We start from the raw sequence: 576,716 nt of genomic DNA on the forward strand, positions 1-576,716 counted from the left end.
TGTGCAATTTACTTTTTATTTTTCACTATTTTATTCTACTTGTGTTGTAACTCTGATGGTTAGGCTTGTAAAAGAAGGAAGATTTATAACTGCAAGAAATAGATGTGATTAGTTCAGCTGATATAAAATGTGGTCAAGCTTTCCAGTTTGCATGCATTTCAGCAAGTCTGATGCAGATAACAGTGGATAGCCATTATTCCCAGGCTGCTGATATATCTGTTGGAGCAGTAAAACAGATCTAGGAGTCCTTCACCCTTATAGAGCTTCTCACTCCTCCCCCATCCCTGCATTGACTGTTCCCTCAGAATGGGACTATACTGTAAAGCCAGTTAAGTTCTGCAAGTCATTTTGAAGTAACCAAACAAAAGAAAAAGTAATCTGTAATTATGGTAATGAATTAGTCTGTCGGAGAAGTTATTTTACCAGTGAGTTTCAGTACCAGGAGAGCTGACAGATTGAAGTGAAGAAAAAGTATTTGCAGCACAGGAACACAGGAACAGTGATGAGATGCTGAGAGAATTGCAATGAATATAAACTTTATGTCCCTATTCTCTGCTACTCAATACTGCATCATATTATAGTCATATTTAAACCTAAATGTTTTGTAAGTCTCCCTTCAGAGTCAGATGTGAGAAGGAGTTGTGATATGTCTTGGGGAGAGGTAAATGATAACTCTGCTTTTTATTTCTAATTCTCATGAGTTTGTTTTGGCATGTGGAGGTTGACAGGTTTCACCCCTGTGTGCTCTCCAAGGACCTCTGGCATGCTGCACAATGTGCATCACATGCTGGCTGTAAAATCTGATGGCTGAGGAATTAGGAGGATTTCTTGTAGACCTTCTGGGGGCAGGCTGGCAGCTTTTGCACTTCTGATTCTGGCAAGATGTGGCTGTATTCAGTCCTCTGATCCTTTTCCTTCTTTTTTTTTTTTTTTTAAAGTCTGAAAGATTGAGTGTTAGCTTGAAAGCTCTGAGATTGGATTCTGGAGCAAGATCTGTCAAGGATGCCTTTCTTCCCTGATAGGCTGTATTTCTCTTCCATGTGACTGCCAGTTTGAGGCAATATGTGACAAACAGAAGTGTCTTGTTAATGAGAGTTTTCTTACTGCATGTGGTGTTTGCTAGGGAATGAGCCTAATTACTTCTTATATTTCTCATGCTCTGACATGAAGGCAGCATTTATGCCCATCAACTTTAGTGGTATTTAAGCCAAAGTACTGGTGTAAGAAGAGGTGAAAAGTAGAAGCTGAAGTTTATCATAATTTGTTTTCTTCAAAATTCTTTGCTTCCTCTATTTCTGCCCCCTCAGAGTAGATGGTTATCTTAAGTGTGTCTAAAATTGAGACCTTCACAGCTGTGCAAATTGTGCAGCAACTGTTTCAGGTGTCCAGAAAGGAAAGCTCCTTCAAGAGCAGGGGCTTTTCTCAGAGTTAAAAAAAAAGACATATTTAAAATTCTTTTGACCCTGCATCATAGCATGAGCAGCTGTCACCACATCTGACTGGGAGCCTGGAGGATTAGAAGGAAAAACTTTGTTCACTGCAGCAAGAAAAGTTCTTGCAGTGGTTTTAAGCTGTTGTGCCTAGTGGTGGGAGCCCTTCCCTTTTTAATTTTATGAGGATAAATTTGTTTTTCTAAGATGCTGTCTCCCAGCACTTATGTACAGATTTCCAGCCCTGTCTGCATTAAGAGTTCCATTAAAAATTCCAGCCCAGCCCTGGCTGCCCATCCCTGTCCCCCACGGCCACATCTCTGCACTGGGTCTGCTTTGGGACAAGGACCCCCTCAGCTCAACCTGAGCAAAACAAGACAAAGATAAACAATTTGAAATCATAATCATAGTGCACACAAGGTCACTGTGTTAAATGTGGCATGTGGATCCTTTTAAAGGGGTTTTTAAACTTCATTAAGTAGAATCTATTAAGATGGGATGCATATTGCAAGTAAAAGTGTCTTGCAGCATGAAAGAAAGCCCTAGCAGCTCAAGCAAGTGGTTCTAGAATGGTAGAGCAGGAAGAAACACAAGTATTGCTGTGAAAAAAAGTATTAAAGAAAGCTACCTTACTAGATTCAATCCTTATGCCTTCATAAAGGCTGTAGCAAAAATAGTTATCATCCTCTTTCTCATTTTCAAATTTCAGGAAATAGCAAGTTAGAAAGAGGGAATATCAAGTACATGCAAGATGAGGAATTATAGGCTTGAGAGGGAGAAAGTCTGATTCAACACTGTTGTGTGTGATGCTCTTTTCTGAGTTTGCTTCTTGTAAGCTAGCATTGACAGTCTGTATTTCCTTCCATATATTTTGCTAATAATGCTGGTAGATTTATGGTGGGGAAGAATTCCACTGACTGAGCAGTAAGAAAGTTACATTAACATTTTTTGGTGAAGCTTTAGCAAAAGAATTTTAAATTTAAACTTTCATCTCAGACACTACTGCTGTTTCTGCTGCTCAATTCAGAGAATTAAACTGGCTTGATAAGACTGAATCAAATTCAAAAGTGAGTCAGTTTTAATTGCTAAGTAAAACAAAATGCAAAACCTAAAGAATTTAGACATATCCTGTAAGTATCTCAAGATTAAAAGTTGTTGTTTAGTACTGCAGTTACAATATATTAGCATTAATAACAATTATAGTTAGTAGTCCCATTAATAGTAGCATAAGGTGTTATTACTATTAATGATTAAAAATATTTATTAAGTTTTTTAATTGTTGTCTAGTGTTTTTGGCAGTGTCCCTAGTTTGTATTTTAATATATGTATTTAAAATCTGTATTTCCATATTTTGCCACATTGTTGAGATTTTCTTCTCTGTGACTTGTTAGTTACTAAAGACGTGGGCACGTAGTGCTCACACAGTCAAACCTTACAGAGACTGAGGCAGACTTCCTGCCAATGCAGCATGGTATTTTGGGCTGGGTGAAGCCTTTCAGGAGAGAATCACTAAATAATTGATCTGCTTATCTGTCTCAGTGAACTGTCATGCTCCACTTCCCCTGCCTGTGCTTGAATTCTCTGTGAAGTGAAGGCTGGAGCAGCAGGCAGGGCACAGAGGAGGCAGCAGCAGCACCTGTCTCACATGGACAGGTGGTGCAGCTTCCTGGCTCCACAGGTTCCTGGGATCACAGCTGCTAGGGCAGAAAGCTCTTTTGATAGATCTACATCCACCTTTTTTTCTTTTTTTTTTTGTGTGTTTTTTTTTTTAATGGCAAAACAAAGCAACTCTTGCTTCATCAAGACATGAGGACCATGTAACAAACTAACCAGCAGTTTGCTTTAGCATCTCACCAAAGCCTGCACAGGCAATTACAAGTTTTTTCTTGTATTTTTAAACTCAGAGGGGGTTCTTGTGCTGCCCTCCAAGCAGCAGCTGGCCTGTCAAAGCAGCAGAGCTCAGCCTGGTGAGGCATTGCAAGCAGTTTTCCTGCTGTTGCTGGGCTCACCAGGGTCATTCCATGGGGTCTGTTTCTGGAATGCAGGATGACGACGGTGCTTATTCACCCCTGGAGAGTATATTTGTGACATAGCTGAAGGGAGCAGCTGGTTCTTGCTGAGGTCCCTGTAAAATTCATTGGCAAGGGAAGTAGCAGTGGAAAGCAAATTTCACGCAGAAGTTTTGTTTCAAAGACTCCATAGGTGACTGTGCTGTTTCCTGTAGAAAGAAATATTTAGGAAGATATTTGTGTCCATATAGAAAATTATCTTCATGTCAAATTACTGTAGGTTTTGTATGTTTAACTAAATAATGAATTGTCCTCTGAGATTAATTAAAAGGATTATATCTGAGATACATGAGGATCAGCACTGAGTGTCCTGCCGTGAAAGGGTGACACGGAGTTCACTTGGCAGCAGCACCAGCTCAACCTCTGTCCTTCCTTCAGCTGTGTCTTTCAGACCAGGTGTGTCTTCATAGTGAGATATCAGACTTGGGGTGGAAGCCACAAGAGATGCCTCGTGTAGCTGGGGCACCTGGGATGGGTCACGTTGGCTCTGCATTAGTGTTTTACAACAGCAGTGGTGGCTTGGCAGGAAAGCACAAGTTCCTTTTAGTGAGGACACAGCATAGAAGTGATTATGCAGCACAATAATTACTAGGCATTGAATTATTTTATTTTTTAAAAGTGGGTTCTGGATACATCTATTCAGGCTTTTTTTGTAAACCATAATGAGCTGCCAGCCACATTTGAAGGCCAGTCCTTCAGAGGAAGTTTTTCAGAGCAAACATTTGCCAAGAGCTGGGCAGCTCAGTGCAAAACTGTGAGGTAAAAAAAAAACCAACCAAAAATCCAAAGCCCCAAACCAACAGACAAAATTTGTGCTTACTGTATCTGTGATTGATTTGATTCCCATACCAAATCACAAGGGATTGCCTGAGAGCAGACTCCTGTGATTCTTCCAGTGGGTAATTCATGCTGCCTCAGAGAGCACTTCCATCCCAATCTGCAAATGTTGGTGAAGTAACTCTGAGCAAAAACCTAAAGCAGTGCATATAAACCATATAATTTGTAATTATGTATTTTAGGACTTGTCAAACAGATTCATTAATTGGGAAGGACAAAATAAATTTCCTACTTGTGAAGTTCCTGGACTTGCTGTTTACAAATTTATCACTCTGTAGCTACCAGTTATACCTAATCTAGCATATACACTCAATGGGCAAGACACTGTGAAATGACTTAATGCTTCTTCATCAGAAAAGAGATGTTAGAGAAGGAAATATAGACACTGGTTTGGAGTTGAAATGAGTTCAAGGTAATGGAAACAAAAGATTAAACCATAAGGCTACAAATTATTGCTCAATTGAGCTAAGTGAAAGCATGAAATCTTAGAAGCAGAAATGTTTGTCTGTGTCACTGTTTGTTTTGTACATGATATATGTAATTATGTCATCTGGTGGTGGTGTATAGAGGGGGTGGATGGGGAGAGGGTTTCACCAGCAGCCAAGGATGGGCAGGGTCAGGCTTCTGCAGGAGCTGGGCGTGGGAAAAGGACAGTGCAGCATTCTGAGAATAATGCAAGTTCTTTGAAGAGTAGCTTTTACCCCAAAAAAAAGGCCTAGGGGATTCATTTATCTCTGCTTCTGCTTTATGGGCAAAACCCACCCCAAATCCAACAAACAATAACCACCAGGGCATTAGAGTTGTGAAACTGAGGAATCTGTCAGTTCTAATGGGGTTCTCCAGATGTACACTAATGTTGCTGTGCTCACAGTCTGGCTGCAAACCTGAAATTACATGAACCAATCAAGAATTTTATTTCAGATTGTATTGATTGGTGTTTTTTTTTTACTGCTACATTGAATTTGGGGTTTATTTCCAGTGGATGAGGAGGAGATCAGCTTAATTTCTTCAGCAGCCCATGAAGTGCTTAGCCAATACCCAGGTCCTTAGTTTTATTACTTTTTGTTTACTTTTTATATTTCTATTTTTATATATATTTATGTATATGTATTTACATATGTTTTTATATATGCTATATATAGTCTATATTTACTTATTGGAAAGTAAAACACGCTACACAAATTTGTGATACAATTTTATGTTTATGGAAATAATATCTAAAATTCTGTTATCTGGAAGACAGTAGGGATAAAACAATAGGAGGTGGTTCCTTTTCACAGCCTCAATATCTCTCAGTATTTGTCCTCCCAGTCCCTCTGGTCAATATCGACTTTTGTTGCCTTTTTAATGTTTTAAGTAAAGAGCTTCGATCTTGTTTCATTTTGGCCTTTTTGCTGCCTTTTTTGCTTTTCTCAGAACATTCCTACAAAGCCATAAACTTCATCTCCTTTCTACAGTGTTCATCACCACCACCTAGACTGCTAAATTTCCAAACTGCAACACCTGCCTGATGTAGTAGTTTTTCTCATTTTGGCTAATTTGTTCCTAAAAGGAACTTACTAATATTTCTTGATTTTATTCTGAAAGAAGACAGCTGTAATGTCCATACTCTGATTCTGGCAGGTTTTTTTTCAAGCTTCACAGTATTAACACAAAGCTGTAATTTGTTTTAAGAAGTTCCTGAGAAATTCTTTGGTCGATGATCATCAGATGCTCTGTGCTTGGCAGGACAGATGCAGCTGAGAGTACATGGAACCTGTGTATTCCCAACGTTCCTGTGCTGGGTCCCTTCATTTTCTCTGTTCCCAGTGTTCCCAGTCAGCCCTGGGCAGAGTGGGGCTGGGGAGCAGCTCCTGGGCACTGGCCTGGACTTGGGCTGCCAGCGTGGACACCCAAGGGGACTTGTTAGAGCACTCTGGATTCCTCCCAGTGTCCACTGTTGCTGCTGGTCCTGACTACGTGAGAATATTATAAAGACACAATCCTGTCCAATTCAAAGGAGGTTTTGGTGGAAAAACAGTCCAAGGTTGTTATTCATCACCCCTAAGGCCCTTGCCATGTGTTTGTGTGCCAGCAGAAGCTCCTTGCTGTGTGGCTGGGAAATTGATGTGTCCTGGTCTGCCTTAGGAGTGTAGGGCTGCACAGCAAAACAAGGCAAGACATGCAACTTTACAGGAAAAGTAAGAAAACTAATCATAAAAAGTTGGAGACCAGAAAATCTAGAGATGAGGGAATATTTTTGTGTTTCTTTAAATTCATCAGAGTATGATTTACAGCAAAAAGTGTGGCATTAGTTCCTGCTGTATGAGACAGAGGGGGAAAACTGTCTTTTAGAAGATCTCAAGGTGAGATGGGATATTAGCATAATGATGGAAATCTTTTCCTGGTAACAAAACCTACAAAGAAGAAAACCTTTTTAAGAAAGCCCATTTGCTGAAATGGAAGACAGGCAGTAGAGAGAATGGTGATACATGAGAAACAGTAAGAAAGAAAACCCAGCTGGGAAAAGAAACCACTAGACCATCTGTACCAAGAAAAGTGTGCACATGACATCCTCTTTTAGAGATAAATCCCACAGAAAGGTAGGACTTGCCATCAGTTTCAGAAGAGTATTTGTTTCAGTCTGATTTTAAAACTTGCAAAACTTTTGTGTACAACAAATCACTGATGTTCAACTGGGGTCTATGAGAGGTTTTATAAAGTAATGAGAAATGTTAGAAAATTTTAGTCAGTCAGCTCAGAAGACAGGAGCTACTTCATTTCATGCTTTCATTTCTTTAGGAGATAATTTCAGTATCTGTTTTTATGGAATAGGAAGGTGTGGGGTGTCCCCCTTGCCCTGAGGGAGCTGAGCTGTTCTGGGAGCACCAAGCTTTTGTCCCAGCATCTGGTGGCAGCGAGGTTGACACTGTGTCATATGCTTGCACTTTGCTGCTGGGTGGAGCTGAAAGCATTGCTCCCACAGAGAAACCAGGGGGCTTGGAAAATGTGATTTGCAATTCCCCTTCGCTGTAGCTCTTTTAATTACTGGGGTTTGTGATGTGCTGCAGTAAGCCAGCACGTTCCAAAAAAATGTGCCAATACAAACAAATACATGGTTATGCACTGGCCCAATTCCTTTTTTTTCTTCCATGGGGTCAACAGTATTTTCTTGAATGCAAGACAGCGTTATGGCCACAGGCTAAACTTCAGTGCCCTGAGACAGAAACACAAACTTTAACTAAGGGCTGAATAAAAAAACAGCCAAGGATTTCACCTCTGGGGCCCTTGAGCAGAAGGTCACTGGGCTGATACTCGGAAAGAGACGTCTGTGTGCTGGGAGGTTTGTATGTATAAATAATGCAGTGGCTGTGACTATGCCCTCTTTGCTATGGTTTTCCCAGTGTTCTGTGGACACTTATCCAGTCTCTTAATCAAATGGTTTTAATGGACTAAAGAAAATGAGTGTGACAGTGCAGAGTTTGGTGATGAGAATTACACTAGATGGGCTAACTCTGATTAGCCTGGAGGTTTTAAGTCTGCACTAGAAGTTTCTTTTTATCCTCTAGCACTGGGGGATCTGGAAACATGGAAATATGTAATATTACATCAGTCATATAAATATTTAGTGCAGTGCTGGAAGTTGTGAAGAAATGCCATGTGGAGATTCACACTAGAAATACTCTGTCTTGTGTAGTCTTCCCAAAAAACATCTGCTCCTAGTTCTGAGGTTACAGCAGTGAGCTAGATGGATCATGGTTCTTGACACAGTGTGGCAGGTTTTATGTCCTTACACGTGTGTTGGCTTAGTCTGGCTTGTGGCAGTGGTGTGTTTCCAAAGTGCTTATGAGTTAACAAAGGAGGAGGGAGCAAAATGTGGGGACTGGAGGATAAGAATCCAGCATAAAACTGCTATTTAAATGTTAACAGAAAGGATGTGTGCAACACATTCATGAATATAACTTGGTAGTCAAAGGTGTGTGTATTTTGACTGAGAAATATTATTTTACCATTTATTGTATTTGAATCTAGGTGGTATTTATAGAATCATGTAGTATGTGTTCTTGTAGCATGGGCCACACTCTGCTTGTGCTCCTGGTATTAACCTGGTAGACAAGGATTCTAATGGCAGTACAGATATAGATATGGTGCTTCTGGGAGCAGAATAGCGCCCAGAGATATTTTTGAATTGGTGAGCTTAGAACTAGTGATACACCAGATCACAGCCATTGATGAAATTCAGCTGATGAGAAAGATGCCCAGCTTAGATAGGTGTTCTAAAAACAGAAATGTTACTGTCAGCACGTGCGTTTATCTGGAATATTTAGTAGTTCCAAAAGTTTATAGTACTTCATTAAAGTAAAAATGTCAACTTAAGTTATGGCTTGCTAGCAAGCATGCTGACCAGTTTTTCAGTATTTCCTGTGTGCTTTTTATTTCCCCAGGAAATAAAGGAGGGCAAAATTTCTCTGAAATTTCTCATTCAACTTATATTAAACCATGTAATCTAATACTATATAGCTGTTGTATTTCTCCACAAAGTTGATTTATTTGCTCCTGGAAATGCTCTTCTTTGGGAAGAATGTCTTGAGTACTGTTGATTCTTTGTTACCTGCTGCTCCTGACAGAGTCAGGGAGATGGAGCAGATACTCAGAACTGCTCAGGGAGATGCCTTCCCAGGATGCTGCTCCTGAGCACCTTCTGGGTTCATAACACTGAGACATTCCCAGAGCCAAAGGAAAAAGGAGATTCAGAAAATTATTTCAAGATTAGAGTGATAGAAAAGTGATCCTCATGTCACCTTTCCAATCTCTGACTTGCAGTCTCCCGTTTGCTACGCCCAGCAAGCTGGCCCACTGCTCTGCTTTGGAAAAAGCGTGGTTACAAGTTGGGGCAGGTTAGTTTAGGCAACACTTGCTTTGAGAAGTCATTGCCTTCAGACGCCCATGCACACACCTACTGCTTTGTCCGTAAATAATTATATGTTCATTAGATTACTCCGAATCCTAATTATGACATACACTTAGTAAATTTGAATGAAATTGTGTGTCCATGTTACATTTGGAAATGGGCTTGGTTTTTTTTAAAGTTGAATAAAAGGCCTGAGAGAGGCTGATTTCACTGATAACTTCTACAGTTCTCTCTTTCATCCACCTGTTGTGCCTTCTTGTAACACTTACGTGGCAGGAATTATTTCTATAGACTTTGAAATGTGCCCAGTGCAGCTGCTCATCTTGAGCCACAGACACTACTGTGTGCAGGGAAGAGGCAGCCAGAGAAGGGGCTGGCAGGAAAGTAGGGCTCTTCATGAACCCTCCCTGTCTTGTATGCCAGCCATGCCTAGGAGACCCCTCTTCTTGTTTGTCCTACCTGAATAGTACATGCAATGAGAAATATTTTGTGTACTGCAAATAAGTCACAATACTTCCAGGACTGGTGTCACACTGAGGAAGAGGTCATCCAGTTCTTACTGGTAATGGGAGAATATCTTCCTTATAATTCACATGGAGAAGGAGGCATTTTTGAGTCTAATAATTTAAATGAAAAGGCAGTAATCACGGAGCTTACAGCTCTTAAAATATCTCTGGTTCTGCAAGTGACTCACTCCACGGCCCTAAATACCCCCCAGACTTCAGCTTCCTCCTCTGTCAAAAGGGGAGATGAATACGTACTTGTGTTTAACTGTGGAGATGATGCAAGACTTAATTAGCTATGTTTGTTGAGGGCTCTGAAAATGTGGAAATGTCACTGCTCTTGATCATCTTGAATAGCTGACGGCCTGGCTTGTCAATGTGTTACTGTCAGGCCCCTCTTCAGAAGTGAGTGGGACACGTGGAATCTCCTGGGTTTGTTTGCCTGCCTCAGTGCACAGCTGAAGCTTGGCTTTACATGTCTAAGTAGGTGGACAGAAACCTGTTGGTTTCAGGAGGGAGGGTCACATCCCACCTGCTCCTGGGTGCACCAGTTCCAGGTTTCCTCTGGGGCCACGTTAGAGAAGTTGCTACGAGTGGCTGCCTCCTTAGCCTGAGGTTACATCTGCCTGCTCTACAACTATGTTTTCTCTTCTGTTTTGTTAACAGGACAGCTCATTGGTGGAGGCTATTAAAAAATTATGGCTCCTCTGGCAGGACTCCGGCAGCAGCTGTACCAGCAGAGAGCTGCCTAAACTTATAAAAATAAATCAGAGGAACATGATCAGAGGAGAAAAACTTCCATGCCAGTGACCAGGACCTTTCAAAGCACGAGTTTTTCAAGCTCTTTTTTTTTTTTTTTTTTTTTTTTGTTAATGAGGCTGTGCTCATTCAATTATCCATTAGCTCATTCTTAGTTCTCTCTTCCTGGGGCTCAACCAACCCTTGGGGAAAACCCTTGTTCAGGGCCGGAGGGTTAGGCAGGCTGCAGGAGGAGGAGGAGGAGGACTCTATTCCATGAGCATGTCCTACCACACTGCAGTGAAGTTTTACACACCCAGGCTGTAAAATAGTTCTCAATGAACTCTTAGGCCCAAATATAGTTCTTCCTATAGATGTACAGGAAGGAAGGAACTAGAAACATGAATTTTGGATACGACTATTGACCTTGGCATTTCATCTTACCTCTTTTATACAAGAGCCTGTGTACCATTTTTGAACTCATATGTCAAATGGCTGGTGCATTTTACATTCCATGCAGTTCATACATTGCCCACAACTTTAGTGTTGTTCATCAATAAGGTTAAAGTCAGGCTCCTTTGCAGAACAGGTGGAGTAACTCTGTGCAAGTCACAGAGGCTCTCAGTAGCTTTAGGTTTGTGGTCCATGGACCTCTGAGGTGCTACCATTAAGAAGCAGCAGGTAAAAAACTCCTCACTTACAATCAATAGCCTCTAAATTTTAATGGAAGCATCAAAACACCATTGATAGTTGTTTGGGGTCTACACACTGAAAGAGACTGAAGCCACTGAACAGAAGTTCCCTGAAGAAAGGCAAATGGACTGTGGCTATCAAGCACAGATGGCCCGCAGAGAGAAACGCCCAAGCAAGATGAAATGGTTACAACCTAAAATTAATCTTTCTGTAGTTAACCTCATGTAATTTTGTGGTCACTGAATTACAGAATAGAATGAAATGAGGAAAATGCCTGGGGCCAAAGTACGGTTTTGGTGATAAGTGATTTGGAAGGAATAATAAAAAAAACCCTTTTCTGTGCCCACCTAAATATAGGTTAAGAAAATAAAATTTATTACCTATTGCATACATTTTGTCAAAGTTAGAAGTATACACCCGTAATTAATTGTCTTGGAGGTTTTATTTAAGTGACAGTAATGAGACTTGCAATTCTGTACCTTTCTTTTAAGTTGTATCAGCGTGTCTGTACTTGAAAAATGTTAACAGGTTTGTTGGAAAATCTTGCTGTGATTGGCCAAGTTTTTATAAGCTGCAGCCTGATCCAGTTTGAACATCTAGATAAATATTAACCACTCTCAGGCAGAAAATCAATATCAGCTTTATTTTGGTTTCTTTTTCACTCTGTGACTAGCCTGCCATAGGTAGGTCATGCCACCCTTCCTACCCACCTCTAAAATATATATATATATATATACACACGATATACCTTCCTTCAGCAGCTGACAAGGCAAAGACTTCATATGGTGACCTGGCAATTCCTCCAAGGTGCAGTGCCATGTGGCACACAGGAACATTCATCTCCTGACCTCTGTGAAAGAGCAGAACGGGTTTTTCTTTCACAGAACCAAATTTTATTTTTACAAGAATGCAATGCTATTGCTACTACCTCTGTTCTCTCCTCCCCAGCAGGCCAACATTTATATCTCTATCCTGCTGAAGATAAGCTTTCCATTTCTACTTTTCCCACATCACCCCAATACTCTTGGGCTGCCCTTGGCCCCCTCCCTGAGCTCACTCACAGGCAGCAGGTTGTGGTGGGCGGTCATATTATTTATTTCAAGCTCCTCCAGCAGGAAAACTTTGCCAGAGTGAATCACTTTGCTGCCTTATTACTGCAGTTAGAAGCAAGCCAAAACTTGCCATTCACGAGGTAACTTTCATTTTGTTCCCCACATTGTTTTTTTGCCCTTGGCTTCCAGAGCTGAGGTATTTTTCTCTTCTGCCAGCTCTGCTTGGATCCAAAAACAGGTTGAGTGAAGTAGTTACTAAAACTGTCTGAATTCAGGTTACTGCTAAGGATCTTCACTATTTGCAGTTATCTATCTTTTAAACATGCTGAACTGTTCTGGTTGACGTGAACAGTCAAGTTCAGTGCTGTGGGTTATTTCACAGTCTGATGAGAAACTGGTGATGAAATAAGGTGTGTCTGTGGCACAGTCCTGTTTATTTATAATCAAAGCCTTGTTTTCCACTACTATAGGGTAGATCTTAAGCAGCAACAGTTTTCAGATCTAAATCCTATTTCAGGCTCACTCAAGCCTATTCGTGAGGCTTTTTCTCATTCTTATATGCTTTTATTGCTTACTCTCTCAGCTCCTTGAACTTCCAATTCCTCTTCATCCAACATTGCAAAACAATAAAAAAAAAAAATTAGTCCTTTTACATGTGTCTCTATTTTGGGTAGTGATACATGGAATGGAAGCTGTGTGTCATAAAGCAAAGTTTCAGCTCCTCTTCCTATTCAGCCCACTTGATTACAGATATTAACATGGTCAGATGGGAAATCATTGCATTTCTAGGGAGAAGGAGAGCAGGCAGGTAGAGCAGACAGTGCCTAGTGTCCAAGTTTCTTTTGGCAAGAGAAGATTTTGGCCAGAGAGAAAAATGTCAAGAGGAAGAAGAAAACTGGTCCTATGAGCCTTAAAGATTATTATTTTTCACTGGGTTGCAAGAGAAAAAGCAGATGCTTGAGATAATAGATTGGGGTTTTGGGCAGGGAGGTGTTTGTCTGTTTTCTCCAGGACAGTGGTGCCTTACCAGCTGTCTTTCACCATCAGGTGAAATGCTTCTGTAAAATGACTGCTGAGGATATCTGCACTGCTGGAAGCTGGAAGCATAAACTGGATTAGGCAGCTCGTGGAACAAAGCTCAGGAGTCCGGAGGAACATCTGCCCCCAGGGAGGGCAGGACTACCTGGAAGTGTGAGTTACTCCTGGGGAGGCAGTGTAATCCTCAGAGCAGGTATTCAAATATGAATATGAGCCTGAGCCTCATGACAGTGAGCCAGATTTCCTGCAGTGCAAAGGCAATCAGACTCACAATGGATCCATTCCACTCCACTGTGGATGCTAAAGATCAGCTGGAAATGTGCTCTCTTATAAGTGAAGGGTCCTGGACTGAATGAAGACTGTCATGAGGACATCTTTACTGAAAATGACCACCAACACTCTCTGCTGTGGCTGATGAACCTGGTAGCAGTGATATGCATTATATTTCACATCAGAAAAGCTTTGACTGTCAGTTCCAGTGGCTGGATGGTGTTCTTTGACCAGTGGAAGCTCCAGTACAAAACCAATATATTCTTCTTCTGCCCTTCAATAAAATCCCCAGAGTTCAATGACACAAAATTATACTGCATTTCATCTATTTGTTTAAAGTTTTCACTACAATTATCAAGACACTGTGGGGAAAGCCAAGAAATAAGTTATATTTCAGATAACTATCCTGTGTCAGGTTAGTAAGGTAACAAAATATGCACTTTCCCCCAAGACTTTCCAGAGTTTGTAAATACTAAAAAAGTGTATTTGTGTTCAAGAAAGTACAACAGAAGACTATTCAGAGCTGAGTTTTTGCCCTCCAATATGAAGTTAATGGCTTCATTGATGTATAAGAAAGCTTATGAATTGCCTTAGCTGTGGTACCAAAGATATATTGAATAATTTTTTGTGCATGGAAGTGCTGACTACACAGCAGAATAGGTAGATGCCAGAAAAATACTGCTCTTGATCCTTCTGCTTAAATAGTACTGTTTCTGTGAAGAGAAAACTTTGCCTACTCATTAGTGCTGCAAAACAAGTGTGCTAACAACTATTAAATCAGCCCCCCTCCAGTCAAACCAGTAATGTTTTGTTCCACTGAGTTAGAGTAGACATAAAGCACTACACAAACGAAATCTAGAGCAACATCTCCCATGTCTGATAAGTCTGGCACTTTTCACCATCACTAAAATTATCTCCAGCCTCCCACGCACCAAAACAGGGCTTCACAATTAGTTCCACAAGTGCCAGTGAGAAGAGTCTCCTAACGATGCCAGCAACTACAGCCGAGTTTTTCCTTCTCTGTTTGCAGAGAAGGGTTGGATCCTTCCTGCTTCCACTTGTGCAGCCCCAGGGAAAGGCCTCACTCAGTTCATGTGTCCAGATATTTGGTTTTAGGGTTGTTGTGCCCCTTCTGTGGGCACCATGATTAAGGGGGAGCTTTACCTTTTCTTTAGTAGCTGAAGAAATTTGTTGCCACAGAGGACTGTGGCTTGCTGCAGGGATGGCTATTTCTCAGCTCTGGTGATTAGTTGCAAGAAATATTTAGAGTGGGAAAAAGTGCCAAAGGATCAGAAGGCTGCATTTAAAAAGATGAGCAGAAAGAGAAATCATGGTAGTGATGGGAGACCAGAGCTGCAATGTTAGCAAAGAGAAGATCCTGCAAGGGCTTTATATACACAGCTCTCACATCCCTCAGCTGAACATGTGTTTTTGCTTGCATTAGGGATGAAAAGGTTTTTTTAGTAAGCAGCTGTGAATTATTGAATATATCATGGATCAGTATACATAAAGAGAAAACAAAAATAGAAAAAGGAATATCAATATTGCATAAGCAATACAAAAAAGCTGAAAAAATGTCAAAGGGAATAGGTGAAGCTATCATCTGATGAAACAGTGAGCTATGCAACTAGGAAAAGTTAGAAGTTCTCATATCCAAAAAGCTTGAGACATTACAAGAGACAAGAGAGTATATTTGCTGCATAGTAATTAAAACTGCAAGAAGATGCTGTGAATACAAAACTGTCCTGCAAAGGTGGGCAAGATATATAAAATATTTTCATGATGAATCCAAATTCACAGCCATCACAAGAGAAGAACAAGTTCAGGTAATTGCTATATGCAAAAGAGGGTGCCAGGCAGTATGGAAGAAGGAAGAGATCTACACCAAGTAGATGTTTTTTGTCTGAAAAAAACCCCAATCTTGAACAGGGACATGAATAGAAGGATCTGCTTGAAGATGAGATCAAACTAAAATTTTCTCAGGAAAAAATCACTCCCTGCACACAGCTCTCTGATGAGGCTGTTATTTAACCAGTGGGCCCTGTGGCAGAGATGTAATCCTATGCAAATATTAGGAGTTTAAGTACTGACCTAAGTCCTGTAATGTATGATCAGTCACACTGATTACCTTACCTTTACCAATTTGCCCATGTACATGGCATTCAAATCAGCCATTTTACAGTGAATTTCAGTGCTTATGTGACTGAGCTAAAAACCATAAAATTATAAGGTAAATTTGTATAATGCATTTATTTTTTCAATTTTTTATACAACCTACGTGCTTTAAGCACAGGTAGAGATCCATGTATATGAAAATAAGCAGAGACAGTTAATTTCCAGAATTAATACACTTGTAAAAAAACATAAGGCATTTATTCAACATTGCTAATATGAAAAAAATAAATATTTACATACATTGTATGCAGTTGAGAAAAAATTAAAGCAGACCTAAGAGAACAGGTGAAAGTGGAAGTCAAGTACACACTAAATATGCTAAAAATTCCCTTCTAGATCTAAACCAGATTGAGATCTACAGATGGCAACTGGTGGATATTTAGTGTTTCAGAAAATTTCGATCAATGGTCTTGCACAGATGACCCTCAAGCATTGCTACCACCTTCTCCTTTGTCTGAACCACGCAATCCAAAGGCTGTGCAGGGCTCTGCCCTGGACAGGGGGTCTGTCTCTAGTGGCTCCCCACAGCGCTGAAAGAGGCAGGGTGAAATATCAGAGCCATTCGTCTTGGAAGACAAAAGCAGATACCCTCCCAGAAGGGACACCCTCATGGAGCAGGCAGCCCAAAGCTGTAACCAGTGACTGCTCTGTGTCCTGCCATGGACAAGGACAAGCCAGAAGCACAAAAAGCAGCTCCTGAGCTGCTCCAGTTGAGTCGCCGGGATTTTACTGTTTCAGGTGGTTTGGGACACTGTGAGTGACACTGCTGTGATTCAGAGTGTGTCATCTGGCTGTGAGGTCAGTGATCTGCAGGAGTGAGGGGGAGAAATCCCCAGGCAGGACAAACTGTTCCTCTCCAACTTTAAGGCACCCGTGTCCATGGCAGCTGCACTTTGTGACAGCAAGAGCTGAAAGACATGGGCTCCCTCCACATCCCTGCTCAGTAGCTTTAGATGTTGAAATCTACTGCAGGTGGAAAAAGTATAGAGAAAACAGCATTCGTTGCATTCTTATTTCAAGCTGTGAGCTGGGTAAGTATTGGAGTCTGCAGGAAAAAGTTTAAAAACTTTAGCAGTGTATTGATACATCTTGCAAGAAAGAAAACACATTTGCAAAACCCTCTGTCTAACAAATCACCTACCATGTTACCAGTTTAACAGCTTAACAAGAACTTGTTTTCCTGATAAAAAATTGTTTCACCCCAGCAGATTGAAATGATTGAACCCTTGCAAGAGCCTATATGTAATTCAACTCTTTGCTGGTTTCCCTGTGTGCTGGTTTTGGCTGGGATAGAGCTAATTTTCTTCATAGTAGCTGGTATGGAACTATATTTTGGATTTGTGCTGGAAACAGGTGAAGTTGTAATTTCCATGGTGTGGGAAAGACAATTTTTGAGTCCTTGAGAGCAATTATATCTTCTTTGGGTATAAGGCACTTGCATACCAGAATCAGTGTTTGATTTCCACTATCTTTTTGTATGAAGCTGTATCCTGTACTAGTGACTCTCTGTATTTCAACTCATCAAACTGAGACATAATTTAAGTTCTTAGTAATTTATTTTTAATATTTTTTTCCAAAAGAGAATATCAACTTTAGATAACTTACTGAGGTATATATCATGCACATTTATTCCATATGAAGGAACAGTTGTTAAACCTAGAAGAAACTGAAATCCTAGAACAGATGACATGATAAATGGAGGTGCAGTGTCAGCTGGATTAGTGTGGCGCCACAGTGTGAACTTCTGGCAAATTAGAAGGCTCCTGAGTTGCTAATTCTGGCTGCAGGAAGATTGGTAGAGCTAATCTTGTCCATCTATCTATCTGTTTTGGTTTGGATGCATGAATTAATCTGCTTTAAATTCTTCTCTCAAATCTGAACACACAGCCCCTGCTGACTTTAGCAGGAGCTGTGCTCAGGTGTGGTCCTGAAGACCATTCTATAATTATAACGTGTGGGAAATCTTGGTTTTTAAAGACACTCCTAAGTGTTTCCTTGAGCCCTGGAATGTCAGTTGCTGAAGGGCCTCTTTGCCCAGTGAAACAAGATCAGACCTGAGTGAAGACTTCTTTTTGGCACTGAGCAGTGGCTCTCAAGCTGCTCTACTGCTGCTCTCCACAGACACGCTCCTGCAGCGTGCTCTAGTCCATGTGTTATCATAGTCAACAACAGATTAAAACCCAAAAGATGCTCTTATCAAGAGATTTTGTTGTCATTGCTTTCAGCTCTACTCACCTGTTGCACCTTGATGGGCCTGATATCCTACCTCTGTCAGGGCTAGTTAGTTGACTTTGCATTGGAGAAGACAGCTTGGCTTTGATTACAGATTTTGAATCTTTGCAGATCAATTTAAGCTGTTTGGCTTCTTCTGTGAGGAATCAAAATATCCTTATGCTGTATAACATGGTACTGAATTTTGGGAAACCTACCCATTTACTGTCATAGTCTTTTCAGTCTTGAATTAAATACATTACTGGTGGCATGTCACAATCTGTCATGTATTTTAGCTCTTGGGGATTCTTCTATTTCATGTGAGTCTTCCTTTTTACTGATTTCAGCAGCGGCAAATACTTTTAAGCAAGACTAACAAGAAGGGAAGGCAATAAAAGGATGTGAGATGGAAAGAGAAGTGGGACTGAATATGGAAAAGAATAAAATAGAGAAAGAGGAGGGGAAGAAAGAAGATATTGAGGCTAATGAAAGGAAAATAAGAGAAAACAAAATGAAAGAGATCATGTGTCACCTCTTTCTGATTACATTTTTCTTATGTTGTCTCCTCTAAGCCAAGAACTGTCTTAAAAGCAGTGTTCAAATTTCAACTGTCTGCTTTTGCCCCATTCCTCTTTCAAGTACTTGATTGTGGTCATAGCATGCATTTGGAAATTTTTTGGAAGTTTTCAGTGAGTAGCTGTGCTGCAGCAGTGAAGGTGATCGTGCATATCCTGGTCACACTCCCTGCAAGGAAATGTGTAACACGTTCCCTGCTGGTTCTTCATGCTTTGACACTTAACTGCTGGCCTGTGCCCTAGAAAAGGCTTTCTGCAGGTGCCACAGGACTTTGCTCAGGAGCAAATATTTATGCAGGAGTGATAGCATGTGTTTGCACCAGGAGTGTATTTAACTCCATGTGTAACAGATGAATGTGTCCCAAGTGCACGTCTGTATTCTTATCCTTCTAAATTCCTGTGCAAATTGGAAAGTCTCTGCTGTAATATCCTTAGCCCATGCAGTCCTCCCTATCACCATCAATACAAGGAGAAGCTGAGCAAGGGATATATTTCCCTTCAAGCTTTATGTTTTCCTGCAAACATCTAGATAACATGTTTTTGAAAGCCATGACACTCTCCCATTCACTTTCAGTCCAACGAGGATGAGAACAGGGTGTGAAATTAAACAGCGATTCCTAAACAGGAACACCAGCTGAGAAATATATCCTTAATATGTTTATAAACCACATGAATAATTTGTGTGGCAGGATATATGTTCTATCATGTTTTGATAGGCCTTTTGACTAACATATCCCGTGGGTGTTCCTCTTCATGTCACAGGAAGGTATTTTTTCAGGAATGCTCATCAATAGATAAAACCTGATAGTGGCAAATAACTTGGCATAGCTTCTCTTCAGCAAATGGGTTCCTCTGGCAGTATCTGAATTTGTTCCACCTCTGGCAAGTACTTGACAAATGAGCCCAGTACTGTAGCTCTGTGTTGATATTGTTTATTTGTTATTTAGGTAGAGTAGATAAGGCCCGAGGGCTTGATCCAAAGCCCACAGAAGTCAGTAAAAAGACTCCACAGGCCTTTTTTAGTCACTGGAATTCTGTGTTCTGTGTTTCAGAGCTTGGAAATCTGTGCCAAGAACTTGATCAATAACTAAAATGCTGGAAGAAATGCAAAGAGCAAACTTCTGGACAGGCAAAATGAAAAAATGGAGAAGGAAAACATCCAATAAATTCTCATCAGAAACAAAATGTCTCCAAGCAGCTTTTATAGATGAGGCTTGAAAGTGAAGTAACTTCTGACATTTTTGAGGAAGTACCCAGCTTCTAAAAGCTTTAAGACAAAACTGAAATGGGCATTCTAGAATCTCAAAATAATATATTTTCTAAGTACCCTTAGTTCAGTCTTCTGTATGTGAAACAGGTTTACCTAGATTTCTGATGCTGCTTTTAAATCTCTTAAATTCTGCTATTTTTAACAGCTTTATTTTTACAAGTTTTAATTGTTGCTGGTAATTGAAAATTTGCTACAAATTTAATTTTACTGATGATATCTTTGTGTTAAATATTGTAGGGCTAGGCAGCAATGACTCCTCTATTTATATTATCTAGTATTTTCCATGGTGGAAAATATTGTCTTTAGTTTTTAATTTTTTTAGGTGTTGGGAAGCTTTGATGACTGAATGCCTGGAGCTGCCCTTTGAAATTGGTCAGGGATAAAATTCCAAATCTGTATCAGTGCTTCTTCTTTGTCCTGTGAAATTATGCAGGGATTTTCTGGTCTCAGGTGCTGACATTCAGTGTTCCTGTTCTCCCTTTTCCTTTGCTCTGTAAAGATTGCTGAAACTATAACTGATGATGGACTTTGGGTATAACTAGCCTCTTATCCCCAAAGCAAACCCTAGGGTGGCTGGGTCCTGCCACCAGCCTCAGTGGCTGCAGAACAGCTCTGTGGCATGAGAGAATATTGTATTTGTGGGGGTGCCTCGACGAAGGAAGGAATGATGAATCTGACTACATGCTCTCAGAAGGTTAATTTATTATTTTATGACACTATATTATATTCAAGGATGCTAAACTATACGATACTAAAGAATAAAGATACACAGAATGCTAAAGGATAATAATGAATACTCTTGACTCTCGCTAGAGGCCCAACACAGCTTGGCACTGATTGGCCAATGAGTCAAAACAGCTCACACCAGAATCCAGTGAAATAATCACCTGTTGGTAAACAATCTCTGAACACAATTTAAAGGAGCAAAACACAGGAGAAGCAAATGAGATTATAATTGTTTTCCTTTTTCTCTGAGGCTTCTCAGCTTCCCAGGAGAAAACTCCTGGGCGAAGGCATTTTTCAGGGAGTGTGAATGCCACAAAGGAAGGTGACAGATCATTCTCCTCCCAGCTCAGGGCCTGGTGGGTGTCCCTCATGGCAGGCACAGGCTCACAAATGCCCCATAGCCCTAAGGGCAAATAAAAGGAGCTGGCCAGCTCCAATGTGTGACTTGGATATGTGCTTTGCAGTACAGGGACACTCAGAACCTTACCTGTATGTGAATATAATTCTGTTCAGCCCATAGCTGTAAATACAGTGTGTGGTATGAGAGCAGGCTAAAGCAATTGGTGTGAATGTTTTCCTTATGACATTCCACAGCTTTAGCACACACAAAGGCTATTTTGGTAATCTCCTGGCAAAGCCTCCTTGTGTGCTCTGGACACCTCCAGTAACTTCACTCTTTTCATATATCTCATGTTTTTCACTTTTTAGACCTCTAATGATTCTGCTTCCTTACCTGATTGCCTTTAAGGGCCCACACCAAGAAGTAACTCAATATATTTTAGTTCAAGCCTTCCCACATCTCAGCTCAATAAGCCAATGGTTGATATAAGTTAGAGAAAGCAATTCCAATCAAACAGTTCCATGATGGCTGAAAACCACCAGAACATTATCAAGAAAACTATTCAAAATTCTTGAACATAATTCTTTTAAAAGTAGCATAAGACCAGTACAGATGCAGAAAAAGAGAGTTGTGAATTTACCTATACACATTCTTTAGCCCTAAACACCTTCCCACTACCTGAAACACAGGTTGGAGCCCCTGGAAAGGGTAACAGTCTTGTGGATTTCTTGAAAATCATACATTGTTCTTTGCTACAATTTCCTTCTTCTGTTATACCACAAAGAAAGTTTTTGTCTTCCAAATTTGTGTGTCTGCATCCCCTAAGTCTAACATTAATACATGTGTGATTCTGTGACTACCTTTTACTCATTTGAGGGCTTTTCAGTCCTGAAGTCCCAGACCCTTTTGAGAAGTTGTAGAAAATAAATTTTATTCCGTCTATTTTTTTTTCTTTTTTTCAGATAAAGGCTAGCCACAATTATTTAATAAGCTTTAATGACTTTCTAATTCATAAAAGAAAATTCCTGACTCCTTTGTGGAAGAACCACCAGTATGGCAGGAAAAAAGTAACAAAATATAACAGCTGAGAAATCAACCCGTTCCTATAGCTGAAAGGTTATCCATGGAAAGATCTCAGTCACAGACATGTTTACTTTGATTAAATTTCTACCTCAGAGTACAAGGTACATGATTCAGAACTTTAAATTCAGAATTTTGGAAAAGAAGTTAAGGCTTTACCTAATAACTCAGCAGAAGTGTTACAGCAGGTAGCTATCTTAAATTTTTAAAACCTAGTACTCTTTGGTATATCCCTAGGACATTTTCACAAATGGCACTTTAAAAAAAAAACAACTGTAATTCTTCAAGGAACATTCTTGCTGTTCAGTTGGACACTGGTCCTTCTACAGTACTGAATGAACTTTAATTGGCTTAAGGAAATATCTACATTTAAAAGACAGTGAGCTTAAAACATACTGTACTTGGAGTTGGTGTTTTCTTGTGAAACCAGGGAATATCTATATGCCATGAAAAGACTACTAAACCTGAACACATCCAGAATTATTCCATAAAAATTCTCTGTATAAAAGCGGGATAAACTGTGAGATAACTCTGGAAATCAGCATCATTCCGCTGTCTGAGTATTTTAACATTCACATAAAAAAGGCTTTTGATAATCTGCATTTAATTTCAAGATTCTCACTCCTTGCATGTCTGCAATGTCTATGCAGGGGTTTTCAACTGCTTGGCTGTTTTGAACAAAACTTGACTAGTGATCATTAGTAGCTGCAAGCTCTGATTCCCTCCATCCCATGCTCCACCAGCTACTTCTTCCTGAGAGACAGATGATGTCTTCATGGAAATCCTCCAGCAATGTACCATTAATAAATGAATTGACAGGTTCTGTGCTATGCTAACTCAGGAAAGTTCAACATCCAGAACTGTCTCTGTGCCACCCACACTGCACTGTGGATAGTAGTTGTAATTTTTGTAAATCAGCAACTCTTGCCAATTCTTCTCCTGATTAGTATAATCCTTTTCTCATAATCTCTTATAATAATGTTTTATACTTCATTTATCTTACATAATTAGACCTCATACAATCGCACAGCCTTGTTACATTTGTTTATTAGAGTTCATTCTTGCTTTTAAGGAAGAACAAAACAAACACCATATGTGGTAAATTTTATTAAAAATGTTTTCAGGATTATGTATGTATAACTTGTGTGTGTATCTAGTGGGGAAGAAACTCAAATCTTGGAGGTTCTCATTCCTGTTAGGTCTATCATTATTCATGTGCAAGTCTTTAAGTTTTAGCCTTAATCAGTTCCCAGGATAGACTTGTTTTCTTGTACTTCATTACCAAATTTTCTTGTTTCACACATTTAATGGAAAAAACTATCAATATTTCTTTCTAAACTGTTGGAGTTTTTTTCCAGAAGAGTGCTAGAACAGCTGGGAAAACTGCCAAGAGACTTGTTAAAGACAGTAGGAGCAGGAATTAAATCACAGAAAAACATGAAAAACCTGTAGCTGTGTCTGAACATTGAAATAGTTACTGTTTTGACCAGCAACATTATTAAGCTTTATAAATATCAAGTTTTGGAGCAGTGTGGTAAAGCTTCTAATATGCAACATTATGTTTTAGCAGATAAATGCAAATGACAACTGAAGGATAATGTGTAACATTACAAAGTCTCTGACATTGTAAAATTCTTGTTAAAAACAACCTGGGAAGAGGCTCTATTGACTTCACATTTTCACAGTCCTTTCTGCAAGTTTCTTGGGTGATGTATATTAAAGCAAGGATTTATAGCTCTTTCATCCTTTCCCAGCAGCTCTTATGATCACCTAGAAAGTACAAAAGCAGCAGGTTAGAGGACATTTTCATCTTTTCTCAATAATAAACTCGATGAGCTATGGCCATAAAACTGCAGAGTGTACTCAGTTACTGTCTCAGTCATGAGCTGTAAACTGTTTACACCAGTTTTATTTTATTTCTGCCTTTCTGAACTCCTACCTGCTGTCTTTATTCCACACAAGTGAACACTGGGGATATGACACGATATAACATGGCAGGTGTGCTTGTTTCCTGCTTTAAAAGACAGACTATTTCTCACATTAAATTCAGATATATTAGTCCAGATAACTCAGGTGGGTAACAGTAATAAAACTGGCATCTAAGCAAAAAATTATCTGCAGGTCAGGAAATGGATACTTTGATCTTGTGAGTGTTCCAAAGTTTTCCAAAACGGAAATTAATATAAAAGATTCTATGGATTTTAATGAAATTGGACAATATGCATAGAACCAAATGATTATAAACTGACTCCTCCATTTTCTAAACTGGAAACTCCTAACTGGAGTGCAAAGGGTTAGGGATGCCATTCTCACCCTTGACTTAACAGGGCAATAACTCTACCTTTGATGTTTTAAAAACATCATTAATTCTGCTCCTTACCTCTGTAGCTACTAAACCGCAGACAGCTTTGCCATTTGTACCAGGTTTGAAGTTCTTAAATTTACTAATACTATTGCTAAGGGAACAAGAGCAGACTGCCAGCTGGGACAGCTGCCGGGCAGGGAGCACCAGAGGACACGTGCTGAGTTGTCCGGTGTTGTAGAAGGATGTTGACATTATGTGCTGCAAAGCTTACTTGAATTTCACATCTCTAATGCTGTGTATAAGTTCAGGGGGAAAAAAAAAAAAGAAAAAAGGAAAAAGTTTTTTCACTGCTTTCCTGTCCTCCAAACTCTGCTTTCACTCTAGTTAAGTTGTTTTACTATTTCTACACAAAATATATATATAGTCAGGCCACACTGAATGACCAATGAACTGTGCAATTCCATTGTCCTGAATGAAATCCGTGGAAAAAAGTGAGCGATATCTATAACCCCCTATGACTTCTGACGGCTTTGCGGAGGAGATTGCTCAGCGGTTCCATTGGTGCCGGTGTTACTGATGGTGCAGGAGGTTTTGCACACAGCGTAGGTCCTGTTGCATTAGCAGACGCCCGAAAGACCATAAGGCCGCATGATTTCGGCCGTGAGCGGCGGCTGTGCCCCCGGGAGGGAGGGCAGACGGCCGCGGTGTCCTGCGCACCCTCTCTGCCGTACCGTGCTTCGCTTTCCCCGCGTGCCTGAGGCAGGGCGGCAGCAGCGGTGCCCGTTCCAGAGTGCACCAGCCGGGGCCGAGGGACCAGGATTTCGCGGGGCTCCTTGTGCCGGTGCGACCCCGGCCGCGCATCCCCGGCACCCGGCGGGGCAGAGCGAGGCGGGGGCAGCCGCACCCCCTCGGGCTCGGTCGGGGCACTCGCTCCGTCCGTGCGCGGGGCCCGCCGGCTCCCCCGCCCCGTCCGCGCTGCCGGCGTCCCGCGGAGCCGGCCGGCTGCCCCCGCCCCGCCGCACCGCCCCACGCCTCCGGAGCGGGAGCCAGCGCCGCCGCCCCGCCCGCCGCCGCTGCGCGCCGGGGCAGGAGCCGAGCAGGTGGCCGCGGGCAGCGCCGCGGCATGTGAGCGGCCCCCGGCCCTCGGGAAGGCAGCACCGGCCCCCGCGCTGCGCTGCCCTCCCTTCCCCGCGCCTCGCCGGGCCGGCCGCGCAGCCGGGGCGGAGGCAGGGCGCCCGCAGCGGCAGCCCGGCGGCGGCCGGGGGCTGAGCGCCGCGCCCCGCCGGGGGGCGGCCGTGGCGGAGGGCGGAGGGGAAGAGGAGGAGGAGGAGGAAGGCTGCGCGGGGCCGGAGGGACGCGGGAGCCCCCCGGCCGCACAGGATGAAAGTCACGGTGTGCTTCGGGAGGACGCGGGTGGTCGTGCCCTGCGGGGACGGGAACATGAAAGTTTTCAGCTTGATCCAGCAAGCGGTGACCCGGTACAAGAAGGCGATCGCCAAGGTGAGGGGCGCGGGGAGCGGCGCCCGCGATCAATATGGCGCTTCCCGGAGTGGGGAGGGAAGCGAGGGGGAAAGTCCGGGCTGCCCCGCCGGGGGGAGCGGCCGGAGCGGGGCCGGGGGCGGCCGGCGGCGGCGGCGGAGCCCGCGGGGAGCCTGTGCCCGGCGCCACCGCGGGGAGCTGGGGCCGGGGGGGCTCGGCCCCTCCGCAGCGGCCAGCGCGGCCCCTCCGCGGCTCCCCGCGGGCGCCTGGCGGGCCTCGGCCCTTTGTTCGCCGGTGCCCGGCGGCCCCCGGGGGTGTCGGTGCGGGAGCCGCCCGAACCCGGCCGGCAGAGCGGCGCGGGGGCCGGCGGTGCCGGCTCTGCCCCGGGGCGGGTGGCGGGGCCGAGGCGCCGCGGGCCGGGCGGGAGTCGCCGCGGAGGGCTGGAAATCCAGCTCCAGGCTTCCCGGCCCTCCAGGCCCGGCGGTGAGGGCGGTGCGAGGGGACCCCGCCGCAGGGGCGTCCGGCGGCGCCCCGCGGGCCGCCCCCCGCGCCGGGCGAGGCTCCGAGGGGCCCGCAGCAGCGCGGCCGCCCGCGGCTCCTCCGCGCCCGCCGCGCTCCGGGGGAGGCTGCGCGCCTGCGGGACCGTCCGCGGTGCCCCGGGGTGCGGGGGGCGCCGGGCCGGCCCGCGGCGGAGCCCGACAGCCGCCCGCGCCGGCCTCCCGCAGCCCCATGTTGAAATCCCTGGCTGTGCGTGTGCAGGCAGTTGCAGACTTGGCTTTCCCTCCATGGGCAACTTGTTGGGCTTTGAGCTTCTTCCCTTCCCTTCCTTTTTTTTTTTTTTTTTCTTAATTTTTTCTTTCCCTCTTTCCTCCCCTCCTCCCTTTCTCCCCCTTCCCCCTGTACTTTCTTGTTGCTGCAAAGTTCTTTTAATCAACTAGTTTTTTGGGCAGTATGACCATCGTTGGTTGGGACCTTCAGCAGTGCACTTGCCCTTTCCTCTGCCTTATTGATCCAAGAAGTTTTAGTGTGCTTCTCCCCCTTATCCCTTCTGAGACATTTTACACTTCTGATCCTGGAAGTTTTACTTTGGCAAATGCAGTGTGCCAGGTTGTCCTGAAACATGCAGTGGAAGGAATATTCTGAACGGTTCATTGATGGGTTTGAAGTGATTCCCGAGAAAAATTTAAAAATCAGTTATTTCATAGAGAATTCCAAATGCTGGAAGGAGAAAAGTAACAGGGTTTCCTATCACCTCCCCACCTGATTGCTGAAGAACATGGTTTTGAAGACAGCAAACATATTCTGATTCTGTCTGGAAAAAGAGCAAAATGGTTTTCTAGGATATGGCTGTGGCTGCATACCAGCTGTCATTTATATACAGCAGTTAATGCATATGGCATTCTGCTTGTATATAGGAGACTGGGGCTGAAAGTACCTCTCTGGTTAAGGTAAAGCAGTGAACAGTAAAGTGAGACTGTTTGTGGAACACTGAATGCTTCATTGGGCCGTTCAGATGAGAAGTGTTTGCAGCATTTGTTCATCAGTGTTACAGCATTAATAAAAGTAATTATTTTGCTGCGTTTTGTTCCAAAACTGGCTAGTGTAACTCCTGTGGCAATTGGCTGCATCCTGGCTTCTAAGTTGCATTAAGGGGTGGCAGTTGCATTCTGCAACATAATGTTAAACCTGGGAGGGATTGAAGTTGTAAGCACAGGGGAGAAACACGACAGTCACTAGGAAAAAGTTACATCATTGCAAATTTCATTTCAGAACAAAAATGGCCCACCTGTGGGAGCATGGGAGGGAAAAAAGTAACTCTGAATATGGCCATGAAGTTATTAAAGAGAGAGTTTGCAGAGGGGCAGCCAGACTTTGACAGGTCCCTGGTATCAAAAGCTCTACATCCTGGGTTAAAATGACAAGGTGGTTTTATTTATTAGTATTTATATGGTGGTTATGCTAAATGCCACTGTATGGACTTGAGGTAGCTGCAATTATTGAGATTGTTTCTATTAGATGGAAGTTCTGTGGTTGAAAACAGTGGCAGTGTGCATGGTCTTTCTCTGAGTGTTTTATATGGTCACTGTCAAACCTTACTTCTAACTTAAATTTGCTGAAGATTTTCTGTGGTGATGTTTAGGTGGGAGGGAACTGGATCTTACAGTAAGTAAGTTTTGTAAGTAGGTGTATAGTGCTGTTTGCTGTGCTTGCAGTACAGTAACATAATTGTATGGTTTGGATGCTGGAATTCCACAGATGACTGTATTTTTGTAGCAGTTAGATGGTTCCTTTCTGTGCTAGTGTAGCAGATGAGCAAATCTTCAGTTCATAAGGAGACAAGAAAGGGGACAAAGTAATTTCTGGTTGAGAGGATCAAAGTATATGTGCCCATATAAACTTAGTCTGGCAGCTGGTATCAAGCTGATATTGAAATCTACTTCACCACCACTATGCTCGTATGGAAAGAAGCATATCTGGTGGAAGATAATTCAAAATATTTGAATGAAGTTTATGGTTTTCATACTTGCAGGAAAAGCAGCATTTCTCATCCTGCAAGAATGCGTGTGTCTACTATATGCAGCAGTTCTTTCAGGAGAGCTCCTTGAGAACTGAGCTGTCAGCCCTTCCCAGATTTCCCCCCGCTTTGTCACGGTTTCCCAGTTGTGATTAGCAGTAAGTGATCTGAACAGTGCACTTACAATGTCCCTGTGCAGTCATAGTGAGGCAGCCCAAAACCATGCTTGCAGAGTGCCAGGAGCGAATAACTTCAGAATTTGACCTCAGTGTTCTGGCTTGGTATTATTTAGGTTGAAGAGACATGTCGAGAATGGAAAAAGTACTTATGGAGAACAATCCACATAATAGTACAGTTCTCCTCTCTGTAAAATTTTAGGAGTTCAAAACATACAGATAACACAACTGCAGATAACTGCAATTAGTTCTGGGTACTATGTCTTTGATCAGGATTCATAAATCTCCAAAAATTTATTATGGATTAACACTGCTGTCAATGCTGTCTTATGTGTGGAATTAGTTATTAATATGACAGTCTGTGTTAAAGGCTGGTCTATGTAGTATGTATAAATTTTTCTGTTCTTTTGCTTTTATTCCAAGAGAAGCTTTGTGTCTGAAACATGATGCATTCTTTCTGCAGGTTGTGTTTGCGGGAAATGAGCAAGCAAATGATAAGAGATGTTTGAAATGTCCACCTTGTTCAGGGCAAGTGGAGTCAGCAAAATCGATCATGTTAAATGAAACCCAGTTTTCATGGGGGCACGCTAATGGTGCACTTTTGTGTGGCTGGATGGAGTGATGCAGCCTCTGGCACAATCTCTGCCTGAGTCTTAAAGGAGCACAGCTTGGGCGGGGGACAGCTGGCCTGAGGAATGGTAGATGCCTTTTCCAGACCCTGCTGATCAAGGGCTGTGCAGATTTGGAGTTGGTGTAGTCCTAGAAATTAATGTAATGGTTAAAAACTTGCAAGGAGGTCAGGGTGATTTGAGACGGGAGGTCAGCCACACCTGAATGGTTTAACATTGATGGCAAGAGATGATGGGCTGCACCAAAAGAGAGAAAGCAGAGGGGCAGTTGAGATGAAACATGCTTATCAAATATTGAACCAGTGTTAAAAGGTGGAAAATTATTACAAAAATTATGTCTCAAGCAACTATTGAAAGGAAGTAATTGTGCATCTTGTAAATTTGGTTTGATCTAGATGTTGCCAGAGATGTTTCTGATTTATTTTGTTGACTTTTGATGGTCAGCATAATCTCTCATGCTTTGGTTTTTGTGGAGGATATTGTAAGCATTTTAACTTCTATCTTCTTTTTGCAAATAAAAATAGGTATGCATAAGCAATGGGTAGATATAATTAAAAGAAAAATCATGTGATGTAAATGAGCATGGTAAGCGAGAATATGAAATAGGAAATTGTAGATTTGCTGGAGTTGTTCAGTGTCACGTTGAGTCCCTAGGGGGATTGTTGGGTCTCCATGATAGTTCAGGCTGATGCTCTGCATATCATGAGTTTGTAGTGGTGTTCCTAGATGTCATATATAACCTTCATTTTCCAGTTAAAATAAGTAAATTAACAGTTTTCCTGCTGAATAAAAATGATTTTAATAGAAGTCTTGAGACACCTTTTCTCTCTCCCATGCCAAATGCTGTAGGAGATGAAGTTTTGTGGGGGTTTTGATGTTGCATGGAACAATGCTTCAATTGTTAATTTGAAAATTGCAGTGCACTAATATTTGTGAAAAGAAATTGTAATCTGCTCTTTGATAGTGTTAGAGGCTGTTGCTGATAAGAGACCAGAACTCCAGGAGAGTTGGCAGTGTAAGCAAGGTAACAGGTGTCAGATGACCATATTCTCGTGTAATTTGTTCTTTGGGGGCTTAGGCCACCCAAAGCTTAAAGCTCCATCTCTTTGGTAGGTCTGACATTCATCAGCAGGGAGTTGGGAGGGAGGAAGGTTGAAGCCTGAGTGATTGTGTCTGTGAAGCTTGCTTTTTTTCCTGTTTTTGATTTTATCCCCCCCAGTGCCAGCTAACGGGGACTATTTGCTTAAAAGTCAGTTCTCAGACAGCCGGTTCTCTGCCAGGTACACAACGGCAGCTTTGATGCAAGTTATGTTCTGTAGAGCAAACAGTTGCACAGTTCCTCATGACTGTGTCACTGGGGCATCGTTTGTAGAGCCTAACACATGGGTGGGTTGGTATGAAAATCTGCTGATTTTACTTGGGCTTTGTATTGTTCTTGGCACATTCCCTCCTTGAGCCCGACCACTAGGTTTTTGCCACAGGCTTAAATGGATCTGCCACAACGCCTGTTCAGTGACCCCTTTGGCAATACTCAAGGGCAGTAATGGCTAAATTTAGCATAAAAAAGATTTAAAGTTCTTTTTGTGTGTGTGTGGTTTTATTTTTTTTTTTTCAAATTTCAAGCCTTTTTTAAGTAGAAGGAAATCTTACAGGTAGTTTCCAGAATGCACAGGAATCCTCTCAACCTCAAAAAAGAACCAAAATGCCAAAAAAATCCCTGTCACCCCTGCTGCTCAGTTGGCTGTCAGTTTAGTTCTAGCTGACACCCCAGGATGATGTGTCTGGGCTCTGCATTCAGCGTTGGCTGGGTAGTATTTCAGTGATTTACCTGAGGTCAGCCAGGATTCCATGGGGCTCTGGGAAGTTTTCTCCAGCTGGCTCTTGACCTCTTCACTGATGCCGAGCTCCCAACAGAGCAGTGAAACCCAGCTGATAGGAATGTCATTCTGCTGAGACTTGGTGAGCAGCAGTGGAGAGATGCTAATTTAAGGAAGATAAATACTGAAATGGGTCATGATTGCTTCACATTTAGAAAGCTGCTGTGTGATCCTGCAGGTTTGGTGCTGGAAATGCAAGGTTATAGTGATAAATTCCCTCTGGTCATTATGGAAAACTTTCTTTTAACCTCTTTTCTCCAATTCCCTCAGTGTTTTCAGCCAAATCAATGTTTTCCTGTCATTGGCTCATCTGTAAATACAGGTGGCTCTTGCACATGGCAAAAGGAGTTGCAGGGTGAAGGTAGAAATGAACCTTTGGAGCGAGCATGGCAGTGACTGCTGAGGTCCCTTGCATGGGGACTTTGCTGTACAGCAGTGCTGTGCCCGAGGGGACCTGTGGCTTGCAAAGGCAGGGAGCTGCACAAGCCCTGCCATGCCCTCTCTGCCAGCTCTTGCATTTGTTCTGTGCCATCCATGCAACAAGGGAGGAGGCTTGTCTTAAAAAGGCCTGAGAGCCACGCTGGGGCTGTACCCCTGTGATTTGAGCAAGCAGGCACTTGGGATTATTCAAAGCTAATGAAGAAGACTGAATTCTGTGATTTTTAAAAAGAGGATTTTGAGACATGGACACTCTGTAAGCCCTTCAGCTTTGGAGGTGCTTTCAGTGAAGGATGTGTGTGGTACTGCTGAGGCTGGCTGGTGTGAGCAGCACCTATCTCCAGCTGGATGGGCTCGATGGGATGCACTGTGAATTTCAGTTTGGCATTACGTGGTTTCTCAGTGTTTCACTATTACTTAACAGTGATCAAAGTGAAGTGTGTGTTTGTGGAAGAGTGGCTGGAGAGTGATTTCCCTTTGAGCAAAGCACCATTCAGCTGCTGAGCAATTCCTGTAACTGAGGGGAGGACTGTGGAAGAGCCTGTGAAAGTGCTCAGCGCATTTGGGGAACGGTTCCTGGAGGCAGTCTGGGGTTTAGGGAGTTGCCAGCCTTTCTTCTCCTGGGCAATATAGCCTTCCACCAGTGGAAAGCCATCTGATTCTCATAGGTTTTTACACTTTAACTTCACTTATAACAGTCACAGATGTTTTAGCTCTGTTACAAAAACACCACTGGAAGTAACACTTTCTCAGTTGTACCAGACTATGACATCTTTTGGTCGTGGCACATTTAATCTGGTAAAATAAGAGGGAGTAAATGGGGGAGAAATGCTGGTGATCTTAGTTATACAGAATAGGGTTAATGTAGCTTTAAAACAATTTCCTGGTTCTTCAAAGGAAAACAAACCGTTTCATCCAAATATAAATTGAATGGATAAAACATGCAACAATGCTGAACCAGTGCTTATGTATATTGAAAATAAAGTGGAATTCTTCTAACATCAATCCAGAATATAGCACAGATGTTCTCACTCAGAAATATTTTCTGAGTAGTAAGAAAATAAAAAGTGAGGCAAAAAGTATTAAAAAATTCTGGAAGATACTTTAGGGCATCTGTGCTTTATTTCCCCCCCCCTTCTTTTTAATATACATTATATATTTTCTTTGTTTCTTTGAGGTCATTTTGATGTAATGCTCAGCAAGTCTGGTACTGGAAAATGGATAAAAAACCACCAAAAACCAAATTGCCTTTGAGCTAAGTTACATAATCCAGTGGGGCTGTTTAAAAAACCAAGAAAGTAAAAAAGAAAACAGCAGCATAGACATACATAATGCTTGTCAAAATTACTAATATTACTAGTGAAAGAGAAATGAGTCAAATTTTAAATTGGGGAAAATAATTTTAAATTAACAGCAAATATTAAGGCCTTTTTGTTTTTTGAGAGAATCACGTTAATTTTACTTCCTATGGTACCTCAGCAGCGTTAAGGTTTTTTTTCCCTATGGGTGTTCTTAGTTATTTTCTCAAGTTGGTCCCAGGTATTTGTTAAACTTGGAATAATTTTAGTAACTATTTTGTTGCAGTATTTACTTTTGTTCTCCTTTTTTTTTAAAAATTAGGTAACTTTTTGGTAACTTATTTTCTGCTTCAGTTCCCCGTGGAAAGTGATGCACATTAATCACTTATTTAGTCCCAAACAAAAGGAGAAATGCATTCTTACTTTCCTACTAAAACTCTTGAACTGCATCCCACACTCTACATCTCAAGGTTGGGGTCTCTGGTTCAGGAGAGGGGGAGTGAAGACCAAGAGAGTTTCTGTGCAAGGGGATGATCCTTGCTGCCCAGGAGCAGAGATGGACATCTGCTGGAGCTGAGCCCTGGGGTGCTGCTGTGTTCCTGCCAGAAACCACGTTTTGGTGCTGGAGAAGTTGGCTGGTGTTGCCTCCTGGATCGTTGTGCCTCCAGCTTCTCAGGACTTCTGTGACAAAATTAGGGCTGGCAGAGGGGAAATGACTGGGGAGAAGGATGATCTTCTGTGGGGGTGGAAAGAAGGATTGGGATGTCCTTGGAGTTTGGTGAAAGGAAATGTTTTTGAAGGATAGATAGAGAGATATGACTCCCCTTCTTTTTTTCGCATGAGTGGGAAATGGGAGTTTGCATGGAAGCAAGATATTAATGCACTACATGAAGTACAGACAAACAGAAAATGCCAAAGATGGGAAGAAATGGGTTAACTTGGTGCCCTGGAGGCAAACAGTCCATTTAGCAAGAGGATGAAAAATTGACCTCGGTGGTGCAACAGATGTCACCCAAAGGCTTTCTTTTTAAAATCAACCTGTGGAATTTATTATAGGAAGCTTTTATTTCTGGGCAATAAGCTTAGTGAAAGTGGTGTATCCCTGATTTGGTAGGGAAAATAGACTCTGTTTTGGAAAAGCAGTGTCACATTTTTGGCCATACTCTGCACATTTGCTCATACTCAGCCTGCTGCTGATGCAGTGAAATTACGAATTTGTTGCAGGAGGAGCAAGCTGGTATATCATTAGCAGTTTTCTTTTTAAGTGGCAACATTTATAGGACTTTTTTTTCTCCGGGTGTGCATGTCTTTACAGACTCAGAATAGCAATTTTAAATGTTTCTGGTGTTGATGTGTATTACTAGAAAAAACAAAAAGTTACGTGGGTATAAAGTATTTTAAATGGAGATAGAATTTTTGGGAGTGCCTGTATGTTTGTGTGTGCACCCACTTAGGTGTTTTCATTTGTTTGAAGAAATGTAGCCACACTTAGTAAATGGAAAAGTAGTTTCACCTTACCCCATCTTTTTTGCATGTGCTTTCAAAGTTGTGGAGTTACTCTATCTTCCCCCTAGGCAAAGGCCACATAATGTTTTTTTCTCCTCTGTTAAATGTCAGAAGCAATATCTTACTTGTGAGAACCTTGCAGCAATGCACATCTTTGTGCATATAATGAACAACTTTGTTCCAAGTTCTTAAGGACCGGAACAGGAAGGAGCTGAATTGGAAAAATTACTTCTGGGGTTGCTGGAGTGTCTCTGAGACCACACAGCTGAAAGTTTTGTTGCTATAACAACTTCAATGACAGTTGAAAAACCCTAATAAATTGGAAGCTTCAGAACCTTTTGCTTCTTTAATAAGCTGCTAAGTGAAATAACAAAGCTTGATTTAATTCGACCTCTCCAAGAACCTGTTGGACCAAATGTTATTTGTGTTGTTTTAAGTGCGTGTTTGTTTGTGCTGTCAGTTTGCCCCTCTGCCTTCTTGTGAAGGCTCTATGCCTGCAGCTGTGAGCACCAGGAAAGCAGCCAGCTAGCAGGTACTAAAAGAAGAAGAATTTAGGCAGCAGGGCTGTGGTGGCCAGGCTGTGGTGGCCATCCATTCCTGGTGAATGAGCTCTGGCCTCAGCACTGTGTGCAGCCTGAGGAGGGAAGGGGTTTTACTCACCTTGAATTTGGCTCTGGCAGGAGCAGGCTGCTGGAAGACTGCTAGCCTGAAGTGTTAGGCTTTGCTAAAAGTTAAAAAGTATTGTGCAATTATAGTAATTTGGAGAGTATTACAATAGCAGGAGAGTAGTCATCTCTATACACCTCAATTATTCTGCTGGGTGTTTCTGGTTTTTATTCTAGAGATGAGTGCTGGGTGAGAGAAGAAATGCTGCTGCTTTTGCAGGGAGATGAGGGGCGGTAGCCCAGCAATAGCTGTGGCTTTCCTGGATGGGGTAGTCAGATTTGCAGGGCTCCTGTGAGGTGTGTGTGTGTGTGTGAGGGGCTCAGCGAGGCAGCAGGTCAGGTTTGCATCAGGGTGAGGCTGTGCCCTGGGTTAACCCCTGAACACTGCCATAGCTGCTGTTTCTCTTATGGCGTTGCAGGAATGAGGTGCCTGCAGATGGGGGAAAGGAAAAGACCCAGCACAAGAGACTTCTGCACCCTCACTCACTCAGAGTCCTGTCTTCTGGACATGGTGCAAGTTCAGAGCATTGTTGCCAAATCATCTACCGAACATTTTTTTAATGTCATTAAGAATACTGATTTAAGAAGATAGGTTTGATGGTTTTTGCTCTCATTGAGTTTTTTGACAGCAGCTTTAGTTGCTCTTTCTAGTTTTTCTACAAATGAAAAATAACATAAATACTATCTGTAATAATTCTGGAAAATTTGAAGTTTGAAGGAAGAAATACCAAGAAAAAGTGGACTGACTGAAATAAAGTAGCGCTTTTAAATTAATAACACTGTGCCAGCATAGGCTCTCTGTGTAAAAAGGCCAATTAATGTGATTTTAAATGACTATAACTATATGCAAAATATTTGTATGTTTAAGAGCTTCCATTCAAAGAGAAAACCTTCTGTATTTTCTGGACTTAACTAACCTGATCTGAAAGAAAATGTTATGCTCTGTATGTAAAACAGCATATTTAACTTGTGGTTATGTTAGGCAATGGAGTAGTCTCTTCACCCTGTACCCAGTGATCACTCAGGAACACAATGATGTTAATGTGTGTGAAGTGTTACTGTAATCAGTGTCTTATAAGTCTCTCCTTTATTAGTATAGCTGTTTGAAGTGAATTCCTTACGACCCTTTTGTTGCTTTGGCAGCTGTTGTTAGCTTGAAGCCTCTGCTAAATTGGAAGCCACAGTAATGAACATCCTGTATTGTATCTTATGGTATTTATGAAATGCTTAGCTGAAAGGGCTCCTGGTCCTTACCGTGTCTCTGTGGAGGTATGAAGTTTCTTTTGCTGGTGGAATTGCCTAGCTGAGAAATGGAAGCAGCAGTGAAGGGGAGCTAGCTTGTACAAAAAGCTGATTTGTGCTGAGTTAAATATTCTTGTGATATTTGAATATGAAGTAATTATCTTGAATATACTGCTGTTTACCTTTTAGCATCTGGAAAAATCTAAACAATCTCCTAAAGGAAACTCTATCCTAAATCTACTTCCAAAATATTTTTTTACAGTTGAGTGTTTCAGACTTGACTAAATCTGCTTTTTGTGGTGTATTTTCCTGGTGGCCAGTGACCTGTGGGAGCTAAATGGTTGAGGAAAGGTTTGAGCAAAGCTCTAGTGTTGTCATGTGGGCTGTTCAGGCTGATCAGATAGATTCACATAGTTGTTCCCTTTCTAAAAATGCTGTCGAGGTAGACCTGTAAATGCTTATGTATACATATTACTCTTCTCAATTAAAAAAAGTCCCAATATTTACCATAGCTATCCACTGTACTTGTCCAGTTAGTATGAAATGGTCTATTTTATTCTAAATTGCCTCAATTTGATAGTTCAGCACTTGCTTGGTCTCATACCAGAACAAAATAAAAGGCCTTTAAATTTGCTTTATGTGGAAGTTATTAAAATATTTGCAATCTGTAAATCATAATAACTAATTCTGTAAGATGTATGTCTTGTTTTCATAGAGTGGTTTGGGTTGGAAGGGACCTTAAAGATCACCTGCTTCCAATCCCCTAGTCATAGGCAAGGACACCTTCCATTAGACCAGGTTATTCAAAGCCTGATCCAACCTGGCCTTGAACATTTCCAGGAATGGGCACCTGCAGCTTCTCTGGGCATCAGAGAAGGTGCAGATTTTATGGGTGGTCCGTGTCACCCTTTATAAGACCATGTATTATGTCTGTGATTAGACAGTGTGTAAAGACTGCTTTAACTCTAGCAGCCGTCACAAGCTGCTTCTGATTCAGTGAGCCAGTGTTTTGTTGCTTTCTGAAAGACTTTGTTTCCAAAGGCTGGTGGATGCCAGAGCCATGGTGAATAGAGAGAATTAAGACACAATGAGTCCACATTTTTTTCTTGATCACTCTTGGGGATTAAAGTCGTGTGTGATACTGATATAAATTAAAAAAAGTTTTTCTGTAATTAATTAGTGTTTTAGAAACATGCTGTTTATCATTCAGAATTTTCCTGTCACTTTTTCAAAAAGTGTGCTGCTCCTTCTGAGCTTAAGTGTGGAGTGTGATAATTCACTTTGTGTTTTGTGTTACTCTTCAGTGTAAGGTAGAATCTGAGATAAGAAGCAGAGATCTGAACTCAGTTTATAATCAACAGTCCTTTGCAGCCTGCCTTTCACCCGATGGGCTGCCAGGGAAGCCAGCCTTTGAGGAAGACCACATGGCTTTGGGTTTGTACACTGCCTAGATGCAATAAATAAGAGGGTTGGTTCTTTGCAGTTGCAAATTGTGCATTTCTTAGCGTGAACAACAAATCAGAGACAGCCTGCTTTGTCGAGAGAGAGGGGCTGTGAGATCAAACACTGAGCTCAAAGATGCCAAGGTCTGTCTGTTTTAACTTTGTGGCTCCCCTCTCCCTCTTTCTGAATAAGTAGGACTACAAATACAGCATGATATGTAAAAGCAAAGCTGTGGAGTCCTCCCCCCCACTGCTTGCATCTTTATATATAGTTCATTCTGCTGATCAGACTGTCACACCTGCTACCAGCCTCCTTCAGAGAGCAGATTGCAGCCTTGCAATTTAAGTGCTCCTAACGTATGTTGGTGATACACTAGCAGCAGGACAAGGCTTTTAGCTTTGATAGGCACTACTGGTTTGGGCATGTTGTTAAATGGACAAGGGAGAAACAAAATAAGAGAGTAATTTTAAAAAAATGATAAAGCAAATATGCAAAAGGATAAAGTGAACTAATAAATTTAATAAATTCTGCCTTTTTTTTTTTTTTTTTTTTTTTAAAGCATGGATTTTAATCCGTATTATGCTTGGTATAGAACTCCACAAATAAAACTTTCCCCTTTGTTTGTTCACCACTTACACTGTTGCCCTGGTCATTGCCAGGGTGTTGAATTTCCCCATCTGTATCCAGGCTCACTGGTGCTGGGTTGCACTTGATGTGTCCCCTTGCAGGCACCAGCTCTGTTACTGCAAGGCAAGCAGAGGTTCTTGTTTGCCATGTAGTTGGGCTGCCATGGTATGTTCCTCACTAGAAGATGAATAGTTTTTATAACTTCCTTTCACTATAGGATGAACTACTTCAAACTGCCTAATTTTTAACATGGAGGTAGGGTTATGCATACAGGTTGTGCAAGTTGTTAGAAAAGACTGGGCATTTTATGTCCCTACACAGTTAAAAGATTCACTAACTCAGCTCTAATTCAGAAATAAGAGCATCTTCAAAGAAGTTTAATGTGGCTTCAGTAATATACAGTAAAAAATGACTTGTACTTTTTTGTGAAAACTATTGCTTACTCCATTTTAGCAAGTTTCCTTGTGCACAGGAGCTTGAGTTATAGAAAGAGATATATGTAGAAGTGAACAGGAGAGACTAAAAGTGCTGTGGTTCAGATTAAGGAACTGTTACAGTGTCTTTCGGTTCCTTTCAGAAACATTGGCTGAATCTTGTGGTGAAGATACAGGAAATATCTGGTTAGTTTTGCTTTCCTGATGCTGTGATCTGAGAAGGGAAATGTGTGTATCAATGCCCTGCTTCTTCAGGTGTGAAAGAGAGGCACAGAGTAGGAGTGGGCTCCTTTTTTATCACTGCTTACCAAGGCAGACCTGCATTAACTGGGAAGCTGTGTAGGTTTATTCCAAACACAGATGATGGAGTATGGGATTGCTCACCTGGGAGCAACATTGTGTATTCCTGTGGCTCATTCTTTGCAAGGACCTCATTAACACACGCATTTCACAACAGCACAATGTTAATTGCAGCAAGTGAGCACTGGCAGTAAGGCCTTCTGTGGTTTTCTCTGCATCTTTCTTTGACCTTAGGAAAGAGAAATGTACTTTGCTGTACTGGTTGCTTGTGCTGCAGCAAAGCTGTGATGCACCCATCAGGGGTAACAGCATGCAACACCCCAATTATCTGCAAGGAGATGGCTCTTCAGCACCCACTCCTCTTAGCAGGGCAGTTTTCTTCTTTGCTTTGCCATCGAAAACAAAATTGGCAAGCAAATGTCATAGCATGAGATGGGCAAGTTTGGATTTATCCCCACAGGGTGCATAGAGAAAGAAGGCACAGGAGGTCACTGGCTGATCCAGGACCACACAAACAGTTCTGAACCAAGCTGGAGATAAAGTGCTGACCTGCTGACTCCTTCATTGCAAGGCTGTCTTTCCTCCCTAGTAAAGATGTGGTAAAATATTGCTGTACTTAGTCCTTCTCCTATCCTGTAGCTCAGTGTATGAAAAGACACACCAAGTTTCCCAACCTGAAAAGAGAGTAGCTTGTGGTAATTGGCTGTTGAAAAGAAAGTCTATTAGATTTAGAAAAGTGTGGAGTCCGTCGTGTTAAACTACGTAATAATGTCTGTTTCTTAATTAATTTTTTTCTACTTGGGTTGAAACTTTCATATTGTATCCATCCTTGACAATGTGGGATGTTGATACCAATGTTGTTTAAATGTTTGTAACTTAGAATGTAAATAAAGGAAAATCTTATATTTGAATTCATTATAGCTATCTAAAGGGATTTATGAGTAATGATTTTTTTGTTTAAGTGACACACTGAAGCCAGACGAGGTCTGTCAGTGATGTATTTGCTTTGAGGAAATTGGAGAAGGGAGAATATTAATTCATAATAGTAGAATTTAAATCAGCATTTCAATTTTTTTCCTCATTAAAGTTCTCTAATACTCTCTTAATACACAAGTGTTGTAAATAAAGGTGGACATGGCCAAGAAATCTGGGTAGTTGTAAGTGCTCTAATAGTGTTCAGCTGTGGGTAGGAAAGAGCTGTCTTCATGGTTATGCTTTTTTTTTTTTTTAGATTGATGGGGTTAATTGCCTTGGTCTCAACTAAGCTTGCAGACTACTGTGCTACAGATGCTGATTTAAAAGGAACTCAGTCTACCAAAATTTTTTAATCCCTTCTGCATACAGTGCTGAAAAAAGCATGTTTTCCCCTTGTTAGGTGTAAGTATCATATTAGGATGTCTGTATTATAATTATAATGTCATATTAGGGTGGATCTCTATATTATGAGTAAAGAAACATACAGGGCTGCAGTAGGGATTGAAGCAGCAAACAGGGGAGTGCTTGCTGTAGTACAAATTAAATAATAATAAACCCTGAAAATTGGGGTTTTGCAAATCATAATTCCACCCTAAACCAGTTCTTTCAGAATGATTGGTTTGAATTTAGCAAATGGTTTAGCTTTTGTATTTTAAAAACATGCTACAGCATAACTGCCATTTATTAATACTGCTTTTGTTGAAGCCTTCGGGTTTTATTAACAGCTATAATAGTCATTGTGTTGTCTCCAGCATTCTGCAAAAATGTGGCTGGTGGACTATGCAGCTGGGGGAATTTATGAAATAATTTTACATGACATTATAACTGTTTTTCATATTTTTCCTCTAGAATCTGTACTTTCAAGTGTCTCTGTACAGCTTTGATAAAAATGCTGTTACTAGGCATGGAGAGCCTGAGAGATTTCCATGAAATCTTGTAGAATGTATTTCTTAACGATTTACATGAATTATTTTGCGTTTCTTGTTATTTTGACATATCCCTCTTATTTTAGACAGCTTTCTCCAGTAGAAAGCCCCTGAGAAAAGCTGCTTCTATTTAGATTTAACAGTCCTGAGGGTAACAGTGCTGATGCTTTGCTTCCTTTGCTGCCTTTGGAAACAGCTATTCCTGACCTGGTCAATGGCATCTCTGTTCCTGGCTTTTTCAGAAAAGTTCATTCTGTTCTACTACATTCTAGCCTCTATTGTTTTCTTCTGGTGTTGTTTCTGATTCTTGCAAATTATTTTTGCACAGCAGTGTCCCCCTTTTTTTGAATGTGCTGCATGTACATCAAAGATTCTAGTTTAGAAGGTTTCCTCGTCCTCCTGCATTTCTGAGTTATATAGTGATGCTATGGAAAGAAATAATAATACTTTGGAAACTAGTACTGTATTTGTTTTATTTTATTTTTATGCTGCCCACTAGCTATCTTTTAGGTTTTCTTGGGGCTTCTTTTTTAGCTGTTTTAAACTCAGGCTATTCCCTATACCAGAACAGTAATCAAAGAGTTCTGTGCTGTCCTATTAACTGATTAGACGAGTTATTCCTTAAGGCATGCAGTAGCAAACAGAAGGGGTGGCTGCAGGAGGGGTCACAGCAGCAGGGGTGGCTGCTGTGCAGGAATGGTCACATCAGAAGGGGTGGTAGCTGTGCAGGAGGGGTCACAGCAGTGTGCTTTCACTCCGGACTCTCTCCTGTGCTCTCTTCATACGCCTGAGCTCGCCCTGTGAGGAGGATTCACATGGGCAGATTTTTAAGCTACCAGCAATGCTGTCATGGGAGTCCTGCAAATGCTACTGAGTCAGGACTTTTAACAAAAGTTGAGTTTTATTGAAAGCAATTGAATTGCAGTGAGTGGTGATGAATGGATGTATGGTGGTAGGGCTCTGCAAATTCAGATGTTGATTTTTTTTGTTTGCCCTGTACTTTGTAAGTGGGATATGTTTCCAAATGAAGATTGTTCTGATAATGACTTAAAAGGCTATTTCTGTTTCTGTTATATCCCAAGTTGCATTTATATTGAATTTGTACACCATTAAATAACTTTAAAATATTTATTTAAGAGCTAGTGATACTTTTTTTTCATGTAAACACTTTTACTTAATGTTAAGAGGGTGTATAGTCAGCATTTCATCAACAACAGACAGAAAATGCATTGGATGAGCTTATTACCAAGCAAGCTGGATATAGAATCAATATTAGAAAAAAACCCGCCCTGAACTGAGCAATAGAGGAAATAATTTAGTTAAAAATGGAAATTGATAATTGTCTATTGTACTATATATCTATATACTTTTCACCGAAGTACAAAGCCTATAGAATCAGGTATGTTCATTGATTTACAGATTGCTCAAACATGACTGTGATCTGAGTCAACTAAACTTCTTTCCTAGGAGAAACTAGGATATCCTGAGGATCAGAAACCCTGAAGGACACTTCTTTTTTGAATCTTGTGTTTCCAGGCAGAAAGCAAAATATTATCATTTTTTTCTCTATCCTCTTTTTTACTGTTTTTTCCCCCTCATCTGGAATTGATTGTAGCAGTGGGCACTGTGCTTTCACAAACCAAGCACGCTCCCATACAATTGTGACATTTGCTTGCTGCTTTATCAGTCCAGGGCAAACTGTTCAATCTCTTTTTTTATGGTACCTCCTTTTTATTTCACTTGCACAGTGCATGGGCATGGTTGCTAACATTCAGCTATATTTGTACAAAAGAATAAATAGGAGTCATCCCAGCTCTACTGGCCACTGAAATACCTTATCTGCTTTTCTGCTCTTATTAAAAAGCTTATTCATGTTTTAGACTATCTCATCTACAAAGCATAAAAACTTTGTCAGCATCTTCTAGTTTGTGCTGTATGAATCAGTGGAGAAAATAGTCTGCTGTGTGTCTGGAATTTGCTATTTACCTATTAAACCTGGAAGGTAGAGGGTCTGAAAAAGCAAATGGTCTCAACCCTTCTTTGGATGTACTCTGTGAGAATGCTTGCTTAGTAAGTATATTTTTGAATCTTGGAATGAGCATATATGGTACCAGGCTGCTCAGGGTAATGTTTATTTTATTATGGTGTGTTACGGGATCAGGTTTGGTTAGAAACTGGGTAGAAGTACGCTGAAATCAGTAGAACTGTGTCCAGGCAAAGGGATTTGCCAGTACAGCTACTTGTAAAATTCTGGAGCTAAAATCTTAATGATACCCATTTAGCACTTTGTGACTTGCAGTTTTTTCAGGTAGCAGCCCTGCAGTTGGATATATGTGGTGTAATGAAATCTGTGCAGTGCAGCTCCCATCGTGAGCAGGGGTGGCCTTGTTCCCAAGAGTGACCCGTGCAGTTCCCAGCTCTGATCAAGGCTGGTGCTTTGCTATGACTGAATCACTGGGGATTACAGCAGGGAATGGGCGTGGGAAGGAGAGAAGGCAAAAGGGTGTATTTGTGTTGGGCAGTTCATGTCTGTAAGCCCGCTCTTTGGATGTGGTCAATGTCACCAGTGTCACTTGCTTGGGTCACTGCAGTAGTACTCGTGGAGGGAATTGCTTCATGGGTGATTGTGACATCCAGGGACAGAGGGAACTGCTGTGTTATCCTGTGTCATTACCCTTCCCAAAGTTGCCATGAGTGCCCCTCCTGATCACCTGTCAAAGAGATTCCCAGGGTTGGCTCTGCTGGCCTTTGAAGGACCTCAAGTGAAGCTGAAGCCAGTGCATTTAAAGGGAAATGCCCAGCTGAGGGATTCCCCTGCTATTGAGAATGTGCACTGTAGTCTGCCTGAATTCAGAACACGACTTTTTGGGCTTGTATGTTGAAGCTGATGTGGTGGGTCTTGTGTTTTCAGGAGTAGATTATCTTAGAATTTTTCTGGTGGCATTGGAGATCCCCATGAATCATGTTTTTCTTTACCTGTGGATAATGGCAGGCTCTGTGATGACAATGATCCTTCCTGTTCTGGATAAATATTTTGAACTAAAAAATAATTGATATGGAAAACTGAAGAGAAAAAGGGGTAAAGAAGTAAGTGACTACATTTGGTCTTGCAGTGGTTTATCTTCTGGATAACCACAGGATTGGATTTCATTGGATTTCAGTTACAGGAACGGAGTCCATAATTAAGGAGTTGAGTGTGTATCCTGAGAGTCAGGTTACTGACATTTTGAGGAATTGCTTAAGTTGGCTTAGTTTTTGTTCAGAAATGGAACTTTTATAGCTTTGTATTTATTTTGATATTTCTTTTATTGTCTCTTTCAAACACAAAGATTGTTTTGAAGTAGAGTTTAGTTGCAGTTCTATCAATAAAGATTTTAGGTTTTGTCCTCAAAAACCCCCAAAGTTTCCAGAATGAGTTTGGAGTAGCCCTCTGAAATGCTTTCCTGTGACAGAGAACCTCTGCATGGGTAGCATTTCTCTGTGGTTGGGGGTACATGGAAATACTCAGTCATTCAGAAGCCCACTATAATAGTTTGGGATGAGCATGAAGTTTCATTTTAAAGTGAACTGACATCAGTTGCTGTAGGTAGCTTGCTTCCCCTCAGGGGCAAATGTTGAGATTTCAGCTGTCTGGCAGTCTGGGGAATGAGGCTCCCAAGTGAAGGGGCTGCTCTTCAGTTGCTGATAAATTGCATGAGTGTAAGGATCTGATGGATTCCTTTCTAGCAAAAGAAAACCACAATGATGTAAACCAGTAACTTTAGAGTTTTGTTTTCTGCAGTTCTGCTGAACCCTGTTCTTACTCATGAGCAATGCATGTGCATTCTGAAGTGTCTTTGCCTTTATGGCTTAGGGCTTACAAATGTTAAAACTCTTTGAGAGCAGTCCATTCACTGGTGAATGGGGTTGGTGATTCAGATACCTATTTTTGGGGCCAAAAGAAATTACAGAAGATCTGAGCATGATTTTTTTGTTGTTTGGCAATAATTTTTCGCACAAGAAATGATGTTTTTTTAGCATTCACAAGCTAAAAAATGTAATAGAGCAAGTTTTGACAAAAGTTATGGTAATCAAGTACTGTCATATCTCATGGTCTTTTCTACGCACTGCTGGTTAAAGGTGTCTCTGCAGCTGGAAGGAGCAGCACATGGATTGGTGAATCAGCTGGGATGACAGCTGAGTCAGGCAGCCGCCCTGCTCACGTGATGGAGTGTGTGCCTGGACTCTGAGCACAGCAAGGCTGTGTTGAGGCTTCAGGTGTGCATGGAGAGAATCTGTTGAACTCAGATACTCATGCTGAGGTCGGGGTGTGTACCAGGGTGTCTGTGAGGAAGAACACAAAGGTCACATTTGCATGAACAAGGAGAATAAAGATGTTGAATTTTTCATTGAAGAGGCTTGTACTTGTCAGGGTTTAGCCACAGAGAGTGTTTGCCACTATGAGATTTAATGTCAGAGTGTGTGAGACCTGTTGTTTCTAGATGTCTGTGCTGCTATCTCCAAAGCCCTTACCCTTGGTTTTGTTTCATGTTCTATACTGAGAATTAAAACCCAGTTTGGGATACTTACATGGGCTGTTCTGTGTAACTGTCAGCTTCTTGTGGATGATTTAAGACACTGTTGTAGCACAATTTCTTGTATTAAATGCTGTTGTTTTACACAGAGACTATGCACAAATATCTAATTGCAGCTCTTATTGATACTACGAATTGATATCTTCATACTTAGTCTGCCTTCATGTCCTTCACCTTGGTTAAGTTTGATCTGTAGGGTAGTGTCTATGTAGCCTGTTAATCTACAAGATTGGAGCCTGCATAAACTCTGTTTAGAGGCAGTGCAGAGAAATAAATGTCTTTGAGATGTGAATCACCTGTCCTGAAGTAGCCATGTGAAATAGCTCAGTTTTTAGAGTGCAGGAACTAACTGCAGCATGCTGCAATCTCTTTGGCTCACACATTTCCAGTCCAGGTGGCTCAGGTGGGTCCCAGTCAGGTCACTTTTACACTGGGGTGTGATCTTGATGGGTGGCTGCTGTGTGTGTAAGTAAATACATGCATGGAAAAAACAGCTACTTCCCTGAAAATAGCTGCTAGCTCACTGTGTGGCCATAGGTAGGTTGCATTGTCTTTACACGAGATAGAAATGTTGATGCCTTGCAGGATGTTGTGAGGGCTAGACAGTGTTGGGATGAGATTGTGCATATTTACTCATTCCTGAAGAACAGACTTCCCTCTTCCCTGGGGACTACTTAACTCCATGGAGCTGAGCCATGTTGAGAAAGGCTTCTTTGTATCTGTTCTTGGGAGGAGGAATTGGCACACTCCAGCTTCGCCCACTTAAGGCATTTACTCCTGTTCCATCAATAATTTAATGAATTTTTTAAAAGGTCAGCAACTTCAAATTGTTTAGAAAAATCATACCTATATTTTTCTAAACAAGCTCAGATAAACTTTCCAAACTCACACATTTAAAGAAGAGAAACATAAGACCCAGTTCATATCTATAATCTATCCTTTGCCCCTTACTGCTTCCAAGTTGTGTAAAACTTCACACTTTTTACGTGTTACAGTACGTAATTTAAAATTGATTATTTCAACCAAATAATTGCATTTCAAGATCAGTATTCTTCCTCTTTCTACAACTTTGAAAGCAGAGAGTTATATGGGATCACATGGAAGCAGATGGGTTTTACACATGCATTATTCTTACAGGTGAGATGTGAGGTATAAATATTAGGAACCTGGGAAAAAATGCAAGAGAAGTACCAGGGTTGTATCACCACTTCTGTGTAGTGCAAGGTGGTGTCAATCAGATACACAGGCATGTTGCAGCACATCTAGAAGCTCTTTGAAAAGAAATCAGGGAATTGTTCCTTCTACTGTAAACATTTTGTAACTCTAATTAAAAAGTATAAGCAGAAAACAGTAGTTCCTGCAAGTAGGGAGTTGTTATATAGTGTGTTGGGGCAAACAAAGTGTATTGTTTGGCAATTTATATAATGTAATTTAAAAAATTAATTTTATAGTGGAATGCTCTTATGGAGGTAGTCTGTGTCAGGTGAGCCTCATCTACAGACAGCCTGTTACAAAGATAAGCAGGTCTAAAATTTGCAGGCAGTTACTTGCACTGTTTTGGAGTGAAGTTGACATTAACAGCTTGCTAGTGTTGGTAAATTTGGCAGTAAGACTTTTTCCAGTTCATTTCATAGCACTATCACACACAAACAGCTTGTCTCAATATGTTGGATGCAGATGTACTGAGAGGTGAAATGCACATTTGCAGTCTTGAAGGGTAATGTTTCTAGTTCAGGATGGGCAGGCATCAGGAGCTTTGTACCACTTCTGGTGTTCTTGAACTGAGATTTTTGTAATCCCTATTGTTTTAATATTTATTGCTTGCCATTGCTCAGTAAAATACTAAGAATTGTTTCAAGGCTGCAAACCTAGCTCTTCTGCTGAAACAGTTTTAATTGCCACAGCTGTTTTGTACTGAAGTTAGAGGAATATGGAATATTCATGTAGAATATGAAAATACATTTCTCTTGGTTCCTTTGCAAGTCATGTTTTTATGTGAACAATGAAAAACCCTTCCAACTGGTGTTTCTTAGCCTAGTGATTGTAAAATCTGTTTAGAAAGATTTTTTAAAAAAATTATTACGAGAAACTTCCACAAGATCCAGCTTCTTTCTCAGGACTGGGTACTGGTCTCTTACCTGGGAGCCTTCTTTTTGTTTCTGCACTGCTTCTCACTGTAATCCTTAGTAATTCCCTGCTGTGTATTACTGGTTTATTATTGCTGTTATTACTGTTTTTCCCTGTGTGGGTCTTAGCCTGTGTTTTTCCCTGCAGTATTTGGGTGTTTGTTGGATTGGCAGATGAAGGGTGGGTGCTCGTGGGCACTGGGCACTTGGGAGGAGAGTGCCCAGTGAAGCAAATCTACTTCTCAGTGCAGAGCTCTGTGAGCTTTGCCAATTCTTTCTCAGTTTTTGTGTGGCATTTTCCCAATCTTTCCTGGTTAGCACTGATGCTTCTATTTGCATGTACTGAAATTCAGGTATAGTATTGTTAACATACTGTGAAGCCAGAGGAGCTGCTTATGTGGTGATGACACCATTCATTTTTTAATTCGGAGCTGCTCTTGTACTTTAAAAAGATGCTTCACACCTGGGAAGTCTTGTTTCTGTGAATCCAGGTGGGAATTCTCACCATTTATCTCTGCCTAGTGTGAACAAATACAAAATATTATGAATAGCAGTTCCTGTGAAACAGTAAATCAGGATATGGTGAGTTAGTGATGAAGTATCAGAGAATTCATTGGTTCAGCCAAATTCAGTTGAAAGGTAGGAGATGCTTTGCCATCTGCAGTGACCTGTGAAGCAGTTGGCTTGGTGCACTGGGTGTTCAGGACAAAAAAAACAAAGCACCTTTTCAGTGCACAAAGCTTGCCTGGTCAGGCCTTGCTAGCATGAGAGTTCACACCAGGTAAATCCTAAAATTTCAAGTTTATTACTTACTTCCTTGAAGTTTTTAATTTGTCAGAGTATTCACTTCAGACATTTGCACAAATTTGAGGTTCTTGAAAGTCTTGCTGTGCCAACATTGCCAGGCTGATACAAGTGGGCTTTGAACACCTTGACGTTAATAGTGGTTTGAAATGAGTTATTCAAATTAACAACTCCCAGCCTTAAACTAGACTGCTCTAAAATCTTTTATGTTCTGCATGGTGGATGTTCAACACAGAATTCTACTGTGAATTATGTAGAGTATCTGTGCTCATTAGATGTTGGTATCCGAATGAAAGAAATAGGGCTATCTAGCATTGTAAAAATATATACAAGTATCAGCACTGGTCAGAAGAAGGAATTCTTCCAAGGAAAATGTATTATCTCTTTCAGTTGTATCTGAATTTACATTTAAATTAGATTGCATTCAGGTCTTACTTATTCTACTCCAACTTAAAAGATTTTTTGGGAAATGGGAAACATGAGAAAACTCTGAAAAAACTGTTAGGAGTAATTGCACACTTCATCAGGGAGGTTAGTGTACAATTGCATGTAATGACCATAAGCTTTGTCTTTCTCATTCCTACGATTTTTTATTTGGAATGATCTTGTGCCTTCTCAGCCCTACAGCCAGGGTTTTAAATAGTGCTTTAGAAACTGCCATTGCTTTGTAAAATGGAGTAAACTTGCAGAACCAGTAGGTAGCTGGAGTGTGAGAGATTCTAAGTTTTAGGTTTTTTTTTCTTTTTTTTTTTTTTTTTTTGGATACCATCACTGATGGTGAGATCAATACCAGTTTTAGGCTGTATGCATTTGTCATCCTAAACTTGTTTTTTGATCCTAAAACAAGATACATGTTAACTTTTCCCTTGTGTTTGGAGCCTGTTGCAAGTTGAGGTGTTGACTCTTGTAGAAGCAGCAGCGCTTCCCTCCTTGATGGGCATGGGGAGGGAGCTTGTGCATGGCTGTCCCCAGGGCTGTGGGGACATTGCTTGGAAGGGAGGGAAAAGCCTTCTGCTAAGAATATGTGTGAGCCAAAATGGAACTTTTTGAGGCAAGCAAGTGGTCGCTCTAGGAGAAGCTTTGGAAAATGTCAGCAGTGGTAAGAATGGGGAAGAACCTGATGAGCAAGTAGGTTAGCTCCCAAATGGAGAAGGGTAGCCAGAGGCAAGGAATAATAAGGGCAAGGATAATCATCCTTCTGGTAATGCCTGTACTGAAGAGGGAAGAAGGTTCAGTTATGGCCCTGCCAGCAACACTTTGAAGTGGACCAGAAACTTCTGTAGCCTTTGGACAAAATTAGTGAAAAAGACAGTTGTGAAAGAATTTTTTTTCTTTTTGCTTAAGAATTCACTGTAGAGAACTGGGGGAAGGGAGAGCAGTCTGTCTTCAAGGAGTGGGACTGAAGAAGCATTTGTGTTGTGTATGAAGGAAGAGATAGGAACCAGGAAGTGAAATGTTTGAAAATGGCAAGTCTGTTTGTAATCATGGGAGAGCTGGAGGACAGCAGAAGTTGCCTGAGTTGCCAGGATGAAGTTGTATTTGAAGGCAACATGCAGTCAATTCAAGTCCTCCTTGAGCTTTTGAAGGGGTTACCATCCTGGTACTGCTGGGGGTGACTAAAAAAAATTAATGACCCAGAAACTACCATTAAGAAAGACTGTCCTTCCCTGCAGGCACCTCATTGTTTCATTTGATTAATATTTTGGTAGTGATGGCATTAGTAATGCCTTCACTACCAATTGCATGCTGGCAACATTCTTCTATATTTAAACACTTGCACACTTCTTTCCCCTCCCCTAGTTAATAAGAATGCTTGATATTCACATTCCTATTTCTGCACAAAGGAAAAACTGGGGCAGCAGAATGCTGAGACTCTTACTTCAAATACTGTGCACCTACAGGCTCCAGTGAAATCCACAGGAGGAATATATAAAGGTTTTTCCAAGTCCAAGCTGTGTGTTACCCATCTATAATTCTTTTAAGAAACATTGGAGTAAAATTTCTGTTTTTTATTTACCACTGTCTTCTGCCTTTCTGCAGCACAGAAGCTAGTAGATCTTCCCCTCCTCCCATAATTTATGCACATGTCTACTTCCTTATAAATTATTGGCATGTTCTCTAGTTCATTCTTTGACGACAACAAAAAGATGCTTGTGTCTTGTTTCAGTAGAAAGCAATTTCCCTGAGGTGAGTGTCTCATTGCTTTTGCATTGCTGCTTTGACTTAGCTTCCATTTTCCCTTCTTCTTGCTTTGTAAATTGATTTAAAAATAAAATCATGAAGGACAGAGACAAAATGTTTTATTTCACTACAGGTATTAGGTTACCTAAATGATATAGCTGAAAACAGCAGAAGTACTGAAGGGACAGTGCAGAGGATATGCAGCTGCAGAAACCTCTCTTCCACTATTTATTCTGCTCCTTGTCAAACTCAGCAAATGACACCAAAATGTGTCACTGCTGGATCTGTAAATAGGTCTGCTATGATGTAAAAATCTGCTGTGTTCCAGGTGGGTGTTCCCATCTCCCAGCAGTGCCTGGTGGTGTGACTGCCCCTCTCAAAGTGGGGAGATGGGGTTTCATTGTGTGGTCCCACTGAAATGCACACACAGCATCTGAAAGGTGGGGTCTCTCCCCATCCTGGCTAGAACTGTGATGCTTTGCCTTCCTCTCAATTAATAAATGCTCAGGCGTTTGGTAACTTGATTTATTCTTTGGTTTATTTATTGACAGAGGCTTGAGTGTCAACAATTGCATTCAGTTTCACTGTTAATTTCTTCGAGGCAGTCTCACTATTTGTAGAGTTACCTGCAGGGGTTTCTGCTGTTCATGAAAAGTTACAAGATCTTGCTACTAAAATATTTTAGTATAAAATCAATTGTTGTAAAAACATTCCTGATGTGACCTTTTTTTCCAGTGAAATCTGTAGTTACCTTAGGCTGGGAGGAGATTGCTATTTCAACCACTGAAAAACTTGGAGACAATTTTATACATTTACATTTTTTTTAAATTCAGGAAAAAAACCAAAAATTGGTAAATCCTTTCCATGGAGTAGTATGGTTTGTTTTACAGTATGTTAAGATTTACAGGTAATTACAGAAGCTCAGTGAGTCCCATGGGGGCAGATAATGAAGGTGTTCTTCACTGCTTTGTTGTGGACACCTTGATGGAGAGTCCTGTGCCAGTGATCCCACTGCACCATGGGATTCTATTAACTGCCCACTGACTGACAAAGAACTGTTGTGCAACATAAATGTCTTGCAGAGGCTGAGGTTCACTGGCAAGGCTTGGTAAGTGGTACCTTGTGTTCTCTGGGGTCCTGTGCACCTGCAGTAGGTGCAGTTGAGGCTGTGGCCCTCCAGGGCACAGCGTGTTGGGCAGTCGCAGTCCCAGCAGTGCTCCCTTACCCTTCATCCTGTATTGGGCTGCAGCCTGTCTCTCATCTCCCTGCAGCATCCTTGGGTGGGTGTTGGGACTATTCAGTGTTGCCACCTGACCTGCATTTGCAGATGTGTTTGATGTTTGGTGCCAGAGCAGCTGCTGGCTGGGCTGTGCTGCTGGGAGTCACCACAGCACTGAAGAGTATTGGTATTCATAGCAGGTGGCTCTGGTGTCCTTTTAAAGTTTGTGATATGTTGTGAGCATCACTTATGCTTCTGCACTGGTACTGTGTTTAGTAACCATGCCCATATCATTAACAGAGAAGATAAACACTATTTCTAAGAATAGAAGCTTTTGTAAGCTTATTGAAGGCACAGGATTTAATGAAAAATTGCTTTGTGATATTTTGCTTATATTGCAAAATTCTCACTTGAGGTCATAAAAGTCTTGCTCCAAATTTTCCAGCAGCGGTATTCCCAACACACCCTGTAACTACAGAAGACACTAAGCATCCTGCCCATTTTGTTAGAACAGAGCTCTCTAGAGTTCTTGAGAGGCAATTCTTACTATATAAATACAGCATTATGCTAAATGTTCTTTGAAATGAAAAGCAGGTATTCCCAAGTCTGCTGTTCAAGTACTGTTCTTGCAGAGAAAATCTGTTTTGCTGCTAAGTCTTCTGATACTTCAGGATAGCTGTGAAGTTAAAAAACCTTTCCAACAGAACAACAACAGAAGATTAAAGAAAAGGACTAACAAAAAAAGACACCCAAAAGAAACCCCAGAAGCCCCCCCCTTGCATATGTATTGCCCGTACCCTCTTCCTCTCCCTCTGTTTCCACTGTACTCCTATTTTATTTTCCCTCTCAAATGAAGGAGCCATATTCTTTCCAGACAAGATGGGTGAGGCTTGCCCATAATTTTTCTTTGAGAAGTATGAACTTCTTTCAGTCTAAATAAATGAAAAAAAAAAAGCTGAGAAAGCAAATTGTTTGCATGTACTTTAGCATGTTAGGAAGTGCATTATGTGTTTTTTAATGGAGGTAGGAATATGCAGAAAATGGGAGAGAGAGCAGAATGTATGTGGCTGTTGCAGAGTCCTTTTTGAAGTGCATTGTGGAAGGTTTCTGGCACCAATTCTGAACACAGTCTGTCTGTATTTCAGAGTGAGCTTCCTTTCCTAAAGCTCTGCACAGGAAATAATACTCTGGAAAGTATAAGTGTACACTGAGGGACATCAGGAAGGGAAACCTTTAGCCCACTTAAGTGTAATGCACAGCATTGATTCCTGCAAGAAGAATTGCTTAATCATAAGCTTTAAAAAAAACAAAACAGCTGAGCTTGTTTAAAAGTCAAGCTAGTGAAAGCAAACCTGAGTCAGGATGTACTGGAAGGCTTATAAATATAACTATTATATATGGATGCACCAGATTTTTAAACAAAGGAATAATTTTATCCTAAAGAAAGCACCTGGGGGAACAAAGGGAATTGGAAGGACAGAACAACTCACAATCATCCATGTTTAAATTTCCTTTACCCATCCTTGCTGCCATACTCCAAATGGTATTTGTAGTAAGGTGTGTTTGTATTCACAGTCCTGCAACTCTGGGTGTTACAGACAAAATGAGATATGCAGGATGGTTTTATATATTTATATATATATATGTAAATTCGGAAAGTTTTAAGACCAGAAAACCAGACATCCATAGTACCAAGAGCCAAAGTGCAGATTGGATGCTCCTGAATGCTTCACAAGGGGTGGAACAGTGCCTTAGCCATGCTGGGTTTCTTGTTGGTTTTGAGTGACTGGCCTGGGATGCAATCTGAAATACAGCTGAATGCAAAATAATTTTCAAGAGAATATGACTTTTTTTAGCAGTGAACTCTGATAATCAAAAAAACTGGTTTGTATTCATTTTGGTTTTTGTAATTTTTGTTATGGTTTCTGTACAGCATGATATAGCAGCTAAATTCTTGGGTATGGAGTGGCTATCTACACTGTGCAGCAGTACCTACATTTTAATGCACCAATAGCTATTTCTCTAGCTAATGTTTCCTATTTTAAAGACTGCAATAAATCAAATACTTTTTGCTAAGCATTTTGTGTAATTAGCTTTATAACTTGTAATATAGAGAAAGCCATGTTAGTAATACTCTTAAAAGTTGAAGCAAAGCAGACAAAATATTTTACTTGCTTTGTCCACAGAGTCACTTCCCATCATGGTCATTTGACAGTTGATTTTCTTGCTTTCTAATACCTTTACCAAAGAACCCCAAACAAACAATTAAAAATGACAATTAAAAAAAAAAGAAAAAAATCCCCAAAACAAAACCAGCAAAAAATTCCTGTGTTTCTTGGAGGACAGATGCATAATTTTGTGCAAGTGGCCGCTATTTATGATTTTGTGCATTTTAATTTTCCTTAGTATTTAAGAAGCTTCAATAGCAACAAAATGAGTAAGTTACCAGAGAAACTTAGTGTTCTCCTGCAAGAAATCTTGCAAAACGTATAGTTTTTTTTTTTTTTTTTGGTGTAATGCCTGTTTGCCAGATGGTCAAGGCTTCACAGAAGCTGGTCAGAGTATTTGAAAGGGCTTGGTGGGATGTGACACTGGTGCTGGAGCCCTTTGGTGTGTGTGTGGTGAATGCCAAGGGACTGTTGCAGGTGTGAACGGTTTGGGCTGTGGTGTTGGCAGGAGAGGGAATTTTGGAGCTCTGCTGGTTGGGGGATGCTTTGTCTTAAGGATCATTGAAATAACTGGGTGAACTTCTTAAGCCACAGGAGGAATGCCTTCCCCTCTGCATTTCTTGCCTTCCAGTAATGGTATGTAAGGAGCTGGTCCATGCTACAAGCTTCAGCAGTGCTTTATGCTGGGAATAACCCTTCTTGTTCTCTCACACAAACAGTGGGGATTTAATGTACAGAAATAGCTGCTCAGCAGCAGCTTAGTGTTTGGGCAGTATATTTGTGAGGATGTTGAAGACTGTTTGTGGCCTTGTTATCTGTGGTTTCCTGGTTTATGGTGGCTGGTTTACATGGGCTTTTTCCTCCCCCAGAGACAGATAGTATGCATCCGTGATTTCTGCTATCCTTGGTTTGTATGGTTATAAACCTTGCTTGGCAGAGGGCTTGGAAAACCTACATAATTTAGACTTTTTTCTTTTTTTTTTCCACCCCCAGTAGGAAAAGTGAGGAAGCTGGGAAGGATCTTGTTATCCTTTGCCAACCTGCAGTGAATTTATCTGGTGAGCCTTCCTCCCCTGTATGTACAGTGATAGTCCTTGGTGAAATGGAGGAGGCCTCTTTGTCTCGTTGGTTTGTTCACCTGGGGTGCCAGGGGCTGGCTCTGGTGAGAGGAGTAGCAGTTGCTGTCCAGCAGACCAAAGGCTGTTGGTACTGTTGGCCAAAGTGCCCGTGAGTTGAATTTGAGGCTATTTTATAGCTGCTGAGGCCAATGTGAACCTACTGCTGGCATTTCTTTCCCCACCCTGTTTTCCCTGCTGTGCTTTGCATTGCTGCAGCAGCAGCATTTGAGAGCTGCTTACTTGCAGACCTTGTGAAAGCCAATTAAGGAGAGTAAATAGCAAAAAGAAGGACCCAGGCTGAACTGAGGGGTGTAGGAGAGAGCTTGGGGAGGCCTGGGGACATGAGCTTGCTTAACGTGCTTAATTGCCAGGGGCCACTGGTGACAGCATCCCTGGGTAAGTCACACTGGCTGTGGGTCAGCGTCAGATGGGTGGAGAGCTCTGTCCCATCAGGCTCTGGCTGATGTTTTGTGCCTTGCTGATGCCATGCTGTCTCAAAGGGAATGGGATTCCTCTTCTGGCTTGTCAGGCACCTCTGCCCTGCCTCTGGCTTGAGGCAGTCCTGTTCCTCTACCCCATCCCTGCAGTCACTCATGCTGCTGAGGGCCAGACTTCTGCAGGTGGTGGTGGGGCATGAAGAGATTGCCCCAGGTATGCCAGCATTAGAATTTTGTTTAAAGACCTAATACATAAGTACTAGATTATTGAGCATGCCTTGGTTCTCCCTTCTCCTTTCCTAAAGCAGCTGAAAAAAAAAATCTGTATAATGAATTGCAAAATAATTTTAGTCTAGATTTTATTTTTTTGAAAATGAAACATGCACCAATATTAATTTAACTACAGTAAATAAAACACTTTAATCAACATAAACAGGAACAGAATAAGCAACAAAAATGCATATAAAAAACCCCATAATGGATGGGTGGCTTAGATCTTGGCAGTGGTGTTTTTTTCAGGGGCAGGAAATACTGTTGTGCTGGGGAATAAAATATATGACCTCGAGTTGTTTCTGTAGCTGAGTAAAACTTAAAGTAATAATATTACACTGAAATTCCTTTAAGTCATCAGCAATATGTTTGAGAATTTTCTTTTAGTTGTTCTCTGATACAAACCAAATCTGCTCTCCTCTGCTGAAGGAGAGGGCCATATTAACTAATGTGCTGGATGTTGTATAGACACCTTTCATATTATGACACACTTTCACTGTTTATGCATATGTGCCAACTGCCCTGTGTCATAGCACAGTGCCTGCTTTATAGCAAAATGACAATTTTCCTCTTTGCACATTTCATGGGTTAGGAATCAAATGTATTTCTGAACTTCATTTATTTCCTTTGCTTCCCAAGTGCTTCTTGCAAGAATTTCACTAGAATAAAATGTGATGCTCTATGCCAAGTTAAAATGTTTTCTGAGAGTGAGCAAGAAAAATAATGCAGATGTGCTATACACATCTTGGCAGAAGACTAGGGCTTTTTATAGCATATCTACCCTCACAGCTCGAGCTTGGCAAAACATTCCTGTAGCATATGTATATGGCTTTTCAGGCAAACAGTAAACAAAGTTTAATGTGGCTTTCAGCACAGACTGAATCTCTCTGGAGTTGGGGACGCTTTCTCCTGATTTCAGTGCCATTTGAGCCAGACCAATTATGTGGTTGCACGTTTGTCTTGGCCTTTCAGGATAGTCTCTTTTGGATTTAGTCTGTAATCAAAAGAGAATGTCAGAAACAGAAGTTTCAAATAACCTTTTCCTTTTGCCTGTAAGACTGAAACAAGAGAGACTTATGTAGGCAGAAACAATCTAAAGCTAAATACAAAGTAATTGTACAAAATGCTTATTATTCCACTGTTTCTGGGCTGCTGTGAAAGTTTGAACTGCAAGTTGTAGTTGAAAGACAAACTATATTTTCCAGAGTTTGGCTAAAATGATAATTTTTCTTTTTTAGGACTGAAATCTGTTAGAAATGACAAATGCTGAGTTCTCCTCACACCTGTAACATTTCTGTGCTGTGCTTAGAGCTTCTGCATATTTTCAGAAGGTGAATGAACTTCACCCACTGAACTGATCCTGTCCCCTCCCTCCTGCTTGCCATGGCTAACCCATGCTTCATCCATATAATTTAGACTCTTAAGCCTTCTTGGTGTGGGACAAAGCCCCAGTCTCTAAGGGATTTGTGTAATTTTCTCAAAGATTGTTTTGCTGCTGGTTAGAGTATACTAAAGTTTATTTCTGGTCTGAAGTCCCCTTTTATATTCTTTTTTTGGCTTCAGAAGCAACCAGGCAGAGAGAAGCAAAGGAGAGGAGCCCTTTTGCCACATGACACAAGCAGTGTAACAGGCAAGAAAGCTGTACTTCACTCCTATCAGAGAAGTGGAAAGTGCTTCTCATTTAATTGAACTTGCACCAAAATAGGCTGGGTGTTCCAGCCTATTAAGAGTAACTAAATTAGCACTGACAGCTTATGGTTACCTCCTTCTTGTGGAGCACCCCTGTCCACACTTCTCTCTGGAAATAATGAAATGAATTTTAGGAAATCCACTGAAGTACATCAGTAAGATTTCAACTGGATCAGCTCTGAGCTGTAAGTTTTCTGAAGCAGATGGTCCATCTCTGGCAAAGCAGGATTCTGGTTCCTGCTGAAATCTCTGGCTTCTGTGTTAATGTCAGAAATAAGGTGGGGTGGAGGAGGAGATGGCAGGGAGCTTCCCCGTGCGTCAGCGCATCAGCCGCGCGCTGCTGCCCTGCAGTTCTGCTGCCAGCAGCGCCGAGCTGGGCGTGCCAACGCACCCCACCCAGCTCTGCTTCTCTTCACGTTTTTCAATAAGCACCCATAGCCTCACCTGGCTTTGATGCTCACAGAAAAGGTGAGCTCAAAATAAAGCTTTGCATTTACATGTGTAATATTTGAGGTCTGAAAATCATAAAGAAAATATCACTTTTTTACCCTATTGGATTGTCATGGTGGTGTGAATAAAAATACATACACCTTTCTGGTTGTGACCAAGGTTAGATTTTTCATCCTGAATATGTATCTCTGTGCAGAGTGATATATGTAGTTGTAATTACTGTTTCTGATATCTGTCATTTTTATATTGACTTAATTGTTTCAGTGGAACATTTGCCTTCTGAATACAAGTGAGAATGAAAGCTTAAGCACAATCTTTTTTGTTTGTTTGGTATTTGGAAGAATAGCTGTTTTGCAAACGTGACCTTTTTCCTGTGAATCTTGAAGGTGGCTTGTAGCTTATCAAAGACAAGTGCTAAACTACAAAAAATTTCAAGGAAGTCATATTTTTAATTAAAAAAAAACAAACATTTATCCAGAAAAGACTGGTGTAAAATTCCAAGTTTAAGAAATGTTGTTGGAGTTATCATATGAGGTTGTAAATTACCACTTTAAAACATCAGTGTGCTAAATTCAAATTGATTTAATTTAGAAGATGTCTTGTTCTGAATTATCAGCGTAAATGTGTCTGCTTTTACTTTATAGACCACTGCAGAGAACAGCTTGACTGTGTTCTATTGTATTGTGCAACAAGACTCTACTTCTCACAGGGAGGATGAAAAACTGCAGAGTTCCAGAGAATGTGTATTTTTTTCCCCTTGTCTTTATATTTTAGGAGTTTGTTTGGCTAGCACAGTATTATGTTTGATCTCATCTAATGTAGATAGTCCAAAAAGAATGTTTTATACAAGCCTTACGATTCCAGAAGTTTTTGCGTACAAGGCAGTTTATTATTTTTTTTCCTAAAGTGAAATGAATTTTGGAACAACCATGGTTTTAAGCAATAGGACTAGCTAATGAACACATTTTTTGTTGTGTGAATGTAAGTAAGGTTTTTACTCCACAGTGTTGTTATGGAAGGGATAGCTTTTGTCAAAAATACTTCCTAAAATGCCTGTGGGGGCTGTTTCAGAGAGAAGAAGTCTCCAAGGGACAGGGATGCTCAGCTGGGAGGAGAGAGAGGAGGGAGGACTTGGCAGCAAGGTCATACTCTGCAGAGCTTTCCATAAACCTGCAGCTTTTTCAACACACTTTGGATGTCTTAATCACTGACACTGAACTATTTTCTATAAAAGCTTTGGATCAAGGAAAAGCTTTGAGTAAGCTGACATTTTTACTTCAAGTTTGGTTTGCACAAAGCTGGCATTTAAGAAAGATTTCTCCTCAGGGTGAGGAGGATTCCCAGTATCTCTAAGCTAGCTAAAATATTTATTTTTTCAAGTGGCAAGATTTTACTTTATTGCTAATTTTTTCATTTTACTTTGTGTTTCTTGATGAAAGGGAGCTGCATTCCTAATGTAACAACCTTCAACGTGTGTAGAAGAACAGAGTGAAATGACATCAACCTTTTACAAAATCAGAAGAGTAGAAGGTGTGAGTCATCCAGTGAAATAAAATGTTATTAAGGCTAAATTTTACTGTGTGATGCAAACCTCCTGATGAAGTCCACGCATGTGGACTTGGAACAGAAGTTGGCCTAGCTGAGAGTGAGAGTGTTGCTGTGAGTCAGTGTCTGAGTTCCAACAGCTGGGAGAGTCCAATCGTTCCCTGTGTGTGCTGTGCTTGTGTCCCATCACCTACCTTAGAGTCATGGGATTTATTACATCTCCTCCTACAAACAGTCTGGTTTTTCAATCTAGGCCTATGTGACTAGGTTTCTTGCCTCTCCCTTTTCTTCATCACTAATGCATGAAAATGCAGGAAAGCTTTGATTCAGTTTTAGAGGAGTTGGGTCTGTGTGTTGGAGGACAGCAGAGGCCCTGGCCAGCTTTATAGGTCTCTTGCAGCTGGTGCATCTTACTCTGTGTCTTAACCAATGAAAGTTCATGACCTCTGTGTATCTGAACAGCTCCCTATATATAGACCATGATCTGCCCTGGGAATTCTCCTGTCTGGTGCAGCCCTGGAGCAGCTCAGTGCCCTGGTGCAGGTGCTGTGTGTAACCAATTTGTGTGTGCAGTTGTTTGTCCCATGGTTGTGTGCTGGGGCTTTAATCTGTACATGGTTGGGAGTTTCTCTAGGAAAAAACCCATGAAAGCAGCTGTAAAACTCTCTGCCAAGCTGAGGATTTCTCATTTAGAAAGCAAACTCCCTGTTCCTGGAAAATAAAAATGATGTTATTTAATGGAATATTTTCAATTGTGTAAGTGTACATAATTATTCTTCTGAATCAAAACAGAGTACTCAGAGTACAAGAACAGTCTGAGAATCCAAATACAAAGACTGTAAGGTAGGCTTCTGTAAGAACAGTATTTTTGGCTTCAAGAACAGGAGAGCAGGTTTCATACACAATAGTGTGCTTGTGTGTCTGTGTGTGTGTATATATATATGTAGGTATGCCACAAGGTTGTTATTTTGGTGCTCACAAGCTTCTATCAGTTCAGACATCTCAATAATTAAACAAGTATGAGGGGTTTATTAAAAAAAATATTTTAGGTTATTGAAACTTCCATTGTATTTTTAACAGTGCAGTTGCTATTAATATAGGAGAGACAAAACAAAGGCCTATTGGTTGCTAAAGGAAAACTGGCAAAGTTAAATTAATTTATTTGAAGTGTTTTATAAAAATGCATGGATGGAGCCTTGTGTTTAGATGAAATGGTTTAAAACTTTGGTTGGATTGGTGCAGGCCTGACTGGGGAATTTTTAGTGTATGCTATCTAAACCGTGTGCTAAACCAGTCAAAAGAAGATGCCATATTTTAGACTCTTTCTATTCATCAAAGTATTTTATTTTTTCTCTACTCTGTTACAGAACATCATGCAGATTTTTCTCTGTAATGGAGTTTAAGACACTATGTCCATGTACCTGCCTGTAGCCTTGGTTGTGCTCTGGTCATTCAAAGCTAGCAAGAGATAGTACAGCCACCTTCTTCTGTCTGCATTTGGGTAGGAAACCCATTGGAGAGATCCCAGGTGCTTAAAATCAACAGGTTTTCTGAAAGAAAAGTTGTGCAGTTTCTAAGAACCTGTTTTTTTTCCTTCCCTCCCCTCTACACCTTATTAGACAGGTTTGTTGCTTATTCTTCTTAGTCTCTAGCATACTGTATGTGTTTTATAGGAGTTAATTACAGAAAACAGAAGTTGCAGTATTCATAAAAATACTGCTTTTCTGTGAACAGATGAACTGCACCTAAATGAACACATAACACATACATTTTTTCTATATTATTTAGTTTTAATAGGTGCTGTGTGAAACTTATTTTTACCATGAGTTACGAATCATTCTTAGATTCTGTATATATATATACAATATAATTAGGCTGTTAGGTTGAAAACATTTTCAATAAGACTCTGAAAACACATAAAGAACTAGAAACTGGAGGTTTCAAACTCAGGTTTGACTAAGTAGAGGATACTCTCTAATTTGTCTAGCAGAAGAGAAGAAAGATAATTACTTGGGTTTTACTGGGCTTGAAGGTATAATTCTAGGTAGAATATTATGGTGTGCCTGAGTATATTTCTAACGTTGTCCCTATGCTTGCAGTTGTAGTAATTTCTCTGTACCTTCTGCCAAAACTGACTTTGTTACGAAGATGGGAACTTCTAATTTAGACCACACTATAAGTTATGACTGAAAACATCCCTGTTATATCATTCTTATATTAGTCAGAACTTATGGAGATGCAAATTGTAGTGCTCTGAGTTCAAAGAATTAAATAGTTTTTACAATTCTACATGTGATATATTCACAACTCAGCTGAAAAGACTTGAAGGTTTACCTCCTGTTCAAAATAGGGCTTGGCATTGCCTTGCTGATTTAATAGTTATTTTTTTATTGCTTTCTTTTCTGGTCAAGAAGACTAGCTGGTTTTGCTTCTCTCTTAGTAAAATCTTCTGCTTGAATTTGGACGAGTGCAGGCATGCTGTTAGAGATTGAAGCGATTTTGAAAGAGGTGTAATGGGTTAGAGTTCAGTGTACTGCTGTTAGCTGCTCCCTGTCACTGGGGGTGACAAGGGAGAAGATAACTAAGGAAGTAAAAGGAGGTTTTTAGTGCTGATCACCTCTTCCTTCATTAGTGGATCCATTCTCAGGGTTTAGCTTGGCAAGCTTTGCTTATGTTGATGGGTGCTAGTGCAGTTGGGTCTGGGAGGGGATTGCAATGTCTGCTTGGAAGGAATGCTGGTGTGGTAAATGGAAGGGGTGTGCTTTTAAATAAGTGTTTTCCAAGAGCTGTCCATCTGTATTTGCTTTAACCTCTTGGAATGCCTTCTATTTTCTGCTTCCGGCCAGGTATGGAAGTGATGGTGAGTAATAAGCAAGTGTAGGTGATGGAGGAGAAGAGTGTGTTTTGAGAAGCCAGAGTGGGAGGGGGGGTTGTGATGCACCTGGCAGCTGCAGGTGATTTTTTGTATTTATACCAAATTCTGGAACTGGAAGTGAGATTGAGGGAGGAGTTAGAAAAGAGTCCTCACTAAGTCATGAGTAAGGTTCCTTCATTAGAGTTTTTCTGTTATGGACTCTCTTGACTACTCAGGAGTGTGGCAGCGGGATTCTGATTATACTGGGGCTAGCCTCAAGCTTAGACCTGAGCTTAGTTATTGATTTGAAAAAGATGATTACTGCTGATTTGTGAGGAGCAACTGTTACTGTTATCTCTGAATAAAACATGAATACGAATTAAATTGGCAGGAAAGATAAAATGTGGAGCTAGTTAGCATTAGTTCTGCCTTTATTTTCCTGGTGAGGTCTCCAGGCAGATATGGTGCTAGTTTTTTTTCATCTTAAACATGGGAATACCCTACAGCATGCTCAGTCAGTAGGACTACAGCCATAGTAAACCTTAACATCAATTAAAAATTACCTTCCGAAGTAATGAATACACTTGAAAGCAAAACAAATAATCCTTGAGAGTGTTGTTTATAGAAGTTTAGTTCTAGGGTACTTCCTCTCCTTCACACTAATATGAAATGCTGCATTGCAGTTTGTGCCCTGAGTTAGCAGCAATCAGAACCTTGAATTCAAAGAGAATTGCAGATCTGTTTTATTTAACCTTATAAAATAAGCATGATTATAGTAGTTGAATTTATATAGTGATTGTTCTTGAAATTTCAGAAAAGCATTGGGCACGTTTAGAAAAGAGTGACTACATACTTAAATCAGTGCCACTAGAAGGAATTGAAATTACACTCCTTCAAAAAAGATTGAGCAATTTGGAAAAGTAATAGCTAAATATTATTGCTACAAATCGTTCCCTGGAGATGAAAATAAGGCCTGCTATGGTTAAAGTATCTTGAAAAGTATTTAAGAGATAAATTAACAGGATACCATGATTATTTCCACATTGCTTTTGCAGATACTTACTGGAAATGAGTTTTCCTTGGTGGGTTTGACCTGGAGATACCTGCTTGTGTGTCCAGGGGTGTGCTAACCACAGATACTGTTCTACAGGTGTCCCTTAGAGATGAGATGGTGGAGTGGTGGTGTGGGGGGGTCCTGCCTTGTGTCAGCCTCCTTAGGCAGCATAGAAAGCTCTGGCCATGAGCTAGAATATGCACATAGGAGAGGAGGACAAAGATGGGGAATATAGTTACAGTCTTGGGAGCAGTTTTATAGAGCACAGGGGAAATTCCTAAACCTTTCACTATTAGCAGGGCTTTCCTACAACGTAAATCAGTAGAAATTGCTCCATAGATGTATTCTGGTGTTGATTTGTAGGTGTTTTTCAGCATATGTTAGTTTGGCACTTTATTTGTTCTGTTTACTATCTTGATCCAGCAGCCATAGGTGGCATGTTGCTCTTCCTGTAAAGCAGACAGGGAACAGCTGTTAAGGCAGCAGGCAGTGCCCAAGCACCGTGCTGCAGTGCAGGGAGTGTGGGGGATCTTCTCCCATGTGCACCTCACCTACAGCAACTGCAGAGGGGCAGGGACATCTCGTGGGTACCCCTGTGCATGGCTGACAGGGTGTAAAGCATCAGGGATGCTAAAGCTCTATCCTGGCTGACCTGAATTGAGATTAATTTTTCTGTGATTCACATAACTTATGTGAACTTTCTGTGATTCACATAACTTGTGCATTCCTTCCACATGGTTCAGCAAAGTTGTTTATATTGCAAAGTCCTACCCACCAACCCTTGAATTTGAAGTTCCCTGAGGAATAATACAGCCATGAGGACAGAGAATGGTATTTAATATTTTATCTTAACTTTATGTTTACATTGCATTGGAAATGTGAGTCATTGGATGTAATAATGATTTTGCAGCTCTCTGTATATTAATCGTTATTTAGAGTTCAGATACTACACAATTAATTGACTGTGCCCATTCGGGAACATATATCAGAAGTGGTTGTTTCTATCTTTCATGGTATTTGAGATTAATGGCCCCCAAATGAAAATCTTATTTTAAGTACTTTTCTGAAATAAATTAGGCTCTTCCTCTTAAGCTGAATGTCACTTGGGTAGGCAACTCTACCCTCTTAAATTTTCTCTTGTAACATTTTACCAGAGTAACTTTTTTTTTTTTATATATATATTTTGTTTTATTTTGTTTTATCAACATCTTTCACATGTTGGTGTACAACATACAGGTCTGTATGTACAGACATATATATGTGGTTGGTTATTCCAGTGAAACACATCATTTTGGTCTAAATCAAGTAGTGTATTTGAAGAGCTATCGTGGTGACTGAAAAAAACAATGAACTGCTTAAATCCAAGTAATGCTGCAATAATGGGTGGAAGTAAATGTGCTTCTGTTTCTTCTTGGAAGAAACAGAAAGCACTTCTTTCATCAGATTCACTTATGGTTCAGTTGTCAAGCTGCAGTCCTAGGATGTTCTGCATTTCTTCAGCATTGCTGCCCAAATTCTAAATCCATGCATAGAAGATTGTGCGCCATTATAGACAGTACATTTCACTGCATATTCATGAGTTATGGATTTCATTACTGTAATTCATATCTGTCATCTGGAGTTAATACTAATAATTAAAAGTTGTAATCAAGAAACAGTTTTGTTACATTATTTGTTGTATTTAGATGCAGATTATGAAGTAAGCTCTGTGTTACAGCAAAATAGGCTGAAAAGGGCATATTTATCTTTCCTTGTGGATTTGCCACAATTGGAGATTGTAGCAGTGATTCAATAGATGTTTTGATTTTTGTTTTACATAGAATTGAAATAAATCACATGTAAAAGTTTTTTTTTGCAGTTTGGGCAAGACAGTGTTATTTGGCACTCTCAGCATGGGCATAATGGAGTTTAGAGATGCAGTGCCATATTTAACATCTTCCCCTTAGCAAACAGAAAATAGTTGCTTATATAGTGTAAACTATCTGTAACCGTGGTGAAAAGTGTGTTATTCTTTCATAGCCAAATGTAAAGCTTTATTCTTCATTTAATGATTATCAAATTTGGTTGCCACATGCATTCTAGTGGCAGCACAAAGTAACTTTTCCTTTTTTGCAGGTGCCTGACTTGGTGCTAGTATCAGAGTCCAGGTGCTGACCTGGAGCTGCCCTTTGGTGCTGGCACCTCCTAGTGGTTAGAGGTCTGTGTGCTGTGAAGAAATGTCATCATGTCATTACTTTTGACAGTGAGCAACGTTTTCAGTGCAATATTTTTGAAATAGGCTGTCAGGAGGCAGGTGCAATGTAGTGAGAACCTCAGGACCTGGGGGTGTTGATCAGCAGCTGGGCTGACCATGAGCCTGTGTGTGCCCAGGTGGCCAAGAAGGCCAGTGACACCCTGGCCTGTGTCAGTGACAGTGACACAGTGGCTGGCAGGACCAGGGCAGTGATTCTCCCCCTGGTGAGGCCACACCTTGCCTGTGCCTGCTTTGGGCCCCTCACTGCAAGAAAGACCCTGAGGTGCTGGAGCATGTCCAGAGAAAGGGAACAGAGTTAGTGAAGGGTCTGGAGCACAAGTCCCAGGAGGAGCAGCTGAGGGCTGTTTTGCTGCAGAAAAAGAGGCTCAGCAGAGACCTTACTGCTCTCTACAACTGCCTCAAGGAGGTTGTAGCAAAGTGGGGGCCTGCCTTTTCTGCCTTTTCTCCCAGGTAATAAGTGATGGGATGAGAAGAAATGTCCTCAAATTGCACCAGGGGAGCTTTAAATTGGACCTTAGGAAAGGTTTCTTCACAGAAAGGATTATCAAGCATGAAAAGAGGCTGCCCAGAGGAGTGATTGAGTCAGCATCCCTGGAGGTACTTAAAAGACATGTAGATGTATCAGGGACGTGGTTTTGTGGTCAGCTTGGCAGTGCTGGGTTAACAGTTGAATCTGATGATCTCAGAGGTTTTTTCCAACCTAAGCAATTCTGGGATTCTGTGCCTAGTTCTGCATTAGAGAAGGAGTGCCATGCAGTGCCACAGGCTGGGGCTGGGGACAGTGAGTGGGCAGGAGCCAGCCCTGCACACTGGCAGCAGGCAGTGTCAGCAGGGCATATCCAGGAGACCAAGGAAGGGACCATCCCCCTCTGCTCAGCATGGTTCCTGTCCAGTTCTGGGATGTCCTGAGGTCCCTTCCAATCTGAATTATTCCTTGACATTAAGCTATTGGGGCATATAGAGATTCTGTTCTATTTAATAGGTAATGAAATTCCGCAGTGCATCGGAAAGTTGATTTAAAGCAATTAGTGATATGATTTCTCGTGGATTGGTATAGATTGTTTCTAGGTAAACTGGATGAATTAAATAAAAATTTCAGCCTTTCATGATACATGGGGGTAATGTATTAATAGAAAGAAGTTGCATAGTCTCATAGGGTAGGAGAACAGGAAGTTTACTGCTATAGTAGACCTTTGACTACTTTCTGTACAGATGAGGAAATTACCACTTCATTTCAGAAAAGCAAGGATTTCATATATATATTCAAGTTTATGTAAACTTTGAAGTGGCTAACAGCCAAATTTACCATTTTTAATACAAACCTTTTGGCACTTGAAGCAAGATTAAGTGCTTGATGCTTTTTTTTTTTTTTGTAGTCCAGTAGCAATGCAGCACAACTCAATATGTAGTAGTGTTCCAGCAGTTTACCAGCCATATTAGTTCAATTTAATGGGTTTTATGAGGCATTTAATTGCTGAAGTGGATGACTATTTGGCTCATTTTTTTGGCTATCAGACTTCTGTACTGAGGACTGACATTGATAGTGTAATGTGATTAATTTTTAAGTAAATTGTTGTTGAAATGGCATACAGGATGCATTCAAAGCCCAATGTTACTTTTTTTTGCTTTGTAAATTCTGTTTCTAACATTTCAGTGTGTCAGGAAGAATGATATTTGCCAAATGTTCAGATTTTGTCTTGGATGGATTTCTGGTAAGCTAAAGCCCTATTAGCAAGGCTGGAGAAAAGCATTGGTGAGTGCAAAAGTGGAACAAGATGCTTCAGTGATCAGGCTTGTATGTTTCTCTCTTTTTCATAACTGGTTCATATCAAATCAGTGTGCATCCCTTGGTTGAAGACATTATGTATAATCTGGTGTGTTTGAAAAAAGTCAAATCCTAGACCAAACCTTCTTGTTACAGCATGAAGTGTAACTTCATGAATGTGTATTTCTCTTTCTCAGTAAAACAGAATAGCAAGAAATTAGCTGTAGTGTGGTGCATCTTCAGAACAAAGAGCAATTTTACAGGTTAAGGATCAAAAAGATGAAAGGGATAAGGCTTATTTTCTGCCGTATAGCATTCAGCTGTTTTCTGTTGTAGTCGATAGCCCTATTTTTCCTGACTTCATGGCATAAAGGGCAAGTGTATGTGAATGTGCTCTAAAATTCGTGTGAGGGGAGTAATTGCAGGTGGAGTGAGATCAGAAATAGAAAAGATAACTGTCCCTTCAACTCATCACCTGGTAACTTAAGAGCTGCTACAAGTGTAAGTTGCTTTCTGAGCCTTACTGAGCTGCTTTCATTTATGTTAAGTATTTTTGTGGCTTGTGCCTTGCCAAGACAGTGAATGCACTTATGTGGTACCAGTATTGTCCGTGGTGCAGCTTCAATGTGCTTTAGAGAACAGCAGTGGGCTTTGGAGCTGATTCTCCCACTGCTGCTCGTGTGTGTTGTGCAGCAGATCTTCATGCCTGAAATTTGAGGAGACAGATGATGGGATGGAGATGCAATTTAAACCCAGGGACTTGTTCTTGCTGGCTTCTCATGCTGTGGAGTGTAACTGGAAGCCAGCTGACGTTGCAAGCCTTCATGGCTGTCTTTTGGCACTTGAGTGCTTGTTTGGATGGTTCCTGCCTGCAGCACAGGGCCAGACAGGGAAATGAATGAATTCACTGGCAAATTTTCAGCTATATTAGTTTTTTATTAACCATAGTTTCCTTTCAGACAGTGTTAACACGCCCAAGTGCCATATGCTGCTGAACAGACAAGTCCAGTACACACCCCAGCCTGGTGATTTAGTTGGTTTTTATCTGTGTGTATTCTTGCCACAAAGGCTTTATCTGTTCTCAAAAAAACAGTCCAGTGAAGACAGCCCCACATATGGCTTTATAATCTTGAATCCCAGATGTTTTTAAGCAGAAATGAGTAATATATGCTTATTTCCCTTTATCTCCTCATTTTAATTAAGAAGTTATTTTTGCATACTTGGATATGCTTCTGCTCTGTCCTTTGTCTTGGCGGCGAGTGTTTTCCTTTGAGAGTTACACTGAAATACCTGTGCACAACTGTCCAGCTGATAGTGGTTTTTAAAAATCATATAAGGATCCGTGTTAAAGCAAAAAGCTATAAATTATATCTAAATGTAAATAATTTCAGTTGGTCTTGATAGGCAGTGGGGAGCCTCTGGGAGCTCAGTTTGTCAATGCCAATCCATTTCCCAAGAGTGTTGTGTAGTAAAAAATACACTTCCTATTTGGGCAAGAACAGATCAGAAAATATAGTAGTGTGGGGGGAAAAACACCTGTCTTACTTGATTTCCAGATGTGTCACAAATTGTAGTGGCAACTGGTCTGTATCCAGCTAAGGGAAACATAGTTGGGAATTGTGGGCAAAGCTAAGAAGTACAAAAACCCCTTGTGGAGAGCTTGGTGTCCTCCCTCAGTAGTGTTCTCTGCATGGGCTCCAAACAGCACACAAGAAATGACACACACACACACTCTGCTGTGCCAGCTCCAAGTATGTCATTGTAGCCAGGCAGATTAATGTCGATTTTCTGATGCTTCAGGACATCCTGCTGGTGACAGGTGAGATCAAATCGCAGTAGTGGCCACAATTAGTAAACACTAAGCATTGTTCATCAGGCTTTTAGGAGCCTGATTTTCTGCTTTCTGTTAGATTGCTACTTGTCAGAGGTTTGTGGTGCTGTCTTCTTGTAAGACAGCGACAAAGTATTTTAAAGAATAATCTTATTTACTGTTACTTTTAATGTTAAATGTTTCAGTATATTTTTGGAAAGGGTACATTTGTGAAAACCAAAACACATACTTAGATGTAAAGGAATAATAAATCTTCCTATGCCATTAATAAGAACACATTGCTGTTTCCATTCTGATTTCTAGATATTGTTTTCCACATATGGTCCTTGTTTCCATTATGTGGGAACATGAAATTGTTAGCTACAGAACACTGAATGATACTACTTAAACTAATGGTTTTTTCAGTTTTTCCTTTGTGCTTTTTAGAAGTCATTTTATATAATAAACAGAATGTGAATGGCTGCATTCTTGCTGCCCTTGTAATGTGCTCTTGCTTCCAGTCTCAGTGCTGCTGTTCACTTAGCAAATATTTAACTTCCATTGCTGAGGATTAGAAAATGTGGTGTTCATGAGCTTAAATTATGAGTACCTTTATAATCATCATCAAGTTGAAGAGTTAAATGGGTGTAGACAGGAAACAGGAGATCTGACTTGCTTAGACTTGAGCTGAGTGATGCAATATTTAAATGAAGATATTATAAATCAGGTTTAGCGTTACTTCTACCCTTGTATTCATTCAATGAACTGAACTTGCTGGTTCTTCTACATGAACTAGTGACAAAGGCATCTATGCAGCTTTTTCAAAATAATTGTACTTTGCTAACTTACACATTGGTGGAGCAGTGAAGCTAATGAGTTATCACCACTTGTTTTTCTGTCTGAATGCATTGCAGATTTGGAGAGTGCAGTACCCTTTTACATAATCATAGCAGTGAAAGAATATAAATGTAGCTTTGTTTTATTGACAAAATATGAAAATCTGATTCTACTATATAAATTCAGATTTTGAAACAACAGCATTGTGTCTGACTAAATGGCAGCTCTGAAGCAGGTTTCTTGAAAAACTTGTGGGAGATGTAAAAATTTTTTTCATAATTTTTTTCCTTTTTTCTTTTTTTTCCAGAAACTTGACTTTTATAAACTTGATTTACTTAGCTTTTTTTTTTCTTCTATTAAATAACTAGAAGACATTTTCCTTTTGACTTGTGTGTAAGCACCCAGTTGCACGTGCCCTGAGCAGATTGCTGTGGGTAAGTATTGGTGGCAGTCCTTCATTTTTGACATGTCACTTGAGAGCCCTGCACTGCCAACCAGAGAGGATGATCCCATAGGTGTTCAGGTGTCCTTCACTTCAGAATGAGTGACTGGACCACTTTGCACCACAAACAAAGTTATGTCAACTCCAGTAAACTGTGGAAATAACCAATTTCCACTTTAGGAACTGGTCTAAGCCAAAACAGTGTGTTTGGCTGCTTCAGAAAATGTTTGAGGACTGTACTACTGCTATTGCATAGGGAATTGTGAATATCTGTTTGCTGGCTGAGATTGAGAAATACAACTTGACCAAGCCATGAATACAGATGCACTTGTAACATCCGTGTAGGAGTACTTAAATTCCAATCTGCATCAAGTCTGGTTCAGTTTCTTCTGTGTTTAGCAGATAGTGCATGAACCGACTCGAGTACAACATTATGTTCATTTTAGACAAATCACAGAATGGGAAGTGAAATGTGAACATTTATGCAGTTCGGTTTTTTCATGTTGTTTGGCTGAATAATATATAGAAATAATTGCTAAAACTTGGAACTGTAAATGGCTGTGAATTTCCATAGCTTGGTAAAATCACTAGTTTAAATGTTGTTTTCTTTTTTCTTTTTTTTTTTTTCTTTTTTTCCCTCAGTATGGTGTAACTAATCTCTGTATAATGTGAGTACTCCCTTCTCTCCTAGACCTCTCTTCCCTCCCAATCTTCCCCCACCAAATCCTTGATTTATGCAAAACCTTTAATAGAGTAAAAGGGCCTCAAGAGAAGACTGTTCTGATGTTTGGAGAGGGCTTTAATGAAAAGTTGCCTTGTTATTTCATATTTACTTACCAAATCCCGCCAGAGTGAATTCTTGCCAAACTAGTTTTATATATTTCTTGTCTGGTCTTGCTCACGTATTGTTTTGTATCAGGACCTTGTCTGGCAGGAAAAGCAACCAGAGCAGTTCAGACTATGGCAGTACTAATAGGTGATGCAGTAAAAATGAAGTCTATCTAAAACTTCTTATGCAATATTGAGAAACTTTTAAAGGAAGTAATTAGTAGAACCAGCTTATATATCAAAGCTATTTTTAAGTAGATTGTGCATGCTGAAATAGCACAATAGTTATTTAGAAATGGGTGTTTCTGCTATTGATTCTGTAGTCGTGAATGTTTTTTTACATTTGCCTTGGAGGTAGGAAACAGTTGTGGTAGGAAGCAAAAAAACAAGGATACATGGATATTGAAGTTGTAGTTTCAGCTTGGGTGCTGTTTGTTTTGGTGGATGTAGTCAGGTCACTGAGCCAGTATTGCAGTTACGTGTTTTTAATGTTTCCATTCTTCAGTAAGAAGATTAATTGTTGCAAACAAAAATGGTGAATTGGGTGTTGTATGAGGGATCAGGCTCTCTTAAAGTCCAAACTAAGTTTTCTGTGTGTGATTTTGCAGTGAAGAGTGGTTTATGGTTCAATTCCAGCTTAGCTTTGACAAAGATGGAGAATCTCAGCCGAGGAAACCTGAGTCAAATCCTTCAGGATTGCAAGGTGCTTCACAACTTGTCTTATTCTTCTAAATCTTGGTCTTTGCAAATGTGTTTCAAGATATGAGAGGCGGAGGAGATTTTTTTAATGGGCTGGAGGATGAGGAAGGCTCTTTTTTCCTTTTAATCTGAGAGCAGAGTTTGCAAAGACTTCCCTTCAAACATTTCAACAAGAAATGTTGGAAGATTTCTGGTGTACACAGGTGGCTTTGTCAAGCCCTGTCTGTGTTAGTGGAGTATTCAAACTTACAAGTTTATCCTAGTGTTTGCATTATGTACCTTTTTTACAGAGCAGGTTTGTGTATTACCTAGCTATGTAGGCACCTCTGTATGCATGACAGTGTGAATAATGTAATAACATTTTTAATTATTCCCAAATCTTTACGTTTAAAAATTGTATACTAAGTTATCTCCTGTAATACGCTACAACAGTAAGTCTGCTTAGAGCAAACCCACACACTAGAAATCTAGTTAATTGTATAATAAGTGCTTGCCTAGAAGAAACGGAAGGTAATGATATTTAATACTTGGAGAAATCAGAGAAAAAAGTCTGTAATTTATTTTTTTAAATGACTAGCCTAATGACTGTAAAATGTAATTCTGAAATCTGATCATCTAATGATGATGACTTGCAGCAGTATTTAAGGAGGATGTACTTATACAAACAATGAAGTAAGTTTCATAGTACCAAATATCTCCAAATTATTTGACCTATGCATACATATCATATGCAAATTACATAGAGTTCTAGGATATTAAAGCCAAGATGAATATCTGTTTATGTTCTTTTGTGCAGCATGTTCTATCAGGATTTAAATGCGTATATGGATTTAGAGGAATTTTGGTAGTCCCATTTCTTGACCTGTTCCATCTTTGAGAAATCAAACTATTTTCAGGCCTTTTAGGGTGGAGGTTATCTATTTATTTATGACTTCTCTTTTTAGTGGGGGTGGGTTTTTGTTCAGTTCAGGTTTGGCTTTGGTGTGATGTTGTTATTATTTTTCTTTCTTTGTTTTGTCACTTCTAGACACCATACCTAAAAGGCCCATGCTAATTCCTGTTTTTAGGAAGTCGGGAACTTGGCAAGCTGATGCAATTTTGATGGTCTTCCCAGCAGAAACTTTGTGCAGCCATGCCTTCTCAGGGGAAAGCAAGGGAGCTCTTTTACTGCGAGACCCTGAACAGCAGCCTGGGGCGTTGGGGGTGTATTTGAGAAGCAGGATTATGTAGCATGATCAGGCCAGGTGTTTACAGGGCAACTTTCCCCCATTAGGAAACAAATCCTTTAAGAATAGCATGTCGAGTACTAACCAGCACTTGGCTCATATACTGGAGACACTTTGTGGACACAGCCTTGCTCCCTATGGCTTCCTTTGCTGCCAAAAGTAGTAATAAAGACTGTAAAGCCAGTCTTCCCAGTTACTGCTAGACACCTGTATAAACACAAAGCCACACACAGACATTTGTATGCATATATGTATGTGTGTATGTATCTGTGTGTACATATAATTTTTTATTTCAAATGTGGAAAGTGTTCTTAGTATAAGTTTTAGATATTCCTTTTACCACCTCTAGCAAAGGACAGGTACAAAGCATTTGGATGGTTTTATAATGTTGGTTTATGCCTTTTATGGCTGTTCTGTAAAACCCTCACACAGTTTACAGCTGCATGTAACCTTTTGTGCCTGTTGACCACTGTCTGGCATGCTTTATTTTGAGGACAATGTATTTTTCTTCCTTTTATGGAAGGAATATTGGGAACGTAATGTGCAGTAATATTTGGAATAAGTCAGAGTCCTACGTGTCAGTGATGGGATTGTGACTCATGCAGATCTGATAGAAGAGGGAAGACTACATATCTAGTCTGAGGCAATTTAAAAAAAGAACTTGGGCTTTACATCTCAATTTACATTTATTTACAGAAATATGACCTAAATAGATGTTTGATGTCAAGAATTGGTAGGACTGCGATGATGACTATATGGTGTTGGCATGTGATAATCTGATACTATTTTCTTCTTTCGTGCAGGATCCAAACTACTGGATACAAGTCCATCGTCTGGAGCACGGGGATGGTGGGATCTTGGATCTGGATGACATTCTTTGTGACGTAGCTGATGACAAAGACCGTGTAAGTACACATGGCTACGAAAGCAGCCTGGCACAAACTGCACATCAGTGGTGTGTGCTTCCTGCACGTGTCCCAAAGTGGCAGCCAACACAGAGATTTTAGACATTTTTTATGTAGTTTGCCTGACAGATGTGAGGAAGTGGTTACTGTCAGGGTTTTTCTTTTAATTGAAATCATGGGTTTTCCATCCTTTCTGGTTCTTTAACAGTTCAAATAGGAAAAGGAGGCTGCAAGGATGAAATACCTCAAACAGTGGAAAATTAATGCGCAAAAAAAAAAGCATCTGTAAGTTGCTATTGTAGCTTTGTGTTACCAGTTGAATACGTGCAAAAAACTCTGCTGGTTTTAAACTGTTGAGTGTTGGGTTTTTTTTCCCCAAAAATCGTTTTTGGAGGAATTGCTAGTTACACAGAACTTGAGACAATAATTACACACTGCTGAGCCTTGAGCACTTTTATTCTTTTTTAAGTAGCGATTTACAACACAGTCAAGTAAGAGGCCTTTTGTTTATTGGCTATTTGTTTGAAGTTGTAGATACAAGTATCTTTGAATTACTGTTCAAAAAATGTGGGTAAGAAATACTGTGGCAAACTGTAGAGTCATGTAAATATGCTACTTTTCTCTGGAAAACTGAAGGTCTTGAAAGCATCTGGGCCTGATACAGACTTCAGTCTGGAAACATGTTTCAGGACCACACTCCTTCACAGGCAGTATCCTTAATTGCCTCTGTTGGAACAGGCACTGTCAAGGCTTCTTGAAAACTGGCCAAAGGATGACTCTTAGGCTAATTTTTCAGAAATAGATACTTTGCCTGTAGTTATTTCTTGTGACAAAACTTAATTGACGTGGTTATTTCAACCAGGACTTTATGAAGAAAAATTATGAGAGGAGTCTTGGGATGTGAAGACTCCTCACTGTCTGAAATGTTGGGATTACTCAAGCTGTATAGAGTAACAGTGCTGAGTTTTCAGGAATTTCTTCCATAAAAATAGTGTCCAGATAAGATTTCATGAAAAGCTAATTGAAACCTCTAGTTGGTTATCTCATACTGAAGTGCTCAGCTGTGTGATTAGTTTAGCTTTTGCTTACTGGCCTCAGGGAGGCTGGTGCAAGTTGTCACTAAATATAAATATTTTTATATATATATACACACACTCAGACTTATTTGAATAATGCACTTCTTAGCTCCTCATGCTCTTCCCCTCAGAAGTTTGAATTCTGGTGACTTCAAGACCTTATTCTTTGGCTGTTACCTTGCCTTGCTGCCTTCAAGTGGGGTAATTCCTCACAGTGAAACTCTGTGGGTGTTTTTATGTGCGTGACTAATAGCTGAAAGACTCTGACTGCACTTGAAGCAAGCAAAGTCATTATTACAATATTGTTTTTGTGTATAGATGGACAAGATACTTAGCAATTAGTAGTATTTATCTCTGCATTTGCCAAGCTCATCTCTACTGATGGCATCTATGAGTTAAATTTCCTTTTTTTAAAGGACCTTGCAGCATTGATTAGGAAGATGCAATATAAACATGCACTGTGCTATATTGGTTTATATCCTTGAATTAGTCATTCTCACTTGACCTTCACGTTTGGATCTTTTCAAGTATTTTGGTCATTAGTCATTGGTTTTTAGTTTCCTGTAGTGTGTTTTACAGGTGACCTTCCTGGCTCCCTTTAGTTTTGTGTTGTTGCTTTGCCTCCATAGCAAGTCTATCAACTGGTTTCATGTTGCTAGAACCTAATACAGGCCTCATTAATGCAAAGTTTGGAATATATCTCCAGTTAGGGATATTTTGTGTCTTATCTGTACATGTTAGCATACCTTGTAAAAAAGCATTTAAAACAGATGGTGTCTAAACATGTAATTAAATGATTACTGAAGTCTGTAGGATTAGCTGTGCTTGAAATCAAACATTTGCCTATATCTCTTTTTTTTTAATTTGGGTCAAAAATGTCTAGGGTATTGGAAAACTGAACACTTAATATTTTAGTGTTCATTTTCACAAGGAATTTCCTTACATTCTTGAAAAGAAGTTTGTTATATTGCTTACTACCTGGCAACTGTATTTTTGAAAATCAGTTTGCTCTTACCATGGTTCTTTAGAGTTAAAGATCAGTGATAAATGTAATTTTTGTCTTTGGTGGTGCTTTTATGTATTACTGCTATAATTGTGCAGTGTCATATCAGCACAATACAGAATGCAGAGCAGCTAAGGACCACTTGTCCTCTTGATGGATTTATTGCTCTGTATAGTCAACTGCCATAGTAAAATAAAACACTTAAGTGATGTGAAGAATATATTTACTTCTATTCCACTGTCTCCATGGAGAAAATGTTCTGTCCTATAACAAAGACCCTTAGAGCAGCTGTTCTGATGGAATGAGAGAAGTATCTTTGCTGGCGTCCTTCACATTAAAGTGCAGCATGCTAGGGTGACTTTATTTAGCTTCTTCTGTCCCTATAATTTTTTGTTCTCTTGTCACTTACTAAAACAGAATGGATGAGTTAGGGTTAGCCAGTTGCTTTCTGGAATAATTTGTGATGCTCAGTGTTGTTGCTCCTTAAAAAAAAGGAGTAAAACATGAAGCAAACTACATGGAAAAACTGATTTTTCTAAGCGGTTTGATCCTTTGTTTCTGAAACAGCTTTACTTAAGCCCTTTAACTTAGTTCATTGAGAAAGTGCATAAAGCACTCTAACTTAACCAGCATAAGATGTGGACATTTATATGACACATGTCACTGCATGTGAAGTTGCTTGGTTAATGCAGTTCAAGATAATAAACTTATAATAAAAAACTTAAATGCTCATTTGAATACTTTTTTTAGAAAACTTTTTAATATTTATTAAAATGTAATTTTTTTCAGGTTTTACTCTGGAAATGTGGATAGTTTTCAAATATGGAAATATCAGTGTTTTTTATATTTATATATCTCTGTGTATACAGGAATACAAATGGGCAGACTTGTTACTGTTTTTGAAAAATATTTGGCTAAAAGAAACAAGATCCTATTTTCAGCTAGCATTTAGTCAGCTTTGTAACCTACCTCCATATTTTAAAAATACAGGTTTCTTGTGCATTTAGTGATTAGACCAATATTTTAAAGATAGGTTAATAACCTGTTTTGTTTGGATTTCTGTGACTTGCAAAAGTAGCCCTCTCTATGAAGACTCTCAAAAAACATATGTCATCTTGATAAGTTTCCAACTTGATGATAGCATACTCAATGACCTCAGTTCAGTTTTTAGTAGGCAGATATTCTCAGCAGCAAAAAAACCCAACAAATCCAACTGCAGAAAAAAACCCCAGAACCTGACCATTCTTAACTGTGTTTTCTCCAGCTAGACTGAGGCATGCAGACACTTTGGTGATTCTCATACTTTGAGGGTAATATGGAAGTGCTTATTCTGAGATCTCACAGACCCTTGTTTATCCATGAAAAAAAAATAATGAGAAAACTGTGGTGTAATCTCCTTTAAAGAAAAAAGCAACCAATAAACGAAAAGTATATGCATGGATATAACTTGCTCCCATTTGAGTTCTCAGTGAAATAGTAATTTATATTTTGAACAACTTGAAAAAATTGTTTGCAATTATATGTAATTTTTTAATGAATAGAAATGTTCAGGCTGTTGCTCAGTGAGGAGCTTTAGAGATCAAGATGTCTGTGTTTGGTGTAGCTGTATTGCTGAAAAATTAGTTTTTTCTTCCTGAGGGAACAACAACGATCTGCCATTAACAGCCCCTGGTTGTGATGATCAGCTGGGCAAACAGAGGTACTTTGAAACAATGTAGGTATGAACCTAATGTCAATTATGGCTGAATTCGTTTGCTCATTTTGCCGGATTAGTTTGTGACTCGCAACATGAAAATCCTAAAGGCCTTGGCATCTTATAAATTCCTTTATCACTGATAAATTCAACACTGGTTCTTAAAAATAACCACAGTAATTTGGTATATGCTTAGATTTACAGCCTAGCTTTATTTCTCTAAACTAAGGCAGGCACGGGCTTTCTTTGCTTGACTTAACATTTTCAAATATTCAGTCAGCTCTTCAGCCTGAATAATTCATGTTTCCACCCACTGAGTGCAGCGATAAAAACCAGAGGAATATGGTTTGGTCTTGTCTGGAGTGGAGTCTCATGCTTCCCACACTGTTTGTGTGTGTGCTGCTCTGTCTGGCCCAGGTCACTGGAAGTTCAAGGTGGTGTTGGTGCTTAGTGCTGCTTAGACAAACTTTGAACCTCCCAGAAAGACACACAAGAAGTTGCTGGTTTGAGTGGAATACTTCTGGTGAGAATGGGATGGAGATTAATTTCATGGATCTGTGCTGAAATGGAATTTGTAAACAGTCATGAACTAGAGTTAACTGTGTTAAGTAAGCAAACTGCAGCTGAAATTCAGTGATATCAATTGTGCTTCATTTGCATCTGCTTTTAAGAGGCCTACAGAGATTCTGTTAATATTATCATGAAATTAGTGCCTGCTTGCTTGAAGTGTGAAGACTTCTAGTGGGAAAAAGTCATTGAGCAGCTTCTTCACATAATGTGAAGGCATATCAGGACCTTTTCCCAGTGTAGTGGAAAGGAAATGAACTTTTGGGTTTTGTGTTAAAACAGATGGTCAATTCTAAATAATACTGTTGTTTTGTTTACTTCCTCTTGGAAAGCTCTGTTGAGTTAGAGAGGCATGTGATACACAAAATGTGGTTTGGAAAAGATGACTGTATTTTGTTTGTAACAAATGTTAACTGGAAGGCTACACAGAAATAAGGCTATTTTGAGCAAATGCATTATAATGTTAAGGTTAAAGGCTAGCTGGGAACTGAAGGGCTGTGATTACAGTATCCTGCTGCTATTGATTCTTGCTCTCTCACTCTTATTTTTTGGGCCAGTTATACAAGACTCCGTTTTTATAGTAAATTCACGGTAGGCCAGTGACAGCAGGATGCTGTTAGAAAGAATGAGATTCTGGTAACCCTGTGCCTGTTCATTCACTCAAAAATCTTAAAGAGCTTTTGATGTTAAGGAAAGCTGTGCAGATAAAGTTGTGTTATCTTTAGATTTCCATCAGTACATTATCAGAATACTTGAAGTCGTGTTGTTTATTTTAAATTTTGGGTGTCTCTGCCTCATTTAAGCAAACTTGCAGTGGAATTTACGTGTGATTTCTCTTTAATTCTGCAAGTTAAGAATTTAACTCTAAAATCATGAGTAGAGAATAACAAATTTTTGTGCTTCTTGTTTCTGCCATTAACAGATTAACACCCTAGAGTGAATGAAAAAAAAATCTTCTCCAGTTCCCATGCAGCAAATCTGACAGCAAAACCTTAAAATGCCCCAAAAATTACTCAGAAATATGATTTGCAGTATTTACCATATCATGATATGGATTTTACCCCTCAAAACCTTTCTATCAAATTAATTTTCAACTATTTCCATGATGATCTTCTGCCACACTGTGCAACTTCACTCTTGTTGTTCTGTGTATTCATTCCCAGTATCCCAGGAAAACAGATGACCTTGAAACAATTTGTTGTTACTCACAAGTGACTTGGCAAAACACATTTTGAACATAAGGCATTCTTTTCTTGTAGCAGCTTAAAATAACTATTGAGCCACCAAGCTTGGGAAAGTATTGATACTGGGAAAGAAACCCATCATACAACAACCCATGGTTATTTTCTGTTAAAAAAACTTCAGTTTTTGAACAATGGGCTCTTGATGTCATCTACTATTTGGCAGTGGTTTTTATTTTAATTATGCTTTAGAGATTGAGAATTTTATAATACTGAAATTCTGAAAAATTGCTAAAAACAGAATGGGTCCATTTAAACCAGGTAGTTTTGCATTAACACTATTGACTCATTGCTGGGAGGGCCACTTGATGATTTTTTAAGTCTGTCTTACTGATGAATCTAAAGCAGAAAATCAAAGTATTTACACAGCCTTTATTCCCAGCTGCTATTTAATGAAAACATATTTGAAAATAACATACTCAAAATAGAAATACTATCTTCAGTCAAAGAATGGAATTTAAATGCTTGTAGTATTTCTAATCGTAAACTAAATTTTAATTTCACAGTGTTTGTGGATGAGACTAATATATAATCATATATCCATGGAAGTGAGCAGATAAAGATCATAATACATGAATAATCAAACATGTATTTTTCAATCCCTAAGAGATATTACATGTAACTAAATGTTGTCTCCTAACTGTAGTTCTTAGTTTTTCATCTCTTTCAGCACTGTTCTTCAAATTGTTAATCTCATCATCACTTAGTTTTTTCTAGCTGTGTTGTGACAGCATTTCCATTCACGATTTGCTGTGTATTTTTGAGATAAATTGCAATATTGCAATTCCTTTCCTGTAATGCTGAAACAGTCATATCAATGCACAAAGAACTCCCACGTAGGAGAGGACTGACATTTGTAAATCCGTAAATCAGTTTCCATGGAGATCTGAAGAGCTGAAGGTAAATCTGACTTCGGAAAATCGAATATTTTGGTAAAACTGTTCTCTGAGGAATAGCAGGCCCATGCATGGATATGATATACTGGGGAAGATTCTGACAGTATTGTCAAGAATGTAATACCTCACAATATTATGCCTGTATTCTCAGCAGAATGACAGACCTGAGCAACAGTGACTGGGTTAGAACAGTCAAAAACCCCACAGACTTGGCATGGAATAAGAGGAAGGGTTTTATGGATGTGTAACTGGTTGGAAGATGGAAAATAGTGCACATATTGTTCAATATATTTGCAATTGTTCTGAAAGAAGAGAAGGAAGATTTGAATACTGGAGTGACGAATTCCATTATTGTGTGGGAAACCACACATGGATGGTGAATGCTGGTCATGAAGAGTTGCAGAAGCATCCAGGGAGTAGACAATAACATGGTGGATGTAATATCATTCTGGCAAAGGTGATGTGCTTTTGGAGAGAGACTGCTTTAACTGAGTACACAAACTAATGAGTTCTGAGCTAGCTCTTATGTTTGGGAGAATGTTTCTGATTTTGCAATCGACCTATGGGCCCAGTGGCTTACATGCAAGGCACATAACCAGGTCTCAGAAAGCTTCCAGCACTTTGCCCTGTCTCTGCCTCTCCCCAGTATTTTCATGCCATTTCTTCTGCTTGGCCCATGAGGGCTCTGGCACTCTTTGGACCCCATCTTGTAGCAGATTTGTTTCACTCAAGTGGCAGAAGACTCTTCCTTGCAAATCTGAGTATTTTTCTGCTATTTCATGAATATTGTAAGTTCACCAAAGGACCTGGCAAGCTGAGGAGGAAAGGGAGAGGACTTTGCAGCTGGAAGTGGTTGAAGTGTGAAAGAAGAAGAGGAAGAATGGGAACATGACTAGGCTGAGACCTTGCTTTTCAGTGGTGCCTACAGAGCTGCTGGAGTGGTCTCTGTGCTGCAGCAAGAGGTGGTGGGGTTTCTGTGCTGTGTGTGCTGGTAGTGAGCCCTCTGCTTCCTCCAGCACCAAACCAAGCAACCAAAAACAATTTTGTAGAGATAGCAAAAAACACAGAACAAATGCCAACACTGACTCCAGGTACAGACTAACGTCCTCCACCAGCAGTGTGTGAATGGACCAGGATCTCAGCCTTGAAAAGATGTAAGAAGCAAACTGAGATGGCTGTAGAACCAGAAGTGGTTTTGAGAAGTGGTTCTTTGTTTTTTTCAGTGCAAGCTCTGGGGCATCAAGTGGAACTGTCATTACAAGTGGAACTGTCATTAAAGTAGCTGTCTGCAAAAGGTCTTCCAACTTTCCTTGACCTTAGTTTTCATCAGAATACCTGCGATGTTTATCAGATGTCGTAGATACTTCACAAAGTTTTGGAGGATATGTTTTTTCTTGAGATGTCATTTGCAAGTACATAATACTGAATTCTCCACTTCTTTTAACTCTTCAAAAAGGTGATGCTTGTAAATCCTGGAAACTGATAATTTAAGTAGGATTTTAATTTGTGAGAAAAAATTTCTTTAATCTAAAATTTGGTGAAAACCACAGACTGTTGAAATGATGATGGTCTCAGTGTCAAATATTAGTTACACTGAAGGTCAATATGTGACTACAGATAATGACTACTACTACACATCACAATTAAGAGAGACTTTGAACTAAAAATATTTAATAATGGATTTTTTCTATATCTCATAATAATTATAGATTCACTGGTTAGATATAGTTGTAGATAATAGAAAGCTGTGCTTTCTAATCCTTCACACTGTAAATCTCCACAAAAATGTGCAGTGAATCTAGAATTAGGTCATTATAGCTAATAAATACTTAACATTCTGATAGCTTTTGGTTAATTTTAGCAATATCACTGTGTCCTAGAGGTGTATTATTCATCCTACAACAAAGGAGGAGAGGTTGGTTATGGGCATTCATTAACACTACTCTCTTACTCCTTGATATCAGCAGGTCTTAAAAGAAATGCTGTTCCAATTTCACAGATATTTCCTAACAGAAGTAGTGAGACTCATACATGAGAGGACTGACCCATATTAGAGCTTAATTATAGTAATGGATAATCCTGCAACTATAAATTATTCATAGTTGTTTTGTACGTGAAGTAGCATCATTAATAAAACAAGGAAAAGTTTCTGGAAAAGACCCTGGTCAATACCTAAGTTTGTCAAAAGGTAATTTTCCTCCTTGTCTTTCAATACGGATTAAATGGTTTGTAGAGCTTGGCCCATTGGATGTGTTTTGTTTAATGGAAATCAGTAGCAGTAACTCTCGGGGCTCTACACCCTTGTAGAGTTCCTTGACTAATACCTTATGCAAGAGAGACATTCCTACCTAAACACAGTCCTGGTACAAAAGCTGCAATCTCAGCTGTCTGATAAGATTCCCACACTGTCACTGGGATGAGAATTCATTACCCTCTTATCCATTGATACCAACAGGTCTTAAGAGACTGTTGTAATTCTGTAGTTATTTTCAAGGAAGGACAGTAAGGTTCAGAGTCAGGTACTTTATTTTCAAGTTGACTTAAAAGTTCAAGTATTTCCTAGGTGGTGTGGATAGTCTTACTGACAAGGAGAGAGCATGGAATATTTAAATTAGATTAAATAGGGCTCCTAATGCATTTAATGGGTGGTTACTGCATGCTGAAGTTTCTTCAGAAAGGCTCCTGGATCCAAAGAGAAGAAAATAATACAGTCTTTTTTTGGGGAGCTTTCACCAGTCTGACTGTTCCATTGACTTCCCAGCAGTAGCCCAGAGAGGAAGGAGTTAAGAAGATGCTTTGAACCCAAAGTCTTCTGCTTCATCCCCACACCCTGTTGGTGTACTTCCACACCCTGTTGGTGTGCAGGGAACTACCTCCCGTTCACCTTTAGCGTGCTCAGCAGGATAGTCACTACGTTTTCAGATTAGCATCACCGCTGAAGCCTGGCTGAGTTTAAACAGCAAGAAGGAGTTCTGCCTGCTCTTCAGTGACATACAGCATTCAGGACCATCAGCTTCTTTCATTTTTACAACCTGTTGGAAGAACTGAAACTGTTCTTCAGTGGGCTCCATTCGTTACAGGCTGCTAGATTTCCTGTAGATTGAAGACTGTTTCATACAAGCTTGGTGGGAGCTTGATGATACTGAGTTTTTACTTACTTGGGATGCTGTTTACTTGAAGGTAACCATACTTTGGATGAAATGGCAGACACACCTAAGAGGAAAATTACAAAGAAGTCGTCGTCTTTTTCATATGATCGCCGGAGAGATTCAGTGAAAGTTAGGAGACAATCCAAGTCTCTTAGCTTTAAGTCTGCTACATTGGGTGCTCAAAAAAGGCAGGCACAGAAAAAGCAGGTTTGTATTTGGATATTCCTCAAAAAAAATTCTTGCCTTCTAAATTTTTGTGGAGTTTGTACATCTTGCTGTGTTAGTATGAAGTGCAAAGCAATCTCTGCTGAATCTGTGTCTGTAGGTAGGTGTATACATACAAGCTTGTGTGCAAGTAAAGCTGGGGTTTTTCTGTAATATTTCTTAAGAGCTAGATAGATTTATGGTCTCAATTTTATGCTGAGAAAAGTCTGCATCTTTTCTCCTTTTAAGATGTGATTTATGATTTCTGCTTTGTCTCAAGGAATTGCTATAGTGCAATATATGTCCTGTGAGCTTTGGTAATGTTTGCTGTGCTGAAAAACATGATGGGTGCTGAAACTTTTGAAATTATTATTCAGATTACAGCTGTTCCACTGCTCTTCATTGTTTTTTGTTTTTTTTTCATGTTGAAATGTACCAGACTGAGAGCTTTAGGGAGTGAAATATCTTATTCCAGAACAGGTAATGCAAGTCAACAGAAGCACCTGTTCTGGTGGGACCAGTTCTTGGGTTAGAGGGCAGTTTAATGCCTTGGCAGTGCTGCTCTGCCATAGTAAAAGACTTTCATACACAGGTCTTTCTTTATATTTTGTTGCTGGGATCTAATTAAATGACATTTCTCCAAAGAGAAGATATAGTGTGAACTGTTGTAAATGGAATTAAAAGTAAGTCAGTTAATGAAATATCTTTGTACACTGATCCCTAAAATTTAATCTAATATGGGATCACTGACTCAGATCCATCTCTCGCTCTGCACTTGTGGGTACCTTCTTGGAAGGTTTAAATAAACTTTACAGGGAATTTTTAATTAGCTGTGTACAACATAAAGTGCTTTAACACTTTGCAAATAGTGTTTCTTCAAATGTTTTGAAATAGACTAGATTTTCAATAGCACTAAAGTGAATTTCTCACAAGCAAGTAGTTTTCAGACCCTCACCATTCCAACTGCATCTAAATTTTTGAGGGCATATAGCCATTCAGATTTAAGAGAATGAGTTATTGTGTCCAGTGTAAACTTTCATATGAGATTAAAAATACAATGTATTTTATATGTGTGGGAGCATATTTGGTTTTATTACTATTTCTCTTGTTCTTGGAATGTTAAAATGGTTATTTATATAGAAATTCACTAGTAAAATAGTAGAATATTCCAGCTTATTGGGATTCTTTAGTGCTAATTATAGGCATAGCTGAAGCTGTTTTTCTTGAATTGAAGTTCCAGAAGTTCCAATGTGGAAATACTTGAAGAAATCAGAAAAACCTTCAAAAGTGCTGCAAACTCTGACAATCCTGCAGCACTCCCACCCATTATTTCATGTAATTTTTACAAGTAAAGATAATAAATCTCAATTTTATAAAATGTAAAATGACATCTGTGAAAATACAAGTTCATTGAATCTTTTGGGGAACTAGGCTACTCACATTAATTTCAGATTTTTATTTGTGGGTGCAAATTAGTGAGTACCCTCTGTATTTTGATTTTAACAGAGCATAAGGTTCTTGAGTCCACTAATCTTTTGGATGTCTGCCATGGTTACTGTGTGACCTCTAGTGGTTAATGAAAAATATGCTCAATTACTCAATTCAGGCTGTTGCTTGAACAAGTCCTGAATGTGTATTCTTGTTGGTTTAATGATCTAATATTCTAAATTCTATTTTTAGTGAAAATAAAAAAGCATCATCTGCTTTAGCTAAATCTTTTATGGTGTCACTTCCACAAAAAGTGCCTTGCTAAAAATTCTTATTCATAGGGACTTGTATCTGAACTCCATAGATGCAGAATTATGGGAATGGTTTTAAGAGACTTTGGCTTGGTTAACCTACAATGTGTTCGTGGGTGATACATCTGAAATGAAGCACTCTAGACAAAGGTCCATTTTGATAACTTTTTGTATTGGGAAGATCTAAATAGGGCTTTTCTGACTCAAGAACTTATTTTTTTCCCTCCTAAATGCTCCAGTTAACTGTAAGAAAAGTTAATTTTTCCTACAGGCTTGGTCTTGTTTCAATCTTCAGATCATTATAATTAAGTGAGACAGAGCCATTCTTACCTCCTCCCTGCCCTCCCCCTCTTCCCACAAGGGCAGCCACTTCTGTGTGTGTTGGAAATGATGTTGAACACAAAACACAACTGCATTTGTTACTGTTGGACTTGAAAAATTCTGGGTTTGGGGTTACCAGAATCTGATCAGTTTTCAAGCAGCCAGACCTCGCTCTGCTCAGCACAGTGTCACTGGTGGTCACACAGACTCCTTCCCCTGCCTTACTGAGTGAGCAGAAGTTCAGTTACAGCACCAGGAGAAATGTTACTTAAAAATGCTTTTCTTTGCTGATTGAATTTCTTTGTAATTTTTTTAAAAACATTTTTCTAATAGATGTTTGACATCTGAGAATATTTAAAACTGTGCTTTGGTCTCTGCTGTTTTAGGAGACAATAGTAGACTTTGCTGCTCACAATATATGTGGTTTTACTTGGGTGGTTCCCTGGAGGAACAATACTCTGCTTCTGCTTATGCAGGCAGGCAAGCCAAAATTATTTTTTAAATGTTTTGGTAGGTTGATGTCAATCAAAGTCTGTCAAAATCACAGTATGTTGCAAAATCTTTTTCTGCTTCCTTGGCCTTAGTATCACTGACCTCCCTTTTTTGCAGTTTAATTTTTTTTTTTTGTGGTAAAATTTCATTTTGACCTTCCCCCTAATTAAAGCTATTAAGCTACTGGTAAAATACTGATAAGAATCTGAGAAAATTTTTTAAAAAATCGCTTTTTGCATTTTCTGAATTACAGTGATGTAAGAAAATATTAGGGCAAATTGCTGCATTTCTCTTGCTGTTCTGTGGGTTTTTTGTTAGCTAACTTACTAGAAATGGAAAATCATAAAATGTTCAAACCCAGCAATATCAAATATCCTATCTGATGTAGCAATGTACCTATTTCAAAATAATCTTCCCTTCAAATTATTTATCAGTACAGATCACTTTTTTATTCTGTTGTTTTCCCTAGGCTAATCTGTTCTGAGGTAGAAAATCTGATGGTAATTACATTCACTGGCTGCTGATACTGTCATATTGGTTGATCTGGATAGAAATCACATTCCAGAAATATGTAGGCTGCTCTTCTTAGGTGTACAAGTATTATGCAATGTAATGTATAAAATATTTCATACTTTTAAGAGGGTGGTTGTCTCTTGTTGTGTTTTGAATGAAGAACAAAGTCAGTTGCATGAAGTATAAACTATAAATAAGTAAAAATTTGAGAGCAAAATCTTTATGTTTATGCAGGGGACCATAAAAAAAAGATCCAGTTTTATTTTTAGCTGTTTTGTGAGAGCCTCTCAAGTCTTATTTCTCTTTGTCATTGCCAGCTGACTGATTACTGGAACATGGGCTGGAGCCTCAGTGGATTAATTAAGATCTGAAATTGTTTTCCTGATAACTACTTATGTGTTGCATACAGCATTTTGGAACCTGGCAAAGTTCCATGTTCATACAAGGCTTGCATAGACTTCAGATTTGTGGTTTATTCACTAATATTCCTATTTTTCTTCCATGGAATGCTATACAATTGAGATGACAAACTTTTTTTCCCCTTTTCTTTTAAGCTCTATAATTGTGAACAATGTGGGGTTCATTTCCCACTATCCCGGATGCAAGACATACAATGAGGGTGTTGTTAGAAAATATTCCAGTCCCTGTGTTTAAATATGACTCAGTTAATAGAAATGTTCCAAATGCCTTGTTACGAGCATCTGAGGGCAGGCAAAGGCCCGTGAGTTACACTTTCTACTGTCTTATTAGAAAGAAAAACTGAGTGGAAAAATGGTACTGGGGTGGTTGGTGGTGTGAGGGAAGGGAGATGCCCAAAAGGGTATTGGTTTTTCACATTAATGTAGTAATCAATGTAGTAGATGTGCCAGGACCAGGACTATTGGTGTGTGACAGGTCTGGTGAGCAAAAAGCCATAGCACCAGCTACCACCAAATGGTTTGTAATCACTAAAGATAACTAAGCAGTAAAGAAAAATTAATTAATCTCATTTCAAGATGTTATTTTTGAAAACCAGGATCTGTGATTACTTATCATGTAGTGATTTTCTTCCTGTCTTTTGCAAGAGTTTGTTTTGAATTCTCTGGGGAATCTCAAATGCCTTCTTTGGGGAGAGGGAAATCAGCTTTAAGCTTGAGCCTGAGGATTTGTTGTGAAAAATCTGATCCTATTTTTTTTTTAATGAAACCAGACAAGCGTGTAAAGAGGAAAAGCATGTGATATGTGTAACAGAGCACTGGGAGATAAGAGTGTGTAGGTTCCTCTGGCAGCTGGGTTGTTAGTAGAAAGTTGGCCTAGCAGAACTCATTCCCTGTGGAGCCTGGCGAGCTCCATAGTGGTTGGCTGTCATTGTTAAAGCTGTGGTCACAGCAGGGTGAGGTGGGTTGTAGCTGGTGAAGTAGGCTCACCTTCAGTTAGACAGAGTAAAATCGAAGCACAGTGGAATGACAGTGAGAGGTTTGGCCGTGGTGAGTCTTGAAGTAGTGTTTTCCTTTTCTTACTGAGGCTTGTTCATGGAGTTGTGGTAGATGTGTGTTGGAGTGCTCCCTCCAGCAGTGTAAATCATCGTGCCTTGATGGCATTTGCTGTGGTGCTGTTGGTTAGTGCTCTCCTTGCTACTGATTTCCAGTGCACTGAGAGAGAAGTTGTCATCTTCCAGAGTCATGGATTCCTAATTTGGCGCCTTGTCCTGAAAGTTACTATGGTATTGCACACCGTGTCAAGAAATATTTTGTTGTGGTGTTAAAATAACACCATGTTGGCACGAGGTTTTCAAATTTAGTTGGTGATTTGTTTAATGCAAGCAAATACTAGGCTTTGACAGTTTAGAGGTTCATCTGATCTAAATTTAGCTATTATTTTTAATTCAGTTTGAGTAATTGTTGTTATAGCTCATGTATAACATGATTAACCACACTTTCTGGTTCCTGATAGTGTGCTTTTGTGGCAGGTTTTAGCTGATCTAAGACCGTGGTGGTGCTGCAGATGAGTGTGACCCCCACCTTCCCTGGCCATGGCTGTGCTTCCCATCTCTCCCCGGCTTCAGGGCTGGGAATTTTTGGTTGCAGTGAGTGGGGTCAGTGTGCTGATTACTCTGCCAGAAAATAAGTACAGTTGAAAGGAGAAGGGGTGATAGAATGGCCTCTGCTGCAAGGAGCGGTTTGATGCTTGGGAGCAGCTTTGCTGTCAGCACAGCTCTGGATATTACAGGAGAGAATGAGAAAAGCTGGGTGAAAAAGGCATTCAGGGCTCCAGCCCTGCTAGCCAAGGGAGCAGTACAGCCAATTGGCCATTCCTTTTGGCAGTGCAAGGTGTTACCCATGCTGAGAGGAGGGGCAAGGGAAGGCAGGTCCTTGTTCTTGCTTGTGCCCACAAAGGGCTGGTGGTGTCCCACAGAATACTGGGTTAAGTTTGGCCCAATGCAGTGTGCTGAGCTGGTGGGTTCTGTGTGTATTCACCAAACTTCTCCCAGCTGCAAATACTCACCCTGTCTTGGTTGAAGGCTTTTGATCTACTCTTGCAATGTAGGCACTGAGGAGAGTAAGAAACAAAACAGAGCAGTAGTTGAGGCTGGCAGGGATCTCTGGAGGCGTCAAGTCCAACCCCTTGCTGCAAACAGGTCCTGTGCAGTCTGGATCTGAGCATCTCCAAGGCTGCAGATTGCACAGCCTCTCTGTGCACCTGTTTCAGTGCTTGCTGACAAGGTGAAAAATTGTTTCCAAAGCCTCATCTGACTTCCTGGTGTTGCAATTAGTGTGACTGTTGCATCTCCTCCCACTTCAGGTCACTTCTCAGAAGATCCCAGCTCTGTTTTCTTTCTTCCCACCCATTAGGTCACAAATGACAGCAACAATCGTCTTTTAGCTTCCTCTTTAAACTGATTGAGCCCAGCTTTCTTGCCATCTCCTTGCAGATGCTGTGGTCCAGCCTCCCCTGTGCTGGTGACTGTGACAGGACATTCCAGCTGCACTGCTGCTGTCACAGCCTGGTCTGCAGGAGCTGCCTTCACCACGAGGGTACACTCCTGCCTTGCCTTCCAAGTGCTGCCCAGTAGGGATCTGCCCACCCTTCTGTACAAACTCAGCATCCTGCTGGCACTCAGCCAGTACTGCTGACACTGATTATTAATTTAAAATTCTTGGTGGCATTCCCTGATTAGCAAGAAGCAGCATGCATGCTTTTTTTTTTTTTTTTCTGCTTATTGTGCGGCGTTATATCCTCAAAATGGGAATGGTGCATTTCAAAAGAAACTGTTGTCAGCTGCAGTAATACTTTTCTAGGTTTAGCCACTTAAAGGGGGGAAAAGCCTGCCAAATACAAACTAGATGGGACCAAAAAAAAAAAAAGAAGAATGATTTCTGGACAGATGTATCATAACACTCCACTTCAAAATGCTTATATTCTCAGCACTTTAGCAGAAACAGTTAACTAACAGAAAATTAGTGTTTTAGTACCCTTTAGTCCCCTTTAGTACCTGTACTTAAAAGTATGTTTTAAGTGCTATGCCACTGCTTTTGTGGAATGGTAATCTTTCAATGTTATAAAACTTGTGGGAGTTTTTTGTGCTGTATAAGCAATATTTTGACATGTATTTTGAACAGTCACTGAAGTTCTGAGTGAATGGTCTTTGTTTTCAATTTAATACTACTAGAAGTTGTATTTTAATGTTACAGAATTTCCTAATGGAAAAGGATTTTATCTCATTTCCAGCTAAGATGTTGTCACTTTTGAAATAGCAACAAAGTTTTGCCCCCTGTTGTCCTGTACAAGAGTGAGTGAACATTTTGCTTTAAAGCAGCTTGATTTTAATATTTCTTGATGAAGAGGAAAGAAAATTATTTTTAATTATCTAAAAATATGTCCCCTGGCTCAAAGTATACTTCTCAGATAGAAAGCAAGCAATGTTTTGCTTTCTCAGCAATTTCTGTCACTTGAAGTGTGAATTGATCATGGAGGTAATAGCACATGGGAAAAATCCAGTGGGAACTGTCTGATTTCATATGTGTTTCCATTCAAACACTTAACGTTCTTTTGATTTGTAGACTGTAATTTTCACTGACAGTATTAGTGGCTTTTAGAAGAACAGCCTCTGACAGATGACATCCATCTAACCAGCTGCTGCCTAATCTGACTTCAGGCTGAATATTTTGTTATCTGACTAATTTGAAATACAGTAAATATTAATGACTGTTCATCTGTTATTTAAAATAAACAGAAAGTAGTGAGAGAGTGCTGCTCACATTTCACGCTTCTGCTGTAACTGGCTTCTTGTCATCTGTGACTGACAGCTTTTCTTCTAGGGTACTTTCTTTGTGAAAAATCGATGTTGTTTTAATTTTCTCTTTTCTCCCACAGGCTTTATTACTCTAGTTTTCAGTAGGGTCAGAAATAGTGAGATGTCTCATGTGGTCTAAATTTAAAACTGAAAAACCAAGATCTTAGTTTCCTTGTCAATCTTAGGAAAATTACATTTCAGATGAATTAGATGTAGTCAAGAAATGAAAAATAATAAAAAAAACCAAAAATAGTGCTTTATAGATTTAGAATAATAGAATCAAAGAATAGGTTGAAAAAAGCCTCTAAGGTCATCAGTCCAAGTGTTAATCCAGCACTGCCAAAGCCACCACAAAACTGTGTCCCTAAGTGCCACATACACACTTCTTTTAAGTACCTCCAGGGATAGTGACACAATCACTCCGCTGGGCAGCCTGTTCTCATGCTTGATTACCCTTTTTGTAAAGAAATCTTCCCTAAGATCCAATCTAAAGCTCCTCTGGCCTAACTTGAGGCCATTTGCTTCTGTTCTAGCACTTGTTAGTGGGGGAAGAGACGGACCTCCACTTTGCTACAACCTCCTTCCGGGTGGTTGAAGTGAGTGATGAGGTCTCCCCTGAGCCTCCTTTTCTCCAGGCTAAACACCACCTCCAGTTCCCTCAGCTTGTCCTCTTAAGACTTGTGCTCCAGACCCTTCACCAGCTCTGTTCATTTTTTCTGGACACACTCCAGCACCTCAGTGTCCTTCTTGTGGTGAGGGCACAGGCTGGGTCATACTCAGCACTCCCAGGTCCCGTTTGTCCAGGCATTTTTCCAGACACTCTTCCCCCAGCCTGGAGTGTTGCAGGGGTTGTTGTGACCCAAGTGCAGCATCCTGCACTTTGCCTTTTTGAACTTCAGACCACTGGCCTCAGTTCATTCATCCAGCCTGTCCAGATCCCTCTGCAGAGCCCTCCTGCCCTCCAGCAGATCAACACTCTTGCCCAGCTTTGTGTTTCCTGCAAACTGACTGGAGGTGCCCTCGATCTCCTCATCCAGATTGTTGATAACAACATTAAACAGATAAGAGAGATAATACTGAGCCCTGAGGAGCACCAGTGGTGACTGGCTGCCAGCTGGATGTGGCTCCATGTACCACCACTGTGTCTGGGCCTTGCTGCTCAGCCAGTTTCTTACCCAACAAAGAGCACACCTATCCAAGCCATGAGCAGCCAGTTTCTCCAGGAGAACGCTGTGGGAAGTGGTGTCAAAGGCTTGAGTAAAGTCTAGGCAGACACATCCACAGCTTTCCCTCCTCCAGTAAGCGGTCACCTTGTCATAGAATGAGATCAGGTTGGTCAAGCAGGACCTGCTTTTTATCAACCAGTGCTGGCTGGGCCTGATTCCCTGGTTGTCCTGGATGTGCTGGGTGGTGGCACTCAAGATTACCTGCTGCATGGCCTTTCCCAGCTCTGAGGTCAGGCTGACAGGTTTGTAGTTTCCTGGATCTTCTGGGACCTCCCTGGTTAGCCATGGCTGCTAATGAATGATGGAAAAGGGCTCGCTGAGCACTTCCCCCAGCTCCTTTGGTACCCTTGGGTGGATCCCATCTGGCTGTGTAGATTTGAGTGTGTCCAAGTGGTGTAGGAGGTTGCTTCCTTTGGATTATGGTGGTTTCATTCTCCTCCTCATCCCTGTGTTCCAGCTCAGGGACTAGGTACCTGTAGAACTGCTCTTTAATATAAGATTGTGGCAAAGGAGGTGTTAAATTCACTGGCCTTTTCCTCATCCTTTGTCACTGTGCTTCCCTCTGCATACAGTAAGGAATGGAGATATTCCTTAGCCTTCACTTTGTTGCTAATGTATTTATAGAAACATTTTTATTATCTTTCATGGCAGTAGCCAGATTTAAGCTCCAGAGCCACTTTGACTTTGGTCCTTCAAATTTTCTTGCTGCATAATGTCATGACATCCTTGTAGTCTTCCTGTGAAGAGGACCTGTCTCTTCTCCCAAAGGTCATAAGCTCTCCTTCTTTCCCCCCGAGTCAAAGTCAAAGCTCTCTGTTCAGTCAGGCCCATCTTTCTTCCCAGTGACTTGTCTTTCAGCTTGCGAGGCCATCCTGCTCCTGTGCCTTTGCAGTTTCTTTCTTAAAGAATGTCCAACCTTCCTAGACTCCTTTGTCCATCAGTACTGCTTCCCAAGGGACTCTTGTCACCCAGCTTCCTAAACATGCCAAAGTCTGCCTTCTGGAAGTCCAGGGTCACAGTTCTGCTGCCTGTGGCAGTTCTGCCTCTTTTATACTTCAAGAATCAAAAGCTATAATTTTGTGAACTCAGTGCCCAAGACTGCCTCCAACCATCACATCACCCATCAGTTCTTCTCTGTTTATGGATAACAGGACCAACAGGCACCTTCCCTAGCTGACTTCCTCACCAGCTGTGTCAGGAAGGTCACCTTCCATAATCTGCAGGTAGCTCCTGGACTATTTCTCTGTTGTATTTCCAGAAGACATCTGGTAAGTTGCAGTCTTCCATGAGAACAAGGACCAGCAGCTGTGAGTCTTGTGTCAGCTGCTTATAAAATATTTCCTCTGCAACTTGATTCTGGTTAGGTGGTCTGTGAGAGATTCCCACCAGATATCTGCCCTGTCAGCCTTCTCCCTGATTCTTCCCCATAAACACTCAGCTCTAGCATCACCATCATTTCATTCTAAGTGATCAAAACTGTTCCCAACATATATGGGGCTACCTGACTTCTCCTTCCTTGCCTCTCCCTTCTGAAGAGTTTACAGTCAACCCTTGCAGTTGTGTGAGTTATTTTTCCATGATGGCAAATATGGCAGCTTTCCTCCTGCACCAATAGCTTTTATCTCCTCCTGTTTTTATATTCAAGTAGAGCCATAACTTTTGTAGGAATGGAAATGGTTTCAAAAATCTTTTCTCAAGTGGTTTCCAAAGCATAGGATAGAATTCATGACCAAAAGTTGGAAAGAGGTAGTGCAGAACAGGTTGATGGTTGTGGTTATTCCTACTGGTCAGAAAAAAAAAAAAATTACACAGCCTCTTGAACTTAGATGTGCTGTATGCTATACCTATTAAAGAGATGGTTGGAAAGGTTACTATAAACTTAAAAATGCTTTAGTTGTTCCTGTGCTGATCATGTTTAAAATGAGTTATGGAAAGTTTTCATAATGTAGTTTTCTACTTCATTTGCTAATTCCTTGGGGAAAAAAACCAAAACAAACCAAAACCAAAAAACCCACTAAAGAGAAACCTCACAAAACCAAAGAAATTCCACAGAATTGTTTCCTGAAAAGAAAACCCAAGAAAGTTGAGGTGGCAATAACTCTACCATTTGTCTTTCATTGCTTTCATTCTGGTTTTATTGAGAGCAAGATCAAACATGAAGTGTTAGTGCTTGAGAGAGCCACAGTGTTCCACATTCTGTCACACTTGAGGTCAATTTGTTCATTAAGGGCTGTACCAATTTTTAAAATATTGTGAACTTTAAACATTGCTATTAAACTGCCTTAGGTTCTCCTCTACAGACCTCACTTCACTGAGTTACTTTCTCTTCCTCTATTAGTACTTTGGCATGTTCAGGCAGACTACATTGATTTCTTTGTTTTGAATATTGTTAATCTTGTTGCTCGTTTTTCATCAAAAATAGCTTTCATAAATCTGTCAGCTGTCAGAAACAGAAGTCAGCTTTGAAAACTTTTTAAATATTGCAATGCATTTTCATTAAAACAAGTTGACAGCAGAGAACATATTTCTTTTCTTGACACATCACAATGCTTTGATGAATGACACCGGGCAGTGGTTTTTTCACTTTGACATTGTTGAGGCACAATACCAGTGTTGCAGATGCACACTGAGACTCCCAACTCTTCCCTATCAGCTCCTGCACCTGTTTGCTTCACAAACAAGTGATGGAGCATTGGCACCAGAGCTTGCTCACAGACATGGGCAGATTTGCATTGGGGGAAACAGATGCAGACAGTGGTGTAATAGTTTGTCTTCTTAGAATGACAATGATTTCCTGAATTATTACGAATGTTGATGCTTGCTTCTACAAAACAATTCACTGAACTTCAGTTCTGTACTTGTAAAAATATATTCAGTTACTGAAATATAATGAATTCATTTTTCTTCCTCCTTCCATGCTCCATCAGAAGTTAGATGGACTGAATACAGACACTTAACTCAGATGCAAATGAACTAAATAACTTGAGCATTGCCTTTGGCCTAATGTCTTGGAGTTGGTATTTAGGCATTTAACAGCTACATATGGATTACAGAACAGGGAAATAAACTTTTTTTCCCCTGTTACGCATCTTAAAAGAATAATAGCTGACATGTACTAATTAGTAAAAATGTAAGACTTTAGTCCTTCCAAGTGATAAAGTTGTGGTTTAATAAGCAAATAAACTCTGTAATAAACTATTTAAATCTTTGGATATGGAGCCTTGCTTGCTTAACTATCTTGCAAGGTTTGTTTTAAAGGTTTGTGACTGTAGGCAGCAGGGTCCAACCTGAGCAGGGTATGTCTTCAGGGCATTTCTGTCTAGCCCTCTGCATTTTGGCTCTGTTCTCTTAATTCCCATTCTCAGTCTTCTGAGTGGCCATCAAATGCAAAAGAGTGAGAGTGTTTGCTAATATAACCTGAAGGTTTGTTCTGTAAAGGTGTTACCGAGCTGCTGTACGATGCTTGCTGGTGCAAAGATCAGGATAACCATCTTGGTGTACCGTTCATTCCCTTCCCCACCCCCTTCCTTTTTATGGCTTCCAAAAAGCAACTGTATTTTCATCTGCCAAAATAATAAAAAAAAAGGGCTGTTTGAGTACACTCACTTTACTTTTATTGGGAAGTAAAGTGCTTGTTTAGCCCCTCTGAATGTATTGCATCCATCTTATAGAAAGGGCAGTGTTTCCTTCAGATTTCCATAGGACCTCCTAGTTGCTGTATGGATATTGAATCCAGGTTAAACAAATACTTGAAACTGCTCTTACCTGTTCTTAATCATTTCCAAATGCAACAGCTTGATGATATGGAGCTCAGATAGGCTCCTTTTAAATCACTCCAAAAGTTGATAGGTACTTATTGATGCATTTAGTGAATTTATGTTTTGGTAACTTGCAGAGATTAACACATTAATCTTCTACTGCATTTTAGTAAACACTTCATGATTCTCATACCCTGAAATCAAAAACCTTTTGCAGATTTGAACCCAGCTTGTCTTTGCTCATACTGTTTAGATCAGCATTTGGATTGGACTCATAAAATGGAGCAGCTGTATCTCATGCTTTGATCTAACAAAAAAATACCTTTAGGCTTACTGATTTTGATTCCAGTTTCTCTGTTATAATCCTAAAATTGTACCATAGAAAACATAATCTGAAGAAAATTGTTCCTTTAAAAAAATTCTAGTTATATTAATTTCTAAAATGCAGTCTGATTTTTTAAGTAACTTGTGTCCTTTTTGTTTGTTTTCAAGTTCTTTTCATCACTACTTATTTTCTTAATTCTGCTGCTAGAAAGCTGGTTTTACAGAGAGACTGAAGTGGAAAAGCATATGGTTTTTTGTTGCTGTTGAGGGGATTATTCTTGGAGCCATGACAAAGTTAATAAGAGAAAAAAGCAATAATTTTTTTGGTTGGTTTTACTTTCTGCTTCATTATGTGTTTAGTTCAGTAGATAAATCAATAGCAACATCTGTAACACAGTGAATTAATTTAATAGAAAAAGTTTGGAAGGAGTAAATTAGTGACATGGCAACGAGCTTCAGTGTAGATGGAATTAAGACAGGACCTATGTATTTTTTTTTTAAAGAAAACTTTCTAGATGATAGATGGTGAAAGAAAGTAGGAGGTCTCCAGATTTTAAAGAATAGGATTCCAGTACAGCATATAAGCAGAATACACAGAAATCCTAGTGATCTCACTGTGGAAGGAGAGAGGATGCACACATTTCTCTTCTGGAAGTCAGCAGAACAACTGGAGGACCTCTGGGGAAAAACTGATTTTCCACTCCTCCTGTAGCTGGCTGTGTTTTGACTCTGTCACAAACATCCTGTATGACTTTGGGCAAGTCTGTTTTGGAGAAATTGTTGTTATGGTACACCTCGGTAATGAGGAGAAGGAATGTGGCACAGCCAGCTCGGATTTTGTTGTACAATACAACTGCTTGCAAGCAGGAGTGGAGTCTGAGCTGACAAAGGAACAAACACAAAGGAGGACTTTGCAATTGGTTGCTTGTCTTACATCCTGATGTTTTTATGAATGTGGTCTTGTGGGATGTGTTGATGTGTTTTCTATCTCATATGTTTGTTAGTATAAGTCATATTTCATAAATCTGTTTGGGTTACTCTGGTGGAATTTGGATGATCCATATGGCATTTTTCACTTGGATTTCTGAAAGATGTTTGACAAGCTCTGTCCCCAAAAGCTCTAAAGACTTAACAGTCAGGGAATAAGGGAGAAGTTTGTCTATAGCTAACAAAAAAAAACCCCAAAAAAACGTAGGCAATAAAGTGAAAGGATGAATATCAAAGTTTTATTGTCAACGATAGAAGAGTCACCAGCATTTTTTTTTGGAGGTGACTGAGACTTGTGCTCTTAGAACTATAAATGAGCTGTACAGGGAAGCAAGAGATGGCAACACTGAAGGATGATCCTAAACTGTTTGGAGTAGCAGGGAAGGCGTCTGTCACAGTCTTTCATGTCTCGTGATCAGAAAACTGTGTGATGTGCATTACAATGATAGATGAAATTAGTTCAGTTAAATGTTGTGGGGTTTGTAGGGGGTTATTTCTCTCCTTTTCAAGTTTATGTCCAAAGTAATGAGCTTTGAGATGGCTGTTGGAACTAAGGACAGATATCTTGTGCTTACAGTTTATAACTTAACAAAAATATCTCTGTGAGCCGTAGCAGAGGGTGGAATAATTTTTTTTCTTTATACGTCACAAAATGAAATTAATTGTAATGGTAACTTCTTTGTATAGGTTGTCTGTAGAAAAAAAAAAGTTAATCATACTTTAGATATATGTACCTTTCTGTAGTGGCATCAGTAGATTAATCTGTAAATGTGATTAGATAAAAGGTAGGAGAATAGAGACAAGTGGTGAAGGTAATCTGGCCCTTAAGGAGTTACAGCTGTGCTAATTATCAAACATTAAGAACAAGCCTGCTCTTAATAGGCCACAGCTAGATCCAGTTAAGAGGGGTATTATAAAAGAGCAGCTTGGCTGGTCGAGAGGAGAGATGGAGTTTGTTGGCTGTGCAGAGAAGAAGGAGTTAGTGCTGTGAGGAGCTGCCCATGAGATATCTCCAAGAAGGTATGAAACCTGTGCAATAGGACAGCAACATGTAAATTGTAAGTTTATTTTTTAAAAACATAAATCTTACTTTCTTCTTTTCTAAGATGGTAGGGCTGATCTGGCTATAGCTAGGTATGTTGCATCTTCAAGTAAAGATGTTATTTGCCTGTGGAATTATAGTATAGAATGATACTCATCATGCTTTCATTAAGTGACTAGTTTATATAATACTTTAAAATTTATGTTGATGTTTACAGTGATGCAGATTTTTTATAGCTATTTTAATTATTTTTCCCTACTTTTACTCCACTGTAATTGTTGATAAGATGGAGAGATTTTTCTACCATCCAGTGATGTAGCAGCATGGAAATGGATTCACTGAGTGTAAATATGAGCATTTGTTTGTATTCTGTCCATAATGTGATAGAATACTTATTAATTTAGAATATTTATAGGGAGATCTAAGTGAATAATAAAAGAGGACTACAGTAATTCAGTTTCCTCTTTTTAAAACTGAGGAAGATTTGAAATAGTCTAGGCAATTATATTGGAGTAAGTGGATTTGTGACCCAATACAAAGTACCTCCCTGTCCTCTCTGCCCATTTAAAACCCAGTATATTTGCCCTAACCCTGGCAGTTTTTAAAGCCAGGTTGAGTAATGCCTTGAGCAATCTGACCTAGTGAGAAGTCTCTGCACATGGCAGGCTGAGTTGGGACTAGATGATCTTTATGATCTATTCAAACCCCTTATAACTTAACATTCTGTGATTTTATGATTTGTAATACTAAAATTTGTAGTATTTGAAACAATTCTTAATATTAGTAATTAAATAAATTATATTAAAACCTTTTCAGATATGTTTGCTTTGATCAGATGCTCACAAATGTGACAGCAACACATCAGTGTGTGATGTTCCTTCCTGAAACTTGACTGTGACTACTGTGAGGCTCCTCTCTGTGTTTTTGGGTGACAGGTTTTGTCTCTGGATCCTGCTGGAGAAGCCCCTGAGCTGTGCTTGGGGGAGCCACTCTGGGTATCAGCCACCAAGGGAGCGTAAGCAGATTAGTGAGTGGAGCTCAAGTCAGCTTCTGCAAAAGCTTTGTGTCCAGATACTGTCAGAGCTCCAATTTAAAGAGGTGTCTTGGGTGCCTAAATCCTTTGACTTTGACAGACTCCAGACATCTTAGCCAGTGCTGAGAAGTTGTTTCTCAGAAATGATTAAATTGTAGGAGCATGCTTGTTATCTGGTTCTCTCTCACACCGCTCTCTGGTTGTGAGCCTGGCTCGGCCATCTCGGTGGCTCCTCTTGCTCCCCTTTGGCCCCGTTGGCAAAGGAGCCTGAGGAGTCTGCTTAAAACTGGGGGATGCAATAAAGCAGTTTTCATTAACAGCATGCAATTAAGTGGGGGCTGATGCAGGTCCTGGCTAAGGGCTCCTGTTGCTCTGGGCCTTCTCTGTTGGCTTTCCAGTCAGGTTACCTGTGTTCTGTTTTACTTGAGCTCAGGCCAAAATGAAATGGCATCCAGCTGACCTAGTTGATATTTAATCTCCTTTGGTGCTTCAGCCTCTGTGTGTTCCAGGATTGGATTCCTCTGGTTTGTCTTGTCAAATAAACATCAACATTTAAGGATGTTAGGTAGGTAAGAGCATTAGGTGAATTACCTGCTTCTCCCTGTTAGCGGTCTGGCAGTTCACACAGGTAGTGCCAACACTGTCACAGGTACTGTACACTCAATTAAACTGGGAAAATTGAATTTTCCATTGAGCGGTTACAGCTATGTTGAAACTTAAATGTGTTGAGCTGCTTAGGTTAAATATTTCACTAAGTCTACTTAAGTTATTTAAATAAAATGTTTTTGGAATGAGTCATTGCTTCACATGTTTTCAACAGCACCTGAAATGGGTACATGAAAAAAGAAATGTAGACTATAATAGATTTACAAATTGTCAAATGGATATTAGTTTATAATATTCTTTCCCCTTTAAAATTTTAATGATGGCATATTTTTATGTGATGTTAATGAGCCCTGAAAGTAAATCAGGATTGAAACTAAGGTCATAGTATCCTCATTTTTGTTTTTAGTAGACATTTTATTTTCAGACATTGGGAACTTGTATAGTTTTTAGCTGCATTTATGTTTCTCAAAAACATGGTGCAGAGTTAAGTGGTATGGGGATTTAATCTCAAATATACACTTAGAGTGTATTTTTTTCCTTCTATGTTTTTGTATTTGCCCATTTAAGGGAATATACATCTATATATTCTGCATCCTTGTATCTGTGGTTTCTTATGCTTTTATAAGCATTTGATAAATTTTATACTGTAGAGATCATATATGCAGTTCACTTTTTAATACCATGCATTAAATGTTTTTGTATAGATAGGTAGCTTTTCAGCACGAAATATTAAGTGCTTTGAGATCTGTTACTTAAAGATTCTGAGTGGGAACTGGGTTACTGAGATGACAGTAAGACGTGATTTGTTATGGCACTGAATATTACACATTACTGTAACAATTGGCAACATTTCCCTCACTCCATTTATCCCATAGGAAATCTCTTGTTGATAAGAACACCTTTGATTCAAAGTAAAGAGTTCTGCATGGTTTTTTGCATTGTTTTTGTGATAAAGGTTAACTGCAGGGCCTAATTTCATCTTTCATGTTGGTTGCATTCACAGAATGTTGGTTAAAACTGAGATCCTGCCATTGCAGGGGCATATCAGCCCTAAGGGTGCTACCCTGAAGAATAGATCCTAATCTGAAATTTATTTACGTTTGCTTGTCTGTGTACACACACAGGAGAATGTTGCATCGAACTTGAGTAGAGATAGCTTCTTTCCTACTAGTGTTTGTGAGAGGTTACGTGTTTAAAATGCACCTGCAGGTGACTCTTGGTTGAGTAAAGAACTGTACCTACAGCATTTACGTACAGGCTCTTTTTGTTCTTTTGCAAAAGACTTCAGAAAGGTCCTGAGCATTATTTTCGAATCCTTTGGGGTTTAAATATTAGGTAATATGTAGAAATTGTATGAAAATAGATGATCTATATTTTTAGGCAAGCCTAAAATATCTTTATAAAAGCCTCTTTTTCACAGCTCAGTTACTACTGGCAGGTGAGCACAAGCTTGGTGCTCTCAGAGCTGCTCTGCAGCCCCTGGTTTGACACCTGAGCGTGCTGCTGCCAGGAGAGGCAGCAGTCAGGGCCAGGGAGCTGCTCTGCCCGCTTCAGACTGCTGCATCCTGGAGCTGCCCATAATGAATATTCTCTTTCGGTTCTCTGCATGTGTGTAATTAATGGGAGAAACTGTTTGAGAGTGAGCCACAGACAGGTATAGGGCATTGTGGCCAGCTGCCTAATTATTGTCATTAGGAAACATTTGGAAGTTGCTGGTGTGCACTTTCAGAAACCTAACAGTGAGAGGATCTCTCTAAATTTTGATGGATTTGTCCATTGTAATAAAAGATGATTAAAGTGATTAGATGTGCAGTGATGAAGCATTAATTTTCTAAACATATTTATCAAGAAGAGGTAATAATTGTAGTCTATTTGATAATATTATACACATCACACTCCTTTTAGCCAATTTTTCCCCTGCAGCTGTCATATTTTAATTAACATATTTGAAAACAGGTATGAAAACTTGTGCATTTATAATTGCATCGTCAATATTAATATAATTGTGTTTTCTAAAAAGGTGTCTTTACCATACAAAAAGGGTCTAGAATTAGGGCTAGTTATAATGATCCTCAAGAAAATACTGGGGTTATATGTGAAGCAGATGGCATTCCTTTTCAGTGGGGAAAGGAAGAAGCAGCCTGGATGAAAAGGAACTCTTCTCTGTGGACTCAGGGCTTTGCTAGGAAATGATTCAGAGTGAACAGGGTGCTTTCCAGAGAGGTACACTCAGAATAACCCACTCATTGCTCTCCATGAATTCTTGAACCCACAAAAATCCCTTTGTCCATCTTACTTTTGAAAACACATATTTCACTGTGACAGCTGTATTTGCTATTCTATTTGCTTTCCTGTTTCTTAGTGGAATGAAGAACATGGAGACACGAGCTACCTCTTGTGTTCAATCTGTTTAATTACACTCAGGGGCTTTTTTTTTTTTTGTGTGTTTTTCTTTCCCTTCCCCACAAAAGGCTGGGCAATTATTAGTTTTTTTAAGATTTCAAATAATTTTCTGAAATATCAAAAATAGTCATATAGTTTTTCTTGCTCTTATGCAGAGAGGTAGATGAGGCAATATTTCTACCTGAATTTCTTTTAGTGAGATAGATATTTTTTTGGAGACCTTGTTATGGAAGAGCTGGTCTTCTTTTTACATTGATGAAAATTAGTATATGTTAAAGATATCAAAGATATGAATTTAAAAAGCTGTATTTTTTGAATTTTCTATTAAAATGTTGCCAAATCTGTGACTTCTGCAGAGACATGTAGGTCATTATAAATGAAGATGGATAAAATAACAACAGGTACAGTTTTATGACATAATTTTTTAGTTTTTGTTCAATAGACAACAAAAAGCGTATTGCAAATGCCAACAAATGGCTGTGACTATTGGATCATTTTTTTCCCTAGGTGTTTGGGAAATCTTTTAATATTTAAAAATTGTTTATGGAGAATGTGGCTAGCTAATTTGTAATACTAGTGTGACTGTTTTGTCTTAAAGGATTCAAATATGATTATCTTCTGTAACAGGAAAACATAATGCTACAGCTTTTATAACGTATTATAGTATGATCTAAGCTATCAAAATCATGTCATTGAATGTTCAGAGTTCTCTTTTCAGGAAGATGTTGTTACTGCCTACAGCTCTTCGGCCTTCTTGATTTGAGGACTCCTAGACATTTTCCTTTATTTCTGAATTTTTTTTTCCATTTCTTATTCCAATTATTCCAACTTATTCCAACTATTGGAGACATATCAGATATATGAAACTATTATTCCAACTTATTCCAACTATTGGAGACATATCAGATATATGAAACTATTTTGAATGTGAAATTAAGAACAAATTGCTTTATTTCTAAATTAGTTGACAGCAGAGCAGCAAGGTACCAGGAGCATGACTGGTGTCAAGTGGAAGTTTATTACTTGAATTCCAGCACTGTACTTGATCCAGACCAGTAGAGCTGGAGGTTTGTAAAACTGTCAGAATAAATATCTGAGAGCATGGTGGCGTGACAAAGAACTTCTTCTGCAACTGCAGAGTAGCACATAAGAGAGAGAGTGAAATATTCTGCTGGTTGTGTAAATGTTGGATTTGGGGTCTTAACTTCTGTACATCCACATGTGTGTAAACATGAGGATATGCTCTCTGGAACTCTGGACCTGAGTTTTTTTCAGTGGATATCTAGTACCACCTGTAAATGAGAATGCAAAGTATTGACAATGTGTGGAAAATACCATAAGTATAGAGACTTCCGAGTGCTTGACTGCAGTCTCCTCCGTGATGATTTAGTATGGTTTAAACCCAACAGTTCCTGTTTATGTTTGAGGTTAACTTCTCAGATGTTTAAAGCTGTCTCTGTTAATAATTTGATCCCCTTTTTATCCTTTAATTTTTGCTCTTAGATGCTTTTGCTTTCTTGTTACTGACAGGTAGCTGAAGATTTTAATTCTCTTTCTAGTTTATTTGAGCCCTGAAATGTTTTTGTTATCTACAGTGTAGCAGGAATGTAGTGCAAAATATTTCTGCTGGATCTTTCTGTGGATTTTATAACACCAGAGTTGCTTGTAGAGAGGCATAATCCTGAGTTTGTTTCCCATTTCAGTAAACTGTTCCATTAAGCACAGTACTTCTTGATTATGGGGTCTACTTTCTACTTCTTTACTTTTTCCAGCATTTTATATATGACATAGATATATATCACCATGCAGGTTTGTATATATTTCACCTGGCCTTGGAATGTGCTTTAAATGTTATTATTTTTCTAAATATAAACACACTTTTTTCCCCTCTGTGGGAGCTCAGTACATCACTCCGGATGTCCAGAGCTACCGAGACAACCCTTGGGGGGCTCGGAGGCCCTGGAATGTTGCCAAAAGTACCTGGTGGCTTGACTTTGATCCTTTTAAAGAAATGACATCTGAAGGTGAGGAGATGAGAGAATTTCATGTCTAAATGGTGAGGGGATGTTATTCACTTGTTAGAACTTAAGTTAGAATGCACTGTACAGGGGGGTTTTATGTATTGTACAGGGGGGTCTAGAATTCTGTGCATGGATCAGGAGTCCCAAGCTGGAGGAATTTGGGCGTGCCCCGTCCTTCTTCTTTCTTCTCCTTGGCATCCATGTTCAGGATGATGTTGGCATGTGTGGATTGGTTCATAGAAAGAGTACACTTGCCAACAAGGGCAGAAAGTATTGGGAAGTAAAGGTAAATATCGAATACGTAATTTTCATTATAAAAGAGACAACCGCCTCGTGGGCGGGAGAGAGTGCCTTTGGCTGTCCTGCTGAACAGACCTCGGCTGGACAGACAGAAAATCTTTGTAGATAAGAAATAATAAACTCGACTGAAGACCGAAAGCAAGAGTCCAGACTCCTTCTTCGAGAGCGCGGCCTACCCAGAACCACTTTTTCCCGTGCTGGGGCAGAGACAAGCAACAGCCGACCCCGGCACCCTCCTTATGTTGTCACAACAGATAGTGAGCCCAGGTGCCATTCCTGAGGAGTTTGGATTTTCTGGTATGGTGTATCCCTGGCCCATCTGCACAGTTCAGCTGAGGGTGCTGAGTGGATGAGCTGGCTCACTCGTTAGATTTGTCTGGATACACTTTGCTTATGGGTTCCCCACAATTTGCCTGGTGTGTGCAAGTTTTGCAGTGTATTTGTGCACAAAATCCAGTGGAGACCCCTTGTGATGGTTTATTTAGATGAGGGAATAATGGGTAAAGGCTTGTTTTCAGCTGAGATGTGGGAGCTGTGAGCTTTCCTTTGATGCTCTTGTCCAAGCTCTTCCAGGGCAGGATGGAGATGCCTCATGGGCAGACCAGATCACAGAGCTGCTGCTCTTAATTCTGATAAATGACACCAGTTTTGCAACATAGCTATTTTCAAAATCTATTCACAGTGGACAGTTTACACTTGGGTGTGATTAGTAATTTGTTTAAATACACTGCACTGCAGCCTTGGGCTTGTCTTGATTTAAGCCCTTCACTCAGGTTTTTTTGGCTATATGAGGTATCTCAGTCTGAATTGAAGGCAGTGGAATGTGTGGCTGCTGTGTACACGTGGTTCTGGTAGGGGGGCTCCTGGCCAAGCCTTGGAGACAGCATTTATGTTCCTATGAACCTGACTGTCTCCAGGAAATGCTGCTCATCCCAAAGCAATATTTTCCCCTGGAAGACAGTACATTTAGTGCTGGACAAGTAGGTAAAGTCATTTCAAGGAGGAAGAAGTATTTCACTCTGTTTTATGTATTTAGGAAGCTGCTGCCGCTTTTTTAATTTCCCTCACTTTAAACTGTTTTATCTAATTCTGAATGTTTCGAGTTATTATTCTAGACAGTCACTTAAATAAAAATAAACAATTTAAAATACATCATTAAAAAGTATGTTGTTCCCAAAATGGAGTCAATGATGTGTCCCACAGGACCAGAAAATGAACCTCAGAATATTATGGACAATTTAAAATGGGCAGATTTAATTATAGCAGGAGTGTGCAATTACTGAATGAGGTATGAGAGACATGGGAAATGTTCCCATCTAAATAATGACCAGAATGTGCTTGTTCTAATAATATTCCATAACACATTTAGGGCCCTAGGATTACAACACTTTCAGGTTATTAGAAGACGATGATAATAGTGTGTTTTATTGCCAAATTACTACCATACTCTCTGAGGTATGAAGTGATATTAATGACCATTTTCAATAAGGAATAACATTTTGCAACATCAGTAGCATTTAACCATATTAAAATATGTTGTGTTGTGCAGTAAAGCCCTGGGGTATAGAGATGAAAACTAAAGGGTTTAATTTTGAGATGCAATTGGGAAATTATTTGGACATTCAAAAAAGCTTTAGGGTAAAAATACATTAATGAAGTAAGTTTTTTAACTATATGCAATAATAAAAGATGCATGTGTATTACCTGATGGTAATTTTGGTTTATAAAAATGTTAAAATCAGTGCATGGCTTATATTCTGTTTAGTGTGCTATATAAAATTTCAATTATCTACATGTCTGTTAAATCTAGCAATGAACCAATAAAAGAGAGAATTAGTACATGTACGTAAAGGAATGCTTCTTGGAATGCATATTAAAAATATTTTTCATAGCAGAGGAAGCTTCACAGCATAGGTGACAAGATAACATTCAGTTTCTCTGGTAGCATATTCTCTTAATGAGGAGAGCTCTGTGTTCATACAATTTACCAACAGCCATTCTTTACAGATTTGTCTGCCTCTTTAACTGTAAATATTGCAGTATTTGTTTTGCCAAGGTCAGATGCTCAGACTTGGTGACATTATTGTCATTGATCTAATCAACTGTAACTCTCATACCATCTGGTTAAGTTATTATGTTAATTCAGAGTAAATAAGTTAATTCCAGTCACTCAGAACTGCCAAAGATGGGAATTTTTATGATGTCAAAATATGTCTCTGAAGCTAAATAAACCCTCCGTACATCTTGTGTTTTATGGAATGTTGTAAAAACTAAAGATGTATTTTCCTATGGGAGCATCACTTTCATTTGCTTAAAACAAATCTGAGTTTTATTTAGAGTCGTAAAAATAAGGAAATCATATTGTGGTTTTATAGTTACAGTAAAATACCATAAAATATTTCTGAGTTACCATCTTCTGTTGAGTCAGCAGCTGAAGAGTTGCATATGATACACATTCTAATTGTATATGATATCATTTGATACTATACAAGTACTGTTAAATGGGCTCCCTAGGATACATTAAGGGTTGGTTTGCAGCCATGATCTTGCATTTAATGTCAGATCTGGAAGTGTCAGAATCACAAAGCTTGACATGGATCTGTGCAGAAATAGCGAACAACTCTCTGTCTGTTAACATAGAGCTTTAGTTCTGCTTAGAGATATGAAAGTTAAATCTGTCCTTAATTCTGTGCTAGATCATGGGAGCTTCAGTTCTGTTCTTCCTTAATGTACAAAGGTCATGATTTGAGTGAAAATTCAAGAGGTTACATTTTAGAAATCCTTGGAATTTGTTGGAAGTTCATCATGAGAATATCATTCTCGTGATGACAATGTGTCTTCATAAAATGAAGAAGCATTCAGTGTTTAAGCTAAAATCTATGTTTTGAAATCCTGGATTAGAATCACAAGAGTCTGATGAAATATTAAGGACTGGAAATCCTGAAATTTTAGTTAGGGCTTGAATGAATCCTGGTTTAGTTCAGATTTGATGTGTACCTTTTCTTTCCTTGATGTTTTGAAATAGTCAGTCTGTGGCTCTTAACCTGGGGATGCTGTTGCTGCTATTCTTATCTCACAGTTATTTTGGTCATTAAGATTAAAATAAAAAGTCTTGTTCTCATCATAAACAGAAACTTGGTGAGGCCATGTCAAGATAATAAAATCTGGAATCCCACAAATGTTCCTGGTTTAGAGCTGCAGGGCACTGCTGAGGTGCTGCCTGGTAGCTTTGATACAGGAGCATGGCCTTGGGAGCTGTTGTGTCTAAATGAACAGAGTAATTTGAAAGGCTCTCAGGGAAGTATTAGTGTTGGTGGCATAATATGCAAATTATGTGCTTGGCAACATGGTGTGTAATGCTGTTTGTGATGAAGTTTTAACTAGTCCAGTTTTCTGCCTAATAACTTAAAAGCAATATAGAGACTTAAATATTAAGCTATTTATGTTGGTTTCACAGTTTAATATGGTTTATTTGACTGGATATTGTTTAAATAAAAGCAAGCTTGCATATGGAAGTGCACAAGTGGATTAAATAGCTCTTGTAAGTAGAGCTAATAACTTGATTTTTGTAAACACTGGTAAGTCTGAAATGTATACGGTTTTCTGATAGCAGAAACAAGTAAATGAGCTCTTTTCTCCCATTCTGTATTCAGAAGTGCAGTCACCTGCTATGAAGTAAAAAGATAGGAAGTAGGGACCTCTTCTCCTAGGAAAATTTATTTATGCTGGAAGAATGTTTTTAATGCATTTAGTTTGGCTGGCTTTGAATGAAATGAGCCATGTCTTTGTGTACAGGTTTCTTTTCTCTATATTTCATAAAGAAAGAGATGTAGTAGCAAAGTAACTGTTTATTCATCCAAAAGGTTTTTAATGATCCCTCTCAGTAGGAAGAAGCCCCAGTAAATTCACAGGAGATACATATATGTATATATGTGTGTCTGTGTATATATATGTATATATATTTAATGCACACCAAGAGCAACCACTTTTTCTGTACCATTGTGTGGGATGAGTGCCCTGAGACCCCTCTCCTGTTATTTCTGGGTCCAGGGGTAAATGCTCTGGGATATCATAGATTTGGACTGAGAAACTCAACTATTTACTTTCTAACAGGAAAAAGAAAAAAAACCAGATGACTTAAATCTGAACAGAAGAAATGGGTCCACCAGCAGAACATGGGTGCTGTGCCTCGAGACAGGGAGAAAATGGGAGCTATGGAGGGAAACGGAGCTGAAGTGATATTGTTCCTGCCAACCTTGGAAACAGAGTCCAGAAGGAGTTCTTACTTTTTTTTTTTTTGTTTGTTTGTTTTTGTTTTTTTTTTTTTTTTTTTTTTTTTTTGTTGCCCTTGCTCCTGGATGGACACAGCTGTGGCTTGGAGTAGCAGTTGGGCTTCTCCCACACTGTGGGAGACTGCACAGGGAGAAGGTGGGAGAGGAAATCCCATCCCACTGTCCCTGCTGTGCACTGTGGAGCCCAGGCTGATGTTAGATGCCCAGGGCAGCTCTCTGCTTATGCTGCTCTGCTGGGGGTCACAGCCGGAGAGAAACAGCTGTCCAGTGTGGCAAGGCTGATTTGGACAACTGCATCTGGCCTAGGAAGAGGATTTTGAGAAACAGAAATATTTGCAATAGTCTTAAATCATGTCAGACAGAGATTTCTGAATTTTCTCATTTATAAAATCAGTATTCTTAGTGTACTGCAGCCAGTGCTGCTCTCACCACAGTCATTATTTAGGCCCTGGAAACACAAAGCAGCCTGCTGTTGTTTAATGTACTGAAATAAGTGTAATCCCTTAGTGAATAATTGAAATTACTGGATGTAGCCATAGCCTTAGATAGCTCACAAAGTGACATGTAGGGCTTTGGTGAAACCTAATCTTTTTGTTTTGGCTTATCAGAAGATTCTTCTTGCTATTCTGCATACAGTTTATCTGTTCCATATCAAACAGAGCTGTGGGTTTTGTAGCTTGAGCAGTGACATTCCTTTCAAAATGCTGCTTGTGTGACGGATTTGCACGTGCTGGGATTGGCAGTGTAGCAGCTCCATTTTCTGCGTGGAAGATGCACTAACTGTTCAGCAGAGGTCACTGTGAGTTTGTGCTTGAGACATTTTGTGCAACTTATCAAAATGTAGTACTGAAAATATTAATATTATGACTAAGAAATTCTTGTGCCTGCATTAGCTTTGAAATGAAACTGTGTGAATTTTAAGAAATATCTTTTTTGTGAAAGTAGAAAGTGGAGGTGATTGTAAGATTTCAAAGAAACCTGAATAGCCTTAAGAAATGTGGCATGTGTCCAGAATTTAATAATCTTTAGTATTACTTATCAAGATTTATCCAAATGATGACTTCTGTAGAAGTCCCTCTTCCTCCTCCTTGTTCTAAAATGTGTTGCTTCTCCAACTGCCCAAGAGCCAGGTGTGTCTGACCCTTGCACAAATGTTTTACACCTTCCTGAAGCTCGATTTCCCTGCACTTAAAAGCCCCAAGATGAAGGCAGTAAGGGCTGTGGTTTTCCTGTTTCTTTGTTGTCTTACCTAAAGGCAGCATTGAAATCAGCTGTGAGTTCCATCTATTTTCCCAACTGTGTACGTTTGGTCTTGTTCCCTTCATAATCACAGTAAGCTTTGAAAGTTTATGGCAGCAAAATAACCTTTTCTGCTGTTTTTTCCCCTTGACTGTGTACCTCTACTCTGCCATTGTCATGGGGGGGATCAGTAGTTCTCATCTGCTGTTGGAGAATGTTTTCAAGTTACAAACGAACCAATCCACTCTTACAGCTTCTGAAAAATGCTGGTTTAAAGCTTTTTGTTCTCCTGCTACCAGTTGCTAATTACAGCTGTGAAAACAGTCCTTGGAGAAATCTCAAGAGTCCCCCTTCTTCTAAAGACAGTTTCCGATTCTGATTTACCAGAAGCTAATGAGGCTTTCAAGTCTTCTGGATTTTTCACTTGATCTTAGTTCTTCAAGGGCTTGTATAATCTTATTATGGAAATAGTGCCAACAGATGTTCACAATTTTGCATCCGCTGCAGCTCCATCACTGTAAAGGCATGGGACACTCCAGAAGCTGATTAGCAGAGAAAAGCAGGTGGAGTTAGATTGTTGCTACATGTTTGGATGGAACAAGGAGCTCTGATTCCATTCAAGAAAATACAGGAAGGAGGAGCTCATTTGAGCATGGACATTGCAGGGGAAATGATGTTTGTGAAATTTACACTGGGAGTCTTTTGTTACATTAGCAAACAGTGCCTTGTTCAAACACATATATTCTCATTTTATGTTGATCCTTTATCAGTTTTATTTTTTGTCATTGCACTCAGGTGAAGTTAACTGGAAACCCAGCATAGTGAGCCTTGCAGTATATCATGCCTGTATTTGTGGCTTCGGAAATAACCAGTTTTGGTGGTTGCAAGAAATGGGAACTGTGTCATTAGGTACAAGCCTCTGTAACTCTGTGGCTTTTCAGTTCTACTCCAGTTTACTCACAGTACAGTGTTTTGAATACCAAAAGACCTCAAAGAGTGTCCTGAGGGTGGAAGGACATGTAGTGGTCAGTGGCATTTGTGTGTGTCCTCCTGCACTCTGTAGTGAAGTTTTCTGAGTATGCCTCATTCTCAAAAGAAGCATCTGGGGCAAAGATGGGTGGCAAAGGGGTTGATCTGTCCCTCACAGGACGAAGAATTGTGTCTCCAGCTTTGGCAAGGACTCAAACTCAGACACAATCTGCAGTTACAAGTAACCCCTTGGGCAGAACCCCTGTGGCCAGATAGGAGTTTGTAGCCAGCAATTTGGAGGTGGAGTATGAAGCCTCCATCCCTTTTGAGGGAAACAGGTACCACGAGGCAGGTGAGTACAGCTATGATCAGAACAAAATTTCTGATGCTTCCAAATGGGTGGATTGAAAACAGCATTGTTGTTCACTTTGTTCCTTTCTCTGCAGGGTAATGAGACAAAGTCAGCTAACACAAAGTGCAGTAGGAGTACTGGCTTAAACATGTATGTAAAATTTGTGGCCGGAATTTGAAAAATATGCATAAAACTGTCAGTTCTTCCCTTGCCCACCAGTGTTTCTTCTCTGCAGCTAAATTTATATATTATGTCCCATCTGAACATTGCATGATGCCTTCCAGCTGGATCTTCTGAAGGTGAACTGTACTAATTAAGGTAACATTGAGGTAGTAACTGGCTGTAACTCCGTAAGATCAATAGTTTACTATTAGACCACACCTTATCATGAATTTGACTATTGACTTTTCCTTTGACTAAGATACGAAATATCCTTTTTGATTTGTCATCTTGAAATAGTCATGATTGTTTCTGTAAAGATGAGGGGACAGATGTAATGCATTTTTGGACATGTCTGCGTGGATAGAGGAAGGCTTTGTGCAAAGCATTGATTAAAGACAAAGGTGATTGTCCATAACAGGTGAGTCCATCCACAGAGCACCATTCTGTGGCAGGCCTGTGCTGAAGTATTCCTCAGCTTGTAATGGTTCAGATGTTGCTCTGCAGGTGCAGCTGGAATTCCTGGCACAGGTATTTCCGAAGTAAATAACTGTGGCTGAGCAGGTGCAAATAGCTGATCTTCCTGATAGTGACCTGACAAAATTTACAGTTTATGGGTTTTTTTCCTGTTAAAGAACTTAATACTTGCTGGAGTCTTGGTGTCTTCAGAATGGAAAGATTTTGATCTGACCAGCTTTAAAAAAACCCAAAAATTAATTAATTTTTTTTTAACTTGAAGTAGGAGGACATAAGGATTAGAAACAGGCAGCAGCTCATCATATGATCTGAGCAATGCTTGCCTGCGTGGCATCAGGGTCTCAGAGAAGGTGATCCTTTCAGTCATTTATGTTCAGCTTTTGTCAGTAATCAGAACATTTTGAAATATTAAAACAGAAATTGCCAACTCATCCTATTCTTCATGATAAAATGTGTATCAGTTTTCTGGTCCCATTCCCAAATTTAGTAAACAAAATAGAGCCCCTTCACTTGTATTTCTGGAAAATGGCCACGATGTTGGGCTTTTCTGAATAAGATGGATGAAAAATCATAGACAGCTTATTCATGCTAAGTTATGGAGAAGAACATTGTGACAGGAATATAATTTTAACACTGCTGTTGAAAATATATAGGAAATGTTTCATACATGACACTAGTGGTAAAGAGCATTCTGCTTGTTAAAACTAGTACCTCTAGTGTGTGTATTAGACACATCCAAGATATGAATAAGTTTTATAGAAAAAAAGCTGGTAACTATCTTATTGAAATGTCTTTTTATAACTGCTAGCACTGTGGTGTGATTCTTCAGTTTTTTCAGTGAAAATCCATAGTTCTAAGACAAATATGTAAGTAATAATGAAGAAAAAACTTTGAAATTTAGCAGTAGTTGTATGCTTCAAAGCACAGTCATAATATGGTTCAATTCAAATAGGTGAATCCTCTTCCCAGCCTCAGCCAGGTTGTTACAAACTTTTAACAAAGGGAAGCCAGAGAGCATCTTCAGAGTCTCACATCATTGACAGCCTTTACAGAAACATGGCCTTGCAGTGACTTCCAGCTGCTGCTGTTTGCACTGCAACAAAAAATATTTTTCCTAATCCCGTTCTTCTCCTGTCCATATCCATGTAGAGAGTAATTCATTATTATTGTTATTTATTTATTCTTATTTGTTTACAAATAAATTGTGAAAGATAAAAATAAGAACCTCACCATCCCATTATTTGGTGACCAGCTGCTGTCCAGGATTCAGCTGAAGGGCAGTTGAGAAAAGCGATGGAGCAACTTCCAAAAAAAGGAGGCTTAATCTGCATGCTTGCTTCCATAAATTTCCCCTTCTACAAAACTGTGCTTCTTTCAAAAACAGAGTATTTAGCGGTCTTTGATATGTAAAGTATAGAAATGGTGATGAGCAGTGAAATAAATCTTTATCTCTACTTTGATTAGTTATTGACATTTTGTTTCTTTGTGATCCTCCACATATTAATATTTAATATGCAAAAGGCTAGGGAATTCAAAATCTATGCAAACCTTCCATGTTCTTCCCAGCAGTAACCTTGCATACGAAGAAATATGGACCAGTTATAAGAAGAAATAAAATGGCACCTCCTCTGAGCTTGGGTTGGTTTTAGTTCTTTGTAGGTTTAGTTCCACTTGGTGATAGTGATGAGTGCTTTCTACACCTTTTCCAAAGCATCACTTTCATTGCTGCTGTTTTAGAAATGTCTTTATTTATCTGTGTATATGTGAGGATTTTGTAGCAGTTCTCAAGTGATGTCTCAGCTTGGGTTTTGTAGCTATTTATGATTTTTTCCGAAAGTGGATGTTGCAAGTGGTTAGCTAAATTGAATAGAATTTAGAAATGTTTTTTGGTCCAAATTTGGTAGGTGTGTGAAAACTGCTTCCCAGCTTAGAGTATCACTAATCCAATTTGTAGATTTAAAAGATAAGATTGCTTGGCTGTAAATTTAATCTAGGCAAGGTCATTGGGAAAATTTGGAAGCAGCTAAACTGGGAAAAGGAGGAATGTCTGTCTGGAGTACAGGCTTGATCTACTAAAATTAATTTTCTCAATGGAGACGGCAAAGGCTTTCTTTCGTTTCTTTCAATTTCTCTTTTGAGGTTTGTTGCCTTACTACATGCATTCTTAAGCTTTTCTGATCAAAATCAGAAAACTGGAACTTCTTCTGAAAACCCATGAAGGAAAAAAAAAACCTACAAAAAGAAAAATCAAAAAGCTTTAAGGAAAACTGGCTGATATTAATAAACAGCTCTGCATTATGTCTGGCCTGGGCTGTGGTAGTATACTATGGCAGCAATCTCTAAAAAACCCCCAAAAATTCTCTTCGACAGAGAACTGCTTTCTCTGGGAAGGCTGAACAATTCTGAGTGTCAGCCCCTCTGCAATATGTACATACTCTTGGTCTGTTTGTCAGGACTAAATGGATTTGCTTTTAAACGAGCTAGCAGCCAAATTTATTTGTCCTCCTGCTGCCTCCTGCAATCAACCACCCTAAGTATGACTGTTTAGCATCAAAAACTTTTTGACAGGAATGAGTTTGCTGCATTTCCTCTGGCTTGCAAGGTCTTGAAGCCATCAGTTACCTTAATGCAATAGAGTGTGCCCCAGCCATGGTGGACATGTCTGTGAACCTTCACCAGAGGGTGGAGATTCATGTTCCTCCTCTGATTCCTCTGAGCCACAGCAGTAACCACATGTCCAATGGCATTTCTTCCAGGCTGGGGAGCACATACACCAGGAGTGCTACAACTTTTTGGACAAAATTTTGGTTCCTTGTTTACAAAAATAACTAAGGAGCATAATTTGACATAAGGACGGAATTAGTAGAGAAGAGAGCTGAGCAGATGGCTTAATACAAAGATTTATGAGTCACCTGAGGTTCTGAACATTAAATACTTGCATATTTCTTCCTATTCTTAGGGATCTGTACACTTCTAATTCCTCTAGTACCCTTGTTTAGGTGTCATCTGGCCTTTTGGATGTGTACTTTTATAAAAACCTAATTGGGTAATGAAATATTTTTGTTATGGGTCTGCAGCTGGAGTGCTAATGAAAAGTCAGCTGATAACTGTAGAAAGTCCTTTCATTTGTGTTATTGCTGCTCTTTAGGAAATTAACAGTTTCTGTTAATTCTGGCCAGCAGAAGAAATCATGTAAGGATTTACCTGCTCCAGTGGAAAGCCATCTAGTCTCAGTGCTGAGCAAGGGCGTTTGAACTAACCTGGGTGCAAGGATGGGGTCTGCAAATCACACCCCAAAACTCCTGACCTTAATGCTCTCTGAAGTGTCAATTTAGCTTCCTAAGTTTTGGGCCACCTTCTTTTTCAACTATAAGATTTATTAATGACTTTTTGCTTTATATTTATTGCTTCCATTATTAGAAAACAGAGAATTGAGTTTAACAGAATTTTAATTAAATAGAAAAAAATAGTAGTTTTCTGGATGTCTTTTTTCCTCCTTCTTTTTATCCATGTCATGGGTTTTTATTTTGAGCAGGGTGTGGATATATTTTCATTTCTCTTGGCTGTGTGCCTTTCCCACCCAGCCACATGAACAAGAGGAAACATCTTTCAATTCAGAAGTTGGCAAAAATAACGGAGCAGCAAAATTCTACCCTTGGGGAGAACATTAGGTGTTCTTTTAAGAATGTGAGAAAAGCAGCAGGTTTTTCCTTAAGGTACCCGGGGTGAAAATTGTTATCTTTGCATGGGATCTTTCATTAACACAGAACAAAGGCAGCACATGGGAAGATGTACAGAAAAGTGCTACTACTTGTAGAGAATATCAGCTTTTCCTTACCAGGGATTTGGGACATTTTTGATATTTCTTATGTATATCAACCTGGAGTTTTGTAGCTTGTACTGAATGATGTTTCTGCTTTTCTAAAATTCACTTTTCATCTTCACTACCTTTCTTCAGGAGCCCTGATATCACTATGGAAAATTACTTCAATACAATAGTTTGAATTGAAAAATCATTCATTGCTGAGGAGGTGTAATAACAACATGTATGGGAATAGCTTCCTATTTTCATATTTTATGAGCAAACCAAATACAATAGATAATTCAGTTACAAAAGATCAGAGAGTTTTAGTCTTGATCAGAGGGCGCACAGATTTGTGCCATTAAGCAATTCAAATACTTGCATTTGTCACAGATCTACTGTGGCAGATGGAGGATCCCAAGGGATAATTTGCTGAATCTCAGTAGGAGCTAAAATGTAGCTTGCAATGAAATGGGCAGCAGCAGGAGTGACGGGGAGAGCGGCGTAAGAGGAAGATGAGCAGCAGTCTTGCATGCTGTGTTCTGGAGCAGCGTGGCTTTTTGGGTCAAATTAATATTAGAGTTAGTGCTTCTGTTGCAGGGTTTCTGTTTGGCTGCACTCTTTTACAAAGCACGTAAGACAAGTCTTGTCTGCAGGTGTTTGCAGATTTTGAATTCAAGGTTGACACGAAGAAAGCTTGTTTCAAAACATCTGTTGTGCTGAGGGCTGTGGTGAGAGCAGTACTAAGTGCCTGAGTGTGTGTTTCTGTGTATCTGCTTAGACATAGTAGGGAAAACTCCTGTCATGCTGTCTCTGACAATAATACATACATGACTGTAATTTTTACATTGGTTTCCAGTTTATTGATTGGAGGTGGTGTAGGCTGTTGCTGGTGGGAAATCCTGGTAAGTGTAGCAGAGGTTGAGAAATGGTGTCTTGACTGCTAGGGTAAAGAAACCTTCTGTGTTATTGCAGATGCCACTGAGGTTTGTAGAAATTGGCAGCTTTCTGGAAGGTGTATTTACTGCAATATTTAAGATGCGATATACTAACTTTGATATTCCCAGAAGAGCACGTTGTTCTGATGTTCTAATGTCACTGTTCGTAGTCAAGCTTTGTCATTATCATTTACAGGGCGCAGTCAATGAGATCAGCACTTTACAGAAATGAAGTTCTTAGTCAGAGGAGTTTTAATTCTAATTATGTAATTAACATTAATTAATTTATTAGCTTGCAGATGAATGAGGATTAGCAAAATGATAAATAGTGGAAAAAGCCTACTAAACTCCTGTACATTGTGCTTTATTTTTTTATTTTTGTGTGCACAGACCTGGACTATACCATCTAATTGAACAGTTGTTTCACTACAAGAATTTGCACACTAAATTTCCTATATGGATAAAACTGTTGTCTCTGGTAGGATGGAAGTAAAAAAAAAAAGTTCTAAAAATAAAGCAAAACTAAATGACATACTGTGATTGGATAGATTTAAAAAAAATGAAATTTCAGGGAATGTACATAATGTATAATGCATATATTGGTAAAATATTTAACATCTGTTTTATATTACTTGTAGTGACACCACTACAGCATTTTCTCAAGGAACTTAAAATTGCTAACACAGTTACATAGCTGTAAGTTACCAGGCTGCTTGGGACTTGAACATCTGTGGAGTAATTGCTTCTCTGTGATTTTTAATTCTTTCCCTATTTCCTTAGATGGCTGGGTTTTGGTTTGTTTGGTTGTTTTTTTGGTTTTGTGTTTTTGTTTTTTTGTTTCATAGTGACAGTTGTAGTTAGCTGCCTAATTGCAGAGTCACTGCAGTTCTTCCTTCTTCGGAGGCTTGCTAATGGCAGTAATTGATTAACGAGAAGCACGTTAAGGTGTCATTATATAACCACTGAAATGGTTCTTTCCATTTCATGGTCAGTGGCTCTTGTTGACCCTGCTGATTAGATCATAAATGCAGAAACGTCCTACTGGAAGTTCTGAGGTTCAGCTAAGGGCAGGAGAGAAGAAGCTTTTAATGCTGTTTTTATGTCAGGCCATGTTCAAAAATAATACAGAATTTTATTGATGCATTTCACATTTATGATACTAATTGTTCCTGGGAAAAGTATTGCTAGCAAAAGTAATTTGGAATATAGACATTCAATGTTTATTCTCTAATTTAAAGAACAGGTATTTGTGTTTGTCTTTCATAATACATGACACGTATGTATAGATATATATATCTACCTAAAAACATCAGACTGTAGCAAAATTGGTCTTTCACTATTGACTTTTGTTTGATTCCTATACACAAACTCTAAACTCTCTACCTTTATGTGTAAATAATCCATAGGTACTAATAGGTAGAATGATAATTACAAAATATGACTGAAATAATTATGTAACCAAATGAAGCACTTTAATGATGCAATGCTAGAATTAAAGATTTTTATGTACATTTTAAGCTTCCACACAGTAGTTTTCAAGATTTTTCCTTTTTGATTGTAATTTCTTGTGGCTGGGAAATGCAAACTGGAAACCCTATTTGGCTTTAGCTGATTGGGGAGAGCTTAGTTCTGCTGCCCAAAGCTCTGCTAATGCTGTAACATGTAGAAGTTGAATATTTCCTTCAGTCTCACTTTCCATGCAGGCAAGCAGGGAATATCCTCATGTTTAACCAGTGCTGTACACAAGAGGAATATTTTCAGTTATTGACTGTGGAAGAGCTCAAGTGTTGGCTGGTGAAGATTTTTCTGCCCCTTTCTACTGAATTACATATGTTCCATTTGCTCCCTTCCAGCCTCTTCCATCTTGCCTTGCTCTTGTCTTGGCTCCTTTATCTACGTAGTTCCAGTTCTTCATTCTTACTGAGGAGCTTTTATTATCTGGTCCTAGACTCTTCCTCACTTTCTCACCTTTAAAAAGATTACTTTCTTTTATCTGCTTTCCTGTTGTATCAATTTTGATACCATTATTAGTAAAAGTGTCTGCTGTACTTGGCATAAGAGGGAAATAAAATCAACATGCCACAGAAACTGATGATACTTACGGGAAATTATAATCTAAATTAAACATTGTACTAAAACTTGCTGTTATTTCTAAAGAAATAACAGTGTCTGTAGGTTCTATCAGATTTCAAAAACATAAACATTAGAAGCCTTGCATATTCAATCTGTTTATTTTTATGGCTTTTCTGCAGCCCAAGTGAAATGTATTCAGGTTAGCTGGTTCCTGTGTTGCCATCCTGTCTAACCTTTCTTCCGGGCTAGAAAATTGATAAGTATCTGATAACCACTGTGGAGACAAAACAGAAACATAAAGATCATATGTTGTGTAATCATTCTGATTACTCTGAGCAGTACAATGCTGCAGGTTTCGCTAATCAAGATTAATTGTGATCTAGGGTACCTGAACTGTCATGTAGAGTGGATTGTAATTAAATAAAAATATAATTATTTTAACATTGTGCCACTAATATGTATTTACAATAGGTAGTACTTTTGAAAAGAGTCTTTCTCCATACAGTGATTAGGAAGCTGAGTTATATTTTCTAACTGCACAGATGTTGTTAAAAGCTCATATTTCAGGCCATAAAGACTTATTATATTTGAGGTTGTACAACAAAAGAAAAATGGTCTGTCCATCTGTCTGCTATGTGGGACATTAAAACTGAAGAATCTGGAACAGTGGAGATGTATGGAAAGCCTTACTTGTGTGTGTATATATGTATGTATTTGTTTTAAATATGTGGTAGATTATTTATAGTGGGGTATTGCTGAGAAAAAAATGCTTTGACAGGTCTTGACAACTCAGAAGAAGAAAATATTTAATACAGTATATAATGAGAGAATTGCCTCTGTTTCAGCTCTCTCAGCATTAGCTGGCAGGTCTTAACTTGACTTTTCACATGGTATCTTTCCAGTTTTATACTCGAATGGATTGTACAAATGCTTTTCTTTGAGGCCTAATGAACCAAAACAGTTTGGGGTATGTATGCTGAGGTTGTTTTGTGTAGGGGTCTAAATATATGTTTTTAAACATTATGTTGTGTATTCTGACAACTAGAAATGTAAGAAGCTTAAATATTTCTTCTTTCCATAAGGAAAAAGGAGTGCATCCGGGGCATTCCTACAAAAGCATAAAAAACCCTTTAGCATGCAAGTGGATTTCTGCCCATGTACATACAGAATGTTCTTTTGGGTGACTTTTCCCTCTGCTGCTACTGTTTCCAACTCTTGACCACTGCTTTTATTAGGTGCTGCTTTGTTGGGTGTCTGTGCTTCCATCCTGGTGCCACTTGGTGATAATGGAGTGCATACACTTCCAAATAGTACACACAAGATGTGGGGTACATACAATCTAAATAAGCTGGCCGCGTGTGTTCTCTGCTTCCAAGGCTCTGCCTCCCCGTGGCTTCCTGCTCAGGCAGGATATTACTTGGAGAAGGTTATTTACTGACCTTGCATGGGCTCGTTGAGAGCCGTGCAGGGGTTGGGAGGGTATCAAACACTTGCAGGGAGATTGTACTGATGCTTGCTGGGGGGAAGCCGTGGTGTCACGAGTAGAGCCGTCTTGTGCGCTTAGCTGAGATTTTATCTGTGAGCACCAGCTACAGTGGGCTTTTTCTAAGTGTGATTTTCTTTTAGAAGATGTTCTTGTTTAAACCAAAGGAAATTAAATTCAAATGTGCTCTCAGATATTATTGAGTCAAGCAAGTAAGTGGATAAAAGCAGGCAAGCTCTTGCAATGTCAGGGATCTTTGCCCATCCCTACAGGCTGTTGTAGGTGTGCTGCCTTTTGTGTGGTCTCCAGGACCAGGTGGTCTCTGTGGTGTCCAGGCCTCTGCCACTCACTGGGCAGGCTTTAATGGAGTGACCCATGCACAAACACCTGGGTGGGGCACTGTTCTGCTTCGAGGAAACATTTTTGACATTCCCAACAGTCCTTGTGGTGTGGCCACCCCAGCAGGCTTTGGATGCTGGGTGACTCCCAGGGCCTTCAGAGAGCACTCTCTGTTTGCAGCCTTAGACGGGGTACAGGACATCCCTGTTACTCTGTCATTTAAGTCTAGGCAATGAAAATATATTTCCTAAATAAGTTACCTCAGAAAAAATTACTGAAGCATAATCATAATTAAAAACCACAAAGCATGTGGATTTTTAAAAAATAATCATATCAGGAAAGACAGTATATTTTTCCATGCTCAGAGCTGGAAACAACAGAGACACTTTAAAATGGGTCACCTTTATTTATTTGGTGTCTCTATGAAAATGTGAATATCATGCTGTGTGTCAGATACTACTGAACCTGCCACATGTCCCAGCTCTTCTCCTTGGGAGTGAGTGGCTTTATGCGACCTCTGAAAATGATCAAAACTGTCTTATTTCATGGCTGACTTTGAAGATGAGTCGCTCTAAATTGCTTGTGCCTCAAATGCTGCAGTGTCAGTAGCAGAGCTCTAAAGAGGGGCAATTTCTCCCTCCCATTCCTGAGCTGCTGAGTGGGTCAGAGGTGTGGGTCACACAGCTGACAGAGGTTGGACTACAAGATGGAAACAAGAAAGCATTGCTGTGATTAAAACCATCATTTATTCAACCTGTGTAACTGCACACTATCAGAAATTTGTCTTTTCTAAGAAAATGTGCAATGAGTGTTATTTATCTAATCATAGTAAATGAGGCAATTTAATTTCCCAACTGAATAGAATTAAAGCATGTTATTAAGCCTCAGCAGCCATAGTTCTGCCCAAATGCATGAGACTGTGAACTTCATAACCATAGTTGAGTATTGACATCTAGGTGCTTTTATGCCTTCTATTCCATGTAATGATGGATGCTTTTGGAGGGTACCCTGAAATGATGTTTCTGTACTTGTGCCTGCTCCTGCTGTAATCTTTTTTCTAAAGAAAACTTGCATGTATTTCTGTATACATGAGATATGTGATTTCCTCCCTGTAGACACAGTTCAGTAAAGAACTTGAACAAGGAACAGTTGCATTCATTTAATTGCAACTATTTAAACTGAAATTTAACCTTGAATATTAAATGCTTTGTGGAGTCTGGGTTTGAATGGGATGAAATGATTGCAATAGGAAACAGATCCTTCTTGGCACTTTCCCAGGCTTCCTGGCTTGTAGAGGTGTTGCTAATGCTGTGTGTGGTTAGTCTTTGAGGATTTTGAAAAATGAGGGAGTGAAATCACCTTACAAGATAAAATGCTTCTTTTTTTTCCCATTTTCTCCTCACTGAGGAAGACCAGATAGTTAAGTCACCAACTTTTCTTAGCTCTACCTTATGGAAACTTTGGATTGCCAGGAAGTTATGGTATTACCAGTCAAAATAATAATTTGACCAAGCACTCTTTATATATTTTTGCTAAATTTTAATTGTGGGGGTAAAGAAAAGAAAGGCCTCATTATTTTCCATCATCCTCTTTTGACCTTTGTGTTACTGATCTTTTTCATACGTATATTTGACTCTTTTGTGTTGCAAATGTCTAAATTCTGCTTCCTTTTAATGAAACTTGATGGAAAAGAAATTGTAATTTTCTTATTCCTTATATTTAAATATATTTTATTATTTTATTAATTTGTTAATTTTGCCTTTATTTGAACTGTTTCCTTTCTTGGCTTTTGTAATAACAAGGATTTCCTTACAGTTTCAAGAGCAGCTTTAACTGAGCTAAACAAATGTGTACAATGAAACCTCTTTTGTGTAATTGTATTCCTGTGTATGTTCCACAGTTCCTTCTTGATCTTTAAGTAAGTGATAATATTGTCTATATGAAATGTACATATATAATTACTACAGATATATACTCACACCTGTGTATGTTCTAACTTAGGCTATTGTCTCTTAAATTCTTACATGAACTGTTGGTTGACTTGTTCCCTGGAAGCTGATTTTCTTTTAAAGTTGAAGCTTTTCTAGGAGATACAGTAAAATGAGATTATGGTTAGATTTCCACTAAGTAATCTATATGGATTGACTATTGCTGAAGGCACTTTTATTTCCTGAACAAAAGAAATGTGACTTTGTCTGCTTGGGTTTATTACTTTTAAATTAATGTGACTAGTATAAGTCAGATAGGCTTAGTATGCCAAGTATAGTGCAGCTATTTAATACTTTGATGAAATGTATTGGAGCAAGTGGCAACAAGGCATTTTACAAAAGTAATCATACCGCTGAAACCACCAAAAATCCATGTTTTCTTTTGGTTAGGCTTTGATTTTTATGAACAGAAGAGATGTTCTCGTCTTCAGGGATCGTTACCACTTATTTAAGAAAATTCATATGTGATCTGACAGGGGGTCTCTATTTCAGTTGGGATTTGATTTATTTTTCTGCCCCCCTCAGAGATTCTCTGCAACTTGCTGTCAGTCCTTCCAGTAACTTTGCAAGTTCAAGGAGTTAAACTGCAATAAGCTCTTTAGTCTTAAAGAACTTAAAAAAAAAAGGCAACATCCACATAATTACATATTAGGATAAAAAAAGATGGTTTTCACAATAAAAATGCTTTTGGGAGTTGTTCTCATTAAATTAGGCTTAAACATTTGGAGTTTGAGTTTCTGTGTAACAGCCTCTACCAAAGAGGGTTGGGGGAGGTCAGATTTGAGCAGCAGCTCTGTTGTGCAGATGTTTATTTCAGCTGGAGACAGCTGGCCAGTTTCAGCAATGCAGGACATGAGCTGGGGACAGTGGCACTGGAAGGGCTGGGGGGGGCTGGATTACACTGACACTTCTTTCCACTGAGCTGCTTTGCAACAGATACCCTGGAACAAGGGTGGGAAGGAAGGTGCTGCTTGTCTGGGGGTGTGTTTGACTAGTGGGGGAAACCAGGTAATGAAAGAAGAAAAAATGACTTGAGGGAAGGGAGTAGTGGAAATAAACAGTAATAAAAATTTAAAAGAAGTTAATCTTGTCTTTCTCACAGACCTGTGAGAAAAAGCAGCAACGATTTCATAAAAACCTTTTAAAGTCAAAAGTGTTATTTTTTTCCTCCTCCTGTTCTCATTTAGGGTAATAACCTTATTCAAAGTAGCAGATTTTGATGAAAATTATAATTTAATAATATTTGGCTCACCTATTAATTTTCCTGCTATTGCAGAGCTTTTAAGCCCTCTACAACCTAAAAAAAAAAAAAGGGTAAACTTTTTTCCTGTCTAAATAATTTTTGTGGGGATGGCTGTTAGCCAAGGAGTAGATGAAAGAAGCAGTGACGTACTAAGAATTGTTTTTACTAGTAATCCTTATATAGGTACATTTTTGACAGTGGTCTGATTGAACAGAATTATGTAGTTGAATCAAAAGTATTTCAGATACAGACTCCTTGGTCTGGGAGGGCTTGGTATTCAGGAGGAATACTCCTCACTTTTGAACTTTGTGATTTGTTTGAGTTGTGATCTTTTTTTTTTGAGCTGTGACCTGTAACGCTGGCACTTGACAAAGGCAAAAGACATGCTTCTTTCCATGGTTAGTAGAGGTCTAACTTTTTTGAAAAGTGTATTGTAGCAAAACAGTAGCACTTATTTGATTAAAATGTAAGTCCCAACTGATTAAAGGATTTCACCCATATCTGTCTTCAGATTAGAAAATGCAAGGAAATTAAAATCTAACTTTCTCACCAGCTTGTGGTAGCAATTAATCAAACTTTCTGTAATGACCACAGTCAAAGTTTATTGCTACCATTTCTGATAAGCTTTCTTAAATACTTCTTTGGAGAAGGAATTTTAGAACTAGCAAAATCAACTCAGCTTAGTGTTTTAAAGGGGAAGATGTTTTCCATGGTTATTCTCTCTTTTTACTGCTTTGTTTTTTTCCTAACAGGGCCTTTTATACTATATATCAAGTCCTTTGGTTGAGAACAATTTGCTTTTTGCTTTAGAGAAGTGACAAGATTTAATCGCCAGTTCCACTGAGGGGAGAAAGAAGTAATAGAAATTTTACTGAAAATACAAAACAACTAAAAATATGTCAGTTCTAGGCAAACACAAAACAAAACAAAGCCCATTCTGTACTTTCTTGTAGAGAAGTTATGTGAGAAAATGAATGTTAAAATTTACCACTGTTTTTGAAGAGATATTTGTACATCGTAATATAGACACAAGTTGCTTGTATGTGATAAATTGATAAATATCTTGTAGATGTTACTTTGTTTCTTTTTTTCAGGATAAATAGTGACAGATGATTTTGGGATAATGCATAATAAATCATTACAGAAAATTTTGTTTTGTTTTTGATGCAGAAAAGGAAGAAAGCAGTGTTAATTTAAATTTACAATAAGTAGTTGTCTGCAAGTCTGGGCTATTGATACCTCACTTTTTCTGTATTGAAATATTGCTTCTTTACCTTCTTGCAGCAGGTGCTTGGGTAGAAAGGTCTGGTATTTTCTTCTGTGCAACTGTCCTCTTGGGTAGGGAACTCTAACAGGAATAGTTGCACAATGTTATTTAACAGTTTGTATTCTTACTTGGGGAGTGTGAGGACATGAGCAGACAGCGAATGGAGAGCACTGCTGAGGTGGGCTCCGAGCTTCTTCTGTTCCCAAAATTCATCTGACAGCAGAAGGAGCCTTGATTCACACACCTGAGTTACATGCATACATTTCAATTATGCTGATACCAATTACAAGGGAATTTTTTCCTGGCACAAGTGTATTGGGACTGTTATGGAGCTGTGGCTGGCAGTACCTCACGTCAGCCACCAAATATTGAGCCTTCTAGCTTGCAGACTTAATTACAAATCCATGGTTTACTTCTGCAATCTGTTATGCTCAGCAGTGCTGGGACTGGTGATAAGTCTATCAGTTTTTACTAGGTCACTAACACATCACCAGCATTAAATTCTAAATGGCAGCTTCTGTGTACGCTGCCCAGGCTATCTCTGATAAAACATTAATCATTTCAAGGTTCCATTCAAACCCATTGATAGAAATTGCAAAATGTAATTTAGCTTTGAGAATAGAATTAATGTTTTCTAATAGCTCTAACCTGTTCTGTGATTTATTGGTTCCACTGCTTGAGGGTTTTCATAATCTAAATTGGTGATTACAGATGATACACAACATTGTGTATCATAAATAGGAATTATGTGTCTGGTGAAAATGATAATGGGTTTTTGTACCTTGTATGTATATTAGTACATTCAGTAGTATATTAAAGCCTATTTTAGAACTGGAAGATGATTTTGCCCACATATAGATCTTCCCATCTCATTCAGTCAATGAATCTGCTGTTTACTCGTCCTCCTCTAATTTGATAAATATGTGCTGCATCAGAACATCATAAAATTAAAGGTGTACATGTGGAATCTTGTTTTCTATGATATGCTCTTCTTATTTTTTTGTTTGTTTTTGAGGAGACAATTAAGACTAAAATACTGTTTATGATTCTTGAGGACATTTTAGCCCAGTGCTTGATTGGTGATGAATTAATTTACTGGTTATGTCTGGGAGGATTATTTTTGCATAGCCAAGCCCACCACTGGATGATCTTAGTAGGCATGGAGAAGATGATGTGAACATCTTTTTGGACAATGGAAGTTTTATATACTTCCATTAAAGATTTAACACGTGCTTTTAGTTTTCTTTGCCGACCCAGATTTCCACCCTACAGTGCTGATGGCCAGTATTGGGCTGCTCTTTCTCTCATCATGGGATTGGTGGGCTCTACAGTCTTGGTCAACAGTCAGTTGGTTTTGAAAGGCTCTTGCTGTTGTAGAAATTGAAAGTATCCTGTCACAAAATAAAATCACAGAATCATAGAATGATTTGGGCTGGAAATAACTTTCCAAGGTAATCTAATCCAGCTCCCAGCCATGGACAGGGACATCTTTCACCAGACCAGGTTGCTCAAAGCCCCATTAAACCTGATATAGAACACCTTCAGGAATGGAGCATCCACAACTTTTCTGTTGCTCCAAAGATAAGGTATTCGTAACTTGTCTGAATCTATAGGAAGTTACCTGGAACAACTGGCTTATAATAGTGATCTGTAAATTCTTCCCTTAAGCATTTGCTTTAATTTAAATCTTATGAAGAATGGATGTTAGAATGCCTCAAATATTGCTTGTTTTTCCTTTTATTTTTTATAATGTGAAGATATGCAGTAAAAGTTAATGTCAAATTTAAGTAAAATTAAAGTAAATGGTCTAGTGATTTTTGATAGAAATAAACTATACTTTTAAACAAGGTCTTTCCTATCAAGCAGTGCAAATCCATGTGTATTTCTTATTTATTGTCTATACATCTAATTATAGAGAAACTTGCTTTAGACAAGACTTTCAATGAAACAAGGAAGTCATTTATTACATACCTCTTAGAATTTGTAAAGCACTCAGCTTTCATGGTGATGACCATTTATTATTATTTTTATTATATAAATACTTAGATAAAGAGAAATGGGTGCCAGCAGTGAATTAAATAAACCTCTGAATTGATCAATAACTCAATTTAGTTGAGAATTTCTTTAGAAAATACAGTGGTATTAATCAGGAGAGAACACTTCAAGTATAAAATTTGATTTTCTTAGTGGAAAATCAGTTTGCTTTATCAAAATCCTAGGGTCTCTTTCCCCCTTTCTCTCCCCCTCATACAATTCTTCTTCTTCGGTAAAGCTAAATCAGATTTGTCTGAAGCAGTAATTGGTGATTATCTCCTAACTGCAAGACATAGTTGAGCCTCTTTGGTTAATCCTATCTTGCTTGCCATCTCCAGTGAGTCGCAGCAGGCAGGGAGAGAGGGGACTGCAGTGTGGTTTCATTTTTCCTATGAGGGGTAATTATGTCCAAGAGCTCTGCAAATTGTGGAGAGAAGGACAATTGGACCTCACCAAAGTGATGTGAAATGGTTGGGGTGGAGAATGCCTTCCTGCCTCAGTGTGAGGTTCTGTGGCACCCGGGAGGAATCCCAGGTTGTGTTCACAGTGTCACAGAAGATGCTGAGTTGGAAGGGACCCTCAAGGATCAGTCTGACTCCTGGCCCTGCAGAGCCCCATCCCTGTGTGCCCAAGGGTATTGTCTAAATGCTTCTTGAACTCAGTGTGGAAAAGTAAAAAACCCTTGTGGAAAAGTTTCTATAGTTTTTTAAGCTTTCTTGTGTACTCTTGCATGATCTGTTCATTATTTGGACTAATGAAGTGTTACGAAATGAAATTTACCTAATGGAAAAAATCCCTACTTTATTCCACACAGAAATTAAAAATGAGAAGTGAGGTTTATTTGTCCTTCTGTATTCTATTAAAAGCTGGGTTTTGCTTCACACTTGAGGAAGGATTTATCTGCACTGAAGTATCATTATTATTATTGTTGTTATTATTAACAACGGGATAGTCTAATAAAAGTTATCTATCACTTCAAATCCTGACTAGCTTGTTTTATTGGTGCATCTTAAAAGCACTTTGTCAAAGATAACAGTTTCTGTAGAAGTAAGTCTCTTCTGAAAGATGTGGAGAACCTTTCAAGTGACCCCTGTTGGAGCCAAAAGGGTGATTTATAATTTTATTAGCAAAGTTTTGTCTTCTAGACAGCTTCATTAGATGTTTTATGGGAAAAGAAGTGTTTTAGAAGTCAGCCACTAGTTTGTTCTTTTACATTTATATCACAGAAAACCTGACTGCTCCCTTAGATCCAGCTTGGTGGGTCCTTGACTAGAGTCCCTATTGCTATCAGAACAATCCTGTGTAGTATGGGAAAAGCGAAATGGTAATGAGATTGCAATTTCATAGTTTATGAATTCATTGTGCATCCTCTCTCTCTCGTCTGTGTTGCTTTCAATTTTGGAGAGCAGATCAATATGATAACTTACATATCAATCTCTAGGTAATGTTGCATAAAACTAATAACTGTAAAGGAACTTTTTCATAAATTGCTGATATTTATGCCTTATGCTCTTTTGAAGCATTTTTTACAGTATTTTGATATATGCTTTACTGATACTGTGGTGGAAGATTTTTTTTATGTGAGTAAGCCTTTGATATGTAATTTTGTTAGTGCAGGTGTATGTAAATATAAATATATATATGTGTTTCTTCAGAGCTTCCCATTTCAATTTACCGTACATTTGAAAATATGTTGCATCAGCAGAATGCTTTGTTGTCTTGCATATTGCTGTAAAAAATATACTGAAAATCTCTGCTACCTGGCAGAAATCTATTAGTTGTTCAAAAAAAGCATCTTGACAGTATTAGGACTGTATCTTGTTGTATATTTGTATAATACAATAGACTGAATTTTCAGTCCATGGGCAAATCTTGTGTATGCAAAATCCATTTTTAGCTACTTTGTGTCTGTCCTTAAATCCTGTCTCTTAAAATGTCAGCTGAGTTAGAAGCAAAGCCTCTAAAAAAGCTGTAGCACAACATCTCTGATTTCAGCAAATCTCCTGCTTCTTGTGTTTGGTGCATTGCCTGAGAATGCCTGAGATGCAGCCAGGCTCAAAGGCTCAGTCTGCAAGGTTAACATGGAGATATTCACATCATCAAGGATATGTTAAACAGACAACACTTAAGGGAGGTTGTGGGGAAAAAATGTATTTAATTTGTTAATAATTGTTATTAGCATTTTATAACTAAGTAACTTCATATGGATCTCCCCTTCTCCCCTCTTCTTGAGATCAGCCAGTGTAAATAGTTAAATCTATGATATACTTGACATTCCTTGTGAGTCCCAGCTCAGAGTATTCTGTGAAAAATTTAAGAACTGCAAGTGAGTTGCCCAGTCCTTGTAGGGGGAGGTACGGCACTGATTCCCTGAGTAGTGCTTGCACCTTGTCAGCTCTGGTCAACCCTGTGGACACTTGTCAGAAAATTAAAGGTCACAATTACTTCCAACACTGTAAAGGCCACAAGAAGGAGCTTGCTGTGAGATAAGCCACCACATCAGGAGTGTGAGATAAGTGCAGAAGAGAGGAATTTGTAACAGAAAGGAGCTAATTCCAAGCCTGAAAAGAGGTGAGGTTTGGTTTGCACATCCTGGTTAATGCATCTGGATAAAAATTCTCCAGTGTGGCAAACTGGGAAAGGAAGCAATTGCTTGTACACCCATCACTCCAAGTAATGGGAGTGGCATCTATGCTTCATGGATTCCTGGAACCTGGGCTGTATAAAGGGGGTACCCCTGGAAGAACAGCTCAGCTCTAGGACCATCACCACCGAGAAGCCCAGGGTGAAGGAAGGACCAGCTGGATGCTGCTGGATCCATGATGGGTGGTGATACCTTTCTACTTAATCTGTGTCTCTCATTCTCCTTTCTTTTTGTCCCCTTCTGGCACCCCCTTTGCCCCCTTCCCCTCGCTTTCCTATTCCTTTCTCTTTCTCTGCCTCACATTTACTGTTAAATAGAAGCTGTACTATTGACTTTGGCTTTTGGTCTTTTTTGAACCATAATTCGAGCAGAGGAATCTCTCAATAATTGAATGGCAACAGCACTATAGTGTCCTGGCATAGAAATGAAAATTAAGCTACATGTCCTTAATTGTTATGTTTTCTCCTACTCTTCTTGCTTTCTGTATTTGGCAGTAAGATTTTCAAGTTCCTTTTCAGAAAGTCCTGAAACTACTGATGGTGTGTAGTTTGTTTTCCTTTTGTCCTGGACAAATTGCAGTCGTAGAGCAGAGCCTGCAACTTAGGTAAAGTCAAACACAGAGATTTTGTCCTTTAAAGATAAAATATTAGCAAATGATACATCTTTTTTAGGCCCAGGGGGTATGACAGTAGTCAAATTTTTCTTCTTATTTCTAGTAAGCAGGAAACTGTCAAAGGTTGCTTTATTTTCTGGAAAAATGTTCATTTTCTTGTGAGACATTTTTAGTGCCTTAAGCAGTATAATTACTGCTCCTCTAAAGAATAGGGTTTTGTTTTTTTGAATTGCTAATTGCGTAGTTTTACTGAGAACTGGTATGTGCATTTTCCTCCCATCCCCCCAATGATTGTAAAAAGACACATGGGGTTTGCCTCCCCCTTACATATTTCTCATGTATTAGACAAAATTCGGAGTGGGTGAACAAGGAATAGTAGGCAAATTTCTGACCTGTTACTCTATCTTGTATTTCCTGCAAGTCTGTCAGAATGCAGTTTCTGAAAATGAGTAACAGTTATGTAACTTAAGCTACTTTTTGGGGTGCAATAGCAGTATGCTACTTTCAGCATTTGCATTTTCAATACTATTGTGTGATGGTGCATGATGAACCTGGCTGCTGAGGTCAGAGCAACTAATTTCCTGCTGATATGGGTTGGCTTTTCAGAAGTGGTAACAGGATTAAAATAAATTCTGTGGCCAGGAAATGTTGCCATCTCTAGTTGTGTGCTTGCAGATTATGAGAATGTATATGTTCATGGGTATTATGTGCTGCACATGAAAGAAATAATTACCTGATTTGGTTGTTTGAAATCTGAATTCTCATTTCTTAGATAATTACTGAAGACACAATTATATTTAATTGTTTGAATTTTCAGTTTAATAAGTATTTTTGTAATTGTGGCTTCTTTTTGTTCCATTCAGAATTCAATGAGAGATTAGATTTTTCTTTTTTTGGTTAGTCATTAGTATTCACAGCTCTATCAGACTGCAGTTCAAACTCTTCACTTGTTTTTGTCACAGAAGATGATGGAGCAAGGTTGCTTAGAAACACTGAGCCACGCTCGCAATGGGAGATATCAATCTGTTCTGTGTATTCACCTGCACATGCAGGGCAGAAAATTGAGTTTTTCTGCAGATTATGTTAATTCATTGCAAGTTTGTTTCATCTGTAGTATGCTTAAATATAGATAAACAGACATTTTGTTTTATTAGATATAGTGAGAAAATGTACACTATTGGCTTTTTTTAAAACAGTCATTTCAAAATATGACAGGTCGAATTTGCTTGCATGACTTCCAAAAAGAAAGTGTTACTATTCTTGGCTGAGTTAATCAACTTGTCTTTTATTGACAAGTTGCATAAATTGGAGATTATTTCATGATCTATTTATAACAATTTTTGTGAGTTCCTAGCTTTAGTCTTCAGTTCAAGAAAATATGTCTGCTTGACTACCAACAGCAATTACATTTTTTCCCTAATCTGGTGCAACTCTTGATCTTTTTAAGACTGGACTAAAAATAAACCAAGTCACTCAAGTTATACAATTTTTGATCATTTCAGCTATGAGTAACTTTGCCTATTTTTAGACCAGCTGTAATTGTACACTAATGTGGTGGAAAAGATAAATGTAGCTTTTAATCACTCTAACTTCTAAGCATTTCAATTATTACACTTATTAAATATGCTGAAAATGCATATATTTCTTCCTGTGAGTCTGGAATAGTGTATTTTCAAGGGACTTAAAATTTTTGTATTATCACTGAGCTCCTATGTCTCTCTTGAACACACAAGCTGTTGTATGGGGAGGTTGTTGACATGGGACCCAGCTTTATTTTCCTTACTTTGCACTGAACTGATGCTCTTTACATCTCAAGAACAAGAAATCAGGTTAAAAGTTGCACAACAGTGCCTCTGTAAAGCTAGAAAATTCTTGTGGGTAGTTCATACAGTAACAGCAGAAAATTAATAGTATAACTATAGTGGTGCCAATGTAGTAACAAATCAATAAAATGGCAAGTGTGAATAAGCAGGAAATAATTTAATTCTCAGTTCAGTTTTCACTATGATTTTAATAAAAATTAGAATGAAGTTATGTAATTTATTAAAGCATCTTGCGTGTTGCTAATAATTGAATTATTCTGATGCCCACAGACTTAGATATTTTTAAGCTGCATCCTTGTCTGCATTTTTTTGTATGTTTAAAGGTAATTGAGTCTGACTTTTCTTATAAAAGATAGTCTAGTAATAAACCTAGTACAACCTGCAGTTTATTACCGCGTACATCCTTTGGAGTTACAGGAAAATATTTGGCAAACTTTCTTTTCTTCAATTGATTATGAACACAGTATATTGTTAAGCAGGAAATATCTCTAGTACTTTATGGTGCCACCATTGTCTCCTGTAGCTTCTCTTTAGATCACGTGCGGGTCACAAGAAAACAAGAACCCAGAACTATGGTCTTTGTCTTTTTACACTTCTGTTTTTTTAGCCCGCATTGTGCTGTCACAATCCCTTTTATATTTTTGTTTTGAAGAGTACTTTGCATTGTATCACATTGTTATATTCTTTTAAATTTGACTCTGCATTGGTTTCCTAGTCTGTGCAGTTGGTTTCCTGTCTTTCTGTTGATGCAGCAGGTGGCTGCATGTTTGAACACAGCTATGGATGAGGTGTGCAGATATCTGGGCAATTTTCAGTCCTGTAGTTTCTTATTAGGAAATAATATTTTGAAAATACATGCTTATAATGCTGCAAAGTCAAAACACTATCAAGTCAGCCAGGTAACTTGACAATGGTGAGGAGGCAAATCTTTTCTCAAAGTAACACCACGGAGATGAGGTTTCGGGAGAGCAGGTAAGGTGCACTTGTGCTAGAATGGATGAATCTGTTACTGTGGTAAAGTAAAATGTGCACTCTTCATTACACTTTTCAGGTTGTTCAGACTGTGTATGAAAACAATCCAGAATTAAAATCTATGTCAGTAGTTGCTAATGCAACTTCACCACAAAGTTGTGCTGTGAATGAGATCCCAGCAGAAAATACAAAACCTCCTACACGTATTAATAAGAGGAATTCTCAGGGGAGGGTCTGTAGATTGGGTAAGGCAGAGGTGTGAGGAAGCAGAGACAAAAATATTCTCAAGAGTAAAATTGAGAGGGAAGCAAGTTGAATATACTCATTTTCCTCTGAGTCCTGCCATTTCCATACTGCAGGAGCCACCAGCATTTTGTAAGAGCAAGTGTGCCCAAGCCTCTGCCTGCTGCCTTCAGGCTGCAGTGCAGTGTGTGTCTTTTTGCAGTGTTTGCTATGAGCAGTTAGCATCATTTTATAGCATTTGACACCCAATTATGAGGTCCAGTATTACAGGTTGATTATTGGGGTGATAGGGGAAGGATGGGATTGATGTACTGTATTGATGAAAATGCACTTGGCTATTACTACAGATTCTTCTTGCTTATTTGTTAGTGAAGATGCAGGTAAAGCTGCAGAGGGAATGATGACTGCTGTTCTCACCTCCCTTTACTTACCCTAATGATATTTGGATTAATATTTAATAGCTCTAGGGTAGGTATCTTTTTCATTTCTTTTGAGCTCCCTTACTGCTGACTCTCAAAAACCCCAGAAACACCCCAGATAAAAAGGAACAGCAACAAAAAAAAAAAAACCCAAGTAAAATCAAATGAACAAACAATCCCTCTAAGATGCTGAATACCAGGCACAGAATTCAGTTTTTGGTATGATAGTGGGTGATAATGAAGTTGCAGGAGTATTTTTATTATACTTGAACAAGATTTTGTTCTTCTTGGTTTTAGTTTCAGAAAGTTAATACTTAGGTGTCCATGTATGTTTGTAGCTTCTCATTACTAGAATGCTCACATATAGTAAAGGCAAAATTTAATTCTAATGCTGTATTCTCAACGTGTTTAGTAAAGATAGTTTGGAGGCTTTTCCTTGTACTAAAATGAGAGGGTAGAATTTTTAGAGTCAAAATTTCTGTCAGTTCCTCAGGAAGGTGGGCAGTAGATGGTACATGGAGAAGCGTTCTGTGCCTGTGTTTCAGGAATCAGGAAAAGGATCAATTGGTGAGAACTCAAACACACTGCAGTAGGAAATAGGTGTACAGAATTTCTTTCTTGCTAAAGAGCAGAAGTCAAGGGAATCCATGTGTAAGGTGGAAAGATTTTAAGGTCTGAAGTAAATTTTAAAACTGGAAGGCAGCATTATAACGTTTAAATGGAAATGGCTGTACTTTGTTAGGCAGAGATAGTCATTGTCTTGAGCCCCCTTGTGTTTGTGCTAGAGAACCTCCCATTATCACATGCACACTAAGACTATCTCTTTATTTCATTTTCTCTAATGCACAAGTTAGTTCACAAATTGAACTTGTTTAACGGAGCTAATTTGGTGTCATTATCAGTCAATATATCAATTGAATGCGGCTTGTGTTTTGCTGATATTTGGGAGCTTTTATTAAAATAAAGACCTCTGCCTCTATGCAGAACACATACATCCTTTATTGCCAAAGAGTTATTTAAATCACTTTGTGTTTTGTGACATTTTACTGTTTTTTTTTTTTTGAGGAAAAGGAATTGTTTTTCTCAAACAATGCATTGTTGCTGTTTTTTTCAAAGTTAGAGTGAATTTTTTTTATCCTATTTGTTTAGGACAGGGCTAAAGCTATAAAATTTGCTGAAAATTTCCTTGACATACAGAAAGGAATAGTAACTTGCACATTCTTCCCCTGAATACATTTTTCATTATAAGAAAGATTTATGGTTGTAATATGACCCTGTGAATTGAGCCACTTTCTACTGAGCGTCGTTTTAGCACCTAAAGCACCAGGAATTATTGGAATGCATGTTTTGCATTTTGATTTCCATCCTATGAGGTTGACCTTTAGTTTCTCTTCATTTTTGTCATGTTTGCATTTCTTTGTGCTTAATGGATATCAGTGTTGCTTTTTCTTCATATTGATAATAGCTTTCAGTAACTTCTGTCTTTGTTCACTGGGAGAGATAAATAGTAAGTCTTGATTAAATGCCATGTTAGATGTTGAATTATTCTTAATAAACCCCATGCTCTAAAATCATGCGTAAATCTGAGTGTATTCTTTATGTTCCTCTAGAACTGCTGACTGTGTTCAGTATGCATTTCTGGTGCAGTTTGATTTCAGAATGAAATGGAAAACATTGTGAGAAAAGGGAATATTGATTTTTCTTCTAGTTAAGCGATGGTTTTCCAGGTGACAGAGCTCAATTATATTATACTGGTTATTGGACTATTCAACATATGCCTTTTTAGTGAAGTGATTCTGAACAGTAATGTCCTATATCTTAATTAAACCAATATTTTGAGGGCAGTTGAATAGAACATACATTTGAAAATGTAAATGTCAAGTATATTGTGCCAAGGCTTATCTGTTAAATACTGTGAGGTTACTGCCCAGATGAGGCTGCTGGGAATAATAACAATTGTTCAGCCTTTTCTTTTTCTGTTGCTGTGTAATTGGATCATGGTGTTTGTCCACTTGATAACTACCGTAAAGTGTAAATTAGAGTAAGTTGGAAGTGGATGTAAGAACATGTTATTTAAATTTTTAATTACTGGAGTAGGTGCTCCATGGGAGGTCAGTCTGCAGGCCTCTCTCAGAAGCCTTGTCAGAAAATTCTACTTAATGGTAGAGAAAAATGCTGAAAGAGAAGAAGTGTCTTGAGTGGCAAAGACAGCTTAGTCACTTAAAGGAATTAAATGCACTCTTTAAAGTAGGTGAGAAGGTGGCAGTGTGTAATGCAGGCATGGTTTGTGTTCTATATATACAATTCATATTCTGAGGTATCCTGACTGTGCTGTGTGGGCATGTGAGTGAGTGTGTAGGGATTCAGTTTCAGTGGGTGGGGATACATTCATGGCCTGTTTGGGAAGCACTGTATAGATTTAGTTAGGTGGGTTGCAGTTTCTATATTGATCTAAAGCCATGGCAAATAAAATGAAATGAATGGTAATAGGATCTCATTAACCTCGTTGATTTATACATATTAAAAGCTCTGAGATGCTGTCTGCAGGATCTTTAGCTTCCAGCTTTTTCTCCCTTCCCTCATCCCCACGTAGGCACCAGTGCTACTAGTGCCATGTACAGAGAAGTTAACTGTATCAGTGCAATGCAGACATGTTTCTGTACAGCTGGAAATATTTTAATAATTCAGGAAGAATACTGTATTTTTAGGTTGCATGTTTCTGCTGTTAAGGACAGTTCTGAGTTTTAAAAACTTATTAGGACCGTGATTCATGCTAAAAGTACTGTAGGGACAATTTACAACTAGTTTCAGAAATGTTTTCAGATTGGATAAGAATATGGTGAGATATATATATGTATGCACACATATACACATATATATACACACACACACATAAATATATACTGATGCTATCCCAGTATAGTGTACCAGTATGACAGAAATAAATAGCCTGCATTTTACACACTAGCAGTTTTGTATTCCACTTGGCTTTTCCTACCTTAGTGTAGGTTCTCTGAGCTATTCTTAAATGAAAACTATGAAAAATTTAAATCTCTTTAAAGTTAGCAGAACAAAGCGACTTCTCATGTGTAGATGAGCAATCAAGATAAAAATATGCCACTCTTTGTTTGAGGGATAGGTAAGTGGTGGTCCTGGTATCTCAGAGCTTCTGTGTTGCCTTGGAAGATGTGACCTTCCAGGTCAGTGAGCAGACAATGAGGGTATCTCTAGCCCTGTTTCTTTCTTAAAATAATGCAGAGAGAAGAGCAAAACCCAAAGGCCTCTCCTTGTAAAGTTTGGTGGTATTTACCTTCATTCTAGCAGTACTTGATCGATACCATACGCGTGCATGCCGTGGCTGCCAAATGCTGATGCATTCATTTCTCTTTGGGCTTTGGTGCAGATCTGGCACAGTTCGGACTTGGAAGGGTTTTGTTCATCTGGATTAGTGAAAACTGCTAGCTGAGGGAAGCTAGTTGAGTGATCAGTCTGACTGTAAACCTTTTGTATTGGAAAAAGATTAAAAAACCAAACAAAAGCCACCATGCCTTACTTCATGGAGTTATTTGAGATCATTAGAGAAGTTTTCTGTGCAGAAAAAAAAATTAACATTTCCAAGTAGGTTAAAAAGAGGAACCAGCAGGACTGTCTTATCTCAGAATGATTAACTAAGGCCTTGATATTTTTGAACATTTTATGATATTTCTTCAGCTTTCTATTTTTTTCCCTTAAGGGTCCCAAAAATGAATGCAGAAAATAATATACTTCCACATGGTTGCTGTTGTATGATCATTCATAAAAAAATGCACCTAAATTTTTGCCTCTTGCTTAACCTAGGCTTTGAAAAGACACCCTTTCTGTCTTAAAAATGAGATTAAGATCTATTTAAAATATTTTGCATAATAAATGCAATCTGTCTTTTAAGCACATTCAGTTCCCATATTCACTGAAAAAAGGAGAAATCAGTCAATTTAATTTATAACCATGAGATTTTTTTTTTTCTTTTAACCATCAATATCTTTTGACCAGTGCCATCAATATTGACAATATGAGAGCTTGTGCTTTCCGTACAGCTGCATGAGCCACTGTGCATGGAATAGGTTTGCTTATGCTCTGACAGCTCTGTGATTTCTAATCTGCTTTGTTGTCTTTCTGGTTAACAGAACATCCCCTCCTAAGCAGGATTCCCATCAACGTCTTGCTCCTCCACATGCACTTTGCACTGATAATGTATCTTTGCGGAGGAAATACTTCCACACAGATGTTACATGAAAGACATGTAGGAAAAGTAACCTTTTAATCTGATTGATGTGTTGCTGTCCCATATGAAGCACAGGCCCCAGCTCTGCTGACCTTTTTTGTGTGCCAGGAGCTACCTCTGCCAGGTAGGTGTCCTGTTGAACTCAGGTGAATTTTCTGGGCGTGTAAAATTCTACTTCCACAGGCTGGAAGTTTGTGCTTACTCTCTTGTGTGAGTCACAATTTGTATGGGTGAGTCTTCTCAAGAGGGAGTTATTACAGATTTTGAGCTGAACCTTGGGTTCTGAAAAGCTAATACTCTCACCAGAATTGAAATATGAAGGACATGTTTTGTGTAGGTTGCTGCTGCTTGCAGCAGTGGTGGGCTTTGTTACCAAGAAGCTCTTTTAACACTTAGCCTTGATAACTGAAGGCAAGAAATAATATGGCTGCATTTTCCCAACAAAAACTTTCTATTTTTTTGTAGTTACCTTTGCAGACCCTCGTTGCCCATATCTCAGAGAAGGTAAAGCCATGAAGAGTCCAGCTATTGCCATCTCTGGGGTAGAAGGATGCTGCCTGGCCTGCAAGGTTACAGGGAGCAAGGCAAGGGCAGCCTGTGGAGACTGTACGTTCATATTTGTCTCTGTCAGTGTGAAAGGAGAGAGGTTTTGAGCTGCAAATGAGGAGTTGGAAGGAGTCAGGAGAAACAGCAGGGAATTCTGCTCAGTGTGTTTTTCTCTGATTTATTTTTCCTCACCTGCAGTTTTTATTTCTCCAAAGCATTACTGAGAATACTGGATTTGTATTTCTTGAAATATTAAAAAGTTTGTTGTCTCTTTAAATTACACTAGTTTACTTTTAGTCTTAATGACATTTTCTCTCTATGGAGATTTGACAGTAAGAAACTAGTAATGCTGAAACTCACACATCTGTTGGTATATGGGGGTTAATGTCCTGTCTCAAAATTTATAAGACCATGATCTGTTATAAGGAGTTTGTTGGACATTATTCAGACTTAGATACTGAAGAAAATTCAGATTTAGAGTGGGAAGAGTGTTCAGCCAGCCCTTCTGTGTTCTCTGTGAACCATGGCAATGTAAGGGCTGAGTCCTGCACTTGGTCACAGCAGCCCTTCCCCGTGCATCACTGCAGGCTGGAAAGCTGCCTGGTGGAAAAGGGCCTGGGGTGCTTGTCAGCAGTAGGCTGAACACGAGCCAGCAGTGTGCCCACGTGGCCAAAAAGGCCGGTGGCATTCTGGCTTGTATAAAAAATTGTGTGATCAGCAGGAGCAGGCCAGTGATTGTCCCTCTGTACTCAGCACTGGTGAGGTCACACCTCGAGTCCTGTGTCCAGCTTTGGGCCCTGCAGTACAAGAAGGACACTGAGGTGCTGGAGCATGTCTGGAGAAGGGCAACCAAGCTGGTGAAGGGTCTGGAGAGTGTCATATAGGAACAGTGAGGGAGCTGGAGGTGTTTAGCCTGGAGAAAAGGAAGCTCAGTGGTGACATCAATCTGCAATTCCCTGAATCATTCTGCAATTCCCTGAAAGGAGGTTGTAGCCAGGTGGGGGTTGGGCTCTTCTCCCAGGCAACCAGCAACAGGACAAGAGGAAATGGCTTCAAGCTGCGATAAGAAATGTTCTGCTTGGACCTTAGGGTGAATTTTTTCACTGAGAGAATCGGAATGGGCTGCCCAGGGAGGTGGTGGAGTCACCATCTCTGGAAATGTTCAAGAAATGACTGGATGTGGCATTTAGAGCTAGTTTAGTTGACAGGATGGTGTTCAGTCAAAGTTTGGACTCATTGATCTTGGAAGTCTTTTCCAATCTTTATGGTTCTATGAAGTAAAATAGAAAATTGGCTCAATCCATGAGCTGTTGGGCTATATGCCCTGATGTTGGCATTAGCTGCTATCTATAAATATTCTTGTCTCGGCTTTAGATGGGATTTAACTGGGAGATGTTTGGTCATTGTTTTCTTGGCATTCAAATGTGGAAACCAGCCAGCTCAAGTAAACCATGTGATGCTTGTTAGGGCAAACTAGAAATGAGCCAAGTCTTGTGTCTGACGGCAACAGGAAGACAGTTGTTTTAGCTGCCATTCACTGGTGGTTTTGCTGAAAGATGATGTATAGTGTTTCCAAATCAGTTATTGTCTTTGGGAAATGCCAGTCTTTGGCAAACTCATCCCCTTGCTTTTTGTCTGGTATTCATTTTGGAGTTATGTAAGGGCATATTACTAGAAAAAGTGGTTTTTATTTTTCAGGCAGAGTGCTACAATTTGGGATAACTGTGTCCTTCAGTCAGTCTTCATCTCTGTGGTACAGTTCTTGTCGAGACAAATGCCTCACTTATTTGTGTCTTACTGCTCTGAAGAGAAATCAGAGCAATACATTCCAACTGACATAAACTACCACCATTCTGAATCAATCTGTTTCCAAAGTGCTGCTCAGACTCGTACTGAGTGTCCCAGGAGTGCAATGTGTGCAGACTGGGGCTGGTGCTGATGGCTCTTTGTTATCTAGAGCACATATTAACTGTATTTTATATATAAAAACCATCTTTGCATACATATGGCAAACAGAACAGTTTATTTCTGAAAAACAGCTTAGCTGTTACTGCTGCTTGCTGATTCTGACCTAGGAAGTCTTCTCAAGGCCTAAATTAGAGTTTCTTTGGGCTTGTTTGTGCCTATGACATCATTTGTGCAGACTGTGGGCTTCACTGTAATGCCAAGTATGAAACAGCATCTTGTGAAGAATTATTTTTGAACAGCTAATTATAACATTATAAGTAAAAAACATTCTGTAGTCATTTTCAGCAGACTCTTCTTTAAAGTTTCTCATCACTTAAATTTATTTTATGCTCATATCAGCTCTGGTGGTAACCGCTTTCTTCAACTATATTACTGCAATTTATGAAAAAAAATCTTGGGTTTTTTTTTCTCCTGTTCATATGATGTCCTATTGTGATGATGATGATGTTATGGCAATTTTTCATCTCTCTATACAATCCCTCTTCTGTATGTGGATTCTGAAGAACTGTCTTGGAGATATTTTGCTTTCTTCTAGTTAATATGTCCTAAATTTTCCTCACAGATCTTAATAGAGGCCTTATAATTTTTTTATCAAATACCTTTTAGTTGACCTTCTTAAAGGGTTCATAGCTTGAAATCAGCAGGGAATCAAATATATTGATTTGGAGATAATGACTCAAATTCTTCTGTACTTTTTTCAGATGCATTTTGTACATATCTTATAAAATTTGAATTCTGCAAGCATTGCAAGCAGCTTCAAGGTAGAAATAGTTTCACAGGATAAGGAATGCAGGGACCAAATTTCTGACATTCTAGAGCAGGTGGTGTTTTTCAAATTGTGGTTTTAGGAATGTGAAAGGTGATGTCCCTGCTGAATAAAATATGGGACTGGAATTGAAGAATGTAGGTTTCTGTTCTATGTTTTACAGACTTCTGAAGTCACTTGCCATGGGCATTTAGTCTCTTAATAACCTGTTACAGGCACTATGAAACATTGGCTTGCCTTGAAATGCTAAGTAATATAATTTGGACATTTGTATGGAGATGCAAACATACTATGAAATAATTCTATATTAAAGTTTAGCTGTCCAAGAGAGTAGGTAGACGAAACAGATACCTTGGTAGTTTCAGTCTCTCCCCTAGGGTTCTGTCCATAGCAATACAAATCTGTGTCCCATTAATAGTGAGGTGAAATTGTGGAATTACCCTGGTGTGACAGCAGTTCCAGTTACTGAGGAGCAAATAGAACTGTGTTTGTGGTGTCCTAATTTCTAAGCTGAGCTGCAATGGATTCTGCCAGGAATTGCCAGGTTAGGTTATTCATTGGAAAGTAGAAAACTAGACAATCTTTTTCTTTTAAACATGATGATGTAAACACCAAGTTGCAAGGCCTTTCTATACAAGCATTTTGTCATAGCCTTTTAGAACTTTTCTTCACTTTCTTTGGTTTGCAGAGACCTTTGGAGTGTGCTAGTGAAAATACAGACTTCCTGGCACATTAGCACTTTTTGATTTTCATTATTTGTTTTTGCAGGCTAAGGTGTGGTTCACAGACCACCAGGGGTTCCAGACCTGGAGGTGAAATCCCATTGTTTTAACATTTTTAATTGAGTATTTCAGTGTTTCTTTGGTTTTGCTAAAGCAAAAAACATCCGTAATTTTGCTGTAGGGAGACTGGAGTATATGAAAGGAGAAAAATAAGGTTCCATCTTTGTTTTCATGAGGTGATCAGCATACACATGTATGTCGAGTCCAATGGTTTAAAAAAGTGTTTGATGACTATAGTATTGAAAAGGTCATAATGCAGCAGTGTGCAAACATGTAGCTAATCATCTTCTCATGCAAAAATGATTTCCAAGTACTGGATTTATTATTAGAAAAGGTGGACTTAAAGTGAACTCTGAAAGATGCCTCATGGGAGGAAGCCAAATACATGAGGACTTGCAGAAGTACAGGAGGAAGCTGGTCTTATGCCACACACTCAAAGTCCTACTCTCAAAAATGTTGTATTCTTTTGACTTTAATTTTGTACATTATTGGCAGAGAACATAGAATGGAATTTATTGATGGAAAAACTAAAACCAAAAATTCACTATAACACTTTTCATTAATGTATGCCAGTGTTTGAAGTTTGTTTTCCTTCAATTTTTGTCTAAAAGAGTGTAAGTATGGCATTACGGTTGAATTTACCTAGTAAAATGTTGGAAGTATGTAATCCAATCCTATTTTTTAATTTTTGGCACCTTAAAAAGGTGCCTGTTTTACATGAAAGTGATAGCAGAAATGGAGTAACTAAAGGCTTTTTTTTTCAACATTTATTCCAGGAAAATTATCAGGGTCTAATAAATAGCCAATGTGGAGAATGATAATGGAAGAGCAAGTTGAAAGTATCATATATAATGCTTTATATGTAACATATTCTGAACTATTTTCTTGAATGCCCCTCAAGTCAATGTTTGCCAGCTTTAACTGGCTAGTAGGCAAACCCTCTGAGTGGCTAGAAGGCTCTGTGGACCTCATCATGTTTGGTTCTCCTTGGTTTCAGTTTTAACCTAAGCTCTAAAGATCTTTTGATGGTCTCTTGAGCAGTAAAATAGCAGTCTCTTGATACAGCCTGTGTCTGGGGAAGCATCATGTGAATTACATTCTACCATCTTGCATAGGCTAAGGATAATTGCTTGCTGCTTTTCTGTGGATATGAAGATTCTGGATGCTTTCCATCACCCTTGCACCTGATGGTATATTTGTTGTTCAATAACTGTGGATTTCAGCCTTTGTTTTACAGGCATCAGCATTTTTTTTTGGTAGAGAAACCAAAAACCCATGGGTTTAATAAAAACATTTTCAATAATTATACACACTAATGCATGTCCTTTTATTGCTATATTAATGATACATAACCCCCTCTGAATTTGTCAGCCCCAGTCAACCATAAAGATAAACTGAGGAGCTGTGATTTTTAGCAGAGCGTTTTGAAATGTGAGCAAACTGAAAAAATTACTGCTCCTACAAGCCATACTTTTCTGCAGAATTGGTATAAAACTGTACTTTAATATAGAAAATCACATTGTGGATCATATGGAACATTTCTAAATGGTATCTGCATCTGTTGTGTTTTTCTGCTAGCAACACTTACTTCAGAAGTGCTTTTTTGTTGTTCATGTGTGTACTTTTAGTTACAGTAAGTGAGCAAGGTCAAATCTTATTGCTGTTCTGGGAGCATTTTAAAAAAAATTGTTTATCTGCATATTTTGGTGGATGGGTAAGAAAGCTTATTAAAGTATAGAATAATACAGTTAGTACAGTTTGTCTGTTAGGTGATGTAGGAAGCGCATCCTTATGGTCAAAGGTACCCTTTAAGTTTTTTGGGAGACTATATCATTCTTTTGTTTGGCCCTTTTCTTTCATAGCAATGCTGTGTTGGTACTATATAATGAGCAGCAATCCTGTGCTTCTCCCCCTTGTGCTAACCCTAAATAAAACGTTAACCTGTGGGGTTTTTATTGCTGCATTGTTCCTGTTACTGCTCACTCCATTAGGAGTGTCAAGCAATAACAGGCAATGGTACATACAAAGACAGTTGGCTTCTGCCAAGGATTTGAACACTAAAAATCTTGCTTTGAAATTGCCATAGTTACATATTTTCCATAAACGTAGACCAACAGACTTACAAACTTGAGAGAAAAACTTTTTCTGTGGGTGGCTGAAGCTGTTGCTCACGTAAGGCCCCCAGGCATTACTGAATTCTGGAGGCCATGATTTTGCACCAGCATTGGAAGGTGTCTGGACCGTTTTCCCACCTGCCCATGTATTGCAGCATGTCCCTGCTGCTAAGTGGTTTGAAGTTTGAGTTTGAAGGCAGCAGCACTTCTCTGACTTGTCTCTCCCCGTTGTTCTTGGCAGCACAAACGGGACTCGTTTGTGATCATGGCAGTTTTGTGGATGTGCAGCCTGTTTGCTGCTTCAGGTGTCATCCCTGTAGGACCCTGAGATGAGGGAGCACTGGCTAATCCAGCAGCTGCAGGAGATGTTGTAGCTGTTTTTCTGAGCAGAGGTAGATAAGACCCTGTGCTAATGCATCACTTCCAGAGGTCTAATATTTATGCAACTCGTTAAGATTAAAATACACATTTATGTTAGTAGAAGATGGAGGAGGGAAGGATTGATATGTCCAGAGGTCTGTCTTTTCTAAGACTATTTGTATTAGCTTATTGAGTAGTTTAATTTTCTCTATAAATGTTTCTATAGATTTACATGAATTGAATACTCTCATGCTGTGGAGTGGCTTTTCCTGGTTTCTTTGGTTTGGTTTGTCAGCAAGCCTTTGTATAAATTCTTATGTTTGTCAGGGCAAAATTGATTTACTTTTAGGGGAAATCGGCTGGGCCAGAGGTAAGCAAGTGGGAGAAAAGTTTAATCTGGTGAGCTTTGATGAATATTGTATTGCTGTTTATGGCCTCAAGCAAACATCATTCAACTTAATAAGACTCATTCAAGTGTATTGAGTGGGATGTGGTTGTTTCCTGTTTTGTTCTTTTAGAGACACACAGAGTTCAATGTGTCAAATTATATCTAAATTAAGGGCAACAGTCCTTGGAAAAAAAAGTATTTTTTTCTTTAGACTTTCAGACATTTCATGGTTATCTTGCATTCATCTTCTTTTCATTTTCCTTTTGTACAAAATACTGCTTTCACCCTCAATTTCTTGGCAATTTTCTGTTTTTAAATCACTATACTGAGATTAAAATCTATTCTTTAACTGAAAGATATATTTAGATGACACTTGTTATGTATTTTAACGCAGCCCATATTTTAAGAGAGAAAGTAGTTTCTGTTTACTGTATTAGAAATGCCTGGTAATACCAGAGTCGGTGATGGGTAGGGGTGTCAGTAATTGGCAAATAGCATTTCAGCAGATGCAAGAGTATCTGTGAATTGTGAAATTAAATACTTTCTTTTTAGCAAAATGACTGGACCTGTTATTTCTGGGAAGAGGGAGTAATAAAAAGGAGAGGCAAAATGTATTAATAATTTACTAAAGTTGTCTCTCATAAAAAGATTGCTATCTTTGATTGTGTATCACAATCAATACATCAGATTTCTGTTTTCAGACTTTTTATTCATGCCATTTTATCTGACAGTAGAAATAATTCAACTAGGAAGGATGGGTATATACAGATGGACTATTTGACTACTCTGCATCGATGGCATTTCCATTTGGCTTGCTTGAATTTTTCAACGTTTTTTTGAGACTCCTGACTCTGCTTATCTGTGACAAGAGGGCAGTGTACCTAAAACAATAGGAGATTTGAAAAAGTTCAGTGTTTTTTAGTAATCTTACCCTTTTTAAAGACCAAAGAAACCCAAACAAAAAACCTGTGAAAAGAAGGGGACGGTGTTAAAGTGTCCAATTCAATGAAAGACAGTGTAATAACTGAAAAAACCCATATTGTTTTAGAAATAGCTGAATTTTTTTTGACATTTCCTTTGTAAGAATGCAGGGGGCTTCTCCAGGCGTGCAGGTATTCCTGGTTGTTTCCTACCTTTAAACATGTTTGTTCTGGGAGAGGATGGCTGCCTAGATTCTTGCTAACTTCACCCATAAAGTGGAAACAGTAGAATAAAACCAAAAGCAAGTGATTTTTCTAGAGATAGCGTATCACACAAAGAGCCATTCACAAACTCCTGTTGAGCTTTAAGTAGACTCCTGTGTCAAATCTGAGCACTAAAGAGCTTGACTGTAGGTGAAGGCTCATCAGTTTTCTCCAAGTAAATGAAGCTGTTTGTATGTATTATTACTTTAGGACTGAAATATCAAATTGTTCTGTTGGAGAGAGGGAGGGCAGAAATTGCATGCTCCAAACCAAGACATTCTAGGGTATGAAATACACAGTGAGTTTGTTCTCAGATTTTTTTTTTTTTGCTAATCTGAAGAATTATTTGCTACAAATTGAGCAGACTTTGTTGTAATTTAGAACCATATTTTTAAGTTTTATTATTTCTATTTTGCCCTTTTCTATCCTTTTTTTCTCATTTGAAAGTGCTTCCTTTAATAAAGAAACAACCTCACACACTGGCTTATGCGTGTGATGGAAACTAATGATATGATATATGCAAGAAATATTTTTTTAGTGTCACAGAAATGTGGAAAAAAAATTAGAATGACTGGTTTTTTGCTTTGATTGTCACTCCTGCTCAGTGTCACAGCTTCTACTAGCATTGGCAAAATCTGCAGCATGGTACATGTTGCTACTTGCAGGGTTGGAAATAAATAGATTGTAGGGACTAAGACTACTGTATCTCAACTTGGAGAAAACAATAGCAAGGAAGTTTTGGGGGATGCTGAAGTTGAAGACCTATGCTCATTCCCCTACCTGGACGATAAGCAGTGACAAGGAAAATATTGAAACCCTTGAAGGTCACTGTTTACCCACATCTGTCTCTTGTGCCAGTAGAGAGAGACAGGAACCAAAGAAAGAGAACACAATTTTTTTTTCTAGGCTGGTACCTTAATGAAATTATTTTGGGGAATTGCAGGGTAGAAACAGATTACTGTTAAGATTTACCCTCATCTTACTCACCTGTGTTGAAAATCCCATCCTGTAAATGTAAGAAGTTTATTTAGGCCTTTCTGTTCAGACCTGTAGTAATGTTTGCCCTTAACAGACATAGATTTCCACTTGCTACATGGCTTTTCAGTCTGATTGTTGTTTTTATGGGGACTATTTTGCAGCAAAGCTAGCCAGGATTATTTTACTACTGAATCTTCATTTTTGAAGATTTCAAGTTCAAGTTTTCAAAAGTGCTTAATATGTGGACTTTCATAGTCTGGTTTTCCATCTGCACAAGTTAGGTATTTCCTGAAAGGATAAGTACATAGTCTTTAGCTCTCTGGCTTTTATTTCACTGTCTGTCTGAGGAATATTTTCCTTAGCATTTCAGAAAGGAAACGCTACATAAGAGGCACGTTACTCAGAAAATCAGACTTTCAGCTCGGGCAACCTTTGCTTCCTCACAGGGGAATCCTACATGTTTGTGTCCTGCAGGTGGCTGGTGAAGAAGAGCCTTGCCCCGGGGTCTCCTCTGCCAGGTGCCTTTTGAATCCCCTCCTCCTGGGGGCTGCAGAAGGGACCTGTTGCTGCAAGGAGTGTGCAGTGCTGTCAGTTCCTCGCCTGCAAATCTTGTTTGTGTTGTCAGTTCTTTGCTGATCTTGCTCTGAAGCAGCTCCCAGGCTCTCTGCTGGGTGACCACAGCTCTCAGGGCTCCTGCAGCCCCTTGCACCCATGGCAGCAGGGTAGGCTGGCTCGGAGTGTGCTCCATGTCGATGCTGGTGTTCCAGACCCTCTCTAGGCAGGGTCTTCACACTGGCCTTGCAAACAGAGCCTGGAAGGACATGCAGGATGCTCTTCCCAGCTCTTGGGCTGCCCAAGGGCTGAGGGCTTGTGAGAAATGCTGTTGGCATCGTTCCTTGCAGAGCTTTCTGAAGCCTGGACACCTCTTTGAAACTTTCTGGTGTTTCAGATGAGGAGCTTAGTGGTGCTGATTCATTTACTTTGCCATTAGGCCGGGTCCATTAATCACCTCCCTGTCCTGAGGGCACGAGTGGGAAGCTGCCAGGCATGGAGACCTCTTCTGGCTGCAGGTACAGTCTGGTGTTGTGTGGGGATCACCATCTGCACTGAGGCTGGTCTTTAATACAACCTCAGCCCCTGCTATTTTTAATTAGATCTAGTTTAAAGTATAATATTCTTCTAGTGGGAGAGACAAAAGAGGATATTTTATTAGGTTACAGCATAAAAGTGCCATCTATCATGCTGTTCTGCTAAAATAGAATTATCAAATTTTTAATGTTCTTGTGTCTGGCCTGTCTTCTGAAACATGGTATAGTTTTATAGACCCTGTTCTTGGTCATGTGGAGACTCTGCTTGGGTGGAATGAGCATTCAGTATGAGATAGCCTTAAACAATTCAGTTTATTAATTCTACATTTGTGTATGTGAGGTCACCCTGATTATAGACTGGACCAGTGATGCCTTCCTCATCTTGCTTTTTTATTTATCATGTGTAAGGTTTGGGGGAAAAACAGCAATTGTAGTTGGTTGTGAAAACTGATTATAGTGTCTTTACACTCAGTTTTACTTTTACTCCGCTTTCCTTCAGTTTGCTTTCATGCAGAGGCAATGTTTGTAATGGCAGCTGTTTTTTGGGCAGGGTGTTGGTTTTGGGCAGGGTGTTGCTTCGCTGGGTTCTCAAGCTGTCCCTCTTTCCAGAAGGCTCCAGTGGGGGAGGATGGTGTAACCATGAGCATGCTGGCACCATGTGAGAAGAGTTTGACTTACCTGGGGAGTCGGGCAGATCTGGAAACAAGTGTCCTCCTTTCCCCCTCTAGAACTTTAGGACACAACACTGTTGAGTGCTGATTCCTGAACAGTAGGACAGGTAGGTGCATAATGCAGAAGCAAAATCATCGTGTCTAATTGTCCTAGAAACCTGACTTGAACAAAATATTTTAAAAATATTTCTAGGACTTCTTGAGTAACATCTATGTTCCTTAAAGAACTAATTGCATTTTAAACATTATTATTAATTTCTAGGTAGTGTTGGAGAAATATTTTTAACATCATTACTTATGAGCTTCTGAGGTCTAGTGTACATTTATTTAATTTAATTTGGATAATTTAATTTGAGTTTTCCTGACTTGGCTCATTAAAGCCCCTGAGAGAGATTTACATCAAAATTAATTATATCAATGGTTGAATTGCTTAAGTAACTCAGAGAACTCAGTTTTGAATAGGTTTGTAAGGTGCTGGTTAAATAGTATGCTTGGGTTTGGTAAATGAGATTATGTGAACCCTATGGATTCTCATCCACAATGGCTTTAATTGAAGCAATCACCTCTGACAAGGACCACAGAAATAACTACTGCATATATATTTTATAATTTGGGTTTTTTTCCTCTTAAAATTTAGTTGCAGTGTGTTGGAAATTGTAAAAAAAAAAAAAAAAAAAAAAAAAAAAGCAGGTATTATAATAAAAATGTATGCACATGTAGGCTTCTGTGAAAAGTGTTAATTTTTTGTGAAAGGAAAACAAATTTAATGGAACAAGTAGTGATATTTTGCTTCACTATGGGAAAACTTCATAAAAGCTAATTCAAGTTCTATACCTTTAGAACCTTTATACTGTTTTTTCTCCTTCAGCCCCTTCAGTTACTTTTCAAACAGGGTCCTTGATAGTTACTTTTCAAGTGGGGTCCATTTTTCATTTAAAATGACAATAAGTTTTGAGTTTGTGATTCTTGTTTGATTCCTATCCCACCCACCTCCTTTTTGTGGCAATGTAGACCTATAAAAATATGAATTCTAATCTGCAAGATGAAGTACCTGGTTTGAAAGGCATGATACAATTACAGTTCCAGAACTTCTGGCTTTTGTAGAAAGATTCCTAATCGTGTCATAGAAAGTGAACATGTAAATCTTATTTGCAAAGTACTTTGATATGTCTAAACTGTTTTGAAATCTTATTTAGCTGTCTTTTTTTTTTTTCCAGAAAGGGCATAAAGTACAATATAATATGATTTAGAATTATGAAAACCAGAATTACTTACAAAATAGGTCATAATAGTTTTGTGGTCCTGTTGTTTTATTTTACTCTGAACAGTTAAGGGCAAAAAAACTATTTATCACTTTGCAGATGAGGAAGAAACACTTGATGAGCCTACCATTTTGTGCGGGTAAAACTTATTTTCACAGGGGGAACTGTGTCCCTTCTGCTGAATGTGCCTTGAAGTGCAGAGAAACCCATCAAAGTTCAGAGCAGCTCTTCATTATTTTGTCAGTGCTTGCACTGTGCCCTGGGACTTTGCAGAAGGGCCAAGAGAGTTTTCCAGGAGGAGCAAGATGAGCACATTGCAGAGATCTGTGGGCTGGAGATATCCACAGCTCTGAAGGAAACCTCTGTGCCTGGTCTGCAATGTGAGAGGGTGAGGGTGAATATTGAGTCTGGCACTCCTACAGAACCAGAACCGACTTTAAAGTGTGAATATTGGGGACTTTTAAGCTGATCCTTTGGGTGGCACTTGCACCTGGCTGATGGACGACACACACTGTGAGATGCTGTTATCCAGGGCTCTTTCAGAGTTTCTGTAACTCAGAACAGGAAGCAGTGCAAAAAATTCCTTTGGTGGTATAAGTAAATAGTCTTTAAATTTGAAAATACAGTAAGTCTGTAGAGCTAAATAGGGCTCTTAAGAGCTATTCCCAAGGATATCACACGTGGTGGATATTCAGGGTCATTTGAAACATTTTGATGTTTGTGTAGTTTAACTTGATACAAATTGTAGCAGGAGAAAAATAGTGAAAAACTTCTTAGTTTTATAATTTGGAAGTTTTGGGTTGAAATGCACTGCTTGAAAAAAAACCAGATCTGATCAGATCTGAAAAAGTGGCATAAATAGCACTAAATCCCAGGGCCTGGATTTAGATAATTTTCAAAATATTTGTATAAAATATTTGTATTATAAGTCTATATTTAATTTTTGCTTAAAAAGCCTAAACAGAAAGACTGTATGTGTGATTTAGGATGTCCTTGAGCTGCAGGTTGTGACAGCAGAGACAGGAAGTATTTTTGCCCTGTTCATCTGCTGTTGAAGGTTGTTAGAAGCAGAGAATATTGGGATGGGTAGATCCAGGACATCTGTGTGTTTGGTGGGTGCTTGTGGTTTTTTGTGTGTGTGTTGTGGGGTTTTAAAAACTTACTTAGTCAATGTCTGATTTTCTAGAAACATTTGAGAATGGCTTTTCCACGTGGACCTGCCTTTAATATACATAGAAGGTATCAGTGGAGTCGACTGCTCAAGTGTCAAAATAGCCTGCTGATAAATGCTAGTGCACAGTTAATTTGCTTTAATGCCATTTTTATGTGCAAGCTATCAAGGGATGTGATTTCATGATCAAACAGTGTGGATCCCTCAGGAAGTCAGGATGCTCAGAGGAGCCTGTTGGAGACAAGTGTCTCTTTGGCAGCTGCTGAGTGGTGGGGGCTGCCTGGCTCCTCCCTGGGAGCCAGTCGTGCTGAGATTGGCCTCAAACCAGACTGGATGTGTCTTTAAAATTGCAATAAGTACAATTTTCAGCTCAATTCTTCTCTCACTAGTGTATTGGGAGAGATGACATCTCACTGATTTTCACTTTGCGGTTCCTACCACCACTCGACTGTGCAGGAAAAATAATCTCCCTTTTCTTCATTGTTGCTCCATTGTTCTGTACTCCTCAATTATTATGCAGAGTAGATTGAGTAGATTGTGCTGTCTAATTATATGTGAGCCTAGTTAAAGTAGGCAATCTGTACAGGGAACATTTCAGCCATGGTGTTTGTTGTCGGCTTGTTTTTAAAGTGCAGCAGGAAAGAGGTTTGAAAGGTGAATGCTCTTATTTAGTCCTTCTGGGTTTATCTGTCATATCACAAATCTTACTTGTTGTGAATTTACTGTGCACTGAAATGACATTACCTGGTTGATTTAGTGTGTATAATTTAAGATATTAAAGTAATATTAATGTTTTTCAATAATTACTCTCTCATTTATCAGTATTTTGATTAATAAAAATTAATATCCTGCATCTTCTTAATGGAATAATTAGGATATTTCAACACAGCAAAAACGAAATCCAACTCAAACCTATTTCAACAAGAAGATAACCTAATTTTCCCACAAAAGCCTATAAAAATAGGGGAAATATTTTTCCTTCCCATTTCCATTTCTAGCTTGTCTTCTGAACATCAGGCTAATAACTTCTTGCTATGTTCAGAATATTTCATTTGAGTTCTGACAGTAATAACCATGTTTTATTTGGCTGTCAGGGGCCCTGTAAGATGGAAAGATAATGTGTTCATTCTCTGTCCAGTGGGAGGAAAATACATTGACTGTCTAAAATAATATGAAAAGAATGAGAGCTAGTTAAGTTGATTTTAGGGAAAATAAAAGCAATATATATTTTCAGTGGTACATTGCAAGCTGTTGGTTAGATAGACATGGGTAATTTCTTGGGGTTTCTATAAAACAAACCAAAACAGACACAGACACGTTTCTTTGCAAACACAGGCACCCACTGGTTCTGGAGGTGCCATCACTAGGAGATGCTGCCCTGTTTCCTGTACTTTGAGGTTTGAACCTTTTCTTATCCATGTCAGAGGGATTCAAACTATTGAAAAGTCTGCAGTGAAATATACCCTTTAATAGGGAAATACACTCCCTGGGACATCTGGTATAGCAAAACTGATTCAAGGAGTTCTTCAAGGGAAGTGGCTACATCTCCATCATGGTCACAGCACTCTAGCAGTAAGGCAGATGTGTCCTTCTCAGCACTTGCTGGGTTGTGGCACATGGAGAATACAGTCTGTGTTTGCTTACTGTAATTTTAATTTTGTTTGCTTGTTGTCCAGTTGCTGAAAATCAGAATGTGTTCCTGATTTCTTGCCTGGTGGCAGTGGTGTGAGGAAAAGAAGTGCTGCCCATATATATATTGCTTTTCTTCTTTGTCACTCCTAGCTGCCTGAATCTGTTCTCCACCTCAGCCATGTAATTAGTCTAATACTATAGACTGTAAGTCTTTAATGTAAAATAGCCTGTGCATGTGATTTTAAAGCGCTTGAAAAGATTCATATTTCACAAGAGCACAGTAGGTGGGTCATTAATAATGGACAGACAAATCTGGAATCCTAAATCTAAAGAGACACCTGTTTTTGCAGTCCCTTATGTCTCCCAAAGCTGCTGTGGTGGCAGCTCTGCCCTAGTTAAGATAAGAAATTCTTTCCTGGTTGATTGTCAGAGTGTAAATGGGTGGGGTATTCCACTAAGGAAGGCAGAGTTATACTTGGTTGCATTACTGGGTCATATCTGCAATGACCTGCAAACAAAAACTGGGCTGTGATCCTTGTAAGTGCCTGTGAGGGGCAGTTTCGGCCAAGAGTCACATGGGGCTCAGTGGCTAAAAATCAAATCATCACTTTATTTTCTGCTTGCGGACAGTTTCAGGGAAACTGGGGCAGGCACCCCTTGTTATTTCCAGCTCTTGTCTAGACTGTGTCATTCCTGACACGCTGCCTAGTGGGCCACGCTAGGACCTGCAGGCACTCTGTGGTTATGGCTACATGTGTCACGTAGATGGTTTTGGGGATTATGAGTACCTTTAACAGGATTTTTTTCTAACTTGCTTTCAGTATTTTAATTAAAATGATGCTGTAGTTTTCCACAGTCCTCTGTGTGACACCAATAAACACTTGACTGATTGCCTGTCTGACTAATTCAGGTGGACACTTGTCAGAATAATCTAAGGTCTTTCCATATATACAAGAGTGAAGATGTCTGACCATCCAAATTTTTGTCTCTAACTGATGCATTTCTTTACTTGAGCACAGTCAACTGTTATTAGTTTGCTGAGTCAAAGATGTGAAAATGACATGTGAAATGACAAATCATGTCATTTTGATGCAGTTTGAATTACTCCTTCAAAATAAAAATCAGATCATGGAATGGATGGTGTTATGAGCATGTTGTAACCTTTTGTTTCTTGCTTTCAAATTAGGCTTAAAACATCAGCCTTGGTCTGGAAAGCAACTGGTGAGCACTGTATTAACAGCCATGTCAGTCTCATAAACTACAATTTTGTAGCATTTTACTCAATTGTTCCTTGATTTAAGCCACGTGGTTAAGATGATGCACAGCATGCAATACCACTATGGTTGTTCCTCTTTGAACATAGATTCTATAGATTTATATGGATAAATGTTATAAGTGATATTTGGTGGCAGTTCTTGTATTTGTTAATATCTCATAGTTTGATAATTGGAAGTACAATTCTTAAGTGGAATTATACAATGTTCTTTTAAAAAAAATTTTATTTTCTTCTCTCCACTCTCATATAACTTTGCAATTGAGTAACACAGATGGCTACTTATGTTTCTTAATTTTAGGCATCAGAATTGTGCTAAAGTTAAACTGGTATCCTCATGTCTGTACTGCTAGTGGAAGATAGCTACACCCTCCAGAGAGCCATTCAGCATCAGGCACACTGAATTCCTGCTGGTATGCAGAAACTGGTTTCTCAAAACAACAGTCTGAGATTGATATCTGAAATTATGCAACGCTTCTCTGGGAAAAAATGTTACCAAAGTAAATTTTTTTATGGTTTAATATTAAGGTCAACTTTGAAAATGAAATCTGCTGCATGACAGGGTCTAAGTAGAATGAGCTGAGTTGTAGGAGACTGTTTGGTGCCCAGGTTGTAGGAAGCGTGTCTGGCTTCTGAATAGGTGCCAAGCAATACTTGGTGCTCCCTGCTGGTAGCTGTTCTGCTAACAGCTGTGCAAAATCCCAGGCTTTGGGGTATCAGAAAAACATCTTCCAGAATCTATGTGCAGAGTCAGTACTAGGGGTTTAGCTGGCATTGGTGATAGAGTTACCTCGGTGAAGTAGTGTAGCCTGAATATAATTACAACTTGCATCTTTAATGCATATTTTAGTTTGTAACACCAGTAGACACCAGTGTTGGTGTCTACTGCAGGTAAATCACTTAACACAGAATGTAAAATTTATGAATAATTTCCATTTTTGTATTTGATGAATTAGACTTTAACGAAGAGGTGTGAGGAGGAGCATACAAAGGACCTCTATAGCCAACAGCATCCCATGGTTGTAAGAGACAGCCCTCCTCCTCCTCCAGCTGTGGTGCCTCTGCAGGTGCTGATGTTGGCCAGCTCTCCTTACACTGGTTTGGAAGGGTGCACTTCCTTCTGGAATCAGTGCACAAATCACTGCACAGTGGAATTGCTGTGTGAGTCTCCTGCCCTTCCCTGGGCAGTCAGGAGGTTCCTGTCTGGCTAGGATCAAGCCATCAGCTGTGCCTGTTGGGGTGCATATTTTCTCACACCAGGTAACAAAAGTTACCTGGTAGGCTCTGTACTGTCCACTGGCTCCTGCTGCATGGCCCTTCTCCAGGACAGTTGCCCTGTCCTCATCTTCAGGGGTTATGGTGGAAGGAGTTGCAGTTCTGGATTTTTAACCAACTAATTCCCATGTTTTGGGGAGCACAGCAGAGAGATGATATGTTGATCTGAAAGTTTTCATTCCAAATTTGGTCACTGGTCTTAAATTATTTTTTCTACTAAAGGTGTCAGAAAATGACAGATGTCCCAAGCTTTCCACAGAGCTATTTAGGGATTAGAGAAAGGAGGAAGAAGAAGCATCCCTTCAGGTTTCACCACCAAATGCCTTTTGCCAACACTGAAACTTGTACTGTTTCCTTGTCTGACTGTACTCTGCAGGGAAACCTTGCAGGAGGAATTTAGGAAGCTGGTCTCTGTCAGCTCAGTTTGAACTGTTTCTACCTGACAGACTTTCATGCAAGATATACTGGACTTTGAGTGAACCTCTTAGAAAAACAAACCCCATTCCTAGTTTGATGTTATAAAGTAAAAAAAATTGGGTCAAATGTGTGTTCCTGATGAGAATTAATCACAGCTGGAGTGCCTTAGTTGAGTGATTTTTTTTAAAGTTATGTAGGCATGGGGTTTTTTGTTGGTTTTTGGTTTTGGATTTTTTTTTCATGCTTCTGTATTACTCGATTTCTAGGATCAAAGTGGACATGGTGAAAAGGCAAGCATGCTGTTAAATCAGTATAGTTTTATTTTACAGGATTTAAAAACTGTTCTAACTGTTCCAATTCAGGGCTTTCTCATGGGAAGTGTTTGCTGGAAGGTGAATTGAAAAGTACATTGGATCAGCAAAGTGTAAATTAGATTCCGATGTACTTCCAATGCAATATTCAGAATAGCCTCTATTGAACTGTTCATTGCTTTTGCTCACAACTCTCAGAAGTTTTTTGGGTTTTTTTGGAGGGGCTTGCTGAGTGATCCAAGCTGTTCTATGCTTTTGAAAGCTGAACATGCTTTGAATTTCTTCACCCACCTTTCCCTGTGGTTTTCCTCTTCTGTGCAGTCAGCTGAGGGGGGCAACCACCTCTTTATACAAACCTTATCCATGCCCTTCTGGGCTGGGCATGTACCATGGTCCCTGTTTGGGAAGCTTGGAGTGTCAAGGTGCATTGTGTGAATCCAGAATGCAGGACATGCATCCAGAAAACACAACATGCACAGTATCTTGATTGAAAGAGCAATGCAGAACACTGAATTGAGATCTTGGAAACACCTGTCCTCTTGAACACCTGGTGCTTCAGCCCTGCAGTGATTCACACCAAGGCCACAGTTTCTTTTCCAAGTTAGGAGTAGGTTCACCTGCTGCTCCATGACTGTAGGTATTCAGATACTTAAGAAAGTTCCTTTTCTCATGAGTTTTAGGAATGGGAGTAGAGTGAAATGAGCATGTAAATAGCTCCAAGTGGAGCTAAAGTTTACTTGTGGGAAGGATTGTTGGAAAACCAAAATGATGATGCTCAGTTGTTTTCTCAAAGGATACTTCATGTACCAAAGCCTTGATTGGCTTCTTCTGGCATTTTGCTGCATTAGAACTGAAGGAATATAGCTGGTAACAGGCCCAAAATAAACTCATAAACTCAACTTTATTAATGCAAGGCAACAGATGAAGAATGAACAGAAATATGTATAAAGATTGCAGCTTTCTGGCAGTGATGGGAGAGTGAGGGGAGATCAGGCACAGTTGTGCTACTGGGGTAGAATTAAGTGGCCTCAGAAGAAGCGACTGTCATGTCTGCTCCTCAGCACAATTTACTTCCTGAATTTCTGCTGTAAATTGATGACTGCTGAATCCCACCATGAAGGAATGGGAGAGATTGCTTTGTATGATCTGAGATACATCACTGTTATCTATTCTCTGCTGGTAGCATATGTGAATATGAATCATATGCTTTAATTTCAGCACTGCATCCACTGTGCATTCCTTCTGAGCTGGTCCTGAAACCTCCACTCCTGCATCCCATGCTGGGAATCTTTCCTTTGCCTTGGCATCACTGACTGGGCTGCTGCCTCCTGCTCCCACCCTGAAGGCCCTTGTTACCTTTTAATGCTGCCAGTATCCATGCTTTCCAGAGAAAAAGTGCATACCTGTCCACTGGCTGGTGCAGGGAGCCGTGATACAGCTGTGTTTTGTACGAATGCTTACATGATTCTTTCCTTAAATGCACATATGTTTGTTCTCCACTCACCTTTGAGAAGTGCTAAGGCATGTGAGATCATAAAATATCTGTATTGGACAATGCTGAACTGCCAGTCAGGAAATACAAAAAGAGATATCCCAGTACAGTGTGACTTCTCTTTCCTTTCCATTTTCTTATTTTTCCTTCTCTTTTCCTCCTATCTCTCCATGATGTCTGAATGTGAAAGGATGGTGGAGACAGTCCAGGTGATGTTTGCCTTTCCCATCTCAGAAATATCTGTACCAGAAAATCCAAAGTAGATGCTTAGTGGGCATTAGAAGTGAGTCTATCTTTGGAGCTCAATGAAATAGTGCCATCGTAAGATTTTTGTTGATGTTGTTGTTATTGAGGTTAATTTTGAAATGCAGTTGTGGTTGGCAGTATATGTGGGTGAGCTGGGCTGGGGGATGTGCAGCCCTTCTGCTCTTTGCCTTTTGATTTTGCTTTGCTCACTGCCAGGCTGAGGGATCATTTCTGGGAGTTGGCATGTAGTGGGAACTGCATTTTCTTTCTGTGTGATTTCTAAGGGAATTTAAAATTTCAGTTTGGATTGAGCTTCTTACATGTTAGCTGGGGCAAATGCCTCTGCATATTCTTGTACCAGCACAGTGGTCTGACAGATTTAAATTTGTTTGCTTTTTTTGGGCAGCTGCACTAGTCCACCTCTGAGGACTAATCTCCTTTTCTTTTGCATTAGTTATTTTGGGATTAAATGTAACATGGAAATGTTACATATTTGAAACTTGAGGATTTATCACTTGGAGTTTTAAGGGACTTAGCACAGCTCAAGTACTCTTGGTAAACTAACATAATTTAAAATTTTAATTTAGATCAGCTTAAGGACAAAATGCTTTATCAGTGATCTGTAAATTGTATTGGCTACAACTCAAAATGGTAAAATTTTTTCCCCAGCCATTTGTCACTTCTCATAAGGAATTTGATAATAATAATGATTATGGATACAATAAGGAGGTGCATTGCCTCTGTTCATTGTACAGTCTCAAGCCAGTGCTTTCAAATATGTGTGCCTACAATTAGGTCTAACCAAAGTGTATTTCAGTACCCCATGGTGGTTTCTGAGGAAGATGTTACATCCATTCTTTGTGTCTGAAAGTTGTATCATTTTTAAGTGCCTTCCCTGATCTTTACACCAGTCAGGTCAAGAGTGGTTGGCATTGTAGAAAATAAAAACATATAAGGAAATTACAGTTCTTTTCCTCAAATTATGTTAATATGTCGAACTTAGATATACACACATGGGCACACAGAGCAGGGTACCTAGAGTGGTTAGCTCCTTTTCCAGAGGCTGGTCCATGAGCTGCCAGTTTGTACACTGGTAGTGCTGGAGCATCACAAAGAGGAGGCTTCCCTCCTCTTCCCCCACTTCTGGCAGCCAACCATTCTGCTGTTTTTCTTGCTCATCTGCTCCATCAGCTGTGCACGGCCTGCATGCTGCCTCTCTCACACTCTGCATTTTTGCATTATATCCCATTTTGCTCTGCGTTCTCCCCAAGACGTTTGAGGTTCCCATCTCAGGAATTCCTGCCAAGTTCTGATCTCAGCATCTGTTCCTGACATTATCCAGATGCTCTAATTTCGGGGCCTTTAAAAACATGACTTTTCTGATTCTGTTTTTCTCTGAAACCCAGGTAACCTGAAGCACAGATACGATCATGAAAGTGTTAATCTAATTGCTAAACAATACAGTTGTTTTGGAAAGGACACTTTTGACCACAAGAGTTTGTGCAATTGCTGGTATGTGCTGAATGTAAATTAATTCATTGTGCCTGGGATAAGGTTACTTTTGTGTAGCTGTGGCTAGATGGAGCTGTCAGAATGCGTAACGTGGTTTGATTTATGTGCAAAGGCTACACGTGTTAGACTTTCCTGGTATGTGCTATTCATTTCACCTTCTATGGGGTTCATTGGTGTTACTCTTTTACTGTTTTAGCATAGGTGATATAATGTTTGGTAATTACTTTGGAAAGTAGAGAAATCATCTGGGATAAAACAATTAGGCACAGAGACTTAAATATGGTTTGCTTTCAGTGAGGGGCAACATTATCCTAAAGCAAGGACATCTGAAACAGTAATGAATGCATAAATGTTTCTGATTAAATGTGTATTTTTTTGTTTTCGTGTGGGCAAAGTTCTTTTTAATAAGTGAATGGTCTCCAGTGAGGCAGGTAATGTAAAAGTGGTCTTGCACATGAGAAAAGGTGACCCCTAATGAAAAGTATAAAAACTATTCTCTTTAGAAGCTATGCTGTCTCTCATTTTCAGTCTTTGCCTTTTAATAATAATTGCTAAGATGTTTTAATTAAAAGCAGATCTGGGAGGTATTATCTGCTTCCTCTGTTTAGTCCTTTTAAATGTTAATCACTTTTGACAGCATAATTTACCCAGCTACCTGTGTTACCCTTATGCAATATATCTGCTTTGTGTGGCACCAAAATACAAACTTCACCCCAAAAAGGCTTTCTAAAAAATTCATACAATTGCAAAGATTAAATGTGGCAGGAGAGATACAAAGAAAGAAGAATTAAATGAAGATTTAATGAGACATTCAGAAAAGCTATTTTAAGATGGCTGGAGCTTCCCAAGAAATTATTCTTTTGCAAGAGGTAACCAGATTGAATTCACTTCTGTTTCTGCTGAAGGACATTTAGAGAGCAGTGCAAGGTAAGAGGCAGGATTGGAGATAGCCTTGGAGCTTATGGACAGTTTCTGTCAAGAGGTACACAGAAAAGAATATGAAAAAAAAAGGTGAGAAAAGGAGAAAAGAAAAAAAGGTCTTGCCTCCCTCCCCCCCAGAAATGGCAACCTTAACTAATAATTGTAATAATTAAAGGACAGTATAAATTAATCAGAAGAATTTATTTGTCTGTAGATTGTAAGTAAATAATCTTTTGCTACATGAGTCAAACAGCTTGTTTTGTGTGGTGCTTTTGAATGGAGACTTTGGAAATCAGATTCCATGCACTCTTTAACCTTGTGCAAAATTTAATGAAAAACAGAGTTACTACTGAATATACTGTTTTGCCAGCTCGACAAAAGATGTTAAAGTCTGCATATTTTTGCATAATAAAGATGAGTGTTGACAGTGTAATGATCCATTTGGCACAGATAAAATCATGAATGATTTTAATAACCTTACAGCAATATTTGAAGTCACTATGAAATATAGATACTTCAACCAGGGACGGGCCTGCTGGCCTGCTATGGAGGTGTCAGCTACTTTTATAACCTTAATTTTTCCAGGAGAGAAAAGAGGGGAGAAATACAGGCTAGATGAGCCCTGAGGAGATGGGGAAACATTAGGGGACCTACAGAATGGAAGCGATCTGTTTTGAGATTTTCAGAGCAGTCCTTGTCCACAAGTTGAAGCTGATGGGTTTTGGCAATGCTTGTGTCTCCTTCCCTAGGCTGTACTACACTTTTATTATGTGCTGAAAAATGCATTTTATGGATCTGGGGTGAGTCAAGGTAAAATGTAAGAATGATAGTCTGGTCCCACGTTTGGTAGCTTGAAATTATTGTGCATACAACTGTAATTTCTCTCTTGGGTATTTGTTTTTTTTACAAGTTTTTTGTATTCATCCAGGCAATGTAGTTGCATTATTCCAAGTTGCACAGTGATTTAGGGAATTAATTTTCAAAATTAGTCCTGAAAATACATCTGGAGTCTTTCAAGCTTTTGCACAAAATGATTTAGGAGTATAATTCTGTCAAAAGTCTCTGTGTTCCTTTTCTTTGGTTATAATGCACTACATCTCTGTGTAAATAAGGAGCAGTGCAAGGTGGAGGCTTCTGCAACACATAGTCAAGAATCACAGACTGAGGCAAAATTATTGTGAGACTAATATCAGAGATATCCTTTACTGGTCATTCCTGCATTTCAAAGAAAGAAAAGCACTTGACTACCAGGGAATATGTTTTCAAGTTGGATGTGATGACATTAACCTGCTAGTTTCCTTCTGAGGTTCTCCCTTCTTACTCTTATTTCTTCCTGCAGTTTTTTTTTTCCTGTTTGTGTTCATAAGGACTTAAGAGGACAGATTTGAAAAGTTACCAGGTGGCTTTTAGAAACAGAGTTTCAGAAATACCTGGGCATCTGATTTCTAGCATTTTTATGGAGAGAAAGTACATGGGATGCCCTTCCACAATTTTATCTGCCAGAATATTGTTGAAAATGTGGCTCCAGGTAATTTTGAAAATGGTTTTGGAATTGGGAGCCCAGGTTTTGGTGAATGTCCCTGGGGCCGTGCTACTAAGTCATTAAACCTGGTATTTTGTGGGAAATAAGCTAGTGTGTGGTAGATGGAAATCCACCTGGATATGGATGAACCAAGCTTTTTGAAATCCATACAGAGATCACGGTAATCTTCTTAGCAGTAGAAAACCTAAAGGTGTTTAGGAAGGTTCTCCACTTCTCTGGGCTACCAAATGTTATCTAAGGAGTGTGTTTTGGTTAAGAGCAGAGCTCTGTGTTTGGCATAGGTTCACATAATAACTGTGGTGAGTCAAGATCCAATGTCTGGGGAGTGCCACAGGATGGGACAACTCTATGGATCACCTGGCGTGTGTCATTTACAATCAGCCCAGTGCTGCTGGACAGTTACCTTCTCAATTTTGTACGCATAGCCCTAATGTGAGTTAAGTTGCAGTGTTTTCACTATTGTTACATGTTAAAATAATAAAAACTGTTAGTCATGAGGGAACAAGCAGTCATTTGCATTTAGGATATTTTAGAAACTTATTTAAAAAAGGGAGGTGAGAATTATTGTCTAATGTACTGGTTATTTTTGTCATTATACACAAAATGAAGAATACCATTATTGTTGTCTTAAATGTCAGAGTTAAATGATTCTCTCTGATTTTTTTTTTTTTTTTAATCTAGATAATGAAGTTAGTTAAAAAAGGCACCATATCTCATTGTTTTTCAGACCTCTGAAAAGTTTGGGGGGTGGGGAGGGGATGTGTTACACAAAAGGCAAAAGGCACACAGTTTTACCTTTTGAACAGACCTTGACGTTTATTTAAAATAAGCCTAATTTAATCGGTATTGTATTGCACACTGAAGATAATTTAGGCTAGTGTCAAGGACAAGTGTTATCTATTCCTTTGTTGTAGTGAGGTATTGAAATAATGAGTGGAACAGAAGGGAATCAGAAAATGTTTGAAGTTTTTCATCTGTGTCTCTAGATGGGTATTTTTAATCACATTCTCCTGGCTTTTGCATGCAAATTATACTGAACAGCACACACTATATAAAATGAAGAGCTGTATTTTGCAAAGTCTATTTTCTTGAAGTTTAATAAGCTTGCAAAGATTGTCCTATGCTTTAACTAACTAGTTACCTTTTTGTACCTCAGCTGAAATGAAACTCTTAGAATTTAATGCTGCTGTTTTGATCCTGTAGCAGAGGAATGAAAAGCCTGGTCTTTTTTTTTTTGAGGTTTTTGAAACCATTTCTTTCTTAGTACTCAATGACTGCAGCTCTCAATGACAGATGAGACAACTGTTAAGATTTAATACATTTTTATTTCAGCAATATATCTTGCTATGTGACACCAGCCCCTCTAATAACCCAGTGTCTGGATTACTTACTGCATAGCGTCACTGCTTAACTGCTGACCTCTGTGGCAGGAATAAAATACTGAACTCCTGTACGGTCTGAGCTTTTGACTTGGAAATCTGCAGACCTGCAGAGTCATCCCACACCACAAGCTCAGCTGCATGAAGTACAGTCAGGGTATCCTTTAGAGCCTTATCCTGTAAAAAGGCAGACTTTCATAGTGTGCTCTGAAAGTGTAAAATTGTTTTGAAAGTAATACTGACACCGTTGTCCTCAGTGTGGTTTGCATGTACTCATTTGTGCTGAGGAGTCAAAAATGGAGGAGATGAAATTGGCTTATTCACATGCTCAGATGTGCCCCAGCTACTTCCCAAGCACAGCACTCTCTCTTCTGAAACGATGTTTTCTTCATGCACCACTTTAAAGCCAGGATGGATATAATTTTTTTCGGTTTCTTTTCAAAATGAGCTAAGGAGATACCATGGTAAATCACATATTGTAATAATTTTGCACAGTATGTCCTTAGCCGTGAACTAGAGGACTGTTGGTACAAAAGGATTTTGGAAGAAATCTTTTCTGTATAAATTGAGGATTTAAGAAAATAACAGGGCAGCATATACAGAAAAGTATTATATATGTTTTCAAAGGAAGAGTTTGTGAAGAAACAACCCATTAAAAAAATACCATGTTAAAAACTGTGTGATATAAAAACTGTCCTATTTAGGCCAGAGATATTTTCTCCAGCTGTTCTCATAGCCCAAACAAGCATGAATTTAAGCATTTTTGTACCTGTCATATGGAGGGCTTGTAACAATTGTGGGAAGCAAACTTCTCTCTAAGCATAGTATCTTAATTTTTGCTGAGAAGCATAAAAGAAAAACAAAATTGTTTAAAAGAAATTGGGGTAATGTTCTGTCTTCTTGCACTCTTAGCCATAGTTCCGTTTTGATTTGGAAGCTGGAAAGTGTCTTTACGCCGTAATTTTAACCAAACCAGCGAGATGCGTCTGCAGCATTTCTCGTGTTCGGGCTCCCATGGGTGACTCCATCCTTGGCTGGATCAGGTGCAATGATGGCACTGCCCACCCTTTCAGCAGGGTTTATCCTGGCAGCTCTGGGTACCAGTGCTGATGAATGTGTTCACTGAGCAGGCTGGCATCAGTAGCTGATTGCAAGAGCTTGTGCAGCCTTCCTTAGTATGTTACATTTAACAGCAGAAATGCAGCATTCAGAAACATGTTTAAAGTAACAAACTGTGCCTTCTAGAGCTGTTCCTGGCCAGGTGAGCATGCCCTGCTGAAGAGAAGCTCACCTCCTTCTGTTTGTTCTGCCAGCCTCATGAAATGTGGGGTGTTTCTGCATTTCTCAGTTGTCTGCCTGTAAGAGCTGACCAGTGTGGATACTTTTGAACATTCGTTGCACATGAAGGCCAAGATCCAGCCCTGGTGTTGGACTTGCTGTGTCCATGCAGTAGGTTTAGCTAAGTAAGCATGTCAGAAGGGCTTTGCTGGATAATCTGTGTGTGCTCTGTCTGTCCTTGTGTCTGTCTGTCTGTACGTGTGGGCTGGCGGTTCAGCTCTCGGACAGTGCATTGTATGTAGAAGTGGTGTCTGGTACAGTCAGGGGGAAAGGTCATGGAGAACCAAATCCAGCCAACCAAGCAGGCAGCTCAGTGACAGCTACTGCTAATAGTCCTTGTAATAATTCTAACTCTGTTCAGTTATTGTCTTATTTCTTTGTCTAAGCCTCAGCCTGATTTACACCACAGAGGTCAGGTCAAGAGCAATTCAGACAGAATATACACAAATGACTTTTCCAGGGTGCCATAGTTATGCTTGCTTTTAGACTGTTCCTCAGGAGGAAGGGGGAGAAGAGAAAAAAAAATCTTTTATATATGCATAATATGAAATTAATATTTTAAATATTTTAGCATTTTAAAAATATTTGAAATATTTTTAATAGCATGGGAACTTACAGGATAGTACCTAAAACTACATTTAATTCCTACTGGGAGAGGATTAGATTGCAATTTAATATTGATTCTAGTATTTCTCAGATCAAAGTGCCATGGGAAATGAATAATCTAAAGCGATGTTTTAATAAAAAGCTTGTATATTTACTTCAGAATAAATTCTTAGATGTAAAGAATCATGAAAGCAGAAGATTTTAAAGCTACCTGTAAAATTAAAGTGTCCTTCAAATCAGTAAATCAGTTTTGATTTTGCAGATATGATTTAACTTGGTGTGTTACATTGAGCTTTGAAAGTGAGGGTGCTTACTTAGCACTTTTGGGAACAACTTCAGCTGAGACCTATGATGTGTTTTCCAGCACTGGTTATTTTATCTCATGGGGTTTTGAGGGGGTGGATTATGTTCAGCATAGGTAAATGCAGAGTCCTGCATGTGGGCTGGAATAACCCCTCTCAGCAGTGTGGGCTGGGAGGCTGCTTCCTCTGGGGACAGACCTGGTGGAGAACCCGAAGAATGGGGGTCAGCAGCGCCCTTGGGCTAAAGATGACCAGCTCCACCCTGGGCTATATGAGCAAGTCTGTAGCCAGCAGGTTCAGGGAAGTGATTAGGCTGGGCCTGAGCTGACAATGTGCACTCACAGCCCAGAAAGCCACCTGTATCCTGGGCTGCATCCAAAGCCCTGTGGGCAGCACAGCGAGGGAGGGGATTCTGCCCCTCTGCTCTGATGAGATCCGTCTGCAGCGCTGCATCCAGCTCTGGGGTCCCAGCACAGGAAGGGCTTTGACCTCTTGGAGTGACACCACCAGGATGATGGAGCACCTCACCTATGAGCAAAGGCTGACAGAACTGGGATTGTTCAGCCTGGAGAAGAGAAGGCTTCAGAGTCATCTAATTGCAGCCTTCCAGTACCTGAAGGGAACCCACAAGAAAGAAGAAGGATTTTTTACAAGTACATGCAGTACTTTTACAGGACAAGGGGGAATGGATTGAAACTGAGAATGTTTAGATTACATATTGGGAAAAAATTCTTTACTTTGAAGGGTGGTCAGGCACTGGAACAGGTTTCCCAGAGAAGTTATGAATGCCCCATCCCTGGGGGTGTTCAAGGCCTGGTTGGATGGAGCTCAAGTGAAGGATGCACTACCCATGGCAGGGGGGTTGGAACTGCATGATATCTAAGGTCCTTTTTAACCCAAATCATCCTGTGATTATTTCTCTCTCCTGGAATATTTTGAGCTTCTGCATACAAGGAAGACATTGCAGTGATGGCCCAGCCAGAGGCCATCAGGGTGCCTGGAAGCTGTCACCAGGCAGAGGGACCTTTAGGGGTGCTTGGTGACCGTGTGGCTCCCTAAGGCAGAACAACCTTGATGTAACTGCTCTGTCAGGGATGGTGAAGATGGAACTGTCCCTTGTGAGGGACAAGGGACACATTGTAACAAGGGAAGACTCAATTCCATACAGGGAACAGGACCAAGAGGGCCAAATGCTGGGAGAGCGCCTAGAGAGGTTGTGGACTGTCCATACATCAGTTTATTTAAAAATGCAACTGGATGGGCTCTGAGCAGCTTCCTCTCACTCACCCTGGTTTGAACAAGTGCTTGGACTAGTTGATCTCCAGAGGTCTCTTCCAGTTCAGGTTATTCTATGATTCTGTATGAGCTTACACTTCTGTATAATTCACTGAAAATCTAATACAAAGTGTTAATATGATGGTGGAATGTGACCATTTAAATGTCCTTATTTTTCCAAAAGCTATAATGCAGTAAAGTTATTGCAAAAAGTTCTTTGTTCTGGCTCCCTTCCAGCTACTTTACTTTGAAAAGTTATATGAAAAGCTAGTTCTCGTTTCATGGCTGAAGTGATTAATTAGGACAGGTAATGATTTTCTTGAAATTATAGAGGTTTGTTGTTTGTGCTACAGCTTATCCTAAATTGAAACAGTGCTTTCCCTTTTTCTCCTTTTAAAATGCTGGGTGATGTCTAAGTCTGTAGAGGGGATGCTCAGGTTGCACATCACATCCAGCACAGAATGACTCTTAGATGCTGCTATTTTGCTAATTGATTTTTTTAAAATATATCTCTGGGCAGTAGTGTATTATTGTGGAAGTATCTATTCTGTATTTTCTCTTACTAGCTCATTGAAACAGTAGTTATATTTAAATGGGTTTTCAATGAGCCATGTAGAAAAGTGAAGCTCAAGGAATAATAAGAATTTGGGTCTGCCATGGGGCTATTAAAGTCAGTTCAGTCATCAGAAAACCTATGAATTGATTTTGTATTTAGTTTCTCTCATTTCTAAATAATAATTGGCTACTCCCTTGCTAGAGATTTTCCTGAATTTATGTGATTTTTTTTTTCCTTACACTCATCTGTTCATTCACAAGCAACTTGTGTTTTGGGATGTTATGGAGTCTGAGGTGCCATTAGCTGAAATTTGATTTACTGCTGGGCCTTATTAAACAACTACTCCTTAGTTCTGCATTTTAACATGGACTGAGTAATAGACAGACTGCTTTGGGTATAAGTGTTTTTTGCCAACCCTGAGGAGTTGCTGGAGAACTGTGCTTGTATTCTCTTGCGATCTCCCTCGGCTGTGCTGGTTGCACAGGATGTGTGTAGTCAGTTCTCTTGGTGCCTTCCTAGTTCACTGCACTCAGTCTTGCTTGAGACTGGAAATGCTTTTTGCATGGAAAGGATGCCAGTGATGTGCATGTTTATATTTTTTGCCAGCCTTCTCCATGTTCTCTTCCCAGGCACTTGCTGCACACGTCTGAAGTGTATGGCCATGCTGTGAGAGGGGTTGAATCTCCCTCCTCATCAGCCCATGGCTGTCACAGTGAGTGCAGACAGAGACCTACACAGTGGGACTGCAGGACAGGGCTGGGCTTAACCCTCTTGCTTTGGAGGTTAAAGGAGATGCTTAAAGTAGCTACTGTAGGGGAAGATATTTTCACAAAGCTTATTTAGATTTTATAGTCTTATTTGAACCATCAAAATCTATTTTCAAGGACCATAAGTCCCCTGAGAAAAGGTTCAGTTATTGAGTATAAACTGGGAACCAGAATCCTTGACAGCATTTGTGCCTCACCAGAGGTGTGTGGTTGAGCTGCTCCAGCACTTGGAGCTGTCTCACAAGGTCTGTGCTCTTTGTTCTCCTGGAGCCAGAAAAAATGACATCTTGTGTGAAAGGCAGTTTTGTCCACGGATGGCCATGCTGCAGGAGAAACTGTGCAGCATAAATGCCAGAAGACCACAGCAGCTGTGAAAGGGAACACCACATCTGGAAGTTGTATAGACCAGGAGGGGAAGTGCAGGGTTCAGCCAGGGGAATCCAGACACTTGGGGTTGCTCAGCAGAATAACTACTGAGCAATTGGCCACTCAACAGCCAGAACAAATTAGGAATGTATCTCCAAAGTGTCCTGGTGAGAAAAAAATCAGATATTTAAAATGGCTTCTAATAATCTAAAAAGGTGAGTGATTTTAGTTTCACTCAGTGTTAAAAAGAGTGGATAAGAAGTGTGGAGACTCTGTGAAACACAGAGGGTATGAAAACCAGAGGATCATTTGCTGTCTTTCCAACAGGAGAATGGAGTTGTAATCCCCATTGATATTAAAATAAATCTGAAATCATTGCTGGTGCCTACACATGAGCCAGTATCATATTCATCAATAAATATCACTGAAGAATTAGCAAATTTTGGACTGGTACCTAGGAATATGCCAAATTCAAGGAATTTTTTTGACAATTTTGTCATAGCTGTAGAAAAATACAGCCGAAGTTTCTAGCTTTGCAAATTTCTTTGGAGTGGAGGATTTCTGGTTCTGTGGTTTGGTGCTGAAGAGAGATGGCCTGATCAGACCATTTAATAATGATGATTGGTTTATATGATAGTAATACTTAATGAAAATGTAAACAGTCATTGCTGGTGGAAATAGTTTTTTAATCCAGTTAATTAACATTCAAGTGCTTAATCTCGTCTATTAATTAAGACTGCATATGTGTTTACTAATTTTTAATTACTTTAGAATAGACGGAAATTGTAATAATGTTGGAATGCAGACTGCTGCTGCTGTGTCAATATTAAAATAAATCAATCTTCTTGCCTTTTATTTATTTAAGTAAATATAACCTGGTTAGCATCATGTGTTGAGTCCCAGCAGCTCATCCTCTCTTTTAGAAAGAACAAGACATTGGATTGTAATTTATTCAGTACAACCTGGTGTTATAGAGGGCTGAATGCAGTAATAGGCTGGAATGCCTTCCTCCTACCCCAGATCCAAAGGTGCCTCAGTAAAAAATTGTTTTGATATCTCAGGCTGTGAAGTAATTTCTTTGTAAGGCATTTGCTTGATGAAGCTACCATATTTAGCAAAAAAAAAAAAAAAATTATGTTACTCTGCCTTCATTATCTGCCTGCCATGGAAAGATTCTTTTATCAGTCAAAAGAGAAGAGCATCAAGTCACTGGTTTTAAACTGTGCTCCTATATTTTCTTGTCTTCAGAGTATAAGGATGGCAAAAAAAATCCCTTACCTCTTGAAATACACTAACAATCACAAGTGCGCTTTTTACAGATGGGATAATTGTTGAGTTTTACTGCAGTTTTGTATTTCTAAAAGGAGAAAAACTGTTGGTTAAACACTGAATGCTGTTGCTTTTAAAAATAATTGTATTTTTTGTTGATAATTCACACAAAATTTTATGTGTGTCTTGCTGTGGAGTTTAAAAGTTATTTTAGTTTATGCAGTTTACCATTTGAAGACTTACTCTAATTCCATTGCTGCAATGGAATTAACATTTCATAAGTTATGATCCAAACAGAACTGCTGTTTTTATATCTGAATGTGTTAATGAATATTTGAAACTTTTTTTTTATTGAAAAAGTTGTATACACATACATTGGGGACCAAAATCTTACATTGTTCAAACTGATGACACTTCCTCTGCCATCTTACTGTGATAAATGGTGATAATAAAGCCTCTCACCTTTCTCTTGCTTTTGCCATATTATAAGAAATATAAGCAGGCCAATCTAAATTAAGCCTATCATTTATTAAATTTCTTTTGGAATGACAAGATGGTTTTTTACTTGATTTTATTTCCTACTTGCAGATTTTTAGTTCAGTGATTGGGAAATGCAAAGAGTCCTGTTGCCTCAGGTGATTAAAACTACTGTAACTTATTAACCATATTCTCATGTCTTTGATGCATTCAAGTTGAGGTCCCATGGAACATGGGGTGGATAAAATATAATTATTTATTAGCTGTTGTTGATATGATGTTTGGTCTTTGGTGTGGGTTTGTTTCCACACAGAAAAATAAAATTAAACTAAATGGCAGCAGTACTCACTGAATTTTGGTGGAAGTTCGTTTAAAGAGCTGATAGTGGTCTGATATTGACCAGCTAAGCTATTTTCTTTATTAATTCATTCCTATGGTTTGTTCAGTCCTTCTGCTGTTCATTTCTGCATGAGTGGATGTTGTTATGACTTTCTCAGGTCAATGCAGGTGATGAAATCTAAAACTGAAGGACAGAGAACAGGCAGCACAGCTCATCTCAGGTGTTGGAAATAATAGAGGGATTCTCAAAAGATCAGGGTAACTTTATTTCTTATTAAAGAAGAAAAAGATCCATATGGAAGCAGTCTCCTGACAGTAAAGATGTTTCCAGAAAAGGTAGTCATCTTCATTTTCTGCTCTTTTTGTAAATCTGACATCTAAAGCCCAGCAAAATACTATAGGCTTACCGTTGACTTTAAGGCTGATTAAAGACAGTCTAGTTAATGGTGTGCTCCATTCTTTGCCAAATTAAAAACATCTCTGTGGCCTTTAAACATGACTCATCAAGAGACCTTTTCCCTGGCAAAGAGCAGTGTTTATGGCTGTGGATTCCTGCAGCAAAGGATTCCTCATAGCTCCAGTGACCTACTCCTGTGGTTGCTTTCATGTTGCATAAGGTGTCCCTGGAAGTTTTTTGTTTTGTTTCTTGTTCTTGCAAGGACAGTAGTCAAGATGTGATCTCTGGGCCTCCAGCAGTACAATTCCTCTTCTTGAAAATATCTTTTGATTTAAATAAGGAGTGTTTGAAGGGTCATGTAAAATAAAGGGTCTCTGAAGAAATCAGAAATAAATGCTCGATGTCATAATAAAGCGCAAGATGTTTTGGCTGTCCTTGTTTCCCATGAACTCATGATCTTGCAGAATGGCATGCCAGGGTCTGGAAATGAAGATTCAAGAGTGTTTATTTGCATTGTCTTCCAGTCCCGAAGACTTCCTAGCTTATTCTGAGGACTGAGCTATTGTAGTCCAGATGGCTACTGCACCATTGTAGTGCTGTTTCACAATGAAATTCCTAACCTGTGTTCCTAATGCTAATTAAATTTGGGTAAGACTAACATGGCTTGTGTTTCTTCACGCTAAAAAAAAATGTTACAACTTGGTGTGCCTTTTAATGGAACTGAAGCCTTTTGAAGGTTTGATGCTGTCAAAACTGTGAATACCTGAAAAAAAAACCTGATAAGATCAAGAGCTAAGCTTGAAATAAGAAACATTCATTTTTAGATGTTCTGAAGTTATAGGTTGTAGATTGTCTGAAACAGGCAAAAAGCTGGAGGCAACTTACAGTAGGAGATAACATATATAGAGATTTATATGCACATACCTTTTTGCATATATATAATATCTATAAAATACTTGCAGCTGCATGCATCAAATAATATTTTTCAATCAGTCTCAGAGGAACAGAATGTAATTGGGGGATTTATCTTGATACATGACATGTGAAGGACAAAAAGATTTGATGTTTCATGCTAGGATTTTTAAATGCTTTGTCTTTTGTTGGAATATCTTACAGACCTTCACTTGTGGATTTATTTATTTTCAGTTGCTGGAGATTGGTAATTAGCTTGCTATAAAACAGTAAGAGAGTTATGAGTGAAGTTTTAGAAGCATATTTTTGTAAGCATTGATATTTCACATTGTGTTAGAAAATTAAATTTCCAATACTCTTGAGCTACTGACATTTTGGTGTTGTCACGTCTCTTTTGTTTGTAGATTTCTCAAGCATAAAATAATGACTTTTATGGCAAAAACATGTTCCAGCTGTCTGCAGCTGCAGTCTGGTTTTCCTGCTGCTACCTACCTTTCAGCTACCACTGGAGAGAGCATGGATCCTTTATCCATTACCAGTTTCTTTCTGTTTTTTGCATGCCTGAGCCTAAATTTTGCATTAGATATGGAATTATTGGCAGAAGTTTGCTGCTCTCTATAGTTTCAAAATGACTGGTGAAAAAGAGTAAATGCCTGACAGTCCTTTCAAAAGCTGAATTCCCAAATGGTTTCCTCTTAGGCTTAGAGTTGCATTTTAAATTTTTTTATTGATGCTTATGTAAGTTAAATTTGAGTAAAGGGATTATTATTAAAATCTTTTGGCTAAGATGATGTTGAAATCGCTTTAAAAAAAAAAAAGAGAAAATGACCTCTGATGCCTTTGGGTTACATAAAGTTTTATCTGTGTTGCTAACAGAATAAACAATTTGCAGAGACCAGCATAGGTTTAAGTTGATTTGCTCCATTTACCCTACCAATTTGGACAGAAGAATGTAATGCTTTCTTGGAAATGTCTTTCAAATATTATATTATAGAATAATTTGCAGGCTGCAGAATGCTGCTATCCATAACACTTTTTTCTCTGTCTTGAAAATTAAGTTCTAAAATGAAATGTGTATAAGAGCTAGCGTTATCTCTTTCAGTATGTTGCAAAAGATAAATTGCGATAAATTATTTGTTTCAAATAAGTGCATAAAGTAATTTACAGTGGAAAAAATATCTCAGGTTTATCAAAATCACTGTGATGTTTTCCTATTTTTCTTGCAGTGGTGAACACAGATTTTTAAGTATTTAATAAATTAATGACTTGGCAAAGTTCTAAATGGGACTGGAGATTTCAAACTTGTCTTGGAGAAGTTGATGGCTAACAGATACAGAGTATTTCCATAAATCTGACTAAAGAAATTTTGGAAGAGAAGCCCACAACTTAAGTCATAATTATAGATGGCAGATTAATAAATGATGACTGGTTGTGATTATAACACTTCATTGGCTTTGCATTTTGTCTGTAGCTTCCAGTGTGTATAAACATGACTTCTTCTTGAATGTTGTTATTCTGTAAAACTGTGGTTTTGCTCATGATTTGGCTCTGTACTAATGATGTGTATAGAGGTATCTAAACACAGATACTGACTTCCAGTGCACAGGCATCGATCCACACTCAGTTTTCTGTATTTCTGGGTAAGATGAAGTGGTTTCCTCGGGAAGGTGCAACCCTTGCTTTCCTGCCTTGGTGCCATTCTTTCTGTGGCTCTCAGTGATGAGTTTCATGTCCCATCAGAGCTGTTGACCCTTTGTAGGATCCAATTAGTGCCTGCCTTTCTTGGGCTGATGATGTTGTGATCTAGGCATTGATCGGAGTCTCTGCTGATAGACACTGCTTGCTCTTTGGTGGGAAGAAATGTTGAAATGCTGATCTGCAATGGCACTTTGATGGTGTTGAGGGTTTTTTTTAACAGTAGATTAAATTGTCATTTGCAGCTCGTGGCCGTGTTTGATGAGCAAGATCCACACCATGGGGGTGATGGCACCAGCGCCAGCTCGACAGGCACGCAGAGCCCGGAGATTTTTGGCAGTGAGCTTGGCTCCAACGCGGCATCGGCCTTTCAGCCTTACCAAGCAACAAGTGAAATTGAGGTCACACCGTCAGTCCTTCGTGCAAGTGAGTAAATGTTCTCGGTATCTCAATGTGTTTTGTCTAAATTTACAAAGATGCCAAGTGCTGTTACCCATCGATACTGCTGGGAAAGATGATTCATTATCTGTCCTCATCGAAAGCTGATCAGAACTGAGGAACTGCGTAAATGCCTCTTGCGTGCAAGTAAACAAACCTGTTCTGTTTTAATAAATTATTTATAAATTGCTTTTAGGAGCCATAAGCTCCTTCTATGCTGCCAGTTTAAAATTGTCCTCACACTGAAAATCACAGCAATATCTCCAAATGTAGCTGCTGCACGGTGTAATTTTCGGTTTGCCAGTTCTGTTCCATTTAATGAACAAAATGGTAAAAAGAAACTAAAGATAGGAGCACTTTCTACTTAACCTGTCAATGTTGCTAGGTTATGCTGTCACCTTTCCATAAAAACACCTGCTAAAATATGCATTTACTGTGTTGCAAAAATACACTTTAGAAAGCAGAAACTACATCCAGAAACATCCCTTTATTTTGTTTATTTCAATGTGATGAACATTTGTTGGAAAACTGCATAGCAGGAATTGCTTTTTGCATTTCTTGCTCAGGCAGGTTCTTTGAATATATGAAGTTATTAAGAAGAAAAATGATGGAATGTAATTTACTGTGTAATTTTCATTGCTGTTACAAGTACCATGCAAACAAGACAATGTAGATAAGGCATTGTGTCCTTTTATGTGCAGTGTCTATAATTTTGAACTTTTGAGATAGGGACTCCACTCCAGAAGTTTCTTAGCAGAAGTTGGTATTATCAGTCCTTTGATATTTTACAGATACATTGTTTAAAACAACCATGTGTAATTTCCAAGAGACTGATTTTGTGTAGTGTTTTATTAATGGATGAAATCTATGTTTAAGCAGTCAGGTAAAATGCAAATGGAAAAGTTACCACTCTGTTAAATTTGAGGGGTTTTGTACCAGAATGTTTTCTGTACAATTGAGGGAATAGCATTTAACAATTAGCTTACATAGAGCTGAATGTGTGTCTTTTTAAGCTGTAACTATGCTTCATTGCAACACAGAATTAAATTAGGGAAGGATTAATGGCAGAATAAAGAAGTATCCTGGAATTTCAGGACCCTTCCATTTTGCTGTCACTAGAGTATGTCACTGCTAAATGCACATCTCATTTCCATGTATAAGCCAAAAAACTGTCCCCTTGGTTCTCAGCTTAGCAGAGGTTAGAGCAGGCAAATGCATACTCATTTTCTCCTTAGTGTGATTATCTGGTATATTATACAATACATGAATTTTAGTGCATCAAAATCATATAGTACAGATAAAACTCAGTGATATATTGGACAGCTCACTTATCTTTGGTGTCATTCTGGAAAATACATGGAGCACTTGGCTAGTTCACTGATTGCTAAGATGACCAAAAAGGGATTTGAGACCCTGCAATACAAAGGTTTTTAGAAATATAGAAGACTTCTAAAACTGTTGGTAAGGATTATAGCTCTTTGACATTTTTTGTAGAAGCATGCACAAATAAAGTGTGTGAAACAATTTATAATAAATACGTTACCAGAAATGTTCTCCTATCTATCCAATTCCTTTTTTTTAATGTTGACAGATATGTTTTGGTTTTAAATGTTCCAAACCACAAGCTTGGAATCCCAGTGCAGTAATATTATCCCATATTAAACATACCTATTTCAGGAATTTCATTTAAATATACATTGAAAATGGAAATACTATCCTTATTGTTGTTCCTTTATAACTTGTGAAGTGAAGCATAGCATACAAATGGTATTCTCAGTATTTCAAATAATTATCTTCTTACTGTGTAAGTTCTATTCAGCAAATAAAACCCATCCAGTTTTGTGGTAGATGCAGATCCTGATTATTACATGTTGACAAGGTCATATATCTATTAATTGGATTGGAGATGGGATACAAAATTGCTGTAATTATTGTAATTTTCCAGCTAATTGCAGGGTTGGCGGTGAATATTTTACTTCTAACAAATGAAAAACAGTATTCCGTCTGAAATTGGTTTATAGCATTTGAGACGTTTTGTTTTACGTCTCTGGTGCTTTTTGCTGGCACGGTGGGCTCCGTGCGCGGCCGCTCCTGCGCGGTTCTGTGCCCTCGTTCTGTGCTCACCTGCACCCTCTGCTCCCAGGCAGCAGCTCCCTGCATTAGGCTGGGGCTCAAAGCCTGCTGAGATCCTCCTCTCTTTGTTCTGGTTGCCATGCTACCCCTTCTGTTTGTTTATAGATCACACCATCGCTCCTCTCCCAGCAAGGGAAAGGTTAGCTAGATCAGATCCAGCTGGAAAAGTAATATTCATCTGGAGTTCCTCTTTTCCCATGCACAAACACAGCCTGTACTTTGCATGTTGGGGAGGGGGTGTGTGTGTCAAATTCCAGCTTCCCATCTAAACATGGAAACAAAAATGAGGCTGGCCCATACCCCCTGTGTTGTTTTGCACTGTGAAAACGTAATTCATTGATACAAGCAGTTGATTTATTTATGTTTCTTATCTAGCTCTTTCTTTTTTACTGCTTTTCTGTTACCCAAGTTAAACTTCTTATTGCATTTCATCACTTCAGCTGCATCTTTTTTCTAAGCATACAGTACACAAGGCATTTTTTGTTTTGTGCCTGCGTGTTTTCTGGGAAGAGGTTGGAAGCTCTCTGCAGAAGATTGTTAAAGCAGACTGATGTTTATTCCCTGCTGAAATATAAACTGGAGGCGCAGGTGAAAATTGCCAAACCTAATGAGCAATTTGGCAGATAAGACAGGATGTCAGGCAGTGACAGTTCAGCAGCGGGTGCACTGCCTGTGAACCAAGTTGTTTGTTTCACAGTACTGCATTTAAATATTGTAAATAAAATCCCTTTTCAGCTTCATGAGATATTGTGAAAAGGGTCATCTCTTTGTCTTGTTTTCCTTTAAAATTATTTAGCTTGTTCAAGAACTAAGACCACCCTTGGTTATTTGTCTTGGTGTGATTATGTGTAACAAGTCTCTGAATATTTCAGCAGTTACAGTGAAAAAACCAGTTTTCATGCATAACATTATTTGGAAATCATTATAAGAGAGGTAGAGAGGTTTGGAAAGCTGATGTTTTTTCCCTTAAGGGAAATAAGGGGGCTTGGAGAGTCTCTTTTTTCTTCAGCTGTTAATGCTGGTATTGAGGGTATTGAGAAAATGAAGCCAGATTCTTTTCACATAGGCACATTATTGCTGGAGACAACAAGCACAACTTTCAAACAAGGAAAATGCCAGTTAAAAATAAGTAAAACCATTCTCACCTGGAGAGCCAAACAAGCTTCTCAGAGAAATTGTGGCATCTCCATGTGCTTGGAGATGGACAGAACTTGACTGAAAATGGCCCTGAACAGCGTGTTCCACCTAGTCCTTTCTTTTTGTGGACTGATTAAATCAAATAGCCCCCAGAAATCTCACCCAACCTTTGTAATTCCATAACTACAAATATAATTAATAAAAGTATTTACTTCTCGAAACTATTGCTTGTAAAAGTGAATGATGTCCACAGTGACATATTTAGCAGACAGGTGTACAAGCATATTGTGCATGTAGAGCTTTCCACCTGGGTTTGTATGGTACAGCTTTGTGCCAGTGTGACACAAAGCAGCTGCCTGTGCATTTTAGAAGACTGCTGCTTTTGTTTTCAGGATGTCTTGTAGGTGCTTCAGTTCTTTAAAAAGGAGATTTGGGATAATTGTAAGGTTCTCCTAAAGCCTGGAGGGTCAGTATCTCCCAGAACACTGGCCAGAGAGCCTAAGAAATTGCTAAGAGCTGGCTGGAATTGGTGCACTCCAGTGAATTATATGCTCAGGTGGTCTGTATCATATATTTTAGCAGGACTTTCAGCATCAATTTTGTATTCTGGTCACAGAACCAGACCATGAAAAAAAAGTCTAGATGAGAATATTTTGAAGTGAGTGCACAGCTGGCTCTGAAGATGTACTAGAAGTGCAGAGAAGCAAAGAAATTGCTGCAGCTTCACATCATTGTTTACCCGGCAGCATGGCTGTTGCTTTAAGGTTCCCTGTGTGCAAGTCTGCTCTTACCCTGCAATCAGCACAAGTTTATTCCTCACAGGTAAGAGAATGCATGCAGACTTTGACTGGGAATTCATTGCTATAATAAAGTTCCTGACCTTGCTTGCCTTTGAATTTGTCTCTTTCTCTACTCTCTGAGTAGTTTTCAGTTGTTCACTGACAAATTAGTAGGACATATCAAGTATAGTCTCTGAGGACTCTCTTAGTTTAAGGACTGTTTAGTATTTTAATAAATCTGAACTGGAATATAAAATACTGCATAAAAAGCGAAGATGGAGTTTCAGGCACAATGTTTCAGTTCAGCATTGACTTTTGATACATTTGTTAACTGTTTTGAAATCAGTGAGATGGGCACAGCCAGTGCATCTAAGAAGGAAAAGGTAATTTGCAGGGCAGTACTAATGAACAGCCAAGTCCACAATACTGTTGGAAGGATCCTGGCAGTATGGTGCACTGTTACACTGCAGTCAGGCATTATGCTCTTCCATCAAAAGACCAAAAGCAAATGCTGCTGTGGGCTTGCTGTTGTGAGCAGGAAGACTTCAGCTGGAGTGACCAGTTGTGGTGCCAGCCATGGAGAAATTCTAAACGAGTTGGAGAGAGTCAAAAGAGAGCAACAAGAATAAGTTGCTTTGGAGACTATGATGATTTGGTAGGACTGGTTTATTTAGTTAAGGAAAGATAAAAACTGGTAGGATCCAAGTCTTCAAATGTGTTGATATTTTTCTCATTCTTCATGTCTAATAAGAGAAGGAGAATTGGCATTTCCTGGGCAAAAGCCATTTTTTGTAACCCATAGGGCTAAAAAAGATGTTTACACCTCATTTAGCAAGGCAGTATTTGTGGGAATGGTTCAGAGGCAGGTTCTGCATGCTGCTGGGCACTGTCCTTGCTGTGCTCTGAGGCAGGAGGGCTGCTGGGGGCAGTCTGTCCTGCTCCTGGCTAAGCTATCGGGTTGTTTGGTGACCTCAGGTGACCAATTTCTTGTAAAGTCTCTTGTAACAATGTGTATGTCTTTGCATCTCAGATTTAAGTGTTCAAAAGATGCAGTGCTAAGCAAATAATTTAAAGATGGGAGTGCATAAGTGTGTGAATTTCAAGTACTTTAAAAATGCTTTAGATATGTCACTTCACTGATTTAAGTATTTATCTAGAGTCCCAAATGTATATTCTGAGAATTATTATTTAAGTATTTATATGGTAAGGGCTTTGGTTTCATGATTTGGAGCATTCCATGTTAGTGTGTTCGCAAAGAACTGCAGAGGTGAGTTTATATTTGTTCTGGGCTCAAAAGTGATGATTGGTTCAGCACTCTTTCCCACATATGGCTACTGGAAACTTTTTCATTCTTGTTTAGGTCTCCTTGACTCCTAATTCAACTCTGAGTCATCTTTATGTATGGAAATAAAGATATTTTCAAATGTTGAAGAACTAAGGAATCGCGTGATTAGAAATGGAGGAAGAGAAAGATGAGTTCATCAAAGCCCAGATGTTAGGATCTTTATCAGATCGAGTTATCTCTAGGATTAAATAGCTGAATACAAAATATAGAGAATCATCCACATTTATTATGAAAGTTTTGGGCTTTACAGACAGCACTTGCTGAAGTCAGGGGGAGGTTTTCTACTCTGTGTCGAGTTTTGGATCAGCTCAGCTTTCCACGGTCTATCTCCTTGGTCACCTTCATTGATGTTCCAATGCCTGTCGTTCCAGTGAAGTTCCAGGAATGAAACACAAAGGATTTCCAAACCATCATTCCCAGTGCTACTCCCTTGTCAGGTTCTCCTAGGATTCTTTTACTGTCTGAATAATGCAAAAAGAACCTTGAACTGAGGCTTGCACCTCCATTGTTAGCATCTGAATAAGGAAGGTTTCTCATGCATTGGAGTTTGGGAAGATTTAGCAGAGTCTGTTTCCTCACCTTCTGGTGCTCTTGCCATTCAGGAATTCTTATCACATTTTATCCCTAAAGCTCTGTGAGGGATATGATTATTTAAAAGCCAGAGTTATTGAATCAAAAAATCAGTACCAGGTGCTGCTTTCTTCCATGAGGCTAAATTTGATCTTTGTACAGCACAGTTCTGACTTGAGTGATCTCCAGTTGGTGTTTTCTCCAAGCATAGTGCTCTGCTGTTAATTTGAGATTGTTGAGCAGTTTAAAAACCATGTGTTTTTGATGAGATTGTGACACGTTTGTAAAAACAAATGGATTTTAAACTGCTTAAGTTTCTAAATTAACCTTTAATATCTTCAATCTTCTTGGTATACCAGCAAGCAAAATACTGTTCCTCCTAGTAGGATTAAAAAAAATCCCTGAAACCAATAAAGTGAAAAAAATTTAGAACTTACTGATTCTCTGGAGGAAACCTGAGTAATTGTGGTGCATTTCAAAATGTTACTCCATATGGTGAGGACTTATCTACAAGTACTAATAACAAGAATAATAAAAATACTAAGTAAATAAAAGTACTGTATCTGATAGCTGGTTAGATATATCAGGTAGCTAGAGACGATAGTACAAGAGGGATAATAAAGAAGGGTTATGAAGATGTAAGTACCTAATTTGAACAGTTTAATAAGTCAGGTTTGGATATTAGTCTAAATTTGACATCTTAAATAGATTTAATGATCACTTGAACAACAAGCTATTATGGAAATCAGAGCTGTATTCTCAGAATATTTCAACACTCACGTGGTGGTTGTTGGCTTTTATTTTCCCTTTCTTTAAATGAAAGGCAACTTTTTCCTTAATGGAACTCTGTTTTTATGTATGCAAAAACATGATAACATTTTATCCAATCAAATATTGCAGTGTAGCTGCTGAAATCTGTCATATTGTGGTATCATGGGTTTAACAGCATTGAGATAAAACTACATGTTTATTTAAAGAGTTTATCATCACATATATCAATAAACATTATATCTGTAAGTGTAATAACTCTTAAAATAGATACTTTCTTGATTGCTTCTCTGTTTCTTGTAATTTCATTATAAGCAAATGAGGAATACAGTGAAGGTAAAGGAACATGAATCTGAAATGAGCAGGGAATGCTTTCTCACAATACAGACAACCATCCTGTGAAATTTTTTACTCTATGAAGGCATATGTACATATTACATTTTTTTGCCTGACAGTTTCTTAAAACCTTATGCAGTATTTATAGATACTTGTTCTGAAATGTGATAAAACAGTAAGCTTCAAGGCATCCTTAAGATCCAGAGCCACTAGTCTGCAACAGTAACTGGCATCCCAGTTGTGTTTTGCTTTGCTTTGAAGTAACAGGAATGTGTCTTTGAAGGGGCATGGAGAGGGCAACTGACATTAATTACTGACCAAAAACCTTTTAACAGGAGAGGATGCAGAGTTTATCAAATGTACTTAATGACTCACTTGGTGCTCAGCAGGCTGACCTTGTGGGGTTGGTGTTTTAGGGCTAACAAAGAGGGGTGTGTGCTGGGGGCTCTGTGCCACACTGTCTGTGGTGCTATCCTGTGTTCAGTGCCTCAGCTGGTGCATGTCCCCCTCCCCAGAAAAACGAGTGGGTGTTTTTGATCACAAGCCCAGTGTAGTAAGATATTACACTTAAACTGTATCCTTTATTTGGCTAAACTTTTACTTCAGTGTGATAATTGTTGCTTGCTTTTGTTCATAATTCACAAGGGATCTTCTTGCTCCTTTCATTATTACATTTGCAGCACATTAGCACACTCTTTTTTTCCCCCTTTTTTTTTTAGATGGGGATGTGTTTTGGAGGTAGTCCATCTCTTTGGGTGATTACTGGGAAAAAGTTGCTTTAAATTCTGTGTCTTTTGACATGTTCCTTTGAGGAGGATGAGAGAGAGACAGATGGCTACTACTTGAATAGGGTTGTTTTTTATTTACTCTCATGCCCTGAAAAGGACTGAAACATGATATTGAAATAAAGGAGTGGGTGAGGAATAACTTTCCATTAATTTATTGCTTTATTTCATACTTGAAACAAAGATTAAATTTGTTGTTTTTCCTACTCATCTTTTGCTGTAAATTTAAAGTGAATTATGTAATTAAGATGAGTGCCAGTTTTAGAATGCTGTGGGTTCATGCTAGGGGCAGATGTAGCATTCAGGGTGAGAATAAATAGTATGTATTTAGAAGAAATTTTCTCTTTTTGACCCCTGGCACTGGATGCTGTGGAGGTGACCAGCTTGGCTTCAGCCCATGGACCTGTTCTGAGCTGGGAATGAGGCACAAGCCCAGCACCTGCTGTCCTGCTGTCACAGCTTGGCCTGGCTCAGTGTAGCTCAGTGTCCCCAGTACTCTGCAGCCAGGGACCCTCAGCTCAGCTCCCCTTCTGTGACACTGCAAGGACAGACAGGATCGCTCTGTGTGACACAGTTGTCACCTTGCTTTTAGTGCCTGGGCTGATGCCAGAGCTGGGCTTTTTGGAGTTGGAGTGAATGTGAACTCGGGCTGTGTTCCAGGCTTGTGTTTCTGGCCTCTGTTATGAATTTAGGCAACTAACTCTATCAATAGTTTTGGATTGACAGAAAGTAGAAATGTTTGTATCTGTAGACAGGGAGTTGGGAACCATGTGGGTTTACAAACAAAAGCAAACAGTGGCACTTTAGGTTAAGTTAAAGTGTTACTCCTGCTTGCATGCATACAGTAAAGGGGTGTGCAAAGACAGCAAGAGCAAGCTTGCATTAACTTCCAAATATCGTGCGTGTGAGTCAGAAATGAGGCTTCTCAAAGCAAACTGTGATCAGCTATTAAAACCTTATCCTGAGGCATTGGATTTGATTCAGTTCTCTGCACAGCACTGTTCATATTCACAACTCAAAGTAAAATTGGACTCTTGGCAATTGCTGAGCAACAGGTGATTCAAAGCAGACGTGATGGATGAGATTGATACCAACAGACTTTGGGTTCTGCATCAGAGCTAAATGCTCAAGGCAATCCAGTTTCTCATTCTTGGATACCTTTAGGGTATGTTCATCTGACCTGTTTTACTGCTTATTTCAGAGTGAAGTGGGCCATTGGCTGCACTAGGTGCACTGGCTAATCTCTCTTGTTGGGAGAGAAATGGAGTTGACCAGCTCCAAAATACATGTCTGTGAATCCTGTTCTGCCTGTGATTTAACTCACACCATGAAAATAAATTCTTACATGAAAGATTAAAAAAAAAAAAATCATTAAGCAGGATGTTGCCTTTTTTGCCTTAAAAAATTAAATTTGCAAATTTGGAAGAGAAGGGATAAGTGGCATTTTACAAAGCAAACAGCTTCTCAGTTTTACTTACTGAGCAATTTTGCATGGCCCCAGGAAGTTCCTATACAGCCCTACTTATGCCTGGGAGGTATATTTGGGTTGTGGACGGTATGTCATGATTGCAGAAAGTCCCATGTTCAGGTTTTTTTCAGAGTAAAAAATTTACTGGGCTTGAGACACTTTGCTGTAAATTCGTGGTTAAACCAACAGTGCCATCTGCCTTGGGTCTGACACTGTATCTGGTCCCTTTGTGGTGCTGGTCCCAAACCTCTGCAAAGGGCATGGCTGTGCTTTTTCCTGCTGTGTGTTCTCAGATGTTGAAGCATCAGAGGTGCCATGTGGCTGGCATCAAAAAGCCAGCCTAAATCTGGAGGAATAAACATGATGTGGGGTTAATGAGGTCTGAAGCATGTGAGTTGTTTCCACTGCTCTATGTAGATGGGTGGCTCTGTAGCCCATTCTGTCACTGTGCAGGGTGTTACAGCCATCCTGCCTTTCCTGCTGTTCAGGGTATCCCAGACTTGGGAAAGTTCTCTGTATACACCCTCAGCCTCTGGAATGGGTGGCTGTGTAAAGGAGCATCCCTCAAATATAGGCTGTTAAAGTAAATGCGTTTGCAAGTTTACAGACAGAATAATGATGGGCAACGACTGCTGAGACTGGTTTAAATGAAATAACATTTGAAGCAATGCTAGCAGTTCTTTTTAGTAGATTATAAAAGAACAAAATTATGTTCACCAGTTTCTAACAAGTAGGAAAATGGACACATGTGCCTTGTTAACCAGCCTTATATAATACACAAATAAGTCTTCCAGTGTTTTCAGTAAGTCCTGACTTGATCTCTCTGCTTTTGGGCTTTTTGGAGGTTTTCTGCCTATGAAAGCTTTCTCCACCAAGTATAAAAACGATGTTAGCTTCTTCTATTCCAATCCATTTTGAGCTGTGATGTTTAAGACTTTCATTAGATGACAGAGAGATTGTAGGTCAAACACTGCCTGACTTTCACAATGATTTCCATCTGAAGGGTCTTACATAGTATAGTCTCTTCATGTTTTATTTAAAATTTTAGTTGGGTTCTTGACTCATGGAAAAATAAATAAAAATGAAGGTTATATTGCAGTGAAAAAAACATGAAACTGCTCTGTCAAATGAACTGCATGACATTTATCCATGGGAAATATCCATTAAGCCAGTGAATAAAGTTACTGCTCTAGTTTGACATAGTGGGCAGTATTTCTGTGAGTATTGTACATGTAGATGATTTACCTCTACCTCTGTTTTAAGTTCACCTTTACAGTAATAAAACACAAGTGGGCAAAGTCTTCCCGTAATCCTGCTTTCCCATAGCTCTTTGTTATGTTGCTTAAAACATAAAATTACAGCGTAATAAGTATTTTCAGTTATTCCACCCGTAAAGGGCAGGGGGAAAATCTGTTTGCAGTTAGTGCTGGTACCGAGATATTATTTCTAGTCTGTGCTTTGGCAGTGACTGGGGGAGCAGGACGTGCAGCTGAAGGCTCAGGGAGAGGTCACTGCCAGGGTGCTGCTCCAGAAGCTCCAGGAGGAGAAGCCATGTGTAAGCAGCAGTGGGGGAAAGGAAGAGAAAACTGAATTGTTTAAAAACTTATCACCCGAAAAGTGAAGGGTGAAAAAGCTTCCGTGAAACTGCAGCTGGGAATACTCATAGACGTTTGTTTACCCCAGCTTGGTCTGCGTATTTCTTCTGTTAGCTGAAGAGTTTATCCCAAACTGTGTGTCTTGGCAGCTGCTGTGCAGTAGTGTGTCGTGGTGGCAGCACATCCAGAGAACGCACAGGAAACGGGGTACCCAAGCAGTGCATGCTTGAGCCATGTCCTCAGTGGTGCTGGGAGTGAGCAGCTGCCCTCCGAGGGTGCAGCCTCTGGGTTTGCTGTGCTCATCTGTGCCCAGAGCGTGCCCCATGCCCCAGGCAGGGAAGCAGTGCCTGGGCCAGTACCTGCTTTGCTGGGCTCAGAGCCTTTTGCTGGGCTCAGAGCCTTTTGCTGGGCTCAGAGCCTTTTGCTGGGCTCAGAGCCTTTTGCTGGGCTCACACCCTGCAGTGTCCCCACTGCAGCTCCCAGTGCCGGGTATGTGCCCAGCAGAACGAGCTCTGGGAGCAGAGCTGTGCCTCTGTGTGTGTGATTTCACTGCTGTATGGAAGTTCCATCTAGTTCCCAATGGTTGTCACTTCAGGGTAGGTTGTTATGCAGCTATTTATGTGCTGTTTGCCTGGGTGGCTGCTGGTGTACAAGCCAGCTTCTAGGAGTCTTCATTCTGTGTTTTACCAGAATGATTTCGTGCATGTGAATTTTTTGCATGGGATTCCTATTATGGGATGAATTGAATATTAAATTACTCCTCAAACCCTAAGGCAGTGCATCAGCTTCACTTATCCTGAGCAATTTGTGCTATGCTGTATGAACCATATCCCAGGTTCAGTTTCTCAGTTTTCCCAGGGCTGGGATTTTGCTGCATTTGTTTCTATTTTTCTTTTTCAATATCGGAATGTTTTATTAAGGGTGAAAAATATCTTTAATGAAGTATTTTAATTTGCTCTTGTGTTATGGGCTTGTGTTCTACCCTCCCCTCATCCAGGTTTTGCCAGATGCTTTAAATATCTTCTCAGTACATATGCTTTCAAGGTTTTTCTGCAAATCCAATTGTGTTTAACAGGCACTGAGTCCTTGTGAATCAGTGTTGTATTTTTCTCTACTTTATGCCTCCCAGATCTGGCAGATGTCTTGAGTTTTAGGATAGCAGGTTTTCAGTGTTTTCTGTATGAAAGCAGATAAGATTGGTACATAGTCAGAATTTCCTCAGAAAGGATCAGAGTTTCAGACGTCTGTGGGAGGAAGGCATTTCATTGACCACATGTTTTTACAGCATTTAGTCAGTTTAGTAAGTAATTAAATCAAATAATTCATCTTATGCTGTATCAAAAGGGATGGCTTTTGTACGGAAAGCTGTATTTTTGAGATATTTTTTACATTTTTTCTCTTCCTTTCCTTTTTTATTTTATTTTTTAAGTCCTCGTAAATGCAACATTTAAACCAAATACAGTGTTTAATTTATCTTTCCTTGGAAAAAATTCTTAAAGTCATAGTTTTAGCTAGAGGGATGATAATTTTCATCCATAGATACATGTGGTTAATTCTGTTTTATTTTCCTTTTGACCAGCCAAATTAAATACATTTGTTTGATTTTAGTCATAACTATTTTATTACTCTCACTGCAATGTAAACTATTTGCTCTGTGTTTCCTTCCTTGATTTTTTCCCTCACTATTTCTCCTGTCATTTGCTTGTAAGATACCTGAAGGGTCATTTTTAACAATGAAAAGTGAGGAAATGTCAAAGGTAGGGCTGCTGCTGAAGGCTCTTTGTGTGCTCAGTGCTTTCTGTCTGTAGTTATCAAGCTGTGGAATGTGAGATGCTCAGCACGTGTGACGGGATGAGGCTTTAACCCGAGAGAAGGTTAGCTGGTGACTTGATGCTCCTTCCTTCTGCTTCCATTTGCTGACTTCCAGATTGAGAACCCAGTGCATCTGGGTTAACTTGGTGCCTCATGGAAATTTTAGAAAGGAGAAAACCACTTTGTATCAGCTTGTGATCAGAAACAGAAGGAGAATGGAAAAGAGAAGGCATGAAGAATTAAAGAACCAAGCTGCATGGATCAGGAAAGGGGAGGGGGGAGGGCAGGAAGAGGAGCTAGTGGCAGGGAATGTTTACCTCCCTGGGGACAAATAAAAATACATAACTTTTTCCTTGATGTTACTTTGCTGTATAAACAGTTACCCTAGGACCCATGTAAATGATGTATGACTATGAGAGAGAAAGTGAGTAGGTTGCTGCTGCCCTCCTGCTCACCCTTTCTCTTTGCAAAGCTCTCTGTAGAACCTGAGACCTGGTCCATGCCAGAAACTGAAGGAAAAAAAAAAAAAACAAAACCCAAAAAAAGTTATAGACACGAAAAGGAGGGACAATCCCACATGAATACACTTTTGTTATTTCTCAAGTGTTAATCACAAAATGAAAAATGGTAGTGTGTAATGTTAGATTTGTGTAAGTGCATGATGACATTTTGAATTACCTTTCCTGAAACACAAACTGTGGATTGTCTGACACAGAAGACATTCACTGAATTGCAGAGCTTTAAAAATGACAGTCCTGGGGCTTTGATGGATTCTCTGTCTCCTGAAGTCTTGAAATTAAAGTCAATATTTTTCTGTATTTCCAACAGAAGTTAAAAGACTAAATGCAGACATTATTGCATGGTGTACCTGGGCTTATATAGGTGCTTGACAGGATGATCACAGGGTGTCTTCAGGATCTGAGTTATGAGTCTTGTTTGGAGTCTCACAGTAGTGCTGCAATGCATGTATTGAATGATTCTTTGCATTCTTGGACCTATGCTTTTCTCATTTTAAGATTCTTCTGCATTTGTTTTTGTAACATTTTATTTTTTGTGGTGCACTTTCCCCCCCTTTCTTATTGTTTGCAATGTCCATTCCAGCCAATTCTGTAGTCTTCCCATCCTGTCTGCCACAGAAATCTGTATATACTGTTCCAATACCCTTTGCTCCTGCAAACCTTCCAGCAGCCAGGTTTCCCATTCATCCATACCCTACATTTTGTTTGTAGGTGGAGTTTGTTGGTTAGGTTTGCTTTGTCTTGCTTTGCTTTAAAATTAATTTTGAAGGGTTTTTGCATTTGTTTTTTGATTCAGCTCCTCCTTGGTGTAGAGGAAGTGCAGACTAAGGAGGATGGAGAGCATCTGGTTGAGTCACCATGGCTTGGGCTGGTTGTGTTCTCCTGTGGGACTGGCTAGGGAATCAGCTGCTATCCAGGAAACTGAGGCTGACAAAAATTCTGGATTGACTTTTAATGCTTTTTTGGACCTTCAGCAGAAACTAATCTGTTTTGGCTCAGCTAAAAAAAAATTGATGTTTTCAGCCCTTTTCTTCCCAGAGTATTTATTCTCCTTACTGTACTTCATAGCCAACTGCTGGCATAGCTGTATTACAGAAAATTCTGAAGACTGTATTTTGCAACAATGGCTTCAAGTGTGCTCTGACTTAATTAGTAGGAAAAAACAGCTTATATTTCTGGCTGTATTAGGGGCTTCATGCTGTGTGTGACTGCTTATTGTTGAACATTTAATGCAGAAGACAGTTTACCTGACATATGTGGGGGGGGGGTGGTTTGAGAGAAAAAATAGGTTAAATATGTAAGTCACCACATAAATGCTAAGTATGATTATAAAATGCAAAAATGATGATACAGAAATCTGTGAGGAGAGCCATGCAAGACTGTCTGTGGGCCTAGGATTTTAGTCCTTTGCTTTTACAGCAAGAGACTAGATATGCTTATGCAATATTAATTCAGGATATACAGCAAATTGGCATTTGGAAGCATTCAATTTTCCTCATAATTGTTCTCCATTCACTTGGCCGATTATCAGTAATTTCAGGGAATTAAAGATGCTCTTTTTAGAAGTTTCTAGTGAACTCTTTAGAATTGTCAAACAATAACAAACCTGCCACTTAGGCAGCAATTTTCCCTCTTGCTGTCCTCACACTGATGTTAGATTGCTGCTTGGAAAGGCTAGACAAGCAAACTGCCATGCAGTAAATCAGCAGGAAATTTTTTCCAGCCTCATGCTGCTGAGTGAATTTTTATCCAAGAATTTCTATGTTTGTTTTGTTCATGCTAAGACTTTCATCCTTCAGTTTGGGAACAGAGAGGTTGGTTTTCTTTGATAACAAATCTGCTAAAGTGTGTTTTGTTAAAGAATTTAGTATTGTATTTTTGTGGATTAAGCTTGTTATCCTTCAGTCATCTCTAGGTGAATCCCACTGTAATGCGATTCAAAGCGTGTGATGTCCACCTCTTTCCTTTTCCTCTCCTGTAGTGTGAAAAGGGAAACAAAATAGTTAAAAACACCCTCAAGAAGGGGGTTGGGAAGTGCCATTTACTGAAAAGGTGGCACTTTGTCTTCTCAGTCTGTGTCACAGGACTTCCTAAAGCACAAAGTGTGCACAGGGACAAGAACTGCAGGATGTCTGTGGTCAGAAAGGGGACTGTTTTATGGTGATCTGTGGCAGCGTGGTCCAGTGACCTGGTGGAGATACTGTGTACCTGCCTGCAGGTTTTGGATGTGCTGAGCATAATCATCTCTCAGTCTCATGATCTCTGCCTCTTCCTTTCTCCTGGAGTTAGCAGGCCAAGGGGACAACATCCCCGTGCTGTCCCTGTGCCAACCAGGAGTGAGGAATGTGGACATCTGTATGTGTGTGGGCTTGGGTAGTTTTGGTTCCCATTTCCAGCCCTGCTGAGGTGCTGCTGCTGAAGAGGACCAACAGAGTTCTCCAAGATGTTTAACTGCTTTTCTCCTCAGCAGCTGTGTGGAAACAGCAAAAAACTCTTTAAATTTGATAGATGGTTTAGTCCAGCACTTGTATTTGAGATAACCCAGCTGTTTCTGAGGAACATGGGAGCAGCCTTCCTTTGCACAAATGGTTTTGGTCATCTCAGAAAAAAGCTGAGATATGGCTGTTTGGTTTGTTTTAATCTTCCCTAGATTAGAATTGCCATAGTAATCACTCAAAAAGGTATGATGATGGTTGTATTCCAAGAGGTGATAAAAACTGAGGGAGATTAGTGAGGCCTGCTTGATGCTGGGCATGGAACAATTTGTCCCCCTCTTGAGGTTTTGTAATACCTGCTGCCAGGAGTTGTTCCTCCATGAGTGGTCTTTGGTCTTTTTGGCTTTTGCATGATACAACCCCACACTTTCATTGGAAATGCTCTGTTGTGGAGGGAATGGAATACCCTCCATTATTAAGATTCAGGCTTCATTTCCCACGTATGCAAAGTCTTGTCTTCCCTTTTAAAATTGTTGAGAAGGTTTGCATTTTTTATGTGTTGCACGACCAATGGGTGAGTTTTCTCTCCTAAGTTTGAGCTTGAGAATGAAAATGTTAATCATCCTTTGGAAGTATTTTCAAAAGCTTGAAAAATACATAAATCAAAATCTCATCTGACAAAAAGAAGAGTGAACTCTGTCATGAATTAATAACTTTTAAAATAGTTCTAGGAATTCCAGACAAGAACACAAAGTAATGAACTTGTCCTCAGAAAATGATTTAGGTTTCAGAAACATTTAAGGACTATTTTTCATGTTTATGTGAATGGTATAAAAAAATAATGTTTCAGTTTTTCTAGAGACAAAATCTCAACTAAAGATAATATGTATCTGTATGCATACAAGTTTACTTTTCTGTAATGACTTCAAAAAACATCTGCGAGAGGTAACTCTGTTTTAGGTAGCTTTTGTGTTTGTAGTGATGAGTAAGTATTGTAGATGTTATTTAATACAGCAGATTTTTGATGTGTCGTATAAAATATTAAATACACTAGCTCTCATATACTCTGCCTTCAGAGATTGTATAAACATAGGTAGTTAAACAATAATAACCTATTTTTCTTCTTTCTTATTTTATATAAAACACATTTTTATTAGCCAGTAAAGTGGCTTTAGTCAGAAGCACCATATTTAATGTAAAAATGGTGTAGAATGAGAACATTTTGAGTTCATTTTCAGATTTTTAACTAAGCACTCCAAAACCAGAGGTGGTTCCTGCTGGGGGCACATTGACTGTGTGGTGCATGCTGCAGAGAAGTGGATGATCTGTGAGAGCCTATGGGTGTTCTTCCACGCATAGTTGTTTGTGCATCTTCCTTGTGTTTATTCTGTGAATGGAAAGGTGTTTTGCACAAGCCATGGAGGGATGCATGGATTGAAAATCAATGTGATAGGAAGGTCTTACTGCTAGCAAGCGTTCTAAATTCTGGTATAATATAAAATGATAATAAGACTTGTTCTGTAAAACCATTTGCTCTCAGGTAGGTTAAAGAAATAGCTCCATCAATATAGGAGATGGCTCTCTTTTCTCTGTGGCTTTTTTTTAGTGGTTATGCAAAGTAACTTACTTTTGAGGAGTGGAAACTTTGAGGAATTGCATTCCACAGAGCCTTTGTGAAGAATTAACTTAAGCTAAAAGTATTGTTACACTGAATTTTATTTTTGATCACCATAGTGAGGAATGTGGATCTCTGTATATGTGTGGGCCTGGGTAGTTTTGGTTCCCATTTCCCATGTCATGGTTTTGCAGGTACAGGGTGGGTAGGGGAAGCCCATGGATGCTGAGGACAGGATGCCATAGTGCTCTTATAGCTCTCCTTTGCATCCTGGCTGGTATTCCCATGCAACTGGGGCACTTAGCTATAAAAGTAGCTCTTCCTTTGCATCTTCATCTTGGCAGTTGGATGGAGAGTGACCCTTCCATATTCCTGCTTTGCTCCTGGATCCATTTTGCTGTGGACTGAGTTCTTAGCCTTGACACTGTGGGGATGTGTCTGGGTGGGTGACATTCAGGGAAGTGAGCACTCTGTCCATGTGAAAAGCAGTCCTGGCCATGGGCTCATGGGAATTAGAACAACTGTAGTTCCTTTGTTTTCCTGGTTTTCCTTCTGTCCATCCTTGGTAGAGATTTTGTTACCTTACAATCTTTCTGCAGGGAGGGCTTGGGAGAGATTATGGTGCACAAGTGCACGAGGTGCTTGTCTGGGTTCAGGTGCAGAAGAAGCCATTCAGTTGCCAGACCAGTTGGAACAACACGCTTTCTTCTGCGTAGAGTGCAGAGTGTGAGGGGTTTTCCAGAGTACTCTTGTCCAGCTGACTACTTGCAGGGCATTTCCAGGATAATCTCTCCTGGGCTATTGATTTTCTTTGGAATCTGTTGACACTCCTCTTGTTCAAGCAAAAACCTCCAATTACTCATGCTAATGGAAGAAGTCCAAGTGAAATATACTAATAGTCTATTCTTTTTCTCATTTCAGTGTATCAATATTTTTTGGGCTGCAGAAAAATAAGTGCCTTATTAATCTTCTTTGAAGAGTAATAATTCATTAATAGAATTCCTTAGTAGTGAGAATTCCTTAATAGCATAAAATGAATAATAATAAATAATAAAAATAAATATTTACAGATTTTCTAAAATAAAATTTGTCCACCTCATGTGCCCTCTCTGCGTTCAGATACTTGAAATTATTGTAGCACATTCTAGGATGAGACGAGGAGGGAGTCTTGTGGTGTAGAAACAGCTTGGAAAAGTTAGCTGCTGGGAATCTGACAAATTCTGGCACGAAATATATACCATAGTATTTCAGTAAATATCTTCTGTTAGTTCTGGCTAAAGCTGTTTCTCCACTAAGAAAGATGATCTTCATCTCTGGGCTAGAACCAATCACAAATTCTAATGAAATTTGGCAACTGCAAGCATGAAAAGTCATTGATCCAAAAATCCACGAACTGTCTTTCATGTAGCAAGACTTCCTTTTGAACCTCAGTTGAAGCTCTTTCATACTGGCTTTTTCTTGGTTTTGAACTTACAGGAATGATTTTTTACTCTTTTCAGATTTGGCAATGTGAAATTAAAAAATGGAGTGAGAGGCACATAATTAAGCATGCAGTGTAACTGCATGTTTCCAGGGCTGTAGAAGGAGAGGAGAGGGAAAAAAAAACAAAAAAAAAACTAGAGGAGAAATAAAAATTAAAAAAAAAGGAAGAGAAAAAGAAAAGACATTGACATTGCCAAAGTTTTTCTAAGGTGTAGAAAATGTTCTTCATTTCCAAACCAGAAAAATTTATGCTCCCTATTGTTTTAGGGGGCTTTGAAAAGTACATGTAAAGATACTCAACTTTGCACATACTTCAAGCAGCACTAATTTCCAACTGTTCACTAGGCATGGTTTTAAACAGTAAGGGGATATCTAGAAAAGAATTAAGGATGTCTGTTGGTCTGTCACCCTGTGGAGAACAGCAGGCATTATATGTTATTGTCCCATTGTGGGCATTATCTGAACAATCTAACAACAGCTTCCAGTGTAGGCTGGATTGCTTTACTATTTGGCTACTGGGAACACTGGAGTTTTCTGCAGAAGGTGATCTTTAACCTTAAGAATTAAAGAAGATTTTAGCATGTTGTGTTGAAGCTGGACCTTCTTATTCCCCACACTGTGGTTGGAAAGAGTTTGTTTGGTCACCATTAGTTTTGTGCAGTCACCAAATTTTGCAGCTTCCAGACTGTTCTCTGACCTCCCCCCAATGAAAGGTCAGGCACAACATCTCATATACTGGCAGAGAGCAGCACGATCTGCCCTCCCATGTCACGGTCACGGCAGCTCTGCTGCTGTGTGTCCCCTGTGGATGGGGAGGGTTGGTGGCATTTCATCTCATTACTTAAACACGCAAATGTTTCATTTGTCTGTGGGGATTCAGCTTGATACTTGCAACTGAATGACAGAAAAGAATATTCTTGAGATCTTTATGCTCTGTGCTTTGCCTTTGAGCTGTATTAGTCCCTGCGTGCAGAAGAGCCTTCTGCTAACTATTGTTTATCTGGGCACATGGGGTGGCATGACGTGGCCTTTTCCTGCTTCTGCTTGAGATCTTTTGCTCTTCTTGGTCATCAGCTGCAAATAGGAGTTCAGTGGAACGTTAACTCACAGATATTTGATAATGAGAGCATTTGATAATGAGAGCATGTTTCATGAATGTACCAACATGCTTCTAATAATCATAGTAAATGTTTCTGTCATGGAAACAAGAGCAAGTGCCATTAAAATTGCAGAAGCTGTTGGTAATTTTTAATAGAAGTTCAGGACTGTGTTCACTCTCTCTTATTATAGACAGTAGTTGTAAATGTTGTTTGCTGTGTTGGAAACTCAGTAGTATGCATAGAGGCAATTCCTTCCCACGTCTTCTGGGTTTTTTTGTATTTTGTACATGTAGCTATGCACATATAATTTCTGTCCAAAAACCGTAACCTTTTAAATGATTGTGATCAAGTTTTTTTGGTTGTCATACTTATTATGCTTCAGTTAAAAATCTGTCTAAATAATTTCTGTAATGAAGCTATCTGGATTTTGTGTAACTGAGGTTCAGATCCACCTCCAGGCACTGATATCCCCAAATTGTTGACTTCTCCATCTTGAAAGTGGCCTGTGATATACAGGATTGCTTTTATATCTCAAACCCCCCCCCAGCTCAATTCTTGATTACTACTGAACCCTTCTGCAGTGGAGCAAGGCTGGAGCCAGCCATGCTCACCCCAGCCTGAGAAGGAGGGTTGCCAAGTGCCTGCTCAGTGGCAAGGAACTGCTGCACACAAACATGGAAAAGTAGCAGATTAACAGCTAGACACCTCCAAAGACTGAGCATTCATCTGATGGCTGGCAAAGAAACACCTCTTTCCTTATTGCTTCAAAAATAACTGAGTAAACAACCATCACACGTAGCTTGTTCACAGTTCCCGTAATTAGGACATCAGTAGGATCCCAGCTTCCACCCTTAGTTTACCATACCCTGTGTACCACCAGACTATTTAGTGATGGTACCATTGTGATGTCTTACTAGTTCACAAGTTTTGGGGGATTTTTTCCCATTCTGACCTTTGGTAGAGATGCTGCAGGTTTTCATTTGCTTCCCAGGGAGTGGCTGGTGTGTAGGGTTTCCTCCACTGGACAGTTCCCACAGAGGGAATGCTGATGGACAGCCTGCAGGCTCTGAAGCCCTCTGGGCAGTGCAGGCCTCTACTTCTCTGTCAGTTTGTGATGTAATTCATGAGCTAGTGATGATGGTTAGGGTTTTTTTTGACAGAGTATAGGGAAGGAGGGAGATTCTAGCTTTGTAAGGACTTGTGTTAGTGACAAATCTCTTGCTAATTACACACATACCTGCTGAATTGCAATTAAGCATGTTTAACTCTTTGGCATCTGCAAATGATCCAGATAGGAATTCTCACTTCAGACATGAGGTCATGCAGTGATGGACGAGGCTGTGTTGGCAACTGATGTTGAAAGAAACTTTATTCTCTGATAAGTCAGAAATGGACCTAGACTAACAAGGGGTTAGTTAGAACCCCTAATATCTGGTGCTGCAGGGTACTGCTCTTCTCCCACCCCTTTCCCTCCTCACATAAAAGCTCAGTGGTGGCCTGGGGACCAGAAAGGGGTCATGGCATTGGCAACCACAGCAGGTTTTCTCTGACTGAAACTCACTGATGAAAGAACTGTACTGTGTATTATACACATTTTAACATTCCTTGTTCTTCCCAACTGAGCAACTGAGCTCTTCAAGTTACAGTGCAAATCCTGTTGTTGCATCTGTATTTTTTCTCTTCTATCCAGGAAAATGTTGCAAACATTTTCCTTCTTTTCTGAGCCTATCCAAAGCATTTACACCATAAACAATCAAGAGTTTTCATAGCACTACATTATGTTTAGTAACAGGAGGAATTTTTCCATTAAGTTTCAGGGGATGTTTCAAAATTGTGGTAAGAAAAATGTCTGCCAGCTTCCTTCCTGTGTCTCAGAGTGCTGAAGTTTAATCAACTCAACGCAGCCAGGAATTTGTTCCTGTCACTGTAAACTCTGGCTTGCACTGCAGAATGAATGAAGATGTGTAATACAGTGTCTTCATTAAGACATAACTAAATATCAATCACAGTATTATTAGCAAGGTATGATCTCTAATAAAAACAAAATAATCTCAACAGCAGCAAAGTTGATGATGCTTCCTGCTGTCACACAACTGTTTGAAAAAGTAAGACATAAATTTTTTTGCGAAAATTTTGGCATCTGGGAGACTAGAAGTGCATTTTTCTTACATAGTAGTAGTAGCTACATGAAAATAGGTAAAGAGGTAATCCAGCATGTTTTAAGGAAATCATGAAGAATGTACCCAAAACCCTGAGACTGTAGCTCATTAAAATATATTGAAATACAATTTTTTTGACAGAGATGAGTAGAACATTTGTAAAATCTGACATTTTTGTCTTTTCTTTTGGCATATAAAGATATTTGCATTTTAGAAAAGAGCCCAGAGAAAAGAGACGGAGAGGGTGAAGGTAATTAAATTTTAATTTCAGTTTTAAAGATCTTTCTCTAATTAGCTTTAAAAGTCAGTGTCTGAGTAAATTGAGTTTCAGGGTGCAATCATAATTTTCTTCCTGGATCCTAGTATTCAAAAGTAAGAAAAAAGGATATTAGAGAAAGAGAAGGAAGATTGTTATTTTAAAGGCCTTTCAAGATAAGGATTTAACATTACCTCATTATTAAAATATAACTGTGGCAGGTTGTTTTTTTATTTCTGAATTTCAAAGTCATTGAGCAGTCAGGGTTGGGGAAATGAGAAACTTAGGTTCTATTAAAAGAAACTGAAAATTATACCAGGAAAGTGAAGACTTTTCTTCTTTCTTCTGCTTTGTAACAAGATTTCTTTTTTTGTGGCTTGCTTGTGTTCTTTTCTCTGTTATCCATTCTTCCAGTTTTGATCATAGGCATGCTAACATAATGTCCTATGTTTCTTAAAGGTGTGCTAGCATGCAGTGGGCTTCTGTTGGTGTGTTTTACGCAGCCAAGTGCATTTTTCTCTGCATTTGTGTGATGGCTGGGGACACAACCTGCTGCATTCTTCTGCCATCTGCCAGACCATGCTCTGTTTTTAGTGCTGTGGCCCAGCCTCTGGTAGAGGAGCTCCAACTGCGTGGGGCAGTGGTGGGAGGAAAACAGGCTAATGGTGACTTGTCATGGTTTAATGTGCAAATGGTTATAAATGTGCCATTTTAAAACTAAAGATGCAAGAAAACAGAGAATGTTTGATAACATTGGAAATATGTCTGTGAGAAGTACATAAGCTGTTGTTTGATGATGAATTGCTAGAAAAACAACTAAAACCAGTTGGTTTCTACATGAAGTAGTTATAAATATCTGGAGTTGTGTGAAACAATGATTTTTTTTCTCTGTAAGAGCTGTGGAAGTCTTGTTATTTAACCAAGAATTCTGAATGTAGAAAATGTAATTTTAGAAGTTGATCTTTTTAAGCATAAACATATTTTCAATTAGAGAAATGCTAATTATCTAAACTATGTCACCTTTCTTGTAATTCTGAAAGGGAAAGCCATGAATACAAAATACTTGGCATTTGCAGGTGAATGCTGTGTAATTCATGTAGTATTTGCAAATGTTGAAGCATTTGATAGAAATTTAAGTGTCTTGAAATGTGACCATAAACACTTCATGGATTAAAAATCAGCACAGAAATCTTAAATGTTGGAGGCAATTTTAGTCTAGAGATTGTTGTCCAATAGGATTTCATGAGGCTTCCTGTCACTTTTGGTTTTATTTAACATCTTTAAATCTGAGAGAATCAGTACTGTAAAGAGTATGTTAATTAAATTTCTAGATGTTAATAGACTGGGAAAATAGAATAGCACGAATGAAGGAAAGATATATATAACCCAACAGATATGTACTACACAACTGAATACAGTTTGATTCAGCCTGAATAAATAGAAGATAATGTATAAGAACATTGATCTAAACTGAACTTTAATTATTGAGACAGATGCTGAAGCAAGACTGCAGAAGTCGTTTCAGGATTTCTTTGGATGTTCTGGGTTGATACCATGACAATAAAATACTCAAATATGATTACTGCTGACTATGTATTAGCATCAAAGTTCAAAGATGACAGGGAGGATTTAAACAGCACTGAGGGTATTTCATAAAAGACATACACTATTCAGGATGCCTTCTGAACAAGTTAAGACTGGGATAATATTTACAAAAGTGAACAGCAATAGTGACTTAAAAGAGGCAAAGGTTATGTGTTGTGTAGCACTGTTTAGGGGAGATTTGAGAGGTCTGTGACATATAAAAAGAGAGTTTTTTAAAGGAAGGAGGGTAACTAGGGAGGAGGATAAACTTGGGGAGAATAATACAAATAAACAAATTCTGTCTATTTCAACATTCAGAAATGCTGATTTTTTTTTTTTTTTCCTAATGGATTCCAGGAGGGAGAAAAATACTGCTCTGGGCCATGAGGAGAAAGTTGTTGGTGTGTGTATAAAAAAATAAGTATATGTATATCCTCCTTCTTTGCTGTGACTTTCAAAAGTATGTTTCTGAAAGCACTACAACTGGTGGTAACCTTGCAGTGTTCCTATTTTGTATCCCTCCCAGCCCCCATCTCTTCCATAGTGTGGCTGTTTTCTTCTGCAGGACAGATGGTGCTGTTTTTCTAGCAGTGGTTCTTCACCTCTTGGAATGGCTTAAGGGCTTTTTTTTTTAATTTCTAATTCAAGATATCTACATTTGATTTGCACTGTTTTCTTAATCTTGTAGAGAAGTGCTGGCTATGTTAGCTGCTGCTAGGGTTTAATGTAGTTTGTAGATAAGTTCACAATCAGCTGGTTTTTGCCTCCAACTATTTTTCTTCTATCCATAGTCAGGTCTACAACAGCCTTGGTGGTCTTTGGAAGTTACCATCACCTTGTCTTTAGATGTTTGCAAATGTGAAAGTTGAACTGATACAGGGATTTTAGCTTTTGAATGTCATAGCGGGTGTTTGGCTCTTGCTGTGTCCAACTGAGTGAAACAAGGAGATGAACTGAACCTACTGAAATTGGAACCAGAACTCCAGGAGCTGTGCTGGAGTGTGAAACTCAAGGCTAATCTAAATATTTTTAAAGAGATATTTCAATTAAATACAGACAAAGCCTTAACTTGTAGTTCCAAGTACTTCAAGCTGAAAGAAGCAGTTCTGCTTTCCTCAGCCCCAGGATGACCCTGATTCATCCTTTCTCTTGGGCTCCAGATGAGGATTTGGGCAGAATGATGAGCTGGATGGGTGGTGGAGACAGCAAAGCTGTTCAATTTCTGTCTTCCATCCCCAGAGTGGTTTTTTGATGCTGACGTAGGATCTGTGTGTGTCTTGTGTATACAGTGCACCCTGATGTACATATGTATCTATGGGATCACTTTCTGGAACTCTGTCAAGCCTGAGCAGCTTTTTGGTTAAAAGCTACTCTTTCCCACAGACTTTTTTGGTTTCACTGATTTATCATTTTCCCAGAGATGTCTCCTAGAGTGTGGAGAGAAAAAAGAAATCCTCTTCTGCTCTCTCATCTGTCATGAGCCTGATGGTCTGTGTGAGATGGCCAGAAATGACTCTCAGATGATTTTTTTGTATCTGTGCCTTAAATGCACTGCACACCAAATTGCACAAACTGCAGTGGCACTGGGGAGCTGAAACCTTCACAGAGTAAAATTATCTTGCCATGCTATATAAATATAACTATGTATTTTTCTAGTCATGCCCTCCAAGCTGACATCCAGGAGGAAATTGGGATGGGAAGGTATCTATTAGCTCTGCTCTGGGGGACCACCATCCATTGTGCTGAGTGCCTGCACGCAGGGCGACATGCTCAGCTTTATGGATGAAATTTCCCAGATCCTCCAATACTTTTGCTCGTGAGCATATTTGAAAATCAGAGAAGGTGATGACCCTTTTAAAATAAAAATGGAATTGCTGGCAGGAAGGGAAGGTACAACTCTCTGTTCTTTACATTTAAAGATGGTTATAAAATGTGTATTGGCTGTTTTTATAATTTATAGTGAAACTGCTGTTGCTTTTAATAAAATGAGACTTCCAGTCAGAATTTCATGATTATGAATGTGAGCATTTTGTTATACAGCTTGGATCTATCCTACAAATAACCATCTTCTAGCAGAATTCTGGCTATATACATAACTTAATGGGATACTCTGTCAACATAATTCTTTCTGAAGTTGACTCTTGCTTGAATACGTCAAGTCCTTGAATGTGACTCAAGAGCTGCGTTAGTGTAACTTTCAGGATTTTTAATTTAATTTTTCTTTTTTCCTTAGACTTTTAAAACTTCCTGTAATTCATTATTAGATTTACCATTTCAAGTGCTTATTTAAAAGGCACCTTAGCTGCAGAAGCAAATCAATATTTACAGTGCATTAGTGCCACAGAGAATTTGAAGCCTTGTGATTAGAGTTCATTGCTGTTTTATCCACTCTTCAAAGAAACCACAGACTTCAAACAGTATCAGCCATCATCCTGGAATCAGTGACATTGCATCGGTCCCATGCGTACTTTATCTTGTGGTTTAATTATTAAGTTATTTTCCTTTGATTTTCCTTTTAATATTTCAAAGTATATCTTCTTCAAATCTATACATTCTAGTCAAATTCTGTAAACTAGAGGATTGTAACTAACAATATATTGGTTAAAAAAAAAATCTGTTCAATATATTCTTTTATGTTGTTGTTTTAATGGAGAGTAAACAGAATTGAAGAGAGTGCAGGAGATGATGTTTCCAGCTTGTGGTTAACATAGTGTGGACAAGATTTACTTCTTAGATTAAGACCCGTTGACCATTGCCAAGCAGCATGTGTTAGAGCTAGCTCTGTGTGCCTGTCCCATTCCAGTAATAAAAAAAAATACTGCCATATGTTTAAGTTTCTTGTTAACTTGGGAAATACATAGATGCAACAAACACAATTTTTTTGTCTTCTGTAATTAATTTTATTGCAAAGTTTGCTTTGTAAAACAAATCACTTCTCCTTACACATGGAACCATTTCCATAAGAAGAGACTAGAAGAGATCATTTATATGTTCATATTGACAGAATACCCTTTTTAAAAAAAGATTTGATGTAATGTTCAGTAAACATCTGAAAATGTCTTAATAGCTAAACTTATTGAAATGAAACTAGTCTTATCTGTGAGTAGATTTTGTAGAGAAGATTCTCATGTTAATGTTCTCTCCAGAGCATATTAATATTTGGGCATTCCATTGTATAATTGACTACCTGTGTTTTGAAGAGTCTGTACTCACCATTCTGCAAACTGTCAGGTTTTCACTACAAAGCAAAAGCCAAGGCAGCAACAATGGCTTGCTCCTCTCCAGAAATGCTGGTTTGATTACCTTTCTTTCTTTGTTGGCAGTTTGGCTTCTCTTCTTACAGAAGTTCACCCAACTGAACTTTTGTTTTGTCAAGCAATTTGAAGAAGAAGTGTAAAAATACAAGAACATTTTGCTATCACCGTGCTTATATATAGACGTACAAGCATAAGGAGCAAGTGAACTCATGTTTGAAAATTGTAATTCTCTGTTGTGGGGTGGGTAGTGAAGGCAAACACGATAATATGCATGGGCTGCTGCTTGGAACAAATATAGATTGGTATTTTTCTTAAGTGGCACTACGTACCTCAGAGCTCCTTTTTGGCTCAGGCTGATCTAATAAAGGAGAAAGGGTGTTGGGGGCTCTGCCAGCAGCACGGCACCGCTGGGGAGGCATCACTTCATCAGTGCTGGGGCATTGGCGGGGGCTGCAGCTGAGCCACCTCTGCTCAGAGATCTCCTGGGGTTTCATAGGGCACTGTTTGTGTGTTTGTCATCGAGGGGGAAAGGACATGCTTTGCCTTCAGCTGCTTCAGGAAAGCTTAAGTCGTTGAAAACAAGGCAATCAAAGAAAGACCCTCTATTAGAGTCTATGAGTATATACTGAGAAATCAAATTCTTAGTAGACTTAACTCAGCTCTGTTTTGTTCTTTCAGATATGCCTCTCCATGTCCGACGCAGTAGTGACCCTGCACTCATTGGCCTCTCAACCTCTGTGAGTGACACAAATTTTCCTTCAGAGGAGCCTTCTCGGAAGAACCCTACCAGGTGGTCCACAACAGCAGGCTTCCTCAAGCAGAACACCCCTGGCGTGCCCAGTGCTCATGAAAGAAAGGTATATTTCTCTCTCCCACTTCAGTAAATAAATTACAAATATGCATGAATTGTTTTCTGCTTCTCTCATCTGCTCCTGGTTTCAACTTGTGTTTTCTGACCTTGTCCACCAAACCCCGTCAGCAGCAGTGAAGTGTTTGGGTCACACGTGTCCTGTCCTTCCCAGACTCTGGGTGATAACCACAGCAGCGACTCTAAAAACTTGATTTTTCCCCTTAGCTGTGGTTGAATCTATGATTACTCACTATTCTGCAAAGTTTTTGTTTTTCAACTTTTTCTTAATGTTGGTAGGCCATGTCTGAAATAATTTTTACTCATCTCTGTAGAAGGCCTAATGCCAGTAAATAATCTGCATGCCCACAGCTGGTCTGGTTTGTCTTGCTAACACAGCATTGCTAATTTCTACTTTCTGAGGCTCTAGTGAAGTAATACAAAACACAAATTGCAAATGATTTCTCTCCTTGATAACAGTCTTAAAAATAAAACAGTGAAATGAAGTGTACTTTTTCCTTCATTTTTTCAATATGATTTCAGTATCTCTCCATGAATTGCTTTATTTGCTAGAGAAGTCAGCTAGAAGCACTCTTCTCAGTGCAATATTAAAAAAATTGGAAGAATCATGCCCTTTTGTACAAATCCCACATTGCCCATAATTGTGATGGTAACTTGCAGACAAACTCAAAAGGAAAAAATGTATATTTTCTAATAGAAATGAGTAATTTTAAAAGAATGTTGCACTTTTGGTTACCATTCTGACTACACAAAGTCCTCTTGAAAAATATGCAGCTTATTATAGCTTTTATTTTTTTCCACTTATTTCTGTTAACTCTGGGTAGTATAAATGCAAACTAAGTCTCAGCAGTCAGGATTCACACACCCCAAATAAAGGAGTCTTTATACACTGCTAATGAACGAAACTATTTTCAGTGGGCCTTTGGTCATTTCAAAAGAATCTATAAAAGCTCAGTGCTCACAGGCATTGAGGTCCCTCTTCATGCAGAGGTGTCAATTTAACTTGGTATCATTAAGTTTCTGCTTGATCAGGATTTCAGGCAGGTAATAGTGTGTTTTCTGTCACTTGCACTGGTGTGGCACAGAACTGTGTGCCTATTTGTAAATATGTATTTTATACTACTCAGATTCATAGAAGAAAAATGATAATGTAATCCATTTGAAGTATTAACATTTTCAGTTCATTTTTTGTGAAATGATAATGAGACAACACTTCGTTACTCCACAAGCACAGATATGAAGGGCTATACACAGCATAACCAGATTTCTTTGAGTGTCTGAAGTTAGCAGAAATTGGAGAGAATTGAACAGTAGCTAATCTTTCACACTAGTCTCCTCATTAGTTGTTCAGCATGTATTTACTCTTGATTTTTATGGAAATATTTCATGTCTATTGGAGCACGGTGACCAAACTGGAAAGGAATGCACATGATCTCATGTAGGGATGGGAAGGCAGGCACCAGAGAACATTAAATCAAGAAGATTGGAAGGAACTGAAGTTACATTAATTAGTACAATAGATGCTGATAAATTCTTTTATCACTTTTGAACACTGTATATATTGATCATATGAATAGAACAGATCACTATTTTTAATAGGTAAATTTTAATTCCAGTAAAGACATGGACTTAAATAATTGCTTATGTGATGTGTATTATTAATTAATCCTGAGTTCATTTATGCTAGACTGATTTTTTTATGTTTTTGGGGTCTTGATTTCTTCATGTGAGTTAAGATTTTGTAGCCAATCCTATTTCTCTTAGGAACCAGTATTAAGAATTCTCATTTCCTTTCACAGTATTAGCAACAATTTCATTTGTATTATTATTCTAAATGGTGGCACTTTTGTAGTCCCTGTCACCAATCTCTTACCAAAGTACTGACAATGAATTTTTACAAATGTATTTGTGTTATTTCAGCTATAACAAGTCCTCTTTTCTTAGGTTGTTTTTTTCAGCTACTCGGATAACAAAGAGATGGCTGTGCTTTGTTCCAGACTGTTTCATTGATTATAGATGACACAGACATTTTGAGAAAAGCAATGAGAACAGTCTTAATTTTCTGCTCAGCGCATTGGGCCTGAGCACCCATATATCTTTTGTGAGTGGTTGGCACTATGTAATGTTTTCACTGCAGTTCTCTTTCTTGACAGCACAAGAACATATGTTCTTGGGCTGAGATTTGCAGCACAGTTGTAGATTAGCAACTTTGCCCCAGCAGTATCTTGCAGAAACATGAAAAGGGTTTCTGGGAGAGTTGCCAAAAGCTTCATCCACCTACTGACTCCAAGAAGTGACATTACTTTCAGCCCGTCACCTCTAAAGAGAAATAATTGACAGGTAGAAACCCTGTCCAATTTTTGGAGGAATTAGTACGGGGGAAGCTGCATGTGTTTGGCAGAAGGGATTTATTTCTCAGGGACAAGTGAGAAAGGACGTCTTATTGGTGTTTGTTTCATTTTGGGTATGAAGAATTTGGAATGGCAGGAAAATGGGCAGATGCCCAAACTGAGATGAAATGAAGGGGCGAGAGTGCTGCCATGCACAGAAGCCTGTGAGGAGCCAGGACATATGCCAGTAGTTCTGGGCAAACAGAAAGGGAAAAGGGTGCTGGGGAAGAGTAAAAATATGGGCTGGTTGAAGGATCCTGCTACTGTAACTGTAGTGCTGCCTTTAGTTACTGGGATAAATGAAATGAGACACCAGATCTCCTGTGTCCCTAAGAAGAGAATGACCAGAGAGAGACAAGAGTATGCTTTGGAAGGGCCTGAGTTGGTCCTGCAAAGATTTGGGTGGGTGTTGAACTTGAGATGCAGTTCTGTTGTATTAAGTAGGATGATGTGATATGAAATCCTTGCCCTAAACTGAGCATACATTCTCATCCATTTTTCAAATAATCTCGTAAAGAAACATCTTTTTATTATCAGGATATCATAATACATTCTGTATCCTTAGAATTGGAATCTCACATAATTTCTACTTTCTGTGTTTTTCACCTGTAAGAGCAACTGTGGGTGTTTTTTTTTGTTTTGTTTTGTTTTGTTCCAAGGTACTCATTTATTTGCACAATTATTGATTATTTACAAGTTGTTGTAGTGCTGTTAACTGTACTTAGCTAGGTAATTCCTGACCTAATCCTTACCCTTAAATGTTTCAACCAAATGAATAGGTCTTCCCATCTGTGAAATATTCACAAAACTGGCTCCTGATCACCTCTAGTTGGTAAATTTGCTTCTTGGGATAAATTTTTTTGAAATTGAATGTTAAAACCATTTTCAGATACTTTTGTGTGTGTGAGAGACATGTCTGTATTACCTAGTGACTCATAGCTTGACTTAATCCTGTCTCTTGCTTCCTTGAGCCATTCTAATGAAAAAATAAGAAATCTCTAAGTAGAAATCTCTTCTCAGAGGCCTGGAGTAATACCTGATTTGCAAGGTGTAATTTTGTTTGAATTGTATTGAACTGTACAGGTGAACAGATTGTACACAGCTGAAGCATATCATACGTGCTTTTTTCCATTGCAGTAAAATCCTTTTTGATATTGTTGTTTTCTGAATATCTGTTGATTTGAATCACATTCTTGATAACTAAGTACCAAAGCCTATTGGCTCAACTAGCTGTTGTTAATAGATGTGAGCTGCATTAATGAAAATCATGTTTCTTTTCCTTTAGATGTTGTGTTACAGTATTGGAAGAGAGTAAATGGAACAACCAGTTACATTGCATCTTATAACAACTGTGAATTAATTATCCCGTATATTTTCAGTGTGTTTTTTTAAATTTACAATTCTATTTGTGGTAAGGAACAGCTTATCATTACAAATTAGTTACCTTCCTTGATCCTTGATCTGAAAGACTGAAAGCTTATCTAGTTAACCTGCCTTGCTTAATGCAGGGATATACTGTGGATAACAGGCTTAGGACAAACTTCCCACTGTGACTTTTCTGATTTTGATTCATATGTTGCCCTGTCAGAGATAACAACATTGGTACAGCAGAAAGAATTGAAAATGTAGGTTAAAAAGCAGAGTTCAAGAGAGAGAAAAATGTTTGTGCATGGGCTTCTGTGCCTCTGGCTGTTGGGTTCACCCACCTGCAGCAAAGCAAATGGCACACGACGTGCTCTGTGGGATGGATCAGTAGCAGCAAGCACATAACTCAGTGTACTTGGCACATCATTTTGTAATTGCTTTTTTCCTTTGCTTTCTGTCTTTGCTGTTTAGTCAACAGCCAAATTTTTTGCTTATTTGTTGCTAAATGGGTTTGCCCATGTATATATTTTGAGGTGGAATATCACTGTGCCTTGTAGGAATAATAATTCTGTCTAGGATATGCTTTCTTCCTACTTGGAAAGCTAATTTTTTTGGGCTCTGTAAACTGCAGAGAAATAATTTGAAACTTCATGTGAGTGCTCTAAGTCTCATCTAGCATCAATGACCTTACCTGCAAAACAGATTGTGTTTCCCACATCTCCTATTGAAGGTAGTTTTGCTGTTCCTGTGGGTTGAGACTGATGAGTACAAATTTTCAGATTGCTGGGTTGCAGGGTTTTATATTTACGTGAAAGATGCAATCCTTTCTACTTCTCTTTGTAAACGGAATGAAAAAAAATCCTCTAATGAAACATGTTTAGGTAGGAGAAAAGCATGCATACATACTTTGAAAAGCTTCAACAACAATGGTATTTCAGTTTCAAAATCACATTTAAAGTCAAAATTAGTTTCATTTACCTTGAACTTCTTTTAAACACAACTTAATGACAATTGTTTTGTCACTGTCACCAAAGATATGGTATTTCACTAGAAATTAAGTATAATTCAGAGGATTGAAGGGCTCGGTATTAAAATTGTGTGTTGGTATCATTTTTTAGCCAGGAATTCTAAATGGCAGAGTGTAAATCTATTAAATTAACTGGGAAAGGTTGTGGACTAAAAGACTGGGCATCATTCTAGGAGCCTGAAACCAAATTGTTGATGATGTTTCTTGGGAGCCTTAGTCTCTGGTTTTGACTCCTCCATAGGAGAGGTACTGTGTACCTGGTGAGCAGTATTGGTGAAATGCTGTAATACGGATGAATCTACTAAGGAGAAGTTCAGAATATCTGCAAAGAGCCTGGCATATCTGTCATGAGAGGCTTTAAATACCTACATGATGAATACAGCTTCCTGCTTCTAACCTAAAAATGCAAGGCTTTAAACAGAAGTTTTGAGAGATTCAATAGCCATGAATATTTCTTTGTCCAGGCATATTTGAGCAGGTTTTTTTTTTTTCCCTTTTCAATGAGATGGTCATGAGTTTTGTAATTTAAGATGTGGTTTTGCAGAGACTGAGAGGAACGGAGAATGAGCATGGATCATCCACAGGTGGTGAAATAAAGTGTTTTAATGTGTAAAATATGACAGGAGAGACATTTATGGAAAGTCAAGAAAATGGAAGTTACGTGCATCAGTTTTCTTCCTCTTTAATAGTAACTTGTTGCTGGCAGCTTGTTGCATGGTGATTAAATAGTTAAGAGGAATTGTATCCAAAGAGAGTGCAATATGAAATCACCACTTTATGTGTTGTTTTTGTCCTGGGTAGTGTGTAAAATTTATGACTTTCACACAACAGTTCAGCTGAGGTTGGAAGGTACCTCTGGAGATTGTTGAGTTCAGCCTGCCTGGTCAAAGCAGGGGCAGCTAGGGCAGGCTGCTCAGGTCTGGGTCCAGCCAGGTTTTGAGAATATACATCTCCAAGGATGGAGCCTGCACCACCTTTCTGAGCAACTTCTTCCAGTGTTCGATCATTCTCAGAATAAGAAAGTTGTTTTCTTATGTTTTGATGGAATAATTTGCGTTTCTTCATGTGCCCTCTGCCTCAGGTGCTTTCATGAGTACCGTGAAGAATTGTCTGTCTTTAGTACAGTAGCTGGTGATATTTCAGTGCAATGAAAACTCTATGAAGGAGCTCAAAATTCCTAACTTTCAAAATGTGAAAACAAATATAGTGTTTCTTATCATCACCAGAAGGTTGGGAATAATAGACACAAAATGAAAACTCCTTGCCTAGTGCATAGAGGTAACAGGCAGTGTGCATCAATTGATGCTATGCTGTTCCATTAGCTGAGGGATATGTACATGGACAGAATTCAGCTGTTGGCATTCAAAAGTCAGTCATGACCACATGTTAAGCAGGCAAAAAGCCAATAACAAAACAAATAAATCCAAAGTGAAGGTGTAATTTTCTATATCTCCTTTGTTGTTTTACCTCCTTTTGCTCCAAGTCATCCATTTGTGGATGCCCATCTGTCAAATCTCCTCTCTGCCCCCCTCAAGATATCAGTGCAAGATCTGGGAGCTGCTGAGTTTTTTCCACTTCTGCTCTCAGGCTGAGCAGGTCTATTAAACACACTGCCTTTGTTTTGCATCAGTAATGTAGGAAGGATGTGTATTTGTGTCCCAGAACTGTGCCATGCCATGTCTCACTGCAGGTGATGGGTGAGCAGTGTCTGGGTGAGCAATGCCTGCTCCAGAGCTGAGGGGACTCGGTGCTGCATCATGAGCTGGGGGTGCCAAGGAGGGTCAGGGTGAGCGAGTCTCTTACTCCTGATGAAGGAGTGGTGGAATGTGCACAGGTTGTTTGTCTTTCCACTTCAGTAAATGCAGTGCACAGCACCTCTCTGAGAGCCACTGAAAGCTATACTGAAAACAGAAAGCTCTCAAGTATGTGGTAGATAATTGGAGACTTTTCCTCTGCCATTTTTCTAAGTGAGGGTGCACTTTGTAAATTCCCATTTGTTTAAGTATTTGTCTCTATTGGTTTTAATTTTTTATGTTTTTGCATCTCTACCTTGGTTTAGGGTGAAAGACTGGTCCTGAAAGAGTAGGTTGATAAAAGATTGAGCAAGTTTAAAAAACCCCCAACAGTTAGATGTTCAGGTTTAATGTGTTTTTTTTTTTTTTGTTTTTTTTTTTTTTCCATTTCCAAAGGTTAGAAGCACATATATTTTCCTTGGTAATTGCTGGATCTGTGTTTTGACCTGCTTTCATCTATTTAGTTGCAACCTACTACCATGCCACCATATACACTTGTTGTTCAAGAGCTTTTGCAGATTAAAATATTTGTCTGTCTTGCTTTCTGGTTATTAAGGTTATGTATTGGTGCAAAACATGTTTGGATTTTGGCTGAATGTGTAGCTGGCAAGAAAAAGAAGTTTAAAGTACAATTCAGGTTGCAGGCTATGCTTGCCAACAGTATTCATGAACAGACATGAACCTGCAAGTTTTAAATAGTGAATATTTCATAATTTTTTGCTAAATTTGTTGCATTTTAAAATTCACTTATCTAGCAATGAATAAAGACAAGACAACCAAGCAGAATCAGAATAAAATTCACTCATATGTGGAACTAATCAGTGCAAGGAATAGTAAGGTTGGGGAGGAGATGTTAAGCTCTAGTTAGTGGGGAAAATCAGCTCCAGTAAATACAGGAATTCCTTTTGCCCTTCTTTTATGACTGATTCTGAGGCTGAAACAGGGGTCACTTAGCCTGGTTTTGTTTCACAGCCCGATGGGATGATCATTGTGTGCTACCATCCAGTTTTGTTGTCTCTTTACAAACGAGCTCTTCAGCTCTTGTGTACAGATGTCCAGCTAAAGAGCATTGCCTGCTGAGCACGTGAAGTAAATGAAACGTGGACAAAAGCTAAAACAGTAAGATGAGGAAAGATGGGAAGCTGTTCAGTGTGAGGAAGACCAGAGACTGCAAGGAGCCAAGGGTGTGTGTGCTGCTGTAAACTCAGATAAAAGAGAAATGCTGCTGCAAGCCTGGTTTCTCTCTGGGCCTTCCTCCACAGACCCTGGGAGGAGCTCTGGCTGAGGTCTGACGTGAATTGGCAAGTTGGATGAGGTGATGGATGCTTTGCTGGGAGTCCAGTGGGGCTCCTGGTCCATATCATTCCATATGGAGGAGGCAGTGGTGTGTGGGTGCCGCTGGGGAAGAGGTACCACGGGTTTGGGACATTGCCTTCGTGCTTCTGACCTTAAAAACCTCCTCCTCTCCAATGAGTTCCATTAGCTGGAGAAGACAGGCTGGCTTCATTTCAGAACATCAGTTGCAAGTTTCTAAACACACAAACAGCCAGTTGCAGCGTTTCAGTGGTATGGCCAACTCAAAGCATCTACTCGGCATTTAAAAGGCTGCTGCTGGTGGTTTATGAGATATTCTTCATTTCAAGATCTAAATATAAGGTCTTTGTGAAGTTTCCTATATCCCCTTGTTTCCTGTTTCTCTTAGCTTCTTACATATATTTAATATTGGCATTCTATTTGTTAAATCCTGTTTTCAGAGGCTGCTTTGAAATTAATTAATTAGCAGCTTTTTTTTCCTTCTTTAATTTCTTGGCTGTCCCAAGGAATCAAATGCATCACATTAACACTCAAAATAAACAAACAACTTTACAAATGATATTTTCTCTAAATCCAAATTGGCCTAAAACGTATAAATCTGGATACAAAAGCAAATATCTGGTGAACATGTCAGAACTGTGCATAATTATATTATTGCATTTAAACAGATACCCATATAGATTCATGTACAGGTGGATATACATAAAAACTCTTTAGATGCCTTTAAAGTGGCACAGGAAAAGAGAATATTCACTTGAATGAAAAACAGTAGAAGGGAAAATGGTTTTCTAAGTATAATGTGTAGAGGAATCAGAACTGTAGCTTCATGGCACTTTAACTTAACCGGTTCATTTATTTTTCTCTAAAATGGAGCCGTGGAAAGCCATGTCTTTTTAGTTACAGTTTCTGAATTATAATTACGGAATATAAACTGCTGTATGCTTTTTGAGTTGTTTTGCATTATCCCTCGTGGGGGTTTGTTAGGAGATGTGCAAGTAAAGAGTAAAAGGAAGAAGCAGCTTCTTTCCTGTCTCTCCATCTAAAAAGTGACACTGTTTAGAAACTTCTGGCTTTGCATGTGAATGTGCAGAGATCATTGTTAATTTTTCTGTCATAAATAAGAGAGATCAACAGAATGTTTTGGATGGGCAGTATTGTGTTTTTTAATTTACTCTTAATTTAGCCCGTATTCTTTGACACTGAGTGTTTATATATAATACCACTTGCACAGAGAACTGTCTGATTATCATGGCCCATAGTTACTGATTTTTTTTAAGGTCAGGCCTTGCTTATCAGTCAAAGGGTAAAATGGAGTATATAAATTGGAGTAGCACAACTCTGAAAATTTCTGAACGTAAGGTGATAGAACTTAAACAGAACACTGGCTTTTCAATTTTTTTTTTCCTTGCTGGCATTTAATGAGCTCTTCTAGAGGCATAATACATTAATACCTTCCATGGAGCTATACAGAGGGTCATTTCTAAAAAAAGTCCTTCTGAAAATATCTAAATAAATATGAAATTATCATTCTTTTCATCTATTTTCACCATAGATAGGGCATGCAAGTTCTTTCTTAGACTATTATATTTGTATCTTCTGCAAATCAGTTTTTACCAGTTGGAAATGACCCATGTTCCGGGTCAGAGCTGATAGAAGGGATGAAGCTGTGGTAATTCTTTAATGTAGGATTCCTCTTTTACTTTACTCCTTGGAGAGTGGCCTCAGATCAAAGGTTTGTGATACTGGGTGACTGTAACTCGTTCCTTCTCTACACTAAATGGCTGGGCTGTCTCTGCATTATTGCAGCTTCTGGGGTCATGTTCTTCAGTACACATCAGGAAAAGAGCAACCTTGGAAAACTGAACCTACCGGGAATAGAAGGAGGCTCACCCAAGCAGTAGTGTGAGTTTCCTGAGATACATGGATAGTTACAGGAAGTGACTGGTACAATTAGTTTGGAGGTAAATTACTGACATTTGGGAGAAATTGTTGTTACAAGATGCTGTGTTAATAGAACAATTCCAAGTCTGACATCTGTGTACGTAGGTTGTTTTTTTTTAATGGAATTTCTCTTAATGCAATGCATCTTTTGGGTTAATTGATTTTATATATGTATAATGTATTTTCCATGTAAGATAGACATTATTTGTGCAGCTTTCTTTGTTCTTTGGTTTTGTTGTTTGTTTGTTTGTTTGGTTTTTTTTTTTAGAAGTGGGGATCAATTTGGTCTTATTCCATATTTGTCTAAAATCCAGTTAAAAAGCAGCCATGAAAGCTCATCCAAATAAAAAACTCCAGGAATCTATTTGCTATACCATCAGATAGCATGGAAAATGGATCTGTGTGTATATTATTTCATTTATAAACAGATGTTTTCATCATTAAGAGTTAGTTACATAAACTGTGTGCATGTTTCAGTAATTAATTACAGCATTTAGCATCCTGTCTGAGAGTGACACCAAATTGTTCAGGGTCTAACATGGTCATAGTGGAGCATTAAAAGAAAGAACAACAACCTTTATAACCTGTATAGTGATTCAACAACAATAATTATCCTTATAGGCAAGAATTTGTCCGAAGTCTTTCAGGTTTAATTACAACCTCAAAAGACTAAACAAGATCTTTTTCTTCATCTCTCATCACAAATCCTATCTCAGTCTGAGGCCATCTCAAGGAACTGGAGCCAAACAAACATGCAGCCTTTTCCAAAGTGCATAGAATACAAGGAAAAAGACTGGATAGCAAAAAATGATCAATGCCCAAAATGATCTCTCTTAATGACTGTCCTAAAGGGCAGGTGGGACACTTGGTTTGCATTTTTGAATTGTCTTTCAGATAATTAATTTGAAGATGTCTTCAGTGTATTTTACCCCTGTTGTAATGCTGTCTGGTGTAGTTTTCTTTTAAATAAGCAACCAAAATTTGCCACACTTCAGCCATTCAGGAGGTGAAACAAAGGGAAAACCCAGTTTCTTCACTATTTGGAAAGTAAAAAATGATTTAGCAGACATGGAAGTGTCACCACACCGGGTGGGGAATGTCCTGGTTGGGTTGTGATGCTGGGATTTCACAGGGGTACAACTGCAAGCTAAAATCATGAGTGAGTTCATGCAATGACAGCTAGTAATTAAGTACACAGAGCATTCTAATGCATAATTTCCTCTACAAGCTACAGAGTCTTTGATGAGACTCTTGTTACATATTGCAAATCATCTGAAATTAAAAGTGTAGCAAAATTGCTTCATTTTTCCTGTCCCCTTTCACCCAGTCCTCCAGCAAAACCCCACAGGGACACCATGCTGAACTAAATCTTAAAGTGTTAGATTATGTGTCCTCATTAAAATTACTCCAAAATGCTGCAGTTAAGTGTAGTGGTGGTATTATGACTTGGCAGTTTTAGTATTATATTGATCAATTTCCATTTCAAACATGATAAAGCTGACAGGGCCCATGGCCCCCAAAGATGTTTGGGAAAGAAACTTCTTTTTAATAAATTAGAGCATTTAATTGTAACTGATGATGCATGTCAGCCCTGGTCCCAGGAGGGCTTACAGCTGCATTTCCAGAAGAAATGGGAATTCCCTGGGTGACCCTGATGGCTTCTGTACCATGAAATCTTCTCCTTTATGGTATTGTAGCTAAAAGTGACACACACCTTTTTCAGCTGGATGTTGGGAGCATGTGTGCTAAAGTTAGATCATGCTGAAGACAAGTACAGCTTTCTGGATTAGCAATTGAATATTTTACACAAAAAATCCCCAAACAATATATATTTTAAATAGCAGCATCACAGCTGGCTCAGTAAATCCCAGTGTCTAAGCTGCAGCGATGTTTTTCACCTGTACCTCTGTAGTTTGCCATCACAGCTATGTTTGAATTAGCTCTGGCAGTAATGGAAAGCCCTACAAATATGGGGTGACAGGTAGCCAGGAGCACCTTAAGGCTGTGTGGTGTAGGTGTCTCTGTGAGAAGGATGGTGTGTGGCACTGCTGGGTGCTGATCCCTCTGCTCCTCCTCTGGCTTGGTGCTTGTCCCAGTGCTGCCACTCGGGGTGCAGGCAGAGCTGTTTGCCAGAAAGCAGTGACAAAGAAAGGAGTGGAGTGCTTGTCTGTGGCTGGTGGACCTTCTAATATTTCACTATTTGGCTAACACCAGCATGACTGAGTGTGTGATTGCAGCACTGCTATTTTATTCCAATCTGATAATAGCACTATTTTGAGCCTCTGAAGAAAGGTGAGAGGTGAAAGTGCTGAGAAACAAAAAGAGTTACAGAAACCACATCTCTCTACCATTCTGGCTTTTTTTTCTGCTGTCACAAAAAATTGCTGAGTGACTTGGATGTCTTCTGTGTAAAATGAGCTGATTTAAGTCTTAGCAGGAGAAAGGCAATCTTCTACAGAAGTGGGCTACAAGCAGAAATATTTTGGTAGGTGGGATAAATGTACTCTTCTGTCAGCACAGATAATACTAGGTGTAAACTCTTGGCAAAATTCTTGACATTAGTATAGATACACAAGACAGAGGCCTAATTTAACTCTCTTAGCTTAGGTAATTTCACTTAGATTGAGTGCTGTGATACTTGAGACTTTTTACAGCACAAATTTCCAATATAAACTTTGTGCAATGTGACTGTTCATTGTGATTCTGAGACCTGGTGATTGAATAATTGAGGAACAACACATCCCTAGATGAGCATCTTTCCTTCTCTCTTGCTAAACACTTCTGTGCAGGCATAATGGATGCTGTGTGGAGAGAGGTCTTTTATAAATAAAAATATCTTTTTAAAAAAAGTTTCTATTGAACATTGTAAGCAGGAATCAATAAAAAATGGAATTCTCTATAAAGTACAGAAATACAGAAAACATCTTGTTTCATAGGAGGAAATTTCTGTTCATTCAGACTAGGTGATGTCTGTCAGGTACTGGGTTATTGTTAGGTGACAATAATGCACACACCAACTGTATGGGTGGTTTTGTGCATAAAATGATTTTTCGTTATTTCTTTGTCAGATTCTGATTTTGTTGTTATACCTGCCCACCACTTTGAACAAGAGAAATTGTTTTGGCTTATAGGAGCTGTGCCACCTCTGTCACCTGAAGAGAAGAATTGAATAAGAGAAGCAACAGGAAAAAATCAATTTGTATACACCATTCTCTGGCTTTTATGGCATTTGCTGTACAATGCTGACTTCCCTTTCTAAGCAAGACATAGAGCAAGTTTCTAGTTTGCTGTGTGGTTAACCAGAACTGTAATACTGGATTGTTTTCAGTTGCTGAAAGGCACAGAGCTTTTGCTCATTTGTGGCAGGGTAAAGTAATTTATGATGGTTATTTGTTAGGCTGGTTACCTGTGCAAACATATTTTTACAAGGTTATCTTGTATTGGATGAATTGAAGCTTCAGTGTCTTGAAATAGAAGACTTTATCTTATACTCCAACATCTTTCAAGAAAAGAAGTTCTCATCAATCTCATTAATTAAGAAAGCTTAGGTTTGGTATGCCTGGGAAAAGATTTTTCTTGCACGGGAAGATTTTGAAAACTGCTCTTTTTCACAGTTGTACCAAGACCTGAAATTCTTAGCAAAGCCTGTCATATATATAGAGGAAATAAAGTTGTGAAGGACAGTTGTAAGGGAATTGATGCTCCATCTAGAATATTGGACTAGTACTGTTCCAAACAAAAGAAATATCAGTATGGCAAACAGGAAAAGGAAATACTCATGCTGATGGAATGAAGTATTAATTTAAGGGGGGGGTCAAAAATCTGCTCTGTGCTATAAATAAAGAAAATAATAACTTTTAGCTGCAAATGTGCACTGCTGTTTGTTTGTTATTTTAGAGAGTTTTGAGATTCCTAAAAATGGTAATATTGCAAAATATGTAGGACTACAATCCTGTTTTAAAAATAGATGCTCTCTCTGAATTATTTGATTTGGCATGAAGATAGACAGACACTGACTGGAAAAAATACTCTGCTTCTGAAGGAAGTATACTTATATATATTTTATAATATATTTATAATTCTCTTTTGGAAAGCTAAGCAGAATTTTAGCTCCATGTATTCTTTCAGTTGGAAGGAACTAAGCTATGTAAGCTATCAGTAACACTGACTTTAGGCTAAAGGTAGCTCCCATCATTAAGAATCTGCCTCTGTGCTTTTGTTGGCTTTTAGTGATCAGACTGGGTAAGGACTAATAACCTTTAGAAGCTGAAGAATTTGTACAGCTTGTAGGAAAGATGTGCAGACAAATTCCTCAATTAAAAAGGAAAAGAAAAATTATCATTCTCAGTAGGATCAGTGTATCTCTGTCAGCACAATCTCCATCTGCTGCTGTTCTACAAATGTGACTGTATTTGTACCTTCAGGCAAACCAGGCAAAGCAGTATTATGTGAAATAATAAATTCAAGTTTTGAACTCTGCAGCATGCTATTCTGGTTTTAAGGGCAGTACCTGGAGCAGTGAGACTGCTTTGATTGTGAAATGGGTTACATACAGAGACTCGGGAAAATTGTATCGTGGCCGTAGCGGTCACTGAGTGCACTCATTTGGTGCATTTGCTCTCAGTGAGAGTGAGCTGAGGAGAGTGATGCTCTGAAAGCCTTGCTGAGTGTGTACTTGGGAATCTGTGCACTAGAGGTTTGAGGCTGGAAAAAGAGGAAAGGAAGCATGAGTGGGTGGAAGATATACAACTCCACCAAGGCTTTGTTTGGGTGTCCCTGGCATTAAGGAACGGGAGCTCTTGCCCTTGAGTGGCCGAGCCATTGCGCTGTCCTTGGGTCCAGTCTTCCTTTTGTATTAATTTAATAACCAGCTGCATTGTTAATGTGCAAGGACTGGTTGTTTTTTATAAGACACTTTTTTGTTTCTTTTAAACTAGAAAGATGAAAACTACAGAAGCCTACCACGAGATACTAGTAGCTGGTCTAACCAGTTTCAGAGAGACAATGCTCGTTCATCGTTAAGTGCCAGTCATCCCATGGTGGACAAGTGGCTGGAGAGGCAAGAACAGGTAATATATATGTGCATATATATATATTACTTTATCAATCTAATCTTTATGCTACTCCAAGCTATTACAAAGTGTATTCTTACCTGACATAGGCTCTTTAAGCATGATAGGAGCACCAGCAGTATGCTGACTACATTTCTATGGGATTCCTTCTGCTTCAAAAACACCTGCATTACAACTGAAATGGACACCTGAAAATAATTTCATTTTTGAGTTCATAAATACATTCCTATAGTTCTTCACAACTGATACCAACATGGTTATTTTAATTAGTATTATTTTGATAAACACTCTGCCATTGAAATCCAACAGTGATACTACATAACAGCCAAATGTGGGTCAGTTTTGGCACTGCACTTTTGAATGCTTGTTATTTTTAACACCATAAAACATAATTATAAATTTTAAGACTATTCTATTTGTTTGGTGTATATTTATATTACTTTTTATCTTAGTATTTTTGAGACACTTAGTAGTTCCAATTTGTGGTTGTTTTTAATTAATTAATTTATTTCTTAATTTACTAATGAGCTGGTAGTCACAGAGGTTTAACGGTCTGAAATTCAAATTACCTAGCAGTCACTTCATGTCTTTGTATATGCCTGAAATTTTCAAAGAAGTGTCTTCAGATATATACAGAAAATGCATCTTTAATGTGGAAATTGGAAATACAGCAGCAAGCTCATATGTAGGGTAGTGCCTATGTATCATTATTGCCTCATTTTTTTCTTTATGCAATGTGCCATGAAAATACTGAATTTTTGCATTGAATAAAAATGTACACATTTTCTATTTTACAGCAATAGGACATAAACTCAGAATTTGCTTTATATAGAAGAGCTTCAAAATGAAATCTGCTGTTTGACACAGCCCAGGCTTTGTTGCAGTGTACCATGTGAAAGGAGGGGAAGGTTTATAATCCAATCCCTGGTGTCCTGAGGCTGATCTGCACCCACATATCCCTTACTGATATTTGAAGTTCAGCATTGCCAAATCATAGCATACTCTAAACATTCTTTATCCAAGCCCATTCTTAGTTTAAAAGGAGCTTAAATAATATCACAGAGTATTAAAAAAAACCCTTAGCCTCCTCCCAAATGTGAGTTACTAACTATGTTTATGCCTTGTAATTATCTGCAAATTAATTAATATGTTTTATGAGAAGAATTCTGTCTTTGGTCTTTCTGTTCTTTCCTCTGCACATTTAATGCCAGCATTCCTTCCATTGCTGTTTTCCTCCAAGAAGATACAGCGTTAGGCTGGATGCTGTCTCTGTGTCAGCCTGAGTTGAAAGGGAAAGTCAGTGCCCAGATTTGCAGGCAGCTCCTGTGTCGGTTCTGCTTGTTTGATGTGTCGAGGCAGATTTCCATGCATCGTTAGATTCGCGCTATGGCGGTTAATGAAACTGTTGTCTCAGCAAAAGAAGTTGGATTAGAAATCTTAATAGTGATCATCTTGTAAAATGTTGGGTACATGAAATTTTAATATATGACGTTTCATATTAAGCTTTCTGTTGGTTTTAGTCTCTGAACAGCTTAACTAGTTCAATTTATTCACCAATTAGGTAAATAATTTGCCAGTGGTGGTAGACTGGAAGCATATTTGTTAGCAGAGTTAACTGTTTGCAGTTTGAAATTGTAAATATGATGTTTCTTTAGAGCAAGTTCTCTGCTTTTTGTTTTTGTTTGTTTGTAGTGGTGTTTTTTTTATTAAGTGAGATGGTTTATTCTTTGAATATGTTAACGATTCTGCATGTACTAGGAAGATCAGGATCCTTTTACAGTTTCATATAGCAGGATAATTAGTTAGACTGAAACCTGTTCAGCAGGGTATATACAGGAGAAGAAAGTCTGTGGGGTGAGTGGAATGCACTATAGGGAAGAAGGGAAGGGCCTGATGGGGGATTGAGTAGCTTCAGATGGAGATATTCTTCCACACCTTTCGGCATTTTTAATATCTTCTTCAGTATCCACTGTGGAATGTTGTTTCCCACTGGTTAAACCTTGGCTTCTGAGAAGGGGAAGCTCAAGCAACAAGCTTGCAATCTGGCATAATCAATTAATTTAGCAACTTCCAGTTGTGTTCCTGTGTGCTTGGCAGAGATGTGGAGGGGCTGGAGAGCTCTGTGCACCCCGCCAGGACGTGCATAAAGACTCGCAGACAGCAGGTCTGGCACCAAGGGTGAGGCAGCAACAGTGCCAAGAAACCTGTAGGGCAGAACCCATTACAGATACCAGGGGTATTAATAGTCCTGCCCTAATGTGCCTTTATGGCTCTTCAGAGAAGGTAGTGGAAAACATTGAGTTCATCTTGCAGACTTCAGAGACTTTTTGTTGGATGAAAGCTCTTCTGTCTGGGCTCAAATTACCTCTCTCAAAGCTGGCCTCATCTCTTTCTTTTGAAAATGAGGCAAGAAGGAATTCCAGGATGATCTTTGTCACCTTCTATCATAAATGAATATTCACTGGAATTTTTGAAAGTGTGATGTGCCAAAGAAGTACAATTATTTTTGCATGGACAACACCTCATTTCCTATAAACAGTGCTAGGGAGCAAACTGTAATTCTATGAGCAAACTATAATTCAGAGTGAGCATCACAGCTCATTCTGAAGATGGAACAAGAGACATTGTTTCTGGGAAACCATTATAAACCACTGTAGCAGGGATTAATAAGGACATAGAATTAGATATGTTCAAGTAGGTGTTGGAGAAGTAGTTCTGTAAACTTTTCTAGATTTTTGCCTCTAAAAATGGAGGAATGGATTAAGTCCATTAAAATTTCTGGCAATAATTGCTTTTGCTTGTATTTATGGAATTTTACTTGGGCTCTAGTAAATGACAGTGATACATCAAATAAATGGAAAAGATTGTCTGGTTTACAAGTCCTTTAAGGTCTTCTGTTTGTATGTCCTGGTTAGCTACATCTGCCTTGCAATTGTTCTCATTTAGTTCCAGAGCCCTCTGATTGTCCACAGGGCAAATGATCCATGTGTTTCTCAGTAACTTCTGGTATTTCTCAAGCCCATGAAATAGGTTATGTGAAACGCTGTACTAAAGAATAATTTCACCACTATGGAGCCAAAAACGCAAATTCAGTTTAAGAATACTTTCAGAAAGGTAAGGATTTTTAAGGGACTTTTTACGAGAGCATGTAGTGATAGGACAAGGCGGTATGCCTTTAAACTGACAGAGAATAGGTTTAGATTAGATATAAGAAAGAAATTTTTCATTAGGAGGGCAGTGAGGCACTGAAACCAGTTCCTCTAAGAAGTGGATGCCCCATCCCATCAAGGCCAGGTTGGATGGGGCTCTGAGCAACCTGGTCTAGTGAAAAGTGTCCCTGTCCATGGCAGAGAGGTTGGAGCTATAGGTGATCTTTGAAGTCCCTTCCAGCCCAAACCATTCTGTGATTCTATGATTGTATTTTTTACTCTTTCACTCAATTAATTCTTTTTTACAGATTGTCAAGTACTAGGGGGGAAAAAAGTGCAATCTTTAATTTGATTCTGAAATATATTAAAAAAGAAAAAGGTGGTTTTTATTCTTTGCCTTGACCTCCGCAACACCTTCCTTTTCCCAAAAGCAACCAAACTTTAAAGAATAGTTGAAAAATCTTATTTTCTCTGAAATTTATTCATATATGTGGTAATGTCACTTTTATTTGAGAACTCTTTCTTCCCTCAGCTCACCTCAAGACTTGCTTGGGCCCTGATCAAATATGGCCTCATGCTGTTTCATAGCAGGGAGACATGAAAGGGAATGCGTGAAAGAGTTAAAGTTTTCACCAATTCCTTAAGTTTAGGTACACAGAAACTTTCTCTCACATGGTCATTTTTATTTTATTAGTCAAATATTGGAACTGACAGCAAACAAGAGACCATTCCTTGCTCAGCTGGTTGGGAATGGGTGCGGGGAGAGCAGGAGAGCAAATCATAAAACAGCCTCACTTAAGTATGAAGCAGTTGATCAGATTTGCAAATACAACAAGTTTAGTGTAGTTAAACTATATGCAATTCTATATACATACAGGTATCTATACTTTTATACATTCATGTATTTGGTGTATATCTATATTTATTGGTGCATGAAAACAAAGTAGGAGATGGAGTAAAATTTCATAGTTATTACTGAAGAACATGTCTGATTCCTAAGTGCCCTGTAGCTTTCTGGTATCCAGCAAAAGCCAGACTAGAGCAACTCAAATGCATTCTGAAATGGCAAGAGAAGCTGATTACTACTGCTGTTTTCTTGAGCAGAAATGTGCTGTATGGAACTCTTCCCTAAGTTATTTTTGTTCATGACATCTGTCCATAGTAATCTGGTAGTTTCTCTGGTTCCTGCTGCAGCAGGATCAGACGTGGCAGTAGCATATGGGTCTTGTCTCTCCAGCTGTAGAGTACCTGCCTTCAGCTTGTATTTTCAGCAAAATAAGGCCTGCTTTTAATACGGTTGAATATGCTCTCTTCAAACATTTGGATACTATAAATTAACGCGCTTCAGCACTGTCAGTTGAAAAAAAATAATCAAAGCTTCAGAGGTAGGTTGGCGAATTTAAACTACTAATTTAATGTGGCTTTGTCAAATTTTTGTGTAACGACAAAAATCCTGTTTCCATTTCATGCTCTAAGAAAGAAGGCAGTAATGCAGCTCATGTATTTTGTTTATTTCTGAATGTTTCATAGTGTTATGGCTAATGTATATATTTTTGTTTTCACTAGTGTACCTCTTTTGTGCTTCTCCTTGTCTGACAGGTGTATTTTGGCTTTTTTTCCCTAGGTTTTATCTTTTATTGTGAATGCAAATGCAGTGGAAATAACTGCAGTCTGTGAATTCTGTTCGTGGCCTGAAGATGGGGGAGGCTCAGGGGTGGAGGCTCTTATCTCAACTCCTCACATGTAGAGGTTGAAACTGCAGTCATTATTGTAATTTTAAGGAGTTGGGCTTTAAGATTTGGAAAAAGGAATAGCTAGGCTTCTGTTAGAGGAATCCTTTTTAACTGATTATCCTTTACTCTGTAAAATGCCAGGATAGAGTCTGTTGCTTTCCTCTCTCTCCAAGGACCATGCACTTCGTAATTAGTCTCTTGTGATAACAACCTTAATGAACATGGAACCATGGCAGCATATACATTGTAAAATACAAAGATAGTTTGTAAAGGATCTCTGTAAAGGATATCTGTCACAAAAATAGAGAAATGCAAGTGCTCAGAGCTCTAGTGCAGAGAGCTGTTTTTTTTTGGAGGGATTGTCAATGGAGGTCCTGTATGAAATGCAAGGAATGTGTGTGTGTGTGTAACCACCAGGCTGCCCAGCATTTGTAAAACTAGGCAAGAACACTGAGGCTGATCATGGGAGGAGTAAATGTAACCAAATGTCATGTGTTTGCTTGTTTCTGGCTTGGCACACGATTTAATATTCAGTAATTGGCATAGTTGTAACCAGGGACATGTAGAAGTGACCAGTGCACTGGTGGAGGATTTACTTAAGGTTTGTGTTAATTAAAGAGTTGGTTGGAAGACCTCAAAGTGCCCCTGCAGGAATTGAAAATACCCCCAGTCCCATATCCACTTGCATGTAAAGGTTTTTTTACTGCTTGAGATGGGTTCTTGGCCCTGTGATCACACTGGCTTCACTCTGATAGGGCTGTCAACACCCCCACAGCTACAGCAGTTGTTTCTTCTGGATTTTGTACTGTGAAGATGATGGAAAGCTTGTTTTGGCCAAAGAATATTTTCTCTTAGCTGGTACTGCTACAGGTAATTAGGTACTGAGTGCTCCCTTTATTTCTTTATATTGGCAAAGCGAGAACTATTTCAGCATAGGAGCTCAAATGCTCGGATGAAATGTAAGCTATCAAGTGCTGGCTTCTCAGCCTCCACTCAGCATGAAGAGGGACAATTACAACTTAGTAAGGGCAGTGGTCTGAGGCAGCCAAATGTCCTGTCTGACTGCCAGAAAAGCACCCTGCCATCTTGGAACTCATACTAAATAATGATGTTTTCCTTATTTTTTTATTTATTTTTGACTTATCACTCCTATGGAATATTTTGTAAATGTAATATGGTCAAAATTCATACACAGTTTCTAATTTGACTTCCCATAAGACTTTTGTGGTATTGGGGTATCACTGATCTGTGTGGGACCACAATTAAGTAATTATTCTCTAGATTTGTTTCAGTGTTCTCCCTCTGTTGCTTTTATTAGATGGGAAAAAATGCTATGTGTAGGGAGCTCCAAAATGAGAAACCTGTATTTCAGTGATTGTAATGTGAGTACTTAAAAAACATGTCCAAACTCCTGTTGTTTACCACTGGAGTGTGGACCTGCACCAAGCTGGGGCGTGCATGAGCTCAGCTGTCACTGCCAGGCTGGATGGGCCCGGGTCCCACAGCCGCGTCCCAGTCTGGGAATTGTGGAGCTGCTTCTGTTACATGTCAGAATGCTTAAAATGGGCAGGGAAGGGGAAACAAGCTCTTATGATGGGCATGTAAGTTCTCTGTTTCTGTATTTATGGTTTCTGCTTTTAAGATCAAAATTTTTACCATGGTTTTCTGTGGTGAGAATCAGAATCACAGGTCTGTTCCAGGTATAAATCTGACTTTGGATCTGACTTGATTCAGATCCAGATTTCTAAATCTAATAATAATCTCCATATTTCAAATCAAATTGATTTTTAAGTCCTGTCTTGATCTTTTTTCTAATTTTTTTTGTATTCCTACACCCATAGAAGAGTTTTTATGTCTCCTGAGCTCAAAAGAATATCTGTGATTTCCTGTATAAACCTTAGATGTGAATATGTTAATACAGATATTTGTTGAATATTCTCTGAATGTTTGTGTATAACCACAGAAACAAAGAAGCCTTAAAAAGAAAGACTTATTTTTTATGCTGAATGCATCAGTATGTACAGAGATAGAATCAAATTTCAAGATACAACCAATGCAGTATGCATTAGTGTCAAGAAAACATTAATGTGGAATTTATAAGTCCGTGCACTTCCATAGGAAATGGCCATTTCTGGACATGACCATAATTGTATATATTGGAGAGAAAAGACTTTTCTTATTTGTCTTGGAGTCATGAACAGATTTGAAGTTGTTTTTCAGTGCTGAGGATTTCAGTTTATATGAGGTAGGAGGTTGGAATAAACAGCTTTATTGCTTGGGGACAGCTGTAGTGGTGATGCTTTTATAAACACTGTTTCATGCTGGCATCTATCTTGTTCTCCTTTCAAAAATAATATGTCATTTCATACTGTGTATTAAATAGGTGAGGCTGTTGGGGGCTGCAGTCTATGTTCAGTTATATGCTGCTGTGTGGATATGAATTCAGTGGCAGAAAGTAACTCCATATGTGTCCACATTAAAAAAAAAAAGGCAGAAATGGCAATTTAACAAAAATACTCATGGTTTTTAATTATCACAGAAGACATGCGTCTCATTCAGGTGTGCATATCCTCACACTCAAACAGTCTCACTCTCAAAGATGTTTAAGGATGAGCAGGCAGATGATGGACTGGTCTGAAATGTAAAGAATCAACAGCCTATATTGGAAGATACCTGGTCACCTGGTCCTACCTTTTGTGGGAAGGAGAGCCTAGGTGAGGCTACCTGGTACCCTGTCCAGTCCTGTCTTGACCACCTCCAGTGATGGGGAATGTATCCTCTTCTTGGGGAGGTTCTTCCAGTAACTGATTGTTTGATTATAACAAAATCCCCCCCCAAAAAACTGAACTAAACCAAATCAAAAAACCACCACCACCAAATCTTTCTGGTATTAAGATGTAATCTTGCCTGAAGCAACTTGTACCTGTAGCCCCTTGTCTTCTCTTTGTGTGTTGTCTTTGTGAACAGAAAGTCTCTGTCCTCTCTGTAGCTGCTGTTTAAGTACTCAAATAATGTGGTGAGGTCCCCCTGAGCCATCTCCAGGGAGAAAAGGCTTAATTTCCTCAGTCCTTCTTCACAGTGCATGCTCTCCAACCCTTTAATCATCTTCATGGACCTCCTCTGGACCTTCTCCAGTACATCCTTGTCTTTCATGGACTGTGGCAGCCAGAACTCAGTTCTGCAGGTGCAGCCTGACAGGCACTGCATGGAGTGAGACAGCACAGCTCTGTCTCTGCTGCTGTTTGCTATAATACCCATTCTTTTTTGCAGAACCTTTTTGGAAAGTGTTGTCACACATGAAAGGTGTTTTCTGACTTGCTGGTAACCATAGACTGCTATTTTTCTGCCCTTTTGGTCCAAGCTGTTTAAATAATCCTGTTGTTATGGTAATTTATGGTAATGAATGTACCCTACCAGCAGTATAAATAATACTCTCTAAAATTGCGGAGAGATCCTGTAGGAAGTTCTCAGTTAATTATTGCTGTTAGTTTTTTGACTGTTTCCTAAATATTTTGTGGAACAATATTATCTCTTTCTTTTTAGACTTCTGTCTGTCCATGGCAGCATGTCAAACAGTGACATCTGAAAACCCATTACTGGCCCTGGAAAAGCTTTTTGTCAGAGGATGTGTCCAGTGCTTTTTTTCTTCTTTGTTTTCTTTCTTCATGCTGTGAAAAAGGTTTATCTTCTCATATGTTTACTTTCTCCTCCAGGTGTATGTAATACATCTCCACGACTTGTTTATAACAAAAATGGTCTCTGTTTTCACAGTGTGCTTGTTGGTGCTACTGTGCTGTGTCTTCAGCAGTCCTGATGGGACTGTGGCAGGAGTTAGTCCCGTTCAGGCCAGCTTGGGGTGGTGATGGTCTCAGCTTCCCCCCTGCACAGCCCTCCCTGCCTGGGAAAGAGGGGAGAGGTGGCCCCGAGATGGCCGAGCGAGCAGCACTGGGCAGGAGCCTCAATTACAGAGTGCCACAGTAGTGCACAACTGAAATACATTAGTAAAATTAAAATTTGTCCTCATTCCCTCAGTGGGTAATACAGTTAATGAAAATAGATCTAACCAAATTAAGATAATTTATTTCATTAGTTTACGGCACTGTAAAACTTTTCAGGGCTGTACAGCCCTTTGGTGCAAACCTGAAATAGAAGCTGTTCCACTGTTCACTTCAAAGACCACAAAGGTTAAAACTTTTAAGTGTATTAAAGCAATTCTGTTAATTGTGTCTATAGAGGATTCTCCCTTGCCCTTCCTAGTAAAGTATTCTTAATTTAAAATTCACATTATGCTCATTCTGCATTCTAGCCTTTTAACCAAAGTGTAAATATGTGATTACTTGTGTCCTTGAGGCTTAAAAAGAAATTATGCATTTTTGTTTCAGAAGGGGGTACTGGTAGTACATGGTATTGATATTTTACCTTTTTTCACCTTTCATTTTTTATTGTTATTTTCTCTGCTCTACCTTTCTCTACCTTTCTCTTCCTATGTATGTGCTTAATGGTTTGTAATACAAGTTACTATAGGGCAGGAGCCAATTCCTTGGAAGGAAAGAGGTGCCATCTCTACACTCCATTCTGTAAATCCCTTTCCTGTTTTATTTTGTACAATCTTAATGCTGTGTTTTTGCTCTGTTCTATCAGAAAGACACCATTCAAAATAAGAAGGTTATCCCAGATGCTGTAGGTTTGGGTTTTTTTCACCACACCACAGAATGATTTGGCTTGGAAGGATCTCTGTAGACCATGTACTCAATCAGCTGCTAAAGCAGGTTCACCTGGAGCAGGCTGCACATGATCATATCCAGGCAGCTTTTGAATATCTCTGGGGAAGGAAACTCCACAAACCCTCTGGGCAGCTTTTTCTAGTGCACTGTCGCCTTCAAAGAATTATTTTCTTGTTCCTTTCAATTTATAAGAAAACCCAAGATCCACAGTTTGCTTGATTTTGTTGTTAAACCAAGCTTTTATAAGTCTGCATTAGAAGCCAGACTGGTCTTAGCTTAAGCTTCACATTAACCTAATTTTTAGTTAACCTAATTTGTGCTGTAGAATTTGATTGACCTTTAATAGAAAAATAAGTGCCTTTATTTATTTTTTTTAATACTCTAATTTTCTTCCTGATAAAATTTTTCTTCTAAATGGCTTATTTTACTTATTTTAAAGTCGTATTTATATTATTAATTTGTAATGGAAGTTTTAGTCCTTCCTACACTAAAATAAAAGCACTTCCTACGCTGAAATAAACTTTTCTTGACTGGAACATGGATGTGGGAGCTCTTGGCTTCTCCTTAGAGTTTTTTGGGGAGGTTCAAATAAATCACTGCTGAGACCTGCCTGTCAGTTAACTAAAAGCAGAACAGAAAAAAGACTAAGTGGTTATTTTGGGCAAAGGAAAAAGAAAGATTTGATATTAATGGGAAACATATCTTTAATTTATTGAATAATAGCAGGATGATTTTCATATTTTTTCTTTCTATGATTTTTTTTCCCATTAATTGTGACGAAGGTGCTTTCAGAAAAGTACCAAGTTTATACTTTCTGTTGTGGAAGTGATGGCTATTTTATCTTCCATTAATGGAAATAGGAAAGGTGCTTACTCTTTAAAATCCTGTGTGGACAGGTCATTTTAATGGCATGGTTGCACTTTGCTGTAAATGGGAATGATACTGTGTAACTTAGAGTTAATAATTGAGTTATGTGGAAGTAATTTGTCTGGGTTTTTGTTTTATTTTGGGTTTTAAATTTAATCTTGATTTTATTGCTTAAGTATGAGCATTTCATTATTGAATGTAGTACTCTCTGGCTGTATTAAGTGGTTAGTGTAATTTATAGGATACTTTGAGAAATGTCATGATTCTCATGAAGTGACACAGCGTGATTTAGAGAGTGCAGCAACTGAGTGAATGGAATTACGTAATATGACCTGGTTGATGTGAGATACCGTAAGATTTTAATTTATTTCCTCAGTGTAACTGGGTGAGAACAGAAGATAATAGGCCAGCCCTACCAGTTTATTCAATGACTGATTTGAAAATAAGTCCGTTCTAAATTGATCTTGAAACTACTTGGAGCTGCATATGAAATGGTCAACTTCCCATCCAGGGCCAGGGAAGGGGTGAGCAGAGACAACAGCAACTAAGTTGGTAAGGAAATGGGGCCATACAAAGAAGTTATTTACTTCTATATATGTCACTGAAAAACCAAAAATACCTCTCCTTTTTGTAAATACTTTATTTGATCTGATTTAATAAATAATTAAAATATTTTCAAAAGACCCAAGAACTAACTGCCAGCTGCCTTGTTGCACCAGTGAAATTTTTTGCTGAATCCCTGTGCCAAAGAAAGAACACCAATGCGTAACTGATGCAGTTACTCTGGATGAGGGAGATTCCATGCTCAGAATACAGAGAATTAAAGCAAATACAGCACAACTAGTGTTTCCATGAGAAAGCAATGAAAAATTATTGGACGAACAAAATAGTTTCTGTAATAAACTGTTGTAAATGTTTTACTTTTCAAAAACATACTACTTGTAATTTTGATCTCTTGAATGTGATATTTTAAGAATAAGAATTGTTGCCCAGATTCCATATTAAGGTATTATGCCATCTGCATGCAGTTACTTCAACTTCATTTGGATTGAAATTTTTTATGCTGCTTTTTTCAGCCAAAAGGTGACTATTTATGAATTTGAGAAAAAATCAGTTGGCTATTATTTTAATTTGCCATTGAAAATATTGCTTGTTTTCACAGTTTAAAAATCAGGGCAGTATACATATAAAATTATTTCTAAAATGGGAGGGGAAAAAATTACCCTTTGGTTTGTGTACTGCAGGCATTTTTACAGACTATTCAATAAACACATGAGAAGTGTGGTACCCAGTATGATCAAAACCTCTGGTTTTCTTATTATTTCTTCAAAATACTAGGCAGGAAGCCAGTGTTCAGTCACTTTGTTTCAAATCTTAATTTCCTCTTCCTTTTGCAGTACCCTCATTTGTCTTCAAAAATCTTTACTTTCCCAATGTGTAGGAACTCATGATTGCTTATAATTTCGAGTCATTTATCCAAAGCACAGACTAACTTAAATGTCCCAAAAGAATGCAGCCATATCTGTGAGCATCTCTGTTTAAAATTATTGAAAGTTGCATTGAGTATTCTATCATGACATTTTTATTTATCTCGGTTTTCTAGGCAATAATTGTTACAGCAAAGCACAGACTTCATAAAGCAAGCCCATCAGTAGTTCTTCCTTGTAGTTACACTTTACCACTATAAATAGCTTTCTCTTCATGAAAACTCTTTTAACTCATCCTCTCATAGAAATTATGGGTTTTTCTGGTGACTTGAAGTCCTTAAAACTCTATGCAAAAGACATGATAGGATATTTCAGTAGGGTACTGTGTATTGTAGCTTTATGGGTAGGTGAAATTAATGCAGCTCAAGGACACTGGCAGTTTTTTTCTCTAAATTAACAAATGTCAGTCTTACTGAAAAACTGAAGATTGGGTAGGAGGCACTTCAGCACCATACTGGTGTGTCAGAGGACAGCAGAAAATACTGGGATGTAGGCTGGGAAATACGTAGGGAAAAAAAAAGTTGATATATTATAGTCAGTGTGAACCCACATATCTACCTACACCATTGCAGCAGAGCTCCTTAATGACTGTTTAATTTTATGGCTTCTGGAGTTTGAGACACTTTGTGCACGTCAAATAAAAGGAGGCACAGCTCAAGAGTTGTGCCCTCCCATGGTGGCCCCTGGGGCTTTGAGCACGTTGGTGTCAGGCGCGCTTTGACTTGTCTTACTCCAAAGCCAAACCTCAGAAACCTTGGGTGAAACCAGAGCAGTGCTTGGCTCTGCTGAGTGCAGCTGAGACTGTTCTGGGTGGTGGGAGTCACTTCGAAACCGCCCCTGGGGCTGTTTCAGCAGAGCAAGCTGCAGCTGCTGGGGCTGGCTCGAGCTGGGTGTTCTGGTGAGAAGTGGAACCTCTCTGGGTCATCTCAGCCAGGAGACTCTACAGAGATAAAGTTCATTTGATTTGTGATGCTATCCTTGTTTGCCAGTTAGAACACAGCAAACCTTCACGTTTGTTTTTGTAGTTCAGCTTTGTTACTGCCCATCAATATAAACACTGGAGTTAAATGAAGTACAGGCCCATACTTGTTTGCATACTAGAAATACAGAGCAATTCATTAACGGCTCATTTTTAGGAACACTATTTTAAAGTGTTGTCACTGATGGCACGCATATATATACGTATACATGAGCATCTCTATGTTTACACATGTCTGAATATAGCTTCTAAAACTTTCAGATAAAGCTTTTTAGTGTAATTTTTAAAGCATTCATGTTGCTGAGTTTTCAGTCATTTTCCTTATATGTTGTGTTTATCTTGATAGAGTCAGTAATTGTTTTCAATAAGAAAGTGCCCGGTGTAAACTACTGGAAGAGGTAATAAGTAAATATAATATTTTTTTTTAAGTTTGACTCTGTTTTTTAGCCTTGCAAAAAGCAGTAGTCTTTATGGTTGTGTCTACAGCTAGCCTGAAATGGCAAAGATAGCATGAGATGCTGGGTTTGTTCAGTCACACAGACCAGCAACCAGCATCAACTGAATTCATTTAACAATCTGGAAAATTGGTCTTAGATCATGTGTTTTTAAAGTAATAATAATAATAATAATTACTCAATTTTAGATTCTAAGATGATCTTTCAGGAAAGGCTGAACTTTGAACATATACACATTTACACATCAATTTCTTGATTTTCAAATCCTGGATTATTTTTGTTTCCCTGTTTTAATGCCAGTAGTCTAAACTGGGATAGCTTTTAGGTAATTGTGGTGATTAAAATCTAGGAGACCCTTAATAAGATTTTGGGTCAGCAAAGCCATTAGTGTGGTAGTGTTTAACAACATGGAATCTGGGAAGCACGGTCCTGCTTGCATCTGGAGTAAGAAACTTGAATATCATTTCAAGAAGGAATGTTTCAGAAATGCTCAAATAACCAGTTCATGCTCAGTTCTATAGTATTATAAATCTGTAAATGGATTCTGCAAGTCACCTCTCTAATGTCAAAGTTAATTTTTTTCCCCCATGAAGATATTAATTTCACAGTGTGGGATAGTTTAACTTGCTTCCCTTCTGTTTTAGTAGACTGGCAGAGCAGATATCGCCGTCCCTGACACATCATTTTTTCTCCATACAGTACAGTGTACTTTGGGCCTGTAGCGCAGCAGTAGACTGGCCCAGGAATCACAATCTGGGCTTATTGTCTTTGTGTATCCTCAAGGAGTAATATTTTAAAGTCACTGCATCTGTTGGTACTTAAGAGCATGATTTTTACGTTTAATTTTTGCCAGTTTTTACCATCTGTGTGTCTGTTTTTTGGCTCCTCGCTTTAATTTTTCAGTTTAATTTCTCAGTTGCACTGGGATTGCTTTCTCTTTCTCACACATGCTCTTTTTGAGTCATCCATGAACTTATATTAAAAAAAAAGAAATTATTTACAGCAGTTGCATAATAAAATTCTTGGCCTTCACATTTAGATTTTTTTTAATGATCTCTTTATATTAAGTCTCCTAGTAAATGCATGTCATTTTTGGAAGTGAAATAACTTATTAGACTTTGTGTAAGTTTTAAAAAATTACTTTTGGATTAAATTGAAGCATTTTGGCGGGAAAAGCTAGCTTGATCACATTCAACACATTCTAGTCTTTCATACTCATTTAGTTTTTAATGCCCAGGAGGGAACAATTTTCTTGAGAAATCTGTGTTATAATCATAAACAGACATAATTCAGTAATTTTCTCATGAAACATTGGCTGAAGTTCTTGCACTAATGACTTGAAGCTCACACAAGCGGGAAGTTTTTTGTTTAAATTCCAAGAAAAATATTAATAAAATACATTAAAATAGAAACAAAATATACATGCAGTGTGTTACGGGCTGTTTTCAATAAAAGTGATGTATCTTCATCAATTCAATAAATGTCTCACAAAGTTAGGCATGTTCTAGCATTTCAAGAATGTTCTGATAGCACTTGAGTCATTTTCTCTGATTATCCCTGATAATTTTTTTACAAAAGATTACATTGTGTAAATAAATGTTTAATGTACAAGGATAACTGTATAGCAGATTTATCAAATGTTTTGCTTCTGTATGCATTTGTGCATATTGAAAACTCCACTGCTGCTCTGTTCTTATCTTTTTCTTGACTTACGTATTTTGCTTCTCATTTAAAATATAATACATTCCTTAAGTGCAAATTTAGTGGCTTTTTAAAAGCATACTAGTTCCTTTTTAGCCTCTTTCAAATATTTGTAACTGAGGATTTTAGAGTTTATATTTACCTATTTACCTTCTGGTGTACTTGCTTGCTCTTAGTTGATTTTCAAACCAGAATATGAACTTGCTTCCCATTTGATCTCTCCCCCCATCTTGGTTTCTAATGAATATTTTGTGTAGTGCTGCGCAAAACACTGGGTAAGGATTACATTAAAATACCAGCATTAGCAGGTAAAAACACATCCTTTTTGAGTATGTGGCTCCTGTAATCTATAGTGCCCCCTCTCTTTGTGTGGGCTGCTTGGCATTATTAGCAATACTGTAGATTATCACAAGACCAAAAAAAGTAATACTTTGTTCACCTGAGAAACTTTTTGTTGAAAGGAAGTGTTGCTGTGAATTTCCAAGGAGCAGAATCAGATGTCTTCTGTCTGCATATGCCTCTAGCTTTTCCTAAAAACACTGTAACCACCTTTTACTCTGTTCCAAAACTGGAGGGGCGTGGTGGTTTTCCCTCTAGGTATTTGAGCTTTCATTCCTACACAAATCTTGTTGTGTCTTGCTGTAAATTTTTTTTTTTGTTTTAGCGAAGGAGGACTGTCAGTGGTTATTTTTAATTATCAGTTGTCATTAAAAAGCATAGTGGTATTTTCCACATTTACTAGTAGAGATTCAATCTGTATCTGAGTGGCAATAGAAATTATTTCAATTACATGTTTGCAAATTTGAATTCTGAAATTTCCCCCAGCTCTAAGGATTTTATTACTGTCAAGTTTAAATTCCCGATTTCCTGACAAATATTCTGTTACTGTAAGTAAAGAGAAAAGCTGAGTGAGCAAAACTGGTGCCCATTTCCCAGTATACTGAGAGATGTGCATGTTTTTACTACTCTGTAAAAACATGGAGTTGATTTACAGTTGATAATATGTAATCAAGAGACTGCTGATTATTTGTTATCCTGTGGCTTGACTCTTAAAAATTCGTGTTCGTTGTGAGTATAAAGTAAGAATAAGAAACAGGATGCTTTCAGTACTATGGTCTGTTAGAAAGTGCCAGTCACCTCTGGTATCTTTTTTCTTGCCTTTACATGGAAAGCAAGTTGTCTCATATTCTCATGAGATGGAGCTGTAATACCATGAGAGCAAAACCATGCATGCATTGGTCTTTCCATCGTGTCAGTTTACTGGGGGCTGAGAGAATTCAAGTAGTATTAAGTATTCCAAATGCAATGATGAGAGCAATCCATCTGTTTCCAGCAGCATCCCCTCTGAACTGGAGCCTTGCTCTTACCTTGAATTTTAACTAACTGTGTAAATCTAAGGATAACCTACATTTGAATGCCAGACACTCAGCTGTACTTTACTGTATATTTTACAAGGCTTGTGGGAAGCTCGATGTAAACTTTCGTCTTAGGTGGTTTCCCAGCTGACTGGTGTGTTGAATTAATTGAGAATGGGAAGGGCTGGTTCAATTCATTTCCATCCCTTGTATCTCAGTCATTTTCTGCAATGATGCATAAGGATTGATTGCCATAGCAACAGTGTTTTAGCTTGTACTACTGTGAATGTGGTTAATGATAATAGAATTATCTACTCATTTTAAATCCTGTTATATTATTAGGTCATCTGAGCCATCCTCTTGCTATGTATTGAGTTATTCCCTGTAGCCTATCTTGTAGTTCTTTGTCCATGCTGCTTTTACATGTGTTGAGCAGTGGGGATTCTGCTTCTTCCCTTGGGAGACTTTCGAAATCTGATATATCACTCCATTAAGGATTTTTCCCTGATATTTAGCCTCGTTTTACCTTCTTTCTTCCAGCTACAAGGATTTGTACCACAGGGAAGTTCTGTTCTTATCTTTTTCCCTATCCAGCATTTAATCCTCCTTTTTTATCTGTGTACAATATAACAGCTCAATATTTGTATACTTCTTATAGAGAAAAGCAGGTTCATAAATACATCCTTTGTTCTTCTTTACTGCCTCATTTTGGCAGGGAACTCTCTTGTACTCAACTACTATTTAGATTACCTGAGCTGCATAGACAAAAAACTTCCACCTTTCCCATGTTTAACTCTGTTTGCTGCATGTGCATGTGCACCACTGGATGGGTGGTTCTTGTGTGTGCATCTGTGCCTCGCTCTGCCTGATGTTCACAGTGGTCTGTGGTGGGTGGGAAGATGCAGGTTTTTTTCTCATAAAGCTGGAGAGATGTTCCTTCATCCTTGCTACAAGTCAGCAGAAGTCCCCTCTCTGTCTGCCCTATGGCCAGGGTAACAGTGGATGAGCATTGGTATCTCCATTGCCCTCCACATCCACAGGTTGCACACTTTACACTCTGGAAATTTGCTGGGTTTCTAAATCCTTTCTTCCTACATGGTTTTTCCACCACAAGGAGAAATATTTTCTAGTCATATCAAAGAGACATGCAAGTGGAAATGGAGTTCTCCACTTCAGGCATTACAAACTCTGTGCTGTGTGTTGGTCAGGCAGACCAGAAATTAGTTTAAAACAAATAAAATATAGTATTTTTCCATACAATGGTACTGTGGGTTAGCTGCCTATATATTGCATCATTGGCCCACTCCATGTCTATTTCTCCAGTGTTGTTGTGGAGCTGGTAAATAAGACAGAGAAGTAATATAATCTTTCCAGTAATCTGTTGTTTTCACTGCTACTTATGCTTTTTGACTAATTTTCTTCATTAATATTTGATGTCATACTGTTGCCCATTTTCTTCTGTTTTATTCATCTGCAGTATAAAGAAGTACTTATTACATTAATATTCATCCATACTACCCCAGGAGGGCAAAAGACTAAAGGGAATTGCTATTTGAAATTACTTTTAGAGCTAAATTTGATGCAAAATTATTTCATGTTGCAGTTAAAACCAGATGTATTAAATATACCTCAGTATTATCACAGACTAATTATTTAATGTATGGTTATTTTGGCTGGATTTTTTTTTTGTGGTTTATTGGTTTTTGTTTTTAAGAGGCACTACTTTTCTCAAGATTCTTCCCTTTGAAGCTTAGGCTAGATTGCATTTTTCAGAATTCTGCATCTTGCATTTATTCGTATTTCCATTTCCTCAGTCACCAGGATTCTCAGTCCACCAGTGTAATATAGTGAAGTCTCACAAAACTCATTGATCATGTTTTAAAAGACTGTTTTAAACCTAAGTTGTATTTTACTGGCAAATTTCATCACTTTGTTTTTAACTTACTCTTCCACTGTTTGGAATACATGTGTGCAAGATATTGAAGTTTTGTTGTTTTTTTATTTTAATCAAACTGCAAAAATATTCCAAGTTTTAATACTAAGGAATCATTCTGAGCCTGTAAATAGATGAAAATAGACCACAAAAAAGAAGAGTCAGTAACCTGCTGATTATAGTAAATGAAAATTCGTAGTTTTTGAACTAATCTGTTTCTCCTTTTTTCTTCAAATAAAGTAATCTTATGAGAACACCATGAGCTTTATTAATTTCAGTGAGGATCCTTTGAGCCTCTGTCACAGAATTTTCTAATTTTTTTTTTCTAAATTGGTTTTGCCTTTATAGCAAATCAGTTTTAATATAAGACATCATGGCCTTTACCTTGTCTCCGAGGTCCACTCTCTGATTCACTCTTCTAGTCCTGTAATGATAAAGCAGATAATTTTCTATTTCCTGGTAGATCAGTATTGTCCTTGCACTGCCCTCTGCAAGAGCCAGAGCTGCTACAACCTTAGCAAGGTTCTGGACTAGCCCAGCTGGATTGTCTGAAACTTGATGTGTTCTGTGACACTGGAAAGTGGAAATGGCCAAAGACCTTGCCCAGGGATGTAGAGAAAGGAGCTCTCAGTGCAGCTTGATTTCTGAAGTTACTTTGTACTGAAATCCCAGCATTTGCTTGTTCTTCAGGTTTCTTTAAGCTTCCCTTTCATAATTTGAAGGAAAAAGCTCCAGAATGGGAAATAGGACTTGCTTCCATCTGGTTTCCTAAAAGTATTTTGTTTTCCAGGTTCAGATAATAGCTGTGAAGAGTTAAAGTAAAATAAACATTTTTCTTCAGGAGGTCTTAGTCTGGACTGGCTTCATTGATTGGCTCATCTGGGATTCAAATGTGATTTTATGGGGAATTGACAAGTTTCTGTACATTTTGAAACCTTCAACCTGGCTTTAGCTGGTTTGTAACTAACTAAGAAAACCTTGTGTCAAAATCAGAATGTTTAAATGTGGGGTTTAACAGTGTTTATACTTTTGGGATTTAGCAGTGTCTATGCTTTCTTAAATCTACTCAACAAATGTCTTTCTGGTTCCTTACTGAATTTTACTCCCCCAAATGCTACTGTTTACCTTTAAAAATGTTTAGGTAGATATCTATGCATATAGTGCTATGACTGATGAGAAGCACTCAGGTACATGCTTCTCTAATGTGTCTATGACTTCTTTATTTTCACCTTATTTGGGGTGGGATGGATGGAAAGGAATTTGACCACAAGATGTGTGTTTTTCCCTTTCTGTTCATACATTTTAACTTCTAATACATTCAAGATATAGAATTTAAAATCACAGTTGTGCCTCTGTCTTAATTTGGTCTCCTCTAAGGAAGATGGTAGAATTTTAGTAATTCAGTGGTTGTGTAGTAACTGCTTATGTGGTGACAAATAAAGTTCTGCTGTAGATTAGAAACTTGCAGGGAAAAAACAAATTACGGAAAATAGGTCAGCAGTGTGCAAGGGCAAGAGGGATTTATTCCTGGAAAGCCTGCTCATTTTCAAAGAGGGGAGTTGCTGATGTAGCAAGTTCAGTGAACAAGACACAATTATTTAGATTAGTTGAAAATAGGTAGTGTTTTGAAGGGGGTAATAAAAGAGGGATGATGCTAAAAGAGAGATGGACGTAGTGCAGGTTACTGAATGCTGAAATGAGTGCCTTGAGCAGTTTTTGGGACTGCAGATGAGCAGTATCCTTTCAAACAGTCTGAGACCACCGCAGCAGAGACATTTTCAGTCGTCTCTGCTGCTGAAAGAAGCAGTCTTGGCCATGTTTGCTTCCTCCCTTGTGCCTCCCTAAGCTTTTATGAGGCTGTTAATTAGACTGAACTGGACCAGCCTGGGAAATGTAACCAATTAAAATTGTTTTTATTAAACATTAATTTTAATTTAGATCTTTTGTATAATGATACAAATGCTTGAATAAACTGAAAGGAGAAGGTGGACAGAGGAATCCAGTGCCAGACATGACCATCTGGGGAGGGGAGAAGAGGAGATTGCTGCTTTCAACAACCCACATCTGTGGTTTGTGCTGGCCTTGCAGGATAATGAAATGCTGGGCTGAGGTGTTATTATGGGCTGCAGGAAGGAAATACAATTGCTTGGAAATACTGTACCACCAATTCAGTCCTAACTGTTCTCACTTGGTATAGAAAAGGAAGGGAAATAATTTCAAATGGAAATAAGATCTCAGAAAGTTTAAAAATAACTGATCTTGTTGAGGAGCTGGGATCTCTTTTCCTGCCACAAATGGTAATAAATGAGTTATTTCTTGAAATGCCATTCTTTTTGTAAGAGGTAGTGTGCAAAGAGCCTCTGGTTTGTGGTTGTAGCAGTTGTGTGACGTCCTACACTTTGTTCCTTGGTGCATTTTAGACAAAGAGTTCGTCTTTGGTGCTCCCTGGATAGCTCAGTGAGGTGGTGGTGATGATGAAGTTTGGCTGTTGATGATGATGAAGTTTGTGTTTCATCACATGTTGTGTAAGAGTTTTGCATGGCAGTGAGCAGTGCAGGCCCAGGACCAAACTGCTCCAGGGCAGCCAGTGCCATTCCTGTCCTTGCTCCAGCCCGGCCTCCAAGAGCTGGTGGGGCCCTGGTGCTGCCTTCATGGTTAAGTTCAGGAGTACATGTAAATACATTTACATTTTTCTTAAACTAAGCCTCTGTCTATCTCAGAGACATCACCCAAAACTGGAGATGAACCTCAAAAATAGAGGAAAAAAAATTTTTCTGCCTCATTTTCCTGGAATAAATAATTTGGAGAATAACCTCTAATCTTATTCCTGTGGGTGCAGTGAAGTTGAAGTCATTATTGTCCATGAACTGCTTTTGCCATACTGTGCTGGAAGGCACTACAGAAGTACTGAGTAGTATTTATTTTTAATTTGATTTAATGCTTTTGATTAAAAAATGAATAAAATTGTCATAGACCAGATTGTAACCCTGTAGGCACTTGGAATGGAGCATTTGTAAATGAAGCATTTACTGAGAAGTTTGAAATTGTTTTTCATGTTGATTTCAACAAAACAAATTGAGCAAAGGACAATGAAAAATGCTATAGCATTTTCTGTTATTAAAATGGTGTATTTGTTTGGTGCCTAAGGTAAAATTCATGTTGTGCAAAAGACCAAAAAGAAAATTTTACAGCATAACAGGGAAACTCAACTGAAGCAATTTTAGTGGAGTTTCTCAGTGGAATGAGGTGGAAAAAAAAAGTGGAATGCAACTGTGAATTCAGCAAAAGAGAAGTAAAAGATGAAACTGCAGAATGGTGAAATCTCATTACTCAAAATTTCACAGGATCTGAGAGCAGGCTTGGGTACCTCATCCCTCTGCATCAAGGCCAGGTGTCCTGCATCCCCATCACAGTGCTTGTGCTCCCTTCTGGGTCTTCCTTCTCAGGAACTTGGGGCCAGAACCTTGCCTGGTTTTGTTCTTTTAGGGAAGGAAGAGCTGGAACAGTAAGACCTCGCGTTAAGATATACAGACATTAGGGTTCCTTCACCTCAGGTGTGTTTGTCCATCTACTTGATGTGTAACACTAAAGACCTTTTGAAACAGATGTATAGGGTTTTTTACTTTTAATCAGTATGAATATAAATTTAAAAAGTCATAAACCAAAGCTATATGTTAGCAAATCCTAGCAAATGAGAAGTGGAGATAAGTCACTGTCTAAATGAGAGGAAATCTGTGGATTTTTCTTTCAGCATGATGATAAGATATTAAAATATCAGTGCAATTGAGGGCATCCTTGTTAAGTTTTCTGATGACACCAAGCCATGTGGTGTGGTTGACACTCAGGAGGGAAGGGATGCCATTTGGAGGGAACTGGAGAGCCTTGAAAGGTGGGCACATGCAAACCTCATCAAGTTCAACAAGGGCACGTGCAGGATCCTGAACCTGGGTTGGGGCAATCCCAAGCACAAAATACTGGCTGAATGAAGAGTGATTTGAGAGCAGCCCTGAGGAGAAGGACTTGGGGGTGTTGATTTAGGAGGAGTTGAACATGACCTGAAAATGTGCATTTGCAGCCCCGAAGGCCACACATGTCCTGAGCTGCATCCAGAGCACCGTGGGCAGCAGTGAGAGGGAGGTGATTCTGCCCCTCTGCTCTGCTGAGATCCCACCTTGGGCACTGCACCAGCTCAGGGGCCCCCCAGCATGAGAAAGATACAGACCTGATGGGGCAAGTCCAGAGGAGGCCATGAAGGTGACCAGAGAGCTGGAGAACCTCTGCTGTGAAGACAGGCCCAGAGATTTGGGGCTGTTTTGCCTGGAGAAGAGAAGGCTCTGGGGAAACCTTATAGCACCTCCTAGTACTTAAAGGGGGCTCACAGTAAAGCTGGAGAGGGACTTTTTACAAAGGCATGTAGTGTAGGAGAAGGGGAGATTGCTTCAAACTGAAAGATGTTACGTTAGATATTAGAAGGAAATTCTTTAGTGTCAGTGGTGAGGTGCTGGAGCATCCCAAGAAGTGGATGCCCCATCCCTGGAAGTGCTCAAGGGCAGGCTGGATGGGGCTCTGAGCAGCCTGATCTAGTTGAAAGGTGTTCCTGCCCATGGCAGGGGATTTTAACTAGATGAACTTAAAGGACCATTTCAAACAAAGCCATTCCATGATTTTTATGGTTCTTTGGCAAAACTGACAGGGGGATTGTTAGTAACACAAAACCAAAAGCTTTCAAAGTTGCATTTTCTAAAGGAGACAGAACTCAATATGTCTTAAGTTTAAACTCCCACCAATGTATAGACTTTTGTCTTATTGGAAAACAGATATTTTAATAGAATTTTAAAAAAGCTAAGTCTTCAGTGAGCTTTCTGAACCATGCTGAGAAAAATATCCAGAATTGAATTTTGTTATTAAGATGCCTGTGTGAGTAAAATGATGTTTTGTGTGACGGGGAAGAGAGTGCTATACTTTTACCTTGCTTCTAAATTGACTCTTACGTTCAGTGCTCCAGGGGATTGAACTGTTCTGTACTTGGCTGAAGGTAGAGAAATCCTTGCATGCTGATACAGATCTGCAAATCAAGCAACAAGGGACCATTTCAGATTAAAAAAAAAAAAAAAAAGAAATGAATAAGGATAAAAGAGCTATGAGACCTGTTTGAAAATTGCCTAATGACAAATTCAAGTTGCTAAATAAGAAATGCTTTTTGTATCTTTGAAAAAAAATCCTCAGAAGAGAATCATGGTCTTTGAAAATGTGAGGTGAATAATAATATATTCAGGAGTGTTACAGGGAAATGTGAAGTGATTAATACAGAGATGTCTCCTTTCCTTTGTCTCAATATCAAGGGGAAACTATGTGACTTATCTATAATACATCTCTGCAGAAGTCTTTTAGATCTCTAAACTTATAGGTGGAGGCATGTACACTTGGTTTTCTGCAGGGAAAGTGTGTCCCAATTTCATGTTTCCATTGTAATTTTTTTTGGCATTTAAAAATCATGCAGGACTTAATGACTTTTTTTTTTTCCTGGTGTCTGTATACAGAATGAACTAACTTGTCAGATTAAAGGGAAAAGTCTTTAAAATTCTGTTGCTCTACATTAGTTACAAGCAGGTGAATTCAGTGTGGATCTATTTATAGGAGAACTAATGGATGTGCCTAACTTGACCTACTTTAGACTACTTGAGAGAAAAAACAAACACAGTGTCATTGTAGCACTGCCATGTAATCTGGTTTTCTCCTACCTTAAGAACAAAATAGTGTCTTTGTTGCTGTGGCCTTCTAAGTACATGTGTATATTTAGAAGCTTCTCTATGAATATAGAAGATATCTGTGTCTATATCATATATATATATAAAATATCTTATATATGTGTTTATATTTATATCTTATATATGTGTTTATAATTATTTCCTGGATGCCATAGTAACAATCCATGTTAGGAGTATATTGTGGAGTTTCTTTAGTTCCATAAATATCAACTTCTCCATATCAAATGAGTGTTTCTCATTTTAAAATCTCAGAACTGTATTACCTGGCATTGTGGAGTAGGAAGAATTCAAGTTATAAAAGAAAATTAGGCTTTTTATTATTAAAAGTCACCCCTGTTGTGAAAAAATTCAAGTGAAGCACCTTGTACCAAAGCAGGGGCAGTTTCCCCTCTGTGGGCAGGTTAGCATGAGTTAGCAAGGGGCCATATATAGGAGCAGTGTATGTATCAGTTACCACCAGGAAAGGGAAAATAAATTGTGTATGAAGACATCAACCAGAGTGTGTTTGTTACATGCCAAGTGCTACACTTATGTTGGTTCACCATGTGGGGATGTCTCTGTAATTGAGGTAATTCCTGCATTATGCAAGGTAGATGATAACCAGGCCTGGCCTTTGGGCTGAACTTTGCAGGGGAATTTGATTATACATTGACCTATAATTGTAGCCTTGTTTCAAGTAAAGCTGATAACTATTTCCTTTAAAGATACTTCCCATGATTCTGACATCTAAGTAAGACTGAATTTGTATTTAATATGAACCCTAATATTTGTTTTACACTGGCAGATCTTGGTGGTCTGTATGTAAGTCTGTGAATCATATGAGGAGTATAAAATTTCAGCAATTTGAACATCATAGAAATATTTTGTAGATAAGCCTTATTTAAAACAAACAAAGAGCAGACTTACACCTGTGAAACAGATATGTTTTGAATCCTGAGGAAAAATTGAAAATGGAATAAAGACTGTAACTAGGCAGTTACACAAAATGAACCCATTTTTAAGGCAACAATCAATTTGAGGTAATTTGTTATAGTTGTACATGGGTCTGTGAGAGTTACTTCTCTTTGTAATACGATGGACACATCTATAATTTGCTATTGATCCGATCTTCAGAAAACTCTTTGGCTGCTTCGCTTAATATTAAAAGTGTGACAATCCATGCTGTATATATTTCAAATATGTAGCACATGAGAAGTTAGTGCTTTATTGTTGCATCCAATCTTTTGGTTGATTTTATCACTGTGTTTGGTTTTAAAGAATAATTTTAGTGGGCTCCCCATCAGGCAGCACTGTAAGTGCTGGGAAGCCTTGTCTGGTCCTGCCAAATTTTTTCTAGCTGTTCTTGTTAGGTGTGGTTGGTTTTACTTACAGGTTGCTCTGTAAGTGAACTGTCTAGCAAATTCATTATGTGATGAAATGCTTTGAGTTTTGTAGTTCTTCATATACTTGGCATCTAATAAAATGTTTAAAAAATGGGTTATGCAGTGCAGGTGTTACTAGGTGCTAAGAAAAGGAGGAGATGAAGCACATTTGATATCTTTGAGCAAAGAAGCATTTTGTGGCTTAGCATCCTAAGCTGCTGCTGAGACATTTGAGATTCATTTTAATATTTCTGCTTTTCGAAGTGTCACATCCAAGAGTCTTATATTTTCCTTTGCAAGCATGTAATATTATTCCCAACATGTTAATAAGGAAATGCACTTTTGAGTGATTTTTCCCACTGTCAAATAGCAAGTCAGTGTAGGAAATTAGAAAGGACCCAATATTGTCTTCATTTTAAGTTTCTCTTTAATATAATAATTATATCATCAAGGTTTTTTTTGAAGTTCAGTTTGGCAACACTTTACCCATTTCCCAGAGAACAGAAACTTAGGGCACTATTTTGTTATCATTTTATTATTTTGTAATGTGCTGTGAGTGTTGTAGTGGTGCATGTTATATGTGGACTTGGAGCTGTTGCAAAATGGCTGCAAAAATAGTTTGTGTTCCAGTAATACTTGAGTCTTCTCTAAAATGTCTTTTAAATATGATCTGGTGGGAACAGCTACATATTTTTGTTATCCACTTGATACTTGCCATCTGTAGGGGAACCTAGATGTATGGATTTGTTCTGGTAGCTATCGCTTTGCAGCACATCTCCTCCCTCTGCCTCCCACCCCAGACTGCCAGTGGTCCTGGAGAAGTCATTGAAACAATCCAGAGTGGGATCACCTCAGTCTGGGGAAAACAAACCTTGTAGTTTTCAGGCAAACAGCAAATATAGTCTGTGAAGTATGATTACAATGCACATTGTGAAATGCTGGAGAATCAGTGATGCTTTTTTGCACCAGACATTACTGGTGGGCTTTTTTCTGTCAGATCCCATTTGGTGCTGCTTTCCTTGTATGGTGTTGCCAAGGTGCATGCGTGTTTGCAATTTTTGCCTAATAATTTTTTCCCTCTTCCTCAATATTATTTGCTCTGCTGGTAGGCAGAGTTTATTCAGATGCATGAATTAAGAAGCACATTCAATCAACAACAAAAAAGCCTTTTGACTTTTAACGCATTTCTTGCTGTTTGTGGGTAAGCTATCACTGTAAGGACAGACCCAGGATTTTCTTGACTGTGAAGAAGCAGAAGGAGCAAAATGTCTCAAGTTAAATTCACTAGCAGGAGAGCCTTTTGCCTAACACACGAAAGCTCTTAAAAGGCTCTCATACTTTTTGGTGCTGTCTGTAATGCCTACTGTAAAAAGAATTAACTGCAGCATAATCTAGTAAAAATCTTTTTTACTGGAAGCTCTGCTACTTGGCCAAACAGAATTTGTGTTGTGCTCCTGCCACCAGCCTGGCTTGCTGTCTGAGAGAGGTGTGTGCCACCAAATCATTGCAGAACATATGTGTGTCATTTCAGTGATGCATCACATCACAGGTTGTTGAGCCTGTAAAGACCACTGACTTCAGTGAACCTCTAAATTGATACTCACTACAAAATAACTGCGATACCTATTAGTATTGCCAGGTTTTTAATACATGTTTTAGAAAGTCATTATGAATGAAAAAATGCTAGTTATTCAAAATTGAATGAATTGTCACATACATTTGGCAAAGGAAGGTTCTATCAAATTATACTTATTGGCTCTCTGGTGTTCTGCTTTTTGGACAATAGGAAATCAAATTAATCTCTCTTTAAATCTGTAAAAGCATTTCCTTTTAAGGCACTTCAAAACAGAAATAGTGCCATTGTAAAGCCAACCAGGCTTAAGGCTCAGCTTGATCAGTTTAATAAATGGGAAATAAGAGATGATTGCCTGTGATAGCAGGGAATGAATTTGATATTCATCAGAGACCTGAGAAATCCCTTCCATTCTACACTCCTCTATGTCTATATGATATCTATTCACTGATTTGACTGAGCAAGGCAAATTTCATTTTAGAGTAGTGAGGCATATAAAAACTATGTGAATATTGTCATTTCCAATTGCAGGGTGACCATCCTGCAGAAGGATGTGAGTAACATAGGGATTACTGAGATGTAAGGAGAATATGAACTTGTATAAGTGTGTGTGTGTGTGTGTATATACACACATAACATTAAATAATTTTTTGCATGCTTTTTCTGGTGTTTAAGTGGATGATGATTTAATGTAAGGTTTCTCTCTCTCCCTGGATGGCAGTGCACCAAGTGCAGGGCTGTTGTGAATTACACAAAGCTCTCACCTAATTATTTGTGCATATGTATGTATGTTCAAGAGGGAACATAGCCTATTTTTTGTATTCAATATTTTTTGGGTTTTCCCCATGTTGTCTTTGTAGCTGCTCTTCAGATTTGATTGAAAATTGCCATTCTCTGGAGATTTGGCCGGTTAATCAAAAAGTGAGAACATTAGCACAAAAGCCTGATGCTGGTGTATTTGTGCTAGTTAAGACACAGGAAAAGAGGTCTCCTAGGAGCTGTTTCCCATCAAGTGTGATCACACAGAGAGAGAGAGAACCTACTTTATGTTGCAAGAACCAAACAAACATTTATGAAGCACAGCTGCCAGGAGACTAATAGCAAGTATGTCTCTTCTTCCATAATCATTACAGAGAAGTGCAAGAGTCTAAAAGGGGAAATACGAAGGGAAGGGCATATTTTAATAGCAAAAGCTTTATTTTATTTGTGTAGTGGATGAGGAAAAAAAATATTGTCAGGAGCTTGTCATTATAGATAACCTGTCCTTCTCTGCAGTAAAATCTAAAGTGCCTGTTGGGTGTTGGATCCTTTCAGTTTATCATTTACAGGACTTACTGTGCTAAAATTAAAAAAAAAATAAATGGTAGAAAACAAACAAGCCAGTGTCTGATGCTCCCTGGGAAGGTGAATCTCACTGTGATGCTCAGTGAGGCAATGCTGTCTCCAGCCAGTTCTCAGCCCCATAGCCACTACAGAGGGACTGAGCTGACTGAATACCATACTCATATATGGTATTAATACAAAATACAGAAATTAAATTATCGTAGCTTATCAGTATTATATCAGCTCAATAATATCTGAAGTTTAAATCAGTCACATTCTTGAAGGAGGAGTTTGAACAGAGATGAATGGGAAAGTGCTTCTTTGAAGACAAAGTTGTGGATTAATTGGAGGCAGGAGCTGATATTTTGGAAATGGACATTACAATTCCAGTAAGATGGGGAAAGCACGGCTGGTTTTGGGCTTTGGAAATTATACTAGGCAGATTTCATTGAGAAATATTCTGAGAAAATGTAACTAAAATAACTGTTTGGGTTCACGTATATTGGTTATGATTCTGTTGGCAAGAATACTGCTGACGTTCCTTAACTCTGCAGATTTTGTAATCCTAAGTGGTGATAGAGAGACTGTCTTCAAAAATAAAAACCCAATTTGCAACTTTTCATATGTATTTCATTAACACTGTGCAGGTGAACTGTGAAATGGTCCTTTTAATAGGTAGAACTTTTAGCACTAATAGTCCATTTTGAGCAGTTAAGATAATTTTTCAGTTTTTGAGTCATTAATTTTATTACAGAACTTAGAAAAATAATGATTTCTTTTTATTTTTCAAACAGTGGGAAATTTTGCACTGAGCACATCAAGATATGGAGAATTACATTGAAAGAGATGCTTTAAATTTTCCTCTGTGCTGTAAAGATTAAAGGATCTTTTAATTACTCTTATTTCAGTTTTGGAAATAAACACATTCACTCTTTAATAGCTGTACATTAAAAATTGGGGTTTTTTGATATAGCAGATATCAGTGGTTTTATGTAGAGAAAATAAACCTTACAGTTTTGGGAGTTTGTTCAAATTAGTTATTTCTGAGAAATATCTGCAGTAATATCCATGTGGGTTCACAGAAACTTTCTTGCTCTTGTCCTTTTCCTTGTTTACCTTATCCAGGTCGAATTTGCCTTTCAGAAGAAAACTGCTTTCCAAATAAAGAAATAATTGCTTGATGCAAAGATTTTCACAGCTAGTTAGTTACTTTTCGTAGTAAATCAGAATTTTAAGTCAAATCCCTCTGCAGGTGTCCAATTTTTCTCTCTGTTCACTTCAGTGTAAATCAAAATCTGTGTTATTTCAAGAAGAAAAGAGAGTCTGATTACTGTAATATTAAAGATTTTTTAAAAGGGTACATCATACATCTGTTGATCATGGCAGTAGTGCTTTCATTAGGATTATGATTGCTCCTCTAAGCACCTATTTATGGGCACATGCATGGTTCTGATACAGATCTGTCTGCTGTCCAGGAAAAGCCAGACAGAGGCGTGTGGGAGCTGCTGTTTCTTAATTGCTTGGATAACTGACAGTCAGTGTGGTTCCAAAACTTGCTGTGTTTATGATTCTCAAAACAAAAGGCACAAAATGTAGATGTGATGGTGCCAGATAGCATCTGTTAGACGTAGCTTTTGATTTGCAGTTTCTGCTTTGTTATATCCCAAGATGGGAAGGTGCACAGGAGGCAGCTAACTTGGCTGTTTGCTTTGACCTGGCTGCACTCGAGGTCAGGCACAGGGATGCTCCTCTCCTTGGCAGGAAAAGCCCCCACACCACCAGGTGGGACAGAAAGAAAGGAATGTCCAAGAGAGACTTAGGTCTGGTGGGAGAGACTTAGGTCTGGTGGGAACAAGAGCAAAGATACTCTCAGGTTGTGGAAGGATGGGAAGAAGGGTTTGTACAAGGATTTAGCTCAAGCGTTGCACAGGGGCTGTGTCCCAGGAGGGCACTGAAGGCAGGTCTGTCAACAGCAAGCCCAAAGGACTGCTGCAAACACTGAGTGGGGCAAGGGGAGTTCTGTTTACAAACTTAAAGTAGTCAAGAGAAAAGTTTTTGGGGCTAAAAAGTGATGAAGTGTAGGACTCAAGTGTTACTAAATGAATGATGCTTACCTTGCACATGTATAGATGACTGCTAAAATGACACAGCATAAAGCCAGACATTTATTTTTTGGCAGAGGCATATCTACAAATAGGATGTTATTTCAGTCTCTTCTTCCATGTGTGTGTGTATATATGTATATATATGTGTGTGTGTGTATGTATGTATATAATGTATCTATATACTTCTTGCATATTTTCTTGGAAAAACCACACATGAAAATTTGCCAAAAACCATAGTATTAACAAAGTCATGTTCATCTGTGATGACCTTTTGTCATAAGTGAGATTCAAACTTGGGTTTCATCAGCAACTCTGCTGAAAAGAGTTCTCCTAAGGCTAGTGATAGCTTCATTGCAATAAAAATACATAGTTTTCTACAACCAGCAATGTCCCTAACTTCAAACCAGGAAACCCATGGCAACAGTGATTTGCAAGATGCTGTATGAAACAAAGTGTGCAATACCTGTTTTCAGTATGAAACAGCTCCAAATGTTCTGATTTTCCTTTATAAACCTTTTTGCATGTGACTTTAGAATTGGCATGGAGATTTTGAATATTTGTTTAATTTTAAACTTTATGCAGTGGTGCATATAAAACTTTAACTGAAATCAGTAAATATACATTTCTAGGCAGCTTCAAGATACTGGTTAACCTTTGAAATGTATTAATTACCTTGTGCTTAACAGAGGGAGATGATAAGAAGGTGCATATTAACACCTCTTGAGACACAGAATCATCACTCTTCCAAGCAGCTTGGCCTCACAAGGTGTGCTGCTTTCCAGGGTGCAGAAGGCATATCCATGGCCCATGGAAGCCTGGTGCATCCAGCCTCCCGCTTTTGCAGATTCTCTGTGGAAATCTCAATTGGACATTACCAACTGTCTCTGCCTGCCTTTAGCATCTCTTCAGTACTTTAATAAGTTGTCTGACTCTGTGTGCTAAACTCATAACCTATCATGTATTATTTCACCGACCTGATTGCTCTGGCTTTGTCTGTGTTTAAAACCTACTGTTAACACTCTGTAATATTTTCTGTTTGATTACTTGGGTATTTAAAAGTATAAGCTTCCAATAATTAACATACACATAAGAATGGGTTTAGAACTTCTTACTGAAGTCCTTGAATTACCCTGATCTAAATTGGAAAGTACAGCATTCACAACTTTGACATTAAAGTTATACATTTGGTGAATAACGTATGTACTTTTTGGAAAGTGAAATTAAAAATAAAATCAATTGGTTAGCATTAGAGCCTCACGTAGCTCTTTGATGTCTGCCTACTCTGGCAAGCTATTAATAAAGGCCGTGATAAAATGTTTAAAAAGCTCTTGGTACTTCATGGAATTACAGAAGCTGCATTTTCTTATACTATTTTTAAGTCTTTGCAAATGAGCCTCAGTGATCTGCCTTGTGTGTGTTCAGTCAAGCCCCCTGCCCAGGGAGAGCCTGGGAGGAGTTTCCCCAAACACTGCTGACCATCAGCTGATTTTGTGCTTTTGCTTGTCAACCTTCTAAAAAAATGCTGACTGTGATAGCTTCTGTAGCATGGGTTTTATAACTAGCAGAAATTGTGATACAATACTGGCCAAACTATAAATATAATTGCAAAATGTTTAAAGTGACAAAACCTAATTTCGAACCATTTCAGGCAATTGTGGAAGCACAGCATTTCCAGTGCACATGTGGTAACCCCAGTAATCTGAGAATGGTAAAATATCATTACTAAAATGAGTTAATAAAATTAAATGTAGGCTTAAATAATTTTTTTTTTTTTACTATCTAGGATGAAGATCGAACAGAGGAGGACAACAGCAGAGTTGAGCCTGTTGGACATGCAGACACTGGTTTGGAGAATGCTACCAATTTTTCCCTGGAGTAAGTTACTGGCAGAACATATTGTTTTAGTGAGTCTTAAGATTGAACACAGACTAGCGAAGTACTCAGAATAATATAAGTGATACTACTCTTAGAGAAATTGGGGCAATCTTTTTTAGGTCATGTGTCATTTTGGTTTTAAAAAATTGATCTTTTTAAAAGAGATTCTAAACAGTTTAAAAAGCTTGTATTAAAGATGAGCATTGGAAACTTGACATTTATAAGTGCAGATGCTACAGTAGATTTTCTGCCTCAAAGAAGATGCTTATTTGATGGAACTTTGAAAACTTGACACAAGGAATAGGGTCAGTGCTAGTACAAATAGATCAACAGGCAAGAATTTCAAAGGGGAAAGTCTTAATTCCGATCACTAGGTCACAGTCTCTAGGAAGACCTGTCACAGTCACAAACTGTGAGGTCAAAAACCTCATACTTTTGAATGGATCAAAACTGGTGTTTTGTTAGCTCCACCTAATTTAAAAATGCAGTTACTGAATGATATTTTATGTCATCAAAAGATACAGCAAACTTGACCTTTTGCATTTCATTGGAAAGAACTGATGCAGACCTTGTTAGGGAGTAAATGAGAAAAATATCCCTTCTAGCCTTAAATTAAATCTTTTAAATTTATTAACTTAAATTTTAAATAAAATTAAATCTTCTGCTCCTGTTATTTTTGAATTAAATTATGAATTAGGGACAGAGGTTTTAAATGTTAGATAAAGATCATGGTGACATCTATTAGGCTGTAGAACGTGCATGTTACTCGGTTCCATTTACAAAATCTGTTACATTGTAAATTCCAAATGCTGTTTCCTAAATAGAATTTGCAGAACTTCTGTCAAATGTAATGCTTCCTGTTGTTGCTTTTAAGTAACTTATTGACTTCTCATCATATGCTACTTCATTTATGTTTTGTTTTGATCTCATACTTCTTTGCATGTTTGTTTGAAGCAGTTGGCCCAAACTTCTGAGAAAATCAGAAAGCCAGATTGAAAGAATCTCTCTTAGGAAGCTATCATTTCCTCTTTTATTCTGTTTTACAAAATTTAACATTTGAATTTGGGATAGAATTTTATTTTTTAAAAGGAAAAAATGTAAGAAAAATGAGTGCAAAGATATTAAATGTGCATTTTGAAGAAATGAAAAATGACTGACTCAAGCACTAGAACAAGCTAAATTATGTACACTGGATATTGAAAATAAGTGGTTTTTTAAAATTTAAGTCCACTTGGGCCGTTTCAGGTGCATCACACAAATTCTCACTTGTTCTCTTTCTTAGCCCTTAATTTTCCTCTAAGTTAATAGCAAAGTCAGAAGAAAGCTGGTCATAGAGAATCACAGACCTGCCAATAGCAAATGATGTCTTTTAGAGTTCCCTTTGGAGGTCAGAGGAGTTGCTTGAACCCTGTGAGCTCCTTTGCACACTAATTAATGACAACTTAGCCTTAACATACAGTGAGAAGGAAATGAAGTCATCCTGTATAGACACTGCACGTGGAACAGTATGAAATGCTGTATTGATCTCAGTCTTAAAACATTGATCCATGTCTGAAGAATAACACGTTTTTGGCTGAAGTCTCTCAGCTCTCCTCTTGTTGCACTACTTTCTTGAGCTAACAGTGACAATAAGGGTAGAGACCTTCCATTCATGTTTAAAAATCAAGGTAAAAATTCAGACACCAGTTGAGGCATACAACAAATGTAAAGGCTATCTTAAAAATATATTTAGAAAATTTAATGTAGGACAAAAGTAAGACAAACTGTAACTCAGGATTTGTGTTGACTTCCCAAGCATATGTGGTCTGGTTAGTCTCAAATTACAGATTAAGAGCTGCAAGCTTTCATGATGGGCCACCATATGATCAAGAGCTTGTTGAAGGAAGTAGAAAATCTTTTACTGCTATCACAGGGCATTTGTCTTGCTCTTTGCTCCATTTTGAGATTAAATTTTATTTGTATTCATATGAGGAACAAGCTTTTCTATGATCTGTTTGTATATATATCTAGTGCCAGGAAATATGGAAAAAGTATGTAATGCTAGAGAGAGGCATAAGCTGCAAATTTAGGTTGTGGCTTCTGTTCAGATCTCTCACTTCCAGTTTTACTGAGAGGTTTGGCTTCTGTGTATTATTTTCTCATTTATGCATTTATAGCTCTTTATGGTTCATGGGCTATATTCTACCTTTCCAGATGTGGGCATGTTTCAAAGTCATTAAGAGATTTGGTCTAAATCTATTTCTACAATTTTTGCATGTTTCTTTCTGAACCTGTATTTTCTTCTGCTGCTTTTTTTCCTCACTACAGCAAAATTTATAATTGAAAACTAAATGCATGGTTGCTCCAGGGGACGTCTGGTTGGTTTTGAATGTTACAGTTAAAACTTTGGAAACTTTGCTTAGTAAGGAAATGCAGGAATCTTCCAGTAAAAGAAATGGAATTACAATAAAACAGATTAATGTGTTTTAAAACTGGAAGGATTTAGCCAATTAAAAATTTAATAATTCTTATTTGATTGTGAGGTAGTTATGGGAAAGCTAATGTAAAAAATTTAGCGTTGGCTCTAAGATAAAAAAGTAAAGCATGCTAGTTCTATGATGAGCTTTTAGGTTTTTGAGGAAAAATTGTGTGTGGCATTTAAGGTATTTCTACTCAATGGTCAGTTTAACCTTAGAATAAGAAAGAAATAAAGCAATATGCATGCAGTGATGATGATGAGACCTATTTTTATGTATTCAGCTAAATTAAAAAAAATATTATATTTTTCTTGGTCCTATTAATTGAAGTATTTTTGATGATTGGTCTCCTTTCATGCCATCAGATTACTCTTCAGGTACGTAGCGTTCAGCAATGCTTTCATCACCATGACTTGGTTTCTGGAATGGTTTTGTTTCTCTGTGTATGTTTGTGTGGGGTTTTTTGGTTCCTTCACGGTACATGTTCACATTCCCTCATTCGTCATTGTCTCACAGTGATATGGTAAAGCTCGTCGAGGTCTCCAATGACGGCGGGCCTTTGGGAATCCATGTAGTGCCTTTCAGTGCCCGAGGCGGAAGGTAACGTATCGTGTAGGATTTTATTTGCATTGTAATTTGCTGTGCTTTATCTTGGTTAATTTTTGTGTTGTGTGCCTTTGCCCTCTGTAGAATACTGTCTGTTTTTCAATTACTTCACTGATTAGGAAAGGAAGAAATGCAAGTTTGCTGACTCTGTGCTTGGAATGGACTCCAAAGTTCAAAGGCTCTGCTTAGAAGGAGTTAGAATTTGGTCTTGTAATCTCAGGGTAAATTGAAAGATAAAGACGTTTCCTTTTGGACTTCTAAAAATTATAAACTTCTGCCCTAATTCAGGTGGATATTTTGGAACATTTCCCTGTGTACTGTTTAAACCACAAGTTTCAAAATAACAGCAGGACTAAACCAGAGATGTCCTTTGCTTTTGCTTGTTAAGAGTAGGAGAGAAAACAATTGCCATACTTTCAAAATTTCATGTTGCCCCATCTGTTGGGGTTAAAAGGAAGTAACAAAACCGGTTAAAACATTCTGGTTAAAAAGGTGTAAAGAAAGCAGTTTACATTAAAAAATACAATGTGGGGGATTTTATTAATAAGCAGAATACATGTCTAATGCTTAATTTGCTAATGCAGAGTTTTAGTATTTAGGGTCATGAAGATAATCTCAGAAAAAAGAGCTAAACTTTTTTATTAATTATTAATGGATTTCAAACTTTTAAGTACCTTGAGAAATTATAATTTTTCAGCAATATATGCAAATTTTATACTGGTGTTGCATATTCTAAGTACACGCTCTATTTTCTCTCTTAAATGAAGAGGGAAACAAATAGATGTATCTTAAAAGTAATCTTTGCACATGAAAAGGGATGTTATGTTCTCGAGTCTGTTGTCAGAGTAGCTACTTCAGTTTCATAGTTAAAAACTAATAAATTAACAAAACCAATTTGCTATACAAGTGTATCTCTCAAATATTAATATACTATATTCAGAAATACTAGAGTATTTTAGGTACTTTGCCTCCTATACAAAATATCTTCACGGGTTTTTAAACACAGCATAAGAGCTTTATTTGCACTTGTTACTTAAAACCCAATGCTTTCATGGCCTAAACAGTATGAACTGTTCATACACTGACATGTATTATGAGAAAATGTAATTTGTCTTACTTTAAAGATACTTTTTCTGGCGACTACAAGTATTAAGAGCAAACTTCTGTTAAATGGTGAATTCTTCTCTTCATAATCTGAAATTCAGTAAATTCAGAGTGGGTATGGAAAGGGCACGAGTGAACAGTGCTTCAAACATAACTCAGAAGTAAATCCGATCAAGTTAGGAATAGCTGAAATGTTCACACAGTTATCTGGGATTTTGACAGTGTGAAGGCCAAGGAAAAGACTGGTTTAAGAATGTCAATTGCCTGCTAAGTACTTGTTTAATAAAACTGATGTTAAAATATATATTTTGACATTTTGAATAAGAATTTTAACTAGAGTAAAATTCGCTTCCATCCTGTGAATGTGATTGTCAAGTCTGAGACAAAGCTTAAACTGTTCATACATAATGAGACCATGCTAAAGAAAAAAACCCACATAAACACAGAAATAAAATTTATAATTTTTTTAAAACAGAAATTTAACTATATCATGCAAAATTATATGATAAAGTTTTACTGCAAGAAAGCTAATTTTAAATATAGATGTTTCAAATCAGGACATACTGGAAAAGCAAATTCTATTACAAGGGAAATAATTTTTATATTAAAATGTGTCCTCTTTTATCTTATACTATTAGAACTCACTTCAATGAAAAATGAACCATATGTGTCATTGCTGAGTTTTTTTGACCCTCTACAAAATAATCTGCTGAAGAGGGGAGACAGTTGATGTCATGTCTTGAAAGTGTAGAAGAGCAGAGTTGGGGAGGATCTAGAATATTTCCAAAAGTTTTCTGCCAAGCCCTGTGTGTTCTAATGAAGCAAAAGCAGAGTTCATTGCTTGGGATTGATTCTAAGTGCTTGTGTTGTGCTGCTGCTTTACTGTCTGCATACCCATGTCTCTGCATGCTTTCAGGTAGGATAAACACATTTTTCTCCAGCTACCTCCCGTGTGGACAGGGGAAGGAACACACTCAGGATCAGATTTGAAGCAGTTGGTGGGGATTTGGTTATTTTTTTTTTCCCCTCCTGGTTTCTCATTTCTTTTGACTGCATAAGACACACTTGCTTCTCCTTTTGCTAGATTCAGAGGGAGAGCAGATGTATGGCAGGGATCTTCTGCTTCCTGCTTATTTCTCACTGTAGCACATGGCTGCTCTTTGTTCCTCCCCTGGCTGCAAAAAATAATTCTCCCTGCTACAATCAACCTACAACTCCCTGCTTATAATAACTTAATCAGGGGAGGTGCTTAGTGGAAACCTAATTATAGAAAACCAGCCACAGGACTGAGTAAAGACTTTGAGGGATGTCCAAAAAGAAAAGATCTCATGTGTCATCTAGATTAGTCCGCTGTCCCATTGTTGTTTTATATTTGCTTGCTGTTTGGTTCCAGTTATGCTGTGTTTTCAATTACTTTTCTTGTAATTCCTTTCTCTTGCTTTTGAAAATGTTACTCAATAGGCAATGGTTATTTAATCAATAGCTTGAAAAAGTATTATGCAATTCACCTTTTTTTCCCCTATGCAATAAGCAGGAGCCTTCCCCCACCAAAAAATTTACACCAGAAAATCCCTCCTTAAGGAAACACTCCAAAACTATAAAAATTATGTGCCATATCTCTGTTGTTTACTTCAGTTGAGAAAATATTTGGCTTTTTCATGATCTTTTGAGGGTTTGGAATAAGAATCTTTTGAGTACTGGCTTTTGATCTTGAACAAAATCTGTAAAGGTCTCTGTCTCATCTATATAGATGTTACAAATTATTTCTGTTCCCAGTAAAACTGAGAATTTTTAAAATAAAAACCCATGTATTTCTCTGGGAATTGCACTATTGATTTGTAAAGACATGGTGAAACTTTATTCTGTGTATGTTTCCTTGTTATCCTTCTGGTTTTGCCTCTAGAAATGTATCTGTCTTTTATTGGCCTATTTGATCATATGATTTTGTTAGCAGATTTTATTCACCTTATCAAAAGAGAGGAGGGTATACATATTCATCACCTTATGGTTATGCATTTTTTAAGGATAGAAGTTTTGTTTGCAAACCGGCTGGCACATTTTTGCAATGGCATAGATCAGTGCTGAGCAGAAAAGGAGGCATGAAAATGAAAGTAGAATGAAGGAAGAAGAGAAGGCAAGTAGGAAAGTGTTCAGATAAGAGTAGAAAAAAGAGGAAATGAATGAGAGAAAAATATGAAAGGAAAGAAAATTCTAACTCTGTGCAAAATTAGCATACCACCAATCCTTCCTTCTTGTTAGGTGCTCAGAGACAGGAGCAAACAGTCCCTTAAGAATCTCATTTGAGCAGCCTGGATGATGTGGGATGTTCTGTTGATGTTTAAGCGAGATGCACCAAGTTTTCTGAAAGCTCAAGAGTAATTATAGCCTAATTTACCATTATATGGCCTCTTCTGCTTTTGAAATCTTCTCAAGCTCTATACCCTAGCTGCTCTTCTGAAATCCTGCCATGTCTGTCTTTGGAAAGAGATTCAATTGACACAAGGAATATATGAGAGAACATCAGAAATCTCTGTGAATAATGATATGGAAATCAGAGTCCCATAGGCCCAAGACTACTCTGAAGTCTACTTAGTAAAGGAGAACTGAAAAGGATTTGGATATTCATCTGAAAACCCCACAATGAACATCCACTAATAAGTATCAGACATGTTACTTTGATACAGACAGGTATGCACAGCTCTGCCAGCTTTTCTTCTGTTGAAATGTGCCACAAAATCCATGATTAACTCTACATCTAAAACCTACAGCTAAAAATGTTTTTTGTTATGTATCTTAAATGTCTTAAAATATTAGGAAGTCTCCAAAGAAGGGAAAAAAAGAGAATTCTTGTCAGTTTAAATTACAAATTTAGCAGGCTTTATTAAAAAGAAAGAAAAACCTCAAATGGAGGTGAGCATTTAAACATACACAGACCCTAACTAGAAATCTAGAAATTTGAAAATTTAAAATTATTTTTATTATTTTTATAGATTTTAAAATATTTTAATTATTTTTAAAATTTTTATTATTTTTCTCTTTCTATTTTTTTTTCTTTTAATTGTAAATATCCTTTATTTTCTAGAGTTTATAAATTCACCTCATATGTAACTGTAAAAATTTTAGTCTTGTACTCAAGGTACAAAGAAAACTAAAGTGGTATCTAATGGCCATTGTGTACAGTGAGAGTCCATAATATTGCCTTCAAGGTGCCTCTCTAATGATCATATTTTCTTTGATCAAGTAGGAGGTCCGTGCTCTCTGCCTCTCCATTTATTCTTCTGCATTTCCAGCCTTTTAAGTCTCAAAGGTAGCTATGGCTTGCAAAAACATATGTATGGGGAAAAAATTCTCTGTAGAGTGAATGTACCATTCCCTCAGTCTTGTATCTGAATTCAGACTGTCTGATCTCAGCCTTTAAGAAGTTTTCTAAGCGTAATTTGAAGTATTAGTCAAGCTAAAAAGCTGAGAAGTGGTTACCAAAGATTGGGAATTGGTTCTGGACTTCAGGCATGAAATTTAAATGCCTACACAGTGGTGCTGTGATGTCACTATCGGGTAAAGGACTTTATGTACAATTTAGCATTGAGTAGCCACAATAAATTAACTTGAACAAACAAGCCAATTTGCCTATTCTGACCTCTGAATCTAGGAATTTTATACTGTGTTTATGGTCTTGTAGAACTTTTCAGAGATCTTTCTAAGCATGAAACCGCTGCACATCAGCTTTTCAATCAATCCTCATTTTTGTACCTTAATCTAGTTTTTGCCTTTTCATGTTAGCGACTTTATGTAAACATTTAAATTGGCTATTTTCTGTTCTGTCTGATTTGATTACGCTACAGTTAGCTTGCAGGTAAATACATAAATAACTTCAGTGTGTACATACAATGGGCCACAATGGCTGAATCATAGTCTAGATGCTCAGTGTCAGTTTTTATTTTTACTTCCACTGTCAGTTTTTATTAAGATAAATTATCATCATTTCCATACATCTGGATGGCATGTGGAGAGTTCGCATTGCACAAACTGCCCCAACTAAGTCAGGCAATTTAGATGTCAATAAAAAAATCGCTGCTTATTTCTAATTTTATCATTGGTTGTAATTTATACTGAGAACAGAAATGTTAACACATGTAGCTGAGTTTATTTTAATAGTATAATTAGAGTAATGAACCTTGTGGAAATACAGTGGTACAAATGCTAATATAATCTCAGCTGCTTACATTCCCAATTAGGTATTTAAAACAAATACAAAGATTGAGCTCTGTGCTTTGGCATTTTCTCTTCAGTTTCTACATCAGCTAATGTTAGGCTAAAACAGCACAGGTACAAAATTTTTATTTCTTATTGTTTCAACAGGATTGTAGACTTGCAGAGTGTTTTGCAAAGGTTCACGTCATATTTAATCTCTTTCTTGAAAAAGTTGGAATTTAGAAGTTTTGTAATGGAAGAATTTGTATTAAAAACTGTGTTGACTTACTTTAACTGGACAAAATTAAGCAAATTCAAATATACCCATACATTTGTATGCTACATGATTGTGTTTAAAAAAATGTATATACTGACTTTGGTACTTTATACCAGATGAGATAAGATGTTTTCAAAATTTATGTCTTCCTAATGTAGGAAACATAATATTGAAGCTGTAGTATAACTCCACTTTGCAGGATTAATGATGGTGACATATGGCAGGGAAAAAAATCCAATTTGTTTTTAGGTTACTGCATATTTGCAATATCAGGTCTACTCTGTTTATCTCCAGTTGCTGCAACAACAAACATGAATTCCCAGAAAGTCTTTTTCAGAGTCACATTCTTACATTTGACCATAGTATGCTGAAGAAATACTGTAGGAAGTTGGTAGGCTTTTGTTCATTTTTTAAGAACATAAATTTTCTGTAGTTCTAGTTTTCTCTGCTATGCAAACACTCATTTGGAAATTGTTTCTGGAATTGTGTCTAAGGGGACCTTTTGTGCCATGTGTTTATATAAGAAATTAAATAAATTAAAAGGCACTGTGAGAAGCCTGCTTTCAGCTTTGACTCAGTCTGTTCATCCACCCTTGAATTTGCTCTCAGTGACTTTAGGTTTATATGCCTTGGTTAACCTAGCTCTAACATTTGTTAAAAAGCAAAATCCTCATGAGCAGGCACCATATGCTGAATTAGAAATGACCAGTCTTTCATTAGCAGAACTTGTACCCTTTGTTTAATGAGATTATTTACAATTTTGAGTGGTAGTTTATCTGTTACATTATTCTAGTATTGGTTAGGATTAGTAATATTTTTACAGATTTGAAAGCCTAAGTGGAATACATTTAAGAAATGTCAAACCATGCATAAAGGTGCATCTTGCATTAATAATTTGATGTAAATTCAGAATGTGAGACAGTAGAAAGGAACATTTCAAGAAAAATGCTGTCAAAACTATTGATAGAGCAATCATTTTGTAGTCATAAGCACATGGAGACAGTGGGATGAAATAACCACATTACTTTGTGTTGTGTATTGTCATTGTATTAACTTAGATTGTTGTACTTTGTGTAGATATTGTTTTGATATTTTGGTAATTTTTATAGTTAACCATATAAACCAAACAGCTGTTGTTGTTTCTTTGTCTGCTCTTGTGCAAGCATTGCATGCACATCCAAATTCTGAGTTGTCTTTGGACATTGCAGAGGAGTACACCTGCATCAAAGAGCTGTTGGGCATCAAGTGAAAGAAAAGGAAGAGTAGATACAGCTCCTTTCTTTCCTGCTCAAGTATTTTGTTGGTTTTCTCTTAAATGTAGCATTCCCTATTTTATAATTTCCTTTGCCTATCTCTTCCCCATTTAGAGTTACAGTAGCTTCACTTTGTGGCTCAATGACAATCTCCCCAAAAGAAATTCAACTCACAAGTGAAGAAGTCACAAACTTGTTTTCTAACATGTCAGTTTTCTATGTGCCAAAACTATAATTCTGATAAAAATAGCATAGTGAAGCCATACAAGTAGTTTTCCTTTTTACTATTAATATAATTGTTAGTTTGGTTCTTCAAGGAACTATCAAATCATCCATAATTTCTTTATAATTATTTATCAGTTTTAAAAATCTGAGACTGCCTTCAACACTTTTTTTTTTGTGAACAGAGGGGAAAAAAGGGATTGAATTGATATTTTAAAGTTTGTTTTGTTTTACTTCCTGTGATTACATAACCTAATAATGATTAGAAAATTGTAGTACAACGTGGTCATTAGGATAGTGTGCCACTGTTGTGGACTTGTAGAGTTTTTTGTCATGCAAATGTCTGACTCAAGCTTCATTTGATGATTTGTGTTGTCAGAATTTATGTTGTTTTTCTCCTCGTGGTCTGTTTACATGTATAGATCCTTTCAACTTCATATCTTAATGTCTCTAGGTGGGTCCAAAATGGAAATACTACTAGGACTGTTTCTCCTACTACTTCATCTACCTTGTAGGAAAAATGTATGACTGTTCTGTAAAAAAACCATTTATTTGCTTATGCTGGAGATAAATTGGTAAATGAAGAATTGAAACTTAAAGAAATAAGTTAATTTTGGTTTTTTGACCTGTTTGATGAAGTGCTCAAGTGTGTAGGTAACTTTTGAGCACATGAGGAGTCCTTTTGAGCACCACTGACTGCTCATTTACTCTGAGGTATTACATTACACCTTTCAGGGTGGTCACTGGAAGGTTTTTGCTTGAAACACATGTGGTCTTCCAATTCCTGCTGATTTGGACCAAGTATTTTTCATGCCATGCTTTGAAATGAATTCTGAAAAAGGTAATGCTGTTGACATGGCTGATGTGAGTTTCATCCGCTGGTCCCACATCCTGTGGGATTTCACTGTGAAGCTGATCTTCTTAAAAAAAAAACCAAACAAACAAAAAAAAACCACAAACAAAAAACCCCCACAAAACCAAAAAAAACCCCCAAAACCAAAAAAAAAACCAAAAACCAAAAAAAAACCCCAAAAAAATCAAATGCAGTGTCAATGCCAGAATAATCCTGAAGATTGAGTTGTCCTTCGGGTAGAGAGTTCAGGTATAGAAACATCACTGACTTTGCATACTATCCTGCCAGTACCCCAAAAGTCCTTTCTTCAGAATCCTTTTTCTTAATTTCAGGTTGAATATTTGTCTAACTTTTCTCTCTAAATATGTCCTTAAGATAATATTGTGGGTAAGCGTGAAACAGAGGGGGCTAACTCATTGGACAGAGGCTATCCAATGAAGTTGGCTGCAGTCAATTAATTTAAGATTCTGAATTTAGAAAGAACATTTAAATTTTTAATTTCATCTTTTTTGTTTTATTAAAAATTGTTAAGATTTAAAAATGAAAGTGTTTGGTCCACGTGAATTTACTGAATTCTCTATCCATCCCTCATTACAGGCTGCTTATTACATGAGATAACCTCACGTTTCACTTGCACAGAAGGAGTAGTGAAGGCTGTGGCATTCTCTTCTAATTCAGAAATTCAAATTTTAAGTTAAACCTATTCAGCTTCAGTTAATCAAAAAATATATATTTTCTCAGATGTGTGGTGGTTCTTGGAGTTTTTACTACACAGAAATCTTGGCTTTTTTCAAGAATGGACGTGCTGTCATCCCACAACCTGTTCATTCTTACTTTTAACATGTTTGATACACCCAGGCCATTTGTTTCATGGAAAAGGGATAATAAATCAAGTAATTCTTGAAGTTATTTGAAACTGTGCTATCCTACTACAAGGTAAAGATGGTTTAAGATATAGTTTCTGTAGTAATCATGATAAAATATTAAATCAATAAGATTTTCTATGTTGCAAATTATTCAGATAGTAATAATTTGTAATCTTAATGTTCCAGAACCCTGGGGCTGCTGGTGAAGAGATTGGAGAAGGGTGGAAAAGCTGAACAAGAAAACCTTTTCCGTGAGAACGATTGCATTGTCAGGATTAATGACGGAGACCTGCGGAACAGGAGATTTGAGCAGTAAGTGTTCTTACCACACCTTACATTGCATTATTTGATTCTTAGCACCCTGGGCATTAGTGGCTTTTATATAGCCAGATTAAAAAAAAACAAAAGCCAACAGAACAACAGGTTAATTATTGTTGTTTGACTATATGCAATTATCATTTGGTTGTTTTTATACATGATAGATTTTTTTCTTCTTATATTGGTAATCTGTTTTTCTTGAAATTCCCATATGATTTTTGCTCTTATATTTGCAATGCACCATGTTCAATATAAATGGACAACACGAGGACTTTATTTTTAACATTTTAAAAATATGTGGTTTCTTGATTGTGTGAGAACTAAGAGAGCTGTACATGCAGAAACTTCCTGGAGAAGTTTGAGAGAGGTATATTTGCTTAGTGGTTGTCTGGACTTAGTAGAATCTCAACATGAATGAGAAAGACTTTTAAGAGGGGATTGTAGTTCACACTCCAGTTAAGAGAAAGAGAAAACTAGAAAAGAGATATGCAGGTAATGAGTGATTTCATGGATTATAATATTGTTCTGAAATCCATAGCACACTGAGGGCCAAATATCATTTGTTCTGATCATCTTATACTTAATACATATTTGAAATGTGGTTTTAATTTCTTTGACTCTAACCTGAATTGAAACATCACCCTGGTACCATATGGTTGAAAGCAGCTTGTCTCTGCTTGTTCTAAGGTTCTGAATCACAGTTTGTAAAGTCTGTGAAGAGACCTTGTTGTCTTTGTATAATTTGGATTGTGACCTTGAAGCCCAGTGTCTGTCTATACAGGATTGAGCATTTTTTTCCTATTTCTTAATGTTGTATTATGATACACTACCAGCTGAAAATAATTGAATTGTAAGCTAGACTGGTTGCAAGACTCCATATAATCAGAAAATTGTGGAATACATAGTCTTTTATAATTAGTCATTTTCATTCTAATAATTCTGTTGTCACTGTGGTAACAGTTATCGCAATTATTACAATTATCAAGGTTCAAAACAAAAGGACACTGCAGTCCTGCAATAGAACTGTCTGCATTTCATGACTGTGGTTAAAATTTTTTCTTTTCTGAATCCAGTATTTGCTACATTAGTCGTTAAGCATATTTAACCATAGTGTTGCCCTAAAGCAGTAAACCTTAGCGAAAAGCAGACCAAATAGGCAAGTGAACAGATTCAAGTTTTATGGTTTATGCTCGAGTGCAATGTGTCTGTCAGCTCGTGTTGCTTAATTAACATCAGTAATTATGCTTATAATATCTTATAGTCTGCCAGTCCTAATTTGCTAATTTTCTGTTCACTTTAAAACCTAGAGCACAGCATATGTTTCGCCAAGCCATGCGTACGCCGTTCATTTGGTTCCACGTGGTCCCTGCGGCGAACAAGGAGCAGTACGAGCAGCTGTCCCAGAGCGAGAGCATGTTCTACTCCAGCCGCTTCAGCCCCGACTCCCAGTACACTGACGGGAAAAGCATGAACAATTCTGGACTTCACACCTTACAGAGAATGTCTAGAGCGGGTAACCACTCTGACCAGACAGACTCCTACTCACAGCTACCTCACAGTGTGAACTCTTCAGGGAAACCACCCTCCGGCCTGGTACCGTCACCTCAGAAAGTTCTCGCCTCTGCTGCCAACAGTGGCTATAACACCAAAAAGATAGGGAAGAGGCTCAGCATACAGCTGAGGAAAGGTAAGGCACCAGCGTGCTCCTCATGCAGCAGGAGATGAGTGTAGGGGATGTGTGTGTGCCCAGTGCCACTGTCCTGGGCAGGAAGGCTGGCAGCAGCATGCGGAGTGCAATGGGCTCATTTTTGCAGCCAAGCAAAAATCAGGGACATTGACTTGTCCCTGAGAGCAGGCCCAGGAGACCCACCCTGCCTTCAGCATGTGCAGCACGCCTGGAAAAGGCCATTTTGAGGAGTGCTTTGACATTTTTTTCTGTTTCTCAGCTAATAAAGTAGTGCAGTAAATGCCTCAGATTCTGTTGGCCAAGACCCAGGGAGTGGTGAACTATTTAAACAACTAAGCAAAATGGCTCATGTTCTGCACTTCACAATTAAGACTTTTCAAATTTAGTTTTTCCTTTAGATTTTAAGAGTGTTTTGGATCCACTTGGTAAATTGGACATTCTAATTTCCAGCTAAAGCTTTCATTTTTTTCCACTGAGATGTTAAAACCTTTGGTTGAGTTGTAATGTGATATTTCCTGTCTTGGCCCTTATGCTAATATAATTTGAATGGGGGTGAGAGACACTATTTAAAGTAGTGTGTGCTTATCTCAACATCTGTGTTATATGTGCACATGTAGATGCATTGGTACATCTGTGAAATTTTTATGATGTGAGAAAATTTGGTATTTTTTTGTAGTTAATGTGTAGATGCTTTTAAGATAGTTGGAAGTATAATAAAATGACATTTAGATGCAAGTGTTCTTAGCTCTTGGGAAAAGATTTTTTTAAGGTTTATACATGCTGTAAGCTTTATGTATTCAAATGAGCATGTTTAAGATTAGCTATAATTTGGTCTCTAGCAACAAGAACAGTATTTACATTACACAGCAGAAAGATTGTCCATATGACAGTATTCTCCATGAACTTGGGGTACGTTCCCCTTAAGGTACTCTTACATGCTTAATGTTAATGATATTTATTAATTATCCTTTTTATTGAAAGACATTGAAGACAGTGCATTGAATGGTAGACATTTTACAGTTTCACAGGTACCAGGCTACTTGTCACATTATCATTATGCTTTCCTTTCTATGAACTTCGCATGAACCACCAGATTGCTTCTTTCTGGTTGCTGAATTTTAAGCTCTACAAACTTGGATGACATAAGGTTGAGTTGACAGTTTGCTTCTGTTGTTGATGCTCCTTCAAGAATTTCTCTAGGCCATCAGCTCAGATCAGCCTACTTGGAAAAACTTGCTGTTATTGGTTGAGTAAGGAATCAGTGTTCTTATAAATACACTATCAGTCACTACAGGGATTTTTACCTGGGTTTTTCATGTCTGTGGAAGTCTTTAGAAGTATTACTTGGATACATAAAAGAATTGTCAGCCAGAAGTGGAAATAAACATTTCATATTATTTAAAAAGCACTAAACAATAAGTATATAATTTGGGACCACAATATTTTTGTGTGAAACAAATATGGTGTTAGAGCTCCTCATAAGATGCAAGAATATAATTTGGCACTTTATGGATTTTTGAGTATGATATGTTGTTATAGTTGGTCATCTTGCACGGGATACTGTTTCAGAAATACTCCCCCCAAGGCTATAATGTAATTTATCCTTGCTGGCACTAATGTCGTAGGTGGGTTTGGAGTAAAGAAGATGCATGCTACCTGTTGATGAAAAGGGATCTCGAAGATACTTTAACATCTAGTTCATACCAGATGAGTTTGATGGCTCTTACAAAGTTCTCACTTTCAAAGTAAGAACTTTGAAATATATTTAGAATATAATTCAGAAGTTTAAAGGGGATATTTGTTTCTAGCAGTTGGCTTACTTGAGAATACCACTTATGGTAGAATGGCACCTAGCTCAGATAAAGCTATAGATAAAGGTAGAAACCGTGTTTTATGCATGGTAAAAATAAAGAAAATGTGCATAAGGAAAGATGCCTTTCTATCATTGTTGTCTTTCATTTGTTAATATCCACTGTAGAAATAAGCATTCCCTCCCATTTTGACTTACATTTGATCACTCTGAGAACACACATATGGAGCAACGAATGCAGCAATATACTTGAGGATGCCCCAAGTATTTTGTTGTAAATATGAGTTCAGTAGGGATGTTGACTGTTTTTGATAATTATTTCCAAGGAAGGATGTTGTAATAATATAGGCTTTATAGATATTTAACAAATGCTCTTTTTTGTAGCTGACAGGCAACATTGTTTCACTTTAAAAACTCATTGTGTGGTGCATTGAGGCATGCAAGGTGTCATCTTGAAATTCAGTTTTCATTTAACCTGTATGTTCTGATAATTGATGTAGTATATGAGAATTGACTTTTTTTTAATACAGACAAACCCTCTTTATTTCAGCTGCATTTTTATATATTGCATAAGCTTTATGATATAGGGTGACAATCGTAGAATAATCCTACAATATGTGCTTCTGTAATTATGATTTCTTAATATTTATTGCTTATTTGGCATTTTAAAATAACCTGAACTTTCATAGGATTTAGCTGTTTAATAAAGTCAGAAGAGAAGGTCAGTCATATGTTTCAGTCAATGTGGAATGTTTGTTGGCTTTTCTAAATGAAAATGGATATCTGTTCATCTTGCCTTAAAGGTCAAGGCCTGAACTTTTAGCATATAGATGTAGGGGTTATTGCTGATATTCTAATGCCATTAAGGCTGTATGGCAGTCTAGCTTAATAGCTCACACAAATTAAGATAACGCAAGACATGACAGGGAGCCCGTGTTTGTATACATTTTGGTGTAAACTGATACACAGTAAGTATAAATAAATAAAATAGTTATTTGCAGCTAATGAATAAAGAAAATAATACCACTGATACAACACTCGGAGTGTTAGGATGAACTTTGAGCTCATATGCACCAGGACACTCACAGAATGTTCCTTCTTTGGCTGCAGTGTTTGAGCCAATGCAACTGAGAGGAATTTAGTCCAACACTTCTAAATAATAAATAACCAATTATATAGCAAATGGCTCTAAGGCTCAGTCTTTGAGCACTTAGTAACTCACAGCATTTAGCCTGATACTCACCAAAGCATTCAAAAGACTGCTTTCCCATTGGACATTGTGCTACTCAGATTTCATATCTATTGCTTTTGATACTGCTGTACTAAGACAAGCCTGAAGTACTCATTCTGGAAATTACCTTAATCTTATTCATTTGCCCTTCAGTATAATGCTCATTGCATCATATGATTTCTATCTATAATTGCATGTTTGTATAGCTAAATTAAATATAAAATTCAGGAAGTAAAATGTCAGCACTGAGCTCATGTTTCTTAAGTTGGTCTTAGTTCCACCCAATATTTTGCTAATTTTTTGTTTGAAGTATTCAGTGCATCAGCACATCAGTCCACATCTCCCCACTTCCAGAGGCCACTGATCATGAGAGTTGGGATTATCTCTTCCTTTTTGGCCTCTCTCTTGCAAAACAAGAAAAACAAAGGGAAAGAAATGAGTGACAGAACTGTCAGGAAAGCTGTAGCAGTTGCCACATCCATCACAAACAGGACATAGCAGCTCTGTTGTAGAAGATGAGTCCTGAAACAAAGGAGACACCTCTGCACAGTGCAGGAGAGAAAAATGGTTAAACTGTAGGTGTGAGCAGGATTATGAGACTTTGCTCTTCAGAGTTCCTTGTGTTCCTGTTTGGCTGCTGGCCTCTCTGAGGTTAATAATGCTGCAACTTGCATACAGAGCTGATCTGAAACTCTGCAAGTCCCACCAGGGGACTGGGCATTCAGTGCTATGGCACAGTGAGACTCAGCCTGCTGCACTCAAGTTCCTTTCTGCAAGAAGTCATTAGAGACACAAATAAGTTGGCACAGATACTTTGGGGGTATGCTAATTTGAAATGGCATCATGTTTGCTCAGGAGTGGAGCACATCTCTGGACAGTTACTTGCTTTGCTTGGGTTCATATAGGAGAGTGTATAAGACAGGACCCTGAACTTGTCTGTAAGATATCCTACATCATGGATCTGAAGTGTACAGATTTATATGCATTTTTCATTATACTCTCCTGTTTTCCCCACACAGATTCTTGAGCCAGACTTTGAACTGACATTTTAAATTTTTGTTTAAAATTTCTTTTGAAGTGATATGTTCTCTTGAAATTCCTGTTCAGATGCAGAGTGTTTGTCAGTTTTGAAATGAAGCATGTAGATGCCTAAATTACTTCAGTGACCTTGAGAAATGAGATTCAAAAGTGAAGCAAATAATTTTGAGCATTATTAGTCACTGAAGAAGCATAAACTGCATCAGTTTCATCTTTCCATTTTTTAAAACCACTTCTGATCACCATTAGCAGGCTGTAGCATAAGGGGAAATGAACATTTCTATTAGGTTGATCAAAGATCTTCTTGAGTGGTCTGAGTTTTACTTGGAGGAAAAAAACCTCACTTGTTCCAAATCACTCAACTACATAAAAATGGGCATGCAATTAGTCTTGATTGTGTATGTGGCTGCAGAAATTTTGTAGACAGCTGAGCAGTCAGCCTTCTGAGCAGTCATTTGCATGTGCAGTAAGCCTGACTACATGTGCACAAATTCTGAAAATATGGGGCTTAAACTAGGAGCAGTAAAATTATCCTGGTTAGTTTAGTGATGCCCCTTACAGTAAGAACATATTTGCTGTTCATGAGGTTCAGTCCTTAAAAAAAACCTGGTTTCCAATATGGAACACTAGGATAATTAGTTCAGCAGTCATCCATCTGGATCTTCAGAAAGAGTGTCCTGTGAAAAAAACAGGAGGCTGAAGTGCTTGGAAGAAACAGTGTCTGCTCTATTATTAGAGAACATTTGGCCCTTCTGCTTAGTTTTATTATAATATTATCTCTCTCCTTATTCTCCATCCCAGTAGAATCTACTACTTTCTTTAAGTGACAGTGCTTTATTTTGTAATTTTTGTGATTTTGTGTCACACTTTTTCCATCTGCAACCAACCTTGCTTATTGTTTCAGGAAAGGGAGAATATGTTCTTTGTCTTGCATGAAGAATCTACACTTTCCACTAACAGTTCACCCATATGAGTTTTCCTTGTTAAGGTTGATCTGAAATGTTCTTTACCTTTCTTGCATAAGTACTAAAAAAATGTGGTGCTCAATTGTCAGTTTTTAGATGTTTTCTATTGTTTGCGAAGTGAAGTTTTCTGTGTTTCTTGTTGTTGTTGTTTGTAGTTGTTTTTTTTTTTTAATTCAGAGAGATCTGTATTGAACTCCCTGAGAACTCATATGCATTTTCTTAAATTAGACGTGAAAGAAGAGCATGATTTACTTTTAGCACTGCTTACAAAGCTGGAAGGCAAGGCAGCTGTAAGAGAAGCATCACAAGATGTTGACAGTGTAGGTCCATCAGTTCTTTACTGGTCTATGGACCAGTGTCTTTTTGAGAGGATGAAAATACTGCAGGAGGTGATCCTGGCTTTTTGTTTTGTATCCTGTCTGTTGTTCTACCCAGGAGCACATTTTGCTGCTGAGAATTTAGACTTGCAGTTGGTGCTGAATGAGGAGCCCACAACTTTTTGCAAAGGACAGCCTTAGAAAGACAGAAATGTTAGGCCAGACACCTTCTTTACGCAATCAAGAAGGTAAATCCAGCACTAGTGAGAAATTAAGCACTTCTTCTCTGGGAGATAAGAGTCTAGTCACCTGTAGTAAAATGTAATAAAATTTTTAACATTCTGTCAGTTTATAATCAGACTGCTTCCAAATGAAATTATGATATTCATTTTGCAAATATTATTAATTAAATTATAGGAATGGATTTTCTCTCCCTTTTACCTTAAAGCTACCGGAACTTTTTTCTTCCAGAACAGCAACTGACACATCAAATCTGTCACTTATCTGTTTGTACAAAATAGATCTTTTACCGTTGTAGCTGGCCTTTTTATTCATTTAAAACTACTTTGTCTTCAACTCAGAGCTGGCTGAGCTCTTGAGGGTAATGAGACTTTAAAAGGCGTGTTCAGCATCACATTGAAGAAAAAAGGAGAGCTGCTGATTTATCGAAGAAGGCTAAGAATTTGAATTACACAAATTAGTGGGTAATTTTAAAATGTTATTATCACTTGGTGTAATTTGATCATTGTCAGAGATGACAGCTATAGAAGGAAGAAAATGTTTTCTATCCTTTCAAAAATTTATCCTTTTTAAAATCCAGAAGAGATTAAGGTGAATATAGCTCAAAAAATCTAAACATTGCAAAGTAAATCTTCTAGCTTTGTGTAGGATGACTCCTGTGTTTCCTAAAATGTGGACATTTCTGTTTTCTATTCATTTTGGTTCTACCTGTATGTGTGTCCAGTCTTTCCTGTATTACTAGCATGAATCAGAAGAGCCTACAGTATGTTTGCACAGTTCACTCATTATTATAATGCAGTTTTACACCCTAAGAACTGAAAACATTTTAGCAGCAGGAAGATATTAAGATCTTATATGTATTTCTATCAGCAGCAGAATGGAAATGAGTGGAAAGAACGAAATCAGTTATGTGTATAGAAAAGAAAATAAAATTAAAATCAATTCGGTCACAGAAGTCATATTTATTTTTGTCTTCGGTTGGATGTATCCATTTATTTCCCAGTGTTGTGAACATCTAATTTATATATAATAAGCACAGTAGTTTGTGTAGCTGTATCATCCAGGGGAGAGCAGCTATGGGGCGTGAACGGCCAACTGAAGCAGAGAAATGGTAGAAGGAAAATTGCACCCAAAAGCTGCCTCATGCAAAGCTGCACAGAGCAGCACAGTAAAACACAACCCAGTGGAGGCCCCTTCTTTCTACAGAAATAAGTAATTAGAATTCTCTTCCCCTAATATCTGGGCTCAGTGTGGATTTGTGACTATCTGCAGGATTTGGTAAAGACTTTCTGGAGGTTTGACAGCAGAAAATGCCACAGTCCAAATTTATATCCTGTGTGCATTTGTAATGTGAAAATTTCAACTTCTGTTTTTTCCATGGGGGTTTGAAGTGCTATGTGTGAACCAGACATCTGTAATGATGGTGTAATCAGGCAATGGGGATTAACCTTATTAATAATGAAATATTGTCCTGGGAGTGCATTCGTGTTCTGATACTACTTTAGAAATTTCAGCAGACAAAACCTGTACTCAAAGAGAAGTATTCAGTGCTGATCCTTAGAATAAGAAAAAGATAAATTCCATAAAAAGCTGAGATGTGACTTATAAAAACCTTATTCAGTTCATCTTCACATATTGCAGGGAATTAAAGAGCTCTGTGAATGTTTCAAGCATCATTAAAATTGGGAGGTCTCCTAAGTAAAATATGGATGTTATGAGATCTAGTATTTTTTTAATCTCTGTGTAACAGCGCAGATAAATTTTATCTTTGCCTGAAAGTGGATGAAGACTTTCAAATTCAAATGTCAACTGCCTTGAATGCTGCAGAAGGAAGGGAAGTTGTCTCAAAATAATTAGCCTGGAGGAATTGATCCATATTTCCTGAAGAATAAGATTACATGTCCTTACTGTGTATACAGGAGCATTTAGTTATATTCAAGATGAAGATTTTAAAAGCTTGTGTCATACCCAGTCATGTCACCTGTGCCAGTTTACTTCTTAGCATGATTTCTGTCTTGTTAATGGAATATATTGTACTAAATTTTAATCAAATGCAATTTTGCAGGTTTCAAAAATCTGTATGTTGAGTACTGGGTACTATATTTGACTCCTGCTTTCTTTACATGTGTGAATATTAATCTGCTCTCTAGGAAAGTAGGTTTAGCAATTAAACACAGGCAACAGAAATTAATTAATTTACAGAAATTAAGTAACATTGTCATGAGTTGACCTTGGACAAGGTGCTCACCAAGCAGCTCTATCACTCACCCTCCTCAGCTGGACAAGGGAAGCAAAACACAGCAAAAAGCTTGTGGGTTGAGATAAGACCAGGGTGCCAATTACTGTCACAGGCAAAACCAACTTGACTTGGGGAAATTAATTTAATTTTTTTCAATCAAATCAGAGTAGGGTAATGAGAAATAAAACATATTTCCTGACCCCTCCCTTCCTCCTGGACTCATCTTTACTCGTGAATTCTCTGCCTCCTCCTCCCAGCAGTGCACAGGGATGGGGAATGGGAGCTGCAGTCAGCTCATTGCACGTTGTCTCTGCCACTCCTTCCTCCTCAGAGGAGGACTCCTTACAATTTGTGTTGCTCCAGAGTGGGGTCCTTCCAATGGGAGACAGTCCTTCCAGGGTGAACCTTACCCACAGGCTGCAGGTCTCCAAGAACAGTTTCAGTGTGGGTCCCTTCCATGGGGTCAGTCCTTCAGGAATGGGTTGCTCCACAGGGTCACAGATCCCACTAGCAAACCTGCTCCAACATGAGCTCCTCTCCATGGGGCCACAGGTCCCTGCCAGGAGCCTTCTCCAGTGCGGGACTCCCATAGGGAACAGCCTCCTTTGGGCATCTCCCTGCTCTGGTGTGGAGTCCTCCACAGGCTGCAGGTGGATCTCTGCTCCACCATGGATCTACATGGGCTGCAGAGGGACAGCTGCCTCTCCATCATCTTCTCTGTGGGCTGCAGAGAAATCTCTGCTCCAGCAGCTGGAGCACCTCTTTCCTTTTCTTCTGCATTGACCTTGGGATCTGTGGAGCTCTCTTGCTCACTCTTCTCTCTGGCTGCTGTTGCACAGTTGTTTTTTTTCCTTCTTAAATACATTAACCCTTCAAATGGTTCAGTAGTTGTGTGTCGTTTACACAGTTTGTGTTAAGCTTCCCAGGGCTCGTAGCTGGTGACTGTTTCATAAAAGTTTGGTTTCTGTCCCCATGGAATTTTATAAAGGTGCGTGCTGTGTAGCTTTAGGGACCTGCCTGATACTGCTGAGTCCTAACTGCAGGTTGCCATTGTAGGTCAGCTTAAATGCAAGTTGGGTCTGTGTATGCCTAGCAAGGTACCTTGACAACCTCTGAGAAGTTTGAAATGCAAGCTGTAGGTGATGACACTGTGTTGGGGGGCTCTCCACTGGATGGCCAGCTATTTTCATGCTGCATTAAATGTTCTGACTAGACTTGATGTGTAATGTTGAGGGGGGCAGTGGCAGGTTTTTGTAGAGTTTCAAGGGTTGTTGGTAACATTGCATAGATTGTATCTAAGAGAGGATCACAAACAGGCTTTCTGTGTGGTAGGAATGGTTTCTGTTTGTCCTCAGCTTGTGAATCCCGGAACCTATTGCATACCTAATTTCTCTGAAATACAGACAAGTCTCATTTGCTGTATTGACTGGACTCCTGCTCTGGACTTCTCCAGGTCATTTTAAGTGCCTCTGTTTTGCTTCAGTCTGTCTTGGCCAAGTGTAGTCAGTCACCTGGATGTAACAGCAGGACCTCAGAAGTGGCAGTCTGGGTTTGCTCCCTGCCTGCATGACAGACAGTGGGGTGGAATGCAGCAAGAGCTGAGGTGAAGCCTGGGGGCAGAGGAGCTGTTGACTGGAAACAGCCTGAGGTCCCCGGAACAGGGGAAATGAGACCACTGAGCTGCAGTACTGTCACCTGCCAGTGTCTGCAGGTGAGACACACTGCCAGTGTCCACAAACGAGCTGACTGAGCCCCATGCCCAGCAGCGTCGGCTGACTGTCGCTGTTGGAAGAGCTGCAAAGGAAAAAGGAGGGATCATTGATGAGATCCAGATTGACAAGGGGGAAGACAGTGATAGGATATCAGATATGCTTTGTTCTGATTCCTTGTCACTCAGCTCATCTGAAATAGAAAGTCAGAAATATGGCAATGACTTGGAAGTCATCAGAATAGCAAGTTGCAGGGAGTGCCTGCAGAGCCACCTGTGCCCATACTCAGTGCTTCAGCTACAGCTTTCTTGTAGATATTGTGTTTTCTTTTTTTTTTGTCATGAAGTAATTCTTGAGTCTTCTATGTATTTTCATGGATTGTATCAGTGAGGTATGCATACATTCTGCTTGGTAAAAATAATATGTAATATAAAATGTGCATTTCAACTAGTAATGTACATTCTTTATGCAGGTACAGAAGGCTTGGGATTTAGCATTACTTCAAGAGATGTCCCAATTGGTGGCTCTGCTCCAATTTATGTGAAAAACATCCTTCCGAGAGGTGCAGCTATTCAAGATGGGAGATTAAAAGCTGGAGACCGATTAATTGAGGTGAGGAAATATTACATGTTCCTTGTCTGTGTTTTGGCATGAGCCCACACACTATATCACTTCCAGAGGCTTATAGTATTTTATATTACAGGAGACTTTTTCTCTCTTTTTCCTTTTTTGGCTTTATTTTTTCATGTAAGAGATCAACTTGCTGGGCATTTTTAGTACATAACTGTTTGAAGAGCTGAGCCCAGAGGTACTACAAAAACATAAGTTTACATGTCCTTATGTGAATATAGTGTCACAGTCGTGCGTTGCTGTTTAGGAATATATTGAAGCAAAGTGATTGTTACCTAGTAAGTAGAATTAAATCAGCATGGAGTAGCAGACCAGAAATTATTGAAGATTTTGCCAAGGATGGGAGGCAATACCCTGAAAAGGTTTAGTGAATTAACTGAAAGAGACATAAGAGTAGCGGAGTCCTACAGAGAATCAAGGCCACTTCCCTCCTGAAGTACGGATGTCCTCAAGGGAACTAAATTTCTCTTAGATAGGTGCACTGCAGAGAGCTTTCTGCAAATCTAGCTGGAGTGATACGCTACCACCCACAGCTCTTCATTACTGTCCCTAAGCCAAATGACACCGGAGGTACAGCTGAGTCTGTAACTGCCTCTCAGGGCTCCAACTTCACTTTACTGCAAAATTGGCCAAGTCAGCTTGAATTGTTGCTGGAGGATAGCCCCCTGTAATTACTGTAATTCAAGGTAACCCAGATGACTTGGGTAGAAGGGGACTGAGACGCATTTAAGATGACAGCTATGGCATCTCAACTCTGTGAGCTGTGCTCTCTTATGAGGGGAAGGAAAAAGATGGTTTGCTGACTTCTGAGCACCATGCTCCCTTGCTTAGCACTGTTAGTTGTTTTGCCTTCATTTCCAAAATGTTTCTGAGCAGGAAAACCTGAGATTATTCAATCTTCCTCTGGCATCCCCCTTACTGAAGTTAGCTCATACAGTGGGAAATCCTGCATATATTCCATATCTGCCTGCCCTAATTAGTGGCATTTGGGGACCAAGGGATTGGACCACTGAACAGAGGCACATGTAGCAACCCCAAGGTCATACAGGGAAAGAATTACTTTCTACTTTTGTCACAATTTGTTGTGCTGAATATATTTGGAAGGTATGTATAACATCAAGACGCAGAAACAGAACCAGTTTGGGATCATATGTTGATTTTGCCAAAGATATTTATGCAGAGGTTCTTGTAAGAAATACTGGTAAGTGGGATTAGCTGGCTTTAGTGTGTACTGGACTACACTGTTCTTGCTGAAAATGAGGGGAGTATAGATGTCTGACTTGTTATTTGTATTTGTATGGCAAGGATGACCATTTAATTAATTCTATTAAATGAAGCTGTAATGTGAGCTAATAAGCAGATTGCTCCAGTGAGAGGTTTTTAATACCCTCCCATATGATTCACATGACTTTTTGCTGTAAGCGTCTGCTGGTTTCCCTGTTTTGGAGTCTTACTGATGTCTAACATTTCCTTTGTAACAGGTAAATGGAGTTGATTTAACAGGCAAAACTCAAGAAGAAGTTGTGTCCTTGCTGAGAAGTACCAAGATGGGAGGAAGCGTTGCCCTTTTGATTTTTCGACAGGAAGAAACATTCCATCCAAGGGAACTGGTGCGTAAAATAGAGAGCAGCTAAGAGATTTAGATGGGCATGAGCAAATGATTTGATCTTGTCTCCTCTAAGTAAACATGCAGGGCCAGAACTGAATATAAGATAAAGGAAAAAAGCTATTTTGCTTTATTTAGAACATTTTACTTGCATGTTTTTTATTTTCTTCAAGATCTGCTTTTGGAATTAAGTATTTGTTGATAACGTAAAAGTGAAAGCTTTATTTTGAGTGAAAATGTTTCTTATAGGAGAAGCTATCGCACAGACTTTATTTGGATGCATGCAGACAAGCAGATTATTTCATATCTTTCATAAGGACAAATCTATGTTGCAAAGCCTGCCATTTGTCCCACTACCTGCTCACTAATATGTTCTCAAACATATAGTATTATGCCAAAATAGGATATGTAAATACCTTTCTATCAAAAAGTGGAAAATATAAGAAGTAGTAGCCTTTTTTGAATATAAATGCAATCTCTGTGGAATGGAAACCCTGCAGTTATTAATTTAGCAGGGCAATTCAGAAGATGTTTCTAAGAAATTTACATTAAATAGGAATAAAATGATGTTTCATACCTGTTCCACTTGCATAGTGTATATTGATATTTCTCTGATAATTACTCAAGATAGCTTCTGTTATGAAAAGGTAGGCTTTGAATAGTAGCAGTCTCACTTTGTTCTGTACTCAATTAAATTGCTGAAGTTATTTATTATTTGTATTATTGTAGCTATATACAACTCTAAAATAACTTACTTGGCTGCATTATTGTGAGAAGATAGACAAATATAAGTATGATGAATTAATAACTTCATTTTTCAATTGGGTTTGTGTTATTTTGAATGCAAAGAAAATGAATTTTATTTAGCCATTGCAAGATACTAAACATTAGCCTTTTACTTTTCAAAACTGCCATTAAACCTAGGAAGTCAAAGTGGCAGGGAAGGTTGCAAATGAACCAACTTTTACTTTAAAATTCTTGGAACATGCCTTCAGCTGCTGAAGTGAAAGCTGTCATAAAGTGAAGAGAAATAAAAATTTGAAATCCTATTGCACCCTACCTTATCACTGCAACAGTGAAAGCAATCTCTTTATAAGTTCCTGTGGTACAATTTTCATGGCACTGCTATCTTTCATAAAGGTGAATGAAAATGCTTTTTGAGATTTCTAAATAAACTTAGAAGTAAGAAAATATCTTAATTTTGTGTATATTATTTCTGTGGTAAAATGAGGAAGTTTTGACACATAATTTGACATGAGATTTTGTTTAAATAATTGTAAGCAAATATATGGTGTAAGTAATGCAGAGATTTAATAGCAATACATTATCTAGTTTTAAAATAACAGCAAGTCAGCCCCTTTGAAGGAGTCCAAGCTCAGCAGCCTCCCTGCTGTGGCTCAGGCAACACTCTCTCAACTACTTTGGCAAAGTCCAGTGTAGGGAAGCCAGACCTTGCTGTGGCTGTGTCAGGTAGCAGGTGGGCTTTGCACTGTGTGATGAGGTCAGAACTGAGCTGGTGTGTTTTTCTGCAGCTCCAGTTGAACAAATGGTACTGTGAGGATCTGGCAGTACATGTGTGTGATGATCCTCTGTTGCATAAGGATTTGTTTGTTTGCATTCTGACATGAGGAACTCTTAGGTATGCACTGCTGACTGCTGTCAAAGAGCAGCAGCAGAGTTGCTGGGGAAGGTGTTGAACTAAAAGTCATCATAAAGGCTGTTCTTTCTTCTCTGGTAAGAAATAATCCTTAAAAAATAATAAAGCAAGTCTTTTCAACCAGCTCCTCTCACTGACTTTTACTGGCTTACTGAAAAAAAAACAAACCCAAAACAAATAAAAAAACCAATCAAATGAACAAAAAAGCCAAGAAAAAAAAGAAAGGACATTAATTTTGATGTAGGGAGGAGAATGAGCTGAAATCATGTCCATTCATCTTTTTCCCACGCAGACCTTCTCTGGCCACTTAGGAACGATTTGTCTTTGCATCCTTCCCCTATTTCTCTCATATTTTCTACATTTGTGTGCTTTAAAATATTAACTGAATGAGATGTGTCTCAGAAACAAGAAATGTAGAAAATCATGTTATTTGATGTTATCCATCTTATTAAGGGCAGGACTTGCTGTTGCTTACTGAGAACATTCAGTATTAAAACCATTTTATATTTGTCAACGTTTGTATAGATAGTTACTCAAATTAGATTTTATGTTTTATGTTTTGGGTTATGGCTTGAATGTCTTTGAAAAAAAATTAAACATCTTAGGGTTTTATTTTAAGTAAAATGAAGATAATAAACTTTAGGAAAGTTAAGGAGTTTAACATTGCTGTTATTATGAAAATGTGTAATTTTAGCTAAAACTTAGGGGATTGTTAAGCTGAGCCTGTTTAGGTTGGTATGGGATCTCTGAAACTTGTGTGGATCAAGTCAGGATCATATGTGTGTGTGATGATCCAGTGCTGCAGGGCACGATAAAAGTGAGGAAAATGTGGAAGAAGGGAATAAAATCAAGTTGGCAGAAGTCAGCTTTTGTAATTAGTGAGATCTGGAAGAATGGCCATGTTTCTCCAGAATACTGGGCATTTTATTCCTTCCACAGTTACCTAATGCCAGATAGGTAATGTGTTAGGGCTTGTCCACACAGACATGAGCTAGAGACACATCATCTCTTAACAGCCTTCCCTCCCTGCCACCTCTTTTTGCAAAAGGGCTGAGGATTATTCTGGTTAAGTGGAGCTCCTGGAGCTCCGTGGTTGCCTCACATAACTTGTGAAGAATTTACTTAGAGCTGCTACTGACTGTGAATCCTCTGAAGGATTGGCTTAGGTTATTTAGCTTTTGAGCTATATTCTCAGTGCCAGCAGACACTGGCTGGCAGCATTAGTCTCCAGTTACCCTAAGTATTAATATGCCCATTGGTACATGTGGGACCTTTACATTTTCCTTGCAGTTGTCTTCATTTTTTTTTCTTACTGGTTGTTGGCTTCAGATTGACGTGTACTGGATGTTTGTGTTACTGCTTTGCCACTGCATTTTTGTGCTTTATTGTTTGATTCTCCTGCAAAACAGCCTAAAGCAAAAATGTCCAGTAAACCCTAGCATTTCATTAGGCCCCAGCAGAATGGAAAGAATGGTTAGTCCAAAAGTGATCAGCCAGCCAGCATTAAGGTGTCTCCTGAGTTCTCAAATGGGTTTTGATATAGGTGGGTGTGGGCTTGGAAGAGCCATAGTTCCATATATGTTTCCAGAATTGTTGTGGGATGCATTTTCCAATGATGTGTGTTTGCCTTATGTTCCCTGAGACACAGGTGAGGAATGCAAAGTACAGAGGGTCCCTTCTCTGGTGAACTGAATTCATCCTCCTGTCCTGGGATATGCAGAGTTGCAGTTCTAGTTCATCCAAACATGCTCAAAAGGGGAATTCCTTGCTAATGAGAGTGGATTTTTAAAAAAATAAGTACTAGTTTAAAATATTTGGAAGGGTTCATCTGGACTGCTGAGGTCATTCTCTGAAAACTTCAAAGGGAAAATTCAGGGGGGGAGCTTCCCTGAATGAGAACGTTCCACTGGCCAGTAAATGATGCAAGCAGATGTGGTTCTTCCTTGGCCAGACACCCTCACGGCCAGGTAGAGTCAGGTGCATGTACCATAAGGACCCTGGAATTATTTCTGTTCACTTCTCATGTAGTGGTTGTTTAGACAAATTTCAGTCAGGGGTGTGATGAACACCTTTCTTTTTTTTTACCATTTCACTTCAGAATTAGAGCCCTTTGTTTATCCCCTTGCTGTTAGATAGCATGTGTCATATGTAGTTGTGTTCTTATTTATTTTTTTTACTTCCTTTAGAATGCAGAACAAAGCCAGTCACAAATTCCAAAGGAAACGGTAAGAGCTTTGTCTTTTCCATACTGGAAGACTCCCAAATGTTTTTAAATTGATATGGCACTTCTCCATCAAAGTTTTACAGATCCTTCTTTCACCTTACATGCTGTAGATGGCTCTCTGTAGCTTTACATTTTAAATGCATTTTTAATGTAATTTCAAATACTGTTTGAAAACTATACACAATTCTCTTACTGCATATGCTCAAGTGCTGTTTGAAATTGCATCTCTTATATACAGCCAAAGACTGAAAGTTAAAAGATAAGAGTAGACTTTAGCTTGGGTTACATATTGAAGCTAATTGTTTAAATCATTATTATATGACAAAAACCTGAGATACAAACATAGAAATTAGTCAACTAGGATTTAAGTCTTAATTGTATCCTCATAGCAAACCATTCTTAGCTATTTTTAAGAAACTCTATGGAAGTAGTATTAAGTTTAACCTTTTGAGGCTGCACCAGGTCTATGTGTGATAGTGCAGTGAGGCGCTAGATTGAGGTTGTGTAATGTTAATATATCTCATTTTAGTCAGTGGAATATGATCAGTCCAATATAAAATATACTAATACATCTAACAAGTTTGTCTAAAATAAGAGGTGTACTTTATGAAATACCAACACAGAATCTAACAATAATATATTACCTTATAGATATACTGGATCTTAGTTAAAAATATACTTCAAGAAACTCAGTTCAGTTAGGTATCTATTTTAAAATTAAATAATAAATTAGGTTATGGAGACATTCAGAAGATCCTGTTGGTATTTGAAATTAGTTAGGCTGCTGAAAAACAAAAAAGAGCTTGTCTAGAAATTCAGAATGTCTTACCAGCAATGGCAAGATGGTGTCTGGAATAAAAAGAAAGACAGGACTAGGTAAAGATACATAAGAGCCAACTCAGCGAGGCAATCAAGGGTATGTTGGTTGATACTATTAATTTTTCAGGCCAATGGAATGTAACAGCAAAAACGGGAATTTGAGTTAAATGTTGGCAATATTCACTTCTATCCTTCTGCTTTTAGTGTCCTTCTCTCTGGAAATCATCTTAAGGGTTCTGCAAAACTGTGGGTGTATCACTGTTTCAGACATGCCTTGCAGTATCTCTTTACTGCATCTCATTAGAGGATGTATGTTTTTATCTTAATAGTTTCTTACCACGTACTGCTGATAAGTAAGGAGATCAAAGATCAAAGCCCAGGATAGCATTTCTATCTGTAATTGAATACCATTGAGAATCGAATACCATAATTTGTGGGTGCAGCCTTATAAAAGTATCCTGGTTTTAGGAGCTGAAATTCCACCCTGGAAGCTCATTAAGATAAAGCAGATTGCCTACAAGGTGTTTGTATAAATCAGTTGCTCATCTGTTGCAAAGTTAATGTTTTGTAGCAAATTCCTTGGTGAAACCCCGTCTTTGGCATTCTTGGAACCAACACTCTAACATCATCTAAGGAAAGAGCAAAATAAAATAGATATCTCCCATTTGTTCTCTTCAGATGTGGGGTAAAAAATGCTTGTTAATCAGGAGATTATGCAGGAGGGACAGGAAGTGTATGAATAGCTAGGGATTTCTTAAAAAAAAGAAGCTAGAAAGCCTTAGCAAGCCTTGAAAATATGGAAGTGAATTGGAAAACATATGAAGACTGAGTAACATATGCTTACTGAGGGAATGAAGCTAGAAACCTGATCAATACAAAAAAAATTGCCTAATGTCTTGGGTTTTTCATTCTTTATGCATTGGGATTTTTGTTATTTATTTAGAGGCTCAGAACAATGATGATTGATACTAGGAACACCAGGTCTCTTTATATTTACCGACTCCAGTATGTGAATAAAAAAAGGGACTAAATGTGAAAGGTTTTGGTGGGTATTTGTAATGCACAATGCTTTTGCACTTATGTCCCTTGTTCCAATCTACTTAGCTTTGGATAAGTGTGATACTTCTATTTTATAGACCTAATTTTCCTGAGCTGCACATTAATAATACAGTCACACACTCTTTATTATTATTTTGAAAGTATTTCTCTTTTCTTTCCTTTATTCTTCTTGCTTCTGCTTCAATACCTATTTATTCCTCCTCTGTCTACTTTTCAGATCTTTGAGATTTCTAATCTCGCAATTTCTATTTCTGTGCCTGCTCTGATCTTTGTGCTGTTAGTAGTGAGGTTTTAGTCTCCAAGTGTCAAGGACTTGATAGTCAAAAGCAAAGCAAAAAAACCAACAAAACCAACAAAAGAGTATGATGAAGGCAGTGAAGCTACAGAAATGAGAGAGGTGGAATGCAAGTCTGTTTTTCATTTAAAGGCAAAATGGTTGTGGGGTTTTTTTGTTGTTGTTGTTTTTATGTCCTTGTGGAGAAATAGAAGGAAAATGCACCTTTGAAATTTAAAAAAATAAAAGATATGAAAAAAAAAACTCCCTTGAAAGTAGAAAGCCTGAAATAAAATCAGAAAATATCAAGCCTAACTTATCGTTTTTTACTCAGGGGTTACCTTCATGTAACTGTTACTTTGAAATGGTTTGCATGAATATTGTGGCACTTGGATGCAGTAGTTAGTCCTCAGAGAGGTAATAAAAGAAAATCTTTTTTCCTAATTTGTGGCCTGAAATCCTTGACAGAGTTATTCCTTACAACCCATATAAGAAAGCATATGAATTCAGTTTTTTTGTGCACCATCACAGAATACAGATTCTCAATCTTAAATTTCCATATAAGAAGATTTTGTAATTTGAGAGGCTCACACAACTTAAGCTCTGCTTTTCCAGTTTTACATAAGAAATGCAAAATGCTGATGCAGCTTCAGCTTCTATCCTGAAGATATCAGCTGGGCCCTGGTGGAAACAGGACTGGTGTTTTTACTTTCTCCTTTGCTTATGAACAAAGCCATTGCTCTGCTTGCTCATGAAATGAGGAAATCTCTTCTGTCTTGGTTGAAAGGTTGTTTCACCCAGCCATGAGTTTGTACCATTTGTATAGCTGATGACAGTATGGAACAGATGCACCTATTGCTAAACAGAGTGATTATTTGGAATGCAGGAGATTGCCTGTAATCTGAAAAAAATAGTAATTTATCATTATTACATTTCTGTTTCTAAGCATAATTATCTTAATCCTGTTACAGTGCATTGAAATGAACTGTTAATTATGCTATGTAAAACATCTGCCAATTAATTTTTCCTCATATTCTTTGAAGGTTGATAGTGTTTCAGTAATATTTTGCTTTTACAATTGTCATTCACTGTTAGTTTTGTGAATTCAAAACCACCAAGTTAACTTTCCTGTTAAGCATAATGCTAGAAAAATAATAATTATCATATGAGTAAGTATTTTCTAAGGAGTGTTCTCTATTGATAAGAAGAGATTCAGAGTTAGAATTCAGGATTTCATTTCATGATTGTTGCACTCAGCAGCATGGAAAAGCTTCAGTTTTCTGTTCTCATTTGCTTTTTTGTCAAATTGCTGTAAGTGAGCAGAATGTTATGAATTTAAGTGAGTGCAGGATTTGTAATAGTGACATAACAAGAGTGGTTGGTGTGTTGGAACAATATATAAATGATTAGCAGCACTGATAGAAATTGCAAATGGGATTGATTCTTATTTTCTTCTGAAATCAACATTTGATATTCCAGTTATTAACTAAATTTCATTTTGATCACTGTGTTTTTTCACATGCAATTGCTGTTCTTGCCATATTCTTCTGTGTGTGATTCTGAGTAAATTAGCTAGCTTTTTATGCAAGAATTCTTTGCCTGTAGGAAAGGGGCTATGCTGGTCAGAGACATTTGTAGGAACTAATGAATAGTTACTTTTGTATGCTTTTTGTTCCTAAGTTTTCATATTGTATGAGAGGCAATACTAGCAAATGCCTAGAAATAGATGATTTGTATTGATTATTGCATAGAAAATTCTTGTGGAAAAATATCACAGTCAGTGTTGAGCTGTAAGAGGATGTATTCTAAGTGCATGTGTGTTTGTCTTTTGCCCGGAAGCTGTTTGTATTGCTTCAAGATACCAATCACTATTGGGGATGCATCCAGAGATGCTTTTTAAAAGCTGTAATAATTTCCCACCACTTCCTATTTAGTACCTGTATAGAACTTCAGCTTGGTGATCCAAATGTCTGAACACTGAGCCAAGATCATAGATGGACTAATGTCAGCCTATACCACCAGCAGTGCTGTTATCAATAGGTACAGAATGATTTTATTGAAAGAGGATATGTCTGACTGATGATTAAGCTGATGCTGTTATTTCCTCCATGGTGCTTAGGATTGCTGAAGATACATTTTTGTACCTTTTTATCTTCTAATGGCGTGAAGCACAAGGGTGATTACAATGTTTTAAAAGCATTCTTACTGCAATTTTGAATGGTTTCAGCTAATAATTTTAATCAAGTTTTAGATCACTGCCCATATGAAAGAAATAGGTAGTGAATGTGTGATTTCTGCAAGGTACTGTTGTGGTTTCAGTCTTTTACCATAGGAGATATTCTGGTATTATATAGCATGTTCTGGGCACATTTATGACTCGAGATAAGACATTAATTCCTAGTGAATAATTAATATAACAGTTAAGTGGCTGTGGTCATGAATGCTTTTTGACCAGTCTGAATTTCCTGGAATGTTCAGAGATAAGCCACATAAACTTCTGCATAATGCAGTGCTTAGAACTGACCCTCAGACTCAGTTTAGACTGTTAGCAGCTGGTGATTTACCTGGGATGTGGTGTGGCACATTTAAACTGGCTTTGTGCAGCACCACAGGGCACCTGTGGCTGCTTTCTGAACACTGGCATTGAAGATACTTGCTGAAAATTTCGCAGTTTCATCTAAGACAACATATGTGTCCCTCCATGGTGACAGGATTGTCTTAGTGTCCCCATTGCAGAGTCAGCCAGAAGCCACACCCATGTGTACAAACTTGTTGATTTGGAGCAAACCTTGTTTTACTGCATCATTGCCTTTAGACTTTTGGTGTTGATTCTCCTGTGATATTAGATGAAGGGAAAATAGTGAGATGAAATGGTTTGCCATGGTTGCCTGAAAGTTTGCAGCAGAAATAGGAGTGAGACATGGATCCCTCTGAGGTGATCCATACTGGCATTACTTCATAGGGAATGTTTTTCCTGCCACGGATTTATACAAAGGCATTATTTCTTTTTCAACTTGTTTTTCCTGTCTGTCTTTTCCAGACACTATCTCTTTCTTTAGTCTTTCAGGTCTTGTAAATCCAATAGGCCAGTGAGAGAAGTATAAGGATTTTTAGGGAGCTCTGTCATTAGTGTGTTGGGCATTGAAGTTTTTCTTGAAGAAGGGATAGTGCAGAGAGCTGTAGCTTTATAGGCTTCTTTGGCAGAACAGACACCTACTGTGTACCTAATCCCTTGGTTTTCACTTCTCTAGGATAAGCAAAGTGTAAAGAAACGGGGTTAGCATTACAATCACATGTTTTTATTTCATGACATACAGCAGGAACACGAAGTTTGAACAGAACAGCAGATTTGAACAGAGTATGTTGGCCTGAATAAAGTACAGTGATTATGGTACCTGCGACAGACTAGTCCCTGTGAGAAGTTCTGAGATTAAGAACCAACAGAATGTTATTTTAATGGTGTGATCAATTTTTGAAATGTGGAATCTCATTTGATTGGACCAGTTTCTATGACAGCCCAGATCAGAGTGTTGGCATTAGGGAGAGTAATGTAAGTAGAGACAAGCAATGGACTTGTTATAGGGAGAAGTAACAAACATGTGGATGTACTTAAACATGGGCTTTTGCAGAGCTTTGATTTCCATTCTAAATGAAAATCACATGCTAGAATTTTTGTGCTTTAGAAAAGCATTTAATTTTTTCCTAAATCGTATCTTAATCCATCCAAACCTTTAAACTGAAGTTATTTTTGCATGTGGAACATCTTTTTTGGTATTAAATTAAATCCTTAAAATGGACATAACAGGAAATGCAGTGGGGCTGTTTTGCAGTACTTCCATGAGCTAGTATTTTTGTCTATAAATACTTACCAAAGTTAATCCACGTCTAATACACAAAAAAACTCTTCCTTGATGGGATTAAGATTAAAGCAGAACACATTTCCCATAAAATCTCAGAATTCAAATCTAGTTTTTGATATTTAGCAGCTGCTGTTTGATTTGAATGAATGCAATCTTTGCCAGATGTGACATATTAACTTTGCTAATATGAATAATGAGTCTCTGTATATGAGCAAATAAGATTCATTAGTGTTTATCTAACATATGACAGATATTAAAATTCTTAGTCTAGGAAGAGATAGAAAAAGAAAGCAAGAATCAGAATTCTGGTTGTTTAGTTGGATTAAGCCCTGTATCATTTTATAACCAGGTAAGTAGACACTTCAGGTCCTCAAAACCTATAATGCAACACAACCGTCTGGTTTAAAAAAATAATTAAAAAAAATAGGCCTTGTATTTCAGGAGAAAACTGGGTTGGAGTGTGCATGCCACTACTGGATCAGTAGGCAGGATTTTCTCTGCTGATGGAGTTGCTCTAGTTATATTTTTCTTTAATGCCTACCCATGGTGGGATGCACCAGCTCTCAGTTACTCCTCCCAAGGAGGTCCCTCAGCTGTTGTTGGGGAGGTGTGTTTCAGGCCACCTACATGGCTCTGTTTTCAGTACCTCCATACATTACATTTTCAGAAGTACTGAACGTCACCCTCCACAAAGCAGTGGCTGACCAAAGAAGCGGTTTTGTTTTCTTAGAGCTGCTTCATGTGTTCTACATTTGTACATGTGATGGCATAGGATGAGAGAGTCATCATTTTTTATGTACCTCAGTTTAGAGGGTGGCCTGATAAGACAGCAGTGTCACCCACTCAACTTGAAGGTCAAAACAGTTTGAGTCACCCCTGATGTTAAGAATGTCTTTGCACAATAGCTAAGTGAAATCTCCTCTCTTGATATATCCTGCTACATTCTATTTTATTACAATAATACAGAGACAAGTTTTATTGGTTTCCCAAACTATAGGACTCATGATTCCTTAGTATTGTGGGTACCTTATCAGAAATAATTAAATAATGGATGCTGTATTAAAATCTTTCAAAGACTCAAAATACCTTGGAAAAAGCTGTTAGGTAGGAATTCCTTGTTATTGAAACCCAGTGACTAAATTTGGGATTTGGAAATTTCCAGTAGTTTTGCAACCTACACTTCCTAGAGAGCTCTCACATCCACCAAACTCATCTTTTGAGAATTTGAGGTTTTCCATCTGGGTAAATTGTAAAGAGAGAATACACATTTGTGAGACAAAAGGTTGATAGTTTAAAACAGTATTTAAACAGTGGCTAACAGAGCTGAAATGTTAGAAGGCTGCCCACAACAGAACTTGAGACAGGTAAATTGAATAGTGAATGGGGTCACTTAAGTTGTTAGGTAGTGTTTGTGCTATAGTTAATTAATCATGTAAATGTCATGGTCGTGGTGTATATATATACACATATAAGGGTGTGTTGTATGTGTACATGCATTTATGTGTTCATTCACGAGCCTTGTAAAAGTTTTCATGCACATGTGTTCATATATATAACTGGAGATGCAGAGCTTTAGTGATTGCTCTGTGAAAGGGAACAGGAACACATTTTTGTTCACACAGTCACGAAGTAACCTGCAGACAAGTTTCAGTGAGTGAATAACTGCTGAGAATGCAGCAGGTCTAAGCTTGCAAGAGAATGAACTTCACTGGAGAGAATGCTGCCAGCCTTGTAGCAGCATCGAGTCACTTAGGAAACCTGTCCTAGCTTGACTGAAAATTGCTTCCCCCGTTAGGTGGGAGGAAGGTTTTCTTTACTGTTCAGTTTCTGTTTTCACCCATCTCATGCTGCTTTCTCACCAGCTGAGCCCTGATGAGGTCCTGCTAAGGGAGGAAGTCCCAAACAATAGTGTGTAAAATATGAACCCCCAGCTGGTCAAGAGAGGCGATTGTTCCACTCTGCTCCTCATTGGTGTGGCCTCACCTTAGGAATTGTGTGAAGTTTTGGACCCTGCAGGACAAGAAAGTTCTGAAGCTATTAGAGAGTGTCCAGAGGAGAGCAATGAGGATGGTGAAGGGCCTTGAGGGGAAGCTGTGTGAGGAGCAGCTGAGGTCGCTTGGTCTGTTCAGCCTGGAGAAGAGGAGACCTCATTGTGATCTTCAGCATCCTCCTGAGGGGAAGAGGAGGGGCAGGCACTGTTCTCTTCTCTCTAGTGATCTGTGACAGGACTTGAGGAAATGGCCTGAAGTTGTGTCTGGGGAGGTTTAGGCTGGATATCAGAAAAGGTTCTTCACCCAGAGGGTGGTTGGGTTGGAACAGGCTCCAGGGCAGTGGTCACAGCACCAGCCTGACAGAGTTCCAGAAGCACTTGGACAATGCTCTCAGGCACAGAGTGTGACTCTTGGGGTGTCCTGTACAGGGCCAGGTCTTGGACTTAATGATCTTACAGGGTTCCTTCCAATTCAACATATTCTGTAATTCTGTGATAAAAGGATAAAGAGGACTAGAGGCTATTACTAGTATGATGAGAAAACTAATGGCTCTCTAACTGTTGAAGTCTATTTTAATGTTGTTTATAAAATTAAATCTGATTTTATGATCAGATCTTACGTAGAGGATAATGTTATGTGGAAGAGAAAAACAATTCCCCCCCTTGTTTATCTTATGGCTTTTAAAATTTCTGATATATCAAAACACTGCTGTAAGTTTGTTCTAGTCAGGAAGTTTATCTTTAAATTTACAATATATTTATGTTATATATAAAAAGTGAAAAACTTATCTCAAATGTTGTTCAGCACAAATTGATGCTAAATATGATTTTGAAGCCAAAAAAGTCACCTACGTATTTTATCACCAATCAAATTTTTATTATAAATTACATACTTGAGCAGCTTCATTCATCCAGCTGAAGTCATTTCACATGACCTTTTCCTCAGCAGCCTCTGTCTGAACAGAATATTGTTCTGCTGTTAATTGTTTTGGACATAGTGTGTGAAAAATCTTAAGGGAGTTGAATTTTGTTGTTCAGGGTTCACAGTACATAATTTTGCTTGCATGTTTACTGCTGGCCTGTCAAAATATATGACGGAATAAATTTCTCCTACAGATCAACTAATCATGAAAATAGTGTTGAGGTGTTTGATTGACATAGTGAAGCTGTTAATTTGGAGAGTATCAAGATCAAATGGAAGCTACTGCAATTAAGAAGTGACTGTGTTCTCAGCTGAAAATTTTTAATGCTGCATTTTAGATTTTTTGTGCATTTTTATGCTGTCTCATGGACATATTAGGGAATTTCTGTGATTTGTTGCATTTAAATACTTAATGTTCAACACAATTTTAGTGCAAATTTTACTCTTTATAATAGCTGGTTTTATATTGATTGGGGAGAGTTGCTGTACATGTAATGTTTCTGTACTCTAAAGGATTTTGGAGAACAAAGGATTCAGCCATTTGAGATTTTTGCTGGGGCTTCTTTGTTTTGTTTTCATCTTTACAACTTTGATTCAAAATATTATAGTAGCAGGCTGAAAATCTTCCTGCTCATTTCTCTGTGACTGGCTCCTTTGTGACATGCTTAGAGGTTCATTGTCACTAAATGGTACTGCTCCAAGACTGGTATTATGAAGTTACGTTCAATCTATCATACATAGTAAGACTTTCTTTGATACCATGGTGTGGCACAAATGTTAAGTTGGCTACTTTCATATTCATAGCACTTGAAAACTAATAGTTCAGTTTTTATTGAAAGCCACATTTTTCACATTTGTTATACTTTTTTTTTTTTTTTTTTTTTTAACTTTACATTCAAGCATATGATACTGACAGGCAGAGTTTGGAGGGCAAAAAGCTTCTTATGTCCCTAAAATTCCAGACACAGATATGGTGGTAAAGCAAGTGTGCTTAGGTGGGAATAACTGTAGATACCCTATGAAGTCCCTAAAGAAATTTAGTCATAGCCTAGTAGTGGTAATTTTCTTCCTTGGGTGAGTTGATCAATTTTCTCATGCTTTCAGTACTCCTGATCCAGTGCTGAGGCTGCTGTTTCTCATTTTTTCACAAGCATGATCTGCTCGCTCCTGTACAGCTGCTTCAGAGTAGTTTCAGGTTTTGGCCTCACGTTTCAGCTGCACACTCAGGTGTCTGTAGCCTTATATTGCTTTATTTCCTTATTCAAGATTGCAGGAAACAAGCCAGCATAAGCCTCACATTAAAACAGTGCTGAGCTGATAATGCAGCTCTTTGGTCTCACTGAGGAGAAATAAGGTAGAGGCCATTAGCCAAGTCTTTGGGGATGCTTGTGAGATGCTCACTCCAATTGACCCTTTGTCATATAGAAAGGCACCTGACAGGCCTGGGAGAATGCTTTGCCTGAAGTTTTCGTGGATTGTTTGAAGATTAGAAAATACTGGAGGAAGAGGGCAATTGATTCTAAATTTATTTTAACAGTAGTAAATAAAAATTCAGTAAGCATATCTGCTTTCTTGGATAAGCCACACATCCTACCTTGGTTTTATCTCTCTTCTGGTTCACAAGCTTTATTCCTACTACTAGTTATTAAGGAATATGAAAGTGATCAGTGTTACAGAAAGTATAAGGTAACACACATCTGTTTCAGATTGTTTTATTCTGCAGCCATTTGACAAAATGTGGATTCAAATGTATGCTGGAGCTAGTGCTTCTGTGAGCCAAGCAGGAAAATTAAGGTGGTAATTTTCCCATAATTTGGGAAACATCTTTTTAAATAGAGTGTTTTTCAATGGCCACAATACACTTTTCCATTCCTCACAGCTAGCTTTGGTCATGCTGTTTCGTGTGGCCAAGAGATGTGTTTTAATAGTGAGATTCACAAGCAAGCCAGCCTAGCTGTGGCACATTGATAGGGAGTATTAATTTTTTTCATTGTTTTGGGGGGTTTTTTGGGTTTTTTTGCTGAACCACTGTGCTTAGTTATGAGCAAAAAGAGTCTAGTGCAAAGGGAAGGGCTGATGAGCACATGAAGGTTCACGCTTTTAACAAGTGGGAAAAGACACAACTCCTGTTTTTCTTCCCTCAGCTGTTGCGGCTCTCTCAGCAGTCTGACTGCCTTCCCATGTGTCATTTTTGCACTGCATTTCTAGGTCAATGGTGACACAACTAGCATGCTTGTGCCCAAATTGATCATCTCAGTCTGCTGTACTCCACATGGCTTTCACATCTATCTTTGCCATAGGCTGCGTTTGCATTTCCTCAAGTCTTAAGAAACAGGGACAGCTCAGCAGGCACACGTTAATTTCTCATATGTGTTCTCACTCATATGAGTGAGCTTTGCAAATAGATCAGTGATGTGGGAAAAGATAATATAAAATCAGTGTCAGAAACAGAGGTGACATGCTGCTAAGATTATGAAAATTTGGCCAGATTAATTCTTCCAGAGAAGAACTCCTGATGCTGGACATTAGTGTGCACCTTCTGCTGTTCTCTCTTTCTCCTTCATGTGGGTGAAAAAAAACCCCTAGCACAGGGTTCACTAGCAAAGAATCATGCCTTTAAGGGCATGACTTTTTTTGTTAATTGATAAAGTTAAAAGATGGCTATAACCACTTTGTTAGATCCAAAAGTGGATCAGAAACAAGTGAGCAGCATCTACTGTAAGAGATAGGGCTGGTGAGCAGCCTGTCCAACCCATTCCTCCCTTTGGCAGAAGTCTCTTGGACATGAGCACTGCCCTCAGGGCACGGCCACTTTCCTTCCTGGGTGTTGTGCTCATGCTGCTGCCCCATGAGTGTCACTGCTCTGTGGGGACACTGCAAGGCCTCTGCTCCCAGCCTGTTTCCTGAATTTGGCCGGAGGTGAAGCATGAGGCCAGTCAGCTGTGCTTGTATGGCTTTTGGATGCATGGAAAGGTGTCACTGAGCAGCTCCTTGCTGGCAGCTGTGGCAGGCCTGTGACTGTAATTCAGGGTGCTTAAAAAGCTGGGATTTTCCCAGCCAGGCTAAAACTGGGTGTTGAGGACAACCAAGATCCAGAGAGGTGGGTAAGAGGACAGAAGTGAAGGGCAGAGCTGGGAAAAACAGGAAACTTGGCACTCAGAGCTGGATTTGACGACAAGCCTCTGGCAACATCAGAGAGATGTGCTTTTGCAGATCTCAGCTGTGTAGTTTTCTGTTTTTTCCTAACACAGATCATTTTAAGTAAAGTGAGGTGAACAAGTAATTTTTGAATTTAATTTTCTTGCACTTAGTTTCTCCCTAAGACTGCAAAGCTCCATAGATGATGATGGTACTTTAAAAATTCTGTAGGTTTGCAAGTAGGAAAATATTTCTGATAAAGCTCTCTTTTGGCTAATGAAATAGCAGCTTACATGTGAGTTAGTATTGATGGCAGATTCAGTAATGACATGTGATGCAATTACTTTACTAGAGAGAGAAGCACTTAAACACAAATTTAAGATATTTCTGAACCTAGGCATCAGCTGGAGGTGATTGAAAATACACTATTTCTGCACATTTCTTCTCATAATTACTGTAGAAAATATTGTGGCATTGTAGTAAAAAGCAGAGAGTTTTGAATGCTAATAGCTGTAGGGGGAAGAGAATTCCCAGAGAAATGCTATTCTATAATCCCATGCTAATCTCCCCAACAGAAAGCAGAAGAAGAGGAGCTTGTCCTCACACCTGATGGCACCAGGGAATTCCTCACTTTTGAAGTTCCACTGAATGACTCTGGGTCAGCTGGGCTTGGCGTGAGTGTCAAAGGTAACCGGTCCAAAGAGAACCACGCCGATTTAGGAATCTTCGTCAAGTCCATTATTAACGGTGGAGCAGCATCCAAGGTAAGAGGGAATATCTGTGTACTTTGGTCTTCCTCGGTTTTCCATAATCAGTTATTTTGAAAATATCCATAGATCGAAGAAGAATGAGCTCTCTAGTGTTCACCAATTATACCATCAGAGGTAACATTTAGATTTCTACTCACATGTTTGCACGTCCCAGGTTTAAACAGCCCTAACAGGTTCAGGAAGGAATGAGCCATCTCTGGTACAGTTCCATTAGTATGCTGTTTGAGCAAACAGATTATGATAATAGCTTTCAGTGCACATCTGTAATTGAAATAGACATTTCCTATATAGTGGCTGCTAGGGAAGCTATTATTGCAGTGTTCATTTTGCCATAAACCCTTAGGACTAAGTATAGTTGGTTGAATATTTTTCTTTTGATTTGTTTTTTTTTTAAATTCTCTCCAGTAGACAAAGCTTCCTTTGTGTCCTTTGTGTGTGTTTTATGTAACTGTCTATAATTTTTACTTTTCCAGGATGGCAGGCTTCGAGTGAATGATCAACTAATAGCAGTTAATGGAGAATCATTACTGGGCAAAACAAATCAAGATGCTATGGAAACCTTAAGAAGGTCCATGTCCACTGAAGGAAACAAACGAGGAATGATTCAGCTCATTGTGGCGAGGCGAATAAGTAAATGCAATGAGGTAATAAGCTTTTGATGTTGGGATTGGCAATTTTCACTTCTGAGGTATTTGTGTTTACAGGAGATGTCATGTTTCCTCTGGGACCTGAAAAATAATATCTGAGAAGCTAAAGAAAGAGAGAACTACAGGATTATCTGAATTTCAGTGTTAGACATGCTAACGTTATTACTGATCAATAAAGTTTTTCTTTCGAGTATTTTTGTCAATGAAAAACAGGAAACACTGAATAAAACAATATTGATTTTGTAATTGGATCTCACTGTTTATGTGATTTTTGTTCAGCGGAGTTTTTTATGGAGGTCTATTAGATCTTTCATTTATAGACTTTGTGTTAACTGACTTGTTTCTTTGTCACTTCCAATTTTTTAAATTAAGAGTAGAGCTCTTATATTTCATTATTATATTTTATGTAAACTAAAGATTAATGTATAGATTCTACAAAACTTTGTCTTGGCCTTAATTGTAGGGGAGGTTGAACTACTGAATTCAGGGTGAAGTGGTGATTCTTCTGATGATTTGCAATTTTAGTCTTCTCTAGTACAATATTAATGTGTCGATGTTTTGAAATATATTAATGATTTCTAATAGTTTATCTTCTATTTAATGTAAGTAATGCTATATACTAGGAATATATGGACATATGATGAGAAGGACTGTAGATATTGGGGAGGACTGAATTAGACTTCAGAACAAATTGGAGAAAGGACTGAGTTAAATAGGATACAGCTGAATGGCATGTCAGAAAAGCATCTCTTCTTTAGAAATCTAAAAGTAAATTCTTTCATTCTTGCTAATACAGTGAGGTCTTATCAGGAATGTTATTTCTTGATCATCATGCTTCAAAAACGATGTGCACAAATTGGTTTTAGTATCACTGCTCCTGCCTAGGGGAAAAAAAGAATGGTTTACTTTTTAATGCATAAATCTAACCTTCAGAAAAAATCACTCCATAGTGTATTATAAAATCATGTCTGAAAAAGACAGTAGGCTTTTTGAAAGTGTTAAGCTCCTCTTGATTAACTGCTTATACAAAGTTTTTGTACACATGCATGTTTATATATGCACACTGATGGAAAGCCAGCTTGGATGCACAGCGTCTTGCTTAGTGTTGAAGGAATTCTGACCTTTTTGTATGTGGTGTTGTCCTTATCTAGGCCATTTTAAACCTTCCTTTGGAGACTGTTCCTTATTTTTAACCAATTTTCAATTTGTAGGTGCTACTACATGTTACTACATAAAAAGGGTGTAATATTTTAGACTATTTCTGTGTTTAGTGATTTTTTTTTTCCCTAAAAGGATGTAAAAGATGATCCCTTTTCTCCTAGTGAAAGTCTTCTGGACTGAATTAATCCAGACAGTGTTTGTAAACACAAGGGAGGTAATCCAGCAGTGATAAAACAAAGACATTTCTCCTTAAATCCAGCACAATTTTTACTCATTCAAGAGTAGCTTGGTCCTCTATATATGCTTGACATTTAGTATGATTTATTTTGCAGAAATCAGGTGCCAAAAACAGCACAGCTGACTGCAATATATGTCCTTCAGGATAAAAGAACTGATCATGGAAACAGATTTAGATAATTGAAATGTACCTGCACAAGGGCAGGATAGGCCCTCTCTTTCTGGGCCTCCTTTACAGTTTTTTGTGCATTTTCCTAACTCCTAAAGAAGCTGGCAAGATGAGCTATAATGATTAGGAAAGCATTGATAAGCCACTATTGCTGTAGTAATCATCTCTACAAAGTAATTTTTCTAAGTAATTTTTCCTAGGAATTACTGCTTTTATCACACTTATCCAAAGGAAATATGATGTCAATACTGTTTGCATATTTTAATATGATGAAAGGATGGCTTGCATGGATATAAAGCTGTTTACCTGCTGAGCTGGCAATATGCAAGAAGTCACTTTTCTGGAAGTCTTGCAATTCCCAGACTTCAATGAAATGAAAAGCAAAGAGCTTTTTTTCTTGGTATTTTGCAATTAAACCTTATATCCTCTTTCAAGAATGTGACCAATTTTAGCTTTAGATATTATTAAGCTGATGTAACACTGATAAGCTGTGATAATGTTATTTCTGAATGTTGCAGGAGTACCATATATGAGTATGGTATTCAGTCAGCTCAGTCCCTCAGCAGTGGCTGTGGGGCTGAGAACTGGCTGGAGACAGCATTGCCTCAGTGGCTGGCCTTGTCTTGGCTATATTATGCTTAATTTAGCAACACATATTGCTTAGATCTGCTGGTATACAAATTTTCCCCTTGGAACATTCCAGTAACAACCACTGGACAGATTTTTAGTGTTAGAACACAAAAGGAAATGACATTTGACTGGCAGCAAATTCAGAAGCTTCCAGATTAGAAGCAAAAGCATAAAAAAAGGGCACACCCTTATCTTAATAACTCCCACCTTTTATCACTCTAGAAGCACAGAATCATTTAGATTAAAGATTATTGACTCCAACCATTAACCCAGCATTGCCAAGTCCACCCCTAAACCATATAGCCAAATGCCACATCTATACATGTTATAAAGACCTGCAGGGATGACTCAGCCACTCCCATGGGCACCCTGTTCCAAAGCTTGACTATACTTTTCATGAAATACTTTACCTAATATCCAGTCTAAATCTTCCCTGGAACAGCTGGTGACTGTTTCCTCTTGTCCTGTCCCTTTTTACCTGGGAGAAGGGACTAATCCCCACCTGTCTAAATTCTCCTTTTAGGCAGCTATAGAGAGCAAAAAGGTCTCTTTCCTTAGCCTTCTCTTTACTCCAGGCTAAACACCCCCAGCTCCTCAGAAAGGGGGGATTACTGGTTTAATTAAATATAAAAAGTAATGTTCAACTTTTGAAAAAGTATTTCTCAGTGTTTTCTATGCTCTTCTCCCTCTTTTTGTTCTTCAAAGGAGTCACCATAAAAAACCAGCAGATAAAAATATCCTGTTCAACTGACTTCTTTCCTTTGTTGATTCAGCATTGTATGTGTCCACTTTGTAGACAAAAACATAGCTTTGTTTCTTGTTAGTCTGAACTACAGTTAAGTGGGACTGGTTTGGTACTATTCACTTTTGTGTGTCACCAAGAACAGTGTTCACTCTGCTCTGTTCCAGTGTATGATCAGTCCTGTGAGGTCAGGTCCTGGCTGATTCCCTGCCACACCATGGAGCACCCACAGGTGTCTCAAAAGGGAAATCCGTGCAGGGGGTGATAATGCCAATGCAGAAATAACTGTGCTAATCATCTGGATGATAAATGCAGTTGATCTCTGGATGATAAAAAAAATCCCACAACAAAATAACAGCAAAAAGAACAAAAAAAAAAAAGAATTCTTTTTTCCCCTGTCTTCAAGTCCAGCAATTGTTTTGCATTTGCAAAGTCAAACTGACTTCCTTTGAGATAGACCAGAGAGTCTGCTTCTTTCTTTGGTAAAACTGAATTTGAATTGGATTTTTAAGGCAGTTAGTGGTATGAAACGGTTCTTTTGGTTTCAATGCCAATTTTCATAATCAGTCCTCAGAATTGCTGAGGAGGGAGAATTAATTTGCAGCATGATTCTGCAGATTGTTGTTTCTGCATGTTTCAGTTTAGACTAGGATGTTTGTGTACTTTTTGTATTTTGTTTGCTGTCTAGAAGTGAGTGACAGAACCTCTGCTGTCCTGGGTTGAGGGAAGCAGAACAGTTGCTTCTGATCTGCTGCAGAGTCTTTGTCAGAGAGTTTTCTTTGGCTTCTTGAACATGAAACAATTTCAAAACTTGGTGAAGTGACCTCGGATACTCCTTTCCCATGCCATCATTATTCTCAAACAGCTTCACAAGTTCTCATGTTGTAAACTAAGCCTTCAGAGCAATTGTAGTAATAATGTAAATGTACATAAACACCATAAGAGTATTATCTTGACTTCAGAGAGGCAGGGAGGAGATAATTTATATCATCAGCCCTTCCATAACTGCAGAGTCAAAAGAGACCACAAACTTCCCAGAAGGTAAAGAGAGATTTTGTGCTGCTGTGGTTTTGCTGAAGATTTGCCTGTAGGAAGAATTTTCATTGACTCACCAGAAGATAGTGTGTAATCTATCTAGGTTTCAAGTGAATTGTCTTGTAGTAAATATTGATATAAGCATGGAGTGTTAGTTATGAATGAACTCTAAGCCAAAGCTGTGCATCTGAGTTTTTCTCCTGTTTGCATTATGTCTGTACAGAGTACAGTAATGTAGAATTCTGCTAGCTGCGCTACTACAAACCTTGCAAAACTGTGTTTAATATCTCTGCCACTCCAGACAAAATCACACACTGAATATTTGATGGACACTGTTAGATTAGTGTAACAAAAACATTTAATTTGGGATTTGGCTATATCTGAGGTTCCCTTGCCCCCCATTTAAAAAAGTTAAACATTCTGTTCTGTTCTGTGTTTTCAGCTTTAAGCCTTGCTTGTTAACTCATCAAGTTTCCTACATAAGCATGGAGAGACTCTTTAAGACACATTTCCAAAGCTGTGAAAACAGTGGGAAAAATTGAGAGAATAACAATAATATTGACTTGATATTCATATATGTCCAGTTTTTAACACCTCATTTTTCAGAAGAGGAGCCATCAGCTTTTTAGATCTTTATCTCAGAGTTGAAATTTTTTTAATTGCTCAGATTTAAGGAGAAATGGAGTTCTTGTGCGGTGTTCTGTTAATTAGTGATACTGTTGTGATTAGCCTTTATGGGCAAACAGCTGGCGGCTGCATTGCCAGAACGTGCTCAGCACTCAGGCACAGCTGCCAGGCACGTCCCTGCAGCTGGTGGCTCTGTGTGCTGATTCAAGAAAATAAAGGTAATTGTTACTTTTGGAATCCTGTGCTTTTCAGTCCTGCTACCTGGACAGTGTAGAGACACAGATTGCTCATCTGCACTCTGTTCATGTCACAGGCAGGCAGCACTTGTCTGCCATTAAGTGAGAGAGTGTCACCATTTTCCTCAAAATGAGAAATTTCAAGGGTTTTTTCTTGTTTAGACCTCCCTTTTTTTTTTTTTTGACAGGATGAATATTTTGCCAAACCTGCCTGAAATGAAGCTTTGCAAATTATTTGCAGATCCCCAAATTCTCCATGCATATCTGTTCCTTTTTTTTCTCCCTTTGAAAATGAGCATCTGTGAAGCAGAGTCCTGATTCCAGATTGTATTAGGACCTCATCATTCATGAAATAAATTGACTGATAGATCAGTGAGACTTTGCAAATGAGTGGTTTCATTATAAAAGAAACAAGCAAGCATCTTTTCTTTTCCAGTGTGTGTGCAAGTATAAAATATTCAGCATCATTTTCCCCTGCATGCATTGCCGAGTTACCTACATTGAAGTGTAGGTGACAGGTTTGTTTTTTCTTTCTCACTAGATTAGTCTTGTGATGACCTTTTGGAATTTAACTGTCAAAAAGTCTTTAGCATCTTCTCCAAACACACTGATTTCCCTGTTCATTCCCATCTTCAACTCATTGATAAAGCTGTTTATCAACTTAAGCTATTCCCAGCTCTGATTCCTAGGGGAATCTACAACTCTTCTCCATCCTGAAGATCAATCTTTGTGTCCAATTCTTTAGCCAGTTTTCAACCCAGAAAATTAAAATTTAGTCCAGTCCTATGAAAACTTAGTTTCTTTAATGCCTTTGATATTGATGCCTTGATATAGACTAGTAGGATTTTAAATGTTGGAAAACGAAGCTGTAGTATTTTGAGCATCTTAACCACAGTAGATAAGATGGATAAAAGAAAGCCTGGAGAATAATTCCGTGTGACAGAAAGAGCTTCAGCATCCTGGATGCAGTGTCATATATAGCAAATTTGTGTTCGAACTTCTTTAACACCCATAACGCTTGCATTCCTATATTTGGACAATTTATTTTCTGTAGAAAAAAGGGGGTCTGATTCTTGTTTCATTTAAAAAAAAAAGAGTTTGTTTATGCTTTGAATATTTTGGCACTCTTCTTGTGCATAAACCTTTTTCATATGTATGTACATAACTTCAAATAGGATGGATGGTGGTGTTTAAGTAAAAGGGACTGCATTATTTGTCCTTTTATCATCTAGATAAGCAGCAGCTGGGCTAGCTGGTACAGACAGTACTTTAGCAAACAGCTGGTTTTTATCTGAATGACAAAGGGTCAGGGTAGTGCCTTTTTTTATTTAAAAAAATTTTAGTCTTGCTTTTTTAATTTAAGAGAATGGATAGAAAACGAGCTACAGGCAATCTGTAGCATGGGAGGTTTTATTACATATTTAGGAATATGATAATTTAGTAAAGATCAGTGCTAGGATCCAGAGAGGGAACTCTGTCTTTTCAGTCTAGAGAGAAGAAAGATCAGGGGATCTTTACCAGGCAGTGTCTATAAATACCTGATGGAAGTAATAAAGAAGTAATAAAGATTACTGATCCAGACTCTTCTCAGGGCTGCCCAATGTCAGGACAAGAAGCAACAGGCACAAACCAAAATAGAAGAAATTTCTTTACACAGAAAGAAAAATCCTTCTTAGAGGTCAACACTGGCACAACTTGCCCTGAGAGGCTGAGGAGTTTCTGATCTTGGAGAGATTCAAAACCCAACTGGGCAGGGCACTGTGCAACCTGCTCTTGCAGACATTGCTTTGGGCAAGTGGTTGGATTAGGTAATCTCCAGTGGTTTCATCCACCCTCAGTTGGTCTGTGACTCTGAACTGGCACACCAAGGGGTGCTCCAGCAGCTGTTGATAGGGGGCCAGTTGCCACATGGATTTCTTTCCTTGCCAAGCCTTTAATGAAGCTAGCAATTTGTACAACTTTGTTTATGTTACCCACTCTTTATCAGTCAATCAAATCAAATTATACCAGATAGCACTGAGAATGGCTAAGAGAAGGAGCTAGAATGTGTAATTCCAGCTCTTTATTAGAAATCCATCACAAAGAACAAGTCTATTTGAATTGCAGTCTTGCTTTTGACTGTTGGACTGTTTGTCTTGCCCACAGCACAGTTTCCAAATTCTATGTTTCTTTTCTTGCACAGACTTTCTGTTAACAATGGAAGGAAAAGGCATTTTGGGTTTTTTTGTGACACCCAGTTGTCTAATTTTTGATGTTTTATAAGAGGCATTGTATCTTTTGTAAAATGTTTGTGTAGCTGGCTGTCAATGCCTTTGTTTAAACTCATCTTTTGAGATGCTAATTAGAAATTGATAAAGTTTTACTCATGGAAAGTATAAAATATGTGATTCACTTTACAAAACATGGCCATATAAATGCAACACTCCTGCTATTTCTTTTATTTACCCTGTACTTTACTGTATTACCAGGAATGAATTTCTATATATTTCTTTGCTTCTGAACCATCTTCTTGTCAGTGTCTTTCTGAAAATCTCTTGAGACCTTTCTACAAATGAGTCTGAAAGTTGATGGCTTGTCACACGAAGGGCTGTGTGATATGGCTCACTAAAAGCTGGACACTTGTTACATAGAGTCATCAGTATAGCACTGGGAGAATAAATCCCAAAGCACTTTGATATTTTCACACCTTATTTAAAGGCAGTGAAATAAAGGGTAGTTCATAATTTAGTACCTTTATCATGCAAGTTTAAGCTCTCAAGCAGTCTAATGTTGCTACACTCTTTTTTTTGTCAAGTATTTCAGAAGTTAACATTTCTTTTCAAATGTGCCTTAGATTCCTTTATAACAGAGTCTACAAATATTGTTTAATTTATTTTTCAGTAAAGCTGTCAGTTGTAATCTGCAATTTAAAAAAACTAATAAAACAAATCCTCATTTCACAATTTAAACCTTATTGAGTCTAATTCACTTGCACTGCAAGTTTATTATTCTCCTGCAGCTCAACGTGCCTCCAATTGTAATTGTGTTGACCCTCCGATGCAGTAAATCTCCCTGGTGCTTATCAAACTGGGAGAGATAAGTCTACAGTTTGGAACTTCATTAAATATCTCATTTATATTAAACAGATGATGGCTTTGAACAGAAATAATAATTTTTACAGAGTATGCGACCTCCTGATCGCGGTCTCCTTGACCGTAACGCGACGTTTCCAACCCTCCGCCCCCGTGCCCCGGGCGCCGCGCCAGCGCCCGCGTGTCAGAAGTCATCCGTCCATTGGGCTCACTTCAAAGCCTCTGCTGGGGAGAAAGCCCAGGGCTTTATAGCCCTTGAAGCAGATTTTTAAAACTTTTTCATAGCATGCATTTCTTAGTTGTCTGGGGAGTGCGGGTGGAGTGATTAATAATGGGCAGCTGTTTCAAAAAGAAAAAACAACCAGCATGTTGCTTGTTATTGTAATTCCTGAAACTATGAACTACTCCTCTTGTGCTTGTTTGGAGATCAGTCAGTACTTGGAATAAGCATTTCCAGTGGCTTCAAATAATTTTCAGCATGCTCAATATCTCTGAGTATCTGGACCCTGTTGTATTTCAATATGTATGAAATAAATGCTGTGGGGTTTGTGGAAGGACAAAGGTTTGTGTTTTTAAGATTTAACTATATACTTCAATATGAAGAGGCGTGTTGGTTAGAAGAGCTAATGTTTTGATATCTGAGTTCATACTACTTTTCTGCAAAATACATCTATTTTTTAATAGTTGTTTTCTTTTTAATAGAGTTAAATTCAGCTCAAAATGTTCCGGTGTCTTGGTTTAATGGTCTTGGAAAAGCACCTTGGTAGCATTATTCAGAGGACAGCAGGGTGCTGGAGCCCAGGTGAACCAAGAGCTTTAGGGGCAGCAGGAAGGCTGGATGGTGTGAGGATTGGGCTATGGTGTGCGGAGTCTCTTATCTCTGCAGGAAGCAACTGGGCCCTACTACACTGGGCATCCACAGTGACCTGTGAATGCACAGATACTCATTCTTCTCATTCCCAGGGGCTGTGCTGACAGCAGAGCTGTGGCTGATTGGGTTGCTAAATCCAGGTAGATGATACCAAATTATTTTCTTTGCCTCTCTTGGGTTCTGTGTTCCCCTGAGGTCTGATTCTCTTGGACTCACCAAAGAGAACTTGACTTTTTCCTGTCCTCTTGAAAAATCTGAGAGGCCATTGTAGGAAGATACTGAGAGGCTGGGAAAATACTCAGGCAATCTTCTGAAGGAGAGCAGCTGGGGTGGGCAGGAGGCTGTATATGCAGCCTTTCTCTTTCCTGTGCACATGGCCAAGCAGGCTGTGTCCATCACTTCCACCACATACTTCATCTGTCTTGTGATGCCCTGGAGAGTTTGGCCTCAGTTGTGGTAGGCAGGGGTCTGGCAGCTCCAGGGGTTTGAGGGCTGGGGTGGAGGGTACCCCAGGTATTCCCAGTTCTGCTTTTGTGTCTCTGCCTGGATGCTGCAGCAAGAGATGAGAGGAGCTTCGAGGCTGCATGAAGCATGTAAGATCTCTTTACTCTTCAGTCAGGAGAGACAGAGCAAAGAACTCAATTTAAAAATAAAATTACGGTGAAGTCTGACAACTTTTGTGTTTTTTTCTTTTGTTCCTAACTACAAAACTTTGGAGTGTGATGATTTCATTTGAGAGCAAGTTGCACCACTGTGGCAGCAGCAGCACCATTCCAAATAAGAGTTCCTGTTCCATGCTCCTGACAAGGGCCTTGTTGTGTTCAGCTGTCACTGTGCAGAAGATGGCCCAGCTGTCTGCTGATGGTATTGGAAACAGCCCAACTGTCTGTTTAAGAAATTATCCAACAAAGAGATACCAAAATGTAATGGGTTTTTTTCACCAATTTTCTGCTGAAGGATTTGAAATTTGACAGGGCACCATAGGGGGTGCAGTGTAAAGGGGTTAGAAAGTTGGTCATTAGGCAGAGCTGTCATTGCAAATTATCGCTGTCCAGGATGAGAAGTTCTAGCTCATTTGGTGCTCAGAAAGGTCTAGGCCTTAGGCAATTTGTTACAGTTCCCCCATGTGGTTAAGGGGACCCCAGGCACTAATTTTCCCCTCTCTTTGCAGTTGGAATCACCTGGGAGCCCCTCCGGGCCAGAGCTGCCCATAGAGACTCTGCTGGATGACCGAGAGCGGAGGATTTCCCACTCCCTCTACAGTGGGATCGAGGGTCTCAGCGAGTCACCCACAAAGAACGTGGCATTGGGCAGGATAATGGGTGAGTCAAGCCCTGCTAAGCAGGGCATCTTTTATTTCTCTCTGTGATTCATTGAAGGGTGATTAATGTGTTATGTGGGAATTGTGAGCATGGAGGTTGCACTGACCAACTTAAAACGTGCCTTAAAATTCTTCTGCGCAAGTCTTCTGGATAGTTAATGTGAGGAAGAAGGTAAGGTGGGATTCTAAAGTGAATTTTGCATCTTGTGGCAGGTCATAGAATGAATAATAGTAGCATTGAACATGGTCTTTCAATGTCTGGTTTGGGACAATAAATTATTGGTCGGTCTAGGCTCCATGTTACATCAAAGTCTGTGACTCATGGGAATTCATAATTTTTATTCAATATTCCTTCTCCTCTGTTTCACTCCTACTAAAATACAAAAATAAATAAGGCAAACTTGCGTCCATTTACGCTTATTAGGGACTTATTAATTTATTTGAATGTGTGCTTTGTAGGACACCAATTTTAAAACCTCATAACTAATTATAAGCATCCCTTGTGTAGATTCTGTACCCTGCCATCTGCATGGTCCCAGTGGATAATGAGGTTATTAGTGCTTGCTTTGCAGCAATTCAACTTCTGATGTACAGAGCTAGGTAATAAAGACTTGCCTTGCCACAGGAGTGGTTGGATTTACTGACTAGGATGGGATTAGTTTGAAAGGATTTTCAAGTTTAAACACAAAAAGCAGCTTGATGAAAATAACACCTGACAGAAGACGTGACGATTGCTCGCTTGGGTTGCGAGTTTTAAAAAGAAGACATGGCTATTAAATCTAGGACTTTTTTTTAGTGTATTAGGTACACAGAATATATTGGAGCATGCTGCTATAAACTTGATATGAAGCGAGGCATAACTTAGTTTTCAATTGCTATAGATTAGTTTTTGGCCATATAAAACTAGCCTACCATATAGGCTTTTCCAATGAACAGTTTGTGTATATTTTTCACCCTATATTTTTTTATTTGGGTTGGGTTTGGTTTTGTTTTTTTTCCCACCCATATTTTCTATTGAAAATAATTTTTATATTTTGTATTTTGCATTTTCTTTGTAGTAGCAAAATAGGACTGCTGTTAAACTCTCTGAAAATCTGCAAGTTTGCTATTTAGGGTATTTCTTCCAGTAAGTCTTTTGCCCTTTTTTGTGCATTTGGGCAATAGTAATTAAAAACATGTCGTATTCTGTTCTGTTGCATTTCATTTTGTGCAGCTTGGAAGGAAAAATGTGCACATGACAATCAAGACAGTGTGAAACCATGTCACCCAAAGTCATATGCTCTTAAAGAGAAAAATTTAGAAAAAATTGTATTTGTTTGTCAACAAATTTAAGGAGTGATAAAATAATTTGAAGTCTTTAGCACTACTCTCCCATAGAAAGAGCTAGTTCTTGTTGTGTCAGGGCTTTAGATAAAACATTTGCAAAGCACTGCCTTCTGCTTTTTCCATCAGTGCTGCAGAGCATTTGCACACAGAGCTCATATAAGCGTTAACAAATTATCACTTTAAACATGTTGTCCATTGATGGGAGAGGGAGCCCTGACAAAGTCTGGGTGCATGTGTGTCAGCAATGCAGTTTATTTCAGCATCAGAGGAGCACAAGGCTTGCCATGCCAAATTGAACTAGTAGTTCATCAGCCCTTTAGCAGTGGCCAGTAATTGATGTTTAAGCCACAAAAAACCAAAAAAGTGTTTCCAAAGCTGTTAACATCTTAATAATTTTAGATACCTTTGCATTGTGTACATAGAAAAAAACCCATGTCCTTCATTTTCTAGGTTTCTTGTAACCTGAAGTTAATGTTTTGATTTCCTGTGAATCATTGTTTTTCTGAATTGTTTTCAGGAACCAGAAACTATGTAGAAAATTGGTTGGTTGTGACTTTAATTCACTGAATCTTTAGTGGAAGCACGTTAGTGGAAAATCAAATTGTGCCTGACCTCATAGTAAATGTGATCTAAGAATGTGTAACTAAAACTGGTCTTTCCAGGATTGGGCTGTTCCCTTCTGCAGTCACAGCAGCTTCACAGACCTGTGAAGTTTAAACCCAGTTTGTGGGGAATAGTCAGTTTTCTAATAAGACTATTTTTCTGAATTAATCAGTATCACTAAGTTAAAAGTGCAGTATTCATAATCTTTCGTATACAAGTTTTCTTGCAGTGCCATGCAACAGAGAGGTATTGCCTGTTGGGAGAGATAGGTACAGTTGCTTGTTTCAGAATAGTTAACATTTTAAAAACTCAGTTACTTTTATGCAGTGGAATACCCGTCTTTTGAAATTGGTAACGAGAAAAAAAGCAGGGTTTTTTTTATTTTCCTGAGAATGTTTGTGTGGTGTTACATGACTCTTCTTCTCTTGAAAATTGGCCTAAAATTGAGGATTAGTCCTAAGAAGAACCTGGCTGAAGAACACTGGAGGTCTATACCTTCCCACACCAGTCCTGCCCATGAAAACAAGCCCAAAGGAGTGCTTTATGCAGTGCTGCTTCCCTTGAGTGCTCTCCCCATATCAAGAACCCCTCTGATGAGCTCTCTGAATCATCTGATATCTTTTGATTTACCCCTCAATGGATTTAACTGTGTAAACTTTTAGTACTCAGTACTTTTTAGTGAGGAGATGACAGTATGTTTTCATGGAAGGAATAGGTCTTCCTGCAGCTTTTGCTCTTGGATGGGTTTGAGTTTTCTTCCTTCCTACGTTAAACTATTCAAAAGTAACAATTTCAAAGTCTGGAAAATGCCTGCTTGTTTTAGTCATTGCTTAAATTTGGAACAAAGATTTCAAGAGTGTTTTGTTCTTTTAAATACCATTAATGTAATTTCAGAAAAGGTATTTAAGACAATTTCCTTACTCCTTCATAACTGACAATCAAGAACTGGCTGTCAGAGTCTTGCTGTGAGAGTGGGAATAAAATACCAATTTTAGGATGTGATTTAAATTATGTAAAATAATGTTTGCTTGCTGCAATAAGTCTACGTGAATCTTTTCATGTTTCTGATGATTCTCATGTTAATCTACTTTTCTAGGTGGTTATTGCTATTATAGATTTTCTTATGATTTTTCATTTGATAATATTTCACTGGAATTTTCTCATGGAGAAAATATACAATTTTCTGTATTCAGGGAATACTTTTGGTTTGGAGGAGATGGGATATTTTATTTATATAAATTTGGTCTAAAGCATTAGATGGCTGTAAGAACTCTTATATTTATTTGTTTTATTATTTCCAGGGTGCATGTTATTCAGTAAAACAACTGTGTTATGCTGGTTGGCTTGTCTCTATAATTAAAAATTCAAGTCTTCTTCTGACATACCGTTCTTGTATATCATGCATTATGCTCCTGAGTTTTTCAATACACAAATACATAGCTACTGTCTGTATAAATTATTCTTATTCAACAAACAGCTTAGTACAAAGTCCTCTTTCATCTCCTTCTTCTAGTTGCTGATATTTTTTTTATGAACCCGGCAGGTTTTGTTGCTAACGGTGACTAAACAGAAGATATATTTGGGGGGTACACAGAATAACAAGCACTGAATCTGCTTTTCATCCTGAAGGATCCCCCAGAACTTTGTGAAGTTTGATGGTTCCTACACAACAGGAAATACTCTGTTCTCTACATAAATAATTGCTGTCTTAAGGGTAGCATCAGGAGGAAACACTACTGACAAAAATTTAGCTAGAGATGTAGAGTGTGTGTCTCAGTGAAATGAAAATAACCCTTTACAATCAGAATGTAGTTCCTTGGCCAGGAATCTCATCAAAATGTGGTGCTCTTCTACAATAGCTGACAGATCTGAGCACTTTCTTGAAATCCAAGGCCTGTATACAGTGGAGAATCTTTGCTGTTAGTCATTCTCCAGGCATTCTTTGTACTGTTGGTCTGAATCCCACAGTATCAACATGCTCATGAGTCATTCATAAGGTAATACTGGGTTCTGAACATACGGTGAGAGTGTTCAACAGATTTTGTAGACCATCATTTAAAGAGCAAGCAATAGCAAAAGCACAAGGATCAAGCCAGAAACAGTTCCATGACAATGCAGTGTCAGTATGGGAGCCAAGTTATCCCAGCAAACATATTAACTGAACTTTAGGGAATTTCAAGATTTGAAAGGACCTGGAGCAGTTCAGTTCTTCATGAATAAACCTGTTATTCATACTATGTACTGTGATCAGGGTTTTTTTATATGGCTCTATGTTGGTGGTTTAATTCAGGTACAAATTATTTTCTGGTGTATTATAGGTGTATAATAGGTGTGAAGGTGTATAATATTTTTTGAAATATGCTGCTTGGCATATTTTTCCTAGGATGAAAATCCTCATAGACAAAGAGACCAGCCATTTGATACTGAAGCTCTGAGGCTTCTTTTTCTGCACAGACAGATGGGAACCCTTCTTACCCAATAGTTTGGTGTAGTCCTCAGGCTGTGCTCCTTTAGATTGGTAACTTGTCCAAGAAATTTCAGCATCATTGTTCTGAGATGAGAAACATTTGAAAGGGAGACTGTTTTACCTTGCTTAGTGCAGTGTCCAAAATACTTTATGTTATTACAGATTACCTCACTGAAGCTGAATTAATAAATGCAAAACTGGACTTGAAGTGTTGTCAGAGTCTAAATTTCATAGAGTCTAAATACCACTTTTCCAGCCCAAGGGAAAATTATTTTCTTGAAGAGGTTTGTAGACAGATATACTGAAGATTACTGGGTTTGAAGTTTCTTTGATGTTTCCTTGTAAGGTTTCTCACAACACTTGTGGAATTAATTCTCCAGGGGTATTTTCTGTCCACTTCAGCTTAGTTCTCTACAAAGCATGTATTGAGTTCAGTCCAACCATCTGCTGGAGGTGAAGCCTTTCACCTGTTTTTAGCTTCATCTGCAATGGAAAGCATAGGCATGTCAGATGGGTTTTCTCCTTAATTCTAAAGCAACTATTAAAATGTCAATCTTCACCCTTGTCAGAAATAAAGAAGGGTAGTGAAAAGTTAAAAGTGTTCCTGAATTACTGTAGCCTCTCAGATGGGAAGTTCAATCTGCCGAGTGCCATAAGGTTATACCTTTTCACAATCAATTCTTTGGAGACATTATTAAGTACAGAGTTAACAGTCTTGTAGGCATTATGTTTGGAAAGAAGTACATTACCAGGCTAAACATTAACCTGTCCATCAAAGGAGCTATTGCTGGGCAGAATCAGCTGTTATGCAAACTGCATACATTCATTTCAGTTTGACAGTGATGAGATGTTCACCATGCAGTACCTTTTCCTTCCAGCCACTTTTTCAGCCTTCTTTAATGATCCCTTTGAAGCCAGTTTTCCCCTCTTTGGACAGATTACTGTATGTATTATCTAGTACAATGAGGATTTTAACTACCTCTTTACACATAGGGTTTTGTTTGTTTGTTTTTTTTGTTTATTAATTGCATGCAAAGGTAGTGATGGTAACTGAAACCTTTACAGAAAAGAAGAAAACTTTATTTTCCCCTAATTGTTCACATTTTTTTCATATCTACAGTGAAAGTAAAGTGTGAAAATAATTGATGTGTCCTTAGAAGCAGTTTAAAATATGGAAATAGAAGTTTTGTGATACATTACACTGGTGCATCATAGTTTTAGAATAATTTTCAGTTTGTTGTCAGATTAATGGTTGATTAAGCTAGTGTGTTTCTTCTCATGAGATGTGACAGTTTTACAAATTGTTTTAGTAAGATCATACCATCTTTTAACTTGTACTCTTGCAAATTTACCCGACGAAGTCTACCACTGAACAGACTCATACTGAGTCTTGATGTAGTCCCTGTCATGTGATGGTTCTTGTTTAAGTGTTTTATCAAAAGTGTTAAAACTTTAATTTGTTGATAATAGAATTTGGTAATTTTTTTTTCTCCAAATTTTGCATGTGTCCACTTCCCAACACCACTTGAATAATTTCTCATTTCATGAAGGCCAGGCTGATCTGTTAGTCCTTGTGGAACACATCCTTTGTTAACAAGGTGATTCAAGAGGAGATACTGTCTTCTGGGAGAGGTGCTTTTGAGCAGCTCCTCAGCCAGGACCTTAGACTATGGACACAGACAGAAACATGGGAGGTTCCTCTGAACATCAGGAAACACTTTTTCAGTGTGAGGGTGACCATGCTCTGGCACAGAGTGCTCAGGGAGGTGGTGCAGAAGCAATTTGTTTGGGGTCCTGGGCACATGGCTGTCTCTGCTTGAGTGGAAAGGGTTGGACCAGAGGGGAGGTCTCTTCCAAACCTCAACCCTTCAGTAACCTTGTGGTCTTGCAGTAGGCCACAGAAACAACTGGTGAGTATCACTTTTCAGACCTCTGCACAGGAAGATAGGTACAAAGTGAGACATAGTTAATTTTATTATCTGCAGTGTGTCATTCTTATCAGTGTCACCATAACCTTTTATCATCTGTGATGAAATATTTTTCAAGGCACTCTCTGCACACTACTGTTATTTAGTTTTGGGTTTTTTTCTCCCTTTTGTCCAGGTAAATATCAGCTGTCTCCAACAGTGAACATGCCCCAGGATGACACTGTCATTATTGAAGATGACAGGCTGTCAGTCCTTCCTCCTCATCTCTCTGACCAGTCATCATCCAGTTCCCATGATGATGTCGGGTTTGGCACTGTTGATACTGGTGGATGGGCTAAAGCTGCAATTAATGAGTCAACAGACTGGTAAGAGCATGGTTTAGTGGAAGGAAGAAAGAGAGAGCTGTGGTTGCATCTTTTGCTTTAGTTACATTTCTGTCTACTGCTAATTTTAATTTTTTTTGGTCACATTTGGAATTTACTATTTTCAAACTGGTAATTGTCCCTGTTTCAGGGAGGAAGTCTATACAAATACCTCTGGTTGCAGTTTTGTCTTGTGTTAAATCATATTTGTGGAAATGTTACTTAGACCGTACACAGCTATGTTATTTTGATGATCTAACTTTAATTTAATTGCTAGCTGACCTAGCTTTTGTAAAAAAATAACTTAGCAAAATTTAAACACTTGAGTTTATGAAAAATGAAAGACTGATTGGAAATTGTAATTTATAAATTTCACTGTAAATATATCAACGTTTATAAAACAAAAGTTTTATTTTTATATTCCATTGTATATCTAGGAGTATTTCAATACTTTTGCATACTTCCTTGCTTTTCCTAATAATGTGCTAATCTTTTAAATCTACTTAGAGGTCAAAGCTTTTTGCTTTGCCTCTGTGTTAGTGCTTGTGCAAAAAGAGCTAGTTAAGATTTCTTCATTATGTGTGAAGAACTACTATTCATATTGTTAGATGATTTGCAAAGACAATGTACTGCAATAGCCCTAAATTTAAATATACAGAAAGTAACAGTTCCACATTTAAAGGTGTAGAAAGTAACTTTATGTATTTAATCCATAGTAAAAATAAGTTTTGTGAGTCTTGGGTTGACTCTTCAATTACTTTAACACATTTTAACATAAGAGCCTTAATGAGAAATGCATTGAGTTCCATTATTGACTTGCCTAAGTTCCTGGCAAAGAAATACTGTTTATTGCTTAGTTAGTACAAGTAATGCAGATCTAAGATTTAATTTACAAGTCCTGTAATTATCTATAGTAATAGCAAAATAAAAGCACACCTCTGTATGCTACGACTTCTTGAAGCTGGATAATTACCACAAATGGTGTGAAGTACTAGAATTTTCTTAGTTTTCTTGTCTCTTGAGCCTGTTATGAATATGTCAGCAATATCTTAATATAACAGCAATAGCACCTGCTGGCTGATATGCACCTGTCAGCTTCTTCTTTGCTTTGGACTAGTTTATTTCATCTTTATTTCTATCTAGGAACTGAGTTCTGTATTTTAAGCTCCGTTTTAATGTTTGTATGAAAATGTAATTTTTTCATTCTTATTTACTTTTTTTTGATGTTACAGTTCTTCTTATGGACAAGTCATACCCGTAATCTGGGTCCATGAAAAGTCCATTTGTCTTTTGTAAAAGCTGAGAATCTGAGACATTTAAATAGAATAGTCCTCAAGCCTGCACATAATAGCTTATTTCTGAGGGAGTATTTTTAGCTGAATGTGAGCAAAATCCTATGAAATAAACTTAAAACCCATTTGAAAACTGCAGATGTTTTTACACTGACTTCTGCAGTGTGTCTTGCTATTCATACACTTCTTTGTAAATTAAGTAACAGTAAAGAAAACAAGGATTAGGTATTGTAGAATTGATCACACTCAAAAAAGTTTTAAGTGTGTGTATGAGAAACTGTAAAGGTCTTCAGATACAATGGCACTTCAAAGAGTTAGATCAGTGTTGTGCTTTAGTATCTAATGTATTCTATTTGTAAAAAAAAGTAAATAGCAACAGAATTAGATTGTTGCTATAATTTCCTGTTGCTAATGGATGAAGGAAGACTTGTAAAACGAAGGTGCATTGTATGATTTTGCTGGAAGGCACAAAGGGTAAAACTAAGAATATGGATGAAGGGTTATCCAAACAAGAATGACAGCTGTTCTGAATCACAGAAGAAAATGTAAGCTTTTTCAGCCTCACAATATCTCTCTAATCCTTGATGAAAATGTTATGAAAACAAAGGGCCAATAAGACAGGATTAATAAATGGAATTTTAATAACATTGAGGGTCAGAAGACGGTTACATTCTTTTAAGGATCAGCTGTCATTCCAGAAATCTTATTTGTTAAGTATTCTAGAATATAGTAAATTGCATTTGGCATTGCTTAATGACTTGCACTAAATTCACCTCTGTCTTATTGATGTAGTTGAAAAATATTAAAATGAGGCATTTTTAGGGGCATTAATTCCTCCTCTGTGCTCATTGGCTTTTGCAGTTGTTGCTCTTCTTGGGGACTTTTGAATACTTTTAGACAATGTACATGCATTCAGACACCTGTGATCCACTCCTGCCTTAATTACTGAAATACACTCATGGGTCATTAATAATAGAAATAAAACAGGACATGAAAAATTAGAACTCAACATAAGGCTCAAATAAAGGTGCTAAGTAGCACCTTTAGGGTGCAGAATACTGTGCAAGCATGTAATAATAATTCCCTTAATAAGTATGTGTGGAAGGGAGGTGTGACAAGGGCAGGTCAGGGAAGCAGAAGGAAAGTCTCTAGAAGTGGTGTCAGTGGAAATGCTGGGTTCCAGCCTCCCAAATTCCCAGTTGCTGATGCCATGTCCAGACCCTACTGCTCTCTCTGGCACCTGTGGTGTCCTTTTCAAGTTATATTTGAACTAGAGTTTTAGTCTCTTCTTAGGACTTCAAGTTCAGTATATAAGTGTGTGCTGTGTTTACATGGAAATGATATTTTACTCTACTAGAAATTTTATATAGGAGGATCAAAGCAAGCTTGTTTAAGAAAAGAAGAATAGAGCCAAAACAAATAATTTTATAAGTTCACCTTTTCTGAAGAAAGTGTCACAAGATACATTTTGTTCGGCAAGATGAAGTCAGTCATTTTAACAAATGTGAGCCTGTGCTAACAGATGTTGCTGGAAAAAAATTCTCACTTAGTAAAACCACATTTTTCTGGCCTTCAGAGACAGGGCTGACTAGCAGGAAGCCAGAAACTTCTGTGTGGCCTTGGTAAAGTCAATTATGATGTGATTGTGAAAGGTGTTGAAACCCTGTAAGTTCAGTTGGAGTCACTTTGGAGGACATTTTCAGATTTAGGTTGTTCTTACTCAAATACATGTTGCACTGCTATAAATGCTAGAAGTGTATATTGGCCTTGTCTGTTTTATCTTTCTATCATGAGGAGATAATTTTTCTCCTGTTTTGTGGGAGTCAGTGTTAGGACAAAATAGTTATTTTTGAGTATGGTCTCTGATTCATCAGAGCTTTTAAGCATATGCTTGAGAACATTGCTAAATTGCGCAGACATCTCTGAAATAGTTGCAGTAATTAAATGTAAAACATTATGAGCCTGAGCCAGAAACATTAAAGTCAAAAGGCACTTGACATTGGCTTTATTCACATAAGCTCTGATCCTGCTCACACTGAAGTATTACATGCCTGTCACAAGCACATATCTTATTATTTGTAAATCTGCCATTACTAGACTGGATTTCTTTTTGGCTATCTGGTAATGAGGATAGTGATTTTCATCCTTTACTGTACTTTATGCCTTCGGACACTTTTCCTTACTTCTTTTTCTCTGTTTTGCCTAATATCCAGGTGTTCTTGATCAAAGATACTTCTGTAAATTAGAGTACATGGCATACATAAACATGTGCATGTTACAGAAGTTAAAAGTATAAGTTGTTTTTTGAAGAAATTCACTATTTGCCTGTTTCTCACTAGGAAAGAGAGATGTATTTTACTTAGCCTTTACAGTAAAAATAATTCTTTAGAAACATGGTACTAAACACAATATCTTGAGTGGCATGTAGAGATCTATTTAGAGATCTCAGTGACAAAATATTTAACTTTTTTATTTTGAAGTACAACAATATTTAAAGAGGAAATTTTGAGGGATCTTTCACCTGTAGGATAGATTACAGTGGTCCAATACTGATTTTTTCAGTATTTATGCTTTTGATTTCATTTTGTGCCAGCTGAAGTAGAGATCTATATACTATCCCATTTCTAGGAGCCAGAAGATATTTTTGTGAGTTTCCTTTCATATTGTTTATTAGCAGTATGCAATCTTGCCTTTTGAATAAATGTTTTTAGCTTGCACACCAAATTTTGCTTGCATTCTTACACTTGTGATTTTGGCAGTGTTTGAGCACCATTAATAAGTCTATCTTCAGCATGTTTCTGAGGCAGCTCACTGAAAACCTGGCTGCCTGAGCTGAGGTCAGTTTAGAAGCCTGCAGAAGAAACAAAAACCAAACACACTTTCCCCCATTTCTGATTTGGGGATGGATTCACTGTGGCAAGTACTTGCTCTGTGGGGAGGCAATGAGTACATATATGGTTGTTTGTCATAGCCAGGCTAAAAGCAGGAGAAGCTATGAGAAATCTGCAAGAAATTTCAGATATGGAGAGAAATTTTAATGCAAACTTTTTAAATTAAGAAGTTTCAAGCTCTGTGGGCTTCAGGCAGGAGAGTTTCTATTTATGTTTTACTAAAAATATTTTCTGATAAAGACAGATCAGATAAATTACTACCAATAGAATAAATTTGTTTCTCAGGAAGAAAAAAGAACTGTTTTATTCTCCTGCAAATTATTCCTGTGTTGGACTTTATGTTCTGATAGAATATGTATAGTGACCAGATGTGTATATCTTTCGTTAAAACTGTAAGTGAAATCCTTGCTCCTTTTTAACTAGAATTGCTTAATGCAGTGAAACAAATCCTTTGTGTGTGTAACTGAATACTTGCAGGGTGTATTTAAAACTGTGAACTTAATCGTTGCTAGAAGTCACGTGCTAAATAAATGATTTTCTCTGAAGAGTGAAAGGTTGCGTGATCTTGATAAATGTTCGCATGATTTTTTTCCCTTCCTACAGCACTCTTAGTCCAGATGTTGTTCCCGTACTTGCCTTCCAGCGAGAGGGTTTTGGACGCCAGAGCATGTCAGAAAAGCGTACAAAGCAATTTTCAGATGCCAGTCAGTTGGAGTTTGTTAAAACACGAAAATCCAAAAGCATGGATCTAGGTAGTGAGTGATGTTTTTTCAATTTTTTTTTTATTTGAACCTGATTTTCATGTTGTAAGTATATAGATTTTATAATTCCAAACAGATTGTGTATGTGCAGGAGTACTGCACATAATGTCTACTTGTGGGTAGTAAAGCACTAACTTGAATGGCCAAAGTGGCCTGGGTGTTGTTTGTTGTTTGTAAATGTCCATACATTCAAATATCATAGCCCTCTGGATATATGGTTATACCTAAACACAGTAAGCAGTATTTATTAAAATGGAGGTGAAAAATGCATTTACCAATCCATACAGAATGATTGTGTAAAACTGTACCACGCTGTGGTTCTGGGTAGTCAGGTTTATTCTCAGTCCATGATTATAATGCAGTTAGCCTTAAAGGTCTTTCATAGTCTCTCGTTTTGTAGATGAATTCAGAATTAGAAAATGGGACTGGTCTGACATGTGTTTGAGACCCAAGTTTTAATATTTATATCAGAAGCAATATATAGTAGCAATGGCTAAGACAGGCAATCACAGTGATCCTTTTAACTGATAAACCAACTGAGAATAAGTAATTGCTAACAAGCCCATCAATTTTTCTGCCGTTGAATTTAGATTCTGAAGTGCAGACTCTAGTAACCTCAAACAGTGAGTTTTGATGGCTTAAACACACAGAATTCCCTACTCAGAATAATAAAATATAATGCAATTCCCTCCTTTACAATAGCTGTGTCTTGCCTACAATCCCTAATTCACAGACTTCCTCAGGCTGCAGTCAGGTTGGAGGTGTTGATTGTCTTGACCAGTGCCGTGTGCTAACGTGTCAATAACAAATTGTACCTGCCCGTGATGTGAACGACTGACACTGCATGAAGGTTACTAGTCTGCTGCCACTTCTACCTAGAATGTTTGCTTACTCTTGCAGTTTATTTGCATGAAGTAGGACATTTCTAAGGTCCCCTAACTTGAAAAGAGAATATGCAAGCCAGGAGGAATGTTGAGTGCATGTGGGGCATGGGCACTAACTGGGCTAACCGTTATGCATTTACCTTTTAACAGTAGCTGACGAGACTAAGCTCAGTACAATGGATGACCAGAAAACAGGTAAGAATTGACAGTAAGGCTGTTGCTATAGAAACCTTGGTCAAAGCAGCTTACCACAATTACAGAACTGCCAGTCAAATTGCATGAAAACATGAATATTCCAGTACTTGCATGGCTGCTTTCTATTGTGAATAATCAAGTCATACAGAAAAAGAAAATTTTGCTATGGGATAAGTATCTAGGGTAGTATATTCAGCCAGGTCATGCATGTGATTGTAGGCAGACACCTGTTTCTGCACTTTAAACTCATAAATATTCAGAGTTGTTTGGGGTTTTTTGTTCTTTCAAAAAAAAAAATCTTGGAAAATCTCCTCCTAGCTTCAGACTGTAGTGCACAGAGAGATTTAGAAGAGTCGAGTGTTTGGCTATTACAGCGCTAACACAGTGCTTGAAAATAATTATTTTAATTAGAAAACTGCTGCCTTTGCCTTAAGTGGTCATCAGATACATGTTGTGCATTGAGTTGAAGATTATTTGTGGAAGTTGATTTGCTTTTGGAGCTGAAATGTGAGCATCGTAACAGAACAAAAGAATATGTAAATAGAATCTTTTCCACATACCATTCATTGTAATGTTTCACAAAATGATAATGAGAAATAGCTTTCAAGGCATATTTTTTTATTAGTAATTAAAATAATGCACCAACTGCAATTATGAACCTTTATGATTTATTAATATAAGTTAGCTTTTGACCTATAGAATGCTATTTTAATTAGGCTAGATCCAGAGGACACCATAACATTACTTAGCTCTAATTAGGAACAATTCACCTTTTTAACCTGAAAATATTATTTATTTAGCATGATTTCAGGAGTAGTGCATTCCATACAGAATTTACATTTACTAATTCACAACTGCATCTCTGTTTAACTGGACTGTATAACATGAGCAGGAATACTGAAAAGCTGTAAGAAATCAAGTGATAAAATTATAATTTTTATTTGAACAGATAAGTCTTCTAGCTTTTAAAACGTTGCAGAATATGGCCACAGACTTGCAGCTTTGCAAAAAAGGAATGAGTAAACAAAATCAAAATGTATGAATGTTTTGGAGGATTAAAGCCATCAGAGTGTGAATGTATGAATTGTGTTAATGGTTGTGGTAATAATTGGTGATTAGGAACTGCCTTCACCTCTGAGCATTATTCACATAAAAACAAGTTAAAGACCAAACTCAAAATGATTGTAAATTATTTTTCATTTTCTTATTGACCTGTGTAGTTGAGTGGAATGTGATTAGAATGTTGTACAACCTGTGTGTTTTAGTAAAATGCAATCTTCAGGTTTTAAAAGTGCATAGTGGTTTTGGTGTATCAGCAGAGGGTGGTATGAACTGAGTGTAGTTTTCCGTTATATGTAACACCTGGATTAAATTCCAAAAAAAGAGACAAGTTGGACAACTTGGGTGAAAGGGCATGACCATGCTGTCTGGACTAGGCAGTTACATATTTTGTGCACAGCAAATGTGCTGGAAAAAAATTTTCAGTGGCTGGAAAAAAGGGAAACCTTTTGCTGTACTTTTATTTTATTTATCCTGCGTGCTTTTAAGCAGGTTTTGTATATAAACACTGAATATCTCCCATTACTGAAGATGGATGTAGCTGTTAAACAAACCACTTACTGTAGTTTGGCTTAAAAATTGTCTGGTTCTAAGAAAAAAAAATGCTTCAAATGTGAGGTGAACTATGCTTTAATGAACTCTAGAAGCCAGAAAACTTCAACATGTATTTACTTTAGAAAAGATAAAAACAAACTCTGTTACTGTCACAGTTGGATTTAATAGTATTGGCTGAAAAGGAGAGCACAGAACTCTCCAGCTCTAGTTACTGTAATAGTTTTTAAATTATTTTTCTTTCTATAGTTCACTTGAAGTACCTAATCCTTGCAGTGTTTACAGTTCATCCTAGAGGTTAGAAGTATATTCAGTAGCAATTGAGCATGGCTCATTTATAGAGTACCAGGCATACTATAGCTCTAGGTGGTTATTTTTCCATGTGCATGTTATGAAAATGAAAAAGAAAAAAATCAAATAACATTTATTTAAATTATTTATTGATTTATTTTTACACAATGCTTTTTAATTAAACTTTTATTAAACTGAATCAAAATTAAACTGGTTTTGATGCAGTTTCTTGCTTTATTCCTCCCCTGCCTTCCCCAGATGAAGTGTTAATCTGTTAGTGACTGAACTGAACAAGAAATGGAAAATTTTATCAAATGTAATGGAGCAGATATTACTAAGTAAATAGACTCACTGATAATGTCCTTCAAGAGGTGTTTAGAAAGTAGATTTTATGCCTTTGCAAAACTGGTTTAATGAAATCCAGAGAAGTTTTTGGCATCAGTTGCAGGTAGCATTTGACTTGACAGCTCATAAAACTAATGCTTCAGAAAGAAAAAAAAAAAAAAAAGTAATTTAAAATGATTTAAAAGAATGTGCTGATGAAAAATGTGCTTTATAAACTAAAATTAGCCACTGGACAAAACATCATATATCCCTTGACACCATGTGCTTTGCCTTTGCAAATGGCCCAAGCGGGTTGGTGTCACTGTCACTGTATAAATAATTACCTTAGGGTGAGATAAGGGGAGGCACAGTGAGCTGTTAAACAGTGTCAGCACAAGGGAGAAACAAAGGACTTGGGGCAGGGAGGAGCACAGGGGCTTGGTGTGATGTCTGTGTACTCAGTGTCTCCTTGGGATGTGTGCCATGAGAGAGGCACCTGCGCAGCCATGCACAAACTGCATGGTGGCTGCATGGCTGGCAGGGCAAGGCTTGGCCCTTGTCCCCAAGGGCTGGGGACACAGGGAGAGGAGGGACATGTGTGGTGGGCAGGGGCTGTGCTTGGCAGGTCACAAAGCCCTCGGGAGGTGACAGGGTGTGGGCACTGCTGAGCTGTGAGGAGGATGCATGGTGGCAGTCACGGCAGGAGGACTGCTGAATACAGAGGGATGAATCCACCTCAAAGGATATTTGTTAGGAAAATCGTTGGAAAGGGAGATTTTGATAAACTTCAAATTTTGAAAATGATAAAAGAATCCCTTTCATCCTCAGTCATATAAATATGCTTTAGGTAGATGTGTCTTTTCCTCTCCTTTCTTCTACTTTAAATTCTGATGTCAAAATAGAGGTAGGACTCATTCTGAGCAGATAACACTTCTGATGATTGCCACCAGTGCTGTAAAGGCTGGAAGAAAATGCTGACATTTTTGTATTTAGAAAACAGTGTTTTGATGTGACTCATAAATTTTAAACAGAATCCATTTTAAAGAAAGTTTGCTGGTTTTTACCAGATTATGGGTAAACGACTCACTTTCTGACTGGTGAATTCTAGTAATAAATTCTTAACACACTATTTACAGGGACACCTAAGTGTATATTTTTAAAATAGTAGATTTGCTATGAAGTAGCCATAGAAGATAGTGAAGGTATTAAAATATACATAGCTCTATGATCACAGTGATAAAATTGGTTGTGAAAGGAATTTCCCCATTTTAGATTCTGCAACCTGTTCCCATTTGTGTTCATGGCCACCCAAGTTCAATAAATATTCTTATCATTTATGTAATCCATTATTAGTTTTACAGTATTCAACATTAGGTCATATCCCAGATGGGATATCCTTTGGGAAAACACAGCTTACATAAATACAGTTCTCACAAAGGTCTGTATTGGGTGTCAGGAAATTGAACTTTTTTTAGTGTTCTTTATGAACACAAATGGGCACATAAATGCCTTCTTTATAATTACTGTTTACAAAAAGAGCCACTCAGTAATTAGGAAAAGATATATGAGCATTTCATTTGGAAGGTTACAAAGCACAATGTAGAATAAGGAAGTTTACAGTAAGTTGCTATGTAAAAGGACACCCTTTCCTTTTGTATATGAAATTGGATCTGTCAAACAGCTGGTTTATATATTATTGTCCCATTTCCTCTTTTTTTTTTTTCTCCAAGATGTTGCTTTTTTTTTCCTGTCTCATAGACAATTAAAAAAATACAGTGAAATAACTTGAAAAGTAAAAAGCAAAATAAAGTCTCTTTTCTTGTGTACTGCAGGCATTAGTGGAGGAATAGCAGATTTGACCATGGACTAGAAAGTGGGCAGTTTTATAGGGCGCTGTCTAAATCAGAGTGCTTTTAGTTGATGGAGAGAATATTCTGTAATATGCTCGCCTTAGACTTCAGGCCATTTTCAGAAGTTTGGCAATTCCAGACTGCAGCTTGTTTGCACAGCTGGGAAGCCACCAACCCTCCCTGGTCCCAGCTGGCCCTGTGCTCTGCCCCCAGCCATCTTCACAACCCTCAGCCCTCTAACTACAAGCTGTGTGTGAGAGAGTGGCTTCTTCTAGGAGGTGGGAATTCCTGAAAATAAAATTTCTCATTTGTTGGGGTGCGTTTATTTCTGGCCAAGGGTCCAAGCAGCAGGACTACAGACTGCTGGGGGAACCAAACAGCAGGAGTTGTGTAGATCTGGGAGGGTAGATTTTTGGTTTGTTTCTGTTTACAAGTTAATCTTAACAGTAGGGCAGCTGAAGGGAAATACTTTGACAGCTGCTGTTTGAATTGATTTGATCTGAGGGATTTCAGTTTAATGTAATTGCTCAGACTTTTAATAGCTGGATAGGAAAAGACAGCATTCACTGCCTTGCTTCATATCATACCAAGGTAAAAAAAGATGAGGGGAAAATTTGCCATGCTGCTGTTCAGCATCTCTGGGAGCAAACAACCCCCTTTCCTCCCCAGAGAATACTGAATAGTTTTAGTAGTGCAGTAGCAGTTTTCCCCAATTTAAGGTAACTTCACATACCTTTTATAAAGACAGTGACAGATGCAGTCTCCCTTCTGTCTCCTAATTTCTTCCAGAATAGGGATCATCTTCAGAACTTTGTATTATTCTGAGATAAATGCTTAAAAGAGGTAGTTTTCCTTTTTTACACATTTATTCACACCTATGCTTATTAATGTACTGTTTGTAGTTTAGGTATTCCTGGGGATTCAAACCTTGACTCTGTCTCTCAGTGGTGGCTGGCTGTGAATTTTATTTTTGCCAGATAAGGATGCTGCTGTCAACTAGGTAACAGCCTGCCACCTGGGACTGTTGTGGTGCCACAACGGTTCTCTTTTGTGCTCCCTTTCAGTAGAGAAAAAGTGCAAATTTTGTATTACAGGTGAGGGTTCTGGTCTCATAATTTCAGGAAATGTAGCCATTATGATGTTGTCCCACCTCATCTTGCTTTCCACTCCCAAATCCTATGGAAAATCTAGCTAAGACTGTACTTGCACTTCTGAATAAAATCAATAAAATGGGGTGGTTTCTTTGTTTTGTTTTGTTTTTTTTTTTTTCCCTGAAAGATTCTTCCTAGTTTTAACTTTAGTATGAGGTCTAATTGTGCAGTTGTGAGGTGATTTGTAGTGCAAGTGGTTGTCTAAGAACAAAGGCTATGCATTTAACCCACAAACCTGAGAAGTAAAGTCTGGATAGAAAAAGGCTGTTGCAGAACACTGCCTGAGGCTTTCTTGGCACTTCTCTGGACATGCTGCCCTTTTCTCAGTGATAAATAAGAGCTGTCCTCAGCCCCAGCTACAGCAGTGCTGCCCCAACAGTCATTCCTTGGGACTGCCAGGAGTGTGTTTATTTTCCAGCTGGGTAACTGGTATTGCCCATTTTACTGAGTCCTTTGCACAGATTATTAAGCAATTTCACTAAGTCTGTTAAGCAATTTCACTAAATCTGAGCAAGTCAGCTGATACTTTTCAGAAGCATTTAATTATAAAATAGTTAGCAATTTTAAAACTGAGACAAACAGCATGTTCCTTGAAGGCAGAGGTCAGGCTACTTTGCAAGACTGTTACACTAAACATGGTAGGAATCATGCCCATAGTCTGCTCTCTGTTTATTAATTGCTAGTACAGAGGAAATTTTCTGCTCAAACCAAAAGTAGTTAATTGTTTTGTTAGATGCTGTTAGATATGCATCTGTGCTCGTTGTATGAGCTAAGTTTTTAAAGCCCAGTGATTTCTTTATCATTTAAATTGTGTAAAATAATAGTAATGGATGTTGGTCTCTCTTCACTGATTTGAAAAGCCAGACATTGCTAACATTGTCAGTTCCACTGACTGTGACTTGACATACTCATTTGCTTCTGAGACCAACAAATCTGTGGAGAATTCCCTACAGATTATTGAGAGATGATGTGAATAATGTTAAGTGTGTCCCCAAAGACTTTCAGGATGGATATGCATAATCAAGCATGCTGTTCTCAATACTAATTCTAATTACTTTTTTTTCCCCCTTTAAATCACTAAGGTTCCCCAACCAGAGATGTGGGGCCTTCGTTAGGTCTGAAGAAATCCAGCTCGTTAGAAAGCCTGCAGACAGCCGTGGCTGAGGTGACTCTGAATGGTGACATTCCCTTCCACCGCCCACGCCCACGAATTATCCGCGGACGAGGCTGCAACGAGAGCTTCAGAGCTGCCATAGACAAATCCTACGATAAACCTGTAGCAGATGATGATGATGAAGGCATGGAAACTTGTAAGTAAACTGTTGTTTTGCATAATGAGTGCTAATGGCATGGGTTAATTCCTTTAGAAAGTGACTAAAGTAGTAGACATAATTTTAGAATTTTAAAAGAATAGAACTAACTTCATCAATATTTAGGCTTTTTCCCTTCATTTGCTTTAACAGATCGCCGCACTCCGCAGCTTTCTTCCTTTCTAAAATAAGAGAATAAGATTATTGGGAATGTGTTTACTTAAATTACTGTGAAAATATTCTGTAAGATGGCTAATTAATGTACTGATGTAAACTAGAAAAAAAAATTAGGCAGAAAGGCGAACCCACTAAATTTATGTTACAAAAATATAGGCATTTAACTTTGAAATAGTATGTTTGTAGTGTTGGGGGGGATAAAAAGAAATCACTGTCCTTTAATTAGAGTGAGTAAGGTTGGCAGATCTAATAAAATATAAAGTTAATGATCAGCTATTACCCACCCTAATGGGCATTCATTTACATTTTCAGTTCTTTAACCCGAAGTATGACCCAACATGTGGAGAATGTCATTAACATAAAAGAATCACTTCAAAGCTAACCTTATCATTATTGAACTATGTAAGAATGGGCTGGTAAAATGACAACTCATATTGAATGAAAATAGTATGAATGGTAAATTACCTCAATCAGGGGTTGTATTAAAATCATTGAATTTTTAACCTTCATGTTGTACTACTTTCAACTTGTCACACATCAGCAGAATTTTTTTAATCAACCTGCAGCTAGTTAGAAGTTTATGAATGAAGATGATGATGGGAAGGTTGAAGTAGTAAAGTATTTAGTCTGAATTTAATGAAGCTTGAAAAAGAATTTTACACTTTTTTAAAGTTTTTTAGTTTCAGAAATTCTGTTTCATAAGCACATTCCCTAATACTCTTTTATAAGTTACTTCTGTAATCACTCTTTTATTTTTTAGAAACTCTTGCCTTTTTTTTTTAATCTGTCTCTTTTTAAGAGTGTTCTGAGGCCACAAGGGAGATCATTTTGCCAGTCACTTTTCTCAAAGGTAGCTACAGATGGAACTAATTCTGCTTTGCTTTTCCAGTACCTAACAATATCACACAGCAGTGAGGCTAAATGCTGTGTGGTGCTGTTGGCTGTCAATCTATTTCTGGCCAGTAGAAGAATAGGTGTGAGAAAATGTATAATGATCCTGCCCATTCTTGCAAGCTGCATGCCTGTGTTCTTTTGGGACATCAGACCATGCTTTTATAGAAGGCCTTGTTTGTGTGAGCCCACTGATAGCAATATCCTGGTTTGAGGCTTCAGATAGCCAAGGTTTATCCAGAAGTTACAGATGGTTTAACTTCAATTGATCAAAAATATAGTGAAACTGTTGTCATGAAGCACTTTCAAGGGGAGAATAGGTTTGCGACATTCTGGAAAGGGTTTTTAAGCTTGTTGATGCAATGCATAGAGAGTATCAAGGAAGTATTTGCAGCCCTTTGGATCCTTCACATGAGAGCAGTGGTGTTGTGGCTTAACTCCTACAGCAGCCAAGCCCCAGGCAGCTGCATGCTCACTCCCCCACCAGTGGTGAGGGGGGAGAACTGGAAGGGTGAAAGCTGGAAAACTTGTGGCTTGAGATATAGTTAGCTTCATAGGAAAGCAAAAGCCACACATACAAGCAAAGCAAAGCAATTAATTCACTGCTACTCATGGGCAGGCAAGTGCTCAGCCATCCCTAGGAGAACTGTCTACTGTTACTTGGGAAGACAAGCACCATCTCTCAAATGTCCCTGACTTCCTCCTTCTACCCTCAACTTAATATACTGAGCACAATGCCATGTGGTCTGGAATATCCCTTTGGTCAGCTGGGGCCACCTGTCCTGGCTCTCTCCTCCCAACCTCCTACACATCCTCAACTTCCTCACCGCTGTGGCTGTACACAGAGCAGAAAAGGCCTTGGCTCTGTGTAAGCTCTGCTCAGCAATAACAAAAACACTTCTATATTATCAACGCTGTGTTCAGCACAAATCCAAAACACAGCCCCATAAAAGCCACTGTGAAGAAAAATAACCCCAGGCCAGCCAAAACCAGCAGAAGCAGGGACCAGACCAAGCTTTCTGGCTGAAATCAAAATGTCATGGAGTGAGTCTTTGCCCTCATCTCTGGATGGAGTTGTCTCACCCTGGTAGACCAAGAGCCATCTCATGTCATGAGAGAGCAAGAGCAAGGATCCCAGAGACAGTCAGAAGGGATCAGCAAAGTGTGACCAAGCTATATGAGTAGAACTATGTATTTTGTTGTGTTCTTCCACATATGGTAATGAAATATCTAAGAAATATTCCAGAAATTTGAAGTGCCAGATTCATAGAAGCAGATGAATAGCAAAGCAAATGTAATGAGTTGATTGGACAGAATTCAGTCCTTGAGGAGTTTTGCTTCTCATGGTGACCAGGAGAGCTTAAGAGCTGTCCCAGCCCTATGTCACCTGTGTTCCTGGAAACGTCTGTATCTGCATTCAGCCTAAAAGTACTGCAGTCTGCTTCACTTTGTGTGAATTCTATATGGACTTAGGCTTCCAGAAAATTTACCAAATGGTGTCTTCATTTGGACAAAATTTGGGCACATATGAATATGTAGGAGTTTAACAATCTGGATCTAATGTAACTAATGCCTCACTGCTGCCATAACGACGCTGCCTAAGTTTTTTGAAATTGTATTTAATTATTCCATAATTGTTTGAAAATAGAATGTGACTTTCTCTCATTATAAAACCCAGGCAAACATGCTGGTGGTCAGTTTGGTGATACCCTTGAGGCTGGATCCACTTGTCTTGCTTGAATTTTTTTGCCTTTCTTCAAGTGTTTCAATGCTAGAAGTGGTTTTTGTCTTTCAGACAGTGACCTACTTTGGATTAGCAAATAATAGCACTGCAATGTAATGTATAGAGGAGTTCCTAACGTGTCATCATTCCATACACAAAAGCCATAAAGAATACAGGTAGCATATGTGACAAAAGGGCTAACTCTTCTAAATGTCCTTGGAACAATGTACTATTAAATTAGTAAATGTAGGATTAAAATCAGATGGCACTGACTGGTTCTGAGGTAATATTTTAATTGTTTGAGAGATGTGTGTGAGTTTTAATAGCTGTAAAGAAGGAACAATTGTGGAAAGAGGTGTGGGTGTTCAGCTTGTACAGATAATTTTTCCTGGTTTTGGGGTCCTTTTCTTTTTGTTTTTGTTTGTTGTTGGTTTTGGGTTTTTTTTTTGTTTGGTTGGGTTTTTTTTGTTTGTTTGGGGTTTTTTGTTTGGGTGGGTTTTTTTGTTGTTGTTTTTTTGGGGTTTTTTTTGGTTGTTTTTTCCTTAATACTTGAAATAGCTGACTAGAAGCAAAATGTTTATCTTTAGTGGCATGAAGAAGAACAAGGCATTTGATTGGGAGAGATCAACAAAGCTTTCTAATCTTTTGCTGAATCTTAATTGCTGGAATCTAGGGCTGTATTAAATATCACAATAAGAGGCCTAGAAGCTTAGTGGCAAAATAGTTTCACATTAAGTAGCTTTGATTCCTCATGTGCATCTTTTCCATTTTGTGGGCTAATTAGTAGAATAGCTTCATAATACCTGTTTGTGTAGTTCTCCATACTGCAGTGTGGTTCATGAAATGACACTAGTGTTCAGTTAATTGATGTTTAAAGTATACTCCAATTTAATTTTTTGGCTTCAGCATCCTGAATGGGGAGGCAGGAGGTTGCAGGAAAAAAAAGGAAATAACAGCACCAAAACAAATACATCCTGCGTTTTGCAGTAACCTAATGTCATTACTGCAACATAACAAAAATTAGAAGTTTCATTTGTAGCCTGGGTTTGAATTTTAATTGAGCAGCATTTGCATTTGTTCTAAACACTAGTAATTATGTGTATGTTAATTGCAGGATGACTGCACTGCATAAAAGTGAAACAAGCTTCTTCATGTCGGGTCCTTTTAAGAAAACTGGAAATCTATTTAGTCCAGTAGAGAGACCAGTGTTTACTCCAGGAGAACAGGCATCTCAGTTCACAGGCCTCAGTCTAAGCTGCTGAGTTAATTGCAGGCAAACTGTGTATGATAGACCAAATATTAATTGCAACTCTAATGCAGAAAGGAGACAATGTACTTCATGGAACGTGCAGAATAAATAGCAAGCGAAAGCTTTGTGTCCTGGGTCTGGCCAGGACTTTTGCTGTACCCAGGAGGGGGCATGGCCAGGACCCAGAGGTTGTTCCATACCACCTCACATCATTTTCCAGGGAGTGGGGAAGGCGTCCTTTCCAGGTCCTGTAGAGTGGAGGGAGCAGTTGAGTGTTGTCAGGGGTGAGAACTTGTGTGCCAATCATTCTTTCCCTCTGCGCTCTTTCATTCGTAGTGCCGCTGTTACTGTTGGTTTTCTTATCTCATTGCTGTTTCCAGGAAATTGTTCTCATCTCAACCTGTGATATTTACCTTTTGCGCCTCACTGTCCTCTCCATCCTGCTGCAGGGGCAAAGGGAAGGGAGGGGGAGTGAGTGGGTGGCACATGTTTTGGAGAGTCTGAGTAGGAGCACCGAGCTGGAGAGTACCCTTCCTAAACCACGACACACTGTTATGACAAGTTGTTCCACAACTCAACATAGCACAGTAAATAATACATATATATTTATGATTTATTTAATGTATTGTTATGTGAGTATGAACAAACATAGGTCAAAACTGATTCATGTTTAAAATTCTAGCAGTGAAGTTCCAAGTAAACAGTTGATCTCAAAATTTGTCAGAAATTTCATACAGTTTTTTTTTTGCTAATTATATTCGTTTGCAAGTACAGTCTTTTAAATGTCTAGTTAGAACAGATTGTAGCTATAAATTAACATGTAAAAAATTAACATTTCTATTCCAAAGTGTTTTTCCACAATTCTTTTAATAATAACTAAATATCATTCGAGACACTGATTAAGAAGCTCTGGGACCAAAAAAAGTACAAGAACAGCTAGTACAGAGGCATGTATAGGACCTCTCAGTTTCCTAAAATATAATAACATGAATATTAAAACTGTATCTGTAGTTGAGAAGCTGCTGTATCATCTGCTTTACTCATAGCAGTCCTGAATTAAATGCCAAGGCCTGGCCACTCTGGTGGTTTGTACTTTAGAGAGCTAGTTAGGATTCAAAAATAGTTACTAATGTTGAGAAGTATCTGACATGGTATATTTTTCTTGAAATGTGTCTGTGTGATCATCCAGGGCTGGAGAATATTTATAGAAAACGTGATACTTGGTGAATAAGTGCAAAGTCTATTGGACACGTCTGTGTATTGTAATATTAAGGAATAAAGAGTATTTTGCAAGCAGTCTTCTGAGAGAGAGAAGGCATTATATTGAATGGCTTTCAGTCAGTGATTTGTAGACTTTTCAGGTTCAATGATTTACTTGCAAGGTGAAGATGAATGATGACTAAGAAAAGCAAGTTTATATTCTACAGTAGTCTGTAGATGAGATATTTCTGAAGAATTACACTCTTCTGTTGGCTGTAGAAGAATTGCTGAGGTCTTGAGAATTATTAGCAGAATAATATTAAGAAGTAGTAAACAAAGGTGAAGCTAAAAACCCTTTTTTTTCCTTCTATAAGCCATGACCATTTCAAAATCTATTGAGTACAAAAATTATTTTTCTTTTCCATAGACTGTGTATGTATAAAGCAAGAGTAAATTTTTTCAAATTCTATTGCCAAAAGTTGTTTGGAGCCTTTGAATTCATTGGAGCTACAGGAGGCAATACTAAGTATGCATCTGTGATCCTAATTGCTGCTTTGTGCAGTCTGTTGGAAAGCTGGGAGATGGTTGGAGCCCTACTTAAATATGATGATATAAAATGTTAGAGCTCATGGAAAGTCCCAGATTCACGAGGCATGCAGTGCAGTGTTCTGACCCACCAGCTTGAAATGTTTTATTTCTTTCTTACTAAACTACTGAAGCAGTTTTCAGATTTTCAATGGATTTTTTCTTTTAGAAATTTTTCTTTCAAACTTTCTGAAATACATGTGGGCTATTAAGTCTAACCTTGGGTGTGCTTTAGGACTCCTGGTGTTGGATTAGAAACAGAGAAAGAACATTTTATCTGCCCTTAAAGTATTCTACTTGTTCCACTGGATAAAATCTCCCCACCTCAACTTCCCAGGCTGCCCCTTCATCTCAACCAAGAATAACACCAAAAACAACAGTCATAATGCATGATGTGTTCTAAATGGCTTCAGGAAATGAAGAAGCATAACAAAACTATTATGTTACTTGCAGAAGAAAAAAAGTCTATTATGGCTTGTGTTGAGGGCTAACACTCCCTAACGACTTTCATATTTTTATGAGAATATTACTAAGAATTTATGGACAAGGCATGCTGCACTGCTGTTGTTACTTCTTGCAGATATTTCTAAATCTCTCCTCAACTGATTTAGATACTGAAACAAAATGGGCCAATTAATATCACTTTGCTAATCCTCTTTATTAATCCATACATTATCCAGAGTACACATAAAGTGCAAATTGTGTTTTGCAGAGTGGTCTGCAAAGGTGAATTCCTCGCTTTTATGAGTTTAATACTTCTAATGAACACTCTTGGAAAACCATGTAAGCAGTTACTGATTTAAAAAAAAAAAAAGAGTTGATTGTGGTTTTGCATATATCATGCTTCAAAATACATTATGGAATATACCAAAAAGTCTGCAATTTTTGTTTGTTCCTATGTCACTGATGTTTCTTAATGTGCTTTCAGTGGAGGAAGACACAGAGGAGAGCTCAAGATCTGGTAGAGAATCTGTGTCCACAGCAAGTGACCAGCCATCCCACTCATTAGAGAGACACATGAATGGAAGCCAAGATAAAGGTGACAGAAAAAAAACTGGAAAGGAAAAGAAGAAAGATCGAGATAAAGAGAAGGATAAAATGAAGGCAAAGAAAGGAATGCTGAAAGGCTTAGGAGACATGTTCAGGTAGGTACTTTGCAATCAAATGTACAGTGAATTATAAAAAGAAGTTTCTTCTTTTAATTAGTCATTATATTGTAATTCTTGCTGAGGCCATATTTTACTATGCAAATCCATACACAATGTATATAGGCTGATCTCAATTTTTGAGCCGATGGATGGTGTCATAAAAGGGAAGCATCTCAGAATGAAAGAATGAGATGGCTGGCAGGCCAAAGGAAAGGAAAGACAAAGGAAAAAGTAATTTTAAGCTACAGACTGCTTGGTTTTGAAAGAGTCTTTGGTGATGTCTAAGTATTGCGCATATCCTTTGACAACTCAAAACATTTGAGGTTTTGTTTTATTTTTCTTCTTTAATACTGTACCCAAAGCTTATGTGTTGCTAAATGAATGTTTTTCTTTGCTTTACTATTAAGACTGTTGGTATCATGGAGGCATGATGTGAAAGAGATTAATCAGTTTGAGATTGAGAAACAGCATGCTTCTCTCAAGGAAGACAGGATCTGAGGTTGTGTGCTCTGAGAATCCATAGAGAACGGGTCAGTGAAAGACCTGATTTACCAAACACTGAGTTCTTTTTAAAGGAGTCATCTCTCCAGCAGACATAAGTGATCTGAAAGGAGCACACTGCTGAGGTACACCCTGCTGTTGTGGGTAAATGTTGTAACATGACAAACATCTTTGATCACTTGTGGATAGGGGTGAGGGAGCAAGGAAACCAGTCCTTCTTTTAGCCAGCTAGAGTAAATAAACACATTTCAAAGAAAAAGCAGCATTAAAGCAGTGTTTGTTTTGTTATTTAATTTTAAAGTGAGGTACTGGTACTATTTTAATTATTTATTAATGATTCTGCTCTGAAATCACATAAAGGGACGTTCAGTTAATTTTCATTCCATTACGTTCTTTATCCTCTAAAATATTAGTTTAACATGTGTTGTAACTGCACAGGTTCTTGAGAATTTTTCTGTGGCTGAGAATCATACTACAAGAGTAATAAGTAGAAAAAGTAGTTAATTAGGGAAAAAAGTAGTTAATTAGAAAATATTATTTTGAAATCTGCTTTTGAAAACACTAAATAGCACCAGGCTCTTAGACAGTGTATGCCATAGAACAGAAGAAGAATTATAGGAGATAGTCCCCCATGTCAAGTAGGAAGAGAGTCCTTCAGCCTGTGAAGCCCATGGGGATGCCCTCATCCTTCGGATATTTGCCTGCCTCAATTCAAGACTGGAGCAGAGCATTGCACCCCACTCTGGCAGAGTGTGGAAGGCAGGAGATGTGAAATGCTGAGTGGTTCTTTTCTGCACTCTGTCATTTTTAAATGCAGAAATGACAGGTAAAATTGAGGCACAATATGCATAATAAATTCTACAGGCTCTAAGCAGTAGCATCTTGGATACCTTGAGTGTTGTCTTGTGAGTTCAGTCAGAAAGTGTTTACAGCATCTAGAAAGCTTGGGCAGCTCCATGGGCCAGGCTAGGTAACCTTTTCTGTGTGCTTGATATAACACTTCTGAAATCTCCAGTCTGGAAACAACACTAATTTGAGTGATAGGATGATCCAATGCTTTGTTGTTTGCTCTTCATAACAGTCAACATTTTCTTGAGGTTTTTTTTCCTTCACTACAATTTCTGAGTGAAATTTACTTTTCGGTCTCCTCTTAATTAATGTGAGAGCAGTGCTATCTGGATATAACTGACTCCTCCTGGATCTGTAAATTAGCTTGCACCTTGTCAGCCCACACAAGAGAGGTGTTCCTGGCAAGCAAGAAAATGCTGATTGAGAGAATTAAACATTGTGCCTCATTTCCACTTGGTGCTTGATTTGCTTTGTTGACAGGCTTCTCAATAATTTTTGAGAGATGGGCTTTGTTATGTCTGCAAAATAAGCTACAACTTCTACCTATAACATGTTTTGTTTTTCTGTACATTTGACATATATCATAGATATCAAGTAATCACTGAAAGAAATTGTGTGATAGAAAATAATGATGACAGTGACATTTGAAATTCAAACCAGGATCAAAGCATAATTGGATGTTTTAGTTCCGTACAACATTGTAATTTCTTTGTAGTTCATTTTATTTTCTCCTTTTTCACTTTTTTCTTCCTTTTCAGTGCTCTAATCTTTAAATAATCTTTCTTCATTAGATTGTATGGTCAAAAACACTTGTGGGATGAAGTTGGTATTAGCTGACACTTCATTCCAATGTCTGTATTTAGCCAAAGGGGTTTTCATTACCTATATGCAAACTGGCATCTCAAAAAGAAGAGTCTGTGTGATGTATAAAAATAAATCACCTTGTGTTCAATAAAAATCTTAGGATTTGCTGCTGGAATCTTCATTAAACTCTACTGTGAGATGGAAAGTCCCACTAGAGAGCCCTAAGTTACCTTTATCCTTCAGCATCTAGGCATCATTTCCAAGAAATCCCTGAATGATTCAGATAAGAAGTTAAAATCATAAGTAAATCTTCTAAACACCTCCATTGTTTTACTGCTTGTGTCAAACATAGTAAAGAGGATTGACATAACCTTGGCAGAGAGCTGAAAACTGCAAAACTGCAAAACTGTGTGGCTCTGACACACACAGCTCCTGTTATCTCCAGAGCACCTTTGCTGGCATTGGGCTGTGGACAGGCTGGAAGTTCACCCTTCTGACTGTGACATAAATCTGTCTGAGCACCTGTGTATTTCAAATTGACACTTCAGGACACAATGGATTATTTAATTATGCCATTTGGCTGAGAAGTCTCCCCACAGATGAAAATAGGACAGAAGTTGGCCTAGAAAAGTGGTGAGCAGAAATGTTGGTCTGTTGGAGGAGAGGCAGGTGCTGCAGTGCTTTGCTTAAACCTGAATCTAATTGTTTTACCTGAGTATTGGAATCATTCTTGTCTTAGCCTTTCAAGAGGATCATGTGCCAAATCCTGTGGCCTGTGAAGTGCTGAGCAGTGCCTCCTTCTCCAGTTAGAGGGTGTCTGGATGGCCACTGCCAGCTGGGCAAATAGCTTTTGGGGAGCTGATAAGAAGTTCTGCTAGTTTTTTGTTTCACTGCTGAGAAGCCTTCAGTGGATATATGTTTTGACATCAGAAGTTTATAAAAATCTGTATGCTTCACCAAATGCAATATGAAATATGTTTACTTATTTTGAGTCTGATTTTGTTTTTAAATAGAGGTTTTGTTTATTGATAAAAATTAACCTGACAAAAAGAATCAGTAGTTGAAGAAGTTATTATAGTGCTGCCTTAAGAAAGAGTCTTCAGAGTTGCAAAGAGTGTGCCTGTAATTAGTGCTGGTACATTAATTTAATGGGTCTCTGTGTTGTGCAATTCTTTGACATTCCTCTCCTGAGAGAGAAAAATGGTATATGGTGCATTTTTCCCCTTCCTTTTCCCCTGTTGTGTGCAGAGTATTTATATGAAAGTGGATCCCCATAGGATATGAGAGAGGAACATTTGAGATATTGTATTTGAAGGTTTTGGATGATGATAAAATGACACATCTGCTGTGGTGTTGCTGATCACTTACAATCCCTTTACGTAATTCATGCTTCTTCCCAGTGTACAAGCCTGGATACAGTTGTTAGATGGGTGACTGAACTGATGATGTAAAATATGTCCAGCAAAGGGTCAGTCTCAGGAAAGGATCTGTCTGAGGAATAACATCTTTCGGTGAAAATGAACCTCCAAGACATTGAGAATAATGAGGAGAACAAAACAATTCTGGGTTTCCAGAGGCAGGAAAGGGAATAGTAGGGAGGCCAAGATAGCTAGTCATGTCTTGCTGAAAATATCTAGGGACAGTCACTCATTGCCTGATAAAAAACCTACTGAAACAATTAACCCTTGATATGATTGGAGAAAAATGGCTTTGAAAATTCATATGGTAGGTTTAGATTTGTGGGGGAGCAGATAATGAGAATAAAAGATGGAGAATATGACTTGTATCTTAACCTGGGGTTTAAGCAAAAAATATCTGCATCAGTTTTGGGGGTCATTTATGGAATAGATGTAATGTAATTTGAAGCATCTGTGAATAAGTATGTTATATTAATTAAATACATTTTCTACCATAGGAATTAATACCTGAGTCCCACCTAAACTTGACTTTTCAATGGAGAACATAAGCACTCTGTATTGAGCTTCGCAGAGCAAGACTGAATGCTCAAAATTAATCATATGCATAGATTTTTTTTTTATTAGAGGTTGCATACTTTAAGATCTGGCCTGTAATGTTGATGGAGATGTAAAGTCATAACATATGGTAGCTGATCCTTAATTCCCATTTTACATGTTGTAGCACATAGGTGGGTAAATCAATGCACTGAATAACCAATGCAAATGTAATACCCCCAGATTATCATTAAAATCTAATCCTAATTAGATTTAATTACATTTAAAATAATTACTGGGAGCCTTGCAGTGTTGCATCTTCCAGTTCTGTCAGAGGAAATAGATAATTCAGTTTGCAACCTTGTTTAGCTGAAATCAGTTATACTGCTGGCTATTTTTTCCCCACACAGCTGTTTCCAAGGTGCACTGGACATGTCCAGATTTACAAACATACTATTGTAGCTCTGAGTTACTCATTTCAACCACATGAGCTATCTGAGACCACTGACTAGGCATTTGAGAGAATAACCTATGTGGATTACTGCTTGTTACATGACTTCCTTGTATTGCCTATTCTGGTTTTCATTTAAGTTTTCTCATTGTAATGTCTGTGAGGAGATGAAAAGCAACTCAGGAAGGTTATACCACTGATTTAGTAATAACCTTCTTTCTCTTCCATTTAATAGCAATCTTCAGACTTTTAACTGAGCACAATAACTAAAACATATCAGAGTTGTGTAAAATGCTGTTGAATTATATCCTAATCAGCAGGACTGGCAAATACTTCAAACTTGATAAAACAAAATCTGTGGTCTGATTTCTATCATTCAGTAGCTTAAGAAGCAGCAATAATGACATTTTCCTTGGAAGCATGACTAATAGGACTTTGTATTGGTGAATGACACTTACTGATATATGGACTTAATAGAAAACATGGGAACGAGCTCTGAAAGTTAGAGGTTTTTTTTCTTTAGAGCTCATGGAACAAAACACCATAAATCTTGAGCCTTGGAACACAGAGGAGGAGGTTAGTGCTTAAACACCCGTCAGCTGCATCACTTCAAACTTGGAAGCTCATTGTGTGCACACTGAGTTGTGCCTGGGTTTGCTAATGCTCATATGAGAACTTTGCGGACAGCTTGTGCCGCTTGTGCTGAGACTTTCATCAGAAACGCTGAGCTGGGTCATTGGTCAGGTAAATGGGATCTGGGGCCATTTGTGCTCTGGTTTTTGCCTGCTGCTATTACAAGCCAGCTGGTACAACTGTCATTAAGTCCACATCTGCTTCCCCCCTTCTGCCACCAGCTGGAAAATCCATGATCTACTGTAATCCTGGATGCAGGGTCTAAGCAGGATATCCTTTCACTTCAGAGGAGGAGCACCGACCTCATCCCGTCTGCAAGTTGGATACTGTTGATGCACCTTTTCTGTGCTCCTCTGGGCTACTTTGTCCTGATCCATTTTCAAAGTTTCAGCTGGCCACTGTGACACACAGCATCAGAAAAGCCTTTTAAATGAAATCAGCCATGCAGCAAATTGTCATCTTTGATGCAGACGATTACCCAGGACTCTTACAAGGGTCTTTCTAAGCATTTTCATATTCTTCATTTCCTTCTTTCCAATTAAAACTAAATAAGGGACTGAAAGAGATAAGCTTGGTTGGAAATAACTTTTCTTTTTTGGAAAGATAAGCAGTGCTCCTTCCTTTCTGTGTGCATTTCTGTGCTGTCCTGTTTCCTGCTGCTGATGGAGGCAGTTGCTTTGAGGAGAGGTGTGTTTCATTGCCTGCAGCCCCGAGCACACCCGCTTTAGACTAAGATGTCATTGGGGCAGGGGGTAGTGGAATGGCAAATTTATGTTTCTAAACCAAACAAGTTCACATAATCTGTCAGGGATTTAAGGAATGCGGCTTCATTAAGTGGTTAGTAAACTCCGTGACTTTTAAACGAAACACAGAAAGCAGTGGTATGCAATTGTGCAAGGGAGATTTGAAGTGGGAGATTAACATAATCGTATGTGGCTTTCTGGTTTGTCACTCTGACAGAAAGCAGGGATTTTGCTCTATGTGTTCTGTGCACTGGATTTTCCCAGAGTAAATCCTGAACTTATAAATCTGATGGTGGTGTAGTATATGGGGGCTTGGTTGTTTTGGGATTTTTTTAAAATTTCATTAGAATCAGGGCTCTTGTTTCTAACATCCAGAAGTGTCAGGATGACTTGTTACTAGAGATGAGTTCATAGTGGCTGCTAACATATTCTCCCAGTGTTCTTCCTTTGCTTGTCAGCGACTTTAAATAGAGAACCTTTGACACCTTCAGCACTGTCTTTGCCTGCAAAGCAAGCGAGGGAGGCAGGCAGGGTGACAGCTGAGCCCTCCGCCATCCTGCCCGGCGTTCTGCACACTTCTCTTCCAGGCCTGCTGGATGAATATAGAACACAAGTGTCAAGGATGACACCTTCTTTATAATCTCTGCAAAGCCAGCCTTTTCAGGGAAGAATTTGTTGACAGTTCAGAGATTCAAAGTCAATTTCAGTTTAAGCTCATATAGAAAAAGGATTTTTTCTTCCACCTCATGTGATAATTGAAGACTAAACAGGCAGTGCCCTAGTCCATAACAAAGTATCATAAGTAAATACTGTCTTGAGACATGAAGTATTTGTTAGGTGAAAAGCTCTATTAATGACATTTGTTATCTCTTGAAAAGCTTCTTTAGAGGTTTAATTCACTACTGATAGCACCTGTACATTGGTATATATTGTGGATGCTGTGGATTATGTAGATTATTAGTCATCTTTGAAAATCCTTTTAGAAACAGGAATAGGAATGTTGACTTAGAGGAAAATGAATGCAACTTAATATAGTTTTGTATATGGGATGACATAGGTGGTTAAGTCATATTTTCTTAAGGTACTGAAGTTGGCAGCTGCAGGACAGCTGATCCCTTTCTAAAAGGCAAAGCTCCAACTTACTACTGTATTTCCCAGGAGCAATGATCTGTATTGTGCTGTGTTGGCAGGCTGGTGCCTCCTGTTAAGATGTTAACTTGTCCTACTATTGTGCAAAGAAATAGTCATTAAAGATGTAATTATGCAACCCTTCAGTGAAAATGGCAAAATGGGATTAAACCAGTGTATAATTTCTGGAACAGAATACACTGGCACAGAAATAGTTGGTGAGCACCTGTGTTTCCCTGAATGCAGCAGGGAAATAGTAGGTATAAGGCTTTCAGAGACCTTATTTAGGCTTTTAAATTGTTGCTTCAGGAAAAACTAAGAGGAACATAAGTTCTGTAGAAAGAATAAGAGAGAGGGAAATATTAGAAACACAGTGACAATGAGGTATAGAAGTAGTATTTCCCCCACTTTGAATCTGTTGATAACTTCTAGATGAAAAAAAAATAAATTACAAGGGACTGAATGGATATTCAAAGCACTGCACTCTTAGTGATTTGAGCAGAAAAGGTTTTCTGCTTAGTTCATCTCCTACTCACAGCAGCCCAGCTTCAACTTTTCATCAGCTGAATGTCATGGCCAGTTTATTTTCAAATATCTCCAAGAATGGAGAGTCAGCAGCCTCTTTCAGCAGCCTGTTCCAATGCTTAACCACTGTCCCAGTGAAAAGCATTTGTCCTTGGTAAGATAGGAATTAGAGACACTGAATAATTGCTGGTACAAAAAATGTGAATCAATCAGCATGTACTTATGCTTCCCATGAATCAAGAACATGTGGATGTACAATAAGATTTTCATGCAAAAAATTGACTTTTTAAAGGACCTTTGTGATACAGTGTTACCCTCAGGGGTTGCTGCCCTCACAGGACCCCAAGAGTATAGGAAATAACATACCCTGTATTTGACACTCTTTACATTAATGACATGCTAAATGTTAAGGAATAATTTATCTGTAAAGGGTTTTTTTCATTGTGCTTCCAAGCATCTTACTCCAAATTGTCTTGGACTGGCAACTATTAGGATTCTGAGCTGATTGTCTGATAGGGTAATAGTGTCTTATATGATCCACTGAGCTAGAAAAGGTGATTATTTTCCGTTCAACTGAGGAAGAAACAGTTGACAGAAATCTTTCTTTCTACTATTTCCTGCTACACCAGAAAATGTCACCTGTTTTTTGTTAAATATCTCAAATTAGTTTTGTATTAATGCTGATACTTTCCATTTTCATCCCAAAGTACATATGTCAAGTAAAACCTCAGGCATTTGTAGCTCAGCCAGTAATAAAAGGAGAAAGTTTATTTTACTTTTGGAGGGGGAGAAAGAGTTCTTTTTAATTCCACTCATGTTTGGTTGATTCCTTAGGATTCAATGTAAAAGCATAAGAATTTGGCCACACAAGAGTTAAATGGTACCCAGGAAGTCCCTGTATCCCAGTGCTTTGCCTGTGACACTGAGCAGTAGGTGCTCCCAGGCTGGGATACCAGAACTGGGTGACCAGTTCCCAGCTCTGTCTCCCAGACTTCAGTGATCTGTAGCTCAGGGGTTTCTTGGGACACTGCCATTGTGCTCAATTACAAAATACAACGTGTACACATCTTCTGTTGTGGGCAATTTGTCCTGTTACTGATGATTTGGGGTATATTTACCTAATTCCAAAATACTACAGAATTTGAAGTATGCCATATACAAAAATGTCTTTTAGAGATTGTGTAAATGACTTTTGTATCAAGGAGCTGCTTTTGCATTTCAAGTGCACAGGCCTGATTGCAGTGCACCACAGTAGATCTGACTCATTATGGCAGCATTTTATGGCACTCAGGTAAGCATGTTTACAAAGCAGCAGTAAACCTTTTTGATGTGCAATAACATTTCAGCAGTTAATGTAGTGTTCCATCGTGTATTAAATTTTACCACTTCTGGGTAAACTTACAATAAGCAGAAGTGCAAGAAAGGGCTGTAGATGTTTATAAAATAGACCCTATTGGAATGAATTCAAGAACTAGTTTTACACTGTATGTTTGGTCTAGCTGATGATGTGGTTAACAGTAAATTTTGAAATGTTTGCTTTTGCAGAAGATAAATTCTTAGTTTCTATGAATGTTAACACTTTTTTCAGGACTTTTTTGCTATCAGTCTTGTAGCTTCTAGTCCAAAAAGGAAAAAGAACATAGTATAATTTAATGAAGCTACTTGGTGAACTTGACTAATTTCAATAAATGTAACAGCGTACTACTGATAGGCTGTTTGTATTTCATGTTGAAAGTATGTTGGAAATGCTGTATTAGTAGAGAAATTCTCAGTTGTAAATAAATAGTTCAGTCAATGTTAACTGACTATTAACTTCATAGATTTAGCTTTGTCAATGAAATCTGCATAGCTAGTCTTAATGTTTCTTGGGCTTGCAGTGCAATAACTCTTGGAGTTTGGCAAGCTGCTTAAACTTTCAAGGGGAACTATTTTCTCATTTTGAAAATAGGATAGTACCTTGTCCATGCTAGTGTCTCCAGGCGTTTTGATGTCTGGTGATGTTTCCTGTGTTGTATAAATATGAAATATATGCACGCTAAAAACATATGCTGGAGCTCCCAGATACTGGTGTTGAGTGTAGTTTGAAGGTGGATGGATGTTGGATAGATGAATCACTGAAAATGTATGTAGTTTCCTTTTTCATGCTATGCTGTTATAAGTAGTGTTTGGTAAAGAAATGTCTAATCAATGACAAAGTTTATGGATTAGCTTTAAAGTGTCTGAAAAAGAAGATTAAATAACAAAAATACATCTAGAATCTTTATTAGCAATTTTCAGTACCACAATAATAAAAGCAGTATATTTTTATACCAATTGCAGGTGCCTCTAGCGTATTCAACACCAGGTATGTTTAGTATGCAAGCTGAACTACTATTACACATTTCAACAGCAGCATACCACAAATAAATCTAAAATATTTCACAATGTTGTTATAGATGCTATCATTGTCTTTAACACATAGTGTTCAAATCCTGAAATTCAGAGCACAACATGCTGGCACAAGCAGGAGTTTCATATGTAGTGTGACAATTAAAGTATTTATTTTCTCTGATGTTGCTGAGCAGGTAATGATACCTACAACATTATAATCTGTAACCATTAGGATTTCTGGTATCATCTGTAGAGCTCCAAATACTTTGCTAGTTCTGTTTGCTTTTTATAACCCCAAAGGAAGAAAACTGCTTGTGTAAGTTAAAGGAAACGTGAAGAATCAGTGCCATTTTCATTGTTGGAGTGTTTTTTTCAAGATTTATTTTAGGCTATATATTCAGAAGAAATAGTGAAATGGCAGTGATAACTGCTGTATACTGTGTGCAACACTGAGAGTGAGCAGAGCTGTTATCATTTCAAGAACATCTCAAGAGCTAGATATCTTTGAAGTCAAGTCTGGGTTTATTTTAAACATCATCTCTGGGTTTCTAAATAAATACAGGCCTAGTAATTTCCTTCCTGTAGTGCCTGAGCATGTAGAAATAAGAACAAAAATGTCAGTGTGTATGGGGCTGGTTCAGGTCTGAGATTTTCTGTGCTAGGAGCTTATTTATATGGGTTGGGAAAAAAAAAAAAAGAAACCAAATGGAAAAACAAACCACCCCAACTCACGACCCCACATCTCTTACATGTAATTAGTCCTGAGCAAGTCCTGCTTTGTACATCTTTTGAATCTGAAAAAATCTGAACTCCCAGCTTGGCCTTACAATAACCAGCAGTGTAAATCACTATTGATATAGTTATTTCAGCTGCTTTCAAATTCTTACCATGAAGACAGCTCAGGCTCTGACTGCTGGCAGCTACAGGATGCCAGGCATCTCCAGGGCTGCAGGTAGCTCTGGGCAAGCCCTGGCAGCAGCTGCTGCAGGGACTTGCTGTCAGACTGCTGTCCCAGCAATGATCCACCTGAGTCTTGTTGCATCTGCTCCAGAGATGGTTTGTTCGGGTGCTGCAAAGCCTTGCTCTTCATTCTCCACCCAGAAGATACAGCATGTGTAAACTAAATTTTCCTGCTGCAGGGTATATCAGCTGATAGAAGAGACAGAGGTATGTGAAGCCAGCAGTGGCATATTAATATTTATTACCTAGAGCCTTGGTTCAGGCTAAGTCCCTGTGCCATAGCCCTATATTTGTAGCAAACTTTCAAAATAATGTGCCTGCTATTTTATGCTCTCTGCTTTTTATGATAATGTGGATTCATAGAATCACAGAATGGTTTAAGTTGGAACTTAAAGACTGTTTAGTTCTAATAGAACCCTAACTGAGTGGGAATATCTTCCACTAGATCAGGTTGCTCAAAATCCCATCCAACCTGGTCTTGAAGACTTCAAGGGCACTTAAATGAATTGTTTTCTGGGATACCTTGTAAAGATGTCCTGTTGGCATTATTAATTTGGTTATAGAATTAAACTTTATTTTTTAGCCACAAGGAGACTTGAGTGGCATTGTGAAACTCAGAATGAGGCAGGACACCCTAAACTGTAACCCACGGCCATCAGCACTGGGTGCTATGGCTTGGTGAGAGGAATTGAATTTTGGTATTGTAGAGAAGAGAATGACAGCTGCACACTTGTCTGGTATCAGGAATATTTTGTTTAGACTTGTCCCACAAGTCCTACAGTGTTGGCTATGGTCTTCTTCTGGAAATCGTCTGTGGTGTTTCTACCTTCTGTAATTGTAAATATGTGAATGAGACTAAAGATACAGACATCACCTATTGCTCAATTTACCCTGCAGAGGTTATTTTCTAGGAGGTGTGTATTAACAAAGATCTCTCATAACTGACAGAAAAAGTGCTGACTCACATATTAACATTTCTAGATAATGAGATCTGTAGGGAAAATTTAATCTTTGGAAGGTTCTGGATGAACTGCAGCTAGTTTGATTAACTTTTTGTGTGTCTATGTTAACGTTTGCTGATTTTATACAGTTTAATTGCATGACTGCAAGACTTAAGTTCTTGGAATAATGTAACTGCAATTTCCTGGTCTTACTAGCTTGTTTATTACACTTTTGTCCTAATTTCTATGCTGTTGCATGTGCTTAGTGAGCACTTCTAGTGATTTTCATGTTGTAGCTCATGTTTACCTACAGCAGGCCTATTAAGCAAAGCATTTTGGTTGTAAAGTGGAGCTGTGATGCCTCTTAGTATTACTGAGGGATTTTTTTTTCCCTCTTCTGGCAGGAAAGTCTTGAAGCAAATTTCCCTTGCAACTTTTTCTTTTTATTCTCTTTTTCTTTGGCCATCTCTTGAGTGCCAGTAAAATGGGTGGGTTTTTATGTTTCATTAGCATTTCTTATAAGGTCTGCCTTTAGACCAGTACCCATTTTCTAAATTGTACTTCTGTAGGGCTGCAAAAAATCATGGTAACCAGATGCAGTATTTGTCTCTGGCCTGGAAAAGTGTTAGATTTAACAAAAGAAGCTAATAAAAATGTTCAAATTGACCCTTCTCATCATTTGGACTTCTTGGAGCTCAATCAATCACTCATTATTATCAGAGTTATTCACACAGAAGCAGAAGTGCTAGTGTTTCTCATAATCAGCCCTTGAGCCAGACATAATTTGCAATTTGAAGCATTGTATTTGGAAACAATAATGCATTAAAATGAACAGAGCAGGAATTAGAAGTATAGTTGTGGAGAGAAGGCGTTGCTGAGTAGCCACGGTTTAAACGCTGTCTCTGAGGATCCTTAGTGGACACCAGTAATTAGAGGCACACAATGTAGTACTGTTCCTACCTAAATGGGTCCACAATTTTTAAACTCCTCTGTGGAGTGTGTCAGAGGCAGCAGCAGAGGTTGCCCACCTTGCTGCGTGGCTGCAGGGCAGCTGTGGGCAGTGCTGGGGTAAGGCGCTGTCGCCTGTTTGGCACAGTGTGAGCCAGAGATGGGGGCTGAGCCTGGCACCCAGTACCACTGGGATGTAGGATTTTACATCTTCACAGAAAAATTGCTTATGTTATAGAAGAGTGACTACATTGTACTTTAGATTGTCAGGAATGTATTGATAGTGGCAGTGGTTGCTGCTGAGAATTTGGGAATTTTTTGTCATCCCTATGTATGCTATTATGTGTTGCAAAGCAGAGAGTTGTATGTGTGCTTTTGTGTATGCAGTCTGTGAGTTAACATACTGCAGCCTCCACTCAGGCTTTTCCAGGAGCCTGCTCTTTGCTCTGTATGTGAGGCTTTGTTTTGTTTTTTGTAATTTGTATTTATATTCTTTCAATTACTGTTTAGTATCTTACTGCCCAGTATTGCATTTTAGAACAGGGCACTGCAGTCTTCAAGGGCACATTCTGTGTGAGAGGGGTAACAGGAGAATTTCCAAGTACATTAAATCATAGTATAAAAGGATATGTTGCCGATTGAAATTACATATTTATAAAATACCTATTATATAAAAATACTGAATTAGCTTCGTTGGGTCACATGTATGAGCTACTTTCTTCAGTGACAAGTAGCACACAATGTATCGAATTTAAGCTTGGGGCAAGTAACTGTGGTCAATAACTACTCTCTTTTTTGAATACATACATTACATTAAAGAGTTTTGGTCTTTAAAATGCTTAGACTGTTATGAAATGTCCATTATTTTGGTCTTTAAAATGCTTAGACTGTTATGAAATGTCCATTTAAATGTCATGTACTACTTCTGTGGTTGCTCCCATCACTGATGACTGTTAACAAAATTGTACCTAAACAGAAGATTTTTTTTTTAATATTCCTGACTCCTTCAGGGATACCACAATCCCCAGTTTTACAGGTTTTGTCTGACCACCATGAATATGAATTATTTATGATGACTTTTACTGTGTTGTGATGTTGCTTACTGAGTAGATTTGGACATCTCTGTTGTCTTGCTGCCTTCTTTCCAATAGTATCATTGTCAAATTTTTGATACTGCCTTTGAACTTCTCAGCCTGCTTTTCAGCTACAGTAGTTTAAAGTAGTTAGGGCTTTTTTTCTGATTTCTTGTGCTTTATTTATTTATTTATTAGAGCTGTCCAAGGCTCCAGCTAGCTTCAGGCAATCATGAGTAGCAATGCAAGAAGATTATCTTCTGTTTAGAAATTTGCAAACAGATGGTCTTTCCATAAAAGAAATCTGTTTTTAAAAGTTCCACCATTTTATGCTGGAAGTAAATATTACAAATGTTTAAGTTGTGAAAAGAGAGTGACTTGGTGTGAATAATAATCTGCCTGTTGTGTCATGCCTTTCAGGAAATGTTATCAAAACTGTTTAGGAAAATAATTGAAAGAAACCTCATGACATGTCTGTAGTTTGGCATCATACCCATTTTCTTCGAAGTTGGGACAGTGGTTCACAAAGCCAGGCAGATTACGTTTCACTGGCTGGAAGCAGTTATGGATCACATATGTTGTTTGCACTTCTTTCCAGGAGGTTGTTGTGGGAATCACCGGTGCTGCTGTACGTGAAGCGTTGTGCCGTCCTGTCTGTTCTTTTTTGAGTCAACTTAGCTTGGTGAGATGTACTGGAACACCCCCTTGAATGGGGCTGAAAAATGTTTTTTTAATGTTTGGAAAATGATATGGAGGCTGCTGGGAGAAAATGTGTGTATAGAACACAGAAGACCTTCACATGCTTTACAGTATTCAGGCCCGAGGTGGGCACTTCAAAGGGCTGATATTTTGCAGTAGCAGCCACTTTGGTTCCTGTGCTTTAAATTTCTGTGTTTGTGGCTGAGCATGTGAGTTTCTTTATTGCTTGAAGGCAAAATCTGGCCTGAAGACATACAGGTGTACCTTTTTAGAGTATTCTTAATTTTCATGAGTTACCTATGACCTTTTGTAACGTGCTTTTCTTGGTTTGTGACAGTAGAGTTCTGCAGGAATGCTCCTGACAGGGGTCCTCTTCTGGATGTTGCACCAGAAGGATTGCTGCTTTATCAGTTTTAACATCTGCAAGGAGATCCATGGAAAATGAAGTTATCAATGTCTGTTTTAATTATGCTCACAAGCTCCTGCATCAAGGTGCTTTCACATCAGTGCTTTTGTGTCATCTCAGGACAGTGGTGCTGCTGAGTCACTCCAGCAGTCATTCCTCTCCCTCCCAACAAGTAGAATTGGATCTACTAATTTGATTAGTAATGTGTGATAACAGGCTATTTCTATTGCCAATATATAAATGTTTACACTTAAAAATGTGTTTTTAAAAATAGCACTTGCACAATTTTGCTTAGAATGGGAAGCTTCTAAACCATCAGATCATCACTAAAGAGGGTGGCTTTTGTTTGTGTGCTATATTTTTGTTTTGGGGGTTTTTTTAGCAACATAATGGTTTTGTGTGTCCCAATAAAATGTTGCAATATAAATCTTATGATTTTGCTGATACAGCAGGGTGAAAAAAAAATCATTGCAAAATCGTTCAAGCAGTGTTTAGGTTATGTGTGTCTCTGTGTGTGTGAATAGTGTTTGCTACTAAGGGGAGAAGAGCATGCCTTGAAGCTAGAAAACACTGACAAAATAGCTCAAGACACCAATTGTTAATTTTTAATGATGGTCTTTTTTCTATTAAGGAACATAATGCTACTGAACTTGTCTCAATCAATTTTTGTGTTTTTTTCATTAATCAACTAATGCATGTTTCTTCTGTAGCTCTTTATTCTAATGAAATATGTGGATGATTTGGCAGACGACAATGATCTCATCAGTAACGCATCAGAGTAAAATCCTTTTAGCAGATTACATGTGTATTATTTTGTTGTATCAGGGATGCTGATACATATTATTTTAAACTCAATCTACTTTTGAGATAACTTGTAAATGTGGAATTTCTGCTGTTACTTGTGTATCCTTCTTGCTTCAATTGTCCTATCTGTATTTATATATATTTCTGCAAAATCATTTACATATTCTTTATGTATACATGTGTATTTTATGTACATTTCACATATTTTTATATATATATATTGCATCATGTTGTAGCTTGAGCCTGTTCTTTAAATGTTCTGCTAAGCTGTCTTCTCTGTCGAGCCTCATACTGTTCAGTTGCTCTGAAGCACTGGCCCAAAGCCACTGAAGGCACTTGTTAGTCAGTGCCTCTCTGTTCAGCATGATAGACTTTGGATTAGGTCACCTCCTAGTTGGTGGCAGTCGTTCAAGCAAGTAAGCTTGAAAGTGAGCCAGCTGACAGAGAGGTTTGGGCATTCATTTTAGTTTGATTAGATTATCCAAAGTTCATGAGATTTCCTATTTGAGGGTCAAGCTTACGGCATACAGGTCTGTGTTCTCATCTTTTTATTAATAATAATGTGAAAAACCAGTATCATGGGGTCTGAGGATGATCCTTTCCTCTGATCTGACTTGGCTGTGATGTACTAGAGATCATGCATTTAAAAGATGGTCCTCTTACAATTTTTAATTTCTTCACTTACTGTGATTCCTGTTGTTGGCTGAATTTAAGAATTAAGTCTGTGGATCTGTGAATATCACTTTGAGCATTTACACTTATCTTGAAACTTTCTCCAACCCTTCATGTGAAAGGAGAATTAAGGAGATATAAATTAAGTAGAACTCTGGAGTATCTTGGCAATTAGAGTGAACAAGATTTCAGCTGCTCTCTTTCATCAATTTCTCACACTCTTGGACAGACAGGGTATTTTTAATTTACAACCTGTATCTCAGATAGTCATAGAAGCTTTTTCTTTGCTTGTGCAGCTAGAAAATAAAATTAAACTACTTTTTAGCTATACTTTTTATAACAGGGTTTAAATGGGAGAGCTGCTGAATAAACAAGCTGTTACATGAAGTAAACATTGTTAGTATTATGGAGAGATTATTCTGTAACCATGCAGTTCATGTCCTCAATGAAGTATTAACTATATCTGCAAAAGGATATTTATCAACAGAATGGTAATTTTTTTTATTACTTGTGTTTTAGAGGAAAATGCACACTTAATTTTTTTCTCTTTTATTTTCTACTCTGAGTTATAATAATCTGTGCTCTGCTCCTAAGAATTGAGATTGAGGTACGTGGTGCCCACAGGTCCGTGTTGTGCTTCTGTAGCTGCAGGTGCTTCAGAGCAGCTGGTGTAGCTCAAGCTTTGGAACAGACCTGTTTTCCTCATGAGTATGGTGGCTTGGTGAGGCCGTGTGTGTAATTTGGGTGCACATCATGTAGTGGCTTGTGTCTGTGCATTGGTTTTCTTGTGCAGTGATTTAGGCTGGGCTTTTATAGCTCCCAGTCAAATAGTTGGCACCAAACCCAGCAAAAAAAAGAGCTTGGGATTAGATTCTCAAGACTGTCTGAACATCAGTGCCACAGATGCTTCTTTTCTGTATGGTTTTGGGTTTTAATTCCAAAATCAGTAGTTTCTACCTTTGTTTTTAAGCACTGTCCTCCTTTTCAGTAATGCAAGGAGCGTTGCTGTGCACATGCTGAGTGATGGAGTTTTCATGTCTGTATCAGAAGGAAAGTTGTCATTTCATTTGCATTTGTAAGAGCTGCAACAAGTATCCCAGCAGCCAGCCCCCAGCAGTGAGAATTAGACCATCTCAGGTTCAGACAAGAGCCTGAAAATCACCAAGTGCTTGAGGCACTCTGTAACCAGCTGCACACAGCAGAGAACTGCTCCTGTGTCTCCGGAGGGAGCAGCCAGGGCTGGGATCACAGCACTTGGCTGTGTCCTCAAGGCCTTGTGAAAGTCTGGAGTCTGTCTGACACAGCACAAATGGATGATGATTTCTGCTTTACAAGGGAGATATCTTTGATTGCACTTTGCAAGTTTCAGTCTTAGGCTGTTCCCAGTGACTGAGCAGTCACTTCAGTGGGAGAGCTTATTATGTGGGTGTGCCAGGCCATTAGTATATGGATTATGGAAAAAATAGTATTGGAAGCAGTAAAGTTCCAAATTTTCCATGGGTTATGTATAGGACATACATCCTAATTCCATCTCTCCTTCCTTTTGGGTGCCTGAGCAGTAAAGAGGGAAGAGTCACAATAATGCAAAGCCTCGTTTGCAGGGAAGGTGTCAAACACATAATGCTCATGGGGCAAGTCACGGTCTGGAGGAGTTGTCTTTGTAAGGAGGTGAAACTTTGACATAGGTAAGCCAGACCTTTGCATTGAACCAATGCATTTAATTGGGGGTGTTGTACATACAGGAGTGATTCTGGTATGTACAGACTTCTAACTCACACAACTAAACAAGGGCCACCACACAGCAGCAGAAAGGGCTTTACCTCTGGCTGTGGAGACACTGCACAGTAACTGTGGGATGTGTTTTTGGTGTTTTGTAGGGATATTGCATAGACTGCTTGAATTTCAGTGGTCTGAATAGTCTAATTTCTAAGTGTCCTGTTCAGGTTAATGTTCATGTGTAGGAAACATCATTTATATGAGTAAGAAACATTTACCTGAAGAAATTAGGACAGATGGTTTTCAATGGCTTCACACCAGTGTAGTCACACCACAGTAAAACTGAGAGAGTTTTAACAGCTGGCTTTAATGGTGTGCCTTAGCACTGCTGGATGTTGCATTTCTGTAGTTAAACTTCGCTTGATTATGGCTGTTAAATAAATAATTTCTAAATGTCTGCTATAAATTTGGTGGAGAGGATGCTGATTTGGGCTGTGGATTTCATTATGACTGTAAATCATACTTCATGAAACAAACACTTTTAATAGAAGTAAATAACAAACACATTTACTGCTAGCAAGAGTAATCCTACCAAAGACTTAGAATGATGTTTGTAGTGGGGAGTGTTGACTGCCCCTACAGAAATAAAGGAGGTGGGGGGGGGTGTACAAATGTATCTCCATCACAGCTCTTTTCAGCACCTTTCTCAATTGCTTGGTGGCTCTCTCAGCATCTTCTTGAGATGATGTCTTCTCAAAGCTTTGTGACTGTTAAGCCACAATCAACACAACTGTGCATTGTACTAGAAACATGAAGCCACAATCAGGGAGGGGGAGGATGGTGTTTGTTTTTCCAGGTTTCAGTGTAGGGACAGTGTGGTTAATGTTGCTGAACTTGTTACAGGCAGTGGTGATTGTGGCAGATAGATCACTTCTGCGGGTGACAAAGTCCAGAGAAGGCACCTGTGCAAGACCACCATGGTTCATACTCTGCCAGGCTGTCCACTGCTGGGATGACCACTGAGCTTGCCAGAGATGGGAAGTCTCCGGTCAGAGTGGGAACAGTGTGGCCACCCTCTGAAATGCCTGGGAAAGAGCCAGAGCTGTCTTCCAGAGACTTTTATCAGGATGGTCCTCAGGGGCAGAAGGAACATTAATTCCTGGATGACTGGAAGAAAACCCTGAAAGAGAAGAAGGGCTGTTGCCACAACTTGCTCATGGCTCAAAGCAAACTGAGCCCTGGTGCTGCTCCAAGTGCTCCATGTGTGGTGCACACCTCTGCCTCTGTGGGAATGCACATGAGCTCTGTGTGCTCTGGACCTGCCTGGTTGGATCTGCAAATTCAAACCATTGAATTCTGCTAGGTTTGCATTACATGCTAACGTCAGAAATGCTCTCCTCACAATCATGCAGCCTGACCAGACATTTACTAGATTGCTTACAATGATTATTAGGAATTTCCTGTGTACTTTATTTTTTTAATAAGGTATTGATTTCACTATATATCTGTTCATACTTGCAATGAATTGATTTATGGTGGCAGAAATTCTGTTTTGCTGCCAAAACCTAATGGGCAATAACTAATTCAATTTTTTTCTTCCCCACTCTTCTCCCCGTATTTTTTTAAACAACTATTTCTTTTTCAAAAATAAACTGAGTACTCCAGAATTTGATTCCTTTGCTTTATCTGACATTTTAAATGGGTTGAGAAAGGACAGGAGACTGAAGCAAATGTGAGCATCCCAGAGATGCTGTGCTAGAGTGACACATATGTTGCTTGTCTCCTCACAGCTCTGCATGTTCTGCTGGTCAGACCCATGCTGCCACCTCAGGCACTCTCTGTGTATCAGGGCAGAGTGGCTCAGTTCCACTGTTTTTCTGCCAAAACTCCTCTCTGGGCTAAGGTTTTAGGGCTATTTTAAATTAAACAATCTCTTTTGTCTGGTGTACAACATCCAGAACTTGATTTGAATCTGTGTCATATATGTAAATGCTTTGTATAATGGTTTGATTACTCTCTAATAAATAGGTGGATGTTTTAAAAGATATATGTTGGTGTTTTGAATTTAAGTTTCACATATAGCATTATAAAATCAGAGACTTTAACTTTAGACTCTATTTTGCATTTCTTAACCTCATCATGTCCTCTGCCTATCCCCTTTCAGGTGGTTCTTAATAAACAGTTTTAGTTTTCAGATGCCTGAATGACTTTGGAAATGAGCAATCTCTGGAGAATGGGAAGACAGTTTAAAGCCTATGTACATGCTCCTATGCTGTATTTTTGTGTTTTGGTTTTAAAGAGCTGTCCTAAGAGCCGTAAACATGATTACACAATATAAATAAATAATATCTCTTGATTGAATGGTCAGAAATTAATCATTCTGCAGGGTTGCTGTGTGGTGTATCTTCAACCCACACAATGGCTTTGCGGATCAAAATACTATAAATATCAAAATATTATAAATATCAAAATATTGCAAGTGCCTGGTGAACTCTAAATATTTTAAAGATGTTACCTTAACAGGTCAGAAGGAAGCTTTAAGAGCTCTGTGGTTTATTTCACTGTCCATCAGCATTTTTGGTGTCCTGTTGGCACTATTGCTAGACATGTTTGATTGCAAGTCTCAGTGCTTTAATTTCACTTTTGATGTGAACCTGAGCGTGAAGTGCCACAGTGTCAGTCAGCTCTCAGATCAGCGTTTGGTATAAAAAAAAGTAAAATTCTTCCTGCTTTTGGTGTGATAAATGATGCCACATTTAATTGGTATATATACTGTTTAACAGATATGTGTTAGCCCTTCTGCCTTGAATAGAAACTTTTCATCTAAAGTTTAGATTTATTTAAAAATTATATTAAAGTGTTTGCTTGATTCACTCTATGCAAAAGTCACTCCTTCCAGAACAGAGAATTAAGAATAATTTTGTCATAACAATAACTGAGTGTCTCAAATGCCAAATTTTTCACTCCCTGAAAGTTTAAAGAAAACAGTGGAATGTGCAAATATGGAAGAAACTTAATAAATTTGAAATGTAGCCTTTAAAGGGGAGGAGGAGATGTGAAGAGGGCAAACCCTGGGTTGGCAGCACCTGCCTCTGTCTAGGGCAGCCCAGACAGCTCCATCCCTCCATTCACCCTCCCACACTGGAACACCCCTGGGGAAACAGTAATGAGTAATAAAGTTTAAATAAGAACCCCTGGTGCTGAAAAAGAATAAATTGACAGTTTTGAATGGTGTCCTCTGTGGGGTGAAATGGCCCTTGTGAGGTGTGGGGGCTGGTGCTGCCCTGGGAGCTGTCAGACCTGCAGCTCCCTCTCTCCTCTCCAAAGTGGGGAAGCCTTTGCTTAATGCAAACCTGAGCTGTGTCCTTGGGCAGAGATGCTGTTCTAAAACATGGTTTGACTGTCTGTTTAAGAATAGCAGCCCCAAAATCCTGGCATAAAGGAGAAATGTGGTCCAATTATTATTTTTTTGTTTGTTGTGTTCTTCAGTGAGGAATTCTATAAACTTTTAAGAGGAGTGAAATGAAAATAAAAATTTTTAAAAGTATGTAAAAAAAACCCCAACAACCTGAAAGCAGCCTGAAAATACTAAAAATTGAGATTCTGAGGTCTTTGCACTTTTCCTTCCTGGTTTCCCAGCAGTCCTTGGAGAACTCTCTTTGTCATGGAAGAAGGAAAATACAGTTTTGTTCATGTCACAAGTTAGATTCTTTTTTTGTGTGTTATTAACAGGTTTGGCAAACATCGCAAAGATGACAAGAGTGAGAAAACTGGTAAAATAAAAGTGCAGGAAGCTCTTACTTCAGAAGAGGAGAGAATACGAATGAAGCAAGAACAGGAGAGGTAGACTTCAGTATTTGCTTAAACCTTGATAGAGAGAGTTTGTTTTTTAAATTAAATAACTGAAGTACAATTTTCACTGATGAAATTTTTCACATGTTGATATGTTTATATACTTTAAATAACAAGACAAAACTGGATTTATTTTGGACATCAGGATGAACAGCTCCTTTGGCTGTGTTAAGCATCTTTTATAGACACAGAGCTCCCTTTCTTATTGAGGAGACTGAAGTAATAAAATGAAATGCTTTCTCTATATATTATATAAATGATTTTATTGACATTTTCAGAAAACAAATATTTATATAGAATGAAGTATGTTTTGTATTTTTCTTCAGAGTTTTGCATATCTAGATTTTTCATTGATAAATTTAGGAGAAACATAAAATTATGCTTACCAGTATATTTGTCACTGGAGTTCAGTTTATTTATGTGCCATGCAGTCTGTTTATGGAATGATATATATATTAAACTGCTAATTATAAAAATGAGTGGTGAGCACCTCTATTTTTCCTTGTCAGCTTCCATTAACATAAAAAAAACCCTATATCATATTTATGTCATATGCTCTTCTCAATATTTCCAGTCTACTTTTCATCCTATCTCTTGTAGTCCTAGATATTTGGGGCCTGACTCTGGTGTCTCTCAGATCAACTTAGTCAAAATCTTGAAAAGTGTGTGTTATCACTTAACTTATGCTTGGAGATGTGAGTTGAGAGAGAACCTCTTTGAGTAGACATCAATCCAGTAAGGGGACAGACTTTACAAAGTTTGATTGCTGAATGGTAAATATATTCAGACACATTTAGCAGTGAAAGTGAACTATGCATTAGAATTATTTATCTAAAAATCATGCTATAGCTCACCATAAATTTAAGATTGATTAAGAAACTCTGGAGGGAAATTTTTTTGTCCTTATAGAGGACACTAATTAAACATAATGATCTCTTTAACAATCATCTGTATGCACCTTGGTCTTCTGCAAATAAGAGCAAAAGTTCATGAATGGTGGCTTCATCATTAACAGTTCAATAGAGAATATTAGAGCCAGTGTATAATAGAGAGCCCCTGTAACTCTTGTGTAGACTCCTCAGTTAAACCTAAAATGGTTTCTTTCAGTTCTTTTAGGGTTGAGTGATTTACAGTAAAGACAGGGTGGGAGTGTGTGTTTATTGGCTTAACTTGTTAAACTCCAGAAACTTTATCATTTATGACCATTTAGCTTACATCATGGGAAATTTTTTACTCTCTAGCAGATATACTATCATAAATTGATGTAAAAATTTATTCTTGTCTTTGTCCATCCATTCTGATTGTAGAAGGTGGCTGAATTACAGTGTCTGGATGTTTTTTTCCTAGTCTGATTGGTATTTATTTTTTTCTTTTTTAACAAATTGAGGCAGGGTCGTTAAATTTGTTGCTGTTTTTAAAAGTAAAGTGCTTTCAGATTAAATGGTAAAGAGGAAGGCTGGAATTGAAGGCAATAAGTGAGGAGGGTGTTTGTGCAGCCAACTTCCCGTCTCATGGATGGAGCAGCCACAGAGCTCATGCCAGGGGTGCAGAGCCATGGAAAGCTGCCTCGGTTGCTCTGCCCAGCTCAGGGCAGGGGATGGTTGGCCAGACAAGCACCACACTGTGCCCTGGCTTCACACACTGCTGAGCCCCAGCTGGCCCTTAGGGTTTCTTAGGAACATTAGGTCCCCAGAACATCAGCTGTATACATTTATAAAAAGAAGAAAGACTTGACGCCTGGGTTAGTAACGTTTTCTCTCTCTTCATTCTCTCTCTCTGTCTCTCTGTGTCTCTCTGTCTCTCTCAGTAAGAATGGTCAGAGTATAGACTGTCCATGTGATGATGTAAGAGAGGTTGCAATAGTCACGCTGGGTACCAAGGTAGAATTATGAAATTATTTGTATAGCCCCCAATGCATGGAGCAAATCCTAATCCCTGTCCATCAAGTTATGCTAACCAATTTGAATCTTTCCTGGAATCTCACTCCTCATGTGTCATAAAACCAATTTTATATGTTCACTGAAACTGCAGAAAATGCATGTGCCAGAACTTCATAACAGCTTGATGTTACAGTAACACGGGTCCTTATCCTCCCATTATTCTCTTTCCCTGTGTATTTGCTTTCCTTTGTGTTATGTCTCTAAGAGAATGCAACTTCTTTGGGGCAGTCGCATGTACAACTAATAAAAGATAATAAAATAGCAACCAAATGTGTGAGGTGCTTCCTTATGTTTCTAAAAAAATCAGATGTTGATTTGGTCCATAGAGACTGAATGTTTTTGCAGTTAGATTGCAGAGTTTCCTTTTGATCCTGTAAAATAATGATGTTAGATACATGCTGTTAATGAAGAGTACTCTTGCAAATTAACTGAACAATCCCTCAAAATGTTTACTAGGAGACAGAGTAAAATATTACTGTCAGTGTTGGCTCATAATGGCTGCTATTTTAACTTTGTTTTCTGTGGGTTTTTGTCTTCTCAATTTTTTTAGCAGTGCAATTCACTTGTTCTATTTTACTTGGTATTTGATACTATGTACCTCTAAAATGATGCAATGCTTTGGGGAAATAGGTTGGATTTAATGAATTTACTATGTATGAGAGGCTAGGAGCAAAAATCCTTAGAGGGGTCAGAGAACAAGTGAACAGTCCATTAAAAAATCAATCATGCCCACAATTTTATGGAATTATTAATTTTAATAGTATTGTGCTTACAATAGTATTTTCTTTAAAACTTAGCATTCATGTGGATTATGAGACAAATAAGAAAATTAATGTGTTTCAGTTTACCATGATGAAATTAATAAAATGCCCTTTCATAAATATATTATTAATAATAATTTATTGATTCTGTTATTCTTTGATTAAGGAATGTATCTCTTAAGCTACATTTTATATATGTTGGATACATACGTACATGGTGCATGTTTACTGACAATCTTAAAGTAATTTTGAATGAAAAAAGAAATTATCTAGTTGAAAATACAGTCAGCTTTCAATGACAAGGGATACTGGAACAATTAGGGGTGTACTTGATGAGACCACCCACTAGTCGTTCCAAAAATTCTGTAAAATACTTGCTATTTGTAAATCCTCCACATGTTGGAACAACAGTTCATGCAAGGCCATAGAACATTGCCCCTTGTCACTCTGCTTTAACACTGGTTTACTGCACAAAAAGAAGTCTGCTTGCATTATCCTTGAGTATCTGCCAAGCACTGATCTTAAAATCTGGCTGGGCTCTGCTGTGCTGTTAGAAAGGGCTCTCCCCAGCAGTGGCACCAGTCAAAAACCTGAGGTAAGACTGGGCAATAAAAAGCTTTCTGACTGTGGCCTTGAGTCTCCTAAGAAAGAGTCTATACTGCAGTCTTGAGGAGGCTGAATAAGAACCAAATTCAGTTAGCTCTGGTCCTGTGCCAGATCACAGCTGTTTTACATATATGCTAATTTGGAGCCCCTCTTTGCTGTGTGGTCATCTTGTCTGTCTATCACTGGACTGCTCAAACTGGGTACCACTGAGATGCTACATTCACATGGATGGGCTGAGAAAACAGCCCTGGGTCTTTGTGCTTTTGTTATAGAGGTCTTTTATCAACTCCAGAGTCTCCTGATGCACCTGTGGTTTGCACATCTTCCTAAGACCTCTTGGATTTTGCAGACTGGAGATGTGTGGAATATCATGAGCTTTTAGAGATTCTTCCAAATGTTTTACACAGACATTGCAATGTTGGATAGACTTAAAAGGAGATTTTGAAACTTTTGTCAGTGACCAAGAGGAATCAGTTCATATGGGTGGTCACCTTGTGCTGTGCTGCTGCATCTAAACCTCTGGAATCCCACAGATCTTTCCAATCTAGAAACCCTCTACATCTGGTCTTTGAGGGCCTCCCAGAGTAGGTTTGCTCAATATTTAGCCAGTGTGTCCATTGAGATCCTGCAACCCAATTGCCCTGAAATGTTTTCTGAATTCTTCAAGGCCCTCTAGCATAGTCCCTTTCTTAGGAGATGTGAAGACAGATTTGCTCAAAACCTATTGCTTTTGTCTTCTGGCTGTTATTGATGGTCTTTGCTGGAGACAGACATCCCTCCAAACAGCAGGTTCTGATATCTTTGTTTCTCCCTCTTCCATACACTTGCATTTTTCCTTCAATTTAATTTTTTTGTTGTTTTGGGCTTCCTTTTTTTTTTCTTCTTTTTTTTTTTTCTTCTCATTCTTTTTCTTTCCATTTCAGCTTTGTGTTCATTGCAAAATATATTGTCAGCAAATCCAAAACCTTTGCCTGTGGTCTTCCCTTCTTTAGCATGTGTGCCAAGAACTGCATGTGCAGTTCTTGGCACACATGGCCAGGCCATACATGCCAGTGATCTTCAGCCTTGGACTTCCTTTAGCAAAGAAACTTCTCCCTGACCTGAGCAACTTTACTCTTTGTACTCGAGTAGCAGATAACAGAGGAATGAACGAAACATACCTCTTTGTGAAGTTTTTAAGAAATTCATCTGAATCCAGCATGCTTCACTGCTGGATAATGCTTAAAAGATGAAAGTTGCAATTCTCATGTAATCTCATGATTCAGGGTTGGTGATCCATCTGTGGGCAAACAGTGCTTATGCTGTAATCCGCCTCTAGAGGCACTTCTCCTCTTGGAAGCAAAGTCTAGAGGATATTCTCTCTGTTTGGTTAATACACTGATTTAAGAGCTTTACTAATGTTCTATAAATCTCTGTGTTACCATAAAAGTGTTTTAATCTTAGTATTGTATTCTTCCTCAACTTCCACTGAAACGGATGCAAAATCAAGTGCTTAAACACCTGTGTTGGGAGGATCAGTCTTGAGGAGATAAGGAGAAACCTTTTGGGAGAGAATTAAAGCGTCGTGCTGGTGGAAGTGCTGTGACAGAGGCCTCGGAGGTGCTGGGAGGGCGATAGAGCGGTCAGATGGGGCCCTGTGGAGCCGGGGGCTCGCTCTGCTCTGTGGCAGCAGCTGTGCGATCGCTGTGCCGTGCTTGCTGAGGAGTTAACGCGGCAAGCGATGGGTACGCGCATGAGAATAGCTCCCGTCTGGACCAGAAACCTCCTGCCGTGCTGCTTTCCCCCCCTTTCTCATTCGGAAAACGCGACCTTTTGTTCCTCTGGGTTACAAAGGGAGCTACATTTACACGACTCTGCCGTCGCTGTGCCCCAAGTGCCGCCAGTTCCCGGCGCGGGAGGTGCCCGGGCAGCGGCAGGGGGAGCTGCGGGCTCGGCGCTGCAGGCCCGGCCCGGCCCGGCCCGGCCCGGCCCGGCGGGACCGCTCCGTGCCCGGCATCGCCCGGCGCCGGTGTCAGCTGGGGACAGCCGTGCTGAGCGCCGGGGATGGCTCTGGGCGGCGGGGGATGCCTTTGGACAGCCGGGGATGGCTCTAGGCGGCGGGGACGGCTGTGGGCGGCCGCGGAGGGGCCGATGCTGACGGCGCTGAGGCGCTGCGCGGGGAGGCGGGTCAGGCGTCTGTCCTGCCCTGGCAGATTTGCTGTAACTTTCGGAGCTCAGGCTGACAGCACTTTTTTTTTTCTTCTTTTTTTTTTTTTTTTTTCTTTTTTTTTTTTTTTTTTTGGGTGCAGATGTAAACAAGCTGCGCGTAGAGTGGGTGTCGTTCACGCGTTATTTGTCCTAATTTAGAGGGAAACATTCTGCCTGTTCATTAATAGTTAAAATAGGACTGATTTTCTTCCCCCCCCCACCCCAAAGGATTTGGTTATTCCATAAAATGCTTCCTGTATTGTATTTTCCTAAGGGTATATGGGTCTTTATCTCCAACATGTAATAAACTTCTCTTCATCCTTCTCTAGTACCATTAAAGCCACAAGCCCTTTGTTGTAAAAGTATACTAATGAATAGAAATGTTACAAGAACAGAAGTCTTGTGTTTTCCCTTCATCATGCATCATCCATTTTAATTAGACGAAAGGGTGGTGAGTACTGTGACAAGAGTCTGGAATTAAAATCATTAATTGATGTCAAGCTGACGAGAGACTGCTAACATGAATTTACTGACAGCAGGAAAGAAATTAACCTTATTACTTTATTTAGTACATTGGGACTATTTATTATTCTTTCCTATGTAAGTTCAATGTGTTCTGTTAGTGGTGATAAAGACAAATAATTAATAAAACCTACATTGAGTTTTATTACCTCCTATCAATGACATTGGGATGAAAACCACATCAGTAATTTACAAAAAACAAACCCACCACATCCTTCTAATCAATGTAACTCATCAAAACTGTTGCAGCAATATTTTTGATATTTTAGATGAGTATAACAGGCTATGCTCTCTAGCCAAGTAGAATTACAAAAGTGATTTGATTTAAAACCGTGCCTTAGTTTCTTAATGTCAGTGTTGCAAAAAATGAAACATATTTTCTGCAGCAATGACATTGATTGGAATAACTGTCTGGTTTGATCATCATTGGAAGGTCAGACTAACAAAGATGGGTTTTAATGTTAAGCATCTTTATTCTTTAGATGAAAGAGTACAGCAGTGTCTTACAGAATGACAGCAGCATCCTATAGATAATTTGTGACCCAAAGGTCATAATAAAAGAATAGAGGGAAGGTCATCCTGTAGTAAAGGCCATCTGGAACTGTTAAAGTATCAGATGGAGTAGGGGGCTGAACAGCAGGACAGTCTTGGTGTCTTTCCAGATTTCCCAGAGAGACCATAATATTTTTATTGGAAAACCCCAACTTTTTTCCCCCTTAAGCAAAATATTTTCATTGAGCAGTTTCATCTTGCTTTAAGGGAAAAAAGACAACATGCTATGATAAGGAAAGGATTTTTGTTTCTTACAATGTCTAAGAGTTATCTGTGTTTTTGAAATAAAGATTCAGCTTTACTTTTACTGCTGCTGTATTTTGATGCCACTTAACAGTTTTCAGAAAAACTGTTACATCTAAAACCATTATTACTGCAAACATTCAGAATATAAGTAATTAGTGAAGTTTTCTGTTAAAACTTTCATCTTCTTCCCTTCCTGTAATGGAGGAGAGGAAAGATTCCTCAGTGATCAGAAAATCAGAGCAATATGTTTCTCATTCTCACTTATTTTGTGATGGGGTCTGCTTGTCTCAATTTTGTGGAGATTTGTAGCATTGTTTTTGGCATTGGTTTTTTACATAGTGGATAAGGGTGCAGGATATGAAAAAAAAAAATCAATGGCAATAATTTTTGGAAGAGAACATAGAAGTGAAGCATGTGAATATTGAGCTTTGGAAAAGTATTTCAGGCCAATTCCACTTCATAAAAATACTGACTTTAGGAGCTATGTAAATTGAAGCCTTTCTAGAATAATAGTTACTGGAATAGTTTTTCAAACAAAACACTACATATTCTCTAGCTACATATTGTAATTATAGAGACTTTAAGACATCATGCTAAAAACATATTTTCTCTATTATTTTTCTGCAGTGATTCAGCACATTGCACTGGGCAAGGTCTAGCCAAGTCCCTTGCAATATATTGAAAAAACATAATTTAGGTGAGCTTTATAGTATTCTGTCTTATAAATTAGTTTAAGGTGTCTTGTAGATCATATAAATTCACTACTCTCTTAGACATATCAGTTCAAAGTAAGAACACTAAAATGTTTCACTTTAGAATGCCAGGAACTTCAGGCTAAGGCAGCAGCATGTCCTCTGATGTCATATGAATTCTCCTTTAGTGGCAGTTACTGTGGCAAAGACTTATTTTAGAATTAAAATAGCTGTATCAGTTACTAACTTACTGAACTTATTCTTGCTGAATTGAACAGAACTGAAAACCTGTCAGGTTTTCCACAGTGCACTACAGGACTCTGTTTGACAGTAAAACAAGGCACTAATCCTACTCCTTTTTCTAATTCTTAAATGTAGCAGCAAGTATTTGACTAGCCAGAAAGACACCTAATGATGCATTTGTAACAGGCAGATCCATCCTCCCTCCACACCACAGCTGCAACCTTTATTTTGTGACCAGTTTCTAGAAGAAACCTTTTAGGAGTTATGAGACAGCTGGCTCTGTTTCTGGCCATGCTAGAGATTTGTGCTCTCAGTATTGTGACCCCGTGAGGTTTTAGAAGTGAATCCTCAGAGGTGTTGTAGGTGTGAATTTGAGGGTCCTGAGCTAAGATATTAACTTATAAGCTATATTCTTTATTGGTTTGGGGTTTTTTTCTCTTTTTCTTTTCTTTCATCTTCAGTGTACGAGATTCACATAATCCTTGCTTTGTTGTGAGGTTTTTCACTGCTTTTTTTATCACTTCATACTGTTTCATTTTCCATCTTCCAGATTAGGCTATTTTATACGTAGTACTCTAGAAACACAGAACAATGGACCTGAGATAGAGCTGGCAGCAGAATTTTGTGCCCACTTTTGTTGCTAGACTTCAGCTAGAGGAGCATGGCTGGTGGATAGGCTCAGCTCAACCAACTGGTAAGAGTATTGTAGCTCGACCTCCAGTTGCTGCCTGCAGTACCTGGGAATGACTGATTTGATTCATGGTAAGGTGTATGGTACCACTTGAGATGTGGTTTGCCTATGTCATTTGCTTCTTGCACGCATGGGAACAGCTGCTCCTTACACATCTAGCTACAGAATTCAGATGTTACCCACCAGTGCTGCTTTCTGAAATTGTTCTCCAGTTGAGGGGAAAAAAAAGTACGGGAAGAAGTGGTCCAAGCAAGTCTGCATGGAGGAGAAAACCAGAGCCCTTAAAGCAAGGAGGGAGGAAAGGAGGAGCTTGTGTTTTAGCAGTGCTGTGTTTCAGCAATAGTTGAATATCATGATCTTTTCTTTTCTACTTCCATGCAGCAGAAGAGCTAAATAAGAGATTAGAGCTAAGATAATCTAATGATGGGGGACCTGTTGTCATAGGTGTAAATATCAACCTTTCTGATTGCAGTTTTGTTATGGAAAAGAAAAACTAATTTCCATTTTACTTTCAGACAGCAATGATGTTCTTGGATGAAACATGGGTCCCAGCAGGGTAACAGTCTCGTTTGCTCATTTGGGTGATCCTCCACTGCTGGTGTCACTGATCCTTGGATCAGACATGAAAATAAGGACAGAAAATTTCAGTCGAGGTAGTGTTTGTTCTGGAGACAGGAGGATTCCTGTGTACTTGCAACATTCTCCTTTGGTTGAAACATATTCTTTCAAAAAAGCACAGCAGGCAAACCCTCCACCCTGAAATGTGGCAGAGTGTTAACTGCAAAATAGGCTGAAAGCTCCATTGAAGCGTAAGTAAGATAATTTGCAAATTTTTTAACCCAAAATAAGCAAGGATTTTCATTTGCTTACTGAAACATCCAAGAAAGCAGGTTTGAAATACTGGCAAACTTGCTGACATGGACGTGTCTTCACTTTGTAAAAACAAAGGGTGAATCAAGAAGGTCAGGTGATAAGGAAGGATGGGGGTGAAATATATGAGATTCCACAAGGTTAGAGGAAATAATTTTAATGTCTCCTTTAGTTTCATCAATGTCACTTGATTTCAAATTGGTGTTTGCACTTCACCTGCTCATATGCATAATATTTACTTTCTCTCCTGCATTTTTTCATTTCTTTACGTCTTCATTTGTATTTTGCTGCCTTCTTTAATAGCCTTCTTTAATATAACTCCTTATAAAAATGAGCATAATGTTCTCTCCTTAATATATTAGGGCACTTAAAGTAATCACCTTATCACCTTTATCCTTCACCTTTTTTTCTTTTTTAACTGCAGCCCTCCTGGGTTGTAGCTCATTAAACGTTTTTGAAATTCTCATGCATCTCTTCTGATTTGAGGAGGGGGGATCTTCAGAGAGACAGTAAGTACTATCACATATTCTAATTGGCAGATAGGCTGTGATTGTTGAAGGAGAAAGAAAATTAAGACTGTCTGATTATGTAGATACATTTCTTTAATTTAGAGATGATGGGCAGCCTTTTACATGAAAAAAATGTAGTCCTTGTTAAATTTCTCAGCTGTTATAAAACCAGTACGTAGGAAATATATGTATGTATAATTTCTGTGTAGGTGCAGAATTACAGATTATTAAGAGAGACCATGTCACTTTTTCAAGGTAGTATCTGCAGGGTATGCCATTCCTGCAAGATGTTTGTTTCACCCTGGGTTTTTGTTTTTTGGGGTTTTTTTTCTTTTCCTTAGTTTACAATAAACTCTACAGCTTCCTATGGCAGTCTTTTCCACTGTCTTTTGTTTAGGAAGTTGTCCTGCTCACAGTATCTTAATCATTCTTGCTTCAGTTAAATACCTAACACATTATTCTTTTCCTCTGGTGTTTGCAGACTGCTGTTATGTCCCCACTCTGTCTTTTTCTTTCCCAAACAGCTTGTTGTTGCTGACTCATATATGTTACTCAGTAGAACTTCCAGATCCATTCTTGAAAAAACAACTCTCAGATTTTTTTTCTCTACTTTTGATTGTTTATTTATTTGAACTATGTAAATTACCTTCTAGTTGCTGTTATTTAATTCTTTTTTTGTAGTCTACTCTGTATTTCAAGAATATTTGAAATCTTAATCCTTTCCTCCAAAGTTCCTTCATCTGGGTTTTCTGCAGATTCAGTAGTGTCCCAATTAATAATGAAAAACCCTGAGTAAATTCAGAGTGATCCACTAGAAAATATGTCAATCTGTCCATTCTGGTGACTGTGAATCTATTCTCTAGATACTCTGTAGAAGCAGCCTTGTTCAACCTATTGCATTTATCCCATAGTTGTTTTTCTTAGCCTGGGACTGTTTCTGCTCTGTTCACAAGGCCATTTCCCATGTTTTAGACGGGAATCTGACTGACTTTAGCCACATCTGTTCTTGATAACTCTATGGTGGCTACTGCTTGTCCCATTATCTCCTCTGTGCTTACCAGTAGTTTACTTAAGAAGGGATTGAAGTTAAACTCATGAGTCTTTAATTCTCTTGCTTCTCTGAGGTATGTTTGACTTTTCCTAGTTTTTTAGTATTTTAGCTGTCCTCAACAAGTTCTTCTAGTTGCTGAAAAAGTCTGAGGCTGCCTCAGACAGTTGTGTGTGTCAGATTACTTCAACTATCTTAACCAGTTTCTAGCTACTTATTTTGCTGGTATATTGAAGATAGTTTTGTTATTGGTGGTAGTCAATTATGCTGGTCATCTGCTTGCAGTCAACCATTTCAGTGAAGACAGATGCAAAGGGAAAAACCATTAAGCCTCAGGTCTCCTCAGCATCATCTGTCAATATCCTTCCCTCCCTGCCACGCAGGGGAGCAACCTTTTCTTTGCTCTTCCTTTTACTGCTAATGCAATTACTCAATGATTTATTGTCATCTTTAAAGCTCCCTGTTACTTTTATTTCACATTATGCCTTGGCCTTTCTGATTTTGTCCCTGTATGCTTGTGCAAACTGACTACATTTTGCATGTGTTTCCTCATGTGTCTGAGGTCAGAGGATGGTCATATTTCAGTCAACTTGCCACACATGTGTATCTATAGCAGATAAGGCAGAACTCTTAATTTTTTTTTTAATGACTTCAAAAATTTGAGTCTCTAGCCTTTCAATTTAAAAATTATATTTACATAGCAGTATTTTCTCACTTTTTAAAAAAAGGCGTTTAAGTTTTGAATGAAATGGGGGGATATGAGGAAGAGGAGGTGTCTTTCCTATTTACAAGCTATGGCTGTTGGTGGCCAGGATTATCCATAGTGCACAGTGATCTTTCAGAATGATTTTCCCAGGAGAGCAGATGGCTCTGCTGAGGGGTGGTTATAACTGTGATAACTGACTAGCTCTAATCATGGCAAGAAAAGCTAAGTGTCATATGCCGGTTCAGAGTGAAATCACAGTAATGCCTATAATCAAGGTACCCTCATTAGAAGGGTAGTTGTCAGAAAAATTCTGCTTGGGTCCAGACAAAGGTCAAAGAAAAATACAGGAGAGGACAAACTCCCATATTGACTTGATTGCCAAAAATTAGAAAAAGGGCCATTAAAGCCCTGAAGGCAGTTGAGAAGGTTGGGGGAGGAACAGTGAGACCTGGTGTGCTGTGCCTGCAAGGTATTTTTCACTAGCAAAGAAGGAGGGGACAGATTTGACAAGATCTGGCTGCTGGCCAGTGCACTTTCTGACCTCTTTATTAGAAACGATATCTGGCAAAAATTGGACTGAATGTGTTCATCCCGCTGGACTAACTTGAACAAGCTGACTGGCTTTCTAAACGTGTTGTTGTTTTTCTCTGTTTCCAATCCATCATCCCAGCGCATGCCAGTCTGATGGTAGAAGAGCTGAGAACTGGCAGCCGTGAATGGCTTGTCATTAAGCTTCTGTCCTTACACAATGCTGTTTCTATCCTTAATAAACATTGTCAGCCATCTCACATATGTGGAACTGCAAGCGTTCAATACTGATTTTGTAAATGAGCGAGTCTCGGTGGAAAAGACGAGGGTGTGGATTATCACTTGGGCAATAGCTGAATCCTGGCAGCAGCAGGAGGATTAATTGAATTGACCAAGCAATTGCACACCAGAAACAGCAGCCAACTTTTTTTCTGCTCTTAGGGGAGGACTTTGCTGCCATTGCAGTGGCAAATGTAATGTACTAGCCATGAATATCCTTCCCATGCTGTGTTCATCAATTAAGATAAGTAGTGATTTTTTTGCAGGGAACTAAATCACTAATATGAAAAAATCCAAACAAAGGAGACTGAAGGTCCCAGGGGATTTGGGATATATTTATAGGATATATTTATATTTTACTTCCAACTTTATTTGAAATAAGGGTTGATTTCTTTTGACAGCTTTGCTTATTCACTTTTACCAGCAACAGCTCATCCAGCTCCATGGATTTGACTTTTCTGTTGCTGAAAAAAGTTAAAGTATAGTTCAAAGAACTGCAGTAAATGTTTAGATCACGGTGGAATTGAATCCCAAATTAGTACCCATATATGAGTTACACAGCTAAATGCTCTTTGTGGTCAAGGAGGGGCTACTCAACACAGTTGGGAGAGCTTGGAGAAGGGTTTGGCTTCACTTTAAAATGTCCTTGTTACAGATGTTCAGCTGAACTGAGTGTTGGACCATGCAGCACCTGCCTTATGTGACTGAATCTTGACCAGCTCTCCTGGGAGTTCAAAACATACCTTGATACCATATAACATACTAAATTTAGGTGTCTAAAATGGTAGTTGCCTTCATCTAAAAGCTGAATATCTCTCACAGTTTTTAAGAAGGGAACAAGGTAGCTGCTGTTTCCTGGGGAGAGCCATGCAAAAGCTTTTGCCTTCTTTTTGCGACCACCATTTCACGTGCATAGGAACTGCTGTACAATGGGTATGTCTGTCATTACTGGATTAGCTTGCAATGAAAAGCTCTTCTAACAATTATAGGAAGTTCTGAAGCTAACAATATTGTCATTTGAGGCAGTTATCATTAGCTTTTGAATTGAATGGCACACAAATGCATGAGGATAGTTTATACTGAACATTATAATTTGAGTCTCAAAAGTATGACAATGTGTTGTTGACATTTTCAGTGTTAACATTTCAGCAGGAAGGGTTTAAAAACTTCTTGGGATAGCTTTTGTATTTTTAAAAGTTCAGTTTAAATAGTGAAACATTGATTAGCAGTTTCTGCAAAAACTCTTTGACGATGAAAAGAGTTATATGAAAGTTAAACATTAGCATTATTATTATTATTGTTATCAAACCACCACAAAATCCTTAACACTGCCATAAATCCTCAAAATTAGCTGATCTGAAATCTCAGACATAGCGTTTTTATTGTGCCATGTCATGAAGGAATACAATTCAGTGAAGACAGCTTAATACACTTATCCACATGATGAAACCAAAGCACTGTGGTCAAACACTTCTCCAGATACTGGATTTCATTAGTGGGGGTGTTGCTGATTAGGGCTGAAGCACAGAGTGAGTTCTAGGTTCTCATCTGTGCTGCACAGTGTGTTTACATAACCATTTTAATCTCCCCCACAACAGTCTGCACTGGCATTTCCCATATACATACTTGATGTGGTGTGCGCTAACAAATGATTTAGGGTGCATCAAGCATATACACACATGAGCACACAGAGGGGCCAGCATAAAATACAGCATCACATTAAGTACAAGTCCTTATATTAAAATATATTCAGAGTTAAAAGCTATTAAAATTCAAAAGGGATAGTGCAGTATTCTGCTGAGAGCTCTTAATCTTTTCAAGAATATGCCTCCATTTTTTTCCCTAGTCGTTTGGTTCCTTCAAGCTGAAAGACTTAATGTTTAAATGTAGTATGTCCTTGAAAAGGCAAACCCAAACATATTTTAAACAATATTCAAAAATATGTTAAGCAATTGAAATACCTATACTCTTGTCATGTGAAAGTGCTAGCATTTTCACACTGGCTTAAATGTAAAGCACAAAAGAATAATTAAGAGAAAAAAATCAGAACATTTTGTGTTTCAGTATCGTCGGATACCTTATACCTTTAATTTTAGTGTTCTCTTTTGTTAAATGTTATTGCAAACTGTTACTTGGTACTTTGTTTATAATTAACAGGAAGATTAATGTGTTTAGACTCTGATTTTTAATACTATGTATGTGTATTAATACATTGTATTAGCAATTGTAGAAAATACTCTAAAAAATTTCCTGGTAGATGTGGACATAATTATTTGCATAACACTTCAGCAATCAGTTCTTTCCCACTTGAATGGGAATAAGTATCCCTTGTGGAGCCATGCACAGGAAAACCTGAATGCTCTGGCTGCAAGTGGCTCAGCATCCAAACCATTAAGGAGCCAATAAGCAGATGCAGGAGAAAAGGTGGTTCACATGAAACAGGGCACACTCATGTCTGCACCTGTGGGGAGTGATGGGATCTTCATGGTCAAAAGTCACACAAGGTCACTGCCCTCTCCCATAGCAGTTTGTGTAACAAAGGCAGATATCACCTGTAACCACCAGGTAATTCTGTTTTATAAGCACTCCAGGTAACAATGTTTTCTTCTGATTGAATTACACTATGCCACATTATTGTTACACTGCCTGATTTCATGCACGGAAATTTTGGTTATCTAAAATACATGAATTTTTTTTCCTTCAAATTAGTGTCAGTGTTTCCATATGTGATGATAAATTATCCATTTAAAGGAAAATTAAAATTAAAGCTACCAATGGCTAAGTAATTTCTGATTTCCATTGCTTCTCCCATTCAGAGGACAAATATCAGTAGATAAATACATTTCTTCACAGAATAAATAGTACTGGACTACAAATTGGGATGTAAACTACAATGAGAGGAGTCAACAGGTGATTTTCAAACCTGCTTTTCCTCCTACATAGATACCTTCCAAGTGATTAAGACTGTAACAGTTCTGAATTTACAGTTTTGGGGTATTGGAGAAGGTAAAATATTTTATTTTAAAATAGACCTGCAGAAACCCCGTTTAAGTTTGAAATGAGTTTTGCATTTAAATTTGAGTCCCTCTCCACTGTAAATTAAGCAAAAAACAATTCCAGTCTGATATTGCTGAAATTGCAGAGGAAAGTTCTCTCAGCTGACTAGTGTTATAGTTTTCACTACCATTTTTCCCTATTAAAATAAAAAGCAACCAATAAAGAAAAGAATTTTAATATTTGCAAAATTAAAAAGTTATGTTAGTTTAAAATGAACTTTTTAAATTTATTTTTTTCTTTTCACTGTGACTGAACATGGGGCATGTAAATGGATCATTGAACCATCAATGTAGGTGGCTCTGTCTGTTGAAGGTAATTTGGTCAATTGGTTGTATCCCAAATCACTATCTGTGGTCAATACTTTCAGGATTTGTGGGGGAAGACATGTATGTGTATCCATGGCATCCCTGTATTCCTTTATTTTTTATGGTATTTTTGTAGAGGAACAGTTTGCTTGGGACTCAGTCTGAGGAAGAGCCATTTCTGATATTCACATACCAGCTCAGGGCTGGATTCACATGCTTGAACACAGATGACTTGTGTCATTTGGGCTGTCACAGTCTCTGGGACTCCAGCATGACCTTCAGCATTTGCCCAGCAGCTGCAAGTCCATCAGGATTACCTGAGGATGTCAGGTGGCCAGAGCTGCTTATTTTTGAGCAGCTCAGTCAAGACTGGGTATCCAAGCTCCTGAGGAAGACCTCAGCAGCAGCATCAAGAGTGTCTCGAGTGACTTCTTTCATTCTCTGACACATAGGTGGTTCCTGACTCTGGAGTCCACTGCCAACAGCTCCTGGCCACCATAAGGGGATCCTGCACACATGGCTGCTCTGAGCTCTCCTACTGCTGGCACTAGGATTTCATGACTTTATCTGCAGTCTGAATCCCACCCTTTGTGTATCCCCTTTTGTTCATGCAAGTCTAATCTTGAAAATTCCCTAGAATGTCAAAGTTACCTAACTTTAAGGTTTTTCTAGTTTCAGAAGAGTCGAGGCTTGCTTTCAAAAGAGACAGAGGCTTTGAGTAGGCTGCTCATGTTGAAAGTTGGTGAACAAGGTGTCTTTGGAAATGGCACATAGCAGAGATGCATAGAGCTGTAGTCTGCATGGATGGATGCTGTCACTTTGTAGCCATGGCTGTATTAGATGAAAAAGGAGCACATTTTACTAATGGAAGGGAGGAGACAGCTTCATTTTGTGATGATAGAGCATTAAACTGGTCTGGGGTGACAGTGTAAAGGAGGGGGGGTGTGGTCAGTTTGCTGTGCATATGTGTGTGTGCAATACATCAAATTTTATAAAATACCAAAGAGACTTCGAAGCCCAGATCAAATTTTTGTGATAGCTTTATGTGCTTTTGAAAATATGACCTCTGCTCGATTTGTGCTTGTCAGATTCCTAAATGTCATCTGTTTCTATCTGTCACTTTTTATCATACAGCTAAATTAGTGCACATAGATATAAATCCTGTCCAGTATCACCTTTCATTTGTGACTTTAACACTTTCTGAGAAGATGCAGCCTGCTTTTGAGAGATGCCAGATTCAGTTTGTTTATGTTTTTTAAAAAGCATGCACATCTCAAAGGAATCATACAAGAATCTGCTTCTGCTGTTTACTGCATGCATGCAGATATAAATATATCCATGTGTCCTATCCCTACACAGTTTTTAAATTATGAAGAAAAAAAAAAGAAGTATTAAGCTAAGACTGTACATTAAAATTCCTCTCTAAATACATGCATTAGAACCATTAAATCTGGTAAGTTTTGATGGAGTACAATATGAATGATGTCAGGCCAGGTAAAAGCACAGGCATCCTAAGAAGCATGAAATGATAGATTAACTCTGTTTACCAGCTAGTCATTATTTAGCTGATAATGAAACAAAAGACAGTGCAAACTCAGATGTACTCCTTAAAGACCCAAGTTGATTATTAGCATTGTTTCAATCTAGGCTTCAGTGTCGGAGGTAAACTTGAGACCTCATGGCAAGCTGAAACTGGAAACCTTCACTGGTTTCCATTAAGATAGGCTACCTAAAGTGTCTACTAACTGCTGCTTTCAGATTTCTCAGGGGGGACATCCATCGGTTTCAACTTTCTTTTAACTTTTCAGAATCCAGGCGAAAACTCGAGAATTCCGAGAGAGGCAAGCTCGGGAACGCGACTACGCGGAGATCCAGGACCTGAGCCGGGCGTTTGGCTGTGACGCGGATCCGATGTACGCCGGCATCGCCGCCTATGACTCTCCCAACAGCGGCACAGCAGCGCTGAGCGCCCGGCCCCAGAGCCCGAGGGAAGGGCACACGGTGGAGGCCTTGTACGCCCAAGTGAAGAAACCACGGAATTCAAAGTCTTCACCTGTAGACAGGTAGGTGCCACACCTCAATCAATGCAAAATCCAAAATCTCCAAATCTGCCCTTGTGTTGTTTCTGTCATGGGAGATGGTTGTCCACGTCAGTTGGAAAGGCAGTGCTGCATTTTTATTAATGGCTTTTTAAAGCCTTTATGTAGAACAGTATTGAACTCGCTCAAATAAGCCTGTTAGAGAATGGGACAGGAAAGTTGTTTTCTGCAGAGCAACTACATTTCTTCTCTTTCTTCAGATGGTTTGGAATTTTGGAATCACTGTTGGGTATTGTTAGAATCAAATTCTAATTTTTAACGTAATCAGGTTTATTTGTCAAAGCTCTATAAAAAATATATTTGTGCAATACAACATTTCCAATCTATTTACAGCTGTTACAAAATCTCTAGAAGGTTACTGTTGTTATAGCAAAAATGGGTTAAAGCTTGCGTGGATTCTAATCCTACTGTAGTTCTGAACTTCAGTCTAACAGGCTGAGATTTTTTATTAAGTATAGACAAGTGAGCAAATTCTAAGCTTCATTCAGTATTACTTCTTGGGCTGTATCTTATGATTTGTACTCTTCCTGCAGTTACATTATCTGAACTGTGTCTTGCTTGTTTTTATGCTGAAACTGGGCAAAATTCTGGTTTCTGTTGATGGAGTTCTGAGTTCATTTGAAAACCTGATGCTAAAAGAGGAATGTAAACTAACATAAAGTAAAAATAGTGAAAGGCAGAATTCACAGGGTTTTTTATGCTTTAACAGTGAAAACACACCTGTTTTCTTGGCTTTCTATTGTAAACTTGTAGTTCTGCATTTTCTCACTGTTACAAAGATTAACACTAAAATCCTAATGCAAGACATATTGTTTACTCATTTGGAAGTTATTTATTTAGTTCAAAGTAAAGCCATTCATTTTGTTTTCTACCTCATTCTTTCCAGCAGAAAAAGATTGAATTTTCAGTAAAATCAGCAAAGCAATGTCTTTGTGTGCAGTGTTTGAGATCTGTACAGCTTCTACATGAGCAGTGGCATTCACCTTGCATATTCTGTTCTAGGTGGTAATGGAGTAATTTGTATTTCAGCCAAATGTCTAAAACTCTTTGAGGACTGAGAGTATTGTACTTGACCCTCCACTTGATCTATTTTGGAAATTTTCTTTACATAATATTGATAAATATACATCCTCTAATATTACAAATAAGAAAATCTCAGATGCATTGTGGAATGCGTACATTTTTACTAAAAATTGGTTGCATAGCTGCATTTTTATTTTCTCAATCACACTGTTCTCCTGCATTGTGTAAAAGGTCTACTTTTCATAGTAAATAATTTATATATTGTGGTATGTATATGTTATTTCAGTGAAGGAAGCAAAATAATGTTAAAAGATGACAGCAACTGTGTCCTTGGAATTTTGTATTCCTTAGCCTTATATTGCTGGCACTGGTATACCCAGGTGCCTGACATTTCAGCACTTTTGTGCCTTTGGAACTCAAGATAGCTTGGTTGGATATGTCGGCCACGTGGTGACTCTCATGGCTGTTTTTGTTAGACCAAAGGCAGTGTTTCATGCTGGAGTTGAATGGCATCAATGTCACATCAACAAAAAAAAAGTTCTTTGATACAAACCTGGCACGGCAAAATAGGAGACCTGTGTGACCCAGTTAACTCTGTGTGGTGGCTGATAAAAGAGCCAGGAGAGAGTGAGCAAAGTGGAAGATAATGGAGTACCAGGGGAATCTGATGTTAATCAGGTGGGTAGGACTGAAGAGCAGTGCAGTAGTTTTGTACATTCAGGCTGCTCCTGGAGCACAGAGGGTCCTGTCTCTCACAGCTGGATCATGCTGTGACAAAAGGAAAGACCCAGCACACACAATAGGCCTGAACAAAGAGATAAAATGCAAGTAGGGTACCAGAAATGGGGCATGAAAAACCAACCCTAGTCCTGTGATAAAGGGGGCTACATTTGACAAGAAACACCCAGAAAGAAATATTTAATTAAAATGTAAAATTATTATTATTTGCTATAAGTGTACTCTGAAATACCTGTTCAGGGGTTTGAGGCATGAAGGTCTGGGGTATAGGGTTTTCTTTCCTCTCTCTCCTCACATCTTTATCAACAACCAAGCTGTGGTGATGGTGAATGCCCCTGGTTCCAGGAGACCTTCTGGGACCTTCAGTGATGTGCACAATCTCAGGTTCAAAATTACCTCTCCCAGAAGCTGTGTCTGTACTTTGGGACTAGTGCTGAGAGAGTGTGTCACAGAATCATGTAACAAATAGTTTGGATTGGAAAGGATTTTAAAGATCACCTGGCTGGGCATGGAGGAGGTGTAACAGCTGTGAGGGAGCAGCTTTCAGTCATCCTTGAGGTGTGTGAGGGGCGTCTGGGAGCTTGACCTTTGTAATGTTCAGTGTGAGAGCCTGGATTATTGCTGAGATACCTTCCCAAAGGCTGCTCTGTCTTTTACAGGCTTTATCTTAGATACACTAAGAAAGCATCATCTGAGCATTTTTCTAAGAATCAGTTGTCACCATGTGAACCTGAGGTGCTTGTTAACTCTTTTGTTTCCTTGTCTGTAGAAAACCCATCACCTCACCCCATGTGCATTGCAATCTCTTTCTTGCCATCCCTTTCCAGCAGTGATACCTTCCTCTTCCACTTGGCATCACCTGTGATGCCCTTTTGACACCAAGCATGCAAGTGGCTCTGCTCAAGGCTCTTCTCCATCTCTCTTTTCTGCAGTCTGATTTATTCTGATGAGAATTTGATGAGAAATAGTTGGTTGCAGTTCTGCATCCTTAAAATATTGTGTACATGAGTGTTCATCTGTGGTGAGTGTTATTTTCAGTGTGTTTTACTTCTTCTCCCTCCCATCCTTTCCTTTCTTCTGCTTGTTTCAGAGGTTACCCGAGTAGAGACAGTTGCTTCCAGCCTGTGTGGATGGAAAGGGAAATCAGTGTGTTACCCTTGTGCTGAACTGCCAGGAGCTGGTAATGGCCAGGCTGTCTCAAATCTTTAGCACGTTGATATTAAAAGCAGCATTGTTTATATGGGAAATGTTATTTCTATTGAAGTTTGGTGCTTAGTGCCAAACAAAATTTGACATTTAAGTATGTCCAAAAGGTTATTTAAAAGTCTGTTATGAAGGAGCCTATAACAAAATGTCCCATAATAGTTTGCATACCATTGCTGAACATTTATGACAATTTTTTTTGTAACTTGCAAGAGAATTACTGTGGCTGTGTGTGAGGCCTTGTCAGGGTTTGTTTTCCTTTAATATTCCCTCAACTTCTCTATTACTTTCATCAACACATACCACCAACTGTGGTAAGTTTAACTGTATCATGGCAAATAGTGAATAGCAAAGTGGAGGCCATGTATGTCAACTGCTCATCAGTGTAGACAGATAGTACAAAATGGTAGGAAGCACATGGTTATTCCTTAAATTTTGTTTATCCATTTCTCTAAACAGAAAGTAGCTCATATAATGTCAAAATACAAGCAAAGGAGGAAAAGATATTAAGTCACTCATTGGAGACATGTACAGCTAGATGTGTGTAAGTGACAATGTTTTACCCAATGGCTAATAAAAAAATCCAGCCTGTAAATAGTAAAGGCTACTCAAATATATTCTTACAGCACTTGAAACTGGTTTAGAACTACTTTAATGCAAATTTGTATTGCATCAGAGTTCAATCAATATTGGGTATTGGTGGAGTTTAGAGGGGAAAGTGTTGCTTTGTTGGTTGTTTTGGTTTTTCAGTGATTATATCGGTTACAGATGTAACACTAAAAAAGTTGTTTTCTGCTCTTTATCCTAGAGAATCAAAGCAGATAGTCTTTCTTAACAGAGGAGTTTATTGCTCAGAAGAAAGGAAGCACTAGCAGTAAATAAACAAACAAATAAATAAATAAGTTGGAAGAGATTGATGATCAGCCTAGCTCCATATACATGAGCTGCCCTTGTGACATCAGCTCCATCCAGTGCGCTGACAGCAAATAGAGACAGGCTGCTAAGAAGTTTTTCACTTCTATGTTAGGCATTGATGGAGTGAAGCAGAGGTGGAATGTATAATCTTATGTTTATTTCACCATGTGGGAAAGAGGTGTCTCAAGAACATAGTTCTTGAGAATAAGGCTTTCAGCTTAGCTGAAAAATGTCTCTAGTATGTTTTGCATTACACAGAAGAGAAGCTGAACGACTGATCAATACTGCTTTTCATGTAGATGACAAGGATGCCATACAGTGGGGCTTTATGGCAATCACCTGACATCCACAGCTGAGCACGATGTAGAAAGACAACTCCTAATGGCTGTCACTCTTTAATCATTTCCCACCAAGAGTGCATTGTCCTGAAATAAAATTGAAATAAAATAGGCACTGTGCTGCTGTAAATCTAAATAGCTTGAAAATAGTAGGTTAGACTCCTCCAGCTTGCTGAGGACATTTTAATGGAAACATAAATACCATAATCATATGCTTTTTGCATGCATTTTGCCATTAAAAGAAAAAAACTTCATTTTAGAAGGGAGACCTTTGTGAACTGGTTTATTTTCTATCAGAAGTGGAATCAAGTTATGTCAAAGGAATATCTGGGAACTGAAAATAACCCCACTTCCTTTAACTGTCATCTGCTCAGTGCAAAGAGGCAAGATTTTTTTTTCAGGTCGGGTCACATACTTTCCTTGCTTCTTTTCCAAAAAGAATGGGAGAACATTTTATTAAGCTGTTAACTTTGATTCTCTCAGTAATATCTTTGTGCGTAAATTGGCATGAGAGTAATGAAACCTGGAAACTGCATAGAAACACTCTGATATAATAAAAGAATATGTAAAATGTGAAATAAGCAGACCCTGTCTTTCTAGTGTATATAAAATAACTCTTAGCAATAGCAGAATGGGTCATGAAAGCTATGAAATACTATATTGCTGTGCTTGGATAAATATTTGTTAAAAAAGCAGGCTCTTGTGCAGCTATATTAAACTTCTTTATTAGTAGTGTCAGTCACAGGAGTGTTCTTAAGTCTGTGGGATCATTTATGCGTAGGAGTTTGAGCTTACTGCCAGGCCCACCAGAGATATAGACAGGAGTTATTACTTAGGGTGATGCATCCTGTAAATGCTAGGATGTTTCTCAGAAGAAGAGATTTTTTGATGGTTCTGGAAGTTGACTTGAAGAGCACTTTCGTGAAGGGAAAGGCCACGGCACTGCAAACCATCTATCCAGTGACATTTAAAACCTGCAGAGCTGTGCAGAGGGCTAACAACCTATATTGGATAAGATTATGAGTAAGCTCTTCCCTCCTACCTCTGTTTACTTCTCTTTGCTGATTTGGAAGCGTTTTCCTATCTCCTGGATCCCTTATGCTTCCTTGTTTATCACCCTCTGCCATCAGAGCCCTGCGAATACCATGCTACAGGGGAAGGAACCACTCATGCAGGTGAGGTGAATATGTTTGGAATACTCAAGTTGCAAGTATTTCAGAGCAGGGACCTTCTTGTTTTGCAAACGCCATAAGTAATTGGTAATGTTTCAGAAATTAACAGTCACAGGTTTTAAATCCTTACCTTCCAGTCAGTGTCACTCTTTTGTGGCATTACGAAGCTTCATTCCTGTGAGAACCTGACTTCTGGAAAGGCTTTCCTGGCCTAGGAAGTGGCACATATGCCATTATGGAATAATCAGACTCTCCAAGGCAACCTGCCTGGAGAGCAGTGGGTTAATGAACTGTTTGCAGTTCTTTAATGTGTAAAACTGAAAAAAATACTTGGAAGTCATTGTGATATTTTTCCTCCTCTGTCTGTTATAACCCAGAGAAGGATTAGTTAGAGCCTCTGTGAGACTCTTCATGGGGTTTAATTTCACTTTAGTGCTAACACATTGGGGTTTTTTGTTTCTCTACCCTTCATCCTATAAGCCAGTAATCCTTGCCCCCAGGACTGCCTAAAAATTAGCTTGGTCTCTCATAGACCCGTATATTTAGAACCCAATAGACACTATTAGCATTGGCATTTTATTATCTTAGGTTGGTTGTTTTCTTTTGTTCTTCCATCTTGATAGAATATAAGACAAGTTTTAATATAAATTCATGAGGATTTATGTAGGCTCCCTATTGTGAAAGTATGCAACTGCACTCCCCTGTTTGGGTTACCACTTTGGTGGAATAAATGGCAGACTTACAGTGAACTCTATTCAGGTCTCCCGTTTTAATTACTTGGAAGTCCTGGCCTCTCTCTGAATAGATACCAAGCACTGATACTGTTGTGAGAACCACGTCTCTGTCCATTTACCACAGCCTCACTGAAACCCTGGTGGTTTCTCTTCCCCTCTGCTCCGGCCGGCTTGCCGTGCAATCTGAAGTGTGACAGCTATTTGTTTGTTTTCACAAAAGCAGCTGGGGTTAGTACCTCTACAAATGGTTGCAGTGGGCAAATGCACAGAGAGATAAGAGAGGTGAACTTCCCTCTCTGGGTTACAGGACCAGGAGGGGAAGAGGGGCCCGCCCAAAAGTGCCCTTGGTGCCCCTGCTCTGGGAGACTGCGGATGCACTCCCGGTGCTGGAAGCTGGGAGTATCTGCAGAGCTGGGGGTTTTCAGTTCCTTTAAGTGCAGTTGAGAGACTGTTCATAAAAGGGGGGTCAAAACCTGTCCCTTCAACACAATATATTAGTAATTTAAATATTTTGTAACTGAATCATGCGTAGTATTTTTTGTTGGTAAATTAGTGCAATTTGCACACAGATATAGATCAGTTGGGTATTTTGTTGCTTGGATTAAAAAAGAGAAAAACTTTTACTTTTTTTTCAGAAGGTAGAAGTTAATATTTAGTTTTAAAAAAAGGAAAAATAAAATATAATTATATATCCCAGTATGAAAAGCCATGATGCAAAAGCTAGAAAAGGCCATGTCTCAGGCATCAAATGGTTATTGTATGGTTTGAGATTGCAGTCCAAAAACCCAGCTGTGTACATAACGTGCACATCTTTTTTTCCCACTAATGCCATCAATGCAACTTGAAGTTCTTCATCCTGAGAAAATTATGGGGAATATTTGAGTACACAAAGCTGAAAAAGAAAAGGCTTTCCCATTCATTAAATCAAGTGTTTTGATCCTACCAGTGTAAACTGCTAAAATCTGTTCTTTGTAAGTCCTACTAACCAAAATTTGGATTGCAAACTGATGTTGTGCCTCACTTAAACACCATAATTTAATCAGTTTAATTTGTTGTTGCTGTTGAATGTGGCCCTTTCTAAATAGAATACAAATTTATGATGTTTTTGTCTTTTATGTCCCTCCAGTCAACCCATCTGTTCCTCTTTGGTGAAGGATTCAGGCTTCTCCTTTCCAAGCATTTGAAGAGCTAGGGGTTTTTCATTTTCCATTTGTCTGGTTATGGGACAGGGGTGCACAGGAAGAGCTTGGAGAGAGTCCTGTGTTTTCATGAAGCCTTGGCTTTTAACTTTCTTAAATTAAATATGCAATTTGAAGGTAAATCTTTAATGTAGTTTAATGCATATACAGTAAAATGTTCTTCTTATGTTGGAGGGTTTGAAAGGGTTTTCCTTCTTTTCTATTTTTATGAATGATATCTCCTTCACAGATGAGACAAACTATATTTAGCTACACCGTTTATCCTTATGGCCAGCCTTGTTTGTTTATGTGACCCACAAATCATCCTGCTTATGGTCAAAGTACTTTGTCACTGGAGGAAGTGGTGGAGTCGAATTGTGGAGAGGAATCCTCTGCAGTGAACTTCAGGAAGGAAAATAGCATCACTTCATATGGGTTGCAAGGGGAAGTGGTTAATTCCTTTTAACATATTGTAAACTCATTGAATGAAACATACCACACTGGCAGCCCTGGAAACTGAGAAATTGCTGAAAGATCTCATTTCAGTTTGTTCTTGGTTGGAAAGCTGAAAAACAGTGCTTTTCCACTCATCACTCAGAAAACAGTGTATATTCCTGCAGCCTTGTACTTCATGATGTATTGTTAAAGAATTGGTTTATAAGGTGTTTGAAATCTTGTTCCTTAAGGCTCAAATGCTGTGATGTGAAACATTGAAAGGTTTCTTGCATGACCTATTTTGTATGATTAGGTATTTCTGAAGAACATCAGGCTTATTTCTAAAATCAGACTTACTTGCCATAATTTTTTTTTCATTCTTTAAAATACTGGTGGCATTTAAATAGCTTTTCAATTTGATGTATTCATAGCAGTCTTTCTTACATGATGGATATATCAAATGTTATTATGGTAAATAGATGACATATTTGTAATGGATAGGTAATTTCATCTACCAAGAGTTTAGACAGTGATATAACATATAAGACTTAATTTATGAAAGAAAAAGCAGAGGAGCAGATTTTGCTTCATTTTAATTTGTGTGCATAGTTTTGTAACAATGCATGGCATGCATTGCTTTCTGTAAAAAGAAGTCTTCTGTGTGCAACAATTCATAGTTTAATACAGCCTTCCCTCATTCCTAGGCTTCCATTTTAAAGGAAACAGTACAAAGATGGGATGAAAAGAGAACACATAATTTCTATTCCCAACATTTTAAAAAAACCAATTAGAATTAGACTTCAAGGCATATGAGAACTAATGTCCCTCAGACTTTTCATTTCCACTTTTCTTAAGGGGGAAAAGAGCTCTGACCTGGTGAACAAAGAGAAAATATTAGCATTGGTCTTTATTTCCCAAGACATAGTTCATGGCTCATTAACAGTGGTAGTATGTGTTACTATGCTGCAGAGAAAACAAGCAGAAGTTGCCTGTTGTTACTTTGTAATTGTGTTAGTAGATATAGTGTGGAAAAAAAAATGAAAGAAAAAAGGAGAAAAAGAAGGTTTAGCTGTGTATTATTTTGTACATCATCTTAAACTGTGCTATGTCTGCCAGCTTAAGATAAACTTTATGCATATTGGCTAAAATGTCAAATTAACCCACTCGTTTTTAGGATTGCTAAATGCCCATCAAGGAATGGAGGGTTGTGCTGAAGCTATTTTAATTAGCAAAGTGTGATTTAAAGGTTGCTAAAATCAAAAAGAGCTTATTCATTTTTCATCAATAATAATTTTTCTTAATATTTCATCAAAACCTGCTGATTCGGAGACCACCTTCTGGGCTTTGATTCATTAGGACTGCAGACATAATTTAATTTTTTCCCTTTTCCTCATTCTGTGATATGCTCTTTCATCTTTGAGACATTGTTAAGATGTTTCTAACATTCACAGATTGCTAATTGATCCAACTTTTTTTAAAACTGTACTTAAGACAGAGGCTTCTTTTCTGTGGAAACAATTTTCCAAGAATTTGCTTTTATTAGTGTTTTTTTTTCAATCTCTACATCTGATAAAAGTTCTCAAACAGATACTGAAAATGGAGGACTTGTATGGTTTTATGTATGGCAAGTGAGGCAAAAATATTAGAGACACGATATAGGGAATTTAAAAGAGTTGGTAGAGTTATTAAGATTATGCAGTTACTCCATTAGGCCTTTGTAGTTCATCTAGAACTAAGTTGGTATTAAAACAGTGCTGTAAGTAATGTTTTTTTGTCTAAATCTTTGGAGGATCAGGGAGAAGAGCAATTATGGGAATTTATGCAAAGGCATTTTATGGAAGGATGTACAATTAAAAGAAATTGCTCCTTTCACTTTAGTAGGGCTGTTCATCTAAGTTTTGTCTACATTATCATACTCTGGTAATTTCTAGTCCCCAAATGCACTTCTGTTACTATTTTAAGTTGAGATTCATAACCTGTTTCTTCTTGGAAGATTTCCCTGCAGAGCAGTATCTGGAAAACTTTCCATTTGGGTGCCTTGTTAGAGCAACAAGGGCTGGTTACTCAGCATAGGGGGTTGGAGCAGTCCAGGTGCCGTGGGCTGTACCCTGATCCTTTTCTCTGAGTGGTTGGAAAACTGTCACAGTCTTCATTTTCCTTTGCTCATCTCAGTTGTGAAATGTATCACACTGGGTGGGTGCACCCGATTCTGTGAAGGCACAGTGAATTAGAGAAGGGCCACCTTTTTCTTTCCTTCCATGAGGCCATTTTCCTCAATTCAGTCTAATTAGAATTTCAGGAACGTCCTCTAGGTCGTGCTTAGATGGCCAGAGCTAAGTTGTTTGTCCTGTGAAGCCACACTGAACAGTTCATGCAGACTGAATTTCATTAGCTTTCATTAGTTGCACTGCTCTGCTGTAGTTAAAATTGCTGCAGCTCAAGATGTCAGAATTTAGCAGAAAAACAGGCAAAGCCAACATACCATTCAGTGTCAGAAATAATCCTGCTTTATTGGAGCTCACACTTACGTTTTTTATTATTCCTTCTCATGGCCCAGATGCCTCCATCTTTTATGTAGCATGTCATACATGTGTGTCCACATTCAGTAGAGCATATGCCCATGTGCAGAATGAAATGCAGATACAAGGATGTGCTTAGCTGCGACAGAATTTTTATGTGCATGTGTTTATGTCTGTCTATATGTTTTTGTATTCAGAAAATCTCTAAAAATTCCTCTTCTCCAGAGGAAGTGACCTCCAGAAGTCATCTAGTCCAACCCCCTGCTTGGAGTGGGCTTGGTCAGGTCAAGTTGCTCAGGGCTGCAGTAGTGTCCTGAATATCTCTGAGGATGGAGATTTCATTTAGCTCCCTGGGTGCCTGTTCTACTATTTGATCAGCTTCATGCTAGCTAGAAAAACAAAGGCAAAGAGAAAAAGCTTTTTATATCAGAATTTCCTGTGCTTCTGTTTGTGTCCATTTTGTCTCACTCTAATGCTGTGCAACTCAAAGAGGAGTCTGGTATGTGTGTAAAAAATAAACTGAAAAAACCAACCAAAATTATTGAATAACTTAATGTAATATTTGGAATATGAAACAAGATATTCAAATTTTTCAGGCATCAAAAGACATTTTAAAATAATAAGGATTACCTTACAAAATAATTGTTATAATTGAACTTCTCCTTGAATGTTGGCTTTTTCACCTATTGTATTTTCATATTTCTGAATACACTTAACTACATCTTGTTTCTCCCAAATTATTTTGAAAACATATTTTTTTCCTCTACTGCACTCTCAAAACTTAAACAATAAGTCTTAGAGCACAGTATAACTTCTGATTCATCTTTAAATAGAGGAAGCTGCATAGGAAGTTGCCTTTTGTCCTTTAATTCACAGGTTTTGTATTATGCTTACAGCATTCAGCTCCAACAAAAATGATGCATCCTAAGTACCCTTCAAAATGGCTCAGAGCTGTGTGTGTTGTTGGATTGCTCCTTATACACACTTAGTTCTGCTAGGGCAGGATTGCTGCTGTGTGGGATGTGTGGCTCTGACAGCCTTTCTTTGGCTAAAGGATTTTCTGTGTTTCTCTTTTAACACTGAGGTTCTGCAGCTCATCTGCACAATTTCCTGGACAAAAGGAGATCATAACTCCCAAAGAAATGATACTGTGTTGGCAGTGAAACAGAGGCTTCTGAGCATTTCTCAAAGTCCTGTTTGCTACGTTCATTCTGGACTAGAATTTGCAGATGGTGAATGCATTGCAGCAATGGAGGCTCAGGAGACATTGGATCTCCTGTGGAGCTCAAGGTCCACACCAGAGGACAGAGGAGGAAATGAAGGAACTCTCCTGTGGAGATCAGGAGCACTGCAGGATGGAGATCAGGGAGAGGAAGCTGTCTGCTGAGCTTGCTGGGACAAAGGGGAGCCAGCTATCCTCTCACCTGCAGGGGAAAAAAAGTAATAGAAAAATCAACTGCCCTCCTTGTAAGCACAGGTGAGGAATAGGATGGTCTGTGCAGGGTTATCTTTCATCTGGAGAATATGTTTGCAAGGACTCTGAGGAACTCCGTAACATTTAATGGGACTTGTAGTTAATATAACTACACCTTCACCCCTCAGCTGATCCCTCCCCACTCCCTGCACTGACACCTGTGCAGTGACACACTGCTGCTCTTTAATTGCGCATAAATCAGGGCCAGAGAGTAGAGACAAGCCAGGACACTATGGAAGGAGAATTTAAGTGTAAAACGTAATTACCTGGGCTGGAACATGGCCAGGGCAGCAAGGTTAACACCTGTATTCTGGTGAGAACTGCCTGTTGATATTCTTCCAAAACCATTTTCTACAGAGTTACGGAGAAGACCTTGTTAGTCACTTGGTCTGATCTCCTCTGTACACAAAATTGGTTCTTACTGTCATGTATTCTGTCACTTGTGTAGTGCACATTGAAATGGGTGTGTTCAGCTGCATTATCTGGGCTTTTTCTCTTACAGCTCTTGTTTGGGAAGACAATTGCCTAATGTTTAATCTAGGTTTTTTTGTTTTATTGCCTCCATGTTCTATTGAATGTACTGAGGTCTACAAAAGAAAGACATAAACCACCTGAGATTCATGGTACCTGAGAGTGTCCCTTGAGATACTAAGAAAGGAGGAAAACATATTTTTATAAATATTTGTGTTCCTCAGTCACAAAACAGCAAGTTAACTGCTGCTGAGAACTGAACAAAGCAAGTTCAGCTGTCACCACATCTCACCAGAAAAGACACAAAGTGTTACCAGCTCCCTTTCCTTCTTTGTTCCTAGACAAATGCAACATCACTCCTTTTGTATGCTTAGTTTAATAATATTTTTCATATTTTACCGTATTATTTCATTATCCATCTTTAGTTTGTATTCTCTGGGTAGAACACAAGAGTGCCATTTCAAGCAAATCAACAGTCACATCCTTCAGCATTCTGCCTGAGCTACTCAAACCTCTTCACTGAGACAATACTTAGAGCAGAGCTGCCTCAAGTCATTCAAGAACTCTGAAAAGTGGTTTTAGATTTCTTTCTCAGTCAGGTATTAATCCTGTCTTAAATCCTCCATATTTTCATCTGAAGGTAGCTGTCTCTTGAATAAATATCTCTCTAGTAGGAGGAGAAATAAATTTTGGTCTCCTCTTGACCTTGTTCTTGATGGGTGTTTTTCATTTGTAAGAAACCCACAACATTTCAGAGGTTCTGCACAGTCTGTCCTGATTTCATATTATGTCTGTCAGTGTTGCCTGAGCATCTTTTCAGAGGAGGTGTGCAGGACATTGTATCTATTTGTCATGTGAGGCTGAATGTGGACATCCAGAAGGAAAACTGTCATCCCTGCAGTCTGAGCCAAGTTTTGGTCGCTGTGACTGCAATATTTTACTCCTTACAGATGAGCACTGGAAAGGACTTCTGCACATTCAGCAGCTGGGTACACAATCTAGCATTCAAGCTAGGCAATGTAAGATCAGATTTTTATTTTTTGTTGTTATTGGTTTTTATGGTTGATAGTATAATGATCATTAATATTTCACTGGAATTTATTATAAAAGAGAATTATATTGTAATGTTGGAGGGAAATGTTGAAACTTTTATGTACTTTTAAATTGCTGTGTATCCAGTCTGACAAATTGTGCTAGTGTACAGGAAATAAAAGGAACTAAGAGAAGTTTAAACTCATGTGAGCAGAGGAAGGCAATTTTATACAGTAAATAAATACAATATTAGGAAGGATGACATGAGGGAAGTGTTGATGTGAGAGGAACATGTGAAAACAGTAGGAAATGAAAGTTAGAAGCATCATGCTGAGGACTAAGGATGAGAATGAGGTTGTGTGCCCAAGGTAAAAAGAGCTCCCAGACTTTGGACTTGGAGATGACAAGAAGGTGGGATGAAGATGACTATAGGAGGTAAAGAAAGGTAATAATTACATTCCAGCAATCTTTAATGCATGTCAGTAAGGTCCTTGGCTATGATATAATTCACACACAATTCACCAGAATGCAATTAAATTCTGTTGTTATACTTTTCCCCCCATATGAGCTCTCTCCCAGAATTCACCTGAGATTAGGCAAAGATACCTAAGCTCATTTATTCCCACCCTGCAACTTCAGCAGTGCTGCTGATACAAAATGAAGCCTTGACTGCTGCATCCCATTTGATACCACATCAGAACAATTTAAAGAGGCATAAAACAGCAGGAGCTGCAATGTAGGTGTTCAGGTTCTTGCTGCTCGGCCACATTACTATCTTGCTGTAACTGCAAGGGTGTTGCAAACTTGATTAAAAAAATTAATGATGAGAAACAAAGGGATGAGCAAAGAGACCAAAAGAAAAAAGTGAAGAAACCGTGCAAAAAGTTTATTGTATGCAAGTCATCCAATTATCCCTCAGAGCCCACATCCCTTGTCTAATTGCCTAAGTTGATCTTTCTTCAGGACTGAATGGATTAAATGAATAGCAGGGCTGGTGGAAAGCAGCCTATGGGAGGCATTTGGTGAACAGGCTTGCATGAACAGCAGAATAGAGTTTCTGTTTGCTTATGTCTGTCTGGGCCTTCTGTTATCAAAAGAGGAGCAAAGAATGAAAAATATGAGGGCTATTGATTAGTAAATAGTCCCTTTGGCTCAGAGTTGAGACACTGGGGGATGCTGCAAAGCTTATCCTGATACTTTTTATGCTGTGCTAGTCTGTATGGTATATCTCTCTCTGGGATCATAAACTCTCACTTTACACTATATTAAGTTCATTTGAAAAAATGAGGGAAAAGGAAAACTTCTTCAGAATATCTCACTACAAATTCACTAGACACTGGAGAATGTCAGGGTTGAGCTGGCATTGAAATGAGAGTCAGTGGCAGCCTGGATCCTTGTCTCACAGCAGTCACACGTGCCAAACTCACAATGGAGGAAAGACAACTGTCAGGCTTAATGTACCTTAAAGGACTTCTGTTTAATACATTCCTCTGCAAACACACCAGATAAGAAAAGTCCTGTCTAATATAGTCCCGTTCTACAAAATATCGCCTGCAATTATCCCCTCTAGACAATGTCCATCCCCTTTCTTCCTGCAACATTATGGGTAGAAATATCAAAGGAATGAAATAAAGAATATCCTGTAAAAGAATAAAAAGGAGAGGAAATCAGTCTTCTTCCAGTCTTGTTTCCTGTTGGCCAAAACCCTCAGTTTTGCCCAGTACATTGCCCTATGAAAGAGTACATTTAGAGCATAAAATAATCCTGAAGCGTGATGTTATCTTTTATTTGTACAATTCTATAGAGTGTGGTGCAGTATTTTGTAGAGTTTATATTAAGATCAGGTTGTCTGTCTTACAGTTGTTATGTGAAATGTTAAGATGTAACACAGCATTAGAAAGAAAGGAGGCTAGAGAGATGGTAGAAGGTTCATTTGGATGTCCTCAGGTGACATCAAGCTAAGAAATTAATTTCCTGAGAGAAGCCTGCAGAAGAATGGAAACATTATCTGAGCTGGAAAGGACTTCTCAGAGGGGCCAGAAAAAATAATGTTTTCTGAGCAGTCCTAGACCTGACTTATACCTGCTTATGCCCTCTTTCCTTATACCTCAAATTTTATTTAAAAGTAAGAGTTTTAAAAATTCTTATACAGTTATTTCATCAGGACCATTTTCCAGCTTGCTCTGTGGTGAACACTGAAATGATTCATGCAGTCATACTGTTCTGACTGAATAATTAAAACATTTTGACAGCCTGAATGTACAATGGATTACATATGCTTCTCTCTCTAGATATATATATATATATATATATATATATATATATATATCTATCTGTATGATGATTAGCAGGACTAGGTCTTATGTCATATTATTTGATGGTTCAATGAACTGAGCTTTCATACTGCACTTAAGAGTGTTGATAGAATTAAGATTGTCATGATGGTTTATGGATCTAGCTGTCAAATTAGAAAATTTCACAGAGTTAAAGAGAAAATGTTTGTGAAATGTAGAGAACTTAAAGAACTTGGAGAACTTAAAGAAGTGCCACTGGTATGTTTAGATCCAAAATATTTCATTCTAAATTCTACTCTTAGCTCCTGGAGGATGAATGGATATCTCTGAAATTCTCTGATTTAACGTGGTTCCATCGGGTCTAAATCTGTTGGGATGTGTCCTAGGCAAATCTACATAGGCTCCAGAAAAGAAGAATTCAAAGTTTTGAAAAGAAGCTTATTCATGCCTAAATTAGAAAGCCAAGCTATCTATATAGCCAAAGGAGAGAGCTAGTATCCTCAGGAGGGCAGTTCAGAGCATCCAAGTGAGATAGCTTTAGGCAGAGTTGCAAATGCTCCCTACCATACATATTAATCCTGCCCTGAGGTCATTTAGTTACCAAGTTGATATGAACTCCTAAAGTCCAGAGTCAACCAAGCTTCCTCTCTGGGCATGGTTCAAATGAAAGTCCATTCAGTGAAGGCTTGGCCATCCGTAGCTCTCCAGGGCATTGTCTGGTTTGCTCTGATGAAGTTTTATGATCCTGATGTTGTGGTGAATCAGCATCACTTTTGCATCTGCCTTTACAATCTTGACATTCTCATTAAATGGAGGCACTGAGGAGGATGTTCACACACAGTATGGGTATTAAGAGAGAGAAAGCTATACAGTGCATAGATAGAGATAACTCCACAGGGAAAATCACAGCACTCTAGGAACGTGCCTTTCTCTAACGCCTGGGACATCTGATGTTCATAACACATATACTGAAAATTAGATGTATGAATATCCCATGGAAGGAAGATGCAATGCCTAAATATAAATGGAGCAACTTTGGATGTCCTAAAGGTCACAAATCCAGCCTATAGCTCCAGTCAAGAAGGATCTGCAGCTGCTGTAGGTCCGTTTCATATTTGCCATTTCAATAGAAATAAGTCTTTGGGTCACTAAAATGACACTTAGATTTCCATGTTTAGGCATCTGAGTTGATGATACTCACCAAGTGACTTTTAGCTACAATTGCAGTAGTCAGGGGGAAACTTAAACCTGATTCATATACATGCAAGATCAAACTTAAAACCTCTGCACCTTCTTGCCCTTTCCTATTGGTTAGATCAGTGTCTGTCCTCATTCCTGAGCATGAAAAGGCAAAGTGTTATGTCTAAATTTGACAGTGTCTGGACAGCTATTGTGTACTTTCAAATACTCCAATGTGCTTAAATGTTACAAGATTTAAATACATGTAAATTCTAAATATTTGTATGTAAAACAAATACTATGTAAAATAATTAATTTGTGGTATTACAATAATCAAGTACTTGCATCTCTGTCCTTTTATTATAAAGTGGTTTCTGGGGCAAGAATATATGCAAGATAAAAAGCAGTGAAGATTTAGCTCACTGAATCTGGTCAGTTTTAGAATATTTCTGGGCTTTTATTCTTCTGGAGACTCAAATATTGTTAAGTAAACATTGCCTGTTTCCTATTTCAAAGCTTATTTTTTCTTGTAACATGACTTAAATGCATGGATGTTTGTTATCTCTAGCTGTCTCTTTTTGATGGGTATTTAAATATCACAGAGCCATAGATATGATTACCAAATTGATAAATAACTGGGGTTTTGTTTTTAAGAAAGGTATTTTTTCCATATTGTACTATAGAGTTTTATATGCTTCAGTGAAAATAATGCCTGAATTGTTGGATAATATCTATTTGTAGCTTTTGAGTAAATTCTCCTGTGCAATCTCTACATATGTGACCTTGAATTTAAAAACTAAATGCTGTTTACAGACATTTCCTGAGCAATTTCAGTTGCATGTGATAACTCTAATTTGGTTGCTAGAGAAGAATTTGCTTTTCAGGGACACAAAACCAATTGTATACAGTCATACTTTTCCATGTTCCATTAATACCATTTACTCAAGCAGGACAAGAACCAGTTTTGTAATGTATTTTGAGAATATGTCAGACTATAAAACATTTTGCTTTATGTAGATAATATAGTATATGATAGATTGGGGGAGACATTGTTCAAAGAATAATTTGAAAAATCATGTCAGAATTTTGATATCTCAGCAACGGTAATATTGCTTAAGAAATCATGGCATTATGTAGTCAATCCCTTAAAATGTAATAATAGATTATTTTAATATTTTAATGGAATTTTTCTCACTTGATTATTATAATTGGCTCAATAAGTAAAGCATTTTAAAAATTTTATGTTGGCAGTGCCAGCATGACAAAGGGCTTACTTAACATGAGAGTGTACAAACAGATATTGTTTAACTTCGTAAGCAATTACTATTAATGGAAAGACATTTCTTAAATGATTTTCAAAAGGACACAGATCTTTTCAAGAGGTGATCTTTACTGCTGTCCAACTGTGAGATGTGAGAGCCCCCCTCATATGATATAATAGGTTTCTCAAAAAAAGGAAATAGTTTCTTCTCCCTGTTTGCAATGCACAGGACAAAAATACTGGATTTACAGGGGAAGTCAAAAAGATATTTTTGTCTAGTGAGAAAGAGGATGAAGCAGAGGAAGTAGATTACTTGTCAAGACTATGGATTTCTCCAACATGAGAAGTCTTTATGGTCACATGAGATTGGCATAAACAGGTAAAGCTCATTTTATGAGAGCAGGACTTTCAGTTCTTTTTCAGCCAGGGAAAACCATTTGAATTCACGGCATTTTTTTGTTGTATATGATACAGTATTTTATAGCGGCCCTATAAACTTATCAATAAACTTATTGATTCAACTTTTTTTGGGGTAAGGACATTATTATTTTTCTCTTAGTCGTGTAAAATTTTATGGTTTTTTTAGGAATACTTGTCCTGGTAAAATAATTTTTTTGTGGCATGCTGTTAGGTTTTATTATTAATAATGTTATTCATATCATTGTTATTTACTAGTAGTATATACATAGAAGTTTGAGAGGATGTTTTGCTAGGACTAAGAGGAGCAGAAAACAAAAGGGGAACTGTTAGAGGTGATGGCATGATCCTTTGTGCTAAATAGTTCAAAATATAGAAAATTACCTTGCCTTAACATAAGCTCAATATGTTATAGGGAGTTGGAAGTTCAAAGCTAATGCTTTGAAAATTTGTACCAAAGTATCTTTGCCAGAGAGGCAAATGTTTACTTTTCATGTGTTTGGAAAAGAAAACTATAACTACTATGTTTAAACTGCTGTTATAATAAATATTTTTAAATAAGTATATTGCTTTGGCTTCTTTAAGAAACACCTCATTATTACTGCAGTGATCTTCAGGGTGCTTTTAATCAGAAAATCATGTAAATTGGTATACTAGTTGGCAGCTAATAGGCTTCAGGCTTTGGATGAATTATTTTGTGCTCATACAAGTAATAGGCATATTAAATCTGAGCATTTCATCATCAAATCTCTAATAAAAGTGAACACATTGAATAGTCATACTTAGCACTTGTAATGTGCTTTACTGCTCTGAAGCATAGCACAGGCAATTGGAACCCTGTGTGTTGTTGCCACTACCTAAAAAGAAAAACCAAGCCAGCTAAAGCAGTCAGTAATGCACATTGCATTGATGGGAGGTGTGTGTCAGAGAGGTTGTTTTATACATTTGTACTCCTCCCTGGATATTTGCTGTTACAAGACATGGAGCAGCTGGACCTTTTCTGTGATCTGGTCCAACTGTTTTTGTTTATTTAAGGTGGAAAATAATTAGGTAAACAAAAAAAAAACACAAAAAAAAAAACCACCAACAAAAAACCCCAACCAAACAAAAAAAAAACAACCCACCCCAAAAAACCCAAACAAACAAACAAGAAAAAGAAAAAAAAAACAGCCAAAAAAGGGGCATAAATAAGAAATCTATGGTTTTGTGAACGCATTTGCATTCATGTGCAGGCACTTTGTGGAGCAGATAGGAATCATCAAGTCCAGCTGTTAACCCAAAAGTCTTATGTATCTTATTTGACTGAGTGACACAGATATAAATGTCTCAATTTTAGTAGGTGAATCCCACTCTGTCTGACTCCAGATCTTTATGAAGCTGCCATTTCAATCTGATACAATATGCTCTTGACTGACAGTGGTGAGAAAACAGATGGTACTTCATGGTAGCTACATGCCCTAGAACTGCTGCAAGTACCCAAGTTTTATTCTTGGGGATGTTGAGGGGGTGTTTTTATTAAATCACAAACGAAGATGGGTGGTAGAAGATGAAGATGGACTTTGGGGTTGACTATGGGGACTACCAATTTCAGCAGCTGTGGTAAAAACTACCACCAATTGCAAGATGTATACTATTTTTTAGCACTTCACTTGCTGCTTAGTGTAGCACCGTTTAGGGCTGTGGAGAGGAATGTCAATTATGCAGTTTGGATACTAAATTTTTGTGGCCAAATACTGTTCACTTCAGATTTCTGACTGCTTCATATTAAACTTCTCTAGCCACATTTAAAACTGCTTGCACCACTTGTCTGTGTCAAGAGAAATATTCTCAAGTCAAACACGAGAAAAGCAGGGCATTCAAAAACATGAACCACATCTGAATCTTTTTCCCGGAATTTGCTGTCAGATTGTTGTGTGAAGGCTGCCTTGGAATCCCAGTGCTGAGCACATCCCATGTGCAAAATGTAGCTTTGAGCTGGGTGTGTTGCTGTTTCTGGTTCCAGATTGCACCACAGGACCAGGCCTGTGTCACACACATAAGTGGTTTGTGCTGCTTTAGATTAAATTACATTCCATCAGTGCTCTAGATTTTATTATCATCAAAAGAAACATTCAATTCACCTGCCATTTAATCTCCCCTCTTCCTTCTCTCCTATTCAAGACTGAGAACAAATGTTGAATGAAATTATTTTAAACCCACACATTTGAGACATATTAAACTTAATCTTTCTTGTCCTAGGATGTTTGAAGTTGTCTGCTTTGTCAATTATCAACATGTTGGCTTCTGTTGGACTATATTCAATACTCTTCCTTTTCATTATAGAAAAGTAAATTAGAATTGTGGGTTTAGCATACATTTTCTCTCTTTTTATGCAGTCTTTCTAATAAATATAAATTTTATGTTTTTAAATATTCAGATTTTTAATCTTCAACCTACAATTTGTCTTTCAACAGTGGCAAGACACATTTGCTTATGGAATTCTGCAATGTCTCTTCAAGACAATGCATCCTCTACCCTAATGTATTGTATCTATCTATTAGGTTTCTCATATTAAATGAATAGGAATCATTTTAACATTCACTTTATTTTTTTAATCATGTATCTAACAGCAGGCAATTTTATTTTTCTTCCATGGGCTTTGCTTATCCACCCACTTCCTTTTTTGTCATGATGAATTTCCTTTGTAGTTGATTATAGTGATTTTCTGGTTTGACATCCCTCAGGCTCTGCCTTCCAAATCAATATCTTTCAGTGAATTTTGTTGTGATAAGCTCCCCCCTCTCCAATTTAAAGAATACTTAAGAATAACCCAAATGAAGGATTTTTTTATATATCAATTTACTTTCTCTTCTTATGTCTGTTTCCCAGTCAAATCTAAATAAATTATTGTCTAAAGGTTTCTCATTTTCTACTCTTTTAAATTGCTACAGTCCAGATTTTTGTTTTCCAGGCTGGCATTTATCTTTGTCTTGTAGCTGTCCACATTTTGAAGTATACAAATACCACAGACCCCTGATGTTCCTTCATTAAATGTATTTGAGGTGTTGACCAGATTATGGAAGTCATCAATTCCCTCTTAAGACAGAAAATACATATCAAGTTCTGTGGAAGAGGGGGAAAAATAAACTCTTTGTTTGCTTACTCATCTGGGAAACTACAGTCTGTTGCCAAAGTCAGTTATCATGAGCTTTGATTAGAAACCAGCAAAGACAGCTGCTGAAAAACATAGTGAGAAAGATTTTATCCGCTTAGAGAAGAGTTCCTTTGACTTTGGAAGAGCAGAGGGACATTGCTTAGGGAATATGAATATGCATTCCTTTTAATATGTAGATGGCTATGGATGTAGATATTCTAGCTTACAGTGGTTGTTGTTGTTGTTACAGTGTCACTCTCTCTCTCTCTCTCTCTCTCTCAAGACTTTTATGACCCGAGGGTGCTTTTTTCTTTAATTTTAATTATTTGTGTGGCATCCATATGTGCAGACTTCTAGTATATCCGATTTTCCAAAATGTGCCTTTGAATTCATTTGGCTTTAGCTGAGTGATCACAAGTTTGCTAGCTTAAAGTCTTTCAAACAGATTGAAAGGGGAATTCTGAACTGGTTTAGAGATACATGGTTAGATGCTACATTTCTGAGTGGTTTTGTTCATGTCATTCCATTTATCTGCTGATTTTCTCTTCTCAACACAAAATTTCAATAAATGTTTAGTTCAGAATATTAGATACTTTGCTGGAAAGGCTTGTTAGCCTATGAAGCTTCTTGACTGCTGCAATTTTGGAGGTTTTCTTGATTTTGCAGTTTTTCTAAGTTTCTAAAAGATTCTGTATGCAGAAATATGGTGTTGTTGACAAAGTGAACCTGAGAATGTCACCACTGATGTTAATATTTCCATACAGAGCCACTTCCCTTTCCCAGAGCTCTGGTGCCCTGCTACTGTAAACAACTGGGCTGCTGTGGTGTCTCACCAAAAAGAGGAATGTTTTGTTGCCTTTCCGGTTTCCTCCATTTGGGATGGTCTGACCTCCTCCCAGTAGCAGGTCAGGAATCACAGAACCATTTGCTGAGCCAGATCTGCTCACTGGCTGCACAGAAAACTCTCTTTTCTACCCAGGATAATTTTCTGCGCAGCCTGAGGCATCACTGTTCTCACTGTGATCACCAGAGCTGGACTTAGGTGAAAATGGTGTTAGTTTATGAGCATGTGGGAAAGGGAAGAAATGCTCGTGGAAGGGGCACAAACAGATGATTCTGTGTATAGATCACAGAATCATCTGTTTGGATGCTTGGATGGCATTCCCTTTTTGTCAACTGGCAGTTTAAGGTGGATGTGTGTCATGCTGTGCCTTTCCCCCTTCAAACCTGGAATGACACAAAGAGCTTCACAGTCAGGGGTCACACCTGGCTTCTCTCTGTCATAATGCCATAGTATTTGTACTTACTTTATTATGTTCATAGCTGACCCTAAAGCAAAGTAAGAAGTAATACTGTTTTAAATCCTGTAGTGTTTTGCAGCTTTTTGGTAGGATTTTGGTAGGGGTGATTTGCTCACTTCGTTAGAGCAGGATGCCAGTAACACCAAGGTTGTGGGTTTGACCCTTGTACAGGTCCTTCCTGTAAGAGTTGGACTCAGTGATCCTTGTGGGTCCTTTGCAACTCAGAATATTCAGTGAGTCTGTGATTCATTCTCTGTCATTACTGTAATTGACAAAATAGCCATCTTATAAGGCTTGTTTCACTATTTCAATTTAAGAACTCCGTGTTTAGAACAACATTTTTCAGTTTAGGTACTTAAATTTGGACTGACATCCATTTTCTATACTCCACTGTGTCTTATTTTCAATCATTATCTATGATTTTGAAACAGGTTTACTGCATTTTAAATTTGGTGCCTAAGAGGAGATCTCATCCTTGGAAAATGTTGACTGCATAGTGTGTGCAAATATTGCTAGACCAAGATTAATACACACAGATACATGTTTATCCAAGGAGAACAAAAGGTGTTAGCATTTGTGAAAGTGGATGATACGAAAAGAAAAAATTAAATTACATGGGAAGAAATAGTGTAGTGACTAATCACAAATCTTCTGAAATTTGAAGTAACTGATACAGCACAACTGCAGTAAAATGAAAACGTGAGGATCAGCTTTGACAGAATGACTAGAAGAAAGCTCTGAGAAGGATGAAGAGGTTATTGATCCTCCAGATGAAGAAGGGCAGCCCAAGCAATGTCAGTGACCCCAATGGGAGGAGATATAAAAGGAAGATTTTGGACACCTGAGCCTGGGTTGCTCAAGCAGAGCAGATGTTTTTAGTTTCACACCTGGCTTCTGCTCAGGAATAGCAGTGTCCATGGTGTAGATGCACAAAGCTAATGTGAAGGTAGCTGACATGTTTTTATTCTTTTATTGTAAGTGCTTGGTTTCCTTTACTCCTCTCTTTGAAACAGCATTGTTTAGAGCAGAGAAGCAATAGTTCAAATTCCATTTTTAATTTGAAAATAGTGGGATTAAGTTACATGAAAAGAATTCAGTGGTCAGAGTCTTGACATTTAAAACCGTTTATTTTACGGGATTAGACAGGTTTTCTTTTCATCTTTTAGTCATTGAAAAAAATTAGCACATTCCTTGCATTAACATTAAATGCAGTGCCTATAGAAGTGTTTAACTATTAGTCTTTTTCATGGCATCCTTAAATTTTGAAGTCAGTAGGTTATGATCCACTTTATAAAACCACAATTTTTTCAAAAATTATAATAATTTCTTATAAAATTGTATTTCTATTTCAGTTAATTTGCACTCTGCCTTGCAGTATCATTGGCAAAAGCAAACATAAAGTGTATTTCTTGTATGGTAGTGAACAGAGTGTTATGTGGGATGCTGCAACACAGCAAAGAATGTAATGTCAGTGTATTTTGAAGGTCAGACATGGTGTATCAGGTGTGAGGGTACCTGACTCCAGGTAAGAAGAGCTTCTGGAGAGGAAAAGATGCTGAGAAATTGAGCAGTAAATTTAACACATTGGGTCCTTACATCCTGGGACAGACATCCCTGTGTTCAAGGGATCCTCAGGGAGACCTGAATGAGCCTTTTTTTTTTTTTTGAATGCTTTTGCCTAGACCTTGCTACTGTTTAATTTAACATGGATATTGGAGAAGTTCCATGTACTTCAAGCTCCAGTGCGTTGGGTGTAACTGTATAGCAAATAACTATTTTTGACCACTTGCTGCTTATAGTTAGGGTGAGACAGGAGTAAGAGTAAAACCAGAATGAGAGAGAGAGAAAGAAAAATATCAGATAGTTACAAATTTTAGCAGAGTTCACTTAGTGGAAGATTATAATAGCATATTTTATACTGAAGAATGTGAGTATATAAATAGGGATTATATGTATTTTGTAATTATGGGGTGTGATTATGTGATACATTTTGTTCGTTCAAGGACATATTAGGCATTAGATAATTATACAGCAATGATGCCAAATCTGACATTAAAATTAGTGCTTTGAGATTTATACCTTTTTTTTTTTTTTAAGAAAGACCTTAAACAGTAAGGCCTTCAGGTATCTGCAGTGTTTACTGACTTGTTAGGGGTTAAGGTATTACTGTGCCCTTTCCTGAATCTGCTCATTTCCAAAGCTTAACCCTTTAAAATATTCAGCTCATTACTGCAGCAAGCTGTGACACTTAAATAAAACAAAGATTACACTCTCCGATCAATGACAGATCACACAAAAATGCTTTCTTCCATCCTCGCTTCTGACCATATGTTTAAAAAGTCACAGGAAGCCAGCCTGTAATCTGTGGTTAAGAGTTTAAAATCACATGCATTTTTTGTGACACATACATGTGGAGTGCTGCAATAGTTTGTATTAACTCTAAAGGCTCTGTAATTTGACCTTGACATCTGTCAGATATCTTCTCTCACACACGCCCCCACCAAAAAAAAAAAAGGGGGGAGAGGGGCATTTTGGTGCTCACATATGTGTATGTGATTTAACTTCCCTTAAAACTACTCCCCCTAGTTACTTTGTATTTTATCTGCTGTTTTTAAAAGCCATCTACATATATTTTAGTGTTATTTTCCTGTGTGCTAAAATTTTACATCTGATGTATATGAATATTCTTTTCTTTTTGAATAATTTTGGTCTGAGAAGTCATATTTTCACACTGATTCCTCAATGCCTTCAGCAGATACTCTTCAAACCTAGAGTGATGCTTTAACTGGTAGCTTTTATATGGAGGTTGAACAGACCTCACACAAAAATTTGTCATGAAATCCTGAAACATGCAGCAAGGAGGAGAGAAAATTGTACAAAACGAGAGTGCAATACCTATAAAGAAATTTGAGAGGATTGTATTAGTTTCTGTGACAGATGAATGTTGTCTCTGCAGCATTGTTCTCTGTACCAATCTTACCAGGGTAACTTTAACCAACTTAAAATTTAATGCCTCAAATAATGGAACATCCATTCTCATCCTAAGAAAATTTTTTGTGTAAAAAAATGCATGTGAACCACCTGATTTTTTGACGATGAATATTTCTGGCTTATTTTGTAAGACAGCACAATACCTGCAAAGCTGCACCAATCTCATTGAAATTATTTCTGGCTTCAGTGGATAGACCTGTACCTTCTGTTCAGTGTAGCACCTTAGTGTTTAGAGAATTGTTTTGCAGTCATCTTATAAAGCAGAGGAGAGGGAAAGATGTCTGTAAATATTCTAGACATATTCCAGTCTTAAGACAGTGTCTTGACCCTTCAGCATATTCACTTAAAATCTCAATTTTTTTAACTGCTCCTTTAGTTGCTTGTATTTCAAGGATATTGGTTTCTCTGATTTAGCTGTTTGTAGGTTTTATGGATGGACTGCAGTGACACATAAATTGTCAGTAGTTTTTGGCCCTTTGCTAGATAAAAACAGATAAAAACAGAACATTATATCTTACAAAAAATCTAAGAAATTTCAGGAAGTAAGTTTGCTCAAAGAAAGAAGCTGATTTAACAGTGCTGTGATTTATGTATCACCAGTGGGAGGTGGCATGTTTAATATTGTGTAGAAGCATAAGGCCCTTATTGTCTGTGATAGTATTTGAAGCGTATTTTTCCTTTCTAAATTTGCAATCCATAGCTATAGCAACAAATAAATATAGCACTCACATTTACAACACAGTTATTATGTTTTACATTTGCTATAAAAGGTATATTTTAAAATAATTCTCAAAAGATAGATTATAGCAGTTTTATATCAGGGTTAGCTTCCTAATGGGTCCTCAGAGTGAGAATGTGCAGCATTTGCTGTTTATTAAAATGAACCACTAAGTTTTCTAGACCTGGTGTTAATGTTATGAATTGCATTAGGAATTAGATTTTCAAACTATGCACGTGATTGTATTTCAGAATACTCTGTTCTTTTTTTATATCAATTATCTCAGGAATTTCATGGTTAACTACAGTTTGCCACAGTTATAAAGCAGGAACTCTTATTTATTGGTCAAGTACTATATTTATGTTTGAACAAAACACCTTTTGTTTTACTTTGCTTATCAACAACCACTACTGTTTTCAGCTAAGGTTACATTTAATAATTAGGTTTTCTAGGGGCAAGAAGTCAACTATATCTTTAATGAGTTCCGTGACATCACTGGTGCTGCTTATGCTGCCTGGCAATAGTCTGCTTTGTGTGAGCAGATCACATTAGCTTTAAGGGAGTAGCACAGATGCCAAGGTCAGGGCATTGGTAAGTAAGAGATCTTTGAGTAAAATAAAGGCCTAAAACTATCCAAGGCAAGGGAACAATGAACTGCTGTTCAGCAATATGGTAGCAGCTCTCTTAAGTTATTTTGTTCCATGTTTGAGTGTTTCCTATGTATCCTTTGCCTGCTCCTCCTTTGGGTGAGGGGCAAGGAGGATCCTGAAGGTTTGGGGTAAAAGTGGTAAGAAAAAAAAATATGCTGGTACCAAGATAGTACTGCCCTTTCTGCTGTTTTTTGTGTTTGAGCACTCCAAACTTGGTGGCACCTTTAATCTATGTTGCAACCCTCATAATCAATTGGAAATTTGCAAAAAGAGAATTTGTGGTGGAACTGTTTTTTAATACCTGGTTGAGAAGGACTACTTTTGTAGTTGGTCTGTGGTTTAGCATTGACAAACAGAAGTATAGTGCAAAAGGCTTCATCTCTATTCAAAAGGTGAAATTGGCAAAATCTCACTCATTTACTACATGTTCCTACAGATTGTGTATAGAGGAAGAACTGGACCTGCTTTTTGCCTGAAGTCAGAGAGAAGACCAGGGGACAGAATTAGTACAAAGAAAATGGAAAGGAAAGTAGTGAAACAAATCCATGTGGAGAGTGAGAGCCAGTAATGGGTGTTATAGCAGGTAGAAAAGACAGGAGAAAATGCTGAAGAAAAAGAGCATGCACTGGAAATCGCCTTCAACTAAAACCAGAATGTTCACAGAGAGAAGTGGTGGAATAATACACAGATATCTCTATGAGATTTAAAAATTGCGCATCCCATCAGGCTGAGTAACATTCATCCCATGTGTTGCATACTTTGGAATGTTAATTTTTTTTTCCATGGCACTTGCCAGCTAGCTCTCATAGATTCAAAATGCAGCCTCTACTGGTTGAGTTAGAACTAGCTGAGGAATAAACATGCCCAATTACTGAAATATGTCAGACAAAAAAGATGCCATACATAGAATGAGGGGAATAGGAAGATTGCTTTTCCCTCAAGGGGATTGGCAACAATAACAGTAAAAGTTAACTACACTCATGCATTCCAAGTGATTTAAAAACTTAAAACGTCATAGCACATTTTTTATGTGATGGCTTTATCTCACTGCCAGAGCAAGGTCCCATTACTGCCAGGATGTAGAGCTATGAAAGCAAGCACTTAAAGCCACAGCAAACCTACCAGCTTGGAAGTTCCTTAATGACTAATTCCTGAAAAACGAGGTGCCTGGACTGGGGAGGAGGCTTCATGTTTAATTTGGGATTGTTCGGTGCCCTGAGCTCCGCTTCTGTGCGTGACCAAAGCCGAGCTAATCCAAGTAGCTTGACATTTCTCTGCCTACTCCCATCTGTGTGCGCGGAGCAGAGCGAGCGAGCACTGACTCAGCTGGAGGCCTTGCACAACGTGTTGCGGTGGCTGCTGAAACAAAGGGGAGCCAAGCTCATCATCTGACACCAGAGTACAGCAGCATTTAGCAAATGAAAGATGGGAAATTGGTGTTCACCTTTTTCTGCCTCATTTCTTCCTTTGTCACAACTGTGCCATTGTTGAATAAAAAAATTCCCTGGGACAGAAGGCTCTACTTTCCCTGAAATGTATGAGGTCTTGCTGAGGATTCCCAGCTGATAATGTCCTTGCCTTGTTTTTTATTTTGGCTGGTGACTCTTTTAATGTATATTGTATAAATGGATTTCCAAATTGTTTGAACTATATCTTTTATTACATGAATCCCAGTTCTACAAAGCCATGGGATGGCAAAGCTGAAATGATTTCTCTTGTCATGTAATGTCAATCTCAGTTTTTCAGGTGCTGTTGCCTTGTATATTTAGAGAAACAGCTGGTTTCTAGGGAATGGTTGGAGGCCTGAGGAAGAAATTGTTTTCCTCTAAGCAGGTTTATGGGAGCTAGTTTGCTGTGATTGATTGTGAGAGTCTAGGTGTCTGAACACCAAAACAGAGGCAGGAAGAAAAAGGTGGGGGGAAAGGAAGAAAAACTGACATCTGAGAAAACAAGTTGTTCGATAAATACAAGCCCTAAGAGCTCCTTCATTCCTTATGCAGCTTGCTCAGGTTTCCATGAGAAAATCTTGCCAGTAGGAAATGGCAGTACAGATTTTGGTCTGTAGGGAAAAGCGAGAGTGCCAGATCAAATATGGCACAAATGCCCACATGTTGCTGTCTTCTGGCTCAGAGACCCAGTCACTGTCTCCAGCCACTGCTCCCAGGTTAGTTCTTTCTGCCCATCTCAGCACCCTATGTTTTCCCGTGCAAAGTTTACCATCAGTGCTTTCCACTCCTGCTGAGAAAATGCTTTTTTCTGTATGAAACAGTAAATGGAACTGGTACCTTGCATCCTAAACAAAGGAAAACAAACATCTTTGAGATCGTCTCCTCATGAAGAGATCTCTGTTGATTAGCATGATTCACTCAAATGTGCTGTCTCAGGCAGTCATTTCAATGATTCTCCTGGATCTCATGGGATACTTTCCTGAAGCTTGCCACACATTAAGGTTTTCCTGCTCATCATCCTTTCCTGACAGAGCTCTCAATGTCCTGTCACTGACCTTGTTCCCTAAAAAAGCAATGCACACAACATCATATGCCTTGGGATTAGGAAGGAGCATTTCTGTGATTTTGATTTTTAATAGTGTACCAAATACTCAGTTTGGACCTGTAACATTTGGCTTACAGGACACCTTGTTCATGCAGTAGCATTTAAATAATGCGTCTATGAAATAAATGCAGAGCTGGCCCAGCAGACAGTGCTACTATTTATTGAGAGCTCAGTGCTGCCCTGAAACTTCATATCTCCATTATGAATGTGTTATCAGACATTGATATCAGATATCATTCATATCAGATATTAAATGGTGTATTGTTAGCACCACAGTCTTTCTTCAAAGCCTAGTTCAGGCTGATGTTTTAACTCCAGTGCAGGGATGCTACTGCTGGACAAACAAGCCTCTTACTGCTCTGGTATATGTGCAGTAACTGCATGCCAACCTAGCAGACCATAATTGTGTAGCAGCTACAAAATCCAATGAAAACTGAAATGAAGTAATTTGCTTGGTTTATTCTCTTTTGGAGTATCAGGAGCTCAGATCTTGAAAACTTGGTGATACATCATCCTATACTCTGCTGCTGAAAAGCAGCATTAAGAAAGTTGTTGTTTGCCAACTTTTCAGAAGTGTGCTGTCAAATAAACCCTATCTTATCTAAGATAGGAATTGCATTAGAAACCTCACTGAAATGTAAATTAGATTTTACTTCCTTCTAGACAGAGCTTATTCCTTAAAGGTATGTCTTTTCCCTCAGAAGTATTCACTATAGGATTTTATTAGACCCTTGATCATAGTTTACCATGTCTCCCTTTATGTCTCCACCTGGCCAGAGAGTGTGGGCTCTCTGTGAAGGATCTGGTGCTGAGTTTGATGGGTAATCTCAGCAGTCCTGTGAACTGTACGGGTGAGAGCTGGGAGAAGTTCAGATGTGACCAGACTAGCCATGTGTCATGGCACTTTGTGCCTGCATATACTGCACCAAATGCAGTTATGCAATGGAGAAGAATATCAAAGATGTTTTGAAGGTTGCAAATGGGTTTTATGAGTGAGAATCATCCTTTCTGTTGCTTACAAAGATGAAAGCGCTCAATTTTCACACACATGAAAAAAAAAGACTGTCAGATGTTTTAAATGTAAAAACTGCATAATGTGGCGTCTTGTCATATCTGTGGTTCCCTTGTGGATGAAAATTTTAATCAGATGGTTTTGTACTTTAAAGGCTTTTCATTTGATTTACAACTTGTAGGAGTGGAGTAGCAGTAAGCAATCAGGGAAAATGCCATGAAGAGGACAAAAGGAAGGTGAAACACGGTGTTAATAATTTAGTTTCAATAACCTTAAAAGGTTTACCAGTCACTTTTAACCTTGTATCAGAAAAGAGAAGAGCACAGAAAGCAAGTTGCTGCAGTGAATCATAACAACGTTTCTTTTAATTTGTTACTCATTTATCTAAGTCTGAATAGAAAGCAGCCGATACATTCATTAAACCCAAAGGCCAGAAAGACACCTACACATCAATTTGACTTAGTCTTTTTGGAAGGACTGCCTGCCATTTCACCAGAGTCAGTAAAGTCATGAACTGATGGCAATTCAGTGGCTGTGGAAGTGGAGCAGTTTTATGAGTGTTTCAGAGAAGCCAAAGCAAGAATTTAAGCAGGCAATAGGGTTTTCAGAAGTGCTTAAGCAGGTTATGCACCTAAAAGTTATTGATCTCAGAGGGAATTAGATACTAATTCAAAGCTTCACATACTTTCAAAAAGCTGGTAAGCACCCGTGTTTGGGTTTCTTGCCTACTGACTGCATCTCTATCTGGTGTCATGTAAGCCAGGGTAACATAAAAAGTGCCATCTTCATGTTGCTTGTGTGGGAGTTTTAAAAAATGAGTGTAGTTTTGGTTTTTGTTACAAAGGATCAGGACATCATAAAAATTCATGTGGCGTTTGTATACATAACTTCTCAGCTGAACAGTTGTGCCTCCATCTCCTGAACATGTACATTTCAAATTTTGCCACAAATGTGCTACATGTATTTCAATTTTTGGCACAATACTTTAAAACCATTTTTTGTGACTCTCTGTCTTCATGGTATTAGGCAGTTTGCACCACACTCTTGAAAATGTTTTTAAGTAAAAAACTGAATTCCTGAGATTCAGGGTGGGGAACCCAAACTTTGGGACTTACTATGATCCAGTCTAATTTTATTAAAAATGATCCAACACTCAAATGTCCAGATAGCTAGGCTGTCTCATGAATTATAGAGTATTTTTTGTATACACATACCAAGTATAGCCCCACAATAATAATATTTTAATTATTATTTATTTATAATGTTCTCCATATTTTTTTAATACAGAAATACTTAAATACCCACTTATGTATTTTCTGTGTGCTTTTCTCTCATAAAGCCAAGCCTTTAAAACCCTTTAACATTAATTATTCCACTTAAAACTCTGAGATATGATCTCCTTTTTTGTCAAGTAGATTTGGTGCCATTTGACAGCAAGATTCTGTGCATGGTTTTGTTTTGCAATTTTATGTTAGAGTTGGAAAGATTTTGAGCTCCCTGTACACTTTTTTCTTACAGATCAGAGGGAGTAATCATTTATTTGCATTGCAGAAGTGATCAGTGACTTCACTTGTAGGTACAAAAGAAATGCATGTGAAAACAGAGTCCCCTCTCCACAGAGATAAATTTTCCCTGTTGCCAAAACTGATGATTGAAAAGAATCAGGTTACTTTTTAAAAAATATATGAGCTGGTAAAATGGATTATTTCCATCTTGTGACATTGTTAATTGGCTAATTACTGTTTACTACTACAGTGTCATTCTTTTTATGACAAGTGAAGTGAACAGTGGGGGATGAAAATCCACAGTTTAATCTAGAGAAGGAGAAGATGTCATTAGAACAAAGTTGAAATTACAAACACTGAGAAATCCACAAATGGAGATCTCCATGAGTGGGTCACTAGGATAAGAAACGTGTTCCTGTTCGTAGCTGCTCTTGGGTATAATGGTCTCTGCTGAGACAGGTAATGGTGTATTAGGGATTAAAGTAAGGTCTTTTCTGAATTGTTTGCATTTTAATGAGAATGTAATTTCTTAGTCTTACCTCCATGTAAAACCTCCACACTGTCAGATTTGTAGGGATATGCATGAGTTTAAAAGGAATGGTAGTTAATTAGCATTTGGAATATACTATAGCTTTGAAAATGTGGACTGGGGGTGGGATAAGTCTGAAACCAAAATAGACTAGCACACCATAAGTTTCTATTTGAAGTTAACTAATTGAACTAAATTACTGGGTTTTACATTAATGTATAGTCTGTCTCCCGATTTTTATTATTTTTACTAAATTGCTCCTTATTAGAAATGGCTGTTATTGAGCCCATGAATTGTTGACAAAAGAATTTCTTCAACTTTGCCTTTGATTTTTCATGGTATGCTGTTGATCTTTGGAATAATATGCTATAGTTTAGGCTTTTAGAGCACAAAAGCAAAACTTTTATAAACTGAAAGAAGGCATGTTTGAAGGGATTTTAGGCCACGTATGCAAACTCTTTCCATTTAAATCTTTGTTCAAGAGAGTTTTGTTCATAAATAAGCCTGCAGATATTGAGATGCTTTTTTAAAATTTTACTCAAAAAAACTTCACTTCCTCATCTGAGGTATGCAGTGTGTTGTAAGACTTGCAGTTGTAAACAACTTGTTTGTTAAGGAATGTACAAATATCTAAATAATACTTGCTTCTTTGCTATTTCCTAATCTTAGCCTCAGCTGCATTGTTCCTGGAATCTTTGCTAAATTTATTTCCAAGGTACTAACTCATGGGAGCAGTCCCATGATTTCCAGCTGAAAGACTCGAGCAGGCTTTTGTAACATTTTATTTATGGAGTTCATTTATTGACTTTTCTGTAATGCTCAGCACTGCGGTGTCTGAACACCTCATGGACACTAATGCTTTGAGTATCTCAGCACTCCAGTGCAGTTGGGAAACTTTTATTTTATGGATGGGGAGTTGAAGCACTTAAAAACTGGCTGGCACAATCTCACTGGCACTTTGTAGCAGAGTTGAGGAAAGAGCCTGTATTGTCTAATTCCCTCTCCAGCACCTTGAGAGAAACACCATCTTTCCTCTCTAAACAAGTTTGCACTTGTTTTCCAATGACAAATAGACAGTCAAAGTGGTTTAAAGGTCTGTCATGGTTGGAAAACATCAGCTGTGATTCCAAAGTTAACTAGGTGCTTAAATTCCCTTCTGGTGGCAGTGGCCATGGCCGCTTGACTTGCGGGCACCACAAAACCCCCAGGGATGCACCATGACTTCGTCATAGTTCAACTGAAATTGAAAACTTGGAGTGTTTTGGGACATGGAACAGGCACCAGTGAACTGTGAATTCTATCTATATGTATGTCTGTATTTTTGCAGGGAAATCATAGAAAATGCTGTGAAGTAGGAGGGAGCAACATAATTGCTAAAAGAGAAGTGTTTCCATGTGGAAACATCATCAGAGTGAAGGAGGGGTTGTTGGGAAAATTATTCTGATCACCAAAGTTTATTTGAGTTTGGTACATCTGTACAAATGCAATTTACCTTTAAGTGTAACTGGCTGTCTTGTTGAGCTCCTTGTACACTGTGAGGAAATCACCATTATGGCTTTCATATGGGAAGGAATTCAGGAGTGCCTTGTTTACATTGCTACCATTTATAAAACATTTAAAGCAGCTATTCTGCTGAATAAACATTCAAGAGCCTGAAGGATAAGCATATCGCTTAAACTTCTTAAGACTAAACTTTCCAAACCATTTCCTGCCAGAGGGACCTAGCAGTAAAATTGCAAACTCTGTGCTCCAAGATGAGATAGGCAGAATTAGATTAAGCAGCTTACTGTTGACATGTCTATTGATCTGGGTTCAGCGCCGTTTCCTGTCTCTGCTAGCAGTTAGATTGCTGTGTACAATAACACAGTGGCCTGGTTTATGTGAAATTGGGGAACTCCGAGCATCAATTACTCCAGGAAGGCAGTGGCACTGGGAGATAAGGTTAAGCCGCTCACAGTGTTTAAGACTGCTGAAACCCGAGCAACATATTTGCTGTCTAAATTGCTGCTTATAAATTTGACAGTGTTCCGTTTATGTTGTTGATTTTTTCCCCCTCTCCAAAGAGAGATCATCCTGTATTATTCTCTGCAGGTAGCAGTTTGGTTCTCATTATAAACGTGCATTGTTCGTTAGCCTTCGCTTCCTATCAGCCCTTTGTTAAAAGTTCCAAAGCATCACCTGGCTATTTGAATAGAAAATGCTTAGACATGAGGGAGAAAGGCATGAAACGTTATAGAAAATACCCATAATAAACTAACAAAATTTTCATGGTCATATTGATTCTGGTATTGCCTGAAAGGTATTCTTTTTTTTTCCCCTTGCTGTTTAGGAGCACAGCATTGAATAACAGCAGCAAAAAGGAAAAAAAGATCTGGTACCCTTGAATTTGTCATTTAGTGTTCTGTTTTCCTCATAAGCAGTTCTCTCTTATGCTGTGTGACTTTTTTCTCTTTCTCAGAGACTTAACAGAATCAGTTAGAAGCAAAACGATGCTTTTCACATTTAAAGAAGCCTGTAGAGAATTGTTTCAGGGGTCTGCTTGTGATTAACTCAACCTGGATTTTTTTTCCTCTGCAAGAAAAGGTTTGCAGAAGAGGTTTTCTCCAGGGGGAACCTTTTAAGTCACTTTACAGGTGGCTATTTCAGTTTCATGCCACACGCATTTCCATTGTCTTAAAATCAACCTTCGAAAAGAAATTCAGTATTCCCATAGAAGTATGAGCAAAGTTGTGTCAGTTCTGGCATTGTGATGGGAGATCTGTGCTGTGAAACTGATGAAAGGAAATATTTTAATAGTGACATTTGAGTTCATTTATCATGACATTTTAGGGACTTGGTGGTACATATTTTTATCTTTGAACAATCTCCCAGCAGTCTACTGCCATTAAAGTGGGGGAGGGAACTCCTTCCACGCAGAGCACAGTGCTATAAAAGTCCAAAAAGATACAGCAGTCATCTGTGATGAACTGAAGTAGTTCTAACTGGTGTGTGACAAAAAATGGAATTGTCTCCTTTTATTAATTTTTAAATATCTTGACACACTATAATTAACATTGCCCTATGCTAAAATTGCGACAACATCTGAGCTTCTGTATATTGGCTCATACCTTGATGCTATAAATGAATATAGGAATATGGGAAAGCTAACAGAACATATTTCAAGTATGTTTTAGCATTTCACTGGCATATTTTTGAGTTTTATTTTAATGAGTTGCTGATTGATGTTCTTGTTGGCAATGCATAAGGGGCACTAAAGTACTACCAGCAGGTGGGCACTAATAAATACTTTATATTGCTGGAGATTATAACTATCAATACAAAACCTACTCCAATTATTGCAAGGAGGCTGAACCTAAAAAGTCCAATGTCACTGAGGTTTGTAATTCCGTCCTCATCTAATGCTATTGTGCAGATACATGTGTGATCTTTATGGGGAGTATCCACTTTCAGACACTGCACTGCCTCATCACAATAGGTTTCTGTCATTTAGTGATTTAAATTACATCCTTTTATTTTGTTAACTCCTTTAATAAGTGTTCTAAACTGCCACCTTTCTGCTCTTTCTTTCTTGCACCTTCTCCCTCCTGCAGAGTTTCCTTGCAGGCTTGCTAATTCTTCAGGGGTTTTCCTGACACCTTCCTGTCCGTCAGTCCTGTACAGTTAATCAAGGGAACCAGTGAGCATGCAGGGGTTAGCCTGGAGCAGAGTTAATCGGGCTGGCTTTGACTTAATTGTGCCTATTGTTATAGGGGAAATCAGCACCTGGTGCAGGGGGCCAGTGCTGCTGATTGCTTGAGAGGCTCAGCTTGCAGTACTGTGTACAAAATGATGACTTGCCCCAGAGTTGCTTCTAGTTGTAAAGAAAGAATTCTAACATTTTTAGCTTAGAAAAACATGAAAGTAATAGCTTAAAAGTAGATAAGCTCATACCCTGGGAATTAAAATAAAGAACAAATTAATAATACCCATTGCATCTACTCTTTTTGGCTGCTAAAATTGTATTGGATGTGATTTGGACTATGGGAAAGTGATGGGGGTGACACAAATCAGTGTCTGGAGGCACCAAAAAACCATGGGTTTTGGTTTTTTAAGGTCCAACACAGCTTTATCACAGACTGCCACTGATTCTAGTTTAGCTCATTTTCCACCAAAAAAATTAGAAAAACAAGTGTTGGATTCCCACTGAAAGGGAGCTCATGTTATGTGAAGAAGAGTTGCATTTATTCTTGCTTTGATTGAAAAGCAAGCTAAGAATAAGGAGATTTGGACAAAATCAGTCTTTTGATTATTGACTTGCAGATATGTAGATGGCTACAGACCTTGCTGTAGCTCTGTAGTTTTGTCTCTTTGATGGTGTTGATATTACCAAATTAACTCTTACAGAGCAAAGACATATCAAACCACTAAAAGCCAGCAGAAAGCAGTGTAAAACCCAGGCAAATTAGAAAAGGATAGAAATGGTTCTGCAGATGCTGTCAGATAAGCTGCCACCCAATAGCATATCAGCTGAATATTTCCAGTTCAGCCCTACAGACCACATTTTTATGTCACAGATTTTTCAGTTTCTAAGTTCTCCTGTGTTGGGGTGAGATCCAAAAGCCACAATGTCCAGATATATGTGAGGTACCTATAGTAATGTGATAAATAGCTCACATGTGCCAAAGGGTGGATGCACTTTCTCTTTTCATGATACTAGTGATACACTGGTATCATTCCAATATAATATTAAGGAAAAAAACCACATAAAATTATTATTTTCTAATATTTGCATTGTTTTCCTAGCGAAGTATGAAAGGAATTAAATCTTTTTTAGGTTTTCCAGATGACAAACTGCCAAATGTTATCAGGGCTCTCAGCATCACAAAAGAATATATTGTAAAAAGTTAAGTAGTGTTTTAGTAAATCATTGGATTTTATGAAATTAATTTGCAAATGAATTTATAATTCATTAAATTATTATAAGAAACACTCCTGAAATTATTTACATTTTCTTCTCACTGGTTTCCTGTGACCAGAGCTTTAAACTAAAATAAAATCTTTTTATTTCTCCTCAGATCTCTGTTATATTATATGTAAGGCTTGAAATCCAGTGCCATTTTCACAGTATAAAAAATTATTTTATTCAATCAATTTGTTTTTAAACCTCCATTTAGGAAATCCTACAACTTTTAAGTTCTATCAAAATAATTTTTAGTGATTTTTCTTCCATTTGAAACTGAATTGTTTCTTAAGAGGAAAGTTTGTGCTGTTCTAAAGACATGGAAGAATTGCTCATATGACAGTGCTGTTCGTGCTAGCTTTTTTTGCCTGAAGCTCTCATGATGGAGTCATTTACAATTTTACTTCTTCATTGATAAGCCATTATCTCTAGACTGTTTTTATAACTGGAGGGTTTTGCACTTTGCCACAGAAGAGTAGGACTAAGTTCACAGCAATCTATTTCCCTAATTTCTCCATAATGCACCGTGACCTTTCCCAGGGTGGTGTTTCTTTGTGGCAAGATGAAGAGGAAGAAAAATAAGAGTTTGCCCTTTCCAACTAATTGACCAATGTTTTGCTTTAAAGGTAGTGTTACCTTTTTAGTGGAGTTGTTAAAGATATAATTTCTTTATTCCTTTGTTCTACTGACTCTTCAATACTCTGGAACATACCATAACTGCAGTCTAAAGCTTATTATGTAGAAATTACAAGTAGAGTTCTATTCAGTCTATTATTCAGTCACAATGCTTGCAAGTAATACCCTTGGTAATGTTTGTTACAATATGGTGATAACAATTGAAGTAATTGTTTACTAATTTGTTCTCCTAATTGTGTTTTAACATTCTGATCTTTAAAGGATGTCCTGTGGGAGGAGGAGTAGTTTTTCGAGCTATGTATTATGAAAGAATGTTAAAATCTTTTATTTGTAGGTAATTAATTTTAGGAATAAAAGTTAAATAATCCTCTATGAATAAAAATGCAATAGGCTATAAGAAAACTTCAGGGTTCTTGTGTTTTCATGAGGAAAACTTATTTTTGTAAAATGTTCTCAGGAAGATGTGTGATCTGGATTGCACAAGCAGCTATAAAGTGAGACTCAATGAGGAAATAAAGGCACTTTGCATTTACTGATTCCGCTCCCAAGCCATATGTTTTAACATGCATGGGGTTTGTTTTGCTGTTTCAGGGCGGAAAAGCAGTAAAAGCAAATATTCACATATACACGCACAGCAGACTCTAAATTCAGCTCTTTCTGAACATAAATTTGCTATCTTCCAAGTAGGAATGGAAGGTTCCCTGTGATGTGGCAGAAGCTGCAGCGCATAAGGAACAGTCGTACGCTGGATAGACAGACATTCTCAATACGTCAGACTTCTCCCTGCTCAATTGGAAAAGCTATTAAGCAGTGACTGCAGGGCAGTGTTTTTACTTTTTCCATGTCTTGGCTTGTTTATGTTAAATCAGACCACAGGAGGTCTGTTGCGTTTCTCTGGCAGTTATTGCAAGGCTTGCTGTGGCAAATTCTATTTATGACACTTGCTGTATCCTAGGTGCAGTGAATCTTGGCAGACAATCTGGAAAATTTCCCATCTTTGTACTTGCAGAATATAATATCTCAGTAATGGTGTGACTGTGGTGACTCACTGTGAAGGTCCTAAGTTCAACTACCACAGTAGCCAAAAAATCTAGACACATTTTAATTGCTGGCATGACATTTGAAGTATTTGCTTCATCAGTGGATGTAAAATATTAAACTGAAACTCCTCCTGTTTTGGCTAGAGTGTATTCAAATTGAAGAGAAGATCCAAGAGCAGCATTTCAGAGGTGTAGGTTAATGGCTTCTGGCCAGCTTTTTTTTACCAATGTGATGTCTGTTAAGAGCAAATAATCTTACATGTGTATGCTGTGGCACTGCAGCTATTCTCACTGAGGTGTACACTGTCAACCACGTGATTGTCCTACATAAATAACGTGTCAATGATTACAGAGATCTGGGATTCTCTTACAGTTCTGCAGGAGTGTAAACAAGTTGTCAAAAATCATTTATCCATCCACTAAATGCCATTGGTTATTCCATTTTTAAGTCTCAGTTTAAAACCGCCAACCAACTTTTCTTATGGCAGAAGTGAACCTTGTAAAATCAGAAACCATTGCAACCTTTTGGTAATATATTTCATGTTAACTTAGGGAATGTTAAAACACATGTAGTTTATTTACAAGACAATAAAACAACGTGACAGCGAACGGTTGAGCTGTGCTCAGTAACTTTCTTCTGGGACTTTTAGAGTCTTCTGCTGCTTTTAAAACCTGCATCTCATGGTCAAGCAGGGGGAAATTAATCTTCTGTTTATGAAACAAACCAAGTTATGGCTTCAGGACCCCATTCTCTAGAGCAAGAATAATGATTATATAGATGGCCATCAAAAGGCCAATGCTCATGCGACCGCTGGGTGAATAATAAGGCTTCTATGGGGTTTTTGGTGTCTTGTCTTTGTGTTGGGCTACTGATGCAGTTTGATAAATGTGTAGAGCTGGAGGATCCATGGGATAATTGGCACAACTGCCACAAATCTCTGGGAGGTTGCCTGGAGCATCTGCCCTGAAGCTGAGAACCGGCTCTGGTGATGCCAAAGACCTATTTACCATCTTGCCATTGTTTCCATGTAGTGACAGAGCACATGGGTCCACTCGGTTGCTTGTGGAGGCTGCATCAGCATGGAAGCACAGACTAACCTTTTCCTGGCATCTCTTTTTTTTGTGCCATATCGGATTTCCAAATTCTCATGCCGTTTCACGTCTGTCATTGGCATGGAAGTGTTGACAGCTGCTACATGATGGCAAAGCAAATGCATCCTTGCCTCCTTGCAGGCCTCCCACTTGTGACTCACATGGGGTTTTTTTAAGGCAGAGTATAAAGACTCTAAGGACAAAGGATTTCTTTCAGCATTTTGGGGACTTTTTTTTCTTGTGCTAAGAACCATCAGAATAATACATTTTGTAGTAGGGGATGTACCTGCTTTGTAAGACCAACACCTGTGGACTGCCATCATTAATGTATGAATCTAAAAGTGGTAAGAGAAGACAAAAGAAGTGAAAGAGAGCTCAGTCTTGTCCTTCCCAGCTGCTGATGCTGGTGACTTCAGGAACGAATGCCGATCATGCCAGAAATGCAAACAGCATGTGGACGGGTTTGTTTCCATTGTAAGGAGATAGGACACTTAATTAATTTCATGAGGCCTCTGGGCTGCTGTTGACAAAAAGTGCTTACACCACAAAGTTAGGTTGCGGGTTAAGGATAGGGTTAGGGAAGGTTTGAAGTGCTGATCCCTAGACTCAAATTACCTTTAACATTTTCTTTAATGGTGCAGATACTCTAGTTTTGCTTAATTACACTTTGCTGTCTCAAGCAATCTTTCCCTTGAGTTGCTGAAAGTTTTATTACAACACTTTAATCTGATAATGAAAATTAATATACTTGTACCATCTTTTAATTTGCACTAGTAAAATCTCATTTTTTTCACATTTCAGCCTGACTAGAAGTATATAGTAGAGAATTGTGAGTTTCATCTTCCAGTGCAATGTGTTATAAAGGCAGTATAATAAAAAGCAGTATATTGCTGACCTGATGGAAATCAGTACAAAATTATTTTAAAAATATTTAGGAGTTGAAATCACATAAGTCAAACTTAAGAAATGCATATCTTGAATCACCCAGGAACTTGGATGAAATATGGAAAAGTACACATATAAGAAAAAATAGTGGGAGGAATCCTGAGCAATGATCATGAGAACCTGAAAACACACATTTTGTTTCCTAGCACTTGTGTGTTTGGGTTTAGTTGAAGCAGAATGTATAAAGTATATTCCCTTTTACGCTTAGCTTGAGGCAGCCCTTCTTCTAGGATATTGGTGTTCACAATCACCCTGGGTTTTGCCTCAGTGTCCCATGTCCTGCCAAGCTGGAGTGCCCCAAGGCCCCTGCAGAGGTTTGAGCACTGCCTCACGGGTGTCATCCTTGTCTGGCCACCCCAGGAATGGGGTCACTGCAAGATGTGCCAAGCACACACTTCTGCTGCCTTCACTTGAGCTGAGTTGAAGCCCTTGAGGGGTGAGTTATCCCTGATACTGTGAGTTACTGACACCAGGGACATGGTGAAAGCTGATAAAAGTGTCGCTGTGGCTGACAAAGGATGTTTAGTAAATCCGACCCACGATTATTTCCAGAGACCACTTTTGCACTGCAGAATTTCCTAATGTGCTGCCTTAGAAAGCTCAGCTGGAGGACAGCATCTGCTCCATGGTTTTATCTTTCTTTGCCTTTTCTGCAGTTCCTGATTTTACTTGCATGTTGCAGAAGCATGATGGTATAATAGGACTCAGGTTGAATGTGATGGAGAAATAAACTGAAAGAGTTAAACTGTGTGCAATCTCTAAGGAATGAGAAGCCATTGGCCATCTCAATACTGAGAACAGATATGGTTTAGGACCAGCTGATTAGGGGTACAGCTGGCAGCCAGAAGGGCTGTGGCTGCATATCAAAATGGTATCTTTACAAGCTAAGAAAATATGCTGAATGTAAGTGTGAAATTACCGAGAAGTTATTTGAACACATTTTAACATCATCTAAGAAATAATCCACAGACAGCACAAGACTTAAAATCGCTTAAATTTGTACATGCATGTTACATCATTTTTTCATTACGGAATCTGTACTTTTCCCCTCTTGAACCTGGCAAAGACTGAGGCTTAGAAAATTAGTAGAATAAAAATTCAGAGAACACCCAGAATATATCAGAATGGTGATTCACCTTGCTAAGAAATTAAATTCTCTTAGGATTGAAAAAGGGTTGCATTTTTTATCTCTTTACATCAAAAATGTTCTGGATTATTTTCTTAAATCTACTAGGTGAAAAAAGTCACCATTTCTGAGAAGTGGCATTTGATATTTATGAAGATATTAAAAGCAATGTCATAAGTAAAATAAAATAAGCATTCAATATGTTTTTTACAGAAATAATATTTTCATTTAAAGTCAAAATGATGGATTTCCTTACTACCCTTTTTCAGCTTTTCGTGCAAATTGTATGTAAATGAATGCAAATAAGCAGTCCTCACTACTAAGTTGCGTAGAAGTATAAAAATGCATAAAATTAAGGTGTTCAGACAGAGCTGTTAATCTCATTTATGTAAAGAATGTTTAAACTTAAATATTTCAGCTTAAACTGTTATTGTTTCAGGTAATAAAATGCTTTTTTTGTGCATTACAGAGGAAATGCACAGAAATTTTGTTGCCTTCGGAAGACCTATTAGTGTATATGGGAGTTAGTCCTGTGTCAGCCAACCTAACAAAACAAACAAACAAACAAGAAACTAGGAAATAACTAAAAGCAGCGCTGCAATTTTGAATGCTTTCCACACAAGTGTGGACTAAGTTTTCATGACCTATTTTTGTCTGCATTTCATGACATGTTTTTGTCTGCCTTTCTAGTTAACACTTCTGCAGTGGGTAAACCTGAAACCTAGTGGAAAAGAAACCTTGAAAATCAGAATGACAGAAAATTTTCTTTTTCATTCAAACCTGTGTAAAAGCTGGCTCTACAGCCTGCAGACTCCCCACCCAACTCTAATGGGGCTATACAGCATGAGAAAGAGAAATTCTGCTTGATTTTCAATAAGATACCAGGCTTGAGTAATGCCTGTGGTGCTGCATGGGATTAACGATCTCTGTGCTATTTATAACGAGGCAAACTAAAATGCAATTTTTAGAGAATTATTGGAGTTTTATTGTGCTGCCCGGCCAAATTCAGTGAGTAGGACTCATTAGTGTGTAAAACAGAGTTAATTTATACTGAATATCCCCCATCTTCGGATAGGAGCTCTATGTAAATCATCTTTTCTGGTCATTAATTTAGGCTGTTTGCATTTCCTTTGCTGTGGGAGCATAAGTATGAAATATTAACTAAACTTCCCTGGTGAAAGTGCCTCCTCATGCCTCATACTTGATGTGGAAAATGTTTGCTCTTCTTGCAGAACTCCCCTGTAACTAGAGGGTGAGAGCTGTATTATACAGTTGAAACACCTAGTGATAATTGGTATTTAAAACAAATTTCCATAGCTCTAGAAACAGGAAACCAAGGTATCTCTAGAAAGAAATTCAATGAACACTTCCGAAATATTGGGCAAAGTGCAGGGAATCTTTGAACGATTGATTCCATCGTGATTGATCTTCAAGTTTTTTGAAGTAATTGATGGTATTTTTTTTAGTTCAGTCCGTTAGTGCAAATAATTATTAATCAATATGCACTCAGCTCTTACTTTAGAAGATAATTTTAACACATGATTTATTCTGAACATTTCAATTGAACTACCTTTACAAGGAGAAAATCAATTGGCTAGTGGTCTAAAGCACTTTAATTATCTGAAGAGCTGTATTCCATTTGGGGGGGAGAGTTAGTTTTTTTTCTTTTTTTTAATACATTGTCCCATTGTGGTATAATCCTTCTACTTGGCTGTATTTTGCTTTCCTCAGAGATACACTAATTCTCTATTTCAGGTCTTAGAAATTTTTAGTTCAATACTGAAAACACTGTGATTAAACTCTAACATTGGAAATGAAACAATGTGCAAAATGAAATAAAAATACGTCTTTTTCCAGATGAGAAACCAGTTGGTTGGGTTTGTTGGTTTGGTTGGGTTTTTTTGTGAATGTGTCAGCACATTTTTAATTTCTTTAGATGTTTTCTCATTCATAGCAAGCATAGCAGTGGAAAATTACAGTTAATTTGAAATGATAGTGTGATGCCAGAACTTAGACAGAGGTTTGAAACATTATAGGACAAAAGGTGAAATCATTAATTCATTTGCAGCGAATATTAAATTCTTGAAATATGCATTACTCTCTCATTATATTTATATTTATATGCTTTAATATGCCTGTAAATATTATTGTGAGTCTGAAGGAGCATTTGTGCCGTGGCCATGAGCATGTCAATACAGCCTTTCAAAGTAATTTGCACTTGGGCTGAGGCATAAGGTTATGGAGCCATCTGTCGTCATGAAAAATCATTAGAATAAAGAGTGTGGTACAATTCCACTCATGTTCATGATACGTTGCATTTCAACACCACCAGTACAAACACTGCTCTCAAATGCCCTTCATGGGCCCAACAGGGAAACTTGAAAAGAGTCTTGTGAACAAATGGATCAAATGCCAGTGGATTCACACAGAGCAAAGACTTCAGCCTGCAGACAGTCTTCTGGTGGCTCTTTGGGTCTGGGCTGCAAGTTCCAGGGGAAGAGTTTCTGCCTCTAAAATTAAGAGGAGTTGATGTTCTTGAAATGGCCTGAAGTTAATGTTTGATTATATATCATTCTTTATTGCGTTTCTTGTATTTCTCTCAAACTGAACAATGAACATATAATCATAAACAACCAGTTTGCTATTCAGTGAGATTATAGTAATTGTTTCTCAGTTCTCATGGCTTTCTATAAAGCTGCAAGAGATTAATCGTTTGTTCCTTTGGAATAGTACAGGATTTTTTTTTCTTGGTATACCAGAAAAGCTATATATCTTCAAAGTAGGAAAGTTTCGGTCTTAGGGTTGTATTTTGCTGGAAATATTCCTTAAGAAGATTCCTTGGAGGATGTTAGTAATGTACTTGTAAGATTTTTAAAGAAGCCAATAATAAAGAGACAGCACTACAGTCTGAGGACCCAATTACTGAAACACTTGTACATATGTTTACTTTTAAGTCATTAAGTACTGTGCATATGGAAAACATCATGTCCTTCATTTCTGAGTCTTGATCTTCAAATGTAAGTGTTATAGAAGCAGGGTTTTTGAATTTTATCCTGTTAGATGCTGAGTACCTTATTTACTGTCTGATCTACTGGGAGATCTGCCTGCTCGATAGCTTGTAGCAGGTAACTTTGTTATCCAGGCAATCGGAAAGGAAGCAGTGAGTTTGCTTTAGGGTGTAAAAATATATTTTACTTGATGTTAATTCCTATATCTGACAGCATGACTGGCTCTGAATGACCTCCCAGAGGATGTCCTAGAAGGAATGCTATGGCAGTGTGTATTTTCCTGCTAAGAGCCTGTGACAGATGATCATACTTTAAATTATGTTTGGGATGAGACAGACAGAAGCAATAACAATGTGAATATTAGAATAAACCCTTGTTAATTTCAAGTGGATAATTAATGTTGTCAGTGGCTTGATCTAAGATCAAGGTTTCTATAGGAGTAAGAGAAAGGTCAGACTTTAGACATATTTGCTGCTCTTGTTTGATGTCTGAGAGTCTGTGTGCTATCTCCCCTTCTGCAAAAATAGCAGCTCTTTTGTTTTCCTCTCTAACGATGTCTGTAATCTGAACTTTTGCATTAGTATATGTAGCTAAAGTTATTAATGAGAATTCTGACCCGGTTCAAATAAACCAGATTTTTTTTTTCAGTTCATTTAATGGCCTCTCTATATTTTGTTCAATAGCCTGTTTCAAGAACAGCTTTTAAAAATCTGGGATTGGAAGCAGTGCTGTATTGTCTGCCTTGTGAGAAAACAGATGAAGAAGATGTGTTCATCTAGCCAGATCAATAGTTTTTAACCTGGCTGGTTTAACTATTTTTTTTGAAGGTGATTATCTTCAACACCAGCTAGTCTGTCTACTGGGTGTAGTAAAGGTGATCTCTTTTAGGTTATTTAGTTCAATTTCCAACAGAAGTGAACTATTCAGGAAGTGTATTTAGAAAAGTCTACTTTTGAAGAGTTCTAAGGCTAGAACAAAGGACAGGAGATCATGATGGTGTGCTGCTAGGGCTGCCACACGCAGAAGTACAATAGCGAGCACCTCTGACTGCAGAGGAACTGCCGAAGCACTGTAAAATCAAGTTGCTGTGTGTGAAAGATCAAGCAGGTTAACTCCTGGGATTTTTTTCTATCAAGATGCTTTCTTCCTTCCATTCTGTTGCCTGCTGTCTTCAGAGCACAGTGGTATTGAGACTCTGCAGATTTAAAACATGTGTCTTTCCATCTCCAGTGTACTACAGAAGGATAGCTCTCAATTTAGTCCTAAAAAATTTAACTGCATGTTAGGGTGCCTTTGCTTTTAGGAATTTTTATCCTTGAGGCTAGGGGCTAAGCAGCCATTTTCCATAGTGTTTTCTATATCATGACCCTACTATTATTTTTTTAGAAGAGTATATTTAGGCGGTATTACAAAATTCAGATATATTTAATTAAGTCTGGATTAGGAACCTAAGGTATTTTGTATTACCCAAGTGAGTGTTTTCTTATGTGTCTGAATTCTGGTTTTGAGATGCATGAAAATAATGGCAGGCTCAGTGTTGTTTTAAGGAAAGAGTCCTCAGTGTTGTTTTAAAACATGTCTGAAAATAGATAATTTTTTTCAATTTTAAATCATGGATAATGCACTCATATAAAACACTGGAATTTTCATATTGTGGTGAATTTTATTAATTTGGCTCACTGGGTACAAATAAGTCTGAACTAAAAATGCAAATACATTTAACATCATATGCAGAAGTGGGCATTAAAACCAGGTCTTGAGAAAAATGATAAAGTTTACATTTTCAGGTTATATGATGCAAATATAATTAAAATGTCTTTATAGGTACTCACCACAGGCTTAAGCTTTCAGGTTTGAGCTCACATAAAACTGTCTTAATTTAAGAGCTATGTCATGTTAGTGTTGGATAACTAGCTAGAGGATAAATCTGTACTTAATACAAAACTGTCTGAGTTGGTGATGTTGAATATAATTTATATAGAAAGTATAGGTTTTTTGTGAGAAACAGCAGTTTCATTTGACAGCTTTAGTTGTAGGCATGGTTATTATCTTCTATTGTTGCATATATTCTCAGGAACATTCTTTTCCTTTTGCACCTTACTTAGCATTTGAGGATTTTATTTTTTACTTTTGTTTTCTGCTTACTCACAGTGTAATGTTGTGCTACAGTTTGGAGGGTTCTATTGTTTACAGCCATTTTTGTAACCATAAAATCATAGAATTGTTTGTGTTGGGAGGGACATTTTAAAGGTTATCTAACCCACTCCCCTTGCAGTGAGCAGTGAAATCTTCAGGTACATCATGCTGAGATCTTTGTTTACATCTCTGATGTCTGCTGGTGTTTTAAAAGGAGGAAGGATCTCACTATGTGTGGTGATCATGTAGTATAAGGGCAGCCAGAGATGGCTCCTTCATGTTGATTTTTGGGAGGGCAGGACCAGTGGCTCATGGCTTATTTCAGAAATCCTTCATTAAGTGGATGTAGGATGAACCACTCTCACAATTGATGAGCTATACATAAATAATGTGCAATTAGCATAGGTTAATAATAAGCATTATTCATCTGAAATGTCAGCATCCAAGCAGCTTAGAGAACATCTGTTTGAGCAGAACATGCAATACACATTCTACCCCTGTTTTACAGAACATCACTTAACCAAAATTCTTGGTTAACCAAAGTTTGCTTATCTCTCCCAGAATTGTACAGCATATAGACATTAGTCAGCTTTGCTGAGTGTAACCCCTGTAAATCTGGCATTTAAGCCAGCTGGCATATTTCTACTGTATTCTGGGACTGAGAACATGAAACACTGTTTGGAAGGAAAGGAATCCAGTGAGCCTTGGAAAAGCTGAGCAAATCTCTTCCTAACTGATAAAACAAATGAAACTTTAGCTGAAGGTTTTGATGGTCCCTCAAGACATTTGACTAGGCACAAAGACGGAGGTGTAGAAATGTGCACTGTGACATATCTGCAACTCTCTCTAGATGATGTATGTGTATGTTCCCATATAAATAATGATACGTGGGTGAAAATCACAGGAGAAATTATGAATACATTTCTAAATATAATATTCTGCCAGGATATTATGTCCCTTTTGCAAGAAACCATAAGCTTCTTTGCACTAATAATTTATTTGAGAAATTTAATAACTCTGCTCCATGTTTGTGGTCATATGCAAATGACCTATTTTTTTGCAGGGCCTGCTTTCAAAGTTAACTTTTGTTTCTGATTTAAGACCTTCTTCCTCTGTACTGATCAGTGCCCAGAGTATTATTTATTTGTTCTTATTGCTCATGGACTGGTTCCATGGACTGGTAGTTCTTCTGCAGTCAGTAAAACAATTCCTTTTGTTACCAAGTCTATTTTTCCCACTATTACCTTGACTTGAAGAATAGATTTGCTTCATTGTATTAGAGAGAATATTTTCTGACAGCTTTTGAGTACAGATCATTAAAAAATTGCCAGTTTGAAATGTTGACTTTTGTGTCCTTTTTTTTTTTGTCTCAAAAATAGCTTATTACATCTTTCAACTTTCTAAATAATTAAATCTCCTTGAAAACTCATGGGAATTCTATGTTGGATAGTACAGGTTGTAATTAAGCAGAGTTATTAACAATTTTGTTGTTGATAAATTTGGGCAGAACACTGCTTTTGCAGATGCCAGTTGACTTTATAGGTCTGATCTTTCTGCACAGAGAAAGACTGATGTACTCTGTGTACTGCTGACAGTTTTACACTGCTGTAAAACCAGAGTAACTGAACACAAAACTGTGCCAAAATGATGTGATAGCTGTATGAATAGTAGAAGATTTATGGTGTCTTTAACTGTCCATTTCTTTACATTTAATGGCTCCTGTTCTGGAAATGATGAGCTAGACAAGTGTTTTGTTGACACTTGACAATTGACACCTGATTTGGGAAATTAATTATATTTACTCTTTTCAAATAAAACAGGAACTGTGTATACTCTGGAGTTTGTCCAAGTCCAAGCCATGCTAAAAACAAAGTTCTGTTTAGGAACTGTCTCTGTTGAGCAAATGATGCCCTAGGATGTTTAATTATAACCATCAGTATCAGAAAAGAGTGTCACCATTTCTCAGCCATGTTCTTAATACTAAGCTCTTAATAATGGATTTCCAAGAAAACCCAGTGCATGTTATTGTTTTGAAGTTTATTCATCAGATATCTTTGATCCCCAGATATTTGCATTTTGAGTTATTTATTGTTGTTCTCCTTCTCCCACACCTGTCTGTAGTTCACTTGATTTGTCTATATGAAGATCTTCCTGGTCCATAGTTGAAATTACTTAGTTGTGTTTTCCTGTGACTGTTTAAGTGATAATATTTTGTAGAATAGCAGAGCTGTTAATTTGAGTGCAGGGATGTCCCTCAGTTACATCTCAGTTTTAAGAGGAAGTAACTGAACCCAAATCACTTCACTAGAGCTTTTGCATGTTGACTTTATTCAAGCCTAAAATCATGCTCCTGTAAAAGAATATATAAGAAACTGCAAAGGTTCATATTTATATTTTTACACCTTGTATTTCTGACAGAGTCAAACCAGGCTACAGAACAGGACATTTTATGTTCTTGAAAGGAGAGCTTTTATGCAGCAGAAATGTGAGCTGTGCATAGAAGTGCGTGCTTCCCATGCTGATTAGAAAGGTAACCAGAGCTTCACTGTAACACGTGGGGCAATTCTTCATCCTTAACTTCCAGTGTTGAATACTACACAGAGGTTAGTCTTCCTCAGCTGTTTATTCAGTAGAGAAAGAATTTAGCTTCCCTAAAAGCCTGTTTCCTCCTCCATTGAGACCAGCCTGCTAAGGAATGGGAATATGTTTGTGCTTCTGCATCACTCCCTCCTTATCCCGAGGCAGTAAAAAAAGGGTTAGCGTAGCTCAGGACAGGAGTGTAAACACCCTGAATGTGTCACTGTGAGGGCAGAGAGGGGCTACCAAAGTACCTCTGGTACTTTAGTACATTGAGCAAACTGACTTCTTGCCATTTTAGAGGGATCTTGTTGTTCATGAGATGCTACTAAGTAGGTAACAGCTAGATTGCAGGTTAATGCATGGGGCAGGTTATTTTTCCCTTGGATTAAAGCTCGCAGAAAATAGATGAACAGAAGAGGAGAGATCAGAATTAGTGGAGGAGAAGAAGTGACTTTGGGAGCTTTTAATCATTTTGCCTGAATTAAAAACCATCTGGTATTTTTAATTTTTTTAGAATACATGAGACAAAAAAAGAGTCAGTTTCTATCATGGATTTATTTTTCTGCTTCAGCAACCAATATTCAATTATTTATAATGGCGTATCAGTAGCTGTGGAGGGCTCAGATTTAATATGGTAATGGCAGTATTTTGTCAGCATGCAAACTTTAAAATGAGGTGGAATTAAATATTTTAAAGTAATGTTTTAGTCTATTCTTTGTATTAACCTCTCAATAGCTTCAGCTCTTCTATGCAGATGTGAATTTTTCTAAAGAACAGTCTATGGAGGTTCATTCTTTCTATAGATACCCTATAAGATTCTCAGCCACAGATTCATGAAAATTACAAAATAATTCTATCAGAAGGTTGTGTGTAAGCAATGCTTACCATGTCCCACCTGTTCTGAGCAGTAAAGCAGGCATCTTTCTGATTCCCAGTGTGTTTCACAGTGAATCAAGGCAGGTATCTTTCTAATTCCCAATGTGTTTCAATGTGAATCAAGGTATAGTAAATGGGGGCAATTCAGACCCCATTCTCAATTCCTTGTTTATATCCTCTGTGGGGAAATTCCCCTTCTGTATTTCTCTGAGCATTGCATCTCAGATGTGTTCCACTTTTAAACAAGGATTTGGCACTATCATGTTTTTGATGTTACTTCTTACATCATGTTATCGATGCTTGCCATTCCAAGATCATGAGGGTGCTTAAAGAAGTCTTGAGATTAAAATTTTTCTGTTCTTTAGATACATGTTATTGATTTTTGAGCCTTTATAGATTTAGTGGCTTGTGTTTGCAGGCTTTTCTGCACCAGTCATGTGAGTAGGTCTTACTTTAAAGGAGAGAAAAGTATTTTTTTGAGTAGCAGAGCTGAAAGTCTTATGTCCTACAGATTTTTGTCCTGTATTTTCTAAACTCTCTGTTTCCAGAAAGATACCAGCCCCCTTCCTATTAAACTCTCACCTGAAAAATAGGCACCAGTTGTACAAAGTTCAGCAAGTCTAAAGCTACACATGTGCTGAGTAGCCAGGATAAGAATGTTGGTCAACCAGCTGGCAGCTCCACAGCACTGTCTGAGGGCTGAGTTATGACCACAGTCCCAATGAAGGGGCCAGCAATTTCAGTTTCTGTCCTTGACCCAGACAGTGATTTGTATAAAACTTTAAGGAACTTAATTATTTCTGATACTTTTATCCCTAATTGTATCTTAAATCAGGCTGTAGTTGGAAAGATATTCATAGTTTGAAATACAGACCAGCATGATCATAAAAACTTCCTTTTCTTAGGCAACTAGATTAAAAATGCAAGGGATGTGTAACTTCCATCACTTGGCACTTTGGGAAAATACATAAATGTCATAAGAGTAAGGATTAAATTGTGAGACTTGGATAACAGAACTGTTCTGCTCATAAACTGATCTAATTTCTCAGATATAAAATGTGTGATCGGGCTGTGGAGTTTTGAGAACATTTTTCCTATTTACCATGGCAGACTATTGGCAGGAAGAAGCAAAACTGCCTATTACATAGGCATGATAAAGCTGCAGCATCTAAATGGAAGTTGAGGTGAAAACCCCAGACAGGGGACTTTCATTAGGACAGTAACAGCCTCTGCTCTCCCCCAGCATTGCTATTCACTTCATATTGGTGATTTTATAACCACAAAAAGCTCTGTGAATTTAATTGCTGAAAGTTAGCTTTTATTTATTATACCAACATCTAAAATTCATACTCAGGAGCACCAGTCAGTCAAGAAATAAATCTTTGCTCCAAGTTAGTCTTTACAGGTGGTTTAAAGAAAATTTAATTCCTTCCCACTTGGCCATGCCAACACCTTTATCCTCTTGATAAGTTCAAAGTGAAAGTCTCCCCTGAGCTCACTGTTGGTTCTGATTGGCAAGCCTTGGGTGCTAAACAGCTGTGCAGGTGGCAAGCTTTGCCCCTGAGAGAAAGCACATCACCTCTGTGCCTATTATTTTGCCTGAAAACATGTAACTGCACCTTTCCCAGAAGTGGCAGCAATGAAAAATTGTACCACTTTCTGCATCAGCAATTTTAAATGCTAATTGTACATGCTAGTGGATAAACATGGGGGCTTTTCTAACAAGAACATAATTTATCTTTTTTTCCTTTCATCATCATGTCCACTGTGTTCTAATTAATAGGTTTACTGAAGTTTATTGTGTGGTAACTTTGTGGTATTTCTACTGTTTGGTGTATTTTCTACAGTAATGTGCAACTCTGTAATGTCTTCCTAGGTTTTCTGCTTCTTTCCTCTGAACATATGTTATGCCATTTCTCAAGTGATTTAATAGCACCCCTTGACCTTAAAAATAAAATAAAGCTAGATCAGTGTATAAAACCATGAAAAACTTTAAAAGCAGCTTCTACTGCAGCTTTTCTCACTCAATCCAAGAGCCATGAGACAGAGTCATTTGTTTCTTTCAGTTCCTGCTATAGGTGAAATTACAGGGTATGTCTCCTTATTTATCATAATGTTTAGTTTACATAATGGAAGGTTTAATTTTTGGTAAGGAGAAGTTATTAAAAGAAGGTACAAAAAGAGTGAACTGTTACAGTAAAGAATAATTTATAATATACTGATAGCCAGAAACACTGATTACTTAGCCCATTGCAAGCACCTGTACCATTATCTTATGGTGTTCTTTATCTCTGAACTAACAGAGATCATATTTACAGTAGTGCTTAAATTCAATGGGAAAAAACAATATGGCATGAATTTGACAGATGTACCATAAGAACTTAAACACCTGTTTTCTGTTTGGTAATTTAAGAGCTTTGGAAAGCACAAGCACAATACAGACCTAGGGCATGTGTGACGAACATAAGTTCTCTTTAAGATTCTCAGACATCACATAAAAGCAAATTTAAAAAAAAATGTTTAGGATTTGGGGATTTTTTTGCAATATTTCAACTTTAATTTTCTGCTATTGTGAAACTGATAGTTGTTATTAAGGTCTTAAAATTTGAGCAATTCCTCTATCATGTAGCATGAAATACTGCAGTGCTTGAATGCTTGACTTCCCCAGCTCAGTAGTTTGCAGAGAGGGGCTGTTCTGTCTACTCTTCAAAGGGGAAATTCTTTAGACCTATTTGCAAGTGTGAATCCGGAGCAGTGTCTCAGAGGTCAAGGCATTGCCATATGGAAGCATATTTCAGTCTACCTTTCATCCTTTCTGCTTGTGCTGGCATGGTCTGTATATGAGAAATGAGAGCAGAAAGAGTGGGTGGAAAGGGGGAGATAATATACTTACCATATCACTGATATCACAAAAGGTGGAAATGTATAGTGCATCATTTTAAGAAAGGATACTCTGCTCTCTGCTCTATTTGCTGAAGTAGCTTTTGCTTAGCATCTGAGGAACCTTTTTCTAATTTTTCTAATTCTTTGCCCTTCTCTAATTCTTTGTGTTCCTCAATTACAATGCCACATTCATGTGCAAGACCCGATTTTTAGCAAAGTTATGGAGAAGGTTCTGTGGTCAAGTTCAAGAAGTTGTTTCTATCTATTTGTGGGTCATCTTTTTATTTTTCTAAGATAGCAGTTGGTAAAAAACAGATAAGACTTGCTTGTGACCATGAGACAGCCAAGACTGAGGGATGCTTTCCTCCCTCCTTTCCTCTCCCCAGCATTCTCACCTGAAGAGGGAAGTTCAAGGGGAGTGACAGCCTAAGTAGTTTGGCTTGCTGAAGAATCTGCCACACTAGACATAATTTCAATTTACTGCTGTCCGGTAGAAAATCGAATAGAGCTAGAGAGTTCTGATTCTAAAGGGAACTCTGCAGTGCTGCTGCAGTTGCACAGACCTAATTGTGTGTGTACAAATACACAGCCAAACACATACACGCTGAGGAAAGCAACTACAAGGCATAGCAAATATAAAATTTTAAGCCTTCTTTTCTGGACTTCATTTGTTCATCTAAAAGAATACATATATCATGTTTTGCAATGAGGGGATATTATCATGCAAATTCCACAACTATTAGCAAATCTTTCAGCAAAAAGAATTAACCCTTACCTTACTACTGCTCTTGGTTGATTCATAGGTGAAGTAAATAAAGTGGGTACTTGCATAGTTAAGTGTCTCTCTGGCTCCAGAAATTCTGTGTTAGCATTTATCTGTTGTAGCTGGGAACTCTGGGGCTGGTCTGAACCAGGTGATTTTCTGAAGGTGAAAGTGTAAGGTATGTATTGCTTTGCTCACTGCAACACAGAGCTGATCCAGGCTTGTACCTATTGTTACAATCTTGTTTACAATTTGGGTTTCAGTCTCTGATTGAGACTGCAGGCTGCTTTGGTCCCTGGTAATGTCAGTGGTGGTTTGAACCATAGCTTGAAATAGTCTCATTTAAAACACAATAGACCTAATGAATAATATTGAAATGCAGGAGATAGAATCAGTAAACAAGGAGGAACATGTGTTTATTCTCTTACTTTTTGCATTGAAATAATTTTACAAAGAACATGAAAATTTATTTCAGCTTCACATCTCCTGTGAGCTCCAAAAGCATTATCGACACTGAACGGATATTTTTCTCTGTGCAAAAATATATTCCCTGTGCAAAAAAAGGTTTGCTGGTCTGAATTTTCTTAATCAGTTCCTCTTTGCCTTGTTCAGTGGGGTACTTCTAATCCATCTAATTTAGGGTTTCAGATGAGAGAAAAAACAACTGCATATACTGTAAATTATTCCAAAGTTTTGTCAGTCTTACGGTATATTCTGTTCTTCTAATAGACACTCAGTTGAAAGTGTGGTGACAGAAATTGCAAATTTCTTTTAATGTTATCAATGTCTCCTACATTGTACATCCAGGTGCAAGAATCCACTGAATACACAAACTCAGAGTTGCCATGTAAGAATCCATTTTCTATTGGTTGTTTATTAGGACTGCTAAGATATTTTTAGTTATCAGTTTTGCCCAGAATTTTGTTCTGAATTATGAAGGTTGCCATACATTTCTTGAGTTTGCTGTTCAGTCCTGTTCATTCTTCATTATGCATGTCTTTACAATGTCACCAAAGATGTTCCCATTAGCTCTTGGTTCCCTACTTACAAATTGTTTTTCAGATTTTCAGTATTCTTTAACATGTTTAATAGATGAGCCATGTTGATTTTGTGCTGTGCTACTTTTTCATCAGAGAGATAATAGGGAGAGACATTTATACAGAAATTAAAGCAAGTATTTTCAAAAGTTATCTTTATCTACTGAATTTGTAATATCATCACAAAATGGTATAAAATCTCCCAAGAAGGCCTGTTTTCTATTAAACAGTGTTGATTGGTATTAATCACGCTACCACTCAATCCAACTGATTGCCTCTTTTAACACTATTTTCACAATTTTTCCTTACAATGAAGTCATGTTGAGATGATCCCATTTATTTCCTTGAAATGTTGACACATTGGGTTTTTTATAGATTTTAGAATTTCTGCTGTATTACAGTAGACATTACACTTCAAAGTACTTATCCAGAGAAAACCCTCAGACCATCCCTTAGAAATTGTAAACCACAAGTAATCTCTTGCAAATTTGAAAAACAATCATGCATACATAGAGGTATGCTCTTCAATAATTTCCTTATTTGCTATTCAATTGACAGCATTCTTTCTCCCCAAATATATAAAAAAAAATTCCTTTGCATTATTGCTAATAATTTCTGTGTAGTAAAGGACATGAAGATAATTTTCATTTCTTCTATGGTCTGTAATTATTTTTCATTTAAAATATGTCCCTTTTACATAATTAAATACAAAAATTAAATGGAATGATCACAGAATTCTCTTTTCTGTGCTTCCATGAGTTTGGGATGTGAAGGATATTGCTGTGGAATACTTAGCCCACAGCAGAAAGTGCTGTTTGTGTACTGCGAAGTTTAAAATTAATGCCACTTCATTGTGATTTTCCTGTATTTCAATTAACTTTAATAAAAATCTGATCCAAATAGTTGTAAATTCATATCCTAAAGAAAACTATGAACATGAAAAAAGTGGTTGAAATGCATTTTGAAATTATGCTGCCCAACGTTTGGTAACAGTAGCATCTTATGTATTTCAAAATGCATGTGTCTTGGGTACAGTTGGGTCTATTTTGTTTTAAAATCCATTTGAGTCTAAAGTTCTGCTTTTCTGGTTTCTTACATCTTCTTTAAAATTTTGTCTTGACATTGACAAACTGAACATACAAATGCCAAGAGAATTCTCACACTGTGTTCAGAAGATTTTTAGTAGCCCAGGCAACTGTTTGCCAAGATTTGAAATGCTGGAAACTTTTTTTTTCCATTGAACAGGACATTTTCACACTCTGAAATATTAGAGCATCATTATTTTTTAGTTTTAAATAAAAATGCAACATATTTGAATTTTGCATCATAAATTCTTTTTCCTTTCTCTAGCAAAATGACCATGAAGCTTTCTTCTTCCCTAGGTTAGAAAAGAATAAGTTATGTCATTCTTGATTGCTTTGAAGAGCTGTCTGGATTTTGAAAAGGCAACACTCCCAGATTGCCTGGTTTGAAATAAAGGGTAATAATGATCTTGTAGTATTGAAAAAATAATCAAGGGACTACTAATACTTTTATTGTTCTTGAGCCCATTCCTGAAAGGAGAATCATATCCATACTTTGCAACATTTTGCCAGTTTCCTAAAGGCTTTTTGCAGCTGCATTGATTGTTGCTGCTAATTGGGAAAGTAATTGGAACATGCCTGCCTCTTGTGTTTTACAGCCATGCCCTGTCATTAGCAAAAGTGATGCCCTCTGACCCTGACACCTCTCAGAGGTCAAAATATATCATTATATTGGAGTGCAGTATTTCATAACAAAGGCCATGGCAGTAGCATAGCTTAAACATTTGGGTGGGTTTTTTATTGAAAAGAATAGCTTATCAAGGGAAAGAATGACCTGCTAACTATATTTATCTTACACTTTGAGTAACTGCTGGCAAAATACAGAGTCCTGAGACATGCTGTGTAAATATTTTATGAAGGAAGCTTCTCCAGCAGAGATGTTAATAATTTAAAGTATGATGTACTACATACTGAGTTTTAGGCATAGACATTTAGTAATAAATTTGTATTTTGTATGAAAGACTAGTAAATTACTCCCTTGCCACATATTTTGTGTTACAATTGTGTTTGCATGTCTTCCTTCATAAATTATGCCCATGTATATATATATGTCACAATAAACTTGGATTTTTGACCCAGACATGATTCCAAGGTCCATTTAGAAAGGATTAGGAGTCACTCCTAAAAATTGTGTAGCCTCCAAGTTAAAAGTGTCTGCCTCCAAAAATATTTTGTTGGAGTTTTACATTTGTTTTTGTTTTCCTTCTGAAACTTCCTATGCAATGCAAGGGAGAACAGTCCCCCAGAAATGCACTATTGTTTTTAAGTCAGGTTTTAATCTGTTAAACATGGCTGAAGCAAGGGTAGCATTCCTCTTTGCCTTGGCAGTCAGTCAGCTGGAAAAGTTGGCCAGGAAACTGAGGACCTACTTTGTGGATACTTTTGTGTCCTCATCTGATTTAGTGACATAACTCCTCTGGATTGAGTTTTAAATTAACCTTGTTTAGAAAACTCATTTATGGTATTTGCATACTACTTGAGTGCTTTGGGTTGTTTCAGAATAATGTTGTGGTGATAAATATTCACGTTATATTTCCAATTTTCACTGTATTCATGCTGGGAAAACAAAGTAGATAGACCACACAACAATAAACCAATGTAAAGACAGGCTTATATGTGTCAGTCAAAATATCTTTTAATTCTTCAGGTTTAAAATTTTATTTTCCAGTTCTGCTGTTTGTATTGTACTCTTATCTTTTTGTCCTTAGTTGCACTTGCTATTTTATTATCTCATGTTTTTTTAATAGGAAATTAAGTCTCTGTTCTATGTAGAATTAACCAGAGAGAACATCCAGAGCATGCAGTTATTTTCCAGTTTGTCAGAATAGGTTTGCCATTTCATACATGTATGGTATTTATGACTGCAATATAATAAAATATTTAAAGTCCAGATTATGACTCTTCTGTACTGAAATTCAGAACATCTTCTGTCAGGTAGAAATATTACATCTCAGCATTAACTCTGTCTCTCTGCATCAGATAATGCTCTCTTATTTGTATTTGTTAATAAGTGCAGACATTCATACTCTAGTACCTGATGGGGATGTAAGAGACAGAATATAGATTTTTTTCCCTAAATTAGAAAATTATCTGAACGGATGGTTGATTAATAATCATTCTAAATTGAATTGCTTTCATAAGCTACCATAGAGAACCTCATTTTTAAAAAATCAATCTTTCAAAGCTGTCACTTTTGTCATTTGTTAAGCATTTGTTGAGGAGGAAAGAGAATATTTGTCCTAATTCTGAGCTCCCTAAGCTGTGCCAAGAAAAAGAAAAAAAGAATTATCCATCCCACTAATGCACTGTATTGCAACAGCGATTAAATTGATCAGTCTGCTTAGGCATTTCTAGGGTGTCCCTTGCTGTAATATCTGTGCTCTGTATTGATGTGCTCCACAGTGCACTAATAGGTAATAGAAAATACTTCAATAGCTAGCAATATATCTAATTCCACAAATGACTTTTACTGTGGTGGATTATTGAAATCATAAGCCTGGTGTTTGAAAGGGCTGAGACTTTGGTGAAATGCTAAGAAGAAAGGACGAGCATATTTCTCAGCTTGTGACAGCCTATTCTGAGTACGTGATGGCTGCGAGCCGGCCCAGGAAACTTTCCCACAGAGGTTTATTGCAGGGCTGGGACTGAGAGTGAGGGTGAGAGACAGTGATTTATAAGAACTGATCCTGGATCTGTCATCTACTCTTTGAGTGGTTTTAACACTGAATTCTGCCGCAATTTCCTCTTCTTAATGAGCCAGTGAGGATGAATCACTTAATGTTTGAACATATCTTTTAAAATGTTACAGGCTGTTCTTTGTCGACTTTCATTAAGCTTTTATTTTAATCTAAGACGACCAGTCAAACACAAAAGATATGCAAAGTACTTCATATTTTGGCAAAGCCTGTTTAGAATACTGTACATGGATAAAAGGAAAGAGATAAAAAGAGAAAACTGGATCAAAGAGCATTTAAGTGCATTCTCTGAGCTCATGTCTCCTGGTATGACTGACCTGAAATACCTAATGCTGAAGTTTCTTGTGGAGCATCTTATCCTGAGTCTTGAATAATGTGTAGCACAGACTGGGTAAGAATTTGTAGTTTTGCTGCAGGTGAACTTCCTGTCATAATGGATGTGTTCAATAAGCTCTAGTTATTGAATTTAAACAGAGTCTCGGTTCTTAGAGCAATTCAAGGAGTTTTGAACACTGAGACCCAGCAAATGCCATTTTTGACCTCTTAATAAATTATAAATACATGACTCAGGGGCTCAGAGCATGGATGCATTGCGTTTTCTCTCTCTTGAAAACGGGAAGCTGACTCGGGGAAGGGGCACTCAGCTGGGGAGAATTGTTCTTAGTTACTTTCTTCCTCTGTGGGTTCTTTTATTGCATTTAGACATGCTGTAAACAAACACCAATCTCTCTCATCTGTCACATTAACTCACAGGCTGCTCAGCAGTCCTCAAAGTCTCACAAAGGTCGTAACATTTCTTTAATCATATCTAGTTTACTTTTCCTGTGACTGCCCATTTTCCATGCTGTTGTCTTGAAAATAAAGTATGTGATATTAACCTTTGGGTATTTGATTTGTTGGTATTGCCAAGAGGAAGTTGAAAGTAGACAAGATCACAGTTTGTTGTTTGTATCTGTTGTTCTGAATTTATGGTGTATTTAATTAATCCCATGCTTCATGTCATCCATTAGTCACCTGAAAAGGCCAGAATTACTTTGACTTTTCAAGGCAGGTGGTTTGGGGACAGGGCTTTTGTCTGAAGTTTCAGAGCTTAATCATGTCTTGGGAGATGCTGACACTCCTGGTGCACTGACAAACACTGCTCGGGTACTTCCCACTAAAACACAAGGATGGCCTGGACACCCCTTTTGAAGTGAAGACACATTTTCCTAATGTCTTATTGTTGGAGATCTCTATGTGAAAGGAAAGATTTGTTTTCATTGCAATGTGAAGTGTAGTTCTCGTAGACATTTTATGTAGCCTGTCTTGCTGATGCCTGTAGTCTCTGTCTGTGGCACAATGAGTTTCATATACTTTTACTGTCCTTTGTATGGAGAGTTTTAATTTTTTTCTCAGAGTATTTTGTAGCTTTACACTGTTCCTGGCTAGGAGGTGGAAAAGGAGGATTTTTCTGGAGTACAGTCTTGCTAAGCCTGAGGCTACAGGGTGCAGGGGTTGGTGGATTTTCCTGAGCTTCCAGTCCTATGCTGTTAGATGTTCATCTTCTGAAAAGGAAAACCTACTTTTATGCACATACTGTTTTCAGACTAATACCAAAGGAACACTGTATTTCCAAGTATAAAGGCTATGATCTCAGAGGCCAAACTTTCTTTATTTCACTGCACATTCAAAAATTGAATGAAGCCAACTTTCTATTAGATCTCTGCTCCTCAAGTGTTTCTTTCCTCCATTAACTTTCCATCTCTGCACACTTGTGTGATTTGTCCAGTGGTTTGTATCCTCTCTACTTCTGCCTTCACTTACCTTAGTCTGGTTTTCACTCAGTCAAAACATGTCTTCACCTTCTTAGTCTCATTCTCATAGACTTGTGAATCTTTTCTGAAGTTTGCTTCTACCAAAGTCCCCATATATCAAGTAGTAAGAAACCTCTGTAGGGGTCATGTCTTCTGGAATCCTTAGGTATCTAAGTAAATTTTACACCCATCATTCATAGTCTCTGTGTATTGATTTTATTCCCTAGAGTAAAAACTGACTAGCTTTCACTCAGAAATTCATCTTTAGGTGTCTGAAATTTAAGTGAGATGATTATCACATTATTATTTATAGCTTCTTTATAGAATCCCTAAACCCTGTTCTTTTTTCCATATTTTCCCAGTACCTTCTCCAGTAATATTGTCACATTTTATTTTGCCATTCTCTATCTCCCCTTCAGATTTATGCATAAGTACTTCATCAACCTTTAAATCTCCTGGTATCTCCATAAACATATGTTTGTTCCCCTTCTTCCCTCCCTGAAGTTCCCTTAAGTCTCCTCTATTTTAAATTTGCTTCTCAAAAAATTTGGTTTCTCCCATATGAGTTCTCCACAACCTTTTTCACTTCATTTTTGTAATAGGTGATCTGCAGAAGAAAATAAGAGCTGAGAAGCAGAGGTGTCTTGGATAATGTCTTCTTCCTTGCTTTTCTGCCAGCTAAAACAGGAATAAGAAATACTCAGCCAGTTTTCACTGCTGTGCTCTCCTTGCTTTTCCCCCTCCCCAGCATCCTCACAGCCCAGTTCTGTTGACTTTCTTCCTGCAGAAAGCAGGTGGTTGGATGCCCTGAAAGGAAAAACCATGGAGCTAAACTCTTGAAGAGCAGATGTGTGTACTGACCTGCAGTAATAGCCTAAAACCTCTAGAAATCCTTTCCCTTTCCTCAGAAACAGCTCTTTCACATTGTGGTCATTAACATTTGCTTCCTGCAGTGGCCTATTATTGTTTAAAGTCTCTGACACATAAAACCAAAGTCTTTGGGAGAGAGTAGGTAGGGGAAAAATATACATTCCATTCAGCAAATTTGGTCTACTACCATATGTTTTTACTCAGCAGCTTATTTTCCTGACTTTAACACTATGGTTGCAGCAGCAGCAGCACCTGCCTGTCCCAGACTTCCCATGAATACTCCTAATCATCTTTGCCTCATTCCCCCTCCATCTCAGACAGCCTTTGCTTGCTAGTGGAGAATGAAGCAGGAGGCGAAGTGTTTCTTTTTTGTTTCTCATCTCCCTTACATGCATTATACTTGTACAAAACCCTCATGTTGTTTGAACAGAGGAGGGAAAGGTCCTTGTGAAGGGATCAGATCTTAAACAAGCTTCTTCTCTAAATTCCTCTTACCAGCCACCAACTTTGTGGTGCTCCATGTGCCATCTGAGATGAGGGTTGTAGTCCTTTAATCATAACACACTTCTTGTATCAATTTGGTCAATAAATGAATGATATGAGGTGTCAAGGTTTACAAACCACTGAACTCTGTTCTTGTATACTATTGTTCTCTTACTTGCTTTTTCCATTGAAGAGTAATTCCTTTGAGCACCAGAAGTGATTACAGAAGATGACACCTTTGTAACCAGCCTCAGGATCTCATTCTGAGGAGAAACTCAGCCTGTAAAATGCTGTATGCCTCACCCAGCAATTATGCAGTTGTAGCTAATTTCAGAAAGCATAAATTGCCCATTATTTCTGAAGAGGATTGGGTTTTTTTCACCAGTGGTACTGAAAGTGGATGCTTTTCCAGTGGATTTTTATATGGCTTCCACAGAGTGGTACAAATAAGAAATAAATGACTTCTTTTTATTTCTCACAATTGTTTTCTTTAATTTAAAACTTAATTATTTTATGACACAATTTGTTGATGAGCAAAGTTTAGTAAACCATTGGAACATCCTAAAATATAGGTTTCAATTTTTATGTATTAAAAATATTTCATTATGGAGGTGTAATTGTAACATATAATTGGAGATCAGTCAATTCAATCCGTGATAGAATATTGTAATGTGTTTCTTTTTTTTTTTTTTCATGTTGATGCCACCTTGCAGCATGGATATGGTCTTCTGTGGCAAGTTATTATCGAATGTTATCTCTCATAAGGCAGTATATTCTTACTTCTGCTTGAATTTTTGTGGTGTGCATCATGAAATACCTCTTTTTGCGGAAAAATCCAGTATTGGAGAATAGCTGCATAAACCACTTCAATTGCAGTTCATGAGAGCCTGTAGCAATTTGGGAGCAGTACAAGAGTTTCTTAAAGTGATCACAAATGGAACACGTACAGTTCAGGTGAATTAAAATGAATGTTATGATTTGAAGAATAATGAAGTATTTCATTTTGGTAGATAAGTTAACATGTTTTCCGCCATTTCTGCATCCTAGCTTTTTCCAAAGCTTTCTTTCATGGAAGAATTTAGTATGTAACTTTTCACCTGAGTCTGAATTTTCTACTTCACAGAAATTCCAATTCTTAACTGGTCTTAGAAATCAGCAACCTCCAGTGCATATTTCCAAAGAAGGAAACACAGTAAAAGCACTGTCTTTAGGAAAATGGTATGTGTAGCCCTCAATATGATCTGTTGTCAACAATGTCATTTTAAGAAACTTCATTAGATTCTGCAAAAGAAGTTCCCTGAAATTATGAAAACCAACATAATAGATGTTGGATGAGAAACTGTGGGACAGTACTGAAATACATAGTGTTCTGCCCATGTGAGGACATAAAGAAGAAAGAATTTCTCTTACTCTCTTCCAGTTGCTGCTCCTGTTTGCAGTGCTCCGGGGTGGCAGTGGCTGTCTCACAGAGGCTCACTGTGTCCCACAGGGAAACGAGCCAGCTTCAGGGTGTCCTGGTGTATCTTCCACCACAGGCACTAAGGAACCACAAAGCAGGCTGGTTCCATTCATCACTGTTTGCTTCTTAGACCCCGGCTGAGGAGGTCTGACCTCAGAGCTTGTGGCAAAGCTGGAATTTGAGAGCATGGTAGATTATTTGCTAGATATGCTTATTTAGATAAGAGGCACCATTGAGTCTTTCTAGATGAAACTAGAATAGCTGTGATGACATTTGTTTTACTGTGCAAAGTGGTCTGTCTTTCATGGAATATTAAAGGGAGAAGACAATGTCAATTTTCAAAGCAGGTCTATTTGGACAGCAGTCAAATCTAAACTACTAGGAGAACAAGAAAATAAAATTGCAGCTAACTGTAAGGGGCCATTGTGTTAACATTGGAAAAAAAGCAGTGTCTAAAATGAAATTGTGAATAGGAAATTCTTGGATGACTGAATATCTGAACAGTTGAGCACAATGTGAGCAAATAACTTTGTGTTCCACACACCAAAGCCTGATTTTATTTTAAAACAGAACGCAATAATTGTTCAAGACTTTCAGCTGTCTTCATGTGACAGGCCAGGTGTTCATATGCTCATTCATGTATGGCATTGTGCATTTCCTACATAATTGTTGAGATCATCCCATTTGTGGGATCTGTAACTCCATACTCCAGCATAATAAAAGAGGAGTCTCTGGGGGGGGTGGGGGAATTGAAAGTGTATTCCTCTCTTCATAAAAATAAACCTACCTAAGCTCAGTAGGGTTTCCTTAACAAGCATTATTAGGAACTGACTGATCAGCAATACTACCCACCTACATCTGGCACTGAATTTCCCAAAGATACAGCTTTCTCATTATCTTAGGGGAAAAACCAAAACAACCTGTATGCTTATAGGGTAAATCCTGCTCCTTTAGTGCACTGTTCAATTGTTCAATATCTAATCTAAAAAGTAAGTGGATCTAAAAAGTAAGTGGATCTAAAAAGTAAGTGCCTGAACCAGAGCAACAGAGAAGTGTAACAGATACTTTCAAATGTAGCCAGTGCTTTGCAGAGTAATTCAGTTTTCAATTAATACACAGCAGTAAAGTACACTTGGACAAAAATTACTGGAATTGCACATATTTCAATCACCATGAAATCCAGAAGAATGCTGGCTGACCACAGATGAAATCTGATTTCTGAAATAAGGTGTATTAAACAGTTGCTTTCAGAAGTTGGGGGGACAATGACTCCTGATTATAGAAAGAAGCAGCAGAACGCCTGCCGCTTTTCTCCCCGTTCCCTTATGGAGAAGGGAAGAATCAGGCAGAACCCGTGAAAAGTGACAGCTCGTGTGAAGTCTAATCCTGCTGGTTTACCACTGAGGATAGTTTTAATTTCCAACTGCCAATGGCATTTACTGTTCTGTATATAAAATTGCCCTTAGCTGGTATTTTTTGACTGCTGATGAGCTTTATTCAATTACTTCCTGGATACTCCCAGCTCCTGTTGACTGGTGGGGGCACTGGGGACACTGCAGCTGTTAGAAAGGGCTCCTCGAAACATGTAAATGAAGGGATGTGAGTACTGGTTCCCCTGCACTGCTTGAAGTCAACTTCTAGCTAGGTTGGTTACCTGGGAAACAGCTGTCAGCACAGTGGAAAGGAATCTATTTAGTGTGGTGGATAGGTGATGGTTTTCCGAAAAAAAAGAGAAAAGGCAAAAAACCCCACCACTGCTCCATAATTTAGGTTTTAAGTGTATCATGAAAGAAATAGGAGATAGGGTGTTCTTTTAAAGTTTGTTAAGAATAAATTATTCCCTGAACAAAATAGTCTGGAACTGCAGAAATGTTTAATTACTGGGAAGAGTATTTTTATAAGGGATTTAAATTTCAGTAATAGCTCAAATTTTGTTTGTAACAACAATACTAAAAATATCATTTTTTGACTTGCCAGTTACCCTCAATTAGAATGCTGCAAAAATACCAAAAAATGGAGAATAGTTTGTTAGGTTGTTGACATTTTTTATCTTCAGGATTCTTCCGGTAGCACTAGTCTTTAGATCAGTTCTCCACTGAAGTTAAATATTGTTGAATTTTTCAGATAGTGTTTCCTGCACCTGCAGCAGAGACAGCTTAAGAATAGTTTTTCCAAAGTGGTGAGAGTTAAGAATTCCTGGCTTATGCACTGTGCTCAGATTCACTGACCCATGTCCTATCTCAAAGACAAAAGCAGAAAAGACAGTGAAATGAAAATGCTGGGTGTCTTGGCACCACTTACGCATTTCTGATGGGCTGATGATAGCAGCACTATCAAAGCTCAAGTTGTCACCTGTATTGTTGGGCAGTTTCCCTCTTTTTGGAGGGGGTTTCATGCTGCTGTTTTGGCAGAGGATAACCACATCTCTTTGAGCTATAAAATGAGTACAAAGTACATGCCTGCTTATCTTCTTTGTTCATAAATTTTTGGTTTAGCTCTTAATGTTTCAATTTGAGACATACTCTGAGCATCTCACCACTGATTTGTCTTCCTCATGTGAACAAAAGGATTTCCAGACTGAATACAGAGGTACTTTCTTAGGTTCCTCTTCTACCTTACCCTGGTTTCCTTAAGGCTGCCTGAGGATCTAAATATCTCTTGTGTTGATACACAGTGAGTGCAGGACACCCTAGGGAAAATTTCCATGAAAAAGCCCTGCCTTTTCCTCTGCCCCACATCGTGTGTCCCTGATTGTGATAGAGCTCACAAAGGGATCAGGGCACTGATCTTCCTGAAAGCAAGCCCATTTGAAGAAAAGAATAGAAAATAAAGAGGAAATAACATGATGTCTCATTCAGCTCTTTGATTTGGATAACTGTAGTTTCATAAGTGCTTTGTGGCTCAAAGGTTGGAACAGGAACATTCTGCTCAGAGACCAGAACTTCATCAGTTCAAAGAAATAGTGAAACACACTGCAGTTTTCTAAGGCAGTTTTGAGAATCTTAGCCTAACAAAATAATGTAATTATTTTATGGTAATAATCCCCCTGTCACTTAATTTGATCCTGTAGAAACCAACCATGTCTGTACCCCTACACATAGTAAAATTCTGGGTTTTTTTCAGGACTGTCTTTTGAAAAACTCCATTTAGTCTAACCACTTAGTCCATCAGCTGGAAGATTATCATCTCAATTTACTCATGTATCTTTGTTCAAGATCTAATATTTCTCAGGCTTCCAATATGCTACAAAAATGTATCAAATACCATTAGTTGGGAACACAACTGTTCCATAATGCTCAGTTTCCATTGCTAGTCTCGCTGATCAATATCCTTAAAACCACAATCCTTAGCTTAAGTTAAATATAATTGTCCTATAGGAAAGATGGGAAGGAAAAATATCCTGGAATCTATTTGAAGGCAGCTCCAGCTAGCTGGGAGCAGATGAAGAGAGGAAATGATGATGAACACAGCTTGTTCCATGAGTTCATATTTTATGGTTCCAGAAATAAAAGTACTTATCCAAACACCATGTATATGGTTTTACTTTTGGACCTTTTTTAAGCAGTCTCATGACAGCATTACTGCCTTGAAACAATTAAGCCCACCTAAAGGAACCACTCCTAGGCTTTATCTATTCCAGCAGAAGGAGAAGCCAAATTAAGCACAAGAGGTGTCTATGAATAAAGTGACACGGCATGAAAAGGTTCCTCCTCATAAAAGGGAAATTTCACATGGTTATAAGCATACATTTATGTTAATTAAGGACACATCTAGGTTTGGAAGGCTTGAGAAATTGATATTACTCTACAGAATATATATGATCACTCTTAAGTATGTTGTGCCTGTAACTGCATATTACTATATGCTCCACACTATACTTAGCAAGTCTGTCTGTCAGAAAGCTCTAATTGCTTTATGTGTGAGAACATTAAGCTGCAATAAATTTATATACACAGCTGTTCCATTACTGTGGAACAAGTTTTATCTCCTAATAAATTGATGTTTCTTTTTAGTGTCAACTCAACCCAAAATTTATACCCAAGAAGGTGAACCTTAACATCACATAATTAGTTCAGTGACACCAGTGGTAATAGAGGGTATACACTGTACATCTCTTAAATATATTGATGGAAAAAAGTTTTGACTTCTGTTAATTGTTTCTTGAAAGCATAATTGTGATTAAGAGCAGTTTTAATTGGAAAAGGAAGAAAGAATCACGACCTTTAAACATGCATTGCAAACAGCATGTCTGCATTTACAAGGAGTTGCACCATAACAGGAAAAAAAATAAAAACCTTTAAAATAGAGCATGGGAAAGAAAAGGCATTGTGGTTCTGTGTCGAGTCACATTTAGGTTAATGGAACAGAAGCTTAGACTGCCCTGGACTTTTGATTAATATTTAATTAATCTGCTGTAGAAGACTCTGATTTGAATTAAACTGGGTACTAATAAAGGAACCAATTCACCAAGGAGTTCACATAAATTTGACCTGCCATTATGAGAATTTAAATTAAAATGGCCAAAGTTTTGTTTTCTGCTCATTTTATGCCTGGTCTATATCAAGTGCAAGTAATTTACTAGGAGTGGTGTAACTGGAAAAGTGAAACAGGAATTGATCACTAGTAATAGAGCCATAGCTACAATATGACATGCCATTTGGTTTGTTTTAAGTACCATGAGCTAAAGAGTTGTATTGTTCTCTCAGTACCATGTTTTACAGCTTGAAAAGAAGCATTTAGCTGTACACAACAAAGAGAAGTATAATTTGATTTAAAAAATGGCTGGAATGGTTTTTGGGAGTTGCATATACTTCTATATTGTCTCTTAATCAGAGTGGCCTTAAAAATAATGCAAATTAAGTCAGTTTTCCAGGTGCTGTGACTTCCTTGACCTCCCTTCCCATATGTGTAGGGGTGTAGGTATTGCCTTACTATTGAAATATTGCCTACTGTGAAGACAGGCAGGGTTGAACTGTCTCATGAATGATTCTCCTTTTTATCAGTCATGATGGATTGTAAAAAGTATCTCTTCAACTTCAACATAGGAAAAATGAGTTTGTGGTTACCTCACTCACAGTTTTTTCTGCCAGCTCTTTTCATAGTCAGGGTAGATGCCATCACCATCTTGTGTGCTAGTCAGCTCCTGATCTAGTAAGCAACTTTGAATGTGACCCTCTCCACTAGTTTGGATGACACCTAAATCCCACAGAATTTCTTCAAGTCTCATTACTAAGTTCTCATTCAGATACTCTGACTTCAGCAGCCTGCTCTAATACCTAATTCATCTGGTTTTAGGTGTCTCCAGAGTAGTCCTGTGTAGCTTGGCTCCTTTTGCAGTCAGTCAGTCACTGAGCTGAGCCCCCACTGCATGCCTTTGTTCTGGGGAAAAGGAACATTTCACAAATGTGTGTGTGCCTCCATTGTGCAAGAGTATATCTGTTCTTAAACTGTGAAATCTTTGGCTAAGGTCTGGTTGTAGGCAGTCTGTGCAGTATCTGCTGCAGATAGGGGTCCTGCTATTTGAGTAATGCCTAATGATGCAGAAATCTGGCAAAAATAATAAAGAGTAAATAGCAAAAGTGCAGCAAAACAGATCTTTGTGGGTCCTGCTTACTAAGGATGTTTATCATTCTTTCTTTACATAAACTCTAATTCCTGGTTTTGGTTTCCCTGGAAAGCAAATTACTGTGTAGCTCAAATGGGAAAATTCGTGGGAGCTGAACTTAATCTGAGTTAGCAGCATAGCAACATAAACTGCTCTCTGGAAGCTATGTCTTGCCTTAGTTCTTTTTGAAAATTCCAGTAGATACTCATGGAGTTTCTCTTACCATTTTTATGGGAGAAGTAATTTATAAAGAAGGCTGGAGCTTACACAAATGATGTACAATATCTGGTACTGCTTCTCTCTTTATCAGGATCATGGCAGTCACACATGTGAAAAAAAATAGTGTGACCTGTTACCTTTGAATTACAAAGTCTGTGCTACATCATGAGCTTATTTCAAAAATTAATCTTAAATACCAATGCAGTTTTGTGCTGATGTTTCATTAGTCTGTCATTTAACAGCTCATTGCATTAATAAGCCTCATTGTATTGAAAAAGATTTTTAAGAAATTAATTGCTATTCTTATTTTTTAAGATAATTGAAGAAGCTGCACTGAGTTTTAAAATCGAGGTAGAAAAAAATAAGTTAGAAAAGATAGTTTTAATATCTTTTTAAAATAAATATATTTGTTAAAATTGACATAGTCTTGTATATGTGCCTCTCAGACATTTCAGCCTACTAGGATTTTGCCTAGTGAAGAATGGTCAATGCCAGTAGAAACAAGTGTATAATTTGCATTAAATGGAACTGGCTGTGCAGTATTGCTTATGGTAATAGCTACAGTTACTTGCTTATAATATTTTATCTTGTCTTCTGAGAGCATGAAAGAGCATTTGTAGGTACGTGTCAAATTCTTCAGGTCAGTTGAGTTCATAGTTATGTAGGCTCACAGTTCTGTAGTCTAATTTTCTTCTGCTGGCAGAAGCTCTCCTTTGCTGGAAATACCCAAAGGAAACTCTTAAAAAAGATGTGGAGAGTGTTGGAATGTCAGGGTACAACTTAGCCTTCTGTCACTTCTTTAACAATTATACATTGTCTGGTGTTGTAACAATTAATTGCTTCTATTGGAGAGTGGTTGTATATGAACTATAGGTGGCCTGATTAGCTATTTCCATGGAATGTAAATTGTTGCCAACAGTTGTTTGAAAAAACTCTGGTTTTATCTCAATGTGAGTCTGTCATGCCATCAATGTCTTCAGACTCTTAATCCTGAAATAAGAGAGGAAGGAAGGAAAATATCTTTAATGAGTTTCAATGGCAATTTTTTTTTGTTTTGTTTTGGGGGTTGCTTTTCATAGATATTTGTTTACTGTATAGATCAAATGCTTAGTGTGTCCTTTGACAAGTGCAGTCCATTAAATGCTTTATTCATGAACTGGGATCAAGGGATTGTCTCAGTTCTAGTCTGCTCTCTGAAATAAGATAATACAAGCAATTTCTGTTAAGTATTATGGTTTAGGAGAGTGCGGGGAAAAGAAAAAGTTCTTTAATCTCTTTGATCAGATTTGAATGACAGTAAAATCTTATGCATTAATGCTTAAAATTCGAGATTTTATCAGCAATCATTTTAGTAAGTAGAAGTTGAGCTGCTGTGCTGAATAAATATACTTCTCAGTACATGTAATGTGTTGATTTCCCTGGAGTTGCTCTGTAATTCGTTGTAGAGAAAGAATGAAGAAATAGTAAATAACAGAAAGAAGAAACTGAGTGATATAGCTGTAAGTGGACATACTCCAATTGGTGTGATATGCATCTTTCTGGTAGCCAGGAGCAGCTTACCAGATAATTTCTACAGCAAATTGTTTCAGAATTAATCCCTGAATTTCATACTGGTAATAAGAAGCTTAGGGCTGAAAATTATTCCTTATTTCTCCCCCCAAAACCTTGGTCAGACCTTCTCATGTCCATCAATTCTGAAAGCTCTGTTGGATTCAGTGGGTCTGTACAGGTTTGCAGCAGCTAAAGCTCAAGCCCAGAGATGCATTTCAGAGCTCTGTACAGGAACTGGCATTGCTGTTCTTTAGTTAGAATCACATATGTAGCAATTTCCATTTCAGCAAAGCTCACGAATTAGAAATCTCACTTTTTTAATAGCGTTCAGGAAATATTTCTGGTTTCTATACCGGGGCCCATGAAGCGAGCGCACGTCAGACGCTCCAACGGCAGCAGAAGGTTCTGCTTTACAGCAGCGTTCGTGCTGCTGGGCCTCCTGCCTCAAGTGTCTGAAATAGAATCACAGTACAATTTATTATATTTATTATCATGCTGTAGAAGAAAAGGCATTTTCACGTTTTATGATCTGAGGCCCTGGACTGTGTGATTAGTCTGTTACATTTTGGGGTATCTGGCCAGTGCAAGTTTGAGCAGCAGTAGTTTGTGCTGCACAGTCATGTTTGATATATGGAAAACTTTTTTTTGGTACTTGCCACTTGGACTGAAATCTTTCTGATTAAAGATGTCAGAAAAAAGCAGTATCTTAGAAATCCAACTAGGTAATGATGACAAAATAAAGTGATATCAGTTTGGATATATTTTTAACAGGATGTCAAAACACATTGTCATCAAAATCCCCAGAGACACCATTATGGTGTCAAAATGAAACGTTATCAACCTAAGACTACAAGAATAACAACGAGAAATAATACTATTGTAACTTTGCAATGTACTGCCAATATCATGCAAAATAAATTTGATGTGCTAAGTGAAATTACTTACTATGTATGTTTCATTTCTTCCTGTTTACTAAAAAGCATATGGCAATTATGTTACTCAAGAAAACCTTACAGCATTTGCATAGCATTTACTGAAGTAATGTAAAAGTCGAGATACAAATTAATCATACTGATGAGACCTTGACCACAAAAACTGTTGTGTTGCAGTCCTTGGCTTATCTCAGGCATTCCTCTACACTTCTATATGCTTCAGAAAGTAAGACATTTAAGACTTTCATTTTTTTCATAATAGAGAATTATAAACAGTAACATAGTGTACTCTCTAAAGAACCCTTAAAATTATACTGAATTAAATGAGATCTGTTCATTGTATGAACTTTATACAGGGCTTTAAAAAAGGCTTTTTGCCCATATGTGGTTGTGTGAATGCAAACACAGAGAGGCTGAGCAACTTGATTTTGTTCTAATGAGTTTTTCTGCCAAAGGATTAAAGTGTTATACTGCTATGCCCATTGACCATCACCTCCTACCAGGCATTCCTAGTACCAGATTTCTTAGGATGATTCATTTTCCACCTACCTTGAGCACAATTTAGCCATCTAGAGTGGATTCATCTGCCATAATATAATTGTCTACAACTATCCTGAGCTTGTCCCTTTACTCTTCTTTGTCAGTGAAAAAAGTAATGAGCTCTTGAGAGTAATAATTGCATCCAAAGACAAGTACTGTGATTGCCCTCTGGAATAACTTATTTCTCTGTATTTCCCATAGAAAGGGTCCAGGTGAGTAGTTTGAACTCCACACTTGCTTTTTAAATGATTACAGTTGGTTGCAAAAAATCACATCTTACCTTCTCCTAGTAAATAAATTGGCTTTACTGTAACTTTTATCAGGCTAATTATCTTGGCAAAATATTGAAGTGGTGTTACAAGTAAATGTTGTATTTTGTCTGCAGTATGAGAGATACATGCTTTTGGGTTTCTGAAATCTGCACTTAGGTTGAGACTAAACAGCCCAATGGCAGGAAATATTAGAATTCAGGATTTCTAATCCAGTGTTTCAAAGCATAGCAAAACCATCAGCAATTATTTGGCATCCTGCAAAATACATCTGAAAAAGAATTCCTGAGGAAAAGGCATATTTAGCATTTCCAAGAGGAAAAATAAGTGAAATAACTTGAAAATATCTCAAGTAGTAGAAGTTTAGTTCCACCTAACTCACTAAAAAACCAATTGAATTTTTGAATAAAAGGTAATTGCTGTTTTTTCTGTCCTTATGTGGAATTGATTATTTTTTAAATACAACTGTAATTTCACAGCAATTTATAGTTTTAAAGGCAATCAAGACAGTGTGGTGGTAAAGCATGATTAAAACATTTATTTACTAAAATCTTCATTTTTAAAGTACAATGCTGAAAGAATTTATCCAGAAATAATTTGTTTTGCAAGGTATAATACTGAGATTTGTTTCTACTCTCCATATGCATATAATATTTAATTTAAAAATCTTAATTAGTTTTTATGCTAATCAGTGTAAATCTTAGTGATAAACTTCATAAGAAGGCAACAGTCGGGTGAATTTAGGCATCAATTCAAGTAATCAATCTTAGCTTTGATTTTAGTTTTTTCTTGGGTGATTCATATTGTGTGCAGAGGCACTGAATGATTAAATGCTTAACAGTAACTTCTGGTTTAATATACAGATTGAAATTTGTCTAGTTTGAAAAATAAAACAATGATCCCATTATTTTCTGTGTTTTATATAGTTTCCAATCTAATCCTATCAATCCTTAACTTTCACCTAGATTTGGTATCTTTAGGCCAAGTCATTTTTGTTTGTTTGTTTTTAATGGAAAATTTCACATTCTGCAGTTTGAAATTAGCCTATAGGTAAAGTAAGATATAATGTAAAATCACTATATAAAATATTATTTGAAGATTTATAATGCAATAGCCCCTCTGTCAAAGTACAGAAATAATTATACTATAATTATGTTAGAGGCTGGTAAGGACAGGGGAAGACATGTGAACTCGGTGTAATGTATTATCTTTTTTAATGTTCAGGCATTTTAAAGAGATATCTTAGTCCATAGATCACTGTTTGTCTAGCAATGTATTGCTTAATACTGTAGTTTAATGAATACTTTAAAACAAAATGTCATTTTTATTAAGGGCAAGTGTTCACAAGATTAAAAAACATTCTATTTTGTTTTGTTAGTTGCAATACCCTGCTACCTGTTTTACTAAGTGCTTTCTCAAATTAAAGAGAAATAAACAACATAAAATACATAAAATACTCTTTGGGTTTCCAGTATAACTTATGTCAATGCATTAAGCAAGATCTAAATACTTTTAAAGTGAAGTTTTGCATTGAAACAGAGCTAAATTTCACCATTTACACTATATTTTTTAATGGTTCCATTATTTAAATAATCCTTTTTTTCCAAATCTGTTTTCAAATTTGGAAATTTGAAAAATTTGAATAATTTGAATATCACTTTTGGTTTGTCCTTCAAATGGTGCAATCAGGATGGGTTTTTTTTTCTATTTTCAGTGTTGCTAGACCCAGCACTGTTGGCTAGAGGTGGGCTCTGAAGCAGATTTTGGAGCACGGTGTCAGCACAGAGCAGCAGCTGAGTGGTGTGAGATGTGCTGGAGGGAGCTGGCTCTGCCCACGTCACAGCATTCACACCTCACAGGTGGTGCTGGCCACGGACAGATGTTCCTTTTTGCACATCCTGCTGTGCTTTAAGGAGTGACTGCTCCCTAGCTGCTTCTCCTGCCCCTCTTTCTGCCCGTGTCTCATCCTGAGAGATCAGAGGGAGCTCTCCCTAAACAGCTTCTGGCAAAGCAGCTGGATTAGTTTAAATGGAAACAAAGGCTGACGTGGCCTGAAGCCTGCTAGGGATCTTCTGGATGATCCCTTCTGCTGGCACAGGAATGGCCAGCTAGGTCCAGGAAGGGATTTCTTCTCTGTGGTCTTTGTTAAATGTCTTTGTATTGCTGTGCCAGGCAACTCTCACACTGGCACAGATCAGCCTGTGATGTCTAATTGTGGGTGTTCATCAGACCTAACAGCGCTGGAGCCATCACTGTCTGTTCCAATTAGGACAGGAAGTTTCTTAGGTCAGAGCCCATTTTTTGCCACCTGACTTTGAAGTAATTTTGGGTTTAATTTGGAATCAAAACTGCAATTTCTCCCTTGCTTGATCACTAGTATTTTTTTAGTTTTCTTTTTTTCATGATTTATTAAATCTTTCTTTGTGTATTTCTGCTATTTCTTTAGCATTCTCATAAGAAATTCACAATGAGATGTCTTGTATTTTCTTTTAGGTTTTGTGGCATTCTCTTTTTTCTTTTCCTTTTTTTTTTTTTTTTCCTAACTCAGAAAGTGCAATACCCTATGAGAACAGCTGTAACAAGTTGTGTGTGGCTGAAAATTGGCTTGGCTTATATCTGCAAAATCTAACAGCTCTAAAGCAAGGCTTAGACTGTGTGATAACCCAGTAGCTGAGTGTCTGTTTTCAGATGTTTATAGCAAGTTCCTAAAATCTCTGCTTTTCCTTTTAGTAGAAGAATTCCCCTGAAAAGTAAGACTGGATTTCAGTCTCCGGTGCGCAGGCTCTGACAGGCTAATAAGGAAGAGTGATGGTGGCAATAAAAAGGGTCTTGGGTGCATTCTTCGTATTTCACTGGCTGTAAAATGATGGCCCTGCTACAGAAGGGCCACAGAGGGACTCAAAGTGAAATCTAGTCTGGAAAGTTTGAAGAGACTGTTTTGGTGAAGTGACCTCCCCATCAGCCCCACCTCTCCACGTTGTTTATGGCCATCACATCAGAAGCAAGTGCTAAATTTCGAGCATTTGAGGTTACCTTTTTAATCTTGAGAAGAAAGGTGTGTCTTTTTAATTTTTAATTATTTCCTCTGTTGAAATTGTGTAAAATGATGATCTAAACACAATATCAAAAATTGGAAATTAATTTTATTCACTGAAGAAGAAAGGGAGTGCATTTGGAGACTTATGTACTTCGTGGTATTGCAGTTGATGAACTTCCACTGTGAAGACAAACTGGAATGACACTAAAATTCCCAATGAGCTGATTTCACATGCATACATATTGACATAAATCCTAAGGTTTAAATCCTGTTTTGATGGAATTACTATGCTGAAGTGTGTAGGTATGTGTACAGGTAACATGCTATATCTTGCCTGTCACATTAAGCCAATCCCTGAATTTAGCTGCCTTTAAAATCTCCTGACTTTAAAGGATATATAATGCTCAGTGTTCATTTAGCAAATACGAAATGGCAAAAGAGGATGAGTTTTATAACTATGTGTACAGTAGAAATAAGCCAAAATTGAAAGAGATCTGGGGGAAAAAATGTCTGGTAGAATGTATACCCTACTGCATGCAAGAAGCTGCCCTTGTTAGAAACTAACTTTGCATGCATAATTAATTTGAGCTGCACATTTCGTTTCTTACAACTAGAAGAGAAATTTAATTCAGGTGTTTGGTGAACATATGGGGGATTTACTGTGAATTTATGACCTGTGGTTTGAGTGTAAAAACCCAAGATACTAGCTGATAAAACTTAATGAAGCTAGTGCAGAGAAACTATTTTTATTTGCAGTTTTGTAATTCATACATTTTTTTGGTTTTTAACACCTCTTCTCTACCTTTTTATGCCTTATTCCCAATAAATATTTGACAGTTAAGAAAAACAAAAGTAGTGTGGAATAAGGCTTTTTATGCCTCTTTCCAGGTTACAGTCATGGTACATTTTTAGTCTAACAAATTTCATCTCTTGCTCAGCTAATTTTTTTTCTTAGATGACTGTATCAATTCTGTAATCATATAACAGCTCTTTTATACAGCACTGTCCATGGTTGCTCCTGTTTCTGTACCATGTCTGAATGTGTTAATATCCATGTGTTCATGGAAAATCTATTCTCTGATGTCTCGGAAAAGGACCATATGTAGGGCACAATGGATGGAGAGGACCAGCCAAATCAGTTACACTAACTTAAACCTGAGGAGTGGCATTTAGGTGTCAAAAAATAAACCACAGAACAAAATAGGAAAAGATCAACCTGCTCTGGCAAGCTGGTGGCAGGAAGGAGGCAGTGCAAACTGTGCTGCTGCTCAGCCCTCACCGCCCTGTGCTCTGTGGGCACAGTCATCTGTGTCACTGATCATTAACAAATCTGTCTAAAGTGAGCAAACCAGCAGGCTGTGCATTGGGACGTGGTGGTAACTTCAAGGCTGGTAAAGGGCACACTTTCATTGTATTTTATGTCCATGACTTTTTGAAATAACCTGACAGTTTCTGCTTATTCACCCTCAAGGGCCATCTGAAACAGACAAATCCATCTGCTTGGGGTTAAGCACTGTGGAGAGAGGGTGCTCGAGTTCCAGTAAATTTTTATATAAGATTATCACCACTCTACTTTCTGCTGGGCAGTTTCATCCCGCTCAAGTGATGAAGAAAGGGGCCAATTTTGTAGGCATTCAGTTAGTCCTGTACTTTTGTAAGGATGTGTGCCACCAATCATGGCGTGGCCACATTGTCAGTCCTCAGTGTGTTGGAAATAAATTTGCTTCCTGCTCCTCTCTATGTGTAAACAGAGGTAGATACAAATTCAGCCTTTAATTTTTAACATGACACAGGTAATCTGTTCAAATGAAAAGGAATTTATATCATACAAAGGGGTGATAGTTATTTGCCAGCTTGAAGCAAATAAGAACCCATCTGTGTTTTATTACTGCTATCCAGAGATCTAAGCAGCCAGTCAGGCCAGTGAGGCCCCAGCAGCTCAACTGTGTGATAGAAGATTTCAAGGTGTAAAGAACACTGTTTGTTTACTAACCTTTTGGTTATTCTAGTCAAGTTGCAACTGCCTGGTGGTGTTGTTAAGACCCTTTTCCGTGCTTTTTCAGGCCAATAAATTTTTTTCCCGAAGCTTCAGTGGTCCCTGTTCAGTGGCATGTTTGTATCTACTTTATCACACCGAAAATCTGACTGTTTTGAAAGGAATGCAGCTCTGCACATCAGTGCATGACATCACACTGAGACATTGCTTAATGATCTGAGACCCTGATGGCCATTGCTGCAACTGCTTGTTCCTGGAAATATATGACAGCCCTGGCCTATCTAAGTCTTGCTTACCATTGCATTTTTAGTCTGTGCTGCTGGTGGTGTGTTTTGAAGCAGCACTCAAAAAACAACTGATTGTGAAATGTGCCATCTGCAGATGGAAGGCAATGGGGTGCCAAGTAGAGCTGTGATACAAGAAAGCACAGATGCTTTGCAACCCAAGTAAACTTTGGCCCTAAAAGCCTTTCCTTGAATTTTATTTATTTTAAGAACATTTAACATTGAGAGCACTTTGAGAGAAGATCACTGGTATCTGATGCTAGGAGGTGCTAATTGTCTTCTGTAAATTCACAGCCATCCTGTTATTAAGGAGGCATAAGGGAAGGCTGTCTGGGCAAGCTGTGGTAACTGTAGAGAGTTGTAATTCAGTTCTGCAAAAAAATTTAAAACTGGCATAGGTTAAATCTTCAATAGACTTGGGATGGATGTCAAGGTAAACTCCTTCCTTCCTGCTAATAGTCCTGAATTATTTGAGGTGGATCTGCCTTAAGATTTTCAGTGCATTTGAGTGAAGGACGCAAACAAACCATGGCACATTTAATTGAACTTTTGAGGACTTTCCCCATACACCCACAATGGGAATTTAAGCAGCAAGAACACTTGCAGCCTGCATCCTAGTAGTCTATTGATATGACCCTATCTTACTTGGGTCAATTCATCCAATAAGTCAAAATTTATTTTGCTTTAGACTGGCTAAGGACACTTCACATGGGATGTAATTTGTTTAGCTCTGCCCCAAGGGATAATGATGTGACTTACATAAAGATTTTTAGATAAAGCACAACATCTTGGGATCTGAAAAGTAATAAAGTTAAGTTTTCACTGTTGACTCCAAAATTTTATTAGTGACAGTTTTCCCTAGTGATTATGATTTTTGCATTTTCCTCCTTCTAGAAGTACTAATTGTGAGTTGAAAGAGATACCAAGTGGGTGTACCAAGTATTCCCTGAGTGCAGAGGGAGTGCAGTGGGAGACATAAAAACCAGCAAAAAAAGCACTGATGATAAGAGTAACTGGATAAAGAAAAGCACAAATAAAAAGAGGTGACAGCATGGCAGGCCAGGACAGAGATGTGCAAGCCCTCAGTGGTGAGAAGATTAAGGCAGCTATAATTTAACCTGGAGAATCAGAATAAGGTTGAAATGAAAATGGAAACCAAAGGAGGCAAAACTAAGATATAGTCTAAGCCCTCAAATAATCTTTTAAGAAATGTATCTTACTGTCTCCTTAGCTGTCTGGCTTTTCCTCTTCTAAATAAAAATATTTAAATTTTTTGTTATTATTAACCCACTGATGATCTCAATTTCTGTTTCTTAGAGACTTTTTCAGCTTGAAGAAATTTGAGGAGATACAGAAATGCCTTTTTCTAATTTTGCTCCTTTTTCTTCTGTGAAATAATTCTTTTTATAATTCACTTCTTTTGCAGTTTTCTAAATCTGAGTCAAGTCCCTTGCTTTATAGATAAAATAGAAAATTGTTAAAAGATTTATCTTCTCTGCCATTATCAAACCTTTAATAAGTTTGAATAACTTTTCTTAAATCAGCTTGACTTCTTTTTTCTTTTAATTTTTTTGTAAGGGTTTTTTATGCATTAAAATAAGTTCTTGGGTCTGGAGACAAGTTGATCATAAATCCCAGAATCCTTCTTGTCCTTTGTTACTTGTCTCTGCAGTGTACAGAGTGTGAAGTTCATGCATTTGCTGTTTGAGAAAAGATGCATTTTGGCTTCATGGCATGGACACTATCAATTTATTTTCTTTTATCCATTTATTTTCTTGCTATTCCTCTGGTAAGGTAATTGTTTTAATTAACAAAATGTGCAGAGGCCCTCAGATCTGTAATAACCCTTCCAGTAGCCCATTCTGGGGCTGGTGCAGTGTATCCTGTGCAGTGCACAAGGTGTAGTGCAGTACTTTGGAGTTCACATTCTGTTTGCCATTGGATAAAATGCTTCAGTGTCACTTTTGCACTGTGATCCCTAAAATCTTAAACAACCTTGATTACAGAACCCTGATTGTTTACCCACCATCTTGAGTACTAAGAGGTATCTATGGATGGAAATTTTTCTAGTAACTTTTGCACAGAAATTCAATTACTTTTCTCTTTCAAACATATTCTTATGCCTGAAATTGTAATATTTACTATATGTTTGCTCTCTAAGTGCAATTTATCATGTAGGAAACACCTCTCTGTATAGAAAGCAGTGGACTACTTGTTTGTTGGATTAACAATAACAGTTTTAAAAATCAACAAACCGTTTAAAAGTGTCTTGTCTTATACTGGACTGTGATGAATCCCATTAAAATGTGAGGTGTATAGCAATGCATGGGAAAAAAACAAGTGGTTGTATAGTAAAGCTGGGCAGAATTTGACAATAAGGAATAAATTTACATAAAATAAAACTGTAAATGGAGATAAGCTGTTTCACAAAATGAAGTTGAATTAAGGAAATAAAATTAGCAACACACCTACAATGAAGTGGAAATCTTGAAAGTAGCAGTGTTTTATTTCCACCTGTTCTAAATTAAGCTTTCTTTTAATTGTACTTTTCAAAATGGTAATTTGCACATAGAAATTGACTTATCCTACAAATAAAGCATCCCCTAAAGCTCCCATTTGGGTTTTTAAAAAGCATGAAAGAAAACACTTCTCTAAATTCCTTCCTTTTCTTTGCCTTTGGTTTCAAATACATTTTAAAAATAAATCAACCCAAACCACTTCAAAAATTAGCCTTTGCCAGAACCATACTAATTTTTCTGTCTGGCCAACCAAGCACTGATAAACTGTATTTATTGGCACTGAAAAGAGTGGGAGGTAATGTCTCAAACATCTACAGCTCCAATCCCCTGCGCCTACCAGTCCCGAAAGACATGGAAAACAGTCACAAAGGGGCTCTACAATTGTCTTTTTTCATACAAAGGAAGACACAGGATATAAATTCACTGTGTTTTATTGTACCCTGTGTGTAAGAAAGGAAATCTATGGAATTGCTTTCCATTGTCTCTCTGCAGATTTCTCTTTTGAAACAAAGTAATAGATGTCCATTCCTCATCAGCTCTTTTGAAATAAACAATGAAATGCAGGGCACAAGAAGCCCACAAGAATAGATTAAAATGCTTCTGGTTAGTCTTGATATAGCATATTTGTTTGTCAGGCTTTCTGTGGTTCCCACATTAACATGTTTGAAAGAGGGGGGTTGTAGGGTCAGGTGGGAGCTGCACAGCTGGAAAAATGTCAACAAGATTAATAAATACCCACTTTCCCCCTTCTCCATGAAATAAGCCATTCCTGTGCATATTTCATTACATGCACATGGTTTCATGTACACCTGCGCCGTGGAGTGTGGATTACTGGGTATTGTGGAGAAATTGATGGTTTTGAAGGATTGAAGGTTCTGGGTGTGCTGGTTTGTATCAGTACCTCTGGGACTGAGCCCTCCCCAGCCACCAGTGTCTGTGGGGCCAAGTGAAGCCAGCTCTCATCTGCTGCCCAGATCCATTCCTGCTATGGCCCTGTCAAATGGATGGCTTTTTACTGGCCCCCAAGCCTTTTAATGCTTTCAGACTGATCAATTTAAAAGACTTGTTAAAAACAGAACTAAGGGATGACAGGCTCTTATTGATTGGGGAAAATAACCAAATTTTATATAGGTAGAGCCTCCAGACATTGTAATTAATTTGATGTGAATAAAGATCGGATAGTACTACAGTTTATTGATCGGGGAAAAGTATCTTTCTTGTTTATTCAGTAGCAGAGATCATTAGGACTTTTAATTTCCCTTTATGTTAAGTCTGACACTACTATATCTATTCTTCTTCATTCTCTAAGAGTGACATATACTGAAAAGGTGCCAACAACTTATGATAATTTTTAGGAGTATTCTTATTTCTCTTGTCCTTGCAACACCTGAAATTTCTTTATTAGACAAATGGCATTAATAATCTTTAAAAAACCTAAATATCTTTGGAGTAAATGCTTGTAAATTATTTTCACGTCTGTAGTCCTGCACTACTGCATCAGTCCCAGCAGTCCCAGTCACAGGTGGTATTCCCAAGTGTATTGATAATTTCCATCCTTCCTCTTTTAGCAACAGATCGACCCCCAGCAATCACGACCGGATCCAGCGCCTGCGCCAGGAGTTCCAGCAGGCAAAGCAGGACGAGGACGTGGAGGACAGGAGACGCACGTACAGCTTTGAGCAGCCGTGGGTGAGTGTGCAGGGCCTGCCAAAGCTGGGATGCTTGGCTGACTCCTGCAGCTCCTGGGTGGATTGGGAGCAGACCAAAAGGCAGGCAGGGTGCTCTGCCTCCATACTTCTGCCCTTGTTGTGATCCCCATTTTTGCTTCATTGATGTTTACTTCAGTTCTAAGCTTCTTCAGCCATCTGTCATGGGTGCAGACAGCATTATTTGCTCCGTGGTTAGACCCTTGACTCTGCGAGTTACTGCTTGGATTAGTATCAAAGGCAGTACCTATTGATCTGAAATTTTCAAGGAAAACCAGAATAAGATACATACTAAAAATAAATAATGGAAGATGAAACCTTTTAAATGCTATTTTCTCTGAAGCAATATCACTGTGTTTAGTTATTTTCATAAAGGCAGAACTATGTCTTTTCACAGTAAGAGAGATGAGCCTCCTTTACAATAGTACCACTCTGACACTTACATTAGCTGAGACAGTTCTGTATTGAGATATATGTCCTAATTGATCTTTTAAATCCTGCTCAGACTGATCCAGTAATGTGATACAATTATTTCAATACATGTGCTTATCTTGATTAACATAATTGAATGAATTAGTGCTGCTTTTTAATCAATTACACATCCTAAATTAGGATCCTTTAAATATGAGGCAAAAACTGTAATTTTGTTGAAAATTCCCTGGTAAAGACAGTGAACAACTTGTTTGTGTTCCCAAAAAACTGGGAACTGTGTGATGACAACAGTAGAATCTCTCACAGCTTCCTCTGAAGCAGGTGAGGGTGGTGAGTTTGAGTTATTGTTGCTCAGCATTGCCATGCACACAAGGCTGAGGTGAAAACAGCCAAAGAGCCACCATGTCTGAGTATGAAGTCAGTGAGAACAGCAGATATAGGCTTCTCTTTTCTTGTATTAGAAACATCTAGCTTCCTCTGAAATTGAAAAGATAATACAAACTTTTTTTTTTATGAGCAGATGCTTTCAGTTTGAGGTGGGGAAGATAATGTGCTAGCTCATCACAGGCATAGTTCAGCCATTTGGGGTAGGTTGGGGCTGGGTGTAGTTGATACCTTCTGTTACCCATACCAGCTACTGTTTGGTTTCCAAATGAGAGATTTCAGCAACATTCTTGGGAAAACTGTGTATGAGAAAACTTGCACTCTTGAAGACTTGAGAACTTAACTACTGAAGGTCATGGGCCAAATTGTTGTATATCTAAATGCCATAGCAACTTCAGACAGTCAGCTTGGCTTTTATTATATGTTCTTGTAATGAACAAGAAGAGAATTATTTGGATGACAGACTGATTACCTTAGGAATGGAATAATTTCCTAAATTCTGGGTCAGAACATTGACCTTTCTATTTTCTCTTTTTCAAACAAATGGTATCTCTCTGTTTACTCCCCTTCTACAGATCATGCAAATGAGCTCAAAGTGACTAATTCAGCTTAATGTATTAATATTAGTTCTGAAGCTTATTGTTGCTTTTGTAGGAGCTGTTCTGTTGTTAAATACATAGGTGACCAAATGTTTTATTTTAGATAAGTACTTTAAAAAAAAGTAAAAAAGTTGCCCAAAGTCTATTTGACTTATAATTTTATTTTTCCATCGTGTATTCCAGCCTTTCAAGATCACAGTGCTTGGAAAGGATAAAGGAATGATCTCATCCATTTCAGCACTTCACAGTCATTTCAGTTTTAAAGAGCCATAATCCTGTTTTTTAAGGAGTGTGTTGTACTACTTTAACATGTTAGTCTAAAATGATGGACTTTCTTGAGACAACCTCTCAAAACAGATCCAGATGTGTTATTAAATACCGATGACACCAAAAAAATGCAGAATTGGTTTACAGTACACGTGTAGGAAAATACTTAGATACATTCATCAGTGTCTTTTCAGTCTTCTCCATCTGTGAGCTGTTGGTTCCAAACCACAGCAGTGCAAAGTGCAACTGTACGTGGGCCATTGTTGAAAAGAGTGTTTTCACCTGAGGGAGATGGGTTGTGCAGCCTGCATAAACAAAAGGCTTTGCATACAGAGAAGCCTCTGAGCCACAAGACAGCAGCCAACTCTGACCTGGTTTGGATAGAAAGAGAGGAAAAACCCATCCTTGGAGAAGTGTGTGCTACGAGGTGATAAGTAGTTTGCATTTCTCATTACAGAGCGGATGGGATGGCTGAGGATAGGGAATGAAGTGCTGATGTGATGGGGGACTGTTGGAAGTATAAATGAGCATGGAGTTTGCAGTGGAAGTAATGGATGCTGATGGAAATCTGGCAGCTCTGAGGATGTTCAGAGGAGCTCAATTCTTGAGAAACCCACTAATATATTATAGAAATGGTCCTGTAAACCTCACCAACTCCAATTCCTCCCAGAATATTTATGGCCTGTGACCCAGGAGTCCATTTACCTGTGACAGATACCTTCAGTCTCCTCCCTGGGTGGGAGGCAGCTCTCATTCCATGGAGCACAGCTGGTTCTGTGCCTGGGGTGCCTGGCCCATCCCTTCCTGCTGAGGCCCATCAGGTGAAGGTCATTTCTCTGTAGCTGAGCAATGCAACAGCACTGGACTTTTTGCCCCACCGTGTTTGTCCTGGCAGTAAACAAAGTACTTGACTGCCTGCGTCAAGTTCAACAGCACCAGGCAGCTTAACAGACACAAAAAGTGATAGTGCTGGAATGAGATGACACTGTCTATTAAGCAGCATAACATTTCTGCTCAAGGCCATTTGAATGACACACTGTTAGGGTTTAAATAACTGCCTAAATGTTGCAACATCGAGCCTTCTCTAAAATTCACTGGTTCTGTAAGCTGAGTCAAAGCATTATGGAAGGGATTTTTGCATTTGTTTATTTTAGGATGACTTTCATCATAGCATTTCTTTTTTTTCTTTTATGTGGTGCTTTTTATGTGTTTGTATTTCAAAAAGTGAGGTACAAGAGGCTTTCAAGGGCAACACTATAGGCCTGATGTTGCATGGGAAAAAAAAGATAAAAATAACATAAAATTTAATTAATCCATTTTAATCCTGCTGGTGTTAATTCCAGTCAAAGTGCAGAAATGTGTATCTGGACATGCAGAATTGCATGGAATTACAGTGTGTCTGCTAATATTTAAGGCCCTTGATGTTGCTATGGCACTTTTATACTAATGAGGATTCTTTTGGGGCTGATTTTTCTGTTTTGTACCAAAGCTGAGCCTCTGTTTTCTGTGCTTTTCTGGATTGTGTTAGGTCTGCTGAGGCTTACCTTGTATCAGTTCCAGACTTTGGGGGACTTTGTTGTAATTTGTTCCACATCTTGTATTTTTGCCTAGTCACATCTCGATTAACAGACACACACCCACCCCTTCAACAACAAAACCACAGCTCTGTAGCACAGAATGCCATGGGAGTGAACAATCCAATTTTAAAAAAGAACATTTTAAATCCATGGAAAACACTACAGCTGCTTGCCAGTCCTGTTTCTGGAAGCACATCAGTGATCCAAAAAAGCCCACAAAAGATGCTTGAGGGACAAAAGTTGGTGCTTTATTTCATCATATTCAATACAATAATTAGTGCTGAAAATGGGAGGTGGCAAATTCCATTCACTAATACATTCATCTCCAGTCATCCTGGATCTGTTTAAATGACAGGAAAATCTGCTGTTGAGAGAGCAGCTCAGCAAAATGTACTCTAAATATTTAGGAGTCAAATAAAAATATGCTTGATTTTCTAAAGATAACAGCTAGCTGGGTCATAATATATACACTACCTGACTTGGCTGAGTATAGCTTAATTAAATGCACAAATTTGTGAAAAATAATTACATGATTTTCATAGAGGAAAGACTCCAGGAGTCCTAATATATGTATACATGGCTGGTTAACTGAAGGTTCAGAAGGGCTGGGGTTTTGTTCTGCTTGGGTGTTTTCTGTTGTTTGTTGGTGTGTAGGACTCGTCTCTATAGAAAAAAATCCTTTTTTTCTGTCTAATATATTTATTTCTTATCCCTGTAGTCAAGTCCTTGACCTTCTCAAAGCCATACTAAATTTTAAATAGTCTAAAATTCTTTAGGAAACATTTTTATTGCTATAACTTTGACCATAGCATATTAATATTACCTGAAAAAAATGAATAACAGACTTTATTCAATGTAAACATTCTAAAGTTTATATCAGTCTGTAAATTATGTAGAATTACTCAACACATTAATGAGAAAGAGAGGTATTGTAATAATTCTTTCTATTATTAATCCATTTCAAGCATCTATTTTAGGATATTTTATGCAATATATTAGGCAATATCTAACAGAGTATTGCAGTAGACAAAAACCTTAGAAGCTAAATTGCAGTTTCTCCTATCCCACAATATCTTTCAGAGAGGAAACCAAAATTATTATAATAACTTTTAGGAAAGTGTGTCCATAGGTGATTTCTCTTTACCTGTGTGGTTAATATCCATTTTAAATCTGCAAAGGATTTAATAAAACACTAGCATTTTTTGCTATGGTTTAGGCTCTAACTTTAACATCTTTTTATTTTTAACATTTTTTTACCCACTAGCTTTAATCTACTGATATATTTGAAATAAAAAAAATAAGATATAAGATTTTAAAATTAAATTAAGTCATTTTAGTTAGTAAACAAATGTTTATAGCTCACAGGCATACAGTGAGCATAAATACCTCAAGCAGAATTTCAGGGCTTAGTGGTTTGTTTCTGCCATACTGAAGATTTTCCTTCTGCTGCTCCTAGTACAGAACAGAAATCATTGTTCTATTCTGCTCAGCTTCCTACATGTACACCATAGAAAGGCACAGAAAGGGATGGGATTTTCTTATTACATGTTGTTTGAGTTAATACATGCACCTGTCGGCAATTTTTAAAAGACATGCTGCTATATGTTCTGTTCACCATAGCAACATAAACACAAAGATGGAAGTAAAAATAGTTTTCAAGGACATCTCCCAGAGACACTGAATGTTTTTTATCATTCTGAATTTTGATATACACAGTTACTGGATTGTCTGTCATCTGTGCCAAGTATTTTTACACATAAAGCAGGCAAGGTCATTTAATCTTATCTATTTCTAATTAGTGCTGCACTATGAGAACCACAGACTTTTGGGGGCCATTGTGCCTGCCAAGTTCCCAGGTGAACTTGAAACTTGGTTAAACACAGACCTTAATCTGAAAAAAAAACCCCAAACAAACAAACAAACAAACAAAAAAAACCCCAAAAAAACCCCAAAACAACAAAATACCCCACATTATTTTAATAAAATAGTGGTCTTTTTTAATAGCTGGGAAAATACTAAATTGCTCCTTTAATAATCTCCTTGTTAACTATTTCTTTATCAAGCCAAAGAGTTATCTCCCAGCCTGTTCCTGTGGCTCTAGGCTGTCAGGTAGGTATGTCAGTGTCACTGGTAGATCTCCTGTCTCCTGAACTGGTTGGGTCTCCCTGAAAAGCCATGGCCCCATGATGTCCTCTCTGTAATTCAGTGGCAGCTTTGATCTGTGCCATTCCTGAGGGATCCCTGCTGCCACCATGCAGCACTACCCAGTGTGGGTAGAAATGCCACTGTGCAGGGACAGAGGCTGTGTGGGCAGCCCCTGGGATAGGTAGGAAAAGAGAAGAGGGACCTTTGTCCCTAAAATATGCTGCCCTGGACTGCTGATAATGGTCACTGCAACTTGAAGCATGAGGGTTACATGTTCTGTTACAGAGATACTCTCTGTAACATGAAAAAATGTTTGCATTAAGTGAGAAGGTAGAAACTTTAAACTTTGCAGCCCTGGTTTTAAATTAATGCATCTTTGGGAAGAGAGCTGTGTAATTTCATCTATCTTAAATGCTAAATGTTGTTTAACAATGCTGAATGCACTATCATTGCCACTTAAATGTATTGTGGAAGACATGAACATACATTTATTTGTATAACTCAGCCTTGGTTGTTATTGTGGCCTTGACCACATCCTAATTTAAAAGGTCAGTGCTTGTCATACATCTCACTGCAAGCAAGGCCAGAGTTCTTATCAATCTCTTCTGTGAGGACTGAGTTGTTGCCAGCTTTGTTGGATGGTTTCAGGTTGTTATAATTGTACTTAGCCTTGTGTTGATATCAGTGTTATAATTGCTGTGTTACGTGTGTTCCTTGTACGTGTTTTTTTTGCTCTGGAGAAAGATCTGAAAATAGTGCAACATTTTCTTCTTAATTTTCTCCATTTTATACTAACATAAATGGGCTAGATATTTATATAGATGTGTGTTTAAGAATGTATTTTATTAAAATATATGTGCATAAAAGCATACTACGAGAACTGAGACAAAATTACCAATTAGTTTTTGTAGAGCAAAGCTACTAATTATATAAATATTTTTGTTTAGTTACTTTAATCAACAGCACATTGAAAAGTCATATCACTGTATAGAGATTTGCATTTTTACTGAGAAAATTGAGGGTCCAAAATGGATTATATTAAATCTCTATATCATCATAACCATATATCAAGGGCATTCACAATGGTATCACTGAGGTTTTGAATGAAAAGTTTTGAAAGAAAAGCCTTTTCATTAATAAGATGGTTAAATGTACCTGTCTATGTGTATGTATGTTATGATATGGAATATATGCTTGCATACAAAGGGAAGATTTTTGTGTCTCATTGACATATTTTTGGATACTTTAATTGAGATAATAGATTCAATTATATGAACAGCTTATTGTAGATGTGAACAACATTCAGACTAAATACATGTCCTTTCCAGATTAGCTAAGTATTGCAAATCCTTTTAGTTTAACAGGGCATACCTTCAGTAAATCAGATAATGGATTTGAGATGTTTGCCTTTAGACCCATCAAATTATAAACGTCGCCCATTAGATGAAATTCTTTCTGAACTGCAGAGAATCCAGACCAGACTCCTCAGATCCTGTCATTCTGGCCATGCACTACAGCAGGCAGACAGGAGTGACAGCTCCGGCCTCTATTGAACCATTGGTTCTTCAGTGCATTAAAAAGAAATATTTCTGAAGTTACATTTTGATCTTTGTCCACTCGTACTCCATTATGACTTTCAAAGCCTCTGTCACTTTACTGCAGGCTTTTGTGGTAACTCCTCTCTCTGCACGTGTGTGTGCCTTCTAGGTGGTGCATTTTATTGTCCTGTATAAACCTAAACTGAGCAGCAGCTCAATCCTATCTCCACCTTTTTGGTGATTGAACCATTCTCTGTACTGTCAAATTCTTTAATCCCTTATATTTACAGCCAACTGAAAAAAGTGAAACTGTTTTCAAATAAAGAGAAGCAATTCTGATTTCATGTCTTATCTGTGATAACTACTTTCTCACATATGACATAATGTAGCTGCAAGCTTTCCAATGTTGTTGATGTGAAACCCATGAAATTAGGAGATTGGCTGTAAAATCTTAGTTTAAATGTTTTTATTCTTTATCGGAAAGTTGATATGGGAACTTCTCAGTTTCCCTCTGGTTTGCTGTAAGTTGCTTATAACCACACAGGAGAGGATTCACAAATAAACCCTACGATTTTCAGGTAATCACTCCCTTCCATAAGCTGAGCCCTTCAATAAAATACCAAATGTCAGAAGACTCTCAATAAAGTCAAGAAAGTTAGAAATGTTGACATATGCAATAACTGAAACGCTGCTCTGTATGTGTAGCCCTTATTTAATATAGTAGGAAATCTCTGTGGGGGTTGTTGGTTTGGACATACATATGTACAGCTTATTCATCTCTAAGAAAATTTCCCACAAGGCTGACACATGATTCTGTTTTCTCAATTTGTTGCTTCATCTTACCATTCCTAAAGCATTTCTTCATTAGAAATGCTGTTTTACTGAGGTTTTTACACAGTAAAAAGTAACCTATTCTAAAATAGACATTACTGTTGCATTCAGGATTCTCTTAAATGAGTTCACTGTTATTCGTAGTCTGTGCTTTCACATTCTGATTCCTTCAGCCAGAAATCTTCTTATAATGGGAAAATTGTGTCTGTTAAATTCAGACCTGAGACTGATTCTGTCTGAAGTGCATTGTCATTGACAACAAATTTCCAAAAGTTGTACACCTGTTTAAAACTTGTTGTTTCTGGCTACCTGCAGGTACATGACAATAGTAAGACACATCACAAATGACAACTCTAGTTTCTAAAACTTGTCCTCTATGTGCAAAGCTTTTGGAAAGCCTTTTCTCTTGCATATATATGTGAGCCATTAAGATCTCTTTCTGCTGCAGAAATTATAATGGAAAAAAACAAGAGATGTTTGTTTCGAGGAAAAGCAGAGATAAAAAGACAAAACATCCTTTTAAAAGTAGGTCTGAGAGAAGCTGTTTCAGTTCCAGGCTCAGACAAGTGGTTATGGTCCCTAACCTTCCTATACCTAAACTTATATATTTTGAATAGTACTGGTAATTTTAAGGAGGAAAAAGAAATGCTCTGTTTCTTATTAGTAAAACAATAAGAAAAGCCCATAGCATTCTTTGATTTTTGTGACACTTTATTTTGCAAAATGAAATCACAAAATCTGAAGAAAGTGATAGGTATCTCTATAAAAGTAAACTTTTCCATGTTCCAAAGTTTGAATCCAGCCATTCTGTCAGATCTTGTAATACTCTCTGTTCCCAGAAAGACCATCCATTTTCACTTATCTTAGTACTGGCTTCAACGTTTCAAATTGTCCCTTCATTAAAATCCTACTCAAAGATATAGGAGTGGTCATCGTCCACAAGAGACTTGCTAAATTTATCTATTTGATCATATTGAACCAGAAAATTTTTCCCAGCCTCTAGGCCGACTGAAAAATAGAATGGTTCCACTAAGGCAGAGCATCACTTGAGCATTTTGGTGAGGTTCAGAGGAGCTGCTGTGCTCCTTCCCCTCGCAAATCCTTAGAGAGGTGTGGAACTTAGCATTATCATGGCTAGGCCAACTCAGAATCTGAAAATCTATTTCACTGATTTAATTTACATTACAGTGTTGCCATAAAAGCATAACCCATTCTGGATGATTCTTTGCTCATACATCTCAGAAACAGTAGGTCAGAAACAGAATTTGTGGCACAGGCCACTGTTACGGGTCAGAATTTTCCCTAATTATTGGGCAAGAGTTGCTTGAACAGCAAGTTAAAATGAATAACGCTGTATTTGTACAATAGCAACTTAAATGAGAGCTCTTTTGTGGGTGTTTTTCTGCTTTGTTTAAGACACTTTCATTTTGTTTTGTAGCCAAACACCAAGACGTACTCACAGAGCGGCAGGCACTCGGTGTCAGTGGAGGTCCAAATGCAGCGGCAGCGGCAGGAGGAACGGGAGAGCTTCCAGCAAGCCCAGCGCCAGTACAGCTCCTTGCCCAGGTATGGGAACTTCTGAAGCTGTTTGTGCCTGGGAGCCTGCAGCTAATTTCATTTGTGGAGGAAAATGTCATACCTTGTGCAGACACTTTTGTTCAGCATTGATATCAGGTGGAATGTATTCACTGTGGAAGAGGCATAGAATTTCTTAAGTGAGAGCATGTGGTAGCTGAGAATTGCTTCAGAGAATTTCTTCAGAGCTGATTTCAGGGGAATTTGATGACATTCAACACCCAATAGAATTGAAATATTAAAACAAACCTATTCTTTGTGGGACACCATCCAGTTTAATTTTCTGCAATTACAAAAGTCTCCTGAGCATGACATGAGGTGTCCCATTTTGATATGTCAGATGATTTTTTTTTCTCTTGCCTAATTCCTTAGTGGGTAGAAATTCTATCTTTGAGAGATGTTACTATCGAAAAAATTAAAAGGGAAAAAATTTCAAAACCTCCCACAAAAAAATATGGAACTGAGAAAATTATCCAAGAAACCAAAGGTCTTCAAGTTTTCATACACACATTTTTAAAATAGATATAGAATGCTGAAAATTATTCAGTTTTTTGTGTAAACAAACCTACATTTTTTTTAAATAGTAGGTGTTTTAAAGGACTAGTTGTTTGGGAAAAATGGCTTTTACTTGATATTTAGTTTTAAGAATTAATAGAAGTTTAGCTATCTTGTATCACAAATTAACTCTCATAGTTAAGCATTATGCAAATAGTCTTTGCATTTTAAAATATCAGCAATGATTGAATGGAGAATAATTTACACCAGAGCTTGGTGTCAAATTGCTTTCCAATAAGGCTGCATTATTTTTCATGACTTGTGTGGAAATGGTGTGGAAAAAAAAAATGTTGTGACAAGATATGTTTTACCAGGTATATTATAACTCTTTGTTTGGAAACAAAATAAGCCTTATAGGAAAGTTATCTAGCCATGAACTCTTATCTTAGCAGTATCTTTGAAAATAAAATGGTTTCAGATTTTCAAATACTTTAACGCCTTTCAGTGTAAAATTTTTCGGTTAAGTTTGGAAGGTGGGAAAGGGAAATGTAAAGTTCCTGTGTTTTCTGAGATCGTTAGTTTCTCATCTTGAAAATCTTTATAAACCCTCTACTTTTTTTCTCTGCCTTCCTTTGGAGGTGACCACACCTATTAATGCCATATTGTTTCTCCTGAGAAATTCTCTTTCAGTTGTGCTAGCTCCACTCAGCCATGTTCATTTATAGTTTTAAAACTATGATTCTTTAAACTTGCTTCCCCTGTTCACAATTGCTGGTAGCATTTAAAAATTGGAATAAGTTGCTGTGCTGTTCAGTGGCAGAAATTAAAAACTCTAAGGTGAAAATTAATCTACAAGAAAATTAATCAACAAGAAGTATGAAAAATAGATCATAGAACAGCTCATAGAAAGGCTTGTTTTGAAAAGAGTTACTGAGAAGTTTACTCAAGGTGGTTTTCAACATGAGAAATGGCTAGCAATCTAGCAATGCATGTTACTGTGTAATTAATGATAATTTAATGGATTAGTTTGAGCTCTCTGGGTGTTTCAGCTGTGCTGAGAGCAGACAGAACTGCAGGGCTAACGTTCAGCACTGTAAATACCACAATACTCCTATAACAACCTGGGGCATGGAGTTCTCCAGCTTTACAAACTGTTCCTAACACTGTGACTGATCTTTAAAGAAATCTTACTGTTACTCTGAAAACTGGGTCCCAAGCTTAATGTTGCAACCATGACTGTGTAATGATTGAAGTTTGTACACTGGCTTGAGCTTTGTTGCCTTTCATCCTGTGAATTCTCTAAGTGCCTCCTATTTTTTCCCCTTTGCACATTCAAATCTTTAGTACTAAAGGCAAATAAACTCTTGAGTCAATTTTAAAGGAACTTCCCAGAAAAACAGGGAAAGTGTGCCAACTAATTTTGAACGAGTACCAGAAAACAGTCAGTAAATTAAATTGGTTCAACTAGTCATCCTCTTGTCCCATGTGAAATTGTAAGAACAAGGTTTGACTCCATGTTAATTTTGTATTACTTAAAATTTATCTTGCTCTAGATCAGGAACCTGACAGTTTCGTAGCCTACAGAGGTTCCTTCAATTTGCTCTTGTTCCAGGGAGTGATAAAACATGACTCAGAAGCATTGTTGCTTTGGCAAAGTTGGATATGAGGTTACCAATAACAGCTATAAAAATTTTGTAAGAATTTACATTATGTCGTAATTTTTTCTGCAATAATTCCCATATTATCTTGCATAATATTTTTCATCCAGAGGCCTCAGAATCAGTTATGAAATAAGGTAGATATGGTAATTTTCAAATTATACATGTAGAAGGAAGATTGCAAAAACATTAGGTGAGTTTTTACTTTTAGTAATGGTAGAAAAATTTTCCAGTTCTCCTGTCTCTCCGCTGCATATTCATTGGATGAGGCCACACTGTCATATGTGATGACATGAAAAACCATGCCATATATAAACAACTAAATTATTTTCGTATTGATTTATGTCGCAATATATTTTATTTTATTACTTGATTCTCATACTCTAATTTTAATCTCAAAGTGGGTATCTCTTTTGCTGCAGCACAAAATTGTTTTACTTTATCACCACCAATCTTATTTTAAATTCATACAAGCATCTAGCAGTTTGATAGTAAATTAAAGTTATTTCAAAACCATAATCTGTCTTCAAAATAATGTGGTGATTTATTGTGAAAAGAGATAAGAATTTGTAATTCCTATGTGTATTTGTCCTATTTATCTACTCCCTGGAGCCAAAAAATAAGCAAAAAATGTTATCTCTGCCTCTTCTTTGATGAAAGCTATAGCAGACTGGGAAACACTCCTTATAGCACAAAATTTCTTAGTTCTGGACATGGGAGGAAGAACTTAACTCTCAGTAATGAGCTTTATCTTCTGACTTGTGCAGTGTTAGGACAAGTGTTTTGAGGACCTGCCTGTTGCACAGTTAATCAAGTGTCAGTCTAGATTCAAATATTTCATGAGTGACTTTACAATTGCTGGCTGTCACCTGCATTCTTAGGAAGCACAGAAACACCTGTGCTCTTTCCTAGTCTGCAACTGAATTGTAATACTTTTTTCTTGAGAACATGAGGGTAATTGTAGCTGGATGGGTTTTCATGGCATATTACTCCTGCAGAGGCCTAGAGATATAGTTCAGCTCTCTAGAATTTCTTCTCCCAACAAAAGAGGCAAGAAATCATTTTGGGCAGAAGAGAACTGTGACTCTAGAAAGTGACTTCTTAGAGGATGCTATCTCTGGGCAAAAGCTGATGGCACAGCAGAAGCTGCCTTCTTTCCAGTGATTGTTATCAATAACAGTTGAAGGTGAACCAGAACATTTGTCTAAAAAACCTTTTTCATTTTTCTTTTCAGGCAAAGCAGGAAAAATGCCAGTTCTGTATCTCAAGACTCCTGGGAGCAGAATTATTCCCCTGGAGAAGGGTTCCAGACTGCAAAGGAAAATCCCAGATATTCCAGCTACCAGGGATCGAGGAATGGCTATATGGGGGGACATGGCTTTAATGCCAGGGTGATGCTAGAAACACAAGAACTGCTCCGTCAAGAGCAGAGGCGGAAAGAACAACAACTGAAAAAAAAAACTTCTTCTGAAGGGCCTAGCAACTATGACTCATATAAGAAAATCCAGGACCCTAATTATGCCCCTGCTAAAGGTCCTTTCAGACAAGATGTACCGCCTTCACCATCTCAGGTAGCGAGGCTGAACAGATTGCAAACACCAGAAAAGGGAAGACCGTTTTATTCTTGAGGTGAAGAAAAGGAGGATCAACTTACCATGCAATAAGGAACATTTTCATATAAAGACTTATATTTTGAAAACTTTTTACGCTGATGGTACTAAGGAATATATCCGTTTTCTATTTCAGTGCCTTTGAAAATCTGGGCAAAGCATTGGTGGGCCTTACGTCTTTGCCATTCTGTCCCAAGTGTTGAATCCATGGAAGGGCGTTCCACCATTTGACAATCATAGTGGAAGTCAGCAGTGCTGCCCCTGCCTTCCCAGTTCTGTAGCCCAGTCCTGTAGCTGTCAATGGCTTTTTGCTAGGATTTGTTGTAATGTGTTTTACTTTGCAGTGACTTGTTACACCAACATGCAGCTTTGTGGCATAAAATGAATGAATTTGAGGTTGAAGGAAGCATTGACATGTCCTTTATTATTTCTCTCGGGTCAGAAGGAGGTGTACATATCACTCTTGAGTGGATAAGGCTGAGCTCTACTCTGAATTGCAGTTGGAGTTCTGATAGGTTTTATGGTGGAGTCATTACCTGTCTTTGTTGATCAATATTTAAGTGTCTATATGCTGAAAAACTATCCTTCTTCTATTATGCACATACGCACTCTTTTTTTTCTCTCTCTCCCCACTCTGAGCTTATTAAAAAAGCCTTTATCCTGACTCATGAGGAAAACAATATTAAGCTTTCAGTTATCCTGAGAATCCTGTTCCAATTGCCTTATAATCTTAATGCACAGTCCATTACAAATGAAATAACTGGAGAGAGATTATTTATACAGACACAGGGAAACCTTTGATAAGTATATTTCACTATTTTATTAAAGATGGGAAATTATGAACACACATGCAATTGAGTTCTGCTTTGCTTTGCTTCTAAATTAATTTGGTCATTTGACACTTGTATCTAGGAAGAGAACTAGGGAGGGTGTCATGTTAACTCATCTAGTACACAGTAGTCTTTGGACAAATTTTGGAGATAGCTCCAAGCAAGAGCAGAGGAAATCAAAGTTTTTCTTTGGATCAAATAACTGTAAAGAGAACAATTCCCTCTTTTTAGACATTGTGATGCTTTGTGGACAATTTACTTTGTGCTTCCATATAACATATTGTTACATTGTGATGGTACGTTAAAATAAACCTTTAAGTACATGAATGAGAGATAAACGGAGACAAACTGTTACACATCATCCTGAAAACATGTCAGTATCCAAAAATTACTAAAGCAAAATGATTGCTTTAGCAGAGAGTAATATTTGAATGTGCATATGGGATAAGAGAATTTCTTTTGCAGCAGCTGTTTTTCTGTTTGTTGGTCTGAACTTCATGTATTGTAAAAGATATAGCTGGGTTGCTGAAGTGCCTGCAAATCCTGATGTGAAAAGGCTTGAGAATGGATCTCAGCATATTGTGTAAAAAAAGGAGAGAAAGCAAGAAAAAAAATCATGTATTGCGTGATTTAAAAAAAAGCCTATTTTTTTTTACTGGCACATTTTATTTTTGCGCCAACTCATTTCTAGAATGTATGTGAAATATCAGCACACGTATCTGTGTCTTTTATGCCTGTTTGTTAACAGTTTTTGTTGTTAATAATGTACTCCATGTTTAAAAGTTCTTATTAGTGTAAGCACAGTGACATTGGATGACAATAGCTTTTTTACACAGAATTTACAAAACTGTGTAAAATGGCTTTCCTTGTACATATGAAATTTAGAATAAAAGGCTGTTTCCATCCTTGTCTTGGTATTGCCTGTAGACCACTATGAAAACTGCTGGAGACATTGAGTTAAAAAATTCTTAACAGATGTTGTTTTATACTATTCCTAATGGTTTGTGTGTGTCATTCTGTGAATGCTTATAAATGAGAAGAGAAGAGAAGAGAAGAGAAGAGAAGAGAAGAGAAGAGAAGAGAAGAGAAGAGAAGAGAAGAGAAGAGAAGAGAAGAGAAGAGAAGAGAAGAGAAGAGAAGAGAAGAGGGGAAAGGAGGAAAAAGAAAAGAAAAGAAAAGAAAAGAAAAGAAAAGAAAAGAAAAGAAAAGAAAAGAAAAGAAAAGAAAAGAAAAGAAAAGAAAAGAAAAGAAAAGAAAAGAAAAGAAAAGAAAAGAAAAGAAAAGAAAAGAAAAAGTTTACAGCCCATCTGAGCACCTAAAGGCTTCCTCAGAGGCAAAACCCACATTGTTTAATGTGTTGTGTTATTTTAGGCCATACCTATGACATTCAAGAGGCACATTTTTAAGAATAACCTCTGTGGCAAAAATCTTCTGTGCTGTAGCATGGAGCACTGTCAGAAGGTCACCCACTGCAATCTGGCCAAATCCAGGCATGTTTTAGGAACCCCTTGTGCATTTTTTGTGTGTTTTGGGGTCTGATGGGAGCCCTTCACAGAAATGTTGGCATGGTGGAAAATGGCAGAAGGCAGATTTATGAATAAAGCAATATTTACAGTGCCAATGATCCTCTGTTTCCCCCATTAGTATTGGAGCTGAGTCTGGTTTTCTCCTTCTTCCCCTCAATTCTCATTTTGTTGGTTACTGCAGGAATGTCAATCATGATTCTATGTATGCATGACATCAAGGTGTTGCCATGGCAATAATAGTGGCAAATTATTCACTGTGACTTTAGTGTGGGATCTCAAGGGGAAGAGCAACAGGAGCTGTAGGGTGGACAGGCAGCTTTCAGTGCCCAAATAAAGTAAAGGCAGGATTTTCCAAAAGACTTAAATTGTAGTGTCTTGCATTTGGGCGTGGGGAATAATTGCATTTGCAGTTTTGCAGGCCTTGCTGTCTCATCTCCTGACTGCATTCCCAGATTACGTAGTTTGTCATTTCTACGGATTTATTTGCACTGGCAAATAATTGCAAGCACTAAAAAAATGCATCCACAGGAATAGAAAACAGGTTGAAGGCCTTTTCAAAACAAGGCCTTTGATAAACTGTTGTAGGAAAAAGGGCATGTGTTTGGGAAAGTATGAAGTACAGGATGTTTTATGTGTGAGGATGGCATATGTTAAAGTTTACTCTTCTATGAAACTCCTCTTCAAGGTGTTAACAATTTACCATAATTAGATGTGTTCATGAAAGAAGGCAGATGTTCTCTTTGGGCTGTGTCTGTGTTATGTTAGTAAAGAATAAGGTCTTTTTCTGGCTTTGTCACCCTGTCTTCTTCCTGACATAGTGTAGACAGGATTTCTAATATTAACTCCCATAAGTTGCAAAGGGCGATAAGGAAGTGGGAGGGAGATATTTTAATAGAAAATGACCTTTAGTTCTGCCTAGTGAATAGATTCAAAAGTTAATTGAGCTAACTGCATTACTGCAGTAATTTGTTTGTGGATGCATTACCATTATGAGATTAAGTCTGTAACATTAGTATATTTGTGAATGGTCATAGGACAGACTGTAAGGGAGCTCACAACATCGAGGAGTGGGTGTACAGCTTGCACATTTTGCTCTGTTCAAACCCTGAGAAAACCATCTGCAAAGCCTCCTGTATTTTATCAAAATAATTTGTTAATGCTATTGAAATTCCTTGGGAAAGTTTAATATTACTAGTGCAGAATACTGCTGCCTTTCTCAAAAAAACTATTTCCCCTCTTCTTATGGGCCTCCTTGGAAGCATGAGTGCAACCCTAGTGAGTTATTGCATGGGCCAGATAGTTTAATGCATGTCTTTGAGAACTCTGCCATCAAAAACAGTGAAAAATGGCACAGAGCCCAGCTGAACATGGTTGGAAAGTACAATTGCCATTTATTGCTGGCAAACAGCTGGAAGAACAACAAAACAAAATTTAAGCCCATCATGACTGTAGATATGTGGCCATGACTGTAGATATAAGGCCTGCCTTTCAAAGCTGTGCTGATGTTTTGGTCACGTTCTCTCTGTTAATGGATGTCTGTAGCACTGCATTTATCTGTTCTGGGTATTTTGAGAAGGGGAGGGTTTGGCCAGACAAGGAAGAGATGTGCCAGATTAGCAGTGTTGGCTAAACATAGGATATTCTTGAGCAATTCAAACCTTTGAACTTGGGTTGTTGAGACTTAAAGTGAATTTGGCTATTGCATGTCCTGGCTTGCAAGACTGTTTTCAAAATATTTCCTAATTCTATTTGCTGTGCCTGACTGTTTCTACATCCTTCTCTCCCAAGTCCTCAGTCTAGTTAATAATAAGCATTGTAAGGAATCTGCCAGGAATGCAAATGCAGAAAAAACCCTCATCTATTTCTTATGCTGCTGTTGTGTCACCCCATCCTAGCCTTCCAGACTCAATTTAAAATTTAAGTTTAGCATGACAGAGGAAGGCTGAAGGTCAGAAATCCACAATGGGGGCTGACTTTGTGAAAGCAGGGTTTGTGTGTGTGTGTGTGTGTGTACATGGGAGAAGCACAGACTGGGTTAATTTGCCTTTAATTCATGTTCCTCGTCAAAAAATAACTTGTAGCATTTCTTCACTGTTTTTCCTATCTGTGCAGAAAGCAGCTATGATTTGATGCACATGGTCATTGTTTCATGCCTCCTTGTAATCTCTTCTATTTTGTATCAACATCACACTCTTACATCTGCTGATTAATTCTCTTGCATTTATTTGTTTCTCTAAATGACATGCAATTCATTCATATCCTAGGCTACTTCTTGCCAGTGATTGATTTTTCTCTCTTAGATTTGTAAACCTATTTTAATATTTTTCTCTCCTTAGGACTAGTATTATCTTTTGTAATTTATACTTTAATCAATTTTAAAAATTGAGACTGGAAGTTTGAGTTAGGATTACACAAAAGCAGACTAAAGAATATGGCTTTGATTTCTATTCTGTGTGCAGTGCAGACTTCCTAGGCACTGACAGGGACTGGACAGAATACTCTCTGAATGAGATGAAGAAAAACATCAAGCCCGGGATCTTTGGAAGAAAAAAAAATTAGGGGAACTTTGTAAGATATTTATGCCCACTGTGTTCTGTCTACTGTGAAAAAAACCAAAATTCCTTAGATGTGTCACTCTGCCTGACTGATGGTTTCAGAGCTCAAACTGACATGACTGTGGTTTAAAGGCAGATGGATGGAGGAGGAGGTGCTTGCACCATTCCAGAGGATGCCAGGACCTGCTTCCCTTGCAAATAGGCTCCCAAAATTCTGTTTTCAGATGCACACTTTACAGCCAAGGTCTGGAATGAGCTTACATTCACAAATTGAGTCTCAGTGCAGTGTCTGCAGTGACCTCTGTCAGGGAGGGAGAGATGACAGCCACAGGTGATAATAGCTTCAGGTATTTGATTTTAATCTGCTTGTTTGTTGGGGTAATCCTTGTCTTAGAAAATTAAGGAAAGAAATGAAGAGTGAGGGAGAGGTGTAAAATGTGAGTAAAAAGGTTCTCCACTTCCCCTACACTCTTGTCACTGTTACAGCCACTGGGATTTGGTCGCCCTTTTCTTCTCCTTTTTGCCCCAAAGGCATAAAAAAGAATAAACTAGATAGCAGTAACCTCAGCACAAAACTCACCACTCTCCTAGAGAGTCACTCGATTGTGTAGCACATAAGATGTGAATTAACAAGGCGACAAGAACAACGTTACTGTCCCTCTGTTATTTCCTCTGTGGGTTTCCCTGGGGTGTGTTTAGATTGTCAGTCCTTGGGACAAGGAGCTGTCTTTATTTTTTATCTATAGAAGCGAATAGTATTGTTGTCAATAAAAGCCAGTGAATATTTGGTGGCAGAGGAGGAGTTGAGGTGAAAATAGTTTTTTAAAGTTGGTATATATGGACTTTTGCAGTGGGTGCATGATGCATTCCTAGTCATAATTATATTCTCATTTCTAAGTACAGACCATATTGCAGGGATCTTTGCTACAGTTAAAATGAATTTCTCAGGTCTCTTCATTTATCTATGGCACCACTTCTTTAAAGCTTTTAGAGAGAGTGAAAGAAATTTCTCATGGAAATAGGAGACACATTCCCAAAGTCACTGTTTGAAGACTGCAAACTATCAAGAGGGATTTTAAGAGATTTTCAGGAGCTGCAGCCTTCTGCCAGTAGCCCAGAACCATTATCACCTGTGTTCAGAAAGCTGGAGAAGACATTAGTTTTCACTGTTCTACTGATGGAATTCTTATTCCCACTTAGAATATGCTGAAGTCTGAGACCCCCTTCTGGGTACCCATCACATTTATATCTTCCTTAGGAGCAAAAGAAAAGCCTTATGATAGTTCAAATGTCCTTTCCTATTAAAAGCCAGTAGGTTCTTAGGAACAGGAATGTCTTTGCTTAAAACTTTGCATCTAATGGTGGTGGCGTGTGTTTTGCTCATTCTACCAGCTATGTCTGTTGTTTCCTGCCAGATGTGACCCACGTCTTCCTCAGCTTTCTCAGTGTGTGGTACATTCAGGCTCTGCTCTGTGGTCCAGCCTAAACTGCAAGAACCATTTTAATAAGTGTTTATAAATAATATTAATGATAATTTATTACTACGTGATCAGTTGTTTTCTGGGCTATCAGCTACAAAGGAAGGCAGATTTACACCCGAGGAAACACTTTTGCATTTGCAAAGGAAGTTTAAGGCTGAGAAATCTTTTCTCACTTTGGCTTCTGAAACTCACTGTAAGTTAATACCATCCACTGCAGCATAACAGGGACTGGAAATGGCAATGTCTTGCTTTAGTGCCTGGTTGATTATTTGCAAAAATCTGGTTTGTAATCTGGACTGCGTTAATTGCAATTTTCCACATATTGTTCCTCATTTTGAGAAATGAATAAAATAATATTAAAAATTGAAACCACTAAATTATGCAACCTGTTGCTAGTCAAAAGCTCAGTCAATACTATAGCCAGCAAAGTAGAAATAATTTGTCTTTGCACATCTTGTTCTTTTTTTACAAAATAATGCACAGAATTTTTTATGAATAGTAGCATACAAAATTTAACAATTGTTCATTCTTTTTTAAAAAAGTCAGTTTACATGAATAATTTTCTCATCTTTATGCAGAGATTTTCCGCGTTTTTGTTGACTAAAATATTACTAATCTAATTTCCTATTAAAAAACTCATTTCCAGCATTGCAGAGCTGAAAGGTGCTACCAAGCATTTAGTCTTCAATTTACATACAACAAACCCTGTAATCTGATGGGGGATTTCACACAAGGATGGCTGCATGCAATTATGTGGGCAAAGAAAAAATTCCATCCAAGGAGCTGCTCTACAACAATTTCATCTGTTGGTCTCCCATTAAGAGTTCTATTGTTAAATTGCTTATTGATGTGGACTTAAGAGTAGAAAAATCTACACAGTGTTGTCATACCAGGTTTTCAATGCTGTTTGCATTTTCCTTCTCTTTTTCCTTTTTAATTACAATTTGCATTTGTTAGAAAGGGACAAAGTAAACAGATTGGAATAATTCATTTGAGTTAACACTCATTGACAAGAAAACATTAAGCATTCTCCAGATGAAGCATCAGTCATGAAAGACAGAAGGATAATCCTAACATTACAACTCAAGTAAATTAGTTTTTGGATATATATTCCAGCATTGCATGAAGCTGTACCAATTCTTAATACTGTCATAATAATATGCACTTTTAAATGCTGCCAGAAATCATGATTACAACAGAGAGAGAATTCACTGTTTGTGTTTATTAATGTGGGAACGTTGGAAGAGTATTTGATATTAAATGTCACAGTCTACAGTGATTGGAGCTAAACTGTAAAACTGGTTGGGAAGGTTTGTGCAGATAAATACAAACGGCAAACGGCGCTCCACACGCTGCCATGGTGGAAGCACATTCTGGAGTTATGCCTCTGGCTTCACAGAACAAGTGAAACCTTGTGAACCTGGTGCCACCCCTTTGGAAAGGAGGTGAGAGAAAGCGGAGGGTGCAGGACCAAGGTGAGTGTGAGCCTGAAGCACATTTGCCCCTTCTGAGTAGTAGGGAGCCATTTGTACCTTGGCTGGCCCACTTTATTTCCCAGCTCAGCTGTGTTTGCCCATAGGTGGGCAATTGGGTTGTGTTTTTTCTTAATTTGCTGAGAATGAATACAAAATTCTGCCCCACCACTCTGTGCCAACAGCACCATCACAATTCCTTCTTAGAAGCTTTGACTCAAAAGCTGGCAACATTTCCTTCAAACAGGAGGGAGGAAAGCAGGGCAGGGAACTACCTTGCCCTCTCTGTGTGTTAGGGAGACATTACCACAGAATAAACCTTTGCAGTAATGTTAATTTACTTAGCAGTTACATTTCCCTTGAACTAACTACTGTGCTGTGAATTTCACAGTAGTGTCTTCTGCTGCACAAAGTTTAAGACTCAGGACTCAGGCTGGGATGGAGCATCTGGAAACCTGACTTGTAGCTCTGAAGACACTAAAAAAAAAAGGTACGGAGAAGCTGACATATCTCCTAGTGTCACCCTGAATGTTGTCCCAGTCTATATAAATCATAATTGAAATGTGATTAAGGGTTAATCTCCCTCTAAATACTATGCATATTTATTAAATTGTGAGTAATTTGCAATACGATGACATTTGATAGGTGATATTGGGATCACTGATACCATTTCAGCAAGGAGCTGAGAGAACAGCAAGAGCCCTTCCATTGTCCTGAGCTGGCGTTTTGGGGCAGCAATGAAAGCAGTAGAGCTGGCAATGCAGTAACCTAATGCAGAACACAGGCTTCTTCTTTTGTTAAACATCTCCTCCTAAAAATGCTGGCAAGTACACATTGTTTCCTTATCATTTTTTCCTCTTGAGAGATTTCAATTCCATTTACCCCACGGGCCCAAATCCTTCCTGAACACACGAGTTAGGCAGTAAGGAGGATTACCAGAAATAGCTCAGACAATGACCAAGAGCCCTCTTCCATGCCTTTTCTTTCCAGCCAGCCACCCAGCTTTCATTATCAAGGGGATGAATACCATATCTGACTGCGTAATCAAAACCCAGTGACCTGTCAGAGCAGGCACTCTCTTGCTGTTCCCCTTTGACTAGGCTTCAGTTCTGGCACCCTTTTAACCCAGATTTCCTGACACATTGTAACTTGTAGACATTTAAGGATACAACCGCTGAGCTAATACGTATTAGATTGTGCCCTTATAGTATATATGGCATATTTAGTGTCATGATTTCTAGTAAAATTGGAGCACATTGATGCCAAAGAAATAGCATTTAATTTAAAGAGCACAGCAAAGAAGAGTGAAAGCATATTGAATAATAGAAATCTCTGCCCAGTTTTTCCAGCAATTTTTCTGCCTGTGATATTTGCCAGCACATTCCTGATGAATGTCTAAAGTAAAAATGACTGCTCATTTGGATCTTGAATGTCATTCAGCATATGGAAAGAACCACTGACTTTTCTTTAAATATAGTCCCACGCAGTCACCATTGAAAAAACTTTAATTTTTTCCCCCCTCCAAATACATTACTATGCGCTTAGTGGATTAACACTCAGCAAAGTTCAGAGAAAGTCATACAAGGTGCCAAAAGAGCACATTCTTCTGTCTAAACCTAAACTCTGTTCCTTAGAGCCAACTCTAGATTTTGTAAAGAATGAGGGAGAGATTATTTTTAAATGCTTTTCCGTACAGTATGTTTCCCTTTTTCCCCTCTTAACTGAGTCACAAAAGCAACACAGCTCAACACAGACATAATATGCTTTTTGTGGATTGGTAAGGGAAAACAGAAGGGCTGATTTCACACCTCCAGCATAACTGTGCTAACAAAAGGGGTCCCAGAGCAGGTGCCCTGGCAGGCCCCACATATCTCTATGGTTGATTTGTCTCTGGGCTTAGAAAGCAAGAAAATTTCTATGAGGAGTCCTCTCAAGTTTTTTTCAGAAGGTTACAGTGTAGAACTTCTCCAGAGTCGTCCCAGATTTCTAGGTGTTTTAATAAGGATTAAGTACTGAGCTGGCTTATTTTAACAATAGACTTTCTACTCTTTTAGAGAGGACATCTCAAGAAAAAAAAAAAAAAAGGGATTCCTTTTATATTTTTTCTCCTTTTCTTTCACAGAGGTGTGAAGTTGGTTACCTGCCCAACCATTTTGCCCAAGGAGGATAAAAAGTGATACCTTTTGCAGCAGATATTCTGAGGCTCCAAAAATGAGAAATGCTATTTGTTCCATTTATTAGCAAAATGTGAAAATTACAGAAGTCTGCCTTTGAACAAGGTACCAAACCCAGCAGCAAGCAGCAGATTGTCCCATCTATGGTGTTAGCACTAGACCTAGATCTGTCTAATAACTTAACCAACTGTGTCTTGCCATCAGGCCCTGGAGACTTTAGTTACTTTTTTGAAAATCTTTAACTTGAATGAAAATTCAAATATTTAGTACTGATAGCTTTCTAATTGGCTGATTCTTTTAGTATTTTCAGATTAGGCTGTGCCTCTTGGCAAACAGACATTTATAGACTAGTTCTTCACAGCCAGAATTGCATCCCTACTTAGTGTGCAGAAGTAATATTTCTTAGACATCTAGTTTATGTGACAGAGAAGAAACATCATAAGCTAGTGGAAGTTATTAATTTTTAATATTTTATTTCAAATTTTAAGGTGTGCAGTTGCTGGATAATGAAAAATACTTGGAAGCAAGCATTTTGGGGAAAATATACATGAATCAGAAGGATGCTTATTTTGTATTTTCACTTCCTATGATCTTCAGAAAATGCTGACTGCAGTCAGCAATGTTGGCAACAGTCCTTTTTCACAGAACCCCTGAAGTATTGCAATACTTCATTGCCTGCAACAGCCAGCCAGGCTTTTAATAAATTAGTCCTGAAGGTAGAGATAGATTCTGGAGATATTCTGAGGTCAGAAGAGACTGCTATAATAATCTAGTTTATTACCTAACTTCCTTTTTAACACCAACTGTAGAATATCGTTCAATACTTCCTGCATCAAACCCAGTTTGTGGCTGAAATCAAGAAAATCTTTCAGAATGACATCCAGTTTATATTTAAGATGATAAGGGGCAGGGAATTTACCACATCCTTTGGCAATGTTCTTCATTTTTAATTGCTTGTACTGATAAAAATTTATGTTATTGTCAGTCTGGAGTCTGCTAACTTCATCTTTAATGATCTTTCTGTGCCTTTTTGTTTGCTCGGTTAAAGGCAAAATTACACAGACATAATTTTACACACTGAACATGACTCAATAAGACCTTGGTTCCAAATGAGAAACATCAGCCTTGAGTCTCAGAAATTCTGATCATGGAAGAATGAGCACCCAGGTGGTAGAGGAGGGAGAGAGAGAAGAAAGGTAAACCCCAGAATGATGTTACCTGCTGAACTTCCACCTGCAAACTGGACACAGTCAAAAATAGAGACCAATTTTGAAAATCTGGCCTGTAAATATCACAAGAAACACACTTTGAAGATACTGGCTGCTGTCAGGTTAACATTCTCTTGATGCTTCAATATCTTCTTTTTAAAGTTTTTTGGGGTTTTTTTTGATGTTTCTGTAACTAAAACCAGGCTTGTGTATCAAAGAGATGGTTTGCAGGCTGCCAGTCAGTACTGCAACCAAGAGATAATGCTTTTTCTGTTTGGTATAAAATCATGATGCATTGTCACCTTGAACCTACCATCCTCTCATAAAGGGCTTTAATCTTATTTTCCCTGTTGAACAGAGGCATTCTCATATCCTTTTGTAGTCAAATTGTAGGAACTGACTAAAGCTGTTTTCAAAGAAAGCAATGTATCTGGTAACTGAAAATCTAAATTTGATTTGAAAACCAAATATAAATATATTGTATTCTAATATTTATTTTTTTTTGTACCAAGGACAAAAAGGAGAACAGGAACTTCAGCTTGAAGATTAAAGTCAAGATAAATGCCCACACCAGAGCCAGTACTCAAAATCCATTTTTTCCTTTTCTTTGCTGCCAAGATTTTTCCCTAAACTAAGAAGAATATTTGCCAGTGCAGTGATAAAACTGTGAGCAGCAGAGTTCAGTCACGCCAGGGAGAGAATATGATACTTTACATGAGCATGTCAAGGTAATGTCAATTAAAAAAAAAAAGAGAGAAAAGGGAAAAAAGAGGCACAGAGTGACTTTTTAAATCTTTCACACAGATCTTATCTATTCATAACCGAAATCAAAGCAACTCTGATTGCTCTATCAAGTGTAATATATAATTAAGGCAATTCAGTCCTAAGGTTTGGGGTTATCGCAGTTCTTTTGACTTGAGTCGCTGATTGTCTTAGTGAAAAAACTGGTGGGGAGTTTTTTGACAGAGAGGTTTTCATCATAAAGAAAAAACCCATCTGTCAAAAGGAAAACTTTACAGTGAGGATAAAGCCTGCAGAATAATCAATAGCCCAGGACTTTCAGCACTTCCAAGAGCGTGGCAGTGCAAGTGCCTGCTCTCAGCTGGAGCAGTGCCCGGAGCCCGGAGCTGCTGTCCGGCCAAGACTGGGCCGGGCACTCTCTCCTCTGGCCTCCATTTAAATTGTATTGCAACAAACACCCAACTTCTGGGCTGCACATTCGGTCCCTCAGCCTCTCTGGCTGGTTTTGGCTTGGCCCTGGTGCAGGGGTGAGAAAGGTTTGAAATGTTAAGAAAGCACTCTCTAACACAGCACATGTAAGCTCTGCGATCTCTGTGAACTCGCCTGCCCTGAAGCTTGACCTCTGCAAGTCTCTTTGAATGTTCATTATCCGAGAGGCCCAGAGCACACATGGATTCCTGCCTTTCTGCGGCACCCCTGAGACTGGAGGAGCTGGCTATGTGCTCACTTTCTGTGCTCATTCCTGCCGTCCTGAACCAGGTGTGAGCCGCACGCAGATTTTCGTACCCTTTATTGGTGAGGGTGCAGAGATTTTGAGGAAAGGATTGCGCTCGCCTGTTACACCTACGGTGTGCTTAAAGCTACGTGTTAGCACGATACAGTTAGGCTGGAAGGTGTTAGGGGCTGCCAACAGGGATGTTCTGGCTCCAAAGAAAATAACAACCCTCGTTAAAAATAATGGGCGTGCCAAGCAATCGGCCGGGCTGTGCGAACAAAGCAATCAAGGCCCTTTATAAGGTAAAAGCAGCTGGTGGCTGAGGAAATATCAGCGGCACTTGGATGTGGCTTTACGACACAGGAGCTTTGCAGCAAGGAGCCGATGGGGTTGGCTCCTTCCTGCCCTCCTTCCTCCCTGCAGACCTTCCCAAGGCTGCTGTCCCTTCCCAAAGCTGCTGCCCCTTCCCGAGGCTGCTGTCCCTTCCCAAGGCTGCTGCCCCTTCCCAAAGCTGCTGCCCCTTCCCGAGGCTGCTGTCCCTTCCCAAGGCTGCTGTCCCTTCCCAAGGCTGCTGCCCCTTTCCAAAGCTGCTGCCCCTTCCCAAGGCTGCTGTCCCTTCCCAAGGCTGCTGCCCCTTCCCAAGGCTGCTGTCCCTTCCCAAGGCTGCAGTCCCTTCCCAAGGCTGCTGCCCCTTCCCAAGGCTGCTGTCCCTTCCCAAGGCTGCTGTCCCTTCCCAAGGCTGCTGCCCCTTCCCAAGGCTGCTGCCCCTTCCCAAGGCTGCTGCCCTTGGGCTGGCTCTGCTGGGAGCTCCGCAGGCCTCAGCAGGGAAAACAGGCCTGGGATCTGCAGGGCTGGGGCTGCCACCAAGAACCACTGACTGAAATAACATCCAATCTGTGGTCTTGTGTTACAGCCATTTTTTTTTTTTTTAGTTTTACATTTCTGGTGGTTCAGTATGATTTTTTTTTTCCACATAGAGAATGGAAAGGAATAAAATAATACAGTTTCTCTATTGTCTTTAGCGTAAGAATTTAGTGCCTCCTAACACATTCTGCTGAATGTAGGACTGAGAAAAAGGAAATCATAAATTCCCATCCCAGTCATGCTGCTTGCTAGGAGGTGTGTCTGTCATGTGCACTCCACTCAGGGTGGATTTACATTCTCTAACTTAATTTAGTCAAAAGTGTGCAGGGTAAGTTACTCTTACAAATGTATTTCTGAGTCAGCTGAGGGAGAACCGCCTACACAAAGAACTTCTGCCTGCCCTAAAAAAGGGTTCAAAAGTGGATGCTAAGATTGGCCTAGCCTTGAGGAAAGACTGTATGATTGACAGCTTTAGAGTATTGAAGATAGGTGTGATGAATTCCACCCTTTTAATCTCGAAATCTTGTCCTACTTAAATTTAAACCAAGATTCCTTCATATTTCAGTTGGGTGAGGGTGTGTCCTTTACGTGCCTCTTTAAGAGAATTTCTTTCTCATATTTCAAGAGGAAAGCACACTAAAGTCCCTGAGACCCCCAATCCAGATGAATACCTTTCTCTGTATCCCATATTACACTAGCAAGGGCTACACTGGTTAGTGCTAAATGGTAGACGAAAACAAGCCTCCTTGCTTTTTGGTAAATTCCTGGTTTTTATCTACCTCACAATGCTGTAATTTTGGAAGTGTAATTAATGTTTGTGAAATACTTCCTAGGTGGAATATATGAAAATCTCCCTGTTTGTTAATAACAATCACTTAAAAAGTGAATATTGAAAGCTTACTTCTAATCATATTTGCTACTGATATATTATGGAGGAGATAGAAACCAACATCAATAATTACCACCCTGACAAACCATGCAGCCTCAGTCAAAGAAACTGCACAATTGCAGCAGGAAACCATGTTAATAAAAGAAAACTCAAATAAAGTCATTTGTTCCAAAAAGTTATATTCAAATGCCCACCATCTGCTTTAACTTCCCAATAGTGAGGAGATTTAGTGTCTGCAAATCTCTCCTTATCTCATCTCATTGTGCCCTGTAAATGGAAAACCTATTTGCATCTAATAGAACAAGGCATGCCAATAGAAATCTCATATCTATTGGCAAGTTGTGTAATTCTTTATAGCTATATAGTAGATGCAGATGCTTTGGAAAGGGATATCTTCCTTCAGGAGTACTGCTGGAGGGAGCCTGGATTGATTCTCTTTGCAATTATAGATCAGACCATGGTAATCACTGAAGACAGGGAAATATTTTAATTCTGCATTGTGTAGGCTCATTCTTGCCTTTAAAAGCAAGCAAACAAAAATCCATCTATTTTTGTTTTCTGTATAATTTTAGGTGTATAATTAAAAAAAAAGTATTCAATGGGCTATTAAGGAAGCTAGCAGTGTGTTCTGCAGACATTCCCAGTCTTCACACAAGACATTCAACAATTAAAATTATTCAAGGAAGATCCAGCTCAAAATTCCAATAAATAGCAGCAGATCAAGACACTGGTTGTCATTAGACTCTTCTCCCAGCCCTCACTAATAAAACTTTGGCTACCTAGGTTACTCAACAGGCTGGCTGCTCCTTTGGAGCAGACCAAGAAAGCTGCCAGGTCTCTGGTAGCTGTTGCTCCACTGCATACACAGTTGCCTTTGTGTTCAGAGCCTGTGACTAGACACAAGTCAGACTAATTTGTCTTAATTCAGTTCAGTAAGAGGGGGGCAGGTTGTAGATGGGCTTATATTTAACATTCAGCAAATCAATTTATCATGAACTTGTGGCTTTACAGACACATCTTAAACTGACATAAGTAGATGGCCCATGCTGTGGCTTCTTCTGGCACGCACAGATCCAATTCAGCATAATAGCATTGAGTCTCATTTGAAGATATTTGTACAAATGTCTTAAGTTTTAAGTGGTAATTATGATATTTAGCAGCCTTTTAACCTAGATCTCTAGATTTCAGTTGACAAATTGTAGAGGGTTTGTCATCAAGATGCTTGGGAACTGGTATTTAATTTTATCTCAACAGAAATTCTCAAGGAAACCAGAAGGTCTGTGGACATTTCCTACCTGTTCCATCCTCATTTTATTCTATTTCACTGATTACTTATTCCATTATTTGAATACACTCATTGATGGCAATGAATTTAGTGTACACAACTTCTTTAACTTTGCCCAATGCTGTTCCTTTTCATTGGCATAATTAACATAACATCTTTAAAAGCTATCAGCCTGACTCTTCCAAATTATTTACCTTGGAGTGTGCTCCTAGCACAGGGCAGTTTTGCTCTAACTTGCACCCTCTGTAGAAAAAGAGAGCCCCAGTTGAGGATAGCATTCCCAGTCTCAAGAGAATGTAGCCATGGGAAAGTGATAGGAGGAAAAGACCCAGGAAGTGTTACCTTTTTTACTTAGACTGTCTGAGAAAATGTAAGTATCACTGCTTTAAGTCTTGCCCATGTAACGTGACATATGAGGTCTTTCCCCTAGATAAGTTACATATACAAAAAAGAAGTAATAATGTTATAGAATTTTCTGTGGACAACTTATTTAAGAAAGCTTGAGTTCTGCTGTGTCTTTTAGAAAGTGACAGATTGCTATAGGGAAAATACTGAATTCTGCAAATAATCACAGAGTGCACTAGATACAGTTTATTGGCTTGATCTTTCATATTTACTTGATGTTGGCTATGAAAATAAAGTTCATCCAAGCAGAAGAGAAAAAAAGTATGTTGTGCCACATTAATTTTAGTTGCACAAGCACATAAATGGCCATGTGATCATTCCATAGGTTAATTTCTTACCCCTGAGAAAGGCTCAGTCTGTTTCTTTTCCTTGTTAAAATTTCACATTTATAAATAAAATTGAGTATTCATGCTTTGCTGGACAGTCAAAACTCCATGATAAGAAGCTACTACTGCTTGTCTTGACCACTGCCTTAATTTTCCCCTGGGCACCTTCTAGGTAAGGTGAAATACTGTGCCTCAGTCACTTGAACCCCATGTTTTCTGAAATATGATAGAGAGGAATGCTTTTCAAATGGAAAGACTATTTTGATGCTGTGTTCCAGAAAAAACAAAATTGCAAACAGCAGCACAGAGTCACAAAAGAACAGGGCCAACATCATTTGACACAAACGGAAATCTTTCAGTTCGCATCAATAGGCTTTAATCAGACCAGTATTTCCTTATTGCCTAGTTTTGTTTAGAAACATCCTTTAGACTTAGAGTGAGAACTAAACCCTTCTCTCCCTCCCCCTCCATATTTATGATCCAGGCTTTTGTAATAGTAACATTTCCTGCAATGCCTGCGGAATACCAATGAAATATTTCTTCCCATAGTGACACATACAACCACCCTCGAGTGGGAGACACAGTATTTACAATATCCTACTAGAGTCCCACTTTAACTTCCTTCATCTCTGTCTCATGGCTTATTACCAAATGCCGTGAGAACGCATGGAACACCTACACCTCACTAGAAAGACAAACTGAATGGCTTAAAACACACAGCCTTTCAATGACTGACTCACAAATTATCACTTGGTGAACAGGGACTTTATTGCACCTACACTCTTGTGCCAAATTCCAGTCGACAAAGTGACACGGTAGATAAGTTTAGATGAGGGTGTTTACTGATGGATAAGACAATAAAAACTTCGTGGCTCAAATGTTTTGAACTCCTGGACTTTTTCCCAGCTTCATTTTCTCTTTAAAAATGCAGCATGGCAGAATTATCCAGCAGCCAACCCGGCTGTATATGGATATTCTGTATATGGGATTCTGTAATGCATATTAGTTTTTAAGCATTGCTAAGGGTGTTACTCTGGTAGCAGTCAGGGTTTCTGGAAATAATCAGTGAATCCCAAGTCAGAACAAAGGTGCTAATGTGGTACCAAGTTCCTGAGTAAATAAACAATTGCTAAACAAAATCTTTTCAACAGCATTGCATGTCTGTGTCAACACTGTGTTTCCTCCTTGAGTCATCTGGTCAGCAGCACTCCAGCTACATGGGAGAGGTCACCCACTTCCTACAGCTGAAGTTTTGTGTCAGAATATACCACTCAGGATTTCCTGTGAGCCACAGGAGTTGCATTTTTTGGCAGGATTACAGAAAAAAGTCAGGTTACTAGATCCTGATGGGCATATTTGAGGGGAAGAAAAGACATGAAACAAATGCCATTTGTGCCAGCCTCAGTGTCCATTAGCTAGTCAGACATAGGAACTTATTTGATCTTTATCACCCAAGCATAGAGATACAGAATTTGAATACATAGGAAGGATGCCTCAGATATTTCTTATTCTCTAGATTTATAGGAAGTTACTAATAAATGGAGAGGGAAAACACATCCACACAGGCACTTTTTCTACTATCCACACAGGCACTTATTTGTTTATTTCTACTATCCAGCACTTCAGTAAAAATTACAGATCTTTTTTGTGTTCATAACTGGATTCAGAAATATGAGTTACCTACTTTCTAGCTCAGATGTAGTGGAGTAGCCATTCTCTTGAGATGTTTTTTATTAAATGTGGGAAACCTTACAGAACTCCTTGATTTCATATGATTGCTGCTAATTAAGAGATGTAGAAAGCATATGATCAGTTCATCTGATAGGATTTTTGCCAAGGCAGTTTGAAAGAGCTTGCAAAAATTTTGCAATCTGTATTTTGGTCCTGATTCAGCTTGAACCTGAACTCCAGGGTCTGCTTTTGAATGTCCTCTCTACTCATTATCTCTTCCTATCTCTTGTTAAGATGCTTTCCTGAGCCCAAGCAGAGATGTTCAGACTTTTTCTAATACAAATACAGTAAATCTCTGCTCTGTCATCATAATGCAAGATTCTTGAAAGAATCACTTCACAAATTTCAGACTAATAACTTGTTATTTTCCACTGATATAAGACATAGGTGGATAACGTTCCATCACCAGTGACTATAATCACCTTCAGCATCCCAGCTTCTGGCTTGATTAAGTATTTGTCACTTCTATTTCATCCTCTCCTGACAGAGATAACTTTCTTTTAAGTCAAACTGTCATACTCTGGAGTTCAGGAAGGGCATGAAAATGTCAGGTAATAATCCCTCCTCAATCTTGTGAGTAGGTAACATTGCTAATATGCAGAACCATTAGAATGTTGGCATGAATTTAGCTTAATCATTTGCAGCAGTTCAAGCTTTATTAAGATACCTTAAGGCTGATCTGGATAAGCTTCTCCCATCTTTATACAGTTTGCTCTGCTTTCAGTACTTAACAAAAGGCACGTTTAATCTTGCAAATTCTCCTGAACCTTTGTAACTTTATTTTAAATGAATTTCATCAGTCATTAGAGCTTCAAAAAAGCAAATATAATTTTTTTCCCCCAAGGAAATAACCTTTTGAAAAGCAACCTCGCTCAAAACAGTGTGTCTGTCATTAATGCCATCTCTGGATGTTGGAGACTGTCATGCTAACATCATTAATCATGCAAATAATCAGAAAAATTGCCACATTAAACTATATTCAAAAGCTAAATAATACTTGAACAAACTGATCAGGCATTAGTAATAAATAATTGTTATGTTCTTTCATTTCCATCTCCCTTTGTCTTTAGAATGTTAGTATCTGGTTCCTCATTCTCTCTCTCCAAGTCAAGAAGGAGAACATTCACCTCAAGAGTTAAAACTTCAGAGAAAGGGAAGAAGCATTATCTTTTCAACATGTTTATAGAACATGTTGAACATTCACCATGTTTAAAGAAAATTATCTTTGACGTATTTATACTGTGAAGAGGCTAAATATAAGGTTTCCAAAGTCTTTGTCCTCTTGAAGGTGAAATTGAGCTTCTGCCTTGATCTTCTATTTAGATGATCCCACCTTTTTACTGCATCAGGATGGGTTTATTGGGGCACTATACCCATCCACCCACCCAACTATATTCTCTGATTTCTTTTATCCTTTGAATCAATTTTTTTTTTTTGTTTTCTAGCATAACTCAGTAACAATATTCAGCACTAGTTCACTTTCCTGTTGCTTAAATGTACTTGCTTGAAATGCGTGACACCTGCCATGTCTGTACCTCCAACAGTGATGACTAAACACAGCCAAAGGGCAGTTTTGTGGCTGATGAGTCAATTTATCTGCAGGAGTAAATGACATACCCTTGTTCATGAGTAAGTCTGTGTAAATAGTAAGTGAGCACTTCAGAGGTGAAGAAATTTTTTGGTTTGAAGACTGCAATTTTGTGTACAGTACTCAGCTCCTCTATGATGTGGCTGCAAACACGGTGTAGTTTTTGTGCTTATTCACGCAGAATCTGCTTGTATTTCTGAAACCTTTTAATCTGAATAAGATCTCTCTCGAAAATCTTGAACTTCTCTCTTGACTTTCCCTCGTTATGTTTGTAGCCTGTCTCCAAGTGCAGCACATTAAAAGCAAGTATTTTGCTTTCAAGCTCACAACCCAAGAGCAAACTAATGGGTTCTAAGTCAGACCTTGGTTGAATTCAAGTTGTTTCCATGAGTCCAGGTTAACACAGAATTGATAGGATAATGTTTTCTTTCTGGGAGTTCAGACTAAGATCATAATCACCTTTTTGTCAACATTTTAGGTGATATGAGGTTCTGCTCTAAGATTTATTTCCAGTTTGTCATTCCAGAGCTTTATGGCACAGTCAGTTGGTTTTCCACTTTCTTATTGGCTCCAATAGCTCCATGTCATCTGAACTTATGTGGTATCTAACATGGACCAGCAGTTACTTTCTTTTATCATTTCCCATGCCTTTTTTTTGTCAGAGTTGTAGCAGCACCTATGAGATCCTCTTCAAAACCACCAGGGTTTTAAAAAAATAGCTCAATAACACATTTACTTTGTCTTCTACATTTCTGTATGCCAGTTTCCATTTCTCCTGACTGCAAGTATTTCAGTGTTGTGAAGCACTGGAGCCTGCAACAGCTGCTTCTTGACGTTCCATAGAAGTAGCACCTCATAGTCAAGACTAATTTTCACTCTGCCTTACACACATCAAATTCCCTAAGCTAGAAGAAAAAACTTCTAAATATTCCAGAAATAAGCTGAAGTATGCTGTGAGTGACTCACAGTGCCCAAAATGCCATTCTTTGCAAAGTATGCCTTAACTGAAAAACCACTTTTTAGGCTATCACTTTGAATAACTCTGAGGTGTAGTAGAAGGTAGTTCTCTCCCTTCAGACTAGGCAGAAGGCATGTTCTATCTTAATTGTTAAAATTCAAAAGTTAGGAATCATTATAAGAGATTCAGTTATTTGGTGTTTCAAGCACATATTTCTCCTTGCAAGAACATATTTTTTTCATCTTACTTCACAAAGCCATTAGAATTTACTGATGAAAAACTATTTAGCAAAGATTAAGTATCTGGAATTCATAAAGCATCTGGTTATAAGAAATCAAATTTAATATCACTGAGATTAAAAGTTTATCAGAAATTGATTCTAGATATTTCTGGTCTGACTTTGTAAAATAAAGAATCTGAAAGGCCAATTTTTCAACTGATATACCTTGTTATTGCTTCATAGAAGGAAATGGACATGCATTCCAATGAACACCAGCTGAATGTCTGGCTTTGAGATCATCAAAACTAGTGTATATTATCCCCATGTGTTTGTTGGTCACACATTTCCCACTAGTATGTGCTGATGTGAATACATTAAATATTCTTTTGGGAAATTAACTATTCTTATTATTGGGAGACATTAATCCTTACAATATAAGCTATTTTCTTGATGGAAGTTGTCATGGTTTAATCACAGCCAGCAACTAAGTACCCTGTTCCCCTGCCCCCAAGGGACGGGGAGGAGAATTGGAAAAAAGGTAAAAGCCATGGGTTGAGATAAGAACAGTTTAATAATTGAAATGTAATATTAATGATGATAAAATCGTAATGTAATGAAAAGGGATTCAGTGAAGAGGAGGTGGGGGAAAAGAGAGAGAGAGAGGGTGGGAGATAAAACCCAAGGAGGACAAGTGAGGCACAGTTTTTCACTGCTTGCTGATTGATGGTTCTTGAGCAGCAATAGGCATCTCCTTGGCAGCTTCCCATAGTTTATATACAGAGTATGACCTTCTGTGGTATGGAATGTCCTTTTGGATAGTTTGGGGCAGATTTCCTGGCTGTGGACTTCCAGCTTCTTGTGCACCTCTTTGGTGGCAGAGCATGAGACACTAAAAAGTCCTTGATGTGGTGCAAGCACTGATCAACAGTAACTAAACCATCATTGGTTATCAACATTATTCTCATATTAAATAAAAAAATGCAGCACTGTATCAGGAAGTTAACTCTGTCCCGGTTAAATACAAGACAGAAGTACTATAAAAAATTTTATATATATATAAAGGAAAAAAGAAAGAATTTGGGAAGTGAAAGGTGTAAGAATCTAATGCAGTGTGCTCCAGATTTTCTCCAGATGGGAAGTAAACTTATTGGATTTGTATATTTGTCCTAATGGGGATGATAGGTATTTTATGTATTAGTTTTCAGGCATGTGTTTGAAAGGAAAGATGCCTGAATTGACAGTACCAGAAATCTACATGTGCATTATCATATTCACTATGATAATAGAAGTAGATGAACCCTCAATGGTGAATGACCTTGGAGGACTCTGAGTATGAGATTGAAATACATTAAAAACGTTGGTGGTCTCCATAAAGGGAAATAAATGACAAGTGAGAAGAGAAATGGAAAATAAAATATGTGTGTTTGCTTTGGCTGGCCTTCCTTTTTTTTTTATTTTTAATTGCATTTTTATTTCCTGCACAGATAACCAAAAGAAGCTTAGAGCAGACTTTATGAGAAAAGGAACTTGGCTTGACTTGTCTTTATTACCAGCAACTTTTCAAAAGTCGACTTCAATATCACAGACTGATATGATGAGTGAATCTCAAATAGCACAAAGACATTTGCTTATTGCTCCCCACGAGGAACTGATTTGTTATTTGTTTTATTATTTTATTTGTTTTAATCTTCATGTTGTAATTATATTGGTTCCTGGACATCATCTGGGGGGTGAGCTGTATTACAGTGAGACCCAAGACAGTTTCAACAGTGTGCTGGGTAAACTGATAATTCAAAAATTCCCTGCTGTTTCTTCCTACAACTGAAGTATTTTAAGATAAGACCAAGAAGAAAAATGTCTTTAAACTATTTGTTGTGTATTTGTTGTGTAACTATTGGTAAGCAGTGTGAACCATTGTCATGTATGTGCAGTGCCTGGATGGTTCAGTCACCTTCATTCCTTTCTCTCACACCAGAAAAAATTGTTTAACATATTTAACAGGTTAAGAATGATGAAATTCACATGGGAAACATTTCTACAGGAAATGTTCTCACTAAAATCAAGTCATACATTATACCACTCTTTCTTGTGTGTTTTGGGTTTTGCCCTCTGAAAGAGGAGTTTGCACAAAGTCACCAAAACCCATGAGCCAATGAACTGCCCAAGCTAAAACTTCCTGGACTATTCTGATGCTCTTCCTGCCCCTTTCTAAAATGTTGGTGTGCAAGAACAGAACATTTTTTCACTCTGAGAGAGTTAAATCCAACATAAAATGTCCAAGCTGTTTATAGAAGGTTTATTCTGCAGTAAATGTCCTTCTTCATGCAGCTCTATTAATTAATTTGGCAGACTTCAAAAGAATAAAAGGCCTATTAAATAATTGTCCTGGAGACTAAAACATTTAACTCAGAAGTCATATGACAATTGCCAGGGACTGTGTTTGTAGACACAGTGAAGTAAGAATTCCTTTAGGAAAAAATGAGATTTTAATTATTGACTTCTAGCAAGACATGATTAACAAGGGCTTCCCATCCTCACTTATCAAATCCCAAGTGTCTGCTCCTGCATCTACTGTTTCTTAAGTAAAATCCCCAAACTTCCTTCCAGTTCTCAGAGCAGCCTCATTAAATCAACTGTAGTTAAACCTCCAGTAGATTAGAACTGGTTAGGGGAATGTAGATGTAACACTTGATTACCTTTCTCAAGCTGATGACACGAATTGATTTTTAGAGATTGGTCAGCCCTGCCACTGCCAGCGAGCCACCTCCTCCCCACCCCCAGGTTTCCCAAGAGCAGGAGTTAACCCCTGCATTTAACAGGCTTGCAGTAAACATGTTTTTCTGCTCACAGGTGATAGCTGGAGTTTTTCTCAGAATAAGAAAGCCCCACAAGTTCTGGGATCCATTGATGCTGTATGGTTTGTATTATCTTTAAAAAAGACACACTACCACGGAAAAATATTGTATATCATCTCAGCAGGGGACTTGGAGCTGTTTAGCACTATGTAATTGGATCTAGGACTAATCCTTAACTTTGATGAGGCCAAGAGGAGTTACACCACTGCTATTTCCAGCACATTAATGATAGACAAAACGCTTAAACACACTAACACTTGATTGTAAAGGATTAAATACATTTCAGAGTCAAGTTTCAGTTCTATAATATGCCTTTGGATGATTCTTGTTTTCTTTGGTCAATACACATATGATTTCTATCATTTAAAGCACACAGTAATTTTGCAAGAGTAATAAACAAAAAATGCATTCAAAAATAATCATTTTACTAAATTATGATGTGCCTCAGATCAATTTTGTAATAGTCTGCCTTTATTATGTAACAGATAAACAAAAGGAATATTTAAATCAGGGACCTGTCTGCTGCTTTAATACAAGGTAGAACTTCATCCACTTTCATGAATTCACTGTTGGTATTGCATTTCTTGCATTGGCTGTTTGTCAAGCCATTGTGGAATATTATTGTAAAGTAAGTTAGAGGGAACAGAGCATTATTCTTCTATACCTTATTCTCTGTGGGATTAATTATCAGGCTGATTTTAATATTTGGTCACTAACAAGGCCTTACATAGTTTAATTTGTCTTTTCAACATGGTTTTTTGATTGCTTAATCACAGGTTGGGTTTGTTGGTTTTTTTTAGTTTGGTCATCTTCCAAGCTTTTTCATTTGTCTCATATACAGGCTACAAATGTTTTATATGGCTCATATGCATTCACACAGTAGGTGCCCAAGGCAATGAAGTTTCACTACAAATGTAATAATTTCTGAACCAACTATACAATTCCTATGTTCAAGTTATATTTGCAAAATCTTTTGGGTAGTTTATTTCATTTTAAAAGCTTCATATGTTTACTTGAATTATCTGCTTAATAAAGGATGCATTTAATGATTGTTTTTCTCTCCTAAGCACACTTCATGCTAAGGAATTCTCAAATTACATTAAGACAGGAATTTTCTTCATCCACTCTCAAAATTCAGCATTGAAAGAGAATAATAATTTTTCAGCTCTGACCAAGAAAGTCTGGAAACATATGTTTCCTTAATAGAAAGTGTAATGGCCTTGTTTTCTGTGAATTGCAAACACAGTTCCATTTTACAGAAGATCTTGCCTATGAAACATCATGTACTAGGCTGTCTGAAGCACAATTTTTCTGACTTGGAAGCCTAAGGGGAGGGTTAGTAGTCTCTTGCCAGTTTTGAACCTGTAGTTCAAGGCAGTCTAGGTTTTTCAAACTTAACTTGTAGCACTAGAACAGCTCCTCCAGTTTTTGAAGTGCCAGCTTAATGAATCATTCCCCACAAAATAGTTGCTTCTGACATTTCAGCCAAAGCCCTGCTGCTCTTGCAGGAGCCTATATGCTTTTATCTTGCACATTGGTCTGAGCTGTAAAAATGTTCCAGTTTGTCACATACTGTTCTGTACTGTCACTTAGAAATATGCTTGTGCTTGCTGAGTGAATATTGATAAGATACCTTGAGACTGTGATAAAAATGGGGCAAAGAGAAGATATCTTTCAAATTTGATAAATAAAGTCTTTAAAATAGTGATAAAAGACTTCTGAGAGTCCATTATTGAGAATGAATTCTCAGAGGTGTACATGAAGTTGGGGGCTTATTGTTTGGTCATGCTCTTTCAAAGGTTTAGAGCTTTTACTCTGTGTTCTAAGAAAAAGCTCTTTGAAGGTCATGTTTGAATTCAAAGCTGTACTTATTGTCTGTTTTTCCATGCTATCTACATTAGTGTTGCATATCGCATTTGGGAGCCCAATAGCTCCTGGAGGTAATATTTTCTAATTCCACTTATCCTACCCTCTGGTGTAGCATTTGTCAGTGCAGGTTTGTGTCTGCAGGTGTTGATAAGGTAGAAAAAGCTACCTGACTAACATTATTATATTGCTTATTTTTCCTAGGTAGTTTGAAATGATTATCACTGCTGGACTATAGTCATGTGCTAAAAGATAGCCTGCCCTCCTTCTGCTGCACCACCCTCAGTACTTTAAAGCAGAGGCAGCTGTGCAGATTACCTGGCTGTGAAAAATCTTACAGTAACAGAGAGTGGGAAGGAGGGAAGAGACTGGGAAGAACAGAGATGAGGGAGGATCTGCTTTTCACTGCAGGTGTTATTCTTGTACTGAAGGCTATGGCTCCTTGTTCAGGTGTCTTAGTGGGCAATTAATCTCTTGCTGTTAGAAAGTAGCACTGAACATAACCACTAAACTACTGCTGGTAATAGAGGCCATAGAAAAAGAAGGGAGCACTAAAAGTCAGCCATAAACCCCTCTGCAGCTGATTTTACTGTGAGATGTTGGATTCTGCACCCACCATCCTCAGCAAGTGAAACCTGTGGGTCCCCCAGCCCTGAGATGTACCCTGAGAGTGGCAATCTGGGCTTGACAAAGGCTCCTGTAGGACCAGATGAAGGGAGTGCCTGGCCTCATTCCTCTGCAGCACTTGAGCCTGAAAATTAATCTTGTTCCATTAATATTTTTCTTTGCCTGTGGGAGGAAAAAAAAAAAAGTGCCCCACTGACTAGAAACAACCACACTTTGATTACCACATGATCTTAAACCTGGTACTTCTATGAGAGGGAAAAAACTTACCTGTGTGCTTGAATCATAATAAAACAGGAGACATGCTCAGGAGCCTTTCTCGGCTGTACAGACAGGTCAGCTCCTCTGCCTGTGCTGCAGCTCCCTGTGCCTTCCTCAGCAGAGCATCAGAGCAGCTGCAGGCATAAATACAACTTGGCATGTTCGACCAGACCTGCCTTTCAACACCTCTCATGTGACAAAACAATCCCTCTTGTTTCTGTAATAGGAACAAGCACCCTAAAACATGTTTAGCTCTAATGGAGATAGTTACCCAAGTCTCTCAAATCCCCTTTTTCCCCAGGCTCAGAAATAACAGCACTGGGATCAACACATAGGTAATAAGCTCCTTGGAGAAAGAGCATGTTCCTGCATCATAGAAGAAAAGTTTGTGTAACTTCAGCATCTTTTGCCCCCCTATTTTTGTGTTGTCTTTTCATCATTCTACTGTCTTAGCTCCAGGAGCTGATGATGCATTTACTCTGTATACCATCATGGTGACCAGTGTAGAAGTGCACAGGCTGGTGATTATCCCAGCCTCATGGGTTGTCAGCATATTCCATGAGAACCCAGCATTTCAGTCAGCCATGTGATTGGGAACAGGTTTCTTACTCCAAACGATTCTAACAAAGATATTTAAAATATTTTCATTAGACACATGCAAAATATGTGTTCGCAAGGACAAATAAATGGATGACATTTTTAGCAACCAATTAATATATATTGGGCTAATCTTTTCTACCTTAGTAACCATAAGAGGATAAAAATAGATTAATTGTAATTCTGGCTTTACCAGGATCCTACGAAGATTCATTAGATAATGTGTGAAAGTAATAGAGACTGTTTTCTATGACTGTATCACTCTAGTTTTGGAGAACGAACTAGTGAGCTTATTCTCAAATCCTCCTTACAGTTTGGGAATTATTATTCTTATTCATGCCTAATTTATGCCTAAATTCCAATCAAATCGAGATTCAATCACACTTCATTGTCTCAGTGCTAAGCAAAGGCATCCAGTGTGTTATCAGACAGTGCTATAAATGTGGCACCTGTGAGAGATCTGATAACCTTTTGGAGCAGCATCCGGGAGTGGGCACCCACCGAAGGTGCTAGACAGATCTGTGAGAGCAGTTTAGCTGAAATGCTAAGGGAAAACTCAAACTGCTCTCTAGCATTCTGCATAAAGCCTGGAAGTGCCTGGCTTACTAAAGGTACATGCTTTGGAGCCAGAAAAGATTCCTCAGGCACCATGGCAGAGGCTCCTGCACCTGGTCAGGAGCCCTGGCAGGAGAGGTGAGGCACTGTGCCTAAGCAACCATGCAATGTGATAAGAATGACCTTAAAAACCAGTCATGCTGGGTTTGTATTGCACTCTTTTGAATAATTATGTAGTTTCTCAGAACAGTTTGAGTGGTTTGCTCTCCCAAGCATGACAGTTTGTTTCCACAATGTCCAAGGTGCAAAATAAAATCTATCCACGAGCCATAGGCTAGACACTCTTGGCATATAGAAGAGAAGCTGACACTTTGTCTTCTTGCAACTTAAAAAAAATCTAAGCACAATACAAGCACAGTGGTTTTAATCTCTTAAGGATATAGATATGGCTGGGAATTCTTCCTGGCTTTAGGTTTCCTACTTGACACCCCCCTACAGCCAGGACAAGTATCCCTGATTGTTTGTGGGGACAGATGGTTCTTTGAAGATACATCTGATTTCTGGAGAGGTCCCATGAGAAAATTAGGCTTATTCTAACTTTGGAATTTATCTCACCATTTTTATACTCCTTGTGAAACAAGATCATTTCACTACCCTACCTGTCCTGGGATTCAGTGCTTGGAGAGGGAGTTATGCATATGGGTCTAAGCCTCTCAAGGTTATATCAGAAGTACATGGCAGGAACTGAAGCTACATCTGGTGAGCTTTGGTCCTGGCCTATGGATCCAGCAACCCACAGATCTGCTATTTAACTTTGGCTATGAATACAACATCCTGGGTTTTTTCAGCAAGGACACTTTTTTATGACAGCAGCTGAAATTGTAATTATTAGTTCTGAGCTAAACTGGGCAGGGGAGAAGGAAATGCTGAGTTTTTTTATTACCTACAGTATTTATTGTCCAATATTGCTTCTCAGGTAATTCATGGTAAGCATTTTTGGTTTTCATTTTGCTTTTTAAAATTCCCTCTTTGCTTGTACCATTTAAATTTTATAATTTTCATTCCTATTTTGGTAGCTTATTAAGTTTTTGATTTATGGTGAAAATTTTTAGAGTCCTGCTCCTTCATTAGTATATCCAATACTTACACTCTTTGGAATAAGCACAGATATAAATAGAAGGTGTGTTCATTTAGGCAAGACCTGGAAATGTTTTTCATATTAATCATTACAATAATGAGCAGCTGATTAAATTATTGATCTTTCAGGATAAACAGTACCTTAAAAAGTCATAGAACTAGGTGTTTAGACCTGATGGAGACACCTTTTTCATTAGTGTAAGATCTGACCCATGAAAAGAATATGCCCCATCTGCTGAAATAATGGCTGTGTGCATATTTCCAGTATCTCTGACATTTTGTTTTCAGAAATATGGAAATTATCATTACTTTATGGCTATTCTAAAACCAAAATAATAATTTTCTTCTACCTGGTATGGCCATTATTCATACATGTCTCTTATTTTAGCTGAAGCTGTATTTCATAAAGTTGAAGGTCCATTTATTCCAAACATTCTTGGCAATATGTGGAAACCTCAAAGTGCATTGTTTTCATTTCTGACAGAAAACGATGCATGGCATATTTTTGTTAATGTTTTAAACATATGTAGTACCTACTCTATAACAAAATGTACAAAATTAATAGCCTGTAGCTGTTTCTTTGAATTCAGAACTGATGCATGGGTAAAACATATGCACTTAATCTATCAATATAAGCCATTAAAATTAACGTGTCCTGTACCTGATTCTCAGTGTAAAGAGGTTTTCTGCTGTGATAAGGTAGGTGAATTATCATGTGGTACTATTCTGGCTCCCAGAAAATGTTATAGTGACTCAAATAATAGCAGCTTCTATGCCTATGCATCATGATTTCCCATTGTATTTTTACTGAAAATCCATGTAAACCCATAATTTTGCCCCCCTGCATAAACTTACGCTGATAGAGTAAACCACTATGGCCATGGCAATAATAGCAATCAGGGAGTGAAAGTTTTGCATTGCTACTTTTGGTCAGTCACAGTAATTAGAGTATTTCTCCACCCAGTCAAACTATTCAGTTTTGAGCCTTAAAAAAATTGAAATTATTTTAGATACAATAAAATGGTCAATTTCTTCAAGAACTCTAGTTAGAGTAAGTTATATCACTCACTGGCCTAAGCTTTTTTTTGTTTTGTTTTGTTTTTTTTGGGGTTTTTTTTTGTTTTTTGTTGCAATTACCATTTTAAATGAACTGAATGTCTGAGGATATGTTTTCCCCTTCTGCACCCACAAAATCTGCTTGTACTTTGAAATATTCCTTCACCTTCTGAAGTTTGCTTAGAAAAGGTTTAACTTGCACTAGGGGTTGGAATATAAAAGCAAATTGATGCATTGATTTCCCCATTTCGTCACCTCTAGAGAACAATTCATAAAGCACGGAAGTTCTAACTAGTCAATCAATAGTTGCTACTTAAATCAGAGACACTGCAGATAGCCTGTTGTTATTAAAAGTGTTCTTCAGAAGATGATAATAAATGAAAAGAGAGGAACCAATTCAACCTCTGAGTGGAGTTCAAGATTGACACATCGAAGGAAGGGAAGCTGCAATGCAACTCATCCCTTTTTTTCCAGAGACAATTGGAAAAGCATATTTCCCTAAAAACTTCCCAATTCTTAAGAACAGGGATAACTTGAAATACCAAAAAGTTTTGTGAAAAATCCCAACAACAGAATGACATGGAAGTCTCTGTCAGACCCATGGGAGGTTGTTTGAACCCCTGACTTCCCAAACCCTATCCAGAGGCCTGGGTCCTATATTGCAGCCTGCTTTTGCTTCAGACACCCTGAGGTTCCCACAGCAGAGGAGAGGTGAAAGGCTTAAGACTAAAGAGACCAGTCTGAACAGACAGTCTGAGCTGGGAGCCTCCAGGCAACCTCAGAGCCAGGCAGGCCGAGTGTTTGATGCTTCTGCATGATTTCTGGAACATGATGAGGAGATGTGGGAGTCAGGAGACAAGGTTTTCATTTCCCTGGAAAATTTTAAAGATTATTTCATTCTGGATGAAATGTAGGGATTTGGCTTTAGCTAAAAAAAAAATAAATTAAAAATCATACAGAACAGGAATTTTAAGCTTTGAACATTTCAGCTATAAAAGATTTCTCAATACTCCTGTGAATGATGCAGCTGACAAATGTGTCCCTCCATGTGATGGCAATGAAGGAAACTGAAATTACAGCATAAGTTGCAGTTCTGAGTGTTCTCGTTCTGAAGATGAACTTTGGAGTTGCGAATAATGCACACTTCAAATTAAGGTGGTTAGGCTGTTTATGAGCTTTTGGGAATTTGGGTTTTTCCTGAACCCATTATAAGGGCATACATGTTAATTGAGGACCTAACAGCAAAGTGGGTAAGGTGTGATCTTGCTGCCTGTCAGCTGAGAGCACTTGAGTTGCTCAGGCACATGAGGTGGCACATGAGAAGTGGGGGCTGTGGTGGCACTGCAAGGATGGCGACAGGAGGGCCCACTGTAAAACAGCGTGCCCTGAGGCAGAGTGAAACAGTGGAGAAACCCCACTTGGCAGTGAAATTTAACTATTGCATGCATCAATTTGCAGTTTAATCATCAAAGAAGGATATGGTGAACACGTTAAAACCCATATGACAAAAAAATCTTGCAGGTGCTGGGGACTGGAGGCACACACTTGTTGAGGCTTAACATTGAAACCAGTCACCTTGAGGGACTCACAGTGGGATAGGGACATGAAAAATCGTTTTGCATTCACAGCAGGTCACTGTGCAATAAGATTGTGCACTCAGGGGGTTTCTCTTGGGTCCTGAGTACACTGCAGACCCACAGCCTTCCTTACACAGCAGTGGTACAGCCATGTGCCAGGATACCTGTGTACTGGGAACAGAATGTGTTCTTTACTGTCACACCTTAACCACAAGTGTGGACTTTTCTCATATTGTTCCATCAGAAAGAATGGAGAAGCAAAGAGCCTTGCAAAAAGATCATCATTTAAATTCACCACCCAGTAATGTTTGAACAAATAAAGCTGGGCTTGCTGTCTCTTTGGTCTTTAATAAAGGGAAAAAACCTCTGTTAACCCATGGACAGCAAACTGCAAAATGAGATTTGGTGTCTAAAGATATTTCTACAGTTATTATTAGATTTAGAGACCTCCAGCTATATCAGTACCCAGAATCAGTGGTAGGGTCAATGCTGTTCTGCTTATCCTGCTTAAGAAAACATTCTTTTTACCTATAAAATTTTCTGAATCTGTAAGTCTTCCTCTATTGTTCATCTTGGTGCTCTTCTGTTGCATTTAAACCACATTAGATTTACAGCAAGCTGCCGTTGAGATGATACCAAGTGACCTATTTGCATTGGCCATCTCTCACATGCTGATGTAATGGTGCATGACCTATCAGCAGAACATTCAAAAATGGAAGATTGATTAGGCTAAGTGTTAATTGTTCTATTAAAGGGGAGAAGAAATGCTGCACACCCTCCTTCCCTTAACCTCAAGTCTGACCCTGGTACTATCTGTCACAACTCAAAATATCCTTCCTACTTCCACACCTGTACAATTAACCCTAAATAATTACAGTCTCTAATGGACCCAACATGTCAGGTTAAAATCAGATTGTCCAAAGAGATTTGATGAAGTGGGTTGAGGTAATTCTGTTCCAATGTGGCAAATGAAACATACATTACTATTAGAAGATATGAGATGATGCTGATCATTTATAAGGTCCCTCATTCTGAGAGAAGTGGAGATAATATATCACCAGGAATAAGGACAGTGGGGTAACACTTTTGATGTGAAAAACATATTTTAAAGCATGAGTGTGAGACAGAAAAACTGCCTATCTTAAAAACCTGATATATGGTTACTAGACAGTCCTTTGAGAAAGATTTACCCTGAAAACGAGATAGTCTTACAATATGCCCACATTTCTCCTGCAGTGGGTAGATAAATACCAGGTGTATGACTCTGCCCAGTAAAACATCAAAATCCATGTCAGAAACAGCAGCAATTTTATGAAGCACAATGAGCTGACAGTCAGCAATTTTTAATTCTGTTTCCTCAGTGCTGTTTGTCATCATGCTAAGCCTTGCAAGACATCTATGGGATAATAAACAACCCAACTGGTTAAATTCAGCAGTAGTACTAGGATAGCATAGAAGGTCCTGAGCTGGTAGCCATGTAAACCACGGGTTATTTCCAAAGTAAGCTAGAGATATGCAGAAAATTGATGCTGGGTAGCCTGGGTCTAGTATTCATGTCAAACAGGAGACTTGTGTTATTGCAAAATAGAGCTGCTTGCCTGGCAGCCTTCTCTGGATGGGCTCAGTGACTTTGCTGACCAACTGCAGCTCACAGGCACTAAAGGCAATGGAATGACTCTGATAACAATGCAGAGCTGCACAAAGGGACAGAATACAGCAAAGGGGACTGAAAGGGAAACTGTAAATGGTTGTTGGGAGAGCTGGCATCAAAAAGGAACATAGAGCTGGAGTTCATAGTGCATGAATTTCATCTCCTCTGCACTAACTCCCTCTTAAGCAATTTCAGGCTTTTACAGAATGTCTCCCAGAAGTACAACATCACTTGGTAAAGGACAGATGTAGACAACTGTCAGCCACTCCTTGCAGCAAAGAATAACTGGTGCATCCATTCAGCTCCTAAATTACCTACTGTAATCTCATGATTGTTAATAGATGTCAAAAATTCTCATAGGTGTCGTTGGCCACATAAAAGCCTGTCATCAATGGCCATCAGTGTGCATCAGCTTCCTTTGAAATAATGTCAACACAAACTAAAATTCCTCTGTGAGAACCTACACAGTGGGGTGTAATAGAGACACAAGTAATTTGAAGAGACCATTTATCTTAGAGTAGCATGTACATTACTTTTAAGCCAGTATCCAATTTGTTAAACTTTTCATGGGAAAAGGATTTGGGAATGTATCTCATATTTTAGTTTGGCATATTTTTGGCATATTTTATTTGGGAAAATTTTATTTTGATGAATGTTGGTGTATGATAGTCATAGTTTGTAGCAGTGCCTAGTGTGTGTCCTTTTTAAAATTGAATACCTAATGTCTAGGTCTTATAAAACCTCCAGTATAAGTGAAGTAGAAATAGCATGTAACTGCTCACAGAAGCAGTCAAGTCTTAGTTACTGCTTCAACAATATGATGGGGAAAAGAATTTTTCAGGAGAACAAAACTTTACAGACGCTGAAAGAATTCAGGAATATGAATCCCACTGTCTGTCAGTTCTTATACACTCAATGACCCAATTTGCAGAAGTATTTAGAAATCTAAAATTTAGATAAGTACCTCCTGCCATTTCAAAAAAGCACCCATTCCACTGCCACTGAAATCTGCATCTTCAAGTGAAAAATTACCTTTGAAAACTTGTCTGAAGTTGCTTTAGAAAGGATTACACTCTTGCCAGTTAGACATTTGAAAACTTTACAAGATGATATATCACAAAAGCCAGGAAAGAAAACAAGCCTTCCAGTTCCTCCCAAAAATTAAAGGAAAATAAAACATTATCCCTAAGCTCTTTAAACTCACTGATTAAAAGCACACTGCATTCAGATCAAGTTTAAATGTGTCTCTTTTTAGGCTGATAGTGTCTCTTTAAGGTAAGTACTTTCAAATGGAACAACTGCCAATTTATGGAAATTTTAATACTTAACAACCTTGACAATGTCCTTTTGATTAGCCTGAAAAAATGAAGTTGCTTTTGATAGGAAAGTTCATTCACTTGTTTAAAATCTCTCCATATTATGCTGAACAGTCTGAATATCAGCAATCTGTCATTGGAAAAATTTGGTAACATATGCAATTTTGCACCAAAATTCAAATATGAGAAGCAAAGATCTAAGTTGTCTTCTTTCTTGGGCTGCTCTGAAAGATGCTTATAGCCAAGTAACATTTTTCTTTTGTGCTGGATACGAAAAAAAAAATTAAATAGAAAAAGAAATGTCATATTTAGTTTGAATCATACATGATGACTGACCCCTTGCTAGAAGTGAAGAATTCAACTGGTTTAAGGATATGAATGTAATTTTATTATTTCAGAATCATGTGTTCCATTAGTTCCTATAATTTTAGCAAAATTACCCAGGCGAGAAAGTTACTGCATACAAAATATAATATGTAGTTATCCATAATTTGGTCAGAATAAATGAACAATAATTACAGAGACATGACAGAAGACTGGGATAGATTCTTAAGATTAGATCTCTTTAACAAGTGAAGAGATGGCTGGTAGATATAAAGAAATTATATCTCATGTTAAAATAAACCCAAGGACCCTGTTTTGCTTTCATGGAGGTTTTTTTCCCCCACAACTGCATTTAATGCCTAAAATCTGATCTTTTTGTTGGCTTGCCTGCCCAGGAGCTATCTCAGGCATATATTGACCTTGCCAGGACCAGGGAAGTGAATGCTGAGTAACTGAGAGAGAAGAGGATTTTTAGTCTGACATTTTGGGTTTTGGCTTGCTGCTTCTTTACTGACTTCACTGATGAAAGAGCTGCCTTGTTTGAATAAGTGGTAGCAGATTGCAGCCTGAGCTCAAGCCCTATTAAAGGAGCATAGTGGAATATTATGGCTGGGATTGACACAATTTGGGTATTTCCTTCTGCTTTTAGTCCTCTTGTACTTCTCTCCCTCCTACATTACTTTTTAAAACAAAATCTGAGTCTTGAGCTGGGTTTCAGCACCCTTAAGGAGAGGATACATTATTTCCTTGCAGTGTACAAAGAGCTTTGACAAAGCTACTTCTCTCAGTATGTATTAGGATGAAACTCCTGTGTCCATTCCTGTTAACCCAGCATCTCCTTTTTTCCTCCTTTCATTTTAGCAGGAGAGCTGTTTCTATGTCCTGAGTAATTACCACAGCCTGGTTTGCCCTCAGTTTCTCACTTTTCTAATCTATTATTTCCTGTCCCCTCTTTGCTGACGTCCTCCTCTTAGTCAGTTTCTGTCCCTGGTGTCCCCCCCTGTCCCATGGCTGTGGGCATTGGTGGCATCACTGCCAGCTGTCCTGGGGGGCAGAGGGGCCAAGAGGAAGAGGAGGGATGTTTGAGCTGCAGCTGGTCTTGTGTCTCTCTCTCTGGGTAAGTTACATCTCTTTCACTTGCACAGTGAGCCACCCGAGGAAGAAGGCAAGTCAGGAACAATGAAGTTATGAGCTACGAGATTGGTTTTGCCATTTTTGACGCATCAATGGCTTGAAATGCAGAAAAAATTAATAAAGATAGTGATTAACAGCAACAGCAGCAGACACAGATGGACTCCAATGCCTAATGGATGTGGAGCATCCTCATTAAGATCTTGTCTCGTCTCCTGACCTGAGTCCATGAGTCCAAAGCATGTTGGCAGAACAAATAGGTGTTATAAGTGCTAGAACTAATGTTATTGATAAGACTGACATGCTGATCCTTATCTAACACTCTTCATTCATGATCTGGGTTTTTTTTTAAATTCATCATGTTATTTTCAACCATTTTTCTGCAATTTGGACTTAAAGAGCTACTTTACTTATGACTGATAATACGTCAAATTTAGAAGTGTTTTGTACAGTGGTTGTAATTTTATTGCTTATCCAATAGTAGCTTAAGCTATGTTAAAACAACAAATGCATCATTCAAAATGGAAGAAAGGATGCTTCTTAGGAAAAGTTTTAATGGAGGCATTAAGATTATCAAGTCCTCAGGGTTTTTTTCCAGAAAAATATGAAAGAGGAAAAACAATGAATTGTATTATAGGCCTGACTGAAATTTTAGATATAATTTCTGCTGCCATGAACACCATAAAATGAAACTATGTGCTTATCTGCCCAGAATATATAGCTCTTTTCTGAATAACATTTTCATGGGGAATAAAAGTAGCAACAGTCACAATGCAAATTCAGACTTACATTTTTTAAAAGTGACTTATGACTGCAGCCATTTAAAATGGGAATTTTACACTGGACAGAATAAAGTATAGTTAGCTTTTAAATAAGGATATATTCTTTAATCTGGATTAAAAAAGCTAAAGTGAGAGTACAAAAACTTAAGATCCCTCTAAAGGCAACCAGAATTTTAAACTGAAACAAATCATTAAAAATAAAGACAAAAATAATGGTCCACACATAAAGCCCTGGTGCAGAGAGTTAACTGTGCATTCAGCTGAGCACGTTCATCCTGCTCTGCTGAGACAGACTGGTAGGGTAGAAGATTTTCAGCATTTGTTCATTTAAAGATAAGGATAACTCTGTGCACAGAGCACTGCATGCAGAATGCAAAGAGACTCCCTTCAAAGTCTGCTCAAGTCAGTAAACAGACTTCTTCAGCTTTATAAGAATTCTTGCCCATCCTCTTGAAATTCCACAGGCAAACTCTGCCAAGGCAACTACTTCTAATTTCTGTTAAATGAATGATGTCTTATTCAACTCAGACTGATAAATAATTCTTTCAATTATGGGTTTGAGCTTGCTATCTCACAGACTCTGATGCATTTGGTTTAAAAATCAACATTATGACTCATCCGAATTATATTATAGCAAAAAACCTTAGTCAGTTGACACAGTTTTTTCCTATCAAAATGAAACACAAAGTAGCTGTCCCCCTGATTTTTCTCTCTCCCTCTGTCATTCATTTCCTTGTGCACATTTTTAATATAGAAACTGACTTTCTGAGAACTATATATTTTTCTAGAGCTCAAAAGTGACACGACCTTACTTGTCTTTCATTATTTTCTCTACAAAACTTTTTATTCAAATATTGTTTCAAAACTTGTGCTCACAAAATAAATACACAAATACCAATACTTACCATTAAGGCAATCCTTTTAGTTTGGGGGAAAATCATGTTTAGGATCTGAGAAAACAAAGTGGAATATATTCTTTTTTGCCTGTAGCTTTGGAAACTTGAAAGTACCATTATCCTCAGAATTAAATTGGCTTACTCTAATGCATACAGATGGCAATGCCTTGTGCTAGGTACAGATGCCATTTTTTTTCTTGTTGTCCTCAAAGGAGAGAAGGAAAAGTCTAGTCGGTCCACCTGCAAACATCAGTAAGATTTCGTAACATAAAGGTCAGTTTCAGGGTTTATTCTACATAGTCCCATATACACATTTTGAAATTTAATATTTCACATATTAAATTTTTGTTAATTTAATAATATTTTTGACAGAGTTTTTCCTCAAGTGACATTTCTTAGATGGAAAACAAATTTAAAATGAGATGACTGCTGAAATGGTAAATATGTAGCTGCTGGATCCTCTGGTCAAGAAATATTATTGGCGAAGAAACACAGCGAAACTGTTTTTTGAAGTGCATCCATTCCTAATTTAAAAAAAAGGAATCAATATAATCTTCATTACGCAATTTTTTGAGAAGTCTAATACAGGAAAAGAGAAGTCTTCAGTTCATTGACTATTCATGCAAATATCTTTCTAACTTGTTTTTTTTTTTTTTTTTTTGTGCATGACAGTCAGTGATTTTGCTTAAATTGCTATTTTCTGCTCTCAAGGCAAATAGCATCATTTTCAGGCTCAACATTGACTGCAAAAACTTCTTATGAATAAAAAATTCAGGCTTTCAATTCTGATACCCACAGCCTTTGTTTCCAGTGAAGATCAGTAGGCTACAGTAAGTACTCATGGGGATGTTCAAGGAAAGCACGTGGTTCTCAGTACCTGTGAATAGCTGCTGACAAAACTGCACAACCAAGTGACATTCCTGGGATGTCTCTCTCAATTTTGATAACATAAACATTCATTAACCAGTTAGGTAGAGTGTGACTAAGGTGAAGGTGCTGGTTCTTTGAAAATGTAATTTAGTCAGTAGATCATAAATTATAGTAAGACTTTCGTCACACAAAACATCAAACAAAATATAAACTGACTTTATAATATGTACATATACAACTTTATTTACATGAAGCTTACACAACCCTTATACAAGAAGGGAATGACCTTATCCTGGCTTGATTCCTGTAGGATAATTAGATGATTGTTTCTTTGTTAGAAAACTTTGGAGTCATTCAATACATGTGATTCACTGGAAGAAAAACAGCTTAATATGATAGTAACGACTTTGCAAAAAAAAACCCACAAAAAAACCCAGAAGAAACTAAATCTTTGCATGTTAAATAAGGGCAGACACCATTTTCTTCAAACTCTAATGAGTGCCAAAATGAGTCCCATGAATTGTCTTAGTTGTGGCATCCACAGATTTTCTGTCTGGTTAAAGTTTAGTCAAAATCCCATACTTAGAAAGAGGACTTTGGAGGACAAAATGTAAGTGGAACATTTTAATTGTCATTGGTCCTAGAGAAAACAGGAATCCTGAAGATCATATTTTTTATGATTCTAATTAAAAGGCTTCTTTCAACAATCTGTTTCCAGATTTGAAAGTCAGATTTGAAAACAACTTTTTATATTTTTCCTCTGCCTTCTTAAGTACATACTCATACTTCCTGTGTGTCATGAATGAATAAAACAACCCACAAACAAAGGTTACCCTCTGCTCTTAAATCCTTCTGGTCCCTAGACATTTCTGACTGATGGAAATTGGATGTAGAGGCAAGGCAAACTTCTCTGGCTAAATGCTTCTGAATAGGATGATGGTCTGCTGCTACATAAATCCTGTGTGCTGTCAGATCCCTGGAGCATTCTTTGTTCTGGCCTTGGAGAGATTTCTTGTCAGCCCACCAGTCAGTAAGAAGAAAACTGCAGTTGATACTGTCAGAACATCACCCTAAATGAAGAAAGTGATGATTCTCCCTACATGTACATTCAAACTTCTTTTTCAGAGTTACCCCTGGTTCTAGCTCAGTTAGAAGAGGATGAAGAAAAAATAAAAGAATTTTTCTTTTAATTATCCAAATGTTCTTTTCAGAGAACAGTTACCAGTGCAATTTCCTTGAACAACACGTATGTTTTCTCTGCAGAGTGTTGCAAGCATGGAGAATATAGGACAGATGGGAAAGAGGAAAAGGTGGTAAAAGGAATAGAAATACTGTGCAATAATTCTTCTAAATCTTTCCTTTCTGATGTGCTGTGTTGTAATCATGCACAACTTATGCCACTTACAACTTGAAACTGCAAGCAGCAGAGATTAAACAATAAGCAGTTACTGAGGAAGTAGAGTGGGGTGATAAAGCTTGTTGATGGGGCTGTTATTCAGGATAGTAGAAATGACAGCCCACATGGACAAAGTGTCACAGAAGGACCTCATGATACTGAATGATTAGACAATAAAATGGCACAAGAATTCAATATAGTTAATGTAAAGTGATGGACAAAAAAAAAATCTAACTTCACGATAAACTCTGAGGAATTTAAGAATTAAATTGTGGGGTATGAGATCAGTGTTCATTAGTACTAAAAACAAATCTAGTGTTAAGAAATCCTAGGAAAAAAAGATTTAAAAAAAAACCATCAGAAAATATTGCTTTACTGTATAAATTATTTTTTTATCTGGTCCTTGAAAAATATGAACAATCTCTGCTCCCCCATTTAGGTTTAAACTAAGTATCCAATCCCTGTAACACTTTGAATGGCAATAAGGCCACTTCAGATTAACTATGACAAACATGTATAGAATAATGAGAGGCATAGAAAAGGTGGGCATGGATCTCTTGAAGCACAAGAACGAGGAGAGCATCTATACCTACAAGTTAGTAGTTGAAAAGTTCAACATAAAAGAGGAGAAGGTCCCCATGGCATGCACGTGATCTATGGAATTTCTTGCCACAGGATATTGCAGACGATAAAAGTTTATGGAGTTCAAAAAGCAACTACAAAAATATATACTGAGAGGGCTAGTAAGTTCAAAGACATCCTCTGCTAAGGAAGATGTGTGTTCCAAATTGCTGGACTGTATTTTGGGCAAGTGTCACTTTGTGCTTGCCTTGTTGTTACACTGCTAGATAAAAGATGCTGAGCTAGATGAACCATCAGTCTGGTTCTGCACAAGTGGTTTTAGATTCTCTTATGACACAGGAGGGGTGTCCAAATGGAAAGGATGGAGCCCCAACTCTGTTGAAACAAAAAATCTCAACAGTCTTCAGCAGGGTGTGAAACAAATGTCATTCAAAGGCTCTTTTTACAGAACAGCATCATTCAAGTATATATATGTATTTGCAGCTGAAGTGTACACAGGGTGGTAAATACAGTTTTACATATAGATTTTAAGTCTCCCAAGCAGAGATGAATTGATTGATCACATTTTAGAGATGGAGAGGAAGTTTGCAAACACTGGGATAGAGGTACTGACCTAACTCAGGATTGCAACTTACAATGCCTTTGTTTCTATTTTTGGGGAAGCCAGAGCCATGCTGTGAGACACGGTCAGGTCAGGCCATTGGAAGTATTTGCTGTTGAATCAGGAATATTGATTTGATTTCACTGAGAAGAAAGGCATTTGTGGGAGTATTTATCTGTAACTACAGTTCAATGCTTCTGTTTTGTCCATTAGGATGCTCCCTGCTTTATTTCTTGATGTTAATTTACTGCATCTCAATGAATCTAAAGTATGAGGGTTTTTTTCTGGCATTTTAGCAAGTAAAATGTGATTCTGAGAACTCTGAGAAAAATCATGACCTAACCTTTCCTAACATAATGATAATAATGATACCATTTACAGGAAAAAATTGCTTTAAATTGGTTAGAAAACACTTATGTTAAAAGACACCTTACCAACATGAGGGAAGAAAATGCAGAGTACATTTTCATAGTTAATTTTGGTTAAATAGGCTAATGAATGTTTTCTGCAGAGCAGCCAAGATTGCCATGTGGCTGCAATCGCTGCTGGGAGCAAATGCTGCTTGTTTTTCCTTTTCAGTTTGTTCTTGGATTCTGTGCCTGGCTTTATATGGATCCTGTGCATGGCATCAACAAATTAAAAAAATGACTTGTCTGATGCCTGAGAAATAGAGCTCCTAATAGGGTGCCATGTGTCTGGCCTGTTCAGGAGGTGGATTTGCATTCCCTTCACAGATTTTTGCATGCCATTTTCTGTGTTTGAGCACAGAGTTAGAGCACAACATCCACAGCAGGTTTTGGGGTCTGAACAAAAAGTTCTGGGGTGAGAATAAAACCTGGTAGTACCCAGAGCACCAAGGCTTGCCTCAAGCTGGTTACTGTGCAGAAGTTAAGCTTGGAGCAGACTGAGAGATGCACAAATCAACCATGACTGTACCAGCATCTCTGTCACACCCTCTGTTTTCAGCACTAAAGGATTGACTCTCCCTACTCTTAAACTTTTAGGCATGAGATTTACTCTTTTCTTCATTCTTTGTAGATGCCTGTTTACAGTCCAAAGTCCTTCCCAAACCTTGAGATTTGCTTAGAATGAGGTTATCAGAGAAATAATTTCTCAACACTTTTCCTTTGCCTCCTCCTTGGAGCCCTGCAGGAACACTTCAGTCATGTTTTTTGTGACTTTTCTCTGTAATTGTCAGTGATAATAACTTTTTTTTTTTTTAAAGAAAAAAGGATTCTGGTCTTTATAATCAACTGACAGCAGGAACTGGGGTTTCCAAAAAAGCATCAGAGATGGTGAGATTAATGATAAAAATCTGCCTCAGGAGATCTCCTTTCATCTTTTACTCTTTCCATCTTTTTCCTTGCTTACAGGTGCAGCAGTGAAGCCCCGAATAAACCTCAAACAGTACTTAAAAAAAAAAAGACATGGAAACTCACCCATTGTGACTGCAAATAATACTATTGGAGTGGTGACAGATTTTCTGTTCTTGTAGAGTTTTCTGATTTTAGCTGTCCTGCAACAGGAGCTACCTATGGTGTGAAGTAGACTTTGGTCTGAAACTGCAGTGGCTGTAATTAAACTTAATTGAAACTATGTCTGTGAGACAGAGGGACAAATGTCTTTGGGAGCATCACTACAGCTGCATCACTTCTGAGTAGAAACCATATTAGCAAGGGGAAAATAAAACCCAATATAAGGTACTGTGGGTAAGCTAGTGCTGTGTAATGTCCCAGATTGTACTGCAGGAAGAATTTATGGTAGAACTATAAAGCTGTTGGGTTTTTTTAAAGTATAAAAATCTGTAAGGATGAATAGTAGTTTTAAATATATGTATTTCCTCTCTTTTGGGCCTTTTCAGGTTATTTCACTGTATTTTTATTATTTATATCTAGCCACAGGGGAAAGCTGATTAAGTGGTCTAATTTTTTCTTATCTCCTATCTTCATTGCTTGACCTTCCTGTTTGAGTGTATTGGGTATTTCCAACTGAGTTCTATTATGAAATCCAGATTGTGTTCTGGAAATATGTAGTTTCTGTTGAACTACAAGAGAAACACAGGTGGATTTCTGATAGCAACATGCTTGAGTTCTTGCCAGTTCATTTTATGGGCTTCCAGAGGCTTCAAAGCAACTGTGTTGTGCAGATTCTGCCATTTTGACAAACTCTGTCATGCTGGTGCCCTGGGGCTGGATTTCCTGCGAGTCTGCAGAGTCCCCCCCATGCACACATGAACCACAGGGGCTTTGGATCAGCTTTGCAGGTGAGATCTGCAGTCTAGGCCCATCTTCCTTTTCAGCTGAGCTTCTTCAGCATGCAGTGCTTCCCAGCATGAACTGGGGATCCCAGGAGCCCCACTCCTGCATCAGTGTTGCTCTCCCATGCTAACCTGATTGCCAACAACCAAACTCAAAGCTGTTGTGTTGCCCATTGGCCTTTTGATATTGTTACAACCAGTGGGAAAAGATGAAACTGGGAATAACAGGGAGATTCTAGCACACTGTGGAGGATTACTGTGATGAAATGGGGAAAGGTAAACCTTGCTGCTGCAGTGTCCTGCCTCTGCAGCACTCAGCCTGGAAACCCTGAGGCCTTCAGCTCTGTTTTTCACTGTGTTTGGCAGCCTTGTAGGTTTCTCTCCGAGCCAGCGATCTCATGGCTGCAAACCCGTTGCTGTGGAAGAGCAGGCAGCAGTTTTCTGAATTCAGCTGTAAATTGCAGCACTCCTATAACTTCCTGCAGTCAAAAGAGCCATGCCAGGTACCTCACAGCTTGTGCTTCTTCCAAATGTTGTTGTGGGTGTCTCAGATGGTACTGGGCACATATGGTTGTGCTGCAGAATTTCTCATCATTTTCTTTCAATGGAATGTTTTCATTCTTTCAAGCAGAATCTTATTACAATTAATTTTCATCAGCATTTAATATTTAATTCTGAAATGAAAGGCTGTGTTACTTGGAATTTCAGAATTCTGTGTAAAATGGAAACAGTTAATTTAGACCAGGTCAACATTGGCATCTGAAGAGCCCTGTATCTCTTCTGGCTCCTTCAGCTCTCTGCTGATAGGATCTCCTTGGCTTCTCCCAGGAAAACCCTGAGAATACTGATGCTCACATACACTGTTTCATACTCATTTAATCTAGTTCCTTGTCTAAGACACTTCACAAATTATTGTAATAATTATTGCCATTACTGGTCAGAAATATTATATCTAATTATCCTAACACTGCAGCATTGGTTTCACTGATGAGATCAGATTCTATCTGATCAATTTGAATTCTTTCCTTCAAATACTATCCCAGGCTGTCCTTTCAGGGTGAAAATCTCACCAGCTCAGTCTTTTTTTAGTTGTCCCATTGCCAATCACTTCTGTTTTTCTGTTGCTCACTCCTCTTCTATAATGTATATTTATAAAATGAACATAAGGTCTCCAGTTGTGGAAATATTTGGTTTGTTTAAATGCAAGTCATAAGTACTACTTTTTTCCCTGTTTGTATTTGTTTGTGCCATCTTTGTTACTTGCAGGAGTAATTAGACTCCAAGTTTTTCAGGAAGGGGAACACGTTTTCTGGCTTGGCACAGTGAGCCCCAATATGGACCAAGACCAGGAGGGATTGATATACCATAAATAAATAATAATAGCTCTAAAAGTCTTTTCATCACCTTAATGGCTATGTGATCTCTGTGCATTTTTCTGATCACTGTAAGTAGTTGTAGAAAGCATTGTGATAACGTCAATAGAAGCATGGTATGGTAATGTAAAATTAATGAGCTAGATGGTAATCTTTTTAAGCAAATCATGTTCTGTAATACAGCACACCCTCTCAATTAGCCTGTTCTCAGGAGCCAAGGAATCAGTGTATTGTGTGTCAAGTGCAGGGTAAAATTGACTGCATTGCTCAGGAAGGTCAGCACCGCTGATAGCCAAAGTGAATAACCTCATATGGAACAGAACCTTACAGTGGAGAGCATTACAGAGGGGATCCATGGGACTTTCATGTTTTTAATGTCCCACAAGTACCTGTTAGAAAAGACAATGAGGCTTCCGTGACTTTTGTTATGAAAACCAAATTAAGGAAGCTGGGCTTCTGAAACCCTCCCAGAGCACTGATCAAGCCATTAATGAAAGGTATGACTAGCAGGGGGGTGAAGATCTATTTCATACTTTCTATGACTATTACCTCTCAAGTCATCAAGACTAAGATTTGGACTTTTACCTGGTGCAATTGATATCTGAGTCACTCCATAATAAACACTATGAAACATGATATTGAGTAGAAAAGGTTGGTGTTGTGCAGTCATGGCAACTGACCTCTCAGTCTGGAGGGAAATGTTCCCTGGTGGAGGGCAGCCTGGGGGTTGTACAATGCTCACAAGCAGTAAGATTATGCTGCTTTATCTGATACTTGCTGAACACCAAGCAGAGCTTCCTTCAGTTCTACCTCTGCTGCCTTTTTTGTGTGTGCATGGTATGCTCTGGGCAACACACAGGTCTCACCAACACAAAGGAGCTACAAGCTGATGGATCAAACTCACTGCAGTAACAGCGATACAAAGAATATATTTGATTCTATAGTTCATTTAGAGAAAATTCCAGTTTTTTAATGAGCTCCATGGGAATAGGATTAAAGATTTTCAGACTGGGTTCGTTATTTCTGATGAAGGACTAGTGAAGAAATTCATTAATGGAAAAATTTCTGGAGGCTAGGACTTAAATTTGGTTTACATCATGAGAGAGATTAATTTCATCTCAAACTATAGCTTAGTGGACATTAATCTATATTACAGTTCTGCGGCCAGTGAAAGTAGAAATTTGTGTTTGTGATCAAAATCAGGCAACATAGCCAGTTGTGGGTCAAAAAAGTGCTACTAAAAATTTTTTTTGACTTTCAGTAAATTCTAATCAGATATTGATTTACTGAAATTTTTGACTTAATACAATAACTCCAATTTAGAAAGAATGTTGATTATCATGTGTTTTATTTCATAACCAATTTTAAACATGTCCTGATTTGTTGTGATGCACCAGTTTAGTTGTTCTCTTGCACTGGGTGATTGGGAGTTTGCACAGAGTAGTTTTTATATTGCACTGAATAGCTTATGTTATATCAGGTGGTTTGTTATCCCTTTCTCCCATCTCATGGCCTTTCCCTCACCCACCCAGAACCCCCTGGGGGTCTCTCCCCTGGGTTACCCCTCCCCTCACCACTCCTCACTGGTGTCCATTGGCTGTGGACCTCTCCCTCTGTCCCCATTCCCCAGGGATAAAAGCTCCCTGCCATGAGGGAACGCTCTCTTTTCTCCCATGGTTTGTCCACTTGATGTGTGTCTTGGAATAAAGGAGAACATTTCCCACATGGAGGAGAGTGCTTCTCAATCTTTTACCTTCACCTATGAAGTATTGCGTGGGCAAGGGTCCATAGCTAGTCGGAGTGGACCCCAACAGCCCAGGAAACACGATTCTTCACTGATTTGTTTGAATGCTTGGGGAAAGATACCCTAGGTCAAAGAAATGAGAGACTGATGTTGACTGTAAAGGAAGATGAAGCTTATTCCATTTTAAACTGCTGCATGCTACAATCTCACTCTATCTCTCACAGAAGAAGTATCTCCACAATATCAAAATAGTAATCATGGTAGAATAATATTAAAAGCATATCAACCCTGATTTTTCATTCCTTGTCCCTAACCTCTCAAAAAAAAATAATACATTCTTTCTTTGATGATTGCCACAGAGACAAAAATAATATTTTATGCTTCTCCTTGTGTTCTTTTTTTGTATTTAGTTGCCATTTACTGCAGCGATGTTACTTGGAGAATATCCTGTAATGGTCATTTGGCAATGGGTTTCAATTAATTTCAAAAAGCAGGCATCACTTTCCATCTTAAGCAATTGTAGTCTACAGTGTTAATGGTGTCTACATTAATGTAGTTCACTTTATGAAAAAGCTACTGGACTCTATTTTATTTTATATATTAATATTGTTAGGGAGTCTATTTTCACTCAGGTCTTCAGTAGTGGCTAAAGGAGCTATTTTTTATATGCAGGAAAATTATTGACAACTTCAATTACAAAAATCTCCCTTTGTTCAAATGGCAAAACATAATCCTGGAAAATTTCCTACCTCTTTGGGTTTTGTATGAAAGTTAATTTATCAGTTGGCATACCACTGGGTCCAAACCTGCTTTTACTGAAGTAAGTGGGAATTTTGCCATTGGCTTTGATGGGAGCAGGTGCACGCCCCTAATGAGGTGTGTAATGGAAACGGTGTACACACAAAAAACCTGGACACAGTCAGCATGAGAAACACTGAATAAGAAGAAGGATTTCTCAGAATCCCAGAGCATGTGAACAGTGTGTTGCAGTGACATTTAAGCATTGACAAGAAAAGTGAAGAGATCAAATGAAAGAATAGAATAGACAAAAAGATATTGTCACACTGGAACAATTCACCTCATGCTTGGAAAAGTTTATAAAAACCTTGAATAGAGAGGGAAAGGGCATCATGATAAATGGGAACACCTAAGCCACATTAGATCAGCTGATAACACTGTCATCTTTGCCAAAATCCCTGAAGACCTTGAAACACTGATGAGAGAATTAATCATGAAAAGTAGGCTTGAGCAATTAGGATAGGAAGAGTTGAGCTGTCCCCAGTGAAACTTGACCCCAACCTTCAACCTGTATTAAAATCAAGTATGACCCAAACCTTTGCTGAAGTATGAAAAAAGGCAAGGGAGTTTTTTTGCCACCTCATTATTCCTCATTTCACTCACTGTACTTGGTATAGGGTGCTGTGGATAATATCTCAGACTGGTATCAACTAAAATAGTACCAGAACAGCAAGACACTTTGGCTTTATCAGCCAGCGTTGCATCCTCAGTAATTAGTCCTGCTTCTCAGTGGCAAGGAAGGGAATGTTAATGAGGCTGAGTGCAGGGATAACTAATCCTGAGGAAGCTCCTGTGTGAACCGAGTGAGATGCTGGCTTTGTGCTGGGCTGCTCTGTGGGGATCAGATCCTGTGGTGGAAACTGGGTGAGCTCAGCACAGTGAGATCCAGCACACAGCAGGACTGTGTATCCTGGGCAATGTATGTGCCAGGATGCTGCAGAAGAGCCTGTGCTTCAAGAAACTTCATGGTACCTCATGTTCAGGAGAAGGAGTGATAAAGTAGGAAGAGGAAGACCATGGCCACTTTCATGCTGCAATCTTAATGCAAGTAATGTGCTTTGACCTTGGGTATGATATGTGATATGACAGGCAGAAGATAGGGGAAAGAAAGAGAGGCTGGCTGATGCTCTGTTTCTCCTGCTGATTGGCACAACATTTATTTCCTGGTTTTGATGAAAGAACCAGGCTTGTTTTACCCAAAGGTGTTTATACTGATGTGATGAGCACAAGGACTACTCACATCCTGAGTCCCTGGCTGTGTGAAACGGTGTGGGTGTTCACACTGCCAGAGCCAGGCTGTGCCGTGTGCGGAAAAACAGAGGCGTTCTGTGGTCTGGGCTTGGAAGGGTTTCTTCAGACCTTTCATGGTCTGGTATTTCTGGCTTGTCTGTTGGTTTGTTGGTTTTCTTTCTTTCACTAATGTTGTTCTGAGTCTGGACAGCATCCCTGAGGGGCATCTTTGCTGGTCATAACTACTGTTTGCTTATCCACATTTAGTGTTCTATCCTGGCCACAAGCTGAAGGACACATAATGAGGAAAGGAACACCACTCATTATTTGTCTTCTGATTGGCAGAGTTGCATGGGTGAAGGCAGAGGCTGATCTCTTGGGATGCTGCAGCTATTGTGGTAGGAAAATTTTCCAGTCAGATATTCAAATGAGATCTGGGAGATGAATGTAATTTGTCTCTAGTTTTATTTTTAGTGATTTCACTTTTCTGGCTTAAGCATTTCATTCCCTTTTATTGTCAAGATTTATTACCAGCACAGTTGTGAAATGCAGCCAGTTCCAGTCCTCCAACTCCTTCTTCCTAAACTTAATTTTTGTCAATGGAATAGTTTCCTGTAAAACATCTAATTGTTGGCTCATTGGCAGATTACATGCACAAGCTTTTTTAAAACTGACTAAGGCCAGCACTAATTAAGTGGCTGGTGCCAAGTCCCTCAGTTGCTGATGGAATAAATGAGAATTTCAGTTGTTTCAGAGCTGATTTGTTTTGGACAGTCAAAACTTAAGAACATTAAGTTCCTAGTTCCTTGTTATGGTATCAGTATTTGTGTTCCTATAGGTAAATTTTTTGAAAATTTTAATATATTTGTTGACACAACTTTCCTGTTGGGTAGAAAATGCTATTATCCTGGTCATTATCAATGATTTTCAATTGGGAAAACAGAACCCCAATAAACAATAGTTGTGCTTATATTACAGAATACATCACATGCAGGAGAAGATGTCACATTTCCTGGAGGGGACAGTTTATACAGGAGTGCTTTTTATGATGAACTTTTCATTGAATCTGTCAAGGAATAGGCTAGACTGAAAAGGGAGAATTCCATGCTGTATGTTTGCATCTGTACCAGAAGATTTTGTTCATAAAAAATCCATGGAGGAAATCATAACTCTCTAGCCAAAATGCCTTGCCCAGCCAGGCTGTGGTATCTGGGATAGGGAATGAGTCAGGTCTTATGTGAGAATCCCTGGAGGTGACCCCTTTCTCCCATAGCCCTGCTGCACTGGGACTTCCCTTGTCACAGGCAAAAAATGCCTGCAAAAGCAATTACTAAAAGCATTTTTATCTTGAAAGCAGTGCCTTCCACAAAGTAATATTTGAATACAAAATACCAAAAGGACTATTTTTGTCTTTTTCTTCACAAAGACAACATTTCCAGGATCTCTGTGTCTGGGTTTTTAGGAGCTGGTATGTGCTTCTTCTGTGCATGTTCTTTCAAAGTATGAAACACACCACGCTGATTAAGGGTAGGCTGTGATGAACGCCTTAGCACCAAACACACAGAGCTGCTCTGTGATGGACTCAAAAGTCACATGCCTTTAACTGTACCTTAGGGGAGGTTCAGATCCTCACCTATGCCTAAAATTTATTGTTTAAACTTGTATTTAACCTGAACTTAAATTATTCTCTACTCTAAAGGAATGGAATAAAGAATAAACAAATAAGAGGAAACATATGGGCTTTACCTTAGTCGTGGTTTACTAAAAATATAGATTTTTCGTGGCTATTTTCTTTGTTTATGTACAAAGGTCATCTAATTCTTTCATAAAACCTAATTTTAAATTTTTATTTTCCTTCAGATTTATTTTCTCCCCTCCCCCCAGATACAGATAAAAAGGTTAAGAAGTGAAGTTTGACTTCTGTGTTTCTGAATTTTCTTTAAAAGTCATGGAGCTGTCAGGATGATGAGTTATTGGTTGTCAATAAAGTAACTATTGATCATAATCTTCTAAAATTCATCCTTCATATGTGCGTAAAACCAGAATATGCTGTGAACTGCAGAACAGAATTAATTACTTTGTCCCTGAGGGAAGAGCAGATAATTACCAAATAACATTTCTATCAAAGCTGTAGCTAAGTCCTGAGTATTACGTGAAGCAAATTCCACACTCCTACAAAATGAATAAACTTGTTGGTATTTTCACACAAATTAAGCCTTGTAACATTTCAGTAAAATCCCATTAGGAATGTCCTCATTTTTATAATTAATTTGAATTTCTTTAAGGACAAAGGAAAAATAAATCTTGGAAAGAGTAAGCATATATTCAGAAGGCTTGTGCTTTCCTGTGGATATTTTAAACTCACTGGGTTTATGTTGTTATTTTTAAAGGATTCTTTTATCACTTGTTGATCAACATAATTTTAAAGACTTTCATATTGCCGAGGTCTGTACTGGGATTGTTGAAATATAAATTTTGGAAAGCAGTAGTGTAGTGAAAGGATAATTTATGCTTTCCACTAATTCCCTCCTATCTATTGACATAAATTACAGCTTTGAGAAGAGATGCCTGAAGCTCTCATTATTTTATGTACAGCTTGAGCTCAAAGAGCAGAAGAGATTTTGCAGCTGAGATTTTGCAACTCACATTTTGCAGGACATCCAAAATATTTTCCTGAAACTTATACTGCCCTCCAGAATCCAGTAGAGATGACTTTGAACAAATGCTGCACCAGGAATAATTTCTGAAAAGGCAATTCTCTGTTTCAGAATGCAAAACTTTTTATTGGAAGGCGTTAAATTATTTATTGGAAATAAACTACCCACCAAATGTAGCTTTTTTTGCCTTGTTTGCAAGTTAAGATCTGATTCTGGATCCCATTAATGTATTTGTTATTCAGAAGTCTTTTCCAATAAAATGAAATATCCTGCTGTGCAATCTGCCTACTGGCTGTTTGTGGTGGAGGGCCAGTCACCTCCACAGCACATGGCACAATTACTGCCCACCTACAGCTCACTGAGCAGGGCTGTAAATGCATTTCTCAAGTCACCTACCTCAACATGTCCAAACTGAGTGAAGTCAGACCCCTTGTCCAGAAGGAAACTCCACTTACAATTTCAGAATTAGGCATTTTCTTCAAGTGCTTTAATGAACAGTGAAATCACAACATCTGAAATGGTATTTCTTAGCAGCTGAATGACAACCTCTCAGCTAGATTGTAAGGACACTTCTTTTGTCTTAGCCAACAGTGGTCTTCCTAAAATACCTACCCAGTACCTCAGCCAGTGAGGCTTGGGTGAGCACACTGAAAATGCCTGTCTAGGGAAAGAGAAGACGACAAAGAGCTGCCTGACTTGTCTTCTGCTGTTGCAAGAGGGACAGGTTATTTCCTTGCCTTCTCCCCTGTTCTCCCTGCTTCTGGATCCTTCCCTTCTTCTTCTCCTGTTTGCAACAACTTTGGTGTCTCTGGACTCTTCACTGAGACTATTTAACTCATAAAGCCCCCATGAAACTGCTGGTTTTCTTTGCCTAACTCAATATTCTGCCTAATAATTGAGTTATGTTAGTGTTTACAAGAGTCTGCTGACTGCCAGAGCTCCTCAATATGGAAGTTCTGTTAACATGCTAGTCTGAACAATGAACTTATTTTTGTGTGCAATGACTAGAGAGACTCTTCCATCACACACCAGCAAAGATCACTAAATAAAAGATGGGCCATGTAAATGGTACCTTCCTAAAAGGAAAGTATAGGGGCAGGACTTTGATCATCCTTGTGGGTCTCTTCCAATTCAGGATATTCTGTGATTTTATGATTAGAAATACTATTCATAGGGAAAAGTGGCTATACTCATAATGAAATTACAAGGAGGAAAAGTTTAAGTCCTAATTAATTCCTTCTTCCTGAACCAGAGGACTCTAAGCACCCTGCAAGGATCTTCTAATCTCGGGGCCATGGAAATTATGTCCTTGACAGGTCCAGAAGATGGCCTGGGGGAATGAAGATGAGAGGGGACGGAGCACATCAGAGTACGATGCTATTGGATTAACAGCTAAGGGAAACAGATCTGGAAAGGAGAGGGCTATCCATGACCACAATTAAAGATGTAGTGATATCAGATTCTTGGGATGGGTAGGTATTATGGATGTTACAGACTTATTTATAAGGACTAGAGGTTTTTCAGGTCAATTGTCTGCTTTGCTTTAAAAGGAGAGAAGTGCAGCTCTGAAGCTCTGGTCACTGAAATCCTCTGAAATATTAAGCACTGATGCAGCTCCAGGGAGAAATTTATTTTATTTTTTATATATTTCCTAGAACAAGGAAGTGCAGGAAAGTCTTTGGACTTTCACAAACCTACTTACTGTGGCATTAGTTTGTACTATATCTGGGAAAAATACTGGAGCTGGAATCAACGTCTCAGTACTTGGGAGGTTTCCCACAAAAGAATTATGAAACTGTCAGGAAAAAAACACAGACTGAGGAAAACACATCATGGGAGAATGAGTAGATCAGAAGGATATTTCCAGAATATCTGCTGCAGGTCTGTGGGAACAAACTCTGCTTTTGCTCCAAAATGATTGTAAGCTTTGAGGATGTGGCTAGTCCAGTGCCAAAGCCCAGCAAATACATTCTGCTATTAAAAAAAACAGCTGCTGTCTTGGAGTACATTGTGAGCTCCTATCTGTTCTCAGAAGACTGCAGAGCACAGCCCTGGGAGCACTAACAGTGTCTCTGTGGTGCAAGCAGAGCTTTCCTGTATCTGACCTGGGAAGATGAACTCTCATGCTGGAAGGAGAAAGAGAATCTAGGAGATGAAGATTGGCCAAGTGTTTTGAGAATGTAGAGAAGCTGGACAAGCAGAACATCTCTTTGGCCCTGTGGACTTGACTTCTATCCTGGAGTGGAATTTTATTTCTGTGCATATAGCCTTGGTGCAGAGGCCTCCAGAGGGATGTGAAAGGTCCAGCAGCTATTTCCATTGCTTGATCAGGGGAAAGGAAGAGCTGCTAAAAAGAAAATGGTGGGGTCTGGAATGTTAGGGGTTAGGGGAAGGAAATGAGCCAGCAAAGGCTATTTTCTCGCTTTCCTTATTGTCTTCTAGGTGCAAGCCTGAGCAAACCTGAGAAACCTCTGCCTGTCCAACTGAATGCAGGTGATTCCTGGGAGAAGAAAGGGCAGACGCTTAAGGAGTTTGTTGAAGCAAATTTTGATGGTCAGTTCAGGAATAAAATTGCCTCCAGCAGAGCTCTGCAGTGAGACTGTGTTGTGTAGCCACTCTAATGTGACAAAATATGAGAAAAGATCTGGTTAAGAAAAGTATTATTTTCCTATTGGCAGCTTGGCAGATCTTCTAGGCTTAGTAATTGTTGAGCAGCAATAGGTGGCCGGGTAACATAACTCGGCGTAGGGGTAGTTTGTAACAAGGAGATGTCTTTTAAATGTGTGCATCTTAAAGGGATTTGAGAAGGGAAACCTATAATCGAACAGACACGACCTCTGAAAGTTGCAGCAGTGGTCAGATGTTGCAGAGTTCTGTGGTAAGAGTTCTCAGGCCACTGTTTGGTCCAAGTTCAACCACGAGTCTGTGGGACAGTTACTTTTGGCTGGGCTTTTTGGCAGTAAAGATCTGTTTGTTCAGTAGTGCAGCTACAGCTAGGAAGATTGGAAGTATCTTTAGGCAACAAAACACAGTGTTTAGGAATTTTATGCATCCCAGATGGAATGGTGGATATTGAGCAATAGGATCCTGGGGGCCCCCCTCTGTTTTCTCTCAGGATATTTGTGTATAGAAGATTACAGTCAACTATCATGTGAGAGATCTTTGTAGCCAGGGTCTGTAAGCTAGGAATGTGTGGACATAAGTCATTAAGGGAATAAGGAAGGAAATACATCAGTGTTGAAGGAGAGAACTGGGAATTAGTCAAATTTGCAAAAAAGCTTCAAGACAAAACAAAGGTATTTTCTCTGATATATTTGAAGGCTGTGATAGAAAGAATTATGGAGGAGATATTGAAGAAAACACAATATTTGAGAACCCATTAGGCCAGAGGGATCAAGTCTCTGATCTATGAAAAGAGGGAAGAAAGTGGTGAACCTGGACTTTAGCTAAATTTGAATGCAACTACCTCATCTCAGAGCCTGATCAATATTGCTGTTCCACTGACAGGATCATTGCTCTGGCTGATCCAGAACAGCCGTGCTGATACTTTGAGAACACCTTAGGACTAGTACAGGTGTTTTAGAAATTTTCTGAAACCTATTTTGTGGTACTGCAGACTGAGCAGAGTGGCAGGGAAGATGGGGACTCCTTTGCATGACTGACAGATGTTCCTCAGCTCTGTTGTACATGAAGGACACAACTTCCTTTGGGGCAAACAACTGAGAGCAGCATGGCATGTTCAAGTTTATTGAGTCTTTCTGTACGGTTTTCAATTATGTCTTTTGTAGTGGCATCTTAGCTTGAGTTTCTGTTGCAATACACTAGCAATTGATACAACCTAGAGCCACTTTTTGCTTTGCTTATACTCATGAAGACTGATGTTTTCATGGACTCAGATAGAATGAGACTTTATTTGCAGATTAGAGCAGAAAGTATTATTATTATGGTTGTTATTATTATTAATATTGTTGTTGTAGTTGTTGTTGGCCAGTTTGCAAATGAGAAATATGCCCCTGCTATATCAAGTTTTGGCCATATAGTGGAAAACATAAACAAATGACATCAGCTTTAGGTGATCATTTCTACTGTATAAATAATATTATGATAAATTCACAGGATGTGTTATCTCTAATGAATAATTTAGCCAGTTGCAGTTATAATGAGGAATGTAGTGGAAACTCAGTGACTGAACATGTATTTTGTGGTGTCTATTACAACACCTTAGGCAAAATTTTACCAATCAGGTTTTATTCCTCAGGGCTTTCTTTCAAGTCTTGGAATCTTTAGTATTTATTTATATGGGGAAGGCAGAAATGGAATTGGTTGATTTTTTTTTCCCAGTGTACATTACTCTGCTTCATTTACTTTGACAGAGCAGTATTGTGAAGAATGATACACTTGAAATATTAAACATTTTTCTGGATATCTAGTCTTGCACTCCTCCCTGTGCTGAACTAATTCACTTTGATATCCGTATGATTTTTGCACACAAAATAATTACAGGATCAGGGCCTAAGTTTTTGGCAATTTTTTATACCAATAACAGAAAAACCATACTGAGATAATTGACCTTGACTTCTCATACATGCATGCCTCCTTATCTTGCCATGTAGAACATCCAAGAGGGTTAAATCTCTTCCCTTGCAATAGCAGATAGAAGGACTGGTACTTGAGTGGCTGCTGGGAGCAGAGTGATTGCAGCACCAAATGTGAATTGTGAGTCTGTTGATAACATGCAAGCCATGATAAGAAAGGCACGCTTGTCTTATTAATTATTTATATTTGGAATGCACTAACAATATTCTAACAGAGACAAGGTTTGCAGGGAGATAATTAGGAATCAGTTGGGCTAATAAATGACATACACAAATGAATTTTAATTAGATTAGAAAAATATTCCAAAGAAATCATTGTATAAGACATGAAAATGAGTATACACAGACCATCTCACCTATTCTTATTCACAATAGTGGGTTGATAATGGAGACTTAAGCAACTATTAGTATCTGTGTAGTAGGCTGATTTTTCTGCACAGAGGTAAATCTAACAATCTCCACAACTGAAGGTAGCCCTTTGAAACCACAGCCTTGATAAGTTGTAATAAAACTTAGAATCCTGACTTATGTTGGGACTGTCCAATTGTTCTGGAAAAAAAAAAAGTCTATGCTGAAAAATGAAGAATCACAAATAAGTGGAAGTTGATTTTTTTTTTTTTTGCCAGTACCATGGAAAGGTTATAAAGTTCAGTCCTTTTCATAATATTCCATTGCAGTACAGGAAACCTGTGCTGGCTTCAGTGTCAATCACTGTTTAGAAATGTCACCAATAATTTGTACTCTGTAAGTGCTCAATGTGTGAACCCCTGGCTCTAATTGGATCCACTGATTTCAGCTAAATCTCGTCCTGTCAGCAGCTCAGCAGTAGGTAGGATATTGAAGCTCTAATGAATCCAGTAATAACTTTAAATTGCCAACCTGGATTATTGAAAATTTTTATAATGTTGAAAATAGTTTTGCTTTCCTTAGGAAAAAAAAATAATCTCCAATTAGTTTTTAAATAACTATGCTAAATTACTGACCAAGCAAGTGAGACATAGGCATTTTAGGTGTGTGTGTGTATCTGAGTTCCCTCAGTGGAGAAAATTAGAAAAAGAAAATTAGGAGACAATGATGTCCAGATAAGTTGGATCAGAAAAATATGATTTCATGCTTTGGTCCAGCAAGCATAGAACTAATTATGGAAGTAAGCCTTTTTTCTGAGAAACTGGGGTGACAAATCCTATATTGTTTCAGTAGCTGCTTTGGTGAGATAGAGGCAGTGCTTCTTTTTCAACTTCTTAGTTTCTTACCCTGGCTGTCTAATGAAATGTGATGAGATGTGCAAACAGAGCTGTTTGTCTGTGTCCATCTGTCTATCTACTCATGTCTTCACCCAGTAATTTTAGAAGTTGTGATGAAAATTTAGCAAATTTGACAAAGGATTAAATGTCTCAGAGATATCAGATGTATTCAAATTTGATGTTTACCAATGCAGAAAGATCCTATTCAGAAGAGACAGTTCAGTCCAGTTCAGACTGCTCACAGCTGGGCTGTAGCAGTGAGAGATCCACCCTGCCTGTCTGGGATTCTGGGCACAGAGGTGCTGACAGTGAATGAGAATGAAGCCCTGCACTATCAATCCCTCCATCCCCTGCCTACTTGCAAGGTGTGGCAAAGGCTCCTTAGTGATAAAAGGAAACGTTTCAGGCTGTTGTAGTGGGCAATCCCCACTTTGAGAAGTGATAGAGCAGCATCATGGGGAGCAGAGAGGATGAGGAAAGCTTCTGGAAGCACCAGAGAGCTCAGTGGGTGCAGGGACATTGAGGGCAGCTGGAGCTAATGAAGGAACACCACATGGAAGAGCTGGGAGACACCACACAATAGTGGTTTGGGCTTGCACTTGTGGGGAAGATTTAGGGAAGTGAAGGTGTGAGATTAGGAAGAAATGTAGAGTTACTGGTGACACAGGAGAACACAGGATACAAATCCAACTGCAACAAGGCTTCACTAGCTGTGCAACACATGGAAAGATTTGGTTTGGTTCTCCTTTTTTAGATATGACTCATTTCTTCCTTGAGATTTCTCTGCTGAAATGGCACTGCCTTAAGCTTTAATGCAGCAGGAGCTACCCACTGAGATGCAGCAAGAGCACCTGAGAGGATGTTCTTGTGAATACCTCTCTAGGCTAAAGCAAAAGCTGTTTATCAGAAATAAGACACAACTTTTTATTATCCAACTACATGAGTGCATATTGTGTATCATAAAGCTGAACAAGGCTTACATAACCCATAATTACAATAACATTATAGCTTCCTTGTCCTCAGAGATGAACATATATATCCAAAATATGTGTGCTCTGTCTGAAGACAAGAGCCTGATCTATTTCTGCCCCTGTTATTATGCAGTCATAGTAAAGCAAATGACCCTAGAACTAAGAACAATTTTTAAAGCATTGAATTTATCCTTTGGTGAATTATGGACCTTATTTTTTATTGCATATGAAGCAGTCATTTGAATAATCACTCTAAGTATTACTGTCCACCCTGCCCTTTCTTTGTGCTGTTAAAAACAATAGAAATAATAGTAAAATAATAGCAAATCCTGCATTGCATTTATAATTTCAGGTTTTTTCCAGTTCAAAATATTCAGGTTTAAAATATTTTAACAACAAATTACATATTTTCTAGATGATTTATTAAGATGTGAGTTTCTGATATCCTTATGTGACATTATTTTCCTTTAGTCCAGCCCCAGCTCTGCATTCACTTACTATTTTTAGTATTTGTTCTCCCTCCTGAATTCTTGCAATATTTAAATTCCAGCACATTTAATTTTCCTGTGGTTTCAAATAACTGGAATTTGGTCACCTCAGGCCACATAGAAGAACTACTTGATAGAATTCTAAAAATAATAAGGAGATAAGCATGTATTTCGTAGCACTGGAAAAGCAGAAGGTTTTTATGTGTGCTTGACTGACTGAACTCTCCTGAACTGATTGTTCAATACATCTGTGACTGAGTTGTACTACTAACAGCATGCTAAGACACTGAGAGTCTAGGATAGAATCTTTCAATTATTGTTTCATGCCAAATACATGAATGTTGGACAGACATTGCATTTCACTATGTCATAAATTACCCAGGTTTTAATTCAGTCTCTTAATTCCTTCACTTATTTTCTCTCAGTTCCCTTTGATTTGCCCACATCCTCCTGATGCTGAAGTATCCAAAAGAGAGGAGAGGAAAGCGATTGCAGAAGCAAGATAAACTTGGAATGTAGGAAGCTGCGGTTGAATTATTTTATGTGTAAGCTGAGTTGGAAACTGCAAGCACAGTACAGAAAGAATATATTCCGATTTTGCCTTGCAAGAAAAGGAAGAGACTCATATGAAAAATGACCACAAAAGGAAATGGGGAGCTGAAGAACAGGAGGATGTAAGCCTGCCACCTGCCTCCTTTGAAATGAAGTAGCTGGTGTATGCATGTTTTCCTTGGATTCATTTCAGTCCAGCTTTCTAAACTTCTGCTTTTCTTATTCTTGGCTCTTTTCATGGTGGGATTTCCCCAAAGATCTGTTATTATTTTGCTTCAGGTAAGTTGGTTTCCTTATGCTGCTGCATCAGCCAGAGCTGCACTTCTGTGAACAAATGTTGCATTAATTATGAAGAGTGGAAAGGAGAAGGAGAAAAAAAAATCCATTAGCAACACTTAGATTGTAAGTGTCTGATAACAGTTTTAATAACTATACATTTGTCTTAAGGATCAGAGACTCCAAAGTCAAGTATGTGGATTTACAGCTTGTTTTCATTGCTTCATGTATCTGTAGGTGGAGGAGAAAAAAATAAACATAGATAACACCAAATGGAATGAGTGACTGGAAAGCTAAACTCCTAAGCTCCTTTGAGATATTTTATCCAGCTAGTAAAAGTAAACTCTTGCTAGAGATATGCAGTAGATGCTAAAGAAGTGGTGTTATTTAATTAGATAATATTTGCAATGTAAATGTTGATAAATTACTTAATGGGCTGTATTCCTTCCTTGCAGAGGGCTGCTGAAAGTGACAGTCCTTGGAGGAAAGGAGAACTTGCAGCATAAGGTGCCTGCAGCTTCCCTTGTGCCTTCACTGGAGACACTGAGGACAGCCAACAGGACTGGAGGATAGAACAAAGAAGAGTTTTTCTGGTGGTGTGCTCTGCTTCCTGCTGACTTTCCTTAGTAGGAATTTCAAAAGAAATTGACAGAAAGCTTCCTCAAGGCTTGCACCAGGTGTATGTGCATATCCTCTCACTGAGCGTCTGTGAGGATTTGGGAAGAGAAAAAAAAACAAAAACAAAACCAAAAAACTCAAGAATTGGATGCTGGGAATTTACAACAGTTCTTCAAATCAGAGGTGCCTGAACACAAAATGTTCTCCCAACCAGGTCTTGGCTGGGAATCTTGTTAGATGGGGAACTTGCTACAAGCAAGATCCTTTTACAGTTGTGGCAGAAAACCAAACCAAAGCAGCAGCTAGGACTATATGAATGATGACTCCTGTATCTGCAATCTGAATGGCTGGCTGTGTTTGGGGATCATAAAAATGCCAGAGCTGGTTTCTTCTGCTGCACTTCAGAAAAAATTCCATTTTAGTTCAAAATGTACTTTTACATGTGCCTGAACAAAATGCAACTGTTAAAACAGAAAAGCTTGGCCAACATTGCAACGGAGAAATGTTTGGGAAATATTGACTGGAGCATTCATTACTAATTTTTCTAGGGCCAGATTTTCACCATTAAGTTCTCTTCTTGCATACAAAATTTCCTGCCTGCAAATAATTACAAACATATTTTTCCTATAGGCAATCACAGTGTTTTAATTCAAGTTTTAGAAACTAAATAGTAATATTTACACCTCTAAGAAAAAGGTCAAGGCCAGAAGGACCTTTACTAGACTTGCAGGTCTACATTCTTTTCTGTAAAAGGTCAAACTAGCACATTTTCTTGTCCCATTAAAGTAGTCATGAAAATTCTCACTATTGTCACTTACCTGCTCTTTGCCAATGATTAATCCAAGTATTTTCAGTGTCCCTTATGAACACAGGAACAACTGCTGCTCTGTCTCTGCTATGGATACATCTTTCTTACACAGGGATGATTGTCCACCACTTTCACATGCATCCCTTGCCACCATGGCATCATTTGTGCCTGGCAGAGTACACAAGCATGGCAGAAAGAGTAGTTTTGAATATCTGATTGCTCAGTAGAGCTCTCTGCAACTGGGGAAACAGAAACCACCCTTTGCACTGAGCTGAGAGTCCCCGACAGAGGCACCTTTAGCAAGTGCATGAATGAGCTCACTCTACTGAGCACAGAACTCTGTGCCTTTTCTGCTCATAACTTTGGTGATGGTGGCTGCATTTCTCCTACAGGTTAGCCCTAAAGCTGAAGGTGTAGCTCTTCTGCCATTCAAACAATTTCAAAGCCCCAGGCTTTTCCCTCAGGGTGGCTGGCCATGGGTGCAAGGCAGTGCCACAGGAAGAACTAAGCTGTTCTTGCCTTGCTGCTTTGGCCAAGGTGTTTCTCTGCCCTCCTGACAGTTGATTTTACCCATGGACAGCGAGCAGTCCTTTGCCTCTGCAGCATTCTCCTGCCATTTCACTCAAGTCTGAAAACCCCAGAGTGGCTGCTGAGTTTTAATTTGAGTGTTCACGGGTAGCTGGCAATTAGCAATAACCTGGCTACGCCTGCTTGTACAAAGACAATGAGCACCAGAATTCCTTCTGCTTGATGGTAATGATTGCTAAGAAACTCTGGCTAAAATGTGTCTGAGCTATTCCCTCCCTCTCCCTCACCCAGCTGGCTCTATAATCATCGGCCCTTTTCACTCAGGCTGCAAAGTAGCTCTTAGCAGAAGAGCAGAGGTTGAAAAATGCCAGTCACTTTCATAACCATATGGCAACCACATTGATTGGGTGGCTGAGAAGGGCTGTGATGTTACCACATGTCTGTAATTTTTCTGTTTTAATGTGGACAACCTCAGGTACAATTTTAGCTTAAGCCAAAGGCAGGTTTGAGTGTTTAATCTGTCTCAGGTCATATTGTGCAGTAGAAAAACATAGGTGCATTCCTAGCTGTAAAATAGTTTTGTGAGTCCCTTCAGAAAGGAAATGAGACTGATCTAACAAAAGATTCTGATGTCCTAGAGGTAAAGAGGCAGCCACAAAAGTTTTCCTTTTTACTGTACATTTACTTTTAGTAATACACAGTGTAGAAAATATGTAAGAAAAATGATGCATAAAATGAGGTCTGAAACAAAAGGTCTCCTCCATCTCACTCTCACCTGAACTTACTCCTGCTCCTTGCCTCTTGCTGATACTAGCACCTGTGTGGTGGCAAGGTGAGATCAACTCACCGAGTCAAGAAACAGGTAAACCTTCAAAAAATTAGGAAAAAAATTGGGATAGTTGCATGCTTATGCAGAATGATGCATGGGTCAGCCAGGAATACCTGGGATGAGTAACAAGTGCTGGGACCATGCCCTGACCTCTCACACTGAACATGAGGAGCTGGTGATGGACCTGAGAAGCAGGGAGTGTGCTGAGAGGCACAGTGTTTATCAATATATTTTCTGTTCATTGACTTTGCAGTCATCAATTAATTACCCTGCAACCAATGCCTTTCAGAAGAGGACATTTTCCCTTCTGTGGACATTCAAATACAGAAAATTATATCATTGCTGTTTTTACAGCATTCACACCACTTGTGACTGGGAGAAGAAAGAATACTTCTCTATCCCTCAGCCTAAACCAGACACTTGGGGTTTTGGCAAAGTCAGTGGTTAGATGGAAGCACAAGAGAGAAATATGTTGAGATTCTCACACTGAACTGTGCAGAATACGTGGTTTGAGAGAGGTTCAGGGAAAAAAAAGTTTCACAATTCTCTCTGGTTAAACATGACTAACAATGAGGTAATGGTGGCTCAGAAACATGTTGTAGTTAAGGTTGCACTCTAGAGACTGTGGTTAGCTTTCCAGGCTCTGCAATTGGGCCAAGAAAAGTAATTACAGCGATTAATAATAATGTTTGATTTGCCAGTCACATAGTCCATTCCTCAGAGCTGGTTGGTCTGGAGGAGGGGGAGGTAAACTGTAGGAAGGAAATTGGAGAAACAAAGTACAGCTCTTGCAGTGTATAACCAACACTGCTGGAACCACCTCAGCCTGGTGTCAGCAATTTTCACACAGCTGCAGACGGCAGCCGTGGGCTTGTGCTGCATGGCAGGAGTTAGCAGTGTGTGTGTGCTGTGTGTGTGCTGTATGGCAGGAGTTACCAGGGATGTGTGCTGTATGGCAGGATTTACCAGAGTGTGTGTGTGCTGTATGGCAGGAGTTACCAGGGGTGTGTGCTGTATGGCAGGAGTTAGCAGTGTGTGTGTGTAGTTCTGGGGTGATGTGGGCAGCGCAGTGCGGGGTAACTCACACGCTGTGCCCCACTGCTGAGGCACTGCCTGAACAGAGCAGGCTGCTTTGTGTAACTCAACACCAGGCACAGTGATGCTGTGCTCTGGAGAAAGACTGTGCTGCTTTGTAGAGCTGGACTCTACAGCCAGGATAACATTTTATATTTCTGAGGATGAACAGCTATGAGAACCTCACCTTTCTGTTGGGGATTTACTGGGAATCAGCAGTAAACAGCAATGTATAAGGGGAATTGAAGAGGGAGCCTTGCCTGCAGCACTAATCATAAAACCCTAGTAACGTCCCGTTGTGTGTTTCCTACCCCTGCCTGTCAGTGTGCCTGCTGGGAAGGTGGGGCACACAGGAGGAATCAGGCAAGGGCTGCGGTGGCAGAGCCAGCGGGGGAAAAGCAAAAGCCAATCCCTTGGCAAAGTTTGGCTTCATGATTACTGGTGTCCTTGGTGTCACCACAATGAAGAGGAGTTGCCATGGAAACCATTGCAAAAGATTAAGCATATCAAGGAAACCTGATTGTGAGAGAATGGTTGGAAATAGAAGAATTAAATTAATGTAGAAATGATGTTTTTGTTTCATTTCAAAAGTCATGGTAGAAACCTTTACATTCACAAACATCCAATTAAGAGAGAAGTTATAGTGAAATCTGAAAGCCTTATTTCAGGGAAGCATGATTGCTCTATAATTAAAGGAAAATAAATAGTGTTTTACTATCCAAGATGAAAATCCAGTGGTGCAGACTTTGTTATTCTTCATTTTCCCACTGTAGGATCTGCCGAATTTTTTGACATTTAAGGCAGACAGGCCGCAGTGACCCCCTGGGATATACTCACAGGTGCAGTGGCTTCCAGCCATGGAGTGGCCAAATGAATTTCAGATAGTTGGGAGAGGAAGGGAACACTTAACTCCTCATTCTCTTTTGTCACATGCTGGCCAGGGTCCTGGAGCAGCTAAGCTGTGCTCATTTGCAAGTTATGAGAACAGAATGGCAAAGGTCAGTGTTTTATTCTGTCTGCGTTGGGCACTGCCTATGCCAGTCCTTGGCATAAAGCAAAAGATGCTTCAAACTGTTTTATAGTGATGAGAAATTACTAGCACAGCTGGCTGAGGCAACTGGGAAGAAGGTAGGCATGGAGCTCATGACCACTCCTCCCCCTCCTGGTAATGCCCCAGGGACAACCAGGGAATTGGCATCTGGACTCTACAGAGGAAACTAAAGCCAAGTAACAAGTTACAGCTGTCATGCAGTACTAGAAAATAACTGAGTATCATAGATGTACTGGAGAATCCAACCCACTGACCCCTGCCCTTGCATCAGCACTTCAACGTGTCACAGTCATCAAGGGATTTATCTCTTAAAATGGTATTACTGGCCTAGTATAAAATCAATGACACTGGTTTCACCCTGCTGCTCTGAGAACGTTTCTGGGAAAAGGGGAGATTATGTTTCATTAGTGCAAGCACTAAACTCTGTGTCAAGAAAACACAATGAAGTGTTTGGCAATAACAGGAGACAACCCTAGGATGACAGAGGAAGTGTGTGCAGAGGCTCTTTCTTGGTTTGGAATAGATGTGTTGTGTCAATAAGGCTGTCTTGTTAATCTCAGAGTCTCTGAAATAACAACACTGGAACATGGCTCCTCCCTCTCCTCCTTGGAATGAGCAGTATCCATGCAGCTGAATCTGGCCACAGCCCAGGAGCTCAGGTTTGGTCTAGAAGGCCTTCATTCACTTTAAACACCTGTCCATTCACCAGTCTTCATCCAGCCGTACAAATATAGAGCTTCATTTGCCCAAACAGTGCTACTTCAAAATTAAGATATCAAGGGAGATAATGAAATTATTAAGTGCTTCTCAGTCAGGAAATATGGAGCTGCATAATTTTTTTATTGAACCTTTGTGATGACCAACGCCTTCCTTCTCCATTTGCTTAAGGCATTGCCTGAGGTGACAGAAACTTACACCACAGAAGACAAACACAGTCCTTCCTGATTAAGTTTCATTGCTGAACCCCAAAACTTTCATCCAGACAGTGTCCCGCACTGCACTAACCCCTGTGTCTTCATGAATAAAGGCCAAATTCACTTTCCCAAAGTGTTTATGGTATCAACACTGTACTAGAAGGTGGTAGGTGATTAAACTTCACAAGTGTGTCACTGAATTATGGAAGAGTGTTGGATATTCCACAGCAGGTCCAAAGGTTGTGGGTTGAAGATGGCTTTGGCACTGCAACTGAACCCTTTCATTTACAACTGTCACATAAAAACTGTGACACTGGGCAATTTTTGTCTCAATTTTGCAAGATCTCAGATCTAACTACTGCATGGTGCTTTTCCTAAGATACCCCTGAGACCCTTTTGGAAAACTGAGTTGGTGCACATGATTGTTTTAGATGCTGTGAATAGAAGTGCCCTGATACTGGGGTGATGAACGTAAAATAAAACCCCAGATAAAGAAAATAAGCACACCAGCAGACACAAACAGCTGTACTGCTTTCCTGTTTGCATCTGGCTTCAAGTCAAGCTGCTGAGATAGCTCTCTAAAGTCCTGCATGGATGGAGCCCTGCTCTGCTGTGACTACCTCAGCCTAAAAATTTTGCAGTGATGTTAAAAGCCAGGTGAGATATATGCTCATATTTGGTGCTGGGGGCAGCCAGGCTGTGTGGAGCACTCATGGTCTTGTCTTCTGTGTTCAACAAGAGCAAGCAAGATGTTTTCAGGGTCTGGTATACAATTCAGCTTTCCTCTCAGACTTTCTCAGACAGGGCTTGGCATTTAGTTTGTTGACTTGGTGGGTTTATATGCTAGCACTGATCAATAGCATGACATGTAGTGTTTGTCACTGCTGCACATGGATTCTGAGACTTGTATGGATCAGGAAAAAAAAGTACAATGAAATGAATCCATGAAAGTGTTTTTTCTTTTTTTTGTATTCTAGAAGACTAGGGAAATAAATGTAAAAGAAGAGAAAACATTTTCAGTTCTTATAATTATTTAAGCCTATATCTTAATGTGAATCTCTGTTAAGAATAGTGCAGTAGTTTTTTCTTTCTTCTGCCTTTCCCACACTGTTGTGCTGTTCACTTTATTATTGCTGTCACAATCTGCTCTCTGTCCAATATGATTGCTATCCCCAAAGGTTTATTCTACATAGCAAACATCCTGTAATAGTGACCTACTCTAATAACAGGAAATTTATTTTTAAACTGCATAATGCCTGCTCCATATTAATCTGCTTCTTTTCAAAAAAAAAAAGAAAAGAAAAAAAGTTTGACATGAAAATCTACTTATATTGCCCAAAGCCTGATAATTTTCCACAGAATTTTATATCTTCTGAAGTTCAGAGTATGCACTAATTTGAGATAGCAATGAGGCGTTTATTCTTTCCTCTTCTGGTCAATAAATGCTAAATAATAAATATCAGGAAACAATCAAATCAGTCAAACATCAAAGGTCAATGCTCATCAGTCACAATCTTTTCAGAAGCAACTTTATTCTCCTCCTTTCAACCAGTAGCTGCAGAAAGAAGTTAACCCTTGGTGTACAAAGACAATAGTCTAAAATACCTTGTTATTCTCCTCATACATTCTAAAATGGGTTAATTTTTATCCAACTGCATTCCTCTTCCCTTCTTCCCTACCTAGCCTCACCTTTGTGATACCACTTTGGGGTCAATAGTACTGTTATCCAATGGGTGATGAGACCTGTCTCTAAGTGATTTTCTTGGGAAGCAAGAAAACCCATCCTGTCAGATCCTTCTTCAAAGGGCCCAGTAAGTTTGCATTCACTACATCTGCTGGAATATCTAATGAGTAAGTGTAATCCTTTTGGGTTTGCTAACACAAAGAACTAATACATCTTAGACCATATTTTAATACCCTTAAGCCTGAAGGGTCACATTATCAAATCTCTGTTCTATCAAAGTATTTTCAATTGCATCTTTTTTTTTTCAATGCCTTTAAACATGACTTGACAGTGCTTCTTCCAGATCCATTTTATATTCTGCATTGTCTGCCTCAAGGATATCGTATGCATCTCTATCTTAATGAAGTTGAGTTCTGTATCTACTACCAGGCTATTTTCTCCCAGATAAATCATCATGTCTGCTCCTGTCAATGCATCTAACATAGCGCACGGATGAGAACGCCAGCTGCTTTCCACCAGTCTGTCTCTCTTCCCCGTGTTTCCCTGCACTCTGCACTGCATGGCTAGCCCCTAGTGCTTCCCTCATCACTGCTCTGACACTGATCACCTTTATGCTTCATGGTTTTCCTTTTTACATGTGGAGTGGGGCCTCATGCACTCAGACCATATTGCAGGAAAGAAAACTTGTTCTGTGTGTTAGGCTATCTGAGAATTCAAACAGAAAATAAAATTTAGCAAAACTTCAGCATAGTTTTCCTTACCAGTTTGGTCAAATCCTTCTTCAGATAAAATAATCTCAAAGCTGTCACTGGTTCTGACAGGAAGTATGTGGTTAACACTTTACATTGGTGCTTTCCCATGTTAGCATTTGATTTGGACAATATTTAACAAAAAGTCTAATGAGTCATGTCTTAATGTTAGAACTGAGACAGAGTGTAAAGCCATTAACTTTTGTATCTGTTGCCAAAATATCCTGGGAATGAGCTGGTTTCTACCAGTTATATTTGATAAAATGTGTGTGCTGTCCACTGTCTGATGGGCCACTGCCCTCCTACTAAAGAGTTTTGAGTCATTAAAACAGTTACAAGAGATATGGTTGGTTGTGCTTCCCAATCTCTAGGTGTATAGCAACTTTATTTGACTCGAGTCTAATTAAACTTCTAAAAAAGATGACGAATGTCCTTTCCAATTACTGGCTGTATTTGCTTTTGAAATGCCAGCACATTTATGGAATCCCTGTTGGTTGGAGCTGCTTGGCCTGTGTTATGATGAGCTGCAGCCTGTCCCTCCATGCTGCCATGGAGACAACTGGAAACCAGTTCACAAAATCCTCTGTACTCCCATGGACATGAGGTATATTGACAGGAAAACTTGTCTTTGTATAAGCTTCTGTCACCATTTTTCAAGTTTTCCTTCTTTCTGGCTAGGCAGGATTAAAAGTGTGCTAGAAAAAATGGTGGGAGGGGGAACCTCAGTGTGTTCCCTGAATTCATGTCTAATTTCTTTAATGTGAAACATCTTATTTTCTGTTTCTGTTTCACATTTTAATCATTGTGTCACATAATAATGGTAGAAAAAGTATATAAAAACATTTTTATCCATTTCAGTGTATGCATTTTCCTATGCAAAAGGAGACCATCTGTATTCATGAGACCCCTGCAAATGTCAAAAAATGACAAAAAATGCAATATTTCACAGACTTCCTTAGAGTTGTAAAAGTTCTGCTATACAGACTGCTGTAGCAATATCCTATTAATTTTCCTTAGTATTCTTTTCCATATAAGCAAACTCTCTGATGTAAAAAAAAATTGTACCAGGTCAACACTTTTGCAACAAAAAAGAGATGGGCTAACTTCTAGAGAAAGTCCTCCTCTCCGTCTGGAATGATCACAATATTTATGTAAAAGTGAGGATTGCACCTGTTACAATCACTCGTTTACACCCTTTTAAAACAAAGCAATATTTTCCCCCTCAGATCTAGTTCCAGCATTCAAAATCTTTACAAAGACAGCTGAATGCTGGGGTCAGATGCAGTGGGGTGGAACTTCCCCTTTTCTGGCATGAAAGTGTTTCTGCATTTTTATATACTGAGCAAGTCAAAGCTTGTGAAAAGTAATTTATGAACTTGGATAGGAATCTGTGCTTGAAGAGAAAACAGTTGGTGTGATTATGGACAATAATGAGGAAGCAGGTGGGATACTGTTCAGTTTCCACTGACAATATGCAATGGGTAAATAGAATGAAACTTGAAAGAGAACTTTATTTTCTTGGCATTTGCATTGTCAGAATGACTTTGACCTTTAACTGGTACGTCCAGTACCTTTGCCTAGGTGCTGTGCATGGGGTACATTTTGCTGACAAGGATGACCTAGTATTAAAAGTAAATAGGTTTATAACTTTCTCTTGGTCCCTAGACCCCTTTGGGTCAAGTAAAAAATATCGAGGAACTAGATCAGAGAGAGAATGAAAGATTCCGAAGGACAATAGTGCATCATATGAAAAACAGCTATACAGGGGGAAGGAAATTAAGGCAACAGCAGCCAGTTGGAATGGAGGAGGATTTGGGGTTGAAAGTGAGCTCTGGAAGTTGTCTGGTCCACCATCCCAACCAAAGCAGGGACAGAAGTTCACTTGCAAAGCAAAACTTTGAAGAAAAGGCATTTTTCTGCAGTAAGCTGGTAGCCTTCTCTTTTTTTCTGAGACAGGAGGTACACAATAAACCCCACCATGACACCAGTCAATGCCCAGAATGCCACATTAAGCAGACCTCTGTATCAATTGCTTTTACTTCCAATTACTGCTTCCCAACCCAGCTCCTGCTCCCTGCAAAGGCTAACTGACTGATGCTGCTGAAGTCACATAAGTGCTGATAATACCAAGAATTTGGTCTGCACTTTATCAGCAGCCCTCAAATCTCATTACCAGGTGGATAGACATCATTATCTCTTTATCCAGTTGGGAATAACAGTGTGCAGAGAAGTTCCTTGCTGAAGGTCATACAGCAAGTCACTGTAAGAGTCTGAAAGTGGAATTAAGGTCAGTTGTATCCTCATCACAGACACTCACATGTTGATAAAGCTGCTGGCATTGCACCCATGCAGTTATCAGGACCATTAACTGAACCCCCTCGTACTGGGAATGGGAGGGCTAGTGAATCAGAACTGTCAAATGTACCTGTCTAGAAAGATGTTCTCTGTCCTGAAAGATAAGAACTAAGCTGGTGTTTATGTGATGCTTAAAATTCAGGCTTTTCTAGTGTTTCCTCTTGATGTCACTTTATTTTTTTTCTAGATAGTGTGACCAATATGACCACACAAAGTATTTCTTCCCCCTCAGAGAAAAAAAGAAAACAAACCCAAGAATAGAAGACACTTAAAACTGAAAGTGTTGCTAAAGTCAGTATATAAACCTGAACTCGAATGTTCATTTGAGGTGTATCGGCTGTGGAAGACTCCTGAAGATAATAAGAGTGGCTACTGAAGCTTACCTCTGCTATGATAAAATGTGTTGCCTGCTGAGACAATGTTTGTCTGGAGCGAAAAATCAATGGATCATGGCTATTCCTCACTGTTATTCATTTTAGAACCGATCCAGTGAACAGTGGTGCATTTGATCTAGCAAAATCCAGTAATTTTTTGCTATGATTTCCATTGGTGAGCTTTGTTTCATTTCTTTGTCATCCCTTTGTAGGTTCAGGAAGATCTTTCTGTTTATCTATGCAAATATTTCATTCATTGACTCTTTATTTTCTTTGTTTCTTTCCCAGGAGGTATCTTTATTCATTACAAATCTAAGTCCTTTTCTTTAAGCTCTCTAGCTATGAAATACAAGATATAATCCCTCAATTTATTCCAGTCTAGGAAAAAAAATCAACAGAAGAAAGGCTCAGGATATGTCATAAGATTTATTTCCACTTCAGCGTTTTAGACAACAGATGATCCATTTACAAAGCAGTGATCTGCTCCAGGACTGGACTTCCTGACAAATGGGTGTACAAGGGAAATACACATTCTGAGAATGATTTCTGATTACCTATGACAGGTACCTGTGGGTGTCTGTCTCTTTACAACTTGAGAATCTTTGTATATTTTTTAATGTAAAAAATAAATTTCTGCTGAATTGAACTGAACTGATAAACTTCAGGGATGAAATGAGGTCCTGATTGTTGCCAAAAAAATTGGTTTTGTTATTAATCACGAGAAAATGCTTTAGGGTAAAAAATTATTGTTTCAAGTATACGTGAGTACTTTTGAAAAAAGTAGAACAGCTGAGAGCAGTAGAATAGAGGCAACTTTAAAAAGAATAGAGAACTCTTTTTTTTTTTTTAATTCAAGCTGCTTAAAATTAATTTAAATGTCTGTTCCTAGTGTAGTGTCTAAGATAAGCTACAGATATTCACAGTTGCCAAGAAGGTGAAGGTGCAGTGAAAACACCACTGGGGGAATTAATTTCAGCCTATTATTCTTCAGCATGTATATTGTTCACAGTATAATTCTATTACCAGACACTATACTGAAATGGAGCAGGCAGAGCCAGTTGGAGCGTGGGGATCTTGAATAGATGCTCACAATAGCACATTCATTTTCAGCCACCATACAATATGCAAATCTATAGACTGTGATTTGTAATTGACCTTAAAACTTACCATCTACATGCCACAGTTCCTGTGAGTACCCCTCTCAGTTTTCCTGCCAGTTTTACAATAAAGCATCTCATCACAAAAGTTTCACAAATAATTTAGTCATCACTACTTTGAGAATTTTTTCCTCTCTGTTCCAGAATTAGCTCTATTCCAGGCTAATAATTACAATGAGCTTGTGACGTTCCTTATCTAAGGGTAGAGCAATGCCTTAGTAAATAGAAACAGTTCCTTTTTATGGTTTATAGAAACAGAGCCATTCAAGGGGGCAAATGAGACTTCTTGGATTTCTGTTGTATGTACTGTTTGATGATAGTGGGGCAGAAGTAAATGTAACTGTTTCACTGGCTCATCAGGGTCTGGTGAGGTGCAAAAAGGGACAAGGATAGAGAAGCTTGTTGCCTTCGGCCGTGGGGTGTTAGCAGAGTCAGTAGCTGAGGCAGCCAGCACTGGATGTGAATGTTTGGGCAGTGGCAGCAGACTGACTGCTCTAACTTACCCAGGGCAGCTCATGTCAATGGCTGTGACACCATCCCCTGCAGAAACCCAGCAACCTGGGTCTGAAGGAAAGGGCTAAAGGAAAGGGCTGTGCCTCTGGCCTTCTGCATGTGTGACTGGAATAGAAGTAACATTTCCTGTGCTGATGTTCCTTCCTATCCTGTCCCTAAAATAATTCTGTTTCAACCCGACAATACCACTGGGAGTAGTAGAGGAGATGAAAATGGCACCAAGCCATGCAGCCAAGACACTCCCTGACCACATGAGCTGGACATGGATCAGCTTGATTATACAGCTATTGAGCACTATTGACCTTCTCTGCCTCCTTTCCTTATCACTGAGTACAAACAGGTATTGAGGAAACCTGGGACAATGGGTAGAAGGTACCTTTTAGGCATAGAAATTTACAGAATATGGGCATTTCCTTTTACCCATTTACAGAATGTGGGTATTTCCCTGTTTTGTGGGGATCTAAAAATCTGGAAATGATTCTGCTGATTTTATTCAGGGGACTGTTTTGTGCAGGCTTTCTTTCACATTTTGAATTTTTTTAATCTGAGAAATTCTGCTGAACAGAGAACTTTAAAATGGCCAAGATAAATACCATTCCACTATGCAAAACTATTCTGTGGAGCTATGAAACCTACTCATCTTACCAGGAGGTTCAGAAAGGGATAATAGGACAGGAAATTTAAATTAACTAAGACATCTGTAAACCGAGATCTAGCCAACATTTTTGGAAAATTAGAAATCAAGAAAATAAGCCCAGCTATCCAAATATTCTTACCCCAACTATTTAATTTGCCAAGCACACTTGCATTGTGTTCATATTGTATAGTGCATTGTATTTTAGAGGGGCTAGGAATATTGTCTCCTGGTAGAAAGGAAGTTGTTAAACAATTGTCCTTTTACATCTGTCAGCTCAAGGCTATTCATATTTATTCTAGTGGAAGCTGAACCTTTCAACTATTTCCTCACATTCATCTGTCTTATCCCTCCCATGACAGACAGTCCTCCAAAAAAGTCTGAGACTTTTGTGAATGACAGGTTACTATGTGCAACTTTGAACTCCCCACATCGTGCCCAATATAAATAAATAAATTAGATGTTCTCTGATTATAAGAAGCCTTGTCAGAAAAATGCTGTTACACATTTTTGTCATGCAAGATAATACTAGACACCAAAATGATGATATGTTACACATTTTGAATAGGCCTAGCTCATGCCTAATGTAGGATCCACTTGAACATTGTAGTTTTGAAAGTTTGGTTCAGGCTGATAATAAATGACCTCATATTCCACTAATAAGACATTGTGGGAAAGGGGGAGAGAACAGAGGAGACAAAACCTAATGAAGAGTGAAAATACAGAGACTGAAAAATGAAGGGAAGAACGTTCATCCATCCTTATTACTTACACAAAAGTTAAAACAGGATAAGAATAACTGTTGAAATGTAGACCAAAAAGGCGGTTTCTGGCATCTCTCAGCTCTGCAGAAACATTCCTGATAATTTGTACTTCACACAGGAAATCATAGCCACATATGTCATTTTGAGAAATTCAGACTTCTGAGATTTGAAAAGTTCCCCTATTTCTTCGAGCACAATACAGCTACAGTGCTTTAAATTATAAGGGAGTAAATCAAGAATAAAAGACTTGACTTCAGTGAAATTTGACTGGGTTTATGTTCTTGTAATTGAAAGTCTTGTTGGTGAAGAGCCATGAGATGTTACATACACTATTCCAAAATGCAAGAGGGCTGATGGGTTATCTCTACAACACGAATAATGAGAGTATTCCTTGCATTTTTCAGGGAAGAAGTAATTTGTAGGAGTTTTTCTTTCATTTATTTCAAGTAACAATGAACAAACACTCTGAAAATGTCAGGAAGGAGAAACAGCAGCAGGGATCTGGCAAAAACAACACATTAAGTTGCTCTATTAATAAACTGATCAAGGCCAGAGCTTAGGCACAGGCACTGGCTGGAGACAGCCCTTCCCACTGCTCTGCCAGGCACGGCGTGGGCTGGGTCCAGGTCCTGGCACAAGCTGGGTGAAGGTCACCCTTCTTCACAGGGGTTTAGCTGTGAGGGTTTAGGTGGTTCCTGCCACCTGGCACAAAGCTACAAAGCTTGGAGAACCAGCCCCAGCTTGTTTTATAAAGAAGTGGTTGGTGAAGTTACTCAAGGTCATGGGAGGGAAATGAAGTGCAGCCACTTTGGGAAGGGAGCAGTGGTTGGCAAGAACTCTTTCTCCATATCAGTAAGAGCCTGGAAAACATCTGATGAGGAATGAAGAAGGTTAGGTTAGGCCAGGTCTCACTTTCATTAATTGCTGGTTTGGGGTTTTTTCCTCCACCTTTTTAGGTGTGAACACAGTAGGCTACGAGAACACCCATCATCAGTGCAGTTTCCTTGGGGCTGTGTTGGAAGGCTAAAACAGACATTGTGTACCTCAGGGCAGAGCAGCAGCACCTCAGAATCCCAGTATATCCAAGAAGGAGGACAACAGCTGAGGGATTTCTGTATTGATCAAGAGTAGGCAGAATATAACTTTATGGAACCCACATTTCCCACAGATCTCTTACATACTCCGATCTGAGGAGTGGTGTATCTGTCTCACACACTGACATAATGTTAATACCTATATGGTCCTGGGAGAAAACACAAAGGGGAACCACAAAAGTCTCCCTCCCTTGCAGTCTGCCCATACTGACCCTGCTGTGACTCCCTGTCCTGCTCCTTCCCCATCCCCAATCCTAAATGCACTGACTGCATCATCCCCTCCCACTGTCTCTCTCTCCCCTTCTGCATCCATGGGGCTTCTTCAGCTTGTCAACTCTTTGGGGCAGTGACTGCTCATTTAAGTGCAGCCCTAATGGACACTGCTCTTGGCTGGCCCCAAGGCATGATCACAATAAATGTGAATAACAACAATAATGATAAACATCAACATTAGTAATTACAATAATTATTATTGTTATTATTATACAGTCACCAGAATGACTTGGTAATTATTTGCATAATTTGTATAAATAATTTGCATAAGCAGAATAAAAGACTGCTCCCATATCCAGAGATCTCAACCATAACGTTTTGTTCCCCGTATGTGCCAAGGATTCCCACTGATGTCAGTGGGAGATTTTTTCCTTGCTTATTCTCAAAACCAATTGCTCTGATGACAGAAATCAGTGGGAGTCCCAATAACATGTGGCTTCATCCAGTGGGGTGCTGAAGGTGCTTTGCTACCCCTGTCTCCAATTAAGCTCTTTAGAGATGAAGGTACTCAGCACTCTTCAGAACCTTCTCGTGATGCGCAGGATTGAGCCCATCAAGACAGCTGTCTTTGGGCTCTGACTATGCAAAGTGAGCAGAGATTTTTTTTCCCTTCTTCATTTTAATTGTCTATTTACAAAACAGATTCCAGCAGCTCAAGAGCATTTATGGCCTAATGGAGAAAGCCACAGTGGGTGGCTTTTTGGCTCTCAAAAAGGGAGAGCCTCATCAGTGGCAGAGGGAGGAAAGTACACAATGCAGGCAGGGCAAGGAGCGCTGGGGGAGCAGAGGCGACTTACAGAGGTGTTTGCAGAGTGCTCTTCCAAAGAGCCTGGCACTGCCTCCAAGCTGCCAGTCTTAGGGGGAAAAACACTGTATTTCAATGTAGAGCACAGAATAATCTGAGAGGCACCAAATGTCTCTGACAGTATGTGTTGTCATTTCAAGGGTGCAGTTTCTGGGGCTTCTTGCACAATTTTTTAGTTTACAAGCTCTTTCAGGATGTGCCTAGGTCTCCCAGTGAGGGATGTAATCTCTGGTACATGACATTAGGGCACTTTGCTCCAGAAGCAGTATGAAAATTAAGTTAGAAGAATGCTGAGGAAAGAGCTGCAACATGAAAAGCTGACATAATATGGGATGGCAAGGCAGAAGCTTCAGGTTGCCACAGAAAAGCACTTCTAGGCTTAGGATTTGTGGCTTAATGCCGAGCTAAATCTCATATGTTGAGACAGTTTGACTTTTCATGTAGACAAAAAAGAGTCAGCCTGAGAGGTTAAAGACTGCAGTGCAAACTCTCCAATGCCCAGAGAGCTGAGGCTCTCCCCAGGCTGGGAGTGGGGCTCAGCCCTGCTGCTGTGGAGGGGAGCCCAGCAGCTCCAGGTGAACGCGCTGTGTAAAGCCCACTCATCTGTCCCAGCACCAGACAGGTTAGCTTAGACTGCAGGCAAAGACATGTTTTCAATATTTGCTTTCTTGTTGGGTCCTCAGTGCTCCCTTTTGCTTCTGGAACTGCTCTGGCTCTGTGGCTGGAGTACAGAGCAGCAGGACAGGCTGCAATCACTGCTATCCAAACACATCATTAAATACAGGCATGCCAGATCTTACAGGCATCTGGCCTTCCTGCACTTGTTTGGCTTAGTGATGAGCAAGTTAGAGCTTGCTTCCACTCCACAAAAATGCATCTGCACAGAGGGGAGATTTTCAGCTGCTCAAATCTGAAAACTGGCAGAAAAGATTATTTGTTGTGCGACTCTAATTTGTTTCTGGCCTCTGTAAAACTGATCCTCTCCTTGATTATAGGGACAGTCCACAGCTCCTCAGGAAAGTTTGTGCTAATTAATGACCTGTGACTATGAAGAAAAATATAGTGACCTCTCTGACCATATACCCAGATCTACTCAGAGTGCCTGCATTTTGTATTTATGTTATGGTCACAATAAGGATGATTTTGGGTTGGTTTTTTGTGCTGACAAACCTTTTAACCCAGCTATTCAGCCACCTCAAAAACCTTTTTTCTTTCTCATAAACCACAGTGCTACACACTGTCAACTGCAGAGTTAGGTGGGTTTTAACAAATGCCATATTGCTACCCCCTGGGGAAGGTCTGATTGTGTACCTTGAACCATTTGTCTCACTCAAGATTTTAGTTTTGAATATTGACAAATGATCTAGGAGGGAAGATGCTTCTGAATTATTATTTGCCACCTTTAGAAAACCCTCTATGCTAGAAGAAGATTTTCATCTCTGAAGTCCAAAATGCTAATCCAGCTTTAGTGGAAGATAAAGGTAAGCATCCTGTACGCTAACTATGGGAAAACAAGAAATCCCTACAGATTGTTCCCCATTTCACATTTTATGTGTGCTCTCATACACACAGACATTATTCCCAAGGCCCTATCTTTTTCTCTTCTTGTAACTGAAAAAACAGCTAAGTCAGAAAGGAATCTGTTTTCCAAGTTTTTCTTGAAGTAAATCTCCATTTTTTTAAGCTGATCTCCTGGTAATTGCTTCATTTTACAGAGTTAATTTTCTCTTCACTGTATTGCTATCTTCAGATTGCCAAAACTGATGCCAAAACTGACTCATAATAGATGCTCACTCAACATTGTTTTTGCATTATACATTATAGGGGTCAGGATGTGATTACATTATTAGATTTTATACATGAAAGAAATATCTGTATTTGAGGAATCAGTTGAGAGGAGAGGGGGAAGGCAGCCTTTGTGTCCTATACTGAAAGACTAATCCTTAAGGCTTGATTTTGTGTATAACCTTGGGTTTTTGCACCTGCATGAAACTAAAGGCATTTACATGTCTAGCTATTATACCTGATTGCTGGTTAATTATGCATGTGAGAATGGCAGTGGGGGAGGGAGGAAAATAGATCTAAAAATATTTTTTTCTTGGTGTTTTAGATAAACTGAGATATTTCCCACATAACCCCCTTTACAATAAAAGACATTTGGCAAGGAAGTGAGAGGTATGGCTTATGAATACCAACACAAATACCATTTTCTAGCCACGGCATCTGAACATAAGTGAAAATGTGTTAAATACTCTCCCAGCCAAATTTCAAAGCCAATTAATCGTGATTTTTTTTTTCTTTAAACAGTCATTAAGGGCTGGAGAAGAAACTGCATATGTTTCAATTCCAATGGTATAGCAGGTTATTTTGCTCATGTCTTTGTCGAGCAACATAATTTGCTTTAGGACTGTGCTGTTCTAAAACTCCTTGTCCTCACTTGAAGCAACACTGTGTGGAGTATGGATGATTTGTCATCCTCAACACTGTAAATCACAGCTGCATCAAAGACACTTGATAGAGGGAGAGGAAAAGATAGAAAATATTGTATTAGGGCTCCTGTATTTTTATTACTCTAGAGAGGATAAGAAAAGAGAAGAAATAAGAAAGAGACATTGTATTTGTTCAGCAATGGAATATGCATCCATGAGAGCTGACCAAATGCTCACAAATATGCTCATTTTGCCTGGCATTATGTAGACGACATTTTCAGGGGTGCCAGGTTACTAAGTCCTCAAATCCATTTACTGTGACCTGGAACAGTTGTTGATTTCCATTTCAATAGTTATTAAGGTTTTTTTCCTAACCATCAACGAAGCTTGAAATAAATACATTTTATTAGAGTTGGCAAGTCTAGGAACAGATGTGAGATCTCCCATAATCTAAAGGCAGGGAACCCATGGGACAGCAGTGTTCAGGACGAGGGCTGTTTTCTTCCAGAAAGCATTGGCTGTGGAAATTCTCAAAGTGTGTGAGGTCTGCACACATTTCAGTTATGTAAAAGGAGAACTGAAAGGTATTTTACCCAGTTCTGGTCCTTGTCATTTTCTTCTGTTAATACATAGGAAGATATAATGTCATGATATATTTGTTTGCACTTGTTTGTGATGCCTAGTCCAGATTGCACAGACATTTTACAGTATTAGACCCCAAAACCCAGACCCATAAATCACAAAGAACATCTGCTATTCCCCTGTGGGAAGGATCTTAAAAGAATGTCTTCTGAGCATCTCTGTTGCATGTCATTTATTACAAGTGGGCCCTCGGCCTGGAACAAAAGAGACCTCCTACATCCTCCTCCCCAGGCAGCAATTAACTGACCTCATCTTCCCGCCCTCTTCATCAGCCCCCACAGCCAATTATCCCAATCAGCCTTTCTGGAGAAGACAACTGGGTGAACAGGTGGACCATTATTCTAGTTTTGGGCACTTAAAAAAAAAAAAAGTTTAATGCAACAGGGTACTTATACAATAGAGGCTAGAGATATTGTAGAGAAACTGAATTGTGTAAGAGTATTTGATTACAAAGATCGTTATAATATTTTGCATTATCTTTTTTTCATGTATACAAGTGTCTATACATGTGCCTGTGTGTGAAATAAAATTTTGTAAGTCTTCTGAGGTCTTTCCAGTTTACTGGATAGAACTTATACAAGTAGTAGCAATTCTATGTATCAGCTGCTGGCATCTCAAAAATAATCTCTTGGTAGGACAGTACAGCTTCTGACTATTGTCAGAAAAGAATATGTGCATAGAGGCTGACCTCAGCCCACAGGGTCAAGTAGTAATATGGTAGAGGGTAGCAAAATATGGTTAAGTGCAGCAGAAATGGTTTTGGTCCCTGGACAGTCATGGGCCATGGTGATGAGTATGCAAACTCTGTCATGCAGGTGGGAGAAGCAATTAAGATCCTCCCTGGAAGAAGACAGCTGAAACAATAGATGCTACCATCCAAATCACTGTCCTTGGGGCAGGCCTCTACTAAAGGAGAAGAAGGGGAGATTTCCTGAATGGGAAACAAACATTGCTTCAATTATATGAGTACAGAAGGAGAAGATGAACAGAAAATGGCCTAACAAAAACAGGAAGATACTGACCCTGTGGTCTTGAGAAAAAGCAAAAAGAGAAACAAGGTCCTTTGGACACATCATTGGCAGTACCCAGATTTGAACTTTTGGATAAGAGAGTATTTATATTGGTCTTGGGAAAAATGAAAGCAGAAAAGTAGAATATAGAAAAGTGAAAAACAGCAATTATTTTCATCAGTGCTACCAAAACATAAATACCCCTGAGGTCTAAAGTACTAAGAAAAATATATGGTAGATGCAAGAATGAAAGTGTTGAAGAATATGTCCAGATAGTAATTAAAGAAAGCACTCTCATACATTTTTTGAGTTTCTTTGTTTTCTATGCAGTTGTCAGCACACAATCAGTTTAAGCTATATGGAACTCTGCTGTATCAAAGTGTGTATGAGCATATGGCTATAAGAGTTCATGAGCATGTGATAAACAGAAAACTGGTACCACACTGACTATAGTGTGCACAAGCACATGTTTGATTAATTTCGTAGATTGTGCCTCAGATCTCTGAGAACTAATGCAAAAATAATAAGTGTCCAGCTATGTAATATTTTCCAGACAGTCAATCTTTTAGCAAAGTAACAAGTTTACCGACTGCATCTTTCTTGGCTGGCTTAAATTACTTCAATATTCAAAATGTCCTTTCTCAGCTTCCACTGTGAAATATGGGAAATCAGGAAAGTAGCTGTTTCTAATCTAATTGTTTCAAAGTCCATTCTAAAATCTGTACCCTGCCGAATCAATGGCAAAACTCCAACAGACTGAAGTGGAGCCCAGATTTTATAGATGATCTGGAATAAAGGAGTAATTTTTCAGGCTTTCACAATAAGTATTTTAATATGCAGCTTATTTATGTACTGCTACAAAAAAGCTAAAGATCTTGGCATTCTTTTATTTGTAGCATTTTGCCAATGTCTAGTGAAGGGCAATGAAAATGATTAAGGGATGGAGCATCTCTCTCACAAGGACAGACTGAGAGCTGGGTGTGCTCAGCCTCAAGAAGAGATGACTGAGAGGGAACCTCCTCACTGTCCATCAGTATCTGGAGGGAGGGTGTCAGAGGATGGAGCCAGGCTCCACTTGGTAGTGCCAAGCAAGAGGACAGGAGGCAACATGATACCCAGAATATGAGGAAGAACTCCTTCCCTGTGTGAGTGACCAAGAAGTTGTGGAGTCTCCCTCACTGGATTTGTTCAAGAACCATCTGGACACAGTCCTGTTCCCTGGGATGGCCCTGCTTGGCCAGGGAGCTTGGACCAGAAGATCCACTGTGGTCCCTTCCAACCTCACCTGTTCTGTGTGATTCTGTGATTACAGTATTCTACCACTTTACTAGAGATGAGCTCCAAAAGTACATAAAAACATCAGGCCTTATGTTAACTCAGCTTGGAAACCATATTCTGGCTAAGAAGGATGTAGCTGGTTTTGTAACTAAAGTCTCAATCTACTGGAGCAATTTTGCTGCCAACAAAGTCTACTGTGCTTTATTTGAACAAAAAATCTAGTGAAAATAGATCCCCAAAACTAGAAGTTTTGAGTTGATTCATTGAAGCTTGCTTAAATATTTTCTATTGCATTTGCCATGTTGCATTATTATTAATCATGCTATTAGCAATATCCTTTTTGCAAAAAACACCAAGCTCTTGTCTCTAAAGAACTCAATTACACAGCAGATAAGTATTATTGCCCCATTTTACAGACATGGAAACAAAGAGGGAAAAGCATCCTTTTCAAGGCCAGGATCTCTGTGCCTCAGTAGAGTTTACTATGCAGTAGGCCATGCAGCTTCCAGCTGGTTGTTGGTGATTAGGTGTTTTTATAGCAAGCTCTTTGTAATTCTTAATTTTTCCTAAGGTAAAGGATTGGTGCTTGGCTATAATGTCTATAAAATTCTAAAGCTGTTAAAACACAGTTTTTGTTGTATGTCATCCAATTTGCAGTTGGGAAATGGTAAAATTTGCTTAAATTGAAAACATATGTTGTTCTGGAAAGTAGGTAATGGAATTGCCACCTTTGCATATTTGAGTTCCATGCCTTTGCTGCAATTTACACAACAATAAACTGAACTAACAAAGCTATTTTAGCCATTATAGATCATTTTATTTGGTGATATAAGAATCCTCATGCTAGGGCTGGACAGGAAACATTTTTCATGTCTTGTAAAAGCTTTCTTGATTTCAAAGCTGTTCCTGTTTGAGATCAGGTGAACCTAGAGGCTACTAAAATGTGGTATGAAAGAAGCTCCTCACCCATCCCAACTTGGCATAAGCAAAGAGCCAGGTTATCCTTGAGATTATGAGATGCTTGTCTTAGAGAACATGGTATTTTCTGATCTTCACCAGATACTCTACACTTTATAATGGCTATAAGCATTAAAAATAAAAAAAAAAGTTTTAAATTAACTTTTTTTCATTGATTAAAAAAATTGTGTTTCCGAATTTCTGTCAAGCACCCGTTTATATTTTCAGCAAACATTCTGTGGCTGAGATATGTCTCCTAAGAGACTTTGGGCTGAGAGATTTTCTTACTCTCTCCACTCAGAAATGGGTATGTTTTCTGATATTTATTTTATGAATCACAACCAGCCACCCTTAAAGTGTGGATTCAGAATGTGCTGTGAGAAAAGCTTGTGACACAATTGTAACACAATTTCTCCATTGCTGTTCTTCCCCTTTCTTCTTTCTCTGCTACTGTGTCACTGTACTAGTTAAGTGTCTTAAGGAAAGATTTTGCATTTATCTTCAAACCAATGTGTCTTAGGCATTTTATTTTGTTCTGATGTGTTAAATTTTTCTTTTAAACCTTCACTCTTACCCTCCAGAATTTTTTTCTGTTTTACTTGACTGTTTTCTTCCTGTCATCTTTTCCTTTTTTCTTTCTATTTGTGACTGTCATTGCCTATGGGATGGGAAATGGCTGCAAGCCAAAAGCCAGAGAGCAATCATAAAAAGCTATCAAAGGATGAGTAAAAGATGAGAGTAAATATGATAGTGTTGTCCTCTGAAAGCATAATTACAGCACCTATCTGCCTCGCCTGGCTATAGACAAGGATATCTTTGGGACTGCTGGAAGGACAAAATTGTATACTCTGCTCAGACAGATACATGACTAATTCAGAATGACCACTAGTTAAATTACATCTGAGAAACACCAGGCACATGGAGGAAAATACTCTGAACTTTGAACTCATGACTAGTTCTCTAGCTGAAGGGGGACAGGAACTTGTGAGAAGCCCTGAAAAGTGTAAAGGCTTGGATTAGATTACAGAATTTTTTTTTCAGTAAATAATTCTTCACCTATAATGCTAGAATCTTTGCATTGTTGAAAAAATATGAAGACAAAACATTTCAAGTACACTAATAATTGCTTTCTCTCATTGCCCAAGAGTTTAAACAAGCTTCTGTTAAAATGATCCCATTTGCTGAACAAAAATTGCTTATCTTTTTGTTGCATTGTTCTCGTCTTATTGTTATCATAGCTGTTGCTATTATAATTAGTCCCATTGCTTCTGCCCTTGTGCCACAGACATGATAAAAATCTGATACTCTTTAAGAATTCCTGTTGTAAGAAACTTGTGCAAATCAACCTCAGAAGGGTACCCTTTCTCTTTCCACTGAGCTTTACCCCCACATATATTTCAGGTCCATACCTCAAGGACACTCCTGACCTTTTATAGCCCAATGTTTCAGCCTTAACAACTAAGCTAGCTTAGTACTGATAGATCACAATGGAGAAGAATACTGGTGTATCATGAACCACTGTATAATGTATTTTCATGTAGAATTCTATTACTGTTTATGTCATGCCATCTTCTTTGTTATATATTTATAGCATTGCCTAAACCACTGGATTTCTAATCTGTGATTAAGAAGTCTGGATAACAACACCACCAGAATAGGATTTTACAACAAATTTGAGGTTCAAATGCCAGATATATTCCTTTAAAATCTACCAAACAGTACATTAAAACTGGTTTGGACAACTACTGGAATGCAAAGTGTATAGTTGATTTACTGTACTAGGAAAAAAATTGTATCTGCCTCTTCTATATATAACTCATTACAATTTGCTTTCCCATGCTGAGGCAGAAGTGACTGAATAACAGTATTATCCTCTGACTGTGTCTATGGAATAAACCAGTGTCTTAACACACTCGTGCTTGCCTTAAGAGGCCAGTGTAGGGATCTAGTAGTGTTATGAGCTTAATATAGCCAGTCTTTTCAAAAAATCACGTCAGAACTGTATTTGCCATGTCGAGGAACGTTTTGACATGACCTCATGCTGGAAGCAGCTGCTTGATTAGAGTGACTTCTGGAAGAAGTTTGTCTGTGTTCTGCTTCAATACATTCCTTCTTTTTTCATCATTATGCTAGAGGTGTGCTTCGACTGCAAAGACCAGATCTGTATTCAAACTTCTTCAAAGTTGGGGAGTGTTTGATGTCTAAGGACAAATGAAGGTTCTGCAAAAAATAAGGTTGCAGGCAAAGGCACGTAGCAATTACTTTGAGATGCGGGATGAGAGTTCCTTGAAAAACATTGATGCTCTTGTTCTTTACTTTGTTTATGGCTCTAGGGATGAGTTTCAAGTGGCAAAAGAGTGGAAACAGGCCAGGATATGTCTCTGTTGGACACTTGCTGTCCCAGATGTTCTTTCAAAGCTCTTTGTTTATATATGTCTATGACTGATTTTCTGCCACAACAAAAAAAAGTATTCCCAGAGAAAGCAAATATTCTCATAGTCTCTGGAGGCAAAATCAATGCATTGCATCCGACTGTGGCTTTGAAGTCCCAGTGCAGGCTGGAGAATGAGCTTGAAGGAGAATTGATACACGGACTGGATGAGAGGTCAAATATCCTTGAATCCTGCTGGCTGCAGCTCTTGCTGCTGACACTGAAGGAGAGTGGCAGGTTCATGGCAGGATGTGGTGCCACTGACTGCAAAGAACCTGAGGAGGCTGTGCAGAGCCCCTGGCAGCTGGAAGAAACCTTGAGGAAAGGAATAACTCCAAAAGGAAATACCAAGACAGACACAAACAGGACAATAAAGGATGCAGAGATAATAAATACTGAGATAAGTCTCACTGTCATTCAGCTTTATCTATCTGGTCATTAATATCCCTGGTATGCACAAATTTAGCTGATTTTACTTAATTTCATATTAGCAATTTAAGGAACCTGGGCAGCTCAGCTTCTTTTTCCTTCCCAAGTCCCTCTTCTTTCTCTCCATTATGCCCTTGTCTCTTGTACAGGGGAGCCCAGAAATGCACACAGTACTCCAGCTGTGACCTCACTTGTTTTGAAAAAATAAAAAGGATCACCTTTCCAACCTGCTGACCATACTTAGCCCAGTGCAGCCCAGGACAACATTAACCTTCTTTGCTACAAGAGCACATTGGTGGCTCATGCTGTCTTGTTGGGGGTTGTGCTAAAGTCCCATTTCCCCACTGACTTCTTACTGGCCACCAGCTAGAGCACATCTCCAACATTTCTTCCTGATTGCTCAGGAGATTTGTTCCCCAGAAAGTTGCCCAGGTGTTTCTGCAGAGCATGCCCAGCTCTGCCACACTGACAGGCATGGCACAAAGTGCAGCCTTTGCCGGGATTTGAGCTCAAGGCTGAGTCTGTGCTTCCTCATGGAGCAGTTTGGACCTCCTGGGTTGTGAACAAAGGCAGAGAGCTCTGCTGTGTGCTGTCTGCTCAGCTGCCTCCAGGTATGGCAGAGCAGAACAGCTTCACCTGTTTCACAGAGTGGCAGCAAGGCTTGTTAAGACCCTCATTTTCTGCACAAGCTAGCTCACAGGTTTGGTGTAGGAATTGCACATTAGTCATGCTCCTCCGGTGTTGGTACCTGAGAAGCGGATTAGCTGCTGTCCCCATCAAAAGCATGGAGCACTAAAATAGTTCCACATGGCAAAACATAGCCCCAAGTGACAAAGCATGCATTATTTTCCTCTCCCAGAGTGTCTGGAACAAGCCATACTGAATGATGTGTCACATATTAAGAACAACTTTATTTTTATCCTAATGGAATTCCAGGAAGCTAACTCCAGTGCCCTCACACTGACTGAAAATGCATGATGTGTCCTAATAGCTACAGGCAGGACAAGGCAAGTATGTAAAAGGGACATTTAATTAGTTGTTCCATAAGGAACTGAAGTGTTGTTACATAAATGGTGTGTTTCTGACAGGCTTGAAGGTATTTAATGATTTATAGCACTAGAAGAATTTTGATTTATTCGGCCTAGAAAGGCTGTGAAGTTTATGAGACAGATCATTTTAAGTTTCTTTAGTGAGGCTTATTGGAATTTAAACTAAATTCAAGAGAAAACCATGTTGCATGTCATCTTAGCCTTTAAGTAACTTCCCATAGTTGGAGTGGGACAATTATCTCCAAGTTCAAATTGTTTTGGTTGCAACATCCAGTCCAGCAAAAAAAGTGGAAATCAACATTTTAATAAGATGGTACAGTTGTTCTAAATCATGTTTTAGAATAATTGCTATTGATTATCATGTGCAGTGCAACACCCACACAAGCTTACTCAGTGGCAAGGCCCCATTATTCTCAGCATGCTGCAGTTGGATCTTGTTCTGTCTGCATGAGTCAGACAAAACGTGTTTGTGTTTGAGCAATTTGCACACTGTATTAAGGTGAGTGTGGAGATACTTTGTTCTTCTGACCAACAACATTTGGCACCATTTACTGATCTCTGCTGTTGTGTCTCTTCAATTCCAGATACATGTGGGTACTACGAGTCTTTCTTGAAATACAGGATTTCTACTTGTGCCCAGCAGCCTCCTTGGAGTGCCAGTCAGCTCCTCAAAACATGTGACTGAGGAGAGATTTCTCCCAAATGCACCAGAAATATCTGATACTCCTGGGGTGGTGAAAGGAGCTGAGAGGGAACCAGGAAAAACAGAGTTTGAAAATTAAAATCAACACAGTGGCCAAAACTTTTTTACAAATATCATAAATAATTTAATCTGGTAGGCTTCTCTAGTCAGATGGGTAAAATATTATACCACACAATTTTCTTGTCTTCTGGAAAGCAGTGAACAGAAACAGTTACTGTTCTTAAAACAAAATTTAGCTATGCAAATTTTTATACAGAACTGAACATCTTAGGTATTGTGATACAAAACAAAGTAATTACACCAAAACATTTTAGATATTTAAATGTCAGAACTAGGAGGTGCTAAGCACATTTAACAATACAATAATATTTTCTGAAGGAAAAAACCAAAAAGGTGAAAGAAAAAAATTTAGTTAGCATAATAATAAGGCTTAGCTTTTAGCAGCTGTTTTACATCTTCAAACCATTGCTAAATTATTAACTAATTGATACCAGATCCTGCACATGCTAGCTCAGTGCAGATTCATGGGGAGGAAGCCAGCAGAGTGCTATTGTTGGCTGGGTAGGTAGACAAATGTTGCAATGTGAGTGGTAGGAAGTAGTAATGTTACCATATAGAGCACAGTACCAGCCCTCTGAGCACTGGTTCTAGGAGTAGTAACCTTGCCTTCGAAGGGATATAATTGCTCTTATGGGGTTGCCTTACATGGAAACCAAAATGATATCAAGCTTTAATAATTAAATTATGCAGCAAGTCAGAGAAGGACGGATTTATTCTCAACAGAACACAAGAGACTACTTGCTTTGGTGACCTAATTGCTGCAGCTTTAAAAAAAAAATAAAATTATTATGATAGCTGATTAAAAGGAGCCAGGGAGCTTTTTCACATTTGCCAAGAGCACACAGCAAATCAAGCTTTATGACTTGAAATGAACTCAGTGCTTTGTCCAGATTAAATTAAGAAAGGCGGTCACTGGAGTGAGGAGTTCAGAAGAGCACTTGAGATTGGAACTATGAGAAGCGAACAACAGAACTGAAATGAGAAAGGTGTAAGAGAGAAAGAAGCCATTTTCTTTTCCTACCATTTATTTTCTTCAGCGGCTAGTGTGCAGAGGGAGGGGAAACTTATTCAGGAGCAAGAAACCACAACAACCCACCCTATAAAACTGCATTAAAAATGTAGTCATGGAAGTGAGTGGGCAGTGATGGGAAATCTTTGGCACACATCTAAGCGGTACTCGTGGGACTGCTACTGCACCTGGACACCGTCAGGGGAGCTCATTTTGTTGTCTGCATGAGGAATAAATGCCACAAAAACTAAAACAAAATCAGAAGATTCTGACACTACAGAGGTTTCTTTATAACATACTTAAGATTTTGGAAATTAGTGGTACATTCCGTGTTTATAAAGTAGTAAAAAAAAAATATTATTGATGTAGTCCACAAAGATTCTATCCAACATCACAGGCTGCTGTGTTCTGGCAGCCTCAGCCTTCCTTGTGCTGCATAGGCAGGATACTCTTGCCTGAAATAAGAAGGATTTAGGTACGGAAGTGTTGAATTCCTTTGTCTGAAGTCCACATATGCACAAGGCACTCCCGTTTCCTCAGCTGTCAAGAGAAAAGAATTCCTCTGATCTCTCTTACGTGAGAGATCTCCAGGAGATGAAATGTTATCTAGATGTACATTCTCCCTGTTTGCTGCCAGTGAGCTTAAAGTGGCTGAAAAACAGACTGCTAAATTTTCATTTCCCAGGGCACGTGGCTCACCAGAAGTGGCACTGCCCAGCTGTTACATGGACCTGGAGCCTTTTTCATTTAGTAAACAGGGAGGAGGAAGCAGGTGAAAGCTCTTCCCTTCTGTGTGATCAGTTCATGGCTTCCCTAAGGATTCATGACAGGAAATCATGTTACTGGGGTCCTCCATCCCTTAGCTGCTCTGCTCACCCTGGTGACACACCATAAGGGTGAAGAAGTCCCCAAAGTGGAGCTGCCAAGGGGCAACCAGATTGGAGACAAAAGGTGTGGGCAGGTTATGAGGTGCAATTTCAGCTCTTCTGAAATAGTTTACAGTTTCCTGATTTGTAAACTACAGTATTTCAGATTACCTGCCCAGGGCCAGTGGGAGACAGAGGATTTAGCTCAGAGCATGTGTGTCCTGCTTCCCCCAACCCACACAAGGGAAGCTAGAAATTACTTCCACAATTATGCACATATGCCACCAGCAGGATATTTGCCCGCTGCCATTAAATAACTTTGCTATGATTTCTGCCATTTAGAAAATGCCTCAAAATCATAATTAATGGCATGCAAACACCAGCTGGCCAGGTTAAGTCTCCAGTGTGAGAATACCTTTGGAAACATGAGTGTATCAGCTCTTGGCACTTAGAGAGTGGAACAGCACATGAGGCTGCTGGGAGACTCCTCTGCACCATCCTGCTTAACAGGCCATGAATGTTGCTGTAGTGCACCGCACTAAGGGTTTGTTCTGAAATGGAGTCTTGTCAAACATTTTTCAAGGACCTTTCCTGAACCTGGGCTGAGTTTTTCAAAGGTGTCTATGGGAGTTAGCTGTTTCTCAAAGATGTGTAGTGGAAGTTGTTCTTTGTTCTTTTGAACGTCCCTGTATGGGCAATTTATGGCAGCTGCTTAAAAATGCCATTGAAGCTTCATCAATTAGGTGACTTGCTATGTTGAAAAATACATAAAGGAACCATGACAATTTTAATGAGGCTTTTCAATTGGTTTCTATGACTTCTGCTATTTTGTGAAATATGCCCTGTGAATTACAAATTCTTTTATTGAGAGAGGGAATCTTGGCCAGGGCCCCAAGGTTATTACTCACTGTATTCAAAGGGTACTTGGGATCTTTAATTTCCAACTGGAGAGCTGGCAGAAGGACAGTAGGTTTAACATTTCCTCTGAAGGATGACACCTCTAAAAGTGCCACACGCTGCTTATTACTGCAGCACACTGGATGGGAGCCAATGTCCCAGTATGGGACTTGAACCCACAAGTAGTTGGCTGTGAGACAGACATGCTACCCACAGAGTCACAATGACATCTAGTAGCATCTTAATTTAATAAAGCACTTTTTTCAATGGCAGTCTCTTTTCTTGTATTTCTACAGTCTGGATCACTAAAAGTTTATTTTTCACTTCAGCATGCATTTAAGGAGAATGTCACTCTGCTTTGTTTTTCTGTATTACTTTTGGCAACTATGAACAATATATTCTTCAATAGCTGTGTCCATTTGAAAGTAAGCATTTTATCACCAGTTCCTCTAAGATCCTTTAAAAGTTATGGCAAGAAAAAAAATCTAAGTTGGTTTAAAAATAAGCTGGTGAAACATCTAATTTTATAGAAAATTCTGGGAGCCATAAATAATCATACCTTTTTTCAGATGTTTTCAAAGGTGTGAACACTGAAGGCATGACTGGTTAATGAACCCTCCTTTTCTGAAACATAACAAGTTTTTTCAACACAGGCACCTACCACTTATATCTGGAAGTGAAAAAAATTCCCCAGACGTCTTTGTGGCAACTTGGTAAGAGCACGGTGTCAAAACTTGCCATTGGAGCTGGAAAATCCAGAGCATGGAGTGAGTCAGGAGGCAGTGGGGAGCTGGGGGAGGAGGAGGAGGGATCTGAGCATTTAATGGAAGACAAAGACGGACAACAGAGGAAACACTTGGGGCAGAGTTTTCTCATTCTGGCACAAAGACCCTGCACTTGTGCCAGTGATGGAACCAAGGCTCTTTTTGTGTTTTATTTCTTGGCTCTTGATCTGCAAAAGGTTGGGCACTGATTGCCTAAGCACAGATCCAGCTTTGCAGGTGCCTGGGAACGGAGCTGAGAGAACACTGCCCCAAGCCCTCCCAGGCTGACTGCTCCTCTCGCTTAAATGAGCTTCCCAGTATTTGAGTGTTTGCATAATCCAGGATTAAACTGTGAGAGCCTTACAATGTGTTTGCCCTCCAGATCTGAAAGTTTATTTTTGACCATAGCTAATAAATAGTTAATACTCACATTTGATTAAAAGAAACCTTTACTAAGAAAAAAACAAACCCAAAGCAAAACTCATAAACTCCGTAAATATCAGAGAGACTTTTAAAAAATAAATATATATAAATAAAACACTAGTGCACTCAAGGGAAAATAATGCCATTTTGATCTCAGTTAGAAAATATATTTGTCAGCATTTAATGAAAAATATAAGCTGTTCTGTCAGGTAGCTATCAGAATTTTTAAGATTGGTGAGGATGATGCTACTTCAAAAGCACCGCCAGTAATTTATCTGTTCATTTGAATGCATCAGTTAGAGCACGAGTTGTTCTTCACTGCAAGGAGAAGTTGGTGGGATTTTTAGTTAGCAAGAATTTTTCCATGGGGCTCTCAGGCCTTGCTCAGAAACCAGTTCTCCAGTAACCCTCCAGTGGCAGCAGAGACTCCTTTAGGGCAGCCCCATGGCCTCTGAAACTCCAGGCATGCATGGAGATCTTCCCTGAAGCTACAGCTGGGATTTTGGGTCATTTTCCCTAATGTAAGCATAAAAAATGCCTACATTAATCAGAGGTGCCTTTCAAAGCACCTCAAGAGGGAGACTCCTATAATTTGTGAATCCCCAAAGATCTGAGGCATCCTGGACACCAAAGCCAAGTCCAGTGTCTGGTTGTCTGATGGTGGCTGTTTTAGTCCTGTACTGTAAATATGTCACGAGGTCAATGGCACTGATTTTGATGGTTGACTTTTGGATATTTGAAGTTGACCTACCCTATGGTGAGTACGAAGTATTTGAACAATGCACGCTCCCTTAGCAAACTACATTCCTGAGAAGAGCAACCTAACCTTTTAAAATCACAGTTTATATTTCTCTATCTTTTCTTGGCTTATTCTTGGATTTAGAAACTGTTACAACAACAATGTCATCAAGGGCAAAATGTCTACAAAGACAAAAAACACACTAGGAAATATTTTTAGAGGTGAAAATCATTGGTGGTGTTCTTGCCTCAGGGATGACTTATGTTTGAAATCTGGTCTCCACTACTGATGGGACTAATAATTCCTGCAAATAATTTATAATTGGTTTTGGAAGTTAAATTCCTTCACTGTTCCCATAACAGTTTTGAGCACCCATCACAGCTTTGCATATGCTCAGCAACAGAGTGGGGTCCTCATCCAAAACATGATCTTTATGTGCATCCCAAACAAATAATTAAAAAGTAGATTTGCCAGGAAGATTCATTATTGAGAAGTAACTCAGAGGTTCATATAACTGTTACAATCAGAAAAAAAAAAAGAAAAGTAATCAGGGACAACCGTTCAACAAACATTTACCTATGTGTCTATTAATTAGTTAAACAGCAATTCTCACAGTTTCAATATGGAAGCTATTGAATGACAGTGTGTTTATTTTAATTTCATTTTGAGGGTGGTGTGATAATACCAGTCCTCAGAAACTCCATTCATTTGATATGTTTCTGAAAATCCTAGCTTGGCATTAGATTTCATCTCTAATTTGGAGAAATCAGAAGAGCAAAGAGGAAAGGACTGAAATGAGGAGTAGAATCTCAAGAATTTTAAATTATATAATCTAAGTAAAAAGAGCCCTACAGCTATTTTTTAGTCTAAAAGTTTATATGCTATATTTAGGCTATTAAGGAGTAACTGGTAAACTGAATGGTTTTGGGCACTTCAAAGAAAAACAGAAAGTAACAGAGAGAAGGGAATATTAAACAGGCACAAGCTCCTCCACAGCACTATGCAGGTAAGGGGTATTTCCTCATTGTCACTGGCATTTGCAGTCACAGAGTTAAATGGCTTTGAGAGCCTGCTCCACGGTTCCACTGCAAGCCATAGAAAAAGGAAACACTTCTTACAAATAAATCAGTGTCACAAAAAGTGCAAAAATGACTGTATTTTAGCCTGAAGTGAAAAGATTCTTGTTAATGCACTAAGTATGAAATCTGTTAAATTCAAAATTTTTCACTTCAACAGCTCTCAGTACATATGAAGTTTTCTTCTGTGTCTTTAGAGAGACAAAATGGCCATGGGCCTAAATTGTTAACTCAGTAATTTTCAGTACCATTCCTTTACCATGGTGTTCAGGTTTGTAGCTTATATAACTATTTTCATTGGAAGGCACTTTTTAACATCTGGGAGTCATTTGAAAGAATGTAATCAACTTTGTCTTTTTTTTTTGGAGAATATCCTCTGTTAATATTTAACCCATAACTGATTGCATGATTTACCAGTTTAACCCCAACCAACTTCAAAAATTTATCATCCTTGGTTGTTACTACACAAATCCATCACAGTAACAGAACTTTTTCCCAGTTCTGTCTGTGTACAATGCTGTTCTTGTCTGTGACAGGCTGCTCCATTCATGCTGCTCTGCTGCCTTAGCAGGGCTGACACCGAGAACAGGAATTTCCTAAATGGGGTGCGAAGTCTTCAGGGTGAAACTTATTTTTTGATTTTAAAAATCCTTTCTTTTTCAACAGTGGGTCAAATCCTGACATCTATTCCTATTTCCTGCATGAAGTTTTATGTTTTCAGACTTTAATAAATGGTATTATGTAGTATAGTGTGACTCAGAAAACCCTTAGAATTTGATCAGATAATGTAAGACTAATGCAAAGGTGATTATAAATATGCACACAGCACTATTCCTGGGCTAAGATCCTAGGATTTTGTGGTCCCAAATAGCTTCCCAAATTTTGTCCAAGCAAATTTCAGCTATTTTTCAAGACTCTAGTGGGCTAAATCAGTGTCAGCTTTGTCTTATCCTTACTTTCCATTCACCCCTTCCCCCTTTGAGTGAACTCAGAGGTCAAAGAGGGGCTGGGGAAAAAGGCCAAAAAGAACAATATAGCAATAGAAAGGGCAATATACATCTTTTAAATAAGGTCTAGGAAAGGTCATATAGTAAAGAAGTGAGAAAAAAAAAAACCACAACAAAATAAAAGGGCAGGTGCAAGCAAGAGAGCTATTAAATCAGAGATGAAATCAAATTGGGGAATAAATCAAACGATAGAGTCTAGACAGAAGAAAAGGTTGCAGGCCCTAAAAGTGCTGGGAGAGAGAATATATCAGTGAAGACAAGACAAATTAGGATTTGCACACTTGTAGTGCCCAGTACAGTACATCTAACAGGGGAGTGAGATGCATGGGGAAATTCATCTGCTGTGTATACAGAGAGTGTGCAGGAAAAAAGAGTAAAATCAGTTTGTTGCTTGATTCTGAAGGACCAGCTCTGATTGCTCAAAAATTGAATCTTGTCATGATGGAGGAGAGCATCAGCTTCCACCCAGTCAGGGAGCCAGTGTTGATAATGTTTGTGTCCAAGCAGAGACAAGGGGGAAGCTCAGAGAGCTCCCCAGACACAAATCATGCCCTAGTTATGTAGAAATTGAGTCTCCCTTCCTGCCATGCTAACACAACAGGCACTAGGGGGAATGATTTTATTTGGTTTTACCCTCAACTTTGGAAAAGTTTCTGCACATTTTGGAGAGCTCTCATTCAGCTGAAGGTAGGAGCTGTGGTGGCTGCATGCACGGAAGATGGATGGTTTTTGTTGTCTGATCCGCAGAGCAGTCACACTGTAACCATGCATATTATTGCCCTGTAATTGCATCCATCATACCTCCTGTGAAAACAAACAAATGGGCTCCCATGCTCACTTAAAACTAGATAAACAACTGTTCTTTGGCAATGTGACAGATACTTATTGCCTGCGAGTAGCCCATAACAGATAGGAAGGACAAGGATTAGAGTGGATTTGTAAACCATAAATTGCAGAAATCAGCTTGGGACTCTCCAAGCCAGACTCTTAACTTTCCTTGAGTTATGCCCATGGATAAATCTGCCCTTCTGTCAAAACTAGAGTGAAATTTCGTGCTGTCTCCTTTTTCTGTGTCACTCATTTATGTGTCATAAAGGCTAGAGCTTCAGCAAATCTAAACTAGCTTGGCAATTTTTTCCTCCCAATGAAGGATGAAATGCTGCATTTTCTGTAGCTGTGTATAAAAATGGACCAGATTAAATTCATTAGAAATCAGTGAAAATGCTGCAGAATCATGATTTTCTTCATATTGGTTCTGAAAGAGCTGAAAACAAAATTGCTGCTTCTAAAATGCATTTACTGATGCACAAAAAGAAATCAAATTTTTGCTTGTTTTTGCTTTTGCCCACAATAACTGAAACTACAAAGTAATTAACTAAAACTAACCTAAACAAAACAAAAACCCCACACCAAAACAAAAATAAAACCAAAAAAAATTCTAGAGGATTAGTTAACATTCTAAACACTAAACTATTGCATGGGTACACAAATTCAACATTACACCAGATGTGACATTACTCATGTAATTTACTTGGAGCATGTGGATAGTGGGAAGCTGAATGAGGAAGTCCACACAGAACTTGAAAGCAATTTATGTCACAGAGACATTGCAGGCTGGTCTGACAGAAAAAATGAACACTCCCTCAGCCCTTTGCTGCTTTTCATCTGCCAGACAAAATGTTTGAGTACACTTCTAAATCCAATCCAAAGTCACTCAGGGTTGAAATGATCACAGGTTCACCAGAGCTTTGCAGCCTGCACAACCTTGCAGCAAACAGCCCAAAGTACTAAAGACACTTTTTAAACTTGGAAACTGGGTTTTATTTGAGTAATAGCTAAAGGAATAAAGTTATTATGGAGGAAGTCTAGAAAGAAACACAATAAATTGAGAGTTTGCAAGTGAACTTTCTCCTGCACTGTGTCCTGGCAAGAGAGGAACATTTGGACAGGACTGCTCTGAATATCAGTAACTCAGGGTTGTTCTGGGTTGTGACAAAATTTACAGTTTGTTTTGGTTACTCCATCAGAATTCTTTACTTCTGTGATCTCTGTTGACCCTGTGTTCCCCACACTTCTCAGAGGTCTATCTCAGTGCTCCAGGCTCTCTTGGCCTCTGCTGAGTCCCTCATGCTCACCTTGCATGCAGAAAAATCCCTTTTCCTGTACCCCACTATGCTCCGTTGTTTCACTGTGCTCTGTTGCTCTGTAAGGGCAGGGCCTTACTCTTCTGCAAAGCTCCTTCCAACCCAGAGCAAAAGAAGCATGGAGGCTTCTGTTGTACTCCCCTCTGAAAAAAAAAAAAAAACAAACCCAAAAACCAAAAAAAAAAAAAAAAAAAAAAAAAAAAAAAAAAAAAAAAAAAACAACAACCCACCCCAAATCTGGCATGCATTAGCACATGGTTCCCATGGAGAACAACAGAAGTCTTCACAGTAAGCTCCTGTCCTCAAGGGAAGGGTTAATAACTTCATCCCACCATCTATGGTCAGTGGTAGCCTGATTCAGCTGCAAGCATCAGTTTCCTGATGCTTAATACCTGTTGCCTTTCAGGGGTCCAACTCCTGTCTGCACACCCAGGTCTCTGGGGAGGCTCCAGCCCCTCCCCACATGTGAGCCCCCAACTTTCATCCTCCTGTTCAGAGTTAGGTTTGGAAACTCTTGGGTTTGTGCACACTAAATCAGATGCTCTGAAAAAGATGACATTTTTCTGAAGGTGAGACAACCCATCTGATCTGCATTTAAATGTGTTAAACAGACTTCACATCCCATTTTCCTTGGGCAGGATGATTATTTCTGACCACCAGCTGGGAGCCATTGGGAGCTGCCGCATCTGCACGGCTGCCTCCAGAAGTATATCTCTGTTGCTTTGGCCAATCTGTGTCTAATTTTCCCCCATGTCTCCCTGTAAACAAGCATTGCTTTGATTAATCTGTACATAATTTTCCTGTATGTCTCCCTGTAAACAAGCATTGCATTTCAGTTTAACAACAGCCTTAGCAGTGATGAGCATAAAATATAGCAGAGTGAAACAGAACAGCAGGGTGGCAGGAGCAGAAAACAGCTACCTGGAAAATCTGAGACCTAGTCTGACCACTGGTTCGTGTTTCCTGACTTTAAAATGGGACAGGCAGGAATACAAACAGGCATATGCTTCCAATGGGACTAGAGGAGACAGAGTCAAACTAATAAAATTAAGGCAGAAATGGAAGAAATGGTAAAGATGTCACATGGATAGAGCATTGTGAGAGCACTAAAAGAAACAAAGGACTGGAAAGGATGTTGTTTCTTCTCAGATGCAGCGATTGTAACCAAGAACAGTTTAGTGACAAATGACCAAAAGCAATAGCATCTTTTCCCTTTTTTCTACATGTTATGGCCTGTGTGATAATAGTTTATTCTTCCAAGTCACAGCAGCTCAGGCTTACATCCGTTCCTGTTCCAGGAAGGGAAAACATAAATGAATAATGAAGCTTTCCAGAAGCAGGGTGTCAGTGCAGATCTAGTTCTGAAAAGGATCCAGCTTCTTGTGGAAGTTACCTGACAATTCACTTAGATTTGAATCCTTGATATTTCATAGTTTTGAGCTGATTAGTTTAATAACAAATAGTTTTTTCTCCATATGGAAATATTGGTGGGTACAGATCATTTCACACAAATGGGTTACTCTCCTTTGTTTGTCTTTTCTTTCCTGTGAAACACTTCACACGGTTCTTTGGGAAAATCTCAGTTGTACGCTGTATTTGAATAGAAGGAAGGAATGTTGTGACAGCTAGCAGGGGCAGAGCAAGGTGCCTGGTGTGGTTATTTCACTGTATGTTCCTCCTTTTGATTCTTCTGCAATATTCTGTACAAAGACAGCTGCTGCAGACTGAATAGTGCATCTTGAGCATATTAAATGTATCCTGCATATTCAACACTGAAAAAAAATGTCAGATTCTCATATTATTATGCATTGTTCAATACATTTGGACCATTGTATAATTTTTCTAGCATGGTTTGTCTCTCTCTCTCATACCATTTAGCAATTTATTTGGCTCCTTTCTCTCTAATATTAAGATATTACAATTATCTCAGTATTGTTCAGATAGGAAGAAGTCTCCTTGCAAAGTCCCCAGGTGAACTCTGAAATAAATGGAGTATAGTTGCTGTTGTCTGATATTTACTTGGATCTGAAACTTCATATAATTCATACCATCACAGACCGTATTTTACAGGAGGCTGAATCCACAGCTGGCACAACTCCACTGAACTCACTGGAGTTGAACTGCTTTATTGAATTGCCTTGTGAACCTATGTATTGTAAGTGGATGTGCTGCAGTCCTTGGAGTGGAAATATCAATGCCTTTCAATATTGCACAAATCTAACTATAGCTCCAAAGTCCTTTAATTCCTCTAGGGGCATTATGTTAGTTTTATTAATGAGTGGGGAGGGTCTTTTCTTCAATATGCTTCATTAGCCTATGTTGGTACAGAGGTTGTACTTTGAATCTTTTTCAATTGTAAAATTGGAAGCATCTCTATGATGTAATCACTTTATGAGGGTATTTGAAACTGGAACTGTACTTCTGGGGATGAGATCACATCATAGGCATTGACCAGTGTGGTTATTTCATTGCTCCAAATACTTGGGGGAAATCACTTCTGAGAATTACCTTGTTATTTTAAATGTGGTTCTGTGCTGCATATCCCACCCACCTCTAAGTCTGGCCTACAGCTTCTTGGACTGTCCTCCTTTCCCTCCACTCAGCCAACTTTAGCTTTAGCTGACACTTCTTTTTTGAATTTCTGGTTCCCATATGAAAACTGTTGCCCCATGGATCACTGTTTACAAGTATGTTCATCAGTCCACCCACCAAGGCCCCTTATTTCAGGTCTGAACTTGAACTGATGCTTCTCTGTCATCACCATCTCCCACTCCTGCCTATTTCAGCCATGCCTGTACCAGGGAATTGTGCATCCTTAGTTGCTGATATTGTTTAATTTTGAGGTTGCTTTTGCCACACCAGCCCCCATTCTTGCAAATGGAGATTTGGATAACAGCATGGGACAGTGATGGCTCCCAATGGGCAGCAGGGTCCAACAGCTTCAAGGAGGAAGGAATTCTGCCTCATCTACACAAACTGTCATGTGTCACTTGCTGTCCTGAGCTGACATATTAGCAGTGATGCATCTGACTTGTAAATTCTAGAGGGTTTGATTACAGTTTTCCTGCTCTGACTGGGAAATGATGACCTCGACTACCCTGTAAGTAACAACCAGATGTGCTGAGATAAGAACCAGGATCTCATTTCAGTTTTAGACTGCACCTGCTGATGAGCCTTTTTCCCTGCCTTCAGTATAATGTTAATCAAATGAGTACCAATAAAAACATGGTAACAAATAATCCTACTTTTAAGTCTTAATTAAAATTACATTTCACCTTTGGGAGAAAGGTTATACCTTGATGTTGTTTATTCTGACTTTTTCACACACACTTACTGTGTATTAAACTATTACTCCAGGTGATGACTATCCAGGAGTTGGTCGATTTCAGAAAACAAATTTTTCATTAGAAGGAAGAAATCACAGCACAGTTTATAAATATATTCTGGAAATTTATTGCTAGCAGTAGCTAAAGCCAAATCATAAATTGAGCTGTAAAGGTTCTGTTAAATGAATCAGCTTTTCAGAAAAATCCTTGGATTGTTTATCTCTGTGCCTCCAGCTACCTGGATTTGTCTGGATGTATCCTAGGAAGCACACAAAAAGATATACCAAAATAACAAGGTAAGCAGTATTTAAAGTTACAAAGCTTTTAGATGCCTTGAATATACAGCTACAAACTTTGATTAATACCAACACAGCTAGCAACACCCCTTCTGCAAACAAGTAAGAAACCTCATCTTTTTACACAGGAACATGTGTCCATGCCCCGCTAACTCCTCCACCTGTACAGGAGGTGGAGTAACCCCTAAGAGGTTACTCCATATGGAGGGCTAGCTAATGATAATAGTGGCTATTAAGTTAAAAAATACCCTTATCCTCGTGTAAGACATTTATTTGTTCATGTGGACCAGCAGCAAGTCTTTGTATGTATGTTTCTTGGCTGGTCTGCTGCCATCAAAAGCAAGTCTTACTCATTTATTCAACAATCTGTGCAAATTTAACATCATTCAGTTAATGATTTTCCTGCCAAATTCAGAGAGACATTGTATTTAACTACAAACCTCATTTTAATATCCTATTTAAAAGTCTAATCGAACCATCACTATTTTGCCTTTGATTTGTTGTATCTTTGTGTGTTGTCTTGGAGATTTTGGTGTTACAGCCTTCCAGCTTTATTGATATTTATAACACGGACGGCATGTTTCTAGAGGCATAAAAGGGTGGAGAAGTGCTCTGTGATGGGATACATTTGAGGTTAAAAAAGGCCTAGGGAGGACACTTCACTTCTACAAGATGGAAATGCTCTATTAATGAAAATGTTTAAAGAAAACAAGCAGCTAAAACTGGAGTACACGTTGTGGCAATCATGTTCATGGAATTAGCCATGGAACTTCATGTTCAAAAAAATGAATACAAACCCCAAAGCTAGTTCTTTGAAGATTTAAGGAAAAAGAAATATGTTAACATCTGCAAATAATCCCTTCTAAGAGGAAGAAAAATAAGAAAAATACATAGATTATTAATAAAAAATAAAAAGCTGAGTCAACATACATTTTCAATAAGGCAGTTTGACTGTAAAATATTGAAATGTCTCTGTAAAACAGGTCTAGCCTTTAGTGGGTACTGGGATGGGGTACTTGTTGGCAAACTGCTACTGTAAAAGGACTGTAGGATCTAGTGCAGCACTTCCTAGATTCTGAAATCCAATCACCTCACATGTGCAATAGCCCATTTATAAACAAGATGCTTCTGATGCTATAAATCCCCCAAGTTTTGTACAATCTAATAAGAAAAACTAAAGACAAGTACAGCAAACAGTAATTTCTACCAGTTTCATTACTTTCCAGTCTTGCAGCAGTAGTCACGGGAGAAAAACCAGAAAGTTGTAAGCAGATTACTTCAGGAGGGTTTTATTCTCTATAATTTATTACTGGGATGGCCCAACAGCCACGTTTATCTCTGTAACAGGAGCAAGGCATCCATTTTCTCATGCACAGATTGAGTAATGTTACTGCCATATTTTATTTCCAAATTAGAGGAAATGTCACTCAGTGTTCATATTTAAAATGAGAAGGAAGAAAAGTGTTTCCTTCATTCAGTTTAAAGAGAAAAAAAAAGAAGTTAAATCTGTTAAATATCCACTGACATTTGTATGAACTTAAAGCAAAGCATGCAGCACATCTTGGAGTAGCACAGTTCACATATTGTATCAGGTCATCAATTTTTAGACTAAAATATTTTGATTTTCTGTGTGGTAAACAATTTCACTGGTTGGTTTATTATGCAGAAGGCCCAGGGAAATCTTCTGGAGCCAGAATGCAAAAGATGACCTGTGTGTACCCTATAGACATATGCAAACATCTCACAATAAGCAAAAAGGTAGAGCAAAGCAAGATAAACTGTATCTGTATGTGCATACCTGCAAATACAGAGGACTCAGCTTCCTATGAGAAGCTCAGAAATCATTTAGCCATCTGCTCTGCAGATCACTCAGTCCAAATATAAATAATTTGGACAGCACATAAAGGAGATTTCTTTTGTTTTCTCTCCCACACATATTCAAAACCAATCTTGAATTTGAGATCTTTCATTCAAAATTACAGTCCAGCCTACAGTCCCTACTGGGAATTTACATAAAAGGAATTAAAGAGTTGGTATCTGCATGCACTTCTGAGCAGCTGGTCTATATTTGATGGATATCTCTGTTCCTGCCTCTGTTATAGAAAGGGACAGTACAGAATGAGCTAACTGGCAGATACCTCTGAGGATCCTTTACAAAGGTGAAATCAGCAGGAATTTTAGCACAGTTTCCTTTCTTCTCTGCCTGCATGGATAAGATCCTGTCATGCTTCAACCTGCTGTGCTTGTGGCTGCTGTTGTCAGTGCTGGAATCTGCTGGGCAGTTTTGTAGGCGCTCAGGAGCATCCCAGGGAAACCAGGTTTCTCAGCCTGTGGTTGTTGTCCTGGCAGTAATGCAAGCTCCAGGTCCTTCAGAGCATTTGAGCTCTGTTTGGTTTTTAGGAAAACATACTTGATTATGTTCTTGAAATCTTAACACTTCACTTTCAAATATTTTTCCCCACCAGCTGTTGTAAAATTCTGCAAAGTCCTGAGCACTGCCAGCCGTCACAGGGCTTCTGCTGGACAATTGTATCTTTGCAGTGCTCCTTCCATGTTCTACCACTGGAGCTTGAAGCTGAACACTTTTGTCCAGATAGACTTATCCTTCCACAGCAAGGAAATAAAATATTCACAGTAGATTATGTTAGCTGTCTGTCTGAGCTGCCTTCACACATCCAAATAGCTGCCCTATTTTTCAAACAAGCCAGCAGCCTTCCTGGTTTCATTACCTGTATCAATCTTAACACTATTTGAATAAAAAGGAAGAGCTTTAAAATGTGAGAGAACAAGCCTAGATGTTTTCCCATGGGGCACCTCTGAGCACAATAGTATCTTCGCTTCAACATTTTTTCTGTGTCTCTTTCAAGCTAACCACATCCAGACTGTGGACATGCCAGGAAATGCCATTCTGGGACTAATTTACTGGTACTGAAAATGTTATTTCCAGAACTGTCACTTTCCAAGGGAATTTGAGTATCCACAAGTATTTCAGCTGTAAGGATCCATTTTCTGACATTTGGGATCCATCTGCACTTCAGTCCAGCTGGAACCAAATGGGCCCCATCCATCTGTAATCTCCCTGAAACTGTCCAGGACTGTCAAGGAAATTGCACTATGACCACACTGGAACCAGTGTTGGTGTTGGCTGGTACAGTTCAATGCTTAGTGTGGAATGAGATTTAAATGAGATCATTTCACTACCCTTTTGGTAAATTCTATTGGGAAACAGCTGGAGGCAATGATTTCATTGCCTTACTATTAGCTGTGTTATAGGACACAATAGAAGCAGAAAAGAATAGGGGTTGTGTCAGAATTTTATGTAAAGTTGTTCGCTCCTGCCCAGGCATCAGCACTGGGTCAACAAAATACTTATCAGATCTGAATCCCAAGATCTGGCTAAAAATGGAAGGACACATCAAATGGGGCTCCACAGAGGCTGGGTTTAGCTTGTTTTTTCATTAATAGATGATGGAATAGAGATTATGCAGATGACAGAAACCCAAAAAGGATTTTCTGCAGGACAGCCCTTGAATACAAAACAATCTTGACAAGCTGGAGCCAGTCTGGGGGAGGTACTGGGTAGCACACCTCAGCAGAGCTAATCATCTGCACAAACACATCACCTACACCAGGCAGTTTGGAAGAGCAGATTACAGTGAATCAGCATGGTAATTTAAATCTCAATCTGTTGTCCCATGTTCTTCTTCTTTGCAGGGATCTACAAGCAAACACAGCTGGAAAGACAGGTGAGGCTGATTTTCTGCTGCACAGAGACAGTTTGGAATCAGCAACGTTTGCCAGTTTGGGGCATTTTGAGAAGGATGGGGAGCAAAGAGAGATAGTCCAGAATAAAGGAACAGAGAATGAACAGAGATCTGGAAAATCCAGCTGCTTGGATTATCTAAATGAGCAGATGATATCTACTGTGAGCAAGGGATAATGGAGAGGAAAAAACAGTAATAGTCACCTGAGCATGTGAAATGCTAATGCTGGGAGAAGTTAACACAGTCTTGTGTTTTGGACATGAAGAAATAGGTTGAATTATTACATTGAAAAATGGGACTGGACATTTGGGAAAACTGTCAGATTGTACAGACAGGAAAGAAAAAGGCGGTGTGCAGAGGCACTGAAACTTACAGCTGTACAGATCTGTAAGAATTAGAAGAATGAAGAATGAAAGCTGTGTTTTTCATATAGCTTTCAGATAGGACATTTAAAACCAATCTTTCTTTGGGAATCTCCAACTTTCTGATCCTTCCAAGCTGGAGTAAAATGGCCGTGGTCTCAACAACATTCCACAACAGCAGCTTTCCTTCAGTGAAACTGCAACCCACCAGTGCTCCTCAAGTCCAACTGTTGAAAAGAAACAGAATATCTGAAATGGATTAAAATTTGATAAAGAGATTGATCTTCCAAGAAGAAAGAAACTGATTTGTGGGAACTGCCTCTGTTATTTATTTAGGAGTTATGAGATAGCCTCTGTTGCTGCAGAGATAGGAAAGAAAAGTGGCATCTTCCTGTCTCACACCTTCTGTTTCCCTACCTAACCAAACTCTACCTAACTTGCTCGTTTTTGAGCCTATAAAAATAATTAGATTGGCTAGTCACTTTACAGAGAAGACTTTCTGTAAGAGAAGTATCTTATCTGCTAAGCCAAAGCTCTCCTTTGCAATACAAAACCAGTAGTGGATTAGTGCTTATCTTCGTCTCAGTCTTATTTTGGATGGGTCAGCTCAGCATCTTCTAGGATGTGTTCTAGTCCTGAAGTCCTATTCAAATTGCATCCTGTAAGAAAAATAAATTCCCTACCAAGTGAAGTAAAACAACACACTCAAAGTACCCTAAAAAAACCCCCAAACAAACAAACAAAAAACCCCAAGAAAACAACCAAACAAAAAAAAAAAAAACCCAAAACAAAAAAACCCCAAAACAACTTCACAGCAGCTTTCAAATAGCTTCCTTAGGGCAGAAAGAAAAGGCCACATAAACTTGCATTTCTGCATGGTCCTGAAAGTTAACAGTTCTCCTTGGTCAGGTGAAGGTGTGATCTGGTAGGTCAAGTAAACTGGAGCCACAAAACATTGCCACAAAGGCATTTGGACCCAGTGACAGTGCAAGCTGGTTTGAAGTACACTGGGGACACTAGCTACATCTGCCTCCTTTGGATTTTAAAGAAAAATTTCTGTTGCCACACAAAGACATTTAGTCAGGTTCTTATTTGGTAAATAATTAAGTGACAAATTTTACCTTGCCCTGAAAGAGCAGGTACCTGAGGACTCTCCTCCCAAAAGGGGAAAATAATCCTAAACAAGTAACTCATGTCCCTTGTTAAACCATAGGGATAATGAATGACAGTCAGGGCCTCACAAATGGGATCTGTAAGAGGAAATTATTCCTGTAATCCACCGATGCTTCTCCTTTGGAGGATTGCTGATTTGCTTAGATTTGTCATTTGCATATTTCCAGCCCCTCAATCCTTCTGTGAATTGTGTCTCTGCCTCCTCTTTGCCAACAGCTGGCCATCCACCTCCCTCTAAGCTCTCTGAAAAAATTTGCCCTCCCACAAGTACACTGTTTTGTTTTTTGGATAGACAGTGATAAGTGTTGAGTGTAAAAGACTCTTTGATAATTTAATTCACTTTGCTGAATTATGATTCTGCATGCACCATTAGTTCAATCACAAACCAGCTACAATAAGAATTAGGTCTGTTTTGCAACATGAAGCAGACAAGGCTGTTCACTGGAGCAGTCAAGGGTGTTTAGTGTTACATTTGTTGTTGACTTTGAAAACAAACACATGTGCACTGACGTACAGCAATCTGAAAGTCCCATGCAGATGTAACAGCAGTGGCATCTCGGGGATCCCGGGCTTGTGTTCAGAGATGGATGTGACAGAGAGGCAGAAATGCTGAGTGAGACTCTCACATAGTTGTGCCAGTGGTACCAGGCAGTAGCTTAGGAAAAGTGTCTGCAACTTTGTAGGAAATCAGAGGACTCAAATCTGAAAACAAGGAGCTTCCATCCTGAAGAGAGGTTGTCTGAGGAGCAGTGGATTTATAAATGAGAGCACTTTAGGAGGTGTGTCACTCATCTCCATGCAGGCTCGAAAGTTTGAAAGAGGAAACTTCATGTCACTAGGTTACATTTAGTATTGAATTCTGATCAGCTTTCCCTGCTAATAACATTGACTTTGACCTTAGCAGGGCAATTTGTGACTGAGAAGTAATCTCAACTCCTCTCTCATCACTTCTTCCTCATCACTCTTTCACTGCACATTTTAACACTCACTCATGAGAGGTTGGCTGGGAAACCAGAACCAAACACCACCTAACTGTGGCTGAGTGCCAGCCTACAGCTACAGTCCAAAGCATATACTGCTTAAGAACCTCTCCAGTATTTATTTTGGAGAGCGTCATCACTTTCAAAATTAAGTAGTAAAGTATTTAGCATACCCTCTTCTACTTTCCTCTTGGAGCCAGAATTTTTACAGGAAGTCCCCAGTCAGAAAAGTGTTTTTGGCAGGGAAATTGCTTTTAACCCATGGTATGTTGTTCACTTATGCTACAAAGGTCTAGGCTGGTCAAGGGGAGAAGCCAACAGCTCTATCCTTGAACAGCACTGCGTGACGTGGAGACGGGTGAGAATTCAGTGATGACAGCTCAGAGTTGTCTCAGCACTCTCCTTATCACAGAAATGGTGCAAAGCCATTTTGACATGTAGGAAAAGTTGCCCCACTTGGTAACGTATGACAGCACTACAAAATGAAAATGTTTGCCATTTACATATGACTGGGGACAGTAAAAGGATTTTACAGTAGTAAATTTTACATCTTTTTTGTTTTGCCAATCAATAAAGCAGACAGAGCAAATTGCTTTTTGGATGTACATATTGAGAAGCAGGAATTTAATTTATTGCTTGACATACCTTTTCTTAAATTAAATATCTCACTACCTTAAAGTCTAATGAGCTGGTAGATCCTTGTGATTTTCTACTTTTCCTGTGAAACAGCTTATAGACTTGAGCTGCTTCATACAGCACATTTGCAATATTCCATGTCCAAGGACATGCTCCAGAATCTATTGACATCCATACAAGAAATCCAGATTAGGTCCCAACTATTAAACAAATTTTAATTGAACATATTGTTCAAGATAATGATCTGTTTCCTGTCAGAGGCTGTTGTAGCTTTCAGATCTCCTGTTGTTATTTTCTAATATTTACATTACAATGGCAGCTCAAGGTCCTACCAGATGAATGCTGCCTTGTGCTACCTTCTGCCCAGGGCAGCACAAGGCCCTGCCCCAAAGAGTTTATTGCCAATGCCATTAACACAGAAGTTTCTTATTGACATGTTTTTGTATCATGAGGTTCTGTTACACTAAGGCAGCAATAAACCTATGATCCCCATACTATTTATGGATTGGTTCATTACATTTCTTTTAAAATGCACTATAAATGTCTAAACTGCTATAAATACATCAGCATTGCTGCTTATCTTGCTTGTTAAACTGGCAGCTTTGTAACCTCAAGACACTGCAGCTGTGTAATCTTTCACATCTATCTGGCACAAGAACTATGGTTTTTTTCTCTACATTTCCATGTATGAAAAAGGTGCTTTGATACGCAGATTGTAAACAAACAACTGCTACTGATTACAAATGTATTACCTTATCCATAGAAATTCTGGGCTATAAGGCAAGAGAGGAATTGCTATAGCCATTTGGTATGCTGATATTCAATCTAAACTAGTTGTGTAACAAAACAAAAAAAAAAAAACCAATGCTGTTTTCAGCCAGGAATCAAAATCTCAGTCATGCTGAATCTCCATTGGCAAATCCTTGACAATGAGATACTTCTTGAATATTCTGAATTTTTAAACACTGGTGTTTCCAAAGACAAAAAGTCTAATCTACATATCCTCTGATAACGCTGCATTTGTCATATCTAGGAAGAGAGAGAAGATAGTGAACAGCACACTCTGAATGAAGACATCTATAGTTTCTGTTACCTTTTTTAGGGATATGCTAGTGTTGTATGCTGGTTTTAGGCTGTATGGCTGTGGTTATGAACAGCTGCAGTGAGACTGGTGGCAGAAGTAATAGGAGTCCATTTTTACAGCTCAGTAGCTGTTTATTTTTTCTCTTCAGAAGTTTAGTTTTCACTTAAAATAACAAAAGCAATCCCAAATTCCTTTCAGTTATAAGGAATTTTATGAGTCAGAAAACAGCCATTATAACTGGGCTGAGGAAGTGAGGAGTCACTCCAAACCAGCCACCAAACTCACACTGCCATGGCAGCAACACACCCAACACTGGAGTCAGGCTGTGGGAGTGCTCAGTACCTGGGGACACCCACCAAGCTGGCCTGAGAAACTGCCCCTCGGAAGAACCTGTGCTGCTGGCTCCAAGTTACTAATGATGCCTCAAAAACTTGAGAAGCTGCAGCCCTCTGTATCAGGCCAGCTTTCTGTCCAAGCCTAATACCACCAGGACAGTTGTCAGCTACACTGATTTTGAGCAGCAGGGATGGTTACAAACCACTTACAACTGACCTCGTGGAAAATGAAGGCAGTGCTGCCTTAGGTGTGCATAGATCCTGTCCCAGTGCAAGTCAAGCCTTGTGGGTGCCCTTTGAGGGGCAGCAAGGTAAAGGAGAGAAAATGGAAAAGAAAGAAGAATTTAATTCTGCAACATATTCCAGAGTTGACACTGATTCTCACTGTTTGCTGTGTTTTGTGCCTGACTTTTCTTCTTAAGATGTTTGATTTTCATCACCAAAGTTAATTCTGTATGCCACAGTGCACTTTGACACCTTTGCTGTTTTAGGAGCCCAAGCAGTGTATTCTTCTTCTGTGTGATTTTAGCATAAAAAACAACAACAACAAAAAGACCAAAAAAATAAACAAACAAACAAACAAAACAAAGCCAAAACAATCCAAAAAAACCCAACAAGCAAAATATCTTTTCTACAAAATCTGTACTTTATAAGTAACAAACAATGCTGTTTTTGCTGTGCTAATCTCGGGAGTTTGACTCTTTAAAGCCCATTTTTTTCCCTGTAAATTGAGTAAATAGCCTCATCTTCTTGCCTTATGTTAAAGTAAATTACATCCACTGATGACTTCATCCTGCTCACTACCTTGCAGGGAGCTGGAAGAAAGCTTTGAAATGTGCCATGTGTTCATTCTATAAGGAAGAATGTACGGGACACCTGGCTGCTTCTGGACCAAGCAGAAAAAGGGTCACTGTGCTAGGGAACACTGTGTTGATCTGCAGGAGTCAGAGGCCAACCCTGGCTCACGTTGTAATGGCTTTTCTTCTTCACACAGGGTGGAAGAGTGAGGGAGCATGTGAGAGGGAGTAGATGATGCCTGGATCTTGTCTGGGTATGGGATTATACTGCAGACAGAATGTGACCCTGAGCTTAGGAATGCACTTGGACACTCAAATTTGATAATAACTCCAGGGGTAATTCCCTTTTCACACTATGGTTTGAGTATTATTCTTTTGGTGAAATAACCTTCCTGTGATTGCTTCAAGTTGGACCGCTGTCCCTGAGAAGGCTAATCGATGACTCTCCACATAAAGAGTCTCTCTTTAAAAAAGAAAAAGGAGAAGTTTATTGTGGCTAACTTGGATCTTGGAATAGCAGGAGGCAATTTAATTGGAAGATGTAAGCTGCTAACTACTAATTTGCATGATTATAAGATTTTGTAATTGCCCTGTAAAAGTTAATTTGACATAGGGCTCAGTGAAACTCAACAATGTTAGCATGATATTGATGTGTGTATGAGATTTGCTGTAGATGTTTGATATGCTCCCCACTGAAAGACCAAAGGAGAGATTTCAGGGGGTTATTTTTAAATATATACATGCACACACAGAGAGGTGAATCTCATTGTAATGACCCCCACGGGGCCTGGATAAATGCATGTTGTATCAAGGAGTTCATTGCAGCAGGAGTTGGTAATTTGTTCCTTCAACATAATGAGGAAATATCTGGTTGGAACTGAACATCGATACCTAGTAATTTTTATGAAGATTACCTCACTGATTAACATTTAACTTGCATTTTAAAAAGAGAAATGTTTAAAATCCAAAAATGTGCACTTATATGATAAATACAGCTTGCACAGAGGAAAGTGAGAAAAACCACCCAATTTTGTATGTAGGTCAACCTTGTATTAGGGTTTGCTCTAATACAGCTAATTAGGGAGGAAAAGGTATTTTGTTATTGGGCATGCATGAAGGGGAGTCTGAAGCAGGGCTTCCAAATGGCAATCCTAGTGCCATTTGACTTTGTGTGTGTGTGTGTGTGTGTGTGTGGGTGTGTGTGTGTGTACTACCTGCAAGAACATCTTGCAGGCTGCAGTCTACAAGAGATTTCCTGTGTGTGGTGTGGATCCCTATCAGAGGTTCCAGGACAAGGCTGCAGGAGTGAGGAGTTGTGCTGTGGAGAGGGATTAGCTCCAGGCTCTGGTGCTGCAGGGTCGGGGGCTGGTGGGCAAGATGGGTGTGTGCCACAGTCCCTGCCAGCCTCTGTGCCTTTGTGTCAGGACACAGCCAAGGCAGAACAAGATGCTCTTAAAAAACTGAGAGAAATTCCAGATTTGCCACGTTCTTCCTTTTCCCTTCCTTGTAAACTGGCAGTTCACAGTGGGTCACTTCACTGCCTCAGAAGACTGTCAAGGGTAGAAATGAGATGAGAGAGGGAAGGTGTAGCAGGAGTTGTGCAAAAACACCAGATTCCTTTTTTACATCTACATCTGAAGAGAACAACCTATGCTTGACTGAGTTGATAAGGTACACAAGCACATAGCTCACTAAAAGCACAATAATGGAATTGCTGATCTTATATATTTAAATTAGTAACGTGTTGATGTGATTCAGTGGGCTGGGACCCAGTGTTACTGAAAACAAACACACACACACCCATCCATACTGGTCTTAGAGGGTAAAAATTTATTTCTGAATTAGTATTTTTTTCTCCCTCTCTTCTTGTTTTCCTGGGGGGAGAAATAAGGGGAAGGTTGCATGTGATGTTTGTAAATAGTATATCCAAGTTAGTTTCTGTGATTGTGGCACAGACAGGTGGGTGAGTGTACACTGCTCTGCAGGGCATGAAGGAGGCACTAAAGACAAAAGGAGCAGGAGTGGAAGGCCTTGCCAAAAGGGTGGGTGGATCAGGATGGCTGACCTGGAGAGCTACCCTTGCAGCAGTTACGTATGTGTTAATAGAAAGAAAACTGGAAGATTTAGAATAAATTACTACTGAGAGTGAAAGCTGAGGGAAATGTATGACAAATATTTAAATATTGCATTATAGTCTCCAGACAAACTCTTTTAAGTTGAGAGCGTGGGACTGGTTTTCTAATGGGATGCTGAAAGATGTGTAGATAAAGAAACAATTAGGAAGGAAATTGGAAATCTGGAGATCTGAACCTATCTCTTACTGAAATGCTTTAAAGTCATTCAGGTGTTCACAACTATTTAAATACTTCACTTGTTTTACGTGTCTCAAAAAAAGCAATGAAGCAGCACTGTCATAAAGAGCCCAGCCCTGCTCCAGCTGAAATTTTTCTGACATAGACAAAACAAATAAACCCCCCCAGAAGCCCAACAATGCCATTTTGTGTGCAACATTATACCTACTGAATGAGAGGAAATGTAGGCATGCATTAGAGTAAAGTACTCTTAAAAGCTCATTTGGATGGTATGGTTTTTACCTAGAGGGGAAACTACTGTATATGCAAAACTGGGATGAATATTTACAATATCCAGGAATAGGTACTGGGAAGGGGAGGGGAGGTGGGGGGGAACATGCTGCAAATGTAATCATCTTCTGAATGGTCCAAAACCAAATTGTTCTCGCCGCTGTTGCTGAGCAACAGTCCCACTATGGGATTCAGCCTGTGCTAATGTACAGTGGGAGAGCCCAACCTACCCAGAGAGTCAGAGATTGGAGCACCAGGAGAGGCAGCAGAGGGGTCTGGCATGGCTGAGCTCCACTTCCCAGCAGCTGTGATCCCCCAAGTACATATCTCCCCCATTCTCCTGGCCTTCTTTTGGGTAATTTGCTCTCATAACAGGCTTTAAATAAGTAGGGAAGCAAGACCAGTAGCAGAGTGCGGCGGTACTCTGGCTGTTGTTGTAGCAGGCTGATTTGTACCTAGGACATTTTCTGTGAAGTAAAGCATTAGCACTTCTTCTAGAGTGTTCAAAGGTGCTGAAACTCTGGGGAAGGAAAGAGAAAAGCAAATAACAAGTCTACCAAAAAATTAATGGGATTTAAAAGCAGTGCTCCCCTGTGACTTCAGTTCTGAAGACCACATGTGCTCTCATTAGGTGGTAGCACAGTAAAAATCCACTGTCTAAAGTACAATAATCCACTGTATTTTGAAATTAAAATTCTCGAATACCCAATCATCTGACACAATATGACATCAGTTTTCATTTGCTTCCTTCAGAGGGTTAGTCTTTAAACAATCAATTTAGGGATAGAGAAAGGAAAGGGAAACCACAAAAAATGCATGTTCAAATAATGTTATAGGATTTTCTGAAGTAAAAGAAAATAAAAGTCAAACCAAACCAACCAATGAAAACAAACAAAAAAAAAGCCAATCCAAAAAATGATTTGTGGCTGATGAGGTGACCTGAGAGACCTTACTATACCAAAGTGTACAGGAAAATGGTACCTTGGAACAGAGATATTTCAAATGTGTATAGGACACACCCTGTAAGATAGTTCTTGGCTGATTTTCTTCTCTTGTTCATAATGCAGT

At 38.5% G+C, this 576,716-nt stretch overlaps 1 protein-coding gene and 3 long non-coding RNA genes across 25 annotated transcripts in view; 2 read left to right on the top strand and 2 right to left on the bottom strand.

The window, feature by feature from the left end:
• The first annotated feature begins 3,459 nt into the window (after positions 1–3,459).
• On the top strand, positions 3,460–19,655 carry LOC135284206 (uncharacterized). The gene is made up of 3 exons (XR_010349678.1): positions 3,460–3,895; positions 13,261–13,404; positions 19,535–19,655. It is a non-coding gene; the product is annotated as an uncharacterized LOC135284206 (long non-coding RNA).
• A 3,272-nt stretch (positions 19,656–22,927) lies between these two features.
• On the bottom strand, positions 22,928–24,879 carry LOC135287081 (uncharacterized). The gene is made up of 2 exons (XR_010350970.1): positions 24,279–24,879; positions 22,928–23,668 (listed from the first exon to the last, which is right to left on the bottom strand). It is a non-coding gene; the product is annotated as an uncharacterized LOC135287081 (long non-coding RNA).
• Positions 24,880–25,274: 395 nt separating this feature from the next.
• On the top strand, positions 25,275–467,069 carry PARD3 (par-3 family cell polarity regulator). 15 transcript variants are annotated; one of them, XM_064395692.1, is made up of 25 exons: positions 25,275–25,703; positions 73,887–73,988; positions 174,309–174,489; positions 202,314–202,492; positions 217,271–217,402; positions 249,702–249,793; positions 252,766–252,849; positions 261,808–261,933; positions 263,247–263,626; positions 273,648–273,787; positions 275,287–275,415; positions 279,255–279,293; positions 291,930–292,118; positions 292,598–292,768; positions 302,722–302,872; positions 309,371–309,560; positions 314,344–314,495; positions 315,536–315,580; positions 321,890–322,117; positions 328,871–329,087; positions 350,998–351,108; positions 368,668–368,922; positions 451,698–451,818; positions 461,047–461,174; positions 464,571–467,069. In XM_064395692.1, the coding sequence occupies exons 1-25, from the start codon at positions 25,584–25,586 to the stop codon at positions 464,962–464,964; spliced, it is 4,056 nt and encodes a 1,351-aa protein (XP_064251762.1). In that variant the 5' UTR covers positions 25,275–25,583; the 3' UTR covers positions 464,965–467,069. The 15 variants fall into 15 exon arrangements, with proteins under 15 accessions (XP_064251762.1, XP_064251832.1, XP_064252130.1 ...); XM_064395762.1 differs by having other exon boundaries at positions 314,344–314,492; XM_064396060.1 differs by lacking the exon at positions 350,998–351,108.
• Positions 467,070–574,909: 107,840 nt separating this feature from the next.
• Positions 574,910–576,716, bottom strand: part of LOC135284973 (uncharacterized) — a 9,282-nt gene continuing 7,475 nt past the window's right edge. For 7 of the 8 annotated variants that reach the window (XR_010350123.1, XR_010350133.1, XR_010350111.1 and 4 more), the window contains one exon: positions 574,910–576,716. This exon is cut by the window's right edge and continues 585 nt beyond it. This is a non-coding gene — a long non-coding RNA (uncharacterized LOC135284973). The other variant, XR_010350052.1, reaches the window with a different exon arrangement.

The sequence above is a fragment of the Passer domesticus genome, chromosome 1 (assembly GCF_036417665.1).
Source record: "Passer domesticus isolate bPasDom1 chromosome 1, bPasDom1.hap1, whole genome shotgun sequence".
Lineage (NCBI taxonomy): Eukaryota > Metazoa > Chordata > Aves > Passeriformes > Passeridae > Passer > Passer domesticus.

Coding starts and splice junctions, on each gene's coding strand:
- PARD3 (XM_064395692.1), top strand. CDS start 25,584: ATGAAAGTCACGGTGTGCTTCGGGAGGACGCGGGTGGTCGTGCCCTGC. Junction 451,819..461,046: donor ACAGCTTTGAGCAGCCGTGG/GTGAGTGTGCAG, acceptor TTTGTTTTGTAG/CCAAACACCAAGACGTACTC. Junction 461,175..464,570: donor CAGTACAGCTCCTTGCCCAG/GTATGGGAACTT, acceptor TTTTCTTTTCAG/GCAAAGCAGGAAAAATGCCA.